The 556,615-nt window shown below is 37.3% G+C and overlaps 3 protein-coding genes and 1 pseudogene across 4 annotated transcripts; 3 read left to right on the top strand and 1 right to left on the bottom strand.

The window, feature by feature from the left end:
* The first annotated feature begins 126,535 nt into the window (after positions 1–126,535).
* On the top strand, positions 126,536–365,239 carry ACYP2 (acylphosphatase 2). Of its 2 annotated transcripts, XM_043987621.1 has the most exons (5): positions 126,536–126,773; positions 151,974–151,990; positions 157,969–158,078; positions 260,756–260,818; positions 364,777–364,897. In XM_043987621.1, exons 1-4 carry the CDS (start codon positions 126,617–126,619, stop codon positions 260,796–260,798), a joined length of 327 nt encoding a protein of 108 aa, XP_043843556.1. In that variant the 5' UTR covers positions 126,536–126,616; the 3' UTR covers positions 260,799–260,818; positions 364,777–364,897. The 2 variants fall into 2 exon arrangements, with proteins under 2 accessions (XP_043843556.1, XP_043843555.1); XM_043987620.1 differs by lacking the exon at positions 260,756–260,818 and having other exon boundaries at positions 126,546–126,773; positions 364,777–365,239.
* Positions 128,701–129,434, bottom strand: LOC122742999 (annotated as a pseudogene).
* A 17,066-nt stretch (positions 365,240–382,305) lies between the features above and the next one.
* Positions 382,306–438,617, top strand: C2H2orf73 (chromosome 2 C2orf73 homolog). Its single transcript, XM_043987618.1, has 6 exons — positions 382,306–382,381; positions 383,002–383,101; positions 394,826–395,045; positions 415,134–415,287; positions 436,247–436,344; positions 437,399–438,617. The coding sequence occupies exons 2-6, from the start codon at positions 383,022–383,024 to the stop codon at positions 437,756–437,758; spliced, it is 912 nt and encodes a 303-aa protein (XP_043843553.1). The 5' UTR covers positions 382,306–382,381; positions 383,002–383,021; the 3' UTR covers positions 437,759–438,617.
* A 4,259-nt stretch (positions 438,618–442,876) lies between these two features.
* On the top strand, positions 442,877–443,475 carry LOC122743000 (myosin light polypeptide 6-like). Its single transcript, XM_043987619.1, has one exon. The coding sequence runs from the start codon at positions 442,892–442,894 to the stop codon at positions 443,345–443,347; it is 456 nt and encodes a 151-aa protein (XP_043843554.1). The 5' UTR covers positions 442,877–442,891; the 3' UTR covers positions 443,348–443,475.
* Positions 443,476–556,615: the final 113,140 nt, after the last annotated feature.

The raw sequence follows: 556,615 nt of genomic DNA, 5'->3' as shown, positions 1-556,615 counted from the left end.
GGCCGCGGGGGCGATCCTAAAGGAGAGAGACCTCTTGCCACCACACTTACCCTTATTGTCGGGTTCCCTTCTCCTCCCCTCCCCCCGCAAAAACCGCGCACGTGCAAACCCCTGGCTCGTTCTTCCATTGGTAGACCGAGCCCCGCCCGAGGTGCTTGTCAGAATGCTCAGCTGGGCTTCTGACTTGCGGTCAGACCCTGAACTAGAGTTCCCCCCTCCCCCTCCCAGCTCAGGGCCCTGACTTCCCCACGCACCCAGAGAGCGAGGACGAGGAATGGAGAGCTGGGGTCCTGCAGCCCGGGGAGCCTGGGGCCAAATCCCACCTTCTAACTCCCGCTGCCACTGTCACCATGGGCAGCACACTTGATTTTTCCGGGCCTCAGTTTCCTCGTTTGTAAAATAAGGGGGTTGAACTATGTGACCTCTAAAAGTCCCTTCCCGGAGTCTGTGAGACGGGACTATATAAAGTGCTATATGGTCTATATTATAAATATATAGATAGATGTAGATATATAGCAACATAGGAATATTGTAACAAATTTAGATAAATATAAATGTTAGCTATTCGTACTATGATTGATTATCAGAACTGCCATACTGGTCCAGTAGCCCCTGATAAAACAATTTGTAAGTGATTAAAATCCACCAGATTCTTTCAAATGAGATTTACAGGAATGTGTTGCCATAATAAGGTAAAAAATACACTCTAGTCAATTTCTGATAGCTTCCTGTTTAAATCTCTCAATTTAGACTTTAGAAAAGAATTAACTTTCTCATGGACTGGTTAGAAAAGTACCATCCCTACTCCCCCTCCCCCAACTGATCCCTTCAGGAACCTTACTGTAATCAAATTAAATAGTTGTTGAGTGCTTGATTTGTAACTTAAGTTCTGTTTTTCAGTATAAACCACCTCTTGGGGGATGAGTTCTGTAAATTTACCATTCTGTATAAATCAGTGGTACTATTTGTCTTAATTGTCTCATTTGTCTTAATTATCTTCCAAGCTTTATGAGGTGTCCCCTATTAAAATATATTAGGATTTGTTGTACAAATTTAATATTCATATATATATATATATATATATATGTATATATATATATATATATGTATATATATATATATATATTTGTTTATAAGGAGAGGTGAACTTCCCAATGGATAGTGTATTGGACTTGGGAGTCATGAAGACAGGGGTTCAAATTTGGCCTCAGACACTAGTTTTGTGGCCCTGGACAAGTCACTTAAACCCTGTTGGTTTCGGTTTCATCACCTGTAAAATGAGCTAGAGAAAGAAATGTCAAACCATTCCAGTATCTTTGCCAAAACAAAACAAAACACAAAAACAAAAGAGATCTTGAAGAGTTGGACATGACTGAAAATGACTAAACAACAAATGTTTTAGTGGAAAGAAGCAGAGAGCTTTAACCTGATCCAGGCTCCCGTGGTTGGTACCTTGTATTAGGCAAATCTCAATTTCTCTGGGCTTCACTTTCCTCATATGTGGAAATACAATGAGGGAGATGGTCTAGATAATCTCCAAAGTCTCTTCCTTCTCTAAATTTGATGATCATAAGTCTCCTTTCAGACTTTATTTTTCTTGCTCCATCAGTCCTAAGCAAGAGAGATAAGGTTGTCCTTCCTGAAGAGGACAAACGGAAAAGGCATTTGAGGATTAGGTTGGAAAACCCTCCTTTTCTTTTCTTCTGGAGGTATCCATTCAGGATAGTTATCTCTTAGGACTGAATCACAACTATCATCTTCTGCCAGATAAGGAAATTATCTCCAACTCAAATGATACTCTTTCAGACAAAGAGTGTCTGCTATCTTTCCAGCCAGAACCTAAGGGTGACATCCACCTCCTTACCTGATCTCCCTTCTGGACAGAATCTGCAAAGCCTTTCTCAGAAGCCATGATCTGTAATTGCCCATCTTGGAAGCCACTGCAAGGTTAAAAGGTTGGTCTCCAAGTCAAGACTGGGGGAGTGGAGAGGGCAGCTAGGAGGAGGAATACTGCTCTATTAAAGAATTTAATCTATTTATTGGGTCCCCAACAGATTGAAGATATGGTGTTTGACAATTTGTTTTCATTTCCCCTTTTTGCTTGACTTTAGACTAGGAATGTATTGACTTGGGTAAGATAGTTTTACCAGTTACATGATAATTTTCCTGTTTAGGAAGTGTTGGGGGTCTATATTGCAATAGTCTCATCATTTGAAAAAAAAGTTTAGAATATTTAGATCTGTGCAGTGTCACAAATATTGGTATGGGAAAAGATCACAGGTTTTAGAGTTAGAGGACCCAAGTTCAAGTGTTAATTCTACCATTAACTACTTTTGTGAGCCAGACAAGTGATTTAATCTCAGTAGGTTTGAATTTCCCTATCTGGGAATGAGGGGGATTACATTATTAGAATGTCTGTAAGGTTTCTTCTAGCTCTAAATCTATGATCTAGTGCTTAGTACAGTGCCTTGCACATAGTGGGCCTGCAGTAAATGTTTACTGATTGATTGATGCTGTGATCTTTAAGCTCCTTCCAGCTCTAAGTATCTTTCAATGAAAATGTGGATAAAACTTGAATATGAACTGAAAAATCTGTTAACATTGGTTCTGTGGCATGTTATTGAGTTGCTTGTTTCCCTCCCTTGCCTGTTCCTAGATAGTTTTCCTTTCTTTCTTTCTCTCTCTCTCTCTTTCTTTCTTTCTTTCGAGGCAATTGGGGTTAGGTGACTTGCCCAGGTCACACAGCCAGCAAGTATCAAGTGTCTGAGGCCAGATTTGAACTCAGGTCCTCCTGAATCCAGGGCTGGTGCTTTATCCACTGCCCACCTAACTGCCCCCCTAGATAGTTTTAAATTTAAAAATTTTAAATCCTAAGGTTATCCCTATCTAGCAGTAGTATTTACAGTTTTCCCCCATGAGCTTGCTATGCATGTAAACAAAAAACTTCGGGCATTTTTGTGCAATTCTTATATGGATGGTTCTATACAGGTGCCATACTTTTAGAATGCTATTTATTTATTTATTCATTTTATTTATCTTTTTTACTGAGCATCACAATATCTCTTCAGAGAGTCGTCATATTCTCTTTTCTGTATCTATCAGGAAACAGAAAAGGCATATCACCTCAAGACCCACATATAATTTGGTGTTTTAGTAATTGTTATTATACACTATCAAAAGTTAAATTATTTTTAAACCTTCAAACATTATTATAAAGTCAGCTAGCATTGTCATCAAAAAAGATAACGTTTGGGGGCAGCTAGATGGCACAGTGGATAGAGCACCAGCCCTGGAGTCAGGAGTACCTGAGTTCAAATCTGGCCTCAGACACTTAATACTTACTAGCTGTGTGACTCTGGGCAAGTCACTTAACCCCAACTGCCTCACTAAAAAAAAAAAAAAAAGATAACTTTTTTTTTTTTTATCCAGGGCTGGCCCCTATCCTTCCTTTACTTTCCTCTTTGTCCACCCTCAAATCCCAGTTGTTGTCTTATGCTTTTTGTTCCCTCCCCCTATATACACTCATGTTATGAAATGATGTAGACCCATGAAAGAATATGACAACTGGAATTGACATTTATTAGATATTTATATAATAATAGCTAGCATTTATATAGGACTTTAAGGTTTAAAAACATTTTACATATATTATCTTATTTGATTGTCACAATAGCCTTATGAAGTAAGTGTTATTGTCCACCGATGAGAAAACTAAAGTGTAAAAAAACCAGTGTCTATGGCAGGATTGGAACTTGGGTTGACGTCACTCCAAATCCAACACACTATCTGCTAGCCATCTTGATACCTCATTTACCAGAATGTAAGTTAGTCTGAATATAAAGCCATTCCTATGTTTATTTATATTTTAACAAGGGAGCAAATCAAAGGTAATAAGCATCTCTAATTTTGTCATTACAGGTATCATTTATTAAGTGGGGGAGGTTTGTTTAAGGACCTCATAAATCACATACTCCCTTGTTGTTGTTGTTTGTCCTTCATTCTGGAAGAGGACCATGACATCAGGAGGTGATATCATTACTTGCACTGAACTGGATTTAAGTGAGGGAGAGCTGTGCAAGGTCACCAACCTCATTCTCTCCTCCAGAGTCATCTGGGTCCAGTGGCCAGATATACATCAGGACGATTGGAGATGGCCCCGATGTTTAAGGCAATTGGGGTTAAGTGACTTGTCCAAGGTCACATAGCTAGTAAGGGTATGAGGCGAGATTTGAATTCAAGTCCTCCTGACTGTAGGGCCAGTGCTTTATCCACTTCACCACCTAGCTGCCCACATACCCCCTTAAATATACTACCAAGGCAGCCACCTACTCAGCATTTATATTACTGTTTGCCTCTTCTTTCCCTACCTTCAAGGAATTATCAGTCATAAGTAATGCATCTGGTTCATGTCTTACCTTTGCTCTTATACTTAATACCCTTGTCATAAGCAAGTCACTTCAGTCCTCTGGATGTCAAGTGTGATGTCTCACAGTGCTGAGGGTTTTTTGTCGTCGTCGTTGTTGTTGTTTTTTGTGAGGCAATTGGGGTTAAGTGACTTGCCCAGGGTCACACAGCTAATAAGTGTCAAGTATCTGAGGTCAAATTTGAACTCAGGTCCTCCTGAATCCAGGGCTGGTGCTCTATCCACTGCACCACCTAGCTACCCCTCACAGTGCTGAGTTTTAAATTGATTTCAGTGGAGGTGGGAATAGTTGTGAGGTCATTGTTTATTTTTCTAGGCATCCCCCATTCAGTCGCCATATCATTTTAGTGGCCTGGAATGAAATGGAACAGAATGAAGTGGAATAACATTTATTAAGCACCTACTTTGTGCCAGACATTGTGCTAAATGCTTTACAAATATTATCTGTCCAATGATATCCGTAGTCATGTGGCGAGGTATAGAAGATTTTGGTTCCTGCGTTTATTGTAGCCTTATTTAACTCTAATAGTCACTTAACCTTGACTTTAAAATTAACTTAATTATAATGGATGTTAGCAGAGATCAATTAGTAAATGATTCTAAGTATCCTGCCATATAAAGTATTATTAACAACAATAGCAACAAAATATAAGCTTTATTGTGGTTTTTAAAATTAAAATATAAAATCTATATATTCCTATCAGTAAGTACCTTTGCTTTATATCCTATTTTAAAAAGCAAAACAAACCAAATAGTTTACTTTGACTTTACTGACTTAATATTACAAATTGTAGTTTTCTAAGGTATAGGTTTATAAAATATTTAACTATACATCTAAACTGGGAGACCATGTCAAGTTACCCTCTGAGTTTTAATCTCCTTATCTAAAAACTAAGGAAATTAAGTAATTTCTAAGATTTTTCCAGATTTGAATCTTTAAAAACATAATTCATGATTATGACTATTAATATATGTATGTAAATGTATATATAAAACTCTATGTACAAATCAAATATATACATATATACATACACATACATATATACACATTATATATATTCATATACCATGGGTTTGTCATTTGTCTTCTGACCTTAAGTCACTATCTCATTTGGCCTCATTTTCCTTTTCTGTAAAATAAGGACGTTAAGCCAGATGATCTCTTAGGAACCTTCTAACTCAAAGAAGTCATGAATGTTTTAGAAATAAAAGACCAGTTATCATAAAACCCACTCAGTCCCCTTTTTCTAAATAATGAGGCAGTTAGGTAGCACAGTGAATAGAGTGGATTCAAGAAGCCCTGATTTTAAATCTGGCCTCAGACACTTACTGGTGTGACCTTGGGCCTCAGTCTGCCTCAGTTTCTTCATCTGTATAATGGGTATAATAATAATACCTACTTCCCATGCTTGTTGTGGAGATAAAATGAAATAATATTTGTAAAGCACTTTGAAAACTTAAATGCTGGATATTATCATTATATTCTGTAAGCTTCTCAAACTCAACACATCCAAAACAGACTTCACATTTTATGCATATTCCACCCCCTAAGCTTGGTTCTGTTTTATGTCCCTTTTTCTTCTCTCTATCCTTTCTTTTGGTGAACTCCTCAGTTCCCATGAAACAAATATCACTATACAGATGATTCCCAGGTCTAAATATTCAGCACTAGTCTCTTCCCACGTTTCAGTAGCACATCACCTACCTGACAACATTTTTATCAGGATCAAATAAGATAGCATATGTTAAAAAATCCTGTAAAGCATTTTATCATAATAGCACAATATACCTTTTGAAGTTATAAATTATAGAGACTGATCTCATAGAGAGTTGTGAGAAAGATCTGGTAGAGAAAAGATGATATAAAATGAAACCAGTAAAGTTAAGATCATTTTGGAAGAGGGGGATCTTTTTGTCAATGTTTGATTGATGGGCTCTGACTTGGAATGAATAATTACACTTAGTTTATGTTCTTGCATCTATAGTTAATATAGATATTCAGACATGTTGAGTTTCTATAATATCCTGAATATAAAGTTTATTCCTCAAATCTTGCAGTGATATCTATTTGTAGTATTGATATGACAGGAATGCCTTTCAATTTGTGCATTTGTATCCTCTGAAGTAGTTAGGGTGTCAAGTATGCTCAAAAAGAAATGTCAAGAATCTTTGCCATGTAGAAGGTATATTTTGAGTGTATATTTTGGAATTTGTCTCAAGTGGCATTTACTAAAATCCAGCAGCAGCAGTCATTTTAAAGAATGACTACTCTAATTTCTTCCATTTCTTTTAGGCCTATCAGATGAGAATGTTCTCTTTTAAAATTTTCATTTGTCTCCTTTAAATATTTTCAGATGTTTCTATAGCCATTCTCATTTTTAGACTAAGAGCAAGCAGAATCAGCAAGAAGATTCACACATTTAGTAGATTCATTTATTCGAATCTTCAGTGACCCTGGTGTTTTTCTCATTCCAAGAATCACTACCATTGTATTTTCTCATAGTCTTCCAGAGTATGAAATGCCTAACGCTAAATTCCTACTTAATCATTCTCAATTAACTCAGGATTTTCTATTTGTATTTAATTACATGTATTTCACTAAATATTAACTGATTTCCAGAATATTTCTTCATTATTCAGTAACATACATTGGCAATTTGTGTTGATTACTGGCAGATGTACTGTGTAAAGACTAAGAGAGTAAGGAGTTTTGTTTTCTAGGTTTGGAAATAGATTCATTTTTCTGAGAGAGCTAATTTATTTATTTATTTTAAATTTTTCTTAATTTTTCTTAATTTTTTTTTTATTTTGCAAGGCAGTGGGGGTTAAGTGACTTGCCCAGGGTCACACAGCTAGTAAGTGTCTGAGGTTGGATTTAAACTCCTGAACCCTGGGCCACCTCTTTGTCACAGTGAGGCACAGGAGGAGGACTTTATTTTATTTTATTATTATTTTTTTGTGTGTGAGGCAATTGGGGTTAAGTGACTTGCCCAGGGTCACACAGCTAGTAAGTGTCTGAGGACGGATTTGAACTCAGGTCCTCCTGAATCCAGGGCCAGTGCTTTATCCACTGCACCACCTAGCTGCCCCTCAGCTAATTTATTTTTGAGATGGTTTAGTTATGTAGTTTTAAATTTGACCTATCTATCTAATGACCATTTTTGTTCAGGCACTTAATACCTTATGCCTAGATATTGCAGGAACTTCCAACATAGTCTCTTTGCAGTCAGTTTATCTCCTCTCCAACTTATCCTGAACATAGACTAAATTTGATGCTTTGATCTATGATCTCCCTGATGAGGTGCTCCCTCAAAAAGTGCAGATTACAATCATGCCGTGTCTGTCCATCCTGTGCTAGTGATTCTTGTCCATGCGCTCTGATAAATCTTCCACAGAGGTTCAAAGAACTTGGAGTCATTCTTCTTCATCTCTTGAGTTGGGTGAATACTGATAGAGCATGAAGGCATTTGCTATATGACTTGCCCATCTTTTTTTTCTAGTCATACATTTCCTTGATGACAGACATGTTTTAAAATATTCATAACTCTTTTCTGGTAACATGTTGCAGTCTGCTCATAACCAACATAAACTTCTCCACCACCTGTTAAGGGGCTATTAATCCATGAAGCTAAAATAATTTTCAAAATTTAAAAAAAAAACAAATTTTCTCAAATAAATCTCATACTCAAAAACTATCACTGGTTCCTGTTTTGAGAAAAAGTAGAGTTTCTTATACTTTTTTTTTTGCAGAGACAAACCCCTTGAAATGAATTTCAGCAGAATTTATAAGTCTTTTAAGAATTATTTTAGGGGCAGCTGGGTGGCGCAGTGGATAAAGCACTGGACATGGATTCAGGAGTACCTGAGTTCAAATCCGGCCTCAGACACTTGACACTTACTAGCTGTGTGACCCTGGGCAAGTCACTTAACCCCCATAGCCTCGCCAAAAAAAAAAAAAAAGATTTTAAAAGTGATTTCTAAGTCACTAAATAACAACATTTGGATAGGTAGTAACCAAATAGATGATTTAAAAAAGTTATATTTTTATATCAGTTAACTTCTGAATCTAATAATATTATATAACACCTTACTTAGTAAGAAAAATATGATTGTTTATGATCAGTGAGGATTTTATAATTGGGAATAATATTGTATGCAATAGGTCACCATGTAAAATTTCACAAAATTAGAAAGTACCTCGAAGTTCCCCAAATGCAATCTTTTGGGGGGGGCGGGGCAATGAGGATTAAGTGACTCTCCCAGGGTCACACAGCTAGTAAGTGTTAAGTGTCTGAGGTCAAATTTGAACTCAAGTCCTCCTGAATCCAGGGCCGGTGCTTTATCCACTTCGCCACCTAGCTGCCCCCATCCCCAAATCCAATCCTAACTGAAGAGCAAAACATTCTCCAATGTATTTCATAACTTAAAACCAGAAGGAATCTCTGAAGTCACATTGTCCAACCCCCTCATTTTACAGATACAGAGGGAGAGTTAAATGACTTAAATAATGTTGCAAAGCTAAGATATAAACTCGGATATTCTGTCTCCAAAGATAATGTTCTTTTAAATTGTACCACACTGACTTTCATTAGCCAGCCTCAAAAGTGTTCATCTAACTGGCATATCAAAGCACAAGCCACTCATCAATGAGTCACGTGACCAGAAGCAGGTTCCAAAAACTTCAAAATATTTGACCAGAACCAGGAATGACAACTGTATACAATAAGTGGCCCCTTACTAGAACAGAATCAAAGTAACTTATAAATTAGTGAATGTACAAAAGGAATCTGCTACTTCACCTCTCTATTGCTTTCCAGCTATGAATCATATAGGACTGTTAGGAGCTGTATCAAAGTATTTATGTGGGAAAGGGTGGCTGGCCACATTTCCCCACCTTCTGGTTTCCATGTGGCCATAAGCACGAGTCCTCATTTCTCTCTCTCTCTCTCTCTCTCTCTCTCTCTCTCTCTCTCTCTCTCTCTCTCTCTCTCTCTCTTTCTCTCTCTCTTTGTGAGGCAATTGGGGTTAAGTGACTTGCCCAGGGTCACACAGCTAGTAAGTGTCAAGTGTCTGAGGCTGGATTTGAACTCAGGTCCTCCTGAATCCAGGGCCGGTGCTTTATCCACTGTGCCACCTAGCTGCCCCCCTCATTTCTCTTTTGTGTTGTTAGGTTTTTTCCCTGATCTTATGCAAATGAGTGCCAGAGATGGCTATTTCCAAATCTGTAGGTGATCTTTAAAGTTCAAAAGGTCCAGTAGCCTTGGGTACTCTCTGCTTGGAGCTGTCTAGTGGCAAAGGAAGCTTCTGTGTCAGAGAAGACAGGCCTAAGCTTGACTTTCTTACCAGCCCATATGTATCAGGGATATTTAGGACAGTGCTGAATGAGGTGAAATGCAAAATGCTTAATTAGAAGGCTTGCAAACTGCTTTGTGTTTTAATAACTTTAAATATCAGCCCTCTCCCACCAGTCAATTGTAATACTAATTACAAGTTAAGTTACTGAATCTTTTTCTGTTAATGGTACTTATATTTTATGCTTAGTGTTTCTGATATAAGTAGAAATAATTACTTGTACCACACCTGATTAATATTGTATGTGGAGTACTTTTTTTAAAAAACTCTTCCTCTTTTGGAGAAAACCTGGACATGAGCCTAAGCTAAAAGTTTCTAGGATATTAGGGTGGGGAGACCTTACTAAGCCCAAAAGTTTGAAAAAAGGGAGCATAATTCCTTTCATTAGATGCAAGTTGCATAGGACTGATCTTTGTCTGTGTATCATGCCAGTCAGTTATTCAAATGGCAAACATTTATTAAGGGCTTACTATGTTGCAGATACTCTACTAAACAATGGGTATACAATAAAAGGGCAAAAATAGTCCCTGCCCTCAAAAAGCTCACATGCTAATGGGGAGACAACATGTAAATAAGTACATATATATGAAATATATACAAGATATCTATCTACATATGGATAGGAGATAATCTGAGAGGGGAAGGTACTATCAGTAGATGGGGATTGGAAATAGCCTCCTGGAGAAGGTGGGATTTGAGCTCAGTTTTAATAGAAGCCAGGAAAATCAAAAAGCTAAAGCCATGTGATAGAACATTCCAGGCATGGGGGACAATCAGGGCAAAGTCACAGAAGCAGAACATGGAGTGTCATGTGCAAGGAACTGCAAGCCCAATGTAGCTAGATCACTGGAGAGGAAAGGAGAGTGGGAGATGCCTGGAAAGGCAAGTTACAAAGAGCTTTAAAGGCCAAACAGAGTTGATAGAGGATCTTGGAGATAATAGGGAGTCACTGGAGCCCATTGAGCAGTGTGGGGAGGGATTGATATGGTCAGATCTAAGCTTTAAAACAAGTTGCTTGGCAACCGAAGGAAGCATAGATTGGACATGGGGAGACACTGGAAGCAGAAAGACCAGTTAGAAATCTATTACAGATAGTCCAGGTGAGAGGAGCTGTGTCCTGAAGAAGGGCTGTGGTTATGTGAAGGGAAAGGAGAAGATGGAAGTGCTATGTTACCCTAATACAGTGTGCCCAGCAGGTGCTCAAAGTTACAAAATTTTAAAAAGCATTTATTAAGGTCTTACTATATGTCAACTACTATGCTAACCATAGGAAATAAAAAGGTGAGGCTATACCTGCCTCCAAATAGCTTACATTTGAATAGGAGCAGATAACACATCATAGGGAATTGGTGATTGTGGAGAGGTGTTTTGGTTTGGAAAATCAGAGGATAAAAAGTAGAACCATAGAAAAATAGACTGACACTCTTGACAACCCTTCCTAGGCTTGATAGCAATATTGATCTGATTATGGTTCCAGAACTGGAAAAGAATGAAGAGAGAAGTATATCCACCAGAGGACAATGGAAAGATTGCCTGGGTGTAAAATGAAACATGGCTTCCAACTAAATATTGCGGGAACTCATATAGCAAAGCACTCACTAATCAGAAAGTTCTGCACCCCAAAGGAGGAGTTTCAGAAATTAAAGGGTTAAGTCCTCTAGAATCTCTGGTCCAGATGATTCAGCAGGCAGATTAGTAAGAAGATGGTAAAATGTTGGTGGTCAGTCAACAGTTATCTCTTAAGCTCTAACTTTCATAATTATGAAACAATTAACTGCATTCAGAAATATGAAAAAGAATTAATATAGGAATAAAGAATTATTCCCTGGAAAATATTCTATCTATGGGTAACCTATATAAACTCTAAGGGATCCTCATTTCCAGGTGACCTGGCTCCCTGTGCAGAGCCACATCTACCCTCTCAGGATTCTAATGGTACCTCTCAGGGATTGGGGAGTGGCATTAGTGCTTCTGGTGAGTTCTCCCCACTGTTAGCTGCCAGTGATTAGTGCCCAAAAGTCATTTAATCAATTAACATCAATTTAACCAATTAACCTTCTACAGAAGGTAATTTTTTATGACTATATAGCAAGAACACAATTTACAAAGCACTGCCACTGAATGGCAAGGGGGTGAGGGTCAGGGGATTGGAGTATCACACTCTCCCATTTATCACTTTGTCCTTAGGAAGAGTGGGTTCACACTTAAAGCAGCAGCAACAACAGCAGTAGTAGTAATAGTAGTACTAGCAGTGGTGGTTGTTCAGACCTGTCTGACTCTTTGTGATCTCATTTGGGGTTTTCTTGGCAAACATACTGGAGTGGTTTGCCATTTCCTCCTCCAGCTCATTTTACAGATGGGGAAACTGAGGCAAACAGGGTTAAGTGATTTGTCCAGGGTCACACAGTTAATAAGTTTCTTGAGGTCAGATTTGATAAGTCTTCCAGATTCCAAGCCCAGTGCTCTATCCACTGTGTCACTTAGTATTTGCTTCAAAGCATTTAGTGCTTCAAGTTTACTTTTAAATGTAGCATAGCCAACAGATGAGTCCTTGTCTCTTACTAGTGGGCTGAATCAAGCAAGGTGTTTTACAGGACCTCAGCCTGCCACCACATTCATGCTTGGCCTTCCACAAATCCTGGCATAAACTCTAGCTCCCATACTTCTATTGATCATCACATACTTCTTTTAAGCTTGAAAGGTGACAGCCATCTCCAATACTTAACCTTAAAACAGAATGAAACAAAGAGGCAAGAAACAGAGTATAGGCCACATGTTGACTTCAAGTAGGATAGGGCCCAATACCTCTTCTCATCCTGAGGTCTACAACTTATCTCTTTCACTCAAATGTATTAAAACATAGGGGGCAGCTAGGTGGTGTAGTGGATAGAACACCAGCCCTGGATTCAGGGGGACCTGAGTTCAAATCCGGCCTCAGACACTTGATGCTTACTAGCTGTGTGACCCTGGGCAAGTCACTTAACCCCAATTGCCCCGCAAGGAAAAAAAATGTACTCAAATAGCAAAGAAGAGGGGAAAAATATGTGTATGTAGTTTTTAGGTAGTGCCTTTTCAATGTATTCTTTTTTTTTTTTTTTTTTTTGCAGGCAATGGGGGTTAAGTGACTTGCCCAGGGTCACACAGCTAGTAAGTGTTAAGTGTCTGAGGCCAGATTTGAACTCAGGTACTCCTGAATCCAGGGCCGGTGCTTTATCCACTGCGCCACCTAGCCACCCTCAATTTATTCTTCATTATAGCTCAGTAGCCAATTGAAACACACCTGTTCTTCATGTGATAAAGCAACTAGAAAGTTAGAATACCTGCACATGCTCTCAATCAGGGAGTAGACCCTTTGTTTAGACATCGTCGTACATTTCCAAAAGCAGGCTTTCCAGCTTCTGCCATGTGGGTGGGCTGGCTACACACACAGAGAGCTTGGTGCTCACTCACTGAGAAGGGAACTCCATTGATCATGCCTCCATTACTCAAAGAAAGAAAAAAAAGAGTCAGAAGTTAACCAAGAAGAAAAGTATAATAACTTAGCTCTGGAGGTAGGAAAGAGCTAAGTGAGAACAGCTCTTTAGTTATTAGGTCACATATTTATAGGTGTAAGGGATTTCAGAGATTATTTAGTCCAGGACATGTAGTGGATTCTTTTGGCAATCTGGTTAAGCCTTTGGATTCCTTCTCAGAAAAATGATTTTAAATGAATAAAATATAAATAAAACACACAGGAATACAAAGGAAGCCAGTTTTCCTAAAATAAAATTATCAAAAACATTTTTAAATTCACAGACCATGTCTTCTTTCACAAGATGACTAATATGGAAATATTTTGCATGATCACACATGTATAAGCTGTGTCAATTTGCTTACTGTCTCAGGGAGGGGGGAGACTGAAGAAAAGGAAAGAATTTGGAACTTAAATTTTTAAAAAATGAATGTTAAAAATTAGGGGGAAAATATTATTAAAACAATTAAAATTCACAGACCCCTTGGTAAAAATCCCTCATTTAGTCCAACCTTTTCTTGTTACAGATGAAAATGGAAACTGGGGCCCAGAGGAGAATGCATTGTCAAAGGCCCCAGAGTAAATTAATGATAGAGCTGCTATTTAAACCCAGGTCTTCTGACTCCAAATCCAGTAACCTCTATTCTCTACCATTTTGCCTCACTTCTTGGTTTTATTTTGGATGTTATTTTGTCAGGATGAGTAAGACAAAGTATGATGCTAGTCAAGCCTTCAATATAACTTAATTTATTTGCTGAAAAACATTCAGAAATCACTTCTGCATAAAGCTATGGGAACATAGCATTTTTGCAATTTTAAAAATTAGATTTTATATACCAAATTTTCTTAGATGACCAATTCTTCATAACTATATTTGCAAATAATATTTATATTCACCAATAACATCAAGCTCTTTATTTTTGCCAAAATATGACATAATCTTTATGCACGACTTAAATCTAATGTTTTACATCTATTTCTTAGTCACTTTAATCACAGCTCAAATTCAATATAATATTTTTTAAATTAAAATTATTTAGAATATAAATTGACCCATTTAGATGATATTATACCAATAGTGTTCATTGCTCTTATATGAAAAGCAATAAGTGATATTTAAAGTTTTCTCACTAGAAGGAGTGTAGTGCAGTTTAAAAAAATATTGGATTCGGAGTTAGCAGCCCTGGGGTTTAGCCCTGGTATAGATGATCGCTAAGTTCTTTCTAGCTCTAAACCCCTTAATATAAAAGAGAAAAGAACTTAAAGGATATAAACCCATTATATTACACTAATTTCCCAGGGCGTATATAATAGTAATCCTATTTTTCTGAACAAACGTAAGCTACTTCAGGACCAGCCTTTCCATTCATTTTCTTATTGTCTTCTCTTTCCTTTTTACCCTTTCTCTTCCCCTACCCCATTCCCTTTTATATTTCTCTTCTTTGCCTTTTTCACATGTTCCTGAAACCAAGAGTGACAGGGAGGTGAAAATGCAGTCTAGGTGAGTGGCTTGAGATAAAAACTATTCTGGGTTTGGGTTTGTTTGGGGGGATTTTTTTTTTCATGCCTGATGACCTGGAGCACATGCTCACTTCTTTTCTAGTTACTACCTTACCTGAGGAAAGATAAGTTCACCAACATTAGCTTTACCTTGTTTTATTAACAACAAAATTGAGAAACAGAAACGTTAAAAGACATGCCAGATGGCTGGAGGGCATAGTTAATGAGTGGCAAAGCCAGAAGATGAACTCACCATGACTAATAACAGATCATATTTACGTAGTATTTTCAGGTTTACAAATGATTGTTCTAAGCATGTTGTTTGACCCATCTTGCTGTACATTCAGGAATCTATCGACTGCACGTGTAATGAGCCATTTATTATGAATAGATAACTTTTTGTTTCCTTTTGCTAAAAACAGAGAGGCAGAATGGTTTAGTGGGTGAAGGGATGAGCTTAAACTAAAAAAGAACTGGGTTCAAGTTCTGTCTCTCATACATGTTAGCTGTGTGACCATAGGTAAATCACTTAACCCCTTCATTACCCTAGATATCTCTCTAACACTGAGTTGCTAACTTTTGTTACCATGCCTTATATTTTGGGGTGGAGGGTAGAAGGGAGGAGATTATTCCTACAAGTTTCCCTCGTCTAATTGCTTTTTTGGATGCCTATGATTTTAATTACCTTATTAGGATAGTGAGAATAAATTTTTAAACCTAGCATAACTTTTGTTTTAAACCTCCATTTGTGATCAAGTTGTTTTAAGTAAGGTTTTTCTTCTTCTTCTTCTTGGTGAGGCAGTTGGGGTTAAGTGACTTACCCAGGGTCACACAGCTAGTAAGTGTCAAGTGTCTGAGGATGGATTTGAACTCAGGTCCTCCTGACTCCAGGGCAGGTGTTCTATCCACTGTGCCACCTAGCTGCCCCAGGTTTTTAAATAATAAAATAAGAATTTGTGTGTTATGATGTAGTAAAAATATGTATTCTTTAAAAACTGATAAACATGTGGATCAACCATACATAGGACACACCACGAATAGAAAAATATTATTCACAATTTCATCAGTATTTTGTTATAAACTACTAATCAAATTAAATGGTAAACAAATTAGGAATATACATAGCTAAACACTGTAAAAAACCTATAGAGGCTCCAGCCAACAGCCTGCTTCTAGGTCAAGACTGGGACAAGATCCTACATTCCCAAACTTGAGCTTTAAGAAGCTTTTATTCATTTGAAGGCAATGCTGAATGATGGAGATTTGCTAGGTGACCACTAAGGAGGAAGCTAGCCTCTCTGGGGAAAGAGGGAATCTTATTATGTTCCAGTATGTGTAACCAGTATAAAAGACTCTTACCAGGACCTCTAAGGCTGGTTAGTGGTTTGTTCTTAGAGGAAGCTAATGTTTGTATTATTTTGTATTGCATTTCATGTATTATATTGTATTCTCTGTGTTGGTTAATAACATTTGATTGCATGCATTGAGAAATGTAAGTGTAAGTGGTGTTTCCCTTGCATCAGTTAGGGGTAAATCAGCCATAAGTATGCACTATGAATTACAGTGCTGTCTCTTACTTTAGAGAGTAAGTACATATATCTCATAGGTGGCTTAAAATAGTTGAATAAGTAGTGGACTAGAAGTCAAAAGACTGGGTTAGAGTGTTGGCTCTATCACTTAACTCATATGTCTGTAATACTGTGTGACCTTGGATAAGTTACAACTTAACTAAAACATACTGTCTTTATCTTTAAAGTGGGGACAAAATAATCACCACTATTTCGTGGGGTTATCATGTGTTTTTTGGTTAAAGCATTTTCTCATGTATCAGAAGCACTGTTTGCTGGAACTCATGATATTTTAAAAGTATCTTCTGTTCCCTTCATTCTCTAATTACAATGTTTTTGTTTTTATCATATTTTCCTACAGGCTGATTTACCCTTTTAGGTCACATGATTTTTAGCTCAGTTTTGCTTTGTTTTGCTTACAAAAGCTACTTTTGTAATTATATTTGTGGATCACTGTTTTTTTTTAGCTACTGCTCATTTAATGCTAGTTTTTCTTTGTTGGTTTTGTTTTGCTTCAAGATTGCAAGCCTATTCCATGTCATTGAGCATAAGTTTGCAGCTGATCTTGCTTTGAAGGTGTCAAGATGTTTCAGTATGTTTGAGAGATCTTTCAGTTCTATTAATACCTTATTGAAGATATGTATATGAACAAACATATGTTGATAGAGCCTGATCTCTTTCTTCCTTTTAGGCAGATTTTTTCTGGAGCAGCTTCATGAATTATATTGTTCATTGGTTTAAGCAGTAAGAGAAATTTGATCCTAGCTATAAATCTTTACTGCTTTTTCCTGTTTTTAGTGTACACTTGACAGTTTTTGCACTAAAAACATATACTCCTGAAGACCTTGCTAATTTAGAATGACCCTTAAATACTTAAATTCCTCTTGTTGGTCCACTTATTAAACTGTAAACACATTTCTTTCCTTCGAAGCTTGTTGCCTGCTTTACTCTTTCTTCATAACCAAGTAAAAGAATATGCTGTATTTTTGGTTATAGTATGAAGTTGTCCTGGAACAGATAGATAAAGTTCAGGGGTTCTTAACCCCAGGGTCCATAAACTATTTCAATATATTTGAGTTCCTTTGTAGTCCGCTGTATTTGATGTTGTACATTTAAAAATTTTTGAAAAAGGGTCCATAGCCTTCACTAGATCTCCCAAAGGACCCATTACTCACACAAAAGTTAAGAACTCATGCATCAGATTAGTCCTTTGAGAAGTCATAAAACTGGAATAACTCATGCAGAATGTTCCCCTTTAAAAGGAAAAGTATTAAATGTTCAGGGATATCTAAACAAAGCACTGCATGTGGGACATGTAATAAGAATTTGTACTTACAGTAGTGTCCTCCCAATGATAGAACAGAATGGGGGACAGTCAGCCAAGGTGCAGCTTCCAAATCCTTCTCTTTATATGGAGGGTTTCTAATATTAGCTCGTGCTCCCTCACCAATCTATTTGAAAACGTTAATGGGGTGGGGGGGGAGGTAAGAAAAGCAGCCAAGCAAAACTTGATATTCATTTTTGCCTTTGAAGTTATCACCAGCCCCACTTAGCCTGGATGATTGAGATAATACTATACACTGACCTCCCTACCTGAAAATTGTAAAAAATACTTTAGATTCTTCAATACACAGGTCAGAGGTCAGGCAGTCATAATAAACTCTTATTACTTGCTTTAGGTATATCTTTTTAAGTCTTACCTGGGAGTGGTACTAAAAAATATTTTCTCACTCTGCAGCTCCAGAGACCACAGTAGCCTGTCAAAACAGAAGTGGAAGACAGTACTAGCCCCCATAAGTTCAGGGAAACAAGGCTTGGCAGTATATGCCTTGAAGCACTAGAAGTCACAGCATGAAAAAAGGCCACTTTAGAAGTTGAGCACCAGTGCCAGTGGGCTTTGCAGGAGGCAAGAGACCAAGGGGATCTCCAGAATTGCCCTGGAGGTCTGTTAGAGCCATAATAGGTGATGGAACCAGTTCCCAATTGGAATTTGGAAAGGAGAAGAATATTGAGACTTGCTAAGGTCAGGACCCCAAATAGAATAGCAAGAGACTAACAGAATCTTAGGATGGAAGCAGAGGTTGAGGCCTAATATTTCCTTCCCCTATATGCCCTTTTACATCAGGGAGAGAATAGAGTAAATATGCTGGGGACTGGCCTGTGCTAAAGTAGAGCTGCCTTTTTTTTTCTGTTGCAGTGTCTACACAAGTGTAGACCAAGATATGTGGAATGATACCAGTACATATTCATCTATCTAGGATCCTCAAAGGGAAAAGATGCCAAAACTGATTAAATATCAGCCCAGGACTTTTTTGAAGATTTTCTCCTTTTAAAGATATGTAAACAAAGAGAAACAGCTTTGAAAGTTACATGTTGGATTTCTTTTTAAATATTTAGGAAGAAAAGCAGATTGTACATAATAGAGATGTGTGATTTAATGTACAGTACTCTTTTTTTCTTTGTGTATATGGAAATGTTCATTTTCTTTGGTGTTAAGTTTAGAATAAAAAAACTAAAAATAATTTTATAAGGAAAAAAATAAAGGCATGGAAACAAATGATTTATGAGATCCATAATAACTAGCTGAAAATATACCTGGTAAAAAATCATTTGAGCAGGAAGAGAGAAGGCAGAGAAGTCCAATTGTAGTACAGGTGGGGCAAAGAGTGGCATACTAGAAGACAATTCAATTGCAGTTGTCAGAGTGAAGGTGAAGCAGTGAAGAGAACAATTCCACTATAGGTGGAGTGTGGTAGTAGGGGTGGGACAGTCCTCTGGAGCATTCCACCCAGAGAAGGGAGGGGAAGATGGTCTTGAGAGAGGGGCAAAAGGCAGGAGGTGATTGGGACAAAGGCAACAGTGCACCAGGTTAGCCATAGGGCAAATGGAGCTTTTACCCATGATGCCAAGCCCAGGTTGGAGTAGGCCTTTGCCTCACATTCTGGTAAAAGCTACATTTGTCTTATGCTAGTTATAGCTTTACTATTAATTTAGTTAAACATTTAGAAATAGACAAAACAACTATTTACTAAGGAACTACAATGTATAACACATCATATTAGTTGAATATACAAAGACAAATTGATAAAAAATATTATTAAATACTTCTAATGGCTAGGCACTGTACTAAACTCTGGAAATAGAAAGATAAATATGAGATAGTCCCTATCCCCAAGTTGCTTATAGACTATTGGGTGAAACAATTTGTACACGTATGTGGAAGGTAGTTTCCCTCCAACCTCAGATTAATGTAATAACACAAAACCCAGAATAATATCACTAAGTATAAAATAGGTGTTAAGGAATTTTCCTATAATCTTACTACAACATAGTCACATAAAATGAGGTTTTAATGTGTAAATAAACTACATCTACTTCCCACCTCAGAACAGAGTTATACATGGTAAGGTTTTAATTTGTAAACAAGATAAAACTACACCCTGAGAGCCCTTTATGACCTCTTTCGTTGGGTTAAGAAGGAAACAATGAGATTGACTGACCCTCTTGGGACTTAATCTACAATAGTGATATTGTACTTAACTCTAATCCTAAATCCATGCTCAATGAATTGCAGCAGTTCCAGTTTGGGAGTTGGAGGCAGACCCTTTTGCCTTTTAGTAGAGGGCAGCAAGGGAAGTGGACTTTATTGGTTCCCTCCTCCATTGGCCATATCATCAGAGCTACTGAATATTTGAGAGACTATATCCATTTAGAAGCAGAGAGATATATCTGAGGATAGAAACAGATGTGGAGAGATAGTTACCCAAGGGAGGAGGCGCCTTCAAAAAGTATAGCCCGTGTCAACAGGATGGAACTACCCTCTAATCTGTGTATGGTCAGGGCTGAGGAGAGCAGGTAAGAGACAGGAGAGTCACTAATCAAACAGAAGTCTAATTTCAAAGTGAGGGAAATGGCTTGCAAGCAAGGAGGGTAGACACATGTGCTGGGGCTCTACCCCTAGTGGGGACACCTGATTTAGTGTTGCTGAACCTTGATTTATATACTTATGGCTAGACAAAGAGTTAACCAGTATAGTGTAGCAACAGTGGTGAGGCACAAGAGCAACAGTGAAGCAAGGTTTTCAGTGACAAAAAGTCTGTCCACAGCCAGACTTCATTGTCTGGGCCTCCTGGTGCTTGCCCAAGTTCAGGGAACATCAGTTCTGTGACTTAGTTGCAGCAGTGTTCATCCTGAGGGTGAGTGCAAAGGATTGTTATGTCAAGCTCAGGGCACAGATTGCTTGCTGACTCTTCACTATGGAAAATAGGCCATCTCCTAATTGTATCTTGACACCCCTCATAATGGAGAGAAAGAAGTACTAGTCAGTGACTCAAGAAAAAAATCAGATTCTCAAAGCCCAGCTGATCAGGCTCTTAAGCTGAGAGTTGAGCCAAACGAGGACTCTACAAAGAGGGAAAAAAATTCCAATATTAGGAGTTATGAGTTATCCTTTACTATGTGTTCATCCTATATATGTGCCTCACTATCACTGTAGTCTAAGTTTGAATCCATCCTCCTCAGAAGCAAATGTATTTGTAAGGGAGTGGATCTCAGACTTTTGGGGGGAATATTTTGTACCAACTTTTCTTGCTACACCATCTTGGTAAGTGCTTTTGCTAAATATTAATTAAAGTCTACAGATTTATTATTAATGGGAAACACACTGTTGATGAGGGGACTTGTGAGCCAACATAGTAGGAATAACCACAGACAGTATTATCCCTAGAATGTGGGGTAACAGTCACTTGTCTGGGGATCCAACCAGTATGTAAGTGTAAGTTGGGGAATACCCCTATGACATGCTATATACAAGAAGGTTCAAAATACATACAAAGTAAAAACAAAGTAATTTGGGGGCAGGGCACTCATAGCTTGAGTTTATTGAGCAAGGGAGTAATGTGGTGAGATTTATGCTTTAGCAAAATCACTTTGGCAACTGTGTAGAGGAAAGATTGAAGAGGAGAGAGATTTGAGGTACGGAGTCCAATTAGGAAGTTATTGCAATAATCTAGGCCAGAGGTGATGAAATAATACCTGCTCTATTTATCTAACTTAATAATGTATACTATTTTTGTTTATACACCAGGAATGCTTGAATATAAAACATTATTTCAATTTGTCAATATTAAAATTACATTTTTGTTTCAGATAGTTTAAGTAATAAAATATACTTACAGAGACAAAGTAAATATTGAATTAACAACATTTTTCCTTTGATACTTTATGTAAAGTAAATTGTCACAAATTATATGGCATCATTTTGATGCTGGATTGTTTTGTTTTATTGTGATCTGAATTTTATTTGAGTGTTCATTTTTTCCCTATTCCTAAAGTGATAAAAATAATTCTTTTAAGATGTCCACTAAAAATGGGAGACTATAGTTTGGGTAACGAGATGATGTCTTGTGTATTTCATCATTGCATTTTTGGGTATAATTGGGTAATGAAGGTGTGATTACATGATGATTGCTTCAGCTATGGGAGGGAACATATCAGTATAAGAATTCTATCTAAAGGTATACAATTAACTAGAAACTTTTAAGGAAGCCATTGGACTTTAAAATATGAGTAATAACTTTTTTGGTTAAAGATTTTAAAAAATTGAGCTTAATAATAAAATAAAGAAACCGGGTTTTAAAAAAAATCTGGGGGCAGCTAGGTGGCGCAGTGGATAGAGCACCGACCCTGGAGTCAGGAGTACCAGAGTTCACATCTGGCCTTAGACACTTAACACTTACTAGCTGTGTGACCCTGGGCAAGTCACTTAACCCCAATTGCCTCACTAAAAAAAAATTAAAATTAAAAAAAATCTGGCTAACACAAAAAACAATTCTAAGAAAAGAGTTCAGATGTATTGAGTACTGGCTATACCATTGGAGTAAGTGTATAAATAGCCTCCTGAGGTCATTAATTTAAAAGACAACACTCATTTGGATGTGGAATCTAGATATTTGTTTTCTTTTTCTTTTTTAATAGTCTGATATAATGGAAAGAACACTGTATCTGGAGCCATAAAATCTATCTTCAGTTCCTGACTCTGCTACTTACTTCATGACCTTAGGCAAATTATTGAACTTCTCTGCACTGTCATCTGTAAAATGACTGGGTAAGGCTAAAAGATCTCTAAGTTTCCAAGGAATCCTATTTTATAATCACAACTTAATTATTGACATACTTAAAACTGACATACTTGAAATCTTTTGCCCTGCCTTTCAGAGCTCAGTGAGAGATTGAACTATCCCAGAGGACAGATGGATTTTCATAGAATCTTAGAGTTGTAGGAGATGTTAGAGCTCATTTAGTCTAACCATCTACTCCCTGCTGAAATATTTTTACATTTTACGTTTTACATCTTTTTAAAAATAGTAATTTATTTTATTTTTCCCAATTACATGTAAAGATAGTTTTCGGGGGCAGCTAGGTGGCGCAGTGGATAAAGCACCAGCCCTGGATTCAGGAGTACCTGAGTTCAAATCTGGCCTCATACACTTGACACTTACTAGCTGTGTGACCCTGGGCAAGTTGCTTAACCCCCATTGCCCTGCAAAAAAAAAAAAAAGATAGTTTTCAACATTAATTTTTGTAAGATTTTGAATTCCAAATTTTTCTCCTTCCCTCCCCGCTCCTGAAGCCAGCAAGCAATCTGATATAGGTTATACATTACATTCATGTTAAATATATTTCCACATTAGTCATGTTGTGAGAGAAGAATCAGAACAAAAGGGAAAAACCAGAAGAAAGAAGCAAAAAAAAAAAAAGTGAAAATGGCATGCTTCAATATGCATTCAGACTCCATAGTTCTTTTTCTGGATGTGGAGAACATTTTTCATCATGAGTCTTTTGGAATTGTCTTGTATCATTATATTACTGGGAAGAGCTAAGTCTATCACAGTTGATTGTCACACAATGTTGCTATTACTGTGTATAGTGTTCTCTAGATTCTGCTTACTTCAATTCAGCATTAGTTCATGCAAGTCTTTCCAGGTTTTTCTGAAATCTTCCTGCTCAGCATTTCTTACAGCACAATAGTATTCCATTGCATTCATATACCACAACTTGTTCAGCCACTTCCCAATTGATGCATAACCCCTCAATTTTCAATTCTTTGCCACCACAAAAAGAGCAGATATAAATATTCTTGTACATATAGGTCCTTTCCCTTTTTTGTTTTTTTTTTTTTCTTGTGGGGCAATGGGGGTTAAGTGACTTGCCCAGGGTCACACAGCTAGTAAGTGTCAAGTGTCTGAGGCCGGATTTGAATTCAGGTACTCCTGAATCCAGGGCCAGCCATCTAGCTGCCCCCCTTTTCTCTTTTAATGATCTCTTTGGGATATAGACATAATAGTGTTATTGCTGTGTCAAAGGCTTTGCATAGTTTTATAGTCTTTGGGGCATAGTTCCAAATTGCTTTCCAGAATGATTGGATCAGTTTACAACTCTACCAACAATGCATTAGTGTTCCAGTTTTCCCTCATCTTCTTCAACGTTTATCATTTCCCTTTATTGTCATATTAGCCAATCTGATAGATTTGAAGTATAGTTTTAATTTGCATTTGTCTAATCAGTGGTGATTGAGAACACTTTTTTTCATATGGCTATAGAAAGCTTTAATTTCTTCATCTGAAAACTGCCTATTCATATCCTTTGACCATTTCTCAATTGGAGAATGACTTGTATTCTTATAAATTTGATTCAGTTCTCTATATATTTGAGAAATGATGTCTTTATCATGAATGCTAACTGTAAAAATTGTTTCCCAGATTTCTGCTTGCCTTCTAATCTTCATTGCATTGGTTTTGTTTGTGCAAAACCTTTTAAATTTAATGTAATCAAAACGATCCATTTTGAATTTCATAATGTTCTCTATCTCATCTTTGGTTAGAAATTATTTCCCTCTGTGTTTTTTGAAATGAGGTGTTATAGCTATACCTATTTGCTATTTATACCAGTTTTGGATTAGCATATATTAATTTATTAATATTATATCAGTAAAGGATTGACCACATGTCTTCTTAACTTCTCATGGTCTCAGGCTGCATGGTAGAGAAAACAAGGCTAGAGCTTCCGCATGCCAATCAGCACAAGCTGTTCCATTGGATTTGTTCCAGATGAGATGTGATAAAGTTTCTCCAGGAGAACTTTACTTTCTAGAGTGGGACATTGAGAAAGCACTGAGAAACTGATCTCTGGGTCCCTCAAGAAATCCATTATTAATAATTATTTTCTCACACCTCTCCATAGATTTGACAGGTAAACTATTCCTACTCTTCCAATTTGCCTATGTTATCACCCTTTATGTCTAAATCATGTGCCCATTTTGATTTTACTTTGGTATATGGTTCCATGATATTCTTTTTTTTTTTTTCAGGGCAATGAGGGTTAAGTGACTTGCACAGGGTCACACAGCTAGTGTCAAGTGTCTGAGGCTGGATTTTAACTCAGGTCCTCCTGAATCCAGGGCCAGTGCTTTATCCACTGTGCCACCTAGCTGCCCTTCTACGATATTCTTGATAGGTATTCATCCAGCCTTTGCTAGAATACTACCAGGGTATATTGGGTATTTAGGGAAGAATAGCACCTCTGGTATGAGGATTACCCAAGAGCTTTTCAAGGCTGCTAACCACCTTTGGTGTCCACAGCCAGAGAGTTCCACTTTGATCCTTAAAATATTAGAACATCTTTGTAGAGTAAATTCAGATCAATGAGATCACAAATTCATGAATGAAAAGTACTTATTTTTAAGTATTCAAGTATTTCCCTGGCTAATTAGCTCTTGAAATCTACCAAGTATGACTGAATTACAGAATGTCAGAGTTGGAAGGAACCTCAGAGGTGTCAGCCCTGATAACAAATGACCAAAGAGCCATAGAAGCTCTGCAACTGCTGTTAACTCTAAACAAACAAACAAAAACCCTAGAGAACTCACATAGGTTACCCCAAACCACAGTTAACTCAAAAAAATCCTACAAAAATAAAGCCAGTGAGATAACAGTGGTCATAAACAAAAAGCTTTCTTTATTCTGTTGGAGGAGGAAAACTAGACACCCGTGCCAGCATCCCCTCTAATAGGAGACCCACTTTAGTGTGGGCAAAGCTCAGTACTTATACCAATGACTATGCAGTAAGCTATGGCTCTAACAATGAGGGATAATAGCAACAATGAGACAAATTTAGTTCATAGTGTTTGGGGCAAACTGCCTCAGTTTACCCAAATAACTCGAGGAGACCACCAAGTCAAGCAGAGACAGATTTATTACATTCCTGCAGGAATGGGCAAACTCCATGCCTGAGTCGCAATAGCTAATACATGCTTTGACCTTTTATAGGAATGTTGGTCAGAGGGGAAGTCCCCACGCACACTAGGGCGAGCTCACAATCTAACATCCAATCCTGTCTCACCCAGGGTGCATGTTTAGCTCGTGATCAATGTATGGAGACATGCATATGTGTTCCAGGAATAAGGGGGAAAATGGGAGGGGGAACAAGGTCAAACCGAAGGAAGAGGGAACAGGGGAGTAACAGTCAGATGTTTCAGATCTCACAGTTCCCACTGACTCCCCTCTCCCAGCCCCCATCTCTAAAGATATTCAACTTGAATAACAGGAAGAGTCACTCAGGTATTTCAGCATTGTTTTGTAGTCATGTTAATTTTAGAAGGATGACAGGGTTAAAATTTATCTTCAGCTATGTTGGGAAATCAAAGAAATAGAATAAAGAATAAAAGAATAATCCATTTTGGGGACCCTAGGGTCAAGGGGATTCTGCTCTGAGAAAAAGAGACATGTCACTTAATATCTGGTCTCAACTTAATTGCTGCATCCTGTGCCGAGCCCTGTCCTTTCTTCTGGAGTCCCGAGTATTGAATTGGTGGGCAAACTCCCCGGCCCACTCAACAGGGACTGGGGTTCTGACACATGATGGATTCCAGATAAAATTAAGATGTAGCTGACAAGTAGGGAGACTGAGCAGAAGTAAAAATACTATTAATTGGCAATAAAACAAAGGAGACAGTGAGAATTTGACAAGCAATAAACTTTTAAACTAACTATACTGGGGCGGGGCTGGGTATCTTCCAGACCCCATCCTCAGAGTTTAATCTGACTCAAATCCATAATCATCTCATACAATAGCAAGACTTCATGACTGGAACACGGGTGCTACAGGTGCTCATCCAAGCTTAGAAACCACCTGGTGCTGGTGTGAAACAATTCTGGGATTTTACTGTGTCTGAGATCATTCAGATGGTGAGCCACAAGGGATTGTTGTTATGGTAAGCTCAGGACAGTTTATTTGCTGGGTCTTAGCTCTTGAAGACGGTGTCTTCTAATAGTAAAAAGAGGAATAAAAAGAGAGAGGTGGTCTTGGCATGGGGATCCTGATAGAGGCCATCCGATTCAACCCGAACCTCAATATAATTCTTCTCCACAATATTCCTTACATGTGGTAATTCTTTCTTTGCTTGAACATACTTCATCTTTTTGATTCCACCCCTGCAAACTCTCTCCCCACTATTTTGACTTATCTATTTCTACTGCCATCATATTATTCTCATTATAATCTGTCTAGACTTTGTGTAGTTTCTTAAGAGGGGTTCCTGCCTCTACCCTCTCTCTCCTTCTACCTGTTTATATTACTGACAAAATAATCATCCTTATGATTAAAACTGGACATTTCACTCTTTTTCTGAGTGGCATACTTCCTACAAAGTAAAGTTTCAATTCCTTTGCCTGCCATTCAAAGCCCTTTATAAGCTGGAAACTTTCCAGCTTCATCTCTTCTCTATAAACTCTGCATTCCAGTCAAACTGGACCACTTTTCTCCACCAAAAAATATCCTGTGCTCCCATCCCAGCATCTTTGCCCATCCCTATTCTTGGAATGCCTCTACCGCTCTTTGTCTCTGGAATTCCTACCCATCCTTTAAAGTCCAACTCATAAGATCATAAAATTTAGAGCTGAAAATAACCGTGGAGATTATCTAGTTCAACTTCAAGTTTCCCATTGTTATTTAGCATACTAACATTTTATTATAAATCTGACATTGAGCCCTGTGGATATAGGTTTAGAAAAACTTAGGGGTAGAAGAATCAAGAACTTCAGGAGCTATAAAGCTGAATTTGTAGTAGAACAGAAACCCTCTTTATGGCATTCTCAAGAAGTGGTTATTCAGTGTCAGTTTGAGGACCTTATTGCTTTCCAAGGAAGTACATTTTAGGACAACTCTGTTAGACAATTTTGCTTTATATCATATGGCAGTTTGCTTCTCTGTAACTTCTGCCCTCTCACCTCCCTAGTCCTAGACACTATACAAATTATTCCACCTTTTTTGCTGATCTCCTGACAACTCCCTGGCCTTCCTTGGGTGCTAGGGCCTCTTAATGCTAGCCTTCTCTAAGAGGAGAGGGAAAGCTCAAAAAATACGGTCAAGTGGGGGCAGCTAGGTGGCGCAGTGGATAAAGCACTGGCCTTGGATTCAGGAGGACCTGAGTTCAAATCCAGCCTCAGACACTTGACACTAGCTGTGTGACCCTGGGCAAGTCACTTAACCCTCATTGCCTTGCAAAAAACCAAAACAAAACAAAACAAAATATGGTCAAGGACTATGACAGAATCATCATCCTCATGATTGCTATTTTATCCCTGTACCATGGGCCTATTGCATACACACAGGAACCATCTCTATACATCTTTTGATGTGCTCTATAACTAGAATACACACAACACAGAAAAACAGATACACAGAAAAAGCTATCCACATAACTAGACTTTCCAGAGCTGTTCTAATTGGTCATGAAGAGGTCTCACGTGGCACTTTTGCTCTCCTTCCTTCCGGGACAAACCTTCCTCTCTGCCAAATTTTCCTGCTTTTGTTAGGGGTACCACTATTTTGCCAGCATTCCAAATTCATAACCCCAGCAGTATCCTTAACTCCTCACTCTTTCTCGCCCCACAAATCCAGTCAATTTCTAAATCTTGTCATTTTTATACCCACAATTTCTCTAACATGCAATCCCTGTTCCCTGCTCATGCAGCTATCATCTCAATTTAGCCCTCATTACCTTTCATCTAAGCTATTGCAACAGCCTCCTACTTGGTCTCCCTGCCTTAAGTCTCTCTCTACTTCATTCTATCCTCCACAAAACTGCCAAAGTGATTTTCTTTAAGTGCAGATCTGACCATGTCACTGCCCTGCTCAATAAATTGCAGTGGCTCCCTATTGCTTCTAGGTTGAAATATCAGTTTCACTGCTTGGATTTTAAAGCCCTTCACAACTTGGTCCCAGCCTAATTTTCTACCCGCATTATATATTACTCTTCTTTCTGAACTCTATGGTCCAGCAAAACTGGCCATCTCTCTGTTTGGTAAACACAACATACCATTTCCTGCTTCTGTATCTTTGTTTTGGCTGTTCCTCCCTAACACATAGACACACTTCCTCTTCACCTCTGCCTCATAGAATCCTTCACTTCCTTCAGTATGCAGCTTAAGCATCATGTTGTTTGTTGTTGTTGTTGTTGTTGTTGGAATCACTCCTCATCCCATCACCTGCTGGCATCCTCTTTCTCAAACTACCCTGCATTTAAATACCATATATTTATTCTATACATGCCTAAATATGTACAAGTTGTCTCCTGGATAGAATATAAGCTCATAGATAGCAGGGGATTGTTTGGGGTTTTTTTTTTTTTTGTCTTTGTATTCTTAGCTCATTGCCTAGTACGTAGCATGTGATTAATAAACGATTATTGATTGTTTGATTGATTGTAAGCCACAATATGTAAGCCAGTTTGGAGATATCATTGCAGAATTCTGAATCTCCCTTGTTTCAGGTAATCTCAGGGCTTTGGGTAGCAATTAATGTATGCTTGCCTCCATAGCTCAACTGCTGTGCCTCTTTGATTATAATAACCCAGACAGGGGAGAGCTAATAGTTAGAATCCAAGTCAGAAGCTGTGGAACCAGATAGGCAAGCTGGATACAGAAAAACAAAGTCATGGAAATCACAGAATAAAAGGTCAAATTGTGGTCAGAGATATGACAGAACCAATCTTAGATGAGCATCCAGGCAAAACTGCTGAGTCAAATCAATACAGGCAAAGATGTTACCAGATCAAGCCCTTTTGAGAGTCTAGAGGCCATACCTACATAAGTTTATAAAATTACTTTTCCCCATTTGAGATGTTTACTTATTTCCCCCCTGCTAGATTTTCCCTTATCTCCAAGGTTCTTGAAAGATCACTAACAGAAGCTCAGAAATTATATCTAATACCTTTGGTACCCAGGATTTAATTTTGTTTGGCCTTCTAGAGTATGGACAAAAAGAGAAAGGGTGGCACATATCTGCCCTCTCTCTAGAGAGGAGTGAGTCCATCTTTAAAAATATCCAAGAGTCTACTCAAATCAAGAAGTAGTGTGTCTGCCTTTTTTGCTTAAATTAACCCCATCCCTGTCTTTTATGCTAGGTTGATAAAAAAATGAATAATAATCCCATTGTAGGGTAAACAACAATAAGGATGTACTAGACTAAAGGTAGAGGAGCTAAGTGGTGCAGTGGCTAGAGTGCCAGACATGGAGTCAGGTTCAAATCCAGCCTCACGCACTTACTAGCTGTGTGACCCTGGACAAATCACTCAACCCTGTTTACGTCAGTTTCTTCATCCATAAAATGAGCCAGAGAAGGAAATGGCAAACCACTCCAGTATCTTTGCCAAGAAAACCCCAAAAGGGGGGTTAAAAAGAGTCAGACACAAGTGAAAACAACTATACACAGACTAAATGCAGATAAGCATGCCTGCCAAACCAATGTATTCAGAAACTAAACTTTTTCTAAAAGTATAAGAAGTCTTCTTCAAGCCCGATTGAACAAGATTTCTTTCTTTCCTTCTTTTTTTTTGGGGTGTGTGTGTGTGTGTGTGTGTGTGTGTGCAATGAGGGTTAAGTGACTTGCCCAGGGTCACACAGCTAATAAGTATCAAGTGTCTGAGGTCAGATTTGAATTCAAGTCCTCCTGAATCTAGGGCCAGTGCTTTATTCACTGTGCCACCTAGCTGCTCCCAAGATTTCTTTTTTTAAAGAGGGCCTCCATGGAGAAGAGCTGTATCCACATGTTCCTGATTAAAGGTTTATAATATTGACTTGTTTCCAAGTGGGCAAGTTGTGGTTATTTCCATGACAGACATGCTATTATTTAAAGCTGCTAGGTGATTTCTATACATATTTTATATCTCTTCTTATATAACTTGGGCTTTCCATCTTAACTATATTTACTCCACATTTCCCACTTTGAATATCACTCACCTGGAATGGGAAGATGTAAGCAAACCATTAGTTTCACTTTCTCTTTGTCATCTGTTATCACACTATCAATAGTAGCTAGTGGATAGAGTGCTGGGCCTGGAGTGAAGAAGACCTGAGTTCAAATCAGGTCTCAGATATTTACTAGCTATATGATGCCAGACAAGTCACTTAACTTTTGTTTTGCCTCAATTTCCTCATCTTCAAAAAGAGAATAAGAGCACCTACCATGCAGGGCTGTTGTAAGGATCAAGTGACATAATAATTGTGAAGTGCTTGGTATAGTGCCTAGCATATATAAATGCTTTCTTCATCATCATCGTCAACAATAACAACAACAACAATAATAACAACAACAGCTTTCTCCAGTGGGCTATTAGTGCCTTGAGAGCAGGAGGTATCTCATTTTTGTATCACTGTCTGGCACATAGTAGACACCTAATAAATGTTCACCGATGAATTAACCAATTAATGGATACAAGAGCACAAGGTTATTATGAGTAGAAGGCAAACTGAAAGAATAGGCAGACAACAGTATCCTATTAGCCTATGAACTCTTCATGATCTGTGGATGGGGACAGAAAGGTGCACGTGTGTTCCTGCATGATGACCAGAAACTAAAATAGAAAAAGAAGCTAAAAAAACCCCCAATTCTACAAAACACATAAAGGCTGAAAATTGCATGCTAGTCAGGTTCCTTTCATCCATTCTCAATCTCATTTCTTTTGTCATATTACAATTTTCACGCTAAAGGAAAAAGTTAATATATTCATTTATTCAAGTCAGAGTTATTATGTTTAATGCCCAATCTGAGTGAATTGATGGCAATATGTCTTAAAATATGAAAGTAAAAAAATTCACCAGATGCTCTGCTTTTATATGGTCAACATATCAGCAAGTGCAAATAATACATGATCACAGTAATGCTTGGAGTAGAGTGGGGGAGTAAGGTGGGGCGATGCAGAAGAAAGGAGCAATTAAAGAGTTAGAGAAGACTACCTGGAGGAGAAAGGCTTTTGAGTCAAATTTTAAAGGCTGGAAGGGATATGGATCACTTTGGCTACCAACTGTTTTCATTCCATGAACCCTAGATTTAGGGGATCTGAAAGCTAACAGAATCTTCATGAAGCTCCGTTATGATCATTCACTTTCCTGATCAAAATCCTTTTATGTCCCTAAACTGTCAGTTCCTTAACCCTGCAATTATGATAGTGACCCCCATCCTGTCTTGCCGTCCCCACTTATGTTCCATTACTATCCAAACCCTATAACTGGTGCTTCAGTTCAATCATACTAGTCATCAGTCTCTGAATGCATCTTATGCTTTCTTGCCTCCACAATTTTGCATGTGATATCCCATTTTTCAAATGTTGCTTATTCCATAGAGCCTTCCTGATTCCAGCTCCCCTTTGTTCAATTCATTTCTATAAAGAAACACTATTCTAGGTTCTGGGGAGACAAAAAGCATGATGGAAATGTGCCATCAGAAAGCTCAACCTTTTCATCTTTTTCTTTGTACCTTTCCTACAATACTTATTTATTACCCTTTACGATCAGAGGCAGCTTGGTGCAGTATATATATGAATGGAAACCAATATTGTTTCATTTGATCTGGGTCTTGGTTTTCTCATCTATAAAATGAGAGACTTGACTTAAATCAGGGGATCCTAACATGGAGTCCATGAACTTGATTTTTTAAAATATTTTGAGAAATGTATTTTAATATAATTGGTTTCCTTTATAATCTTATGTATTTTATTTTATTTTTATTTTATGCATTTAAAACATTCTGAGGAGGTCATGGGCTTCACCAAACTGTCAAAGGTGTCCATAATACAAAAAAAGGTCAAGAACTCTTGGCCTAAATGAATGAAAAAGAATTTGCTATGGGTCAAACACTATACTACAAATATAAAAGCAAGATAACCTCTGCCCTCAAGGAGCTTATCTTCTGATAAGAGAAGACCATACGTATATGGTACTAGTGGCCAGGAAAGGGTATTTTGGTGTGGGAAGTATGAGAAAATAATTATTAGTAATGAATTTTCTTGGGGGATCCAGAGGTCAGTTTCTCAGTTTTTTCTCCCTCCACTCCAGAAAGTTCAGTTCTCCTTGATCTGGGACAGACCAAAGGAAGGAAAAGAAATGGAGATAGCTTCTTTTGTGAAGGATTGATGGAATGAAACCACACCTAGATATTGGACTTTGCCCTAAGCAACTTGAGTGAGGGTCTTTTCCATACTTTTCCCTGATGTCATCTGTAGAATTCATTTTTAATGTAGACCCACCTTCAAGTTATGTCAACCAATGGAATTGAATGATGCTAACCAATTAGCTTTGATCAATGTATAATGACCTGCCTCTATCAAAAGAGGATAAAACCCTGGGAGGATGCCAAGAACTCTTGGGGGGGGGTGTCTTATAGGTTTTCTAGGTATTCTGGGGCTCTTCTCCTGCTCAAGCTAATTGGCATGCTAAAGCTCTATCCCTGCTTTCTCTTCCAAGTGGCCTGAGACCATGAGAAGTTAGGGAGATATGTGGTCAATCTTTTACTGGTATAACATTAATAAAATAATAATATGCTTACCCCAAACTTTTGTCTATAGCAACAGTAATTATTTTAGAAAACACAGAAGTTGGGGCAGCTAGATGGCGCAGTGGATAGAGCACCGGCCCTGGAGTCAGGAGTACCTGAGTTCAAATCCGGCCTCAGACACTTAATACTTACTAGCTGTGTGACCCTGGGCAAGTCACTTAACCCCAATTGCCTCACGAAAAAAAAAAAAAAGAAAACACAGAAGTCACAGGGATAGTGGGTGGAGCCACAGGGCAATTGATTGAAATACTACTCTCTCCAACAGTATTGGCAGTATTGAATTCATTTATGGTTCCCAGAGCAAAAGGGAGACAGAGGAGGTGGTATGTGTACAGCAGTAAGGTGAGTGGAAAGAAGAATGCTGGGGCACATGGACATGACTAGGCTAGCATGATATAGTGGGTCATCTGAGTTTGTTCTCATGATCTCACCAATTAGGGCAGTGCTGACCCCAGAGTGGAATTTAAGAATGAGTGGATCTCCAGGGTCTCTTCTAGTTCTAAATCTTTGATCATGATTGATAATTTACCTAGTTCTTTCTGTCTAGTCTTATCTCTCCAATTAGACTGTAAGCTCCTTAAGGTCAGAAGCTATTCCTTATGATTCTTTGTATCACATACAGAGGCTTAGCACAGACCTCTCTGTCCAAGATGATGGAAACAACCTTCATTTTCTCTTGACATCACAAGGAGCACATAGGCTATTCATCAGTTATCCCTGACTCTTTCTAAGGCAATCAATCCATCCTTTTTTTCACTTTCATTAATAAATATTGATTGATTAATATATTTCCTTGATGATGTGCTTTACTCAACTTCTTCATAATTCTTTGTGATGTGTTATAGCCTGCTGATGTTCACTTTGACCTTTTCATTGTCTTTTGGGTGATCCTCAGTTTGAAATTTTGAGAGACCTGAGTGTTTCATGGTTCTGAGTTATATACCACCACATGATAAGGGTTGTGTTGCTCTTATGTCTGCTGAAAAATAATATTTCAGTGTTCCAATCTGTTTTTTCAAGTTTTCTATTTACATAATGATATCTTTCATATGTATATAAATTGACCACTTACAATGCACTTCCACAATATAATAGTCAGCATGGAGTTATTGATAGAGAGCCACTGGGGAGCCAGGATAATCTGGATTCAAATCCTGCTTCTGACACATAATGACTATGTAACACTGGGCAAGTCTCATAGTGCCTTAGTCCATTCTCTCACATTTTTTGGCAGGGTCACATAGCTAGTTAAGTGTCAAGTGTCTGAGGCCAGATTTGAACTCAGGTACTCCTGAATTCAGGGCCGATGCTTTAACCACTGCGCCATCTAGCTGCCCCCCATTTTCTCACATTATAAATGTGCTTACCTACATTCTTCGAAGGATTTTTCTTACTTGGGACTTCCCTATACCAACAAAATCATACATTCCCCATTATGTTTTATGATCTATCATCTTGTTTGATTTTCATATAAACTTTGAGATAAGCCTGATAGGAAATATTCTTCCATTACAAATGAGGAAACAGAAGCTGAGTGGTTAAGTGACAGTTTACTTAGAATTCAGACTCAAATGAAAGTGAAGAACAAATGCTCAAAGTCAAATCTACATGTTCAGATACCAAGTTCCCTCCCACTCCATTTCATTCTACTTCACTATCCTTTCCCAAATCCCAGTACCCTTCCATCAACTTTTACCAAGAAAGGTCCTTCCTGGATTGCTTCAAGTTGAGAGCTTCTGGATGAGATCACACATGCACTTGAAAGAGCCCAAATTAGACAGGGAGAATTTGGATGAGCCCTCAAAGATGGACAAGGATATTTATGATCTCAACAGTTTGGAGAGTTCTGTCAACAAGACTGAGTTTTTTTCACAGTAGTTTTTTTTTGGGGGGGGGATTACCATAAAAGCTTGATGAGCAAGTATTTCATAGTTATTCATATCACCTTTGAGAAGCTAAATTTTGAGGTTCCTTAGACTTAGAGAGCTGGAGCAATTCGAGATAAGAGGGCTATGATCACATAGCCTACATTTTTTAGGAGAGTCCCAGTTTGGGGGAAAAAATGTGCAAAATGCTTATCTTTTATCAGACTGTGGGCTCCAGTATTTGGTTCAGGAAATATGGTCATTACAGATACCTAGAGGTTCAATGTACAGAGTACTGGGACTGGAGTCCTGGTTGACTTGAGCTCAGATCTATTCCTAGACACTTTTTAGCTGAGGGACCCTGGGCAAATCACTTGACTTTTCCCAGCCTCAATTTCCTTAACTGTAAAATGGAGATAATAATAAGTAATTCCTTCAAAGAGTTGTTGTGAGGATCAACTGAGAAAATATTTGTAAAGGGCTTAGCATGGTGCCTGGCATATAATGGGTGCTTAATAAATGCTTATTTTCTTCCTTTCCTTCTTTCCTACAGATAGATGATCATCACCTTAAAACTATTATAGATTTAATGCTATGCTAACCAAATTACAAAAGGGATACTTTGTAGACAGAACTAGATAAAATAAATAAGATATATTTGGAAGAACTAAAGATCTATAATATCAAGGGAAAATGAAAAAAAGGTAGGAAGGGAAAATAACACTTCTTGACCTCAAACTATATCATAAATCAGTAACCATCAGAACCATTTGGTATCGGTTCAAAAAACAAAAAATAAGACTAGACAAGGGATAATCAGAAATAATAATAGAACTCAATAACTGAGTTTTTAGTTTTTTTATAAATCCCAAAACATGTATAATTTAGGAACAAACTCTCTATTTGATGAGACCTGCTGGGGAAACCAGAGAAAGCAGGCTAGCAGAAATTAGGATGACTTACACCATATTCCATAAAGAATAAATTTGAAATGGAATTTTAAATTCCAATCCAAATTTAATCCAAAATGGATTAAATATCATATCATAAAAATTTAGAAAAGATGTAGATCTATGGGTAGGTGATAATTTTCTTTAATTGGTCCATTTTAATCACTTTTTAGAAATCCTAAAATGTAAAACAAGTCCTATTTCCTTTACCTTTTCACTTCTGTAAATCAGTTCTAACCAAGCAAAATTTCTATAAAGAGCAAAGTAATAGATCCCAAAGCAGCAGCAGAAAATTAGATGGAAACAGGTGAAAGTACAAATTAAAGTCCCTTCCACAAGTCACATCCAAACTATTCAGAAAAAATAAAAGGTCTGTTCATTTGACATTTAGGAAGATTAACATTTTCTTTATTAGAGATGTCCTGAGTTTGCAAAGCAGGCCTCACAGTTTTGTGAAGAGCTATCACTTCTAATAGTAGAGTACAAGTAGAAATTACAAGATTTTAGTTTATATTTTAGTTGCAGGGTTGCATTGGTATTAAGGAATAGAAAAGAGTGTTTTTTGTTTGCTTTTTTGTTTTGTCTTACATTTCTCTAGAAAGAAAAGAATATAAAAGGGAAGAAAGTACCTAGATGTATTAAACTTTCAAAGTTCAGCCTCCTGTAATAGGTTGATCATATTCTCTAATTCTCTATGATGACTGGTACTAGCAAAAGAATTATTTTAAATTATTTTTAAATTTTGTGCTGTATTTGTACTGTATTGTAAAAATGTGGTGAGGCATTTGCTTTTGCCACAGGTCAAAGTATGTCAAATTCTAATCACATAAAGTAATGCAATTAGAACCGAAACTCACTTAAAGGTTCCTAGAAGCTCAAACTAAGCCTAACTACTTCTTTTCCTTATGATTAAGAAGCAAAGTACATTTGTATACTAGTGACTAGATTTGTTATTATCTATTTAAAAGGGTCTGTCTATTTAAAAGGCCTGTCCTGCCTGTGGGAACTTGACTCCAATACTCTGCCCATATCTGAGCATGTTATATGCTACCATGGACACATACAAAGGACAAAAATCTTTACTCTAAGATTTATTTATTTCATTTCTTAAGTGACTTTTCTGCTCATACCCCAATCACTGTAGAAAGATGTTAAGGATTGCTGTACATTTCATGAGCTCTCATCTTCTGGAAATGCTAAGGAGAGCTAATGATTGAGTCCTAGACTTTGAATATGTGGTCCAAAAACTGGTGGAGGCAGAGGTGGAGGTGGAGGTGCAGTTTTAAGAGGAGGGGGCAGGGCAATATTAACCTCTTCTTGAGCACCTCTGGGAAGGAGATTAAAATAACTGACAGAGGCTTCTTATGATTGCTGCTGGAGGAAGGGAAAGAGCTCCAGTAATTCCTGAAATGAGCTTTAGGTTAATTATAGAATCTATAGTTCCTTCTTTTTCCTTTTCTTCTGGCTTCCCAGGATTTTCTTCCTTTCGCATTATTCCTGTGTTCATTTATAATCAGTTTGTTGAAGGACTTCTCAACATCCATCTCTGCAACTTAACTTGTGGCATGGATGAGAGCATCCTGCTGCCTATGTACCACCATTATCATGTGCATCTTAGCAAACTGATAAAAGTGATTTTTGAGATCAATTTCTGTGGTGGTATCTCCAAACATTTGTAGTATGCTATGGTCTTACCATCTGGTGGCATTGCTGAAGACAATTTTAGAAGCTTAAGTGCCATGAGATTATTAATACAATAATAGTGATCTGTGATGTTCTGATCAGCAAGGGGATCCTGTGCATCTGTAAGCTTCTTAGGTCTCTATGGACAGTGTTTTGTTTTGTTTTTTTTTTTTTGGCAGGGCAATGAGGGTTAAGTGACTTGCTCAGGGTCACACAGCTAGTAAGTGTCAAGTTTCTGAGGCCAGATTTAAACTCAGGTCTTTCTGAATCCAGGGCCAGTCTCTATCCACTGCACCACCTAGCTGCCCCAGTAGGTGATAAATTCTTAAGAAAACAAGGGAGAAAAGCAATTATAAAAGATAAAGTAGATAATTTAGATCACATGAAATTAAAAAGCTTTTGAACAAACAAAATTTTTATAACTAGGACAAGGCATGAAATAATGGACTGGGGGAAAATCTTATCAAATTTTGCAGATAAGGGCACAATGTCCAAAATTTATAGACAACTAACAAGAAATATATGATTGAATGATTGATGGAAATATATGAACAAAATCCTTTAATAAATAAGTAGTCAAGGGGCAGCTAGATGGCGCAGTGGTTAAGGCACTGGACCTGAATTCAGGAGTACCTGAGTTCAAATCCAGCCTCAGACACTTGACACTTACTAACTGTGTGACCCTGGGCAAGTCACTTAACCCCCATTGCCTGCAAAAAACCAAAACCAAACAAACAAACAATAAATAAGTAGTCAAAAGATACATGCAATTGGATTCATTGCTACTGCATGAACAAGACATTCCACCTCTTGGCTTTGGGCATTTTCTCTGGATGTTCCCCATGCTGTGCTTCCATGTTTTCCCTCTTAATCAACCCTATTGCTTTCCCTGGCTTCCTTTAAGATCCAACTAAAAACCCATCTTCTATAGGAAGCCTTTCCTAATCCCTTAATTCTAATACCTTTCCCTTTTTTATTGCCTATTTATCCTGTACATAGCTACTTTGTACATATTTATTTGTTGTCTCTCCACTAGATTGTGAGCTCCTTGAGGGCAAGGAATAGCTACAGTAAGACACACCTACCTTGACCCTGACATAGTGATGTCTTTTTGGTCCTCTTTGAGAATGAAGGGCAACAATCACCATCATGTATCAGTAGTAGGAAAGGTACCCAAGTCTTTCTGACTCCAAGGTTCTCTAGCCACTTAGATGCTTCCCAGACTTTCAATACCTAACAATTAAATTTTGATAATGTCAATTAAATTAAGAAGTTTGAAGAGTTTTTATTGAATCCTAAGACTACTGAGCCTATTGTTTCTGCATCCTTATACCAGGTGTATCTAGCAGATCTGGATAGATCTAAACCCAATTAGCAACAACCTCTATAGCTTTCTCTCCCATGAAATTAAATGATTGCAGTTTAAAACTCATCACCAATGGTTACAGGTTCATTAAGGAGAAGTCAAAATATAAAATAAGAAAAACAGGCAGGAGTTATTGAGACAACTCTGGAATGTTATTTCCTGGAAGATGGGAGGGTAGACTTTTTCTCGTTTTTGAGTTTTTGTTCATGATGTTCCTCACCTAGGGTGTCTTTCCTTCTCTTGACTTGTCCAAATCATACCCATACTGGAGGGCATAACTCTAGACCTGCCTACTCCATAAAGCTTTTCTAGATTACTCCAAGTCACAGTGATTTATACCATGGCTTCTTAAACTTTTTCCATTCATGATCCCTTTTCACATGAGAAATGTTCGTGCAACCCTGGGTATATAGGTATATAAAATAGGTATACATAACCTTTTACTGTTGCCAAATTTTTCACAACCTCCACATTCAGTTACATGACCTCATATGGGGTTACAACCCACAGTTTAAGAAGCTTTGATCTATATCATCTCCAAGGTTGTAAGCATCCTGATCATTTAGAGGAATTTCCCATTTGGGGATACCCTATTGTGGAAGCTTCCAACGCTAACCTGGTTACTTACATTTTTGTCTTATAGCTATTTCTGGAACTCCATTAGTACAAAAAATACTGTAGACAGCCCAGACCTCAGTATTCCTAAATTTATTATCTTTATTCTTCATGTTAACCTTTAATTATATAGTGACTTTTATTATTTTTTAAAACTGTTTTGTGTGCTTATAAAAAGATATACACACATAAATGTATATATATGCATTCATACATATGTATGTATGCCTATATACTGTCAATCTTCAACTTTTATGGAAGTAACATACCTAGAAAAATTATCAAAAGTAAAAAACATGAAGGTTGATACATTGAACCTATGGGAAATAGAAGTTTAAGTTTCTGTGACCACCAAAAACTGTGATCTTTTGCTAGACATTGAAAATACACTTTGCTGCATACAATTCTTTATAACAAAACATCAATTCTGATAGTACTTTTCCTATCACACTAACCATGAAATAGTTCATAAAATGCAGTACACAAAATAAAATTGGTAACATGCAAAACATTTTTCTCTCTAGTAATTCCCTAGAATTCTGTGACCTTTTGTGCTAACATCTCAATAAAAAAACTGATTTCAGACAGTATTCATTTTTATAACACGGGAAATCTACAGTATGATAAATACTGCAGAGAAAATTAGGTTCTTAAAACAAAAACTTTTTTAACCTGAATCTTACCTTCCACTGTGTCAGATGGCAATATGAGGCATTGTGCTGTATACAATACTGTTATAAACCTTTCTGCCTTGGCTGCCCTCTGAAAACCAAGGAAGAGGATGTTGGGACTTTAGTTGCTGCTGTCAGAAGTCTCTGAGATGGGTGAGGTTTCAGCATCACCTCCAACACTGTCCTTCATGACTGGTAGATAGTGTTAGAGATCATGAAGGACACACCAGCTTAAAGTAATATGTCAGCAATGTCTACATTGTGTGCTGTTAGAGATCCTTAAGGGTCTCAGAGTGACCAAGACCAGTGAAGCACTTGGTAGAATACCAGCTGCTTCAGAAACTTGGGTACCATGCCCATCATTTTCTCTGTTGCACATAGGTATGAATGTTCAGGTTGGTAATATGAAAGTGAAAATGGAGTTATTAATGAAATCATGAGAATGCTTGACTTAGCAAAAGTTAAACTTTGAATGCTGAAGATCAACCATACATACACACACATACACACACACACACACACACACACACACACACACATCTTGTTTCCTAGCAGGATTATATACTCCTTGAAAATAAGATAACTAGGAATGTTTGCACCATAGCAATTACTACAAATTATAGCTGAAGCAAGTGACATGAATTATGCTCTCAGTTTGATTGGAGGTGAGAAGTAGGAGCAAGTTAGGTATGGGGAAGAGCTTTTCAGATAACTTCTTATTCTAACTATTAATGAGGTGCTAAACTGTGTGGTTTCTATGCTGTTGAAAGACTGCAAGTATATTAATTCTCTTTAAATTTGTCCCTCTCTAAATTTGGAGCCCTTTAAATTCCGTTTTCTGGCAAAAAAAAGACCTATAATTCCACCTGAGTTATGTTTCTGTTAGTATAATATCTTGTATATACCTAATTATTGACCTGTTGTTTCCCCCATTAGCATGTAAACTACTTGAAGGCAAGAACCGTTTTTGCCTTTCTTTACATGCCTAGCACTCAATTCCTGGCACATAGTAAGCAATTAATAAGTGCTTGTTGATTTACTGACCAATCGTGCTATAGAAAACATTCACTGAATTGAGATTTTGTTGCTTCTGAGGCCTCTTTTGATGCTTCAGGTAGAAGAAATTCCACTACTGCCCTCTACTTCCATTTAAACTCTATCTTCTCCAGGGTCATTATGGCCCCTCCTTTTCCCTTAAGGCCTTTGCCTAACCTATTTTCAGGTATGAGTGAGGCAATCTGGAATTCAGAGCTCTTTGAAAAGGCCAAGGATAAGGAGGCATTAGCTGTTTCTCTCACTCCCACAAAGGGATTTTTAAAGAAGTTGGAAAGAGGCCAGGTTTGCTGGCAGAGCATCGACTGGTGCCTTTAGTACTACTGCAATACCAGAATGATGAAATAACCCCCAATTCAAGGCTTATCCTTAGTACGCCCCAGCCAGAAGGTTATCCCCAGAATGGGAACCCATGACTCACCAACTAGGGAACATTGTAAAAACAAAATTTGTAGACTCCAAGTGTTGTTTGAGAATAAACACTGAGATAGGCCTTGCTATTTATTGTTTGAGCAAACTGCCCAGAGATCTTACAGTAATAATAAGAACTGATATTTATATAGCACTTCAGGTATTATCTCCATTTAACAGAAGAGGAAATTGAGGTTAAGGGAAGTTAAGTGCTTTCCCTAGTCACCCAATGGGTGTCAGAGTCAGGATTTGAACCTAGGTCTTCCTCACTCTGAGGTTTGTAGCTTTACCCCGCCTGCCTTCAAGTCTCAGCTAAAATTCTACCTTCAAGAAGCCTTTCCTGGTTCCCATTAATGCAGATGCCTTCCCTCTGAGGTTCCCTCTGTTGTACCCTATGTATTCCCTTTTTTGCACATAGTTGTTTGCATGTTGTCTTCCTTATCAAACTGTGAGCTCCTTGTGAGCAGGGACTGTTTCTGCCTTTCTTTGGATCCCCCTCACTTAGCACAGGTCCTGGCACATAGGAAGGAAATTAATAAGTACTAACTGACTCTCTGACTATTCACTAGGTCATCTCTCACATCTATCAAAACTTCTTTCAACCAAGAATGTATCTAATATCAAACAACAAAGTGATTTTGGTGGGAAAAAGTCTGTAGCTGAAACTAATTTCACTGGAATCAATATCAAGATATATTTTGTTGCTTATTTTTCACCCAAGATTATAACAGAACTCAAATTCCAGTATATTAGCTTATTCTGGCAGCAGAACATGGCCTTGTAGTAAACACTAGAAGGTGAGAAGAAATACTTCTGTCTGACAGAATCTTCCACACACATATGATCTTAAATGCTATGTGAAACTAACGCCCTTTCTAAGCAAACACCACATAACCACAAATCTGTTTATAGTACAACTATGTCCTAATGATATGTATAGCTAATGTAGTGAAAAACTGCTATAAGTGACCATGGTATCTCTATATAGGCAGGTGGCTAAAACTAATTTAGGACCATCCGTCTAAACCATACTCCATTTGTGCAGATATATTTCTTTCTTCATTTGAACTAGATTCTTGGGAAAACATTCTGAAAATAGATGTGTAACACTGACTAACCTGGCCCTCACTGCCTGAAGGCTGGGTTTGTTACATTTCCCTCCTCCCCCAGGATTCTCCAGTACTCTTAAAGGGGATTAGGAGGTCCCTAGGCTTTCGACAAATGGTTTCAGCCCTCTCTAATGCCATTCCCTCAAGGGTAGGGACGGTTTTTCCCTCACACCCCAGTTACATTTGGCCACTAACAGTCTGGATTAGCTTTTATCAGGAAATATTTACTTAAAGGTATCATCACAAATATATACATTACTCCCCCACTATGTGGAGTTTAATTCCCTTTCCCCTTTTCCCTATCTCGTTCAATGGTAAATGGAAGGGGATTAGATCATAATCCCATTTCTAAATCCAAACTCATTTTGCTTGAGGTCCAGGCACCTTGGCTTCTCAGGGCTCCCATGCTAGCTGCCTAGCTGTACCATCTTGCCTACAGTCCTGGTTTCAAGGTCATCACACATCCTCTGAGGATCAACTCCAATACCTGATATGGAGGAGGACAAACAACACAAAACAGAAAAGAACACTTTGGGATTTCCATAGGCCAGGAAGTTGCTTGAACTCTTCCAAATTCCCCTCAGAATTGTTAAATTAAGCCTCTCAATGGATTCTGGAGCAGTAAAACCTACACAGAGAATAAAACAATCTTTCAGTTTAAGATAACCCAGAAGGTCTGTCTCACCTGGGTAAAAGGGGAGCACAGTTCAGTGCAGAGGGCATCTGGGCAAGCCAGCAAAAGGCTCTTAGCCATAGCACAGATCAGCAGCTCAGGACCAGAGGTCCTACCTCAACAAGCTAGTGGCATAACCAGACCAGTTGTGAGGCCCCCAGCCCCAACACAGAAGGCAATTTGCTAGTTGGAGTATCTGCTACCCAACAGATCCAAATAGGCTGGGCCACTCCAGTGCAGTGAGCAAGCTGCAAGCTGCTGAGGCCTCAGAACAGAAAGTCAGTGACTGGGCCCCTGGCCCCCGGCAAAAGAAACTTGGGACAATGCATGCTGTACCCCAGGAGCAGAACACAACTTTAAAAGGCACAAAAGAAGCTAAAATATGAATAAGAAACAGGAAAAAAACCACCTCACCATAGAAAATTACTATGGTGACAGGGAGGATCAAAACATAAACTCAGGAGGACAAAAATATCAAAACACTTACACATGAAGCCTTAAAGGGGAAGAGGAATTGGTCTCAAGACCAAAAAGTCCTCTTGGAAGAGCTCAAAAAGGATTTTATAAGCCAAATAAAATAAGAGAGGTAGAAGAAAAATTGGGAAAAGAAATGAGAGTTATGCAAGAGAAAGTCAATAACTTGGAAAAAGAAAAAAAATGCCTTAAAAATACAGTTGGACAAATGGAAAAGGAGGTTCAAAAGCTGAGTAGGGAAAAGAATTTCTTAAGAATCAGAATTGGGCACATGGAAGAGAATGACTCAATGAGACAACGGGAAAAAGTAAAGCAGAATCAAAAGAATATAAAAGTTGAAGAAAATGTAAAATACCTCTTCAGAAAAACAACAGACCTGGAAAATAGATCCAGAGCAGACAATTTAAGAATAACTGGACAGGGGGCAGATAGGTGGCACAGTAGATAAAGTACCAGCCCTGGATTCAGGAGGACCTGAGTTCAAATCCAGCCTCAGACGCTTGACACTTACACTTGACCCTGGGCAAGTGACTTAAGCCTTATTCCCTCACCCCCCCAAATAAATAAAAATAAACTATTAAAAAATAATAATAATAATTGGACTACCTGAAGACCATGATCAAAAAAAGAGGTTGGACAGCATATTTCATGACAATATAAAGGAGAATTTCCCCAATGTCTTAGAACCAGAGGATCTACCAATCACCTCCTGAAAGAGACCCCCAAAGGAAAATTCCAAGGAATATTGTAGCCAAATTGCAGAATCAGGTAAAGGAGAAAATACTGCAAGCAGCCAGAAAGAAACAATTTAAATATCAAGGAGCGACAATCGGGATTACACAGGACCTGGCAACTTCAACATTAAAGGATCAGAGGGCTTGGAATATGGTAATGCTTCTTTCTTGTGGGTTTTTTCCTTTTGTTCTGATTCTTCTCTTATAGCATGACTAATGTGGAAATATGTTTAACATGATTATAATGTATAAACTATTTCAGATTGCTTGCTAGCTTCAAGACGGGGGAGAAAATGGAGGATGGGAGAAAATTTTGGAACTCAAAATCTTACAAAAGTGAATGTTGAAATTATCTTTACATGTAATTGTGAAAAAAAAAAGAGAGGAAATGAACACTTCCCAGGACCATTTCTTGCAGCTGGAGTAAAAGAGGAAGAGCAAGGGAAGTAAGTCCTTCCTCTCTCACTGGTTCAGTTTATGTGCCCATGCTATGTGTGAAGTATAATCTTCACCCTCTGGAGACAACAGATAAGATTAGCTGAGAAGAGCCCCAGAAAATGGGTGGTGGAAAAGAATTTAACCCAGCTCAGTTTCATCAGTTTTAAAGGTACAGTCATGTGGTAGAGGACACTGAGGCCTCCTTGTTAAGTAACATAGACATAGTCTAAAGTGCCTTCGAGGGTACTTCCATTTTAAGTGAACAGGGCATGCCCAAACAAGCCCGTATTACAGATATCCTGTGGGAGAGATGAAGAAGCAGGGAGACCATTTTTATTCCATCATCAACTCCAATAACAACAGGTGTTTACTGAATTATTTCACTATGTGAAAGGCATTATGCTAGGCTGTAGGATGTACAAAGAAGACAGATCTTGCCTCAGGGAACTTGCAGACTAGTCGGATGAGTTTAGCAGGTCAATCTTTCTTCACTTGGAAGACGTTTCCTTTGACTTCCTGGAAAATCATTGTTATTTTCAGTACTTCATCTTTTAAATGCTTGCCAATGCACTTGCCAAATAAGCATTGCCAAATCCTAGGGGGCTCAGACTGAAGGATTAGAGGTAGCCTACCATTTTATACTGAAATTCCCCACTGAATCTGTGATCTCATCAATGCCAAGAGATTTCAATCCATCCATGCTTTCTCATTCAGTGTGATTCTTATCCATAGTCTTCCATAGATCTTCCCTAGAAGATCCATCCAATATACTGGAAGCCTTCCCCTACCATAAGGGTAGGAATAGCCTCTGATTGGCCATATGACCAGAACAGGTTGCATCTTTTTTTTTTTTTTTTTCCGGGGAAATGAGAGTTAAGTGACTTGCCCAGGGTCACACAGCTAGTAAGTGTCAAGTGTCTGAGGCTGGATTTGAACTCAGGTCCTCCTGAATCCAGGGCTGGTGCTTTATCTACTGCGTTACCTAGCTGCCACAGCTAATTTGATTTTTAATGCTTAAATGGAACTGGGGTGCAGGAGACCACTCCTACAACTGGGGGAATATCATCTATGAGGAGTGGAGGGATTAGAAGAGAACCTAGACATGCCCTAATTCCCCTTATGGTACAGGAGAACACTGGAGAAGGGCTGGCCTTCAGGCAGTGGGGACTAGGGTAGTCAGGGTTACATACTGATATACTAATTCACTAGACTGGACATTCAATTCTCTACTATAGTCAACATAATAGCTATAGCCTATCCATAGAGTTTTTCCTATAACGATTGTTAGGATAATTTCTTTTGAGGAATCAAAGATCTATCTCATTGAGGAGCTCTTTTAATGTTCTGGGGATTGATATGACCAATACAATATTTAAAAAAAATGCAGAAGACCACCATCTACACCTCCTCCATTTGGGCCTTGAATAGCCTATTTTCCATAACCATGGTGAATGAAGTGGGGATGGAAAATGCTCCAGCAAAGAAGACTGAGGAAGATTATTTAGATTAATTAGGAAGAAAATCAGGAGATGTTTATTAACATAGCATTGTAGTGGGCCTAGGGTCAGTCAGAAGGTACCTTCCCTGAAGAACAAAACAATTGGCAACTTGCTGTGTGTTCTTTCTATGAAGAAGAAAATGATTAGTTGACTTTCTAATGGTGGCAGATGTCCCTAAAAGGTACAAGGAAAGTAGACACAAAACAAATCAATAATAGGAGGCCAGATATGCATATTGTGTGATTAAAACTAGGAGGTGGCAATAACCCAGGAACTCAGGAATGTAAACACAATTGTTTCAAGTATCCCTCACCCCCAAAAGCTGTAGTTTTCCATATTCAAGTCTCCCCCATCTACCCCCTATAAAGGCATTGTCTTTCTTCTGATTCTGGGAGGATGAAGTCTTAAGTTTCTCCCAGCCACATCCCTTTGCACCAAACAAAACCTTATGCTATCTCTGATTAGAGTGTGTGCAAGTTTAATTCTTTAACTGAAGATATCCAAGAACCAATCCATCCGTGACAGTATCATAGAAATGAAAAACAAAGTAATATATGATATGCATTGAGGGAAATCTAGTCATGATAGAGGTGATCAGGGAAGAATTCATGGAATAAGTGGAATTTTAGCTGGACTTTAAAAGATGAGAAAGAATCCAGCAGATAATTAGGGAAAGAGAGGGTACTATAAACATAGAGAATACTCCGGGGAGAAAAGTATGAAGGAGAAAAAGTTTACGGCATATTTAGGAAGTAGAATATTCTAATTTTATTGGAGCAGAATGGTAGGTATATGATAAAGTTGGATGTATATAAAGTGGTATAATAAAATTGGAAAGATAGCTTCCAAAAGGTCCTACCTTTTGAAAGGCTTTGAATCCTAGAGAAAATAGTAAATTTTACTCATGAGACAATGGTGAGACATTGAAGTTTTAAAAAAAGTTTTATTGATGTTTTTTGTTTTTATATTACAAACATTTACAGAATATACTTACTTCATGAGGGATCTCTTGTAACAAAATAAACAATTAATTAAATTTAAAAATACAATGACCTCATCTAAAGTACATGCAATATTCTACATCTATAGGACCCTATACCTTTCTATTTTAAAAAATTGAACAGAAATAATTTTTCTCTCCCTCCTACCTCCATTTGAAAAAAGAAAGGAAAAATCTATTTCTTATAACAAAAGGCATAGTTAAACAAATGAATCCCCTTGATGACTATATACAAAAGATATATATTATGTTTATATGTTAAATATTTTAATATACATTATATATAACATATTTGTATATAGCCATTGAGGGAATTTCTTTTGCTTGACTATGCCTTTTGTTATAAGAAATATTTTCCTTTTGATATGAATATATAATATATGTTATACACACATATGTCTCATTCTTCACACCAAATCCAGCACCTCTCTGTAATGGATAGCATGTTTCATCAATCCTCTAAAATTATGAATGGTCATTGTATTTGTTATAGTTTTTACAGCTTTCAAAGTTGTTTTTACAGTGTGACTGTTGTATAAATTGTTCTGGTTCTGCTCAATTCATTCTTCAGTTGATGAAAGTCTTCAGAATAGTTCATTTTTATAATATTGATGTTACAGTATAAATAATTCGTCAAGTTCTGCTCACTTAACTCTGCATCAGTTGATAGAAGTCTTTCCCAGTTTCTTTGAAAGCATCTATTTCCTCATTTCTTACAGCACCATAGTAACTCCATCACTTTCATATTCTACAGCTTATTCACTGAAGAATCTTGAGCAGAGTGACATGAGGAGATCTGTGCATAAAGAAAAGCAATAGTGGGACAAATGATGCCCTGGAGGAGGAGAATGAGTGAATCAGAAAGGGAACTGTCTAGAATCTATTGCAGTAGTGAAGTATTGCACTAAGTACCTTTGCTAGAGTGATTGCAGTGACAGAAAGGAGAGAATAGGAAGGAGAAAATTGCTATGAGATGCTGTAGAAGTTGAGATGACTGGCCATGATAATGGATTGTGTGTGAGAGGTGAGGGAGAAGAGGCAAAGATAGCCCAATTATTTCACAAATGAGATGCTAGATTAATTATGGCTCTACTGACAGAAAAAATGAAATCAAAAGGAAGAGCAAATTTGCACTGGTTGGGAATTGACTGTGGGATATCCAGAGGTAAATGATCATGGCCAGCATTTATAGACCCCTTAAAGGTTTGCAAAGTGCTTTACATTTACTAGTTCTTTTGATCCTTACAGCAACCTTGAGAAGTGAGTGCTATTATTATTATTATTATTATTCCCAATTAATAGAGAGGAATATGAGGCTAAAAGGAATTTGTCCAGGGTCAAACAGCTAATAGGTGTCTAATTCAGGATTTGAACTGGTCTTCTTGTCATCAAGACCAGCATTCTATCCACTGAGCCACCCTGAGAGACTGAGAGAAAGACAGAAATGAGAGAAAGGTAAACATCTCATCCCAGCCCTCAAGAGTTGGCTATCTCAACTGGATTAACAGTTGGACACTTTTAGGAGATCTCTCTGATCAGTATTGAGGGTGAGAGTAGGTCTTACCCTACTGATCCATATTTAGCAGGGAACTTTAAGTCATAGAGTCCTAGACTTAGAACTGGAAGGGACCCTAAGAAGCCTTCTAGTCAAACCTCCTTATTTTACAGATGAGGAAACCGAGACCCAGAGAAGTTACCTGACTTGCCCAAGGTTATGAGTAGCAAGCAGCAGAATCTGGATTCAATCTGAGGTTCTCTAACACCAAATACAGAGCTCTTTTCCAACAGATCAGGGCTTCATGGGGGTCCATAAACTTGGGTTGGGTTTTTTAAAAGTGATAACTACATTTCAACATAATTACTTTCCTTTGTAATCCTGTATGTGTGTTTTTTTATTTTATGCATTTAAAAACCTTATTTTGAGAAAGGATCCATAGTCTTCACCAGATTGCCAGAAAGGTCCATGATTGAAAAAAGATTCAAAACCTTTATACTAGATCAAAGATGCTCCAGGCAGGGAGAGGAAGCATTTCTTTCTTTCTTTTTTTTTTGCAGGGCAGTGAGGGTTAAGTGACTTGCCCAGGGTCACACAGCTAGTAAGTGCCAAGTGTTTGAGGCCACATTTGAACTCAGGTCCTCCTGAATCCAGGACCGGTGCTTTAACTACTGTGTTATCTAGCTGCCCGAGAGGAAGCATTTCTTATGGAAAGCAAGATCCACAGTAAAAAAAAAAAAAGATAAATGGATTTTGGAAGTAATTGAAGGTACTAGCCAGGCAAAATCATTGAGGGTTCCCTCATAAGTAATAAATTCTTCCAATGCTATTTCAACTTTTGTTTTTATATTCCATCCCTTCAGTGTCCCCTATTGCCCACACCCTTTAACCCACAGTGTTGGCAACATTTTGCACGCAGCTATAAATAATATTTGGCTGAAGCTTTTCCTCAGATTATGAGGCTATCTTGCTTTGGATTGGCTACTTGGGCAGAATGATAAGACTGTAAATTTAGAGCTGTAAGTGTCCCTAGAGGTTGTCTAGTTGGTCTGTTGATCAGTCAACAAGCATTTATTAAGCACTATGCCAGGTACTGTGCTAAATGCTAGGATTACAACAAAAAGCAAAAACATTGACCTTGCCCTCAAGGAGCTCATATTCTAATTGAGGGAGACAATATGCAAGCAAATATGTACATACATGTACAACTATGTTCATATTCTTATATACAAAGTAGGTAATTTCAGAGTGAAGGTGGAGAAGGGAGGGAAGGTGTTGTGAAAGGCTTCCTGGAGAAGGTGAGATTTGAACCGAGTCTTGAAGGAAGCCTCAGAAGCCAATAGGCAGGTGTAAGGAGGCAGAGAATTCCAGGCATTGGGTATGGTTTCCTCAATTTGCAGATGAGGAAACTGAGTCCAAGAGAGGTAAGCTGACCTACCCAGGGTCCCACAGGCAAGCTAGGATAATTATTATTGTCACCTGGTTCCCTCATTCTATTCCCACCTACTTTCAAGTAAAGATGGGCTGTCACATTGCTATACTTCAGAAAAGAAACTATATGTCAACCAAGCATCACTGAAGCCTACAGACCCACCCATGACTCTCTCAATAGCATATGTAGACAACAAGGACTTTAATCAATCAATCAATCAATCAACCAACATTTACTAATGTTGGCACATTATATGACAGGCACCGTGCTAAGCACTAGGGATACAAAAAGAGGCAAAAAGACAGTCCCTGCATTCAACTCACAATCTAATGGGGGAGACAACAAGTATAATATTAAATATATTTTATTTATACTGTATTATATGTAATAACATATTATTTATAAATATTAAATAAGACATACACATTAACAAGTCATGTACAGAATAAATGGGAGATAACTAACAGAGGGAAGACCCTGCAATTGAGGGACAGGTAAAGGCCAAAAGTCCTTACTTCCTAAGGACTTTACTGACCCTAGACACAGTGATCAAAGGCCCTAACCCTAGGCAATGGAAATGAAACTGTGACAGCGCTCATCTTACTAGATGAGAACACTGCAAAGTCATCCAAACTCGGTGCTTGAATGATATAAAACTTCAGAGCTCTTAGAGTACCTCCCGTCAGGTGATGGTAAGGTGTCACTCCACTAGGAGCTATTCATTAATAGCTGGAGTCGTGGCTACTCTGTTGTTTGGCTGTGGAACAGTAGGGCAAAGAACTTATGTTCAAATCCAGCCCCTTTCACTTACAACCTGTGTGACCTAAGGCAATCAATTAACAAGCATTCATTAAATGAATATGTGCCAATTATTGTGCTAGATGGTGTGGATGCAAAGGCAGCAATGAGAGCCCTTGCCCTCAAGAGTTTGCATTCTTTGAATAGAGGTAAACTGTACATATCTATGTGTATACAAAATTTTAAAAGATAATTTTCTTGGAGAAAAAGACTGACCAGGAATGACTATTTAAAAAGTATTTCTTGGGGCAGCTAGGTGGCGCAGTGGATAGAGCACCGGCCCTGAAGTCAGGAAGACATGAGTTCAAATCTGGTCTCAGACACTTGACACATACTAGCTGTGTGACCCTGGGCAAGTCACTTAACCCCAATTGCCTCACCAAAAATAAAATAAAATAAAAATAAATAAAAATAAAAGTATTTCTTGACAGAAGAGCTTTCAAAGTTACCTGTTTTATGTACTACCGACTAAAAAAAAGCAAGTTCTATATAATAGATATTTGGTTTTAGGTACAATTCTTTTCTTTGGATCTGTGTATATGATAATGCTCACTCAGGGCAGCTAGGTGGCGCAGTGGATAGAGTACCGGCCCTGGAGTCAGGAGTACCTGAGTTCAAATCCAGCCTCAGACACTTAACACTTACTAGCTGTGTGACCCTGGGCAAGTCACTTAACCCCAATTGCCTCACTAAAAAAAAAAAAAATGCTCACTCTATTTGGTGTTTGTTAAATTCAGAAATTCAAAAATTCAGAATTTCTAAAATTGATCCCCTCCAAAATGGTGCTTGTGCTGAGCTTTGAAAGGAACTAGGGATTCTAAGAGGCAGAAGTGAGGAGAGAGAACATTCCGGGCATGGGGGGCACAGGGTCAGGAGTTAATAGTGTTAGGCATGAGAAGCTTCAAGAAGGTTAGTTTGGTTGGATTGTAGAGTGCAGAAAGAGGAGTAATGTATACTAAGGCTAGTAAAAGCATATAGTGATAACACATGATGAAGTGTTTTATATGCTAAATATAGGCATTGGTATTTCATTCTAGAGGCAATAGGGAGCCACCGGAGATTAATGAGTTAGGTTTTGACCTGGCCAAACATATGCATTAGAAAAATTATGCTAGCAACTCCATGGAGGATAGATGGGAGTGGAGAGAAACTTGAGGCAGGGAGACCAACTGGGAAATTATTGAAATAGTCTAGTCATTGACCTCTCTGAGCCTCATTTTTTCTCCTCTATAAAATGAGGGGGTTGGAGCTCTAAATTAATGATCTTATCTATGATTCCTGATAGCCACATGACCAATGGGGCTGGAAGAAGCCACAAAAGGGAGGGCATTTGAGTTTGCTGGCACTCTCTCTCCTTGCCTCAATTCATTGAATATGTACATGAATCAAGCTCAGAGAGGAGGGGGAAAGAATCTCTTAATAGATTACTTGGATTTGCCTAACACAGTTTGTGGAGTGTGGATGCACACCACAGTGTCAGGCAGAACTGTTTTAGGATTGCTTTCTAAACTCACTTTTGCTAACCTTCTTCTGTTCTGGAATGTGCATATTGACGTCATCATCTTTGTGGCAAGACAGGCCAAGATAATTTTCCTAATTGCAGGCTTCACTGACACATTTTTGTGCCAGCACTGAAGGGAAGTAGGCGGTATTTCAAATCTGTGAATCATCCCCGCATGCACACTCCTTCACAATACGATTCTCATAGATTTAAGAGATTTGAACTCCAGCTAGTATAATAGAGACATTTATTTTAAAAAACAGAAATATGCCCATATAAAGTCAAACCACAATAGCAAACACTCACTTCATTTGTGTGGGACTCTGGGATGCTTTAATTTATAATGTCACACAGTTATCGTATTGCATGTTACCCACCAAAGAAGGAGCCATTCAAATAAAAATCAAAAGTGCTTTCTTTCTAAGATTGCATATTAATTATCACCTTGTCATGAGTAAAATTCTTTTTTAGTATATTAATATGATGGTTGTGGTTTGGACAAAGTCAGGAAAAGAGAAAATAAATATGAAGACAAGGCTCAAAAAGAATATAACTGACCATTTCTTCCTACTTCCTTCCTTATTTAGTAATTAAATGCAGTTTTTAACTGTTACTTGTTCTTTAAAAGTTGTTTTCCACATGGAAAAGAACAAATAGAATGTTTCTGAATAGAGGTATGGGGAAGAATTTTTTCATTAAATAGAATGAATAGACAGTGTAGTGCAAGGTAGTAGACAGAATGCTGGATCTCACATCTGGAAACATGTGTCCAACTCCCAGCTCTGCCTGTTCTCAAATTGGGTGATGTGGAACAACTTACTTAGGATCATAGACAAGGCTGGAAGAATGCTCAGAGATCATGTAGTGCAGAGGTTCTCAAGCTTTTTAATCTCAGGACCCCTTTATGCTCTTAAAATTATTGAGGACCCTCTTTTGCCAAGAGCTTTTATTTATGTGGGTTATATCTATTGATATTTACTATATTAGAAATTAAAACATTAGTATTGTTATGAAAGCAATTTTGATCTTGTGGATCATTTGTGGGTCCCCAGATCACACTTTGAGAATCAACGATCTAAGTCAAACTCTTTCATTTTGTATGAATGAGTTAATCAATCAATAAATCAATTCATCCATCCATCCATCCATCCATCCACCCACAAACCTTTATTAAATGTCTACCATAAGCCAAGCACTGTGCTAGCTGCTGGGCATACAAAGACAAAAATGAAATAGTCTCTTCCCTCAAAGAGATATGAAACAATACACTGCATTTCATGGCTAATAAGAACATCTGTGTGCAGCAAAGCTGTTCACTATAGAATAATAACAGTCATTTAAGGGAAAACTAAATCAAATCAGGTCTGGGAGAAAATTTTCTTTAACTGTCAGACATGTAGTAACATATCTGGTGCTCATAGAGTTTTCCCAAGACCAGACTAGAACTGAGGGGATGATGATGCTTATGTATATAGGGCTGGAAAGATTTCCAGTTTCCCCCAGTTTATGAAATTATAGAAGGGATCAGGTAGCAAAGAGACAGAGGTGTTAACATGTTTGACTAAATGCAAAGATGAATCTACACCTTGTTATGTCTTTGTGAAACAAGAAGAAATTTCCTGATGGGATTAGAATAATAGCTTGCCATTGGCTAGTAAAAACTTGGCCATGCTCTTAGTGGTCCATAGAAAAGCAAGTTTTCCAAGTTTAAGAGTTCTAAGTAATAGCTTAAGAAGGAAGCATTTTGATGGAATGTGATCCCTGTGCGTCTGACAGAGGGCAGCAGCTGAGGTACGGAGATTTCTTTCTCCACATCTTCATTGATCATAATGTCTACCTTCCCAGTAGGAGACATTGCACTCATTTGCATTCAATAGAGGAAGAGAGATGATGGAGACAAAGTCAGGGGAGGTGACTCCAAGGAGTGTGAACTCTGGTAGCATAGAAGAAAGCCAGCCACCTAAGAAAAAGAGGATTAACCCTGACAGTTTGGAGTTAAGCTTTGAGGAGAAACCCCAGTTGAGAGATCAGTATTGATGTATTGCACAAGGAGCAAAAGAGTGAGGCACCAAAAGAGAGTGAAGACTTTAGGGTTCTGCAGTCTGAACTGCATCTGTTCCTAAATGTGTTACCATACTATTGTGTCCAGTATTCCGATTGCTTTGTCCATTTGTGTGAGACGTCACCACATATTTATAGAGGTAATAATTTTTAGCTATTGTTCTTACTACACCATCTTAGTAAATAATTTACTTTAAGCTAATTGTGTTTCTTGGCTCACTTTTAATGGGAAGCAAGGCAGTAGGTTCTCAAGAGCTATAGTTTTAGTGGTGTGGACCTCTAGGGTACTCTTGAACCTGGGGGAGGTAGGTGCCCCCTCCCCACTTGCAACTTTCAGGTAGCTCAAGAGAACATACTAGACTTGTTCCTCCAACAGTGATGGATTGACATTCTTCTGGGACTCCCTAAATACCACTCCTTTTTCCCAAGCATGATGGAACTAGGCAGCCAGACTAATGAAATGAAGCATCCTGTTAACCCGTTTTTCACTGTGAGACAAGGATATGGGCCATTCCTATCCACACTTCTTTACCTTTTACTTACTAGTCCTGGCTCTACTCATGAGTGTTAATGGGGAGGTGGGGGGTCTGTATCCCCTTCCTAAATCTGATACCTGGGTCTATCATGTGAGTCAGCTCTCTTCCAGGGCTTAATGAGTATCACATCTCCAGAATGGAAATGGAGGAGGAAGCTTTTGTTCTAATTCTCACATGCCTGTTTCATTCCTTCTCACTTCAACTCTCCCTGGGGACAAAAGGGAATATTTTCTACTCCTAAAGGGAATGAACCCGACTAACTGCTTCATTCCAGCTAAATTGAATAAGTATATTGAAAAATTCAAAATCTTTCTTTTTTTGTCCTAGCGTTTACCCACTTTTTACCAGGGTACTGAAATTAAATTAAACAAACTGATAAATTTAACATGTTAACTCATTCTGTTAATTTGACAGGGATCCTGCAATACCTTACCCCAAATGGTGGGAAATCTAGGCATCCTGGCTGATCCAAGGGAATTGAGAACAAGGGGACCTTGTCTTAAATCATACCAAGTCTTCTCTATGCATAAGATAGCACACTGCTCTAAACCTTCTTTTTTTTCCCCAGGGGCAATGAGGGCTAAGTGCATGTCAAGTGTCTGAGGCAAGATTTGAACTCAGGTCCTCCTGAATCCAGGGCCAGTGCTTTATCCACTGTGCCACCTAGCTGCCTCCCCCAACCCTTCTAATAATAATAGCTAACATTTATTTAGTACCTTAAGGTTTGTTATGCACTTGATATAGACATTTGATCCTCACAATAATCCTAGGAGGTAGGTGCTATAATTATACTTTGCATTTGACATTAACAAAGCATCAAGATTTTCTTTCTCTTACTCTAGAGCAAAGTGACTAGAACATAGTAGGTCTTTAATAAGTACTTGTTAATTGACTGATTAGTCTTACCCTCTCCACACAAAAGTTCTACTTCTCTAATGAGAAACTCTGACATTCCTCATCTGACCATAATCTTCTATCATTCCATTCTCCCTGTGCCTCATCCTTCCTACATCTATCCACCATTTTCATCATTACTTCCAGTCTATCTACCTCTCAGTAACCTCTCATTGGCCTCAGGGCCACTTTGTTCTAACTTTACTTTCCTCCTTCTCCAATCTCTATTTTAGAGTTACCAGTTTCAACTCCACACTGTCCTCTGCCCTCAAATCCCTTTCTGTCTTATATCTTGTGAGAAAATAATGGGGTTTGGGGGACTCAGGACCCCCCCCACACACACACACACAGACACAGGAACTCTGGCTGGTTTTGCAGAGCCAGCCTAGAGTTAGGAGAATTTCAAAGACTAAAGGAAATTAACTAATTTAAGACCACCTTCAAGTCATGTCAATCAATGGACTTGAATGCTACCAGCCAATCAGCTTGGATCGGTGTGTAGGGACTGCCTCTGTTCTGGACCCGCATGTAGCTTCTGCTTCTTTCTTTTTGGCCTTTTTCTCTTCTCTCGCCCTTAGATCCTAGGTAGGCTTTCCTATCTTTCAGAGTCATACACACTCTCTTTACTAATATTTAATATACTTTAATAAATGATAAATGCCCCCAAACTGGTGTAATAACCTCTAATTTCTAAGTAACATATATATGATAAACCCCAGCTAATTTTCCCTACACTTGGGACAGTAATAGGTGACCACATTTAATTTTGTACATCACATGGTACCTGAACATAGTAGGTCCTTAATTAGTCCCTGTTGTTTGTCTTTCATTCTCAAAGAGGACTATGACATGAGAAGGTGATGTCATGACTTGCACTGAATTGGACTTAAGTAAGGGAGGGCTGTCCAAAGTCACCAGCCTCACTCTCTCCTCCAGAGCCATCAGGGTCCAGTGACAAGATATGCTATGAGGACAACTAGAGATGGCCCCAGATGTTTGAGGCAATTGGGGTTAAGGCACTTGCACAGGGTCACATAGCTAGCAAATGTCTGGGTTCATATTTGAACTCAGGTCCTCCCAACTTTAGAGCCAGAGCTACCTGGTCCCTGTTGATTGATTGGAAATCCCCAAACTCCTCCTCAGTGTTAGCTCTTGGACCTCCCACTCCTGCAGCCATGGAACAGAGTAACTTGGATCTTTCTATCACGTACTTACTACAGTTTTATTTACCACTTGATGGGCAGCCCATGGAGGGACAGAGTGAGTATATATCACATTCAACACAACTCTGTGAGTAACTGGATGCCTCTCATAAAAATGAGTAGATACCACCTATCTTCTTTTCTCTCCTGTCCTCTTTGTCTCAGCCCCAACCAGCAGCAGTTTCCTGCACCAGGGTCATAATGTGATATAATTGAAGATATAATGTGATATAATTGAAGATATAATAGGGGACTAACCAATGAGGAACCAGTCCTTATAGCATAATTGGATTGGCCATTTCTTGTGGGTGACACAGAGTAGGTGCAAATATTCCCTTCCTAGTTCCACTCTTCCTTATGGAATTTCTGGAGCCCTGTTTCCTGCAATGCATGATTAAGGGACTGGTACTATGTGAGGATGAAAAGTCTTTTAATTGTCTATGGAGCTGGAAGAACCAGTGATTCAGGAGGTCATGAGCTGGAATTGAGTTGGAATACAAAACAAATGACCTACCCATCTCTTAATCTCTTGTTTTATTCCTGGCAGTGAGTGAAGCCAGTATTGCTATAAGCTGCTGAGTGGAGAGAAGGGCAATTGCCCTATATCCCACTTGGCTGCTAAGTGTCCTTGAATACATAGTACCTCTGTTTGTTTTATGTTTACCCTTTCCTGATTTTAGGTGAATGAATATTCTGAGGGGAGGGGTGCCCAGGTGTGAGACCCAGAGAGCCAGAGACCCATCAGAAGTTCCACTAGTGATCAGAGACACATAGTAGCTATATATGTTTGGACAATTCATTTAACCTCTTTGAGCCTCAGTTTCCTCATTTGTAACTTGAAGAAAATAATATGTACATTATCTATCTTGTGGAATTGTCATGGTGGCTATTATAAAAGGTACTGGCTGTCCCCTTGTTAGAGATTTTCAAGCACAATCTAGATTTCACTTGTTGGTTATGTGGTAGAGGGGATTTTTGGTCAACTGTGGCTTGGACTAGATCACCTCTGAAGTTCTTTCCAAATTTGAAGTTCTATGATTCTGTAAAAGACATTTTTAAACTGTAAAACATAGCTATCACCGTGGCAGGACAACTGGAGGATATCTATTTCTGATGTTGAATCACTTGTCAGTGACAAGGACTTTGGTTGTGAAAATGTTCTTTTCTAGGTCTTCAGTAGCAATCTTAAGATGTCTCCTCTCTCCCCAAATGATAAATGATCAAAAGATATGAAGTTTTCAGGTGAAGTAATAAAAGCTATCTATAGCAATATGAAAAAATGCTCTAAATCACTATTGATTGGAGAAATGCAAACTAAAACAATTCTGAGGCACTAGACACACTTGTTAGATCGGCTAATAGTACAGAAAAGAAAAATGACAAATGTTGGAGAGGATGTGGGAAAAAATGAGACTAGTGGAGTTGTGAATTGATTTAACCATTCTGTTACTCAGTTTGGGACTATGCCAAAAAGGCTATAAAACCATGTATATCTAACAATGCCACTACTACCTCTGTATCCAAAAAGAGATATAAAACAAAAAGGAAAAGGACCTGCATGTACAAAAATATTTATAGCAACCCTTTTCTTTCTGGTAGCAAAGAATTGGAAACTGAGGAGATGCCTATCAATTGGGGAATGGCTGAACAAATTGTACTATGTGATTGTGATGTAATACTGTTGTGCTGTAAGAAATGATGAGCAGTATGTTCTCAGAAAAACCTGGAAAGACTTACATGAACTGAGCAAAGTGAAATGTACTGTCTACAAGTAACAGCAAAATTGTAAGATGATGAGCTGTGAATGACTTAGCTATACAATATATATTCTCAGCAATACAATGATCCAAGATGGCTCTGAAGGACTTATGATGAAAAATGCTATCCATCTCCAGAGAAAGAACTGAATACAGATTGAAGCATACTGTTTTTAGTTTATTTTTCTTAAGGGTTTTTTTTTTGGTCTATGTTTTCTTTCACAACATGACTAATATGGAAATGTGTTTTGATTGACTACACATGTATAATCTATATTGAACTGTTTGCCTTCTCAATGAGGGGGGCTGAAAGGAAGGAAGAAAGAGAATTTGGAACTCAAAGTTTTAAAAACAAATGTTAAAAATTGTTTTCACATGTAATTGGAGAAAAAATACAATACTAAACAATGCAAAAAAAAAGTTAAAAAAAAAGTTTGCCACTGTGAACAAGGGCTGTCCTAGTGGCAGATCATTGAGAAGAACAAGGAGGGTGGAGCTAGTCCAGTTAAAAACCTTTAGGAACAGTAAGCTCAGGAAGGTTGACACACCGGGAAAAACTTTTTACTTGAGCTCATATCTTTTTCCTTGTAGCCAATTTGTTGACTCTTGTTGGCCTTGAACTGTTGACTCTGCCTGCTCCCTTGGATCCTGCTCATTGTTGCCAGGTGCCTCTGAAACCTGGACCTTTTCCAGGACTCTTGGATAATGTGGTAATCCTGTGAACTACCCTAACTTCTGGTGCTTCACAGACCCAGACTATACTGTTGTGGCTTGTATTGCCCTAGTGGCATTGTGCCCTACTTGACCTCAGTGGGATCATCAAAGACTGCTATCTATTCCAAGGAGGGAGAACACAGTGTAAGCACAAATGAATTGTGCTCCATTTATGGTTAATTAAGAGACTCTATGGAACATTATCTTTCATGTGGTAGAACTCATCCATTTGAAACACCATGAAGTAAAATTTCTTGCCTTAAGGAATTGATACTAAGGACAGAACCTGTAGTTTCATTAGTACATGGAGCTCTCCCATGAGGAAATTCTGTTCACCAGTGCAAACTTGTATCTTGATAATTTACAGTCTTAGAGATAGAGAGTTGCTTAGAGCCTGAAAAGTTAAGTGACTTGTCCAGGATCACACCTAGTATGTGTGGGAAGCAGGACTTGAATCCAAGTTTTCCTGCTTTCAGAGTCAGCTTTCTATCTACTATGCAACCTACTCCTTCCAACTAAGATTATATCTGTTAATTCCTTCCCCACATGACATTTCTATTATATGTATACTAACATACATTGTCACATTAATGAGGACATTGTCTGGTCTATATTGTCTGGAGCATTATTTTAAATATGCATATATTACTCAAACAGATCTGTGATCTCATCAATTTGGGAATTCCCTCCCTTGCTGCAGAAAACCTATCCATGCCTGCCCATCTTGGGTAAGTCTTGTCCGTGCCCTCTCTTCAGTTTGCCATATAAGGTCCACTCAGTGTTCTAAAATAGCCTTACTCTTTTTTTCTTGACATAGCCAAGGTACTTGTGGAACACTGGCTATTTTATTCTTTCCATGTGGCCAGCTCATTTTCTCTTCCTATCACACAGTTGCTTAATCAAGTCTTTTTTACTCCTGTTTTTCTTCAGAGTTCCTCATTGGTTAGAAGTTTCAGCCTTCTTAAACTCATCATGTGCCTCTCAGTTGGCTTCTTGGTGATACTAATTCTCAGTTCTTTATAGAGAGTTGTATTCCATGACTAAGCATATCTTGCTGCCATATAGTAAAACCAGTAGAGTGCTATTATATTTTTTTAATGGGCCTTTGCTTTCATGAGAAGCTTGGGGTCAGCATAGAACCTTTGCCATGTCCTGAAGGCAATCCAAATCACTTTTCTGTCCCTGTTCAACTCTGAGCCCAGTCTGTCCATTTGTACTGTCTACCCAATATGATGAACAATTTTTACAGGTTGTCCATACAAATGCAAGATGAAACTTGGGTGATAGATATTCTTTTATCCACTTGGTCTTTCCTATCTGGATGAGCAGGTGAAACTTCTTTTCCTCTATTTGTTCTTTTTAGTGCCATTTTTCCTCCTTTCTAACTCTAGGACTATGATATTAGGGTCCAAATAAAGTGGTTCCATCATCCTTGATGGAAAAAATAATTTGTTATAATTATTTTTGCATATCTTTTCTATGTTTTCTCCTGTTTGTATTCATCCTTCCATTTTCAGGATGAAGTTACTTATTTTGACCTCTTGCCAAGTTTTGTTTCTCCTCCACTGCTCTCTGCTTTATGAAACAATACTACTCATAATTATATCTCATCCATAATAAGATTTTGTAAATAAGTTTATACTCTAAACTAGTATTTATTGCCCTTGGCAGTCGTCTCCATTTAACAAATAAGTCAAATGTTTGCTGATTAAGGTGCTTTCTTGGCTCCATTTGGTATTCTTGTTCTAGTAACTAATTTTTATCAATTATACTTCTTTATTTAAATTATTATAGTTAGTGTAAGCATCGTTTCTAATGTCCACTTCCCATTGATTTTCAATTATTTGTGAAATAATTCAGTGTTTAATTGTTTCAATTGTGTGCCTTATATTTTTCTATTTTTTTCTGATCTTAGCTCTGATATGCTAATGTACTGTATTCAACAGTGTAATGACTGTACACAATAGCTAATCTACATCATGAAGTTATCTTTTCTCATCATTCTCTACCAATGCTTACTGATTCTTTTCTTGAAGAAAATATTTATGATATTGAAGCTATGAGGTTTCTGTGCAAGCTCTAAGTCTTTGGCATCTCTCATTCCTTCTTCCTAAAACATGCATTTCTACATATTTCTACCCATTCTTATGTTTTCCCACTTTTGCATTGAATTCACTCAGTATCAGAGTGTACATTAATTATATTTGTAGTGTATTATAAATTTCTCTACCAATTAATCCTCATTAACTGATGTTGGACATACTCTGCAATGATTTTCATAGATTGCTTCCTTTTTTCGTAGTACTTATAAATCAGCTATCTGTGTACAGTCAATCCACCAACACATCAAAGTTAAGATTGGGGGAAAAAAGAAGAAATGAGAAAAAATATGTGTATGCATATATGAGAAAAGTATGTACATCTACATATGAGAAAACCTAAATATGTACACATATTTTTCTCACTTATTATAGTTATACTTATTTATAACAAATATAATATATAAAATAATATAATTATCATATAGCCGATTCAAGGATAAGAATTCTTTATTGTTCACAACGTTTAGAATGGTAGATAAGTCTTAAAGAATCAAATATCACCAACAAGATGAAGATAGTATTATTTATGTATTGTCTTTAACAGATCTGTCATTTCATTAATAAAGAAATACATCAACAGTACAGATTTAATATCCTTTTGTTTGTTTGTTTACTTTTTAAAAAAAAGTATTTTATTACTTTCCATTTACATGTAAGGATAGTTTTCAACATTTGTTTTCATAGGATTTTTACTTCCAAATTTTTCTGCCACCCTCTCTTCCCTCCCCCCTCCCCAAGATGGAAAGCAATCTGATATAGGTTATATATGTACATTCACATTAAACATCTTTCTGCATTAGTCATATTGTGAAAGAAGAATCAGAGATCAAGGGAAAAAGCCTCAAAAAAGAAGGAAAAAAACCCAGCAAAAAAGTAGAAACAGTATGGTTCAATCTGCATTCAGAATCCACAGTTCTTTTTTCTGGATGTGGAAAACATTTTCTATCATGAGTTCTTTGAAATTGTTTTGGATCATTGCACTGCTGAGAAGAGCCAAGTCTATCACAGTTGATTATCACACAAAGTTGCTGTTACTGTGTACAGTGTTCTGCTCCTCTCAGTCAGCACCAGTTCATGTAAGTCCTTCCAGGTTTCTCTGAAATCCTCCTGCTCATCATTTCTTAAAGAACAATAGTATTTCATTACCTTCATATACCACAATTTGTTTAGCCACTCCCCAATAGATGGGCATTACTTTGATTTCCAATTCTTTGCTACCATAAAAAGAACTGCTATAAATATTTCTGTACATGTGGGTCCTTTTCCCTCCTCTATAATCTCTTTGGGACACAGACCTAGTAGGGGTATTACTGGGTCTCCAGAATGGTTGGATCAGTTCACAGCTCCACCAACAATGCATTAGTGTTCCAATTTTTCCAAAGCTTCTCCAATATTTATTATTTTCCTTTTTTGTCATATTGGCCAATCTGATAGGTGTCAGGTGGTGCCTCAGAGTTGTTTTAATTTGCATTTCTGCAATCAATAGTGATTTAGAGCTTTGATTTCTTCATCTGAAAAATGCCTGTTCATATCCTTTGACCATTTCTCAATTGGAAAATGAATTGTATTCTTATAAATTTGATTTAATTCCCTATATATTTTAGAAATGAGGCCTTTATCAGAAACAGTGGCTATAAAAATTGGTTCCCAGATTTCTGCCTCCCTTCTAATTTTGGCTGCATTGCTTCTGTTTGTACAAAATCTTTTTAATTTAATGTAATAAAAGTCATCCATCTTGCATTTTGCAATATTCTCTATCTCTTGTTTGGATATAAATTGTTTTCCTGTCCATAGTGGATTGTAATCTCTTTGTGCCTTCTCATCCTGTGCTAGATGTATCAAGATGAAAAAGAGAAGTCTATTTACAAGTTTAACACTTAATCCTCTGCCTCCTCCTGTGGCTTGACAAGCATGGCTCCCTAAGTCCAGTGATTACCTTGATTGTATAATGCATATCTCTCAATAAGCCCTAAGTTTCTCTTGTGTTAGCTAAAATAAAGTTCAAATGAAGGCTTATTGCATCCATCATTTACTGGCTGGCCTGACTCATCTGTAAAAGTCTCCTAAATCCCCCCAAACTATTTCAATCCACTATAACACCAGCCCATCTTCTTCTTCAGCTATATATCTCTTTGATAATATATTTTATGCTGCTTCTTGTGTGGAATTATTCATTGGCAATGTGCAGTAGTCTTTTCACACTCACTATGTTTCTTTCTATTTGTTTGTATAGGTCTCCAAATAATTCATGCAGAAGTTACTCCAGGATCAGAGCAAAGAAAAATTGAAGAAAAGTTTACATGACAGCAAGGACATCATAAGTTGGAACTGAGGAATAATTGAATCAAGACTGAACAGAAGAAGGGGAAGAGGGTGATTCATTTGCTTTTTCAAATCCAAAACAGATGTGGTATAGTAAATATGGGTAATAAACAGTCATTTGTTAAACAAATATATTTAATCAAGTTGCATGCTTTGGGACATTCAATAATTACATGTAACAGACAAAAAAAAATCACCCTCTCCCATTTTATGAATCATTCTTTGTGGTAGGAATAGGAAATAGCTTCATTTTATCAGATAACAGTTACTACCAGAGGCAGAGCACATAGCATAATCCTGTTTAACAAATGCCATAACTCTTCTAAATACTTGTCCCTAGTGGATACAGGGACATCATAATAACAAAGTTATGATGTAATTCAAAAATTCTTATTCTCTGGGATGATTCTTGCTGGTGTTTGCTATTATCATTCCAGGATCATGAGATTTGTAACTAAAGGCTAGAGACCATGGAGTGCAATCCCCCTCCCCCCTTTTAAAGTAGATCTTAAGGTATCCCCTTATTTTTTCCTGAATCTATGATTTCATCAGTGTAGAAGATTCTTTTAATGTGGAAATTTCCTCCTCTAATGAGAGTACATACGTATATGGTAACTTATGATCTTAGAGAGTTTTTTGGGGGCATGAAGAAGTGAACTGACTTTTCTTTGGTTACCTAGCTGGTATGTTACAGAGCCTGGATTTGAATTCAGATTTTTCTGACTCCAATTCTCATTTTCTTTCTATTATAATGCACTTTTTTTTTGGCCGGGCAATGAGGGTTAAGTGACTTGCTCAGTGTCACACAGCTAATAAGTGTCAAGGGTCTGAGGTCAGATTTGAATTCAGTCCTCCTGAATCCAGGGCCGGTGCTTTATCCACTGCACCACCTAGCTGCCCCCTATAATGCACTTTTTAATGGTGACTTTTATACCACAAAAACATTTCATCTGAGAGTGTTTATCACCCAAACAAATTAAGTATAAAGAGAGAGTACGTTTTGTACCTTTACCAACACTAACAGAAAACAAACTCTTCTAGCCAGTGAAAATAAATACATTCCCAAAGCTTTGTGATGATCTGAGCCTGTGGGAGAATTTTTAGTGTATTTTCTGTAGGCAGATACTCTACCTCTTAGGTTGCCAACCCTCCTACTACAATTTGAGAAGTGATATGCCAATATTCCCACCCCTTCCTGGATTGTTCATCTGATGTGCCAAGGGTAGAGAAAGGGTGGAGAGTATCTGTTTACATGCTACTTATTGGATATACATTTCTACAGGCAGCATGTGAAGGAAGGCAAACCATCAGCTCTTAATGGGAGAAACCCATATTCTGCTACTCTAGTCGGTTTCTTTTTTTTTCTTTTCATAATTTTTTATTTATGTTGTTAAATAGTTCCCAATTATATGTAAGAAAAATTTTAATAATCATTTTTTAAAGTTTTGAATTACTTATTCTTTACCTTCTTTCCTCCTGCCTCTTCCCCTTCCTTGAGAAGGCAAGCACCTTGATTTCTATTATATATATGGGGCCATAAAACACAAACAACATAAACAATAAAAATAAAATTTAAAAATTATGCTTCAGTCTACATTCAGAGTTCATCACTTCTCTCTCTGGAAATGGATAGCATTTTTTTTTAATCTTGGATCCTTTGGAATTGTCTTGGATTATTGTCTTGATCAGAGTAGCTAAGTCTTTCACAGATGATCATCTTTATAATACTCTTCTTACTGAGTACAATGTTCTCTTGATTCTGCTCACTTCATTTTGCATGAAATCATATAAGTTTTCCCAGGTTTTTCTGAAATCATCCTGCTTGTCATTTCTCATAGCACAATAATCTCCCATCACAACTTGTTCAACCATTCCCCAGCTGATGGCCATCTCCTCAATTTCCAATTCTTTGCCATAATAAAAAGAGCTGTTATAAATATTTTGTACAAATAGGTCCCTTTCCCTTTTCTTTTATCTCTTTGGGATATGGACCTAGCAGTGGTATTACTCAGTCAAAGGATATGCATGGTTTTATAATTCCAAATTGTTCTACAGAATGGTTGAATCAGTGTACAACTTCACCAGTGGTGCATTAATGTCTCAATTTTCCCACATCCCTTCAACATTCTCCTTTATGGTCATATTAGCCAAACTGATAAGTTTGGGGTGGTAGCTCAGAATTGTCTTAATTTAGAATCCTCTAATCAATGGTAATTTATAGCCTTCATTTCATATGGCTATTGATAGCTTTCATTTCTTCTTCTGAAAACTGCCTGTTCATATACTTTGACCACTTATCAGCTAGGGAATGGATCTCATCTTTTATAAATTTGGCTCTGTTCCCTATATATTTGAGAAATGAGGCCTTTATCAGAGAAACTTGTAAATTTTACCCCAGTTTCCTGTTTTCCTTCTAATTTTGGCTGCATTTGTTTTGTTTGTTTAAAAGCTTTAAATTTCATGTAATTAAATTATTGATTTTACTTCCCATAATTTCCTCTATCTCTTATTTGATCACAAACTCTTCCCTTACTCATAAAAATAAGAGGTACACATTTCTATGATCTCCTAATTTACTCATGATATCAACCTTTATGTCTAAATCATGTACCCATTTTGACCTTGATATATAGTGTGAGATATTGGTCTATGCCTAGTTTCTGCCAAACTGCTTTCAGCATTTTCTGGGCATTTGTATAATACTTGTATAAAGTTCATTTTTTTTCTTTGAGTCTCTGCTAGCAATTGAAATAGAGTTAGATTTCAAATAATTTTTGATACAAGATGATGTGTTTTTTGATTTACTCATCTCTCCAACTAAGCAAAGAGAAAAAGAAATAAATAAAAGCTTTTAAGGAAAGAATTGAAAAGAATAAGGAAAGAAACTGGTAAATCTTACCAAAGAAATGTATTCACTAAAAATTAGAATAGACCAAGAAAGGAATCAATGACTCCATGAACCAGCAAGAAATATTAGAACAAAATCAAAAAAATGAAAAATAGAAGAAAATAGACATTTGATATTAAAAACAACTGACCTGGGAAATAGGTCAAGAAGAGATCATTAGAAATCACTGGACCCCACGAAAAAGCATGATTTTTTAAAAGTTTGGAAACGAACAAACAAGAAATTATAAATGAAAACTATCCTGAAGTATTGGAACTAGGGGAAAGAATAAAAATAGAAAGATATACTGAACACCCTCTGAAAGGAACCCCAGAAGGAAAGTACTAAGAATGTTATAACCAAAATCAAGATCTTCCATATCAAAGGGGGGGGGGGGATGAACACATTTTGAAAGGAGTTCCAGTACCAAGGAACTACAGGAAGTATCATAAAACATCTGATACCTTTTGTTGGTTTTTTTTGCAGGGCTAATGAAGGTTAAATGACTTGCCCAAGGTCACACAGCTAGTAAGTGTCAAGTGTCTGAGGCTAGATTTGATCTCAGGTCCTCCTGAATCCAGGGCTGGTGCTTTATCCACTGTGCCACCTAGCTGCCCCTGATACTTTTACCCTCCCCCCCCCAAAATAGGAGATCTTAAAATACAATTATTCCAAAAGGCACAAGATATAGGCTTACAAGGAAGAATAAGTTATCCTGTGGGGATTGTTTAATTCTACAGGGGAAAAATGGATCTTTAACGAAATAGAGGACTTTTAGGCATTTCTGATGAAAAAACCAGACGTGAGTAGGAACTTTGAAATACAAATATGAGTGCAGAAAAACCTAAAAAAGGTAAATTTATTTGAACAATTGGAAGGAACTGTGAGATGATGTAGTGCTAACATTCTAATAGAGGAGAAGAAATGTGACCTGTAAGAACCGTAATGGCTTCAAGGAGTATTGAGGGAGTTAAATAAGAAAAGCAGAGGTCCTGGAGATGATTTATTCTATCCTGAGAGTTTTAAGAGGGGAAAGACAAGGGAGGATAAAGAGAGGTCTACACTAGTGTAGAATGAAGAAAGAAAGGTTGAAAAATGTTACTTCTTATAATTGATGTGCACAAGAACATACATACATGAAGGAAGGAATGTGGGGAGTGGGAATCAGATGAATCTCCCTCTTATCCGAAATGGACAAAGGGTTGAAATACATACACATATATGCAAACAGATTGGTTTAGAAATACACTAAACAACAGAGAAACAAGCAGTGATAGGGAAGAGGCATGTTAAAAGGAAGACTAATATAAGGAAGGGAATAGTTGCAAACAATATAAACTTCTTAATCCAAAAAGAAGGACTAAAAAGGGGAACAAAAGAAAAGCAAAGAACTAAAATCTAAGTGGGGAGGGTAGGCTTAGATGGCTTCTTCTTCTTCTTCTTCTTCTTCTTCTTCTTCTTCTTCTTCTTCTTCTTCTTCTTCTTCTTCTTCTTCTTCTTCTTCTTTGCACAGGGCAATGAGGATTAAGTGACTTGCCCAGGGTCACACAGCTAGTGTCAAGTGTCTGAAAAAAAAAAAAAAGAAAGTAATGTGTAGAATTTTTATATATTATTTATTTATTTATTTATTGCAGGGCAATGGGGGTTAAGTGACTTGCCCAGGGTCACACAGCTATTAAGCGTCAAGTGTCTGCGGCCGAATTTGAACTCAGGTACTCCTGAATCCAGGGCCGGTGCTTTATATACTGCACCACCTAGCCACCGCCCACTTTAAAAATTTTTTTTAAAAAGCAAGTGTTGTGAAATGAATAGTTGTGGTTTCTTATAAAATGCTCCTTTTGTGTTCTGCTATGTATGTGGAAATGCTCCCCTTTTTGGTGTTAAAAGTTCAGAATAATTTTTCAAAAAAAAAAAGAAATACAAGTATAATCTTGAGTTCTTTAGTCTAATCCAATCCATCAAAACATTTATTAAATCAGTTAATAAACATTTTTAAACCACCTACCACATGCCAGGCACTGCACTAAGCATTGGGGATACAAAATGGTTTATGAATTACTTGGGGTATGGGATCATTTTGGGACTGCAATAGTCATGCATACTATGGTTGTACTGAAATTAGGCTGACTCAGAACATCTGACCTTATCAGATAATGAGGAATTAAGCTGGTTTCCCTTTAATTAGTTCTTGATCAAGTGAATCCTGGGGTTTGTGCTATATACACATCATTCTATTTTGTTGTGTTTTTAATTTTATGGTTTAAAAAATGTATGTCACTCCAGGAAAATGTGCAAAAATTATAGCTCTCTTTATATTATAGCTTTTTAAAAATTATAGCTTTTAAGCTCTTCATTAAACTTTAGAGATATTACAACAATTGTCAGCATGGGCAAGTCAGGTGTCCAAAGAATCATTCAAGCCCACTATAAAATAGGATCAGCCACAATAAAGCACAAAGGAAATCACAGCTGAAAATGAAAATCAATGCCAAGAACTGACAAATGATTCCTCTAGAAGAGTCTAATTGATCCTCAGAAAACAAGCTAAGGCCTTTAGAGGGACTTGGCAAATGAAGGGATTGTTATTGATTCCTCTAGAGTGCAGTGTTGGCTTCTTGAAGTTGAAAGAACAGTAAAATTTAGACAGACTATAAAACATCCTCCAAAAAATGCTTTCGGGATTTTTAAAAAAATTTTTATTGGGCTTAGAAATCTCTATTGAGGGACTAGCACATAACTAAGAAGCTTGTTTTCCAATTTGGTAGCAAAATAGAAGTGATAGAAAGTATAAATAGGATAATATATTCTTGACAATACAGAGTGAAAGAAAGCTTCCATTGGAAACAAGGTAACTCAGCTCAATCAAGAGAGATAGTTCTGTATCTCACCTAAGGGAAAATTCCCTGAGGTATCTAGTTTATCAATCTGAGGTTAGGTACAAGATAGAGACTGCCAACTCCTTTTATGTCAGCTTCTTCCCAGAGTCTTTTCCTTCAGAAACCTGAAGTGGGCTTGTCATCTTCCATCTTCTCTCTTGAAGCAAAAAGCCAGAAATGCTCAAAGTCCAAAGTGACTCAGTAACTCAATAAAAGCTTTAAAAAGACTGAAGAAAACCAAAGAAAATGGAGCTCTCCTGCTTTCCAACCCTGCTCCATCCCTGATGCAGGAACAGGGCACTAATTTCCACCATCAAATAGAGTCCCATTACAATGGGCCTTGGGACTAAGGTTACACATCAATTAATAAACTGCATTAAACAAGGCACAAAAACATCCTTAATTAATTTAGAAACCATTGGATGAAATAACACCATGCTATACAGCAAGTTCTTTATGGCACACAGATGAATAAAATAGCAAGCTAGTTTAGAACAGTATTTAAGTAGAGGCTAGCTCAGTGATGGCAGAAGTTCCATCTAAGTCCTGAGATGGGATTCCTTTGAAAGTGTGGAGAGGAAAGAGCCTCTGTTCCTCAATCCCCTTTGACCAAAGGAATGCCTTATGACCTTCAAAAGGTCATAAGATCTGACTTCTTATGAGTATCCATGAAGTATTCCTGGTACAGTACTGGTAGATTTCAAAGTCTACAATTGGAGCAGAATGACAAAATAGATACCCTGAGGAAAGGAAACTTTTGGAATCTACAAGAAGGCTATGCCATTCCCAAGAAAAACTTAAGAGCCTTATGAAAGGGGAGGGAGGGAGGGAGAGGATTTTCAGTAAAAGGAATTCCAGTATCTGTGAATTATCCCCTTATTCACATGTGCTTTAAGCTTGAGTCAACTTTCCTTTGGAGTTTGTATGTACTTGTAGAGGAATGTGCCCTGGTTTAGGGGAATGTTTATAACAACTATTCTTATTATGGTATCTTATGACATACTTATGTCTAAAAGTAATTAAGGCTGGATGATTAGTTGATATTAATTGATAATTGATGTCATAGTACACTATTGTGGGCTTGTGAACAAGAGCATCAGAGACAACCCCCACCCCTCAGGGTTAGCCCTAGGACCCTGAAGGGAAGAAGTAGCCAGTCACTCTCTAGGGTTCTAGCTTGGGAAGTTAGAAGTTGGGAAATTGAGAATATAGTCTGCCCTACATATACTCTATAATTTAAAGAGGGAGAGAACACTAACAACTATGGGGATAAGGCAAAGCTTATTATAGGATTATTATTAACTTATTATTGTAGGATATGACCCACGAGCTGAGTCTCAAAAACAGCTAAATATTCTAAGAGGCACAGATGAGGAGAAAGTACTTTCTAAGTATAGGGGCCTGAGCACAGGCATGAAAATAGGAAATGGAATCTTGCATATGAGAAACAGTAAAGAAGGCAGTTTAGCTGGACCATGGCAGCTATGAAGGGAAATAATATCTAATAAACCTGGAAAGGTCGGCTAGAACCAAATGGTAAAGGACTTTCAATGTCGAAAAGGGGATTTGTATTTCATACTGGAGACAAAAGGGAGTCATTGAAGTGTCTTGAGCAGGATAGTGACATGATCAGATTGTGCTTTGGGAATATCAATTCAGCAGCTATGTGGAGGATGAATTGAAGAGAGAAGAGCCTGGAAACTGCTGGGAGTCCTCCAAGAAAGGTGCTATATGAATACAGGACATTCTAATTTTGTCTTCTTAGGAATACGTATTTTTAGATGCTGAAGTAAGGACGACAACACATCTAGAAAAAGTATGTCTGGTTCTATTTTTATTTTCTGAATAGGGTGTCATCATTTCCAAATGTGAACAGGAAATATGTCATATGCCATATGTTTTCCAGTGTATGGAACCATGCCCATTTCCATGACATGTCTTAATATAGTACAATAACAAAAAGGTTACAATGAAAATGTGCACTACTGCAAACATTCCTGCCCCATGACACCTGAAATTTAGACAGCCTTGTCATAGAGAAGCCTTAGATTATTCTTTAGGTATGGAATAAATGAACCTCAAATAAACCAATTTAGCAAGACTTATTGAAGAGGGATAGGTATGTTCATCAGATAAATAGAATAATTTGGCTCCATAAGACATGTCAAATTTTGATATCCAAAGTCGTTTGTTATGTAGGTAGAAGAAGAAATATCTGGGAAATAAAAATTTGCCTTACAAGGAATTGGTCTCCCTCTTTCTCTCTTGTTTTGTCTCTTTATCATTAAATGCTTAAAAATTATAGATGGTTTTTAAAAAGTATTATCCTGGGCAAGTCACTTAACCCCAATTGCCTCATAAAAAAAAAAAGTATTATCCCAGATTGTGTCCATTTTTGCTACATGGTGGTTAGCTAGGTTGCTTAAAGCTTTGATTGTCTTTGGGGGTTTAATATCTTTACCATAAGGATGAATTTTCTGCTTTACTTTAATGTACTGACATAAACCTGTCAGAGTAGGATGAAGAAGTCTGCCCAAGTAAGTACTCTTCAGATCAAGCATCTAAAATCAGGCCATGTTTTTATGCTTGGCACACATACCTTGGCTACCATTGATGAGGAAAAACAGCACAGTTGGTGTCTGAGTCACAAAAGTGAAGGAGTAGTAAGTATTCAGTGCTGAGGATTCATCTGCACACCCTAGCTTCAACACTTCCTTCTGCTGTTACTAAGTAGGAGGAATATCCTTTTAAGGGAAATCCGAATTGGGCTGCCACCTGTCATCTAAAGGCTCTATCTCTTAGGAACAACTGGTGAATTGAATATTTAACAAGGCTATAGCTGGAAAAAGAGATTCAACTTCTTTCGCGTGCAAACTTCAAATGTGAGCATTGGCAAATACCCTTCTTACTTGTGCAATGAATGATAGCCCAGTCCTCTACCATCAACATTCTCAACTGTGATTTAGGATTAGAATTGTGGAACTAATGTCATGTTGGGGAATTATATATCTTGATTCTTTCTATTACCTACTCATATGGCATCCAACATAGCAGGCAAACCAAATCTATCACCAACTCAAAACAAGCCTGATTCAAAATTTATCTGTTACTTAATTTACTCCATCTGACTTTATCCTAAACTCAGCATATGTAGACTCAATTTGTACTCTTACTTTGTATTTGAAGATATATGTGGTTTCCCCTTTGGTCCTGCTAGAAGTAAAGGCAAGGTCAGGGAAGGAGTGGGAATATAGTTCTATGTGGCTTGAAATGGTGCTTAGCAAGTAGGTGTCCCAGTGGGAACTGAACAGAAAGAGTGAGCCTAAGAACAAAACAAGTTAATCACCAAGGCAGATAAACAGCCCTGTGTCTCAGCAGATCTAAAGGGCAAAGCATACACCTCAATAAAGCAAACAAACCAAGGCAGGAATGAAGGGAGGGACATAGTATAGAAAGCATAGTCAGAATGTTTGAGTTGGTCTGTCTTATCCTATCACCATATTTTATGTTCAGGGTCATTTTGGCCCAGTCTTCCCCTGCCTAATTAACACAGAACTGTTTTGTTTCCCTCCTACTCAGTAGCTATATGGCTTTATGTTATTTTTATGAAAGCATGACTGGGATAAAGAATTGAGGGAATAGCTAAAGACATTCCAAGTGGAAGCTACAGTAGAAGGATTAGTTGAATGATGACAATCTGGAGGGATTTGTTTTTAACTGATGACACCAAACTCCGCCATTGGCTCTTTGATCAATAATTTTCATTAAAGACAGATAAAACATACTTATAGTTTCCAGATAACAGAAAAATAAAAGGGATAGTTAGCATACTAGATAAAAGAACTGGGATATGCAAAAATCATAAGAAGTTAGACTGATTGGTTGAATATAAAAAGAAAAAATATAACAGGGACAAATCTCTTATACTTGAGGTTTTTTTTTTTAAATCAGCTGTGCAAGTATGGGATGGGACAAATGTGGATAAAAAACAATTCATGTAACTCGGAGGGCTGGACATGGTGCCACATGCCTATAATTGTGGTTGTTTGTCATTAATATGACAAGGAGAGCAGGTCAAGATTCCCATGCTAAACAAATAGGGACTAGTTTGTGAGAAGCTTCTATGCTTCTGATGTGAAAGACCTGGGAGTCTTTAAAAAGAAGAAAGGAAGGAAGAGAAGAGAAGAGAAGAGAAGAGAAGAGAAGAGAAGAGAAGAGAAGAGAAGAGAAGAGAAGAGAAGAGAAGAGAAGAGAAGAGAAGAGAAGAGAAGAGAAGAGAAGAGAAGAGAAGAGAAGAAAAGGACTTAGAATTTTTAATGAACTTCAAGCTCAATGGGAGTCCACAATGTGAAACAGCAGCCAAAAAAGCTGATGTAATCTTGGACTTCATTAACAAAAGTATGGTATCTAGAATGAGAGGTTGCAGGTCCACTAAATTTTTCCTTAGTAAGACCACATCTAGGATACTGTGTTTAGTTGTGCCCTAAGTATCCACTCTATTATATACCAAATAAATAGTGATTATAGTCTTCGCTTGTTGACCTCTGGTGATCTAGAACTCAGTTTGTACTCTTAGGACACAATTTGAAGTTTTCTCACCACCTCATCTTCTGGACATCCTCCAGCTTATCTGTGTCCTTCCTGAACTGTGATGGCCAAAACTAGACACCATACTTTTGTTAGTGTAGTCTATGATTACATAAGCATTTTTGGCTGCCATGCCACATTGTGGACTCATTCTGAGCTTGAAGTCCTTTAAAAATGCAAAGTCCTTTCCTTTCCTTTTCTTTTTTCCTTTTCCTTTCATTTTCTTTCTATAGAAATATAGTTATGGAGATAGATATCTATCTCTATGTTTTTACATAAAATGCATATATATATATACATGTGTGTATATATGGTATATGTAATACCACATACATAAATATACATACATCTTCTCAGGTATGAATTGGACTAAATGGCTTCTAAGGTTCCTCTAGAATTCAGAAATTCTCTAATTCTATGAAAGCTATAATTTTTCTACAATAAATCTAGGAAAGCTTCTTTAACCTTCTCTCTAACTGAGCTTCTATTTCTGCCAACCATCCTATAAAAGGGGGATGTGAAGTAGAGCTGGGAGTCCTTTGAAGTATCAAGCCCTTTACCATGATTGATCTCACCAGATTAGCTTCCAAAATTTCAACCTAGAAAAAGTATTATTTGCATTCTATAATCACTATTTAGAAAACAGTAACATGAGCACCACTAAGTATGTATAAACAACACCACAATAGCATGAATTGTGCTGTGATTTCTCAGTGTTAAATGCTCTTAGGAGGGATGTTGTTGTTCAGTTGCTTCAGTTGTGTCTGCCTCTTTATAACCCCATTTGAGGTTTTCTTGGCAAAGATACTGAAGTGGTTTGCCATTTCCTTCTCCACATCATTTTATAGATGAGGAAACTGAGGCAAACAGGGTTAAGTGACTTGCCCAATGTTGTACAGTTAGTAAGTGTTTGAGGCCGGATTTGAACTGTGGTAAAAAGTGAAAGCTTTTCACTAAGATTTAAGAGTTGGTTAGCGATAACTGAAGGACACCAGTTTTTGAAGGACCGCCCTTTCGGGGAGGAGACCATGACAAACAGCCGTGCGTCTGCTAAGCACTCCACTTCTGGGGTATGAGCTTAAAAACAAGGAGAGAATGGAAGTGGTCTCTCTTGTTCTACACACACACTGACTCAGGTTTGACAGCGTGGTCTTTGGTGATCAGCCTGGTCCTCCGTAACAGCACATGCTTGACGTGGTTCTCAGCCTCAGAGGTGGCCTTGGGATTTGGTGAGTTCTATACAGAATATAGACTAAGCGTAGCTCTAAGACTACTTATTTGTATTTCTATTTTCCTATTTCTCTAATCAGCATCACCTTGTTTGTTGGCTAATTAATTCCCAAACAATAAAAGCTAAGTAATCCATCTCTAATTAAAGCTCAGAGGCTTCTTTCTCTTACTGGTCTGGGAGATATATAAGGGAAAGGTTAAAGGGAAGTTTAATGCTCTTATATCCAATTTTAAATCTCACAGAACTTAGATCTTCATGACTCCAGGTCAGATGCTCTCTCCACTGCACTGCCTAGCTGTCCAAGAGGTATCTATCTATCATTGCATCTATTTTACAGAATGAGAAGCTGAAATTAGAAGGTCAAGTGAAGTGCTCTAGGATCAGAATCAGAGTAGGAAACAAAATCCAATTTAATTCTATTTCACAGACATTCAATTGTAATACTTCTTTCTTTAGAACACCTTAGTCTAATGCCAATTATGGGAAAAATATTCCTCAAGCTCTAGTGTTTAAATTTAGAAGCACCGAGAATTCACAATGGGAGAATACATTTAAAGAATAATGTCTTAAATGAATTGTCATCTGTGAACAAATGTGTGGGACTAAGATATTCCTAGAACTCAGACAAGCAATTAACTCATCATTATGGGAAGAAGTAAAGCAGATCCTAAAATGAGAGATGCTTTAAAAAATACTTCTATGCTGGACATTGCCAACGTAGTAATTTGTTTTGTTTGACTATGCATATTTGTTACAAGTTTTTCTCCCCAATGAAAATGGGGTGGGGGAGAGTGGATGGAGTGAAAATTAATTTTTACTAACTGGAAAAATAAAATTTAATTAACAATTTCAGTGCAAATTAAAACAATTCTGATTTTTCACATCACACCAATCATGATTTCTTTGGATATGAGAATATGAACATGGATGCCCAGGAAGATGGTAGTGCCCTCAAGAGAATTAGGGAAGTTAATAAAAAGGGGGGAAGGTTATAGAAAGGTCCTATATATAGCAAAATAGTCATAGCATCCCTCTTTGTGGTAGGTATGTTAGCAAAAACCTGAAAACAAAAGAAAGTGGGGAGTCATTAATTGGGAATAACTAAATAAATTGTGATATATATGAATGAGTAAATATCATGTAGGAGAAAACAAATATGAAGAATTTAGAGAAACATGTAAAGACTTATATAAACTGAATCAGAACAATATGCACAATGCGTACAATAATGTAAATGAAAACAACACTAAATGGCATCCAAACATATTATTTTCAATGACCACATTTCATCCCAGACAACAGATGAGGAAACACATTTCCTTTCTCCCTAAAGAGAGATTGGAGGGGGCAGCTAGGTGGCGCAGTGGATAAAGCACTGGCCCTGGATTCAGGAGTACCTGAGTTCGAATCTGGCCTCCGACACTTGACACTTACTAGCTGTGTGATCCTGGGCAAGTCACTTAACCCCCATTGCCCCGCAAAAAAAGAGAGCGAGAGAGAGAAAGAGATTGGAGTACTGCACAATGAATAAAACATGATTTTACATATCTGTATATTTTAAGGAAAATAAGATATTTGTAAAGAAGTTACCCCATATTTTCTGCTGTATTTATTCAAAGGAAAAAAAATGTCCCCATGGGAAAAAGCTACGTTTACCAAAATAACAGATAATTATAAGCTCCCTGCTTCTTTAAGGCTAAATTTAAGTTGTTTAACTTTTCTGAATAAGCAGCTGTAAGAGGCACAAATAGGTTTATTATTAGGCCAAGTGCTTTGGCTATCCTAAGTACAGAGTTATTTTTAGCTCTATTTACATAACCAATATATTTTAAAGCATAAGTTGGAAGAGACTGCCTTTTTCAAAAATCATTTGATTTTTCAGGTGTGTTTTAGCTGTAGAAAAGTGTGCAGTTGAATTGATTGACTACCCACCCAATTCAATCTATATACTAAAGTTAAGATAAGCTAATAATTGGTAATTGGTAATTGTTGGATTTATTTTGGGATTACAATATCAGAAAATATAATATGAAATATTTTATTATACTAAGAACAACCCTGAATTACTAAATCTGTGCATTAGAACCTTCAAATTCTCCAATGGGATTGGACTTCTCCCAGAAGGCAACTGGACATTTGGTCTGTGGCCTGTAGAGTAACTTGATTCTTTTGCTCTTCAGGAGAGAGGTGATGCTGAAGCCCTTGGAAATTCTGCCTTGTAGGCTGGCCTCATGGGACTTAGTCCAGCCTACTATATGGAGGCTTCCTAATTCTGATTCAACAGAAATAGCATCATTTGAGATAAGCATATGGTATTTAAATTGGCCAGAAAAGATAGAGATTTTAAAAACTCTACCACATAGTAGGTGCACAGTCACTATTTGTTGAAATAAGAAAAATATTAGTGAATGAGCAACATGATTCCAACAGACAAAGGTACCCAAACAGAGGCAAAGAGGACAAGACTCTGCCTACAGACATTTTAGCTACTTATTAAACAACAGTGACTCTACAGGTACAATGTATACTGGGGTCCACTGATATTTTCAGTGATGTCACTATACAGATGACAGCTACTGTGAACAATGTCACCTTCCAATGTACAACATTGTTAGACAGCCATGGGAATGCGAACCTGTAATCTTCTATGATGAGCCCCTTGCCCCCTCAAAAACAATTAGATAACCCAAGGAGACTTTTGGTGAGTACATTTGTTGGTGTAACCATTTTACTAGGTGGTTCAATAAAACAAGATTTTGTTTAATTTTCTTGTTTTACTTACAAAGTTTTTAAAGATCAAATTTTATACTGTCTATCTATCTTAGAGGAGAAGGTCTGGCCATAACACTTTTAAAATGCTGCATTATTTATACTGTACCAGGGTGTGTTGGATCAGGAAGAGGACAGCCCTTTAGGATCTAAGAAATTCATGAGAATAGTCAGGAAAGAAACATCCTCAAGCTTATTATGCCATTCTTTTGTCCCTGAGGGCACATTCGTGATTATTATAGAGGACCCTTGTGAAAACACTCAAATGGATCTCCTAATTTATCAATGTAGGTATTTCATTAGTGATATGGCTCACAACCCCTCTGTGTCTCCCCATCTCCCCATGCTGTGTGACTCTTGTTCATCACTTTTCCTCACTGCAGGTCCTCTCTATATCCTGGATGCCTTCTTGGCTTTCTCCTGACATCGTACACCATGTAAAGATAGACCATGTGGCCAATACAGTCCTTTTACTCATACATTTCTTTGATGAAGGCCTTTGTTATGATTCTCTTTCATAACTCCTTACTTCTCATATGTTACAAACTATTCACATTATGTACACTGAAGAAGAGAGCTTAAATGGAAGCAAATAATGAGAACAATGAAATATTGATAGCTTAGTATACAGCTGGGCTATTTTGACAGAACAGGCTATAAATTAGTCTATTAAATCCTGTCCAAATTTCTTACCAAATATCGCAAGCAAATGAATATACTTAATATTTTTAGTTGTATCATTTCCTTAATAATGCCTTTTATTAGTAACTTAATTTATATGGCACTTTAACATTTGAAATGCATTTTATACATGCTATCTCATTTCACTTTTGCAACAATTCCCTGAAACAAGTATGACAAATATTTAATAGATGAAGAAACTGAGACTGAGATATTAAGTGACTTTGTTGTGATCATACAGCTAAGTGTTGGTGGTAGAATTCAAACCCAGTTCTTCCTCATCTCAAGTACAGAATTCTTTGCACTACATAAGCATAAAGAGATAGCTTGGTGATACAATGGATAAAGTGTTGGGCTTGGAATCACAAGGCCCTGAGTTCAAATCCAGCTTCAGAGACTTATTAGCTGTGTGACCCTGAGCAAATCACTTAACCTCTGTCTTCCTCAATTTCCTCAACTGTAAAATGGAGATAATAGTAGCATCTACCTCACAGGGTTGTTGTGAAGATCAAATGAGGTAGTATTTATAAAAAGAACTTAGCACAGTATCTGCCACATAGTAGGTGCTTAATATATGCTTATTCCCATCCTCTATACTATGCTGCTTTTCTATAGATTCAACAAATATAGCTATCATAATTGTATATGTATTAAATATGACAATTCATCCTTTGTTTATAAATCAGAGGTCACCTGAATTCTGATTTGTGATATCAGTGTTCAGTTTATCCATACCTAAAGTTACTAGGCAAGAAGTCCAGGCATCATTTCATGCATCGCAGGATTTATAAACCTACATGACCTTAAATTTTATTTTTATTCTGAACTTAACACCAGCAAAATGGCTATTTCCATTTCAAAAAGTGAAATAAAGTGAAAGGAAGAAATGTTTTCTTAAAGGGAGAATTTTCAGGGGGCAACTAGATGGTGTAGTAGATAAAGCACCAGCCCTGGATTCAGGAGGACCCAAGTTCAAATTTGGCCTCAGACACCTGACATTTACTGTGTGACCCTGGGCAAGTCACTTGACCCTCATTGCCCCACCAAAAAAGTAAATAAATAAATGAAAGAATTTTCACCTCCAGGGGTCAAGTTCTTTTGGAATACAGGACAGCTAATTGACAAAGTAGAATCAATGGGTATTTAATGTTTTTGAACCTACTTTATCTTGTCCACAAATCCCTATTTCTTAGGGATAGAAATTCCCCTATAAGTCCCATCACTTCCTGTTTGCCAAAGAGCATCTCTTGAAAATCATTTCGTAAAATGGAGATAATAATCTCGCATCTATCTGACAGGGTTGTTGTGAGATTCATATGATGTGATATTTGGCGGGTGACCTTTCAATAAACTGCCAATGACTGGGTATGAGGTATGTGTGTAGGGGTGAGTATGTGTGTCTGTGTGTGTGTGTTTAAGCCCCAATATCCTTTGAGCCTACATGCAAATGAATGGAAATGTAGGGAAGGCAAAAATGAAACCATTTTGTTGAGACATATGTAAAGCCAGCAATGTTTCATGAAATAAATGACACAGCACATATAGTATAAATGTATACAGTACCCATCTTATATATGGCTGGAAACAAGCCACCCAGGCTTTGACCTACCCTATATTTCTCCTTCTCCCACTTCTATGAAGAATATGCAGCGATTGAAAATTTCCACAAAATTCTCTAGCAGTTCTGCCCATTTGGAATTGTTCACAAATCCCATTAGTATTCTTTCCAATCTTCCATCTGAAAATTTTAAAGTTGACCAATGAAGCATTGGTCTACCAGTAAGTGGTGGGTAGAGAAGGGAGAATGGGGACTATAAATTATACAAGATTTACCAAGCTCTCTATACATGAATGAAGAAGTGAGTAAAAGAAGAAGGATTTAGCTCACATCTTCTCAACAGCCTTGCCACTCAGATCAGAAACTATGCCCTGGAGATTTTACTTTTTTATCTCTAGATCTTCTGCCTTAGGGGGTCTTTAATTCTGAATGTTGAACATATAATTCTCTTGTCCCATATTTCCTTTTTAAAAAAATGTATTTTGTTATTTTCCCAATTGCATATAAAATGTTTTAACAATCACTTTTTAAAATTTTGAGTTCCAAATTCTCTCCCTCCCTCCCACCTCTCACTGCTCCTCGAGAAGGTAAGTAATTTGATTTTGACTATACATGTGTAGTGATCCAAACCTGGTCCATAGTTTCAAGCCGGCCTAACCTATCTTTCACTTCATTCCTACTCCCTGGCCAGCTTCTCAACCTTGCAATTCTCTTTGCTGTTACCACACAGCCCTCCTTATTCCTCCCTCTTTCTGAAACCACAATCAAATCACCTCTTCCAGTGTTCCTGGAAGGAAGTGTAAAGAGGATATAGAGGAGCAGCATGGCAAGATGTTGGACAGAGTGAAGCACTATGATTCTAGATGTGGTGATATATGGTGTGTGTGTGTGTGTGTGTTGTGGTAAAGCCGCTTTTAAAGGACCGCCCCTTTTGGGGAGGAGACCGTGAAGAACAGCCATGTGCTGGCTGCTGCCCGGAGAGCATGGCCTAGCATGCTGTACTTCTGGGACACCAACTTAAAAAGGAGGGTAGAACGGAAGTTGACTCTTGGTCTCGTGCACACTCTCTGGCTTGACGGCGCATCCTGGTGATCGGCTCTGGTTCTCGGTGGTGGCACGTGTTTGACTCTGCTTCTCAGCCTGAGAGGCAGTTTTGGGATTTGGTGAGTTTTATAAAAGAATATAGACTAAGCTTAGATCTAAGACTATTCATTTGTAGTTCTACTTTCCTATTTCCCTAATTGCTGATTGAAGCCTTATTTCTTTTTGATAAATTGATCACCACGTTAAGTATCTGCTACTGTTATAATAGAGAATTCATGTATAAGATGATATGGTTTACTTGCTAAAAGATTATGTAATAATGTCTAATATAATCAGCTATTTACATTCATTTATCATTTATATGTCATTATACTCTGGGTATGGTTTGGAATTATTGTATATATCACTAATATATTCTCAGTTATGCAGCATAGCACGCATTTTTACCATCATACTGTCTTTCGTGAAATTAAGATGAGATTTAGGAAGTATGGAAACTTATCATTTCAGAGACTAACTTACTGTGAACTTTAATGCAGACCCTGGAGAGAATATATGTGCAACAAAAGGAGAGACAGGTATATGTAAGTCCATGGTTTGCTTATGATAGAGACTATGTAGAGCACAATTGCTAGACACAGTCCAGCTTTGTCCTCTCTCCCTCCTAATATAACCTAACTTAAGTGAACTTGTTTTCTTTTTGTCTCACTCAGTCAAACTCACCTGTGACCTAGCACAATCACTGGCTGTCTCGAAACCATGAGATATGGTATGATAATCTTTCCATAATATTTTTTCAGGTGTCATGAACACATACTAAATTTGGCTTTGATCCAGACACATGGTGGTAAAAAGTGTTATAGATTGCATAACTACCTCAACCCTCTATTATATAAAGGAGGGAATGTAATGGAATTTATTAATTTGATCATTGACAAGAAGAGAATCCAGCTTTCCAAATCAGAGTCCAGAATCCAGTTTTCCAGACCAGAATCCAGCTTCCTCCTGATGACATCTTACCACTTCAAGAAGACAAGAGAACTCAGAAACTTTATATGAACAATTTTGTTTCATTAGTTTTTGTTATCTCCTTCTGTTATTATATACCATCTGTAACATGTACTCTCTGCAGAGGCCCTTCCTCTGCAAGACCAATGTCAAAGTGTCGCGTTCATGAGGGACTGCCCCTCTGGACAAAACTTTTCTCTCTCCTCTTTCTATATTGATATTAACATATTATTAGCTAGCATAGGATATTATTTTTGGCTGTTTCATTGAGCAAGTTCATTCGTTTTTGAAATGAAACAAAGGGGGGAATGTGGTAAAGCGGCTTTTAAAGGACCGCCCCTTTTGGGGAGGAGACCGTGAAGAACAGCCGTGGGCCAGCTGCTGCCTGGAGAGCATGGCCTAGCACGCTGTACTTCTGGGATGCCAACTTAAAAAGGAGTGTAGAACGGAAGTTGGCTCTCAGTCTCGTGCACACTCTCCGACTTGACGGTGCATTCTGGTGATCGGCTCTGGTCCTCAGTGGCGGCACGCGTTTGACTCTGGTTCTCAGCCTGAGAGGCAGTTTTGGGATTTGGTGAGTTTTATAAAAGAATATAGACTAAGCTTAGATCTAAGACTATTCATTTGTAGTTCTACTTTCCTATTTCCCTATTTGGTATCACCTGTTTGTTGTCTAAACAATAAAGGCTAATCCCTCTCTAATTAAACTCAGAGGCTTCTTTTCTTACTGGTCTGGGAGATATATAAGGGAAAAGTTAAAAGGGGGAGTTTAATGCTCTTATAGTCAATTTTAAATATCACTGTGTGTGTGTGGTTTGGTTTTTTTTTTTTTTATATGGTGTGCTTTTTGTTTTGTTTTGTTTTGGTTTTGGTTTTTTTGTTTTGGTTTTTGTGCGGCAATGGGGGTTAAGTGACTTGCCCAGGGTCACACAGCTAGTAAGTGTCAAGTGTCTGAGGCCGGATTTGAACTCAGGTACTCCTGAATCCAGGGCCGGTGCTTTATCCACTGCGCCACCTAGTTGCCCCCTATGGTGTGCTTTAAAAAAAAAAAATTACTATCAACACCTGTTTGGGGTAAGCATATTTTTACTCTTTTTTTTTTTTTTGGTGAGGCAATTGGGGTTACATGACTTGCCCAGGGTTACATAGCTAGTAAGTGTTAAGTGTCTGAGGCTGGATTTCAACTCAGGTCCTCCTGACTCCAGGGCCAGTGCTCTATCCATTGTGCCACTTAGCTGCCCCTAGCATATTTTAAATTTATCAATATTATACTATTAAAAGATTGGCTACATGTCTCCCTAACTTTTCATGGTCTCAAGCCATGTGGTAGAGAAAGCAGGGAGAGAGCTTCAGCATGCCAGTTAGAATGAGCAGGAAAAAAGCCCCCAAAGTCCCATGCTATCTCCCAGAAAGGTAGCACATGATCTCAAGGATACCCAAGAGAGATAGAGATCTTGTGGTCCTCAAGAGCCAAGAGAAGCTCAGAAGACACCCAAGAAGCCCCCAGAAACCCTAAAAGACCCTTCATGGCATCTTCCAAGGGCTTTTCTATCCTCTGTTGATAGAGGCAGGTTGATTAAAGCTAATTGGTTAGCATCATTCAATTCCTTTGGTTGACATGACTTGAACGTGGTCTACATTAAAATGAACTCTAGAGATGATATCAGATAAAAGAAAGCAAAAAGAACCTTAACTCAAATTGCTTAAGGCAAAATCCATTATCTAGATGTGGTTTAATTGCTTCAGCCCTTCACCCAACTAGACAAAAAAATTTATCTGGGGACAGCTAGGTAGTACAGTGGATAAAGCACCAGCCCTGGATTCAGGAGGACCTGACTTCAAATTTGACCTAGCTGTGTGACCCTGGGCAAGTCACTTAACCCTCATTGCCCCACAAAAATATTTTTTTTAAAGAATCTATCTCCATTCCTTTAGTTCCCTTGGGTTTGTCCTAGAAGAGATTGGGGGAGGGGAGGGGAAGAAAGGGATGAGAAAATAATCTATGGGTCCCCCCCAAATTGATTATTAATAATTATTTTCTCACAATGCAAAACTATTAGCAATCAGGAGAACATTGTCCCAGGGCAAAGTCCGGAATACAGGGTTAGAAGTAGATGGTGGAACAAAGCAACATGGAGAAGGCTGACCAGAGTAAGTGATTTTATGTGTGAATACAGCATGCATAAACATAGCTGCTTTTAACCATTTTATAATACATATACATGTACTTAATATATGACATTAAAACATTAATTATATTCAGTTCTTCATGGGACCATAATCCAATCATAATCCAATATGTCTAATCACATATATGAAAATGTATCTCTAAGGGAAGGAATACATCTCATATACTACAAGATACATAGCATAGCACTGAACACAATAACAAAAAATATAGGTTACATATAGGACTATAGTATGTGTAGATATAATAAAAGTCCATTATAAAATTGTATATTAGTATACATCTCAAAGAAGCATACATCAACACTTTATGCATAGTATTACATATTAACGTACATAGACAACACAGGAACATGAGTGAAAATTAATATAATAGTGAAAGAACATTGAATGATTAAACATGCCACATACAAATAACTTCATATGCTGTGCTTACATATAAAACATATTATAGACATGCCAACAATGACTATGGTTTGGTGACATGAGTAACCACTTCTTCCATTTTCCTGAAGTATCATAGGTATTTGTGGCCAAATAGACCTCCCACTTCTACCAGGACTTTCTGGGCTTTTGGATGGCCTAAAGTGATTTTGAGCATCCAGAGACTTATTGGCCAATCTTGAAGTTGTACATGGCTCAAGCTATAAACAGTTTCCAGGTTATACAAATGCCCTCATTTCTCTAAGGAGCCTCAACAACTGGAGAATTAGGGGGAAGGGAATAAGCATTTATATAGAATAAGCATTTACCTAGCACCTCAGGTGCTGTGCTATGTACTTTTTACAAATACTATCTCCTTTGATCCTCAGAACAACCCAGTGAGGTGTTATTATTATCTCCATTTTGTTTTGTTTTGTTTGTGGGGCAACAGGGGTTAAGTGACTTGCCCAGGGTTACACAGCTAGGAAATGTCAAGTGTCTGAGGCCGGATTTGAACTCAGGTCCTCCTGAATCCAGGACTGGTGCTTTATCTACTGTGCCACCTAGCCACCCCTATTATCTCCATTTTGTAGTAGAGGAAACTGAGACAAACAGAGGTTAAGTGACTTGCCCTGGGTCACACAGCTACTAGGTGTCTGAGGTCAGGTTTGAACTCAGGTCTTCCCACTTTCTAGACCCAATACTCTATCCCATGTTCCATGTGCTGCCTCTGAATTTGATTGGTTCTCTTTTCTACCTGCCCTTTCTAACTGAAGAGAGGTTCCTCTGAGGCCAAGTCCCATTTGGTTAACTTCCCAGTCCCTCCAGTGGGAACCAGTGCTCGTGTATCTTCTTTATCTGAATCATCAGTTTTGAGCCATTATCTAACTTTGGTGGTCTCTCTGCTACTGAAGCATTAGTGGTCTCCTTTTCTCAGAATCTTCCTAGATGACTGTCCATAACTTCCTTCTGCCTACTCCACAGGGAACCTGATTGTCTCCTTAGTATGCAATAGGAGGTGTCAGTGCACTATTTTTGTGGGATCCTAACCAATCTCAAGGACTATCTTGTAAATTGGTAAATTGCTCAATCTTTCATCTGTTTGGCATGGGATCAGTTTGCTATATTGTGCATTCCCTGGACACCATTTTTTTTTTAGTGAGGCAATTGGGGTTAAGTGACTTGCCCAGGGTCACACAGCTAATAAGTGTTAAGTGTCTGAGGCTGGATTTGAACTCAGGTCCTCCTGACTCCAGGGCCAGTGCTCTATCCACTGCACCATCTAGCTGCCCTGACACCATTATTTTTTGGTTGTGGGAAAGTGGTAGAAAGAATAATAGAGCCACTACCTAGCAATAGAACATTTCCTTCATAAACCTGAAGCATATACTCCCATGAATATACATAGTATCATAGACATATGAAGAGTAGACATATGAAGGGAACACGTATGGAGGAGCATACACACAGGAAGCATATGTAGCAAAGGCACAAATGGAAGGACATGTTTCTCATATTGTAGGGTTGTTGACATCTTCCAGTGACGTCAAGATGGTAGTCCTGCCCCTGCTGGTCTCCTGTAATATATATCTTCTGCTTAAAGTTTCTCCCTGAGTGTTTGTCCTTCCTCATGTGCACATATGTGTGGCCTAGACATGAGTGTTACCTACTGTATTCCCCTCCATAGGTGTGTCCTGTTTACAAATATTTACTGTGCTCTACATATGTGTTCCTTAGAAATATACAATCTTCCCAATTATGGTGTATATATTCATGTCCCCCAATTTTATGAAAGAAAATGGTCTATTGCTACTTTTCTTCTCATGCTATATCATTAAGTGCTTTTGCTTTGAATTAATTGTATGCTCTGGCTGACTAGTAAAAGTAAACACTTCACTTGGGGCTTGTGAGCTAGGGGGTTTTGGAGGGGTGGATACGCAATCCACAGAGTACTCTGACCCTGGTGTAGCTTTTTCTGGGTGACCCACATGTGAGAAAGATGTAGTACAAATGCTAGAGCTAAATACAATGTTGGTACACACTAAAATATATGCCTCCATTCACCATCTGTAATACACTGGAATATTTGATTTCATGTACTTCAGGAGTAATGAATCAGAAGCCATGCTGTTCAAGTTCTCAAGCAAGAATGACAGTTGGAATTAGTGCTGTAAGAGTTAATGGAAAGAGTTGACAAAATGTTTTCTAGTCAGTGTGCTGAAGCAGTAATGAGGGTTTTTTGTGTAGCTGCCAAGTGAAAATGGTGTTTAATTTTAGGCACAATGCAGGCAAATAAAGTCAATGAGAATGAATTATATGGCTTCACAGTGCTCCAAAAAGTTGTCACTGCCATCCCTCCTCCATTTCCTATTATGTTGCTAGCCCCTAAAATCTGTTCACATTTATTTATCCCTTTCTTATAGCTTCGGCCCCCTACATGGTTTTACATCATTCTTCCAGAGTTGGTATAAAATGTAACAATTAAAAGGCTTAGGTTCCAAGGGGGAGGTAGGAGGGAGAAGGAATGTAGGGTTTTGAGAAAAAACCTTTTTTTTAAATCACAGAAAACTCTAGTTACTTTAAAAGCTACATGCTCCATTTTTCAACTATTACAAACTTACACTTTCCAGATCCTTATATATTTTCACAGGAACAAAGTAACTTTAGAAAATGGTACAGTTGTTCTTTCTAAAAAGAAGTAGCAGAAATATCTTCTTATGTACTGTAGAAGCGCAGCATCACCAAAATCCTGATTTTTCTTGGTGTATTTATCATGTGCTAGGTCTAATAACAGAAGGAATAATAATTAATGATAAAATGGCCTAGTTCCCATCCTGAGTTTATCTTTCTAAAACACTCTCCAGTGATTAAGATTTAAAATAAAGGAGTTACTCCTACTGATGTTCACCTTCTCCTAACCATGTTGATTCTATTGTAATATGTATTGTGGGTATTTTGGAACATAGTTTTAATTACAGATCTAACATGTAATCCTGAGCACTTAATATGACTGAAAAAATCAGGACCAAATCATCCAGCAAAATACAACATTTGGATGGTGATAAGCTTCTATCTTCTATTTTTAAGAGATTGCAGCTTTGTGTAAGTAGAATTTTATAACTTGAAAGGATCTTGGGAATCATTTAGTCCAATTTCCTCATTTTAAAGATGAGGTAACTAAGGGTCCTAGAAGTACAGATGCCCTTCCCAAGATGCCACAGTAGAAATTAGAGTTCAGGCATCCGGATTCCTAATGCTCTATTCTATTTCACCACATTGCCTCTTTGAAAAGGTTAGTGAAGTAATATGTAATCATGGTAGCAGAGCAGGCAATGGCAAATAAAACTATAATGGACATTTTAAATAATGGATATTCTCATTTAGATGATGGGGAAAGAAGCAGAGGTTTTAGAAAGATAGGTAGAGGGGGCAGCTAGGTGGAGCAGTAGATAAAGCACCGGCCCTGGATTCAGGAGTATCTGAGTTCAAATCCGGCCTCAGACACTTGACACTTACTAGTTGTGTGATCCTGGGCAAGTCACTTAACCCTCATTGCCCCACCAAAAAAAAAAAAAAAGATGTAGAAAGATAGGTGGATTTTCACATGAAAACCCTGGCTAAAGATTTAAGTTCAGCCATGTTTCTCTGAGTCAACTTCAACTCCCTCACTCCTCATTTCCAAGCAGTTGCAGGTCTTATCCAATCTACCTCCATAATTCATCTTGAATCCAACCCTCCTTTCCACTTATTTGGCCACCGTTTTTATTTAGTCTTGCATCATTTATTGCCTGGATTATTACAATGTGCTCCTAATTGATTTCCTTGCTTCCAGTCCTTCCCTTCTCTAATCCATCCTCTCTATACAACTACCAAATGGATATTTCTCTAAAGAACACATGTGACAATGTCGCTTCCCAGCTTTAGATACTCCAGAGCCTCACTCTTGCCAGTGGGACAAAGCATGAACTTCTCTGGTTAACTTTCAAAGCCCTTTATTTATTTGTTTGTTTATTTATTTATTTTTGCAGGGCAATGAGGGTTAAGCGACTTGCCCAAGGTCACACAACTAGTAGGTATCAAAAGTCTGAGACCAAATTTGAACTCAGGACCTCCTGAATCCAGGGCTGGTGCTTTATCCACTGCACCACCTAGCTGGCCCTTCAAAGCCCTTTATAATCTAATTCCAGCCTACCTTTTAAATATGCGTGTGTATGAGAGAGAGAGAGAGAGAGAGAGAGAGAGAGAGAATATGTGTGTATATATGTATATGTATATGTATATGTATATGTATATGTATATGTATATGTATATGTATATGTATATGTATATGTATATATTCTGAACTTAACACCAGAAAAAAATATACATTTCCATATAAATGATAGAAGAGAAAAAGAGGGTTGACATGAAAATGTAGATCTCTATTATGTAATGCTTACTCTTCTTTTTAATTTTATATTAAATTTAACCTTTAGCTTCCAAAGTTGTCCTGGTTGCGTGCATTTCTTTCTGGCCTTCCTTCTGTTCTTTTCTCTATATTCAAATTTTTTTTCTTTTCTCTATAATTTAAAAGAAGATACCTCAATGAACCTCTTTTCTTTTTTCTTTTGAACAACCCCATTCTTACTTCCACTTGCTCTCTCATTCTATTCTTCCACACCCCTCACAAATGAGGTGAGGCAGTAAGCTTTTGTAACAAGTATACAGAGTCAAAACAAACAAATTTCTACATAGGCTGTGTATGAAAATTTATGTTTTATTCTGCAGCATGAGTCCATCCCCTCTCTGTGAAGAGATGGGTATGCAGCTTACCTTTCAGATATATTACATGTTATTCTCCTTCACACAAACTACAGTCTAGCCAAACTGGCTTGCTTGCAGTGTGTTGTATATATTGTATCTCATTCTCCGTGGCTTGATACAGGTTGCCTCCCATTCCTGGAAGGCACTCCCTCCTCACCTTTATCTCACAGATTTCCTACCTTCAAAACTCAGCTCAGGTACCACTCACTTCCTATAGGAAGCCTATTCCACTCTTTCTAAAAGTTACTTTGTATATATTTTTCATTTCATTTTCTTTCAATAAATTGCTTTCCCCAAGTAGAACATAGGAACAGGGACTGTTTCATTATGTCTTTTTGCTCCCAGAATCTAGTACTGTGCTAGACACATAGAAGGCACTTATTAAATGTTGACTTGAGTTGAATGTTCTTGGACCAGCATCTTTGAAGTAGAAGTTCTGAAGAATTATGATAATAGGAACACAGGTAAATAGTATAAGGGAAGTGCAGTCATTTTAGATAATGCAAGAACAGTCATGAAAAGTTGTTTTTTATACAAAATGATAAATATGGTAATGTTTTACATAATTGCACATGTATAACCTCTATCTGCTTACCACCTCAGTGAGGGGTGAGGGGAGGGAGGGAAAGAGGGATAGAATTTGGAAGTCAAATCTTTAAATAAAAGTGTTTTTTAATTTTTTTAAAAAAAGCTAAGGTATATTCAGATGTATTTCAGTTGTATATGGTAGAGTACAAGTGAATTCTCAGGGTGAGTGAAAAGAATACAATTTATAAACAGACCACACAGGCACCTAAAAGATACTGCAACAATTTTTCTTTGGGCCTTTGGAAACAGGGATGTCTATTAAAAAAAACAAAAACGTACATGGGATTTAAAAGTTCCTTAGATGCTAGTGGAAATGAAAAGCTAGATTATTAATTTTCCTGAAACAAGATGTCTCATATACTTATTAAGCTTCTGCAGGAGTATATAATACATTTTGTTCATCAGTTCTCTGGGGAACAAGTAAGGGAATTTGAGATTCTAATTGAAGAAGAAAAATTTGATCACATAGGTATTACAAAACCTTGATAGGATGAAATTGGAATATTATTCTAGAACGGTTTAATTTATATACAAGGTATAAGATGGAAGTGGGGACATGTACAAAAATATTTATAGCTGCTCTTTACGTGGTAGCAAGGAATTGGAAGTTGAGGGGGTGCCCATCAATTGGGGAATGGCTGGACAAGTTGTGGTATATGAATACAATGGAATACTATTGTGCTGTAAGAAATGATGAGCAGGAAGAGTTCAGAGAAACCTGGAGGGTCTTACGTGAGCTGATGATGAGTGAGATGAGCAGAACCAGAAGAACATTGTACACAGTATCATCAACATTGAGTGTTGACCTACTGTGATGGACTATATTCTTCTCACCAATGCAATGGTACAGAAGAGTTCCAGGGAACTCATGATAGAAGAGGATCTCCAAATCCAAGAAAAAAAAAGAAAGAACTGTGGAGTATAGATGCTGATTGAACAATATTATTTCTTTTGTTTTGGGTGCTGTTGTTTTTTTTTTCTATTTTGAGGTTTTGCATCACTGCTCTGATTTTTTCTCTTGTAACAGGATTAATGCAGAAATAGGATTAATGTTATTATGTGTATATATATATGTGTGTGTATATATCTATATCTATATGTATATGTATAGAGATATATAGATATAACCTATATCAGATTACCTGCTGTCTAGGGGAGGGGTGAGGGAGGGGAGGGAGGGAGAAAAATCGGAAATTGTAAAGCTTGTATAAACAAAAGTTGAGAATTATCTTTACATGTAACGGAAAAAATAAAATACCTTATACATTAAAAAAAAGAATCATGTAAGGAGAAAGTGAAAAAAAAAGATGGAAGTGGGGCATATAGTAGTATTATATGTTGAAATAATATACTCATATGTATAAATCCAGGAATTAGAGTCAGGGAAGCATGATGGGTAAATCACATACTCCCTTGTTTTTTGTCCTTCATTCTCAAAGAGGACTATGACATTGAGGTGATACCATGACTTGCACTGAATTGGATTTAGGTGAGGGAGGGCTGTGCCAAGTCATCACCCTCACTTTTTCCTCTAGAGCTATCTGGGTCCAGTGGCAAGATATATACCAAGAGGACTAGAGATGGCCCCAGATGTTTTAAGACAATTGGGGTTAAGTGAATGTGATAAATAATGGGATTTGGCAGACACCCAGGGGCCCCACCTGAAGACCATCAAAATCGAGACCACACCTGGCTGGTCTTGAGTGGGGTGTTGTTCTCAGAGGCAGTGTACTACTGTTGTCAACAGGAGATCACCCTCAACCAATCAGCTTGAAGGACCTCCCCTTTTGGGGAGGGAGAGAGGAACTAGGGGAGATTAGCTGGCTGCATCTTCCTCTTTTCGTTGAGGAACTGGTGCCTGGCGGGAGAGACAGAGAAAAAGAGAGGGCTTCTTTTTGTCCAGGACTTTGGCATGGTGAGGGACTTCATGTAGGCTGCTAGGAAAGAAAGTTTTTCTTTTTTCCTCTGGCTATACCAAATAGATCTAAACTAAGATTTTCCATGCTATAAGGAATCTGTTCTCAATTTTTCTCTCTCTTCACTAATTTCTGATATACTTTAATAAATACCTAAAAGGCTAAACTCTTGCTAAAGCTTCTAATTTAAGGCAACCACTCATTATATTTTAGACATCACAGCTAGAATTTTATACCTTACATGATTTACCCAGGGTCACACAGCTAGTAAGTGTTTGAGTTGAGATTTGAACTCAGGTTCAAACTCAGAGGATTGAGTTCCAGTTCCATCTCTGATGCTTACTACCTGTGTGACTTTGGGTAAATCACAACCTCCTTAGCCCTTAATTTCCTTATCTATAAAGTGAAGATGTGGGATTAGATGGTGTCAGAAATCCCTTTCAGATTTAGCTCTATAGTACTATCATTCATTTTTTCCCCCCTCAGGGCAATGAGGGTTAAGTGACTTGCCCAGGGTCACATAGCTAGTAAGTATCAAGTGTCTGAGGCCAGATCTGAATTCAGGTCCTCCTGAATCCAGGGCTGGTGCTTTATCCACTGTGCCACCTAGCTGCCCCGTATAGTCCTATTATTCTTGGTAACCTATGGCACTATTACCATTGTACAAATGTTGACACAGGTTTATTACTTTATTTAGTATGCACTTATTTTGTTCTTTAATGCTCTTCCTTTTCTTCCCACTAACATTTTCTGTTTTCTAGATACCTTTTTTTCTCTCCCTCCCCCAATACTCTTCTTGACTATGTTTGCTGTTTATATTCCTGGATATTTAAACTTAGTCCCTATGGTGGCACTCAGTGATAAAAAAGCATATTGACTTCTGCTTTAGAGAATGATACAGAATGGTACTGGATTTTTGTCTTTTTGTTTTGGTCTGGTACCTAGAGATGAATTTTGAAATATATTTGTTGTTTCTAATTTCTGCCACAGTTTATTTTGTCAATCTATTTAGTTTTCTCAGTTGCTCCTCAATTAAACTCAAATGTTATTTTCTCACTTTTAAATTTAGAGTTTTACTTTGTCATGCTGGTTTTTCCCTTTCTGGTTTTATATGATTGGCAAGCCATCATTGTACTTAGTCTTCTTTTACTGACAATGCTTAAATGGTTGAGGTACACAAGTTGAGAGCTGCTAGAAGTGAAGAATGTATGTCCTCATATAACCTTTAAAAATCAGGTTCAAATCTAAGACTGATAGATAATTTTCCCACAGGAGAAATGATTATGTGGGAAGCTGAGACTTATATGTGTGGCTTCCAAGGCTACTGTCTTTATATTTTGGTATTTTTTTTTTGCATTGGAATCATTCCATGCTACTACCTGAGACAACTTAAGTATAGACATGTAAAAAGTACAGGCCAGATATATCTGGTTGTGCCTATGAACTTAAGTATGAATGTACTGCCAAGCTCAGTAGCTCCTTTATGAATGATGCTTCCTTCAAAGAATCATGGAATCACAGGGCTAGAAGTTATTTCAGAGAGAAGTCCTGCATTATACTGAATAAATAGTTATCAAGCTTTTGATTGAAGGCTGTCAGTGATGGTCAACCCATTATCTTCTAAGGCAGCCCATTTCACTTCTGGATAACTATGTTATGAAGATTTTCACTTCATTAAACCTCTTTTCCTGAATATAACTTCCACTCATTGCTCCTACTTCTAGTCTCTGGGGCCAATCTCACTTTCATGTGATGTCCCTTCAAATAGTTGAAGATAACTAACATGTCTCCTCATCTCAAATGAGATAATGTATATGGAGCTCTTTGCAAACCTTATACTGTCATGAAAATGTCTAAGTCCGATCAATGAAGGAAAGAAACAGTGAAGTCTCCAAGCCATAGAAAATAGGTTTATTGAGAGAGATACCTGTCTCACAAGAAAGCCGGTCAGTCAGGGGGTAGGACCTGAAAGACCGTGAGCAGTACCAGGAGATGGTATTTATACCCCATAGACTCCTCCCAGACTCCTCCCATTGCGCCCTCAGAGAATTGCAAATGGTACAGAAGAGGACACACTGAACCTTGAACATTATTATTGAACAAAGGCCATCTAGACAACTAATCACAAGAGGAAAACAGTTAGTCCTACAGCATGTTCCTAAAGCAACGTGATTAAGTCTTTCATCCTGAAGCATACTTCTAAAGCAACAGGCCATATAGCTCGATGTTGATTGGTTCCTTCAGCTTAGAAGATACTATTCTTAGTGTTGTGGTTAACCACAATGCACCTTTTGAATAGGGACATCACTACAAAGCTGATACATGACCCTTAGTTGAACATGTGGTCAAGAGTCAAGTTTACAAATACCACATTGGATCAAACCATGAAAAGAATATTCAGAGGACATAAAAGGTTATACAATACCTATGTTCTGTGCTAGAATTTTAAGTTCAAAGGGAGTAGAGAATACTTAAGATTAAGTAAATCACTTTTAGAATTGAGTAAATCTTATTTTGTAGTCAATGATACTGATTACAATCATAGTTAAATCACTCATATCTAAGGGGTGGGGAAAATCTCACTCACAATACCATTATATAGATGTGAGTTATTCTCCAGCCTAAAAGGCTTAACAGGTCCTCCTATGAGAACTGAACTCATGATTAACCTAGATTAGCATGGAAGCTACAAGAATGGAAAGGAAGATAGGAGCTCAAGAAATGTTTCTGGAGAAAGAATCCGCAGAATTTGGATGTGTAAATTAAAGAGGCGAAAGAACACAAAAATAATGTTGCTGTAAGAGTAAGGAAGAAGTTGAGGCAGTCCATTAGTATGTAGAAGCAAGATGAGCACAGTTTTCAATATGTTACAAGTATCAGTTGCACATGCAACTGAAAATGCCCTCTGGGCACAGAATTATAGAAAGGGTGAGAGGTTCAGGCTGGAATATAGTTTGGAGAATATTACATATATGGGTAGAAGCTGAGCCCATAAAAATGAAAGAGATTCCCAAGTGAAATCAAAGAAAGAACTGAGAGCTTATCATTTGTCCACTTAAGTCTAGGTGCTTACCTTCTCTTTCACAATCTTATTTCAGGTTGACATTGTCACTTTTCAGAGTTCTACCCCTTCTTCTTGGTTAGCCCAAGTTGCCAATTTCAGCCTTAACTTCCTCCAATGAGCCTTCTAGCTGCCACCACCCCCTCCCTTTAATACAACTTTACTACAACTTCTAAAATGAGCAGTAATGAAGTTTGAGGAAAGAACAATAGGGTTTTTGTTGGGGTAAGATGGTACTTCATTAAAATTAATGACTATTGGGGCAGCTAGGTGGTACAGTGGATAGAGTACTGGCCCTGGATTCAGGAGGACCTGAGTTCAAATCCGGCCTCAGACACTTGACACTTACTAGCTGTGTGACCCTGGGCAAGTCACTTAACCCCAATTGCCTCACCAAAAAAAAATTAAATTTAAAATTAATGACTACTCAATGAATAGTTTAGAAAGAGCTAATAGCTTGTTGGTATTGATCACTTGTCCAAAAACCAAAAATCATGACCACTGTTTTGTTAAAGGTAAGCATTAGCCTAAAAGGAAAATTTAAGGAGATTATGTAAGCTACTTTTAAGAGTGCAAAGTCAAAAAAAAAATCACAATTTTTTTTCTTTTTCTTTTTCTTTTTTTTTTTTTTTAAGAAAAGAGCTATGTCTGTCCATTGAAGGTACTGATATGCTTTTTAAAAATGCTTATCACTTTAAGGGCCTAAAAATTTACATTCTAGCATTCTGAAATTAGCTACATTTCTTTCAGTTATTTTTAAAAAATGTTTTCTACCAAATGTGACAAATTAAAACAAAGTTCTCAACTCTTTAAGATTGCATTTAAATTTCTAATTAGGACATGCATCTAACAATAAAACTATATTCATTTTAAGCATTTTTACAAAATTAGGCTCTTTTAAACTTACTATTTGGGGAAACATTTGAATAATATCTTTGCCATCTTAGAAAAACTATTTTAATAAATCAGTTTACTCAGTACAAATCATATCCAAAGCACCAAGGAAGATAGACATTAGGCACAGTCCTTGCATTCAAGAAACTTAAAATTTAAATAGAGAGATTACCTATACATATGAAAAGATGTTTAATAATAAGTAATGGGATAGAAGGATAACACTGGACAATGGGTGCCCCATCCTTCAAGCACTTGCAATATGCTGCATTCCCATGTAGAGGCTGGGTATGCTTCCTTGCTGGAATATGTAATAGAAAGGCCCAATTCTCCACTTCTGTTTCTAGTCTGTTGACTATGAGATAAAGAAATATCGACTTTTGATTATCTGCTGAGCTGGAACTGAATGTGCATTCATTAGGCACTAACTAGCTAAAGAAAGTTCTCTTTTTTCCTTGCCTGCCTTCCTGCATTTGAATGAGGGGGCAAAGACTGCTGGACACCTCTGGTGAGCAGAGAGCCAATGCTAGCAGCCTATTCTCTCCATGCAGGTCAATAAGTGGCCTGTGAATGCATGGCCTTACTGCTGCTTTTATTCTTGTTGTGTCAATTCTTTCCTAAAGGTGTATTGGAAATGGAACAGAATAGGCTGTGCCTTGTAAGCTTTGAAAGGTCAGGAGAGACACTAAGAAGCCCAGGAGCCGGAATCCATTCTAGAATGTGTAAAGAGCTGAGCCTGGTCTGCAAGCACAGTACAGAGAAACAGCCTAGGCCCTGTGAATTGATCCTACAGCCAAGATGCCAGATCCTATAAGCAAAGGAGTGACAGTCCATTAGCTCTGCCACATTCAGAAATCATCTTGGGGAAAATGCTTTGTAGCAACTGATTTATGTTTGAGCCCATTTTCCCAGAGACTGAGGTGGTATAGAGGAGAGTGTGACCCCAAATGTTAGAAATTTGTGGGGATATTCGTACTTCCATTTTTGTTATGTCTTTTCAGTAAATATCTTTTAGTAAAAAATAATTGATAGTCATTGGTTAATTGTTGTGTGATGCTAATCACTGACAATTGATTTTGGGGAGAACAAAATGGAATGGAGAATTGAGTTGATAACATTAGAAAGACATCCTAATAGCCTTTTTTTTTTCAGAGCAATTGGGGTTAAGTGACTTGCCCAGGGTCACACAGCTAGTATGTCAAGTATCTGAAGCTAGATTTGAACCCAAATCCTACTGACTCCAGGTCAGTGCTCTATCCACTATGACCTAGCTGCCCCTCTTATAGCCTTTTTTGTTTTGTTTTGTTTTGGAGGGCAAGGCAGTGGGGGTTAAGTGACTTGCCCAAGGCCACACAGCTAGTAAGTGTCAAGTGTCTGAGGCCATATTTGAACTCAGGTCCTCTTGAATCCAGGGCCAGTACTTTATCCACTGCACCACCTAACTGCCCCTTTTATCAACCTTTTAAGGTTGATAAAATGCTATAGCTAAAACCCTGAGGGGAAAATGTAGCTTTGCCCTGGAAACCAGCTTGCCAGTGAAAGTGAGAATTGAGATAAAGTCTAGAGTCTATAGATAACTAGCCTTGTTTGGGGGATCTGACTTGTCAGTAAAAGTGAGAGTTGGGATAAGGACCCCCAAGGTTTATGTGGGCTATGAATGTAAGATAATATATGATAGGGTCAGCTAGGTGGCGCAGTGGATAGAGCACCGGCCCTGGAGTCAGGAGTACCTGAGTTCAAATCCGGCCTCAGACACTTAACACTTACTAGCTGTGTGACTCTGGGCAAGTCACTTAACCCCAATTGCCTCACTAAAAAGAAAAAAAAAGATAATATATGATAAACTGGCATTTTATAATGAGTGATAGAGACAAGTAGTACATTAAAAGTTCAGAAAAGAGAGATTTGCGTGGGCAGGAGTTGGCTAAGACTATACTTCATGGGACAGGTAGGAATTGAGCAGTGTCTTAAAGGATGCATAGGAGTCAGTGATGGATATCCATAGATGGAAAAGAGAAGGGAGGTGAGGGAATAAGATTAACAAAATGTGAAGACAGGAAAGCATAATGTATTGAGGAGGAGGAAGAGGTGGGGTAGAGGGAAGGAAGTGGTTAGACCTGGAAAAGCAGGGTGAGGATAGATTTTGGAGGATCTGAAATGGCAACCAGAGGAGTTTAGAATTTATCTCCTAAAAAGGCATCCAAGGTTTCTGAGCAAAAAAATAACATAATATAGAAGTGTTTTTTGAAAACTAAGCTAATGGCTGTTTACAATAATTTTTCCATTGTACAGTATAGCTTTTCCATTAGCAAAAGTTATGATAAATGTTTGAGTTCAAATTTAGCCTTAGACACTTATTTGCTGTGTGACCCTGGGCAAGTCACTTAACCCCTATTTACCTTAATCCACTGGAGAAGGAAATGACAAACCATTCCAATATCTTTGCCAAGAAAACATGAAAGACCAACCAAGATCCCAGAAGTTTAATGATGAAACATTCTACCCACCTCCTGATTTGTTTTGACTAACTATACAATGAGTTTTGTTCTTCATATGTTCTCATTGAAGGGGTAGGGGAGGTATCATAGGGGAAGGATGAGAAGGCAGATCTTGGCTAATTACAGCAAAATGTGTGTGTGTGTGTGTGTGTGTGTGTGTGTGTGTGTGTGTGTGTGTGTGTGTGTGTGTGACCCAGGCTGGTCTAGGCATTATGCTTCCTTAGAGACCATAAAGAACTGTTTTGAATTTGAGATGAGGACTGTTGGGGGGAGAAAAGGGCACCCCTACCTATTTTCCAAGGATGATAGATTTCAGATTTCAAACAGGGGGAAGCTCGGGTTACACACACACACACACACACACACACACACACACACACACACACACACACACACACACATTTATAAAGAAAACTTGGAAACTCTTATCAACGCAATGACCAACCACAATTCTGAGGACTCATGATGAAACATACCGCCTACCTCCTGAGAGGTGATGAACTCACAGCAGAGACTGACATATTTTTTTTTCAGACATGAACAATGAAGTATTTTGTTTTGTTTGACTACATACACTTGTAACAAGGGTTTTGTTTTTCTTGCTTTCTCAATGTGGGGTGGGTTGGGGATGGGAAGTGGAGTGGGGGGGGTGTAGAGTGGAGAGAGAGAGGAAGTAGGGGAGAGAGAGGTCTTATTTTTGTCCAAAAAGAAAATTTTTAATTTTAAAAAGTGAAAAAAGATGTAGAGAGGGGGAAATATGACTTAATCAAACATAGGAAGAAAAATGACAAAATTTCAAGGATTTATTTCATTTGATTCTTATTAATGTGGTGAATATAATAATGTTCCTGAAAACTTTGGCTTTAAAGGAATGCTGTATGATTTTTTGATTTTGTACATTTTAATCAAAGAATTCTTTTAATGTTAAATTCTTTTTTTTCTTCCATTCTACCGTCCCAAAACTCAAGATGTTAACATGGACATTACAAGGGGAATTCAACTCATTTTGTATAGGATTTTTGCCTTTTTTTTTTTTTAAGGGAAATAATATACTCTAAGAATATAGTCTGAATTCATGTTTATTCTTGGCCTTTTGTTTAAACCTCCTTTGAAACAAATGCACACTGGTAAACTGAACCAATATTCAGGCAACTTACATATCGATAGTAGTTTATGTCTAAAATTAGAACTCATGACATCTCTGTGGTCCTTCTAATAGTTAACTAAAGGAGTTTTACTTAGCCATAGCAGGGGAGGGACATTTAGGGCAGGAAAGGAATGTTCATTCAGGATAAAGCATTGATTCAGTTCAGCACAGATCCCCAGTGTGGTTCATGCTACTTAGTGTGTGGTCACCAGCCACAGGGAGGAGTTTCAGCCCTTCATAGCTTGGCTGTTTTTGTACTCAGGTAACTATGAAGGTATGTTAATGACCCAAGTTTTAGTTAAGCCAATTAAATCTTGAAGACAGCTTCAAAACCTTTGAAGGGGAAATTATCCTGTTTTCATGGGGGGGGGGGGGTAATAGGGGTAAAGAATCACTTATTAGGATATTGCTTCCAGCACATAAGACATTTAAAGAGAGAAAGAAGGGTTAACATTTCTGGTATATTGAGACTGATCAACATGACTTTGGGAGTATAGAGGATTTTGGAGAAAATGACATAAGGAGAAATCTTCTTTCTGTGAGGAAATGCAGCTGATTCCACTGCTAGAAAATGGTGAAACTGCTAGATTGAAATTGCTGTTTCCAAGGTTACCACACTCTCTTAATTTTTAAACCCCACAATGGTCTTTCCTCAATAATCATGTTACTCGAACTCTGAAGCTGTAGCTATTGTCAACCACTCTTTCCTCTTAGGTACTCTCTTCTCTTGGTTTCTGAAGCTCTGATCTTCATTTCCCTCTTACCAATTCCTTTTCTGTCTGTAAGATAACAATTATCCTACAGTCCATTACGTGTGGGCATCTTTCTTTTATTCATTTACTTATTTATTCATTCATTTATTTTTTCATCAATTAATTAATTAGTTTTTTAAAAGGTAATAAGCATTTTTATTTATAGTTTTGGATTCCAATTTGTATTCCTCCTTCCCTCCCTCCCCCCTCCCTGAGGTGGTAAGCAATCAGATATAGATTATACATGTGTAATTATGTAAAATGTTACCATATTAATCATTTTGTATAAGAAAATTTGAACAAAAGAAAAAATAAAAGAAAGTGTAAAATAATGTGCTTCCGTCTGTTTTCCATTTATATCAGTTCTTTCTTTAGAGGTAGATAGTATGTTTCATCAATAGTCCTTTGAGATTGTCTTGGATCACTGTATTGTTGAAAATAGTTGTTATTCACAGTTCTTCAAGAAACAATATTACTGTCTCTGCACAATGTTCTCTTGGTTCTGCTCACTTCACCAAACATCAGTTCATAAAAGTCTTTCCAGGCCTTTCTGAAATCATCCTGCTTGTCATTTCTTATAGCACAATAATATCCCATCACCATCATATACCACAGCTTGTTTAGCCATTCCCCAATTGATGGACATTCCTTTGATTCCCAATTCTTAGCCACCACAAAAATTGGTGTTATAAATATTTTTGTACAAATAAGTCTTTTTCTCTTTTTGGGGATGTCTTTGGGATATAAACACAGCAGTGGTATTGCTGGATCAAAGGGTATGCACAGTTCTATAGCCCTTATGAGAATTGGAATGACACCCTCTGCTGGGAGGGACATTGTGAACTCTGGCCTGAAAAGAAACCATGTGAATTTGGCGTCTGGAAGTGATGTCTGGTGCCGAGGGTCCTGTCAATCAGTGTTACCAGACAATTAGCTTGGAGCTGTATGTGTGGACAGCCCTGTTTCTGGTTTCACAGGAGGCTTCTGGGAAAAGCCGCTTAGGAGGGAGGTCCTTTTCATTTCCAGATTTTGGCATGGTGGGGGACTTCATGTGGGCTGCTAGGAAAGGAAGGTTTTTTTTTTTTTTCTCTCTTGCTATACCGAATATATCTAAACTAGGATTTCCCATGCTATAAGGAATCTGTTCTCAATCTCTCTCTTTACTAACTTCTAATGCACTTTAATAAATACTTAAAAGGCTAAACTCTTGCTAAAGCTTCTAAGGTAAGGTGACTACTCATTAGATTTTAGACATCACAGCTAGAATTTTAAGCCCTTACACCCTTTGGGCATAGTTCCAAATTGCTCTCCAGAATGGTTGGATCTTTTCACAACTCCAGTGTGGGCATCTTTTCTGTTTGTTTGTTTGTTTGTTTGTTTGTTGAGCAATGGGGGTTAAGTGACTTGCCCAGGGTCACACAGTTAGTGTGAAGTGTCTGAGGCCAGATTTGAACTTGGGTACTCCTGAATCCAAGGCTGGTGCTTAAACCACTGTGCCACCTAGCTGACCCCCAGTGTGGGCATCTTTCAAAGCTGTTAAGTGCCCTCTCCTCCTTATTCTTTCCCTTGGTGATTTCATCAGGTTCCTTGGGTTCAATCGTTATCTTTGTATATGTCCCAAATTCACATATTTCAGTTTAATCTTTTGCCTGAACTTCATTTCCACATTAATGACTATTTGTCTTATGTGTGTGTGTATACAAACACATGCACAAACACACACAGAGGCATACTTTGTTTTATTATGTGTTGCTTTACTGGAATTCACAGATATTACATTTTTTAAAAAAATAAATTGAGGGTTTGTGGTAACTCAACATTGAACAAGTCTATTGGTGCCATTTTCCCAAGAGCATGTACTCACATTGTGTCTCTGTGTCACATTCTGGTAGTTCCCACAACATTTCTTTTTAAACATTAAAAATTTTATTTTGTTTTAAATTTATGGAATAAAACAAGCATTTTCATAATGTAGAATAATGTAAAAAAGATTGCAAATGAAGCTGCAAATCTAGACACAAATATGTATATATATGAAAATCATTCTATATATATATACTTCTATTTATCAGTTCTTTCTCTAAATGCAGATAGCATCTTCCTTCATATGTCCTTTGTAGTGAATTTGGGTATTTATAATAGTCAAAATTATTTAGTTGCTTAAAATTGTTCTTTTTAAAAAAAATAATAAACATTTTTATTTAAAGTTTTGAGCTCCAAATTCTATCCTTCTTTCCCTCCTTCCTCTCCCCCCACCCAGCAGTAAGCAGATATAGGTTATGCATGTGCAATTATGTAAAACATTACCATATTAGTCATTTTGTATAAGAAAACTTGAATAAAAGGAAAAAATGAAAATGAAAAATAGCATGCTTCAGTCTGTGTTCAATCAATATCAGCTCTTTCTTTGGAGGTGGATAGTATGCTTCATCATTAGTCCTTTGGGATTGTCTTGGATCATTGTATTGCTGAGAATAGTTAAGTCATTCACAGTTCTTCATCAAACAATATTGTCACTGTGCACAACATTCTCCTAGTTCTGCTCACTTCACTATATATTGTTAGTTCATACAAGTCTTTCCAGGCCTTTTTGAAATCAACCCGTCATTTCTTATAGCACACTAATATCCCATCACCATCATATACCAGTTTGTTTAGCCATTCCCTAATTGATGGGCATTCCATTGATTCCCAATTCTTAGCCATCACAAAAATAGCTGCTATAAATACTTTTGTAAAAATAGGTATTTTTCTCTTTTTTGGAATGTCTTTGGGATATAAACCTAGCAGAGGTATTGCTGGATCAAAAGGTATGCACAGTTTTATAGCCTTTTCAGAATAATTCCAAGTTGCTCTCCAGAATGATTGGCTTTGTTCAGAACTCCACCAACAGTGAATTAGCATCACAGATTTCCCCAAATCCCCTCCAATATCCAATATTTTTCTTTTTTTAAATTATATTTTCCACTCTGATAGGGGTGAGGTGATACCTCAGATTTGTTTTTATGAGCATTTCTCTGATCAATAGTGACTTACACATTCAAATTTTTTTAAAACAACTTTAATATTACTGTATACAACGTTCTCTTGATTCTGCTCATTTCTCTCTTCATTATTTCATGCAAGTCTATCCATGTTTTTCTAAAATCATTAAGCTCATCATTTTTTATAGTATAGTAGTATTCCCTAATTGATGGACATTTCTGCAATTTCCAATTCTTTGACACAACAAAGAGAGCTTTTATAAATATTTTAGAGCATATAGGTTCTTTTCCTTTTTCCCTAGTCATCTCTGAAATTAGACCTATTAGTGGTATTACTGGGTCAGTTTAGAAATGCTTTGGACATAATTCCAGATTGTTTTCCAAAATGGTTGGATCAGTCCACAATTCTACCAACGATGAATTAGTGTCCCAATTTTTTTATATCCTTTCCAACATTTGTTACTTTCTCCTTCAATCATTTTAGCCAATCTGGTAGGTGTAAAATGATTTTTAAAGGTTGATTTAATTTGCATTTTGCTAATCAATAATGATTTATACTATAAATGTAACTATAAATTGTTTTGATTTCTTCATCAGAAAATTGCCTGTTCATATCCTTTGACCATTTCTCAATTAGGGAATGACTTGTATTCTTATAGAATTGACAAAGTTGTTTATAGTCGAAATATCAGACCTTTATCTGAGTCTATAAAATTCTTTTCCCCCAATTTTCTGCTTTCCTTCTGATCTTGGCTACATTTGTACAAAATCTTTTAAATTTAACATAATCAAAATTATCTAATTTATACTTCATTCTAAAATGGATAATTTTGACTGTGTTAAATGTTAAAGGTTATGTTATGTTAAATCTCTATCTTATTAATAAGTCTGATTCCATAAGTCTGATAAGTAATATGTTCCATGTTCTTCAAATTTTCTTGTAATCTCTTTATATCTAAGTCATGTATCTATTTTGACTATATCTTGGTAAATGGTGTAACATTGGTCTATGCCAAATTTCTGCCATACTGCTTTCCATTTCTTTCTCTGTTTTATTGATATAAGCATTTAGAGATATAAATTTTCCTCTGATCACTGCTTTTGCCAAATCCCACAGGTTTTAATATATTGTCTTATTGTCAATAAATTATTGATTCAATGAAATTCAATGAAAACCAATGAAATTATTGATTGTTTCTATGATTTGTTCTTTAACCCACTCATTCTTTAAGATTAGGTTATTCAGTCTCCAATTAGTTTTTAATCTACATTTCTGTGGTCCCTTATTAAATAAAGTTTTATTGCATTGTGATCTGAAAAGAATACTTTTAATATTTCTGCTTTTAACTAAATTTTTATGTTCTAATATATAGTCAAGCTTTGTAAAGGTATCATAAACCATTCATAAAAAGGTATATTCCTTTTTATTTCTATTCAATTCTCTCCAGATATCTGTCATAAGTAACTTATTTAAAACTCCATTCAGTACCTTGACTTTTTAATGTTTTTGGTTAATCTAGTTTTTTGTTTGTTTGTTTTTGTTTTTTGGGGTTTTTTTGAGAGGCAATGGGGGTTAAGTGACTTGCCCAGGGTCACACAGCTAGTAAGTGTTAAGTGTCTGAGGCCGGCTTTGAACTCAGGTCCTCCTGAATCCAGGGCCAGTGCTTTATCCACTGCGCCACCTAGCTGCCCCCTGGTTAATCTAGTTTTGAGAAGTGAAGATTAAATTTCCCCCAGTATTACAGTACTACTATCTTTCTCCACCTGGAATTCATTTAACTTTTCTTTTAAAAATTTAGATGCTGGAAATCAAAGGAATCCCCATCAGTTGGGGAATAGCTAAACAAGCTTTAGTATAAGATTGTGATGGAATATTATTGTACTATAAAAAAATGACAGGTTGATTTCAGAAAAGCCTTGAAAGACTTATATGAACTAATGTATAGTGAAGTGAGCAGAACCAAGAGAATGTTGTGCACAATGACAACACTATTGTTTGATGAATAACTATGAATAACTTAACTATTCTCAGCAATACAATGATCCAAGACAATCCCAAAGGATTAATGATGAAGCATACTATACACCTCCAAAGAAAGAGCTGATATTGAACACAGACTGAAACATGCTATTTTTCACTTTCATTTTTTTCTTTTATTCAAGTTTTCTTGAAATTGTTAAAAACTGCTTTGCATTACATCCATTCTTGTTATAGTATTTGCTTTTGGGTTGATTTGTATCATGCTAATGAAACTGACAACACCCTGTAACCAGTGAACAAAAAAACTCCTTATATACCCTCAGAAAGGGGGAGTTTTCAAACCCCTTTTGGGAGGGCTCTCCACATGATCATGTTTCTTTCTTCTTGGGACAAATAAACTGGTACTATGTTTTTCCTGTCTGATCTGGTTTTCCTGTAGGAGAAATTATGAAAATTATTAAAAGAATTTCTCTGATCTGATCTGGTTTTGTCCCGTAGGAGACATGTTCTCTAATCTGATTTTAAAATTAATTTCTCTGATCTGTTTATTATTTTTTTTTGGTAGGATACAGGAAAATAAAAACTATACTTAATTTTTGACAAAGGTCAGGAATGTAGTTAGTCCTGCTATGCTTTCCTCCCTCCCTCCTCACCACTGGAGGAGTATATGTTTAGTGACCATATATATATGTTCATTGGAGCAGTATCTGGTTGAGACAATATACTAGAGAGATCAGTAGGGAGCAAGTCTCATGGGAAGACAACACAAGAATACAAAAGCATCAGCCATATACCTTCAGAAGTGTAAGTAGTGCTTACATCTACAATCACAAATGTTCCCTAAGTGTATCCACTTTTTTCCCCGATGGTGGTTATATTTATGGAATAATGGGCTGGCTACTAAAGGTAATAGACCCACAATGATGGGGCATTTTAAGCTATGACTTTTGAAGTGTTTTTGGACCCATGGTGTAACTTGAACATAGGATATCCTTGAGGGAGACCTCACACCCAGGTTCCATCAATTCAAATCTAGCATTCTTTCTATAGTACCATGGTGCTACATCAACCAATTACCAGGAATTTATTAAGTACTTATTAGGTGCCAGGCATTGGCACATTACTATACAGATTTTACCTGTGCTCTGTGGCAATGGTTTAGTTTCAAAGAGCTGGAAGGGATCTTTAATTCTTCTTTTCATTTTAAAGATACAGAGACTGAAGCCCAGAGAGATTAAATCATTTTCTTAAAGTCATACAGTTAATCAGGGACATGGCCAAGACCTCCTGATTCTCAGTCCCTGCTCTTTTCCAGTATTACTGGGCTTCTTACTAGGTTTTGAATAAAGATACTAGTTTTCATCTACATAGAAACATCTGTTCTGATACCTGGAGACTTAATTACAATATATCATTCACAAACTAAAATCAGGTAAGTTATTTTTCTTAAACTTCCTTAGGCCTCCAGCAGCTGCAGTTGAAGCGTCTATGAAGGCTATTAAGTGGGGTCTTCCAACTTGAAACTCTTGATATCAGGTCTTTTAGGCCTCATATTTCTTGCCTTACAAGGCTTCTTTAAGAATTATTTGCTTGCTTAGAGCTAAGTTGGGAGGCGAGTAATTTTAGTGATAATTACAGGCTATAATTTTAGTTTTATTAAATTATATAGACTGCAAAAATGTTAAAAGGCAGGCTAGTAGAAATAACCTGGGGCTGGATTTCTAATCTTGAGTTCTCATCTTGGCTCTGTCATTAATTAACTGAATTTTAGGTATATCAACCTCTAGGGTTTTTTCCTCCTCTAAAACGGAGATGTTTATCAGTCCTTTGTACTTTTGAGGACTGTTGAGAAAATCAAATGAGATTACTACATGTCAAAGCACTTAAAAAGTTATAGCTATCCAAATAAAAGGAAAAGTATTAATAGTATTGAAGGAAGCTAATGCTATCTGATACATAAGGAGAGGCATAAACTCTGGGATAATTTCTTGTCTTTTGCTGTCTTTTAAGATAATAACTGATAAATTATACTGGAATATAAATTGCAACATTAAAATATTCTGTTATTTTGAAAACAAAATCTTTATAGAAATGCAATTATGAAAAATATGTATCAAAACATTAGGACAAATAGTTCTAGCAACAAAAATCACTGTTACAAAAAGCTTTCTAAACCTTACTTATTGATATAACAAAATTCTGTTACAACAAAAGAATCTGAATAAACCCTCTGAGTTAATTATAATGGAATGTTTCCTATGCATTAAATGAGAAATAGATGTAGTAAGTGAATTTATTTTGAATCAGTTTCCTTGTAGGCAACTTCAAAAAGCTACTCTATAATTTTAACCTTCTTTTTAAAGACATTTTCCTTTTTGATGATCAACTGAATAAAGAAGCTGAAAAACATTCCACCTTATTGAAGTGTCTGGAATAACAAAAAACCCAGTTCCTCCTTATGGGCAGAACAGCACATAGGCATTGGGAGAGATACAAAGATCAATCTGTGACTCTCTCACAGACCTCCAAATGGGTCTCACAATTTAATTTGGAAATAGAACATACAACTATAAGAGAAAATGATACATAAATGTATAAAAATAAGCCATTGTCCTAGGTCACCCTGTAACCCATGAATAATCTTTTGAAAAAGATCTCAGAAATGAGCTCAGAAGCCCACAACTTACTTCTGTTTGGGATAGACTATGATTTAATAGCCTTTTATCACAATGTACTTCATAGACCAAATGTACACGGAGACAGGGACTAACTGGCAACCTGGTCACCATCTTCCTCCTTTTTCTCTCCTTCCTTATTCAGGTCATTCCCAAATGCAGCATAGCTACTCTACTCTTATTAAGACACAACCACGGGCAGCTAGGTAGTACAGTGGATAAAGCACCAGCCCTGGATTCAGAAGTTCCTGAGTTCAAATCTGGCCTCCGACACTTGACACTTACTAGCTGTGTGACCCGGGGCAAGTCACTTAACCCCCATTGCCCCACAAAAAAAAAAAAAGACAACCACAATGCTGCAGCTATCAAGCCTCATACTCAAAGTAGCACAAACTGATTCTAGTCAATGCCAAACATGTAATTGCAACCCACTCACTCTGAATCTCTCCTGTCCACTCCCGATTCTCATAGATATAAGCAAGCTCAGCATTTACATTACAGTTGTTGAACACTCATGGTTTCCAGACTGGCTACTCAAAATACCAAATGACATTATATCACCACTAACTAATATTTCTAGATGCCCTTATAGAATTGCACAAATTTGCTAGGGAGGAAATCTCCTATTATAAGGCACACCTGTATAAAGTTTACTTCATTTCTCCTCTGTGTCCCACAATGTCCTAAGCTCCTGACACATAAAAGAAGGATCATTAAGAATTAGAGCAGTCTTTGGGGGAAGTATTTTATCTGGGTCTTAAAGGATACAGAATTTCAACAGAAGGTATGGCATAGGGAACATAATGGAAAAGATTTAAAGGAAGGGTTAGTGTGGGACAAGTATGAAGAATGTGAATAATTCAGTATGGCTAAAGTAAAGATGATAAAGATGGAGAAATTGTACTTAAGTCCAGAAAAGGAGAGTGGTTCCAGAAGGTGGAGAACCTTGAAGGCTAAGGAATTTAAACTTCATTTGGTAGAAAACAGGGATCCAATGAAGGGTTTTAAGGAGAAGAATGACATGATGAGATTCTGTGCATCAGGAAAAGAATCTGGTGGTACTGTGAAGGTTGGACTAGAAGTGAGAAACAGTGAAGGTAGGATAGCTAGGCACAAGATATACACTACAGTCTAGGTGGGGAGTGAAGAGGGTCTGTACTAGGGTATTATACTGTGTTAATGAAGAAGGTATAGCAGGCTAAGATTGCAGAGATAGAAATGACTGAATTTAACGATGATTGGACATGAGGAGTGAAAAGGACAAATTACAGAAAACACTAAGGTTTTGAACATGGGTCATAAGTATGTGGGGGCCAAATTTAATATATGAAGAGTTAATTGGATGGCTTGCCTAAATATTGGGGTTCTGGAGATAATGAGGGACCTCTATGTTTAAAGCTCCCTCCCCTCAGAAACTGCCTTTTTTAGATATTTCTCCCAGGCCAATAAGAAAGGAGCCTTACAGCCTCTGTTCCACAGATGTTTTGTTAGGGAGAATAAAGTAAACAGAAAAGGTGAAATTAATAAAATAAAAGACAAGGAAATAGGGAAAAACCAATACAAATAATCCTCCTAGCTCTAACCTAAGTCTATTCAAAAGAAAAGAGTACCTTACCACCTGGAGCTTGTAACTTCAATGGAAAGCACAACTTACAACCAGCCTTGAGTGACTCCGCTGATTCTCCTGCTCTCACCACGGGAAGGGAGGAAAAGGGAAGAAGAGCGAGAGCTCCGGAAGAGACTCAGCCTCCCCTCAGTGAGTGTCCAATTTTCCTCCCCCAAAAGGGGAGGTCCTTCAAAAACTGCCTATGGAGAGAGGCTTCTCCTTCTGACCTCAGTAGCGTACGTAACTTCAGGGTGGGCAGGTGTGGTCCCTCCCAAATGAGTCAACTGAATCCTAATAATTTTACCACAAGTAGAAGGTTGTATGGGGTGTTTAAGGACGACTAGCATCTCTGGTATGAGGGCTTGTCAAATGCTTTTCAGGGATGCCTATCAACCTTTGGTATCCACCTGTCACCCAACATTCACCTGTGGCTCCAAGAAACTATAGTGTTTCCAGTGGCCACACTCCAGTAAAACTGTCTTAGAAGACAGGCTAAATAAACCAGGTTGAGAGTAATGGATGGGCCTCAAACTTGCTGGTGAGTTAGGGGGATGTTTATCACAAGCTTGTGAAGACTTCCCCTGGTAGAATGGGCAGATGAGAGCAGTTTGTTTCAAGAGCCATGAAGGCAGCTGAAGCAGGTGCTCTGCAGTGTTTAGAGTTTGGTCAGACATTGGTCATCCACAACATCCCGGGCTATTGCTTGACTTTTGTCCTCCCACTAAACTTCAAGGACTCTAGAAGAGAGAGTGAAGCTGATGACTTTGTACGACTGCCTCATTTAAATCCAATTCACCCATGAGTCAAGACATCACCCATGATGTCATTGGTCCTCTTTGAAAACAAAGAGGGGACCCCAAAGGTCATCTAGTTCCAAACCCTCATTTTATAGATGAGAAAACTGAGTTCAGTAAGGCTAAGAGGCTTGCCTAAAATTTTACAGTAGTAACAGAGCCAAGATTTGAACATAAGTTCTCAGATTCCAAAGTCATAACTCTTTGACTGAATTAGGACAGCAGAATTTGAGAATAAAGATAATAAATGTTCATTTGAGTTTAAAAGTGCTAGTGGGATGTTAAGTGAATAATGTCTAATAGTTTGAAATGTAGATCTGTGGTAAAAAACGGAAGTTTTAGCTGAATCATTTGAGAGTTGAGCACGTGCTACTGAAGTGGCTTTTGAAGGACCTCCCTTTTGGGGTGGAGTCTGTGACGAACTTCCGGCACACCAGCTTAAAACTGAGGGTGGAATGGAAGCTCGGTTTCTTTCTGGCTTTTCAGCTTAGCTGTGGCAGTGCGTTTGATGTTTGGTGCTGGTTCTCGGCCTGGCAGGCAGTTTGGGATTCTATAAGTTTTATAAAGGAATATAGACTAAGCTTAGATCTAAGATTATTCATTTGTATTTCTACTTTCCTATTTCCTAATTGGTATCACCTTTTGTTGTCTAATTAATTCCCAAACAATAAAAACTAATCCCTCACTTATTAAAGCTCAGAGGCTTCTTTTTCTTAATGGTCTGGGAGATATATAAGGGAAAAGTTAAAGGGGGAGTTTAATGCTCGTATATCCAATTTTAAATCTCACAGGTCTAAAGTTCATAAGAATGGCAAAATGATTTGAGAATCATCAGTATAGAAAAGATAGTTGAAACCACAAGATTGCTAAGGAAGTGTATAATGAGAAAAGGGCAAGGAAATGGTCTTTTGAGAATACTGACATTAAGGGGTGAGGAAAAGAAACCAACAAAAGAGTTAGAGAAGGAACAACTGGAGAGATTAGATAGATGTCAGATTTAGCTGGGATTTGAAGGAATCCAAGAGTTGGAGATGAGAGAGGAGAGCTAGACACTGGTGATAGTCATTGAAAATGCTAGGAGCTCAGAGATGGAGTGTCATGTTCATGAAACAGCAAGGAAGTCAATGAATCAAAGAGTGCGGGGGGGAGTGGGGAAGAGGAGTTGTATAAAATCTAAGAAGACTAGAAAGGTGGAAAGGAGAAGTTCCTTCAGTTTTTAATTCAATTTTGGACCTATTGAGTTTAAGATTGCTATACTATATCTAGTTCAAGATGTCTAATAGAAAGATGAAGATGTGAGACTGGACATTAGGTAAGAGGTTAGGACTGGATAAATAGATTTGAGAATCATCAACATAGAGATATTTGAATCCATGGGAGTTTTTGAGATCAAGAAGTGAAATAGAAAAGAAGAGAAGAGAGCCTAGGACAAAGTCCTGTGTGACACCCATGGTTAGCAGGTATGACCTGGATGAAGATCCAGCAAAGGGGAGTGAAAAGGAATGGTCAGATGGGTAGGGAGGTAACTAAGAGAAAGTAGTGCCACAAAAACCTAGAGAGGAGAAAGTTTCAAGTAGAAAATGGTGAATGATAGCGTCATAGTCTTCAGAGAAGTCAAGAAGGGTGAGGATTGAGAAAAGGCCGTGGATATGACAATTAAGAGATCATTGATAACTTTGATAAAGCAGTTTGGGTGGAATAATGAGGGTGGAAGCCAGTTCAAAGCCAGGTAAGAACAGAGTGAGAGGAGAAGTGGAAACATCTATTGTAGAAGGCCTTTTCCAATTTAAATTCAAAGGGCAGGAAAGATATGGGAAGATAGCAGGGATAGAAGGACACAGTAAGGATTTTTTTTTTTTTTTAGTGAGGCAATTGGGGTTAAGTGACTTGCCCAGGGTCACACAACTAGTAAGTGTTAAGTGTCTGAGGCCGGATTTGAACTCAGGTACTCCTGACTTCAGGGCCGGTGCTCTATCCACTGCGCCACCTAGCTGCCCCAGTAAGGATTTTTTTGAGGATGGGGGAAACATGAGTGTGTTTATAGGCATTAGGAAAGCAGCCAGAAGAACAGAAGAGTTTGGAGATTAAGAGTAAGAGAGAGAATAATGGGATATAAAGCAAAGTGTTCTGGATCTAGAGTCAGAGGATCTGGATTTAAAGTACACTAGATATTAGAACAATCATTAATGTGAAAAGTGAAGTCCCCACAGAGTATGTGAGTGGGGATGGGTTAAAAAAAAAAGATGAGTCCAGTGTTAAGGTCATTAAGTACCTAGAAGTATGTTAGAAATATGACAGGCAAGTTATCTGTACCAATGTTGTTGGAACACTTTACATGAAAATGTTATTTGCTTTGCTTTGGACAGTTGGTAGGTGGCAGCAACAGACCAGAAAATTCTGTTATCTTAAAAAAATTAGGCATGTATGTGTAATGGGGGGCTGGCTAAACTGGGGTCAGTCTTAGAAGCAAGAACATTTATTCCCTGCCTAATTTCAGTCTTTAGAGTGTGCACAGATATTCTCATGCCTGCTTACTTACCTAATCATGTGAAAAGAGCACCTGTAGCCTCCTCTTGCCCCTTGAACTCCTTTTCTCTTTTGAGGACCCAGCTTTCTGCTGGGCCCATAGGGTCAATGCTTTTTAGAATCGTGAAGCTGTATCTCCTAAGCATGTCTGGTTTGTGCTCAGTGTGTACCTAAGCTTCCAATAAAGACAGTGTCATCCACTTGTACTACCAAGGTACTGCCTTGTACATCATAAAAGAACCCTAGATCTTCCAACATTTTGAAGTTTATAAGAGTGTCAGTTGGTCAAGTTAGGTGGGGGAAGGGAGACAGAGACAGAGACAGAGACAGAGACAGAGACAGAGACAGAGAGATGGAGAGAAACTCTCCTGTCAAGGGAACTTTCTTCTCAGGAATTTTTCACTTCTGGATTTGCCGACCAGTCCATCAACTAGCTCCAAAGTAATTTACTATTTTTATACATAGCCTCATGGGGAATGACATTCTTTTCAATTAGTCACAAGGTATTTTCCGAATGATATCATCTGTATTCATCCAATGACCCCAAATCCCTAAAATCCTTTCAATTATATTAAGGACTTAATCATGCCCAGTTTACTTTTGATTGATTGATTCAATTGAGAAGTCTGGGCCTTTTGTAATTAACTGGGAGGGGGTGAATTCACACTCATGTATAGAACCTCTTTTTGTTTTGGGGTTTTTTTGGGGTTTTTGCAGGGCAATGAAGGTTAACTTACTTGCCTAGGGTCACATAGCTAGTAAGTGTCAAGTGTCTGGGGTCAGATTTGAACTCAGGTCCTTCTGAATCCAGGGCCAGTGCTTTATCCACTGCGCCACCTAGCTGTCCCCTAGAACCTCTTTTCAATCATAGGATCATAGATTTAGAGTCAGAAGGAACCATACAGGCCATCTAAACCAATACCTACATTTTACCTCATTTTACAAATGACAAAACTGGGGCCCAGCGGGGTTGATTTGTTTAAGATCATACAGGTAGGGGCAGCTAGGTGGCGCAGTGGATAAAGCACTGACCCTGGAGTCAGGAGTACCTGAGTTCAAATCTGACCTCAGACACTTAACACTTGCTGGCTGTGTGACCCTGGGCAAGTCACTTAACCCCAATTGCCTCAATAAAAAAACAACCCAAAAAGATCATACAGGTAGTGAGCTTCAGTAATGGCATTTGAACCCAAATGCTCTGAGACCAAAACCATTGTTCTTTCCACTATCACACCATATGAGATTGAAAGACCTTGAGATCTTATATGGCAAAAGAGAAGTAGAGAAGATATGGTAGCTATCTTCAAGTATGTAAAGTGCCATCATTTGGAATAAGGATTAGATGTATTCTCTTTTGTCCTAGAGGAATAGCTAGGGACAATAAATAGAAATTGCAGAGTCAAATTTCAGATTGACTTATGGAAAAATTATTTAACAAGTAAGCTTGCGGCATCTAGGTAGCACTATGCATAGAGCTGGGGCCTGGAGTCAGGAAGACCTGAGTTCAAATCTGGCCTCAGACACTTATAAGCTGTGTGACCCTGAGCAAGTCACTTAACCCTGTTTGCCTCAGTTTCCTCATCTGTAAAATTAGCTGGAGAAGAAAATAACAAATCCCTCCAATGCTTTTGCTAAGAAAATCCCAAATTGGGTCACAAAGTGTGACTGAACAACTGAAGTCAGAGCTAAACAAAAGTGAAATGGGCTATATATGGAGGTATTCTTATAGGCTTTAAGCAAAGGTTTGATGACTACTTATGAGTTAAAATATATGGCCTCTCAGGTTCCTTTACAATCTGAACTGTGAACATTTATATCTTCAAATTTAGAAAAAAATATTGATTGGATATTTCTTTTTTTTTTTTTTTTAGTGAGGCAATTAGGGTTAAGTGACTTGCCCAGGGTCACACAGCTAGTGTCAAGTGTCTGAGGCCGAATTTGAACTCAGGTCCTCCTGACTTATAAATTGAGTGTGCTTTCCTTCCCACTATACTTCCTCAATGTGCCCCTATCTTGGAGGTAACACTTTAATTTTACTGAGAAAACAACTATTAAGTTTTTTAAGGCACCACTCTCAATTACACCACTTGTTAAGTTATTTTTCAGTTCTGGCCAACTCTCCATGACCCTATTTGGGTTTGGTTGTTTTTTTGTTTTTGTTGTTGGGTTTTTTTTTGGCAGAGATATAGGAATGGTTTGCCATTTCCTTCTCCAGCTCATTTTATAGATAAGGAACTGCAGAGTTAAGTGACTTGTCCAGGGTCACAAAGCTAGGAAATGTCTGAGGTCAAATTAAAATTCACAAATAGGAGTCTTCTTGACTTCAGGCCCAGCACTCTATCCACTGAGGCACCTAGTTGCCCCCAACCACACCCTTTCCTATTCCTATTTCCGTTAATCTACCCAATCTCCATTTCTGATTTCTCTTACTCCTGCTTCTTGAATTAATGGTTTTCCATGAAGAATTTAGCTTCAAATTTTCTACAGAAATATAAAAGCAAAAAAAATTTTTTTTTCCAAATCAGAGGTTTACTTTAGTAGCAATAGGACTTTTAAAATCTGGAAATGTCATGAATTGACTGGATACAATGTAATGTTAGTTTTATAAAATATAGATTTGTCATGTTTCTAAATTTAGAGAATCACCAAAAGATTCATCTACCCTAGACAGGTATAAAATTTGGCCAAAATGCTCTAAATAACTAATGATTAGAGAAACTCACATTAAAACAACATTGAGGTACCACCTCACACCTATCAGATTGGCTAATATGACAGAAAAGGAAAATGATAAATGTTGGAGGGGATGTGGGAAAACTAGGACCCTAATGCTTTCTTAGTGGAATTGTAAACTTATGCAACCATTCTGGAGAGCAATTTTTGACTGACTAAAAGGCTATAAAACTGTGCAAACTCTTTAATCCAGCAATACCACTGCTATGTCTATACCCAAAAGACATTTAAAAAAAGGAAAAGGACCTATTTGTACAAAAATATTTATAGTAGCTCTTTTTGTGGTGGCTAAGAATTGGAAATCAAAAGCATGCCCATTAATTGGGGAATGGCTAAAACTGTAGTACATGACTGTAATGGAATATTATTGTGCTATAAGAAATGACAAGCAAGATGATTTTTAAAAAACCTGGACTTACATGAACTGATACAAAGTGAAATAAGCAGAACCAGGAAAACACTGTACAAAATGACAGCAGCATTAAACAACAAAGAATTGTGAATGACTTAGCTATTCTCAGCAATACAATGATCCAAGATAATTCCAAATTACTCATGATGAAGCCTGCTATTTGCTGCAGAGAAAGAATTGATATTGTCTGAATACAGGCTGAAGAATGATATTTTTCAATTTTTTTCATTCTTTTTTTTATTTGAGTCTTCCTGTACAAAATTACTAATATGGAAATGTTCTATGTGATTACACATGTATAGCCTATATTGGATTGCTTATCATCTCAGGAAAGGGGGATGGTAGGAAGGAAGAGAAGGATAGAATTGGGAACGCAAAACTTTTTCAAAATGTTAAAAAATTGTTTTAACATATAATAGAGGAAAAATAAAATGTTTTAAAATGTTAAAAGTATGACCATACTTAATGCAATGGAAATATTCTTGAAATTATATTTAAACGGAGGTGGGGGGGGTTGTAATTCAGATCATTATGAATAATCTTGAAGAGCTGATAATTTAGAGCAGGAGTTCTTAATATTTTTTATGTCATGAACCCTTTTGGTGATAGCCTGGTATAGCCTGTGCATTATTTTTCAGAATAAAGTTGTAAATGCATAAAACAAAATACATATGGTTTCAAAAGAAATCAATTATATTGATTTGCAATTACCAAATTTTTTTCAAGTTTATAGATCCCAGGCTTAGAACTCTTGTTTTAAAGGAAGTCCTTCCCAAAAGAATTCTTTTTGTTAGAGAAAACAAATAATTCACTCATAATGTAAGTTCAGCTTTATATCTAATTTTCTTAAACTGTAAGAAACTGATTGTTTTTTACTTTATCTCTGCAACCCTGGAATTTAGACTGTCGCTTGCACATAGTATGCATTTAACACTAATTTGGATGGGATATGTGTGTGTGTGTGTGTGTGTGTGTGTATAGTTTGCTTGTTTTTGGGTTTTTTTGGGGGCAATGAGGGTTAAGTGACTTGCCCAAGGTCACACAGCTAGTAAGTGTCAAGTGTTTGAGGCCGGATTTGAACTCAGGACCTTCTGAATCCAGGGCCAGTGCTTTATCCACTTTGCCACCTAGTTGCCCCCTGGGATATATATATATATATTTAAAGTCCTATGGCTTCAGAGCTGTTTTATCTGAATAAAAATTATGTGATTATTAATTGGATGGTTTAAAGAAAAGCTCCTGGTCACTAATTAATGTGTATTTAATATTATTGTAATGCAAAGTAGCATTTATTGAATATAGCAAAATAATTCCTTGACTTATCATGCTAGAAATTTTTTCAACATTTGGATTCAAGGAATATCTTTTCTGATGGTAATTAAAAGTGATTACTGGTATAATATAAAATAAATATAGTTGCTTTTATCTTATGTTTCTAAATGTTTCTTAATTAGGAAGCTTTGTCTAATTCTTTAAAAGTATTTGTGCGTAGGAGCAGCTAGGTGGTGTAGTGGATAGAGCACTGGCTCTGGATTCAGGAGGACCTGAGTTCAAATGTGGCCTCAGACCCTTGACACTTACTAGCTGTGTGACCCTGGGCAAGTCATTTAATCCCAATTGCCTCACCAAAAAAAAAATATATATATCTATACATATATATTTATGCACATAAAAATCAATATAATTGGGAAAGAAATGGTAGGTTATAGTTTATAGACAGGGAATGTGTCATATGTGGTCAGATAATGGTCAATGCATTGGTTTGTTTTGTTTAACTATACTGTTATAAGTGTTGGAGGTAGGGGAGGAAATAGGAAGAGGATCTACAGAAAAGTTAAGAAAAAAATACTCTACCAATAAAAAGTGCAAACATAACCCAAATACAAATATGTTCCCATTTAAAATTTTGTTTTTGTTTTGTTTTGTTTTTAGTGAGGCAATTGGGGTTAAGTGACTTGCCCAGGGTCACACAGCTAGTAAGTGTTAAGTGTCTGAGGTCGGATTTGAACTCAGGTACTCCTGACTCCAGGGCCGGTGCTCTATCCACTGCGCCATCTAGCTGCCCCCCCATTTAAAATTTTGTAATTTTTAAACATCAAAATTTGACTTGTCAAATGACCCAGTATAAAAATGTAAATTATTTTATAACTGAGCCAGGTTTTTTGTTCTTAATAATCCTGTTTATTTTCTTTACTCAAGCTTTTTTTTTTAACCTTTTAGGGTGCCTTTCCCCTCTCTATTTAGGATATTTAAAGGGTCCCATAAAAATGTTAAGTTGTCACCAAGTTACCCATGGATTTAATTCCACTTAATTGTGCTGTTGAAGCTAGGTCTATGGATTCAAACCTAGAGTTTCTCAAGTACAGAATATTGGAAATAGAATTAAGGTATAACATAGACTGGAAAAAGAAAAATCGTGATCTCCATTCTTTTCAAAATAATTGTGGCCATCTCAAATCCTTCCCATTTCTCTTTATTCTACATTCCACCTATTTCAATGGCAGCACAAGCATCATATTCTGCATGAAGCTTTTCCTGGTTCTTTCAACTACTAGTGCCCTCCCTCCCAAACTATCTTGTATTTAACTACTTTCTATATTTGTAATTATTTACTTTATATATATATATATGCTGTACATGTTCATATATGTAACTATCTCTCCTATTAGAATATAAACTTCTTGTGAGTTGGGATTATTTCTTTTTTTTTTTTGTACTTGTCTCTCCAGTACCTGGGGGAAGATAGATGGTGCAGTGGATAGAGCACTGGGTTTAGAATCAGGAAAACTAATCTTTGTGAGTTCAAATCTGACCTTAGACACTTACTATCTATGTGACCCTAGGCAAGTCACTTAATCTTAGTTCTTCATGTATAAAATGAACTAGAGAAGGAAATGACAAACCACTCTAGTATCTCTGCCAAGAAGAGTTGGACATGACTTAAATGATTCAAAAACAACCCCAGTACCCAAAATGGTGCCCAGCATATTAATAAATGCTTGCTGATTGATTTAGAAGCTACCTCTCAGAATCATCTGACAGTTCTCTGGTTTGAATTCTAATAAGTTAAACTGAGTTAGCAGATAGAACAAAAGTGCTTTATTCTTCCCTAAACATTGAATAATTCCCTGAAAGCATCTGCTTTCACCTGGAATTTGAGAGTTGTTACTGCAAGAAGGGAAATAGTTTTGTATTTATTCTAGAACATTTTAACAGGTTGATAATCATGCTCTAAAATACCAGTTCAGATTATTAGTTTCATTACCTTTTGCATTCTTGTTAAATTGTTGTTAAAACAGAAAATCATGGAAGGCAAGATTATAGATTCAAGCCAAAAAAGAATTTTCTTCAACTAAGTAATAGTCTTAGTCAAGTTTTTATTGTAACATAAAACTAAGCTTTATAAAAGACATTGTGGAATATTGCATAAAGGCTGGACTTGGAATCAATGGTCTGTATCTTACCTCTGATACTTATTAGCAATGGGACTACTAGCAAGTCATTTAACCTCTGTGATCCTGTCTTATCTGTCAAATGGGGATAATACCAGTAATACCTACTATACAAGGTAGTTGTGAAGCTTAAATGAGGTAATGTATGTAAAGCACTTTGCAAAGTGCTATAAATGTCAGTTGAAAATTCTGAATATAAAAAGCATGAACTTTATGAAAAAAATTAGTTATACCAAGTGCTACTTCAAAGAGGAAATCTCACCTTAAAAGATACCTAACTTCTGAGATGATCTTGTGACTTCAAGAACATAAGAATTTCATTCATATGATCAAAGATTTAGAGCTGGAAGTTCCTTAGACATTAACCACTCCAACCCCTTCATTTTCTTTTTAAATTTTTAAAAACTTTATTTAAAAATTTTCCCCATCATTTTCTATAAGTTGAAATCAAACCAAGAGTATCACACACTGAATTTAACTTCTTCTGTATATAATATCTTCAAACACAAATAGACTGCTGTATATATTGCTAGGTTGCTATGGAATAATTTTTACCTATCTCTTGTTTGAGAATAAGCAGATTAGGATCAAGCAGCTAAAGAGAGTCCTAAAGAAACTGTGGAGAGTTGCTTTCCCCTCCCAGAGTTTGAGTCATATTACCCAATACAATGGCCACTGGTGCCACACTAAAATTGATTTGAGAGGCTTTGAAATACATACAACACCTGGGAGATTCATACACTGTGGTCTGTCCAAGAAATTGGTCTACTGACTTACCAGTATATTAGGCATGACTTTGAATCCATTACCAGCAGGTGGCTGGGCTAGTGTATCAATGGTGGCATACTTTAAATATTTTCTTTCCATTGCTTCAGGATGTAGATCCATGGGCTATTAGAGCATATTTTCTAGTGTCATAATTTTTCAGTTAGCTAACTGAACAAAGGATGGTTTCAACAGTGTAACACTGGTCTATTTAAGGTTGTCCAAGTTACTGAAATATTTATTGAACTGGATGCTAAAGGATACTTGTTTCTCCAGGAGTCTGGGTTACCATAAAGGACACATTCACTTTCGAAAGATGTTCTGAAAAACAAAAATAATGGTAGCCTGCAGATTGATTCTTTGCTCTACTTCCCCTTATAACTTCAACAGGATGGTATGGACGTATCAACAAAAAAGCAAAAAATAATTATACACACGCGCACGCGCACACACACACACATATATGTTTAGGGTACAAATAGCTTAAACAGCAGATGATAAACTACGTGTTTTGTCATGATCTTCCAAGTGCAATTTCAAAAGCTCTAATCTTATCATCTTCTGACCAACTTGCCTTATTTCACTTACAAGGGCTTTAATCTTTATTTTTTTTATCCTAGGAAAGGATAAGAAACTTTGGCTTTCTATATTTGTTCTTTTTTCTGTCCCTGCCTTCTGCTCTAATCATATCTTGGCAACCAGCTTTCTTGCAATATAGTTGGAGTAGAGAGGAATTAATCCTTAAAGTTGAGAGTGAAGCCAAAAAGTGTTGGCCTACATAGTCTAAACAGTTCTCTACTAAAAGAGAACATAGTTCACAATGTTTCCTTTCTTTGAGACATGTTCTTTAGCAGTTAAGTTTTGGGCTATAAAATCAATAGATGGTTGTAATATGGTAACAAATTCAATAGAACTTGTTTATAATTTAGGTACAGAGGAAATAGCTATATTATAGATCATTTGATGCCAGAATTTTATACTATAAAATTGTGCATCATGGTATAATGCAGACAGAGGGCAGCTAGGTGCCACAAATTGATAGAGTGGCAGGCCTGGAGTCAGGAAGACTTATCTTCCTGAGTTCAAATCTGGTCTCTCATACTTCTTAGCTGTGTGACCCTGGGCAAGTCATTTAACTCTGTTTACCTCAGTTCCTCATCTGTAAAATGAGATTGAGAAGAAAATGGCAAACTACTTCAATATCTTTGCCAAGAAAACCCCAAATGGGTTCACACAACTGAAATGACTGAACCACTAAAAAAAAGAAAAAGAATGTTATATAGTTTGATATAGTTTGTCCCAATTTTAGCAAAGCTTTTGATAAATTATCTCAGGTTATTCTGGTGATGTCTAGATTAGATGATAATGCAATCAGATGGATTCAAAACTAGCTACATAGCAGGCCTCAGGGTAGTTATTGAAAAATTCAGCTTTAACATGGCAAGAAGTCTCAAGTGTCATGGCCCCGTGCTAACAATTTTCTATTAACAAGTCCCCTTTTTCTCTTTAAACATTAAGACAAATATTTCTATAGGCTTAAGCCCTTTCAGACTTACCTAAATGAAGAAAATTTTATCAATACTTAAACTGAGTAAAACAATGCCCTACACTAAGCTCTTTTCCCCTCCTCACCAAAGGTCTAACCACTTTAAGGAAGTCTAAATTCTCCAAGCAGCTAAGTGGTGAAATGAATAGAGTTCTAGGTCTTGAGTTAGGAAGACCAGAGTTCAAACTGATTTCACTTACTGTGTGACCTTGGGTAAGTCACTTAACCCTGTTTGCCTGTTTCCTCATATGTAAAATGAGCTGGAAAAGAAAATGGTAAACGCAGGTCCCCCAATTATGTCAGTTCTCCACCCCCACCCTCCTACCCCCTGGAAACTCCAGTGGCTTCCTATTTCCAGTGGCTTACAGGAGCAAATACCTAGAGTGGATAGAGGGTATATTCATAATATTTACTAATGACATAAGAATTAGTTTAGCTAGACTGGATAACAGACTCATGATAAGATGAATCTTGATGGGGTTCTAGGGTTATCCTTGTCTCCAGTATACTCTATCCTCTCTAGGTTTTTGTGACACTGCTCTCTCTTGGTTCTCCTGTCTGACCACTCCTTTTCCCCAGTCCTTTGCTGGATTGTCATTCAAGTTATGTACTCTATTGTGGTATTTCCCCAAGACTGTGTCTTGGGTCCTCTTTCTCTTCTCTATATTATATTATTTGGTGGTATTATAAGCTCTCAGAGGTTCAATTTTCATCTTTATTCATATGATTCTCAGATCTATTTATACAATTCAAATCTTTCTCTTGAATTCCAATTTTTTATTTAAAAAATTTTTTTTTCAAGTTCCAATTTCAAAACACCAACTGCCTATTGGACATCTTGAACTGGATGTGTCATAGGCCTCTCAAATGTAGCATATTCAAAAAAGAAGTCATCTTTCCCCAAAAAAACACCACTACTCAACATCCCTACTATTGTCTGCGGCAAAACTTCCTAAACTGTGGGTTGTAAAACTGACCCCATATGAAAAATTTGGCAACAGTAAAAGGTTATATATACCTATTTTATATACCTATATACTCAAGAGACATGTAAAAATTTCTTGGGCAAAAAAGGGTCGAGTGGAAAAAGTGTAAGAAGCTCTGACCTAGGGTACCACTATCTTCTCAGGCATGCAGGTATTTGTGAGAAAATGGGTAGTTGTCTTCTCTCAATGAGGATATAACAGTCAATCATACCCCTCCTGACTTCCTGGTAGGACAAAGGTCTCAGATCCTTTCCTTTCCCCTCTGGCAAACGAAATCACCACATGGTTCTAGGAGCCCGAGTTGGTCTCAATTAGGTCCCAATTAGCTAGTCTTTGCTGGTAGATTGTAACCCTTGAGTAATCAATTAGTGCTGAAAAAGGGGAGGGTCTATTCCCACTAGGGACTAGGGGATAAGATGGGGCCTTCGAGCCTCCATTCAGGGCACCCATTAGCTGCACACTAGGGTGCCTCTTCACGAGAAGGAAATAAAAGAGCCTTTTGTCACATGGCTGCTGAGTTCCCAAGGATTATTGAAAAGGGGATTGATTTATCCCTCAAAGTATTCAACCTCAGTATTTATAAAATCACGTCCTCATCTTGTGTCTGCTAATCCTTTCTCACACAGCCACCACCCCTGCACAGGTCCTCATTATATCTCATTCCTAGACTATTGCAATAACCTCTGGTTGGTTGCCCTACCTCTTTTCTTCCTGTTCCAATCTATCTTCGACTTAGCTGCCAAAGTGAAGATCTAATCATATTACTCTCTTAAAAAATTTTCCTGTTTCTCTAATACTTTCAAGATGTGAGAAAATAATGGGATTTGGCAGATACTCAAAGGCTCACCTGGAGATTAATCTAAACTGATTGAATTGAGAGTGATAGACTGCTGATTAGCTTACTTCAAGTTAATTAGATTGTAGCCACACCTGGTGAGCCCTTAAAGAGGTATTGTTCTCAGAAGCTAAAGACTTTGAACTTAACTCGAGACACCTTCAAGTCCAGTGAACCAATAGATTTGGTGATGCCTACCAATCAGCTTGATGCAGTGTGTAAGGACTGCCTCTACTCCAGACCTATAAAAAACTTCCACACTCAGTTTGAAGGAGTTCATGATTGAACTCCTGGCAGAGGACTTGAGGAAAAAACTGACCAAGCTGGAACTCGAGGCTAGCTAGGACTTTTCTTAGCTCCACGTATTCTCTTTTTTCCTCTAATACCTCGTATGCTTTAACAAATGCTTAATGCCCAAAGACTGGTGCTAAAGCTTCTAATTTAAGGCGACCACACATTTAGATTTTAAACATCACAAGGACAAAAAAAATAAGGGTTTCATTTATATTTTAAATTCTTGAAAGCTTAGACTCTTCCTATATTTTCACATCTTCTTACACTTTACTCTTCAACATGTATTCTATAATCTAGTGTTAGCCTAATTGTTAGTCCTTAACACGGGACTCCATCTCCAAACTGTGCCTTTTCACACTGGCTTAACACTTGCTTGGAATGCTCTCTCCCTTCTAGTCTCTGCCTCCTAGATTCAATGAAGACTCAACTAAAATCCTATGTTACACAGGAGGCCTTTCATGGTCCTTCCAACCATAAGTCCTTTTGCTCTGAGATTACATTCCATTTCTTATATGAATAATTTTTTGCATGCTATCACCCCATCAGAATGGGAGCTCCATGAAAGAGGGGATTGATTTTGTGGGGGTTTTTTTGTATCTCTGGCTCTTAACATAGTATCTAGCACATAGTAAGCATATAGTACCTGTTTGTTCACATTGAACCTAACAATATGAAATTCAAGGAGCATAAATGTAAAATGTTGCTCTTGAATACACAAAAACTTAACTTTACAATTATAAGATGGGGGGGGGGAATGGTTGAATGGCAGTTGTTTCAGAATAGATCTTGAGGTTTTAGTGGACTACAAGTTTAATATGAATCAGTAGTATGATGTGGCAGCCAAAAAGCTAATGCTACCTTCAGCTGCATTAACAGGGGCATCGCTTTCACTACACTCTGCCCTTTTCGGGTCTTTTGCTTTGGCATCAGTGTACCTGGATCTAAATATCACCTGTTAATTTACTAAATGTGCAACTTTGGGGTAGCTCTGGGTTTCATTTTCCTTATCTGTAAAATGGGAGTAGGGGAGGTTTTCCTTTCACTTCTTAGTCGAGAAATGGGTTCATTTAGAATCCATCTTTAGGTTCATAGAACTTTCAGGAAAGCAACTCCCTAGCTTAGCAGGGAGCCTGCAAGTGGCTTATCTAAGACTTGGCTGAGGTGGGGATCAAAATTTGGCAACAGCCGAAGCAGCAAAGCTCCTTAGTCCCCGTCAATCTGATCTTTGACTTTGACTTTCTGACACGGGGTCTAGCACCAAACTGCCGTTCGACAAACTTTAGGCTCCCAGCAGAACTAAACGTTTCAGCCGAGCAAAAGGCCAGTACTGCCGCTGCCTGTGCTGCACAATGTGGGAGGGAGTGTGGATGTTTCTCAAGATTTCTCCCGATGGTCTCGGGTATCCCCTCCTGCCCGGGCCACTAGCCCCTGGTTCGTTTGCTTTTCAGAAGCGTGATCCCTGCGTGATCCCGTCCCGGATCCGCTGAAGGAGGCGCGCCGGCGGCGCAACTGTGACCCATGGCTCCCCTCCCTCTCTTACTCCCCCTCCCCTTCCTGGGCGCCTCAGTCTCCCGGCTCCTGCCGCAGCTGCTGGGACGGGGATCCGCCGCCGCCACCATGTCGACCGCCAAGACCCTCAAATCTGTGGACTACGAAGTCTTTGGCCGAGTGCAGGGTAGGACGCGAAGCTCCTTCTCGCTCCACCGCGCCTCTGCCAGTAAAGCGGAAAAGGTCACAGTCAGAAGGGGAGGAGGGAGGAGGGAAGGCCAGTGTAAAAGACTCCCGGCCAAGGTTAACAGGCCCTGTACGCAGCCATGACACCGCATCGGGTCCGGACGGGAAGGAGGCTGGGCACGCATGCGCAGGAACACAAGCGCGCCCCTCTCCCGGGAGGGGGGAAGTTGAGAGAGTGGGGAAATGGGGAGAGGAATCTGGGGGGAGGAGGAGAGAAGGAAGTGGGGGAGGGGAGAGAGGAAAGTGGAGAAGGGAAAAGAAAGTGGTGAATAGGGAAGGGAGGAGAGAGAAAAGAAGAAAAAGGTAGAGGAAAAGGAGAGGAAAGTGGAGAAAAGCGGGAAAGGGAGGTTTGGATTGGAGAGTGGGGAAAGGGGAGAGAGGAAGGGAAGGGAGAGAAGAAAGGGGGAGAGAGAAGAGGGAGAGGAAAGTGAAGGAGGAAGAGAATGGAAGGTGGGGAGGGGGAAATAGGAAAGTAGGAGGAGAAGAAATGGGGAGAAAAAGTAGGGGAGGAAAGAGAAAGGAGAGAAAAATGGAGAAGGGAAAGAGGACGGTGGAGAGGGGGCCAAGGGAGAGAGGAAGGAAGGTGGGGTGAGAAAGGAGAGAAAAGTGAGAAGGAAAAGAGGGAAGTAAAGAAAGAGGAGATAGGATCAAGAAGGGAAGAAGGGAGGATGAAAAGAAAGGAAAAAGGAGGGGATTATTTTATTTTATTCTCTTCTCTTCATTTGAACTATGGGGCCTTTGATTTTCAGGCCTCCTAATTGCTGGGGGCAAAGAGATCAGAAAGATGCAGTGAAGTGTATTCAGCAGAATCTAAAAATGGCCCTAGGGAGAGCTTTTAAAATACTGCCATCTGAAAAATCTGAGCTCTTAGGATGAATTACTCCTGTGTCTACAGGGAGAGAATTGGCTGTGTTTATTAAGATTTTTTCTTTTTCTTTTTCCCCCCATGCATTTCTTGGGCATATAGTATATAAGCCTACTTATGGGCAGCAACATAGTATGAGAAATAAGTATCGTGAAATATACAGAGACTTGTTTTGGGGGGGTGGAGTGACATAGTGGCTGTTTGGGGGTATGTTATATGGAAGAGAGCTTTTGTATACTATCAATGTTTTATTCATTCTAGGACAACCATTTATCAAGCAGCTGCTGTGTTCAAATCACTGTGCTTGGTGCTAGGAGAGTTCCAAAGATATGTTTTACACATTAAGATATATCTTCTATTACATATAACAAAAAGATATGTGGAATTTAGATTTGAGATTTTTGTATTGCTTACATAATCTCTTTTGGAGTAACCTTCCTGATATGAGGACCTGGGTACAATTATGGGTATGGCAAAAAGCTCTTGGGCTTGTTTCCTCTCATCCAAGGAAATCCTAAGGAATTCTATTGGCTGTCTTGTTTTGTTTTCCTCAAAAGGCCCTTAGCTCCCCAGCAATCAAAGGGTCCACAGAGGCTCTGCAAGCACTTAAGCCAATAATGTCCTTACATATGGAAAAGTATTTATTTAAACCATAGAAAAAACAGAAACTTTTTCCATGGTGTCTTCCCTTCATAAAAGAGGAACTTGATGAATGTAATAATTGATGGAAGACTTTCCTGAAGATCAAATACATTGCTAAATGTTAGTTTATAGTGGAAAAATAAATCTTATGAATAGAATTTTTTAGATTAAAAAATTTTAAGATAAATTTTAATTGATTTCTTTTATATTTACAATACCAGAATTTCTCTTGTTTCTTCCTTCCCAGAGATCCATCTCATATGTTTCAATATTATTATTTTTTTTGACACAAATTATTTTTATTTTGACATCTGAATAAGTGTTGACTCCTCAGGACACTGCCTTTGGCATGTTTTCCAACTTACTCATCAGCTTGTTGCACTGTGCCTTTCTCAGAAACATAGATGCCATCTCAAAATTTTCTGATATCCTTGTTTTTTTACTGTGGTGGCCTGTTGGATCAGGGCAGCTGAGTTTGATACAAGTTCAATATCATTTCCTTCAAGAATTAACTCATCTTTTTGGGCTTGAGAAAAAGCACAAGCCATACCTGATCTCATGCACACTCTTCGGATATATTTTTCACCTAAGAAATTTCTGATTTCGACAAATGAGCCATTCTCTTGAATAACAACATTGATGGGGAAGTAAGCATACACAGACCTCATCTTGTAACAAAACCCCAGAGTAACACCTTTGATCATGTTTTGTACATGACTACAGATTGTTCAAACAGTTGCAAATTCTTTTCGATTTCCCCACCATTTGTCCACCTGGAGCCTTTTTTTCTTCTTTCCAAGGAGACTGAGCTCAACATTGATATGGTTGAAATCCCTACAGAGGATTCCTCTGGGTCCCTTCACAATAACTGTATGACCTTTAAGAGGGATGTCAACATTTTCTGGGGGGCAGCTAGGTGGCACAGTGGATAGAGCACCAGTCCTAGAGTCAGGAGTACCTGAGTTCAAATGTGGCTTCAGATACTTAACACTTATTAGTTGTGTGACCCTGGGCAAGTCACTTAACCCCAATTGCCTCACACACAAAAAAAAATTCTGGGATGTCGACAGTCTGATTGCTTAGAATGGACTTCATTCTGGTGGTGAAAGGGCCAAAGAGGTCAATATTATTTTTGTTTTGTTTTGTTTTTTTTCTTTGTGAGGCAATTGGGGTTAAGTGACTTGCCCAGGGTCACACAGCTAGTAAGTGTCAAGTGTCTGAGGTTGGATTTGAACTCAGGTCCTATTAAATCCAGGGCTGGTGCTCTATCCACTGCGCCACCTAGCTGCCCCGGTCAATATTATTATTATTATTATTAATTTTTTTTAGTGAGGCAGTTGGGGTTAAGTGACTTGCCCAAGGTCACACAGCTAGTGTCAAGTGTCTGAGGCCGAATTTGAACTCAGGTCCTCCTGACTCCAGGGCCGGTGCTCTATCCACTGCACCATCTAGCTGCCCCTCAATATTATTTTTAAAGAAAAAGAGGAAGAAGAGAAAAAAAAAAGTCAGCAAAACCAAACATAATTGAAAATATATGTAATATGGCACAGCTGTGTACCTCCATCCACTTCAGTGGAGTAGTGTTGGATATCTTCCCATATCTCTTCTTTGGAGACATACTTGTTCGTGGTAATTTTGTAACCATGAATATACATATTTTTTCATTGCTTAGTATTTTATTATTTCTCCCAACCACATGTAAAATCAATTTTTAGTATTCATTTTTAAAACTCTGAGTTCCATATTCTCTCCCTTCTTTCCTCCCTATTCCCTTCATTGAGACAAAGCAATTTGATATAGGTTTTATACATACATATATATATATGTAGTCATACAAAACATATTTCCATTATAGTCATGTTGTGAAAGAAAACAGACAAAAAACCCTCAAGAAAAATAAAGTTTAAAAATATGCTTCAATCTGTATTCAAATGCCATCAGTTTTTCTCTCTGGGGATAGATGGCATTTTTTATCATAACTCCTTCAGAGTTGTCTTGGATCATTGTATTGATGAGAATAGCTAAGTCATTCACAGCTGATCACCTTACAATATTGCTGTTATGTTGTACAGAATACATTTCACTTTGTATCAGCTCATGTAAGTCCAGATTTTTCTGAGAGCATCCTGCTCATCATTTCTTATAGCTCAATAGTGTTCCATCACAATCACATACCACAATTTGTTTAGTCATTCTCCAATTGATGGCCATCCCCTCAATTTCCAATTCTTTGCTACCAGAAAAGAGTTGCTATAATTTTTTTTGTACATATATGTATTTTTTGTACATATGGGTCCTTTTCCTTTTTATCTCTTTTTGGATACAAACCTAGTAATGGTATTGCTAGGGCAAAAGGTATGCATGTTTTTTTAGCCCTTTGCCATAGTTCCAAATTGCTCTACGTAATGGTTGAATGAGTTCACAACTCCGGGAACAGTGCATTAGTGTCTCATTTCTCCCAATCTAAGAAGTATGATATGATATTACCTCAGAGTTATTTTAGTTTGCATTTCTCCAATAAGTAATGAGTTAGAGCATTTTTTCATATGTTTTTAGATAGTGTTGGTTACTTCATCTGAAAAACATTAATTCCTTTTGATCAGTTATCAATTGGGCAATGGCTCTTATTTCTATAAATGTGACTCAGTTCTCTATATGTGTAAGAATGGGGCCTTTTTTCAGAGAAACTTGCTTCAAAAATTGTTTTTCACAGTTACAATTGTTAACTGTTATTTCCCTGCATCCTATTTTCCCCTCTGTTTATTCTATTCTCTCTCTCCTTTTACCATGCCACTCCTCAAAAGTGTTTTGCTTATGAATACCACATCCCCCAATCTGCCCTTCCTTCTATCATCCCCACTCTTCTCTTATTCCCTTCTCATCCTACTTTCCTGTAGGGTAAGATATATTCATGAATATAATTTTTAAAACTATGTTGATGCTTTTGTTTTTACATGCATTTCCAAATGTCTGCTCTTCCCTATAAAGCAAACCTTCCATTATAGCAAAGATATAAAAACAAAAATAAAAAATAGTTCAGAAAAACTCTCACATTGACAATGTCTGATAGTATATGTAATATTCCATACCTTTAGTCCTCTTCCCATTGGAGCCTGTATAACCCTTCCAACTTATTGTATTAACCTTTCTATGTCAGGGTTGATAGTCACCCCTTCCCCCCTTCCCCATTTCTCCCACATATATAATTTATATAACCCAGTATCAGTGAAAGGAAAGGTTGTCTATGTTGTGGAGGTTTTTACTTCATTCCATCTCATTTCTGGCCTATTCTGCAGGCCTTGGTACTATGGATCTCTGTTGTGATGTTTGTTCTCTTCCTTTTGAATTTCATTTTTTCTGCTTGTCAGTTTAGCTTTCCCTTCTGTCTACTTCTTTTCTGGGATAGGAATGGATAGCCACTACATGCATACAGAAGTTTTAGTGCAGACCTTTCTCCATGTTATGTGTGGCTCAAATTAAGTAAGTATTTATTGGGTGCCTATTATATGCCAGGATTTGGGACTCAGGCCAGCACATCAACCTTCATTCCCCCTTTTGTCTGTGTTTCTGACTTTCTGGACTTTAAGACTATGCCCTGGCCCTGAGAATCTTCATTCCCTCTTTCCCAAAGCTGTATGGCAGATGGGTTGGATAGGATAAATATTGGATTCAAGGAGACCAACTGGATTATTACAGTAGTTCAGGCAAATGATGATGAGGAACATAACCAAAGTACTGGCTATGCAAGGGGGCAGACAAAGGATGAATGTGAATTATATTATCAGATAGAATTGATAAGTTTTGACAACTGATTGGATATAAGGAAGAATAAAATATGGTGCTTACCTTGAGAATTTGGATAATTGGAAGGTTAGTGGTACCCTTAATAGACATAACAAAGTTAGGAAGAGGAAAGAGTGTTGAAGAAAAGAATGAGTTTTATTTTGAACATATTGAACTTGAAATATCTATAGGATATTCATTTGGAAATGTCTCCTTGGCATTTGTTGATGTATTGGAGCTAAGAAAAGTCTAGATCTAGATTTGTAGACCTGGGAGTTGTTTGCATGGAGTTGATAGTTGAGCCCATTTGAGCTGATGAGATCACACAAGATAGACAAGTATAGAAAGATAAGAGGAAAAAGGACCTAGGCTAGAGTCCTGTGATATATTCATGGCACAAATAGGAGGTGGGACAAGGATGATTTTCTTACAGAGGGGATTGTTAAGGAACAGCTAGACAGGTAGGAGAACCAACAGCCAGTTTTATGAGTCCCAGCAAGAGTAGGTAGACATCAAGAGGGGGTAAGGGTGATTGATAGTGTTATATGTCAAAGATTTCAAGAAGAATAAGGATTGAGAAAAGGGCATGATATTTGGCAATTAAGAGATCATTGGTAACCTTGTAGAGAACAGTTTTAATTGAGTGAAGAATTTCAGAAGCCAGATTGCAAGAGATTGAGGAGTATGAGGGAAGAATATGGAAACAAAGAGTTTAGATATTCCCTCCACCACCACTCCCCAAGTTGGGATGGAGAGGAAGATAAAGAACAATAGCTTGAGGGAATGGTAGGATCAAATGAAAGCTTTTGCAACAACAGTAATAGCTAACATTTATATAGTACCTTATACCTGCCAAAGAATTTTCTTCACAATAGACCAGCAAAGTAAGCACCACCATCATGTCAAGGGCTAAAATTCTAACTAAACTGTCTAAAATATCTAATGAGTGGTCGCCAATAAATTATAAGCTTTAGCAAGAGTTAGACTTTTAAGCATTTATTAAGGAGAATAAGAATTTGGTAAAGAGAGAGAAAAAGGCCTAGATTCCTATCTATTAAAGGGAGAGCACATTTCTAGCTCCGCTCTCCACCAGAGTCCAAAGGAAAGAGCCCCAGAGTCCAGAGCACCAGTCTCCTCCTTCCTCCTCCCACTCGCCCGCGTCACTTCCTTTTCCAAATAAAAGATTCCTGGTCTTGCCCTCAAAGACCTTCGAGTCATGGGTGGAACTCTTCTACAGTAAGTCTCCAGCAGGTGGCGTCATTCCAATCGTTACAATCATCATCATCACCATCATCTTACATTGCTCTTGCCTCTGTTTCAAAATTTTCCAAGTTACTATTGCTGGCTGTGTTTCCCTCCATCCTATTCACTCCCCGTGATATTTACTCTATTTTCTATCTTCTTTTACCCTATCCCTCCTCAAAAGTGTTTTGCATCTGACTGCCCCATCCCCAATCTGCCCTCCCTTCCTTTATCCCTTCCCCTGTATCCCCTTCCCCTCCCACTTCCCTGCAGAGCAAGATGTATTACTATCCCCACTTGAGTGTGCATATCATTCCCTCTTTGAGTCAATTCTGATGAGATTAAGGCTCATTCACTCCCCCGCTCCTCTCCCATCTTCCCCTCTATTCCATAAGCTTTTTCTTGCTTCTTTTATGTGAGATAATTTATCCCATTCCACCTCTCCCTTTCCCTTCAAATGAAAGTTTTTAAAGGATAAATTGAAATCTGTTTGTAGGTAGTATGAAGGCAACCAGTGGATAGGGAAAACATAAAGATTAATAAAAATTCTTTGACTCAGTGCTCTCCCAGCTGGACATAGACCCCCAAAGAGGTTAAAGAAAGACCCAGTATACACCAAAAATAACATTTTGTAGTAGCAAATAACTGGAAACTAAATAGATGTTCATTAACTGGGGAGTAGCTAAATAGTAGCTAAATGTGATAGAATATTATTGCACTATAAAAACAATGACTTTAAAGACATCTGAATAACATGCGTACACTGAATGATATAAACTGATGACAAGTGCATTAGAATCAGGAAAATAATATATACAATGACTTTAAAATGTAAATGGGAGGAATAGTAACAGCTACATCAAAAATATTAAAACTGAATGTTGTATCATTTTAATGAACAAGTTTGACCCTTATCGAGATGTGAATGTACCTTCTTCCCTTCTTTATAAAGGAGCAGACTATGGATATGGAACTTTGAATACGCTATGAGACTTAATTAATATGTTGGTTAGTTTTACTGTTTTCTCCCCCACCCTACCCCCTTTTTATTTGTTATATGAAATATTTTTTTTCAGTAGGATGGGGAAGGAATACACTGGGAAATGAAGGTGATATATAAACAAAATATATCAATAAATATTTAAAAGAAATTGGAAGATAAAATGATCAAAGGGGAACTCCTTAGGGGAGACAGTTTGATATTTCAATCCCTTGTTCTTTCTCCCATCTGTGTTTCCAGCTTTTTCCAGTTCTATGAAGCATTTTAGCCCATCTGTATCTTCCTCACTGTGCCTTTTCTCTAAGACCTATGGGGTCCCTGTTTTAATAATAATACTTTTATTTCACAGGATTGTTGTGAAGAAACTGTTTTGTATATCTTAAGGCATTACATAATTGAATTGTTTATTATTATTATTACTTCTCACTTAGATGGATCTTTGTTCTTATCAGTATGGGTACTCTCTCTAATGGCACAGATCAAAATCTGTCCATACTTTCTCAGCTTATGAGACAACATGCTAAAACCTTCCTCTAAATCACTTAATGTTGTATGGATTCCAGTCAAACATGTGGACAGTTCTAGTGAACTAGTCCACTTCCTTTTCCAATACCATATCTCTCTAGTGATATCCTTTATTCTACTTTTCATATTGGTAAATGGGCTGCTGTCTGACCACTCTTACCATGTATTTCTTTTTTGTCTACAACTTTATTTCTTTGAAGAACATATTATCCCATGACTTGGCCATACAGCATCACAGAAAAATATTGATGGAGATTATGAATTACATGACAATCAAGGAGTAGACATTGTCTCCATCCCCTACTAATTCTAAGAAACTCACCAAAAGAGGAATTATGAGCCATGATTAAAGCAACCCCCCTCCATAACAAAAAATTATCTTCAATAGCCAAGACACCAAGAAGCCTAACAGAAGAAAAATTGAATCCCTAATGTATACACTCAACATACCTCCTCCCTCACCCATCAGCCCTCATATTCTGGCAGGATGCCAGTCTAACTTACTACTTGGCAATTTCCCTGATAATGCTACAGTCTTTGTTGGCACACTTTATCCCTGATCTTTCCACACCATTCTGTGGCAACAAGTGACACATTGTAACTACCCACATATTTTCAGAGAAGGGTAAGGTATAGGAAGGTGAGAACATGTAGCACCTGGCATTGTAGCATTTAGCCACAGAACTGAAGAACAGAGGGAACTGGGACAGGGTGCAACATTAGGTCTCAAGGAAAAGGGACTAGACTCTATCTGGAATCATCCTGTCTCCCTAGATTTCACTTTGTTACTGAAACCAGTGAAAATGAATTCTCCATCATTCAAGAAAGGTAGGAAAACTTGGGATCCAGCCCCCAGGGGATCTACCATCAAAGGGGAAAACTGCCTGTTCATATCTTTTGACCACTTATCAATTGGGGAATGACTTATATTATAAATTTGACAAAGTTCTCTATATAGATGACCCTGGATTCATAAAGGATGTGCTATGGTAATGCAAGCTCTGGTAGGTTCTTCCAAACTGGAAAAGATTTTAGTATAGTTCCAGCAATAGGGCTATATCTTCTGACCAGACCATCTAAATATAGATAGGGTTTATATGTAGGTAATTAGTAGGGTGGTAATTAAGTGATAAATTCTTTGACCATTGTAATTTACCAAGAAAAAATGTAGAATCATGAAAGGGACCTCAAAAGCCATCTAATCAGATTCTTACCTAAAAACAAACAAAAAAGCCCCTTCCTTTATAGCATACCCAACTGGTAATCTGGAGGGGGACTCACTGCATCTCCAGATAGGTCATTCTACTTTTGGATTATTCCAATTCTTAACAAATTTATTCCTTTTTTTTTTAGTGAGGCAATTGGGGTTAAGTGACTTGCCCAGGGTCACACAGCTAGGAAGTGTCAAGTGTCTGAGGCTGGATTTGAACTCAGGTCCTTCTGAATCCAGGGCCAGTGCTTTGTTCACTGCACCACCTAGCTGCCCCAACAAATTTATTCTTTTTTTTTTTTTTTTTTAGTGAGGCAATTGGGGTTAAGTGACTTGCCCAGGGTCACACAGCCAGTAAGTGTTAAGTGTCTGAGGCCGGATTTGAACTCAGGTACTCCTGACTCCAGGGCCAGTGCTCTATCCACTGCGCCATCTAGCTGCCCCCAAATTTATTCTTACAACAAACCAAGGCCTGTCCCTTTGCAGCATTATTGCTAATTTTGCCTTCAGGGACTAAGAAGAACATGTTTAAACCCTCTTTCACTTGAAGGTCTTTCAAATATTTAAAGATACATAATGTATTTCCCATAAATTTTATCTTCTCACAATCCTGATCATCATCCTCTGCATGTTCTGTAGTTTACTAATGTCCTTCCTAAAATGTGATGCCAAGAACTGAACATAATACTTCAGATATGATCTGATGAGGGCAGAGTATAAGTAAGACTTATTGCCTCTTTTGTTCTGGATAGTATGCCTCTCAATGGAGCCCCACATCATGTTGCTGATTTTCACTGTCATACCCTGCACAATAGTGCTCAGTTCTGTACAACACTTGGATTCCTTTGTACTCAACTCTGCCCTTCTTCAGTTGCACAGTGGGAGGTAAAGGGTTCAGATGGGGTTGATAATGACATAGTTTCTATATTACATATAAACATTAGGTGTTGTTACTCCAAATGACAGATCAACAAGCCAATATACTACTAGAAGAACTGAATTTTATATTGCTATTGCTATAAATGAAACCATAAGATATAAAGGATGGCTCATGGATTCTTCTTAGAGAGGCAAATAAAGGAGTTCATGAAGTTTGTTTCTTTAGGTATTGTAAAGGCAATAAGAAATATCCTTTCATGTTCATCTTGCCTTGTTCATCTTACTTTGCATCAGGCATGATTAGCATATACTCAAGGAATATCATGAAGATAATTGCATGACTGCAAAATATGTAGCAACAACTATTGTAGAAAATGAGTAAATTCTACAAAGATTTTAATAAGCTTCCCCAAACTAAGTCAATATATACATTACTACTTAGTGACTTTTGTGGAAAGGTGACACAGGGGAGTACTTTGGTAATATGTTGGGAAATTTGGATCAGAATGAACAAATGGAAGAAGCCAAAGTGTTAGACTATTCAGAATCCTCACACCTATGTATTGTGAGTACATTTGTCAAGAGGAGAGGTGGAAGGCATTGGACATAGTATTGAACAAGATTTTTAAAAATGAAATTTACTGTATCTTAACAAATAGGAAAAGGCTAGTTACTTATGTAGGAATTATTTTAGAATCAGCCATAGAATAATCAGATCTGAAGTGAAACTCAGCAACAAATTAGAAGAAACTGTATAGGTGAAAATTTGACACTGCATGTAACTCCAGCTCCAACTTGACCTATGAAAAGAACTTGTGGACTTTGAAAAATGGGAAAAGTCAAAGGCTATTATTATTATTATTATTATTATTATTATTATTGGAAATAATAATAGTAATAATAACTCAAAGTTATATAGCTCTTTAAGGTTTGCATAGTACTCTACAAAGGTAAAGACATAGATTATTGATAATATTGGCTTCTTTCAGAAGTTCTATCTCTTATAAAGCTGATACCATATGAGAAAACCAAAAGAGCTCAGAAACTACCTCAGGCAGCAGACGTGCTCTTTTTGCTAAATGGAGGGCCTTGCGAGCCTAGGTATACTTGATGTAGTAAAACACTATGGGAGGACAGCAGAAAATTCTAAGTGCTATTGCCTCATAAAATAAATTGAATATATTATTTATAGACTTATGGATAGGTGATATCAGTAAAGAGGAGATAGAGAGCAAACAGGTGTCAAATGTATAATTTCAATTACATTCAATTTTTAAAAATTTGTACAAATATCACCAAGATCAGAAGGAAAGCAGAAAATTGGGGGAAATTTTGTAGACAGTTTCTCAGATAAAAGTCTCATATCTCAAATATATAAAGAACTTTGTCAAATCTATAAGAATGCTAGTCATCTCCCAATTGATACATAGTTAAAGGATATGAACAGGCAGTTTTCTGATGAAAAAATGAAAACAATTTCTAGTTACATGAAAAAATGCTCTGAATCATTATTGATTGGAGAAATGCAAATTAAAACGACCTTGAGATATCATTTTATACCTATTAGATTGGCTAGAATAATTGAAGGGGATATGGAAAAATTAATTGTTGGTGGAATTTTATGAACTGATCCAACCATTTTGGAAAACAAGCTGGAATTATGCCCAAAGAGTTATTAAAGTACCTATGCCCTTTGACCCAGCAATACCACTATTAGGTCTAGTTCCAAAAATGATTAGGGAAAAAGGAAAAGAACTTATGCTAAAATGTTTATAGCAGATCTCTTTGTGGTGGCAAAGAACTGGAAATTGCAGAGATGCCCATCAACTGTGGAATGGCTGAACAAATTGTGGTATATGATTGTGATGGAATACTATGCTATAAAAAGTAATGAGGTCAATAATTTTAATAAAAACATGGAAAGACTTACACAAAATAATGGAGTGAAATGAGCAGAACCAAGAGAATGTTGTATACAGTAAGATCAATATTGTTTTAAGAACAACTTTGAGCAACCAAGTAATTTTGACTATTATAAATATTCAAATTAACAATAAAAGACATATGAAGAAAGATGCTATCTGAATCCAGAAAAAGAACTGATAAGTAGAAGTATATAAAGAATAATTTTACATATATACATACACACATGTGTATATATATTTGTCTATATATGTATACATGTATATATCTGTGTGTTTTTCTAAAATCATTGAACTCCTCACTTCTTATAGTATAGTATTCCATTTGTATCCATTCCTCTGTGTATACATAGTAACATAAATATAATACAATATAATATAATATATACCTATGTATATATACGCACACACATACATTTGTGTCTAATGGTAGCCATCTCCAGGGTGGGGATAGGGGAAGAAAAAAAAAGGACAAAGAAATTTACATGATAACTTTATTATTTATTTAAAAGGAATAGCAAGTTATAATAATAGATTTGTAGTTATGCATGTGTTTCATGTGCAGTCATCTTTTTTATTTTACTGTTATGGAAATGCTTGTTTTATTCCATAAGTTAAAAATTAAATAAATGTGAAAAAAAGAAATGGAGGGGAAATTAAACCAGAAAAAAAAGATTACCATGAGATACAGCTAAGTCAGATTGACCCAAGTGCATTTATGTATAAAACTGGAGGCACAGCAATTAGGTAGAAAATGAAACTGATTTGTCAGTATTTCTCTTGCAGTCTAGTCACATCATGAATGACAGTGGAAAGTTTAGACTCATCACCTTTATAGCTAATGTACTATATAAAAAAATGGAAATGGCACTAAAGAAGATGAAGTTGGACCAAATCAAGTACTTAAAAAAAAAGAGATTTCTCCTAGAAGTGGCAAAATTTTGAAAGCTTTTAGGGATTGATTTTTAAAACACATTTCAGAGATGAAAATACCAAAGACTGGAAAAAGTCAGACAGTGTGGTTACCCAGAAATCTTATCAGCAACTACTGATCCACATGCATACTTTCTTATCTCTAACTGAGAATTTCAAGGGTGTCTAAAATAAGAGAATAAAATTAGGATTTCACAGATGATATTTTATGGCAAATGAGAACTTTAGGCAAGTAATTGACTGAAAGGTGTAGTGAATGCAAGATCCTGCAAGTTTTGTTAATGACAACATATTTACCTTGAGGCTCTTCTCCAACAAAATATGGCCTAAGCACGTTAGTAGATGTAATTGCAGAAAGTTTTGTTCACTGATTCTCTGATTATCAGTATTGTCAGGAATAAAATAGGGAAATGTATCTTTACCTCTGTTATGGAATATGTTTTGTGTAAAGACCAAATGCAGAAGAGATTCCTTATATTTCAGGAGGTAGTCCATATGCTCTTGTTTGTTGATGTCATTCTTATTACATCTCTCTGACACACAATTTATTTTTAAACACCAGTGTTGTTCTAGAATGCTATATAGCTATGAATCATGGAAGATCTATTTCCTCTAGGATCAAATATAAATTCCTCTGTCTAACATTTAAAGCTCTTCATAATATGGCCCCCTTTCCAGCATTAGATATTTCTCTCCTTCGTGTACTCTGTGGTCCAGCCATATTAACTTGCTTGCTGTTTCTTACACTTGACACACTATTTCTCATCTTTTCCCTATTCTTGTAATGCTCTCATTATATAATTTTTTAGAATCCTGATTTTACTTGAAGCTCAGCTCAGTTGTTTCTTTCCATCTGAATCCTTACCTGATCCCTCCAGCTGCTAGTGCTTTCCTTTCCTAAACTACCTTCATTTCATAGATATGCTGAGCTTAAGAACAAAGACAAATGCCACAACCAGGATCAAACAGGAACAAAATCTAAGCAATATTTCAATTCATCAACTAGAAAAGTATTTACTTTTTTTTTTTTTTTTAGTGAGGCAGTTGGGGTTAAGTGACTTGCCCAGGGTCACATAGCTAGTAAGTGTTAAGTGTCTGAGGCTGGCTTTGAACTCAGGTACTCCTGACTCCAGGGCCGGTGCTCTATCTACTGCGCCACCTAGCTGCCCCTACTTCATTTTTAGTGCAACCTGAAAAATCATTTCCCTAAAACCATTCAATCTCTGTAACCTCTTGTAAAGATTCTCCTTTCTTCTTCATCAAAGGTCAAAGAAGAGATTGTTCTATTATTTGAATAAGTATGTCCCATTCTAGGTATGTTCTCAAATATTAGCAGACCTTTGATGTCTGTTTTCCAAAATTGTAGTGCAAGTTGTGTACATAGAACATAACACAATCTTATAAAATATGAAACAAAAATTTTTACCAATCTAAATAAAATTAATACAGTTGAATACATCTTTAAATTATCTATAAAGGAAAACAGTTCATGCTTGTACCCCTAATTTTTGTCTTTTTATGCTGGTTGCAGTATAGAATAATTATTGCTTTAACCTCATAGCTATAAAGTGTGTTGCCATTACATTGTCCACAACAGATTATCCCCATTTGATTATCCCTTCTCCAGAAGATTCCTTCCTTCACAATACCTTCTCTCTCACTAATCTTTAGTTTCTCCCTGCCTACTACTGTCTGCTGCTTATAAATATGCCTATTCTTTTGTGTGTTTTTATAGGCATAGTTGCTTTTTTAAATGTTCTAGCGTCTAGGGTATCTTTATATTTTTCTTATTGTATTTTAAATTCAGCTTCAAGATTAAACTGTCAAATCTACTCTTCAGTCTTTTTTCCCTGTTACTGACTGATTAACCTGGAATGATTCTTGCAAATCACAGAACTGCATTTGTTTGTATTATTTCAATTTTTCACTTTCTTTATAAAACTTCGTTTCTTTACCTCATACTTCACTGCTTTCAAATGCTCCAATTCCTTTGCTAGTCTAATTTTTTTCTCCACTGAATTTGTCACTGAAGTAACACAATTTTCTTATGCATCTCAAATTCATTGTGTAAACTTCCCTCCTGAGTGATCAGAGGTGAAACTTCCAAGTTCTCTCTGTGTTTCTCTCTTTCTGTCTCTTTCTGTCTCTCTGTGTCTCTCTATCTCTGTCTCTGTCTGCCTACTGCCTGTCTCTCTCTGTCTCTTTCTTTGTCTCTCTGTCTCTTTCTCTGTCTCTCCCTAATATTTTCAGTTTCTTTTTTTTTTATAACCTGCCAACTTTATAGGCTGTTTTATTCCTTTTAGTTGACTTTGCTTTTAATATACTGTGCAATTAAATTCTGCTTCAGAGAATCCCACTGGGGCCCAGCAAATCTTTTTTTTTTTCCTATAAAAAGGAAATATTACCTTTTTGTAAAGCATGTTTTGGCCTTTCTCCCTTAAAGCACACCTCTCCTTAAGGCTATTTTTCTAAGAGTTTAAAAAGCCCCCTTCTTCAAGTTAGAGAAAAGAGGAAAAGTTAAAAAGATAATACCTACAGGGTGGGTTTCTTAAGCAGCTGAAAACTTCAAAAGTAGATTTAAAGGGTTTTTTTCTTCTTTTGGATTCCATGGAGAGAAAAACTTAAACTAGCTTTAGTTTTTTGTTTGTTTGAGGTTTTTGGAGGGAATTAAACACTTTTTTATTGAACAAATATCAGCATAGATTCACATAAACAATAAAAATATTTTATTGCAAACAACCATTCACATAGCCTCCCACCCCAAAATCTACTAAGTGGATTATTATTTGAGATTAAAGAATCCTTCCTCTGAAATACATTAGCCTGAAATACCAATTCAGTTTTGTTTAAGAATTTGCAAGTTTTGTTTCTTCAGTAATTGAGATGTAAATTCTGGCCTTTCCTAGAACACTGGTATTTGTATATGCTCTCTTCCCTGTTTTAAGGCCCTTTCTATCCTTTTCAAAAGTTGGACACCCAAGTCTGACCTAACTTATAGTGTAGAGGGCCTGTTCTCAAAGTCCACCAAACCTGTAAAAGAACCTAATTCCATCTTCATGCACCTGGGGACTCTGGCTTTGGGTCTCAAAGGCCGGGTTCTGTTCTTCCCTGGCCAGCAGGAACCAAGTCTAATCTCCATTCATATAACAGGAAACTCGGCCTTGTTTCTGTAGTCCTTATTGCGGCTCTGCATTTTTACAGCCCTTCATTCAGGCACAAAGGCATCTCTACCTTTACATGCCTCATTTCTTATGCTAGAGGACTCTCTGACCTTCTGGTTGGCTACTCAGGTGTGCTGAAGCCAGCTTATTCTGGCACTGGCAAATGCTACAAGTCGCAGCTTAATTTATTCTTTTGTTCATTATCTAGATTTAAGAAGATGATGGGGGCAGCTAGGTGGCACAGTGGATAAGCACCGGCCCTGGACTCAGGAGGACCTGAGTTCAAATCCGGCCTCAGACACTTGACAATTACTAGCTGTGTGACCCTGGGCAAGTCACTTAACCCCCATTGCCCCGCCAAAAAAATAAAAATTAAAAAAAAAATGTGAGATATTATTAAAAAAAAAGAAGATGATGGAGGAAATGTTAATAATGCAGGTTAAACTTAAAGATGTTTCACATGTGCATTTTTATTTCCAGACAGCCAAATGTTAAACATTTACCAGCATACCTCTGGATACTGTCTTATTAGGAATGAGGAATCTGGCCAAAACAAACAAACAACAACACCCCATCCCCAAACCTCACCAACCAGGAAAACTCAATTAAAGGCTCACCTAACTGGGAACATAGTTTTCTACCTCATTGACCAACAGGACCCTGGTCTCAGCCACAACCTGAATAGTTTTGCAGCTTATTGCTTCCCAAATGCCTCTTATTCCAGCTTTGCTGGGTCTTTTTCAGCAGCTTCTCAGTTTTTATATGTAATTGATCTTACTCATTACTGGCCTACTACTTATCTAAATTCAGAATAAATCCACATATACAAATGAATAGTGTGGGGTACTATAGGTATGAATAAGAATAGAAACATGAACAAATATTTCTAGTGTATCTAACATACTTGGCCTTTTCTTAATTCTGTGAGCCTATGTAAAGAATCAACACAGGCCCAGTGGATAGAGCACTGGCTCTGGAGTCAGGAGTACCTGAGTTTAAATCCGGCCTCAGACACTTAACACTTACTAGCTGTGTGACCCTGGGCAAGTCACTTAACCCCAATTGCCTCACTAAAAACAAAACAAAACAACAACAACAACAAAAAAGAATCAATACAACTGGGCCACTATACCCTTTAAAGGAACCCTCAAGCAAATAAAATCTTCCTATAGGAATTTAAAAGATTCCTTACCTCTATTTAGTTGGATATGGAAGTCTTTCAGAGTAGGGGGTCCAAAGTCATTCTGGTTTTTTTAAGGTATGGCATATTTAAGTCCAAAGGCACCATTTATCTGTGGAAGAAAAATTATGTACTCTATGTTTTAGGTACAAATATGTCAGCTACAAATTTGTTAATTAAATAATTTAAAGGATCTCTACTTAGAGAGAAAAACCAAAGGGACAAAAATTTATCCTGTCTTTAAAAATCCCTCTACCCAAGTATTTTCAAGTTACAGTGAATAGGGTTCAAGAACAATGACAAATTCAATAATCAATACAAAACAGGGGCAGGAGGAGGTGGTGGAAAATCTAGGCAACAATTCTATTTATCAAACAGTAATAGTCACTAAATTGGCACACCCTAGGGCAACTAGGTGGTATAGTGGATGGAATGTAGGGACTGGAGTCAGGAAGACCTGAGTTCAAATGCAGCTTCAGAATTCTGCTAGCTGTGTGACCCTGGGCAAATCACTTAACCCATTTTGCCTCAGTTTCCTCATCTGTAAAATGAACTGGAAGAGGAAATGGAAAATCACTCTACTATTTTTGCCAAGAAAACTCCATAGGGGAACGAAGAGTTGTACACGACTGAAACAATTGAACAACAACAAAATTGGCACACCCCAGAGAATCATTTTCCTAAAGCCATTTAATTTCTCTTTAACCTCTTCCTCTAAATCTCTTTCCTACCTGATCAAAAATCAATTCAAGAGAAACTTCTATTAATTGAGTCAGTCAGGCCTGTTCCTTCTTTTAGTTTTATTATTTCCTGGTCTAATCAGGCTTCCCCCTTTAGAACAGGGATTCCTAATCTGAGATCTATAGATCTGTTGGGGATCCATGGATAGATTAGAAGGGGCCTTAAAAGACATCTAGCCCAACTCCCTCATTTTATGGATGAGGAAGCTGCGGCTCATAGAGGTTAAATAACTTTTGCCGAAGTCATAAAGTGATAGAGCTGAGATTTGGACCTTGCTTAAGTTCTCCCAAAGGCTGATGCATAAGTGGTGCACTTAATTTACAAATCTAATGACAACAGTAGTACTAAACAGTACAATCCTAGATTCCATTGTGTTCCATGCTCATTGATATCTTCATTTCCCAGAGGCCACTGGGGAATTACTTTCATGTATACTCAGCACACACAGCCTTCTGGGAGATATAATGTATAGGAATAGTAAGTAATTCCCCAGGTAATACAGTTCAGCTATATAAATATAAACTGATAATTGTAAATGTAACAACAAATGAATATTGGAATTTTGAATTCTATCCCTCAGAGTGGTGCCAAGGAGTGTTCTGTAAGAAGGCAGTTTTTTATATATCAGGGCAAACTCAGAAGTTAGGCCTATACCCCCAAGAACTATAATTTACATTGATAATCTTCATGAAATGCTTTATATATAAATTTTTCCGAATCCTGCTGGAACTAGTCAGTCAGTCAATAAACATTTATTAAGCATCTACTCTGCTAGGCCCTGTTATAAGCTCTGGGGATAAAAAGAAAGGCAAAAGGCAGTTCTTGCTCTCAAGAAGCTCACAGTCTAATGGGGGAGAAAATATGCAAAAAACTATCTATAGATAAGCTGCATACAGGAAATAATCAGTAGAGAGAGCTACTATGATTAAGAGAGATTGGGGGGGCAGCTAGGTGGCACAGTGGATAAAGCACCGGCCCTGGATTCAGGAGTACCTGAGTTCAAATCCGGCCTCGGACACTTGACACTTACTAGCTGTGTGACCCTGGGCAAGTCACTTAACCCCCATTGCCCCACAAAAAAAAAAAAAAAAAAAAAACCAAAAACCAAGAGAGATTGGGAAAAGCTTCTTGTAGAAGATGAGATTTTAGCTGGTACTTGAAAGAATCCAGGGAAGCCAGGGAATAGAAATGAGGCGAAATAATATTCCGGCATGGTAGGTAGCTAATGAAAAATGTCTGAAGTTGAAAGATGGAGTTTCTAATGTGAACAGCAAGGAGGTCAAGTGTCATTAGATCTCAGAGTACATGGTGGGGAGGGAGGTGAGTATTTGATTCTTCTGATGTTAGGGATCCAGTGGAGTTTATTAAATTGGAAGGTGCCATGGACAGACCTCTCCTTTAGGAAGATCACTTTGGCAGCTAAGACACTAGAGTAGGAGAGACTTGTGGCTGAAGAGACTAACCAGCAGGCTATTATAGTGGTCTGGGCATGAGGTGATGAGGGTTTCCATTAGACGGGTGGCCATATCAGTGGAGAGAAGATATTTGAGAGATGTTACAAAGGTAAAATTGGCAGGTCTTGGCAAAAAATTGGATATGGAAGGTGAGATAGAAGAGTCAAGGATGATATCTAGGTTGCAAGCCTGGGTGACTGAGAGGATGGTGGTATCTTCAATAGGAATTGAGACATTACAAAGAAAGAAGGGTTTATGGTAACATATAATGAGTTCAGTTTTAAACTTGTCGAGTTTAAAATTTCTATGGGATGACCAGTTGATGATATACAATAGGTAGTTGGCAATGTGAGACTAGAAGTCAGCAAAGATAGATATTATAGATATCTATCATCTCTATGCTGATGATTCTCAGATCTTCTTTGAAGTGGAGACACCTATTTTAGACTGCCCAATTTATATGAATGAATGGATTGCTAGATGGATGAATCACAAAAAAATACTGAGTGCTTACCACATACCAGTCGGTCAGTAAACATTTATTAAGTGCCTACTGTGGGCCAGATACCATCCTAAACTTTGAGGATACAAAGAAAGGTAAAAGACCATTATTGCCCTCAAGGAGCTCATAATGAATATGGGAAGACGATAAATAAAAAGAAATCTGGAAATGGGAGGGAAGGTACCCAGCTATAGGAATGATAAAGTGCAGAGGAATGCAGTCAGGTAGGAAATGAAGAGAGGGTTAGCCCAGGTACCCTCCTTAAATGGAGGATATGAGAAGAGTTTTCTACTCTTCACTTTCCACCCTTTCCATTGAGAAGGAGGGAGGGGCCCCAGGGGCAGAGGTTACTGATGAGGTGTGAATTCTAGGGTTGATGTAATCCTGTAGGATGATGGGGTTCCTGGAGGGCATAATGTAGCCTGGAGGAGCTATTTTGTAGAATAGTACTGTCAATTTTGTGTCCCACAATTATCTTATGGAATCATAGAATTTAAAGCTAGAAGCAACCTTAAAACATCATCCAGTTCAATCCCTTCATTTTCCAAATGAAGAGAAATTGAGACCTAGTGAAATAAGATTTTTTTTTAAAGCTTTAAGGGTTATTTCATAATTCTAGAATTTTGGGATATGGTGAAAAATTTGCGCCCAGCTTCTCAAAACCTTTTATGGATATACCATTCTGTATCATCATTTAACCATGTTACAAGGCAAGTTTCTCTTAAGTGCTGTGATCCTCTGTTGTGTGCAATGGTGGTCTGTAGTTTTATAGCCATTTGGGCAGAGTTTCATATTGTTCTCCAGAATGGTTAGATTAGTTCACAACTCCACTAATAGTGACCATATATCTGCATGTACATATGTAATTTATATGTGTGTAAAATGTATATACACATATATTTAATAAACACACACATGTATGTGTGTGTGTATATATGTATATCCATCTTACTGCTTTGGACCTTATAGGTCATTTATAAGGTGATTGTACTATGAAATTATTTTTAGTAATAGCTCAATCATATTTGTCATTTAATATGGCCAATTGGGTTTAAATTTGCCTGATTCCTTGATTTTTTAGGGTATATCAATGCAAAAATAAATTTACCAGAGTGAAGAATTTAACTTCAAAGGACAGGCTTAGAAGATTGCCTGTGAGTAGAAATCCCTTTAAAAATCCTTACCATATTAACTTATCACCTTAGAGCAGATGGTTTCTCTGTCATCATTGTGAGTAAATGGTTTCAAGGAGCTGTGGGATTCATAAATGTCAAAAGGGCCTGGGTGCTATATTAGTAGCCCTACTGAAGTATGTATGACTCAAAGTGCCAATTTTATGTAATCTAAACCAGAAAGATTGAAAGAGTTTTTCACTGCAGTAGAACTAATTACCATTAGTACTAAGGTTTCAGTAGCCAAATTAGTTATTGTTTTAAAAAATTTTTTTTATTATAAAAGTATTTTATTATTTTCCAGTTACATGTAGAGATAGTTTTCAACATTTGTTTTTATAAGATTTCTAGTTTCAAATTTTTCTCCCCCCCTCCCCAAGATAGCAAGTAATCTGATATAGGTTATATATATATATATATATATACACACACACACAATAATATTAAACATATTTCTGCATTAGTCATGTTATAAGAGAATAATCAGAGCAAAAAGGAAAAACCTCAAAAAAGAAAAACAACAGCACCAAAAACCAAGAGAAATAGTATGGTTAGATCTGTATCCATATTCCAAAGTTCTTTTTTTTTTCCTTTCTGGATTTGGAGAGCATTTTCCATCATGAGTCCTTTGGAACTATCTGGGACCATTATATTGCTGAGAAGAATCAAGTGGACAGTGTTCTCCTGGTTCTGATCATCTCACTCAGCATCAGTTCATGCAAGTCCTTCCAGGTTTCTCTGAAATGCACCTGCTCATCGTTTCTTACAGCACAATAGTATTTCATTACATTCATATACCACAACTTGTTCAGCCATTCCCCAATTGATGCGCATCCCCTCAATTTCCAATTCTTTGCCACCACAAAAAGAGCGGCTATAAATATTTTTGTACATGTGGGTCCTTTTCCCTTTTTTATGATCTCTTTGAGAAAAAGACCTAATAGTGGTAATGCTGGGTCAAGGGGTATGCACAGGGGCAGCTGGGTGGCACAGTGGATAGAGCACTGGCCCTGGAGCCAGGAAGACCTGAGTTTAAACCTGGCCTCAGACACTTGACACTTACTAGCTGTGTGACCCTGAGCAAGTCACTTAACCCAAATTGCTTCACAAAAAAACCCCAAAACAAACAAAGGGTATGCACAGCTTTAGAGCCCTTTGGGCATAATTCCAAATTGCTCTCCAGAACTGTTGGATCTATGACAATTGGAGTGACGCCCCCTGCCGGAGAGATACTGTAGGAAAGCTCCACCATGAGGAGAAGGCATCTGAGGGCAAGCCGTGTGGCTTGGAAGGTCAGTTCTTTGGCATCAGGAAGTGACGTTTGATGTTTCCAGTTTAGACAGGAGGCTTGTGGGACGAAGAAGGGACGAGCCTCTATCTCTTTCGTCAGGACCTCATGGAGAATGGAACTAGAAATGCTGGCTCCCTGAGATAGATAGATGTAGGCATCTAAGCCTCTTTCTCTCTCTTCACCAAATTCTTATGCTCCTTAATAAATGCTTAAAAGTCTAAACTCTTGCTAAAGCTTCTAATTTATTGGTGACCACTCATTAGATTTTTAGACAGTATAGCTAGATAGCAACTTTACAGATCAGTTCACAGCTCCACCAACAATTCATTAGTGTTCCAATGTCTATTGTTTTTTAAAAATTTATTTATTTTACCATTTAAAAAAATTCAGTTCTAGATTCTCTCCCTTCCTCCAGCTCTTCCTCCACCACTTGAAAAGGTAAACAATATATATATGAAGTCAAGAGAAATATATTTGCATATTATCCATGTTTCAAAAACCCTCCAACAACAATGAAAGCAAGAAACAAAGTCAAAAAAGAACTATTCAGTTTGTTCATCAGTTCTCTCTCTGGAGGTAGATTGCATTTTTCATCATGGATCCTTTGGGATTATCTTAAATCATTGTATTGATCAGAGTTAGCTATGTCTTTCACAGTTCATTACTGTTAACATTATTCCTATTACTGTGTTTAATATTCTCTTGATTTTGCTCACTTTACTTTGCGTCAGTTAATATGTTTTCCCAGGTGTTTCTGAAACCATCTCCCTCATCATTTCTTATAGCCTAATAGCGTAAGGGGGTTTTTAAAAGTTCCCCCAAGTTCGTTAAGCCCATATGAGACACCAATGTATAAGGGCCTGCCTCTTCCCCAACTGTTTCTACCAGACTGATAAGGAAGGAGATTAAAAAGCCTCCTTTCAAAATAACAAAAAAACCCAGGGTTTATTGATGAGAATAAATTTAGAAATAAGGACAAAGAAAAGCAGGAAATAAGACCTGTTAACTCGCCCACCAGACTCTCTATCCTCCTGCATCCGTGTTTGACTCTCTCGCCTGCCACCATGAACTCTTCTCTTTCTCTCTCCCTCTCTTCTTTTCTTGTCTCCTCCTCCCTCTGCTCCCTGTCTCTACCCCCCCCTTCTCTACCCCCCAGAATAAAAAAAAACCTTCTCTCACAGGAAACTCGGGTTGACCACCGACACATCCCAAGCCAGTTCCCTGGCACCCCTAGGGGCAGCACCCAAGGCTGGCTAGGACACCAGGTTTCTCTGCATACAGCTGCTTGGTGGAGGGAGGCCAAAGCTCAGGTTTTCCGTGCATATCACCACTGGGCGGAGGAAGCCGGGCGGGGCACCCCTGAGGCTAATTTTAGCTAAAGATGGGGTCCCAAATCTCAATCAATTCTTACAATAGTATTCCATCACCTTTGTAAAGCATAACTTTTTTAGCCATTCCCAATTGATAATTTCTAATTCTTTCCTACTATGAAAAGAGCTGCTATGAATATTTTTATATAAATAGGTCCTTTTCCACTTTCTTTGATCTCTTTGGGATACAGACCTAATAGTGGGATTACTATGTCAAAAGGTAATGCCTAATTGTATCACCCTTTGGGCAAAGTTCCAAATTGTTCTCTAGAATGTTTGGACCAGTTCACAACTCCACCAACAGTACATTAGTGTACCTATTTTTCTACATTCCCTCCAGCATTTCTCATTTTCCTTTGCTGTCATGTTAATCTGAGAAGTACAAGGTGGTACCTAATAGTTATTTTAATTTACTTTTCTCTAAACAGTAGTGTTGTAGAGCATTTTTTCATGTGACTATTGATAGCTTTGATTTCTTCTTCTGAAAACTGCCTGTTTATATCCTTTGACCATTTATTAATTGGAGAATGGCTTCTATTTTCATAAATTTTCTTCAGTTTCCTATACATTTGAAAAATGAGATATTTCTCAGAGAAATTTGATGTAACTTATTTTTTCCTGTTTTCCTTCAAATTTATTGTAACTTTGTAAATTTGATGTAACTTATTGTTTCCTGTTTTCCTTCAAATTTTGGTTGCATTGGTTTTGTTTGGGCAAAAACTTTTAAATTTCATTTAATCAAAATTATCCATTGTCAAAATATCCATCTATATTTCTTCTTTGGTTATATTTATGTATATTGTTAATAAGCATGTATGCTTAATTGCTTCTAGAATTTATAAAAATGTATAATTCAAATGGACATTTTTACTCAGTCTTATTTAATGATAGGAAGTTTAATCTAAAGATAAATGAATTTTACTGGAAGTGTTTTGTGTCTTTTGATTAACATCTTGACTTTTTGTATAGAACATAGATGATGTGTTATTTAGCACCTAAAATACCTAAGATCAAATATTACTATCCTCTCTTAAAGTTATCTTCCATTTCTGTTTTCATGTTAAAAGAATATAATTTGAATAATCAGGCAATATCCATATTCTAAATGAATATCACCAGCTTTTATTTCTAATTGGCTCTTAAATATATTATTTAAGAAATTTTAGTTTATTTGTCAGTAAGATTTAATCAAAGTACCATATAAACTTATAGCTTTCTGTTATTGTAAGATAAATTGACATTTCTTTTTTATCTCCTTTTTCCTAACAGGTGTTTGCTTCAGAATGGTAAGTCAATACACAGTCTGTTTTCCCCTCCCTCTTTTTAAAAATACTAATATAATAATACAAATAAGACAGGAACATTATAGTCTCCTATTAGTATTCAAATTCAGAAAGTTTCACCACATGTTTTATTGACAGTCTGTAGTGCTTAACTAATATACTTTGGCTCTGGACTATTCTCATTGCATATAAATACAGAAGATTAAAATTAAAATACTCTCTTTAAAATAATTTTTCTCAGAGTTTTGCTGTTATTTAGAAATATTAAAATATTCTAAACAGTAACAAATATTACAAGTATTTTTTTTATCCTTGCTGTGAATTTCAAGATGTCCTTCTTTATACTTGTGGCTGATTCTCTTTTAAAAATTTAGTTTTAGATATCAAATATGAAATGTGGCTTTTTTCACTTTTACTAGATATGTAGTGGAAGCAATATAAGATCATTGAAGAAAGAAATAAACCCTCTGAACAAAGGCATGAATCTTGTAAAACCAAGAATGATGTTATATATTTCAGGGATTCCTATCTCTTCTGGAGTTGGATTATAGCTTTCTGTTGTTTAAGGCACACACTTAAAAAAAAAACCTCCTGTATACCATATATTTTTAGATAAGGTATATAGATATAGGCATAGGTATACATAGATGATGTACACACATATACATAGATATTGTAACATGCTTATTGTGTGTATATATGCATATGTATGTATATACATATATAAACAATACACATATATATCAATTTTATTTTTAAATTTAAAAATCAAGTATGACCATTTGCATAGCAAATAATATAGTGAAGAGGATTGTACAAAAATGTGAATATTGTGTATAGCTTATTTTTAAGTATATACTAAATTTAATATGATAATACTATCCTGTTTCTCTATGTCCTCTTCTGAGATTCTTTTTACTCTCTTCTGTGTATTTTTAAACCAATGTGACTACATATCCTCTTTTCCCTTGTAACTATTATGTCTAATCAAACAAAACAATTTTTCATTCCTTTTTCCTGCCCCAGGTTTTCCAATTTTTTCTTTAGCATTCTCCCATGTTAATATATTTACATTGAAATCACTGAGTATATCAAAGTATCTAATGATTTCATTTGGAGGGTTTTATTGACATTCATAAATTTTCTCTCTTGATCTTCTGAAACCAGTGGTTGGTGTATAGCTTATAGCTATTTGCATGTATTTAATTGAAGGTTTGAATATGAGGTTACCAAGTGTCCTACAAAGTGATGATTCTTCTTGTTTTTGAAGTACAGTAAAACCAAATTTACAAATTTTAAAATATAATTATCTAAGGAAAACTTGTGACCCTGTTTTCCATTTATCTGCTATTCTTTCTTCCAATTTCTAATTTTCTGAATTTCTAATGATAATATTAAGATTGATAGCCATTCAGTACTTTGAGTTGTATGTCCACTCTTTGTTTTTAAGTTGTTTCAGGTGTATCCAACTTTTCATTACCCCATTTGGGATTTTCTTGGCATAGATACTAGAAAGGTTTGCCATTTCCTTCTCCAGCTCATTTTACAGATGAGGAACCGAGGCAAACATGTTTAAGTGACTTGCCCAGGATCACAAAGCTGAGGTCATATTTAAACTCATGAAAATGAACCTTCCTGATTCCAGACCTGGCATTTTATCCACTGAGCCACCTAGCTGTCTCATATCCACTCTTGGTCATTTACATTTATATTACCAGCAACTAGTCTTTCTAATTTTATTATGAATTAACTTTCATATCCCCATCTTTTCCACAAGAATATCATGAGAAACTTTGCCAAATGTATTGCTAAAATCTAAAATAAACTACATTTGTAACAGTGGAGAGATCATAAATGTTCCCTGTGTAACAGGAGGTTTTTTTTTTGTTGTTGTTTGTTTGTTGTTTTTTTAGTGAGGCAGTTGGGGTTAAGTGACTTGCCCAGGGTAACACAGCTAGTAAGTGTTAAGTGTCTGAGGCCAGATTTGAACTCAGGTACTCCTGACTCCAGGGCCGGTGCTCTATCCACTGCACCACCTAGCTGCCCCAGTAACAGGAGTTTTTAAAAAAATCTACTTTGATATTAAATCAAAATCTAACATTCCTTTTTGTTCTGCCTCAGTGGAGATAGAGAACAGCTGATCACTATTTTCATAGAGCTAAAGTCATTCATTTTTCATTCTTCCCTGTAGGCTGAATTATTCTAGTTTCTAAATTATTCTCATAGGTACTATTTTCCAGCATGTGTTGTAAATTTAAATGGTAAAAAGAGGGGAAGTCCAGGTCCCTTTTTTCCCTTTTGCACATACCCATTTTATAACTGTCTCTAGGTAGAAAGCAGTTAACTTTCGCCCCTATTTAAATATCAGAAGAAGGCATTCCAATTTTTTATCAAGTTATGGCTACTTTAAGAATTAGGCATTAATAAAGGGAAAATATATTAGGCATACAACACAGAAATCAATCTTTATCTGGTATCTCTTGATTTCTACTTAAACTTAATTTTAGGCAATTTGGGGTGAATTAACATTTAGATCCTATAAAAGAAAAGGGGGAATAAAATTTGGCAGTTGGTATTGCTGTTTTGTTGCCTTGTTTGTTTTTTTTTTCTTTCAAAGAACCATTAAGCTCCTTAGGAATATTTTACCTTTCCTCTTATGTAGGTTCTATAAAAATGTTTATTGAATCCAGTTGAATATTTTACCCCTATTCTATTCATATAACTTACTTTCCTCATTTGTTTGTTTTCTTCTCTGTAACACTAACCAATGCCATAGAAAATATTGAATAATTTTAGGCATTCTGTATTTTTTAAATGATGATGAAGAACACATCCTTGACAGGGAGGTCAGGAAGAAAATGAAGAGCCAGTGCAGGAGAAATAGTTAATATGGTAGTATCTCTGGAATTAAGGCAGGGCAGAGTTTGAGGTAGGAGAGGCTAGTCAGCTGTATCAGAAGATATAGAGCCATTAAAGAGCATGGAGACTGAAAAAAGATCATTGGATTTTGTAATTGGAACCCATTAGTGACCTTTGCTAAAGCCATTTCAATACAGTAATGGGAATGAATCACTAATTTGAAGGAGTTGAAGGAAGTATTCAAGAGGCGAAGACATCAGGTGTAGGAATTTTTTTTTTCAAAAATTTTGATAGAGAAGGGAGAAATTGAGAAACAACAATGCTGGGATAAAGTCCTGTGGGAGGCAAAAGGAAATAGAAACAATGGTGCGAGTAGAAGGATCAGCCTTTCAACATCCTTTCCTTTTCCTAAGGAATCCAAAATTCTCATGCTTCCTTAGTTTATATTATCAGAAAAGCAAACTTATTAAATTAAATTATGTTAAAGTATTAGAGATTTTGGATTTTATGACATTTCAAAGAAGTAGAAAGTTTTTGGGTCATGTGACTAGCAAGATGTGTCACTTTCTATAGAAGAATTTTTCAAAATAATTGTGTTATCAGACAAAACAAAAAAATTCACAGTATTAATAGAGATAAAAAGGAAATTGCATTATTTTAAAAGGAACATTAGATGATAAACCAATAGCAATAATAAATATATATGCAACTGGGCATGGTGGTACATGGCTATAATCCATGCTACTGGAGAGGCTGAAACTGTTGGACTTCTTGAGGTCAGAAGTCTGAGTTATATGTGTTTGCACTAAATCGTACACCAATATGGTGAGCTCCAGGGACCAGGGGTCCAAAATAGAGCAGCTCAGAACTTCCCTGCCAATCAAAAGTGGACCAGTGAGTGGCCACTGCATTTCCAGGCTGGGCAAGGTAGGGAGAAACAGTCTCAAAAATATACAGATATATATGCATATATGTCTCTCTGCTATCCCTCAAATCTTATGCAGAGAGATGTGATACACCTCTGAACTCCCATTAGGGATTAAATTTATGTTAAACACTGCTCTTCCCTGTTGTTGAGTTTAAAAAATTTATTGATTAAAATTTGTTGCCTTTTGTTTTTACATTTTCCAGTGTATCTTTCTCCCTTCCCAAGAGCCATCTAACTGCTTCTAATACTTTGCCATTACATATAATGCTAGCTTTTGGTCACGGATATTTTTATCTTACTAATATATATGTATATATATGCATCAAATGATATAGTGTCTGTATTCATAAGTTAGCTGAATCACAAGAAGATAAGATTAAGTAATACAATATATATATACACATGTATGTATATATACATACAAGTCCCTTTTGAGTGCTTCCATGGCCCGAAACCAATTCATATTTTTCTTGGAAGCTTCCTCTGAGGGTGTATTTTGATCTTCCTTGTCACCAAAGAAACTTTCTAGTGTCCACATTTTTTTCTGTCTGCTCATTTTGCCAGCCTTTTTCTTGACTTTTAACTCCTTAAAATGGGGCACTGCTTCCAGGGCACACTGTCCCAAGCTTTAGGGGGTCCCAGGTGGTACAATTTAAGGAGAGACACATTCTACGTTCCCCTGGCCTGTGCTCTGGTCTGTAAGTAACCACAAGTCTGCTTGTTTTTTAACCCAGGAAGAGAATTCTGTTTCACTGTGGTTGCAAGCTCCCGTATGCCTGCGTTCCTTCCCCACCTGGGCCACCACTCAAAACTGCTTCATCATTCTGAGCATGGGCAACACAACAGAGTTCTGCCTCAGTGCCAGCAGAGACCCATGAAATCTCCTCCTGGCCAACCACTTGACCCCCTCACCAATCCATGAGCTGAGTTCCAGAAGTAACTGCTTCCTCAGCTGGTACCAAGGTTCCAGAGGCCTGATTCTCTGGGGCTAGGGTTGGGTCTACACAATGCAGCCCAGATCTGCACTCTACTATCATCCCAGTATAACAGACCTTTCCTGCCAACCTTCTAACCCATCTTTGGCTGGAAAATAATCTGACCTCATCCTTTTGTAGGTTCTGCTGCTCCAGGAATTGTCTTATGGCATTATTTGAAGGGATTTGGATGGATTTGGGGGAGAGCTCTGAGGAGTCAGTGCCTGTCCTCTGCCATCTTAGAACACAATATTTTTCAAAAGTTATTGAACCTCAACTTCTGTTTTCTATCCAAATAAATTAAAATTACACCCTAAATAACAGTTATTAAGATGCAGGGATAGTAGAACACAATGATCACCAGTGCTAATTATCCAGTCAGATATTTTTAGTCTTTCTATCTTCTATCCATATTCTACAAAGCTGTCAGATTGATAACTCTAAAAAAAATAATCTGAACATATCAATCCTCTACTAGAAAATCTTTAGCAGGCAGAGCAGCAAGTTGTCTAGTATACTTTTTCTGCAAGTCCAGAAACAAGAAGAAAATGTCAGAGTAGCAGCCTACCATGGTAATGGTCCTATTATTAAATTGCTGAAGTAGTAATTGATAACATTTACAATATGTTAATTTACTTTCCTGTCTTGGTAGACAATGTATACTGAACATTAGTTTTCTTGGACTGAGGATCTTGTAGTGCCTCCAAATTGTCCTTCTGAATATAAATGGCCATTATTTGAAAATATAAATTTCATTTATAAACTTTTGGTATGTATCCTAGAAATAACATGGAAGTTGCTTTTTAAACAAATTCCCAATTAGCCTGTTTGGAGACAGAGAGTAGTATAAGGGAAAGAACACTGATTCTGGAGACAGATTTTTAGATCTCATTTGTGATGCTTACTACCTGTGAGACCTTGGATAAGTCACTTAACTTCCTGGTTTTCATTTCCCTCTTGTGTATAGTAAGAGGCTTTGACTAGAGGGCATCTGAGAGTTGTTCCAGTATTAGATGGAATCCAGAACAAATACCATCCATTTAGGTTTAATTGAAGTTTTACTGTATTTGAGATATGCAGTGTTCATCATTATATACCTTAAGAAAAAAAAAATCACAGTCCTTAAGTTAGTGTTCTTTGAATTTTAGAACCAAATTTACTATGAATCTAGGCTTTTGATGCCAAGTGTATTTCTCACTCTTCTTTTCCTGTTCATGTAGTACACAGAAGGTGAAGCTAAGAAGATGGGAGTTGTTGGCTGGGTTAAGAATACTAGTCAGGGAACAGTAAAAGGCCAAGTTCAAGGTCCTGAAGATAAAGTCAATTCCATGTAAGTAATAAAATATCTTCAATACTTACTACTTAAAACAGCAAGATTAGTAAATGAAAATATAAAGGCAATTTGTGAAATGTTTTAAAGGTATTTCCAAAAATGAAAAATTAGTCTTTTCCTAAAAACTTCTCATATTATTGTCATAAGCATACTTGCTTAAGCTTGTCAATCAGTTCCATAAAAACAGATTAGCCAAAATAAAATACTCAATGCTGTTGGATTAACATCGCTGGGGTTCAAGTGATATATCTCTGGTGATCAAGTGAACAAGATTTACAGTGAGGTTTCATGATTTTGTGGTAGAATTTGGTAATTAATATTGTGTTAATGCCATTATTGTGAAATTGTATTGGAGAGGGCAATGTTATGTGTGTAATGCCTGAATCATGGTGGAATAGATTTAGTTTGTGAGTTATAATGAAACAAAAAAATGCTTTTTTAATATATAGGAGCAAGAAGAAGATAAGGGTTATAGCTTGAAACTTTGATGAAAGTGATGGCTTCAGGGACATCAGCTGTTTCTGAGGCTTAGAAGATATCTCATTGGTAAATTCCATGAAGTTTTAAGGAACTCGTAGACATTCTCTTCCAATCTCTATTCCAATCTCCATTGGGCCTATTCAATATTTCTTCTTAATCCATTAACATATAATCTAAGAGCTTTAGGGTATGTTAGAGCATGACTAAAGCCAGCCTGACTGATTCTCCTCCACAATATCACTGACAATTAGTTTTCCAGTGTTTACTTAAAGACTTATAGTGAAGGGGAACCTGATACCTCTTAAGGTGGCCCATTGTACTTTTTTGTACAGCTCTAATTATTAATGATCTTTTTTCTTACATCAAGCCTAAATTTCTCTCTCTGTAACCTTCACCCATTGTTCTAAATTCTGCCCTCTATGGTCAACAGAACATTCTTTTTTTTGTTGTTTTTGTTATGCAATGAGGGTTAAGCGACTTGCCCAGGAACACTTAACACAGCTAGTTAAGTGTCAAGTGTCTGAGGCTGGATTTGACCTCAGGTCCTCCTGACTCTAAGGCTGGTGCTTTATCCACTGTGCCACCTAGCTGCCCCCAACAGAACATTCTTAATCATTCTGTCATATTAGAGTCCTTCAAGTACTTGAAGACAGCTGTTCTGGTCTACCAAGTCTCATTTTCTTTAGGTGAAGCATTCCTAATTCCTTAAACCAATCCTTGTTTGGTATATAAGCTTTAGGTTCATTACCATACTGTTTACCCTCATTTTGCAACTCTCCAGCTTATCAAAAGTCTTTTATGTGGTCTGATCAGAGAGTAGTAGTAGTAGTAGTAGTAGTAGTAGTAGTAGTAAGTAGTAGTAGTAGTAGTAGTAGTAGTAGATCAATCACCTCTTTAGACTGAGATATTTTGCTTCTCTATATGCTACCTTATACAGTATTAACTATTTTGGTTGCTATTTCACACTTAAGATTAATAATGAATTTGTAGCCCATTAAAGGTTTTTCAGAAAAATTTCTATCTAGACACACCTGTCATCTTATATTTGTGAAATTAATTTTTTTAAACCCAAGTGTAAGGCTTTGCATTTATCTCCATTAAATAATATCTTATTTTATTTAGACTATTTTAGGTTTTTGAGAGTTTTTTGGATCGCGTCTCTGTCATTCAAAATGTTGGCTGGTTACACCTTTTAGCTCCATGTCATTTGCAAATTGGATAACCATGAAATTCTTGCCTGCAAGATCACTTCAGCCCTGGAACTCACACTTCAGTACCTTCTGTCCCTAAGGCCTCTCCCAGAATGGAGGTGGGATAGTAGAGAGTTCCTCCTAGAACCTCCATTCAAGGAGGGCACCCTGGCCAGACACCCTACTGTATTCTTCTGAACTTCTCTATTTCCCCCACTTCCCCCCACTCTCGCTCCCCCTTTAAGCTTCCTTTTGTGTGTCTTTTTTTCCTCTTAGATTGTAAGCACCTCGTAGGTTGGAACTGTCTTTTTCCTTTCTTTGTATCTTCAATGCTTAACATAGTGCCTGGGACATAATGGGCACTTAATGTTTATTGACTGAGAGCCCAGGAATTAGTTCTGAGGAACAGCATCTGTGAGGAGGTTTGATATTGATGGTGAGTCTCCTGATAAAGGAGACTGAAAAGGAATAGTCAAGTAGGAGAGTCAGGAGAGAGTGGTGTTTGAAAAAAAGAGAAGAGAATCTATGAGGAGAGGGTAGTCAGTGGTGTCAAATGCAGCAGAAATCTCAAGCAGAATAACCATCAGATTTGTTAATTAAGAGATCATTGGTAACTGTGGAGAAAACAGCTTCATTTGACTGATAAGGGCATAAGCCAGACTGGAAGAGTTGAGAAGTGAAAGAGGCAGAAATGGAAATGAACACAAGCAGGTTTTTCTGTGTGTTTGGCTGTGAAAAGGAAGAGAGATATAGAATAGAAGCTTGTGGGTATGGTTAGTTCTAAAGGAGCTCTAAAGAGGATCTGTTGCCATTTTCTATGCCATTTCAACTGCTACCATCACTGGAAGAGGAAGAGATTTCCTTTGAACAGGGTCTAAGGAGTTACTGTCCAGGAACTGTTATGTTAGAAGCAGGGGAACTTAAGGCAACTCTTGCAGATAATTAAATGTATGAAGTAACTGTTTAACAGAAATAACTGTTCTGTTATGTTATGTTTAAAAACAAGATTTATCATGGCCCATGTGGACATACATAATAAAAGTATCATAGAAAGTATCTAGAAAGAGTATTGCTCTCAGAAATAAGTGTAGAAATATAAACATTAAAAGCATAATACAATGTATACATTGATTTTTACTTAAATTCCTAAACATTTATGAAGCACCTTCTATGTGTAGGGCATTATATTGTGTACTGGGGATATAAAGATGATAAACAACAAAAAAGTTCTTGATCTCCCAGAGCTGTCAGTCTTATAAGTGTTAAGGGCTAAAATTCTAGCTAAACTGTCTAAAATATCTAATGAGTGGTCGCCAATAAATTATAAGCTTTAGCAAGAGTTAGACTTTTAAGCATTTATTAAGGAGAATAAGAATTTTGGTAAAGAGAGAGAAAGGCCTAGATTCCTATCTATTAAAGGGAGAGCACATTTCTAGCTCCGCTCTCCACCAGAGTCCAAAGGAAAGAGCCCGAGACTCAGCTCCAGTCTCTTCCTTCCTCCTCCCACTAGCCCGCGTCAGGAAGTGACGCCAAAGAAAAGACTCCTGGTCTTGCCCTCAAAGACCTTCGCTTCATGGGTGAAACTCTTCTACAGTAAGTCTCCAGCAGGTGGCGTCATTCCAATCGTTACAGTCCCCCCTGTTGTTCCTCAAGAAACAAAATGTTTCCTTGACGGAACAGTAAAAAGAATATAATAACTATTGCTAACTAATAATATGTGAACAACAATATAGAAAAGGAAGAGAGGAAAGTTTTGTCCAGAGGGGCGATTTTTTTTTTTGTCCTCATGAACCGACGCTTTGACATTGGTCTTGCAAAGGGAGGGCGCCTCTGCAGAGAATACATGTTACAGATGGTGTATATTATAACAGAAAGAGAAAAAAACCAACAAAAAGAACAAATCAAAACTGTTCATTTAAAGTCTCTGAAAGTCTTTTCTCAGACGTCCTCTAGGTGTAATCGTGGAATGGAAGTCTTTTCAGGGGTTGATGTGTGGATGCTGGTAATCAGCCAGGAAAATTTCCTACAAAATTGAGCTTAACACAACTTTAAAATAGCTTTATCAATAATCAAATCAAACAATGAAAGTTCTCAAAAACATGTCTAAGGGAATTCAGAATCTTAGTTGTTACACATGAAACATATAATAAAACAAAATTGAAACATTCTTTAAAATTATAATATTACTGAGAAGACAATTGCTGTGATATTAATTTTTAAAAATAATTTTTATCTTTGTTTCATCACTTTTTGCATCATCTGCCTAATTATCCTCATGCCATTATGAGAAATTAAAAAATCTAATATAATTGGTAACAGGTGTCAAGGCCAAATTCAACACTGTTATTTATCATGGCACCTGAGATAATTATGGGGGTTACCATAAAAGAACAGAGAAATGATGGGATATGAGCATTCCCACACTTGAGCAATATGTACTGCCCATACAGTATGCCAGGCTTAAAATAGGTGGATGGAATACATGTCCATGCCACCAAACATATTGGAGGAAACTGAGTCAGACTTAATCAGATGCATGGGATTGAGATGTCCATGGCATCAGGCATATAGGAGGGAACATAGAAGCCAGGTGTAGAAGTGAGATGGGTGGGATCAATACTTCCAGCCATCCGTACAATATTGTGGGGAAAAATAAAATAAAATATTAAACCAAGAGAATCCAACCTCAACATTTGTCAAAAGCCGTTCCCTCGGCCATACCTTGACTTCATGCATGTCTCCCCTCATGTGACAGTTCAGTGTCTGCTCTTGTGTGTATTCCTCTTGTGATTGGATGGCATCTTGGCCAACTGGCATCTGATAACTCAGAATAAAGGCAATTAATGTCTTAAATGATAAGTTCCCATAATCCAAGTCTCATATGGATTTAAAAATTGAGGATAATAAATGATTGCAAAAAATGTGAATACATCTTGACTCAGAACAATATATAATTATGCAACAATTTCAAATAATACCCCTTTTTTTTAACTTAGTATACAATTACTTTTTTGAAAAATCTGAACATATTTAAATACAAGTTAAAGCACAACACAATCTCAAAGACAACTTTTACAAATGTTCCCCTCTTTTTTTTTTTTTTTTGGAATATGCTTATCAAAAATAATACTTCTAGAATCAATTTACACTTGCCATGGCAAACAATTTGCCAGGGAAATGCTTTAAAGAGTTTGATCAAATAATCAGTTGAGAAAAAATAACAAAAACAAACAACTCAGAATATGGGAGCACAATACTCCTAGAATTAACATTGTATTATGAAATCAAAACCATGTTTCAAAATTAGATAGATGAATGAATAGAAGAAAATACACGTGGAACAATAAAAGACAGTGAAATTCAAACTAAGGAAATCTAAATGAGCATGAACTTAATATTAATAAGAGTACTATAAAATATAAACTTGATCACATGACTATAAAAAGCTTTTACAAATATTCTCCTTGTTTTAAAAACTAAGTATGACACAATCTCAAAAGCATGAAAATCTCTATGAAAATAAACCCATACCATTAATTTCAAAATGTATATGTAATAGCATAGAAATCCTATGTAACCTCTGAACTGATACTATTACTCTGAGTGAATTCAGAACACTTTTGATTCCGGTATCTAAAATCCCCAATACTCATATCAATACCTTGCTGCTCACTTCTACATTTCTGTAAAATATATACCCTTCCATGGCAAAAGAATCGGAGTCTTGAACTATGTTGATGATTGTCATTCTTATTCAGCTTAAGTTTTTCTTCTTTAACCCCTCTATATTGTCTGTCAGCCTTTTCACCATACAAATGCTTTATAAGATTACTAATTAAAGACAAAAGCAGGTTAGCAAAATTAAGAACAAAACGAGCATATCTGGAATTTAAAGGGTTTTCTAAGGTTGTTTCAGAAGCACAGCCAGGCTGGGGAAGGGCTGAGCCTGAAGCAGCAAATGTAGTTAGAGAAAGTTGAGCATGCGCATTAGATCTTTGGACTTCCCGGGCTGGGGAAGCAATGGGCTTGGCCATGGGAGAAGTAGAGGGTGGGGTCTGGGGAGGAGGGGAGGGACCAGCGCAATTTGAATCAGACTTGATTTTGAACTCAGGCCTGGATTCCTCTTCCCCCACTTTGCCTCCAGGTGCTAGGGGATTAAAAGCTTCTAGAGGGTGGGTCATTGCCTCCAGGCATGCAAAATTAAAGCAACAATTAGTGTTAGAACTGGGAAAAGCTGCGGGAATCTCTTCAGGTTTCTCTGAAAAAGCATGGTTGGGAGAGGGAGAGATATTTCCTTGTGTGAGTAAGTTGCTGGCTCTTTTAACAAAAATAAAAAGAAAAATAGAAAATCCACAAAAACAAAGCATTAACATGATCTTATCTCCCATTTGTCTGGTTAAACAGACTAAAATAAAAAATAGGGTAGTTAGGGAGTTTAAAAGGTCCATTCGAAAAAATTTAAAGGGAAAACACAGCCAGTACACCAGTACTTAGCAGTTAAAGGGAGAGGGAGGGGAAATTTCTTACCCAACCAGAAGATCAGAAGAAGACTGAGGTTTAGCTTTCCTCTTCATGGTCAGCCATCTGTTAAGGCTAAAATTCTAGCTAAACTGTCTAAAATATCTAATGAGTGGTCGCCAATAAATTATAAGCTTTAGCAAGAGTTAGACTTTGAAGCATTTATTAAGGAGAATAAGAATTTTGGTAAAGAGAGAGAAAGGCCTAGATTCCTATCTATTAAAGGGAGAGCACATTTCTAGCTCCGCTCTCCACCAGAGTCCAAAGGAAAGAGGGTGAGAGCGAGCGCCAGTCTCTTCCTTCCTCCTCCCACTAGCCCGCGTCACTTCCTGACACCAAAGAAAAGACTCCTGGTCTTGCCCTCAAAGACCTTCGCTTCATGGGTGAAACTCTTCTACAGTAAGTCTCCAGCAGGTGGCGTCATTCCAATCGTTACATAAGGAAGAATATGCTACAAAAAATGTGATGGGGACAAAGAAGAGATTGGCAAAATCTTATCCTGTATCTCATTCCATGCTGTGTCCTGAAGGACTCTTTCCCCTCTCAAATATCTCTCCACCCTCAGTAGTTTCCAGAGAAGGAGGAAATTTTGATGCTAATATTGAATAAATATTATTCAATTTTAGCAGTTGTTCTAATTTTACTGAGGACATTGATATTAAAGAGTTGACAGAAAAGATGTAATTTATCCTTTTTTAATCGACATTTGGGAATTTTCTTGAAACCTTTTTTTAAATAATTTTTTTCTTATATTTTTAAAATTTATTTTATTTAGTGAGGCAATTGGGGTTAAATGACTTGCCCAGGTTCACACAGCTAGTAAGTGTTAAGTATCTGAGGCTGGATTTGAACTCAGGTACTCCTGACTCCATGGCCAGTACTCTATCCACTGCACCACCTAGCTGCCCCTCTTGAAACCATTTTTACAATTTATGAACTAGCATTCTGTGTTTTACAATCTCTCTCTTGGTAATAACTACAATTCTTAGTTTATTTCAAACTGTTTGAAATCATGTATCGACTGAAACTCAAATAAATTGTTCATTTGCCAAATAGGAACTGATAGAAAATCCCAGGAGATTTTTAAGAGCTCCCACAACCACAAAATCTACTTAACCATCTTGAAAAGAATATGAAAAAGAACAAATCAATTGCAGGGTACTTTACAATAAAAGTCATTTAAAATTCTTAACAGTAATCATACTTTAAGTCTGTAGAAAATAGCATTCTGAAATTAATTTTTAAACAGCAAAACAGATAATTTATTTTGAACATAAATAGAAAGCAAGTTTCAAAACTGAAACATGTTTTATGATACTTGTGTTTTCATTTTTCCATGATTAACATTCTTTTTCTGTTTCTATTAAACCAGTTCATACTTTGTTGAATTGTTTGGAAGGGATCTTAAAGTTAATCTTTTCTCACAATAACTCCATAAAGGCACAGAAATTTAGGCTTGTAGATCTAGGGCTAGAAAGAATTTTAGAAGCCATATAGTTTAACCTCTTCATTTTACAGATGAGAAATCTAAAATTTTTATTTTAGTGGGTAGAGCTAGGTATATCTCATTCAGAAATAAGTGAGATATAAAGACAAAAGGCATCAATGAAATAAAATAATATGGATTGTAACCACCTAGGGCTACTATTAATAACTGTAAAAAAATTAATTATTCATAACTATAACTAACCTAGAAAAGTTGTTTATAATTGGATTTATGAAAAATTATGATTATATGAAAAATGATAAATTTAGAAAAATGATAATTGGGCCATAAGTCCCTTCATGGTCACCATTAAAATGTGGAAATATTTTTGTTAACTAGGGCTAATTTGGGGCAATCTGAAGCTGACTAGAGTACTAATCTGGGACTCTTGACTATTTGGCCATCTGACTTCGTTAATTTAATGTTGGGCCGTTTGTAAAGTTCCACCACACTGCTCCCAAACAGATAGACTAAAGATTAAGAAGCCTCTTAACTAAATAATCCAAGCAGAGTTTATTTATGAGATACTATTTCAAATTAGGAATACAGGGAAATAAAGTACAACCTGACTGCTTTCCTGCAGTCTCTTTCCCACCTGCTGAACTTCTTGAATACAATAAGGGCCTTGGCTGCCTCCAGCCTCAGGGCATGATACACTTTCTATGGTCAGCTCCTTCTAACTCCTCTTAATCTTCACTTTCTCCAACCTGTACCCTGTGCTGACCTGCTTCTGTGCTCTCCGCTGCCTCCCGGTCAGCCCGTCTTCTGCTCCGTCCTTGTCCTTGTCCTTGTCCACGCTCCCCTCTAGTCACCCTCTAGTCCCTCTATCTAGTCCGTCCTCTCTCCTTCTTTAGTTCGTCTCCCCTCTAGTCTCCCTCCCAGGTCTATATATACCTTTTCTCTCCACTCAAATCTCGGGGCTTCCTTCGCCCCCACAGACCAAGCTAATCCGCCAGCCAGAGCTGCAGCTGGTGTGTGTGTGTGGGGTGGGGGGGTGTGCTCTCGAGCCTCATGCCTCAGAACAGGCTATCCAGAATCTTTGGATAGCTCTGCTCAGATCAGAGGGAGCTGGGGCTTTCCCCCCCATCCCCCCAGCTGTCTGACCTGGCGTCTTGTATAGTCCACGGGACTTTTTGCGCTCAGCTGAAGCTGAGGAGGAGGGGGAGAGACCCTGAGGGCCTAAGGCTTTCTAATCTCAACCTAAAGGTAGGGTCCCCAAATCAAAATAAATTTCCACATAACAAAGGTACAAAGAGTGAAAGTATAATTTTTATAAAGTCATGGCAGGAATTTTATCTAAAGGAGAGGGCTTTACTATTCACATCAATTAATGTAATCAGTCAAAAATTCTAGAATGTAGTCACAAGGTATTAAGTGCAAAGGTGGTGACATTTACTTAAGTTTTAATGTGTAAACAAGACTAAGACTCGATTGCTTTTTAAAATAAGAACTCTAATCATAAAGTAGTATGGATTAAGGAGTTTTACTACAACAATCCTAATGTATGAATAAATCCTTAATCTACCCCACTGGTTGAAAGGTAGCTGACACCACATTTTGTGACTGGCTGAGAGAATCAAACATATCTATAAGTCTATGTATAACAAAATATGTCAATGAAAGAGTTAACCAGTTTAGAGGTAGATGAATTCCAACTCATAGTACTTCTGTTTGAGTCTTGGAGTTGGAAGTGGAAGAAATAACAGTATACAGAAAGGGAATCATTCTTTGTGGGGAGGGAAGGAATTTTTGGACTCTTTCTCATCTTCTCCCTGTGATGTTTAAAATCTAAATGTGTGGTCGCCTTAAATTAGAAGCTTTAGCGCCAGTCTTTGGGCATTAAGCATTTATTAAAGCATATAGGTATTCACATGGAGTTCAGAAAGTTAAGAAAAGGCCTATCTAGTGTAGAGTTCCAGCCTGGTCAGGTTCTTCCTCAAGTCCTCAGCCACGAGCCTGCTTCAATCACAAACTGCCCAGCAAACTGAGTGTGGAAGCTTTTTATAGGTCCGGAGCATGGACAGTCCTTACACACTGCTTCAAGATGGATTGGTTAGCATCATCCAAATCCATGGTTCACTGGACTTGAAGGTGGTCTCAAGTTCAAAGTCTTTAGCTTCTGAGAACAATACCTCTTTAAGGGCCAGCCAGGTGTGGTTACAATCTAATTAACTTGAAGTAAGCTAATCAGCAATCACTCTCACTTAATTCAATCAGTTTAGATTAATATCCAGGTGAGCCTTTGAGTATCTGCCAAATCCCATTACTTTATCATATCCCTTATCTCCCATTGACCAAGTCATTGAAAAGATTGGACTAGTAGAAGACAATGCATCTAGCCAAGAGAAGAGAAACATGTCCAAGTGAGGCAATAACTTTATGGATAAAGCCTTGTAAAGAAGTAAAGTGCCATCTATGGACTCCACAGGTGCTTGCTGTGTAAAAACTCTACAAAGGGAGAAAGTATTTTCAGTATCAGAAATTATGAGGTACTCCTTTGTTTTTGGTGTTCTCTACATGTGTATTTTACTGTGATTGTTGTCTTAAGTTTGACCCCACTCCACATAAGTACTTTATGTGTAGTTGTGGGAGAGTGTGCCCTAGGTTTTTGGGGAAAATGTTTCATGCTAACTGCATACTACTGCATCTTAGTAAATGCCTTTGCTAAAAGCTATTTGGATCTATTGTCTGATTGTTAATGGGTAGTGCATTGTTGGGGCCTTATGAAAATCATATTCTGTGTTATCCTTAGAACCCTGACAGTTATAGCTGCTGTCTGGGGATTGAATCTGCTGTTATTAAAAGAATATTAATAGAGTACAATTTTGCTATATGATCTAAATTTTTTTAATTTAAAATTTATAGGATATACATTTTTCTACTATTTCTTAGTGATATTTCCTTTTTCCTGTATTTGACACTTTATCTCAAAGTTTCCTACTCCCCACAGTCCTGCTTGCCTTTTATCTCTATCCATCATGAGTAATATTGTCTTTCTCTCTTTATGCTTCCTTTCTTGTCTCTTTCTTGTCCTTCAGTTCTTCCCTATTTTTCCAATCATGGAACACAACTTTCTCAGAAAATTCTAAAGATCCGTTGGTGGGCGCTTATAAGTTGTATCAGATTACCAACAATAATTGGTTCTTGAGAAGTGACTGACTTTTCCGAGTCCAGTTTTAACACCATGCTGATATTTGAGGTCTGCTAAAATACCTTCAATTATTCACAAATTGTACCTCAACTTGATGAACCCCAAAGTAACCCAAAAAAACTGCTTGGAAGGTGAAGATTTAGCCCAGGACATGAACCTCAGTGGGGATACTTTGAATCTAGTCTTTAAGTTTCATATAGACAAAAAGAGCCTTGCCTTCTTATCTGCACAAAGCTTGGCCCACTGGGGTTAATAAATATGCATGATTTCTCCCATATTACTTTCATTTGACATGGTAGAGAACAGATAGGGAAGAAGAGCAAGAGAAATATGTCACCTTTTGAGTCATGGAACTGGCCCAGAAAGTCATTTCTAAGAAGCTGTAATCATTTGGCTTAATGGATATGCTTTATGTGACATATTTCATGTACTCTAATGGATAAAGTGTAAATGTTTTTTAGTATGAGAGCAGCAATGAGGCTTGTTGAAAACTTATTAAGCAAAAACATGTCTTCTTGTGCTTAATAGCTGCACTTTTAAGTTTTTACTTATAGAAAGTTATAGTAAGTCACCACACATAGGAATGTAATATTTTAAAAATATGTATCATACATTCTTTGCCTACCACGTGCACAGAGGATACTGTGCTAGGCATTGAATTATTATTAGAAAATAATATAAATTTAATATACGGTAAGGAAAGTAAATGTAGAAAAAAGTTTCACACATTAGGTTTCATATGATAGCATATTGGTATAGTATTTCATAGCATATAGAGTAATTTGATAGTTTACAAAGTACTTTCATTATAGCAGTCTTGTAAGTTAAGTATTTTGATTATGAGTACCCCCATTTTGCCTGTGGCAAATAAGCCTCGATAGGTCAGGTGATTTGCCCCCAGTCCTGGAACTATTAAGAGCTGGGATTTCAATCCAAGATTTCAGAAACAAAGCCCAGTGCCCATTTCACTACAACTATGTTGTATTGTTTTTCCCTTTTCCCTTTAAAATAAGAGGATTTCTATCTTTTAAGGGTGCAATATAAAAACCAAGAAAGCAAACTAGAGTTAAATTATTTTTAAAGACATGGGTGTGGTTTCATCTAAAATTATGAAAATATGGAATACAACAGTGACTGTGATTTAGATGAGGCATTAGCTGAAAATTCAGTTGTTGCCAGGCCAGCTACACCCAAGGACATTTTGCAGATGTGTATGTGTATTTTCTTCTTCTGTCTCATTTTCTCAGTTTGAATGACTGATGGCTTTCTTTTGCAAATTGTACTACATGTGTCCAATTTTAGAATTAAGTTCTGCCAACATTTTTTTGGTAGAGGAACATTTTGCAAACTATTAGTCTTGGGTTTTTTTGGTGAGGCAGTTGGGGTTAAGTGACTTGCCCAGGGTCACATAGCTAGTAAGTGTAAAGTTTCCGAGGCTAGATTTGAACTCAGGTCCTCCTGAATCCAGGGCTGGTATTCTATCCACTGTGCCACCTAGCTGCCCCTCCAAACTATTATTTTATTAAACTATAGCACTGCGTTTTGCAAAATAAAACAGGAAACATAGTTCATATTCATGAATAATCATTTCAAATCCACTTATAGCATATATGATTAGACCATGTGAAAACAAAGCACGATTTCTCCTTATATTACTTTCATTTGACAGAACAGAACAGGTAGGGAAGAAGAGCAAGAAAATGGCTATATTACATTGAATGCATTTTTTCCCAGTCTGAACAAAATAACTTGACAGTCCAAAAACCTTTGTTAGGGAAGCTAGGTGGCACAGTGGATAAAGCACTGGTCCTGAATTCAGGAGGACCTGAGTTCAAATCCAGCCTCAGAAACTTGATACCTACTAACTGTGTGACTCTAGGCAAGACACTTAACCCTCATTGTCCCACAAAAAAACCAACCAAACAAAACCAAACAAACCTTTGTTAAGCAATTTGGGTCCATCAGAAAAATGCTAAAATTAAAGTTGTACCCTGATTGTCATATATGTATTTTTTTTTTTATTGAGGCAGTTGGGGTTAACTTGCCCAGGGTCACACAGCTAGTAAGTGTTAAGTGTCTGAGGCCAGATTTGAAATCAGGTACTCCTGACTCCAGGGCTGGTGCTCTAGCCACTGCACCACCTAGCTGCCCCTCATATATGTATTTTTACTCACTTATACCATTCAGAAGCTAATTGTCCCCTAGGTTTTGTGTTCATTTATAAGTATCACATTTTAAGAAGTTAATTGAAAAAACTGGAACACTTCTAAAGGAAGGCATCAAGATGCAAGGAGCCTCATACTCCATAAAGACACTCAAGGGAGGAAGCACTTTACAGGAATGAGGCCTCTGACAGCAGACAACGGACTTGGCTATGAACTCAACAGAAAGCTAGCCCTGGCAATTAAGAGTCAAGCAGCTGAGATAAGCCAATTCTGGAAGCCTTATGGAGCAATCTCACCATAAGAGACACTGGACTAGGGGAAAGTTTTGTAATACCACACTAGAGAAAGACTTCAAGATCCAACAGTGCCAGAGAAGATTGTTCCTCCCTCTATGCCTCAGGGCAAAGAAGGGGAAGATGGAGGAAAAAATGAACCCAATGAATTGCAATGGTTTATGGACCGGAAGAAGGTTAGGGTTGGAAGACCAAAACAGAGAGAAAGATAAGGAAGAGTTCATTTTTAATAGGCTTTAAGAAGTAAGGGCTTTTGATAATAAAAGTTTTTGTGGACCAGTAAAAAAAAAAAAGATGCAAGGGCCTGGAAACTGCCATGAAGAAAAAAAGATTGATTCCTCAGAAGACATAATTGTGGAGATAATGAGATAATGTAGCTATTTTTAGTGATTTGAAAGGACTGCCATGGGAAGAGCATGACTTGCTGGTAAGAATATTGTCTTGAGTCAAGAGAACCTGGTTCAAATCCTGTCTTATTCATCTATGTAACCTTGGGCAAGTTACTAAACTGCCTTAAGCCTCCCTTTCTTTGTGAAATGAAAGGGTTGAACTAGAAGACATCTAAGGTCCCTGCCAACTCTGCATCTATGGTACTATGTAGGAGGGGAATAATATTTCTTTGTTATAGCCCTAGAGGACTGATCTGAAAACAATGGAATAATAAATAGGCAAGTTTTGGTTTAATGACAGGAAGAATTTTCTAACCTGTCCCCAAATAGAGTGAGAAATGTAATGAAGTAAGGATCTCTCTATCAGTGGAAGTATTCAAGCAGAGATTTGACACCTATATCAGGTATGATGTTGAGGGAATTCCTTATTGAGTGGGTAGACTTAATTATTTCCAAGGTGTGCTTTAACCCTAAAGTAATATTCTTTTCTTACATATAATCTCTCTATATAAGATTGCTTGTGGCTTATATAAAAAGTTTAAATGTTGACTGGAGAATTGGCATATTCCTTACCTGGTTCCTATTTATGTGAAATTTTCAGAACTACTATTAATTTAATGGCATTTGAATGAATCTTGAATTCTTAACAATAACACACTGCTTTAGCTATGAAATCACATTGTTTTGAATTTCCAGTTGTGATGGGAATAGATTATAATGAAATACTGGATTTTATAAAGACTAAAATTGCCATGTTGAGCAATTAGTCAGTGTCAGATTCAAAGTTATATAATATTTAAAAAATTTTGGGTCCTCTCCCAGTAGTGATTTCTTTGTGACCAGATTGGAGTCCTAGCTTTTCCTTTAGTTAATACTTTTCATGTAATGATCTCAAAGCAGTTTGGACACATTTCTTAACATAATTATCATATTATCCTAGTGTTAAATGGAAGAGATGAAATTTCAAAAAAAAATTCCATTAGATGCCCCATTAAAATGACTTAAACAAGTTTTAGTAGAATGAGAAAATTTTGAAGAACCATGATTATATAAAAATATTTAAAGATTAACTTGATTATAGATGTTTTATAAATAATTGTGTTGGAGTTCTTTATATATACACAGAAGGTTTTATACTTCAAAACTATTGTTTTACCATTATAAATATTGAAAATCTATACCATTAACCACTTAAATATACACTTTGTGATTCAAAGTCATAAATCTAACATGTATGCTTTTTTGTTTTCAATAATTTTATTTTTAAAAGATATCAGTAATTAAAACACTAGGCTGTTGAATGAGTAATTCAATCAAATCACTCAACCCAATTTAAAGTTTCAAGATACCTTAACCAAATAAGAATATATTATTTATTCATTCATTCAATCAATCAATCAGTCACTCAGTCAGTCACAGGTTTAGACTAAGTATGAAAAAGTCCTTGATGAACTGAAATAACCATCACAAGAAATTGTTTGCATAGGCTGAGGAAACCTGGTTATGCCTTATAGGTCACCTGTACAAAATTGAGCCACCAGTTTGGTTTGAGGGATTTGAGTTTCTGGTGGTGGAAAGGATAGAGAGCGATCCCTTAGAAGGTGGGAAGAGGAAGAGAATACCTTGGTCCAGATTTTCTCTCTCCCTCCCTCCCCACCTCCCAAATAGAGGAAGACCTTGTGAGCTTTGGAGAACTGGAGGATTTGGGACTCCTATCTTCCCATCACAATCATAGCAGCATTTCTGGAACCATTAGTGGTAGTGTCTGCATTGGGAGCCAAGGACATATTGGCTGAGATGAGGAAAGCAGATTCAGAGCTTTACAAACAAGCATCTATTAAACTCTTACTATGTTCTGGGCATTGTGCTAAGCACTGAGAGACAAAGAAAGGCAAAACTACATCCTGCCCTCAAGAAACTCATGTTCTAATGGGGGAGATAGTATGGAAACAATCAGATACATACAGACATATATACATACACACATATGTAAATTAAAAATTGGAGAAGGCACTAGCACTGACAGAGACTGGGAAAGGCCTCTTGAAGAAGGTGGGGTTGAATCTGAGACTTAAGAGAAGCCAGAAATCTAGGGAGAGATTTTCCAGACATGGGAAAACAGTCAGTTAAATGGTTTAGTCTGGAGATAGAGTGTCGTGTGAGAAACAGTAAGGCTAGTGTTGCTAAATCACAGAATACAGGGAGGAGAGTAAAGTGTAAGAATACTGGAAGGGTGAGGAAGGGCCAGGCTGTGTAAAGGGCTTTAAAAGTCAAACAGGATTTTATATTTGATCCTGGAGATGACTAGGATCCACTGGAGTGTATTGAATAAGGGAGGGTATGATTAGACCTGCTATTTAGGCAGATTAATGTGAAAGTTGAGGAGAATGGACCAGAGCAGGGAGAGACTTGAAGAAGAGAAGCCAACCAGAAGGCTATTGCAATAGTACAGGAATGAAATCATGAAGATGTGCCCCAAGGTAGTGGCAGTGTCAAAGGAGAGAAGTGAGTGAATATGAAATGAATATGAAAGATGGTATGAAGTTAGAAATGACAGATTGGAAACAGATGGGGTAAGTGAGAGTGAAGAGTCAAGGATGACACCTAGGTTGTGAGCCTGGTTGACTGGGAGGATTGTCATATCTGGGATAATAGTGGGGAAGTTAAGAAAAGAGGATAGTTGGGAAAAGATAATTTCAGCTTTGGACTTGTTGAGTTTAAGATGTACAGGGGATATCTAGTTCAAGATACAGTAGGCATTTGGAGATGTGGGATTAGACGTTATGAGAGAGAATAGGGCTGTATCTGAGAATTATGTGCATAAAGACAATAACTGAATCTATGGGAACTGATGAAATAACTAAGGAACATAGGATAGAAGATGAAAAAAAGAAGGCCCAGGCCAGAGCTTTGGGAGACATGAACAAATAAATAGTGGGCATAATGATCCAACAAAGAAGACTAAGACAGAGTGGTCAGACTGGTAAGAGGGAAACAAGGACACAGTAGTGGTACAGAAACCTAGGGAGAAGAGAATATCAAGGAAAAAGACTACAAAGAGGTCAAGAAGGATGAAGATTGAGAAAAGGGCATTAGATTTAGCAATGAACAGATCACTGGTAACCAGACTTCAGAGAGTTAAGAAAATGAGAAGTGGAGGCATTCATTATAGATGGTATCTCCAGGAGTTTAGCCACAAACAGAAGGACAGCTATAGGACAATAGCTACTGGGATGGTCAGATCAAATGAGGGGTTTTTAAGGATGGGAGAGATATGGATGTCTTGTAGGCTTCTAGGAAGCAGCTAGTAGGGAGAGATTTGGGGATAATCATGGATGCTGTCTGCTGGAGAACATGGGGTTAGAATCTAATTAAGTGTGCATATAGAGGGCTTTGTGTTGATCAAGAGAAAGGCTACCTCTTTGGGTGAAATGGGTAAAGGAGGATTTACTGGGTGAAGATATATGAGCAGGGTGAGATATGGAGGAAGACAGGGGGAAGTCAGCTCAATATATTAGGGTGGACTTTTGGGAAATTTATTTTTTTTTTTTATTGCAGTGGGTGGCCTCTTGAAAGTTTCCATTTTGGGGGGGTGGGGAAATGAGGGTTAAGTGACTTGCCCAGGGTCACACAGCTAGTAAGTGTCAAGTGTCTGAGGCCTGTAAAAATATTTTGAACTAGCTGGATCTAATTTGGGGCTAATATGACTGGAGGACTAATCTGGGGACTCTTGACTATTCGGCTATCTGACTGCTATTAATTTAGCATGGGCCGTTTATAGAGTTCCACCACACTGCTCCACTCCCAAATTGATAAGCAAAAGATTAAGAAGCCTCTTAACTAAATAATCAAAGGAGAGTTTATTTATGAGATACTATTTAAAATTAAGAATACAGGGAAATAAAATGTACAACCTGACCGCATTGTGGTGCGTCTCTTTCCACTGCATCTTTTTCCCACCTGCTGCACCTGGAACTTCTTTAATACAATAAGGGCCTTAGCCTCCTCTTGCCTCAGGGTACTTTCACTTGCTCAGCTACTTTTTTCTAACTCCTCTTAGTCTTCACTTTCTCCAACCTGTATCCTGTGCTGACTGCTTCTGTGCTCTCCACTGCCTCCTGTTCTGTCTGTCTGCTCCATCAGTCTTGTCCTCCGGCCTCTCTTCTCTGCTCCTAGTCCTTTAGCCTTCTCCTGCATCCTTGTAGCCCCCCCCCCCCGTCTCTCATCTGCCCCCTCTTCCTGTCTAACTCCCAGGTCTATATATATTTTCCTTTTCTCCACTCAAATCTCGGGACTTTTTGCACCCACACCCCAAGCTAATCCGCCAGCCAGGGCTTCGGCTGGGGCTGGGGGCACACTCGAGCAACACATGCCTCAGCACAGGCTACGCCAGAGCCCAGCCTGGATGAGTCCGGGATCTCTTGGATAGCTCTGCTCAAGTCGGAGGGAGCTGGGGGCTTTTCCCCCCCAGCTGTCTGACCTGGCATCTTGTACAGCCCACGGGGCTTTTTGGCTCAGCTGAAGCTGAGGGGGAGGGGCACCAGCTCCTCCCACACAGAAGAGACCCTGAGGGCCTAAGGCTTTCTAATCTCAGCCTAAAGGTAGGGTCCCCAAATCAAAATACATTTCCACAGGCCAGACTTGAACTAAGGTCCTCCTGAATCCAGGGCTGGTGCTTTATGCACTGCACCACCTAGCTTCCCCCAATTTTTTACTTTTTTGGAAACTGAAGAAGCTTTGAAATAATTTCTCCAGCAACAATTGTAACTGTCAAAATATTAAGTAAAAAGAATAACAAAAGGCATTATTAAAATAAAAACATTTACCTTTCATTTTCCCTTTGATAAATAATTTTTCACTTTAGAAAGCTATTCTCCTTGCTGACCAATATTTTTTATTTTTTTGTTTTTGTTTTTGTTTTTTTAGTGAGACAATTGGGGTTAAGTGACTTGGCCAAGGTCACACAGCTAGTAAGTGTTAAGTGTCTGAGGCTGGATTTGAACTCAGGTACTCCTGACTCCAGGGCCGGTGCTCTATCCACTGCGCCATCTAGCTGCCCCTTTTTGTTTTGTTTTGTTTTTGTTTGTTTGTTTTTGTTTTTGTTTTTTTTTTTGCTGACCAATATTTTTGTAAGGATATTTATCTTTAGCACCAGTGAAAAATAAAATATAAATAAGAAGTTGATGTATCCATCGTTAATCAGCCTAAGTTTTCCAACTCTAGGTGGAACTCTTTGTTTTTTCTGAGTTGCTACCTTGTTAAATTGGATGTTTTGTTTTCAAAACTAGCTATTTTTGGATACTTCTGAACAACATCTCTCATAAAATTTTCCTTTACTGCACTTTCCAATGGCTTATTTTCTCCCTGTTATAGAGCTATGTAAATTGATATGGACTGTGGAAAAAATGTTATATTTATTTTGTAATGGACCTAAGGAACTTAAAACCTGGTCATTTTCAAAATCTAACTTAAATCTGTTTCTATAGCAACAGAATAGCCTATTGTCATGACACAATGTGATGCAGTTTCCATGGTTTTTAAAAAATGAAAAATATTATTTATCACTTTCATTTCCTATAACCCTCATTCCTGAAAAAGGATCCACGGAGCTATGATCTTCTTCAGTGACTGGTTTTATTTTATGAATAAAAGAAAAAGATAAAACTCTTACAGATATTATTAGCAGTTGCTATAGCAACTGATTTCAGTACTGCTCTCCCCTTTGTGCACAAGGGGGTGCTAGCTTTGTGTCTTTTTATGAACACACACAAGACCCTGCAGTTTCTCTTTCTTCTCCCATCAGCTTAGCCTCCCCCCCCCAAATCAGGATTACAACTGGAGAAAAGAATGTGGACCAGGTGTAATATTTGGGGTCATGTCAGAATAGGCTGTTTTGATAAGATAAAGCCTACAGAGCCTCCTTGACTGCTACACTTCTGCAGGTCTTTTTGCTGTGTCCTCAGTTATATCCCTCCTGGGCACTGCACACTGATCTCCATAACATGGAAAAACAGCATGGGAAGGCCACACCCAAATCCAGTATTTCTGTGTGGAAGCTCAAAGATGAGAATTCTTCTAATAAAAAAAAAAAGACATCAACTAAGTGTATTCTCTGAGGACTGCAAAGGTGAGAGAAAGAGAGAGAACCCATAGCATACAATGCTCTCATGTCCTCATTAAAGTGCATCACACCATGAAATGCAGCGAGAGCATAATCTTCCTGGAACCCTCTCTGAAACCAGCCTTCCATTGCAATCACTAGAGGGCACACTTGATGATGTTTTCCTGCTTCAAAAGAAAACAACTCCCTAAACCAAAAGGAATTTATTCGCCAAACTTTGGAGGATTAAATCTAAAGACCATTATCTGAAGCTTGAAAAAAAAAGTAACATTAGGAGGTTCTACTACTTAATATATTGAATAATAAACTTATTAATCATTCACAAAATATTAATCTCCTGCTTCATGTAAGGCATAGTACTAAACACTGTGAAACAATAGCCTGAAGTATAAACCATGACCTAGGCCCTGAAGAATCTCTGGAGGACCTGATTGGTGAGATAAGACATACGTACACAAAAAGTTAACAAGAGAAATTCAAATAACCCGTATCTATAGCATTCCATCGATTTACCAGTCTAGTAAATATCAGAAGAAATGAAGCTAGTCTGGCAGGTGCTATTCTTGTTGAAACCGTGTTGACTCTTTAGCATCACTTTTCTTTTCTACATGTCCACTAACTATTTAAATATATAAAATTATATATTTTAGATTTTTGGCAGGGTTTTAAGTAGAAGTCACTAACCTATAGTATCTGGACTCCACCTTTTCTTTTAAAAAAAAAAATCAGAACATTTCTTCTTCACCAAAGCTGGGGTACTTCTTCTATGCTCCAGAGTCTTGGAAAGATAAGCTGGATCATCCGTGCAATCCTTCTGTTCTTTCATTACCCTGAAATATAGTTCATCTAGACCTGTTGATTTAAATTAACCAAAAGCACCTACATCCTCTTCTTACTTAACTTGATCTCTTCTCTTTGAGCTATTTTTTCTTGGCCTTTCCAGACCAAAGATCATTGAATTTGTCAGAGAAAACACAAGGAAAATCATTATCCAGCTGTTCTCTTTGTCACCTGTTATCATTCACCTTTAAGTAGTGTGTGTGGGTTTCCCTTTCTTTGATCTTCTTTTTACCTGTATAATTGCCATTACCTCCAGCACAACAACAAAAACAACCAAACAAATACACCAAAAACAGCCATTTCTTTGGTCATTTTTAGCATTCCTTCCAGCCTCAACTAGGTGGTATACTGGATAAATCACTAGAGTTGGAGTTAAGAAGTCCTGATATCAAATCCTGCTTCAGATATTTATAAACTGTGTGACCCTGGGCAAGTCCCTCAACCTTTCTCAGTCTCAGTTTCCTTCTGTGTGAAATAGTGATAATAATAGCACTTCACAGGGTTGTTGTGAGGATCAATTGAGATAATTGTGAAGAGCTTAGCACAGTGATTTGAACATAGTAAGCGCTATATAAATGTCAGCTATTTTTGTTATGATTATTATTATTATATATGATCCTTCATAATATACCTTGCTGGATCATCATCCATGTTGTGCTCCCTATACTTTTGGGATACCTGAAAGTTCTTTCCTTAGACTCTTTTCTCTTTTTATACTCACAGTAACCTTATCAACTCATGTGGGTTCAGTTGTCATCACTGCGCAGATGCCCATATGTATACACACATACATAAATATATGCACACAGAAGTGTATATATACACACACACATATACATACATATATGTGTACATGTGTATATATACACACATACATACATACACATACATATATACACACACATACATACACACATATATATTTCAGTTTGAGTCTCTTTCCTGAGCTCTAATTCTCCATTACCAACTGATAATTGAACATTTCAGACCAGGTATACCGAAGCTATTTCAAATGCAACATGTCCAAAACAAAACTCATTATCGCCCTCTAATTTTTTTAAAAAAATTCATTTGGATTTGCTTTACTGTGTCTTAGTTTCTCATAAAGTCACTTGCTTCTATTTGTTCAGTCCTAATTCTTAGGCAATAATTTTCTTCAGAGAGCTTTTGTATCTCCTTTTCCATTTGGCTTTTCAAGCTGTTGACTTTTTTTCTCATGACTCTCCTACATTGCTCTCATTTCTCTTTCCATTCTTTCCTCCACCTTTCTAAATCTTCCTTCTATCTCTCCTACTTTCTCTTCAAAGTCCCTTTTGAGCACTTCCATGGCCTGAGACCAATACATATTTTTCTTGGAAGCTTTGGGTGTAGGGGCCCTGAGGTTGTTATCCTCTTCTGAAGGTGCACCTCAGTCTTCCTTCTCACTAAAGAAACTTTCAACAGTTCTTAACTTTCTTTGCTTGCTCATTTTGCTGTCTTTTACTTGACTTTTAACTTCCTCTTACAGTGGGGCCCTGCTTCCAAGCTACACTGTCCCAAGCTTCAGAGGGTCCTAAGTGTTTTGGTTTGAGGGAGGGCAGGTTTTTCTCTCACCTGGCCTGTTCTCTGGTCCAAAGATAACCTCAAGTCAACTTGCTAAATTAACCAGCCAGCAGAACTTTGTGTGCTGTGGTTCTTAGCTCAGATGATCCTGCACCCTTCCCCCACCTGGGCCTCCCACTGCTCAAGATTTCTTCCTGGTTCCCCTATGTGGTGCAATAGCCGAAATACTCCTTAGGTCCCATAGACACCCCTATATTTTCCCCACAACTAGCCATTCAGCCCTCTCACCCAACCATAAGCTTACTTCCAGAAGATGCCAGTGCTGCAGCTGATTCATAGGTTCACGGATAAGTCCCTCTGGTGCAGCATGCCTGGGGTCTGTGTGGGCATGATCAATGGGTTGGACTCTATTCACAGGCCAGGCACTGCCACCTTTAATCTGTCTTTGGCTGGAAAATCATCTCAGCCCATCTTTTTGTGGGTTTTGCTCCTCCAGGGGTTCTTTTACTGCTGTTTTGGAGGTAATTGTGTCAGGAGCTCTTTCCTCCGCCATCTTGGCTCCACCCCTCAAAAAACCTCATTTATCTCCCCCTGAAATGCACTTCCCTTCCAAACTTCCCTATTTTTATTGAGATAACTATCATCCTTTCAGTCACTTAGGTTATCAACTTTATTGCCATCTTCAACTCCTCACTCTCCCTTACTTCACATATTCAATGAGTTGCCAAACCTTATTATTTATACCTTCTAGTCATTTCTCTCATCTATCCCCTTCGCTCTATTCATACAGCGATCACCCTAACTTGTGCTCTCATAACTGCTCTCCTTGACTAGTATCCTCTTAATTAGTTTTCCAGTCTCAAGTCTCTCCCCATTTCAATACATTCATCATAAAGCCAACAAATCAATTTTCTTAAAGTGTCAGTTTGACCATGTCACTTCCCACTCAGTAAACTATAGTTGTTCCCTATTTTCTCCTGGATCAAGTATAATTTCCTCTATTTGACACGTTAAGCAGTTTTTTTCTTTTTCTTTCTTTTCTTCTTCCTTTTTTGGTGAGGCAGTTGGGGTTAAGTGACTTGCGTAGGGTCACACAGCTAGTAATTGTTAAGTGTCTGAGGGAAGATTTGAACTCAGGTCCTCTTGAATCCAGGGCCAGTGCTCTATCTACTGCGCCACCTAGCTGCCCCCCCCCCATGTTAAGCATTTTAACATAAAGCTCTTTATAACCTGGCCACCACCTACCTTTCTAGCTTTATTGCACATATGCTAAAATCCTGCAAAACTAGCCATATTGTTCCTTTTCCACTTCTTGTCTTTATACTAGATGTCCCCCATACTTTGGAATGCACTTTGTCTTCTTCTCTTTCTCTTAGAATCCCTAGTTTCTTTCAAGGCTTAAGTCTTTTTCATGAAGCCTTTCCACATACCTGTCACCTCAATAGTGATTTCTCTCATAAAGTATCTTGTGCCTATCTAATTTTTACACATATACATGTGCATGTATATAAATCTGTTTTGTATATATACATATTGGTCCCCTTTGGCTAAATTATAAATATCTCAAAGATAGGGAGTGTTTTATTTTGACATTTGTATTTTCAGCTCTTGGAATGTAATAACCGGTGGTCAAAAGATAATTTGTTGATTGATAATAGCTGACATTTACATACATTATTTCATTTGAGTTTTAGAATAACCCTGTGAAGTGGTTACTCTAAGTATCATTGTCCCCATTTTACAGATGAGGAAATTCAGGTTCCAGGAGGTTCCGTGACTTGCCAGTTGTCACAGAGCTTGTAAATGTCCAAGGTGAAATCTGAATCTAGATCTTCCTCTGCCTAAACCCAGCACTCTCCCCAGTCCATGATGGAACATCCTTGTCATGCTAGATTAGGGAAGCAGATATTTTTACACTAAGCCAGGGTGGGCACCTGTGCTGGGAGAGTAGCAAGCATGGCTGCTAGACAGCTTTTCTGCCAGCCTCTTCTCTCCTGACAGTCCCTGCAGGGAACAGATAAGGGCTGTGAGAACCAGAATGTCTAGCCTGGGACTTTTTGGTTGTTGGTTTGTTTTCACTGCTGTTTCAAAAGTGATTGTGCTGAAAAGAGGAAGAGATCACAGTCGCACAGTCTGGCAGAGCTGATTCCAGAGCTGTCCACATATAGTGTTAATAGGTTTAGGTGAGGAAGATCAGGACCTGGTCATCACCCTAGCAGAAGAAAAGAAAGGTTTCTCAGCTGTGGACTTTAGAGGAAGTCAAATGTCATGCAGTGATGCCTCTTGCTGTCTGCTGTTCCAGTCTTTATTTCCCTGGCTTTAGGAAGCTACACTAACCTGTTTTGTTACTTGTGCCTCATGCTCTGGATAGGTTTACTCCAGTGAAATATTTGGATGGCATTCAGGTTGCCCTTTTGGCTTGTGGTATATACCACAGCTTTTTTTGGCTGCCTAGTGTGTTCTTTTCCATTGGATTTGTCAACTGATCTTAGACAACTCTCTGTAGAGGGGTAGGGAGGAGTTGATTTTCCGAAGTGGATTTCTTTTTGTGTTTGTGTTCCCTTGTGTTGTGTGTGTTCCTGTTTAAGTCCTGTGTTCCAAGACAAACTGCATGCTGCCATTGCTGTGGCCACAGAGAATATTAGAATATGAGTGATGATAGTTCTTTTTTGTTTTGTTTTGTTTTTTTGTTTTTTTGTTTTTAGTGAGGCAATTGGGGTTAAGTGACTTGCCCAGGGTCACACAGCTAGTAAGTGTTAAGTGTCTGAGGCCGGATTTGAACTCAGGTACTCCTGAATCCAGGGCCGGTGCTCTATCCACTGCGCCATCTAGCTGCCCCTGATGATAGTTCTTGTCATAGGGTGAATGACATATTTATGATGGCACCTTTTGACCCATTTCTTATTTTCTGGGACAGATCTATTTTTAAGAGTTATGACAAATAATAGACAGCAGGGCTGAAGTGGACATTCATTTTAGTATCCTTTATGCATTAATCAGCTTGCTCATTCAATAAATAGATAAGCACCCACAGTATATTCAACATTGTGTTACATTATGGGGAATATGAAGATTAGCTATAGCATGTTCTCTGTCCTTGTAAAGTTTAAAGTCTTGTAGGGAGGAGATGTGATATATAACATATAATAATAATAAATAAAAATACACAAGAAGTATGAAAGAGGCACAAATAAAAGTCTGTGTGATATCTAAGGCAATAGTCATTATGTGGGGGGTGGGATCAGAGGAAGTTAATTGGTATTTGAATTGGGCTGTTTGAGTATGGATAGATAGTAACAAAAGGCCGTCTTTCATTCCAGTGTCCAGATCATTAGTTTAAGAGTCAGAGAATCTGGGTTTGAATCCTGGCTCTGCTACTTACTAGCAATGTGATCTTAGATAAGTCACTTCTCTCTGGGCCTCAGTTTCTTTGTCTATAGAATGAGGAAGCTTTACTAGATAATCTCTGAAGTAACTTCTGGCTATATATCTAAATTTGTGGAGTGGAGATTAGAGAGGACACTGTCCAGGAAAAAAACCAACTATGATTATGGCTTATCTGAATACTCATGAGTAAAAAGCATGGAGGAAAGAAACCCATGTTCCAACTTGTCAATATCCCTTCTGAAACTGATGCCCCAAATAGGACAGAATATCCGAGATGTAGTCTGACCACATTTGAGTACAACAGGACTATCTATCATTCCCCCTACATTGTTCTGAATACTGTGCTACTCCTAATGCACTCAAGATTGCATTGAATTTTTTATTGTCTTTGTCATACTGTTGATTCCTATTGAACTTTCAGTCCATTGAACTCCCCAAGGTCTTTTCCCCAAGAAAAAAATACATGTCCTTTTATTTTGTTGTTTTTTTCCTGACAAAAATTATTTTTTGAACTTATGTGGTACATGTTTTGTTTCATTAAATGTGATCTTACTGACTTCAACCAATTGTTCTGGCCTGTTGAGGTAATTTTGTATCCCACAAAGTCAAGGTTATTTTGGATCCCAATTCTCTTATCAAAAGTAGTAGCTATCCCAGTTAGCTTTGTGTCACAAAGAATTGATAAACATGCCATTTATACTGTCTCCTAAGTCATTGAGAAGATTATTGAACAAAGTAGGACCAAGGACAGAGCCCTTTGACATTATCAACGCTCTCCCTTCAGATTGACATGGATCTATTTTTCAGCACTTTGAGTCTGATTTGTGTTTAGTTTGTGAACTATTTGTGAAACAGTTTTAACTATTAAAATTTCATCCACAATATCTCTAAATAACAAGAGACTTTATAAAATGCCTTGTTAAAGTCCAGAAATGCTACATCTGGAGCATTACTCTGATCTACTACTTGTATAGTAAATTTCCGAAAAAGTAGTGAGGTTAGTCTGATGTGATTTGTTTTGCTGAATCCATATTGGCTCAGGATGATTATGTCTTATTTGAATGCTCATAAACCATTCCTTTAATACTTTGTTCTAGAATATTACCAAGAATTGATATCAAGCTCACTGACCTTTAGTTTAAAATAGCTAACATTTTTGCCTTTATGAAAACCAGAATAAAATTTTCCCTTCTCCTTACCCCATGCTCATTCTCCACACTTTTTGAAAAATTACCAGCACTTATTCAAGAATTACATCTACATGTTCTTTTAGTACCCTGAGATGCACCTGACTAAGCTTGTTGATTTCAACTCATGAAGGATAGCTTAATGCTCTCTTAGTATCTCATCACATCTTGGGTTTTAATTTACTCACAAATCATTCAGCTTCTTTTACTTTAATTTCCTCATATGAAAAATGAGGGGAGTAGATGAAATGAAGTCTCTTCCTGTTCTAAATCTGTCATGATAAAGAATTATCTATAAATATCTTTCTTCTTGATTTACAAAATGTCAAAGTAGGAGGAGAATAGCTCTGTCTTCTCAAGGTGGTCCATTATCACATAGATCATTTTTCCTTGATAAAAAAGTAAGAATGTTTCATTTTTGTCTTTGCATATTTGGAGGGTAGCACAAAGATTTGTATATAAGTGCTTAAAATGCTTGTTGATTGATTAATGATAAGATTTAGAGCTAGAGCTTAGAGGTCCTCCAGTACAACCCCTTCATCTTACCGCTGGTCTAGAGGTTGTGATCATTTCCCCATGTACACTAAACAGGGTTCTCTGTTTTGCAATCTCTGTTGCTTCTAACATAGCAAATAACCTCACAGATACTATTTTTATAAAACCTTGCTACTCTTTTCATTCTTCCTAACAACTTGCCTTTTCTTCTGTTTTTATACATGAATTTTAAAGATCTGATCTTCTTGATGAGCTAGAATCCTAGTATAACTACATTGGCCTGTCTAAACACTTTCTACCTCTCCTTTCATTGATAGCAATTGTGACTGCATTAAAATTTTATTCCTGAGAACTTTTCATATTGTGATAGAGCATGGCATAGTGGATAGAGTACTCTGTATTTGGAGTCAGAAAGACATGAGTTTCTTCTCAGCAATAAAATGGTCCAAGATAATTCCAAAGGCCTCATGATGGAAAATGCTCTCCAAATCCAGGGAAAAGAACTGTGGAATCTAGATGCAGATTGAACCATACTGTTTATACTTTTTTTGTTTTTTCTTTTTTGAGGTTTTCCCCTTTTATTCTGATTCTTCTTTCACAACATGACTAATGCAGAAATATGTTTAATGTGATTGTGTGTGTGTGTGTGTGTATATATATATATATATATATATATATATATATAAAACCTATATCAGATTGCTTGCTATTTGGGTGGGGGGGGGTGAGGAAAGGGAGGGAGGGAGGGAGAAAAATTTGGAACTAGAAATCTTATAAAAACAAATGTTGAAAACTATCTCTAAATATAACTAGAAAATAATAAAATACTTTTATAATAAAAAAGTTAAAATCCCTAATGAGTATTGATGCAAAAATCTTCAATAAGATATTAACAAGGAGATTACAGCAAGTGATCACCAGGATAATATACTATGACCAGGTGGGATTTATACCAGGAATGCAGGGCTGGTTCAACATTAGGAAAACTATGAACATAATCAACCACATCAATAAGAAAACTAACCAAATTCATATGATTATCTCAATAGATGCAGAGAAAGCTTTTGACAAAATACAGAACCCATTCCTAATAAAAACACTAGAGAGCTTAGGAATAGGTGGTGCTTTCCTTAAAATAATAAGCAGCATCTACCTAAAACGATCAGCAAGCATTATATGTAATGGAAATAAGTTAGAGGCCTTCCCAATAAGATCAGGGGTGAAACAGGGATTTTCATTATCACCTCTGTTATTTAATATTGTACTAGAAATGTTAGCTTTAGCAATCAGAGAAGAAAAAGGAATTAAAGGAATTAGAATAGGCAAGGAGGAAACAAAACTATCACTCTTTGCAGATGATATGATGGAATACTTAGAGAATCCTAGAGAGTCAACTCAAAAATTACTTGAAACAATGAATAACTTTAGCCAAGTAGCAGGATATAAAACAAATCCACATAAATCATCAGCATTTCTATACATGAACAACAAAGTCCAGCAGCAAGAGATAGAAAGAGAAATTCCATTTAAAGTAATGGTAGACAATATAAAATACTTGGGAGTCTACTTGCCAAGATAAACCCAGCAATATGAACACAATTACAAAACACTTTTTACACAAATCAAATCAGATCTAAATAATTAGAAAAATATCAATTGCTCATGGATAGGCTGAGCTAATATAATAAAAATGACAATTCTACCTAAATTAAATAACTTATTCAGTGCCATACCAATCAGACTACTAAAAATTCTTTTATAGAGCTAGAAAAAATAATAACAAAATTAATCTGGAAAAACAAAAGGTCAAGAATATCAAGGGAAATAATGAAAAAAATGCACAGGAAGGTGGGCTAGCTGTACCAAATCTGAAGCTTTACTATAAAGCAGCAGTTATCAAAATTCTCTGGTACTGGCTAAGAAATAGAGTGAAGGATCAATGGAATAGGTTAGGCACAGGAGACACAGTAGTAAATGACTTTAACAATGTACTGTTTGATAAACCCAAAGACTCCAGCTTCTAGAATAGGAATTAAGTATTCGACAAAAACTTCTGGGAAAATTGGAAGAGAGTATGGCAGAAACTAGGCATGGACCAACATCTTACACCTTATACTAAAATAAGGTCAAAATGGGTACAAGATTTAGACATAAAAGGTGATACCATAGGTAAACTAGGAGATAAAGGAATAGTTTACCTCTCAGATCTTTGGAAAGGAGAACAGTTTATGACCAAATAAGAGATAGAGAATATTATGAAATGCAAAATGGATGATTTTTATTACATTAAATTAAAAAGTTTTTGTACAAACAGAAGCAATGCATCCAAAATTAGAAGGGAGACAGAAAAATGGGAAACAATTTTTATAGCTAGTACTTCTGATAAAAGCCTCATATCTAAAATATATCGAGAACTAAATCAAATTTATAAGAATCCAAGTCATTCCCCAATTGAAAAATGGTCAAAGGATATGAACAGGCAATTTTCTGATGAAGAAACCAAAGCTATCTATTGCCATATGAAAAAATGCTCTAACTCACTATTGATTAGAGAGATGCATATTAAAATAAGTCTGTGGTACCACCTGACATCTATCAGATTGGCTAATATGACAAAAAGGGAAAATAATAAATGTTGGAGAAGCTGTGGAAAAATTAGAACACTAATGCATTGTTGGTGGAGCTGTAAACTGATCCAACCATTCTGGAGAGCAGTTTGGAATTATGCCCAAAGGGCTATAGAGCTGTGCATACCCTTTGATTCAGCAATACCACTATTAGGTCTTTTTCCCAAAGAGATCATAAAAAAGGGGAAAGTACCCACATGCACAAAAATATTTATAGTTGCTCTTTTTGTGGTGGCAAGGAATTGGAAATTGAGGGGTTGCCCATCAATTGAGGAATGGCTGAACAAGTAGTGGCATATGAATGTAATGGAATTCCATTGTGCTGTAAGAAACAATGAGCAAGAGGAGTTCAGAGAAACCTGGAAGGACTTAAATGAACTTATGATGAGTGAGATGAGCAGAACCAGGAGAAAACTGTACACAGTATCAACAACATTATGTGTTGATCAACTGTGATAGACTTGATTCTTCTCAGCAATACAATGGTCCAAGATAGTTCCAAAGGACTCATGATGGAAAATGTTCTCCAAATCCAGAAAAAAAAGAACTGTTGAATCTGGATGCAGATCAAACCATGCTATTTCTATTGTTTTTGTTGTTGGTTTTTCTTTTCTGAGGTTTTTCCTTTTTGCTCTGATTCTTCTCTCATTACATGACTAATGCAGAAATATGTTTAATGTGATTGTACATGTATAACCTATATCAGATTATTTGCTGTCTTGGGGAGGGGGCAGGGACGTGTGAAAGTTGGAATAATGCCCCCTGCTGGGAGGAACTTTTTGTGAGCTCTGGACTAAGGACAAGCCATGTGGCCTTGGTGTCAGGAAGTGAAGTTGGCTTGTGGGTACTGTTGATGAAAACTACCAGCCAATTAGCTTGGAGCTCTGTGTGTGTGTGTGTGTGTGTGTGTGTGTGGACAGCCCTGTTTCCGTTTTCATGGGAGGCTTCTGGGATGGAGAAGGGGCAAGGGCTCTCTTTCACCTGGGACCTCGTTCTGAGTGGAGCTGAGATGCTGGCTCCCTGAGATAGATAGATGAAGGAATCTTGGGTTCTTTCTCTCTCCTCTCCAAATTCTTATGCTCTTTAATAAATACTTAAAAGTCTAAACTCTTGCTAAAGCTTATAATTTATGGCAACCACTCATTTTTGGACAGTTTAGCTAGGATTTTAGCCCCTTACAGATAGCAACTTTACAGAGAGGAGGGATGGAGAAAAATTTGAAACTAGAAATTTTATAAAAACAAATGTTGAAAATTATCTCTAAATGTAGCTGGAAAATAATAAAATATTTATATGAGGGAAAAAGGTTAAAAAAAGACATGAGTTTAAATTCTTCCTTATGTGGTAAATGAAATTTAAAATAACTGAGGAAAACTATGGTTTGATCATCTGAGCTTATCAATTTATTAAGCAATTTGCATGCCAGTTGCCTAACAAATTGGAACCAAGCCCCTTCCTTAACTTATGGCTAGACCTTAAATACAGGGTGAGTCAGACTTTTATATATTACAATTAATCAAATAAGGCCAATTAATTAAAAGGAAACAATACAACATTAGTTAATCTCATTTCCAATTAGATGAAAGATTAGGGACTTTCCAAGTTGAGAGGAAGAGAATGAACAAGTACGGTTCTCTCAATTCAGAAAAAGAGGTGTCTCACTTCCCATAAGTATCTGTAAACAAGGGAACATAAAAACAAAAACTGGCCAGTTTTCAAATAAGACATATGGGTTGCTTGAGATGTACAATTGTGAGAAAATTCCTTGCATCAATGTTTGGATCTGATTGGGCTTCTGGTAAGTATAACCTAGATCCTTAGTCACAGGTCTGAAAAACTACCATAATTTATTCAACCTATCCCTAATTGTTTATAATTTTTTGCTATTATAAGTAAAGTAACTAACAAAGAATTTTGTATAGACAAATATTTTTCCTCTTTTAATAACATTCAGATATAGTCTTCGTAATGGTATCACCAATCAAAGAGAGTGGTTACTTTGGTAAGTCTTAGTGTTTATTGCCAAATGGCTCTTGAAAAAAATTATTATACCTCATAGCCCCTCATACATTGTAATAAGGTGGCAATTTCCCTTGGGGTGTTCAGGGAGGATTAGCCCCTCTGATGTGAAGGCTTGCCAAGTCCTTTTTCAGGGCTGCTTTCCACCTTTGGTGTCTACCTGTTTCATCCAACTCTCACCCGTGGCTCTAAAAAGCTGTAGTATGTGTAGCAGCTACATCCCAGTAGAACCATTTCAGCAGATGGGCTAAGCCAGGTTGAAGTTAATTGACAGGCCTCACTCAAACCCATCAGTGAGTTACAAGGATATCTACCCCAAGCATATGAAACCCTTCCTCTACAGAATGTACGAATGAGAACAATTTGTTTCAATGGCCAAGAAGGTGGCTAAAGCAGGCACTGTGGAGCTCTTAGAGCTTGGTCAGACATCAAAGATGCCATGGTCATTGACTGCATCCCAGGACATCACCTTTTCTCCTACTACTGGAAAAAGTGAGGCTAATGATTTTATGCAACTCTGTCTCGCTTAAATCCAAATCATGTGAAGTCAAATAATTGCTTCTGATGTTACTGGTCCTCTTCAAAAATGAAGGACAAATAACAACAACAATGTGGTGATTTCTCCAAAAAGCCCTTCCAATATTTCATTTTCTAATTTTTTAACTTTCATAAGGTATCATTACCTAATAGCCAAACTGCTAGTGATGAGCCCCTCTGTATTCAGCCTCTCTGTATCCTTGTACAATGGACTCAGTCTGTCACTGAGACTATATTCATAGTCTCACCAGTTTATTAGAACCTCCCACAGTTTGTGTTCTTTTAGCATAGACTTTAAGAGTCACATTCACGCCAAGATAAGGCATCAGAGAAGTGCTTTCATTGAATAATTTAAAAAATTGTTTGTCACTATGATGGCTACAAGGTGATATCTTTTTTTTTACTTCATTTAGAATTTTATTTTCCAAATTACATGTAAAAACAAATTTTGACATCTATTTTTTAAAACTTTGTTTTTCAACTTCTCTTCCTCCCTCCCCCCACAAGAACTCAAGCAATTCAGTATAAGTTACACATGAGTAGTCATGCAAAACATCCTACATTAGCCAGGTTGTGAAAGAAAACAGACAAAAACACAACTTCAGATTAAGGAACTATCAAAAAATTATGCTTCAATCTGTTTTCAGAATCTGTTTTTTCATCAATTCTTTCTCTGTAGATGGATTACAATTTTCATAAGTCCTTCAGAGTTATCTTGGATCATTGCATTGCTGAAAATAATGAAGTCCTTCACAGCAGATCATCTTACACTATTGCTGTTATTTTGTATATACTACATTTCACTCTGCATCAGTTCATGTAGGTCTTTCCAGGTTTTTCTGATAGCACCCTGCTCATCATTTTTTTGTTTCCGATAAATTAACTAACAAAAAAAAATATGTTTCAATCTGTATTCAAATACCATCAGTTCTCTCTCTGTATATGGATTGCATTTTTCATAAGACTTTCAGAGTTGTCTTGAATCATTGCATTGCTGAAAATAACCAAGTCATTCATAGCAGATCATCTGATAATATTACTGTTATTTTGTATACAGTAGATTTCACTTTGCATCAGCTCCTGCAGGTCGCACCACATCTTTCTGATAGTATCCTGCTCATATTTTTTTTATAGTAAACTACATTTATATAGTACTTTAAAGAGAGATTTCCTTACAATAAACCCATGAGGTTGATTATTGCAACAACAGTAATAGATAACTTTTATATAGTACCTTAAACTTGACAAAGAATTTTGTTCACAATAGCCCAGCAAAGTACCATATATTTTACCATCATCATCAATCATCAATTAGCATCCATCAATCATCATCACCCTCAGTCAATCCTCATCATTGTCAATCAATCCTCATCTTCTTCATTCAGTCCTCCTCATCATCAGTTACAAGGTGAAATCTTAAAGTTGTTTCATTTACATAGTCTTTCAGTTGATTATTAACAATGCGCATTACATCCAACTCTATATGTAAAGGAATACAAAGATGAAAAAAGAAAAAGAAAAAAGGGGACAGCTAGGTGGCACAGTGGATAAAGCACTGGCCCTGGATTCAGGAGGACCTGAGTTCAAATCTGGCCTCAGACACTTGATACTTATTAGCTGTGTGACTTTGGGCAAGTCACTTCACCCTCATTGCCCCGCCAAAAAAAAAAGAAAGAATGAAAGGAATACAAAGATGAAAACAAAACAGCCCTTATCCTGTCTGTTCATATCATACAATCTCAGATTCTCGAAGTTGGAAAGGCCCTCAGAAGTAATTTAGCCTAAGCCAAAACTAAATAGAATTCTCTTCCATGTCATTTCTGCCACTTAAACACCTTCATCAATCAGGGGTTCACTACATTTGATCCAGAACATTCCACAACTCTAATTCTTTTTTTTTTTTTTGAGTGAGGCAACTGGGGTTAAGTGACTTGCTCAGAGTCACACAGCTAGTAAGTGTGAAGTGTCTGAGGCCGGATTTGAACTCGGGTACTTCTGATTCCAGGGCCGGTGCTCTATCCACTACGCCACCTAGCTGCCCTACAACTCTAATTCTTAAAAAGTTTTCTTTAGATGAAGCTGAAATCTACCTCTCTTCAATTTTATCCATTGCTCTTCCTCAGTATTAGTCTATAAAGACATATTCAATACAATTGAATCCCTTTTCTACAGAAGAACTCTTTAAATACTAAGCTACTAAGCTACCATGTTCTCCCTAAGTCTCCTCTTCTTAAGGCTAAAACATCCCCAATTGCATCAATCATTCTTCTCATGGTATTATTTCTACTCTCCTCTGGAAAGTTTTTTTGTTTTCTTTATTAGAATGTGGTGAGCAGAACTTAAGCTAATACCACAGAAATGATCTGACCAGGAAAGAATACAGGACTCACTACTCAGGTCTGTTACTGTATGCTTTTTTAAATATAGTCTAAGATTTTGCCAGCAATATCATACTATTGACTCATGATGGACCCCTTTGGCAGTCTGGTAAAACCTATCAGAACAATATTTTTAAATGCAGAAAATAAAACACAAAAGATTTCAAAGGAAACCAATTATATTCAAATATAGTTATTAAGAAACTTTGTCAGGGGTAGCTAGGTGGTGCAGTGGATAGAGCACGGAACCTGGATTCAGGAGGACCTGAGTTCAAATCTGATCTCAGACACTTGATACTTACTAGCTATGTGACCCTGGGCAAGTCACTTAACCCCCACTGCCCTGCAAAAACAACAACAACAACAAGAAGAAACTTTGTCCTATATTTTTTTTTCAGAACCCTAAATGAACATTCCTATACTTGTGAAGTTGATTTTTGAATCCAAGTATAAAACTTTACGTTTATTTCTGTTGCATTTCTTTTTTCTAAATTGTTTAAAACCTTTTTGTTGATATATTTTGTTTTACATTACCTTCATTTCTGAATATCTCCTCCCCTTCCCCACCTAGTGAGCCATCCCTTTGAATATTATAATAAATAAAAAGACCAAAAACAACTTAGCAATACTAACTAGCAAGTCAATGGAGTCTGAGAGCATATAGAGTGTGAGTCATCCTCACACTCAAAGAAAGAAAAGACATTTTCTCATTTCTTCTCTTGAGTCATGACTCAACCCAATTCGTGGATTGGGTTCATTCATTATAATTACATGGCATTCAGTTTCATTTTTGCGTGTGTGATCTTTTCCATTTACATTGCTGTAGTTGTATATATTACTTTCCTGCTTTACCTCATTTCATTCTTCATCAGTTCCCTTACTTTGAATTCATCCCATTCCTCATGGAACCGTAATGATTTTGCTTTTCCATTCTCCAACTGATGGGTATCTACTTTGTTTCCAGTTCTTGGCTCCCACAAAAACTGTTCCTCTTAACATTTTGATATATGGTACTTCTCTTTCTATCCATAAACTCTTTGGAATATATGACTAGTAATATGATCTCCTGTCAGAGGATATGTATATTTTCGTCACTTTTGTATTATAATTCCAAATTGCTTTCCAGAATGACTGGATCAATTCACAGCTTCACTAATAGTCTATTAATGTACCTGTCTTCTCATAGCCAAACCAATTTTGACTATTTCTATCTTTCTCAGTTTTCTGGATGTAAGGTGAAGCCTGTATTGTTTGGTTTGTATTTATCTTATTGTTAGTTGTTGTTCAGTCGTTTCAGTAGTGTTCAACTTTTAGTGACCCCATTTGAAGTTTTCTTGGCAAAGATATTGGAGTGGTTTGCCATTTTCTTCTCCAGTTCATTTTACAGATGAGAAAACTGAGGCAAATAGGGTGAAGTGACTTGCCCCGAGTCACACAGCTAGTAAGTGTCTAAGGCCATATTTGAGCTCAAGAATCTGAGTCTTTCTGACTCCAGGCCTGGCTTTCTATCCACTCTATCCATTTTTCATATCTTCTGACCACTCATGGATCAAAATAGGCTCACCAAAGTTTCTACATGGTTGCATTGAATGCAGACAGATAATATCTGTGTATATTCTAATTGTTGGCCAATCATACCATTATACTGCTGTGGTAGAAACAATATTGACCATAATTCCTCCTTTCCTTTGCAACATGGGTTAGGGTAGTTTTTCACTGAAATATAAGAAAGCTGTTCCTAGGAGGTCAAGGTTCAAACCATGTCATCACTTGATGCAATATTTTTTTTTGGCAATATTGACCTCGATTCCTAATCACATAAGGTTATAAAAAGGTCCACCTATTTGAGGTCAGGATCCTTCAAACTTAATGGATGTCCCAAGATTGCAGGAGTTATCACAGCCTGCTCAACTAGCCATATTTGTTTCTATATAGAGATAAATAGAACCATTTCTACTCAAGTGCTAGAGAATCCTTGTTGAATATCTTTTCTGTGCAATAGCTAAAGAAACCTCCTTTTGTTAAATGTTGATTGAGATACAAGTACCTTATTTCCTCCCAAACTAGAGTCAAATAAACGGGACACCGGCCTCAGTTGGGCTCTTCCCTAAGAACCACTATCCAGTTTTTCCAAACAATTTCAATACTTTACACGCCACAAGTTTGCTGCTAATAATACATTAGGACAACCAGAGTTTAATAGAAGAATCCCATTGTAAATCCAATTCAGTCTCTGTGCAACCAGCTCCCCTAGTAGGGCATCTCTTTTTTCTATATACATAATTATGATAATTGGAGAAGATATAAAAGAGGAAGATGTGATTTTTGGCCATGAACCTATATTTGGCAGCCACCACAAAGAAAATAACTGTAACCTAACACGAATCTGCTTCTAAGAAAATACTTGACTATTTTGAACAGCATGAAAATAAATATATTTTAGCATGTAGAAGTCTTCAATCTGGCTTCTAAGTCAGATCTTGTGATAAACTGAAATTTCTGAGTCTTAAGAGTTCATTTAAATGAGTGGAAGAATAGGTGCTTTTTATCAAATAGCCCATTCAACTGACCTCCTAGATTGCTAGATAATTTTTGGAGTTACTTCACTGCTTCATCAGTAAATAAACTATATAATTTGCTATTCAGTTTTATTGAAGTCCTAATGATAGTGGAGTATCAGTCAATTCTTTACCTGTGCAAACATGCCATTATGAAACATAATATTGATGAAATTCTCCAGGAAACTAAATTTCACTATGATCTTCCACAAGCCCTCACAATTGACAGCATCAAAGGCCTTGGTCAGGTCAATTAATGTTGTATACAGATGGTAAACTATTTAACTTGAAAAGACTATGTGAGCCAAGAATAAAGTGAAGGAAGAGCTGGTGCACAACTTTTTGTCTACAGATGATTGTGTATTCAATGCAGTCTTTGAGGCTGAGATGCAACAGAACATGGATTGATTCTCTGCCACTTGTGCTAATTTTGGCCTGACAATCAACACCAAGAAAACAGAGGTTCTCCACTAGACAGCACCATACCATCCATACATAGAATCATTGGTTATAACAAATGGAGAAATTTTGAATATTGTGGATAAGTTAAATTACCTTGGTAGTATATTTTCCAGGGATATCCACATAGATGATGAGATTGATGTATGCATTACTAGAACTAGCTCACCATTTCAGAGGCTCTGAAAGTGTGAGAGAGAAGAGGTATTAGGCTGCCTACCAAACTAAAAGTCTACAGAGCCATTGTACTGACTTCATTGTTGTATAACTGTGAAACCTGGATAGTATACCAACACCATGCCAGAAAATTGAACTACTTCAATTTGAATTGTCTTAGGAAGATTCTGAAGATTACCTGATAAGATAAGGCACTGGACACTGAGGTCCTTTCTCAAACAGAACTGCCAAACATTCAAACTATATTGTAGAGCACACAACACTGATGGGCTGGCCACATAGCCTGAATGCCAAATGCATGTTTACCTAAAAGACTATTTTATGGAGAACTCACAAAATGCAAATACTTGTATGGAGGTCAGAATAAGTGGTACAAGGACACTCTCAAGATCTCTCTGAAGAATTTTAATATTGATTGTGAGACACAAGAGACACTGGCATGGCATGCCTGCATCAAAGAAGGTGCAATGTTTCATGAGCAAAGAAGAATCACAGTAGCAGAAAGGAAATGTGAGATGTGCAAATCTAGAGACATCTCCACTCCAAATGTTCAAAGGAACTTATTTGTACCCAAACCTATGGTAGAGTCTTCAGAGCTTGTATTGGACTGATCATCCACAGTTGAACACACTGTACCTTGACCTCAACATCATGCTGTCACTGGTTCTCTTAAAATATAAAGGATGAACAGTTGCCACAACTTGTTCAGACGTTCCCCAGTTGATGAGCATTCCCTCAATTTTTAGTTCTTTGCCACTAAAAGAAAGAGATGCTATTAGTATTTTTGTACGTATAGGTCCTTTTCCTTTTCTTTTGATCTCTTTGGGGTACAGAGCTAGTAGTGATATTGCTGTATCAAAGGGTATGCACAGTTTTATAGCACTTTGGGCATAGTGTCTGATTGTTTTCCAGAATGGTTGGACCAGTTCACTATTCTACCGACAATTCATTAATGGACTTGTTTTCCCTCATCTCTTCCAGCACTTGTCATTTCTGATAGGTATGAGATAGTTCCTCAAGTTATTTTAATTTTGATTTTCTGTAATCAATAATGACTTAGAGCAATTTTTCATAAGATAACTTTGATTTCTTCTTTTGAAAGCTGCCTGTTCATATACTTTGACCATTTATCAATTTGGGAATGGATCTCATTTTTATAAATTTGACTCAGTTCCCTTTATACTTGAGAAATGAAGCCTTTATGAAAGAAATTTGCTGTAAACAACTGAACAGTAACAACAACAAATGTGCCAGTCACTCTACTAAGTGATGAAGATATTTATTGTTCAGTTATTTCAGCTGTGTCTAACTCTTCATGACTCCATTTTTGCGGTTTTCTTGGCAAAGATATTGGATTGGTTTGCCATTTTCTTCTCCAGCTCATTTAACAGATGAGGAACTGTGGCAAAACATATTAAGTGACTTGCCCAGAGTCACACAGCTAGTAAGTGTCTGAGGCCAGATTTGAACTCATAAAAATTAACCTTCCTATCTTTAGGCATGGCACCCTATTCACTGTGCCACCTAGCTACCCTGTCTGTACCTGATTATCTCTTCTAATTAGGTCTATTTTTGCTGTTGCTTTGTCTCAGATCATGATTACTATCCCTGCCTTTTTCTTTTAACTTCAGTGGAATCAAAATTATCATCCAGTATTCAAATTAACCCACCTGAAATATTTGAAATATATCTGAAAATCATCTGAAAATCTGATAAGCATGTCCTCTATGCTTTTGCCCAAGACATTGATAAAAATGTTAAATAGCACAAAGTCAAGTACAAATGCCTTGGGCACTTTGCTAAAGACTGCCTGCCAAGTTGGCATCAAACCATCACTGGGTAAGGGTGAATGTCATGAGCAGAGGCATATAGGTGGGCAAGCACAAGGCATTTTGGGGAATGGCGTGTATGATAGCTTGACTATAACAGCAAGGATTGTGTAGGGGATTACTGATAGAACTGGAAATATAGTTTGGGATTGTATTATAGTGGGTCATCAATGCTGGGATATAAGAACTTTGTACTTAATTTTGTAGGTGTTCAGGAGCCTTTCATAGTTTTTGAGCATGAAGAATGTAGTGTCCTCTCTGACTTTGTTAAAGTCTAGGACCCAGCTAGGATTGCTACTGTACATGCTTCATGGTATTGATGGAAGCTGCCCTATTTTGAAGAAATTACAGTTACTGAGTTCCAGTGTAGATTCTGGAGATAATATAATGGCAGAATCATACATTGAACATAGTCAAGAACCATGGATATAACCACAATTAGGGTGGGGCAACAGGGCATTTCTATTAGGATGCTGAAATTTAGGAGTGCTGGCAGCACTTCCAGCCTTTTACAATTCTAGAAACATCTTAGCTGAGTATGTAATTAACAAACATAATTAAAGTAAGAAGCTACCAGATGGCAACCATGTGACCATACTCCAGGTGAGCTTCTCATACTCTACTTACTCATCCCGCTCCCTGTGGCATCTTTGCAGTGTCTTTGTGCTTTCATCTCTCCCCTCATCTCCCCTCCCCAGCTGAATTTGTGCTTACCCTAGGCACAAAAAAAATGCTAGTTGTATCTCTGATAAGTACAGAAAAATGCCTGTTTTTTAATGTTTGAGTGGAAACCAAGGTTAGTTGCTTGTGTGGCTATCTTGGTGCTGAATGTGTCCTATCAGTAGGGTTGCTTGAAGAAGGAGTTAGGTCAAAACCAAGAACACAACCAAATCCTAGGACTCTAGTGGGAAACAAGATATGTGATTTAGGAATCAAGGCCTAAGTATCAGGTTGGAATGTTGAACTAGACAAACACCATTCAAAAGGTACACGAGAAATTTTAAGTCTAGTCTTAAAGTAGGTGAGCTCTGCATCTAGGATGTTCTAGAAGATGTTTAACACTTGATTATCCAAGGAAAAAATGTGCTTATAACACACTTAAGTTTTAATCTTCATTGTTAACATTTTCTCCATCACTTTCTTAAATAAAATCAACAATAAATCAATAAAAACAATAAATCAAGCCCCTGATTTGTAGCATTTGTGAATTTCCAAGGTGTAAATGCTCATATTGAAAATTTAACTGTCAGTTCTCATGAGCCTATATGAACATCCCTAACCATGCCTTCTATCTTCCATGGAATTCCTCTTAACCTCTACTACTCTGATTATGTCTCATAACAATCATGGGCTCTATGAAATGGTAGAAAGGAAAAAAACATGAAGAAAGTGGTGCTTTAATTCTTTTTATATGGTAGTAGTATGTAGGATGGACTTGGGAAGGCTGAGTCTAGTGATAGAGATCTAGTTAGGAGGCTAGTATCCTAGTTCAGGAATAAGGCAGTATGGGTTTAAACTAGGTTGTTGATAGCAGGACTGGAAAGGAAAAGATATTAACAGAAGCTGGTAACTAGTTGTAAGGGGAGAAGAACAGTAGAAACTAAAGGTAACTTTTAGATTCAGGTGCTGGTTGACTAGGAGAATAATGGTACCAGTAAGAGATAGAGGGAAGCCACAGGTCTCACCACCATCTCACAGCATATTCATCCTTGATATAAGCAGACTTGGGCTACTTGGGAGTGAAGAATCTTCATGAGACAAGGACAAAATTATATTTAGTCACCACTATTCTACCCTCTGCCCTCAATGCAAATCATGCTGGGCATTCATTTAGTTCTTCCTGTTCTACTGGGGAAAAGAATCAACCTAAATAATAACTATACTATCCATGCATTTTCTGCAAACCTAGTTTTTATAAAAACAGTGCAATTTATAATCACACTTGGTAATACTAATACAACAGAAGCTACATTGATCACTCAAACAGCAACAGAAGCAATAGCAACAGCATCTCTAACAACCCAGAAACACTCTGGAGGGTGCCTGTTCTTGGAAGCTCTTGATTTTGATGCTAGAGGCAGATTCATTTTATTTGTTTCAATGATGATGGGTATCCATGCCCCATTTTCTGTGCAAGGTCTAGTAGCTCTATTCTCCCTTCCTCTCTTCCACTTTCATAGCCTGAGGCTAAATCACCATGTATAAATGATAGAAAGAGACACTGGTAATCCCTTTCAAGTAAACAGTTTGCATAGGATCAATGGTATGCTAGTAAATATTTAACAACTTCCTTTCTAAGGGGAAAAGGTGTGTATTATATATTAACATATTTATTGATATTGATATCTGTTTTTTAAATTTTGGGCAGGGCAGTGAGCGTTAAGTGACTTGCCCAGGGTCACACAGCTAGTAAGTGTCAAATGTCTGAGGCAGGATTTGAACTCAAGTCCTCCTGAATCCAGGACTGGTGCTTTAACCACTGCACCACCTAGCTGCCCCCAACATCTATTTATTATAAATTTTACTGATGTAAAGGATGTGTAGCACACAATTTACAAATAATGACTCTATAATATATTTTACCATAAATTCCATTAATTTGCCAAATTGGTATATCTGTAGTCAACCTATGGTTGCAATTCAACCACAATTTGAGAAATGGAGTTCATCTCAATATGTTAATTTTTCCCAACATATTTATTGCTACTGTATCTCCTATGCAATCTACTGTTAAACTATTTATCACTCTTGTACACATTATATTCATTAAACTGAAACCTCTTTCAGTTTTAGTATTATCAACTGCAATAGTTCTAATGATCTTTTTAGCTTTTTGTATAGTTGCAGGGATTGGAAACACTGTATGACCCCATATTATCTACAAAATCTCCAAAGTAGTTGAAATCAATATAATAATTTTAAATTTTATTGAAATGATAGTTTTACCCATTAGCTATGGTGAAGTCAATTCTTTATAAGACCAAGTAGATGATTCTAAGAAATCTAAAAATATAAAATGCTTTTGTTGTTATTTCTATATGATAAAAGATATGTTAATATGTTAAATTATATTTTCTAGTAATATATTCCTAGGAAAACCATGATTATTTTTATTAAATGCAATGTCTTTAAAGCTATCAGACTTAATTAAAGGTTCACCTTGAGATTGATGCTTTCCAGTATCAATCTTTAAATTTTCAAAACTTTTAGGGTGCATTTCATTTCTTTATTTTCTGAATGTTAGTTGATCTTGACTACAGTACAGTTGAAAATAGTGAAAATTCTGCATGAATGTCAGTCAATGTCTTGCAAATCTCTGCCAGACCAGAATAAGAATGTGAAAAATGCATGAGATTAGTCCCATACCACAGTAGTACTTCATAAACTATATGCTTCCCATTTCAGTCCTCCTACTCAGCTAATTTTAATGTTGTAAATTTCAAGTTTCTTAGCTACAGTTTCTATCTTGGTTTAATTTTTATTATATTGGTGATAAGGAAAATAAACTTTATCCAGAAATACTTCTTTTATTTCAGACATTGAATTATCAAATAATAATTACATTTTAGGGCAACTGGGTGGCACAGTGAATAGAATGCTGGACCTGGGGTCAGGAAGTCATCTTCCTGAATTCAGATCCCACTTAGGAAGTTACTAGCTGTGTGACCTTCAGAAAGTCACTTAATCCTGTTTGCTTCAGTTTCTTCATCTGTAAAATGAGCTGGAGAAAGAAATGGCAAACCACTCCTGTATCTTTGCCAAGAAAACCCCAAATGGGGTAACAAAGAGTAGGACATTACTGAAAAGGAAAAAAATTACATTTGATGATTTAAACTGCCAAATGAGCATTTTAGGAAATTTTCCTAAACAAACTTCATAGCTACTACAGACTTTCTTCCCAACACTATAATAGCGCCATCAGAACAAAATGCAATTGTTAGCCTTCAAATATTCATTATTAAAGCCATAGTCATTTAAAATAAACAATTTTACACATATACACATATATACATAATCTGCTGTGAATGACACCAATTCTTTTAGAGCAACAAATAACATTACTTGTCAAGGAAAGAAGGAAAAAGGGAAGGAAACAAGCATTTATTAAATGCCTACTATGTGCATGTATGTGCTAAGCATTTAAAAAAATATATCACATTTGATCCTCACAATAACCCTAAGAGGTAGGTGCTATGAGCTAATTTAATTGTGCACTTGCTATATTTAATAACCAGCTTGCAAAATTCCTGAAAATTAAACTATCAGCACTTGCAAGCTGGTACAATCTGGTTATAGCACACCACTGTGTAGGATCATAGTGACTGACCTTAGAGATCAGCTAATCTCACCCTTTCATTTTACATATGAAGAAACTGAGACTCAGAGTTTAAGTGACTTGTCCAAGATAAAAGGTAATAAATAGCGGATTAGAGATTCAAACTCAAATCTTCTTACTCCAAATCTAGTGCTCTTTTCACCAAATCACATTGCCCATACTTTTTCTGAGGCTCAATTTCCATTTCCCAATTATAGGTGATTCTGGGGTTGTTGTTCACAGTTTCTGAGACAGCCCCCATAGACTTCAGTGTCACTAAATGGAATAGTAAGCAGGGAGAGAGGTAGGATAGTGCATTCTACAGAGTATTTGGGTTTCCAGGCTTGGCATTTGAAAAGGGAAAGGTCCCTAGGAATTAAATGGAATGGAATTAAATGGAATAGATTGAGAGAAAGAATATGCAGTAGGATGGGAAAGGGAGAGGCCAAGTGATACTGACTTACTCACATATGTTAGCTACTTCTCCAGTGAGAAGAAAAACCTGTTGGAGTTCTGGGATCCAAGATCTCCCTCCCAGTCTGCTGGTGAGCAACTTAGTTTATACCTTCATTACCTCCCCCCCACCTTTTTAAAGGATCTTTTAAAATTTTAGGGGAGTGAATAATATTTGGGCAAATATATAACAAAGACCTGGGATTTCTCAAGTTGCTACCTTTCTGTAACTTGGAGTCTTAGGGAGTGACCTAAAGCTTAGGAAAGTTCAGTGACTTGCTGGTGAGTCAAATAGCAGTTGAGTGTTAGAGGCAGAATTTGAACCCAGGTCTTCCTAACTCTGAGTTTAGCACTCTAACCATTATGTCACACTGCCATTATTTGGACCAATATGGCAATAATTATAATGTCTTTTAGATTTACTTTTACAGAGCTGTTTTTCCCAATAAAGATATTCCATTATATGGTAATATGATGGTAGATATTTGTTCATTCCTGGGCTGAGGGGGATGGGGTACAAAGGAGGTTTATCTTTGTTTTAGTTACCTGTGTTAATATTTTATTTTTTCATCTGTGAGAAGAAAAGTTTGGTCTTAATAAAATTAGTCAGTTAATAAGCATTTATTAAGCTCCTACTATGTGCCAGACATTGTGCTAAGTACTGAGGAAACAAAGAAAGGCACAAAAGACAGCTCCTGCCCTCTAGCTCACAATCTTATGTGGAAAGCAATAAACAAATACACATAGACAAGCTAGGCACATGATCAATAGGAAATAATTAACAGAGCAAAGGTAGTAGAATTAAGAGGGACTTGAATATATTTGGGGCAATACAACAAGTTATAGACTAATCTAAATCACCAAAATTATATAGCTTTGAAATCTGTGACAGATTTCAAATCCTATATGAGTCACTGGAATTCAGTTGAGATGTATACAGATACGATGTAGTTATGCTTTATTCTTTTATACCCTATGACATAATTTCCAAAAGTGGCATTTTGGAGTGAGAAATGGAAAAAAAAACCCCAAACACAAGTAATATATTAAAATTTACAAATAGAATCCTATGTATAGAGAGATTAAATGTAGTATAGTAACATACCGATATGGTACTGAAATAATATATAGGATCAACCTTATAATCTTTGGTTTGTTAGCAGAAACGATTTTTTCCAATTTTTTGTTTATTTAATCAAAGCACCACATTTTCAGCAAGAAAATGTATGTAGATGGTGATGATCACTCTCCATATTTAAGCTTCAAAATGGCACCATTAATATAACTATTTGATAGCTATTAAATGAAAAAAACATACTTTTTATCTGCCAAACACTGTTCTTTCTACATGCTGAAGACACAAATATAAAAAAGAAGGCAGTTCCTGCCCTCAGCAAACTGTAATTCTAATGGAAGAGACAGTAAATATAAGGGAGTGGTAGCCAGGGAGAGAATTTCCGTTTAGAAAGTTATAGAAATGGTAAGTGGATGTACTGGGAAGTAGATTGACACACTTTCTGATAGCAAAGACATTATTGATTTGATCCTGGTTCTAAAACTGGAAATCTAGGGACATAGGGTATAGTACAACTGCCAAGGTAGCTATGAGAATATAGTTGGGAAGTAAAGTAAGCATGCCTGTGATCACCTAGACATACTGGACCTTGTGAAGTCCTCCCCAATTTGGAGAGAGCAGGGATCTCAGTATAGGAGTTCTTGAGTTGAAAGAGTTTTGTTCTTCAGGACATGATTTCTTTTGTTAAATATATTCTGCATTTTTAAAAAATGGCAATAAATATGTGTGCGTAAAGACGTTATCATTGTTTTGTATTTGCAAGTGCTAAATACTAATAGATATTAGACAATGAAAGCTGAATAATTTGGTTATCAATTATTGCATTGGGGGAAGACATCTGTAACGCTTATTTTAAATTTATTCTCTATTGTAAAAAAGGCATATGGTTTTTATTTTTTCTTTAATAAGCTATTTGAAAAGTATTTTTTCAAAATCCATATTTCAAATGGATATGATAAATGATATGTCAGAATTGATCATTCTATCAGTATTTTCTTTTGGGAACACTGTAATGGATTGTAGTTAATATTAGAGAAAATGAAACTTCACTAATTGGAAATGAAGTATATTAAATGCACATTTTTGATGAGTTAAATTGTTGTTTTTAGGCTATAAGGCATATCCAAATAACACATTAAAAGACAATTCATAACAACATCAACAAGGCCACATCATAATCGTCTGATACTAGGCTAGAATTCCATTATATATATATATATATATATACACACAAAATATTTATATAGCCATAATCATGAATGCCATTGCCTATCTTTTTTTTAAATAGGGGAATTGCTGCCCTTTATTTACTTTTGCAACAACCAAATTGTCCAGTGAATGGTTTGTGAATCATTTTCCTAGTGAGTAGGCAGGAGTCTAGAAATTCATATATGGGAGCCTGCTGGGACAAAGCAGGCTTACAGAAGGGTAGGTATGAAGTTGCTGAGAGTGATTTATTATTATTTTTTTTTTCGGGGCAATTGGGATTAAGTGACTTGCCCAGGGTCACACAGCTAGTAAGTGTCAACTGTCTGAGGCTGGATTTGAACTCAGGTCCTCCTGAATCCAGAGCCAGTGCTTTATCCACTGCGCCACCTAGCTGCCCCGATTCATTACTTTTAAAAACAAGAAATTTAGTTGTATATCTTTTTTAGAGTTGTAATATTTCAAGTAATGCATGCCACAAATTGAAAGAATAGCAACTGACATTTAACTTGGGTTTTTAAAAATAAGTGTTTCATCTGCTATAATTTCCACACTTTATAAGTCATTGAAATGACTAGCTTGTATATCTGACCATTGAGTTAATATACTATTCTTTCACTTTAATTAAAATTTTTTCTAACATTTTCTAAATTTTGAGTTCCAAATACTCCTCCTGCCTTAAGCCTCTCTCCCACTCATTAAGAAAGTAAGCAAAATGATACCTATTTTATATGTGAGGTCATGCAAACAATATTTATATATTAACCAAGTTGCAAAAAAAAGCAAGAAAAAAGTGAAAAACAATATGCTTCAATGTATACACAGAGTTCATCAATTATCTTAGTATATGATGTGAGATGTTAGACTATGCCTAGTTTCTGCCAGACTGCTTTCCATTTTTACCAATAGTTTTTTGTCGAATAATGAATTATTGTTTCAAAAGCTTGAATCCTCTCATTTATCAAACACTAGATAATTATGGTCACTTACTACAATATATTACATATCTAATCTATTCAAGTGTCAGCTACTTTATTTCTTAGCTAGTACTAGATTGTTTTGAATATAACCGCTTTATAAAATAGTTTGAAATCTGGTACTGCTAGGTCACCTTCTTTCACATATTTTTCAATTAATTCCTTTAATATTTTTGACTTTTTGTTCTTTCAGATAAATTTTCTTATTTTCTTTGTATATCTGTGAAATAATTCTTTGGCTTTTTGATTGGTATGGTATTGAGTAAGTAAATACATTTGGATATAATTATCATTTTTAATTATATTGGCTTGGCCCACCCATGAGCAATTAATTTTTACTCAGTTCTTTGTATTTATCTTTGTGTGAATGGTGTTTTGTAATTGTATTCATATAGATCTTGGGTATGTCTTGGCAAGTAGACTTCCAAGTATGTTATACTTTTTGCAGTTATTTAAAATGGAATTTCCTTTTCTATTTCTTCCTCCTGGGTTTTGTTGGTAATATGAACATGTTAATGATTTATGTGGATTTATTTCATATCCTGCAACTTTGTTAAAGTTGTTTCAACTAGTTGTTTTGATTCTCTAGTGTTCTCTAAGTATACCATCATATCATCTGCAAAGAGTGATAGTTTTATTTTCTTGTTAGTTGTTCTTATTCCTTCAATTTATTTTTTCTTGTCACTGATATAGCTAGAATTTCTAGTATAATATTGAATTATAGTGGTGATAACTTGCTTCATCCTTGATCTTACTGGGAAGGCTTCAAGTTTGTCCATTACAGATAATGCTTGCTATTGGTTTTAGCTGGATCATTCTTATTATTTAAAGAAATGGTCCATTTATTTCTGGCTTTCTAGTGTTTTTTAATAGGAATGGGTCTTGTATTTTGTCAGAGGCTTTTTCTATATCAATCAACATAATCATATAACTTTTTTTTGTTTTGTTTTGTTTTGTTTTAGTGAGGCAATTGGGGTTAAGTGACTTGCCCAGGGTCACACAGCTAGTAAGTGTTAAGTGTCTGAGGCCGGATTTGAACTCAGATACTCCTGACTCCAGGGCCGGTGCTCTATCCACTGTGCCACCTAGCTGCCCCCAATCATATAACTTTTGCTGTTTTGTTATTGATATAGTTGGTTATGTTTATGGGTTTCCTAATAGTGAATCATCCTTACATTCTTGATATAAATCCTATCTGGTTATAGTGTATGGTCTTTGTAGTATCTTGTTGTAGTCTCCTTATTAGTATTTTATTTACAATTTTTCATCAATATTCATCAGGAAAATTGGTCTATAGTTTTCTTCTTGTTTTTTAATCTCACTGCTTTAAGTATGAAAATCATATTTGTGCGGGGGCAGCGATCCTTTCTATTCACATTCAATTTTCTCAAGAGGTTTATTATATCTAATTTTTCTAAAATGTTCATTTCTTTAACTTCTTTCTTACTTATCTGATATTTAGATTTATTCTTATAATAGTTCTATAATAATTCTATAATAGTTTGACTCTCTGTTTCTTTCTGTAACTTATTTAACTTTTCCTTTAAGAATTTGGATTCCATGCCATTGGTGCATATATTATTAGAATTGATATTGCTTAATTTTTTATATTACCTTTTAGCAAAATGTAGTTTCCCTAATTATCTCTTTTAATTAGATATATATTTTGCTTTCATTGCCTATCCTCTAATTCCATCTACTTTTGAGTCTTTTAAAAACTTTTCAACTTCTATGTTCCCCTCAGTTAATCCATTGAGAATTGCTAAATTCCTGTTCCCCAAAGTATTTTTCAACTACTTCTTTTATTTTTATGTTGTATTCTTGAAATATATTTAAATATAATGGTATATTTTTGTAACTTTCACCTACATTGTGATCTCTTTAATATGAGGAACTAATTTTCTCTTTTTTAATAGTTTCCCCCCTCACTCAGCCCCATCTGTCTTATGACTTATGCCCAACATATAGGAAGAACTTGAGAAATGCTGATTTGATTGGTAGCTGTGATACTTGATAGCCTTGGCAAAAAATTATGTTATTTTGGAAACCTTTTTTGCTGTATTTGTATGTTCAGGTAGGAGTGGGAGAGCAGAGAATCATGCAAATTAATGTACTAAAAAAAGACTGGAGTGAGGCACAGGTCCCCTCTTCCATCTGCATTGGAACAGTGACTGGAAACTGAGTATTGAATGACAGGACTGACAGGTGGTACCTTTTCCTTCATCCACATACAAGGTTGGAGTCTTCCTATATTTGCCCAGGATTTCTTCTTGCCCTGTGTATAGCCTTAGTCCTCTTTCAGTCTCTCCACCTACACACCCCTGTCCAAACTCCATCCTTTGTATCCACAGGCTTCTCTGTTTCTTTATGATGACCTGAGCTGGAAATATGACTCGCTGTGACTTTTTCCACTTGATCTAGTGCATTTTCTAAATTTTTATGGTGGAGGTGTGTTGGAGGAGCTGGATTGTAATTCTTCCTGATATTCCATCATCTTGGCTCTAGATTCTGCTAGTGTATTTAATGGCAACCTCTTCATCTGAAAGGCATTTACAAGAGCAGAATAATATAACTCGTGTGTCTACTACATTTAGCACTATTTTAGTTTCTCCATATCATATCATTTATTTGTATCAGGGACCCATTAGCTATTCACAGTTTCTCTGTGCACTATATTTTCCTTGTTTTCCTGAAACACGTACCAGTATATTTTTGGTGTATTTCATCCTAATCTCCTTTGTGATCCATTCTGTAATTATGTATTAAATAGAGTTGACTAACTATAATTTGAATCAGAAATGCAAACTAAATGTCAACCTGTAGGCAATGCTAATACATTTTGTACATTTAATATAGGCTCTCCCTCACCATTCTCTGAAAGAATGAATAAAAGCTACATAAACCATCATAACCCGTTTTAAGATTATATCTTTTCTGTGTAACATAGTATTTTACTGTTTTTAAGATGGCCTGAAAATCACTTTGATTTTCCCCTTCCTCTTTATAATGAATTTGAAGTTTACATAATATCTACACAGTTTTAAATCTAAAGCTATCATGGTTTTAAATAGTTTTTGTGATTCAAATATATTTGGCCATATTCTTATATTCCAATTTGAATTTGTGATCAAATGTAGGCATGACATAAAAGCAGCCTCGCCAATTTCTACATGTGGCTCTAATCTCAAGAATAAAATTCAAGTTGATAACTTTAAAATTTTAACTTTAAATTAGTATCAAATATGATTATACTGAGTGTATTTTTTTCCTTCCTGGGTTGATCTCTTTTTTGGAGCTAAAATTGAATCCTATTGTTATTTTGGACCTGGCCCGTTACTACCCATGAATGTACTACAAAGAAGGGATTATAGAATTCAGAGAACATTTGGGGGAAAAGTTGGGATCAGATTCTGGCTTCAGGTCTCCTAGCAGTGAAGGCTACATAATACCACTGGAAAAATTCCTGGGAAATGGAGGAATTGTGTGAGATTTTTATCAATGACCTGGATGAAGCTAGAAATAGTATGCTTATCAAATTTGCTGATGATGTGAGGCTGGGAGTATATGGATAATACATTGGATGACATAGTAAGGATCCAAAATGTTCTCTCTCTCTATAATTCTATATATAATTATGAATTATATAAAAATTCATTTACTTAGGATAAATGTACAGTTCTACATTTTGGCAAAAAAAAACAATCTCAAGTTTAGTATGGGAGAAGTATTGATTGACTACAGTTCTGATGAAAAACATCTTTGAACTCTTCAAAGATTCATAGAATCACATAATTTGTCATTTGTTGTTGTTGTTTTAGCATTGTAAAAGGTCTCAGTGACCATCTAGCACTAACTTATACTGGAAGGACATCTCTTCTATGACAAGTGTAAGACCTCCAATGAAGATAAACCCATCTCCTCTTTTTTGAGGCAGTCCATTCTAAATTTCAGCAGCTTTAATCATTTGAAAGATATTCCTGACATCAAGATTAAATTGACCTTTTTGTAATTTCTACTCATTTTTCTTGGTTCTACCCTCTGGGATCAGACAGAATAAGTCAAATCTCTCTTCCATGTGATGGTCTTTCAAGTACTTGAGGATAACTATTATGCCCTGTCCCATTCCTGCTCCCTTCTCCTCCCCCACAAGTATTATCTTTTCTGGGTTAAACATCTCCAGTTGCTTTAGTTCATCATCACATGACATGGACATCTTCATTGAGCTCCTCTGGATACTCTCCAGTTTATTAATCTTTAATTTTTAAATCTGGGGGCACCTAGGTGGTGCAGTGGATAAAGCACCGGCCCTGGATTCAGGAGTACCTGAGCTCAAATCAGACCTCAGACACTTGACACTTACCAGCTACGTGACCCTGGGCAAGTCATTTAACCCTTACTGCACTGCAAAAAAAAAAAAAAAATCTTCTTAAACTGTGGAATCCAGAACTAAACATCTTACTACAGATATGTCTGACTAGGCCAGACCTATAGAAAGACTGTCACTTCCTTTTTCTTAGAAGTTATGCCTCTCAATGCAGCCCAGGATCACTTTAGTTTTTTTGGCTGCTGTATCACACTGCTGACTCATTGAATATGCAGTCTACTAAAGCCTCTACTTTTTTTTTTCCAGAGAAACTGCTTTCTAACCACATCCTGTACTTTTGAAGTTGATATTTTGAACTGTTGAGACTTTACATTTATTTGTATTGAATTTAATCTTATTAGATTCAGCTCAGTACTCTAATTTATCAATAGATTTGGGGATCCTGACTCATCTATGGTATTAACTACTTCATTTACTAGCTTCTGTCATGCAAATTTGATGAGAATTCCATCTATGTCTTTATCTAAGTTATTGATAAAAATATTAAGCAACATGGGGCCAAGAATAGCTACCAAGGGCATATGGTATGGTGGCCTTCCAAACCAAAACTGACCCATTAACCATCCCTCTGAATCTAGTCATTCATCCCATTCTATCTAAATCATCCAATCATATTGTTGTCTAGTCTTTATCTCCTAATTTTCCACAAGCATAATATATTTTACCAAATGCTTTTCCAAAAATGTAACTATTATACCCCCTATGGGGTACTCCTCCTACTGGTACTTGTGTATTGGATATCCAGAGGGTGCCTACTACTCTAAGTTCTAGGTCACTCTCTGGAGTTGTGCTCCTAAAACTATAGTTCATGTATGAGTCACCACTAGTGTGCTTCCTTTTAATAGTAGCACCAGTAGACACAATCATCTCAAAGCAACCAGGATGATATAGAGAAAACTATAAATATAAAACATTCCTACCACGAAATTGTATTATATTTTACTACAAATATACACAGTATCTATGGAAGGAGTTAGAACACATTTAGAGTACATGGCTGCAGACATGAAGGCAACACGTAGTCAAGGCACTTCTTTCCTTCAACACTGTAGAGCCTTAAAGTGCTTTTTTTCTTTTTGGAATTCTCTCTGCACTTCAGTTCTTGAATGTAAGTACTAACTTTTGAGTCCATAGCTGGCTTTCTTCTCTGCTGCAAGGGGTCATGTTCCTCATAGCTTCATTAGGCCTTGAGTGATTACTTCTCTGTATTTTTGGAAAATGTGTCTCTTTTAGTTGAACCTCAAACTTTCTCAAAATCACTTTCCTAATGTGCAGAACTTTCCTGCTAGCTTTATTGTGAGGATGGGAGGGGTGGAAGGAAGAAAGAAAAATCCCCTCATCACCCTTCCTACCCATCTGGTCCACAAATGATTTCCTCTCCAGGGTCTGGTTTCATCCATGACTGCTAACTTTTGCATAAACTTCCATGACCTGACCAGATTGTGTCTCTTAGTATTATTTGGGGGCAGGTCCATCTTCAACCTTCCAATAGGGCCCTGCCCCTCTAATTCAGTGAAAGATTTTATTCAAAAATGATAACACTTTATTGTCTCATGATTACATCCTGAGGTATTAATGCCGTGTAATCTGATAATAATAACCCAGTCATCAACTGAGCTAAGAAAAATCAAATCACCTCCTTATATTATGTGATCACAAGATGAGAAGGTGTTAACTCTGGAATCTAATCAAAATAATGACATAGAATTCATACTTTGTCATCTGATTACAAAATTGAGACTAAACTTGGAGTGGGGATAGGTAAGATTCAAATCACACACACCCCTTACATAGAGAAACTATGACATTCTCATGAGCTAGAAGTTTAGTAACCCTATCAAAAAAGAAAAAAGGACAAAAGGTTAATTTGGCATAACTTGTTTTTGATAAAACTGTGCTGGCTTTTTGTAATCACTGCTTCATTTTCAAAAGTTTAGTATTCCTTTTCCTCCTATTCATCTTTTAACATTTTGAATTAAAAATTTAACAATTACCAAATGAAACCAGCATTTTTCTATATAAGTAGAATAGGAAAAGAAACTTGATAACTTTCAAAGCTTTCCTACTTCTCTGTGTTTCTGGTCTTCTGTTTTCTTATGTGAATTAAAAAAAATGTTTCAGTGACCATCTCTGTTTTTGTTTATTAATTTTTGGAGGGGCAGTCCAATTACTAGCCTTTCACCTTCTGAAATTCTACCCTGCTGTTGAGAAAGAAAAAACCTCATAACAAATGTGTTAGTTGAAACAAATTTTCACACTGGATGTGTCTGAAAATGTACGTCTCATTCTGTACTTGGAGTTTATTGGATTCTAATCAGGAGGCAGGTAGCAAGCAGACTACATCTTTGGTCTCTGGAGTCTTTGTTGCTCATTGCATTGATTAGAGTTCTTAAGGGTTTGAATCTTTTTTTTTTCTTATAGTGTTAATGTTGTTGTTTAAATTGTTCTCCTGGGGCAGCTAGGTGGTGCAGTGGATAAAGCACTGGCCTTGGATTCAGGAGGACCTGAGTTCAAATCCGGCCTCAGACACTAGACACTTACTAGCTATGTGACCCTGGGCAAGTCACTTAACCCCAATTGCCTCACACACACAAAATTGTTCTCTTGTTCCTGCTCATTTTGTTCTATATATGTCCACAGAAGTCTTCCCATGTTTCTCTGAAAATATTTATTTCATTATTTCTTTATAGCACAATAATATTCCATTGTATTCATACACCATAATTTATTTAGCCATTGCCCAATGTATGGTTACCTCCTTAGTTTGCAATTCTGTGCTAAAATACAGTTGCAATTTTTATTATTGTGTCTATAGTTTCTTTTCCTCTTTTTAAAAAATAATTCTTTGGGGCATAGGCATAGTGGTGGTCGAAGGGTATATAACATGGCTTAGTAACTTCTGAGGCATAATTAAAAATTGCTTTTCAAAATTGGATCATTTCACAGCTTCACCAACAGAGAATTGGTGTGCCTCTTCTTCCCTTTTCAATTTCTACAACAATTGTCATTTTACTTTTTTTTTGTCCTTTTTGTTAGTTTGATGGGTAAGAGTTATAATTTGCATTTCTCTAATTATTAATGATTTTGAGCTCTTTTTGGTATGTCCATTTATAGCTTGGATTTCTTCCTTTGAGAACTACTTTTTCATATTCTTTGATATTTAGCTATTGGGGAATGACTCTTATTCTTACATATTTAAATCAGTTCCTTGGATGTCAGACTTTTATTACAGAAACTTCTTGCAAAAAAATGTTTTTCCTAGTTAACTGTCTTTTAATTTTAACTGCATTAATTTTGTTTGTGTAAAATCTTTTTTCTTTTATGTAATCTAAATTATCCATTTTAATTTCTCTTTAATCATGAACTCTTCTTATATCCAAAGCTTCAAAAGATAATTTGTGACATGACTTTTTTGTGTGTGGGGTAATGAGGGTTAAGTGACTTGCCCAGGGTCACACAGCTAGTAAGTGTCAAGTGTCTGAGGCTGGATTTGAACTCAAGTCCTCCTCAATCCAGGGCCAGCACTTTATCCACTGTGCCACCTAGCTGCCCCTGATGTGACTTATTTTTTAAAAATCTGTTATGATTCCATTTGGAGTTTATCATATTTGGTATGAGATCTCATCTTTTCTAAATTTCTGCCACTTTTTTTGCCTTTTCTCCTATAGTTTTTGTCAAAGTTATTTTTATTCCCTTTTTATTAGAGTCTGTAGGTTTACTGAACACTCTACTACTATGTTCACACCCTTCTATATAGAGTAGAATCTATTCCAGTGTTCATTCCTTTTCTCAAATCTATTCCACTATTTATTCCTTTTCTCAATCCTCATTCTCTTTTACCTTTCTTCAGCTTTTGATACTGTTGATCAGTGAATTTTTCTATCTCTTCCTGCTGGATTTTGTGGTAATATACAGAAATGCTGATGATTTATGTGTGTTTGTTACTTATAACTTTTGAATTTGCAAGGATATCGTTCCAGTTATTTTTTAGTTGACTGTTAAGGTCTAAATAGACCATCATTTACACAAACTGATTTTTTTCCTGTTTCCATGATTTCTTTTTCTTGTTTTATAGCGATAGCTGGCATTTCTAGCTCATAATAAAAAAAACAAATAATGATGATAACAACCATTCTTGTCTTACACCTTTTACATCAATATTATTATAAAGGCCTCTAGCCTTTCTTTATTAAGTATATTGTTGGTTCTGAGTTTTAGATGGAAAATATTTTCCATATTAAGGAAAGGCTAATTTGTTCTTATGTTTTTCAGTATTAACAGGAACATATCTGAATTTTGTTAAAAGCCTTTTCAGCATCTATTGATGTAATCATATGGATCTTACTATTTTTATTATTAACATAGCTTGTGTTTATAATTTCCCAAACTTTGAACAAACCCTGCATCCTTGGTATAAATCCAATTTTGTCATAGTATATAATCACTTAAATATATTGTTGTAATATCTTTGCCAGCACTTTATGTAATATTTTTGCAAAAATATTCAGTGGGAATATTTATTTATAGTTTTTATTCTCTGCTTTCTCTCTCTTTGATTATAATTGTGTTACAGGAAGAGTTTAGGAGCATCCCTTCTTTTCCTATTTTTACAAACAGTTTATATACTATTAGAGTTAATTGATCTTTGAATATTTGGTAGACTTACCTTATAAATCTATCTAGTGCTGGTTTGTTTTTTTATTTTTGAATTTGTGAATTCATTTATATTTGTTCCATTTTTCTTTCTAAGCATAAGTTATTTAAATTCTCTATTTCTTAATCTGCTGATGAGGATTTTGTATTTTTTTGTAAATATTTATCCATTGCATCTAAGTCATTAGCTCCAGGTAATTGAGCAAAATTTTTTTTTTTATTTCATTTTCAGTTTTTATATATAACACTCATGACTGTGTACAGGAAAAGGATTAACTCACCCATAAAGCTGAAAAGGACAGAAGAATCAATTAGAAAGCAGAATCCAAGAGCATATTATTTATGAGAAACAGTTCAAACATAAAGATTCACATGGAGTTAAAATAAAGGGCTAGAACAGCACTGATTATGCTTGAACTCAAAAAAGCAGGAGTAGCAATCATGATCTCAAATAAGAAAAACATTTATGTTCAAATCGCGTATTTCCAGCTACCCTTTCCTCTACTAGTTTTTCTTTTTGTCTCTTCTCCCACTCTTTACAAAGAGGTGGCAAATTAGGGATGTTGTTTTTTTTATCACTAGTGATCTATAATTGAAGTGTTCTTTAACTACACCACTGTGTCTTCTGTTCTTTTTACCTAGTTCCTCAGTCATATGTTTTTGCTCTCTTTCCTTTTAATCTCCTTTTTGTGATCTACCCTTTGAGTAGGAGGTGCCTGGGTTCTGGACTGCCTGAATACTATTCTGGTTGGCTCAGATGGGCTGCCACATGCTTGTGCTGGGTTTCATCTGGTTCTGTCTTGCTGTGGTTCACAGTGGGCTGCTTCAGTACTGGTCTGAACCTATTTTCTGCTGTAGCTTGGGGGTATGCTTCTTAGACCCCATGCTGAGCCTTGGTATAGCCTTAGCTCCTACTGTGGTTCTGGGCTGTTTGTCACCATGCCTTCTGTCTACCCTGGCTTGTCTCTCCTCAGAGCCTCCAAAGGTTTTTGGAACTCTTCTTGTGCATTCCTAGACAGGATGACAGACATGGAGCTGTTTCTTCTAGTTTTTCTTTATCGTCACTCTTGTTCACACATTTTTAGAGCTTTACTGTATATGGGGGAGCTGAGCTCTTCTAACTCTTCTTATTCCCCAGTCTTTTCTGGAAGCTGCTATCTTTTTAATGATCCAGTCTCAATTTTTTTTTTTCAGCAAATCATGTTAATTTCTCTGGCTTATATTTGGCAAACTCAGTTCTTTTAAAAATATGGGGACACTTGTCTTTTTCCAATCTTGGGATACCTCATCTTTTTCCCTAAACTTTTTGCATATTAATAATAGTAGCCCAGGAATCACATACATTGGAAGCCATCTGAATTCTTCAAGAGTAACTAGGAGTTGGGGCAGCTAGGTGGCGCAGTGGATAGAGCACTGGCCCTGGATTCAGGAGTACCTGAGTTCAAATCTGGCCTCAGACACTTGACACTTACTAGCTGTGTGACCCTGGGCAAGTCACTTAACCCTAATTGCCCCCAAAAAACAAAAACCAACCAAACAAAAAAAGAGTAACTAGGAGCTCTTTTATTATCTCCTTATTTTAATTATCAACTCCTTTTTAGCCATATTCGCTATTTTTGTTATTATATCCAATGTAAAAGTAGTTTTCATTATCAGAGAAAACAAGTAAAATAACAATTGAGCAGCTCCATCTTCTCTCTCTTATCAGTTATCATAATTCCATTCCATCCCCTCAAGCATTGGTTCTATATCTTATTTAATCTTCATTTTTCTACCAATACAATCCCCTTTTTTATTGTTCTTAGTTTCCACTGCCAACTTCACCCAGTTCTCAGCTTTAGTAGTCCTGACACTGTCTTTTCAATATACCATATTCTTAAATTCATCCTCTTCTCTCTTAGCTTTCAACTATGTATATGTGGTTTTAAAATATAAGTTGGTTGGTGAGTTCCCTATGAATCCACATGGATCTTTTCAGATAACTCCCATTTTTCCTCTGCATTGGAAGTGTTTCCTTTAAATCTTCACAATTTCATTCTTGAGTATTTCTTATCCTTCCTTGGTTGTGTGTAATTTAAGATTCTAAATGTGGATTCTAATGTGTTCCCCCAGTTTGGGGGAAACTGACTAAAAATCACTGATAAAACGAGTTTAGGTTTTTAAGGGTTTATTGGAAAATAGAAAGAAAAAGATTGAGAACAGAATTCTAACAGCCTGGCATTCCTATCTTTCCTCAAATTTCCTGTGAAGTCCTCTGCCGCCACCACCATCAAGTCTGGAAGCCAAAAAGGCCAGCGCTCTCTGCCCAGGCTCCCTTTCCTCCTTCCTGTCTCCTCCCAGACCATAGGAGGCTCCTCCAGTTGATTGGCTGGTAGACTTGATAGACAGCACCCATGAGCAAACGTCATTTCCTGACGCCAAGGAAAAGCCACAATGCCTCTGAGGCATTTTCCTCATGATGGAGCTCTCCACAGCAAGTCTCCAGTAGGTGGCATCATTCCAATCATTACAGTTGACTTCCTCTGGATCTTTTTAATTAAAGGGGTCCTACCTGTTTCTCCTCTGAATCCTTTGAAATTTGCTTTCCCAAAATCCAGGGTACATGCCAGACTATTCCTTTATTTCTCTCTTCAGTCACAGACTGTAGGAACTGCAAGCTCATTATGTATCAGCAATGCTTTTATTAATCAAAATAGTTAAAGCTATCCTAATCTACATTAAGAGACATGTAGTGTCCAGAATGAGGAAAGCAATGGTTTTTTGTTGTTGTTGTTGTTCTACTCTGTCCTGGATTTGCAGTACTATTGTTCATTTATTGGCACCACATTTAGGAAACACATAGGCCTATCCATATACATTGTAAGAAAGTGAGAATACTCTTACCAGGTTTGTAAGAAGTCATCAACAAACATTTCTTTAAGCATCTACTGACAGGCAATTAGCTTTTATCTTTGTGGCAGGCACTTTGTTAAGTGCTGGGGACATGAAAACAGGCAAAAGAACCCAGCCCCTGCTGTCAAGGAATTTGCAGTCTAATGGGGGAAACAACATGTAAACAATTATTTCCAAATAAAATATACATGTGTAAAGGGCTAAAATTCTAGCTATACTGTCTAAAATATCTAATGAGTGGTCGCCAATAAATAATGACGCCTTCTCCTCGTGGCAGAGTTTAACTCTCCAGCAGGTAGCGTCACTCCAGTCATTACACATGGAATTAATTGGAGGTGGTCTCTGAAGGAGGGCACTAGGAATAAAGGAGTACTGGGGAAGACTTCTTCCTGAAGGCAGGACTTAATTTGAGATTTGGAGAAAGCAGAATAGGTAGGAGATAGAGAGGAGGAGGAATATTCCAGGCCTGGGGGAATAGCTCAGGAAAATGCCCAGTCAGGAGATAAAGTATCCTTTGCAAAGAATAGCAAGGAGGCCACATTTACTAGATTTCAACATATGTGGAGAGGAGTAAGGTGTAAGAAGAGTGGAAAGGGGGCAGCTAGGTGGCGTAGTAGATAAAGCACCCGCCCTGGATTCAGGAGGACCTGAGTTCAAATCCGACCTCGGACACTTGACACCTACTAGCCGTGTGACTCTGGGCAAGTCATTTAACCCTCATTGTCCCACAAAAAAAAAAAAAGTGGAAAGACCGGAAAGGACCAGGTTATGAAGGAATTAAATTTGATCCTGGAGGTAATAGGGAGTTACTGGAGTTTACTTAATAAGGGATGGATGACATAATCTCTTTAGGAAGATCACTTTGACAATTGAGTGGAGAACAGTTTGGAGTGGAAAGAGACTTGAGGCAGGGAGAACAAACATAAGTCTACCTCAGGAGTCCAGGTGATGAGGACCTGCACAAGGGTGGTGGTAATGTCAGAGTAGAGAATTGGCAATCCATGAGAGATTGTTTGAAGGTAGAATCAGCAGGACTTGCCAACTGATTGGATATGGAAGGTGAGAGAGAATGAGGGATTGAGGATAGGTCACAAGCCTGGATGATTGGGAGAATAATGCCCTTGACAGCAATGGGGAGGTTAGGAAAAGGAGGGTGGTTGTTTGCCGGGGTGGGGCAGAGTATAATGAGTTCAATTTTGGAATTCAGAATGCCTGTGGGACATCCAATTTGAAAGGTTCAGTCCCAATTGGAGATATGAGACTGAAGAGAAGTCCTGACATATGAGGATTGGTTGAAATAATTGGAATCATTTAACCTATGGAAGGGAAGTTTTGGAGGACACATGATAGGAAAGAAATGTATAGAAGTGCTATAAGAAATGACAAGCAGGATGATTTCAGAAAGACCTGGAAAGACATATATGAAATGTTGTATAGTGAAGTAAGCTGAACCAAGAGAACATTGTGCACAGACAGCAATGTTGTTTGATGAAGAACTGTGAATGACTTGATTTTTCTCAACAATACAATAATCCAAGACAATCCTAAAGGACTATTGATGTAACAGACTGAAGCACACTATTTTTCACTTTCTTTCATTTTTTTCTTTTAATCAAGTTTTCTTTTATTTAATCATACATGTATAACCCATATCTGATTGTTTGCCACCTAAGAGAGGGGGAGGGAGGGAAAGAGGGATAAAAATTGGAACCCAGGGGGCAGCTAGATGGCGCAGTGGTAAAGCACCGGCCCTGGATTCAGGAGTACCTGAGTTCAAATTCGGCCTCAGACATTTGACACTTACTAGCTGTGTGACCCTGAGCAAGTCACTTAACCCTCATTGCCCTGCAAAAAAAAAAAAAAATTGGAACCCCAAACTATAAATAAAAATGTTTATTACAAATTAAAAAAAAAAAAAGAAATGTGTAAGTTAGAGGGTATCCAGAGGAGGACAGTCAGGATGGGTAAAGGGTCTTGAGATCATGATGCATGAATATTCTTTCAAGGAAATGGGTGTGTTTATCCCAGAGAATCCCCTCCCCACAGTGGGGAATGTGATTAGCTACCTTTAAGTATTTTTAGAACAGTCATCTAGAAATGGGACTAGAATTATTTTGCTTGATTGCAAAGTGCCAGAAATAGGGAAGGGTGAAAGTTGCAGAGAAAAAGATATAGGCCTATGAGGAAACAATTTCCAGTAGATATAGGCAAAAGTGTTATTGACTAACTTGGGAAGTAGGGAGTTCCTCCTGAAGTGGGCCCTTCAGAAAATTAGAAATTTACTTATTAGAGATATTATAGAAGGGATTTTTGTTTAAGAGCAGGTGGGACTACAGTGGATGACCTCCCAGGCCCTTACAACTCAGATTCCATACTTGTTTGTGTTTTGAAAACAAAAATTTCATGTGTATTTTAATATTCTCATTCCCATCTGATTTTTTTACCCAGATAATACTCTAAAGTTGGTTGGAATAATAAAAACTGAATTAAAAATATATAAATAACTGCCAAGTAATTTTGATTTATGACAAAACTAGACTGTATTCTTTATCAAGATTTTTTTCATAATATCACCCCATTTGGGGTTAATAAATAAATAATAAATAAACCCCCATTATTAGAGCACTATTTGTGTATCTTCATGACATATTCACTGTTCTAGATCTTGGATCTTTAGTTTTCTACCTCTGTGCATGTATTCAGTGTTAATTTATAGAACAGACTAAGAATAGTGACCTCAATGCTGTGTTTTAGAATGCTATCCAATTTAATGCCCTGTGGAATTTCCAAAATCCAATCATTGTTACAACATGATTTTTTTCAGGATCTTACACACGTCTATTGACCATGTCTCTTTTTGGTTGTTGTCCCTTGAGTTATTTCTGAACTCTGCCAGCTCATCAGGCTCTTTGGCCTGCTTTTCCTCTGGACCCATACAGATTCAGTTTTAGGTTTTTCAAATACACTCATTTCCTAGTTTTGTATCTCCAAGTCTTCATATGTTCCATGTAGTTCATTGCACATTTTTCTTTGCTTACAAAAAGCTCCTATAATTCAAGCATAGTTCTACCAGTCTTCTGAATTTTTCCATTTCTACTTCTGACCTCCTCCAACTGCTGAAATTCTTTGAATTTTTTATTTTCTGTTTTGTGTCTCAGTTGCAATCTGTATTCCAGGTTTTGTTTTTTAATGATTAAAATAATCCTTATCATGACCAGTGGAGGTTTGTAACTTAAAATCTTCACTAGATACTTGATCTTCATATTACTTTTAGTAGCTTGGCATCATGTGACCCCAGAGCTGGTCTTTTTCAAGACAGGAAATTAGTTTTGTCCAGAGCAGCAGGAGACAACAGAAATGATTTGCCTAGCTCCAAGTGTCTCTAGTGTAGAGGGACAAACTGAAATGATTATTGGCTTAATGATTGACTTCAGTCAGCAGAAAACCTGCTGATAAGAATTCATTTTTAAATTTTAAGGAGAAAGGAGACATTTTTCAAAGCACAGTATCAGATTACAGCCTACAGCAATGGAGAAACAAAGAGCACACATCTGCAGTAGGCATTGAGCAGTATTCTGCATCATAAATAATTCAAACTCCAGGGTATGAATCATTTGCCTAAAAAGAATATATACCTGTTGTTTGTGTGTGCATGTAGATAGGCAGACTTATTTATAAACATATAACTTAGCATAACAAGTGTTTTTTTTTAATTAACTTTGAATTTCAACTTTCTTTTGAAGTAAACAGCTAAAGCAATTTTTTGCCTTTCTTTTTTTTTCTTGGCAAGCTTACCCATTTTCTAGCTGTGGTATTTTTGCAGATGTATTTCATCAGTTCTTAAGAATGAAGTTAGGAATGTTTGTTGGCTTTCAGGTTAGCACCACCCAGAAAAATTTTTTTCAAAAAATCCCTTCTTGTCAAATTTGTTGATGTTATTGCTGGAGAATTATTTTGTCCTCTTTTTTTTTCCTCTTAAGAGTATTGATTTCTAGCACTGGATTTTGTCAAGTCCACTAGAACTTCTTTCATTCTCATCAAAGGGAATGCTTACATTTTCTCTTTTCGTGAAATGTGCATTATGCCTTTAAGGGAAAATTTACCCTTTTAAAAAAAATTTAAACACAAGATAACATGCTACTTAATAAAATTCTCATGGTTTCTTGCTCCTTGTTTTAGGTTAATAGAGCAATTGGTTGTTTTAGGTTATTTATCACCTGTCATTCAGAGGGGAAAAAAGTTGTCCATGTTTGATTTTTTAAAAATAGTGCATTTAAATAGTTTTAAATGACATCTTAGGAACTGGTTTCTTGCCTTCTACAAATGGAATATCTTTTGGGAACTTGGACCCTTTATCTTTACTTTTCTGTCTCTCTTTTTCATTTTTTCCCCTAACCTGTCTCATAGCCTATAAATATATTTAGTTTTCCTCCATCATGGAAAACCTTCACTTAATCTTGCCATCCCTTCAGGTAAACATTCTCTTTTCCCTTTCTTTTACAAACTCCTAGATATATTGTCTATGATCTCTGACTTGATTTCCATGACCTCATTTCTCAGGTGTTGCGGTCTAGATTCTGAACTTAGCCCTCTACTGGATTTTCCCTCTCAAAAGTAGTTTGATTGATATGGCATTGAATAAGTAAATCAATTTAGGTAATGTTGCCATTTTTATTATCTTGGCTTGGCCTTCCAATGAGTTGTATCTGTCCTTATAGTGTTTTGTAGTTGTAGTCTTAAAGTTCCTGTATGTTTCTTGGAAGGTAAAATCCTAACTATTTTATATATTCTGTAGTTACTTTGAATGGAATTTCCTTTTCCGTCTCTTCCTTTTGCATGTTGTTAGTAACATGCAGAAATGTTGCTGATTTTTGTGGATTTATTTTGTATCCTACATCTGCTGAATTTATAAATTGTTTATATACATTTTAGTTGTTTCTCTAGAGTTCTCTAAGGAAACCATCATACTTTCTGCAGAAAATGATACTTTCCATTTTCCTATGTTTATTCCCTCAATTTCTTTTTCTTGTCTTATTGCTATAGTTAGCATTGCTAGCACTATGCTAAATTTCTGGCACTGAGGGCATCAGGTTACCCTTGATCTTATTGGAAAAACTGATAGTTTATCCCTTTTAAATAATGCTAACTTTTGGTTTTAAATAATACTACTTAACCATATTAAAGAAAGACCCATTTATTCCTTTTTTTTTTCTAGTGTTCTTATTGTTCTTTTTTAATGGACTGGGTATTGTAATTTGTCAAAAGCCTCTTATATTATTTTTGTGGTCTATATTGTTTATAATTTCCCCAATATTATATCAATTCTGTGTTCCTCATATAAAGCCAACCTGGTGATCAGAGTAGATAATATTTTTATTACTGCAATCTCTTTGCTAATATTTTATTTAACTTTTTAAACTTCAATGTTCATTAGATATATTAGTCTAAAGTTTTCTCCTTTGGTTTTGAATCTCTCTGGTGTAGGTGTCAACATCATATTTGGCAAAATCTCTTTGTCCATTTTTGAAAACAGATTGTGTAATAATGGAATTATTTTTTCCTGGATCTTTGAAAGAATTAATTTACAAATCCCTCTGGTCTCAGCAGTTTATCTTGGGAGTTCATTTCTATTTTGTTCAAATTATTTTTCTGAGATTGAGTTTTAAAAATTCTGTATTTATTATTCTATTAATCTATGCATTTTATGTTTTTAAATAGGTAATAATTTGCATTGTCAGTTTTATTGACATATAGTTGGATGAAATAATATCTAATAATTTTCTTTATTTCTTCTTAATTTGTTGGAATTGACTTTTTTACTTTTTTTTTTTTTTAGTGAGGCAATGGGGGTTAAGTGACTTGCCCAGGGTCACACAGCTAGTAAGTGCTAAGTGTCTGAGACCGGATTTGAACTCAGGTACTCCTGAATCCAGGGCTGGTGTTCTATCCACTGTGCCACCTAGCTGCCCCGACTTTTTTACTTTTGATACTGGAAATTTGATTTCCTTTTTTCTTTTAAAAATCAAATTGTTTAATCATTTAAAATTTTTCATGCTCAGTTTCTGGTTTAATTATTAATTCAATTTTTACTTTCAATTCTTAATTTCTTCTTTGATTTTTCAGAATTTCAATTTTGGCATTTAATTGAAGGAATTTAGTTTGTTGGTTTTTTAGGCTTTAAAAAGTGGCATGCCCACTACCATTGTATATTTTCTCTTGAAATTTTTGATAAAAGTGTTTGGTGATAAACATATGAGCACTGCTTTGGCTATATCCAATAAATTTTAATATCATTATTCTTACTTTCTTTGATAAAATTATCAGTTTCTGTGATTTGTTATTTGATCCATCAATTCATTAAAAAATTCAACTACTTAGTCTCCAATTAATTTTAATCTCTTTTTCCAAGACCCTTTATTGAATATAATTTTATGGCACTTTGGTCAGTAAAAATGTATTTCAATATTTCTGTTTTTGTGCATTTGTTTATGAAGCCTTTCTGTACTGATACATGATCAAGTTTTGTAAATGTGCAGCAAAATGCTTAGGAATATGCATATTCCTTTCTAATCCCATTCACTAAATACCAATGTTTAACTTTTGTAAAGTTCTATTCAGGTCTTTATTATTTTATTTTATTTTTAGTGAGGCAATTGGGGTTAAGTGACTTGCCCAGGGTCACACAGCTAGTAAGTGTTAAGTGTCTGAGGCCAGATTTGAACTCAGGTACTCCGGACTACAGGGCCGGTGCTCTATCCACTGTGCCACCTAGCTGCCCCTGCTCAGGTCTTTATAATCTTTCTTGTTAATTATTTGTTAGATTTGTCTAGATCTGGAGATCTGGACATTGAAGTGCCTCACTATTATGGTTTTGCTATAAGAAAGGGATTCTTTACAAAGAAGAGAGTGGAGAGAAGAAATATGCTTAGTGCCAGTGTTCTGTGCTTCATGAAATCAACTTCTCCTCCTCTGATCCTCTTCTCTTCTCTTACACTAGCCCAAATCTCAATCATATCAGGATTTGTTAAGTCATCATCCATCCTTTCTATCTTCTTAAAACCCTCTTTAAGATCCACTTTCTGAATTTAGAGTTTACTTGTGCTTCTTATTAATACCTTCTTAACTCTACCCTTCCTCTTATTCCCTCCTCTCTCTTCTCTTCTGTATCTCAGTTGAGTTGAACATATTCTTGCACCAACCTGTCTGCATGTGTGTGTGTTCTGTTTTCCTTTGACTCTTTCATATGAGTGAAGTACATGTAATTCATGCCCTCCTGACCCCTTTCTCCTTGTTTTTTTATAGTCTTCTACTAAGAGTTCCCCATTATGTGAGAAAAGTTCTGATACTCTTCCTCTTCCTTTCTTCCCTGGTATATTCCTTTTTTTCTCTCTTTTCTTTCTTCAAGACCATCAAAACATAACAAAATCACTCCCAGGATATTGGTCTTACAGTCTCTCTTTGAAGTTTGACTGTGTAAGGATTCTAAAAAGATACTTATATCATCTCCCTCTATTGGTATGTAAAAACATAATACCCATATAGTCCCATAGAAATGCTCACTCCTATTCATCTTTTCATGTTTCTTTTGTCTCCCATGTTTGCTTTCAAAATTTCTAATCTGTTCTGGCCTTTTCATTGAGATTTCTTGGAAATTCTTTATTTCATTAATATTTTGTTTTTCTAAGTAAGTTATTCTTCATTGTACTCCTATATATTTTGCCCTTTTGAATAATATCCTGTTCTGAGGTCTCTGCTACTTTATTGTGGTATTTCATAAATCTTGTGTGATCCTGACTGTGACTCCTCAATACTTGAATTCATTCTCTGTCTGTCTGTCTGTCTGTCTGTCTCTCTCTCTCTGATTTTTGTATTTTTTCTCTTTGACCTGGAAACACTGGAATTTTGACTATGACATTCTTAGGAGTTTTCATTTGCAGTTTCTTTCAGAGGGTGATAAGTGTATTATTCCTATTTTTAATGCCCTTTCTTTCTTTTTGTTTGTTTTGTAAGGTAATTGGGGTCAAGTGACTTGCCCAGGGTCACACAGCTAGTAAGTGTCAAGTGTCTGAGGCCGGATTTGAACTCAGGTACTCCTGAATCCAGGGCTAGTGTTCTATCCACTGTGCCACCTAGTTGCCCCCCTTTCTTTCTAATACCTATTGATAGTTTTCTTTCATTTCTTGAAATATGCTTAACCAGGCTTTTTTTTGTGATGGGTTTTGGGTAGTCCACTGATTCTTAAATGATCTCTCCTTGATCAATTTTTCAGGTCAAATGTTGTTTTTTTCTAAGGTACCTATATTTTCTTCTATTTTTTTGGTCTTTTTTACTTTGTTTCAGTATTTATTGTCTCATAGATTCATAAACTTCTTTTGGATTCCTCCTAATTTTCTAGGGAGTCAGTCATTTGGATTCATTTTTGTATTTCTTATTCCCCTTCCAAGTCTTTCCTCTACAACTCTCATTTCCTTTTTTTGTTAGTTTGTTTAACACAAATAAAATGTGCAAATCAATTTACTTATTTTCTTTACTCCTTAGTGTAGCATTTTGATTGGTGATCTTGATGGCTAGCTGAACATTTTTCTCAAATTTGTTTGCAATTTTTAGAAGTAATATTGTGAACAATTTCTATACAGTAACATTTGTTGCATGTTAGGACCATTTCCAGCTCTTTGTCATTGTGCAATGAAAATTTCCTGAATACACTGGGTAGCATTTGTTTTGTCTTGTTATTTCTTCATTAACCAATATTGGGCATCTGGCCTTTGAATCATCCTTGCACCATGTCGTCAATGCCTCTAGACTTAAGTCATTTTCAGTTATTCTTAATATATGATCAGACTAATGTTGAATTAATTTTTTCTTTCTCTTTTTGATTATTTTAGGCTTCACAGGGGGACTGAGGGCAGGAATGTTTCTATTGAAGAGAGAGCTGGCCCCTTTGCTGCTTTCATTTCTTTTTCAAAGCTTTCTTCTTGTACTCTCATTTCATTTATACTATATATCTATATCCACACATGTATATGTTTATGTATATATGTATGTATATGCATGTCTGTTTATGTATATGTGTATACACATACACACACTTTTACTTTATTCCTTCTAGCAATTGTAATAGAACTTGTGCCCAAGCTGTATTTTTCTTTAGGGTTTTGCTTGTAGATATTTTCAGGTCATTCTTTTCTTCTAGAAGAAGAGAATGTTTTCTTCTCTATGCTTGCGCCTTAGGTGAACCTTTCTCTATAATAGCTTTTTATTATGGGAGCCTTTTAAAAAATTCATTCTTCCAGGCTTACTTTCTAATTAGGGATGGTGTGTTTGGATCATGCTCTGTGTACTTCTGGAGGAAATTTCTGAGTCTTGTTTGATCCTGATTTGTTTTTTTCTGAGGTCCTTATGTCCTTTCTGTGGATGATTCCTATCTTTGAAGAATCTTAGGGGAGGCTAAGGGAGAATATCTTAAAACCTTTAGTGTGTTCTGAATGGGTTTATGAACTTTATTTAGAACCCTGTTGTTATAATCACAGTATTGCTACCACTTTCTTCTGTTCCTGCTCCTTGCCCAGTATATAAGCTCAGGCCAAGTCTGAGCTGGACCTCTGAGTACTTCTGTGCTTAATCACAGGTCTCTCCTAAGTCCTTACTAGATCCATGATCCAGCTCAAGAGTAAGAGTGATACAGAGACTGGCATCCTCCTGTTCCTGCTTTGTGCAATGTTTGCAGCATTGGACCCAGTCTTTGATGGACCCATGACTACTTCTTGTCTCACTACACTGCCCTGTAAACCCAGCTTCATGCCCTGTTCTAGAAGGCTCTGCATGAAGGCTCCATGGGTCTCTGGTCCAGCTCTTCTTGTTATATCACCTGTTTCTAATAGTTAATTCTAGTGAACAAACTGTTTGGTGACATTGATATAAACTAAGCATCAAGGAGGATTCAATTGTTGTGGGCTTATAAGTAATAATATTATCAAACTATTTCTTTATCCTTTAGGGTTACCTCTAAAGCTCTGAGAGGGGAAGGAGCTGCTCTCTGGTGACCCAGCCACCAATGGGCCCATAGCAGGGTGCTACATGTGGATGAAGTTATTTCTAAAATCTCTTGTAACTCTGAATCTTCTGATCCTAATACAAGTAGTGGAAAAGAAATGGATGTGGAATTGTTAACAACAGTAACACTTGAAGATATCAGGTTACATGGTCTTCATCACCCTCTCTTTGTAGATGACTACCAGATCTATATATCTAACCCTAGTCTCTCTTTTGAGTTCCAGTCCTTCATCACCAGCTTTTTGAAATGAATGGTCCATAGGAATTTCAAACTAAAAATTTCCAAAAGAAAACTTGTTATCATTATCCCCAAACATACCACTCACTCAAGCTTCCCTAAAGCTATTGAGAACACTACTATCCTTCTAGTCACCCATGTTCATAGCATCTGTATCATTCTTAATTAACTCTTCACTCTCACTCACACTGCTTACCTAATCAGTTACCAAATGTTTCTATCTCCACAAAATGGATCTCATATATGCCTTCCTTTCTCTACTTCCAAAGACACTGCTGTAGTTCAGGCCCTTAGTGTGTTTTTCCTGTATTATTACACCAGCCTCTTACTTGATGATCTCTATACCTTAAGTCTTTCTTTCCCCTTTTCACTCCATCCTCAAGACAGCTGCCCCAGTGATTTTCCTTAAGTGCACAGTGCTTGGTGCATGTTGTTGTTAAGTTTTGTCCAACCCCATTTGGGGTTTCCTTGGCAATGGTTTGCCATTTCCTTCTCCAGTTAATTTTATACACAAGGAAACCGAGGCAAATAGGGTTAAATAACTTGTTGAGGGTCATACAATTAGTAAGTGTCTAAGGTGAGATTTGAACTCAGGAAGATGGGTCTTGCTGACTCCAATCCCAGTGCTCTATTCACTGTGCCACCTAGCTGCCCTCTGTGCTTGGTGCATAGAAAACACTTAAGGCTTGCTGATTAAAAACTGATATTTATATGGTGTTTTAAAATTTGCATAGTACTTCATTCACATCATCTCATTTGATCCTCAACATAACCCTATGAAATAGGTGCTATTATTATTCCTACATATAGAACTAAAGACTTGTTTAAAGCTATGGAGCACATAAATTTCTGAGGGGGGATTGGAACCCCGATCTTCCTGATTCCAATTTCAGCACGCTATCAACTCTGATTTCTATTCTTCTAGTAACTGCTCTTGCCCTCTCCCAACCACTCCTCTCCTCCCTCCTTCACTTTGAACTGTAGAGGTGAAGGTGAAAGAAATATTCCAGGAAAATTAGGAAAAAAGAAAAAGAAAAAGGTGGGGAGTAGGATTTAAAGTGCTAAGAGAACCAGAATAGGGGCAGCTAGGTGGCGCAGTGGATAAAGCACCGGCCCTGGATTCAGGAGTACCTGAGTTCAAATCCGGCCTCAGACACTTGACACTTACGAGCTGTGTGACCCTGGGCAAGTCACTTAACCCCCATTGCCCCACCAAAAAAAAAAAAAAAAGAGAACCAGAATAGTGTTCTCCTCCTCCTTTAAGGGATTGGTAAGACTTAAAATACTAGGAAGTATATATAAAGGAGGTCTAAAACTGTTGGGGAAAAGGACTCCTAATATAAAAAAGTCTCCAAAAATAAACCTTACTTGGCATAAATTTATATGTAATTTTTCCAACTTCCAAATCACTTTTTAAGTTAAAAATGTATTAATACCAAGGGGCAGAGCCAAGATGGCAGAGAGTAGCCAGCAAATTGTATGAGCTCTCCTTCTGTTCCCTCAAAAAGAACATTAAATCAAGCCTCTAAACAGATTCTGAAACTACAGAACCTGCAAAGAGACAGAGACACAGTCTTCAAACCAGAGATAATTTAGAAGACTTCAGGAAAGGTTGGTCTCGCTAAGGCAAAAGGGAGGCTCAGCTCACTGCAACGCAGTGTGTGGGAGAGGGTGGGGCAAGTCAGCAGGAAGCTGTGGGACATAGCCAAGCAACTGAGGCCCTTGGACCCTGGCACAACAAGCCAGTGGTGCAGCAGAACAGTGGCGAAACCCACCTGCACCAGCCGAGAGGGCAGGTTGCCAGCTGGAGGGATACCCATAGGACAGGCGCCAGAAGGCCTACTGATCCCAGCGCGCTCAGACAGGAAGCCCAGGGTGGTGACACAGCCCCTATATCCCAGCACAAGAAGCTTGAAACAGGGACCCTGGTGCCCCCAGAGGAGACCTCAACTTAAAAAAATAAAAAAAATAAAATAAAATAAGCTGCATTATGAGTAAAAACCAAAAAAGAACTCTCATCATTGAAAGTTTCTGTGTTGACAGGGAAGAGGCAAACACAAATTCAGATGAGGACAATACTCCCAAATTGCCTACATGTGAAGCCTCAAGAGGGAAGATGAATTGGTCTCAAGAACAAAAAGCCTTCTGGGAGGAGCTCAAAAAGTATTTTAAAAATCATTTGAGAAAAATGAAAGCAACACAAGAAAATTATGAAAAAAGAATCAGCAGCTTGGAAAAGGAAGCACAAAGATTGATAGAAGAAAACAATTCTTTAAAAAAATCATCTGGGGTCAGCTAGGTGGCGCAGTGGATAGAGCACTGGCCCTGGAGTCAGGAGGACCTGAGTTGAAATCCTGCCTCAGACACTTAACACTTACTAGCTGTGTGACCCTAGGATAGTCACTTAACCCCAATTGTCTCACCAAAAAAAATTATTTTAATTAAAAAAAAATTCATCTAGCCAAATGGAAAAAAGGTGCAGAATCTCATTGAAGAAAACAATGCCTTAAAAATTAAAATTGGACAGTTGGAAGATAAGGAACCCATGAGACACCAGGAATCAGTCAAGCAGAATCAAAACAATGAAAAAATAGAAGAAAATGTGAAATACCTCATTGTAAAGACAACTGATCTGGAAAACAGATCCAGGAGAGATGATTTGAGAATCATTGGGCTGCCTGAAAGCCATGATCAGAAAAAAGAGTCTAGACACCATGTTCCAGGAAATTATTAAGGAGAACTGCCCTGATATTATAGAATCAGAGGATAAAATTATCATTGAAAGAATCCACCGAACACCTCCTGAAAGAGACCCTGAAAGGAAAACTCCAAGGAATATTGTAGCCAAATTCCAGAATTATCAGGTGAAGGAGAAAATACTCCAAGCAGCCAGAAAGAAGCAATTTAAATATCATGGAGCCACGGTCAGGATTGCTCCGGAACTAGCAGCTTCAACATTAAAGGATCGCAATGCTTGGAATATGATATTCCAGAAGGCAAAGGAGCTTAGACTGCAGCCAAGGATCTATTACCCAGCAAAACTGAGCATTCTCTTTCAGGGGAAAAGATGGACATTCAATGACACTGGGGACTTTCAAGGTTTCCTGAGGAAAAGACCAGAACTGAATAGAAAATTTGATCCTAACATGCAAGACTCAAGAGAAATTTAAAGAGGTAAACAGGGAAAAAAATGTTACTCAATTAGGTTAAACTGTTTACATCCCTACACAGGAAGATAATAGTTACAACTCTTGAGAAATGTAAATGTATTTGGGCAGACAGAGGGATTATACACAGAGGATATAAATATAAATTGTCTTTGATGTGATAACATAAAGGAAATTAAGGGGTTAAAAAGGGAGCCTATAGGGAGAAGAAGAAAGGGCAGGTGGAATGGGGTGAATTACATCATATGAAGAGGTGGAAAAAAAACCTATTACAATAAAGGGAAAGAAGGGAGGGGTGAACATTGTTTCAACCCTATTCTCATTGGAGTTGATTCAAAGAGGGAATAACATATATGTTCATTTGGACAAAGAAACAACTTATTCTTTAGGGAAATAAAACGGGAAGGGGAACAGGGGGACTGATAGAAGGGAGGGCAAAAGCAAGGGAGAAAAGGGTAAAGAAAAGGGAGGGGATGATAAAAAGGGAGGGCAGATTGGGGGAGGCAGGGGTAAGAAGCAAGACATTGGTGAGGAGGAATAGAGTGAAAGAAGTGGGGAAAGTACAAAGGGGGTAAATAGAATGGAGGGGAATAGACAGTAATAATAACTGTGAATGGGAATGAGATGAACTCTGCTTTAAAATGGAAGCGAATTTCAGAATGGATTAAAAGCCAGAATCCTACAATATGCTGTTTACAAGAAACACATTTGAAGCAGAGAGATACACACAGAGTAAAGGTAAAAGTCTGGAGCAGAATATATTATGCTTCAGCTAAAGTAAAAAAAGCAGGGGTAGCAATCCTTATCTCAGACAAAGTGCAGGCAAAAATAGATCTCATTAAAAGAGATAAAGAAGGAAATTACATCTTGCTAAAAGGTACTATAGATAATGAAGTAATATCAATATTAAATATGTATGCGCCAAGTGGTATAGCATCCAAGTTCTGAGAGGAGAAGTTAAATGAGTTACAAGAGGAATTAGACAGCAATGCTATACTAGTGGGGGATCTGAATCCCCTCCTCTCAGAATTAGATAAATCTAGCCAAAAAATAAATAAGAAAGAAGTGAAAGAGGTGAATAGATTACTAGTAAAGTTAGACATGATAGATGTCTGGAGAAAATTGAATGGGGATAGAAAGGAATATACCTTTTTCTCAGCAGTACCTGGCACATTTTCAAAAACTGACCATGTATTAGGGCACAAAAACATCATAGTCAAATGTAGAAAGGCAGAAATAGTAAATGCATCCTTCTCAGATCATGATGCAATAAAAATTACATGTAAGAAAGAGCCAGGGAAAAGTAGAATGAAAACCAATTGGAAACTAAATAATTTCATTTTAAAGAATGAATGGGTCAAACAACAAATCATAGAAACAAGCAATAACTTTATCCAAGAGAATGACAATAATGAGACAACATACCAAAATCTATGGGATGCAGTCAAAGCAGTGCTTAGGGGAAAATTTATAGCTCTAAATGCTTACATGAATAAAAAAGAGAAAGAGGAGATCAATGAATTGGGCATGCAACTTAAAAAGCTAGAAAGAGAACAAATTAGAAATCCCCTATTAGATACTAAACTAGAAATCCTGAAAATAAAATGAGAAAATAATAAAATTGAAAACCAGAAAACTATAGAATTAATCAATAAAACTAAGAGCTGGTTCTATGAAAAAAAAAATAAGATAGATAAAATATTGGTTAATTTGATTTAAAAAAAGAAAGAAGAAAACCAAATTACCAGTATCAAAAATGAAAAGGGTGATGTTACCACCAATGAAGTGGAAATTAAAGCAATAATTAGGAATTATTTTGCCCAACTGTATGCCAATAAATTTGACAATCTAAATGAAATGGATAAATATTTACAAAAAAACAAACTGCCCAGGTTAACTGAAGAGGAAATAAAATCCTTAAATAAGCCTATATTAGAAAAAGAAATTGAACAAGCCATTAATGAACTCCCTAAGAAAAAATCCCCAGGGCCAGATGGGTTTACAGGTGAATTTTACCAAACATTTAAAGAACAATTAATACTAATATTACACAAATTACTTGGAAAAATAGGTGAAGAAAGAGTTCTACCAAATTCGTTTTATGACACAAATATGGTGGTGATACCAAAACCAGGCACAGCAAAAACAGAGAAAGAAAATTATAGACCAATTTCCCTAATGAATATTGATGCTAAAATCTTAAACAAGATATTAGCAAGGAGATTACAGCAAGCAATCACTAGGATAATACACTATGACCAGGTGGGATTTATACCAGGAATGCAGGGCTGGTTCAACATTAGGAAAACTATCAACATAATCAACCACATCAATAAGAAAACTAACCAAATTCATATGATTATCTCAATAGATGCAGAGAAAGCTTTTGACAAAATACAGAACCCATTCCTAATAAAAACACTAGAGAGGTTAGGAATACGTGGAGCTTTCCTTAAAATAGTAAACAGTATCTACCTACCTAAAACCATCAGCAAGCATTATATGTAATGGAGATAAGTTAGAGGCCTTCCCAATAAGATCAGAGGTGAAACAGGGATGTCCATTATCACCTCTATTATTCAATATTATACTAGAAATGTTAGCATTAGCAATCAGAGGGAAAAAAAGGAATTAAAGGAATCAGAATAGGCAAGGAGGAAACAAAACTATCACTCTTGCAGATGATATGATGGTATACTTACAGAATTCTAGAGAATCAACTCAAAAATTACTTGAAATAATTAACAACTTTAGCAAAGTAGCAGGATATAAAATGAATCCACATAAATCATCAGCATTTCTATACATGAACAACAAAGTCCAGCAGCATTTAAAGTAATGGTAGATAATATAAAATACTTAGGAGTCTACCTTCCAAGACAAACCCAGGAACTCTATGAACAGAATTACCAAACACTTTTCACACAAATCAAATCAGATCTAAATAATTGGAAAGATATTAATTGCTCATGGATAGGCAGAGCTAATATAGTAAAAATGACAATTCTACCTAAATTAATTTACCTATTCAGTGCCATACCAATCAGACTACCTAAAAATTATTTTATAGAGCTAGAAAAAACAATAGAATTCATCTGGAAAAACAAAAAGTCAAGAATATCAAGGGAAATAATGAAAAAAATGCACAGGAAGGTGGGCTAGCTGTACCAAATCTGGAGCTTTACTGTAAAGCAGCAGTCATCAAAACTATCTGGTACTGGCTAAGAAATAGAGTGGAGGATCAATGGAATAGGCTAGGCACAGGCGGCACAGTAGCAAATGATATTAGTAATGCAGTGTTTGATAAACCCAAAGACTCCAGCTTCTGGGATAGGAACTCAATATTTGATAAAAACTGCTGGGAAAACTGGAAGATAGTATGGCAGAAATTAGGCATAGACCAACATCTTACACCTTATACTAAAATAAGGTAAAAATGGATACATGATTTAGACATAAGAGGTGATACCGTAGGTAAATTAGGAGAGGAAGGAATAGTCTACCTTTCATATCTTTGGAAAGGAGAACAGGTTATGACCAAACAAGAGATAGAGAATATTATGAAATGCAAAATGGATAATTTTGACTACATTAAATTAAAAAGGTTTTGTACAAACAGAAACAATGCATCCAAAATTAGAAGGGATGCAGAAAGCTGGGAAACAATTTTTATGGCCAGTACTTCTGATAAAGGTCTCGTTTCTAAAATATATAGGGAACTAAATCAAATGTATATGAATCCAAGTCATTCCCCAATTGAGAAATGGTCAAAGGATATGAACAAGCAGTTTTCTGATGAAGAAATCAAAGCTATCTATTCCCATATGAAAAAATGCTGTAAATCACTATTGATTAGAGAGATGCAAATTAAAACAACTCTGAGATACCACCTGACACCTATCAGATTGGCTAATATAACAAAAAAGGAAAACAATGAACGTTGGAAAAGCTGTGAGAAAATTGGAATACTAATGCATTGTTGGTGGAGCTATGAACTGATCCAGCCATTCTGGAGAGCAATCTGGAATTATGCCCAAAGGGCTATAAAGCTGTGCATACCCTTTGACCCAGTAATACCACTTTTTGGTCTTTTCCCCAAAGAGATCATAAAAAAGGAAAAAGGACCCACATGTGCAAAAATATTTATAGCTGCTCTTTTTGTGGTGGCAAGGAATTGGAAATTGAGGGGTTGCCCATCAATTGAGCAATGGCTGAACAAGTTGTGGTATATGAATGTAATGGAATTCTATTGTGCTGTAAGAAACAATGAGCAAGAGGAGTTCAGAGAAACCTGGAAGGACTTAAATGAACTTATGATGAGTGAGATGAGCAGAACCAGGAGAACACTGTACACAGTATCATCAACATTATGTGTTGATCTACTGTGATAGACTAGATTCTTCACACCAGTGCAATGGTACAGAAGAGTTCCAGGGGACCCATGATGGAAGGGGATCTCCAAATCCAGAAAAAAAAAAAAGAACTGTGGAGTAGAGATGCTGATTTAACCATCCTATTTCTTTTGCTTTTGGTGCTGTTGTTTTTCTATTTTGAGGTTTTTCCTCATTGCTCTGATTCTTCTCTTATAATATGACTAATGCAGAAATACATTTAATGTTATTATGTATATATATATATATATAACCTATATATGATTACCTGCTGTCTAGGGGAGGGGGGAGGGAGGGGAGGGAGGGAGAAAAATCTGCAATTGGAAAGCTTGTATAAACAAATGTTGAGAAATATTTTTACATGTAATTAGAAAAAAATAAAATACTTTTATCAGAAAAAATGTATTAATACCTACTATAATCCTATTCAAAACTATCATTCAAGACCTGATACATATTAAATATATATAAAAATAATCAGTGTAACCATGTTGATTTCAAAGTAAATCACTCGCTGAAGGTTGTAATGAGTCCTTGCTGAGATGAGACAGCATTCTAATTTAGTTTAACTAAAAGAATAATTGCTAAGTAATAGTTATTGGAGCACTTTTCTTGGTGTGCCATCACCCCAGTCCTGGCTATGGGCAATATTAGTTCTATGTTAAAAGTTGCAACTATCTTTGAAGAAAAAATTGTAACCCTCCCTAATCCACTTATCATGTAAAATTATCTGTTTATCTAAAATAGTGTCTTATCTCCCATCCAGAGTATAAACACTTTGTGGGCAAGTTAATGTCTTATCTGAACTTTGTATCTTGCTTTAACACATTGTTCTTTTTCACATTAAGTGTTTAATAAGCATTTGTATTTTGCAACTTAAGGTATTTTTAAAAACTTGTATTTTCATGAGATTTCATTAGAAAATGTTATAAATATTATTAATTTCAGATATTCAGAGGCAGTGTGGTGCCATGGGTAGAGTTGGCCTGAGCCTTGTTGCATACCCTGCCTCTGACACACTTAGAATTGCCAATCTACATTGAGATGGAGTCTGTATTCTTTCCACTTTATTCTCTCTCTTTCTTTTTTGGGGGAAGGGATATGTGGTAATTTCCCTTGTTCTTAAATTATTTCCAACAGTTTCTTTACTGTCATAAGTGCTGTTTTTCTGGTAACATTAAGGACTCATTCTGTCCATTTTATAAGTAACCATCTCTTTCTTTCTTTCTTTCTTTCCTTCTTTCTTTCTTTCTTTCCTTCTTTCTTTCTTTCTTTCCTTCTTTCCTTCTTTCCTTCTTCTTTCTTTCTTTCTTTCTTTCTTTCTTTCTTTCTTTCTTTCTTTCTTTCTTTCTTTCTTTCTTTCTTTCTTTCTTTCTTTCTTTCTTTCTTTCTTTCTTTCTTTCTTTCTTTCTTTCTTTCTTTCTTTCTTTCTTTCTTTCTTTCTTTCTTTCTTTCTTTCTTTCTTTTTTGGTGAGGCAATTGGGATTAAGTGATTTGCCCAGAGTCACACAGCTAGTAAGTGTCAAATGTCTGAGGCCGGATTTGAACTCAGGTACTCCTGACTCCAGGGCCAGTGCTCTATTCACTGTGCCACCTAGCTGCCCCCATGACCATCTATTTCTAAGTGGGAGGTAGAAAGATAGACTAGACAGAGAACAATTCTTGCTATCAGGAAGATGTGATTCTACTACTGACTGTGACTTACATGATCTGTGTGAGTTTGGACAAGCCAACTCTGAGTTCCTCAGATCTTTCCACACCTTTAAGTTGCAAATCTGTAGACATGTAGAGAGTTTAACAGAATGGGATCTCCGCAATCCATCACCAAAGGGCATCTCCACTATCACACACTTGACAAGTGGTCATCCAGGGTTTGCTTATTGGCCTCCAACTAAGAGGAACACACTGTCTCTTCAAGAAGCTACTTTTGGACACCTTGTTAGGAAGTTTTCCTGACATCAAAACTATATTTTTCTTTTCAGCTTTCTCCCCTTGTTCTTGCTTCTGTCCTATGGGGCTAAACATCACTCTCCAATGAAATTATAGGTCTAGACCCCCCCCAAAAAAACAACAATGAAAAACCTTGATTAGCAGTACTGAATTCAAGAAGAGCTTAAAAAATTGTTTCAAAGGCATACCGCCAACAAAGTTTTCTTTATGGGTATAGGTGTCGTGTCTGCTTGTCTCAGAAGAAAAAACTTAAGGTGTCAATTTTTCATTATATACTTTGAAAAATATTTTAAAATTTTATCTTTTAAGCCTTTGCTGATTATGACACAGTTGCATCTAGATATATTCTGCATGCTCCTTTCCCAGTTATATTTATAGGTTTAATAATAGCATTCATTGAGCAGGGCAAGATTGTGTTGTTAGTCTTCATGTTTTAATTATTATTATGTTATTTTTTAAATGGAGCCAAATCTGTGATGTTGTGCGTATTGAAAACTTAGAAGGAAGCAATGAAAAAGTATTTATAAATATTTTATTCATTGAAGTTAATTTAAATATAGTTACCTACAAGTTCAGTTGATTTTTACTGATGTTTGATATTGTTTAATAAAAACATATTTAATTAAACAAATTTAATTAAAACAACCAAACACACATACTATTTGGTTGACAGAAATTTTGCTGATTCATCCAGATGCTGTAGATAGGTTGGACATGGTCTGTGAAAACCAGATGGATATAGCACCTTTACACAGTGTTCCAGGAAATAACCTCTATGTTAACTCATTGTCTCAGAGGTAGTCATCTTTCAACAAAGTGCCTCTCTGGGGGTCCTGGTTTGTTTTCCCCTGCTCTCCGCTTTAGATTTCTCATGTTCTTTCTGTGAGCTGAGATATAATCCTCCTTCCATTGGTTGTTATTGAATGCAAAGCTGATCAGGTGGGGATTGGTCCAGTAATGAGCCCTTATAGCTCTGTCATGAACATTTCACTAGATTTCTATCTTGCAGTCTTTTATTATTCCCAAGCTTTGTGGACTCATTCTCCTCCTTCCTGCCTTCCACCCTGTAACTGCAGTGACAGTTCTGAAAGATTCAGCTATGGAAAATCCATTGCGTTTCAGAATTCAGCTTCATAACTTGTTTTAAAAATGGTATTTGAGTTTGGGGGGGAGGTGTAAGGGGAGGAAATGGGTAGGAAAAGGGAAGCGAGGATTAGAGGATCAAGCTGAGACTCTCACATGCAGTTCCTATTAGTCAGCCCACTTGGTCAGCACATTTTCTTCTCACTTTAAAAAAAAACACCTTTGTGATCTATAGCTCTATTCCACAGGAAATCTGGATTGTGCCCTTTTAAAGGAGTCAAATGGCAATTTTCTTAATAGTATATTTCCCATTAAATAATAAGAATAAATGTTCTCTCTTCATTATGAAGAATAGGCCACACACTAGCCTCAGACATATTATCTGGCATAAATCTTCAAAGTTATTCTGAAAGTTTATAATTGTTTCTTTTCTTTTCTTTTCTTTTCTTTTGGCAGGGCAATTGGGGTTAAGTGACTTGCCCAGGGTCACACAGCTAGTAAGTGTTAAGTGTCTGAGGCCCGATTTGAACTCAGATCCTCCTGAATCCAGGGCTGGTGCTCTATCCACTGCGCCACCTAGCTGCCCCCTATAATTGTTTCTTAACAGTCTCTTCATATCTTTCCTTCCTGGCTGATATTTGTATTAAATTTATAGGAGGATACTGTTTCAATTTAAATTCAATATTGGTGACAATTAATAAAAATGTAGCTCATGAAATATCTGCGTTAAAATGTATGTATATAAAATGATATTTATTAATCTGGAACAGAAGTCATTTTGAGCTATGGAAAGTTGGTGGTATCTTTTGTGGCACCTTAGAGATGGCTCACAACTAGGCTAACTAGTATGCTTGACAAGTTTTGTCCTCACACATTCAGCCAGTCTACTCAAATATGTTGAGTAGACAAATTATTTACTATATCATAAAATGATAGAGAAAACAGTTCTAGCTTTTACTAGTTGTTTCAGCTTCAGTCAGAAGAATTACCAATTTTTCATTGATGAAAATGAGAGAAAAATCATAAACTAAGTAGGAAAAATATCCTGGAAGACATGACAGATAATCTTAGACAGAGAAAAAAAATCTGTCACTGAATTTGGAATCAGAAAATCCATTTTCAGATTCTAGCTCTGCTCTTTGTTAGCTGCGTTGCCTTGGGCAAGTCACTATACCTCTTGTATCTTAGTTTATCTATAAAATGAGGAGATTGGACTATGGAATGTGGAAGCACTTTTCAGTTCTGAATCCTATGATCCTATTTTAAACTAAAAAAAGTTTCATTGAACATATTTTTTTGATAATACCTATTTAGATTTTAAAATTTAAACCAATGGACTTCACTTATTCATTACCTGCTATGTGCCAGGCACTGTGCAAGACAGACACTAAGAATACGGAGACAAAAATAATCATTTATATAATAGCTTTTTAAGATTTTCAAAGCACTTGACAAATATTATCTCATTTGATCTTCCCAACAACTGTGGGAGGTAGGTTCTATTATTATCCCCATTTTACATTGGATAACTGAGGCACAGAGCAGTTAACTGACTTGCCCAGGATCCAAGCTAGTGTCAGAGGCAGGATTTGAATTCAGGTCTTCTTTTTTTTGTTTTGTTTTGTTTTGTTTTTTGGTAGGGCAATGAGGGTTAAGTGACTTGCCCAGGGTCACACAGCTAGCAAGTGTCAAGTGTCTGAGGCCGAATTTAAACTCAGGTACTCCTGAATCCAGGGCCGGCGCTTTACCACTGCGCCATCTAGCTGCCCCAAGGTCTTCTTTACTTTTAAATCCAGAACTCTCTGCATTGTACCACCTAGTGGACAAAAATACAAATAGTCCCTGTCCTCAGGGAGTTTCAAATCTAGCTGAGAGAAGACATAATGTGCATGTTCAGGTATATACAAAATATATACAAGGGGATTTTGTGGGAAAGGCTCCAGCAGATTCTGGAGGAATAGGATTTAGAAAACCTTCATGCAGAAAGTGGCTGCCCTTAAACTGAGTCTTATAAGAAACCAAGGAGTATAAGGAGAGGGAATAGCATGTTCCTGGCATGAGGAAGAATCACTGCAAAGGTACAGAGGTTGGAGATGGAGAGGCATGTCTAGAAGGGAGAACTAGAAGGAAGCTTGGGCATATAGCCCATGCCCTTCATTTTAAAGATCAGGAAACAAGCCCATTTATAGATAAGGAAACAGGTAAAGTGATCTGCCCAAAGTCACACAGCTAACAAGGAGCTGAGTCAGTATTTGAATCCCAGTCCTTTTGTGTAAGACCTAGTACTTCTTTTGATCCACATTGTTCAAATTATACATTGCATATGTTATGCAATGGCCCAAATGGTGTTATATATAGCTCGTAATATGAATGATTCAAAGTATTAGTCATTAAGCAAATATTTATTGAGCACCAGCAGAGGGTAGACTACCAGGCCTGGAGTTTGGAAGACTCATCTTCCTGACTTCAAATCTGGCTTGACACTTACTGTGTGACCCTGGGTAAGTCATATCACCCTTTTTGCTTCCATTTGCTGTCTGTAAAGTAAGCAGGAGAAGGAAATAGCAAACCTCTCCTGTATTTTTGCTAAGAAAAGCCCAAATGGGGTCACAGAGAGTCAGGCATAACTGAAAACAACTGAACAATAACAATTTTGTGCAAAGCTCTGGGCTAGGTGGGGTGGAAAAAAGAGAAAGGGCTTGAGACATATGTCTTACACTCAAGCAACTTAACAACTAGTTGGGGTGATGATACTGTAAAAGCTAATTAATAGTGCAAAGTGTTGTATAATAAAGTCTAAATGAGGAGTGTAATTGCTACAAGAGGAGGGAGAGAACATTGTGGAATGGAGTGTCCTTGAAAGATTTCATGGAGGAGTTGAGACTTGAGCTGGGTCTTAAAATATGGACAAGATTTAGATAATCAGGAGAGGGGGAAGAGCAGTCCAGTCAAGGAGGCATAGAGATAGAAATCAACCAGATGTGTTTCTGAAAAAGTGAATAAACCAGCCTGGATGAAGTAGATGGAATAGTAAGGAATAATGGGAGATAAAATTAGAAAGACAGGTTGGGGTCAAATTGTGTAGGCCTTTAAATGTCAAGTTAAGGAGATTGTATAATATTTTGTTGACAGTGGAAAGCCATTGAAGATTTTTATCGGAACAGTACCATATTGGGAATGAAATAGAAAGGAAAGGATAAGCATGAATAAAGAGTGAATGAAAGAAAATTGAACAGATTTGTTCATCAGAATTAACTATGATCAAGCTCTTCACCTACAAAAATATCATTAAAATAGTCTGTGAGTTCAGTGGCTCAGGAAACAAATCAAAAAGCAATCTTACTCTGCTGTAAGTAAAATAAGATACCTAATATTATCAATAAGCCTACTTAAATTTGGACTTTCCATGAAAAAAAAACTTTTAAGCTATAAAAATAATTTTTCTGTTTAATAGAGTACTTATGTTTTCAAGGAATTTTTATTAACATTTAAACTTTTATATGATTTAGGATGCTACATCTGTATATTATGATATCATATTAATACTAAAGTTTATTGGATTTTAATTTGAATGGTTTCTCTAAACAACCACTGGATACTTTACAGATTGGAAACAGATTGGTGCTCTTTTAGATAAATGTGCTTTTGCCATCTGTTATTTTCTCAACATACAATTTTGCGTTTATTGAAAACATTTGGACTTCAAAGGACTTATGTTGACCTAATATTTTCTTTTCACTTTTTAAATCAATCATTCTATATTTTACAAAGTTTCTTTAAGACAAGTTTTTAGATCTTTTCCAAGAATCTAAGTATATAAATTATAACACCAGAAAGACATTTTAAAACTATTAATCTTATAAAACCTGTAGCTACATTATTTTATTTTTACTTTTAAAAATTTTATTTTGAATGGTAGTAATAATTATAATAATGTTTTAAGACAAGTAGTTTAAGTGCAGAGACTTTTTTTCTAATTTGATATACTCAAGTTTTATTGATACCTTTTTATTTTTGCATCGGAATTCATTTCTGAATATGAACCTTTCCCTTTCCTCTAATGAACAAACCAACTCTTGGAAAAAAATATTTTAAAAACCCAGCACTTAAGCAAAAACAACCCAAGTTGAATATTCTTTAAAATATAGTTTTCATTTTCAACTTCCATAATAATAAAATATTGATATCTGTTATCTGAATCATTTCATCTGTCACTAATCAATTGACTTTTCTACATTACCACGGCATCTCTCCTGGGGACTGACCTGTTACTATAAATATTTTTTAAAAAATCCTTGTGTAAAGAAATCCAGTCCATTGTGGGGATACATCACTTAATGCAGATCCTCTCAATAAGATACACTATTGATATTTACCAAAATTCATCATTTTAAATAAGTGATTTATATATAGTAAACCATAAAAGAGAACTTCATACTTTTATATAGTCTGCATGATCAAAATCTCTGGTTTCAGCTCATTAAAAATTCACAAGGTCTAATATAATAGTAATGAGTTGAGAATTTCATTTGGTTAGTGGCCATGACAAATTTAGAACCTATAAAAAGCCTATAATGGACCATAAAAGTAAGTTGCTGTAGGGGGCAGCTAGGTGGCACAGTGGATAAAGCACCGGCCCTGGATTCAGGAGTACCTGAGTTCAAATCCGGTCTCAGACACTTACTAGCTGTGTGGCCCTGGGCAAGTCACTTAACCCCTATAGCCCAGCAAAAAAAAAAAAAAAAAGTAAGTTGCTGTAGTGCTTAGGTTATAACAATGGTTAGTATAGCATGTATTCAAAAATATGTTATCTTCATTATGCTCTTAAGGGTCAAAGGTTCAGACTAAAAGAGAGCATAGCATTTATGGATAATAATTAATACAATTTTGCATCATATTTATGGGTCTAAAAAAATCAATAGCAAGGATCTCTTAGCAATAGTGGAGTTTGATATTCCCAAGTGAAACCCAATCACTTGGTCATCTTCCTTCTCCCCATAATTTTAATTTACACTTTAAATTTTTTAACAGTGAAACATTTGAAAAATAATCTTTACCGAAAAAGACATCTCGTGAAAGCTAAAACCACTGTTTCTTCTATTTATGATGTTGTAAATAATTCTTAACAATTTGAGTAGACTAGGTGAACATGTTAACTATAAAAGGTAGTTTGGTGAATGCATTTTCAATTCTTTCATTATATTACTTTCCATAGTGTTATGAGAAAAGAGTAAGTTTCAGCCAACCCAGTATTTTGATTTGGTTATGAAATGAGAAATTAGGATATTTATATAAACCCAAGCAACCTAAGGGCAGCTAAGGTAGTACAGTGGACAGAGTGCCAGAGTTAGGAAGACTCATCTTCCTGAGTTCAAATCCAGCCTCATTAATTTATTAGTTGGGTGACTCTCAGCAAGTCACATAACCCTCTCTGCCTCAGTTTCCTTATCCATAAAATGAACTGGAGAAAGAAATTGCAAACCACACTAGTATCTTTGTTAAGAAAACCCCAGTGCGGTCACAAAGGGTCAGGCACAATTGAATTGACAACAAAATTGAAATGACAATAAAGTAACCTGAATCACTTGCTTCTCTCCTGAACTGTATTAGAAATCTAAGGACAGATTTCCCAGTTAAATGTCTAATGTTTCCTGGTCCTGATGTACCCAGAAAACTGAGGGAATAGTTGGTCTTAGATGGTATTGGTTAAATGCTTCCAATCACAATAAAGAAGTTTTTAGAGAAAATAATTGATTCTATAGAATGATACAATCAATTTTCCATCATCTGTATTAGTGAGGAAACAATGATAGAGGTGATCCAAACTGGTAGATAATTCAAAGTCACTTTATTTGACACTGGAACATTTAATATGGCTTTTCTTATAGCAGATTCCCTTCCTAATTGTGTCCTTAAGCTAATATTAAAATGAATTTTCATTTCTTGAGGACATAGTATTTATTAGGGAAAGCCAGCCTAAGAGGGTGCTGAAGAGTGGAAGGACACCGACCCAGGAAAAAAAATCATTCACTACAGATAACACAAATATCTACAGTAGAATTGACTTTTTCTCCATTGCATATCTCTACTGGTATATTATTGTAGAGTTACTGATGAGTAGCTAGGCCTTTAAATTATTTACATGCCTTCTCTGGGAGGTGAGGAGGAGAACCTTACTAAAATTACAGACACCCATGAGAAAATGAAGTCTTACATAAACATCTGGCTCATTATTTGCTCTCCTTTGCTGCAGAAATATTGCAGTGGCACCAGTAGTACTAAAGCACTCAGTGTTACCACAAGGGCATATCATGTACTGACATTGCTTGTGGGGCAGCAGTTAATCCCATAATGTAAATTCAACAAAAACATTTAGGGCCTTCCACAATTTGGCTCCAGCCCACCTTTCCAATTCCATTTCACATTGTTCCTAATTGGACCATTAGCTATTCCTTAATTGGACATTCCATCTCATGACTCTCTGTACTCTCACAGAGGGTCCCCCTCCCCACCAGGAATGCACCCCCCATCTTCCCTTCTCCTAATCCTTATCTCAGGAGCCACCTCCCGTGGGAAAGAAGGCCCAGTTCTCAATTTCTTTTCCTCCTCAAATCATCATGTTGTCATCACCTGAGGTCTGGTCCAAAGAACTGACAGCTCAGTCTCCATAATGAGTTAGCACATTTCATGAAGGGAGTTGTATATTAAAACATGGCCCACCTTGGAAGCTGGGAAAGGGTCCTGATTCTTATAGTCTTTCTGGTCCTGCCTCCTTCCTATCCCCTTCCCCCTGGGTGGAGCTAAAGCACATGTTCAATGAACATGCTCCATCCCAGAATGTATCCATTTTGCCTACTTGGGGGGAAGGGCTAAACTGCAACATAAATTAAATGTTAATTTTATGCTAAGAAGAAAGGGTTACTAGTGTATAGCTCTATGTAAGTAGAGTGCATGCTCAGGGATCCCGGATTCTCCTTAGTCATGAAGCCCCTGGGGATTGGAGGGCTTCACTAAACAATGTTACTTGAGGGATAAGGGAGAACTATCCCCACACATGCAGAACCCAACCACATCAGTCTTATATTTACTTTTGTGTTTTCATGTTGTATCCCTCCAAGTGGTAGTAACAATTGTTAATTTCAAAGATGTGTGTATCTATATACCACTTGGATATTTATATATATATACTCACACACACACACATACACATGTGTATACACACATACATGTGTGTTTGTCCTTCATTCTCGAAGAGGATCATGTCACTGGGATGATGTCATGACTTTCAGTGAATTGGATTGAAGTGAGGAAGGGCTATGCAAGGTCACCAGCCTTACTCTTTCCTCCAGAGCCATCTCCATCCAGTAGCAAGATATACATCAGGATGACTAGAGATGGCTCTGGATGTTTAAGGCAATTGGGGTTAAATGACTTGCCCAGGGTCACACAGCTAGTAAGTATCTGATGTGGGAAGCTCCTTGGGGACAGTGGCTTTTGTTTTTGTATCCTATTACCTAATAAATGTTTGTTGAATTGAAATGAATTTGAACCCCCAAGTCAGTAAATACTGACTCCCTAGTAAATCCAGAGTAGCTTTTCAAAGATGTTGAGTAGTTGGAATTTATTTGCCTGTGGGTTGCTGCAGTTTCCTCTAACAGGCTATCAGTTGTTGTTCCTGGCTTTAGGAAGGGCCCAAAGGCCAGGTCAGGAAGGACAAAGAATTTATAGTACTTTCAGTAACGTGTTGATGTCAGTAAAAGAGCTTGGTCATTTCTAATTAGAAACAAGTGTTAATTTCAAATCGTTGTTTGTTTGTGACTGTACTTTCACAGCTCTTCTAACCCTAAAAGGCAACAGCAGAATATTCATGTGCAATAGGTCACAAGATTCTTTTGGGCAGTCAATCCCCAAGTGAAACCAAAGGAAGGTGAAATAAACACCAGAAGACGTGATAGATTTTAACCCTGAGAGGGGAACACACAGTCCTTTTGGGCTTGATGTTCATGCCCCAGGTCCAGATTTGGCATTCTCTGCTTCCCTCCTCTCTTGTGGCTCCTGATGAATCAACACAATGTATCAGTAACCTGTAACCAGAGTATTCAGATGACTACCTAATTAAAGTTTATAAAAAGATCAGTAAAATCATCCTATATTATCCTAGGCCCTGTACTAGCCAATATCAACTCCAAAAGAGCACACCATTATAGATGGTATAGACAGATTTTTAAATATAAAGAAAATGTTAAGGGCACATTTAGAGCCAATAACAGTTCATGAGCTTGACCCCTGGGAAGTTGTTTTTGTATATGTGACTGTGTAGTTAAACTTTTTTTTGGAAGGATACATATGTTTTTGAGATCTTTTTGCAAAGCTATTTTCAAAGGAAATATTAGATGAATTTGAGTGACTTAGGAATTTAATTTTTCAAAGTATTTGTTGTTAGTTTTTATTTTTATCAAGGGAAATAATGCTGCCTAACTTAATACTGTGAATTAATGAATCTGGGTTCCATCCCAGCTTTTCCTTTGTGTGATTTTGAGTGAGTCTTTTGTTCCATCTATAAAATGTAGATGATGATGCCAACCCCATCTGTTTACTTATCAGGATTATTATAAGGCTACACGAAACTGTCCTCATGGAATTACTTTCTAAAAGTAAGATAACATATAATTTAAGATCATTTTATAATTGGTGGTATGAACATGATGTATTTTAAGAACAAACCCATACAAATATATGTTTTGTCACTATTTCTTCTCACGGTTTATAGAATAATATGAAATACAAAGATCCATGTGCTTCTGTTATGGTAGAGTGATATAAGAGAAAGAATGCAATATTGGGATGCAGTTAGGTTTATGTCCCAGCTCCCCTACTTACAATCAGTGTGACTTTGGGAAAATCACTTACCTGAGCTTCAGTTTCCCCTTCAGAAAATTGAGATAATAAATTCTTGTTCTATCTGCTTAGTTGTCAAGAGTTGTTAGGCTCAAATGAGAAAATGTTACAATGAAAATCGTATTCTATGATTTACAAAACATTTTCTTCACAATAATCTGTTGAGATAGATAGTGTAAATATTATTATCCCCATTTTACATCCTCCCTTCAGAGGAAACCGAGACCCAGAAAGGTTGAGTAACTTGCCAGTGGTCACACAGCTTACAAGGAGCAAAGTTAGAAGCCAAGTCTTCTATCCCTAAATTCCACTAGGCTGTTTTTATGCATCACAATTGCAAAGCACTATGTCAATGTAAACAATTTTTGATATATTTTAAAATCATTTATTGGTTCGTATCTGGAAAATATCCATGTCCAGGATCCAAAACATTTTGTTGGGAAAAAAACATCCAGTGTGTTTCAGGCTCTGCCACTAGAAAGATGAAAAGGATTTCAGAGGTACTGGAAAATAGTGGGAATGCTTTAAAAATATTATCTTTTAAAAAATATTACTTTCATTTCCAAATATATCCCTCTCTGCTCTCCTACCCAGGCAGTGATGTTTGAGAACAAAGATTTTTAAAAAAGAAAAAATGTAGTTCAGCAAAAGTAACCACACATCAACTCCCATAGTTTTCCATCCCTGCAAAGAACAGAGGGAGAGTCATTTTCTCAACTTTTCTCTGGAGCTGAGTGGTCGTTATGATTACATGATATTCAAATTTTTATGTTCTTTCCATTTACATTGTTGTAGCTATTGTATAGTATTGTACTGGTTCTACTTCATTCTGTTTCAATTCATGTCTTCTCACACTCCTTTGAATTTTTCATTCATCACTTCTCATGGCACAGTAATATTCCCTTACATTTGAATGCTATAATTTATTTAGCCAGTCACTCTTTGAAGGCCAGCTCTTTTAGAGGTAGTACTTTCACAAAAGAATAACCTGCAAATGGAGTCTTGGACATGCATATTGATCATTTGTGTTTGCTCAGCTGGAACCATGTTTTCCCATTTTCTAAATCTCTCTGATTGGAATTCTGACCCAAACTCTTATTTCCACAGTGATTGTCTTCTGCTAAATCTGGATTGGGGTCAGAGAACGCTGTTAGCTGGTGTCAGGTACCCAGGCATGGAGAGACTAAGGTTCAGGAGCCCTAAAAACCACCATTTGGGACAGGGTATAACAAAGGATACCCATATCCTGGGAGGACTGGCTTACAAAACAAGGAGCTTAGTCATTATGAACAAGGAGACAAGGAGGTTACCCAGACATGGGATAACTGTGGTGCAAGGGAGGTAACCTATTTACAGAGAATGAGGTATTCATATCAAAGTGAAACAAACCAGCCACAAGAATTACTCCTCTCGCAGCTGTGTGGTAAATTTCTACCACCATAAGATTTCTTATATTCCCCTGCTGTAGGACAGGATTGGTCAAAAAGACAAAGGTGGGGCTAAATATATAAATTTGGGTTAAAAAGGTCCAGCTGTGAGGCTTAGGGGCCTGTAGGATGAAAGTGAGATAAGCCATTGCAAAATCATCCAATTGTATTTTCTTGGAGAAACTGCACTAAAATGATTCCTTTACCAGTCCCGTCCTCTTGCTTCTGCTTATTTCACTTGGAATCAATTCATAGAAAGCTTACTGTACTATAATAGTCCTTTATTATCAAAACAGTGAGGGGAAAATCTATAAACAATGTTCTTGCCTCTTTTACATAGGCTTAATTCATAGAGTCATTTAAAGATCAAAGATGGTGATATCTTAGAAGGATTATGAGAATGAAACTTCATTTGGAAAACTTAGTTGAATTATACTTGTTTGGAGAAGCTATTTTTCATATGAGTTGCTATATATTCACTCCAGTTTTGCCTTTCTTCTTTGATATATTTATTGTATTTTTCTTCATATTTTGTATATTAGAAAATGGAACTAGAAACACATGAAAGAAAAAAGTAAATTTCAGAAAACTACAGAGAGAGGAAGGAGGAGACAGTTCATGAGCCTGTTGCTGCAGTGAGGCAGCAGTACTGTAGTAGTCTGGCTTCTCTTCTTGTCTGCCCTTTGCTGTCTGTGTCAGTAAGCTATGCTGATGTCCTGATTCTTTCTGAAAAGCAGACAGGAGATGGGTGTGTGTGTGTGCATGTCTCCTTGGGGTATTGGTGCCATTTCAAGGCCATGCTCCTGTACCAGATAGGATTTCCTTCCTCACCCCTGTTTCTTGGAATCCCCAACTCCCTTAAGATTTCTCAATGGCCACTTCCTACAAGAGGTCTTTCCTGATTCCCTCAATTGTTAGCTCGGCCTCTACTAACGTTTTATTTATTTTGTATATATCCTAAATTTACTTATCTGCGAACATGTTGTACTTTCCCCCATCCTTTCCCCCATCCAATTCCCAGGTGGAATAAGATCAATGTAAGTGGCTATAAATAAGCAAGAAACAGAAGAAATCAAAAATGCTAGTCCAGTGTTTGACAACCCCAAGAACATAAATTATTGGGGGGAGAATTCCTTTTTTTGCCAAAAACTGGAAAAAGGTTTGGAAGAAATCAGATTATACCAACAGTTTATACCATATACTCATAAACTCAAAATGGATGTGAAACCTGAATATAAAAGGTCATACTATTAAAAGAATTAGAAGAAAAAAATCAGGTACAGCCAAATCGAGTTAAATGTGAATAACGAATCCCCTGCAGTGGTAGAATTACTTGAATCCACACTGCATATTTCCATTAGCCTAGAACCAGTTGAATATTTTAGATAATTTTAACTTTGAATAATGTGAATTCAAATGCATGCAGTCATTTCAGGGGATTCATTATTGGAACGAGAGATACTTGGTTGTAACTTTTATACTTTTGGCTTGAAGGATTGGTAAATGCATAACTATATAAGGGATATAGAGGTTACAAGAGATAAAATTGATCATTCTGACTAGACAATCAAGATTTTTAAACATGCATAAATAAAAACAGAACTAGAAGAAAAATAGAGTGGGAAAATGTTTGTATCAAATATCACTGATAAAAGTATGATATACAAAATATGCAGGAATTTGGCAAAAACATAACATGAAGAACCATTTCTTGATAGATAAGTGGTCAAAGGATATGAAGAGTTTTCAAAGTATTTGCAAACTATAAATGATGATATAAAGTGTTTTCCAAGTCACTAATAGTAAGAAAAATGCAAACTAAAATAACTGAGTTTTCTCTTCATTCCATAAAAATTGGCAAAAATGAGAAAAGATGGGAAGTTATTTATTGTTTGAGGGTCTATGAAAAGAAAGGCACACTGTCACACAGCCGTGAAGTAGTTCAGCTATTATGTATTCAATTTGTAATTAGGCAAGAAAAGTGACTCAATTGTTCATACTTTTTAAACTCAGCAATCCCTATATTGGGCTTATATTCCAAGAAATTCGTAGTTGAAATAAAAATTAGATAAATACCAAAATATTCATATTATAACTGTTTGTGGTAACAAAGAACTGGAAATGAGGTGGGTGCCCATCAAATGCAAAATGACTGAAAAAAACTGTTATGTGGAAAGAAATATTATTGTGCATTCAGATTTGTATGAATTGATATGGAGCGAAATAAACAGAAGCAAGAGATAATATATACAATGATTACAAAGATGCAATGAAACACCTTTTTCTAACAAAGTGCTAGGGCATTTCTCTAACATAATACTGTATGCAGTCAGACAAGATTTTTGCATTAAATGGTTTTGCCTAATTTTCTTTGCTACAGGCAAGGGTTTGTTTTGGAGAGTGATGAGAAATGACTAATATAAAGATAAAAGTCATTAAAAGAATGCTTTAGAAAACATACCACATCAGGTATATTAATAGTGATTCCTTTTATGTATGGCTGCTTAGGTCTCTTTCAACTCAAATTCTGTGAATCTGTGAATCCTTTAGGGAAGGGACTATTTCACTTTTATATTTTAACTCAGAGACAAGAACTGTGCTGGAATTCAGTAAGCGATTAATAAATGTTTTTTGTTTGTTGGTTGGTTGATTGTATGTCTGTGACCGACATGGCAGTTAGGAGTATATCTTTGCCTTCAGGTCCAGAGGAAGCCCTATACATATATGAACAGTACAAGAACCCTTCTGCCATTATGAGCAGTTCAGTAAGGGATAGGAATTTGATAATTAGCCATTTGGATTTTTTTTAAAAGTCTTTTGAATAGATTGGACTTTATGATTTCCATGGTCTCTTTCAACTCCAAAACTTAGAATTGCTGTGATTCTGTTTATGAGGATTGATGCTTTTGTACTACTTGAGAATTGGAAGAACTGTTTATATTTTATTGATTAGGTTGGCATTGATTTTGTGGACTGAATATGGAAGTGTGTGTGTATGTGTGTGTGTGTGAAAATCGTTTGAAAAGTAGCACAGTATATTGAAAAGAATGTCAAGATCCCTTGGTTCTGATTCTTTTACTAATTAGCCATGTGACCTTGCACAAATCATATAACCTTTAAGAGTCTCTTTTCATTTATAAACTGAAGGAGTTCCTTTAGATTATTTCTTGGGTCATTGCTTACTATAAGAACAATAGCTCTTGAACTTGACTTCAGAGAAACATGTGAAAAAAGGGGAGGGGCATAATCAAACATCACAAAAGAGAAATTGACCAAGATATCTCAACTCTCTGGGGAATTCTGCTACTCCAGTATCATATTCCTAAGAGTTCCCATTCTTTTTTCACTTTTGAATGATTTTTACAATATTAAACATGAATATAGTGAATTTTAATTCATTAAGTGACACAGAAAATTTTCTGTCACTCCCAACCACTCTTCAGCAGGATTCTTTATCTGTCTATCCTTACCCATTCCCCTTTTCTCCTATATGGTCATGATGAGTGTCTGTTCTGCTCTTTTGGCTATTCTAGTTCAACCACACCTGATTATTAATGTCATTTACAAATTAGCTATCTTTGTACCATCAAACCACTGATTTGTTAGCACAATGGCAAAACAAATATCAGATTAAAATAAGAATCAAAGGAATATATGGTTTGTACTTAAAGAAACTAAAACCTTACCAATACATATGATTTTATGCTTAAAAAAATGGAAGATGGGGGCAGCTAGGTGGCACAATGGATAAAGCATCAACCCTGGATTCAGGAGGACCTGAGTTCAAATCCAGACTCAGACACTTGACACTAGCTGTGTGACCCTGGGCAAGTCACTTAACCCTCATTGTCCTGAAGAAAAAAAAAAGGAAGATGAATCAAATAGATATTAACACCCTATCACTATTCCTAAGGAAGTTTAACTGATATAAATACTTTGTCACCATGAAACCCAAAGAGCCTAAACCTTGTCTCAGGCTGCAATATACTACTAAGAATTGCTTTGAAGAATTGGCATAAAGGATAATATTAGAGAGATGTATAACCAAAAAAGGAAATACATGTATAATATAGTAGGAGCAAGAGAAAACCAATAGACAGCCCACATGTTCTCTTGATATTTGTCCAGAGATCTAAAGAGAGGACCCTACTTTTGGTGGCCCTTCCATAGAAAATTTATGAGAGGATATGAATGAGTCACACAGGATAAAAGTTGTGCATAGTTTATGATTTCTATTATTGGAGGGAGTACCCACATCACTGACATTCATCAGGGTCTTATTTACTGGAAAGCTGATGATCATTGGGAAATAATTTAGGTGTGATTGCTGTTTAAGACAGAAGGTTGATTAGCCAAATAAATAATCCTATGATATCCAATTAAGTAGTTGAAAGAAAGGATTGCTGCTATTATTTATATTGGTAGAAGAAAAGAATAGACAAGAAAACAATAGAAGTTTATAAGTTAAGAACTTAATAAGGAAAGAAAAAAAAACTTCCAAAAGCTTATGAAGAAGGTGAGAATAATAACTGTGGTCAGAATGCCCAAGGATTAAGTCAAAACAAGATTTTCTAACATAAAATCTAGAGAACATTAAATATTATTAAATGCAGACCTATAGAAGGGAGCTAGATGATGCAGTTTACAGAATGCTTGACCTGAAGTGAGGAACACTTAAGTTCAAATCAAGTCTCAGACTCTTAGTAGCTGTGTGACCATGAGGAAGTCATTGAACCTCCTTCACTCTCAGTCCTAAACTATAAAATGAGAATAGTGATAATACCTACCTCCCTTGTGAGAATCAAATGAGATAATTTTTGTAAAGTGCTTTGCAAAACTTAAAGTGCCATTAATAATATTGTTATTGTTGTTATTATTATTATTATTGATGGTATTGAAACCTAATGAAAAAAGATGAAATCTCTCAACTACCTGATAGAGGATCTCCTCTCTCAAAAAAATAAACCTAAACACCCTACCTAACATCAACAGAAGGGAATAAAACCTGAGTGAGGTGAAAAAGTTCAAATAAAGAGATTTGTCTGACTATAGCAATATAGGAAATAATAAAGAAAAATGGATGCTGTATAAATGTTTCTACCTGCTACAGATGGAGCAAAACTATTTTTCTCAATGGGGCTAAAATTAATTTTTTTTAAATTGTATAAAATAAGAAAGTCTTTGGAACAGACGCTAGAACACTGATGTTATAAGAATTGAGGTGATCTAGTATATAGGCATCAAGTACATCCATTTCATCCCCTTAGGAGGAATGGGAGTATTACATAGCTATACAACTATACATTTTAGGAACTTCTTTCACTTTTTTTAAAATTGTGGGGCAGTGAGGTTAAGTGACTTGCCCAGGGTCACACAGCTAGTAAGTGTCAAGTGCCTGAGGTCATATTTGAACTCAGGTCCTCCTGAATCCAGGGCTGGTGCTCTATCCACTGCACCACCTAGCTGCCTCTGAACTTCTTTCACTTCTGAAATTCTTCATCCTCAGATGAATCAAAGGTAAACAAAGTACCCATCTGCTGTTTTGACAGTAAATGAATACAAAGACATTTGTAAAAAAAAGAGAGTATTTCATTATACTACAAACTTTTAAGGAGTTTTTCCCAACTTCCTTCAGGGAATGTACTTTGTGAGCAGAGTTGTATGGGTATTTGTTGGAAATTGTAGCAAAACAAAACATTTCAACTAAAAATGTTTTTTAACCATGGAATTAAGAAGATGTAACTATTCTTACTAAGTAGAAGGCAATGCTCTTCCTATATATTATTACATATTTTATTGACCTTTGTATTTAGAGATACACTTGTCAACAATGTCGAAGTCTATTTATAGTGTCATGTAGCAAAATGAAATATTGTTTCATTAGAAAGATTTTTATGGGGGCAGCTAGGTGGTGCAGCGGCTAGAGCACCAGCCCTGGAGTCAGGAGGACCTGAGTTCAAATTTGACCTCAGACACTTAACACTTACTAGCTGTGTGACCCTGGGCAAGTCACTTAACCCCAATTGCCTCACTTGAAAGAAAGAAAGAAAGAAAGAAAGAAAGAAAGAAAGAAAGAAAGAAAGAAAGAAAGAAAGAAAGAAAGAAAGAAAGAAAGATTTTTATTAGTTTAAAGTAAGCAATATCTCAGCATTTAAGTGACTTATGTAGGCTCCATTGACCGATAATTAATTTTAACTGTTTGGAACAATGAAGTATTTATCTAGGAAATTAGCACCTAAGTAAATTCAGATGGCTCTATATAATATGATAATCTTGTGATCGTTTATGAAAATCTATAAGGGTGTTTTTGTATAAGTTATTGTATACAACTGAGCATTTGAGGTAGGATTCTTGGTTTGTGATTTCAGTAGCATGGAGGACTCCCAGTGTGGAGGTTCCTTCAGCTAATATATTTTAGCAAATCATCTGGACCAGTCTTTTGCCTAGGGACATTGAAAGGTTAATAGATAGCATTTATATAGTCTTTTAAGGTTTGCAAGGCAGTTCACAAATATTATATCATTTTATCCTCATAATAAGACTGGATGTAGTTGCTATTATTATCTCCATTTTACCAATGAAGAAGCTGAGGCTGAGGGAGATTAATAATATAACTTGTCCAAGGTCATATAGGGAATAAGTGTTCTGAACTAAATTTCACATCAAATCTCCTGGACTCTAAGACCAGTGCTCTATGCACTGTATTTGTTTGTTTGTTTTCTAAAAACCATGCTGCCCAGGTTGAGTGACTTATCCATGGTCACACAGCCAGTATCTATGTCAGAGACGGAACTTGAACTCAGATCTTCTTGACTCCAAGGTCAGTTATCTATCCAGTGTCACAATGTAGTCCATGAGTATAAAGAGCCAAACTGTCCAAGATCTGAACTCTGCCTTGTGTGTTTAAAATTTGATTTGTGAGCATACTCCTTTTTGGGGTTATGGTATCCATACTGTTGCATACATGTGCAGACTACTTCAGTGGGCACAAAACCCTATCTTATGTCCAGAATGATGATTCCAAATGTCTTTCAAGGAACATTCATGAGCTGATACATGAATTTTAATATCTACAATAAGCCCACCTATTTTATGCCATTATAATGTTTCAGATTGTACAAGATTTGCATTAATTTGATGTGTGGAGTTACTTGGAAAGAATCTGTATTCCAGGTCACAGGAACTTTATTGAAGAAACTAGACTTCCCTAGTGATAAGGTTTTTATCTCCCTGGTGACCACAATTTTTACTAGGTTCCCATAGGTCAGCAGTACTTTCCCAATGACTGTGACCTGTTTTGCTTTTCCAGGAAGGTGTCAAAGGGATCATGCCTGAAAGAAAAGATGTGTGTTGTGCCATTTTATTGATTGTAAAGAGAATTGGAGATACTTCTGTACTTAACAAGGCTAAAAGCAAAAAGCAAGCAGATATATTTATTAACTGGTACCGAGACAGCAGTCGCATATTTGTATAGTTCATAAAGTACTGTAAATACCTGCTAGAAAACTGAAGAACAAAATTGGAGCTGAATTGTAAGCATCTGATTTGGGATTGATACTGCTGTTCCATATGGCTCTGTTGGAAATGCTGAGCTTACGATGACTAAGAACCTCCAGCGGGGTGTCTAAGCTATAAAAGCTGTAAAGGAGCCAATGTTGTCACAGCTGAACTAAAAATTATTGTCTTTTTGCTTTCCTACCCATGGTTACTGAAGCAGGTAGAAAGACCGATAAGCCCTAACTACAGGGCATAGTTGTATCACACACAAACACTGCCCCGTCTCCCCATGTTATCTGCATCATGGGACAGGGAGAAAGAAAATAGAAAATATTTCCAGATGCTTTGTGCTGTTGTTATTATTAATAGATTGCATAGAATTCTTGTGCTGGGAGCTCTACTGACTACTTTCTTCTGATTCTTCTAATGCTCTGGCTAAAGCTTTGTCTCCTTAACTGGCTCCTTTCCCTCCATACACTCCCTGATTGAAAGCCTCCCATCAGGCTATGTCCTTGGCCTTTTCTGCTCTTCCTAACTGCTCTCCCTCTTGGCAGGCTTACCACACCTTCAAGTATGTCAACTCTATGTGGATGATTTCCAAATAATCTCCACTGCTGACCTCTAGGCTGAATTCCAGGTTTACATTTTGCACTTTCTACTAGCTATTTCCACTTCAATATCCTGCAGGCATCTTAAATTCAACATATCCTTAATTTAACTCTTCTTTTCCTCAAAACCCACCTTTTCTCTTGCCTTTTCTATTTATGTGGACAGTACCACTTTTAACTCCTAGAACTGGAGCTATCTCCACCTCTTCCCTCAACACTTGGTCTCTACAATCGAAGTCAATTGCTAAGTCCTATCAAATCTAATCCTATAATGTCTTTGTTTTGTTGTTGTTGTTATTGTTGTTCTTTTTGCCAGGCAGTGAGGGTTAAGTGACTTGCCCAATGACTTGCTACTAAGTGTTAAGTGTCTGAAACTGGATTTGAACTCAGGTCTTCCTGAATCCAGAGCTGGTGCTTTATCTACTGCATCACCTAGCTGCCCCCCTCTCTATTCTCTTTTGGGAATTTCATCCATTCTCAAGACTTCAGTGAATACATCTCTATAGATAACTGCCAACTCTAAATATACAGCCCAAGAAATTTCTCTGAGTTCTAGGCCCAGGGTCATATTTTGTCCTCCAGCCAAATTAAACTACTCAATATTTTCTCAATATAGCCTATACCTTTCCTGCCTATGTACTTTTGCTTATACTATCCTCTGCTTAAAATAACCTGTGCCTATTTCTGCCTGTTGAAATTCTACTCATTCTCTTGCCCTAACTGGAATTTCTTCAAAGGAACCTAATGTCAAATATATAAAGAACTGCGTCAAATTTTTTAAAAATATATGTCATTCCCCACTTGATAAATGGTCAAAGGATTTGAACAGTTTTCAGATAAAAAACTCAAAATTATCAATAATCATATGAAAAAATGCTCTAGATCATTATTGATCAAAGAAATACAAATTAAAACAACTCTAAGATATCACCTTACACCTATTAGAGTGGCAAATATAACAAAAATGAAAAATATTGGTTGTTGGAGGGATTGTGGGAAAACTGGGATGCTAATCCACTGTTGGTGGAGTTATGAAAAGATCCAACCATTCTGGAGAGCAATTTGAAATTATGCCCAAAGGGCTATAGAATTGTGCATACCCTTTGATTCAGCGATACCATTGCTTGGTTTATATCCCAAAGACATTCCCCAAAAGAAAAAAAGACCTATTTGTACAAAAATATTTATAGCAGCTCTTTTTGTGGTGGCTAAAAATTGGAAATCAAAGGAATGCCCATCACTAAACAAACTGTGGTATATGATGGTGATGGAATATTACCATGCAGTAAGAAATGACAAACAGGATGACTTCAAAAAAACCTGGAAAGACATGTATGAAATGATATATTGGGAAGTGAGCAGAACCAAGAGAATATTGTACACAGAGACAACAATATTATTCAATAAAGAACTGTGAATGACTTGACTATTCTCAATAATACATTAATCCAAGACAATCCCAAAAGAATATTGATGAAACATATTATCCACCTGCAAAGAAAGAACTGATATTGATGGAACAGATTGAAGCATGCTATTTTTCACATTCTTTCACTAAGTAACAAATATAAGGTTTTGCATGATTTTATATGCATAACACATATCAGATTGTTTGCACCTCTGGGAGGGGGTAGGTGAGGGAGGCAAGGAGGGATAGAGATTGGAACAGAAACATCTAAATAAAAATGTTTAATCTGGTAAAACAAACAAAACAAAACAAAAAACAAAGAGACCTAATCACTCTAGCCAGAAGTGATCTCTGCTCTGAATTCTCAAGGTGCTGAGACCTGGGGTATATAGGTATATAAAATAGGTATACAAATCAAACATTTACTGCCAAATATTTTGCAACTCCCACATTCATATGGGGTTGCAACCCACAGTTTAAGAAACTTTGATTTAGAGGCTATCAAATTCAGAGTGCATTGACAAAACAGCAGTTCTTCAGGAATTAGAAACAACAGAACATAGCACCTTGTTAATGACAAAAATAGGAAGCTGCCGAATGGTGGACTGGGATACATTTCTTCCTAACTATTCCTTGTTCATGCTGTTTACACCACACACACACACACACACACACACACACACACACACACACACACACACACACACACACACACACACCTATGCTACTGATAGTTTCATACTGTCTGTGCTGAACAAAGTTTATATTTATAGAATTTGCCCCAGATGTAAATATCTAGTTGTTTCTGCCTTATATAGAATAAATATTGACTCTTCATTACTTCAAGGATCTGTGATTTTCTTGGTATCAATATTTTTATGCCTCCTGATACACTCTTCAGTGACTCCTTAGGCCAAATAATGCATCACCTGGTGGCCAACCTTCCGGAGATAAGCCTGTCTGAATATTGCTTGGCTAGTCCCCAGACAACTGACATATGGCTCATTGCCAGGTCTGAATTTGAACCTTTTCCAGTTTGATGGTATGTGGTAAAGCTTGCCTTTAGGGGCAGCTAGGTGGTGCAGTGGATAGAGCACCAGCCCTGGATTCAGGAGGACCTGAGTTCAAATCCGACCTTAGACACTTGACACTTACTAGCTGTGTGACCCTGGGCAAGTCACTTAAACCCAATTGCCTCACCAGAAAAAAAAAAGACTGCCTTTAGCTGACTTAGCTTTCAAGAAAGTGGGAATGAATGAATTGAATAAATGAAGTAACATCCTGTCATAGTGGAGAGAGCACTATATTATGACCTGGACACCTGGGTTTGAATCCTGGCTTTACCACTTCATGTATGAATATAGGAAGTCCCTTAACTTCTCTTGGGCCTTAGTTGTCTATCTGTAAAATTAGGGTGTTGAACAAGATGACACCCACGAGCCTTTCCAACTCTAATTCCTATGATCACATGAGCAAGTGTCTGTCTTAGGGCATGACCCAACACAGCAGTGGTCTAAAAGTAGCTAAAATGGGCAGTAATGATTTTGATACTCTGATTTATCTGTAATCAATGTGGGTTGTACCTCAAGCAGTAAAGTTGACAACCTGTTCATATGTTCTTATCCTGTGTGACTTCCAGTTTCCAAAGGGGCTTCACACAGCATACTGAGGGTCTTTATCTAGGATCCTTAAAACTGAGTTGATAACCACTGAAACAAACAGACTAATCATTGGATAATACCTGATTCTCACTACTTGACTTTAAGGACAATCAGCAATTTTAAATATTTGTTACCATCAGAATTCACATGTTCACATGTCAATAGTAAAGTTAAATGCCCACAAAAAGCATACTGTCCCTGCAGATCAAAGGATATAGGCATCTTTAAGCAGCTGAATTCAAAAGGAAACTCATAGTAGATCAGCTCTAGGGCATTCTATTTTTCTGTGACTAGCCTAGGCAGATGATGTTATGGGGTGAAACAATTGGGAGAGGAAGATTTAGTTCCTTAATTTGATGGGCGTATTTTTTTGTTTTTTGTAAAGATAATCATAAGACAATTGAGTAGAACAGAAGCAGCCATTCTCTGACTGTTTCTCCATTCTGCACTAGCTGCCCAGAACTGGTACAGTTTAGATTGCTGACAGAAATTTTTCTTTTTTCCTTCTAGAGGGAAAGAGGACGTACGAGAAAGGGCAGGGAGTTCACAGTGAGGAAATCCACCAAAAAAATGGCAAGATTTTAAAAAATTATAATAAACATTTAAAAATTTGCCTTGTATTTAATTATTGGCTAAAGTTGAGTTAATCTTCGATTTAAGGCATGTGAATAGGAATTATTAATAATGGAATGTGCAAACTGACCTTTATACAGATTCACATTGGCAAAGTAACCTTATAATACAGTATGTTCTTGGACTGTTTTCTAATAGCAGATAATCTTTTAAGTTTTCACCTGCCTTATATATGTGTATTAAAATGACCTTTTGTTGATGGAATTAATTTTGAGTACAAGTATAGGCACCTTTAGAGGCTAGCAAGCTGCTTCTCTTCTTCCAGTTTGTCCTTTACTTCTATGTATTTGCACTCCCAATCTATCACTGTTTTGGGGGGGGTTCCTCTGGTGAGGCTTGACATTACAGAGTCCAGTTTTTCTATGCAACCCATTATTTTTGCTATGTAGGCCATTAATTTTGCTCTCATAATTTTCATTTCTTTTCTGAACCAATCAGGAACACAGTATGTTGTGGTTCCATGTTCTCAAATTCCACAGAATCTTTTGTTTCATCAAGGGTTAGATCATTTTCCTTTGTTATGTAGTAATTATTCATAGATGCCTGAATTCCTTTACTAGATCTGGAGGCCATATTTCTTTCTATTGTGATTGTTTTTCCCTTCAGCATTCTTCTTCCTGGAATTTTTGGTAATATCAGGTTTTCCCCCCCATACTTTCCCCTATTATTCTGACCCATTCCCCTCTTTCCTTGGAGGCTGGATCTTAGACCATCTGTTTCCTCCCACACTGGGCAACTCATAGGTTGCCTGCCTAGGTCTTTGTCCCAAGTGACTTTTGGGTGGCCAGAACTGGTCCCAGCTAGATTCTGTGCTCTTTCTCCCAGGCCTGGTGAAATGGTGCATAGTTCCCCACCGTCCATGCACACACATAAAGTCCTGGTGTTCTGACCACTCCTGTTTCTTAGTTCTTTGGCTCAGCCCCAGGCTCAGAGCCTTGCGGTGCTGGTGCTACAGTGCTGTGGCCCCTGATCGTCCTTTGCTCCTGATAGACTGCAATTGCTTAACTGTCTGTTGAAGCCTGGAACTGGGGTCTCCATGGCACTGGAAAGAGGGAGGGTGTGGTAGTGGGTTTTGTTGTAAGTCTAGGTTGTATCCTTGAGGTTGTTAATGTAGCCTTGGTGCCAGTAGTGTGGGAGGTAGGGGAAGCATGCTGAGTGAGCTCAATGTCAGTGAGTATCAATTCATGGGTTGCTAGGTTTTGTTTTGTTTTATTTTTTAACCTTCTTTTGGATTCTGATTCCTAGATCATATACCTTTGCTATATAATTTCCTGTTTTGGGGAGGTTTGAGAGGTTGTGGGGATCAGAGAAAATGTCTGGTACTCCATCTTGTTGTTCACATGACCATGGATTGACTTCTGATCAGCTTTCTATCTAAAAGTTGGAGATGCTACAAAGACTGCTAAAGCTTTCTGCTGGGATATAGAGAACTTTATGCAACTCAATGGCACAGTTATAACTATAACTACGAGTGATGGGGCTGTTAGCTGCCTAAGTATTGTACTATAGAAAGCCAGGTAGTGCAGTGGATAGAGTGTAGGACTGGAATCAGAAAGATAAGAATTCGTTTCCTGCCTCAGGTACTTGCTAGTTGTATGACTTGGGTGGGTGGTAGGAATTTAACCTCTCAGTTTACTTATCTGTAAAATGGAAATCATAAAAGGACCTATTTCATAGGATTATTATAAGGATGAAATGAAAACTTTAAAGTGCTATGTAAGTACTGGCTATTATTAGCTAGTTATTATTATTTAGTAGTTTCCAAGTTTTTAGGCAGAAATATGGATGAAAATAGAGGGTGATTTATCTATAGAAAATGGAGTATGGGGGGCCAGCTAGGTGGCACAGTGGATAGAGCACTAGGCCCTGGATTCAGGAGGACCTGAATTCAAATCCAACCTTAGACACTTAACACTTACTAACTGTGTGACTCTGGGCAAGTCACTTAACCCCAATTGCCTCACCCCCCCCCAAAAAAAAAAGAAAGAAAGAAAGAAAGAAAGAAAAAGAAAAAGAAAATGGAGTACGTACTCATGTGGAGAATGGTTGCTGAGTCTGTTTCCTTTTTTTTCTATTTCTTCTTCTCTTCCATTTAAATGTCTTTTTTTTTATTCTATGAAATTGTCAAATATGCCTTTTAAAAATATTTAAACATTTTTATTTAAAGTTTTAAGTTTCAAATTCTATCCTTCTCTGATTTTCCTTCCCCCTCCCTGAGATGATAAGCAATCAGACATAGGTTATACATGTGCAATTATGTAAAACATTTCCATATTAGTCATTTTATACAAGATGACTCAAATAATAGAAAAAATGAAAGCAAGTGAAAAATAGTATGCTTCAGGCTGTATTCAAACAATATTGATTCTTTCTCTGGAGATGGATAGTATGCTTCATCATTAGTCCTTTGGGATTGTCTTAGGTCATTGTATTGCTGAGAATAGCTAAGTCATTCACAATTCTTCATTGTACGATATTGCTGTTACTTTGTATAGTGTTCTTCTGGTTCTGCTCACTTCACTTTGCATCAGTTCATGTAAGTCTTTCCAAGTTTTCTGAATTCATCCTGCTTGTCATTTCTTATAGCACAATAATATATCTGATTGCCTTTTTTCAGTCCTCATTCAGCTAGATATTACTACTTGGATATTCCCTAGACATTGCAAGTTCAATACTATATCATTACATTCTAAGCACAACTAATTATCTTCTCCAATAAGTCAACCCATCTTCCAAACTTTCCTATTTTTGTTATAAGGGTATCATTCTCCTTCTGGTTGTAACCTCAGAGTCATCTTTGATTCTTTTCTATGACTCACCCCTCAAATCTTATCAGTTTACAAATTTTGTTAATTCTACCTCTGTGTTATTTCTCACATATGTCCTCCTCAACACTCACCATCATAGTTAAGGTTTTCATCTCCTTTTATCTGGGCAACTACAATAGCATCCTAACTGCTCTGTCTGCTTCTAGTGCTTCCCTCCTCAATCCATGTTCCTAAATAATTTTCCTAAAGCGCAGGTCTCTTACCATATCGCTTTCCTGATCAAGAATCCTCAATGGCTCCTCATTGTCTCTAAGATAAAATACTAATGGGCAGCTAGGTGGCACAGTGGATAAAGCACTGGCCCTGGATTCAGGAGGACCTGAATTCAAATCCGGCCTCAGACACTTGACACTTACTAGCTATGTGACCCTGGGCAAGTCACTTAACCCTCATTGCGCCCCCCCCCAAAAAAGATAAAATACAAATTCTTCAACATGGTAAGTAAAGCAATTCACAGTCTGGCTCCACCCTACCATTTAACAATTACTAAGAAAATGTCCTCCTTTACGTTCCACAGAGTTCCACCCAAAATGACCTATTTGCTGTTCCCTGAATTCAGTATTTTACCTCCCACCTTTTTATGAAGGCTGTCCTGCATGCATGGAATGCATTTCCTTCTCTTAGCCTCCTTAGTTTTATTCATGTTTCATCTCAGGTATCAGAATTTTGAGAAGTCTTTTCTGATAACCCTGGTTATTAATATTCTCTTCCTTAAATTATCTTGTTTTTACTTATCTTTTTAAATGTCCCTTTACTCTATAGAATGTAAGGTCTTTGAGGGCAGGAGATGATTTTTGTTTCCACTTTTGTATCCCCAGTGTTCTAGACAGTGCCTTCAATTCAGTTCAGCAGACATTTACTAAGTGGCCACTACACGTTTGACCCTCCACAAAGTCATTTTTTGATACTTCTTGTCATGGAAGTGAAACTGGCTTCTTAAAAGCAGTGTCATCAGAGCATCAGCAGTGGCAGCTTCTACCATATTGCAAAGGTGTCAGGAGTGGTCCAAACAATAGATTTATTGTACTTTCTTCTAAGAACCAGCCTAAATACATATGGAGACTCTTCTCCTCAGTTGGCTGGCCAGCTGATGATGAACTCTTTGGATATGGGAACAAATGAAACAAAGGGAAATACAAAATGGCCTTTTGTCCTGTCTTCTTTCTGCAGTGAAAGTATATGGCAGAAAGAGAACAAGAAGACAGTAAGAATCACACAGTTTTCATATTTTATATGCGTTTTAACTTAGTGATCAATATAGTAAAGCATGAGATCCTTGCACATATCACTGGTGAAACTGAATCATATCCATCTTGACATTCTCACTATAAATAAAAGCAGAAGAAAGAAGGAAGTTGTGGCTAAATGGAAGAAAGCTTCATAAGTGCACAGTGGAAAAGCAAAAAATAAATAAAAGTGTGCAGAATTAGTTTTTATCATATGCCTAAAGACAACAAGAAACATTATTTCATGAGATATTTGGTCAAATATATCATGTACAAGTTCAAGAAAAATATTTGCAAAAGGATCAACACAAAAACGATTGAAAGTCATAATTGCTTATAGAGGATAAAGAGGCAGAAAAATTCTAGGAATAAATCCATAAGAGCCTCCAAATGAAACTAATATATACACTTTGATAATCAGTGAGTCAACTACAAAGAAAGGAAAAGGTGAAGATAGTGAGAAATATGTCAGAAATTACAGGAAAAAAATTTAAAAGACCCCAAACTTATAGACTACATAGAAGTTTCACTCCTTTATATAATACTTTCTTTAAAAAACTGGCATTCAGGGGCAGCTAGATGGCACAGTGGATAAAGCACCGGCCCTGGATTCAGGAGGACCTGAGTTCAAATCTGGCCTCAGACATTTGACACTTACTAGCTGTGTGACCTTAGGCAAGTCATTTAACCCTCACTGCCCCACCCAAAAAAAAATTGGCATTCACTGGAAATAGTGAGCACTAAATAACATTATAAAAATGAAATTATTAAACTTTGACAATGAAAGACTGGTTATTGATGTAGGAGTTGTTCCTGAATCAGCTGTTGGTATACAGTCAGACTACTGATTTTTTTTTTTAGTGAGGCAATTGGGGTTAAGTGACTTGCCCTACTGATTTTTTATACCAACGATCAGATTAAAAGCTAGAAGAAGAATAATGAGGGAAAAAATTGGCAAGCAATCCATCAATTTTCAAATGTTTATTATCATGTATGCCAGGCACTATGCTAAGTGCTGGGGATAAAAAAAAATAGAAAAGCAAAAATAGTATCTGCCTTCAAGGGGCTTGGTGTAGGGCATAAGCTGTGTGAGTGGAGAGAAGAGATGATATCCTCAAGGTGCTGTGAAGAAAGAAATGACAAGATCTAGTAACTCATTGGATTTTGGGGATGAATTAGAGTAAGAAATAAAAAGGATAACCTTGATATTGTAAAATTAGGTGAATGGATGGTTAATAATAGGAAAGCCTAGAAGAGTGGTAGCTATTGAAACAATTTAATTCTAAACTATTTAAACAAGTTATTAATGGTGAAAATGGGTAATAGACAGTAGAAATGACATTGACACCCATTACAATAATTTTATACAGAAGTTTTATAGATGTCAATCAGTTACCATCACAACTCAACCAAAATAGCCTAAAAAACACTTTACTCTGCAAATACTTGATTTGATTGCCTAGAATGACAAATGGTGGCCAGAGGAAACAACTGATTTAGAAAACTTATTTATAAAATGAATTTAGAAATTTTTTTTAATTATAAAACTTACTTATAAAAGCTTACAAAGAAGGATGATGGGATGATTATAAGTAGTGTCACCTCATAAAGCAGAAAGAAGCAGTGAAGGGTAAGTCTGTTTAAAGAAGGCTTAGTGAGAGACCCAACTAAGCTAAACCATCCCAGTGGCATTTAAGGATAGAAAGGGAAGGACAATAAACAGAAGTAAAATGAGAGTGATTTGCAGACTTCTTTTTTACCTGCAGGGCAGTAAGGGTTAAGTGACTTGCTCAGGGTCACACAGCAAGGAAGGGTCAAGTGTCTGAGGTCGTACCTGAACTCAGATCCTCCTGGGTCCAGGGCCAGTGCTTTATCTACTGTACCACCCAGCTGCCCCCGATTTGCAGATTTAAAAAAAAATAAACTTTTTTACCATTCAAGATGGTAGAGCCACCACACTCGGACTCTAATATGAGTCATGGATATATTTGCAATGGAAGTAGAAATGGTACCAAAGGGAATGAAGAAAGGAAAAACAGCTAAATTGAGCTTTGTGTATATAGTATGTATATATAGCAGAGATCCGTGCTTGGAAAAACACAATTATGATGAAGGCATTAAAGAATAAATTCATAAGATTTCTAAAGGATACCAAAGGTATGGAGGCAGAACAATCTCAGACAATGCTCAATCTCAACTTCAATCTGTTTTTAAACAGATGACTAAATAAACAAGTTATTAACATATACCTACTTTCTCATCTAAACAATATCCCTATGAGGCTTATTTCTACATACATTGAGGGCATCTTCAATTAGGAGGAAATGGGCTCTCATGAGGAATATTATATATAATAATGAACTTGACTGGAAACTTAAAGTCCTATATAAATATAAGCTGTTTTTATTATCATTATCATCATTATAATATATAGTGACTAAAATGTATGGATTATAATATCTCATTCTACTTATTATTTATCAATTATACAAAAAGATGTGATCCAGAAAAAATACCACCTTAAAAGCTCTTTTCCAGCAAGATGTCTCCTACTTCAATATCATTCTATTTATTGAAAAACATAACAGCAGAAATAATGTTGTTAAATGATTCTTGAATCATAATTTCAAGTGAGGGATAAAACAGGGAGGTACAAGCTCACCAAAATTGTATTTCTTCATATGTGATGAAGGAAATACATCCAAAATGAAGAGGGATTTCCTGTGAATGGTGAGGTCATGTAAATGTTCCTGTTTATGGATGAAATGATAGTTATATCATATCCCAGAACCTTGTAGATTCTATTGGAAAAATTGAGAGCCACTCAAAAGTATTTGGCCTAACCATCAACATAGGAGAGTCCAAGTAGATAAAGGATGTTACTCAGATTCTGACATCTTGTATATGAACAAGTTATAGAATTTTCTGACAGTTTGCCAGTTGTGGAGTGAGGATGAGGACTAGACCTGTGATTTCATTAATATTAACACAGAGCCTGGCACATAGTAACTGATTAATAAAAGCTTTTTAAAATTGATTTTTCATTTTGATTTATTTACAGACCTCCCAGTTTAGGAAACTTCCTTTACCAATATAGGTTGGCACATTCTTTGTAATTCATAGTCTTAGATAACTGCCTAGAACACCAAGAATTTAAGTTGTTTAGGGTCACAGCAATAATATGACAAAACTTGAACCCTGGTCTTCTGGCACTGAGGCCAGTTCTCTATCCCACTATGGTTTATTGCCTCTCTGAGATAGACAGTATAAACAGAAAATGATTTGGATGGTCAGAATTCGATAGGAGGGAAACCAATGGACTGCTTTTAAATGCTTAGTGATTGATTTAGGAAATTGTTGCTGTTTAATTGTGTCTGACTCTTTATCTGGCAAAGATATTAGAGTGGTTTGCCATTTCCTTTTCTAGCTCAAAATGGGTTAAGTGACTTGCCCAGGGTCACACAGGTCACACAGCTAGTAAGTATCTGAGTCTGGATTTGAACTCAGAAAGATGAGTCTTCCTGATTCCAGGCTGAACATTTTATCCCCTGTGCCACCTAGCTGCCCAGAAAATTATAAATCTCTTTTAATGACCCCAGGTGTCTCCCAGGAGCAAAGACACAGTTTGAAGAAACAGGATTGTAATGTGCAACAGTCTCTAAAGAAATGAAAATTAATTTTTTACATAGGGCAATAAAGAGGTCTACAATAGTTATGAGTAACCCATAAAATATAGCCAACAAAGAACTTCAAAGAAAAACAAGAGAAAAAGGTTTAATTAAAAAATATAAGAGAAGATGGTTTAGTCTTATGTCAAGGGAAAGAGATAACAATTAGACAGCCTGAATGCTTCCCAAGTATCCTATGGTATCAGGAGAAGGCAAGTAAGGCCTCCAGCATGTTGGGGATGCTTATTTTCATGAACTTATGGTAGGATATGGAAAAGAGTTGTATAGGATGGGCATGTATGGCAAGGTTGCAGTCTTTGCAGATGAATGAATGGATAGATAAAAGAATGAATGAATGGATAGATGAAAAAAATTTAATGTGTATTATGTAACAAACATTTTACAAAGCACTGGGGTTACAAATAGACAAGCCAGTCAGTTTCTCTTCTTAACAGCTCACGTTTTAATAAGAGGAGATGACATTTTAAATTGTGTATATGATAAACATTGTGGATAAAAAGACAAAAATAAAATATATAGGCACATAGACAGTCTATACATTAAAAATGCAAAGTAGTTTCCAGAGGGGAATTGTATAGAGGGCTAACAACCTGGGGAACTATGAAAAGTATCTTGTAGGAGGTGGCACTGGAGCTGAGTTTTGAAGGCACCCAGGATTTCAGGAAATAGAGTGGAGGAGAGAGAGAGAGAACATTCAGTTATGGGGACAGAGGAAGGAGATGTAATGTCATGAGTGCTAAACATCAAAGAGGCTAGTTTGGCTAGAATGTAGAGTCTGTGAAAGGGAATGATATATAATCATTCTGGAAAAGTATTTGCCTTACCCATAGTGTTTAATAAATCTTTCTTGACATCATTTTGGATACAGAACTGGGAACCCATTACTCCCTGAGGCCATCATTATCCTTTTGGAAATTCTAATTGTTAAGATGTGTTTCCTGACATTAAGCCTAAATTTGGTTCTATGTGATTTTCACTCATTGCCCCTACTTCTGCCATCTAATTTCTTGGTCATATGGCAGCCCTTCAGATATTCAAATGCCCCTCTCATATACCCCTGACTTTTCTTTTCCAGGCTAAACTTCCCCAGCTTCTTCAACCAATCATTTGTATACTATGATCTTGATTCTTTTTCATCATCCTTGTTGCTATCCTGTATACTCTCTTACTACCTATGTCCCTCTAAATTGGGGGACCCCAAAACTTGAACTGATTTCATAATCAAAATAATATTCCTTATGTGGTCAGAGGAGAGCAAAGAATGGTAATACAGGGGCAGCTAGGTGGTGCAGTGGATAAAGCACAGGCCCTGGATTCAGGAGGACCTGAGTTCAAATCCAGCCTCAGACACTTGACACTTAACTAGCTGTGTGACCCTGGGCAAGTAACTTAACCCTCATTGCCCCACAAAAATAAACCAAACCAAAAAAAAGAAAGTTGTGCCTCTCTTAATATGTCCAAAATCACATTACTTTTTAGGTTACCATATAAAGATATTTATTTACATTGAGCTTGAAGTCTACTAAAATCTCCAGATCTTTTTCAGACAAACTGTGTGATGTAATGGATAGAGTGCTGGACCTGGAATCAAGAAGCTTTAAGTTCAAATTCAACCCCAGACATTTCCTAGCTGTGTGACCCTGGGCAAATCACTTAACCCTCATATGCCTCAGTTTCCTCAACTATAAAATTGTAATAACAATAGCACCTATCTGTCAGGATTATTTTGATGATCAAAGGAGATATTTTTAAAGCATTCAACACAGTAGTACACAGTAGATACATATAGTAAGTGCTTAATAAATGCTTGTTTCCTTCTTTCCTTCTTGTATTTGTGAAGCTGATTTTTACATTTCTTCTTTTCTTCTTCCTCCTCTTCCTCCTCCTCCTCCTCCTTCTCCCCCTCCTCCTCCTCTTCCTACTCTTCCTGTGTCCTAACCAGTTAATCCTTTTCCCCATCCCTCATTTGTAACCATGCAAACCATATAGATATATCGATATATGTGTGTGCATGTGCACATACATGGGTATATAGATACATATACATATAAAATTGAAATAAATCTAAGAGAGAAGATACTAGCATTGGAAAATGAAAGGCTTCTGGCTGAAACTTAAAGGAAGCCAGGAAGCAGAGACAAGGAGAGAACGCATTCCAGGCATTAGTGATAGCCGCTGCTCTGGCTGTACCATATGTACTGTATGCACTACCCAAACTGTGTTCCGATCACATCTTGTGCTTTCCAATCTCTTTACTTAGAGAATGCTGTTCTTTATGGCTAGAATGTTCTCCCTTCTGCTTTCCAACTGTTTGGTCATTACAAATCCTTTAAAGTCCAACTCTGATGTCACCTCCTTTATTCTTCTCTGATCCCCTAATTGGTGACAGATTTTATCCTCCTTAGGTTTCATATTGGACTTTATTTTGTGTCTCTGTAATGCATGTATTCTATTGTATAGTTTTATAATTATCCATTTATATATCATATCTACCTTCTAAACTTAAAGCTCTATGATGGTAAGGACTATATCTTTTTCTTTTGCAGGGCAATGAGGGTTAAGTGACTTGCCCAGGGTCACACAGCTAATAAGTGTCAAGTGTCTGAGGCTGGATTTGAACTCAGGTCCTTCTGAATCCAGGGCCGGTGCTTTATCCACTGTGCCATCTAGCTGCCCCATAAGGACTGTTTCTTACTTAAACTTTGTCCCTTCCCTTATTATTGCCTAGCATTGTGCTAGGCATATATTAGGCCCTTGATAAATGTTTATTTTTTCTATTTAATATATTTGGTATTTATTTTTAATATTAATTTTAATTTTTGGAGTTCCAAATTCTTTCTCTTCCTCCATTTCCTCCCCCACCCATTGAGAAGACAAGCAATATATCAGTCATACATGTGAAATCATGCAAAACATATTTCCATATTAACCATGTTGTTTAAAAAAAGTAAGGAAAACTAAGAAAGAGAAAAATATATACTTTAATTTGTCCTCAGAGTTTATCACTTCTTTCTCTGGAAGTGAATAGCATTTTTCATCATGAGTCCTTTATATTTATCTTGGATCATTGTATTTATCAGAGTAGCTAAATCTTTCACAGTTAATCATCATTATAATATTGCTGTTGTTGGGTCAGCTTACTTCATTCTACATCAGTTCATATAAGTCTTCCTATATTTTTCTGAAACCATTCCCTTCTTCCTTTATTACAGCACAATAGTATTCCATCACAATTATTTACCACAACTTCAGCCATTTCCCAGTTAATAACTACTTATTAAATTAACTTGAACTCTTTGTAAATCACTATAAATGTGCATTAGATTATCCTTGAGGTCTTTTCAAACTCTAAGTTTATGCGATAATTACTTTGTGATAATGTAAGTGAATATGTGTGGGTTTTCATAAACAAATTCCATGTTTCTATGATTTTTCATCTTTTGTGACTACATATGTAGTTATTGTAATATTTTCTGGCTTGATTCATTCAGTTACTATATGATGAAATATTAGGCTTTCTGAGTTATTTAAATGGGAACAAGAGGGTAAATAACATTTGGAATGAGTCACTATCCTGTGAAATCTAGGAGTTATGGGCCTTTCTTACTAATTATGTTTTTGCTTTTTTTATTGGAATTTTTAAAATAGTATGATATTTGGAAAGGGCATGCTAAAAGTATGAAACATAGGGACAGCTAGGTAGCTCAGTGGATAGATCACCGGCCCTGGAGTCAGGAGTACCTGAGTTCAAATCCGGCCTCAGACACTTGACACTTACTAGCTGTGTGACCCTGGGCAAGTCACTTAACCCCAATTGCCTCACTAAAAAATTAAAAAATTTTGTAAAAAAAGTATGAAACATAGACATTGTATCTATGAGAAAAGGTCTACTATAAACCCCCAGTACTATCACTGTGTTATTTTTCTTCCTCACCAATTATGTATACACTAATCTTAGGGAGCTGTAATACTGTCATTCGTTTTTTAGACTTAGTATACATTTCCCCCTCCTTTTAAAAGTGCTTTATGATACATATTCATATTTTAAACTGAATAAAACTTACTGTCTTTGAAAATTGTCGGTGCTTCTTCCTACTTCCTTGAGATATTTACAAAAGACTTTTGAGTGGGGAAAAGAGGGTTGGGAAGTGCAGCTGTGAATTATTTTTTGACCATGAAATGTTGAGAATTTCTAAATTTTGAGGGTAGGGACTGTTTCATTTTTGTTATTGTTTACCCAGCACCTTGCGCAGTGTCTGAGACATAGTAATCATTTAATAAATGTTTGCTAAATTGAATTGAATCAAGTCTTAGAGTAATATATAAATGTAGTTTACAATATATATATATAAAAGATGAGCAGGATGCTATCAGAAAAACCTAGAAATACTTACATGAACCGATGCAAAGTGAAATATACTGTATACAAAATAACAGCAATATTGTAAGATGATCTGCTGCTAATGACTTATTTTCAGAAATGCAATGATCCAAGACAACTCTGAGGGACTTATGAAAATTGCAATCCATCTACAGAGAAAGAACTGATGGTACCTGAATACAGATGGAAATATATTTTGTTGTTAGTGTTCCTTTTTCTAAAGTTTTTTGTCTGCTATGTTTTGCACGACTACATGTGTATATCTTATATTGAATTGCTTGAGTTCTTAAGGGGGGAATAGGGAGGAAGGATGAGAATTTGAAACAAAAAGTCTTAAAAATCGATGTTACAATTTGTTTTTGTATGTAAGGTGGGGAAAAATTCTAAGTAATTGAATCAAATCTTAGAATTGGAAGAGACTTCCGAGGTTTTCTAGTCCAACCTCCTGCCCAATTCAGGAATCTATTATGCAATATTCCGAGCAAGTAGGCATCCAGCAAATAGAAGGTCATGGATATGGAAGAAGTGTGGCACGTGAGGAATGTCAAGTAGGTAAGCATGTCTGGATTGTCAATTGTGTACAGGAGAGTAACATATTTAAAGAATGGTTTCTGCTAACGAGATGGACTTTGCCCCTAGACCAACTTTGCTAGTTGTACCTTTGATCCCATCTTTTCTCCTGTCTACTGGCAAATTGTCCTTACAATTATTACCCTTTTCCTCCGTTAATCTTTACTCTTTCCTTATTTAGTAGCATCATCTATTCTGACTACAAGTATGTCCAGGCCTCTCCCATCCTTAGAAAACATTCATTGGACCCATGATTCCCTCAAGTTATTATCCTACATCTCTTTTTCTTTTTTTCTTTCTTTTTTTTGCAGGGAAATGAGGGTTAAGTGACTTGCCCAGGGTCACACATCTAGTAAGTGTGAAGTGTCTGAAGCCAGATTTGAACTCAGGTCCTTCTGAATCCAGGGCTGGTGCTTTATCCACCGTGCAACCTAGCTGCCCCCCCACATATCTCTTTCACAATCAAAATCATAGACAAAGTTCTCTCCTTCTTTTGTCTTTACTTTCTCTCCTCCCACACTCACTTCTCAGTTCTTTGGGGTATTACTTCCAACCTCATCATTCAACTGAAACTGTCCTCCTCAAAATTAATCATATTGTCTCAGGTGCAAAATTTGACAGCCATTTCTCAGTCCACATTCTTGATCTCTCTGAAGCATTTGGCATTATTGACTAACTTTTTTTGTTGTTTTTGTCTTCTCTTAAATACATTCTCTTCTGACTTTTTGTTCTCTCTTGGTTCTCCTACCTACCTACCTAGCCCCTCCTTTTTCTGTTTACTTTTTTTGATCATTATCCATATCCCTACTGTGTGTGTACTGCAAAACATTGTCCTATGTGCTCTTCTATTCTCTCTCTCCGTGATCTCATCAACCCTGAGGGTTCAGTTATCATCTCTTAGAAGATGACTCCCATATCTTTATATTCAGTTCTATCCTAGCTCCTGACTTCCAGTAGTAAATCACCAATTGACACCTGTACATTTCTAATTGGATGTCCTCTTGGTATCTCAACTGAAGAAATCTAAAATAGAACTCATCTTTCTGACCTGATCCATCTCCCTTCTAAGTCTTCCTTTTTCTGTTGAGGGCACCATCATCCTCCCAGGCACCTATGTTAACAACCTTGGAGTCACCCTCTCTTCCTCACTCTCCTGCATCCCTCATCCAATAAGTAGCCAAATTTTGTCAATTCTACCTCCACATCATCTCTCATATCCATCCCCTCCTCCCCTCTCACACAGCCACCATTGTAATTCAGGCCTTCTTTACCTCTTAGTTGTTTCATTGCAGTAATCCCCGATTGGTGTCCCTGCCTCAGTCCTCTCTCTTTTCCAATCCATCCTCCTCAAAATGGACAAAGAGATTTTTCTAATTTATAGATACAACCATGTTACTTCCCCATATAAGAATCTTCATTGATCCTATTTCCCTTAAGAAAAAATGCAAACACCTCTCTTTAAAGCCTTTAATAATCTGGTTCCAGGCTGCCCTTGCAGATTTGTTGTACTTTATTCTTCTCCACTCTCTCTATGGTTCAACCCAATAGTCCTAAGAGCTGTTCCTCCCATATATTAGTTCATCTCCTGTCTCTGTCTTTTTTTTTTTTTTTTGGTAAGGTAATTGGGGTTAAGTGACTTGCCCAGGGTCACACAGCTAGTAAGTGTCAAGTGTCTGAGGCTGGATTTAAACTCAGGTCCTCCTAAATCCAGGGCCGGTGCTTTATCCACTGTGTCGCCTAGCTGCCTCTCTGTGTCTTTTTACAGGACATTTTCTGTGCCTGGAATTCAGTTTCTCTTCACCTCTGCTTCTTAGAATAATTAGCTTCCTTCAAGTACCATATAAATTTTACCTTTTATATGAGAATTTTCCTGAACCTCCCATCTGCAATTTCCTCCCCATACCTCCTCAAATCACATATTATTTACTAATAGTTTGTGTTTACTTTTATGTGCAAATGTTATTTCCTCTGTTAGAATCGAAGCTTCTTTAAGATAGACTTTAATTTTTGTTTTTGTATCCCCAGTGCCTGGTAGATGCTTAATAATTGCTTATTGTTTGAATTAGTAAATGCATTGGGATCTCATATTGTCTACCTCTTTTAATCAGTTTTATTATGGTAAATATATTTAACATTGTGGAATGCCACTTGCAAAAACATACTTGTTCCCTTCTAATACTGTCAACAAAGATTCCCTCAATGCATTAGTGTATTATTCTCATAAACATGTTATGGATTAATAGTTATGGATGTTCCCTCTGTCACATTTTTTTTTAGTAATAATAGGATCTTATGTTTTTTCCATGCCTTTGATATCTCTTTTCCATCTTCAGATACCTTGAGAAATAGTCCTTTAATATTCCCCAAATTGTGTTTCCACCAGCATATTGCTCCTCTAGGTAAGCTTGGTTCAGTAAAAGTCTGTTCCCCTCTTTGTTTTCTTAAATGTCCTTTTTACTTCCTTTATCTGCACAGCTGTGACTCTGATGTTTGAGGTCAAATGTGATGATTCTATTGACTTCAATGTCGAGAAGGATTTGTTTTAAAAAAAATATTTATTTTCAGATCTTTTCATTCTTGCATCAGTTTGTCGTCCTCCTTCAATCTTCATTTGTAAATACACTAGCAATGACTTTGCTTAATTGGGCCTCTTCCCAAACCTTTGTTCCACTATTTCTTGATGTTTTATCAGACAGTATTGGTTTTAGTGTCAAAGGAGAGACATAGCCTAGATTGTCTTCAGAAAACTACAAAGTTCCTGCTGTGGCCCTTAAGATTTTCCCAGAAATAAAATTTCATCTCTTAATACCAATATTCTACAGGTTTGTGGTATCAGTAAACAAGCATTTATTAAGCATCTACTATGTGTCAGGCACTGTGCTAATCACTGGGGATGCAAAGAATGACAAAAAACAGCCTCAGCTCTTAAGGAGCTTACAGTCTAATGGCTGAAAGACACAGAATAATACTTTCTAATCAGATTTCTAAACACAGGGCAATGGAGTTGTTTGTGGTTTGCGTTTAGGCTATGACATGTAACTAATGAGAAACTTAGAAGAACAACAGGAGTAAAAGTGTCATTGGGAGAATGTGAGATAGGAAATGATGATGATCTGGTTACATGGCAAGAGTGAAAGATGGTCTGAGGTCTTCACCAGTGTCTTTTGGACCCTCTGTCACATCATAGGTAATGTCCTCACTAGTGCATGAATTGGATTTAAGTGAGGCAATGTTGTGTAAAGTTGTCAGCCTCACTCTCTCTTCCTGAGTCATCCAAGTCCAGTGGCAGGACAAAAGTCAAGACAACTGGTGATGGCTCAGGATGCGGTAGATAACCTTGGTGTCTTCATTGCCTTAGGATGAAGCAAGTAAGGCCTCCAAAATGTTTGGTTCTCCCATCCCCCACCCCAATGCCCTGCGATGAATTTAGGGGAGGACATAGATAAGAGTTTCATAGGTAGGTATGGATGGATTGGAATCTTAATTGTTGGAGGAAATATCCAAATCAAGAGATTCCAGATTCATTGGAGTATTTCAGTGTTTAATATTAGACTCATGTGCTGCTGCCCATTCCCTTTTAATAGTCTTCTAAACACAACTCAGGTGCGACCTTCAGCATGAAACTTGTCCTGATCCCCAGTTCTTTGCTTGGTGCCTTCCTTTTGCCCATTTTATATTGAATTTATTTTGTGTTATTTTCATTTCTTTTCTTTCTTTTTTTTTCTTTTTTTAAATCCCTAGCACCTACCACAGTGCTTCAAAATACTAATACCAGTGCCTTGTGGCTACAAGGAGCATAGTAAAGCCTTTGTTTCCTTAAAGTTTTATCAAAACAGTCAGTACAAATGTCAAAAACAATGTATTTATTTAAAAGAAAATTCATGGGCAGCTAGGTGGTGCAGTAGATAGAACACCAGTTCTGGAGTCAGGAGGACCTGAGTTCAAATCCAGCCTCAGACACTTGACACTTACTAGTTGTGTGACCCTGGGCAAATCACTTAACCCCAATTGCCTCACCAAAAAAAAAAAATTCTTTTTTTTAGTCAATTACTTGTTACCCACATTCTTTTAGTAAGAAACAAGATGTCGGATTTCTCCCAATTTTTGCCTTCATTATTATTTTTGATAATGTTTCTCAGATGCTTGTTTAAAACACAATAAACGTAGGGATTATTGCCACTTTTTAAAAACTGAAACAGAAACCTGCATGATGTCGAACTTTTTTTTCTCCACTGAAGTAGAATACAGTTCTAGTCACATTCCTGATATAATGTAAAATATTATATATATATATATACACACACATATGTATGTATATGTGTATGTGTATGTATACGTGTGTATATGTATGTATGTATGTGTACACACACACATACACAAAGAGCCAAAACTGTGTAGAGTCTAAAAGTACTTTGAAATCTTCAACTTGTTTTGTGTTTTGGAAGAAAAAAACATCATCTCAGCTGTCCGTCTCCTGTCTGTCAGGAATTTGAAATATAAATGATTGTCCTATATCATTTCATATCATTTTTTCACAAAAAAATTTCTTGTTTTATTAAAGTTCTGTACATTATACTTAAATGGGGAAAATGTCGTTCAACCTTTTAAAAATTACAAAACTTTCTCAGATGGATTGCTAATTGGTAATTTATTTTGTGTTTTATCTGAGAATGTGCCTAGAGAATTTCCTGTTCGATGTTTCAAAGGGTTTTTATCTTCTGTATGAACTTTGCTGTGTACTAGGAAGCATATGTATTTGTGTATACTCATGCTAAATTATCAACATGTGATGAATTCCCATGAATCCCTCTATTCATTTCATCTGTCAACTTTTACTTTTACTCATTATTTCATCATCATGTAAATATTTTAGCAAATTAATATTTTGTACAATTAGTAAGCTTTGTCATTTCTTTATTTAAAGGTATGATGCAGAGTTGACCAGAGATTTGTATTTTATTTTTGCATGTTAGTATCAAATATGTACTTTGGCTGTCTGAAAAAAAAAACAGGAAAATCATTGTTGCTAATAGATTGATCACAGATAGAAAGATTGAAGGGACATTGGACAACCACTATAGTGTTCCACTCTTTCATTTTTATAGTTGAAAAAAACTGAGTCCCAGACTGGTTTTGGGTCTTGCCAAAGGCACACAGCTGTTAACTAGAAGAATGGAAATTTCAGGCCTGGGACTTTGATGCCCAAACCAGCACTCTTTCTGCTTTACTTTTTTTTTTTTCCCCAGCAGGGCAATGAGGATTAAGTAACTTTCCCAGGGTCACACAGCTAGTAAAGTGTCAAGTGTCTGAGGCTGTATTTTAACTCAGATCCTCCTGAATCCAGAGCCACTGCTTTGTCCACTGTGCCACCTAGCTGCCCCCATCTGCTTTACTTTTGCTACATAACCTTCGATCTTTCATTCTCCTAAGATTTTTACAAATGGGTTCACAGCGCTGAATGTTTACATGTCAATCTTCTTGCATATGAACTGTCATAATATATATTTATTTCTCTTAGAAGGGGATGAGGAACACAATTATATCACTATGACTTTCTTTTTTTCACTATGATTTTCAATTCTATTTTGTGAAAGACTGTTTTCATAGCCACTTTGTGTGTGTGTGTATAAAATTTTAAATAACTGTAAAGTTCTCTTCCTAAAAGTTCTCTTGAATGCCTCATTTTACCTTGAAGATGATCTTACGTTCTTGAAGACTATGCCATCTCAATTTAGTTAGAGAAGTTTTACTAATTTAAAATAATTGATACAACAAGGAGGTCAAAATAATACAGGAACAACCTCTGCCAGCAAACACTTAGCCTATTTGCTAAACAGAGGGGCATGGCAGTTTAGGACAACCAATTTGGAGAGAAAGCTCATTCATAAAACATTGTGGAAAAGGATGGAAGAAAATTTAGGAGAAACTTTTAAAAAGTAGTGGAAAAGGAAACTGCAGAAAACTTTGAGGCCTAAATAAAACAGATCATCCTAGAGTAGTGTGTGTGTGTATGTATGTGTGTTTGTATAGGGGCAACTAGGTGGCACAATGTATAGAGTACTGGCCCTGAATTTGTTAGGATCTGAACTCAAATTTCACCTCAGACACTTATTAGCTGTGTGACCCTAGACAAATCACTTAAGCCCAATTGCCTTAAATATCAGGGGCCCTCTGTAGTCATCCTAATATGTATCTTGCCACTGGACCCAGATGGCTCTGGAGGAAAGAGTGAGGTTGGTAATGTGGAAATTTATTTTGATTTGGGGACCCTACCTTTAGGCTGAGATTGGAGAGCCTTGGGCCCTAAGGCTCTCTCCCCCTCCTCCTCAGCTTCAGCTGAGCGGAAAAAGCCCCGTGGGCTATACAAGACGCCAGGTCAGACAGCTGGGAAAAAAAAAATCCCCCAGCTCCCTCCGACCTGAGCAGAGCTATCTGAAGGATCCTGGTTGGCCTGTGCTGAGGCATAAGGCTCGAGAGCACCCCCCCCCCCACCAGCTGCAGCTCTGGCTGGCGGATTAGCTTGGTCTGTGGGGGCGAAGGAAGCCCCGAGATTTGAGTGGAGAGAAGAAAAGGTATATATAGACCTGGGAGTTAGATTTAAAAAGGAGGAAGGAGACGGACTAGATAAAGAAGGACAGACTAGAGGACAGGCTGAGGTCGGACTAGATAGACAAGACTCAGGGGTTCGGACGGACAAGAAGAGGTCAAGAGGCAGCTGAGGAGACGGCTAAGATTGGAGACTAGAGACAGGGCTACAAGGACGCAAGAGAAGACGAGAAGAACTAGGAGCAGGCAAAAGAGAGGCCGAAGGGCAAACTGACAGAGCAGACCGACAGGTTACAGGCCTTAATACAAACCAGGGAAAGTGTAACGTGCCCTGAGGCCGGAGACGGCTAAGGCCCTTATTGTATTCAAGAAGTTCGAAGAGCAGTAGGTGCGAAAGAGAGACGGGAGAGACGCAGTGGAAAGAGACCACAGTAAAGCAGTCAGGTTGTACACTTTATTTCCCAGTATTCCTAATTTTAAATAGTATCTCATAAATAAACTCTGCTTTGATTATTTGGTTAAGAGGCTTCTTAATCTTTAGTCTATCAGTTTGGGAGCAGTGTGGTGGAACTTTATAAACAGCCCACATTAAATTAACGAAGTCAGCCAAATAGTCAACAGTTCCCAGATTAGTCCTCCAGTCAGCTTCAGCCCCCAAAATTAGGCTAGTCAATTCAAAAATATTCTAACAGTAACCTTGCACTGCTATCCTTCATTCAAATCCAATCCAAGTGCAAATCATCTTGATGTCATGGTCCTCTTGGAGAAGGAAGAACAAAAACAAGTGTGTGTGTGCGTGTGTGCGTGTGTGTGCGTGCGCACGCGCATTCGTGTACATGTGCATGCATGCGTGTGAGTATATGTAACTGAGAAAAACAGAAACAAAGTCGGTCAGATTTGCCAGTATGTTTATAGTGGAAATGGCATTTAAAAATTGGGAAGAATAGCAGACCTGACCCCCCCCCCCCCCCCCCCCCCCCGCGAAAAACAAAAACAAAAACCTGCTAGAAGTGAAATAGTTTACAGGCATTTATGGGGATCAACTTTCAAGATATATCAAAGAATATAGAAAAGATTATGTATGATATTGTTACCAAAAGAGACAATCAAGAAAACATCACTACATATAGAACTATAGGACTACTATTTCCATCTTTTTTGAATTGGAATAATATTTTAATAGGAAGTCAGTTATCAAGAATATAATAGACAAAAACGTGAAGGAAATAGGCAGGCTTTTGAAGATGAGTTTCTATAGCAAAATGCAACCTCACTGTTACACAGTTTATTAGACATGTAGGAAATACAAGGTCCTGGATTATATATCTTGTTATTTTTAAAGCACTTGACTTCATATAGCAAAATGCAAACTTAAAGGCTGTCCTCCAACAAGGAGGACATATATTAAAATATATTAAGATCATAGAAAATGCAATAATCTGATTCAATGACCCTCTAATTATGAATATGAAATGAAGCACAAAACAGAGAGATATATGCTTGCCAAATATATTCATCCCTATTATGGTAGATGTGTTGTAGAGTTTCACCAGAAGAGGGATTTCCTATAATGTGAGGTTCCCTATGTCTCTTATTTGTGAATGACATTATATTGATTACATTAAGCTTTGGGAACACTGCAGGGCCTCCTCAATGAGATCCTCAGTTACTTAATAGAGAACAACCAAGAAATCTCCACAGAAAAACTAAGTAAATGAAGATTGCAAATTGCCAAGATTGAAACAAGTCCCTTGAGTTCAATATATATTTCTTGGACAGTCACTGCAGATAGAAAATGAGTGGTCTCAAAAATGAATAGGAGGAAACTAGATTGTATGTGGAAAACTACAGTCCTTTCACTTACCCCAACCTACTCCGTGGTACAAAACACCATTAAAATATAATTCTTAGTGGTTCTATAAGACTGTGACTTCTCTGGAGAATCAAAATTGCTGATGACACAAACAGCAATGGAAAAGCTCAAGGTAGGTATGAGTAGACTGCAACTTATCAGTGATGACTTGCACGTTAGAATTGGTATAAAAGACATAATCAATAAAGAGAAGGGCTGTTTTTATAGTGAAAAATGAAGAATAACTTATGGATGGACTAATTGTTATACCTTGTATCCATGAAATATCAAATATCAAAATATCCATAGAAAGGCCTCTAGTATAAAATGGGGTAAATCCTTGATGGAGTTTTGAAGGAAATTGTTTAGATGTAGCCTGAATGAGAAGGCATAAGTGGCTTGATGATCTACATGCCTAGAATGCCCTCATCAATGAGATTCGTGAAAGAATTGAAGTAAAGTCTTAGTGATGTATACCTGTAGACCCAAAAGAATCATAGAGTTGGAAGAAACCTTGAAGATCATCTAATACCAGCTTCTTCTTATGATGAAGAAAGTGAAATGCCAAGAGGTTGTAATTTGCCCAAGTAAGTAGCAGAAGCAAGATTACTGCCTTTGACTGCCAGTTTAGTGCCTTTTACCTATGATACCTTGTCACTCAATATTCTTTCCTATGCTACTTCTCAAAACCCTAAGATTTTAGTCATCTTCTGCGTATTTTGTTAGTATTCTCACCAATTCTGACTCCGCTTCCTTATCTATTGTGTCATTGCTGTGATAACTAGCTTTTTCTGAGGGAATGTCCATATTCTGATATGATCCCTTCCCCGTCCAACATGATATTTTTCCTATCTGCTTTTCCTTCATAGAGAATAGTGCCTTTTGGAAGCTTCCAGCCTTCTAACTAGCTAGCTAAAAGTTGAGCATCATTGTATCCATTTATCTCCTTCAGAGTGTATTTCAGAGGTGATTATGCCTTTTAATAAGGTGGCTTCAACCAACAACAAGATCATAATAAGTACCATAGAGTTGTGGATTTCTATCATATTGTGAAAATTACTGTAGGCCTGCATTGTGAAGGAACTGAAATAAGTTAGACCATGTATTATTCCCTATATAAGAAATAAACGCCCAACAAATTATGTTGCAGTATTTCAAGTCATTGTCATTTTGTAGTTACATAGATTGTCAAGTCAATAAGAATTTATTAAGTACCTACTATGTGCTAGGGCTAGATTTAGGTACTGGTGAATATTTTATGGGCTTGGAAAAATTGTGTGCATGTACATGTGGGAATGTATGTATCATATGTACATATGTACATAATATGTATCTCTGACTGTAGTCATATATGAACTAACAATTCAGTACATTAATGAAATCTGGTCTTTTTCAGTCAGTTTTAAATTAAGAAAGGATAAATTAAAAAATGAATATCACTCTTTCAAATTCATCTTGGATGATTACTAAAAAAAATTCTGTCAGTTGCTAATGGCTCCATTTGCTCAGAAGCCATCTGTTTCAAAAAATAAAACTAAACTTTTTGAGATTTTGGTCAAGGTCCCTGTTCTGCCTGCCTGCTCCATACTAGAAATTATTTTTTTAAGTCACACAAATTAGATAAGCAGACTTTTCAAGATGATTTTCTATGTGCCCAGATGCTTAGGTCTAAATTTAGTCGCTTAATTTGAGGATTTGAAGGGTCCTTAGCAGTTATCTTCCCCCACCCATACAGCAAAGGAATCCCTACTATCTGACAAGTGGTCAGCCATTCTCTGCTTTAAGGCATTCCACATCTTCAGGAAGCCTTTTCCATTCTCATACAACTCTAATTGTTAGTAAGTTTTTTCCTGCTATTGAACCTAAATTTACCTTTTTGCAGCTTCTTGTGTACATATCCTGATTCTGACCTGAGCAAAATGGATTAAGTGTATTCCTGCTTCCACATGACAGATATTATGTCCCGTCTCCCTTGTACTTCCCAAGTCTTATCTCCAGGCCGAAAAGATGCCATGAGCCTTCTTTTTTTTTTTTTTGTGAGGCAATTGGGGTTAAGTGACTTGCCCAGGGTCACACAGCTAGTAATTATTAAGTGCCTGAGGCCAGATTTGAATTCTGGTCCTCCTGAATCCAGGGCCGGTGCTCTATCCACTGTGCCACCTAGCTGCCCCACCACGAGCCTTCTTGATTGAACAAATTATAGTATATGAATATAATGGAATACTGTTGTGCTAAAAGAAAAGAAAAGACACTTTTAGAAAAATATGAAAAGACTTACATGAACATGCCTTAAATATCATGAAGTGAGCAGAGCTGTACACAGTAATAGCAATATTACATGAAAAGAAACCGTGAATGACTTAGCTATTCTCAGCAATCCAAGATAATTCCAGTCAGTTTTATGATGGTATGCTTGCAGGGGTTCTAGATAATGGACAATGCTCTCACACTTTCACAGTCACAAATGGAGGGAAGTGGGGCTGTCTGTTGGCTCCCATGCTTTTTAACATGATGTTTTCAGCAATGTTGTCAGATGCCTTGAACAAGGACAGAAACTGTATCAAGGTCAGCTACTACACTGATGATGAATTATTTAGCTTGAAAAGGCTAAAAGCCAATACAAAAGTAGAGGGAGAGTTGGTATATGATTTTTTTTTGTTCACAGATGATTGTGTACTCAATGCAGCCTCTGAGGCTGAGATACAACAAAGTATGGATCAGTTCTCTGCTGTTTGTGCTAATTTTGGCCTAACAATTAATACTAAGAAGACAGGTTCTCCACCAGCCAGCACCACCTCATCCATATGTGGGTAGGATCATCAGTTATAGCAAAAAGAGAAATTCTGAATGCTGTGGATTAGTTCACTTACCTTGGCAGTATACCTTCCAGGGAGGTCTACATGGATGATGAGGTTGATGTACACACTGCCAGAGCTAGCTCAATGCATGGGAGGTTCCAAAGCAAATTGTGTGAGAGAAGAGTTATTAGGCTGCCTACTAAACTGAAGATCTACAGAGCGATCATGCTGACTTCACTGTTTTGTGCCTGTGAAACCTGTCTACCAGCATCATGCCAGAAAAAAGAATTGCTTCCATTTGAATTGTCTTAGGAAGATGTTGAACATCACCTGGCAAGATAAGGTATCAAACACTGAGGTCCTTTCTCAAGCTAAACTGCCAAGCATTCAAACTCTACTGCAGGGGCAGCTAGGTGGCTCAATGGATAGAGCACTGGCCCTGGAAGTCAGGAGTACCTGAGTTCAAATCCGGCCTCTGACACTTAACACTTACTAGCTGTATGACCCTGGGCAAGTCACTTAACCCCAATTGCCTCACTAAAAAACAAAAACAAACTCTACTGCAGAGTGCAACTCCAATGGGCTGGCCACATTGTTAGAATGCCAAATGTACATTTGTCTAAAAGACTTTTTTACAGAGAACTCACACAAAAGCAAGTGCTCACATGGAGGTAAGAAGAAGCAATATAAGAACACTCTCAAGGTCTCTCTGGAAGACTGGTTGTGGGACATGGGAAACACTGGCAAAGGACCACCCAGCATGGCATGCCTGAATCAAAGAAAGCACAGTGCTCTATGAATGAAGCAGAATTGTAGTAGCTTAAAAGAAATGTGAGATATACAAATTTAGAGACCGCTCCACAGCAAATGTTCATGTGTCTGACCTGTGATAGAGCATTCCAAGCTCATATTGGTCTGATTGTTCACAGTTGGACACATTGTACCCTTCTTTTTTTTTTAAACTTAATAGTATTTTACTTTTTTCCAGTTACATGTAAAGATCATTTTCAACATTCATTTTCATAGGATCTTGAGTTAAAAATTTTTCTCCTTACCTTCCCCCTCCGCTCCCTAAGACAGCAAGTAATCTGATATAGATTATAAATGTACAATCATGTTAAACATATTTCCACATTAGTCATGATGTGAAATAAGAATCAGAACAAAAGGGGGAAACCACAAGAAAGGAAAAAATAAAAAAAGAGAAAATAGTATGCTTGGGTCTGTATTCAGACTCCATAGTTCTTTCTCTGCATATGGAGAGCATTTTCCATCATGAGTCTTTTGGAATTGTCTTGGATCATTTTACTACTGAGAAGAGCTAAGTCTATCACAGCTGATCATCGAATAAAGTTGTTGTTACTGTATATAATGTTTTCCTGCTTCTGCTCACTTCACTCAGCGTCAGTTTATGTAAGTCTTTCCAGGTTGTTCTGAAATCTTCCTGCTCATCGTTTCTTGTAGCACAGTAGTATTCCATTACATTGATATGCCACAACTTGTTTAGCCACTCCCCAGTTGATGGGCATTCCCTCAATTTCCAATTCTTTGCCACCACAAAAAAGAACAGCTATAAATTTTTTTTGTACATGTGGCTCCTTCTTATGATTTCTTTGGGATACAGACCTAGTGGTGGCATTGATGGATCAAAGGATATGCAAAATTTTATAGCCCTTTGGGCATAGTTCCAAATTGCTCTCCACAATGGTTGGATCAGTTCACAACTCCACCAGCAATGTCCCAATTTTCCCACATCTTCTCCAACATTTATCATTTTTCTTTTCAGACACACTGTACCTTAACACTAACATGATGGTATTATTTTGGTGCTCCTCAAGTATGAATGACAACAAACCACTTACCAACTATGAGGCTGGATTCAAATTTGGGTCTTCATGATTCCAAAGGCAACATTCCATCCACTGCATCACAATAGTCTTTGTGGAGCTTTAGAGGTTTCTCATTATCAGAACCTTAATTTAGTCTGGAGGAAGCTCCTACTGCAGTCTCCATATGAAGATTTTGGAATAGCCTGTGAGGAACCTATTAGACTTTGGGCCTCAAAACTTTGTAGGATCTGCTTAGACTATAGTTACAACTAGCAAATTTTGCCACTGTAGAACTCACTCCACCCGCATAGATACAACCATTCTGTTACAAAATAGGTGGTTCCCAAACTTGTGTGCCCCTACATAGCTCACTCAAAGGACTATGAAATATTTTTAATTTTCTAGGAAAATGGCTATTGTGAGGGGAAAAAAAAATCCTCTTCTCATAATTCTCAGGCACTCAACAGCGATGTGGCAAAAGTTTTTTATTTCCTTCTCATGAGAAGGAGGCACCCTAGTGTGCAGCTAGTGGGTGCAAAGAAAGGGGCTCAAAGGCCCTGTTTTATACCCTAGTCCCTAATGCAAATGGACTCTCCCCTTTTTCATCACTGGTCCGATTACTCAAGGGTTACAATCTACTCGAAAAAACTAGCTAATCAGAACGCAGTATTCCCACCCCTCTTCCTTGTATGGGCATAACTCAGGAGTGGACCTTATACTTCCTTATATGGACACAACTCTGGAGCGGACCTTATTGAGACCAGGGCTCCTTGACCATGTGATTTTGTTAACCTGAAGGGGAGGAGGGGATCTGAGATCTTTGTCCTACAAACAGGTTAGGAGGAGTATGACTGTTATATCCACATTGAGAGGAGACAACTACCAATTTTCTCACAGCTATGCACCTCTTAAACTACTAACTTGAAATATATGTAAATCATGCTAAATTCTTATCAGTAATGTTCTGGAATGTTTTGGATATGTTTTTGTTTACTTGTGCTTTTGGCTATACCAATAACTTCTTGGGCTTTCTCATTTGCAATGCCATATCCTTGTGAAACTGAATTTTCAGTTGTTGCTATGATAAAAAGCAAGTATTGCACAAAAGTCAAAGTGGAACAAGAAATGAAGGTTGTGGTGTCCAATCTGATGTCAAGGTTTGAGAAGTTGTACAATATCCAAGAAGTGCACACATTGTATTAGTAAATAACTGTGGTTATTTCAGGATGCAAAAATTTTTTCTTTCATGTGTTTTTTTAATACATGTTAGGACATGAATGATTGTTACATTGTTTTAATCTAACTGCTTAATAAATAGAACTGTCAGAGTTTTGGGGGGTTTTGGCGGGGATTGCCTTTAAGGGCACCAGGAGCCAAGAAATTTTGAGAACCTCTGACTGAGTAAATAAGTGCTAGGAAGTTGCCTGAGGCTTGGAGAGGGTAAGTGATTTGCCCAGTATAGCTTAGTTAATAAGTGCTGCAGTAAGAATTTGAACACTGATCTTCCTGATTCGAAATCCAGCCTTCTCTCCACTATTACACATGCTCCTTTGCACAGAGCGTGTATATGGGGGGAAGTGGCTTATTTACTGACATCAACTGCTGCCCTTGCCCTAGAGCTGAAGAGAACAGAAAACTGACAATGTCCACATAGAGAAGCTGAGATTCATTTTGTAGCATTATCAGAAAACCCATGATTATTTTATTTGCTGAAGGTTGGTGAAGCAGGCTTATCACTGGGAGATGAATAAACCATTTCCTTTCAGCAGATTTATTTAATAAGCAACTTATAATTATTGCCTATTTAAAATCATAGTCATGGAATTTTTTAACTAGAAGGGAATACATCATCCAACTCTCCTTTTCTTCCTTTGACAGAAGAGGAAACTATAGCCTGGAGGAAGTAAAATGACTTGACCAAAATCACACACACACACACACACACACACACACACACACACACACACACACACTCCCGCCCTAAGGAGTGGCAGAGCAAGAACTAAAACACAGCTGCCCTGCCACTTTCCACTACCCCATGCTGATGAGGCCTCCATTGAATGACAGACATGAGTCAAATCTTTCCCATGCTTCTCTTCAAGTACTCAACATTATTTGTTATCCATCTATTTTGCTAAGACGAAGAACTTTTTTACTTCACTTCAAAAACCTATTGAAGGTAAATCATTTTACCTTTGTTGTTCTCTAGCGATCAGCAAACGGGAAAGTCTTCATTGACCATTACGTGGTCTACCTATACTAAAACCCATTTCAAAAGTCACATTTTAAGATACTCTTGTTTTTAAATAACAGTCCATAAAACCAACCAGTAGCTTGCCTTATTTTTTAAAGGCAGAGTGACTTGATGATCTCTATTATATGTTCTATTTTTTAAAAATTAATGTTTTCAACACAATTATTCCCATTTTCTTAAATACTTTCTATATGAAGGAATGAAAAATAAAAGATTGTGCTTCAGAAGCCAAGCTGAAGCACTACATTACATTTTTACAAGAGACTGTTGTCATTAGTACTGTAATCTTCTACAGGACATAACAGAGATGTGGTTTAAAATGCTATTTTTAACTCTTAATTATCCACAAGAGCATGTAGGCCTTCTGGGAGCTAGAGAAAGAAAGAAAACAATGTAAAAAGTACACTAACCTCAGAAACAAATGTATGACTAATACAAAACCTCATTATATCTCTATTGCTGAGTACTCATATTCAGTCATGTTAATTTTGTCTCAATGCTAGAGGAGCTTTGACTTTGAAACAAAATGTTATAAACTGTAATTAATAGATCTCTGTAGGGGCAGCTAGGTGGTGCAGTGGATAGAGCACCGGCCCTGGAGTCAGGAGGACCTGAGTTCAAATCTGGCCTCAGACACTTGACACTTACTAGATGTGTGACCCTGGGCAAGTCACTTAACCTCAATTGCCTCACCCCCCCCCCAAAATAGATCTCTATAACAGCTGAACAACTCTGCTAGAGGTCAGGTGGCAAAGTGAGGAAGAGCTAAAACTAAACTAAACTAAACCCAGCTTTGGCAGTAAGGATATTGTAAATATTGCAAGCTTTTTGATCTGCCCTTGGAGAACTGAATGTTATCTTGAAGAAGAAGAAGGTCAACTTTTATGTGGATCCATATTATAACTATGCTTTGTTTAATCCAAATTTTTAAGTGGCCAGCCCTTTTCTAACATGGCACATCTTCAAAATAACAAGTATTTTGGCTGAACTCTTCTTTGCCTGTCTTTTTTTTTCCCTTCTTTAAAGTAGTTATGCTTTCCAGACTAGGTTGGAATAATCACAATTTTTGCTTCCCAAATATAATTTTTTCGAAATCTGAATTATTGTCTTTGTAAATAGCACATTTTAGTAGGTAGCCCCACAATACTCTTTCACATATAGGCCCTATATTTAATCATGGACACCTCAGACAAGCTATCTCAGGTTCAAGGTACTTGGTTTGCATCAACTGAAAACCATAACTCTTGAGCCATCACAAATGTATTTGCTTTTACTAGTCAGCCAAAGGTTACAAGTCATTCAAACCATAGGCATTTACTAAAACAGCATAGTTGTTTTTTTTTAAATGAAGCAATAGAACATTTCCCTCATAAACCTGTGACATTCTCTTCTACGAATAAATATATGCTAGTGGGAAGAGTTTACATATCAGAATATTCATAGAAGGGCACCCATGCAGGAGATCATAGAATAATAGATCTAGATCTAAAAGTAACCCTAGCCATCTAGTTCAACACCCCCTAACTTTAAAGATGAAGAAATAAAGAACTAGAGGAGAAACTGACAACTGACTTTTCCAAGGTGACAGAGTAACTGGAAGGATTTTTTGGGGGGGTGAGGCAATTGGGGTTAAGTGACTTGTCTGGGGTCACACAGCTAGTAAGTGTCAAGTGTCTGAGGCTGGGTTTGAACTCAGGTCCTCCTGCATCCAGGGCTGGTGCTTTATCCACTGCTCCACCTAGCTGCCCCAGCTGGAAGGATTTTTAATGGAGGTTTTCCGATTCCAAACCCAAGTATAACTAGGAAACATGTGCCAAGAACCAGTATAACAAAGACATGTGTGGAAGGCCTTTGAGCCCTTACTCTCTGCACTTGCACTTGCTGGCTGTAGCATTTATTTGCAAGTGTCCATTCGCTAGAGAATGAAAATAAATGAGCCTTTGGGTTTTTTTTTTTTTTGGTTTTTTTTTTGGTTTTTTTTGTTTTGTTTTGTTTTTAGTGAGGCAATTGGGGTTAAGTGACTTGCCCAGGGTCACACAGCTAGTAAGTGTTAAGTGTCTGAGGCCGGATTTGAACTCAGGTCCTCCTGACTCCAGGGCCGGTGCTCTATCCACTGCGCCACCTAGCTGCCCCATAAATGAGCCTTTGACACATCACCACTGAGTTCCAGAAAATTATTGAGCAGGAGTCATTTTCCTCTCAAACAGTCTGTATAACTAGCAGGCTACCCATACAGTCGTCAGAGGCAATATCATTTTCATTAGCTCAGGAAATTTAGTTTCTTCTCCTTAGGGGAAAGGACCCTGTGTATATACTTGTATTTTCCCCACAGAATCTACCTTATAGTCAATAATGTATATAATAACTGATCAGTAAATATCTAATGAATGAATGTTTAATAGTTGGAATCTGTACAATGACATTATATTCACTTTTTTTCACTCACCAACTCTGTACTGGTTGTTTCCTATGCCTGGAATGGACTCCTTCCTTGTCTTTACCTTTTAGAATTCTAACAATGGTCAGCTCAAGTACCACTTCCTGCAGTAAGTAATTTCTATCTAACTGCATCTCCACTCCCAGTTTTTAGTGCTCCTGTGCTGCTCTCTCTCCCTCTCTTTCCACCCCTCCCCCCCAATTATCTTGTTTTTTCTCATCTGTGTGTGTTGTGTGCACTAATAGAATGTAAAGTCTTTGAGGGAAGGGACTATTTTTCCTTTTGTTTCACTAACTAGAGCACTTTGAACAGTATCTTGCACACAACACATGTTCATTGAGAGTTTCTTAAATTGAATACATCTTAGACTTCTGTTTAATTCAGCAATTCAATGAAAAGCAATTCTGCAACTTACACACACACACACACACACACACACACACACACACACACACACACACACACACACAAAATATGGACCAAAAGCCATTAAAGAGATCAAAATAAATGTTTTAACTCTAGGGTCTTCAAATAACCTACCTTTAAATAGGACTCATTATAGTGTCTGAAACAATTAAATCTCCCTATGAAGGAATTCATAGGAAGAGGGAGGGAGCAACAAAATTCTGTAGAGAATGTATTTTTATTGTTATAGTTTGTTTTTACAAGACTTTTATTTCCAAACAAACCCCTTCTCTGCCCCACCCCAGAGAGCTATCTTTTTTAAGAAAGAATGAAAGAGAGCTAAAGAGAGAAAAATATCTGCAAAATAAGCAATATAACAGCCAAGTCAGTGTATGCAGTGTTCCAAATCCATAGTCCTCTATTTCTGGAAAGATGGGAGTGCATTTTCTCATCTCTTCCTTGGACTGCCAAGGTTGGTCATTATATATAGTGTTCTACTTCTTTTATTTTCCTTTCTATTACCTTGTTGTAGTCATTGTGCCTTATTCTTTTCTGGTTCTTACTTCACTTTGCATCAGGTCATATTAAGTTTTACCATGCTTATTTATATTCTTCATATTCACCATTTCTTATGGAACCAAAATATTTCATTCCATTCATGTATCATAATGGAGAAAAGGCAATTTAATTACAAATATGTAAAATTCAAAACCAAAATGTTTAAATTCTTTATACATATAGAAAATTATGAAGTTTAAAAAGTCAAATGTAGACTAAATAAAGATAATCTATGAATTATAAAATATTGTTGATCTTTGAATCCTTAAATATTGCCATTGTGTTTCAAATTTAATCTGTCGTTGGTAACTTCAACAACATTATTTGATAATTAACAGGAAGAACTTTTGTCCCTGGATCCCTGCCAATCAATCTAGACAAGCCGAAGAACTCAATACTGTACATGAATTTATGAAGTTTAGAAAGATTATTAGCAGATGAAGAGAACATGTATACCTTTGTCAAATTTCTTTTCTTTTTCCCTTCATTAAACTGTGTTTAAAAAAATAATTTTCAAAGGAGGGGTCTTTAAATGATAAACTTAAGTTTATAGTAACCATTAGGAAAAAGTGCATGAAAATTGACAAGAAGGATAGCAAGTAGTTAGAAAACATCTGAGGTAACCATGAAAACTGTTACTCATTGAGTGCAAATAGTGATTTATACTGGGAAATTGGATAATAACCCTAATTTAAGGGTATAGTAGAAAGATCACTGGATTTGAAGTCAAAGGCCTAGGTTTGGATCATGGCTTTGTTATTACTCATGTGAGCTTGGACAAGTCATTCCAGTGCTCTAAGCCTCACCGTTCTCATCTTTAAACTGGGGTGATTGAATTAGCTAATCTTTAATATGTCTTCTAGTTCTAAATGTATAAATCTTGTGAAAGAGGAAGTAAATATTTTTCTGGATTGGTAAAATGATAAAATTACTGGTTAGTAAATATAGTCTTTGATCTCAAAAGATTCCAGTTTCGATAAGTGTTCTGACACATTTTTCATTTTATCTTTCCTGCCTCAGTTTTTTTATTGGTAAATAATAATAATGTGATACATCTTTAACCGTATAATTATTGTGCAAATGAATGTCAGATGCTTTAAAAGTTGCAGGAGGGGCGCGGCTAGGTGGCACAGTGGATAAAGCACTGGCCCTGGAGTCAGGAGTACCTGAGTTCAAATCTGGTCTCAGACACTTAACACTTACTAGCTGTGTGACCCTGGGCAAGTCACTTAACCCCAATTGTCTCACTAAAAAAAAAAAAGTTGCAGGAGGGATGGATGCAACAAAGGAAACTAATTGCAAATTACTGAATATCTGTTTGACTTCTAGGCTGGTATAGTTCTTGTGAAACCATACTAGGCATAGGAAATCACTAAACCATAATTTTGTTATACATCTAACCTCTTGCCATATAGAGATTGTTGTTGCCTTAAATGGCATCATAAGATGTCTTGGGGAATATACAACCCTTCCTTCAGTCTAAAGAGCCGGATTACTAAATCAAGCCTATTGAAAACTTGTCCCTACTCCAGAAGAAAAGTCCCCTAAATTAAAGGTTCATAGATTTAGAACTGGAAGGGACCTTAGAGGTTATCAAATCCAGTCCTTGTTTAATACATGAGATAACTATGGTTTAGTGAAGTTAAATGACCTGATCATGATCACACAGCTAAAGATGTCTAAGGAAGAGCATTGAAATCCAATCTTTCTGACTGCAAGGACAGTGCCCTAACTGACCAAATGTCAAGATGGATTAGATCATCTGGTTCAACCTCTTCCACTTAATTATGAGGAAATTGAGGCATAGAGAAGACAATAAAAATGCATTATTAGAAGAGGGCTGTACCAGGATATTGCCAGGTAAATTATTATTTTGGCTGCCAAAAATGCAACATGTTTTCCTTGAATCCTGTTTCCATATCTGCCCAGTGTATGGTGTTATATAGGGTTTTTTTTTTGCAATTTACATAACTATATATTAAATGTTAACCTAGATAATTAAGAGTCAACCATGATAACTAAAAATGGATGCTGATTGAAAAATATTTTTTGGTGGGCTGAGATGTTCATATTGTCTAAGTATGAGAAGGATCTGTTTCTAATTAACTAAAGATAGTAACTTCCTGTCTCCTCTTGGAATTGGAATGTTCAATTCTATTCAGTATTGAAGAAAATAGATGAAACAATATCTGTTAAAAGTTGCTTATGCTCTGTTTGAAAATTTTCACTTTGGTAGAACATCAAAATGAGTTTAAGTACCCTGCCCCTTTTTGAGACAGAGACAGAGAGAAAGAGAGACAGAGAGAGAAAGAGACTGAGACCATTGGATCTTTCTCCCTACCTCCAGGCAGAACTTCATTCTCAAAGTTATTTTTTCCCTTAAGTTTCCAGAGGTCACCATAGAACTCTACTTGATAATTAGGATATATTCCAGTATCTTAAAATTCTTAAAGTCTAAGTTTATCTTTATGCCTCACCAAAATCCCTTTTGCTGATAGTTAAGCCACTGCCTTTTGTCTTACTCTCAATGAAAAGTTATCCACTTTTAGACAACAAATGAGTTGTCACTCATTTGATATGATCTACACTCTTTTAATATACTTAATAACTGACTCCATCACACTTAAGATTCCTCCTGATATCTGCTTTTTTCCACTTTTGCAAATTACCTTTCTCTCTGAACTTCACTAGATGGTTATCATGAGTTGCTAGAGATAAAAGAAATTCAGGCTGATGGGCAACCTTTTGGTAATGAGCCTTTCCGAACTTAGCTAAACCGCTGGTCCTGAAATGACAGTTCTTCAATGGGCCCATACTTAAAGAGGAAAACTTCCCAAAGTTTGCATAACAATGAAGCACCAACCAGGTTAGGACTTCATTGGAGGCAGAAAACTTTAAAAAGAAATAGAGTGGATAAAGCACCAGCCCTGGATTCAGGAGGACCTGAGTTCAAACTCGACCTCAGACACTTGACACTTAACTAGCTGTGTGACCCTGGGCAAGTCACTTAATCCTCATTGCCCTGCCCCCCAAAAAACCTTATAATAAAGTCCAAGTTTACTAAATATGTTGGGGGGGAGTTATTCTTATTAAAAGAGCATTTGGGGTTTTTTTTAAACAACCCCCTCCTTATCATAGCATATTAGATAAAAAGTTCTCTTGTTGCACCTAAAATAATTTTGTTTGTAAAAATTCCATTTACATGCAACTTTTCAACAATATATCTAGGTTCATTGCCACTTCTCAGGATCAACTCTTTTCTCTACCCACCAGCCATCTGTGTCTACTTATCTCTTGTCACTTGTGGGCTCTGTGCTGCCCTAGGATTTATTTCTGCCTTGTCAGGAAGTATTTGAGAAGCTCCTTAACTATAATAACTTGCCTTCAGTTACCAAGATCTTCCTGTTGTTTATGCCTAGGGTCATTCTCCAAACTAACTTCCTGGCTTCTGACTCCCCTTTTTCTGCTTGAATTGTTTGTCTGGGTTTGACTTCTCTAATACTTGGATTGACTATCTAGTTTCCAGACACCTCTGACACAAATAGTATTATAAATTCCCTGCCCACCCCCAATGCCCAGATTATTTACCTAGGTTTTTGAACCCTCACCAACCTTAAACTACCTGTTTGCTACTATGGATTCCTGAGTTCATTGCCCTTAGATATCTCTCTCCCTGGATTCTAGGCCATCTGGCTAATTTCAGCCTGGCTCCTATCAATGGTACACATGTGCACTCTGACTTTAAACTGCTTATCTGATGCCCAGTACTAAGCTCTGTCTGTCTTAATTATTGTACTCCCAGGTAATTCCCCAGGTCTGAATTGTTTCTGGGTCTGGCACCTGACCTTCACTTTCAGCCTTGTCTTATCCTTCCCATTCTCACCCAGTTTCCTGCCCTGTACCAGCTTCCAACCGAGACTCCATTATGCCTGAAATGAATATGTATTTATGCATTTATTTATTTATTTTAAAAGTATTCCGCGCTTTGCTGTAAAAACAGGCACTGGCACTAAACCAGGGTTGATGTTAGGGTTTCGTGTTAACTTACATGAAAATTTAAGTTTTAGGGTATGATGATTAAGGTAATATTTTCCACAAATGCAAATAGTCCAGAGAGGTGATGCAATGGATAGAAGGCCAGGCCTGTAGTCAAGAACACCTGAGTTCAAATCTGCCCTCAGACACATACTAGTTGTGTGAGGTTACTTAACTCAGTTTGCCTCAGTTTGCTCATCTGCAAAATGAGCTAAGGAAAGAAACGGCAAACTACTCCAGTATCTTTACCAAGAAAACCCCAAATGGGAGCACAGAAAGTCAGACGTGATTGAAACAAATGAATAATGACAAATGTATATGGGGGGGTCAGTTAGGACTATCAAAGGTAACATTGGTAGCAAGAGCTAAGATGAATAAAATGCTTTACAAATCAAATAAGATTTCCTTTCCTTTGGAACAGTCTTTTCAAGATTAAATCAGCTTTCTCTTTTGGATGTTTTCAATGTTCACCTTCCAAAGGAGGTGGGCTGGATCAAATGATTTCTAAAGATTCCTTTCAGCCCCACTGTGCTATGAACAGAGAATGGAAAGAGCTTTGAGCTAGGAGGCAGGAGAATTGTCCCTAAGTTGCTATTAAATAGCTGGATGATCTAGAGCAAATTATTTAACCTCTCTGTTTGAATTTATTTATCTTTCAAATTGAGAGGATTGAACTAGATAATCTCTTAAATCGGGAGTTCTTAACCTGGTCTCCATGAACTTGGGTTGTTGTGTTTTGTTTTTTTAATGTATGATAACTATTTTAATATAATTGGTCCTTTTTAATCCTCAATAGTTTATTTTATACACTTTAAAACATTATTAAAAAGTATCCATAGCTTTCCTTATACTGCAATAAGGTCCATGTCACAAAAAAATTTAAGAACCCGTATTCTCAAGTCCTCTCTACCGCCAAAATTTTAAGATTATATGGTTCAAAACTGCCACAAGTAGCAAATAGATTTTAGATGAAGTACTTACAGAGCTATATGTATCCCTATTAAAGGATCTCAGCTTTTCAGAGTAACTTGTTTCATATGAAATATAAAACTTCTAGAAACTTTAAAGCTACTCCCCATATATTTTATTAAAAATTTTAAAAATTAAAGAAAAAATGATAATATTAAGTCATTTTTAGGAGTATAAAATGTCATATGGATGTCTTGGTTTGCTCATTTAGATAAATGTTTACTTCACTCTTTATCAGTTTATACAAATCTTATTACATTCTTTCTGAATTCTTCATATTTATCATTTCTTACAGTGTAATAATGTTCCATTACTTTCTTATGCCACAATTTATTTGTCCATTCCTCATTGGATGGGCACCAATATTTTTTTGTTACCATCAGAATTTCTGTTTTTATTCTCTTAGTGTATATAGAACCTTTATTTCTATTTTTGGTCTCCTTAGGTATTTGCCCAGGAACAGAATCTCTGGGTTAAAGAATATAGTTCAGTGATTTTTTGTGTGTGTGCATAATTGTAGATTGTGTTCCAGAAGAGTTGAACTAAATCATAGCTCCACCAGCAGTGTATTAGTGTGCCTGTCTTCTCATAGCTTCTCTTATATTGACTATTTCTATCTTTTGTCAGCTTTGCTTATTTTATGAATGTGTGGTAAAACATAATAGTTGTTTTCACTGGTCTTTTCATTCTTATTAGTGATTTTTTAGCAGTCTTTTATGTAATCATTGATAATTTGAGATCCTTTTTTGAAAACCATTAATTCAGATCTTTTGACCACTGGTGTTGAAAAACACAAATTCTTCCCTGCATTTGAGAAAACCTAACCTAGCTTCATTCATGAACCAAATCACCTCAGGTCATTAAGCCACAGTATGCTTCTAATTCTCTTTTCTTTGTCCAGAAGGGACACTGAGGGGCCTGTTCTTGAGTTGATTATCTGAAGTAAAGGTAGAGGGAAGTAGTATTTAATATCCTTTTAATTCTGTGCTTGTGTACTTTTAATCTCTAATTAATAAAGTTGGGTTTATTACATTTTACAAGCTATAAATATCTCATTGCATTATAACCCCCAAGCCTAATTAATGGACTAGCCTATATTAGTTCTGATGCAGAATATTTGGCATAATGAAAAGTGTCATTTTACAGTGACCTTGTGGTTAAATTCCATTTTTAATTGGAGGAAGGATATGGTGAAAGAAAGGGAGCCCAGTGTGAGTTGATGGTTGGATATAGGACCCTAGTTTTAGTAGCAGCTCAAACCTTTTAGGGAGTATATAAGGAACCCTGTCCCTGAGTTAAGGAGGAAGTTCCTGTTCATCCTGTAAGTGGGTGGGATGGATCCTTGCTAAGGAAAGGGAAGCTTTAAGTATTCACTGACTTGTTAACAGCACTAGGGAGGATGAATTGCCGATGTAAGGAGAGTGAAAATATATATTTTTTCACAAAGTAGGCAATTAGAGGCAGAGGTAAATGAGTTTTTGATCTTTAAACACTATACTTTGAAGGTACAAGAAAGATTAATGAGAAAAAATTTTAAAACAATGCTAATGAAGGCAGGGACTAATAGGCTACAGGTAGAAGGCATGATCTCTGATCCAGAGGTTTCTCTAGAGAATGAGTTAAGCCCTGTCAAAATTAGAACTATTAGAAGAAAATAGAAGTAGGGCTGATGGTGAGGGGGAATTATAACAGATGGTAAAAGAGCCTCAGACTTACCTTTTCACTAGCTTACTTTCTTCCACCCCCTGTAACTTCCCAGGGATTGAATTTCTTTATGGGAGAGTCTGAGGATGTGCAGGCTTTTAATATCAAGGAACTTTGGCACTTGAAGGGTAGTTTAAACAGCAAGCCAGTGACTTGTAAGAACAATGGCTAATGAAAGGGTGATCTAATAATGGGTTTAATTTAAAGTCTTGGTCAATTTCAGAGTTCAGTGGCTGAGAGAGCTTATAGATATTGCTTCTACAAGTCAGTGAATCACTGGAGGCTCCAGGGGTGGATTGTTCTTTGTCCCTTTTTAGGTGGAAAAAATGGAAAATATTTTATACTTTGTCCTTTAAAGAGGAATTAGCTTCATATCTGGTTCCTCAATGAAACACAGCCAGGAAGGGTATGAAATATTTTTTAAGACCCCTGTTACACTGGTTTTTACTGAAACTGTATTGGTACATTTCAGACCATGACAGTAAGGATGTTTCTGCCCCACCAAAATTTTGGACATCTCTGAAAGATTCTATTCCATTTGGTCATTCCTTCACCCATCTACTCACTCCCCCCAGCCCACCTGACTATTTGGAGCTACCCAAGTCTTTGTATCCCTATTTGAAGAACTGTTAGAATGAGTCTATAGTTACTTGGAGTCTCAGGCTATTTTAACTGAATCACCAGAGGACTGGAAACCATATGCCAAGTCACTCTGGCTTAGACAGGGAGGTGAGGGGTTCCAGACATATAAAGGGCTGTTAGAGACTGGTTGCTAGGTTACTGTTATACCAGGGAGTCCTCAATGACTTTACATGAAAGCCTCAGTTTTTCTTGGGGGTTTTGATGAAAGACCCCTGAAGGAACCATGCTTAGGTGAAAGAGAGTGGAACACTTCCCGTTTAGATCTCAGTTGTGGCAGCTGATCAGAGGAAAAGTATGTAGATTAGAAGAGCTAGCCACTGATGCCCCTTCCTCCATTTCTCAAATTCTGTGTTTCTGCGAGGTGAGGTATATTTTAGGTATTGAAGAGTTCTTGGGAATCGGTAGTTTTATGACTGCTTACTGTAGCTCTTACTGTACCTTCCATGCCAGTTACTGCGGGCAGGGCTAAATGGAAACCCTTGGAATTTCCTGAATCATTCTATGTGGTTAAATGATATTGAATCCCAAGTCAGAGAAGGTATTGAAAGATATTTTTCCTCCCTAGTAATGGAGATGAAGAAGTTGGAGTACTTTATTATGTAGACTACCCTTAAAATAACTCCTTTGGGGGGGCAGCTAGGTGGCACAGTGGATAAAGCACTGGCCTTGGATTCAGGAGGACCTGAGTTCAAATCCAGCCTCAGACACTTGACACTAGCTGTGTGACCCTGGGTAAGTCACTTAACCCTTATTGCCCTGCAAAACCAAAAACAAACAAAAAAATAACTCCTTTGGGCCAATGAAGAAGGCAGATAATGCCTCGTGATAGATTATTCGGAGCTGAGTGAAGCTATGCCAATTATTCTGGCCGTTCATGATCTTGTCAACCTGGTAGGCCAGATCACCCAGATACCAGGTGAGTGGTATGTTGTTATTATTATAATCAATGCCTTTTTCTCCATCCCTGTGAATGAGTATAATTGGGAGTAGTTTGCTTTGGCCTGAGGAGTTCAGTATATTTTAATTGCCATTCTTCAGAAATATTTAAATTCTCCTTGTCATAGTTTGGTAGGAAGACACCTGGGAGAGGTTCATCTTCCTAATGTCCATCATTATATTAACTATGTAATGTTGAAACCATGGTGACAAAGACCCAAGATCAACTCTTGGCTCATATGAATTCCAAGAGGTAGAAGGTCAACACTAAGAAAATTCTCAGTTAATTTTTTAGGAATACATTAGATAAATGAAAACCCAGATAATTCTGGATGTAAGCCATAATAAGTTATTGACACTTGCTCGCCCACAGAATAAAAGGGAAGCCTAGACACTTATTTAACTCTTTGTGTTTTGGAAAATTTGTATTCCCCATATAAATGTATTTTGATGACCCCTATTTACCAAGTTATTTGCAAATGTTCCTTTTATGTATGGGGACTGAAACAGAATATAGCCTTGGAAGAACTAAAGTGGGCTGCCCAGCAGTCTCTCCCTTAGGGTCTTTATGATATAGTGTTTTAGGAAGTTTTAGTTGATAAGAATCAGGCTGACTGGAGCCTTTCACAGGTACCAAGAGGCAATCAGATTAAACAATCATTAGATTTCTAGAGCCATAAGTTTCTCCAAATGGCAACTCACTCAACTACATGTGAAAATAGTTCTTTAATTGTTATTAGGTCCAGGTTGCTAGTAAATAGAAGCTATATGGTCATACCTTTACCCTTTCTTCAGAGTTGCACATTATGAGTTGGTTCAAGATGTTTCTTTTAACAAGATGAGTAAAGAACAGGCTTCTATTGTTCAGTGGAAGTGGTACCATTTGGGGCGGCTAGGTGGCACAGTGGATAGAGCACCAGTCCTGGATTCAGGAGGACCTGAGTTCAAATCTGGCATCAGACACTTAACACTTACTAGCTGTGTGACCCTGGTCAAGTCACTTAACCCCAATTGCCTCACCAAAAAAAAAAAGAAAGAAAGAAAAGAAAAGAAAAATGAAGTGGTACCATTCAAAACCAAGTTTAATTCTATTTAATGAATATGTAGTAACATCAGAGTCAGTGGCCTTCAATCAAGGCTCTAAGACTTTGCCTTTTCATTGGGCCCATCCCTACAAAGACCTAGATTTTCAGAAGTTCTTTGTTTTACCTCCAAAAACTCCTCAGAAAGGCATCTATAAGAGATACTTCCACTTTCTCTTCCTCTCATTCTGCTCTCAAGCCCTTACATTCTGGCTTCCAAACTTATCCATGGAAACTGCTCTCTCCAAAGTTACTAATGATCTCTTAGTTGCCTAATCAATTGGCCTTTTCTCTATCCCCAGGGCTTAGTACTATGCTTGGAACATAAAAGGCACTTAATAAATGTTTATTGATTGTTTCATTAATTTATTGATTTGCTAGATTTACTGATGGTTCTTCCTGTTAAGATGGAGGTATATGCTACTGTACCTTGGTAACCATCAATCCAATAACTGGAAATACCCTGAGGAATGGTGTTTTTGATAAGGGTTGAGCTATAAGCTACATGTCTACCATGTGAGAGTTTTGACCAGTGGAACATTTGGTCCCTGGGTGGTATCTATGGGTTTGGCTGAGTGTTCTGGGGCCTGAAAAGAACAGAATTAGACAATTAAAGGCTTTCCACTTTGAGGTCAGGAACAACAACATTTTGCTGATGCTCCCTATCATTTACTTAGTGTTCATCAGAGACATCATACATTCTATTGAACTTAATAATTAGGGTGGGCTATGACAGAACTTTGCTAGTTTTGTGTGGGCAGCAAATAAGGCTCTGGGGGACATCACTGAGAGAAGCAACCAGACTGCCATGCCTATGTAGTATTGAGGGGGGGTCATTTTTGCACCCTTCTCCAGGGCATAACCAGAACCTCTTCTATCTCATTTCCCTTTCCCCTGCCCTTTCATTCTTTTTCTATGGGGACGATCAATAAGTGAACTCTGCTGGTCCTTCAAGGGGGTGGAAGAGACTCAAGCTTTTTTGCTGCTTGTAAGATGACACCTCAGAGTCATTTTTATTTTCACTTGCCTTCTTATTAGTAATTTGTAGCAATTTTTCACATGGTTTGTTGTCATTTATAAGTATTTTTTGAGTTGAACCAACAAACTAGTTCTGAATCCATCTGGTTTTATTACTGTCCAGTGTACATCCTTCCATCTTTTCCACAAAAATGGAATGCAAGTTTATCAAATATTTTGTTAAATACATTTTCCAATATACTAGTTCAATAACCCCATCAAAAATGGAAATGAGGAACAAATATTCCAACATGACCTGTTCTTGATGAAGCATTGTTGATTGACTTTTTGTGACACTACTCTCCTTTCCGTGAAAAACAATGTCTTTGATGATCCATTCCCATTTTTTACACTCTTCTAGATATTATTATTATTTACTCTGCTTCAGCAATCATGTATACCCATTCTTCCATGGATTAGTTGAGGATCAGTTAAAGGACCAAAGATATTTAGTGTAGAGAAGGGAACTCCTGGGTTAGAAACATGATAGATATGTTCAGGTATCTGAAGAGTGATTATTTGGTTTCAAAGGTCTTGGGTTTCAATCCTAGCTCTACTGCTTGCAGCAAGTGTTTTGGGCTAGACAGAACCTCTCTGGACTAAAATGTTTTAAGTTATACAACAAAGGGGTTGGAATATATAACTTCACAGGTCCCTTATAGCTATCAATGTATGATCTTATAATATGGAAGTGTTAGACTTGTTCTCCTTGGCTCAGGAGGACAGAACTAGATGCAGTAGTTAGAAAATACAAAAAGACAGCTTTTGACTTAATGTTAGGAAAGCCCTTCTAATAAAGCTGTCTCAAATAGGAAAGGGCAATAGTGGATTCCCCTCAGTGAAGGTTTTCAACCAAAACTACATGCCTTAAATCATCTTGGGGAAGAAGGACCCCTCCCCCAATATGTTGGCATCCTGGAGCAAAGTCTTAATTGCCTTTCTCATGTTGTGACCCTGAATAAATGGGAATAGTAGCATTTTATGTATCTCTAAGTTATTACCCCTACACACACAAATATCAACAACCATATAATTAATTATCTACCAGATTAAAAAATAATATTTCACCAGTCTTAGGTAAAATCATAAATTGAAAGACTAATTTTCCTTTGTTGATGTAATTTCATTAAAATAATACAAGTGTAATACATAGGTGTTATGGTAGAGCAAAGTTGGCTGGGCTTTTGCTCTTTTTACTCCTCCTTTTCAGCAGGAAAAAGGAGAGGACTTAATTCCCAGTACATGCCTATCTCTTTCCATGGGCCAGCTCAAAGGTGTAATATTCTGTTTGGTCCTTATCTCTACCTCTCTTTCTCCTCTGAAGAGTCTTCTTATAGCTTTTGCAGTCAGAGCCATCATACCCAGCTATAACAATGAGCATGGTTCCAGCTTAGGAGTAAAAGGGCCCTTAGTCCACATATATCACTTTCTCTTCTAAGTTCAGGAGCTTATATAAGGCCAAAAATTATTATTAATAAAATCATACCCACAAAATCATTTAGTATAGTTTTCTGAATCCCCTGGTTGGAAAATTTCCAACATTCAGATAAAAGTTTAGATCTCTAACCTATTTAAATTCTGCACATTTCCAACTAGCAACTGATAACCTCCATTCCTCTTTGTCTAGCACAGATTAAAGATACAGACATGCAGTACATAGCAGTCATGGTTAATCATGGATTTTACGTAAGGAAAAGCACTTTCAAAGGCACTAACAAAATTAGAATGTATAACAGACTTCAAAGAGTATGCTCAGGAGGCAGCTAGGTGGCATAGTGGATAAAGCATCAGCCCTGGATTCAGGAGGACCTGAGTTCAAATCCAGCCTCAGATACTTGACACTGTGCAATCAGAATGATATATAAGCTACTTTTCTCCTTTGCAAATTACCTTTATTCTCTAGGTCCTTATAGGCTACCTGCCAGTTGAGGGAGGGCATTATATCTCCTAGAAGCTAAGCAAAGGAACCCAGTGGGCCTGAACGTGGTAGTCATTAAAATGGGAATTCACCAGATCATAGGGTCTTAAAAGCAGAGCTGGAATGGATAGGCATGACTTCCAGCAATTATATCTTTTTCTCATGCCATCCACCCCCACTCTCATGCTACAGTTAGATGCCTTCTGTCAGAGGAGTACTTCCATGCAGCAGAAAGGGAAAAGGGACATATATTAAACTGTGAATTTCAGATCCAAAAAAAGAATTATTCTGAAAGGATTAAGTGGAAAAGGCTATGCTACAATAACAACCACTATTTCAAATCACTATAATATACTCAGATATGTATTTAAGGTTTTATTGTAATATTTGTATGAATACTGATCAAACAGAAAGTATATTAAAATGAGAGTGACTAATGCACAAAGGATTATAAATAAAAGCTTAGCCTTTCTCAATTGCTATGTTAGGCAGATAAGGCCTAAATCATCCAGAAGTCACCCAAATAAAATCAAGTTTAAGGTGTTAGCTTCTATCAAACAAATCAGTGCCCTATTTTGTCAATTTTGAGGTCCTAAATTTTTTAAGTGGAATTATCTGTAACCTGATATCTGTCTTTCTCCTTGCTTAAAACATAAAGGCTTCTCCCCCATAATGCACTTATTTCTCCTCCAAAACCTAGAAAATAGGTTGCCAACAGATTCTCTGAACCCCTGACTCAGTGCAAAAAGCAGGATAGAGTCAATTGGTTTTGTCTTTCCTTAAATAACTTTAACTATTGAAATAATTTTTCAACAGTTTCTCAACTAAAGCCAAAGGGCAAAATGCATTTGATACTTGGTAACTTAGCTGAGATACAGGACTGAAAAATTAAATCCAGCAATAAATCAGAGTGCCCATTTCATCTGACTTTTTCATCTTTTCCTGCCTAGTTTGAAGTTGACTTGATTCATTTGGGTTTCATCCTTTTTTCCGTTCCTTACCCTCCTATTAGTGGATGTGAAAGTAAACAGTTAGACAAAAATAATCTTCAGTACACATGGAGAAGATAAAAAGTCAAGGCCCCAGATAACTAAAAGTAGACTATAGTTTAGTCTTGCCATTGGTCTGACCATCTTTTAGAAATTAAATTTGAACTCATACATACAAGTCCATAGAAACTTTAATAAACATAGACAACAGTTAGATTTAGTCACTTGAGAACCAGATTGGGGTTAGAGGACCTTGTTCAAATTCTAGCCCCACTGCTTCTGGCTTATATTATCTTGGGCAAAGCACTTTAACTTTGTGGACCTCAGTTTCCTCATCTGTTAAATGAGGAGTTTGAAATTAAAGTGATAATTATCTTTATTATGAAAATAATGATAGCTAACATTTATGGTACTTTAATGTTTTCAGAGATCTTTAAAAATATAATCTCATTTTATCCTTACAATAACCCTGGAAGGTGGGTCCTATTATTATCCTGATTTTACAGATGAAGAAACTAAGGCAGACAGAGATTAATTTCCTTGCCCAAGATCATATTGCTACTAAGTGTCTGTGATTAGATTTGAACTCAGGTCTTTTTGACTATAGGTCTAGTATTTCATTGCCCTAAGGTCCTTCAAGCTGTAAATCAGGGATCCTGTGACCTAATAAAAATGTCTAAATTTGACTCTGTGCCAGGGAGTTTAGGCCAGAAAATGTTTTCTGACATTTTTATTTTGTCATATTTTACTGAGTGGCAATTTAAAAATTAGAGTGGTGAATCTGAAAAACAACTCAGAAAGTGTGGGAAATTCTAAGCTCAGGTTGCTATGGCATTTTAAAACTGATCCTGATTCCTTCTTTGGCAACCCAAAATAGCACTTAGGGTTCAATAATTATATTCACTATGAAGGTGTTCTTTCTAAAAATTTAATGGAAATGATCTTTCCTTTGTAACAGAATGGTAAAAAAAAAGTCTATATCTATATAATATTTTACCAAAACAAATCTCTCTCACCTTATGGCCTTTTTTTTTAGTTTGTAAGCTCATCCACGCATTTTTGGCTTAGTTCTAAGAATCTTAAGGCAGACATTTCAGATGCAAACTGACAGATCTTTTACTGTTGTGGCATAAACCTGCTGCTCTGATTACATCATTTTCCCTTGTATTCATGTTGGAGAAGTAGTCCTTTATTTATTTATGTAATGTTGCTTCTTCCTGCAGATACTGTGGCTTAATAGAAAAAGTCTGACTCCTAAACTAGATTCCTCTATTTCCTTTTATAGGAAAACTTTGCATGAATTTTTGAAATTTTTCATGGTTAAATATTTTTAGATCAAAATGCTTATTTTTCTCTAATTTTCTTTTATTTTCAGAGAAGGGAACATTTATAGCTCCGTTCCCTGATTTTTGTCTTTGTCTAATATAAGAAACAAAACCAGCCTCTAGTAAATGCTGCCAATTCCAGTTTTCATTCCAGTGATAACTATGGATAATACAAAAGTCTTGACAGTCAGAGCAGGAAGTAGGAGGGAGCAGTAATCTTCTTTAGTGTATCAAGAAAGAATATATTGTAACCCATTTTAGATGTGAACTTGCCCCAAAGACAGACATTATAGAATCACACGTTCTGGGCTTTGGGGTCCTATGGTCTTCCTTTGTAGCAACATAAAAAAGAAAGCGTCTCATTGCATTTTATGTATCCCATAAGCAGGAATTTGTAGGATCATTATGCTCTTTAAAGATGAGATATAGTGGGCAGAGAGCACCATATTGTGTACACAAACCAAAACTGGAGATGAGACAGACACATAATTTGTAAGGCATTCAAATAGCGGTCGTTTAATCAGAATTGGTTCTTGGTAGGCCCTAGTTTAATTAAATATGAATGACCACAATTTGGTCATGTTTCTTATTGCAGCAACAGCACAGAAAAAAATTTTCAAAATGCTTATGTTAAGGAAAGACCCTTATATATTTAAGTTCCCACCTCAACGTCCTCCAGATCTAGTTTTCTTAACTAAATTACTTTGTTCTAGATGGAAATGAGTGTATGCCATGCTAATCTTCATATTAAAAGGCTCAGCACAACTGCAACCTTTCCAAAGGCTTCCATGAGCCAACTAAATGTGTAACCACAAAGAATATTATGGGGATAGTGGTAGGTGCTTGTTTCCTATTTAGAAAATCTTTGCTCTGACACCATTGAATGAATTGACTAATTCTTTAGCACCCAGGGCCTCTCAAACATAGCCCCCTTAACACCACTTTAAGTCCAAGGAACATCTTATTTGGGGTAAACATCCACTAAAAATCTTAGCTCATAAGCACCCTCTTGTGTGTTTCCTTTACAAGCCAACCAGACAACACATACTCCCCTCAATTCATTTATAAACTATCAAGTCTCTCTATGTGAAGCAGGATGCTGAAATCTAATACAAATATGAAAGGCATGATCCTTGCCCTAAAGCAACCAGTGTAACATTTATGGTGAAAGATATAATATCTACCCAAATTGCTATAGCTACAAAGTAGGATGTGACTAAGTCCTATGAGTAGTTCAGAATGTTGTGGGAGTGCAAAGTAAGGGAATCCCTTCTGGCTGAGGTCATCCACAAAGTCCTTGTGGAAGGAGGGCATTCAGGTTGAGCAGTATTACAATAGGATGGGAGGACATTGTAAGCAAAGGGTACAGAATGAACAAAGTCACAGATATGGGAAAATGCAACGCCTATTTAGGGCACTGAATACTACAGTTTACTCTAAATGTAATGTTCTGTCAAATAATAGTGAGAAATGGAACTTGAGAGGCATATTAAGGTCCTATTGTGGAATACCTTCATTGCCAATCTTAAGTAGTTGGGGTTTCATTCTGTAACCATATTTGAACTAGTAAAACTTTTTGAGTTAAAAAGTGACTCAATTTTTTTTAAGAAAATAGTTCTAGAGCAAAAAAGTATATCTTTCTTTTTTAAATTCAATTTTATTTTCTATTTAAAATTCTCTCCATCCCTTACCCCTTTCTAACCTTTTGAGTAAACAAGAAAATACAAATATATACTATATTAAAAAATGTTTGATTGCTCATAGGTCATGGCTGTTCAAGCCAATATAATAAAAATTCTACCTAATTTGCTCATTCACTGCATACTAATTAAAGTGCCAACAAATTATTTTATAGACCTAGAGAAAATAATGACAAAATTCATCTGGCAGAACAAAAAATCAAGAATATCAAGGGAATCAATGAAAAAAATTGAAGGAAGGCGGTTTAGCAGTTGCTGTTCAGTCCTTTTGGTCATGTCTGACACTTCATGACCCCATATAGGGATCTCAAACTGTATTACAAAGTGGTAATCATCAAAATAGTCTGGTACTGATTAAGAAATAGAGTAGTTGATCAGTGGAACAGATTAAGTACATAATACCCAGTAGTAAATAACTCTAATAATCTTGTGTTTGACAAACCCAAAGATTTAAAATTTTGAGGCAAGAAATTACTATTTGTCATTTTCCTTTTTTTTCATCTTACCCAATCTGATGGGTATGGGGTAGAATACATCAGAGTTATTTTAATTTGCATTTTTCTAATTTAGAGTAATTTAGAGCATTTTTTCATATTGGTATTAATTTCTTGGATTTCTTCCTCTGATTGCTTTTTCATATCCTTTGACATTTTATAAAATGGGAAATGTTTTTTATACTTGTAAATTTGATTCAGTTTCTTATATATCTTAGAAACTATATCTTCATCCAAGAAATTTACTGTAGAGATTTTATCCAACTTCTTGCTTTTGTTTGAATTTTAGCTGCATTGGTTTTGTTTGTGCAAAAAGTTTTTTAAAATCTATGTAATCAAAATTACCCATTTTACTCCTTGCAAACCTCTCTTTCTCTTGTCTAGTCATGACTTCTTCTCCTATCCATAAACCTAACAACTAATTTGTTTCATGATCCACTAATTTGCTTATGCTGTCACCCTGTTTGCCTAAATCACATACCCATTTTGAGCTTATCTTAGTATATATTGTGAAATGTTGGGTTTATTAAACACTAGGTTACTGTGTTCATTTGCTTCTATATATTGTGTATCCAATTTGACCAGCCAATCGACCTCTCTTTTTCTTCTACACTGTATCAAATTGTTTGATGTAGTCTGTAGTATAGTATGGAATCTGGTACTGGTAGGCACTATTACCATTTTTTATTGATTCCCTTGAAATTCTTGACATTTTGTTCTTCCAGATGAATTTTCTTACTATCTTCTCTAGCTCTATAAAGTAAATTTTTGGTAGTTTCATTGATATGACACTGAATAAGTAAATTGATTTAGGTAGTTTCATCATTTTTATTATATTGGTTCTATCTACCTGTAAGCAATTAATATTTCTCCAACTTTTTAGATATGTCTTTATTTATATGAAGTGTTTTATAATTTTGTTCATATGGTTCCTGTGTGGGTCATGACAGGTAAATTCCAAAATATTTATACTATTCATACTTATGTTAAATGGAATTTCTCCTTCTATCTGTTCCTGCTGGATTTTGTTGGTAACATACAGGAATGCTGATGATTTGTGTGGTTTTATTTTGTATCTTGGAACTTTGCCAAACTTGTTGTTTAAGTTGTTTTTTTTAGTTGAATCTCTGAAGTTCTCTAAGTAAACAATTATATTGGCTGCAAAAGTGATAGTTTTGTTTCCTCATTACCTGTATGTATTCTTTTAATTTCTTCTTGTTGTCTTCTTGCTATAGCTACTATTTCAAGACAATATTAAATAATAATGGTGATAAATGGACATGCTAGCTTCATCCCTGATCTCATTGGAAAGGCATCTATATTATCCCAATTATAAATAATGTTTGATCTTGGTTTTAGACAGATACTTGTAGTTTTTTGTTCTTTGTTCTCAAAGAGGCCCATGACATCAAGAGGTAAGGTCAAGACTTGCAGTGAATTGGTTTTAAGTGAGGGAGGGCTGTGCAAACTCACCAACCTCACTCTTAGATAAATACTATTTATCATTTTAAGGAAAGCTCCATTTCTTTCTTTCTTTTTTTTTTTTTTAAATTTTTGGGGTGGGGCATTGAGGGTTAAGTGACTTGCCCAGGGTCACACAGCTAGTTAAGTGTCAAGTGTCTGAGACTGGATTTGAACTCAGGTCCTCCTGAATCCAGGGCCGGTGCTCTATCCACTGCGCCACCTAGCTGCCCCTGAGCTCCATTTATTTCTATGCTTTCTTGTGTTTTTAACATGAATAGGGAAAAAATGAATAGGAGTTGTATGTTTTTTCCAAAATATTTTCTAGATCTATTGATATAATCATATGATATTTGTTAGTCTAGTTATTAACATGGGCACACCTACTGATGTTTCTTTTGTTTTGGGGTGGGGCAATGAGGGTTAAGTGACTTGCCCAGCTAGTAAGTGTCATGTGTCTGAGGCCAAATTTGAACACAGATCCTCCTGAATCCAGGGCTGGTACTTTATCCACTGCGCCACCTAGCTGCTCCTGATATATTGCATTCCCAGTATAAATCCAGTCAAGTCATAGTGTATGTATGATCTCGGTGAAATATTGCTATCATCTCCTTGCTAATATCCCATTTCAATTTTTGCATCAATACTCATTAGGAAAATTAGTTTATGTAGTGTGATCCAGGGGGAGGTCTGTTCACTACCTCCTGGTCTGAGTTTTGCAATTTTCTGACTCAGGTTTGGGTCTATTGACTTCTGTCTGGTTAGGAGTTTCAGTAGAATTGTGTTTGGCTCAGCCTCTCTTGGCCCACTGGGAGGTTATGTAGGTTCAGACTCCATTCTGGTCTAGGATGCTGTGCTCTGTTCTGGGGATCAGAGCCACATAACGACCATATTCTTCCCAGAACTTGTTCTGTGCTCAGTACACACAGAAGCCAATACTCACAGCTGGTCCTTTATTTCAGATCCTTAAAAGAAATCAGGTTTGATTAAAAGAAAAACAGGAAGAATTTGATTGCACCTATTTTTTCTATTACTTCTGTGTTGATCTATTATTTCTATGAAAATATATTTGTGGAAGAACTCTTTAAAAAAAAATTTCCTTTGACAAGGGAGCACATATTCTCCCAACTTTGTAATAATGGATGTTGTTCATCCTTTTTTCAGAGGACCAGTGACATCACAGTGATGTCTTGACTTGCACATGAATTGGATTTAAGTGAGGCAGAGCTGTGAAAAGTTGTGTCAGCTATACTCATTCTAGCTGGGTCATTGAGTCCAGTGACAGGACCAAAGTCAAGACAACTGGCAGTGTCTGAAGAGGCATCTTTGAGGCCTGAGCAAGCTCTAAGTGCTCCACAGTACCCTGCTTCAGTAGCCTTCATGGCCATTGGAGTAAATTGTTCTCAACGGTATATTCTGCCAGGGAAAGTCTTTACATGCTTGGGGTGGACATCCCCCTAATTCACTAAAAGGTCTGAGTCCTGTCAAATGTTTTGGCGTGGGGCAATGAGGGTTAAGTGACTTGCCCAGGGTCACACAGCTAGTAAGTGTCAAGTGTCTGAGGCCGCATTTGAACTCAGGTCTTCCTGAATCCAGGGCTGGTGCTTTATCCAATGTGCCACCTAGCTGCCCCCTGTCAATTATTTTCAACTTTTGGTAACAGTTTACCACGGTGTGGCTGCTGTGCATGCCACTGTCACATGTGGCTCCGAGTAATAATGTAAATTACTAAAGACAATGGGTGAGAGGAGGTAGTGGTATGAGTAAATATGAATAGGGTCAATGTAAATTTGTCAGTTCATTCACTTTCTTTTCTTTTTTGGGGAGGGAGTTGGGGTTAAGTGACTTGTCCAGGGTCCATTGACTTTTGTAGACTCAAATATCTTGCAATAAATATATATATATATTATTGGATATTTGCTGAATTGAATGAATTGAATTTCATGTCTCTGTACATTTTTTTTCAAATATCATTGAACTTCAGGCCTTTTCACCATCAAGCTTTATATCTTGATTACTATTTCATGAAGATACTTGGGGGTCACTTTGTTGCTACAAACTAGTAGCTATACTAGGGTACAAAGGACTGAATTATTCACTCTCCTCTCTGCTGCTTTTTCAACCTCTTGGCACAACCAGAATGTTTTTCTTAGGTTATATATGTTGGTTGAATTGTTTGTTAACCTAAAACAGTTTCTAGGAGCAGTTTGGCCTGAGTTTAGTACAACATAAAACATACTATGTGGATTTTTTAAAGGATATGGAATATTTTTCAGCCTTAATGGGTTTGCAGACATATAGGGATAGAAAAATCTTCAGCCTTAATGCAGATCCATAAATGGAAACAGAGACCAGCTGTACAAAACGGAAGTGATTTTCAGAAAGGAAAACAGACTTTCTTCTTGACAGTGAGTAAATATGACAGTTGGTTAGGAATAGCAGGTGAAAGGTAAGGAGGCAGGGTGAGACACATGGAATATTTGATGGAATGGAAGTCCCTTTACAGGCAATGGGGGATAGGACTGCACTAAGAGATGTGTTGGCTTTCTTAGGGTCACTCAGCTTTTCTCATTATTCTTCCCTCATTCCCCTTATCCTGAATTTTGGACTTGTTTTTTGTGAGCCTGAACTTTTCTCAACATGCTGAGATGATTGATTATTTTTCCCTTGAGTATCTTTAGTTTTCATTAGTAGCTGCAATTACCCAGGTAATATATAGAAAAAGAAAAAACAAACCTGCTTCTGTTTGAATTGGAGCTGGAGTGAGTCATATAGATCAGCTTAGATAAAGCCCTGATATTGAAGGCCAGCCCTTACCTTCATTTTATCTTAGTTGAGTGAATTTACCAAATAACAAATGTTTTAGCTGCCTCCATCTTTGTTATTTATTCTCCAATGGGTATTGAGAAGTATAGTTTTCCGTAACTATGATCATGTAGCTCATGAAAACCTCAGGCTTAAGTAAAAGAATTTCACAAGGGTTGAACACCAATACCTGTTTTATTGAATTTGAAGATAAGGAGCTAGGAAGCATACCCCTGATCACATAAGAAAGTAGATTTGTTTATTTGTTTTCATTTTTTAAACATAGGGACAAATAAAATAAAGGCATTTCTCTGACAGGAACAAAACAAAATGGCACATTGTTAAAAGATTCAAAGGAATAATAGGAAGAAAGTCATCAAAGGCACAATGGGAGTTTTACATCACTCAAAATTAAAAGGGCTGAATAAGATTATCCGTAGAGTAAATAATTAATCGCACATCAAAATACTTTGCCAATCAGATTACAATATTTTCCTTTTATAAATAGAAATCAATAGAAGATGATGGGGGAGAGACACATAAAGCAACATCAAATGAATACATAAAAGTAACTAAGAAAGCTGGAGTCCAAACTCAGATACCTGCTCATGGTTAGCAGACCCACATTGTCAAGAGGTAACACCATGTAACTTTATGTTGGATGATAGGTGCGTTACATTGGGTGGGGAGGGAAACAGTGATAGATATTTCAGATAATTAAAAAAGAAATCTCGATCCTGGGAGAGGGGAAAGAAAAATAGTAAATTTAACATTAAAAAAAGTCAAAGTGTAGGGGCAGCTAGGTGGTGCAGTAGATAGAGCACCGGCCCTGGATTCAGGAGGACCTGAGTTCAAATGTGGCCTCAGACACTTAACACTTACCAGCTGTGTGACCCTGGGCAAGTCACTTAACCCCAATTGCCTTACCCCAAAAAAGAAAAAAAGTCAAAGTATATACCTTTCTGAAGTTATTAAGAACACCTGGCCTCTTTGATGAAATCCTAACAATGTTATACAGTACTAAGCTGTGTGTTTTTTCTGGAGTGTGAACTCTAAAGCATTTGCTGTTATACTTCCTTGGATCCAAAAATCTCATTGGTGATCTATTCTCGTCACTGAATCAGATGAAAACATGTCCATGGTGTATTAGCCTAAGGGACCAACTGGCCAGTGCTCAAATTCAAATTACAAGGTGCTAGAAATGACTACATAAAAGAGTCTTACAGTTACAAAGCTAGAGGTGTTTGTTTAAGGGTCTGCAATATTAGGTGGAAATCAGCATTCCCAAAGTCTGGTCTCCTAAGCCTTCTCAGCAGTTAATAAAAACCTCTGATTTCTGTAATATGAGGTGTGCTTTGAGAGCCTCAATACTTCAAAGTGCATAGCAACTAACAGAAGAGTGCCTCAGCACTGATTTTGTTTCCTCCTCTTCCTCCTCCTCTTCCTCTGCATCTGTGGTGTTTTACACATCAAAATGGACCAGGATGGAAGAATACTAGTCATGTCCTTATCTTCTCTTTTGGAACATCCTCGTGCATAACAGCTGGGTTTGGGGTCAGGACACCAAGAGAAGTTTGTGACTCTTCTTAACTCTGGGAATGAGCTACAGAAGCTGAGAAGCTGATTCTTGGGAAACCAAAACTTAAACAAACAAAAAAATCAGTAATATGTGACTATAAGTTAATAGAGGCAGTCAATATTACACCTATTATCACAGATTTAAATCTTGAAGGTACCTTAAAGTATATCTCATTTCATATCTTCATTTTGCAGATGAAGAAACAGGCCCAAAGAGGTTAATTTCTCTTGCCTAAGTTAAGGTCTGACTGATATTAAGTGGCACTTTCTTTTCCTCTGCCCATATGAGGTTCCTGGGGAGAGGAGGATCAAACCTAAACTATAATAGTAGTGGGGCACATTTATAGAGACCATATGGGGCCAAGGAGAACTCAGCTCCCGGCCCCAGGAGCCCCCCCCCTTTTTTTTTTTGGTGGAGTCCTCATGAGGTTCCTTTCTCCCTACTTAATATTGCCTCCAGAATCAAATACAAAATCATCTTCTTGGCATTCAAAGTCCTTCATTACTTGGCCTTCTTCTGGTTTTCTTAGTCCTGACTCCCCAACTTGTACTCTTTGACCCAGAGACACTGGCATCTTGGCTGTTTCATGAACAAGACTCCCATCTCTAAGCTCCAAGCATTTCCTCTGGCTTTCTCCCATGCCTGGAATGCTCTCCCTCTTTGTCTCTACCTCCTGGCTTCCTTTAAATCCCAACTAAAACCCCATGTTCTACAGGAAGTTTCTGTCCACCCTTAGTTGGTGTGGTGAGAGGAGAGGTCTTCCCTTTGTTAATTATTTCCTATATATCCTCTATATAGCTTGTCTGTTTACATTTGTTTATTGTATCCTCCATTAGATTGTGAGATCTTTAAGAGGTGAAACCTCCTTTAGTCTCTTTTTATTTTTGGAGCACTTGGGCTATTGTGAAGAAAATTCTTTGTCAGGTATAAGGTACTATATAAATTTTATCTATTATCTATTATTGTTGCAATAATCAACCTCATGGGTTTATTGTAAGGAAATCTCTCTTTAAAGTACTATATAGGGGCAGCTAGATGATGCAGTGGATAGAGCACCGTCCCTGGAGTCAGGAGTACCTGAGTTCAAATCTGGCCTCAGACACTTAACACTTACTAGCTGTGTGACCCTGGGCAAGTCACTTAACCCCAATTGCCTCACTAAAAAAAATTTTTTTAAATAAAATAAAGTACTATATAAATGTAGTTTACTATTTAAAAAAAAAATGATGAGCAGGATGCTATCAGAAAGATCAGGAAGGACCTGCATGAGCTGATGCAAAGTGAGATGTACTGTATACAAAATAACAGCAATATTGTGAGATCATCTGCTGTGAATGACTTGGTTATTTTCAGCAATGCAATGATCCAAGAAAACTCTGAAGATCTAATGAAAAATGCAGAACAGACGGTATTTGAATATAGATTGAATCATAATTTTTGTTAGTTCCTTTATCTGAAGTTTTGTTTTTGTCTGTTTTCTTTCACAACCTGGCTAACATGGAAATGTTTTGCATGACCGCTCATGTATAGCTTATATTGAATTGCTTGAGTTCTTGGGGTGGGATGTGGGGAGGGAGGGAGGGCGGAAGAAAATTTGGGACACAAAGTTTTTTTTTTTAAATTGATGTCAAAATTTGCTTTTTACATGTAATTCCAGAAAATAAAATTATAAATATAAAATAAAAATATTTTTCCAGCACTTAGCACAATTCCTGGCACATAGAGGTGCTTGATAAATGTTTATTAATTGATTTATTGGAGCCCAGCCTGGTACTCTTTTAGAATTCATGATGCAACTGCTCTCTTCAGGGGACTACCTTTAAGCTCCATCTTCAAGGACTTCCTCTGTCTTCAAAGACCCACTACTGCTCCATCTGACTCTGCTAATGACACAAGTTGTCAGTGGAACCTTTGATCAACTTATTTTTGTGGTAAGACCTTTGATGAACATCAAGATCTCCCAAACTCATCAGTTACCTGGACATTTTAATCTCAGAATACTCTTTTCACATGAGATCAGTAAAGAATAAACAACAGAAACAGAGATCCCTTGTGTTTAGTGACAGATGGCATCCAGGTGGCAGGAAAAAATGTCCAGCTTTCCTATTCATCTATCAGCTCACAGGAGTCCTCTTGAAAAATCACCAGGGAAACGAGTGAGAGATCATCCACTCAGACTTTCTGTATGCACACTCAGTTCTGGTTCAGCTTGTCATTTCATCCATGAAGTCAATTAAAAGACTTTTCATCATCACATAGGAACAACTCTGAATCATCAAGAATGAAATGGGCTTTCAAAGTTCCAGTTCAGTGTTGGATTGGCAGCATGCAGAGAATATCTGTGCATGACCTATATAACCCATCAAGAAAGGAAAACCTAAGCATGCTCTGAGGATTAGACCTTCATTAGTCAGTACTTCCATCATACATGGAACATCACAGTCTCCAAAAAAAACAAAATCGTTGGTTATTCAAAGGCAATAGAAAGAAACCCTAAAGAGAAAAATTCACACAGAAAAAGAAAACTAGTAATATATTTTTAGATGTCAATAGATCTCAGTAAAGAGGACCTGTAGCTTTGGGGGACTTGATATTAACAGCGTACTATCATACACAAACAGAAGTACCAAGAGAACCTCTTCCATTTACCTTTAGTGCAAGATATTTTCCATGGTGTGGCAAGCATATTTCTCATTGTTTTATGCTTTACTTAAAATTACTCACCAGAGGATTACCAAGCAAAGTCTCTTCTTTGAAGGAATCTTATGTGATACTAACATATGTTTGGAGAAGAGGAATTAAAGTTGTATTTCTAAATCATAGGGTTTTTTTGGGGGGGAGCAGTGGGGCAGTAATAAATAAACTAGAATCTTGTATTCTCTATGCCCCTAAGTCAATGGTGTGATTATGAAGATGTCATATGCCATAAAAAATTATTTTCAAGTATCAACCTATACTCTACTCATATTTTTATCAAGGATATCCCTTGTACTCATAGAATATGCTTACTAATTTTTTGTGACTATGAGGTATCAGTGTTGTTGTTGGGATGAGGCCTTGTACTTTACAAACCATACAGCAGTATATAAATATCAGTACTTATTCTCTATTATTATAAGACTGAGTTAGTGCCTTTTTGATTGCTTTTTGGGGGATAAAAATATTCTTTCCATTCTTTGGAAATTTTCCTTTTCTTGAGATATCTTGAAAATGGATCATCATTGCCTTCAATACAGATTTCCTCAGTGCATAGTAGGGCAGGCTCAGCTCTTCTTCCCAGCTTAATGATCTTGAATGCCATTTTTTACTTCCTTATTTAACATATCAGTCAAAACTTGATATACTATACAAGATTTCTTAAGCTTTTTTGTGTGATGGGCTACTTTGGCAGGCTATGTACCTTTTCTCAGAATAATATTTTAAGTGCATAAATAAAATACATAGGATTACAAAGGAAGCTAATCATAATCAAACATAATTGCCATTAAATTAAGAAAACAAATTCATACTTCATCAACACATTAAATAGCAAGATAGTACATTTAAAATATAGGAAAATTAAATGGTCTAATAACTATGGTAATTTCAAAGTAGTAATGAGAATAAATTATATTTATAAGCATCCACAATAACTAATGTGATATAAAAATATATGTGCTTTTGGGGGCAGCTAGGTGTTACAGTGGATAAAGCACTGGCCCTGGATTCAGTAGGACCTGAGTTCAAATCTGGCCTCAGACACTTGATACTTACTAGCTGTGTGACCCTGGGCAAGTCACTTAACCCTCATTGTCCCACCCAAAAAGAAAAAAAAAGAAGAGAGAGAAAAATATATGTGCTTTCTTTGGATTGACAAAGTCACAGGTACTGCTATTATTACTGTGGCTTGTTGCCTACATTCAAAATGGAAGGATGTGCAAAATTTCAAAAGTTAGTGAAAATAAATTTATATTTTTTTCCATCCAATTTTATGGATACTCTGAAATCTATCCATAAACCCCAAATAAAAAATTCCTGAGTTAGGGTGATATGTGGTAGTTTGACTTATCAATGATGAGGGTAGATCACTGGAGAAACAGTAACTAGTCTGTTGCATTTCACATTTATTGTCCCTTAAGTTTCATTCATAAATGTTCTTGGGTTGATCTGGTTAATTTGGGTCTCATGCCAAACTTTTTGTAGGCCCCTATTTTCTTCAACTGATTTTCAGTTTTGTGAGGCAGTATCACTTATAATCTCCTCTTGTTCTTCCCCAGAATGGTTTGCAAATGATTTTTAAAAAAATATATTAAACTGAGTTGCCCTTAACTGTCATTTTTCTCTGCTTGGCAGAGATTTACTGTTAGCTGTCTATGATACTTCCTTGGCTCTTCTGGCCTTCTCATTATGGTGATTATTTTGAATCACTTAAATTTCTCTCACAAATGATGATAATATCTTTATTTTTATCACCTCTATTTTCAAAGTTAATACCTTGTTTAAATAGGTAAGGTTGTAGCTGTTGCAATTTCAGTGTCTTCTAATCTTTAAACTTTCTTTGGACTTTGACTTTAGGTCCAACTTGTCAATAATTTGACTTATTACAGAACACTCACTCTGAAATGACTCCCACATTGGCAAATCATTACTGAGTTTCCCATGTCATTTAATGCTTGCATGTCTAGTGCCTTCTGACCTTCTTTCCAAAGAAGTTTTTCAATTTATACAAGCAGGAGATTTCTGAATAATCTGAAAACCTCTTACCTTTTTGATTTTTTTAATCCTAGATCATATTTTCTAACATACTTTTCCACCTCTGTACTCATCCTATCAATGAAACTATTAAGGATAAGATAGATGAACTTTGGAAAATGTTACTCAGTTTTTAATAGAATGTCTCTGCTTTTTCACACTTGATTCCTCACATATGACATCCAAGTAATTGTTTTTTACAGATGATGAAACTGAGGCTCACCTTGGTTATGTGACTTTCCTAGGATCACAGAGCTAGTAAGTTTTAGATCTGAAATTTGATTACAAGTCTATACTGATGCTAACTCTAGTGATATTTCTGTTACCCAACCCTTCCTCTCAAAAATTAAATTGTTATTTCCTTTGTTCTTTGTAGTTATGCTTTTTAGATTAATTAATTTTTAAGACTGAAAATATTAAGAGCTTCCTGAAAGAAAAATATTTTGTATAAATCATGGCTCCATTATTACAGAGTTTAAGAAATTCATTCATAAAACTGGGCCAAAATTATTGTAACCTTTCTCCCCAAAGTTAAACTATAGCTATCAAGTAACTCTGTATTATTTCCTTTGGTCAATCAGGAAAGCTCATTTTGAAAAAGAGAAAAGATTACTTCCAGTAACTTAATTTGAATTTTCAAGAAGATTATAGAATAGATTGTTTTTTGTGCCTCTTTTTACCATTAGGTATATTCTTTTTTTTTTTAAGGTGTTATTTTCTTCAGTATTTTTTTGTGCCTTCTTTACTAGGCTGTTGACTCTTTTTTCATGATTTTCTTATATTACTTTCATTTCTCTTCCCAATTTTTCCTCTACCCCTTATTTGATTTTTTAAAATCCTTTTTGAGCTTTTCCATGGCCTGAGGCAATATTTTTCTTTGAGGTCTTAGATGAGCAGTTTTAACTTTGTTATCTTCTTCTGAGTTTGTGTTTTGATCTTCCCTCTCACCATAGTAGCTTTCTGTAGTCATGATCTTTTTCTGCTGTTCATTCATTTTCCAGCCTATTTCTTGACTTTTAACTCTATGCTAAAGTAGGGCTCTGCTTTCAGAGTAGAGGGGGAACTATCCCAAGTCTTAGTATTTTTGTACAGCTCTTGTCAGAGGTAATTCTAGAGACCTATAAAATTGTTGATTCTTCAAAGGTAGAATGATCCAGGGAGAGGTTGTTTACTATTCTCCTGTTCTACGTGCTGTTCTGTGAGTGACCACAAGCACTCTTTTCTGTCCTAGAACTGTTACCAGGGTCCCAGCTGCCCTGCTCCTCCTAACCTGAGGACTGAGACCCAGATCCAAGTATGGGCAATGTAACAGAGTCCTATCAGCAAAGGGACCCCTATAATCTCCTCCTGACCAGTTGTCTGACCTCCTTACCATCTATGGACTGAGAGGTACCACCATTGGCACTAATGATTCAGTAGCCCCCAAGTCCTACTGCTGATTTTCTGAGGCTCTGCCTGTACTGGATTGTGCTCCAAAGATTTCAGGAAAAAGAAAACGCACAGACCTTGAACATAACCAGATAAATCAACAGGAAAGACAGTAATAACAGAAAGAAATATGGCTTCCAGATCTAGGAAAAGAGTTCAGTCATCTAGGAATAAAAACTATAAAACAAAGGAAAATGATCCAATATTTGATGAGACAGAGGAATCTATGGAACTTAAGGAAAAAATGAAATCATAATACTCTGTTCCTGAGTGGTCCAAAAGAGAAATGAGAATTATGAGAGCAGAATTTATGGTCAACACAATAAAAGTAATGGGCAGAATAGAAAAACTGGAATCTGTAATGGCTAGCCTCACCAAAGAAACAAAAGAGAAAATACTAGATTGGCATTGTAAATACATGAAAGTAAAAGGCAATCTAGAAGAAGAGATGCAAAAGGTAATAACATTAAAAGAAAATATGGTCACTATGCAAACATAAGATACTAATCTCTTAAAGACAGGATGCATAGAGACAACTGAAGAGACAATAAGGTAAAACTATTCATGGAATACCCAGCAAGCTGACAGGCTGAGTCAACTGAAGGAGTCAAGTGAAACCTGATGGGCTCTACAACTGCTGGAAACTTATTAGAAGAGATTTGAATTCTACTGTTGTTGTGTGAAGAACAATCTGGGCTTATTGATCTTTATAGCCATCTTACTGCTTGAGAAAAATCTCCCAGAAATGCCTGTTCTGCTCTCTGCTATCCTCTCTGGTTCAAGAGGGAGAAAGAGGGGAAGACACGCTCTGTATCTGTTTTGCTGTGAGAAGAGACCTGGCTTTGCTGCAATCTAATTGGACAAAGTAAAATACCATACTACTTTTGGGAAAGGCAGGTGAAGAAAGGCTGTATGATCTTATCACTATCTACGGCTTGAGAGGCAGAAATTCTTCAGAGCCTGAGAAGTGACCTAAGTTGTTTCACAGTGCTCTGACTTATGGAAATTGCTTGTCACTAAAAGAACATTTTTAGCACTTTGTTGAGGGTGGCTATGTGCTAAAAGAGTTTGTCACTACTTCAGTGGCCTGAAAGTGACAGAGAAGCAGCTTTGCCCAGCAGAAGATCTATGAGGATCAGAAGAGGATCAAATATTAGAGAAGTCCTTTTTTCAGCCAGTGATTCATAGTGCATAAAGTTCTCTAAAGAAATTCAGAATAAGATGTGGGAAAATTAGAACACTAATGCATTGATGGTGGAGTTGTGAACTGATCCAACCATTCTGGAGAGCAATTTAGAACTATGCCCAAAGGGCTATAAAACTGTGCATACCCTTTGACCCAGCAATACCACTACTACGTCTCTATCCCAAAGAGATCATAAAAAGGGGAAAGGACCCACATGTACAAAAAATATTTATAGTAGCTCTTTTTGTGGTGGCAAAGAATTGGAAACTGAAGGGATGCCTATCGATTGGGGAATGACTGAACACGTATATGAATATGAAGGAATACTATTGTGGGACCACAAATGATGAGCCGGCAGGTTTCAGAAAAACCTGGAAAGACTTAAGTGGACTGATGATGAGTAAAGTGAGCAGAACCAGGAGAACATTGTACACAGTAACCACAATATTGTGTGATGATCAGCTGTGATAGACTTATCTCATCAATACAATGATCCAAGATAATTCCAAAAGACTTATGATGGAAAATGCTCTCCATATCCAGAAAAAGAACTGTGGAATCTGAATACAGATTGAACCATACCATTTTTACTGTTGGGGTTTTTTTTTCTTTTGGGGGGTTTTCCTTTTGGTTCTAATTCTTCTTTCAAAACATGACTAATATGGAAATATGTTTAACATGATTGTACATATATAACCTATATCAGATTGGTTGCTGTCTTGTTGAAGGGGGAGGGAAGGGAAGGAGGGAGAACAATTTAGAACTCAACATACTTATAAAAATGAATATTGAAAAGTATCTTTGCATGTAACTGGAAATAAGTACTATTAATATTAAAGATAAAGAAAGAAATTCAGACTATCAAGATCTGCATTTCAGTGTTATGAGTTGTCCTGGGCACAAGACCTCTATATGTGCCTATCTGTGAGAATTCTGTATGTGCCTACTCTCTTCCATTGACACTGTGCACCTTGGTGGGAGAATGAGACCCAAGTTTATGGGTAGACAATTAAATTCTGGGGGCTAGCTAGGTGGTGTAGTGGATAGAGCGCCGGCTCTAGATTCAGGAGGACTTGAGTTCAAATCTGACCTTAGACCCTTTACACTTACTATCTGTATGACCTTGGGCAAGTCACTTAACCCTCATTGCCCCACCCCACCCCCAAAAAATAAGTTAGGTAATTATATTCTGACTACTATTTCTCTTGGCCTTAATGAAAAGGAGGGTGAATATTCTTTTTTTTTTTAATTTTTTGCCGGGCAATGAGGGTTAAGTGACTTGCCCAGGGTCACACAGTGTGAATATTCCTAATTCAGTCTTCTACTGAGTTCAAGTAAAGCTTGTGATAATTTTTTGCTTTGACCTTATTAAATAAATTTTTCATGTTTAATCATGAATGGTATTACTTTGGTACCAGCTAAAGTAGTAATTAGTAGGAATGTATCCCCCCTACCCCTTATGGTTGCCCCACCAATATCCTGAGATACTAGCTGAGTGACAATGGCCAGGGTCCTGCCCCTCACCCCCCTGAAAATCCCTAGACTTGCCTACTAGTAATGTGCATGTTGGGCCAGCCCAGTGAGATTTTAGGTGGGGAGGAGTGAATACATTGTTGAGCATGAGCTATATCCCTCAACTATATTGCTCCATGGATGGATACCATACCATACCTGAGCTGCACTAATAAGCTCATTCTTTGGCAAAAATACAAACTGGAAGAGATCAGTGGATGTAGGATAGCTGGATTTCATTAAGATACTTGATAAAGTTTCTTATTTTATCTTTGAAGACAAGAGTTGTTACCTGAGTAACAGGAAAGCACTTGTAAACTAACTTGTAAACTGGTTAAACAACCATACTAAAAAGTATTTATTAATACCATTAAGGGAAGTCTCTAGTAGCACCTCACAGGGTTCTGCCCTTAGTCCTGTACTGTACAATACTTCTTCACTTTGGATGAAGATATAGAAGGCATATCTATAATGTGGATTATGTAAAGACTTTGAGGAATAGCTAACATATCAGACGAGGGATTTAGAATCCCAATATAATCTTAACAGGTTGGAACTCTGGACAGAATTAACAAGATATAATTTGATAAGAATATATATAAAGTTTAGATCTTAGATTCAAAAGGTAAATAGCAAACATATAAAAAGGTAAGCCTCTATTAACAATAGTTCATAAGGAAAAGAATTAGAAGTTGTAGTTGACAATCAGGATTAATATGATTAATGTAATTTTTTTGCTGAAGACATGGTGGTAGCTAATCATAGGAGAGAGAGCCTGGCATAGTAGATAGAAAGGCAGCCTCAGAGTAAAGATGAACCGGGATGAAGTCCTGCCTTTACTCTGGACTAGTTGTGTGACCCTAACCTCTCAGTGCCTCAGGCAACTTTTAAAAACCATAAATTGCAAAATGATTGGTAGAAGGAGATTCCTCACTTGGAATGCTGATGGACTCATTCATTCTGATACTATCCTAAGTCTAGACCAAAACAAAAGAACAAAAACTATCACATATAGTTGGTACATAAAAAATCCATATCCCCTACTGTTTTTAGTAGCAATTAAAATGACTTTTAGAAGTCGTCTTCAATTGATATTTGTTTAATTTAAATATCCTAACATATTAAAATTATATTTGAAGCATCTTCAGGACAGTGTCATTCTTTGAAATAAGATTAAAAGTAGAATTTATAGCTTGATGGGACCCTAGAGATTATGTCATTTTTATATTTACTTATGATCACAGAGCTGTAAGAACCTCAGACACCATCCAGTACAAATCCTTCATATTACAGATGAGGAGAATGAGGCTCAAGGCATTTAAGTAACTTATCTAAAGTCATATAAGGAATAAGCATTAGAGGTAAAATTTGAATCCAAATCCTCCAATTCCAGAGGTACTGCCCTTTTCACTGTACCATGCTGCCACTTTTACAGATGAAGAAATTTAGATTTGGTTAAGTGACTTTCTCAAGGTCCCAAATGTGGTGTTGGATCTAGGTTTCAAATTCAGGTCCTCTTACCCCAAATCTAAGGCTCATTCCATTATACCACATTGCCTCAGTTTTCTCATCTCTGAAATGAAGGGGGTGAGGAGAAGACATCACCTAGTGAATGCAGGCAATTATTTAAGGTCCACAGGATTAATAACAACTGATTTTATGAACCTCTTCCCTTATCCTCTTATAATATGTGATTTTGACCTTTAGTTTCTCCTTAATTCCAGGTGCCATTGATCTTTCTTGTCTCTGACTTCAGTTTAGCAACCTATCTCAAATCCCCTGAGTTCCTGGTGCTATATCTTGTTTATGTCCTCACCTTCAATATCTTATTCCAGTTCCAGCTTGGTCACCTGATCCCAATTCTGGATTTCCCTTTTAGTGGTTTTGTGTGTTAACCCTGGATTAGTCTCCAACTATCATATAGCATCTCAGGAAGTATGAGCCTAAGCTCCTTCCTTTGACAGCTGGGGACACCATGTGTGCATTGGTTTTTCCCCTTGACATTTGCCAGGCTATGAATCTTCTTGTCAGCCATCATGAGATATTAAGAGCTATCCCAACCTCAGGAGATTTTATCAATATTCCAGCTATTACAATATCCCAAGTGTGTATAGACATTGTTGTTGTTTTTATTAGTCCTGTCCAACTTTTTATGACCCCGTTTGGGGGTTTTTTTGGCAAAGATGTTTGCCATTTCCTTCTCCAGCTCATTTTACAGATGAGGAAACAGAAGTAAACAGGGTTAAGTGATATGTTCAGGGTCATAGAGCTAATATGTGTCTGAGGTTGAATTTGAACTCCAGTGACTCCAGGCCCAGCATTCTATACACTGTGCCACATATATACATATTTCCTTGCATATATGCACACAGAGTATGTGTATATATGTGAATATATATGTATATAATAGAAGGTAAGAAATAAGGAAATACACATATATGGTTGGGGAAAGCAGCCGATATTTTTGCATTTTGTCATCTTAACTTTCTGATGAACTGTCTCCTACTAACCCAATTGAACTCTCCCTCTGCTATTTCTCAGTGTCTCACAAACAGTTCTCTTATCTCAATTTTTCTTCCTCTACAATAGCACCAACAAAATATATTTCTTTTTTAAAAAATCATATCTTGTGCCTCTCCTTCTAGATTTTTACAATGGGAAATGATACCTTTAAGACAGAATAAATGGAATGTGTTTCTAAGATCCATAGTATCAGTAAGCAGTCATGCCTACAGTATTTTTTCACACTCATCCCCCAAAATGAAAGAGGAAACAGAAGTATAAGGAGTATAAGATATCTAAATGATTCCTTGAGTCTAACGTAAGGCTTCTGGAAGCAGCTGAAGGCTTCTAGCTGCCATTGCTCCCATTTCCTGGCTATCAGGACCTCTATGCAGTGCCTTCCCAGGGGAATACCACAGTGTAACTTAGTATTGGAACATAGAAAGCCAGTGTTGAAGTTAGTACTAGAAATCTAAGTTTGAGATTCCCAGTCCAGTGTTACCTCTAAGAACTCCATGCCAATCCCTTAAGGAAAATTGCTGTAGCTATTTCCAATTTAAATCTGCTGAGGGCACTTTAAAAAAAAGAGATAAATATATGTCTTCTCTTCCCTAATGGAGTATTGATTATTAACATTTATCCTTTCAGCAACTTCTGTGGGTTTGAAAAAAAAATTGTTTTAAGCAGCTAGCACTTTCATACTGTGTATCCATCACTAAGCATAAGCATAGCATATGTTCATGTGTTCAATACCAAATGTTTAAGTCTATACCATGAATGTGAATAATAAAGAAACACTAAATCCCCAAATAAAAAATGCATATTCGTGATTTAAAAATAAATAACATGAAACAAAGTGCAGAGAAACATTTTTTAAACTTACCCTTATTTCTAACTTTCTATTTTGTCCTTACATTGGATTACATTTTATAAACAATACTTTTCTTGCAGTTATTCAGCTTCCAACAACAACAACAAAAGATCTCTAATACTCTGTTGAAATTTGACACACCACTTAGTGAGATCCCATTGTGTCTTAAGTGCTTGGCTATCTTAGCTTCTTGGCTATTTCCTTCTGTCTCTTAATTGATTGAAAGTGTACTCACCAATATTTCTGAAGCCAAGAATGTTTACTTCAGAATAGGTCACCCTGTGTGATACTTGGGGGAAAAATGGTCTGGATTCAGGAGCTAGAAATGTCCATCCCTAAACTACACTCCAGTAAAAATCCTTCACACTATACATGGGAAAGATACCAGTGTACGGAATATGTAAACAGCAGAAATGACCATAATCAGAGATTTAATTAATTTATCATGATTTGGAAATTGGAATCTACAACAGTGGACATTTATTAAGTGAATACCATGTTCCAGACACCTGGCTGGGTTTTGGAGATATAAAGACAAGAATAGGGGGCAGCTAGGTGGTGCAGTGGATAAAGCACTGGCCGTGGATTCAGGAGGACCTGAGTTCAAATGTGGCTTCAGACACTTGACACTTACTAGCTGTGTGACCCTGGGCAAGTCACTTAACCCTCATTGCCCCACAAAAAAAAAAAAAAGACAAGGATACAAAGTAGCCCCTGCTACATTTTAGGGAGGGGGGAGATAACATTCACAGAAAATTAAGTACAAAAATACATACAAGGTAGATACAAAAAATTGGGATAGATTTTCCATAGAAGGAAGCACTTTACTGAGCCTTGAAGGTAGATGGGAATTACAGGAGATGGAGGTGAGGAGTGATGGTGTTTCAAGCATGGGGGACAGATCATACAAAGGTATGGAAGCAGAGGATGGAATGTTGTATCTAGGAACCAGTAAATAGTTCAGCTTTTAGAATGCAGGAGTCTAGAATGAATATGGAGAGTACTTTACCAAAAAAAAAGTTTAGAAAGTACTTTACAAATCTTCAAGTGCTTTGTAAATGCTAGCTATTAATGGAGTAGAGTAAAATTGAAGCATTAACATTATTGGAGAGACAGCAAGAAGTAGAACAAGTTAGTTTGAAATTCCTCCTTTAAGTTAATCAACAAGTAATAGCAAACCACTCCAGTATCTTTGCCAAGAAAACTCCATATGGGGCCATGAAGAGTCAGATACAACTGAAAGACTAAGAAACAACAACAACTTACTTTGTGACAAGAACTGTGCTAGGTACTTTGGGATAAAAGTACAAAGTTCAAAGAATGAAATCATTGTTATGCCAATTAGCTTACATTCTACATACTAGCTGTGTGACCCTAAGCAAATCACTTAACCTTTTAGTGTTCCAGGTATCATTAAAAGATCAAAGAAATAGTAAAAGGTCCTATATGTACAAAAACTTATAAGCTCTTTTTTGTGGTGGCAAAAAAACCAAACAAACCAAAAACGAGAATCTAAGGGAATGGCTATCAATTGAGGAGTAGCTAAATAAATCATTGTATATGAATGTGATGGAATATTATTGTGCTGTAAGAAATGAGTAAATAGATTATTTCAAAGAGACCTGGAAAGACTTATATGAACTGATGCACTGTGAAATAAACAGAACCAGAAGTCTAACATCAATATTATACAAATACACAATTTTGAAGTCTTTTATAAACTGTTGAATAATGAAGTAAGCAGAACCAGTAGAATTATTGATACAATAAGAATAATACTATAAAGACAAACAACTTTGAAGGTTGTAAGAACTGTGATAAATACAATGACTGAGGACTAAAGATGAAACATGCCATAATTTTGTATGTAGCCATTGAGAGAATGTATTTTGCTTGATTATGCATATTTGTTGAAAGGAATTTGTTTCACTTTTCTCTTTTTTTCACTGGGATATGAGATGAAAAAAGCGAAAATAGATTTCTATTAATAAAAAATTAAAATAAAGAGATGGATGCTACAGATATAGAATATTGCATGAATTCTCAGATGAGGTCACTATTTTGTTGGTTTTACTTGCTTTACTTTGTTACAGGTAAAAGGAAAGAAATTTATAAATATATGTAATATAAAATAAAATATCAATGATACTTTTAAAAAACTATGTTGCAAATTAATTGGACAATTAGCATTGATAAAAGTAGTTTTCTCATTGTGGATTCCCTACACCATTATAATCATAGTTCAGACCAAAAGTTGTTTTAAATTGGAGTAAAATAGAAAAAGAAAAAAAAAAAAACCAAACCCCAAACCAACAAAACAAACCCTCTGTTCTTGGATATGAGACGACTTTCCATGCTAATCTTAAAACTAGAAAGGAGGTTTGAGCCATTTGATTAATTCTGAAGAGAGATCTGCACAAGATATTGATAAAGGATAACATAATTTGGGAAGAGGGTAATAGTAACACAGAATGAGATAATTGTAGAGATTGCTTTAGAAAGTTTGGTATTTACCACCACAAAAGTCCTAGTCTGTTGTGGTATGAAAGTGACTCTCTGAGGTTCTTGAAGATTTTGTCAATGAAGCCAATCCTTCCAAGTTCTTGCAGATCTTACAAAACCAGAAAATGTCCAAGTATGGGCCTAATGATAACATTTCTATGTGGTGACCAAGTACCAAACCATCTCAATTCATAGATACTTATTACTAGACTGCTTGCAGGATGATAACAGAGGCAGCTAGGTGGTGCAGTGAGCCTAGAGTCAAGAAGACCTGAGTTCAGATATGACCTTAGATACTTACTAGCTCTGTGACTTTAGATAAATCACTTAACCTCTGTCTCAGTTTCCTCAACTGTAAAATGGGGATTTTAATAGCACTTGCTTCCCAGGGTTCTTGTGAGGATCAAATAAAATAATATTTGTAAAGTGCTTAGCACAGTATAGTAGGTGCTATATAAATCCTAGGTGTTATTATGATAATATTTTTCGCTTGAGCTCTACAAAAAAAAAAATCATTTACTAAACTGTAGATTGAAATCTGTATCTATGGAGGGTTGTATTAATACCAACAGAATTGCAGGTCCTACCTTCATGCCAAGAGGAGGGATGTATGTTTTAAATATAAATCTTATTGATAGATTTCTAACCTGAAGGATCTGAGTAGATTTGGGGTGATATTACTTTTCTGATTTATTTGTGCCCCAAGTAGAACCTAAGAATGTCATTGTATCACACTCTCCCAAGAGATGACCATCAGTTTCCCTTATCACCTCTAACCCAGTGGAAATCTATACCTTCCCTGTGGTTAATAGTACTGTCCTCGATGTTACTCATAGAGGGGAAAGGTTGGTCCTCACAACTCTGGCTCTGCCTTACATTGTTCATGCTGTTCAGCTCTTTCCACATCTGCAGTTGTTCCTTCTCCCAGGAGATGGTGCAATTCTTAAGCAGCTGGCCTAGGAGAAATTATGTTATCATTCATTCACTCCCAAGGTCAGGATAGATCTGAATGATTTTGTTTGCCACAGATGCTCTCCAGCAGTTGCTCCTTTTTAGGAGATGATGCCAGCTCTTCAGCAGCTGAACTAAGGGAAAGTGTCATAGCTTTTCAAGCCTAGTGTTAAGAATGGCACTGAGCTATTGACTCTTCCTGCTCTTTAACACCTGTCCCATAGGTGCTTTCTGTCACAAAACAAATGATCTCTTTCAGTACTGTGGGAACAATCTTCTACTTGCCCTGATCATATTGGTTTCAATTTTATATCCTGGGTAAATAAAGATGAATTTTCCAAAGCTCTATTCTCTCTCCTACTTCTCAGACAGGACATATCCCACTTGCTTAGAACCTCCCCTTAAGGCCTGAAGTGTTCTTACTCATATTGTTTGTTTCTCTATGCCCTAACTTACCTGAGAGCTGTTTGAGTCAACTGTGGAAATTGATGTTTCTGAAAAACTTTAGAAAACAGTAAGTGGAGGAAGGGGCAATGCTTCCAAAACAGGCATTTATTAGACAAAGCCATAGTATGGGGCATAAGCAATCTTACTATGTAACTAAGAATTCAGTAAACAAACAATTCTTTAAAAGGCAGAGGAAACAATGAAGCAAATGTTATTCTGTACCTAACTTAGACCCACGAAGAGACACTAAAGTATCAATGACGGGAAACTTGGAGCAAAGTCATCACTTCATCTTAGAATTTCTGAGAGAGAGAGACACAGAGAGACAGAGAAATCTGGGCATAGTCTGACATGCACCTAGATTTCAGAACTTAATTCAAAGGGTTTAGATAAAGGACAGATAGTATCACTTGATCTAAAATTTTACAGGTGAAATCAGTCAACAAGCATTTATTATATACCTATGTTCTAGACATGGTCCAAGAAGAATGGGAAGATCTCAAAAATGAAATATCTGAAGATAAAATCAGATGTAGGGGCAGCTAGGTGGCACAGTGGATAGAGCACCGGCCCTGGAGTCAGGAGTACCTGAGTTCAAATCCGGCATCAGACACTTAACACTTACTAGCTGTGTGACCCTGGGCAAGTCACTTAACCCCAATTGCCTCACTTAAAAAAAAATCAGATGTAATTCTGAATAGGAAGAAAAGGTAAAAATCATCTAAAGACACTTAGGTGGATGAACAAGGAATTCATCAATGAAATTAGATTAAAAATATTTATAGAGGGGGCAGCTAGGTGGCACAGTGGATAAAGCACCAGCCCTAGATTCAGGAGGACCTGAGTTCAAATGCGGCCTCAGACACTTGACACTTATTAGCTGTGTGACCCTGGGCAAGTCACTTAATGCTCATTGCCCAGCTCCCCCCCCCAAAAAAAAAAAGCAGGAAAAAATATTTATAGAAGATGGAAGCAAGGACTAGTAATAAATTTAAAAGTATGGCATGGTCCCCTAAGATCTGTAAGAAAAAAGTCAAGATCATAAAAGGCTGAAAATGAGTTCATTCTTGTTAAGGACAAGAAAAGAGTTTTTAAAGCTATATTAGGAGCAAAAGAAGAGATAAGACCACTGCTCAATATAGATGAAGAGAAGGAAAAATAAAACTTAAAATTTCCTTCTGATTTCTCTGCCAACGTGAGTATTCTTAGAACACTGACTTACAGAACAATAAAAACTATTGGCATTTAGTTTAAATCCAAGATAAGTGAAGATAACATAGGGGAGCACCTAATTACCACCAGCAAGTTCAAGGCATTTTGCCTAGATGAACTATATCCCATGGTATTTAAAGAACTGGCAACTGTGATTCATCATTAGCTATCAATGACCTATGAAAGACTAGGAGAACAGGAAAAGTTGTATGCACCTGAAGAAGGGTAAATGTTAAAGGGACGGTTTATGAATATTTATAAAGGGAAATATTATCACTGAGAACCATCAATGGCTTCATCAAGACCAGGTCATGATATTTCCATTTTTCATAGAATTAGTAGGCTGGGGAATGCTACAGTTATACTATACCTATTTCAGCAAAGAATTTGACATATTCTCTAATGCTGTCCTTATTAAAGGAAGGAAATAATCACCAGGTGCTAGGCAATGTGCTAAGTACATTAACAAGCATTATACTCATTTGATCCTCCCAACAAGCTTGGGGCTGTAGGTACTATTATTATTCCCATTGTGAAGCTGAGAAAACTGAGACAGATAGAGGGTAAGAGACTTGCCCAGGATCACACAATTAGTAATTATATGAGGCTGTGTGTGTGTGTGTGTGTGTGTGTATACTTGCCTTTGGCAAAGCCACAGTTCTAAGCCTGGTCTTTTGATTCCAAAGCTCCCTTTCCACTGTATTGTGCTACTCTTTGGTCTCAAGACTAAGCAGTTTGGAATTCACCTAACTGCACTGTACATAAATATAAATATATGTATGTGTGTATGTATATAAAACCTCTCTGGGTCACATTCCTCATCTATAAAAGAAGAGGTTAAAATAGTTAAAATTATTGATTCTATTATGAGTAGTCATTGATGGATAAGTGTCAAGTTAGTTGAAGTCTTTTTTCTTTTTTTTTTTTTTTTGGTGAGGCAATTGGGGTTAAGTGACTTGCCCAGGGTCACACAGCTAGTAAGTGTTAAGTGTCTGAGGCCGGATTTGAACTCAGGTCCTCCTGAATCCAGGGCTGGTGCTTTATCCACTGCACCACCTAGGTATCCTAGTTGAAGTCTTTTAGTTTAGTGTGCTATGGATCTGTCCTTAGTCCTGTGTGAGTCAAATTTTAAAATTATTTTTGTTTTTATTTTTTTACATTTTTAACAATTATTTTATAAAAATTTTTGAATTCCAAACTCTTACCCCTCCTACATCTATTGAGAAGGCAAACTATTATATCAATTATATGTGTGATTCATGCAAAAACATTTTCATATTAGTGATGGTGGTTCAGCCTTTAAAATAATTTTATAACAATTTTATTTAAAGTTTTGAGTTCCAGATTCTACCTCTCCTTCCCTTCCTCCCTCTACTGCCCCATCCCTTAGATGATAAGCAATCAGATGTAGGTTATACATGAACAATTATGTAAAACATTTCCATATTAGTCATTTTGTAAAAGACTCCAATAAATGAAAAAAAAATGAAAGAAAGTGAAAAATAGCATGTTTCAGTCTATATTCAATCAATATCAGTTCTTTCTCTGGAGGTAGATAGCATGCTTCATCATTAGTCTTTTGGGATTGTCTTGGATCATTTCATTGCTGAGAATAGCTAAGTCATTCATAGTTCTTCATTTAATAATATTGCTGTTTCTATGTATAACATTCTCCTGTTTCTCTTCATTTCACTTGCATCAGTTAATGTACGTCTTTCCAGATTTTTCTGAAATCATCCTGCTTGTCACTTCTTATAGCACAATAATATTCCATTATAATCATATATGTAGGTTTATTTTATATCCTGCGATTTTGCTAAAGTTGTATAATAATTTCAAGTAGATTTTAGTGGATTCTCTAGGATTTTCTAAATATAACATCATACTATCAGCAAAAAGTGATAGTTTTGTTTCTTCCTGTTTAGCCTTTTTGATCAATGACTTGGATAAAGAAATTAGGTAATGTCTGTTCAGATAACAAAAAACTAGGAGATACTTCTAACATTAGATGACCAAAGCAGCATCCAGAAAGACCTCAGCAAGTTAGAGGGACAGTGTGTTGTGGCAAACAAGAAAGTCGGTATAATCTAGGCTATGTTAAAAAAAAAAAGTATCATGTGTAGAATAAAGAATAATCAAGTGATAATACTTATATACCCTGGCCTGGTCAGACTGCTTTTGGTGTAGTGAATAAAGTGCTGACCCTGGACTCAGGAAGTTGTTGTTATTCAGTTTTTGTTATACTCTTCTCTTCATGAGCCCACATGGGATTTTCTTGGCAAAGATACTGTAGTACTTAGTCATTTCCTTCTCTAGTTCATTTTTACAGATGAGGAAACTGAGGCAAACAGGGTTAAGTGACTTTCCCAGGGTCATAGAGCTAGTAAGTATCTCAGGCCAGATTTGAACTCAGTTCTTCCTAAGCTCAGTCTTGGTGCTTTATCTACTGAAGCACCTAATTGCCCTGGACTTAGGAAGAACTGAGTCCAAATCCAGCCTCAAACACATTACTAGCTCTGTGACCCTGTGCAAGTCATTTAACCTCTACCTCAGTTTTCTCATCTTAAATTGAGGATAATAGCACTTACCTGTTAAGGTTATTGTGAGGCTAAACAACATGATAAATGAAAAGCACAGTGCCTGGCATAGTAAACGCTATATAAATATTAGTTATTATGAACTATTATGGAGTTATATATATGTTTTAGGAAAAACATTGATAAATGGGAGTGCATACAGGGGAGAATGACCAGGATGGTGGTGAGGTCTGGAGATAAGACAATAGGAGATTGGATGAAGGGAGTGGATGGGTTCAGCCTGAAGAAGACTTAGAGTAGATATGGTAGTTATATTCGAGTATTTAGACAATTTTCATATGAAAGAGGTATTCACATTACTCTGCTCAAAGAGCAGAAATTGAAGGAATGGATTGAGGTTATAGAAAGGCAAATTGCAGCCTAATGCAAAGAAATATTTCCTAACAATAATAGTTATTCCAAAATGCAGTGGGATACTTTAGGAGATACTGTGTTTTCCTTCACTAAAACTCTTCAAGCAAATGTTGGATAAGCTCTTATTGAAGAATATTCACAGTAGAAGTGATTCCTAATAAGAGACAAATTGACTGAAAGATCTTCTGACCTTTCTTTAATGCTGAATGAGATTCTCTGAATTCAAATCATTAGGATAATTCAGTTTAAAAATAGCATAAATGCTAATTATTTTCTTCTTATTTAATGTGAATGGATTATAGTAGCAAAGACAACAGTGAATTATATAATCAGTATGGAAGGTTCCTTTTTATTTTAAACTTTTTATTATGTCAAAAACAAATCTCAGGGGGCAGCTAGTTGGCACAGTGGATAGAGCACCGGCCCTGGAGTCAGGAGTACCTGAGTTCAAATCTGGCCTCAGACACTTAACACTTACTAGCTGTGTGACCCTGGGCAAGTCACTTAACCCCAATTGCCTCACTAAAAAAAAAAAAAAAAATCTCAGGGGGCAGCTAGGTGGTGCAGTGGATAAAGCACCAGCCTTGGATTCAGGAGTACCCGAGTTCAAATCCAGCCTCAGACACTTGACACTTACTAGCTGTGTGACCCTGGGCAAGTCACTTAACCCCCATTGCCCTGAACAAAAACCCCAAACAAACCAAAAACAAATCTCAACTGTTCTGTAATTGTAAATATGTGATCATCTGACATTTTTGGTTACAGATAGTCATTTCCTTTTAAAATTATTTTTATTTAGTTAAATGTTTCCCAATTGCATGTAAAAATTTAACAGTGATTTTTTAAAACTTTTGAGTTCCAAATTCTCTTCTTCCCTCAAACCCCTCCCCACTTCTTGAGAAGGAAGTTCTTTGATTTTGAAACATATGTCCATATTAGCTATGTTGTGAAAGAAAACACAAACAAAATAAAATAATAAAAATAAAAATTTTTAAAGTATGCTTCGAGGGCAGCTAGGTGGTGCAGTGGATAAAGCATCGGCCCTGGATTCAGGAGGACCTGAGTTCAGATCCGGCCTCAGACACTTGACACTTATTAGCTGTGTCACCTTGGGCAAGTCACTTAACCCTCATTGCCCTGCCCCTCCCCCCCCCAAAAAAGAAAGTCTGTTTCAATCTGCATTCAGAGTTCATCGGTTCTCTGCAGATAAATAGCATTTTTCATCATGGGCCCTTTGGAACTGTCTCAGATCATTGTCTTGAACAGAGTAGCTAACTCTTTCATAGTTGATCATCTTTACAATATTCCTGTTACTGTGTACAATATTCTCCTGATTCTGCTCCCTTTACCTTAAATGAGATCATATAAGTCTTACCAGAATTTTCTGAAATTATCCTGCTCATTATTTCTTAGAAAATAATAGTGTTCCATCACAAACATATGCCACAACTTGTTCAGCCATTCTCTAATTGAAGAACATCCCTTCAATTTCTAATTCTTTGCCACCACAAAATGAACTGCTGTAAATATTTTTGTATATTTAGGTCCTTTCATCTCTTTAGGATACAGACCTAGTAGTAGTATTACTAGGTCAAAGAGTATGCACAGTTTGATTTTATCTGAGAAAATTTTCCTCATTTTTCCTCTCCCTTCCCTCTTCCTCCAGGACATCCTCTCAATTTTTTGATATCATCTCAACATAATTGACTCACTCTCAGACCCTCTTTCTATGTAGTATCCTTCTAACTGCCTTAATAAGGATAAATGTCTTTGAAGATATATGTATCATCTTCCCATGTAGAAAGGTAAACAATGGAGGGGGGCGGGGAAGAGGCAATTGGGGTTAAGTGACTCGCCCAGGGTCACACAGCTAGTAAGTGTTAAGTGTCTGAGGCCGGATCTGAACTCAGGTCCTCCTGAATCCAGGGCTGGTGCTTTATCCACTGCACCACCTAGCTACTCTGAAAGGTAAACAATTTTAACCTTATTGATTTCCTTTTAATTTCTCTTTCATATTTACCTTTTTATACTTCTTGAGTCTTGTATTTGAAAGTCAGATTTTCTATTGGGCTCTTGTCTTTTCATCAGGAATGCTTGAAAGTTCTATATTTCATTAAATATCCACTTTCCCTTCAAGGTAATATTATATTCACTTTTTCTGGGTGTGTTATTCTTGATTGTAATCCCACCTCTTTTGCTTTGTATAATATCATATTCCAAGCCCTATGATCCTTTACTGTGTGGTAGCTGCTAAATCTTGTGTGTGATCCTGACTGTGGCTCCATGGTGTCTGAATGGTTTCTTTCTTCATACTTGAAGTATTTTCTCTTTGGCCTGGGAGCTCTAGAATTTTCTTGCAATATTCCTGGGATTTTTCATTTGGGGATCTCTTTCAGGAGGTGATTGGTGGATTCTTTCAACTTATTTTTTACCTTCAGGTTCCAGGATAGTAAGAAAGTTTTACTTGTTAATTTCTTGAAATATGATATGTAGGTCCTTTCTTTGATAATGGCTTTCAGGTAGTCCAATAATTCTTAAATTATCTCTACTTGATCTATTCTCCAGGTCAGTTGTTTTTCTGATGAGAAATTTCACATTTTTTTCTAGTCATTTGACCTCGTTTTATTGTTTCTTGATGTCTCATGCAGTCATTAGCTTCCCCTTGCCCAATTCTACTTTTTTTTTCAGTGAACTTTTGTATTTCTTTTTTCCATTTAGCCAGTACTATTTTTAAGGTGAGGTGGGGTTTTTTTTATTTGTTTTTCTTCAATATTTTTGTGCCTCTTTTACTAAGCTATGAATTGTCTTTTAATATATATTTTTTATTTCATTTCTTTGCCTAATTTTTCCTCTACTGCTCTTATTTGAGTTTGAAAAGCATTTTAGCTCTTCCAGGAATTCTTGTTGGGCTTCTGTCCAATTCACATTTTTCTTCAAGGCTCTGCTTGTAGATTTACTTCATTGTCTTCTCAGTGTGTGTCTTGATCTTCCGTGTCACCATAATTGCTTTTATGGTGAGGTTCTTTTATTTTGGGTTCTTTGCTCATTGTTCCACCCTGTTTTTTTATTTATAACTTTTGTTAATTTTAGACTATCTCAAACTTTGGGCTTTTTGCAGTGCGTTTTCAGAGCTAGTTCTGGGGGTTGGAAGTTTTTGGTGCTTCTAAGGTGATGTGATCTAGGGAGAGGTATAGTCACTACACTCTTGGCCTTCACTTTGGTCCTTACCCAGGAAGGGTTCCTGATCCCTTAGGATTATAATCAATATTCCTCCTCCAGGCCTCTCTTCCCCATGGGACCAGGAACAATACTATTCCTCAAGGAGCCCCATCCCTGTCATCAGAAGTGATACTGCCCCTCAGGCCTTCCACTCTTTCTTTTTTTCCCATTTATTTAGAATTTTATTTTTTCCCAAATTACATGTAAAATCACATTTTAACATTGATTTTTAAAATTTTGTGTTCCAAATTCTCTTCCTCCCTCCCTCCTCACCCTGCCTTAAGAACTCAAGCAATTCACTATAAATTATACATGTTTAGTCATGCAAAACATTTCCATATTAGTCAGGTTATAAAAGAAAACAAACAAAAAAATTTTAGAAAAAGGAACTAAAAAAAAAATATGCTTTAATCTGTATTCAGACACCATCAGTTCTTTCTCTGGAGATGGACTGCATTTTTCATAAGTCCTTCAGAGTTGTCTTAGATCATTGTATTGCTGAAAATAACTAAGTCATTCATAGCAAATCATCTTACAATATTGCTGTTATTTTGTATATAGTACATTTCACTTTGCATCAGCTTATGTAAGTCTTTCTAGGTTTTTTCTGATAGCATCCTGCTCATCATTTCTTATAGCACAATAGTTTTCCATCATAATCACATCTCACAGTTTATTCAGCCATTCCCCAATTGTTGGGCATCTCCTCAAGTTCAAATTCAACTTTTTGTTGTTGTTGGGGGTTTTTTTATCTCTTTTTGGATACCAACCTAGTAGTGGTATTACTAGGTCAAAGAGTATGCATGGTGTTATAGCCCTTTGGCCATAGTTCCAAATTGCTCTACAGAATATCTGAATCAGTTTACAACTTTACCAAGAATGTATTAATGTCTCATTTTCCCCATATTCCCTCCAACATTTGTCATTTTCCTCTGCTGTCCTATTATCCAATCCAATAGGTATGAGGTAGTACCTCAGAATTGTTTTGATCTGCATCTCTCCAATCAATAGTGAGTTAGAGCATTTTTTTTCATATAGCTATAGGTACCTTTGGTTATTTCATCTGAAAACTTCATATATTTTGATCATCTATCATTTGGGGAATGGCTCTTATTTTAACAAATTTGACTCAGTTCTCTGTGTTTGAGAAATGAGGCCTTTACTAGACAAACTTGCTTCAAAATTTTTTCACAGTTACTATTGCTAACTGAATTTTCCTCGGTCCTACTTCCTTTGCATGTCATTTACTCTATTCTCTATCTCCTTTCACCCTTTTCCTCCTCAAAAGTGTTTTGCTTCTTACTGCCCTCTCCCCTAATCTGTACTCTCTTTTATCACCTCCCCCCACCCTTGTCCCCTTCCCCTCCTACTTTCCTGCAGGGTAAGATATATTACTATACCTAATTGAGTATGTGTGTTATTCCATCTTTGAGCCAATTCTGATGAGAGTAAGGCTCACTCACTCCCCAGCACCTCTCCCATCTTCCCCTCCACTCCATAAGCTTTTTCTTGCTTCTTTTATGTAAGCTACTTTACCCCATTCCACCCTTTGTCCCAGTGCATTATCTCACTCCTTAATTTTATTTTTTGAAGATATCATCCCTTCATATTCAACTTACACCTGTGCCCTTTGTCTAAATATACTCCACCCAGCTGCACTAATAATGAGAAAGTTCTTAAGTTACAAGTATCATCTTCTCATGTCAGAATTTAAACAGTTTAACCTTTTAATATGCCTCATGATTTATTTTTCCTGTTTACTTTTTTATGCTTCTCTAGGGTCTTGTTCAAATTTTCTATTCAGTTCTATTCTATTCTATTCATATATTCTATTCAGTTCAGATCTTTTCATCATGAATGCCTGAAAGTCCTCTTTTTCATTGAAGTCCCATTTTTCCCCTGAAAGATTATACTCAATTTTGCTGAGTGGGTGACTTTTGGTTGTAATCCCAATTCCTTTGCCCTCCAGAATATCATATTCCATGCCCTCTGATCATTGAAATGTAGAAGCTGCCAGATCTTGTCTTAGCCTGACTATGGCTCCACAATACTTAAATTGTTTCTTTCTGGTTGCTTGCAATATTTTCTCCTTGACCTAAGAGCTCTGGAATTTGACTATAATATTCCTGGAAGTTTTCATTTTGGGATCTGTTTTAGGAGGTGATTGGTGGATTCTTTCAATTTCTATTTTACCTTCTGATTCTAGAATATCAGGGCAGTTTTCTCTGACAATTTCTTGGAAGATGATGTCTAGGCTCCTTTTTTGATCATGGCTTTCAGGTAGTCCAATACTTTTTAAATTATCTCTCCTGGATCTATTTTCCAGGTCAGTTGTTTTTCCAATGAGATATTTCACATTGACTTCTATTTTTTCATTCTTTTGGTTTTGCTTTATTGTTTCTTGATTTCTCATAAAGTCATTAGCTTCCATTGGCTCAGTCCTAATTTTTAAGGAATTATTTTCTTCAGAGAGATTTTGTACCTCCTTTTCCATTTGGCCAATTTGGCTTTTCAAGCTGTTGACTGATTTTCATGCATCACTCTCATTTCTCTCCCCATTTTTTCCTCTACTTCTCTTACTTTGTTTTCAAATTCCTTTTTGAGTGCTTCTATGACCTGAGACCAATTCATATTTTTCTTAAAAGCTTTGGATGTAGGAACTTTGACTTTGTTATCTTCTGAGGGTATAGTTTGATCTTCCTTGTCACCATAGAAACTTTCTATGGTCAGCATTTTTTTCTGTTTGCTTATTTTCCCAGCCTATTGACTGCTTCCAGGGTGGAGGGTGCACTCTCCCAAGCTTCAGGGGGGTTGAGCAGCTGTTCTCCAAAATACTTCTAGTAAAGTGTAAGTCCTTAGTTCTTTCAAAATGGTATCATTTAAGGAGAGGTATGTTCACCACTCTCCTGGCCTACACTCTGGTCTGCAAACAACCATAGGCCGACTTCTCTGTCCTAGAACCCAGAAATCAAGCTCTTGTGTTTGTGCTCCTTCCTGGCCTGCAACTGCCACCCAAAACTGCGACCCAGATCTAAGCAGGGGCAAAAAAACAAAGTCCTGTGCAGAGACCACAAAGAGACTCCTGTAATCTCCCCCTGGCCAACAGCTTGACCCCCTTACCTTCCATGGGCTGAGTTCCAGAAGTAGCTGCTACTGCAGCTGATTCAAAAACTACCAAGGCCTGGTTCACTGGGGCTGGGGCTGTCCTGGGGTTGGATCTGTGCTGGTATGGCCTGAGCTGGGCTGGACTCCACTCTCACACCCTGGTGCAACAGACCTTTCCTGCTGACCTTCCAAGTTGTCTTTGACTGGAAAATGATTTCACCCTCTCCTTTTATGAGTTCTTCTGCTCTAGGCATTGTCTCATGGCATTATTTGAAGGTATTTAGAGGGGTTTTGGGGAGAACTCAGGCAAGTCACTGCCTTTCCTCTGCCATCTTGGCTCTGTCTCCCTTCCACTCCCTCTTGATTGAAAGTGCTCCTATCTACCCTTGAACTATGACTCAGAAGTAGGTATAGACAATGGAGTTACCAAACAGTGTCTGACCCTGCATCCAGTGCTAAGCACAGGGATACCCTCTACTCTCTCTCTGAGCAATTTTTAGGTCTCTTACCACTTTGGCTTGGATGCTTCCAAAGCTGCTGCTGCTCCTGTTTCCACCATGTAGTCACCACTGCTGTTTCATCGATATGGACTCCAGGCCAACCTCCTCCCTTATTTCACAGACCTTTCTTTCCAACCTTGATTATTGTCTTGGACTGGAAGAATATCTTACTCTGACCTTTTGTTGATTCTGCTGCTCCAAAATTTGATTTGAGGCACTATATTAAAGTTGTTTGAAAGGGAATGTTGGGAGAGCTCTGCTGAGTGTTTCTCTACTCCTTTGCCCCTAGAAGTCCTGAAACTACTTTCTCAGTTCTCAGGTATTCTTTGATTTCCTGAATTGTGGGACCAGCCTTTATTCACTTAATCATTTTTCATAGTCATACATTGCCTCATTTTAGACTTCTTTCACTTTCATAAAGTCATTACACATTTTTCTTAAATATTCTGAAAACTTTCCTCTTAATTTCATTGACTATAAAGAACTCCTCTGAGGTCCCTTTTCTAAGAAGATTCTCTTCTTTACCAACTGTATTCCCAGTAGGTACATCCTCCTTGTTCATACTTCCCCCATATTGACCTCCTGTCAGTCAAATAACTGATCCATCAACACATTAATGTCCCAAACCCCCATTTCCATCAGTATGCTTAAAATATTTTTTAATCTATAGCAGAAAAAGTGATACATTTATGACACATATAACTATGGAGAGAGGCTCTTCATCATAGCAATGGGGTCAGGAAGTGACTCTTCCCTTACAAAAATAGAATCAACACCTGAAAAACCATTCATATCAGTTCAACAGGTGGGTCCCTCATCCATGACTCATCTACATATAATGGATGTTTTCTCTGATGTCTAATGGGTAGAGTATCTCCCCTCATTTATTGAACACATTGTACTACAACCTAACTACTTTTCATAGAAACAAGTCCTTAAAATTATAATAAAACTGTAGGAAAATAGTTTTACAAAAAATAACACTCCCAGGACATAGCTATTCCATTAATAAAGGCAAACTTCTACTTTTCATCTTTTGTAGCTATTGAAAACACTTTTAAATGTCATTGAATAATAAAGAAAAGTATAATTTTCTTTTCCTTTGTTCCCCAGTTGATGTTAAAAACAATACATACTTTGAAAGTGGCTAGATCCTGTTCTGAATGGGACATCTCTAAAAGGGTGATCTGCCTCCAGAGACTCTAAATTTCTTGGCCACACTGATGAGGCTGACAACATGTGCAATTATAGTAGTGTGTTACCAAGCCAGATGGTTTGAACAGTTTTATATGTCAGGCCTAGAATAAAATAAAGCCTTCTCAAGGGATTAGAAACAAGTAAAAATAAAGGCTTCCTCAACCTTGAATAGTTTTTTAAACAACACAAAACAAATAGCACAGTACTTTGTTCACAGTAGCTACTTGATAAATGTTTGATCAGTAAATGAATAACATTTCCCCTGTACCTTTTCAGCTTTTTAAGATTCCACTCACCACCCCACCAACCTTAACTATAGAATTTGCCCTTTGATTGCATTCCTCTTGCTCTCTGAATCTTTACCAGTTAGTTCTGGCATACCCGTGCCTTATACAGGGAAAGAGTTAGGATTAGAGTAATGATAGCCACCTTCTTTTAATAGCCCCCTTCCTCAATATGGGTTGAAAAGCAAGGGGAAAGTGAACAAAGTTCTTTTTCTTCCCATTTTTAAACATTTTTATTTGTTTTGAGGTCCAAATTCTGTTCTTCCCTTCCCTTCCCCCCTTTCTGAGGCAATTAAGCAATCAGATATAGGTTATATATGTACAATTATAAAAAATATTTCCACATTAGTCATTTTGTAAAAGAAGACTCAAATAAAAGAAAAAAGTGGGAAAAAATAGCATGCTTCAGTATGTATTCAAACAATATTAATTCTTTCTCTGAAGGTGGATAGTATGCCTCATCATGTCCTTTGAGATTATCTTGGATCATTGTACTGCTAAGAATAACTACATCATTCACAATTCTTCATCAAATAATATTGCTGTTACTATGTACACTGTTCTCCTGGTTTTGTTCATTTCACTATCCATCAGTTCATGTAAGTCTTTCTATGTTTTTCTGAAATCATCCTGCTTGTCATTTCTTATAGTGCAATAATATCCATTACAATCTTATATCACAGCATGTTTAGCCATTCCCCAGTTGATTGGCATCCCTTTAATTTTCCAATTCTTAGCCATCACAAAAAAGCTGCTATAAATATTTTTGTACAAATAGGTCCTTTTCTCTTTTTTGGATTTCTTTGGGATATAGACCTAGCAGTAGTATTGCTGGATCAAAGCGTATGCATAGTTTTATAGCCCTTTGGGCATAGTTCTAAATTGCTGTCTGGAATGGTTGGATCAGTTCCACAACTCCACCAACAGTGGATTAGCATCCCAGTTTTCCCACATCCTCTCCAACATCCAAAATTTTTCTTTTTTGTCATATTAGCCACTCTGATAGGTCTGAGGTGGTACCTCAGAGTTGTTTTAATTTGCATTTCTCTGATCAATAATAATTTAGAGCATTTTTTCATTATAAACTATAGATAATTTTGGTTTCTTTGTCTGAAAATTGCCTGTTCATATCCTTTGACCATTTATCAATCAGGGAATGACTTGTATTTTTATCAGTTTGACTCAGTTCCCTATATATATTGAACAAAGTTCTAAACCATGTAGTTATTCCCTTGAATACCTATGTCAGGAATTCGTGATTCAGAAGCAAAAACTAACTCCTAGACTTGGCTTGGTTATAGTATAATGGAAGGGTCCCTAAACAAAAATAACTAAGAAAGGAAAGAAACCTTTTAAGGGAAACTATTATATAATGATTTCACCCCAGAGTAGTAGTATAGTATAGCTTATTTCCAACATATATTTTTATTTTGTTCTCTTGGCTAACTGCCTTCATCCTTTCTACTTGGTTATAATTGTGAGGAGTGAGAACACCTCAGCTAGACATTTTCAGGCATGCTCTTAGCCAGCAGAGTCTGGGCCTGGAGTTTGTCAGAGACTCTTTCACCCCTGTAATCTGACATGCTCAGGTCATGTTACCACTCCAATCCTGATACACACAGATAAAGACTAGTGGACTCTTCGCAACGATTTCTACTCTCTCCAAGACATAAAGACAGGACTAAGTCCATGATTTCAGAATCTCATGAGAAAAGCCACAAAAACCTACACAAATTTACACAAAAGGGGAATTAAGAAATAGCAACCTGAACTCACCTAAGCATTTATCTTGTTGAACCTGCTGTCTTTGAAATGCAGCTCTGATGATGCTGCATTTTACCCTGGCTCTCCCAGAAGAACATGGCTAGTCTCAGATCAATAGCAAAGCAATGATGAAGCTTTTTTTTCCTTGCTACTACTTCTAATCATTGCGATGAGGCCTTAATTTAAACTGTTGGCTTTGTGTTCCTTCTACACTTATATAATCTCTTTCTACATTGACAGACCTCTTTACTGCCATGGTGACATAGCTACCTCTGTTTCTATATGGCCTTATTTCCCCAAGCTGCTGGTGCTGTCACCAAAGGGATTTTTGTACCTCTGTTAGGATAGAAAATGTAGAATAAGAATGTGCCTTAAAATAGTTTAAATTAGACCAGTATTTCATTTCTAAGAGGCAATAAATATCTTTTTTCTCCTTTTCTTATTATCCTTCCTTTCCTTCTTTTCTGCCCTTCTTCTCTCCTCCCCTTATTGTGCTATTTTCCACCAGATAAAACCACAAACTGATGATGCTATTTTATTTGTCTAATATTTCTTCTAATAAAGCAATAACAGCAGCAAACATTTATTAAGTACCTAATATGTACCAGGCCTTTTGCTAGATGCTTGGGATACAAAAATGGAAAATGAAACAGCCCCTCCCTGCTTTTAAGGAGGTTATATCCTACTAAGGTGGGCAGGGGAGGAGGAAATATGAGATATGAATTTAAAACATATATACAAAGTAAATACGAAACAAATTAGGGGCATGTGGGAGAGAGCCCTAACAAGAAGGTTAATCAGAATACATGTGTTGTATGAGGTGATGCTAGTTGGGCCTTGAAAGGATTGAGAGATTTCAAAAGACAGAAGTGAACAACCTGCACGTTGATCAATGCTTATGGAAGTAGGAGATAGAATGTCAAATATGGGGAACAAGTAGACAATTTTGGCTGGAATGTAGAATGAGTGAAGGGGACTGATGAGAAATGAATCTGGAAAGATTAGACCATGAAGGGCTTTAAATGCTAGAAAAGGAATTTGTATTTTAACATTTGACCTGAACTTTGAAGAAAACTAGAGATTCTGAATGGCAGAGGGGAGAAAGGAGTGCATTGTAGAGATGAGGGAGAGCCTGAAAAAATGAAGAGAAAGAATAGCAAAGAGGCCAGTTTGCCTAGACCTAGAAGGGCCTGCATGAAACAGGGCAATATATAATAAAGCTGGAAAGATAAGTTATAGCCAGGTTGTGAAAGGCCCTTCGATGTCAGAGAGCTTGTCGATGGCCCTGGAGGTAAGAGAGAGCCACTGGAGTTTTCTGAGGAAAGAAGTGATGTGATCACTCCTGTTTTAGAAGCAGAAGCTGATTCCCAGAATTAGCTTGGTTATAGTGTAGGGGAAGGGTCGCTGTCCAAAAGTAATTGGAAAACAAAAGAAACAGCCCTTCCAGTAAAATTGTTGTGTGGAGATTTTGCCCCAGAGCTGTGCATCAGGACAAACACTTTGGCAGCAGCATTCGCTCTGTTCTTTTCTGGGTTCCACTCTTGACTCCCAGATTCTTCCTCCCCTATGACCTAGCATCCTTCTGACCCTGGAAGATCACTCTTCCCCTTCAGCTCCCTTTTCTCTTAGAATAGAACCTCAGTTTTATGGAAGGTTTCCAGGCCAGCCATATTCACTCCTTCATAACACTCTGACTTCCACTGCTCTCTCTCCATCATGTGGTCAGCATGGATACCTTATCTCCCTCCCTGATCTTCAGCTTCCTTTTATGGGTATCTTTCTCCATTAGAATGAAAGCTCCTCCCGGGCAGGGAATGTCTTTCTTTTTACTTATATTTGTATTCCTAGCACTTAGTACTATGCTTGGCACATAGTTAGCACTAGATAAATGGGGGTTTTGACTTGACTTGGTGATAAAGATAGGGAAAGGAATTTTGAGCTTATTGCAGTAGTCTAACAAAGAGATGATAAGGGTCTGAATTAATATGGTGGCTATTTGAATATAGAGAAAAGGATAGATTTGAGAGATGCTGTGAAGGTAAAAACTACAAGTCTTGGTAACTGGATTGTGGTGAATAAAAACTTCTGGGATCACGCTATTATTGTCCCAAGTTTAGGGAATGTAGCTGGGGTTTATTATATATTTGTTACTTAGAAATTAGAGGCTACTGCACCAGTTTGGGGGCATTAAGCATTTATTAAAGCATATTCAATATTAGTAAAGAGAGCACATGGCTCAGAAAGTTAGGAAAGCCTTGCTAGGAAAGAGAGGGAGATAGTGGGGAACCACAGTGTGCTGAGTCTCAGGGCCAAGAGAGCGCATGTCAGCCTGCCCTTACACATTGCTCAAAGCTAATTGGCTAGCATCATTCAAATCTATTGGTTCATTGGATTTGAGGGTGGTTCAGAGCAGTGTGTGCTGAGAGTATGGAGCCCGCCAAGGGGAAAAAACCTTCAGGTGGGTGTGGTTTTAATCCCTATTCACAGTCCCAGGTCCCACTTGGCTGATTCTGGGCCATTAAAAAAAAAAAACATTTTAATGTATTTATTTATTTTTGCAGGGCAACGAGGGTCAAGTGACTTGCCCAGGGTCACACAGCTAGTGTCAAGTGTCTGAGGCTGGACTTGAACTCAAGTCCTTCTGAATCCAGGGCCAGCGCTTCATCCACTGCACCACCTAGCTGCCCCTCTGGGCCAGTGTTTAAAGGTCATGCAGTTAGACCCTCGAGTGAGGGGGTCTCTGGGAGTCCCAAAACCCCATTATTTTCTCATAGGATGGATATGTAGTTGTTGAGAGAAAGGAGACAACTCTATAGTTGAGAACATGGGTGACCGAAAGATGGTTGTGCCTTCGAATGAAATAGGAGAGTTAGGATAGAGAGTTAAAGGGAAAAATAATGAGTTCCTTTGCAAACATATTGAATTTGAGTTGCATATAGAATATGCGCGGGGAATTGCCCAAAAGGTGTATGGTGATGTGGGACTGGTGCTCTTTATCAATAGTAGGTTATAGTAGTTTAAATGAAAAGCATTAGTGAATGAAAAAGAATTGTTAAAGTATTTAGTATGTGCTAGGCATGGTTTGTGCTATTTATGAGGAAAAGACAGCACATAAAGGGGAAATAGAGTTAGAAAGCATGGAATAGAGATATGATGAGGGTTTGCAATGGCTAGGAAGTGGCATGGTGGCCTGCTTCTGGTTAAGATAATTGAAAGCTCACCTATTAGAGCCTAAGGTCCCAGGAGCAGGAGTCTAACTTCTAGTGGGAAAAGAGGAGTGCTAGAATACTGAGTTCTTGGTTTGGAAATGGCCAAAGTTTCAAGTCCCCCGACTTAAATGGAGTGTGTTTGTTGTTTAGGTCTGAGTTAAGTTATATGGCCTCTCAGTTCTCCATATAACTTAACTCATACCTAAACAACAAACCCACTGCGCAACATACCCTGAAGTGTTCATTCAGGTTTTGTTTGAAGACCTCCCATGAAGGGGATCCCAGACACCATCAATTAGATGTCCTTTAGGCTTCTCAAACTCAATCTGTTCAAAACAAAATGCATTATCTTCTCTACTCTGACAAGAACCACCCCAGTTTAGACATTCATCACCTTTCCATTAGACTGTTCCAATAGCCTTCCAACTGGTCTCCCTGCCTCTCTCCAATTCATCATCCATACAGCTACCAAAGGGATTTTCCCAAAGCACAGGCCTGACCATGTTACTCCCCACAGTGATTCTTTACTGCTGCTAAGGTGTGTGCTGCTTCATAGAATCTCTGGTTTCCTTCAGATTTTAGCTTAAACACCACCTTCAGCCTGAGACCTTTCTTGATCCCTCCAGCTGCTGGAACCTCCCCTACACCCCACCCCCAAATTATTTCATATTTATTTTGTCTATATTTCCAGGTATATTTCACAGAATTATAGAATTTAAGAGTTGGAAAGAACCTCAAGTCATCTAGTAAAACCCTTACACAAAAGAATGCCCATTATAACATACCCAAGAAGGGGTCATCCAGCCTCTGCTGAAAGGCCTCCAAAAGGGAAGGCAGCCTGGTCCATTTGGGGACATTTTTATTTGTTAGGAAGTTTTTTCCTGACATCAAGCCTGAATTTGCCCCTTTGCGTGTTCTACCCATTGTTCTTGTTTGTGTCCTCTGGGGCAAGTATATATTTCCTGCTCCACATTGCAGCCTCTCAAATACTTGAAGACCGTTATGATCCCTAATGCTGTGCCCTGAGTTTTCTCTTCTGGATCATCATCCTCAGTTCCTTCAACTGAGCCTCATATGACGGACTCAAGGTCCTCCTTTGGACCCTCTCCATCTTCTCCATTCCTTTCTTAAACCGTGATGCCAAGAAGTGAATACAGAACTCTTTCCATCTGAAGTCTGACCAGGGCCGACTGTGGTGGTGTTCTCACCTCCTCCCTCAGCGCTATCCATCTCTAAATGCAGCCCACTAGAGATCATGAGGTTTTTGACTGCCACATATAGTGGACTCATCTTAAGCTTTTAAGAACAAACCCTGAATAACCATTCTTCCCCCATTCTTATATTTGTAAAGTTGATTGTTCATAGTTATATAAATACATATTGTTGACCCAATAAAATGTAAGCTACTAGAGGGCAGGGACTTTTCATTTTGTCTTGATATTCCCCAGCACTTAGCACAGCTCCTAGCATATAGTAGGCATTGATCAATGCTTATCGATAGACTTATATAAAATATGAGAATGGTCTATGTGAATAATAACCATATCCTCAAGAAAATAGTTAGCTTTACCATATAATTTTCTATAACTAATCAAATTTTTGTAGTATAACAACTGATTAAGAGTTCTATGGAATATAAAACACCTCTGCATTTTTTCATTAATATTTGACTTGGTAGAACAGAATGCAGGATGGAAAATTCTCTTTCAGGTTCATTCCATATATACATTAAAATTGCAAAAATCTATTACATGACTATGATAGTGATATTATCCTGCAGGCCAATCCTCAAGTTCCAATCTTCAAGGAAGGTGTAAAACATGGAGTGTTGATCACTGAAGGTGTTGGAAAGCAGTTTCATGGATGAAGGCCTGCAAAGAATACAAACAAAAGAATTTCTGACTCATGCCAAGATTCTCCTAATGCTCCTGTTTGAAAATGATATTGTATTAGTTGCATAGAGCACAATAATGCTACAAAACCTCTTCATTGAAATATCCAGTAATGCAGAAGAGATCGAATCAACCACCCAAACTAAAATAGCAAAGTGAATTTTAAAAATTATTACTCCCAAATAATTATTACTGCCAACATGAAAAGTACAGCTAGACAGGAAGCCAATCAGCTAGTATAAGAATATGTGTATTGGGGGTGGCTAGGTGGCACAGTGGATAAAGCACCGGCCCTGGATTCAGGAGTACCTGAGTTCAAATCCATTCTCAGACACTTGACACTTACTAACTGTGTGACCCTGGGCAAGTCACTTAACCCCCATTGCCCTGCCAAAAAACAAACAAACAAACAAACAAACAAACAAAGAATATGTGTATTATAAATAGGAACATAGACAATGAGCTGGGCCAGTAGTTGCATAAGAAGAGGTCAGGTCAAATCTCATTTGGAAAACTGCGGTTCTTTTAGTATTGCTGTTTAGTCATGTCCGACTCTTTGTAAACCCATGGACCATGCTATCCATGATGTTTTCTTGGCAAAGATACTGGAAAGGTTTGCCATTTCCTTCTTCAGTGAATTAAGGCAAACAGAGGTTAAGTGACTTGCCCAGGGTCACATAGCTACTAAATGTTTTAGGCCAGAGTTTTTTAAATGATCCCATACTTGCATTACTGCATCTCTGTACTACAAATATTATCAAGTGAAACTATATGGCTGAGTCATGGAATATGCCTAGATTTTCCTAATGCTCCTATTTGTAGATGATAGAATCCAAAATGCAAGCAGTCCAAACAGCAATGGAAATATGAGTGGTGGGCATATTACCTACAATGATTTACATGAGAGAAGAGTAGCTAGCTATATACATACACACATATACATACGTATACATATACACATACATATAAAAATACACATACACATAATTTTGGAGACATAGTTGGGATATATAAATACGATATACCTATATATCTATCTATAAAAACACATGTAGGGCAGCTAGGTGGCGCAGTGGATAGATCACCGGCCCTGGAGTCAGGAGTACCTGAGTTCAAATCCAGCCTCAGACACTTAACACTTACTAGCTGTGTGACCCTGGGCAAGTCACTTAACCCCAATTGCCTCACTCAAAACAAAACAAAATAAAACACATGTATATGTGTATGCATATATATATTCATATATGTAGATATAAAGATCTATATATAAAACTTTGGGGATAACCTGCCTATATATGTGTATATACACATACACACATACTTCTCATATACAAGTTATTGCTGATAATATGTACACCTTTCATTTTTCCATTGCCATTTGGGTTATTTACTTTTTTGGTTTCAAGATGATGTTTCGTGATTCATAACCATACAGCATCACCATAAGAATATTTGTGTTATAGGGTTGCAATAATACAAGTATTATTGTTATTTTGGTTCTTGTTAGAGTCATTTTATTCATGTATAACTCTTCATGACCCCATTTGGGGTTTTCTTGGCAAAGTGGTTTGCCATTTCCTTCTCCAGCTTATTTTACAGATGAAGAAAATGAGGTAAGCAGGGTCACCCAGCCAGTGTCTGAGGTCAGATTTGAACTCAGGTCTTGCTAACTCCAGACCCAACACTATATCCACTGTATCACTTAGCTGTCCCTAATGCAAGTATGGAATCATTTAAAGCACTGCTCAGTTTCCCAAATGGGATCTGACCTAATATATCTGTGTGCATATACATATCTGTATATCTATATATCTAACATTGTGAACTATGTTCTTTTCTTGCAAAGTAAGAATTGATTTTAATATACTCAGTGCACAAAAGGGAAAGGGAAAAGACCATGCAATACAGATATTTTCCCAGGTTTCCCATGTAGGTGCTAAGATCTAGAAAATGAGAAAATCCCTCAAAGTATTTTAAGCCCCTATGGGTCATGAAAGTCTCTGACACAAAGGTTAGACATAACATATAAATATCTACATGTTAGATAGACAGACAGACAGACAGGATATACCAGAAGTCTTAGTAAAGTTTTAAGCTATTAAAGACTTTTGGGACATCCTATGTATTTGCATACATATCTCTCTTATGTGATATATACATACTTGATATATATATGTGTATGTATATATATACATATATAGTATACACATGTATATATTTAGGACTAAAAAAAGGAGTGGACTAGTAATGTACCAGGAATAAGAGGGAACAAATGGGCAGGCTAAAAGGAACATGAGTATCCTTGAGATATTCAAAGAATGAGAAAAATCTCTTCAGTGTATTGGGTGGGTCCTTTAAGGAGAATTTATGTAAAGACATAGAAACAAACTGAACACTAAGAGAAGGATGGAAGGATTGTAGCTGCAACTTTGGTGGGAGTACCCATTCCAATAAAATCACAGGTTCACCAGGGTAAGAAGCTGGCTAGAAAAGACAGGACAGAGTAAAAGACTGTTGCTAAAGGAGGTCAAAATGAGGACGAAAATCAGGCATGATAGGAGTAAGGAAGACAAAAAAGGTAGAAGTTAGACATCTTAGCCAGCAGTGACCAGTATTTGTAGCAAGTGCTTTTTGACAGCCCATGGACAGCTCAGAATTTTAGAAGTTTTATCAAAGATCCTAGAAAATACACTTAGAAACCATATTAAGTATTAGAAATGAAACTACTGAACTTAAAAATGGGAACTTGTTTTTGCTGAAACCCAGATTTTTAATTATCACTTCTCTGTACCAATAATGCGGAAGCTCCTTTTTCAATTAAATGTGTTTAATGAAAATCTGAGTTGCCAAGGTCTTGGGTTATATTATGATAACAAAAGCATTCACGTTGAAAGAATAGACTCCCAAATCTAATTATTTCTAGAATTGAATAATTACATAGCAATAAATTATCTACTATTAATATTTCCATTGATAAAATATGAAAACCCTTTAGACAGAACCATTTTGAGTGTTATACCATGGTACCTTTCCAATCTTATTTATAGTATACATGGGAATTTGGCAAGAAAAAAAATTCAGGGAATAAGTCAACCTGGGGAAATTGGTTAGCAACAGAAAATCTGAGAGAAGTATATGAGGTGGGGAGATGTGTGACCTAAATAGGCTATCAGTACATAATTATAATTCTTTGTCATGTGGTCATTTAAGCGTTTTACCAGTTCAGACTGGCTTCCTTCAATTTAGGAAATTATCAAAAATTATATTGTCTTGACACGGAGCAAAAACTTTAGGTGAGTTACTAAGCTTTTTTTTTCCATCCTAAGAGTTGAAAGAGTCACGAGTCAGCATAGCATAGTGAAAAATGTGCTAGCTTTGGAGTTAGGAAGACCCGAGTTCAAGTCCTGACTATGATAAACACTAGCTGTGAGACCCCAGAGCAAATCCTCCCCTTTCTCTTCTGTCTTCTTAACAATTCTTCCTTACAATCCATCTTCCAACTGTATCATTACACTGAAACTCTTCTCTCAAAAGTTACTAATTAGCTCTTAGTTGCTACATCCAAAGACCTTTTCTCTTTTTCATTTTCATTCTTCTTGACCTTGTGTAGCCTTTAACACTGTTGATCATTCTCTCCTCCATACTCTCTTCCCTTTAGGTTTTTGGGACACCACTGTCTCCTGGTTCTCTTTCTACCTGACTGCTCTTTCTTTTTCTCCTTTGCTAGATCCTCCTCCAGATTATGTTTTCTAGCTGTAGGTGTTCCTCAGGGTTCTACCTTTCTCCCTCTTCAATTCACTTGGCAGCTCCCATGGATTTAATTGCCATCTCTTCACTGATGGTTCTCAAATCTACCTATCCTATCTCAAATTGGAAGGATCTTACATTTCCAACTGCCTTTCAGACATCTTGAACTAGACATCCAGTAGGCCTCTTCAACTTAATATGACCAAAATAGACTCATCTTTCCCTCTAAACCCTCCTCTCCTCTTACCTTCCCTACTAACTGTAGAGTGAACCAACATCCTGTCAGTCCCTCAGGCTGAAAACTTAGGAGTCATCTTGGATTCCTAACAGTCTTTTAGGCCCCATTTAAATTGTTGACGAAACCTATCAATTTCACCTTTGCAGTATCTATCAAATGTGCCCCCTTCTCTCTTCTGACACTGCCACCACCCTAGTGCAGGCTCTTATCACCTCTTGCCTGGACTATTGTAATAGCCTGGTGTGGGTCTGCCTGCCTCAAGTCTCTTCCCTCTCCAATCCATCCTCCATTCAGCCAGTAACGTGATTTTCCTAATGCTCAGATCCCACCATATTACTTCCCTCCTCTTCCCTTCCCCCCATTCAATTAAACTCCAGTCTCCCAGAATAAAATGAAAAATGCCCTTCATAACCTAGCCCCCTCCTACCTTTCCAGTCTTCATACATCTTACTCCTTGCCATGCACTCTCCAATCCCATGACACTGACCTCCTGGCTGTTCCACAAACAAGACATTCCATCTCTTGGCTCTGAGCAATTTCTCTGGCTCTCCCCCAGGCCTGGACCACTCTTCTTCCTCCATTCTATCTACTGACCTTGTTGGCTTCCTTTGAATCCCAACTAAAATCCCATCTTTTACTGAAAGCTTTCCCCAACTCCTCTTAACTCTGGCACCTTCCATCTATTAATTATTTCCTATTTATCTCGTAATATAGCTTGCTTTGAACATATTTGTTTATATATTATGTTCCCCATTAGAATGTAAGCTCCTAATGGACAGGAGCTGTCTTTTGGTACTCCCAGCACCTAGCACAGCTCCTGGCACATAGTAGGTACTTAATAAATGTTAATTGATTTGATTTGACTTAACTTTTCAGTGCCCCCAGGCATTTAAAGCTCTTTACAATCTGACCCCTTTCACTTTGAGAGTCTCAGACACATTATTCCTTTCAATACACTCTGGCTCAGTCATACTAACCAACAGTTATGTTCTGTACACACAACATTTAGTCTCCAGTCTTCATGCCTATCAAAACTAGAATGCCTTCCCTCCTCACTTTTGCCTCTTGGAATTCCTTGTTTTCTTCAAGACTCAGCTCAAACAACACTTTCTACATGGAGACTTTCCTTGTTGTTCAGTCATGTAAGTCGTGTCCTACTCCTTCTGACCCTGTTGGGGGTTTCTTGGCAAAGATACTGCAGTGGTTTGTCATTTCCTTCTCCAGCTCATTTTACGGATGAGGAACTGGGGCAACAGGGTTAAGTGACTTGCCCAGAGTTACACATCTTGTAAGTGTCCAAGGCCAGATTTGAACTCAGGAAGATGAGTCTTCCTGACTGCAGGCCCTAATTATTCCTAATGCTAGAACCCTTCCTTACAAAAACTCTACAACTGAATCATTTAGTAAATATTCTCTCTACGCTTATATATTATCTTGTCCATTGGAATGTAAACTCCTTGAGGGATGGGATTTTTTTTTCTTGTTATATCCATGATCTTAGCACAGTTCCTAGCACACAGCACATACTTAGTAATTGTTTATTGATTTAGGTAATAACCTTAGGTGTAAAGTCTTTGGACCCCATAGAACAAGAAATGTCCTTATCAATTAATATAACTGCAGCTTAGATGCACATGAATGATGTGTGTATCAGAAAGAGGAATGAATTTTTTGGAGTATAAGAAACTGGAATCCAAAGAATAATCTTGGGGAAATAGAGTAAAGGTTGTCCTGGATCCCGAAGAAGTAAAAACAAGCTCATTGTCAATTAAATCACCATAATTTAATATAGGAAGACTACCACCAAAGTACCATCAGAAAATCAGACTGTGACACTTCTACTCTAGCCATCCTCCTTCACCCCATCCAACCAGAACCACCTGTACTTTGCTTCTGGGATCATGGGATCTGATAGGTGAACTTTTGTCTTTTCTTACTTGAATTTGTGTCCATGTCACTTCCTGGCCATTCAAACCATGCTTCCTACATTCCAGCCATCATTCTTAACCACATCCCACTACAACCACCTGGACTTTGGTCCCCGCCCCGCCCCCCCCCCAACCAAGACCTTGGGCTCTAATAAATGAGCTTTCATTTTATGTTGCCCAGAACCAGAACATTTCTACATCATGCTGCCACTGACATATGCCTCCCTCACTCCTTTTTAGCTCTTCATTATGTGTTGTCTTTACTCGTAATAATGTAAATTCCTTGAGGTCAGGGATTCTTTTGCTTGCTTGTATTTGTAGCCCTAACTCTTAGCACATAGTAAGCATTTAATTCATACTTTATTATTCAGCATTCTTAAATATCTATAAATGTTATATGTGCTCTAAAGGAAAAACAGAATTTGGTTCAAAGAAATTGATACTCAAAGGATGCTTGTTAGAAAAATAAGGAATGGTTTTAAGGCCCATGTTTGTTTTCAAAATTTTAAACTGAAAGAAAAAGTTTTAAGGAAAAACTTTGGCAGTCAGAGTAAAGTGACAAAACTCCACAATCAAGTAAACATACTCAAATGTGAGATATCCCAATTAAAGAAGAAATTACAAAGTGATGTGAACCAAAAACCTGATGTAACAAGCTAGTCATCTGTTTCAAGAGAAGAAACAGCTGCTTTTAAAGCAGCATCCCAAGATTATAGAAGTTTAGCTAATTTCCCCTCCGGCAAAAAGAATAATTTGCTTTGGATTATGGGGAAAGAACTTTCTAAACCTTGGAATGAAGAATTATCAATAAAAATTATAATGATAATAATCTTTGTATTTCCTTTCCCATCCCCAATGCCTACCTGCAAATAGTGGACACATAATAAATGTTTTTTGATAATGGAAAAATAAAAATAAGGAATTTTTCATTAGTAATAACTTTTATTATGGACCTATGAGAAACATCACATGGAAATACAACTAGGAAGGATAAAACCATTGGCATATGAACATAAGAGTACTGAGAAAGCAAAAGTTTTACATAACATATATTGAATATGCTGTACCTTTGAACCAATGTCAGAGTATTTCTATTTCTTAGTCATGTTTTATTTAAATCTATAGATATGCAACATAATAGTACAAATGTAGAGGCTCAAGAAAATGAATGTGTTTCTCTTTTAGAAACAGTACAAATATTATATAAGTACTGAAACATTTTAAACAAGGCTAAAATTCACAACATTTTTGACATTTCTAACATTGGTACAAATACTTTCTATACACAAGGACTTCTTGGTCCTTTTTTATGTGAAAGTTGGAATTATGTGAGCTAGAGATGAAAGAACAGCTTTGTTTGGGGGGTTGCATGAAATTATTGGTACCCTTAAGTTCTAAAATTAAGTACAGTTTCTAGAAAGATTTCATTCAGTTATTTTCTATGCATGGCAATATTTTTTGTTAATCATCCTGTAAGGCACCAGTTTTACACTGGTTTTTTTCAATATCCTAGCTTGAAGGTCCTAAATACCTGCGGCCACCTCTCAGTGTAATTTCTTGTCATATGTTGTCATGAGATGGAATGTTCCTGATAGAAGAGAATGGAATAGGAATCATATTTCAAAAGTTAAAATTGACAGAGTTCTGACAGGTCTATAACCAAGAGCAGGTGCTGTTTCCAATACCCTTTAGCTTGTATTGTTCTTTGCAAGCATTAGGAAGCTAGTGCTATTAATGATTCATGGCAATACTATTTCCTGTAACTAAAGATGACAGCCATAATAATTTTTAATATCATGCTTGTAATATGTAGAGTGCACAGGAAAAACAGAAGGTGGAGGACTGCTACTGAATGTCATGATTCTGGGAAGTGTGGAACTTCCTGCTTATCTAAAACTGCTGGCTGAACTCACATTAATCTTGGACAGATATGTAGCTGGTATTCTTACGCATCTCACTTTTAGTGCAATAATTTGAGAGGCTCTTTCAATTCATGTAAACAAACAGTGTATTTTACTTGTGTTTTGGCCAAAGTAATATCAGTAGAGTCATCATTTCAAATACAGCCTTACATAAGAAATTCATCAAGCTATTTTAGCCCATGTCTAAGCAGGTAAAGAACAGCAAGAGTTAATTGGGGAAATATGGAAAAACAATATGAATAATTCTAGTCATGATATTCCTTATATTCCTGTTTAATGGAATTCATTCATTCATTTAACAGACATTTATTAAGTGGTCACTTTGTAGAGATTATTGTGCTAGGCACTAGGGAGATACAAAATTGAGATAAACAAACACCTACCCTCAAGGAGTTTACAATCTAGTATAGGTTTGACTCAAACACAGATGATCAAATGCACTAAAGAAATGCAAAGCAAAGTGCTTCACGAGATTGGAGGGGGAAAGCTTTTACCATCCGAAGGCTTCCTGGATAATAGGAGTTAAACTTTTAAAAGATGGATAGAAATATACATCCAACAGATAAAGAGGGGAAAGGAGACTGTTCCAGTTATAGGGTTGAGTATGAGTAAAGGCATAGTGCTGGGAAATTCAGGGAGTGTGGCAGTGGCAGTATGCCAACATAGTTATCCCACTGAACAAGAACAGAGAGCAAAATCAACAACACACAGCTAAACTGTCCTACACAAGAGCCAAAGAAAGTGTTACAAGAAGAAAAGGCAGAACTAGAACTTGAATTTCAGAGTCATCAGTAGCTCAGTCAGGAATCCAAGAGCTACGAACCATATGGGCAGATAACAAGTCAGCATAAATTCAGATCCTTATCTCTGAGGCTCCTTTAACTTGGCTGTTGGTGCTTTGGATGTGATGTTTATGTGCAGTGACCAACAAGTACACACACTATTGGAAGAGATGAATTCTATCCATCTTGCCATTCTTTTTTTTTTTTTTTTTTTTTTTTTTTTTTTTTTTAGTGAGGCAATTGGGGTTAAGTGACTTGCCTAGGGTCACACAGCTAGCAAGTGTTAAGTGTCTGAGGCCGGATTTGAACTCAGGTACTCCTGACTCCAGGGCCGGTGCTCTATCCACTGTGCCATTTAGCTGCCCCATCTTGCCATTCTTGATATAAATAAAATGAGAAAATGGACGTCGTGCTTAAGTTTAAGAATCACTCAACAAGATACCTTTGAGAAAAAAAATAAAGAAATTGAAGAGAGTTTATTGAAGAGTGTTTCGCAACCAACTCCCTGAGGGGAAAATGTGCATGTGGCACAATTTTAAGTTTAATCCCCATTATTAACATTTTCTCCATCACTTTCCTAAGTCTAGACTATCAAGAAAGCAAAAAGTCAAGCCCTGATTTGTAGTGTTTCCCAATCTCTGAAGGGTAAATGCTCACACGATATGGTTTGAGCTGACTCCAGCACACCCCTAGTTTTATCTTATTACAAAAGACAACAAAAAATATTATTTCTTGGGATTTACAAATCCATGAACAAAACAAGTATACTAAAAGAGCCATATAAGCACCTTACTCAGCAGATCCCTGATTTACTTATCAGAGACATGTTAGAATAAAAACTTAAGCAGTATCAGCTAATAGAGCAAAGAGAAGCAGTGAAGTGTAAAACCAGATTAATGGAAGGAGGGCAAGAAATACATTTAAACAAAATCATACTGAGGGCATTTAAAGTTAAAAATGGAAAGGAAAAGGACAAAGGAGAAAAATAGAAAAGGTCTGCAAAGATTTTTATATTAACCACTTTAATGCTCAAGGAGAACAGAACCACTTGAAATCTAACTAACATCACAGTACAGAATGTACCATATAGATAGCAGAAGTGACACTCAATGAATGGATAAGCAAATTAAATTGAAAAATAAATGAGGTCAGGGGGCGGCTAGGTGGCGCAGTGGATAAAGCACCGGCCCTGGATTCAGGAGTACCTGAGTTCAAATCCGGCCTCAGACACTTGACACTTACTAGCTGTGTGACCCTGGGCAAGTCACTTAACCCCCATTGTCCCGTTAAAAAAAAAAATTTAAAAAAAAAATAAATAAATAAATGAGGTCTGTTGCTGGGATTTTAATTTTCAGTTGAATATCCATCAGTATGGACAAATGTATTTGGGACAGACAATATAAATGGAAAAGTTGAGCCCAGAATTATATAGGAAGAAAAAGTGAACTGGATCAAATGAATGAATAAATAAATGAATGAAACATTAATTAAGCACTGGTTTCAGGCCCAGTGCTCTATCTACTGTGCCACCTAGCTGCCCAACAAAGTTATTTTAACGACTTCAATATTCTTCTGGAAATAAGGACTATATTTTATGCCAATTATTAATACCTACCAGTATTATTGTATAGCTGTAAGACATACAATAAATTCCAAAGAATTTAAAATTATTAACATACTGAAAACAATAGGGAGGCATGTAATGGGTGTGAGTTGAGCAGGCTATAGTTTGCAACCATTGAAGAAATTGGGAGATCAGGAATAAAAGGTGTCATCATGGAAATGTGTGATTGGAAAAGCTGTGCTGAGGACAAAGGATGACAAGTAGCCAACCCAACTGCTGTGTAGTTACCCTTGTGCTAGCAAAAGAAAGTAAAGATGGCTTTCATACTGTTGGGTGGGTGGAGCCTACCAAAGCAGATTTTGGAGAAACATGGTCAAGTGTCCTTTGGGTTGTGCTGGACTGGATAGGATGTGACTTTTATCACTAGCAGAAACATCCACTTCAAAAAGATCACATACCCATTTGTGCTGATTTTGTAACAAAATTTATCTGTTGTTTTTTTTTTTTGCCTAGTGGTTCTCAAAGTGAGTTCCAAGGATCTGTAGGGGTCTCTGAGTTGCTTTTAGGAAATCTAGGTCAAAACTTTTCCTATTAATACTAAGATGTTTTAATTTTTAATATGGTAGATATTGATGGATATAACTAGTGGTAAATTGGAGCCAACTCATATTGGGTCATGAGAGCCTATTGTTATATCTTCAGGAATTCTGTAAGATGGTTGTTAAACCAGTGTGAAGTTCAGTCAGCTTCAACACCAGTAAAGTTATTTGTTGCTTTAAAAGAATTGGTGGCAAATGTAAAAAAACAACCATATGCAAAAAAAAATTAAACTGAATATAACAAAATTATAAAGATCAAGCATGACACAAATGAAGAGCTGTGAGAAGGTATCCCTAATCCATCCCTTTGTAAAGGTGGGAGGTCCACGGGTGTTACACATTGCACGTTTTCTGACTTTTTTAGTGAGTTGATCAATTGTTGTGATGATTTGTTTTCCTTTCTTTTTTGTGTTTAAAAAAAATGGGATGGCTCTCTAGGAAGGATGGGGGAAGGATAACTATGGAGATAACTATGATGGTGTTAAAAGCATAAGACATCAGTCAAAATTTAATTAAAAAGGAAAAACATTGAATTTATTAAATAAAGACAAGCATGGAAAAACTGATGAACTAATGCAAAGTAAAGCAAGCAGAGTCAGGAAAACAATATACATGATGACTGCAACAATGAAGAGGAAAGAAAAACAATCACAAAACAAATTTTAAATTGGTGTTGCAAAAATAAAGAACAAGCTTGACACCCCACCCCAAACAGATATATGAGAAAACATCTCCCCCCATCCCTTTGCAGAGGTAGGAGTTTTATGGGTGTGGAATATTGCATATAAAGCCAAATTTCTTCTAGGTGTTGGATGGTTTAGCTGGATTTTTTTTTTCATTTTGATTCTTTATTATAAGGGAGAACTCCCTATGAGAAGGTATACAGGGGGAAATCTAGGTGAAATTAGAAACAAAGGGTAGCAGTAAAAAAAAAAAAATCTATTTTTTTAAAGTTAAAAAGAACTGGTGTCAGGCAGCTAGGTGGCACAGTGGATAGAGCACTGGCCCTGGATTCAGGAGAACCTGAGTTCAAATCCGGCCCCAGACACTTGACACTTACTAGCTGTGTGACCCTGGGCAAGTCACTTAACCCCCATTGCCCCACAAAACAAAAAAACAAACAAACAAACAAAAAGAATTGGTGTCAAAAGATAATATTAATACATTATTGTTTATTTTCAATGATTATGTCTTTAATAAATATTTGAAAGCTGATTTAATTGCGTTTTTTTCTCTGATAGTGTTAATAAAATGCTGGTAAGAAAATCTGGAGTAGCTATGAAGTTGTAATTTTCCTAAAATCATCATTTGGCACTGTTTAAATCATTGGTTGAATTTATCACTTGACAATTTAAAATCTGAAAGTTAAAGTTAATCATTTTAAATATCTCTGGATAAAATTTATTCTCCTTATCACTGATCAAATAAAATTCAAACAAGCTAGAAACTGTAGCTAAAGAATTCAAAATTTAAATTATTAAAATTGGTGAAGTACTGAGACCAAAACAAACAGCAAATAGTTCATGTACTGTTATTCCTATATGGAACACAAATCCTACGTTATATATACAATTTTCTCAGTCTTATTCTGGTATGGCAAAGATATTAGCTAACATTAATTTCTTGCAAGACCTTGTTTTAATTATTTTCATTCTTGAAGAACTTTTATTACTTCATTGCAATCAAGATTAGCTAACATTCAGAAAGCACAAAAATTAATATATTATCTATTTTCAATTATTATATCTGAGAGCCTTGGAAAGTTTAAAGATTGTTACTGGAAAGGAGAAAATTCAAGTTGAAGATTTGATTAAGACTAATAAGTTTGAAGGCATTTCATTTAATTAAAATAATAAATTTAATGCCTTTCCTAGGAATATGTTACTAAACTATAATTAAACATATGAACTCAGGTCTTTTATTGGACAGAAACAACACAGAAAGCATTTTAAATTATTTTGACTTATTAGATCTACTTGGCCTTAGGAAGAACTAACTTTACAAACATGGATAGCTGGTGTGGTTTTTTAAATAATGTTAATTTTTTAATGCTATCATTTAAGTGAAATTTTAAAACATGAAATTGATTTGAATTGTTTGGGAGAGTTTTTAAAAAATAATAATATAGTATCAAACAATGTTCCAATATTGCAACTATTTAAGAAGCTAAAAAGATAATTATCACTATTAGAGTTAAGAGTACTGAAGCTGAAAGAGGTTTCAATTTACTAAATATAACTTATATGAGAGTGAGAAATAGTTTAATAGTAGATCACAAAACAGATTTAATGGCAATAAATTCATTGGAAAAAGAGTTAATTCATTAAGATGGAATTCCATTTGTCAAATCATGGTTAAATTACAACCATAGGTCAGCTACAGATACAAGAGTTTGTCAAAAATCAGCAAAAACATTCTGTGGGGTTCAATGGCTACATGGAATTTGTAGCAAAAAGTATTACATACGTATATTATTGTAAATTGAGTGTTATACATCCTTTATATCAATGACATTTATAAACACTTATGTAAGTGGATATAGAGCCAGTTTATATAACATATATTAACAAAAACCCTTTGGGAGACCCGCAATAATTTTTAAGCTTGTAAGGGGGTCCTGAGACCAAAAAATTTTAAGAAATGATAGGTTAGGCCAACAATAAATTAATTTTAATTCCTTAACATACCTACATTAGATGGAAAGTAAGAAGAGATGACCCCGTAGTCCCACCATCTTCTGCCCTAGTCAGATCAATCTAGGATGTCGTATTCTATTCTTATTTCCACATTATAGAAGGATATTAATAAGCTGGAGAATGTCCATAGAAAGGTAAAAAAAAATGGTGAAGGACCTTGATATCATGCCATATGGGAATGAGTAAGAGGAACCAGAGATGTTTCTACATGATGGCTCTTTTCAAGTATTTGAAGGATTGTACTTGTTTTGCATGAGCAATGAGTGGAAGTTGACCGATGTATGGAAAAACTTCTCAACAACTGGAGCTGTCCCAAAGTGGAATAGACAAATATCTTCCCAACAAAGGCTAGATGACAACCTGAATATGTTGAAAAGGGGATTGTTTTCAGATTCAGACTGGACTGGATCACTTTTGAGGTCTCTTCCAATTCAGATTCTAAGTACATTAATACTGCTAAAAAGCAAACTTGGTATTAATAGCCTGCTTTGGGAAGTTCTCAAATGAATAATCAACATGGACTGGCCATGCTCAAGTTTTCATTATCTTTATTTTATCTAGACTTGATAATATAACATATAACTATCCTATTATATTATTAGAATGATATATGAAATGTGAAATGGAAATATTTTAAAGGGTTTCTTACTAAATTTTTTTGTTTAAAATCCTATTAATAGGGGGCAGCTAGGTGGCGCAGTGGATAGAGCACCAGCCTTGGAGTCAGGGGTACCTGAGTTCAAATCTGGCCTCAGACACTTAACACTTACTAGCTGTGTGACCCTGGGCAAGTCACTTAACCCCAATTGCCTCACTAAAAAACAAAAACAAAAAAACCCTATTAATCGTTATTATAATGTCATATTAACCTACTAAAATGAACTTTACATGCTAAAAAGATTTTTGTTCTTTTTTTATTTTAATTCACAGGAAGACCTGGCTAAGCAAAGTTGGGAGCCCCAGTTCTCGTATCGATCGGGCTGACTTTTCCAACGAAAAGACCATCTCTCAACTTGAATACACTAATTTTAGCATTAAATACTAGTGGAAAGAGAAGTTCTTAGAATAAAATTATAATGCTTGTGTGTCACAATAGGTTCCACACTCTATTAAGTCCATAAATGGATAAATGTTATGCTTTCCATAACAATGGAAATTTGTTCTTAAAAACGTAAAGTTATAATGTCACTAAAAATGCCTGGCACTGAAATAATTTAACTTGAATTTTTTAAAGGGATGAAAGTAGAATCACAAAATGAGAAAATATTAGTATAATATATGTAGTATGAGTATCTAGTTTAATGTTAGCCTACAAGGCCTTAGAGTTGAATGAACATGAGTACATGAATATTGTTTCACTATCCATCACATAATAAAATTAACTATTTAAAAATGAAACTTGTGTGGCGCTATTAAATTCTAAAATATTCTATAATAATCCCTTGAATGTTAGTAATGTCTTAGTAGACAATCCAAAGTTTTCAAATACATTTATGTGAAGCTTAATATATAACTTATTTCTAGTTTTGTTTAACATCCATAACAAAATCTAGTTAAATATGAATACTGATTAAAGCCTCCTAGTTTGCAGCTATTTGATATTGTTTGTGGAATAAAGAGCTCTTCATAAAATTCCTAGGAGGCATTAGTCCAAGTCACAAACCCTGGACCATGTTTTTCTGGCAAAACTTCCACTGTACTAGAAAAAAAAATCTGTCACCAGATCTGCCTGAAATGAAAAGGCTGAGTAGGGGTAATTTATTAGATTCTCATGACAGAGTCTAGAATATTCCCTGAAATATATTAACTTGAAAACAAAATCGGCATAATATAACATAAACTATAGAATTCCCTGTAGATCAGTAATGTCAAACTCAAGTAGAAACAGAAGTCACTAGACCATATATGAAGAGCCCTGCAGGCTTAGAAAACTATATATTAACCATGACTTAGAAAACCATATATTATCTATGCTCTATTGTACTTTTTTTTATTTTGTTAATTATTTCCCAATTATATTTTAATCTGGTTTGGTCACACCTGGGAGTGTTGTGAACCACGTGTATGCAGACCTTGTTTGACACTTCTCCTATATATAATCCATTCCTTCGGGGGCCATCTGACTTTGAGTTATAACCAATCAACAAGTATTTATTAAGCACCTAATCTGTGCAGGCACTGGGAATGCAAGAACAAAGAATGACACAGTCCCTACTTACAAGGAGCTTACAATCTAATGTAAAGTTCAGATAGCATCATTATAGAGTGACTAAATTTAAATACATGTGAAATAGTTAAATACAAGGTGGTTTGGGAAGGAAAGAACTGTCTTGCTCAAGGAATCCATACAGACTTCCTGCACAAAATGGTGCTCAAACAGCATATTAAAGAAAAAGAGGGACTCTGAGGAGGAAGAGGAGGTAAGGAGAGGGTACCATTCCAGGCATCTCATGTGGTGAAATGTGGCATGTAGTATGCAAAGCACGAAGACAAAAAACGGAGCGTCACGTGTGAAAAGCAGAGAGAAGGTTAGTTTGGGTGGATCACAGAGTCTAAGAAGAAGAGTAATGTTCAGTGAAGCTAGAAAGATATATTGGAGCCAGGTTACATAGGGCTTGAAAAGCTAAAGAGGAGTTTATATTTGATCCTAGAGGCAACAGGAAGGCATTGGAATTGACTGAGTACAGAATCACTTGGTCAGATTGTGTTGAAGGACAATCACTTTGGCAGCAGCCGTGTGTAGGTTGGGCTGAAGTGGTGAGAGACTTGAGGTAGGGAGGCCAATCAGGAGGCTGTGACAATAATCTAGGCAAGATGAGACAAGAGTGTGAATGGAGCTGATAGCTGTGGGAGTGGTGAAAAGGGATCATATACTAGAGATGCTGTGAAGGTTGAAATGGCAAGATTTGGCACTCATGTGGATATGGGGGGTGGGGAAGAATAAGAAGTATAGGATAAGGCTGACATTACAAGCCTGGAACATGGGAAGGATGGTGGGGCCTTCAATAGAAATTGGGAAGTTTGAAAAAAGGGAAGGTTTAAGAGGAAAGATGACATGTTTTAGACATTTTTTGAGTTTATGATATCTTTAGGACATCCAGCTTCAAATGTCCAATAGGAAATTGGTGATTCCAGACTGAGGCTCAGGGGTGAGACTAGGGTTGGATATATGGATTGATCTGGGGGTCATTCTCATAAAGATGATAGGAGCTGATGAGGTTAACAAGAGAGGCTGAAAGGAAAAGATAAGAGGACCTAGGGTAGAATTTGAGGGAACTCTCACATTCACGGGGTTTGATGTTGATGATGAGCCAGCAAAGGAGACTGAAAAGTGGTCAGAAAGACAGGAGTGAACCAGGAGAGAGGGAGAGAGAGAAAATAATGTTGTGAGAAAGCAACAGTGGAGTATTTTAAGATGAAGTCCTCCTTTACTTTTCAGCAGTATAATTCCTTATTTTTTTTCTAAGCAGCAGAAAAACAATCACATACAAAAAAATGGAGGATATCAATTCAAAATATAAGGAATTCAAAATTTTGCAGTTATTCTAGTAAATACCAATTTCCATGTATTCTTTCTGTTCTGCCAAAAAGTCTTTTGCAACATACAACAGTATTTTAGTGCTTCAAGAATCTATGATTTCAGTGGATAAAATACTGGCCCTGGATTCAGGAAGAACTGAGTTCAAATCCAGCCTCACACACTTAACACTTACTAGCTGTGTGACCCTGGGCAAGTCACTTAACCCTCATTGCCCTGCCCCCCCCAAAAAATCTATTATTTCATTGATTTGGACAAATCAAGAGCCCTTCTGTAACTTAGGAGATGGTCTTTTAGAGTTGTTGTAGCCAAAAAGTTCATTGCCTTGCAGACAGCCTGGTGAGGTGCCTCTCCAAACTTAGTTTGACCAGGTTTCAATCAGCAGACATGTGCTCCATTGCTAGGTTCTTATTCAAAGCTTTATGAACTTCCAACCAGCACCAAAGCTGGACATGCTATATAATAAGGTAGCTAAAAACCTCAAGACTGGACAGATGGAAAGAAGTGAGTTAATCTGAGATTCCATCAACTTCTTAGGCAATGGTACCCATAATTAAAGATTATACTCCTTATATTTATGTTACTTTCCTATTTACAAAGTATTCCTCACAACCACCCTGTAAGATGGCTGGTGCTAATACTGTTAGAAGCAGTTATGTGGTACAATGGATAGAGTACTGGACCTGAAGTTGGGAAGACATTGAATTCAAATCGAACTTCATACAATTACTAGCTGTGTGACCCTAGGCAAGTCACTTAAACTTTGTCTGTCTCAGTTTATTGAACTGTAAAATGGGAATAATTATAGACCTATCTCCCAGAGTTGTTGTAAAGCTCAGATGAGATAGTATTTGTAAAGCACATGGCAAACATTAAAGCACTATATAAATGCTATCTATTATTATTTTCATTTTACAGATGAGAAAACTGAGACCCAGAAGAATCTCTCAGGGACACATGTCTAGTAAGAGGTGAAAGAATTGAATCCAGGTGTTGTGACTCCATATCCAGGGCTCTTTCTACCATATCAAACTGCCATTCATATATGATATGAAATTAATATGATGTAATTTTAAAGCCCCCTTCCAAAAAAGAAACCTCAAAATTCTTAACAGGAAGGGACACTTTCTTTAACTATATACCATCATTTTATCCTATCCTAATCCAGCCTCTATCCTCTCTAATCCATCACACATTTCAGTTTCAGTCATTTTTTAGTTGTGTCTGACTCTTCCTGACCCCATTGAGGGTTTTTGAGTAAAAGATACTGGAGTGGGGCAGCTAGATGGCGCAGTGGATAAAGCACCGGCCCTGGATTCAGGAGGACCTGAGTTCAAATCCGGCCTCAGACACTTAACACTTACTAGCTGTGTGACCCTGGGCAAGTCACTTAACCCCAATTGCCTCACAAAAAAAAAATAAATAATTAATTAATTAAAAGCTACTGGAGTGGTTTGCCATTTCTTTCTCCAGATCATTTTACAATTGAAGAAACTGAGGCAAATAGGGTTAAGTGACTTGCCCAGGGTCATGTAGCAGAGGCAAGATTTGAACTGACAAAGATAAGTCTTCCTGATTCCAGTGTGCAGCTTCACTGCTAATCTATCACACACAGATGCCAAACTGATATTCCTAAATCTTGGGCCTGATCATTTCATCCTCCTTGTTCCCTGATAGTGGCTCCCTATCGCCTCTGGATAAAATATAAACTTCTGTGTGGCATCTAAGACCCTTCACAATCTGACTTTGGCCTTCCTTTCCAGGCCCATTGTCTATGACTCCCCTTCAGACACTTGATCAGCTTTAATTCTGCTTCAGTTCAGTATTTGGATTTTGTCATCTATCCCTGATAAACGTGATTTCTAAATTCTCAAGCTGACCTACTTGCTGTTCCCCATATGTAATCATTCATCCCTCTTCTCTGTCCCCCAAGCCTGGGATCCAGTGGTACTAGCCTCCTTGCTATTCTTTGAACATGACAATCTGTCCCCTAATTCTAAGAGTTTTCACTGACTGCCCCTATGATGGAGTTTTCTCTCTCTCTCTTCTTCTCCTGAATCCTACCTTATATAAGAAGCCTTTTTTTTTTTTTTTGGTGAGGCAATTGGGGTTAAGTGACTTGCCCAGGGTCACACAGCTAGTAAGTGTTAAGTGTCTGAGGCCGGATTCCTGACTCCAGGGCCAGTGCTCTATCCACTATGCCACCTAGCTGCCCCTAAGAAGCCTTTCTTAACTCCTCTTATTGCTAGCCTTGCTTCTGTTGATTACCTCCAATTTATCCCGTCTACATCTTGTTTGTATATAGCTATTTACGTGTTGTCTCTCTCATTACACTGAGAGCTCCTTGTGGGCAGAGACTTAAGAGTATCTCTTGGGGGCAGCTAGGTGGCACAGTGGATAAAGCACCAGCCCTGGAGTCAGGAGGACCTGAGTTCAAATCCAGCCTTAGACACTTGACACTTACTAGCTGTGTGACCCTGGGCAAGTCACTTAATCCCAATTGCCTCACCCAAAAAAAAAAAAAGTAGCTCTTGTACTTAGCTTTGTGCCTGGCACATAGTAGGTACTTAAATATGCTAATGGACTAAGTGAAGGAAATGCTCACCTTTCTCACCTTGGATCAAGGTTCATCTTTTTTTTTTTTTTTTTTTTTTTTTTTTTTTAGTGAGGCAATTGGGGTTAAACGACTTGCCCAGGGTCACACAGCTAGTAAGTGTCAACTGTCTGAAGCTGGATTTGAACTCAGGTACTCCTGAAGCCAGGACCGGTGCTCTATCCACTGTGCCACCTAGCTGCCCCCTGAATCAAGGTTCATCTTAAGTGTCTTCCATCAATCAGCCTGTTAGCCCTAACCCTGATCCCTGGTCCTGGAACTGCCCTGTGTTTATACTAATCTATCAATCAATAACATATATTAAGTACCTACTGTGTAACAGGCCTTATGCTAAGTAATGGGTATATACAAAAAGACAAAAGACAGTTCCTGTCCCTAAGGAGATCACAGAAGAGATAACATGCAAACAACTATATACAAAGCAGGCTATATACAAGATAAATAGGAAATAATGAAACAGAGGGAATGTGATAGAGTTAAGAAGGGATAGAGGGGCTACCAGTAAAAGATGAGATTTTAGTTTGGACTTGAAAGAAGGCAGGGAGGGGCAGCTAGGTGATAGAGTACCAGCCCTGGAGTCAGGAGTACCTGAGTTCAAATCCAGCCTCAGACACTTAACACTTACTAGCTGTGTGACCCTGGGCAAGTCACTTAACCCCAATTGCCTCACACACACAAAAAATAGAATTGGGAAATATTTAACAAAAAAAAGAAGGCAGGGGGGTCAATGGAGCAGAGGAGGGAGAGCATCTGGGGTGGGGAGCAGCCAAAGAAAATGCCCAGAGCCAAAAGATGTCGTGTCATGTTCATGGAACATCCATGAGGCCAATGTCACTGGAGTAAGGTGTCAAGGAGTAAAGTGTAGGAAGACTGGAAAATCAGGAAAGAGCTAGGTTATGAAGGATTTGAATGTCAGCATATTTTGTTTCATTCTTTTAAACCCATTGCCCAATAGTTTCCAACACATAGCAGGAATTTAGTAAGAATAGGAATAGGCACCTGTTATTTCACTGCTAGAGGGAAATCCCTGCTGAGGAAACTCCCTCTACTAAATGCACATTGGCACCATCTCTGAAACTTAGAGTTTTAGAGAATTGTCTGATGCATTGAGAAATGGTTAACAGATTTGCCCAGGGTTACATAGCCAATATCTGTCAGGGGCGAGACTTGAACCCAGGTTTCCTGAGTCCAAATCTAATACAAAATTTGTCAATATAGGATCAGTCAACATGCATTTATTAAATGTTTACTCATTACCAAGCACTGTGCTAAGAGCTTTGTAAACATCTATTTTGATCCTCAACAACAATCCTAAATAATCACTATTATTATTATCCCCATTTTACTATTAAGGAAACTGAAATAGAAGTTAAGTGACTTTTCCTGGGTCACCCAGCTAGTAAGTATCTGAATCTGGATTTGAACTCAGGTCTTCCTGAGTTCAGACCCTGTGCTCTATCTACTACACCAACTCTTAGAGTTATAAGGCTATATGGAGTTATATGGGGGTCCACTTATGAAGGACTTTAAAAACCCAACAATTTTATATTTGATCCTGGAAGCAACAGGGAGCTGCTGGAGTTTATTGAATAAGGTTGGGTGCGTGTGACATGGTCAGACCAGAACTTTAGGAAAATCAGTTTGATAGCTGAGTAGAAGATGAAATGAAAAAGGGAGAGATTTGAGGCAGGAAGATGAACCAGAAGGCTATTGCAATAGTCCAGGTTTGAGGTAATAAAGATCATTACCAGGGTGGTGTTAGTGTCAGAGAAGACAAAGGAGTATATAGGATAGAGTGATAAGGTAGAACTGATAGGTCTTGGCAACAGATTGCATATTTGGGTTGGGGGGAGAAAGAGTGAAGAGTCAAGGATTTCCTAAGTGATGAATCTGGGTCACTGGAGAAATGGTGGTGCCCTCAACTTTAATAGGAAAGTTAGGTGGAGGAAAGGTTGGGGGGAGGGGAGCAAAAATGAGTTTAGTTTTGAGTTTAAACTTAACCTTTTTGAGTTTAAGATGTCTATAGGACATCTAGTTTGAATATCCAATAGGCAGTTGGATATTCAAGTCTATAAGTCAGGAGAGAAGTTAGACCCAGACAAATATATCTGAGAATCAACTGCATAAAATTGGTAATCAAATCCATGGGAGCTAGTGAGATTCCAGAGCAAAACAGTGGACAGAGAGAAGAGTTTAGTCATGAAAAGGAAGAGAGATCTAGAATGATAGCTAGCAGGTATGGATAGATTGAGGGAGGGTTTTTTGAGAATGGGTGAGTGGAAAGCATGCCTGTAAACAGTAAGGAAGTAGCCAGTAGTTAGGGAGAAGTTGAAGATGATGAATTAAATGAGGTTTTTTGAGAATGGGGAAAACATGAGTATGCTTGTAGACAATAGAGAAGCAGACAGTATATAGAGAAAGATTGAAGGTAAGTGAGAGAGTGGGGTTGCTAGAGGAGGCAATCTACTTTAGAAGATGAGATGAAATGGGATCACTTGTATGTGTCTCATCTCTTCATGTGAAACAGGGATGAGGAAGGAAATAGTGAAAGGCATTTGAGTGATGTGAGATGAGGAAGAGGGGAAAAAAGAAAATTCTTTGAAAATATATATATGTATATGTCTGTATATATGTGTATGTGTGTATATATGTATATTTATTTATTATTATTTTTGGGGGGCGGGGGAGAGTAGCTTATCTGCTGAAGATACTCTCCCAAACTGCCATTCACTATTTGCACTATCAGGTTAGGTAGCCAGAACACAGCTGTTACTTATCTCTTCAGAGTATTGGGTATCCATGAATTGCTTTGATTTTATAGCTCATGAGCTCCCACTGATGTCTTTCATCCCCTTATTATAAGTTGGTATCAACTAGTTAGCTAGGCTCAGTTTTTAGAAAAGTAAAGTAAGATCGGGAGGCACAAACATCCTCCCAAAAGTCTGTGACACACTATCCCAACAGTATATACAGCGTCTACAGAAAAATTGGCTCAAGATAAAGAGCACAGTGTGGCAAAGAGACGACTAATAATTCCCCGAAGTCCTTTTTCTGTAGCCCTCAAGCAATTCCCTTTAGTTATGATGTAGCTATTCTCTGCAGGGCTCTTTGTAGAATCTAAAATCTGCATCTAGTCTGTCCTTATGCAGACAAAGTCATCACCCATTCCAGGAATGCTATATAAATAATTAGTGATTTGATTGAGTGCTCTGGGAACACAACATGGGAAAGTTGCACTGGTGTTTAGAATTATAAATAAGGCTACAGAATTAATAGCTTTACTTTTCTCTTCTGGATTTGACTAGTTTTTAATAAACCGAAGTTAGGTCATTAGAAATGTTTAAAATAAGAAATCCTATTTCTTGTGTTTCATCAGTGGGTTTTTAAGATGTACGTGCTATTGTTTCTACAATTTTAGCTGTCCTGCAAGAAGATCAGTGAATAACTGCCTAGATTTCAGAGTTTTCTTTGTCTAGAATTAATTAATTTGCTTTCTTCAATCAACATGTTTAATGTAAAAGTCAGTGGATAATCTTTTTTTTTTTTTGGAATGACTTCCTTTTATTTTTTACCTATATACTAACATTCACGAAGAGGAAAAGTTTGTAAATGTTCTATTTTATTGGACCTTAAATCACTATTTAGATTCATTCCAAAGTCTTAAAATTAGTGAAATAATCTCACATTAAGTCCTTATACCTAATTTAGCATAAGCAGTGGGTACTGGATTGGAAAATTCCAAACAAAACTCTAGTATCATAGAAACTGAATTATCTTCTACTCCTTTTGAGCACTGCTCTCTAACGGGTATAGCAGAGGTCAGCACTGGAGTAATAATGTGGGAAGCAAGCATATGCTTACAAAGAGTATGTCTCTGGAAACTGGATTTCAGCTTTAAAAAATCAACTCCTTTTAAGGTTAGCCTGGTATCCATGATGGCCTCATCCCTTCATTCTTTTAATCGCACTTACACTATGATGAGATGAGTCCAACTTGGTTATAAACAAAAAGAAGTTGTGAAAAAGATTGTGTCTTTAGTAGAGACATTCTGAATGATTCCGAAGTCTAAAAATAAATTACTCATTTTCAAACTTTTGCTTACCCAGCTGCTGATGAACTTTGGCTCTCCAACCACAGGCCATTTATTTGAACATAAACGTTTTAAGGAAGGAACAAATTGAGTTTACTAGACATAAATAAAGTGAGTTACAAATATCAGCTGTTCAGAAAATTGGAGAAAGTATGATATTGCAAATTATTCTAGGCCACACCACCTCCCACCCCTGCCCCTAATTTGCTATTTAATATTGTAGAATAAGTAGATTTCTCCTCATGAGCCATTAGTGTCTGTGTTATCCTGTCTGAACAATAAATTTGGATAATCAGCATTACAGTATTTAGGCTTTGGCTTAACTCAGAAAGATAGTGCTCAAAGTCCTATTCATCTTGCTATATTGTTTGAAAAGAGATTGAACTAGTCATCACTATGTTTCAGAATATCAGCAAATTTAGGCAACTCTCTATTGAGCTGCCAATAGTTGATCATTTAATTTATTTAATCCATCTGAAGGCTTGCTGCTTGTAGATCTCTCTCTTTTGCTGGGTCTTCATCTAGGTTGTTTCACTCCATAACTTTAGGGGTCCCCCAAGACTCTGTCCTGGCCCCTCTTATGCTTCTATAGTCTTTCATTTTGTGATCTCATCAGCTCCCGTGCTTTCGATTATCATCTCAGTGCAGACTCTCAGATCTCCTTATCCAGTCCTAACATTCCTCCCAAATTCTAGCCTCACATCTCCAACTATTACGCATCTTGAACTGTATGTCCCATAGACATCTTAAACTCAACATGTCTAAAACTAAACTCATCTTTCCCCCTAAACCCTATCATCTTCCTAACTTTCCTATTACTAGAAAGAGTACTGCTCTCCGAGGTGTCACCCTCAACTCCTCACTCTCTCTTACCCCCATATCCAATCAATTGCCAAGTTCTCTCATGTCTACCACTGTACCATTTCTAGAATAATTACCCTCACCCCTTCTCTTCTCTGACACTGGAACCACCATAGTTCAGACCCTTATCACTTCAAGCCTGGACTATTGCAGCAGCCTTCTGCTTCATCTTCCTGCCTCGTTTCTCCCCATTCCAGTCCATCCTCCATTCAGCTGTAAAACTGATCTTCCTAAAGCACAGGTCTTGCCCCATCACCCTCCCCTCCTCACACCTCCATTCACTAAACTCATTACCGTACTTTTGAAGCCCTTTGTAATCTGGTCCCTTCCTATCCTTGTAGTCTTCTACCTTTCACCCCTCTATGCTTTCTGGGATGGATACTGGCCTCAGCTGTTCCTTACACATGAGACTCCATTGTAAACAAACACCCCCAAATCAATGAACTTTTTAACTGGCACTCCTTTCACTTTAATGTTTTCATGGAAAGTTGATTTGTTTCTGAGGAGACCATATTCCTTATTGTTTTCTCCTTTATTAGTCATCACTCTTACCACTCCATCAACTCACAAGGACATGTCACTTCTCTGCTCAAAAATCGACAGTGGTTCCCTATTGCCTATCAAGTAAAATTTGAACCCCTCAGCCTGGCATTCAAAGCCTTTGACAACAGGATGCCAGTCTACCCTCCCAAACTCTTCTTCCTTTATTCCCTTTTACACACCTCATACTTCATCCAAACTGGAACATTTTCTGTCCCCAAACAGTCTTAGTATCTTGGTCCAGACTCTTCTGAATTTCTGCACTAACCTCTGTCCAATTCCAACTCAAGTGCCACCTCCTCCTAGAAGTTTTCAATTTCTCCTGAGGTTGTCAATGAGCTTCCCACACGCCCTACCCCCAACTCCAGTCTTTACATAGCACTTGGTTTTAGAAATTTTTAATGCAATTAGCATCTGTAACCCTTCAGTTCCTGGCCCACTGCCTAATGAGTGTTAGAAAAAAGATGTCAGACTCTGGAAATGGCCCAGTAGACTCTAGTCTCAGAATTTACCAGTTTGGTGACCTTGTCCCTCAAAGCTGCTAATCAGAAGAGGCCAATATTTATGTTGTTTTCTTCCTAATAGTAACCCCTCCCTTACATTCTTCTGTATCTCCATGTCTAATAAATGCAAAATCTGGCAGCCACCTACATCCTTGTTTATAAGATTAGGGAAAAGGACATTACCCTTTTAAGAGAGACAGGAAATGTTATCCCATTTTCAGTGTGAGTCAATACAAAGAGGTTAGAGTAAGAAGGTTCCCATTTGGATTCCCATAGGAGGAATGCAAAAAAACTATAAACATAATTTATAACCCTATGCCTTGAGGCAAACTTAAACATAGAAATAATAAACTTTACATGGAGCAAGGGTTGGGAATTTCTTTGAGCTAGTTGCTGATTTCAGCTTTGTACCAATTGTTTTAGACTGAGGTATTTGGACAACAGTTCCCTACCATAGGTAGCTAGTTGGAAACTCACCCAACACCTAAACAGGTATACAGTCCATCTATGTAACTCTTTTATACATGAGGTTCTTATCCATGCAACCTTACCCCACAAAAGGGCTACATATAGTGTTCTCTTGAATTTTGTTACCTTTAGTAGCTCATTTTCTGCCACAAGCAGGGTGTTCCTTCCTATAGTGCTACAAATGGGGGTGGAGGGGGAGGAAATTTGATATATACTCTATATGTATAACATTGTAAATTAGACTTTTATGTGTTTGTATCATGGAAAACCAAACTTCTTTTTAACTCAAATACTTTGGATAGATGGATTTAGACTTAGGAAGACTTGGGTTCAAATCCTTACATTAACATACTCTATTTGTGTACTCATGGGCAAATCACTCAACCTCTCAAAGTCCCAGTTCCTCTCTAACACTATATATGAAATTCAGTGTGAACATTTCTTTTAGTAAGGCAGACTAGAAGATACCCTGCAACATCTATATGTATATATATAGTAAATATTTTTAAATTGTGTATATCTATATTTGTATATGTATGTATATATTTGTGTATGTACATGTGCACTTATGTATAGACATTTGCATATGCATATGTGTGTATATATGTATATGTATTTTTTTATTAAAAATGTTATTACAGGAGAGCTGTAAACCTGCATTGGTAGGGGTAGTTTGCACACTGAATTTCCTACGTTGATGATAACATAGGTTTGGACAAAAAAATTTTTTTATCATCTTTAGATTTAAAACCCCTATGAGTGACTTTTTCAGGGTGTTCAATAACATTCAAGTCAAAACTCTTCATTTTCTTTATTATAAGTAAACATTTTTGTCTGACTTGTCAAAGCAGTAAACAACTTTCAAAGACCAAATATTAAGCTAGATCAATTATTGGTTGTACCCAATGACATATCTTATGTCCTTATGACTTCGAATAAAGATTAAAAAAGCAGAGGAATATAATTTTGAATAATAACAAGGCAAGGGTCACTATTTTGAACCAAACATAATTTAACAAGCATTTATTAAGCACTTACTATAGTCCCTTTTTCAGTAACATTTAAGAGAGAAGGATAATCCAGGGAATAAAATAATTAGGTTTAGAATAAGAACATCATGGTTCCATTACTGACTTGGTTTGTAATCTTGGACAAGTCATTTACTATTAATAGTATCAAAACTAACTAATAATAACATCAGATTATACAGTACATATGACCTTTTCCCAGGGTCCTGAGATCATATGCTGTTATATTAATACCAATACAATCTCCATGCTCTCTCCCAAAATAAAGCCTGATTGAGAACAGGGTGTTGGAGATTAGAGGTATTAAAATTGTCACCACTTTCAAAGTTGGTACTATCCATGGGGCTTTGGGTGGGGAAGGATTTGAGATTAAGATCAAGGATTTGAAATAGATACTTGCAGTGACCCTCAGTTTTTCTATCAAGTTATACAATTTCATATTTCATTAGTTTTGGAATTTTCCTGTGGTTAAAACAGAAGTGTTGACAGTTTTCAGTATTTATCACATTTTGGATAAGCTGTATTCATCCTATTGTGTTTTCACATATAGTATCCTGTTAAGTAGCATGGGTATTTTTAACTTATACATTATTAGTAAATCACAGTGAGTTATTGTGGTTCATAAATCAAAGATTATCCAAACTATCTGTTACAAAGGGGAAGGCAACATTTATGGATTAGTGTAGTACATTCACTAGATAAAACTTTTCCAGTAAAATTTTAGACTTCATGGTGGTTTAGAGATTACCTAGCTCAATCCTCTCATTTCAAAGACAAGGAAAGTAAGGCACAAAGATTTTAAGTAACTTGCCCAAGGTTCCAAAATTAGTTTAATCAGAGCCAGAACTAGAGTTCAGTCTCCAATGTACTTTCCACTGTATAATGCTACCAATAATTCAATATTTTTATAGATGTGTGATTCCATTAATGTGGGCACTCCAGTTTCCATCCATGCAGATGCAAACCCTTCATACCTCACTCTGCAGAAGCAGCTGGAAAGACAGAGTGGATTGTATAATCAGTAAGACAGTACACTAAGATGATCAGTATTTCACCTGAAAGTATTGAGTTACTGGTTGGTTGTTGTCCTTCGTATTTGAAAAGGACCAAAATGACATCACTCTGTCAGTCAATGTACAGTGTGTGCAACTGTGGCTGATTAAACCAATATGAACTCAGAAAGCTCTACCACAAATCAGGAAAAAATAATCTACATGAGCATTGAGGATGGAGATGTCTCTAAATGTGCACATCCCACTTTTCTTTTGAGTTACTGAATTTCTTCTTTGCTCATAGAGCAAAATTCTTCAAAGAGATCTTGAGAGTATCCTTGTAATGATTCTTCTGACCTCCATGAGAGTGCTTGCCTTATGTTTATTCTCCATGAAATAGTCTTTTTTTTTTTTGTGGGGCAATGAGGGTTAAGTGACTTGCCCAGGGTCACACAGCTAATAAGTGTCAAGTGCCTGAGGCCAGATTTGAACTCAGGTCCTCCTGAATCCAGGGCCGTGCTTTATCCACTACGCCACCTAGCTGCCCTCCATGAAATAGTCTTTAAGTAAACTTGGATTTGGCATCCAAACAATGTGGCCAGCCCAATGGAATTGTGCTCTCTGTAGTAGGGTTTGAATGCTTGGCAGTTCAGCTTAAGAAAGGACCTCAATATCCAATACCTTATCTTGCCAGGTGATCTTCCTATGACAATTCAAATGGAAGCAATTCAGTTTCCTAGCATGATGCTGGGAGATCATCCAGGTTTCACAGGCATTTAATAATGAAGTCAGTACAATGGCTCTGTAGACCTTCAGGTTAGTATGCAGTCTAACACCTCTTCTCTCCCACACTTTGCTTTGGAGCCTCCAAACACTGAACTACCTCTGGCAATGAGTGTATCAACTTCATCATCTACGTGAACATCCCTGGAAAATATACTGCCAAGGTAAGTGAACTTATCCACAGCATTCAGAATTACTCCATTTGCTCTAACTGATGGTTCTATGTATGGTTGGTGGAGAACCTCTGTTTTCTGGGTATTAATTGTCAGGCCAAAATTAGCAAAATCAGCACAGATTCAATCCATATTCTGTTGCATTTCAGCCTCAGAGATAATTACACAATCATCTGCAAACAAAAAAGTCACACACCAGCTCTCCCTTGGCTGGTATAGCCTTTTCAAGTTAAATAACTTAACCATCAGTGCAGTTGTTGACCTTGATGCCTTTTTCATCCTCGAGGTAGGCAACTAACAATATGACTGAAAACATCAAGCTAAAAAGCACAGGATCAAGCCCACAGCCTTGCTTCACTCCATTGGTGACTGGGAAAACCCAAAAGCATTGCCATTATCCAGAACCTGTGCAGCATGCCATCATGGAACTGGCATACAATACTGATGGACTTCTCTGGGCAACCATGATCTCATGATCTTCCAGAAGTTCTCATGACTGACAGTATAAAGGCCCTGGTCAGAGTGATGAACATCAACCTCTGTTCTTCTCCTAGCATTTCTCCTGGAGTTGTTGGGCATCAAACACCATATCCACCATTTCTCAGTCCTTTGGGCAGATGACCACCTTCCAGATGTTTAATCAGCTGATTAGGGAGGACTAGGTAACCAGTTAATTCTGTTGAAGTTAGAGAAGGCGGATTTCTATTCAATCAATTAACCAGTATTTATTAAGTGCCTACTATGTGCTAAGTGCTGGGGATACAAGTACAAATAATACTCACAATAAAATTTAAATTCAAATTAATCAAACAAAAAATATTAAGTCCTTAATATATATGTTTTAAGCACTAAGTCCTAGGGATACAAAGAATAGTTAAAAACAAAAAAGGTCATGCTCTCAAGGAACTAATAATCTCAGCAGAAAGACTTTAGTGGCCACCAAGTTAAATCCCATTCCTACCAGGTTGCTGTAGATGACCTTTGGGGAGAAGAAACCTACTATTTATTTCAAAAGGCAGATTTTTCCAGTTTGGCATAGCTCTCAACATTAGAAAGTTTTCTTTCTAGCTGGCTGAAATCTCTCTGTAACTGTCATTAAGTATTTCTATTTCTGCAGATTAAGTTCAAACCCTCTTCCACAGGAAAAACCTTCAAATTCTTGAAGATGCCTATCATGCTCCCACCTATACACACAAGTAATTAAGTAGTAGAACTATCTTCTGACTTGAAAGCCAGCATCCTTTCCCCATTACAAGTCCAATTTCCCCAAAAGAATAAGACCTCAGAACTAAAACTAGGAATACAGTTAATTAGCAGCTGAGAGCCACTACATGACAAAATGGATAGAGTACCCAGTCTGAAGTCAGGGAGATTCATCCTCCTGAGTTCAAATCTGGCCTCAAACACTTCCTAGCTGTGTGACCCTGGGCAAGTCACTTAACCCCAATTACCTCAGTTTCCTCATCTGTAAAATGAGCTGAAGGAAATGGCAATGCACTCTAGTAAGTTTGCCAAGAAAACACTAAATGGAGTCATGAAGAGACATACACAACTGAACAAAAGCAGCTGGACTGACAGGATCTGCCAGGGCTCCTTGTTCATTAGGCTACAAATGTCTTGTGATGCTGCCACAAAGCATTTTCCAAACTCATTTCATCACATAACACTTTAGGTTTTGAAATAGACTGACAAAACCCATAATCCTAGGATAAAGTGGGGGAAGGGTTGGAGAGAGTTATACATAAATTAGAGGAAATTAAGCCCATTTTCCATAATTTCCTATTTAATATTTGAGGGGCCAAAAGCGTATTCACATTTTTTTTCTTATAACCCATATTCATAGGACATGAAGAGCCAGGGTTGTGCAGAAAATCTTTTAAGAAACATTGAGCCAATACACTGAGCCCTACACTGTCAGAAAAACAAAAGCAAAGTGGGTAGCTAGGTGGGGCAGTGGATAGAGCACCACCCTTGGAGTCAGGAGGACCTGAGTTCAAATACGGCCTCAGACACCTGACACTTACTAGCTGTGTGACCTTGGACCAGTCACTTAACCCCAATTGCCTCACCAAAAAAAAAAGAAAGAAAGAAAAACAAAAGCATGTTGGTTTCCAGCTGTGTAGCCTGGGACAAAGCACTTCATCTTTTTGACCCTACTTTCCTCACCCTTAAAATGGGTACACTAAAGATACCTGCCTCACTCATAGGTTTGTTGTGACAGTAGCTCACAGAATCATAGGCTTAGTGCTAAAAGGGACTTGAAGAGGTCATCTATTTCTTTTTTTTTTTTTTTTTTTTTGCGGGGCAATGGGGGTTAAGTGACTTGCCCAGGGTCACACAGCTAGTAAGTGTCAAGTGTCTGAGGACGGATTTGAACTCAGGAACTCCTGAATTCAGGGCCGGTGCTTTATCCACTGCGCCACGTAGCTGCCCCGAGGTCATCTATTTCAAACCACTCATTTTGCAGATGACATTTAGGCCTGGGGAGGTTGTGACTCTGAAGGCCCAAGGTCACAGAGACAGTAAATGACAGGAGGATTCAAATCAGGTTCCATCCCTTTTACAAAAGAGGAAAAATTAGATTTAGAGGGATTTGTCGAAGGTCATACAGCTAAATAAATATCAATCACAACAACCCACATCTTCTGAATCTAAATCTGGGGAATCTCAAAAATCTAATTTATTTCATGATGCAGTAGCTACGGAGGCGCTACTAGGACGGGTGGAGGGAAGGCGATGGCGAAATCTAGCTTAACTGCTGGTAAGAAGAGGCAATAATGAGGTCAACTGGACCAGTGCCCACCGTTTCCCCCTAGGAAGGGCAACCCCTCTATTTCGTGCTCCAGGACCACTACCCTTTGTATGGGTGCCCAGAGACCCCGTTAGCCACCGGGAGTGGTGTGCCTGAAATGCCATACTGGGCGTCTCCGAACCAGCACACACGTGTAAGACACCCCCACCCCCACCCCGCATGCGTCCATAGAGAATGCAAGGTCAGGGATGAGGGAGGGGTCTGCAGCGAGGGAGGAGAGCGGGTTTAAGAGCGGTCACGAGACCACAAACACCGGGTCGGGAGAGACAGGAGTCAGCTGAGGCCAAGCCTCCCGGTCCCCGCCCGGACAGCCCAGGGAGAGGCTCGGAGCACCGGCCCCTCCCGCCCACCATCCGCAGAGCCCGGCGGAACACGCCTCAGCCTCGGGCAAGGGCAAATCCAAGGAGAAGCTGCCTAGCCAATGGCTGAGCCGAGGACACGAGCCCCAGCGCGGAGGCTGCGCCCAATGCCCTGCGCGCCCCACCCCCAACCCTTCTCCCCTCCCCTTCCCTCCCCTCCCCCATCGCCACTTCCAACTCCACTGTGCCCGCCTGTGCGCGCGGGTCCCTCACCATGGAACCCGAAGGGCGCCTGCGTTCTGGGGACCGAGCGCGCCCTGTCCCCCTCCCCTTGCCGGTCTGGACCTGGGCTCGCTGGGCCGGAGCCTCCGTTTCCTAGCGACCGACGGGAGTCACAGTAGCAGCCCTCCGGGCTAGCCTTTATTTAGAAGTCTTTTTTTTTTTTTAACCCCAGAGACTCTCGGTGTGCACCTTATGACCCAGTGTCAAGTTTTCGAGAGCCCCATGAATAATAAGAAGACAGACGATAATTTGGCCTCCTCCAAGGAAGATGGGTGAGACCCACACCTTTGACCTTCCTAGCTTTCCGGCTCCCTTTCCTCTAATCCATGCTGTAAACTTTTCTAGGAGAGGTTCCGGGTCCCAACATCTATTTAAGCGCCACATACATAGTTCACATATAAAAATATTGACTATAAATTCGCCAGGGAAATAGACAGCTCCTGCTTACGGAGGAGCTAGCGTGGGACCATCTATATGGACCGGCCTAGTCTTATGAATGAGTAGCTGACTTCCCAGCGTGATTTGAGGTTGCTCCTCCTTCCCAAAGTCTTCTTCCTGGAGCCTGCAGGAGCTTGGCACTGATGACAGAATTGTACAGAGCCGATGTTTAAAAGCTTAATTGCCCCCCCCCCCCCGAAAATGCAAATACTTCTGGAGCAATCCATTTAGATATTTAAGACTTTCCTTTTTTTTCCTTTCTTTTTTTTTTTTTTTGGTGAGGCAATTGGGGTTAAGTGACTTGCCCAGGGTCACACAGCTAGTAAGTGTTAAGTGTCTGAGGCTGGGTTTGAATTTAGGGCCGGTGCTCTATCCACTGTGCCACCTAGCTGCCCCTATTTAAGACTTTCCTGGTGAGTTTTCCAGAGCCTTACTTGAGAAGACTTCACCAGTAAACTAGTGGAAAGAACCTGGAGACTGGGATTCTGTTCCCAGCATCAAGGAAAGAACCATAGGCTTGGATGGAAGGAGTCCAAAGCTTTTATTAAGCACCTGTTATGTATTAGGCACTGTGCTAAGCACTGGGGATACAAAGACAGGCAAAAGCAACAACAACAAAACCTGCCATCAAAGAGCTTCTTTTCTAATGAGACAACATGCAAACAATAATATGCATACTATACACACACACACAGTAGAACCTTGGAGATCATCCATGGTTAGTGGAGGAACCCATATTAAGAGCCAGAAAAAGAGACTCAGAAAGGAGTCAGGCAAGAGAATTGGGAGAGAGCAGTGTCACAGAAACCCTAGATAGGATCAAGAAAGGGTAATTGACAGTGAAAAGCTGCAGAGAAGTCAGGAGGGATGAAGATTGAGAAAAGGCCATTAGAACTGGCCATGGAAAGATTATTGATTCCTTTGGAGAGAGCTGTTGCAGTTGAATGAGGAGATCAGAAATTAAACTAGTTTAGAAGGGACTGGGAGGAAAAGAAAGAAGATCAATTGTATGCAGCTTTCTCAAGGTGTTCAGCCCTGAAAGGGAAGCAAGATTTAAGAGAAAACCTAGCTAGGTAGGGCCTGATCAAAGGAAAGTGAGTTGAAGTTGGAGAAAATATGGGCATGTTTGTAGGCAGTAGGGAAGCAGCCAGAAAAAAAAAAAAAAGGAGAGATTGAATATTGGTGAGAGAATGGGGATGATAGAGACGGCAGTCGGCTGAAAAAGACAAGATAGAAGGGGACCCCTTGTGCATGTATGTAGGATTTTGCATTGGCAAGGAAAAGGGATGACTCTTCATGTGAGACAAGTCTATATCCATCTTGGAGATAGTGAAGGAAGTTGTCTGAGGGAGGTGAAGAGGAGGGGAGAAAAGAGAACTCTTGGCAAAATTGGCCTCAATTTTTTCAAGGAAATATGAGGCCCGGTTCTCAACTGAGAAGATGGGGGAAGGAGTACCACTGGAGATGTGAGAAGGGATGAAAAGATTTGGAATAGGTAAAAGGGATAATGAACAATAATATTAAAACTGGCACTTATATAGTACTTTAAGATTTGCAGAGTGCTTTACAAATATTTTATCTTTACAACAATTGTGGAAGGCAGGTGCTATAATTATTCCCATTTTACAGATGAGAAATCTCAGGCAAAAAGATTAAGTGGGGGGCAGCTTGGTGGTGCAGTGGATAAAGCACTGGCCTTGGATTCAGGAGGACCTTGTTAAGGGTTAAAATTCTAGTTAAACTGTCTAAAATATCTAATGAGTGGTCGCCAATAAATTATAAGCTTTAGCAAGAGTTAGACTTTTAAGCATTTATTAAGGAGAATAAGAATTTGGTAAAGAGAGAGAAAAAGGCCTAAATTCCTAGCTATTAAAGGGAGAGCACATTTCTAGCTCCGCTCTCCACCAGAGTCCAAAGGAAAGAGCCCCGAGACTCCGCGCCAGTCTCTTCCTTCCTCCTCCCACTAGTCCGCGTCACTTCCTGATACCAAAGACAAGACTCCTGGTCTTGCCCTCAAAGACCTTCGCTTCATGGGCAGAACTCTTCTACAGTTAGTATCCAGCAGGTGGCGTTATTCCAATCGTTACAGTCCCCCCTGTTGTTCCTCAAGAAGCAAAATGTTTCCTTGACGGAACAGTAAAAAGAATATAATAACTATTGATAACTAATAATATGTGAACAACAATATAGAAAAGGAAGAGAGGAAAGTTTTGTCCAGAGGGGCGATTTTTTTTGTCCTCATGAACTGACGCTTTGACATTAGTCTTGCAAAGGGAGGGCCTCTGCAGAGAATACATATTACAGATGGTGTATATTATAACAGAAAGAGAAAAAAAAAAAACAAAAACAAAAACAACAAATCAAAACTGTTCATTTAAAGTCTCTGAAAGTCTTTTCTTAGATGTCCTCTAGGTGTAGTCGTGGAATGGAAGTCTTTTCAGGGGTTGATGTGTGGATACTGGTAATCAGCCAGGAAATTTCCTACAAAATTGAGCTTAACACAACTTTAAAATAGCTTTGTCAATAATCAAATCAAACAATGAAAGTTCTCAAAAACATGTCTAAGGGAATTCAGAATCTTAGTTGTTACACATGAAACATATAATAAAACAAAAATTGAAACATTCTTTAAAATTATAATATTACTATAGTCCCCCCCTTATGGAGGGTAATTGAGAAGACAATTGCTGCGATATTAATTATTAAAAATAATTTTTTATCTTTGTTTCATCACTTTTTGCATCATCTGCCTAATTATCCTCATGCCATTATGAGAAATTAAAAAATCTAATATAATTGGTAACAGATGTCAAGGCCAAATTCAACACTGTATTTATCATGACACCTGAGATAATTATGGGGGTTACCATAAAAGAACAGAGAAATGATGGGATATGAGCATTCCCACACTTGAGCAGTATGTACTGCCCATACAGTATGCCAGGCTTAAAAGAGGTGGATGGAATATATGTCCATGCCACCGAACATATTGGAAGAAACTGAGTCAGACTTAATCAGATGCATGGGATTGAGATGTCCATGGCATCAGGCATATAGGAGGGAGCATAGAAGCCAGGTGTAGAAGTGAGATGGGTGGGATCAATACTTCCAGCCATCTGTACAATATTGTGGGGAAAAATAAAATAAAATATTAAACCAAGAGAATCCAACCTCAACATTTGTCAAAAGCCGTTCCCTTGGCCATACCTTGACTTCATGCATGTCTCCCCTCATGTGACAGTTCAGTGTCTGCTCTTGCATGTATTCCTCTTGTGATTGGATGGCATCTTGGCCAACTGGCATCTGATAACTCAGAATAAAGGCAATTAATGTCTTAAATGATAAGTTCCCATAATCCAAGTCTCATATGGATTTAAAAATTGAGGATAATAAATGATTGCAAAAAATGTGAATACACCTTGACTCAGAATATAATATATAATTATGCAACAATTTCAAATAATACCTTTTTTTTACTTAGTATACAATTACTTTTGTGAAAAATCAGAACATATTTAAATACAAGTTAAAGCACAACAGAATCTCAAAGAAAACTTTTTTTTTAAAAAGAAAACTTTTACAAATGTTCCCCTCTTTTTTTTTTTTTTTTGGAATATGCTTATCAAAAATAATACTTCTAGAATCAATTTACACTTGCCATGGCAACCAATTTGCCAGGGAAATGCTTTAAAGAGTTTGATCAAATAATCAGTTGAGAAAAAATAACAAAAACAAATAACTCAGAATATGGGAGCACAATACTCCTAGAATTAACATTGTATAATAAAATCAAAACCATCTTGCAATGTTTCAAAATTAGATAGACAAATGAATAGAAGAAAATACACATGGAACAATAAAAGACAATGAAATTCAAACTAAGGAAGTCTAAATGAATGTGAACTTAATATTAATAAGAGTATTATAAAATATAAACTTGATCACATGACTATAAAAAGCTTTTACAAATATTCTCCTTGTTTTAAAAACTAAATATAAAACACAATCTCAAAAGCATGAAAATCTCTATGAAAATAAACCCATACCATTAATTTCAAAATGTATATGTAATAGCATAGAAATCCTATGTAACCTCTGAACTGATATTAATACTCTGAGTGAATTCAGAACACCTTTGATTCCAATATCTAAAATCCCCAATACTCATATCAATACCTTGCTGCTTACTTCTACATTTCTGTAAAATATATACCCTTCCATGGCAAAAGAGGCAGAGTCTTGAACTATGTTGATTGTCATTCTTATTCAGCTTAAGTTTTTCTTCTTTAACCCCTCTATATTGTCTGTCAGTCTTTTCACCATACAAATGCTTTATAAGATTACTAATTAAAGACAAAAGCAGGTTAGCAAAATTATGAACAAAACGAGCATATCTGGAATTTAAAGAGTTTTCTAAGATTGTCTCAAAAGCACAGCCAGGCCGGGGAAGGGCTGAGCCTGAAGCTGCAAATGCAGGTAGAAAAAGTTGAGCATGCGCATCAGATCTCTGGACTTCCCAGGCAGGGGAAGCAATGGGCTTGGCCATAGGAGGAGTAGAGGGTGGGGTCTGGAGAGGAGGGGAGGGACCAGAGCAATTTGAATCAGACTTGATTTTGAACTCAGGCCTGGATTCCTCTTCCCCCACTTTGCCTCCAGGTGCTAGGGGATTAAAAGCTTCTAGAGGGTGGGTCATTGCCTCCAGGCATGCAAAATTAGAGCAACAATTAGTGTTAGAACTGGGAAAAGCTGCGGGAATCTCTTCAGGTTTCTCTGAAAAAGCATGGTTGGGAGAGGGAGAGATATTTCCTTGTGTGAGTAAGTTGCTGGCTCTTTTAACAAAAATAAAAAGAAAAATAGAAAATCCACAAAAACAAAGCATTAACATGATCTTATCTCCCATTTGTCTGGTTAAACAGACCAAAATCAAAAATAGGATAATTAGGGAGTTTAAAAGGTCCATTCGAAAAAATTCAAAGGAAAAACACAGCCAGTACACCAGTACTTAGCAGTTAAAGGGAGAGGGAGGGGAAATTTCTTACCCAACCAGCAGATCAGAAGAAGACTGAGGGTTAGCTTTCCTCTTCGTGGTCAGCCATCTGTTAAGGGTTAAAATTCTAGTTAAACTGTCTAAAATATCTAATGAGTGGTCGCCAATAAATTATAAGCTTTAGCAAGAGTTAGACTTTTAAGCATTTATTAAGGAGAATAAGAATTTGGTAAAGAGAGAGAAAAAGGCCTAAATTCCTAGCTATTAAAGGGAGAGCACATTTCTAGCTCCGCTCTCCACCAGAGTCCAAAGGAAAGAGCCCCGAGACTCCGCGCCAGTCTCTTCCTTCCTCCTCCCACTAGTCCGCGTCACTTCCTGATACCAAAGACAAGACTCCTGGTCTTGCCCTCAAAGACCTTCGCTTCATGGGCAGAACTCTTCTACAGTTAGTATCCAGCAGGTGGCGTTATTCCAATCGTTACAACCTGAGTTCAAATCCAGCCTCAGACACTTGACACATACCAGCTCTGTGACCTTGGGCATGTCACTTAACCCTCATTGCACCACAAAAAAAAAAAAAAAGATTAAGTAACTGGCCCAGCTTCACACAGCGAGTTAGTATCTGAAGCATGATTTGAACTCAATCTTCCTGACCAGGACTCTAGGACCAGTATTTGTGAAGGATACCTGCCTATAGTGAGGGTCCATTTGAGATTATGTAACATAAACCTATAGTGGACCCAATCAACACATTTTCACAATTTTCCTTCCTATCTCTGTTGGTGAACCAGGTATAGTTTCCCTAGGTTTCACCAAAGCTTTTGATAAAGTATATCATTCTTTGTTTTTGTAGAGATGATGGAGAGATATGGACTGGATGCTAATACAGTTAAATGAATTCAGGACTGCTTTGATTATCCATCTCAAAGAGTGGTTGTTAATAGTTCATTGACAATTTGGCAGAAGGTCTCCAGAAAGTTCCCTGGTGATCTATGCTTAGTTCCATTTAACTTTTTTCTCAAATGTCTTGAATAAAGACATAGATTGGCATATTTATCAGATGTACAGATAACACAAAGCTAGGGGAGGTAGCACTAACAAAAATAGTGGAGAGGACACAATCAGGATCCAAAAGGATCTTGATAGATTAGAGAACTGGGCTGCCTGCATCTAAGAAGGTAAAATTCAGTTAGGATAAATGTCAAATCTTATACTTGAATACAAAAAAATCTAATACAAGATTCAACACTAGTTTTTCTGAAAAAAGGTGAGGGTGGTGGTAGTATCTTTAGGGGGTTTCCAGTTTGATATGATTCAGTTGTATGATGTATCAAATTTTAAAAGCTTGTTTGATTTTCAGTTGTGTAACTTCCAGGAATAGGGAGGTAGTAGCCCAGCTATATACTCTGCCCTCAGACCCTCATCCAGAGTACCCTGTTTAGTTCTGGGCACCACAGTTTGAGGATACTGATAATAAACTGAAGAGTGTCCAGAGAACTGCAGTCAGAACTGTGAAGGACTTGGAATCGTCATATGAGGCCCAGTTGAAGGCTCTTTAGCTTAGAAAAGAGAAGACTCATTCTGAACATCATGATTGCTGTCTAAATGTTTGAGGAGTTGACATGTGGAGGAAGGTTTAGACGTTCTTTTTGGCTCTAGACAGGAGAACCAGGAAGCAACACGTGGGATTTGCAAAGGGACCAGTTGAGGCTTGATGTGAGTAACAGCTTCTTCACCATTGGAGCTGTCTGTCCAGAAACAGGGAGGTCTGCCCTGAGAAGGGGGGATGGGTCCTCTTTCTTTTGGTGCTCTTCAGTCAGTCTCAATAATCACTTGTTGGTTAGGTAATACCAAGGATTCCTTTTGTATATGGGTTGGACCAGATGGCTGCTGCCATCTCTTCCAACTCTCTGATTCTGTGATGGATTTGATTGGAGGAAATGTAGTGAAAATGAAGAGGTAAGACTTCACTTCAGTTTAAAAGTTGGGAATGTTTTTGGTATTGTCAGCCCAATGCACAGGACATGTTTTGACACTTGAGTGTCTACCTGGTCGGGGCTGCTCTCATTCCTCTTTAAAACTTAACATTTTATTGACTTACCCTATTCCAGGACAAATGAATTATTTAAATAATTTGAATTTTTAACATTTTCTCTGATAAACTGAATCACAGTGTGAGAAAGGAACCTGAAATTTTATTTGCTCCAGATTGGGTTACTGGCTGCAAAAGCTAATAAATTAGGGAAGTTAATGTCAAGAAAGTGAATGAAGAAGAGTGTTAATGTTATCAAAAATGGAAGTACCTCTTAGAGTACTGTCCCAGGCTGGAGAGACCTAGTAAATAAAAGGGTAAAATTATCCAGAAAATTAAGTAGGATCATAGATTTAGAACTAGAAAGACTTTAGAGGCCATCTATCCAATTCCTTTATTATATGGATGGGAAAACTGAGACTCAGAAAGTTTAAGTGCCTTGCCCCTGGTCACAAAGCAAGTGAGTATTAGAAGCAGAATTTGAACCTAGACCTTACTAACATGAAATGCAGCATACTAGCAACTAATCCATGGAAGATAATTGAAGGCAAGTTTTTCCATTATTTGCCTCTGAATAATGTCTATTTACAAAATTACCAAAGAAATAAAACAGTTAATGAGTACTAAATACTAATTATGGTAAATGAGAAATAATCGACAATTATTTGTTAAGCCCCTATTATGTTTTAGGATTTGTGGTAGGGGCTGAAGATACAGGACAAACACGAATGAATGAATGTGAAGTGAAATATGAATGAAAATGAAACAATCTGCCCACAAGAACATATTCTCTTTAGGAGCTCACATTGTCTTTATGTGAGATAAAGTTCATCAATCATTTCTATAAAGTAATTATACTTAAAATTATCTGATACCCTTTTTCTAGACTTTTCATATTTGTGTGTACATTATATAATATTTATATGCATATTAAAAGCTCTTCTCACAATTTGACTATCACTGTATAAGAGTGTAGCCCATGTGAGCTGAAGAGGCACCAATAGAGACATTGCAATATAAAAAAGCCCTTTCATTTGTAAAGGAAGCATTCTGTTGTTATTTAGTCATTTTTTTCAGTTGTGGCCCACTCTTCATTACCCATTTTGGGGTTTTCTTGGCAAAGATATGGGGGTGGTTTGCTATTTCCTTCTCCAGTTCATTTTACAGATGAGGAAATTGAGGCAAATGGGGTAAAGTGACTTGCCCAGGGTCATACAGCTAGTGTCTGAAACTGGTTTTGAATTGGTTTCCTAACCCCAGACCCTTCACTGTATCCACTGTGTTTCTTAAATAACTCAACGGCATATGAATAGGCCAGCAAAGAAAATGAACTTGTCCCTGGACAAAGACTACTTCCATTCTTTTGCCCTTAAGCCCTTATAAGCCCCTCAACAATAATATGGCTTATCATTATAAATGAAAAGGAAGGCCTTCACTGAAGGAATCTTCTCTGACCCAGAAAGAGCTTACTCTCCCACCCCCTACAAAGAAGTGACAAATAGGAGACCCTAGTTCCTGAGGGAATTAGAGAGGTTTCTACTAATTCCCAGCTAAGGGTCACTGCCATTGCTAAGACAGCATTGTAGAACTCTAGCTGAAAAGAACACAGAAACACCAATGTGAACTAGAGACTACAGGTGGTAGAGACTACAGCTGCCCTTGTGATAGCTCAGCAGCTGACTTATCTTCCCAGCCCTGTCCATCAGCTGAATTACCTATCTGCCCCAGCTCCAGAGAAGCCATGCCCAAGTGGCTGAGCAACCATTCAGCTCAGCAGTGCAGCATCACAGCCTACTAAGACCAGTATCTCACCCTGTGAGAAACAAGCCTACCCTAACAGGAGAGCAACAACTTATTACTGATTCCATGCCTTCTAGTTACCTTTGGGAAGACTCTCAAGAGAAAGAAAAGCCATCAAGGCTCTAAAGTTCCAGAGTTATGAGTTTCCTTGGTCATGTATGTTTCCTACATGTATTCCTTACTATCTTTCTATTTATATTTATGCTGTCTTCCCCTCCACAGACTGTGCCTGTACTTGTGGGAGATTATGTACCAGGTTGGAGAAGAAATGCTTTATAACTACTGTTCTTGCTATGCCATTTTGAATAAATGTTTTTTTTTTTCCTAACAACTAATAGATCACTGGCTGATTATTAGGCATAGTCACCCAAAGGACAAACCCTATAATACAAATATGATGCCCTGCAGGGAACCTAGCTTGCTAGTGCCAATGTCAGATAGGAGAATAAGTGAAGTACTACTACCACCACCACCACTATTGTCATTATCTTGGTTGTTGTCGTCCTCATCATCATCATCATCGTCATCGAGGATCCCCGACCTTGTTCAGGAGGGCTAACTCACCCAAAAAATTTGAGGGTCACAGCAAATCTTGTAAAATAGGTTTATTAGGAGAAAGGAATACGTGGTTGGAAGGCAGAGTTAAGCTGGAGACGGCCTCCCCAAGTGATGATGAAAGTTGATCTTGAATTTGTTTACTATGCTGAGTAAAGAGATTGCAAAACAACTGGGGAGGTGCCCAGAGTTTGAATAATGGGCCAACAGTAAGATATGTAGCACTCATCCTGTTGATTCATGAGGGGCCCATAGCTCAAACTATGGAACTTGCTTATCATCTTTGTTCCTTGCAGACCTTGGTATGCTTGTCAGTGTTTACACCATATACAGAACTTTCCCTGAATGTTCTAGGGTCTCTGTGCTCTGGCTACACCGAATTCCTGAGGTAGGAGGCAGAGCTATTTTTAACTTCTGGATTCTTTGGCTTCTGTGACCAAGTTCAGGGATTCCTTAGGGTTTAGGGTATCCAGGTTTCTTAGGGTCCCACATCCCATTACAATTATTTGACTTTTTTTTTATATTGTCTTGTTTATAACAACTACCTAAAAACAGGGAAGAAAAATAGCTAGCATTTAAGGTTTGCAGAGCACTTTATATCTCAAACAATATTTTGTATTGTATTTCTAAACCTAATTTTGGCATGTTCTTTCTTTTCACTGATTTGCTGAGTATAAGTCACATATAGACCTTAATAGGTAGGTGAACTTTTAAAAAGCACTAAAAGATAATAAGTTCTATTGGGGTATGATGTTCCTGTTCCAGAAAAGATCAAAGAATCCTGGTTGGCTTTGTCTTTAATTTTTTTTTTTTAAGTGAGGTAATTGGGGTTAAGTGACTTGCCCAGGGTCACATAGCTAGTAAGTGTTAAGTGTCTGAGTCCGGATTTGAACTCAGGTACTCCTGACTCCAGGGCTGGTGCTCTATCCACTGCGCCACCTAGCTGCCCCTGTCTTTAATTTTTATATGACCTTGGTCTTTAAATTAACTTTGAAAATTTAACTGTCTAGAAAGTGTTAACCTGAAAATTAATGAAACAATCAATATAGGAGAAATAAGGTATTTAAGCCAGGCAGAGTAAAGCAAAGCAAGAATATTAGGAATACTCAAAGATGGGAAACTGAGGACAGGGTTTAGATGGGGTAATAGAACAAAGGGAACAATGAGACTGCTCTTGAGTTAAGTGTAGAAGCTACTTAACTCTAAATAGAAACTATTTAATGTAAATGAACTCTTTTACATAATAACCTAAAGTCCTGGGAGTAAGGTGGGGAATCTTGGGGAAGAGGATAGTTTGTTGGGGGCTGGGGGGGGGGGGGTGGGAGGAGGGGAGATCGATAAGATAATCAAAAGTCTGGAATTGAATAGGGAGTGGGAATTCTCAGTAAATTTGGGGTTATCAAAAGGTATATGTAAAGATAATATTAACTCATACAGCTTTATATAACTTATATTTATATATAGTAGTTTAATATTTACAAAGCATTTTCCTTACAGATTTTTATGAGGGACATAGGATAATTATTATTCCCATTTTATTTATAAAAATATTAAGGCCTAGAAACATAAACATGGTCTTACTGCTAGTAAGCATTGGAGATAATGGATTGAAAATAACACTTCAGACCATTTGATCAGACTTTGAGTCACTAGATATAAATTCTTCAGTCTGCATGATTTTATCATCATTCTTTTCTATAAATAGGATTCTGCATAAGGTCTTGAAAAATTATAATGAGAAGTTGTTACCAGCCTAGGTCTTTTAGTTTTGTTTTTAAGTAATATTTTTTAAAAAAATGCATTTTAACACCCTAGTCGACTTGGAATTATTTTCATGATAATAGCTAACATTTAAATACTGCTTTAAGGTATGTAAAGTACTTTGCATTCATTATTTCATTTGCTCCCAGAAGTGCTGTGAGATAAGCATTTTGGATCTTCTTATCTCCCTTTTTTTTTAGAAGCTTAAAGCTTCTTGCCCCAGGGGTTACACTGGTAGTAGCAAGATGAAGGAGCTAGGTTTGGGTCTCTCCTAATACCAGACTCAACACTTTCCCTTGTCACCACTGCCTATGCTACATGAAGGGACTGAAACCTGTAGGAAATTTGTATAATATTTTATGTGATTATCAGATTATCAATGAATATTGAAATACTAATTGGAATCAATTAATTTTTTTCCAGAAAAGATAATTGTAAAATATCAGATGTTCATTTGCCAGATATAGTAGAGAGAAAAGAAAAAAACAAATGTGAAAAAGAAGCTGAAAAAACAGAGCAGCGGCCAGAAAATCCATGTCCCAGGAGACCGCATATGGTGTATGCCAAATTCATAAGAACAAATGCAAGATTCTTTAATGAGCCAGTGTGTTACATAGAACACCCAGATATGAGAAACATTCAGGTAGGTCTGATGTTAATTATCACTGCCTTAAAAAGGGAAATAATGTTATATATACATTATGTATAGATATAGACCTAGGTTCAGAAGCAATTCAAGGTAATTTCATTTTGAACTTGAAGGGAATAATTTGTGTTCATATCATACCTAATAGAATTGCTGTGTAATTCAAGAAATAGTCATTTAGACCACCAGGGATATTCTGCCTAGTTTCCTGACCTTTTATTGATGATGCCGGACACATACCCTGGTGGCAGAGCACCTTGGAGTGCCCTAGTCTTCCACTCAACACTGGAGGTACTTGGGGAAGAGACCAGGTCCTCCGTGCTTCTTACAGAGCTACTACTACCTCTGTATCTCAGCTCTGCCCTTTTTGTGAGTAAAGCTTCTCAATTTATTGGGCAAGGGGGTGTGGCCAGTGCGAATTTATAGGAAGGAAGAAAATAATTTATGAAGTGCCTACAACGCACCAGACATTGTGCTAAACATGTTACACATATTATCTCACTTGATCTTTACAACTACCCCAGGAAACTGAGGCAGAGGTTAAGTGATTTGCCTGTGATTACACTGCTAGGAAGTATCAAGTCTTCCTGACTCTAGGCCTAGCACTCTCTCCATTTTGCTGCCAGCTACTGTTCAGTTCTTGGCTCAAGGCACTACCAAACCAGGAAAACCATGTCCTTCCCCAGTGCTGGTTTACTGTATTTCATTGAACTATAATGGAGTCAATCACACACAAGGATGGCTTTGCCAATGACCAAAGAACTGAAAGAGATAAAATTGAAGTATATTCAAACTACCACTTTGCAGGCTTTGAACACCACAACCTCTCACAGATCTAATCCACTCATAACCAATCTTTTGCCATACCTAAACCCAATAGTTCTCTAATACATTCCAGCTAATGAGACTCAGTGGGGTCCCATAGGACCCCAGTATTGGAATTAACAACATTCCCTGAATTTCACTTATTTTACTGCCTCCAAGAAGGCCTCAAGCCAGTTAATTTGAAAGTTCAAACTAAGAGGTGCCTCCAGTATCTTTTCCATTTACAATTCTGTTGCTGGGAATAATTTTTCCTATTCTCCTACTGTTTCCTGACATAGTTGTTCATTGAGTGAGTTCAGTGTCTTTGCTATTTTCCCTTCCTTCAGATACCTTGAAAATCTAGTATGTTTGCCAAGAAATCCTCAACTTGGCTTGTACCCCCAAAATAAATTGTTTTTTTTAAGAGGGAAAGGAGGGGGGCAGCTAGGTGGCGCAGTGGATAAGGCACCGGCTCTGGATTCTGGAGCACCAGAGTTCAAATCCAGCCTCAGACACTTGACACTTACTAGCTGTGTGACCCTGGGCAAGTCACTTAACCCTCATTGCCCTGCAAAAAAAAAGGAAGAAAAAAAGAAAGAAAGAAAAGAAGGAAAGGACATATAAGTATAAAAGTATTTACAGCTCTACTTTTTGTTATATCAAAGAACTGGAAATAGAGCATATGTCTATTATTTGGGAAATGGGTGAACTACAACAATAAAGAAAACAACTGTGAAAGTCTTAAGAGTTATGGACAATAGAATAAGCAATCGACTCCAGAAAACTGAATCATGTTTCCCACCTTTTGGTAGAGAGGAGATGAACTAGACTGCCCAATGAGACATATCCTCTTAGACATGTCCAAAATATGGATTTGTTTTTCATTACTAATTTATTTATTACCAGGGAGGGAGGATTTTTGGAGAGGGTAATGGATAATTAAAAAAGAGTGAGAAAAGAACATTATTTTTAAATGAGTCATTTTTTTACAACAAGAGGAAAAGAAAGTTTAGAAGGGAATGAAGACAAGGAGGACAGTGTAGAAACTACTATGTTAAATTTGAAGTATGCTGGGAAAAAAAAAGAAGGAAAAAGAAATAGAAAGAAGGAAAGAAAACACCCAAGCTATATGAAGTAGAGATTCACAATTTCCTATTGCTGTTCTCTTTTTCTCTTCTTTGTACATGGAAATGTTTGTGTTTATTGCTGCTTCCCAAGTTAATAATAAAAAGGAAAAAAATTAAAATAATAAAAAGACTGGAGTTCAGGTGGGAGATTCAGGTTCTACATGTAAATGTGAGAACAGTTTGGTATAATATATCTAGTGCTAGCCTTGTAATCAGGAAAACCTGAGTTCAAGTCCTGTCTCTGACTTACAGTCCAAGCTTTAGTTTCCTCATCTATAAAATGGTGCCAATAATATACATAATAACCACCTCACAGGGAAGTTATGAGACCCAAATAAAATATATGTGAAGTATTTTCCAGACTTTAAGGTGATGTGCAAATGTCATTATTATTTATTTTTTAAAACTTTGTGTAGGTACAGATTCAGCTAATTGAGGCTATCCATCAATCTGTTATCCTTTCTCCCTATATGACCAGCCAATCTCCTTCTCCATGGTTTTTTAATAGGTGATTTAAACTATTTTGGAGGTCTTTTAATATAGATATTAACATCTATTATAACAGTTTTGATCAGAGAAATGAATGTCAAATGCTATAAAGAAGAGACCAGGGGGCAGCTAGGTGGCACAGTGGATAAAGCATTGGCCCTGGATTCAGGAGCACCTGAGTTCAAATCTAGCCTCAGACACTTGACACTTACTAGCTGTGTGACCCTGGGCAAGTCACTTAACCCCCATTGCCCCGCCAAAAAAAAAAAAAGAGACCAAAAGAGTATTAAAAACCACATTAGTCAACAAACACTTGGTCTCCTTGCTAAATGGATCAAACACAACAGCAGCCTAGAATGTCATTTCATTAGTAAAATCTTACAGAGATGGATGATAGGAAGGAATGGAAGGAAGAAAAGGAAAGGGAAGAGGAAGTAAAGGAAAGAAGAAAGGATTTATTAAGTACCTACTATATGACATAAATATGCTAAGCCCTTTACAAATAAGGTTTTAGACACTATCACTAAATAAAATAAAAGTAGTGGAATGAAAAAAAAAGTGAAAAGACCCAACTAAAATAAAGCCTCCCCCAAAACGTTTAAGGATAAAAATGGAAAGTTAACAAAAAACTGAAAAATGGAAAAGATCTGTAAATTTTTAAATGACCAACTCTTTTTACCATCAGGGAAAATGGAGCCCCCACATTTGGGCTCTAACATTATAGTTCTGCTTATATTTCTTGAGTTAGTAAAAATGGCACTGAAGAAAAACAGCTGGACTAGATCAGGCATGTATGGAGGAAGTTCATGCTAGAACTGACATAATCTTGAGGGTATCAAGAGATAGATTTTTCAGGGTGCCTGAACGAGGGGGATTATAGCAAAGACTGAAAAAAATATTTGATCTAATTGTTACCCCCTCCCCCCAAAAAAGGTTACCAAGTATCAGTATGAATTGATCCTTTTTTTTCCCATCCATATAAAATTTTTAAGAAAATAATCACCACATATAAAATACATCCTTAATAATGGTAAAAGGTAAGCTTTTAAAAGTAATATTCCACAGTAGAACACACTTTTAGCATCTCACAGTTGATTGAAAAATGTAGACTATACAAGATCCCACTGTGCTTATTGTTTGCTGACTATAAAAAAAGTCTTTGATTTGCAATAGAAAAATGCAACCTTAAAGGTTTTTCTCTAACAAGTTGTCTCCCAGGAATATGTCAAAATTATATAAGATTGCTTGAAAGATATAATAATGGTGATAATGATTGTTTGATGTGATCCTCATTAATTTGAAGCAAAACATAAAATAGGTAGACATACTTACTAGAGGTGTTCCAATGAGAAAAATGGAAAAAGTTCTAAGTTGAAGAGGGATTCTGTGAGGATTGTGAGTTCCTTCAGATGCTCTTAGTTGTAAATCATATTGTACTGATTGCATCAAGCCCCTGGAACTTTGTACAGCCTCCTCATTGAAATCCAGAATCATTTTAAAGTCTTGCCTAACTGTCTACAGATTTTTTTAAAAGTCAATGGCAAATGCTTGTTGTGTAGAATCGAACATGTGGTTGGATGAACAACCTATAGAGCTCATCTATTATTATGTGTGTAGTTATTTATCCTAGACATTGCCAATGGACAATGAGCAACACACAGAATTTGACAGGATAAAAAGCAGGTTAGGTTGCCTTTGTGATATTGAATGGTGATTTTTAATGACCCTAAGCTTCTTTAAAAAGAAAAGAAAAAAAGCACATCTTTTTTTTTTAACACCAGTAGTCTTCCAGAGATGGGTTGCTTAGAGTCATATAAATCTGTAGTCTCTGAGGAATTAAACTTGAGGATCATTAGAAGGACAATGGAGAAATGTATATATAGGCTACTATACATTATAAATAAGGAATTTCACTGGAGAAATGTTATGAAAGATGCCATCAAAGTAGCATAACCAGGAAAAAAGATAACCAGAGCAAAGAACATTCCATTGGTATCCAGGCAGTATGAAATAGGATTCAAGGAAGCCCCCAGTTGAGTAGACCTCTTCTAGAGAACTTATGGGAGGATATGAATGAGAATATCCCAGGAAATCCAGGTATGTATGAGTTAGAATATGAATCACTGAAATGAATAACCGTATCACTTACTCTCTCTGAGCCTGTTTCTTCACCTACAAAATAGAAATAATACTAACTCTAATATCTGTGTCACAAGGCCATTAGGAGGCTTAACATCATGCATGCAGACTCCGTTGCAACTTTGAAGTTTTATGTAAATGTCAGTTATCTCATAGCTATTGTCCACAGTCATATTTAAAGTAGAAGTCACAGAATCTCAGAACTGACAGGGACTCCAGAGGCTGAGTGCAGTATTTCACTAAGTAATAAAAGCTGCCATATCATCTACCAAAAAACTTTGTAAAGGAAAACCCCTTGCTGCTGCAAGCAGCCCATTTCACTTTTGGAAGGTTTGGGGTTTTTTTCCTATATTAAGCTTAAATTTGCCCTGTTATAATTTCTATCCATTGTTTCTAGTTCTTCCCTAAGAAAATAAGCAGAACAAGTCTAATTGCTCTTCCCATGTTGAAATGAAACAGTCCCTCAAATACTTAAACTATTAGGGTTATCCATCCCCAAGTCTTCTTTTATCCAGACTAGACCTCCCCAACTCCTTTAACCAAGCTTCCTTTGTCATGATCTCTTTACTGTAATGTTTACCCTTCTCTTGACAACTACAGCTTATCTATGACCTTCCTAAAAGGTAACCAGAGCTGAAAATAACATTGTAGATGTGGTCTGACCAGGACAGGACAGTGGGACTATTATCCCACCTAGTAATTAACCTATATGCCTCTCTTTAATGCATTCTGAGATTTCATAAGCCTTCTTTGCATAGTAGCTAGTATTTATATAGTGCTTAAAGGTTTGTAAAACATTTTACAAATATCTCATTTTATTTTTTTAAAACAATCTAGGTAGTCGCTATTATTATTATCTTCATTTTATCAGATGCAGAAACAAGCACAGGGTCACACAGCTAGTAAGTTTCTCAGGCTAGATTTGAATTCATCTTACTGATTCTACTTCTAGTAACTATCCAGTGAGCCATCTAACTACCTTTATTGATTCATTAAGAGCTTGTTGTTCATTAAAATCTCCAGTTATTTCAGACAAACCATTGTCTACTAGCCATGCCAACTTGTAATCAAGTTGATTTTTTTAACCTCTATAAGACTTCATATTTACCCCTCTTAAATTTTATCTTATTTCATAGGATCATATATTTAGAGTTGAAAGGGATTTGATTCTGCCTAATGTTCTCACTCATCAAGATCTTTTTGAGTTATGACTACATATAATATATTAACCATCCTTAATAATTTTCTGTCATCTGTAAGTATGATAAGTATGGCATCCACTGGGGCAGTGGTAGTGCTTGTTCCAGGGTATTCCAGCATTGGATGACATACCACCTTTATACAAATCATTCATAAAAGTGTTAAATGACATAGGGCCAAACACAAATTTCTGTGAACCACTTAATCAAGGCATAGCTAGGAATAACTATGTCTTTCCCCCTCTCTCACTTTCAAATTCCCAAAGAGAAAAGAGAAAAACAAGTTAGGGCTACTTGTAATTTATATGACTTAGAGGTTAAATGGCAAATTTTTCTGCTTATGCTGATGAAATCAATCAGTTTGGTCATAAAACAAATAGATAATTGTATGTGAATGTGGAACTGTTCTTTTCACATAAAAGCTCTCAAGTACACTTAAAATATCAATTGTCAGACATTTTAAAAGGCAACTTTCAGGTTATTTTATATGTTTCTTGCAGTTTCTCTTGAGATAAGTATTAGAAAAATATCTTTTTGTTTGGTTTTGTTTTAAATTAGTATTGTTAAGTCAAGGTCTATACCATTGAAATAGAACTGATTTTAATCCAAGTAGAACTATAACACCTTCCAAAATCCACGTTTAAATATTTTTGTTGGCATTGTTCTAAATTTTCTTTAGCTCTGTGTAGGAAAGGTAAATGAATAGCTTCAGACATCAAAGTAATGTGTTGAACAGATTTACCATTAGAGTTCAGATTAACAGAAAGGACTGAGTTACAAAGTATGGATATTGGAATCTTCAGGCCAATCCAACTTGCTATTGAAGGTAGTTTGAGAAAAAAATAACATTTTTTAAAAGGCAATGGGGCAGCTAGGTAGCACAGTGTATAAAGCACTAGCCCTGGATTCAGGAGTACCTGAGTTCAAATCCGGCCTCAGACACTTGACTAGCTGTGTGACCCTGGGCAAGTCACTTAACCCCCATAGTCCTGAAAAAAAAAAAAGACAATGGAAGCTCATTTTAGAAGATAGCATGTCGACTTCTCCAGAAAAGATGAGTGAGTGAAAAAGTTGTAATAGAACCCTACACTTACATTCCTATTATTATTGTTATTATTATTGTTGTTGTTGTTATTGTTCAGTTGTGGCCAGCTCTTCATTGGGGGTTTTCTTGGCAGAGATAATGGAGTGGTTTGCCATTTCCTTCTCCAGCTCATCCTACAGATGAGGAATCTGAGGCAAACAGGGTAAAGTGACCTGCCCAAGGTCACACAGCTAATAAATGCTTGAAGCCAGATTTGAAGGAAGATGAATCTTCCAGACTCCAAGGCCAGCATTCTTTCTGCTGGGCCACCTAGCTGCCTGTATTCCCATTATTTAAAAAAAAAAAAAACACCCTATAAAATGTTTTTTTAAAAATCTATTCCTTCCCTTCCCCCCCCAATTGCTCAGTTAACAAGCATTTATTAAGGTCTGCAGACAAAAAGAAAAGCAAATAGTCTCTGCCCACTGGGAACTTAGATTCTAGTGGGAAAGGAAACATAAATAAATGGGTACATACAAGATACAGTGGAAGGAAATTTAAAGGGGAAGTTTCTACCTTTAGTCTGAGGGAGTCAGGAAAACCCTCCTATAAAAAGTACTGGTTGAGTCTTGAAGGAAGCCAAGGATTCTAAGAGGCAGAGATGAGCATGCTTTCTAGGCTTGGGAGATGGTCAGTACAAAGGCATAGAGATGAGAAACACAGGGAGAAGTAGCCAGTATCGTTGGACCATAGAGTGAGTAGAAAGGAGTAAAGTATAAAAATACTGAACAGTTAGTAAGGGACCAGGTTATGAAAGGCTTTGAATTCTAAGCAGAAATTTTTATATTTGATCTTGGAAGTCATATGGAGCCACTGGAGTTTACTGAGTGACATGGTCAGTTATAGGAACTGCACGTTAGGAAGGTCGATCACTTTCACAACTAAGGAGAAGATGGATAGTGGTGGGGAGAGACTTGAATCAGGGAGATGAACCAGAAGGTTATTGCAGTAGCTCAGGAAGGAGGTGCTAAGGGCCTGTACACTAGGGTGATGGCCATGTGATTAAAAAGGAAACATAGGAAAGATGTTGTGATGGTATAAATGACAAGATTTGACTACGGATTAGATATATGTGGGTGAAGAGTTGATAGTTAGGAGTTGAGGATGAAATTGAAGTTTCAAACCTGGGTAGCTAGGAGGGTAGTGCTAACCTTAAAAGCAATAAGGAGGGGGCAGCTAAGTGGTGCAGTGGATAGAGCACCGGCCCTGGATTCAAGAGGACCTAAATTCAAATCCAACCTCTGACTTGACACTTACTAGCTGTGTGATGCTAGGCAAGTCACTTAACCCTCATTGCCCTCCCCCCTCCCCCCCAAAAAAAGTAATACGGAAATTGGGATAGAAATAGAAAGTGGTTTGGGAGGAAAGACAGTGAGTTCTGTTTGGGACTTAATGAATTTTAGATAATAATACTTTACCAATAAGAGAAATAATCAAAGTAGAGAACACTATTACATTTTTTAAAGTACCATAGAATAATTAAAGTAGCAACAGTACTTAACGAATCATAGATGAGAAAAGAAATATCATAGGATATCCTATAAGTTTTCAAATGGACAAGTGACATATTTTAAAGAATATAAGCAATAACTAATATCAGTAAGAAAATTACAAGGACAAATAAGTGAAAAGTTTTTGCACATTTAAAGATCACAAGAGGAATGGAAACTAAAATTGGAATTAGGAAGAAGATTGAGAGGAAACAAAGAATCTGAAAAAATCAATAGTAGCAACCAACCATATATTGATTATAGCTGAAACCAAAATTACAATGAAGATGAATATAGAAAAATTAGCCAAAAATAAATATCACAAAGAAAGTCTAAAATATAACTACATTAGAATTACTGACCCAAATAATTTTATTTTTAAAGTTTTTTAAATTCGATTTTTAATCAATGAAAATTTGCTTCATCTCCCTCTTGAGAAATTTTGAGAAAAAAAGAAAAAACAAAGCCCCTATTTTTAAAACATGTATAATCAAAGAAATTCCAAATTGGCAATATCCAAACAAAAGATGTCTCAATCTGCATCCTGAGTTCATTTCCCTCTCTGTCAGGAGGTAGTTAGCATATTTCATCATGAGTCTGGCCATTGCATTGATCCAACTTCTTAAATCTCTCATAGTTGATTGCCTTTATAATATTGTTATTATATAGATTATTCTCCTGGTTCTGCTTCATTCTGTATCAGTTCAGGCAAACCTTCCCAAGTTTCTCTGAAACCATCCCCTTCATCATTTCCTATTATACAGTAAGGGACAGCTAGGTGGTGCAATGGAAAGATCATTGGCCCTAAGTTGGGAAGACCTGAGTTCAAATCTTACTTCAGACACTTACTAGCTGTGTTACCCTGGTCAAGTCACTTAACTCCAATTGCCTTAAACATCTGGGGCCATCTCCAGTTGTCCTGATATATATCTTGCCACTGGACCCAGATGGCTTTAGAGGAGAGAGTGAGGTTGGTGACCTTGCACAGCCCTCCCTCACTTAAAGCTAGTTCAGTGTAAGTCATGACATTACCCTGATGTCATGATCCTCTTCGAGAATGAAAGACAACAAGTAGTATTCTATCACATTCATATATCATAGCCTTTTCAGCTATTCACCAAATGATTGGCATCCCATCAGTTTCTAATTTTTTGCCAAGTAGAACTCTAGAGTTTCTTTTACTTAGGACTAAATATCTCCTTTAATTTATCCTCTCTCTTATTCCCCTCCTTTCCCACCTCCCCTTTCCCTCCAGCTTCCTTGTTGATCAAATATCATTTCTATATGTATGTGTATATTCTTCCCTTCCTTGTCCAGTACAGATGAAAATGAGATTGAACTGTCACCCACTCCCCCACCCCTTCCTCAATGAAGGGCTGGGTGTTGGAACTGAGACCCCTCTCTTCTCCTGGGGCCAGAGCCACAATAGCTGCTGCATGTTTCTGAACTTACTCCATTCTTAGTACATAGCCTAGGGCCTTCCACGTCTTCTCACCCTGAAATGCCACTTTTAGGAGTAGGTCCTCTCCTCAGTCATTCCTCGATCTATGACATCTATGGCCCAGAACTGGATTATAAATAATAGAGCTTCTAGTTAGCACCTGTTTCTACACCCTTTAAATGGTCAGGCCCCATCTTTGCTATATCTAATACTTCTTCTTGCCCTGGTGTATAGCCTCTCCTTGTGTTCCATGTTACTGTTCCTAGCTAAGCTCCAGCCCCACGGTGTTCTAGCATTTTTGTCTGTCTCCCTTTGCCAATCAGAGCTAGAAGAATTACAGTGTCATTTTTTTTCTAGAATTTCCCAAACGACTTAATCTAATGTATTTTCCAAATATGTGTGGAAGAGATGTGGAGTAAGACTCACTTGTACTTCTTGCTATTCTACCATCTTGATTCTGCCTCCCAATCCCATAGTTTTATAAAAAGAACAAAAAATCTAATTGTTATTCCAGAAAATAATTCAAAAAACTTTCTAGAATTATCAAAAAGAAAAAAATAATTCATAAGCAGAAAGCATCTATAACACCCCAAAAGGGAAAAATGGAAAATTCAGCACTCTTGGACACATTCTTTGTTAAACTCCAACACTACAATATTAAAGGAATCCTAAAAAAGAGGGACAGTTATGGAATACTATGGGGCATCAATCAAGATCGCAGTAGAGTTCTCCTGGAAGATTAAATAATCTTTAATTATAAAATTAAATTTGCTGTTTGAAGGCAAGAAATGGATATATGCAAATCGCATAGACTCTGAAGAGTTTATATGAAGATAAATGTATTTCATAGTAGCCTTTGAAAAGCAGCAGAGCCTGCAAGCCATAGAAAGTACCTAAAATAGTTCAGACTCTTAGACCACATAGTTACTTAGTAACCAAATGCAAAAATCCTTCACAGTTTTTTACTGGCTGAATCCCTAAATATTTAAAGTCTGTGAGGCCTTTTAAAATATACAGATGGACCCAGAAATGCATTGGTTTTCGAATTTTTGTTAAATTATATCAATATTTTTCTATTTAATCAAAAATAATTTGTTCAGGTTTTAGTGTTTTATGCTGAGATATATTCCATAGTTCATTTGATTATGTCTTATTTTCTGAGTACTAAATTTATAATAATGTTAATGAAAATATTGTCATAACAACAATCAACTTTAAAAGCAAAGTAAGTTATTTTTAAGAAGTATAAGAAATGTTTAGAACTAGTTAAGTAATAAGGGGAAAACAGTGACTAACAGTAAGTATGACTCAGTAGAGTAGCAGAAAAAAATGAAAAGTGGCATTTGAAAAACAGTGTCTTAAATGTACCCACTGTTAACAGGTGCATGTATCTTTTTAAATATGTGCATCCTCAAATATTAGTTCAAGTTTTTTAACCTATATTTAAAATAATTTTGGTTTTACAATGTATGAGGGCTTTGTGAATTTAATCAGTAGGAAAGGATTTCCCTCTAACCATAATACAATAGTTACTGAGTAGACAAAATGTAGAGAATTGTCTGTTGCTTTTCTCCACAGAGAGAAGAAAAAATGCAAGTTTCACAGGATCTACAGTCCCTGCTTTCAAACGACCTTATATCTAGTAGTGGAAATATAGCATGCACACAAATTGCCAAATTTGTTATTAGAATCTGAGTATCAAAGATAGATTGGAAGTGGAAAGACAGCTTCAGCATCTTAAAGATCATCTAGTCCAATCCACTCATTTATGGTTGTTCAGTCGTTTCAGTCATTCCTGAGTCTTTGTCACTCCATTTGGGATTTTCTTGGCAAAGATACTGGAATGGTTTTGCCATTTCCTTCTGCAGCTCATTTTACAGATGAGTAACCTTAGGCAAACAGAGTTAAGTGATTTGCCCACAGTCACATAGCTAATATCTGAGGCCAGATTTGAATTCATGAAGATAAGTCCTCCTGACTCTAGGCCCAGTACTCTATACTGCACTTTCCAGCTTCCCTCAGATAAGGAAACTGAGGGCCATGGAAGTTAAGCGAATCTCCTAAGTTCTAGCATATTATACTGCCCCCCCCATTACCCTGCCTGTTTCTTGTATGTATGTGATTATTTGCATGTTGTCTCAATCTTAGAATGTAATCTCTTTGAGGGCAGGGACCATGTATTTTTACTTTTCTTTGTATCCCCAGTGCTTAGCATAATGTCTGGCACTTGGTAAGGACTTAATAAATCTATTTACTGATTGATATGTATGAAAAAATAGATTGGAGACAGGAGAGAATAAAGGTAGGAAAACCTGTTAGAAGACTACAGTAGTTCACATGGAGTAATAAAGACCTGTACGAGAGACCTATTAGCAATGAGAATATAGAGGAGATAGATATAAGAGGTACTACGGAAGTGGAACCATTAGGACTTAGTGACTTGATTGAGTAGGATTCTGAGTGGAAGAGGCAAAGATAACTTTAAGGGAGGGGTACAAAGTCAAGATGGAACAATGAGAAGTATTTTTGCTTAACTCAACCAGCGCACCTCTTCCACAACAACTTAGAAAAATGGCCAACCAAATTCTAATAGAGAAAGCCAAGAAAAATCACTGTGAGTCATTTTTCTAGCCTAGAGCAACTTTGAAAGATAGTGAGTTCTATGGGCACTGCGATGGGGCTAGTCATGATAGGGCAGCAGCAGTAAGCAGGAACATTCCAGCACCAAGGGACAGAATTGGAGGCAAGACAGAGGACCAGGGAAGGAAGCATTGGAGCAGAAAGATCCCAGCAGACCTGTGACCTAGCCCTGGGAGCCAGAATAGGTGCACCTGTCATCTCTGTCACCCATTACTTAAGTCCAGGTCATAGGTCCAGAGCAGAGTTAATCATGAGCAAGTGCAGGACCTACCTGAATAGGTATAACAAGTTCCAGAAATGTAGCCATGTAACTGAACTGAGGAGCAAGAGTGGTGGCTCTATTCTATCCTTTAGCCCAGCATCTAAGCCTACAGTGGAATACAGGAGTCTTAGACTAAACAGTTAAGTTGCTCTGAACTTGCATAGCTGCCCAGCAGGCTAATAGTGACTGAGTCTAGCATTAGTGTGCTGAAACTCAACCTTACACAAGGCACAAACATAGCTTAGGAATTTCAGAACTCAGACCAAGAAGGCAGTGAATAGACCTCTCCTTGGATTGCACCACTTTGAGAGCACTGAAAAGTTGCAGGCTCCCAGACTGAGCTACAGAAAGAGCAAAAGGACATAAAAGGATAGAAGCTCAGACAGACATGACCCCTAGAAGTAAGCAGAGCCCAGCACTTTAAAAAAGCCCAAAGTCAAGAAGTAGGCTGAAAGGATGAGCAAACAAACAAACAAAAGAACCCAGTGAAGAAATGCAGATTGGACATAAGCTCAATAAGATTTCTTGGAAGACTTAAAGAGATTTAAAAAGAGAGGAGGGAAAATTAAAACAACAACAACAACAACAAATAAGGGTGGTATAAGAAAAAAATGAGAGCTATACAAGAAAGTTATGAGAATTAATACTTGGTAAGAAAGCCAGAAAACCTTGCTGCAGAAAATAACTCCTTAAAAATTTGAATCGGTCAAATGAAGGTAATCACTCCATGAGACATCAAGAAATAATAAAATAAAGACGAGATGGAAGGAAGGAAGGAAAGAAGGAAAAGAAAGAAAAGAAAAAGAGAAAGTATGAAATACCTTATAGGAAAAACAACTGACCTGGAAATAGATTGCAGAAAGGTAATTTAAGAATCACTGGAGTACCTGAAGGCCATGAGTACAAAAAAGAGCTTAGACATCCAATTTCAAGAAATTATAAAGGAAAACTACATAGTTCTCTTAGAACCAGAGGGCAAAGTAGAAATTGAAAAAAAAAAAATCTACCAGTCACCTCCTGAAAGAAACCGCAAAATGAAAACGAAGAAATTATAGATAGCTAAAATCCAGAACTCCCAGGTCAAGGACAAAATTCTGCAGTTAGCAAGAACAAAGGAATTCAACTACTGTGGAGCCATAGTCAATATTATACAAGATTTAGCAGCCACCATTTAAAGAAATAAGGAGCTTATAATATGATATTCCCAGAGGCAAAGAATCTAGGATTGCAACCGAGAATAACCTACCTAATAAAACTGACTACAACCAATTCTTGAATAATGTAAGTGGACTTTTGTGCAAACTTCCACCTTCCCTTGCAGGGCTGCATGTAGCCTTCCTCCCTCCTTGACTCTGCAGTTCCCACAGTTGGAGCAGCTTCAGTGCCTGGGGCTCTCAGCAGCCAGAGTGGCTTCAGTGCTTGGAGCAAAGGACAGATGACACAGGGCTGCACCAGAGCCGTTGCTGCTACTTCCACTGCCACCCCTGTCACTCCTGCCAGGAGCTAAGCTGGTTTGTGGTCCTGCTGCTTTCCCTCTGGGGAGTTGAATTTACCTAATGCGAATTTACAGTTAAATAAGAATTGTCTATATAATCCTACCCAAGAGGGTGCAAGGGAATGGACATTTAATGAAATAAAAAAAATTCAAACATTCCTGATGAAAAGACAGGAGCTAAATAGAAAATGTGACATTCAAACACAGGAACATAAAAAGGTAAACATGAATAAGAAATCATAAAAGTTTAAGATTAAACTATTGACATTCTTAAATTAGGAGATGGCACATGTGACCCCTCAGAATTTTATCATCACCAAAGGGCTCAGAGTCTAATTAGACAACGTGATACTATTGTATTTGGATGACTTCAAAAGAAGAATGGAAACACACAAAGGGAACAAGACTGGGGAAAATTATCTCATATAAATGGGACATTCAAGGAAGAGTACAAAATGGAGGGTGTAGTGGTGGGGAGTGAGCAACACTTGAACTTCATTTTCATCTGAACTGGTTCAATGAGGGAAGAATACAAATACACTTTGGGTACAGAAATTCATCTTATCCAACAGGGAAGTAGAAGGAAAAGGGAATTAAGAGAAAGAAAGGGGGGAAAATAAAAGAGAGGGTAGATTGAAAGAGGCAGTAGTTAGAAGCAAAACAGACTCTTAAAGAGTGAAACAGACTCTTAAAGGTAAAAAAGAGAACAAGTATAAGAGAATAGGATGGAGGGAAATAGACAGTTAGCAATCATAATTGTGCATGTGGATGAATAAACTCAACCTTAAGATGGAAGAGGATAGCAGAATGGATTAAAACCCAGAATCCAACAATATGTTGTTTATAAGAAATACATTTTTTAAAAAGATTCACTTAGAGTTAAGATAAGGGGCTGGAGGGGGCAGCTAGGTGGTGCAGTGGATAAAGCACCAGCCCTAGATTCAGGAGTACCTGAGTTCAAATCCAGCCTCAGACACTTGACACTTACTAGCTGTGTGACCCTGGGCAAGTCACTTAACCCTCATCACCCTGCCCCCCCCCCAAAAAAAAAAGATAAGGGACTGGAGCAAAATCTTAACAAATAAAACTCAGAGCTGATTTTTTTTTGAATAAACAAAAACAAAACAGATGAGCTATTGACTTTTTTTTTTAAAAGAAAACCAAATTTTGTTGTTGTTGTTCAGTTGTGTCTGACTTTATGATGCCATTTGGGATTTTCTTGGGAAAGATACTGGAGAAATTTTCCAGTTTTCCTTCTCCTACTCATTTTACAGTTGACAAACTGAAACAAACAGGGTTAAGTGACTTGCCCAGGGTCACATAGCTAGTAAATGTCTGAGGCCAGATTTGAACTCAGGAAGATGAGTCATCCTGACTTCATACCCCACACTGTATCCACTGTGCCACTGCTGCCCCCAAACTATAATACAAAGCTATAATCATCAAAAACAATTTGACACTGGCTTAATCCTGTCTGCCTTAGTTTCCTCATCTGTAAAAAGAGCTAGAGAACCATTCTGGAGAGCTATTTGGAACTATGCCCAAATGGCTACAGAACTGTCCATACAGACCCTTTGATACAGCAATACCACTGCTAGGTTTATATCCCAAAGACATCTCCCAAAAAAGAAAAAGACCTATTTGTACAAAAATATTTATAGCAGGTCTTTTTGTGATGGCTAACAATTAGAAATCAAAGGAATGCCCATTGATTAGGCAATGGCTAAACAATATATGATTGTGATGGAATATTATTGTGTTATATGAAATGACAAGCAGGATAATTTCAGAAAGGCCTGGAAAAACTCGTATGAACTGATATATAGTAAAGTGAGCAGAACCAGGAAAATGTTGTGCACAGTGACAGCAATATTGTTTGATGAAGAACTGTGAATGACTTAACTATTCTCAGCAATACAATGATCCAAGACAGTCCCAAAGGACTAATGATAGCATACTATCCACATCCAAAGAAAGAACTGATACTGATGCATGCTATTTTTCACTTTATTTCTTTCATTTTTTCTTTTATTCAAATTTTCTTATACAAAATGGCTAATATGGTAATATTTTACATAATTGCATGTGTGTAACCTATATCTGCTTACTGCCTCAGGGATTGAGGTGGGATAGAATTTGAAACTCAAAACTTTAAATAAAATTGTTTATTTTTTTTTAAAAAAAAAGCTGGAGAAAGCATGGCAAAACACTCCAGTATCTTTGCTAAGAGAACTCCAAATGGAGTCACTAAGAGTCAGATATGACTGAAAAACAACTGAACAACAGAAATAGAAAGGTTGATCAGTAGAACAGATTATAGAAGCAAATGAGCACAGTAATCTTGTGTTTGTTAAATTCAAAGATCCCAGCTATTGGGGCAAGAACTTACGATTTTGAAAAAAAAGTTGGGAAAACTAGAAAATAGTCTAGCAGAAACTAGGCATAGACCAACATCTCATACTATATACCAAAAATAAGCTCAAAACAAGTATGTTCCTGGGACATAAAAGAATGATATCACAAGCATACTAGTGGAACAGATCTATGGATAGATAGAACAGTTTATGATCTAAGAAGAGATAGTGAGGTTCACCATAGCTAAAATGAATCCTTTGGTTACATAAAATTTAAAAGATTTGTACAAACAAAACCAATACAGCTAAAATTAGGAGAAAAGCAAGATACCGGAGGGAAATCTTTATAGCAAGTTTCTCTGATAAAGTTCTCATTTCTAAAATATATAGGGAATTGAATCAAATTTATAAAAATAAGAGCCATTGCCCAATATATGGCCAAAAGATATAAATAAGCAATTTTTAGAGGAAGAAATCCAAGCTATCAATAACTATGGGGGGAGGGGAATGTTCTGTCATGAATAAAATGACCTCTATGTACAAAAATATTTATAGCAGCTCTTTTGGGGGGTAGAAAAGAATTGGGAAATGGCTGAACAGGTTTCTGTATATGAATGTGATATAATACTATTTTCCTATAAGAAATGATGGAATGTTTTCAGAAAAACCTGAGAAAACATGTATGAATTGATGTAAAGTGAGCAGAACCAGGAGAATAGTTTATACAATAATAGTAATACATTAAAGATAACCAACTTTGAAAGATTAGTAATTCTGATCAACACAGTAACCCAACATAGTTCAAAGGACTCATAATCAAATATGCTATCCAGCTACAGATAGAGAGCTGATGGACTCAACGCATGAAGCGTATTTTCTCCTTTTTCTTTTTCTTTTTTGGATGTGGCTAATATGGAAATATTTTGCATGACTATACATGTTTGTAATAGGTTTCATTTTTCTAGATTTCTTAAAGAGAAGAAGGCAGGGGAAGGGAATGAATATGGAACTGAAAATAAAATTAAATTGAATTTGAAAAACACTGAATATCATTGAAATTCTGGTTAAAATGAAATAGTCAAAAGGAGACATTAGGGACAAATATCATAGGATTTTTCTTGTGGATGTTGAAAAGAAGTGCTAGCAGGATTTAGAGCTATGATAGACATTTAAGTTTAGGAGTCATGTGCACAGAGCTGATAGTTGAAGCTACTAATAAAGATAAGATGGACAAGAGAGAGTAAAGAAAAAAAAGGTTGAGAGTAGAACTGTGAGGGAAACCCATCTTAAGGATTCAAGACAAGAATGAAGAGGTATACCACCTGACACCTATAGGATTGGCTAATATGACAAAAAAAAGGAAAATAATAAATGTTGGAGAAGCTATGGGAAAATTGGAACACTAATGCATTATTGGTGGAGCTGTGAACTGATCCAACCATTCTGGAGAGCAATTTGGAATTATGCCCAAAGGGCTATAAAGCTGTGCATACCCTTTGACCCAGTAATAACACTTTTGGGTCTTTTTCCCAAAGAGATCATAAAAAAGGGAAAAGGACCCACATGTACAAAAATATTTATAGCTGCTCTTATTGTGGTGGCAAGGAATTGGAAATTGAGGGGATGCCCATCAATTGGGGAATGGCCGAACAAGTTGTGGTATATGAATGTAATGGAATTCTATTGTGCTGTAAGAAACGATGAGTAAGAGGAGTTCAGAGAAACCTGGAAGGACTTGCATGAACTGATGATGAGTGAGATGAATAGAACCAGGAGAATATTGTGCACAGGATCATCAACGTTATGTGTTGATCAACTGTGATAGACTAGATTCTTCTCACCAATCCAACGGTACAAGAAAGTTCCAAAGGACTCATGATGGAAAAGGCTCTCTAAATCCAGAAGGAAAAAAGAAAAGGAACTGTGGAATATGGATGCTGATTGGACTATACTATTTCTTTTGTTTTTGGTGCTGTTGTTTTTCTGTTTTGAGGTTTTTCCTTTTGCTCTGATTCTTCTCTTATAACATGACTAATGCAGAAATATGTTTAATGTTATTATGTATATATAACCTATATCAGATTACCTGCTGTCTAGGGGAGGGAGGAAGGAGGGGAGGGAGGGAGAAAAATTGGAAATTGGAAATCTTACATAAACAAATGTTGAAAACTATCTCTACATGTAACTGGAAAATAATAAAATACTTTTGTTTTAAAAAAAAAGAATGAAGAGGTAGCAAAAGAGATACAGAAGGTCAGAGAAGTAAAAGAACTGGGAAATGATGGTATCTCACATAGGTCTTATCAGTCAAGTACCAAATATTATTATGTGCCCCCTATGTGCAGGACACCGTGCTAGGTGCTGTGGTACAAAGGCAGAAGTGAAACGGTCCCTCTTCCTAAGGTGTTGACATTCTGCGAGGGGCACAATACCTGCATATATAAGCATATTAAAAAAGTCTACAAATAAAAAATAGGACATCTTTTATCTGGATTTTAAGAAATCTTTTTTTTTTTGGGCACATGCTCAGAATCACTATTTTTTGCTATTATAAATACATATATGTCATTGTTTTTCCCCAAGGTTTCAGACACCTTAATTTATTGAAGCACACATTTATTCAATGTTTGCCTTGTGGAAGGCATTCTGAACTAAGTACCTGCATCATGATTCCTGCCTTCAATAGACCTTAAAATCTAGTAGTGGAAATAAGACATGTATACAAATTATAATCATGATAATTAGAATATGATGAGTACAAAAAAATTGTGAAAGTCCAAGGAGACAGATTGCTTCCAGCTAGAAGGATTGTCTTTAAATGCTATCAAAGCAATTAAGAGTCTGAGTTATATTGCACTCAAAAAATAACTCATTTCAATTTAGGAATTCATTGTAACTCAGTTCAACAAACAATTTTCCACATCACCAAACCAAAATTTGGTTGGAATTGTGTCCTGAGTTACAATTCCTCTCATGGCTTCCTCTGCCTTCTGAAAGGTGAAATCATCAGAAAGGTCAAGTATCAGTCCTCACTGTATCTGTTTATATTAGTTTTGAGAATAAAAATGGTAGTCTTAGAAAAATGTACCCTTTAAAACTATTATGTATAGCACCAAAGCATTGTAGAGGTATAAGGTACAGAAGATTATTATGACATAAGTATTATAATAATATTATTTATTAGATTTCATAATGGTTTTGTATCTTGATTCTTATGTGGCTATAACATGGATTCTTACTACAAAATAAAGTCAAATGTGTACTTTACCACGTATTACAAGTTCACTTATTAATAGTAGACCTTATACCAGATTATAAAAGTCTTGAGTAACAAACATAGCATCTTTTGTTTCATCCAAACACAAGATGCTACTTCAATGTGTTGTTTTTCATGCTAATAGTACTGTTTGGGGGGGGGGGGGGAGAGATTCTTAAACTTTAACAATAGCATTAGCATAACTTTAATCATCATCAGTAAACATTTATTGAGTATTCACTTAATGACAGGTAAACTCATAACTGTGTCCTACATTGTCTAATTACTTATATTTTTCTATAAAGGAGGATTGGTGGTCACATGAAGAAATACTGAACCATCACTGTGTTCCATCTTATGACTCCCAGAGTACCCAAAGAAGTGATTTCAAAATACCAGCATGTCAGCTTGTTTTGCCAAACAAACACTGCAGGAAACAAAAGCCTGCTTGTGGCATAGGTGAGAAAAAAAAGGGGTAGAATATAATTTTTCATTATCTGAAGTACACAGTTATCAAGTAATCCAGAATGTAGTAAATGCTGATACTTCATCTAAATATATCTTCTTAGTTAAAAAAAATGACATTTAGGATTGAAGGACTGTGTCCTTACTTGTTCCATTCTTAGGGGTAATTGGCCTTCATACCAACAATCTTAATAAATATGTCATGATGAAAGGGAATACTGGTCATAAAATAGTTAAGTCACATCATATCTAAATCTAAAAATTTTTTCTGGTCACCCAGCTAATAAGTATATGAGGTTGGATTTGAACTTAGGTCTTACCTCCAGGTCTAGCACTGTATCAATTATACCACCTAGCTGTTTCTAACCCATAACTGAAGAAGAATTCACCTTGGCTAAAATGATGAATGTTATAGCTTGTTCAGGAACAAAAGGCAGGGGGAAGAAAAAGGAGTATATGCATATATACACATGTGCATATGTGTATAAATATACATATACATATGTGTCTTGGATGTATATCACAATCAGAAACCTGTTCTAGACCTGCAAAAATGAAAAAGCAATAAAAAAGAGGATGGGAAAAGGAGTTGATGATGCTAAGCAAAACTATCATTAGCAAAAGGTTTTTGTTAAAAAACAAATTTAGTTTGGTTTACTTCAGTTAGATTTAATTATAAAAATAAATATATTAAAGTCAAATTACATTCCCTTCCAACAACAAAGATCAATATATTCTACAAATTTGCTGATAAAACTGGATCATGGTAAAATATGAGTATAGAATCAGTCTCACAACTTAGAACATAGTCAATTCTAGTCAGATCAAAGAGTTACAAAAATAGAAGGAAGAAATCATGTATCTATCTTCATTGTTGAAGAGGAAATATATTCTTATTTAATGAATAAATGGAAGAAATTCTTTTTAATGAAAGAAATTATTGAGACAAGGTTAATTTGATTTACACATAGCAAAATATATATGGAAGACATTATACCTTATAATTTATTACAGTCCATTTTAATGAACTGAACTTTTATATTAAAAATAGTTATAAAATGGTTTTTAAAAATAGAAATCAGTATGCCTAATGCAAAAATATCTGTAAATTAAGTGAAAAAGGGTTGGCTAAAATATAACTTACGAATTAGTTCAAAATTGTTTTGACACAAAATAAAGTTTCATTTACATTGGAAACCATTAAGAGAAATAGACAAAAATAATATAAGGTTATAAGTAACAATAATTTAAGAAGATTAGATCCATCAAATAGTTTGCTTCACTAAATTAGTGATTTCTGATGTCACTGGGGTGAGTGCTCCCTCCACACATATCAGAACACCTCTCTAACTTAGTAGATGGTCTTCAAGATTGCTTTAATTAAAAGATTTATTATACAGAAGCCAGCCTAGTGATTTAGTTTAGTGGGATATAGGTGTATTATGTAACTGGACGCTATAAAAAGTCAGAAGTACTGAAGCTCAGAATGAGCTCAGACTAATGAGGAAAGCATAAGAAAATGAGTGGTGGAGCCCTACCCCACTTTTGCTTGACTATATGGGGAGAAAGGACAATTCACAAAAGCAGAGATATCAAATATGCAGCCCACGATATTCCCAAATGGGGCAGGAACCAGATTAGAATGTAATTGGAAAATATTTAACAAAACAAAAATGTAATGAAACATAGATAATGTTTAGTTATTTAAGTAATGTCTGACTCTTTGTGACCCCATTTGAGGTTTTTTTGGCAAAGAATGGCTTGCCATTTATTTCTCCAGCTCATTTTATAGATGAGGAAACTGAAGCAAAAAGGGTCAAGCGACCTGCCCAGGATCACACAGCTAGCAAAGTATCTGAGGCCAGATTTGAATTCAGAAAGAGGAGTCTTCCTGACCCCAGGCCTAGCAGTCTATCCACTATACCACCTACCTGTCCCATAGATAATGTTACTATGTAGTTTTCTATGTCAATATGTGACCAGCAGGGCTTCTTATAGATGGTTTAGTGGTCTCTATTTCTATTTGCATTTAACACTACTGCACAGGGGCAGCTAGATGGCGCAGTGGTTAAAGCACTGGCGCTGGCCCTGGATTCAGGAGTACCTGAGTTCAAATCCAGCCTCAGACACTTAACACTTACTAGCTGTGTGACCCTGGGCAAGTCACTTAACCCCCATTGCCCCGCAAAAAAAAAAAAACAAACAAAAAAAACCCCACTACTGCACAAATGCATAGGAGCACTATAGCCGGTGGATAAAATAATATCCCATGTTAGAGAGAAAGTTCAACTCTTATTTTGCTGCAGTTTTTTTCTAGTGAAAAGAATGTCCTGTGAACTACTTAGGTGCCAAAACAAATGGGCTGGTGGGAAGTTTATAGTGAAGACTAGTAGGGAAATAAATAGAACATGTTAATGAGTTCAGACAAATGGCACTGTAGAGAACTGTTAAATGTGATTTCTGAGACACTTTTAGTAACCTTTTTTAAGTTTTTGGGGTCTTAGTCTAAACCTAGTTTCTATTAGACTATTTTCTAGTTTTCTCAACAGTTTTTGTCAAATAGTGAGTACATACTGTGAGAATCAGGGCTCCACCCTGAGGAGAAAACATGTGACTTGGTGTCTGGAAGTTGCCTGACATCTGGAAGTTACGTCTATAGAACCTCCTGTAGTCATGTCAATCAAAGCTACCAGCCAATTAGCTTGGAGCTGTGTGTGTGGACGGCCCTGCTTCCTGTTTCACAGAGGGCTTCTGGGAGAAGCTGCTGAGGATTGTGCTCTTTTCATCTGGAACTTTGGCGTGGTGGCAGAACTTCACGTGGGCTGCTAGGAAATGGAAGGTTTTCTCTCTGGCTATACCAAATAGATCTAAGCTAAGGTTTTCCATTCTATAAGAGATCTGCTCTCATCCTCTCTCTCTTCACTAACTTCTAATACACTTTAATAAATACTTAAAAGCCTAAACTCTTGCTGAATTTATCAGTAAATTTTAGCCAGTTTCCCCCCCAAAACTGAGGGGGGGAGGTTAGGACCCACATTAGATTTTAAACATCACAATGCTCTAGTACCTACATTCTTTGGGTTTATCAAACACTAAACTACTAGGTTTGTATACTTCTACATGTTGTGCATCAGATCTGTTCCACTGATCACTCTCTGTTTTTTAGCCAGCACCAGATCATTTTGATTTGTACTGCTTTGTAGTATAATTTGACAACAGGTACTGCTAGGTGCACCCCTCCCCCCTTACATTCTACTTTATTTTTCATAATTTCTCTTAAGATTCTTGACTTTTTGTTTATCCATATAAATCTCATTATTGTTTTTTTCTAGGTCTATAAAAAGAAGTTCTTAGGTAGTTTAATTTGTTAGTTAGTCCAGTAAGGAGAGATTATTTTATTCCTATATTTTCTAATTTTTGAAAACAGAAATAGGTGGTGTATTTTGTCAAAAGCTTTTTCTGCATCTGTTAATATATTTTTGTTTTTCTTATTATTAATTTGATCAAGTATATTTATAGCTTTCGTCATATTAAACCAACCCTGCATTCCTGGTACAAATCCAACCTGATCATGTTGTATAATCATTGTGATTTGCTAATATTTTAATTTTAATGGTCAGTGTTCCTTAGGAAAATTGATCTATAGTTTTTGTTCTATGTTTTGACTTTCCATAGCTGAGATATCAAAACCATATTTATATTATAGAAAGAATTTGGTAAGATCCCTTCTTTTTGTATTTTCTTCTTTTTGTAAATAGCTTATGTAATATTGAAATTATTCTTTAAATGTTTGATAAAATTATTTTATAAATCTTTCTGATCCTAGGCTTTTTAAAAATTTTGAGTTTATAGCTTGTTCAATTTCTTTTGCTGAGATTGGTTGATTTAAATGACCCATTTCTCATTCTGTTAATCTGAGTATTTCATATTTTTGCAAATATTCATATATTTTATTTAAGTTGTCAGTCTTATTAGCTTATAGTTGGACAAAAATAGTCTAATAATTTCCTTTATTTCTTCAGATATGTTGATATTTAATCAGCAAAATATAGTCCAATATGCTTGACTTTTATTTTCTGGAAAAATTCTTAATGGATTATTAAAAAAGGTAGTGGGGGCAGCTAGGTGGCGCAGTGGATAGAGCACTGGCCCTGGAGTCAGGAGTACCTGAGTTCAAATCTGGCTTCAGACACTTAACATTTACTAGCTGTGTGACCCTGGACAAGTCACTTAACCCCAATTGCCTCACTAAAAAAAATAAATAAAATTTTTAAAAATAAAAAATAAAAAAGATAGTGAACACCTAGAGAAGGAAATGGTTTTTACAAACAATAAGCAAGGTTTGTCAAGAACAGGTCATCAGACTAATTTCATTTTCTTTGTTGGCAGGATTTGAGCTAGTAGAATAAGGGAGTTCTGTAGGTATTGTTTTCTTAGTTTTTTGGTGTTTTTTTTTTAACGGGGCAATGGGGTTAAGTGACTTGCCCAGGGTCACACAGCTAGTAAGTGTCAAGTGTCTGAGGCCGGATTTGAACTCAGGAACTCCTGAATTCAGGGCCAATGCTTTATCCACTGTGCCACCTAGCCACCCTGTTTGCTTAGATTTTAATATGCTATTTTTCTAGTTATGAAGAAGAGATACAGTATAAAAATATTATAATCTGAAGTTTTAACTGATAATTCAGAAAGGAGTAATTAATGATTCACTTTTTTGTTTTGTTTTGTTTTTTTGTTGTATTTTTTAGTGAGGCAATTGGGGTTAAGTGACTTGCCCAGGGTCACACAGCTAGTAAATGTTAAATGTCTGAGGCCAGATTTGAACTCAGGTACTCCTGACTCCAGGGCCTGTGCTCTATCCACTGCACCACCTAGCTGCCCCAATGATTCACTTTTAACTTATAAATGTCTTTAATGAAGTGCCCTAGGGATCTTTGCTTGGCCCTCTACTGTTTAACATTTTTATCAATGACCTGAGTAAAGGTATATTTGTCATGCTTATCACATTTGCAGATAACACAAGGCTGGGAGGGATAGCTAACTAGCTGAATGATAGTGACAATTCAAAAAGATCTAGATGGACAAAATAACGAGCTAAGTCTAATAAGATCAAATTAATAGTGCTAAATATAAAGTCATATTTAAATATTAACTTCACAAGTCCAAGATGAGGGAGTTGTGGCTAGGCAACATTTTGGGTTTGGTTTTTTTTTTTTTTCAGTGAGGCAATTGGGGTTAAGTGACTTGCCCAGGGTCACACAGCTAGTAAGTGTTAAGTGTCTGAGGGTGGGTTTGAATTCAGGTCCTCCTGAATCCAGGGCTGGTGCTCTATTCACTGCGCGACCTAGCTGCCCTGGCAACATTTTGAATGAGGTCTTCTGGTTGACTACAAGCTGAGTACCAGTCAATAGTACAATATGGCAGGGGCAGCTAGGTGGCGCAGTGGATAGAGCACAGGCCCTGGAGTCAGGAGGACCTGAGTTCAAATCCATCCTCAGACACTTAACACTTACTAGCTGTGTGACTCTAGGCAAGTCACTTAACCCCAATTGCCTCACTAAAAAAAATATATAATAAATAAATAGTACAATATGGCAGCCAAAGAATCTAATATAATATTGCATTAACAGGAGCATAGTGTATTCCAGGTGGATATTCCAGGAATAAGGAGGTATACTTTGCCTCAATCAGACCACGTTCAGAGTATTGTGTTCATTATTTTAGGAATGATGTTGTTAAGCTAGGGGGTATCCAAAGGAAAGCAAACAGCATGGTAAAGAGGTATGGACTAATGCTATATGAGAATCAGTTGGAAAAAATTGTTGAGCTTGGAGAAGAAAATACATAGGAATATTGGGTATTTGAAGGGTTGTTAAATGGAAGAAAGTATTTTACTTGTTTTGCTTAACCTCAGAGGTCAAAACTAAAAGAAATGAGTGGAATTCACAAAGTGGCAAATTTCAGCTTGGTTTAAGGAGAAACTTCCCAACAGAGTTATCCAGTGGTAGAATGAGCTTTGGTGGAGGTAGTGTCTTTTCCTTATTGGAAGTCTACAAGTAAAGACAGGAAGACAACTTATATTAATGTTGTAGATAAGATATGAGCTCTACTAGATAGCTTCTGAACTCACTCTAAATTTGTGGTTCTGTGTTTATTCATATACGTGGAGCCTTGAATTACCATATAATGTAAGAGTAAAATTTATTTTTAAGAAGCTAACATTACAAAAATTGATAGAAACAAAATCAAAATTTCAAAGTAATAGATCCTTTTTAATCAGATGATAAATCAAGCAACAAAAAATCAGAAAAAAAGTTTAATTAACCACCTAGATTTAACAGCTTTCTGAAGAGAACTAAATTGAAATATCAGTGAAACCCTTTTTTCCAAGTACATAAGTATCTGCAATGAAAATGATTATGTATTTGGACACAACGAACCCTTGATAGATGGCAAAAGACAAATTTTATGTTTATATATGTATATATTTATTAATTGCCTAAATAAAATTTGAAATGAACAATAAAATATGACTAAAAGATACAAGATTGGAACTTAATATAATAGTAGTATTATGGTTATTCAGGGTTATTCACCTCTTTCTTTTTAACCTTCCCTCACTCACCCTACTACCACTCATTCAGTACTAGATGGGTTTCCTGATATAATAGTCCTGTGCTCTAGAAAATCATATCAAAGCATCTACCATTCTCTCTATCATTTTTAGCATTAAGCACCAAGCCATAGATAGCAAGTATGCAGCAAAAAAAAAAGTTAAATCTCTATCCCTCCCTCCCTCTCTCCCTTTCTCTCTCTCTCTCTCTTTTCTCTCCCTCTCCTCCTCCCCGCCCCCCCACCCCGCACACAATGCTTCTCAGTGCCATCTTCTCATCTGTATTCTCAATGAGCACATTGAGAATAAAAAATCATGGTAGTTAATATTGACTATAAGGACAAAGTAAACTTCTAAAACAAAGAAAGGGAAATAGACTTTCCCTTTGCTCAGAGGAAACTGTTTCGGGCTCCCATGAAAAAAGAGCTCAAGGAGAGAAGGTAGAGGCAGGATTATTGCCTTGAAGTCTGTAGGAGAAGGGAAAGAGGAAGGTTGGCATTCAGCAGCACACTCCAGCTGTGCTCCTGGAGGCATCAGCTTGCTCCCCATAGTGTTTACCTCTGCCCAAGTTTCTGCTGTTCTAGCTCCATGAAACTTCTCAAGTTCTCCCTTTTTCCAGCTTCATGCTTCACTCCAGGAACTGGGTTCCTCTTCTTGTCTAACTCTGCAACATTTGTGGGTTTTTTATCATAAAAGCATTTTATTATTTTCCAGTTACATATAAAAATAGTTTTCAACATTTGTTTTCATAGGATTTTTAGTTCCAAATTTTTCTCCCTTTCTCCCTTCCCAAGACAGAAAGCAATCTGATATAGGCTATATATGTAGAATCCCATTAAACACATTTCTGCATTAGTCGTGTTGTGAAAGAAGAATCAGAACAAAAGGGAAAAACCTTGAAAAAAAGAAACAACAACAAAAAAGTAGAAAGACTATGGTTCAATCTGCATACAGAATCCACAGTTCTTTTTTCTGGATGTGGAGAACATTTTCCATCATGAGTTCTTTGAAATTGTCTTGCTGAAAAGAGCCCAGTCTATCACAGTTGATCGTCACACAATGTTGCTGTTACTGTGTACACTGTTCTCCTGGTTCCCCTCACTTCACTCAGCATTAGTCCACTTACGTCTTTCCAGGTTTTTCTGAAATCACACTGCAGCGTTTTTAAGGGTGGGGGATGGAGACTGTCATCATTAATCCTATGGCATTTGTTCCTTTCTCATTCACTTGGGAGACCTGTTCACACCCAATAAAGGTATCATCTGGCATTTCTGCATCTTTACAATTAATTTAACACTTTATTATCAGCCCCTTTTCTGTGATTGGGTCCCTGGCCTTTCAAAAATAAATGCCAAGGGGGCAGCTAGGTGGCGCAGGGGATAGAGCACTGGCCCTGGATTCAGAAGGACCTGAGTTCAAATCCAGCCTCAGACACTTAACACTTACTAGCTGTGTGACCCTGGGCAAGTCACTTAACCCCAATTGCCTCACTAAAAAAAAAAAATGCCTTTATATACAGAGAGATATCATAGAATCACAGAATTAGAGAGTACCTTCTATTCTAACCCATTCTTTAATAAGAATCCCCTCTACAACATACTCAACAAGTGCTCATCTATCCTTTATTTAAAGGCCTCCCATGAAGGGAGGATCAAAGAAGTTATTAAAAATGATAAGATATTTAAAAGACAATAATATAAGTATCACATGAAAGGATCTATGGAATTCAGTCACATCAACTCTCAGAAGCAAATGAAATATAGTCCTGAATGTTTATTAATGAAAGAGAAATAAAATTAATTATTTTCCTAAAAATATTAAAGAGGGGCAGCTAGGTGGCACAGTGGATAGAGCACCGGCCCTGGATTCAGGAGGACCTGAGTTCAAATCTGGCCTCGGACACTTAACACTTACTAGCTATGTGACCCTGGGCAAGTCACTTAACCCCCATTGCCCCACAAAAAAAAAATTACAAAAAAAAAAGAATTTGGGGTTTTTAGGGGCAGCTAGGTGGCACAGTGGATAGAGCACCGGCCCTGGAGTCAGGAGTACCTGAGTTTAAATCCAGCCTCAGACACTTAACACTTACTAGCTGTGTGACCCTGGGCAAGTCACTTAACCCCAATTGCCTCACTAAAAAAAAAAGAATAAGTATTTGATTTTGATTTTGCACACTCAAACTTTACAACTTAGAAAGATCTCAATTCAGTTTAAGAGTATCAGAATGTAATACTACAATGAATCTAGAATCTTACCTACATTTCCATTTTTAAGATGCTATAGTATTCCATTATATGATAGTCCATAATTTTCAGATTACTCCCCCACTCACCCGGGAAGACTGGAATCCATCCCTGCCATCTCACCCTATGTATTTCTTTTTCATGTTATCCTATAAGTCTTCCATAGAACATCTAGGCCATGCATTAGAGATCTTTCCCCGAGTCTTTCTGAATACCAGTATCCTTCTTGGCCTGCCCACCTTTATCCTTATTTCTCACAAGTCTGATGCCAACCTCTTCCCCCCCAAATACATGTCCTTCTTTACATTTTTTATGCCTTTTCTTGCATGCAAGTCAAGAGATGCAATATCCTACAGCTGACTTAGTTACTATTGCTCTTATGAAATAGTACTATATGATCTTAACATAAACATGGAAACTAATTCAGTGGGATCTTCATATGACCCATTGCTTATTTAAATCCTGATCCCTTATCAATATATGATCATTATATGCATTGGCCATTCTCACAAGTATTTTGTGGAATTGATTGTTTTTTACTAATGTCTTCTCAGTTCCTTTTGAGAGGCATTATTGACTTTGGGGGGGGGGGGAATGGGGGTTAAGTGACTTGCCCAGGGTCACACAGCTAGTAAGTGTCAAGTGTCTGAGGCTGAATTTGAACTCAGGTACTTCTGAATCCAGGGCCGGTGCTTTATCCACTGCGCCATCCAGCTGCCCCCCGAGGGGCATTATTAATAATATATATTCCATTCTTGGAATACTATTGTGCTGTAAGAAATGATGAGCAGAAGGAGTTCAGAGAAACCTGGAAGGACTGAGAGGAGCAGAACCAGGAGAATATTGTACACAGTAACAGCAATATTGTATGATAATCAACTATCAACTGTGATAGACTTGGCTCTTCTCGGCAGTGCAATGATCCAAAAAAATTTCTTTTCTTTCTTTTTTTTTTTAGTGAGGCAATTGGGGTTAAGGTGACTTGCCCAGGGTCACACAGCTAGTAAGTGTTAAGTGTCTGAGGCCAGATTTGAACTCAGGTACTCCTGACTCCAGGGCCGGTGCTTTATCCACTGTACCATCTAGCTGCCCCTATCCAAAACAATTTCAAAGAACTCATGATAGAAAATGTTCTCAACATCCAGAAAAAAGAACTGTGGATTCTGAATGCAGATTGAACCATACTGTTTCTACTTTGGGGCTGGTTTTTCTTTCCCTTCTTTTTTGAAGTTTTTCCCTTGTGCTCTAATTCTTCTTTCACAATATGAAATGCAGAAATTTAAAAAATAAACTATATATTCCATTCTTTTAGAATTTTCTCTTTGAGATATCTTGAAATTTTATGTCTGAGTACTGTTTTTTTTGTTTATTTTTTAGTGAGGCAATTGGGGTTAAGTGACTTGCCCAGGGTCACGCAGCTAGTAAGTGTTAAGTGTCTGAAGCCAGATTTGAACTCAGGTACTCCTGACTTCAGGGCCAGTGCTCTATCCACTGCACCACCTAGCTGCCCCCTGAGTACTGTTAAAATTGTCACCCTTGAATTTTCTCCTAATGTATTTGGAGAAATCCAAGAACTTTCGCTTTTTTTCTTGAGTGCCTTTTCCATTTCCATATGTAGCCCATCAAGGATTTAGGTGTTAAAGTGCTATATAATAGCTCCATTGTCATTAAGTGATTAGTGAATATCTCTGTAGAAATATAGGCAGATTGGTTCCATTTCACATATAGTTGTCTTTCTTCCAATTCCACCTATACATTTTTTTTTGCTACATCTAGTTTAGTGAGGTCCCATACTTTCAGTAAGCTTGTTTTTTCTTCCATTATTGTTATTTTATAAAATGATATTGCTCATAATCTTCTATCATCTTCTTCTTTAATGTTTTATAACTGAGCTTAAACTCTAAACTTGTGTTGTCCTTGGCAAGAATTTCAAATTTTTCCTGACTGAACTTCTTTCTGTACTCTGATATAGCATCTAAAGTTCTCTAAGAAATGGCAGTGATCCAAGATAATTTCATTATTTTTATATATTTCCTATATTTCAGAGCCAGTAGATTATTTAAATATGTCTGGTTGGAACTGTTATAATTGCCTTTGATATCATTTTCTTATCTTTATTCTCCTAATTTTATATTAATGTACACTTTTAGTCTAACCAATAATCTAACTGTATATTATAAACTTACTCTAAAATGATTCCCATGTTGATAGCCAGTCATTTCCTGTCAGTTAAGATGTAGTCATGTAAATTTTTTGATGTTGTATGATACTTACCATGTTCAGTGACTTCTGATTCTTTTCTCAAAGAAAGAATGATATAATAGGCTGATAGATTTAGAGCCAAAAGGAACTTTAGATGTCATTTTATAGAGGAAGAAACTGAGACCCAGAGAAATTAAATGATTTGCCCAAGACCACTTAAGTAGTAAGTGGCAAAACCCTTACACAAAGACAAGAGAATGGAATATCATGCATGAAGATCAAGAAGGTCAGATTGTCTTGGCTAGTTTTTTTGTTGATTTTTTTTCTGTTTTCTCATATCACCATAGTGTCCAATGTATCCTTCTCCTTCTTTCTCCCTGAGAACCATTCCATATGACATATAGTATTTATTTAGAAAGAAAATAAAAAACACAACTGATTGATACATTGACTAAGTCCAAAAGCATGTGCAACATGTAACAGGTTGGGAGTGTCTTTTCTCATATCTCTTCATTTGAGTCCCAATTTATATTTATAATTTTGTTACCTTTGCTTACTTCATTTTGCATCAGCTCATGGAGATCTTTCCATGCTTCTCTGTATTCATCACATATCACTTCTTATAGCACAGTAATATTCCATTACATTCATGTACCATAGATTGTTTAGCCATACCCCAATTGATGGGCATCTACTTTGTTTCTAATTTTTTTTTCTTGTTGACATTTTAGTCATGTCTTACTCTTCTTTACTCCATTTGGGCTTTTCTTACCAAAGATACTGGAATGATTTGCCGTTTCCTTTTCCAGCTCATTTTACAGATGAGAAAACAGAGGCAAACAGGTTTTAGTGACTTGTCTAGGGTCACACAGCTAATAAGTGTCTGAGTCTTTCTGACTATAGGCCCAGCACTCTACCCATTGTACCACCTACCTGCCCCTTCCAATTCTTAGCTATCACAAAAAGTAGTACTTTAAATATTTTAGAGTATATGAGGCTTTCCAAGTAAAGCATCATATTATCAACAAATAGTTTTATCTCTTCTTTACATATCTTTATTCCTTTCATTCCTTTCTCTTGTATTTTTGGTATTGCTAGCATTTTCAGAATTATATCAAATAAGAGTGGGGAGAATGAGCATCCTTGATTCACTCCTCTATTTATTGTAAAAGAGTATTCCCATTGCATATGATGCTTGCTTTTGATTTTAGATAGATGCTTTTTATTATATTTTTTAAAAGATCCCTATACTTTATAGGGTGTTTAGCATAAAAGAGTTGTATTTTGTCAAAGGCTTTTTATGCATCTACTGAGATGATCATGTGGTTTGGGGTGTTTTTTGTTTTTGTTTTTTTTAGTGAGGTAATTGGGGTCAAGTGACTTGCCCGGGGTCACACAGTTAGTAAGTGTTAAGTGTCCGAGGCCAGATTTGAACTCAGGTCCTCCTGAATCCAGGGCCAGTGCTCTATCCACTGTGCCACCTAGCTGCCCCTGTTTTGGTTTTTAATTATCTTGGGGTTTAATTTGGTTTTTAATTATCTTGGGGTTTTTCTAGTTCTACCATCTTTGCATTCATAGTATAAATCCCACTTGATCATAATTAGTGATTTCTTAGATAAATTGCTGTAATCTGTTTGATAGGATTTTGTTTAAAATTTTTGAATCAATATTCATTAATGATATTGACTTGTGATTTTCTTTCTGTGTTTTATCTTTATCTGGATTATGTATTAGGACTATATTTGTCTCATTAAAGGATTCTAATAGGGTTCTTTGTTTCTTTCTCAACTTTTGAGAATTATTTGTGAAGTGTGAGTATTAACTATTCTTTAAAAGTTTGATAGATGGTCAGATTTATGGGCACAGGAATAATTTAGGACCAAAGAAGATACAGAGAGTAAAACAAAATGTAAAATAGATTATTTTTATTATATAAAATTTAAAATTCTTTGCACAAACAAAACTAATGTAACCAAGATTACAAGGGAAGCAGAAAACTGGAAAAAGAATTTTGAAACAAATATCTCTGATAAAGACCTCATTTCTGAAATATATAGAGAACTGAGTCAAATTTATAAAAGTACAAGTCATTCCCTAATTGACAAATGGTCAAAAGATATGAACAGGCAGTTTTCAGACAAAGAAATCAAAGCTATCTATAATCATGTGAAAAAATGCTCTAGATCACTGGTGAGCAGAGAAATGTAAATTAAAATGACTCTCAGGTATCACCTATCAGAGTGGCAAATATAACAAAAACAGAAAATATTGGATGTTGGAAGGAATGTGGGAAAGCTGGGAAGCTAATCCACTGTTGGTGGAGTTGTGAAAAGAGCCGACCATTTTGGAGACCTATTTGGAACTATGTCCAAAGGGCTATAAAATTGTCCATACCCTTTGATCCAGCAATACCACTGCTAGTTTTATATACCAAAGATATCCCCCCCAAAAAGAAAAAGACCAATTGGTACAAAAATATTTAGAGTAGCTCTTTTTGTGGTGGCTAACAATTGTAAATCAAAGGAATGCCCATCAATTGGGGAATGGCTAAACAAACTGTGGTATTTGATGGTGATGGAATATTATTGTGCTATAAGAAATGACATGCAGGATGATTTCAGAAAGGCCTGGAAAGACTTGTATGAACTGATGTATAGTAAAGAAAGCAGAACCAAGAGAGAACACTGTGCACAGAGACAGCAATATTGTTTGATGAAGAACTGTGAATGACTTAACTTTTCTCAATAATACAATGATCCAAGACAATCCCAAAGGACTATTGATGAAACATACTCTCTGCCTCCAAAGAAAGAACTGATATTTATGGAACACAGACTGAAGCATGCTGTTTTTCACTTTCTTTCATTTCTTTCTTTTATTCAAGTTTTCTTATACAAAATGACTAATATGGTAATGTTTTACATAATTGTACACATATAACCCATATGTGATTGTTTACTGCTTCGGGGTGGGGAGGGGGAGAAAGGATAGATTTAAAATGGAACCCAAAACTATAAATAAAATGTTTATTACTTAAAATAAGAAAAATCTTCCTACTCAAAAATAAAAAGTTTGATAGAATTCTGTAAATCCATTAGGTCCTGGAATTTTTGTTGTTGTTGTTTTCCTTTGGTAGTTCCTTTATATCTGGCTCTTTTTCTGAGATCAGGTAATTTAAGATCTCTAACTGATCTTCTGATAGTTTGGGTATTTTATATTTTTTAAAGGTATTCCTCTATTTCTTTTGTGTTTTCAGTTTTGTTAGCATATAATTGTGCATAATATGTTCTGATAATACTTTTTATTATTTTTGGTTTTACTGTTATTTCACCTTGCTCATTTGCTGTTTTATTGATTTGCTTTTCTGCTCTCTTTTTAATCAGATGGTTGTTGTTGAATCACTTCAGTCATGCCCACTCTTCATTGAGACCCCCAAGTGGGGCTTCTTGGCAAAGATAATGGAGTGGTATGCTATTTCCTTTTCCAAATCAGATTAACTAAGTATTTGTCAATTTTATTAGTCTTTTAGGGAAAAATGCTTTTTATTGATCATTTCTATTCTTTTTGTTTCCAATCCCTTTCCCCTCTCATGTTTAATATCTCCTGATTACTACTGATTTTAGGTTCATTTGTTGATTCTCTAATTTTTAAAAATGTATTCTCCATTCATTAATCTTGTCTTTTTCTATTTTGTTAATGTATGATTATAAGAATATTTTCTCCCCTAAGGACTGCATCCCGGAAATTATGATATGTTGTTTCATCATAATTTTCCCTTATATGGTTTTTAATTATTTGTATGATCTGTTCTTTGCCCACTCATTATTTAAGGTTTCATTGTTAAATCTCCATGTAGGTCTGTAGTTTTTGTTTGTGGTCTTTGAACCAATGTCTATTCTTATTGCATTATATTCAGTAAAGGATATATTGGTTATTTCTGCCTTTTTATTTACTTATTTTTCAATATCTCTATACACTAGCTCATAGTCAGTTTTTGTAAAAGAAAAATGTATATCAATTTGATGTCCCATTTAAAGCATTCCATAAGTCTTTCAACTCTAGTTTTTCCAGAAATTTGTTCAGTATTTTCTTTTTTGTGTATCTTTCTGTTACATTTATCCAAAACTGATAGAGGGATATTGAAATCTCCTGTTATGGTACTGTCTATGTCTTCTTGAATCTCAAATATTTCTTTTATGAATTTAGATGCTAAGATATTTGGAGCATATAAATTTATTACTAGTAATGGTTTGTTAACTATAGTTCCTTTCAACATAATTTCCTTCTTTCTCCCTTTTTATATTTTGAAGGTTTGTTTTTGCTTTCTCTGATAGCATGATGGCAACTTCTGCTCTTTTGGACTCACTTGGTACATAGCTAATTTTTTTTCCATCTCCCTCTACACCAGTTTTATTTTGCATATGTCTTTGTTTTTTTAATGTTTTTATTGTGAGCATTGTATTATAATTTTCTTGTCTTATTCAATCTATCACACTTTTTCATTTTATTGAATTGTTTAATCCATTCATATTTAAAGGTATAAGAGTTGGGCTTATATTTATTTCCATCTATCTCTAAAACTGGGTTCTTTTCAAGTTATGATTTTTCCCCCTCATCTGCTGTAAACACAGTATTTTGTTCCTTGCGTTAGTTTATTTTAATCTTTTTAAAAGGTAGCTCTGTTCCCATTGGTTTTCTTCACCTCACTTCTAATCCCCTCTTTTAATTTGTTACCTCTTTCCTTTTTGTCTTGAGAAGGACTCATTTCTCAATGACATTACACAAATATATAGAGAGAACTGAGTCACATTTATAGAAATAAGAGCCATTCCTCAATTGATAAATGGTCAAAGGATATGAACAGGCAGTTTTCAAAGAAATCAAAGCTATCTATAGTCATATAAAAATGCTCTAAATCACTACTAATTAGAGAAATGCAAATTAAAACAACTCTGAGCTATCACCCCATACATATCAGATTGACTAATTGACCAATATGGCAGAAAAGGAAAATGACAAAAGTTGAAGGGGATGTGGGAAAATTAAAACACTAATGCAGTATTGGTGAAGTTGTATATTGATTCAACCATTCTGCAGAACAATTTGGAACTATGCCCACGGGGCTATAAAACCATGCATTCCCCATATAAGTAATACTGCTACTAGGTCTGTATCCCAAAGAGATAAAAACACAAAAACAAGTATAAGGGCTCTTTTTGTGGTGGCAAATAATTGGAAATTACAATTGTTCAATGGCTAAACAAGTTGTTATATATGATTGTAATGGGATAGTATTGTGCTATAAGAAATTATGAGCAGGATGCTCTCAGAAAGAAAAGTGAACAAATGCATAGTGAAATGAACAGGACCAGGAGAACATTATATACAGTAACAGCAATATTGTATGATGTGAATTACTTAGCTATTCTCAGCAATACAATGATCCAAGACAATTTGGAAAGAGTTATGATGAAAAATGCTATCCTTTTGCTATGCTTTTTCTCTATTTTTCTTGGGGGTTTTTTTGTTCCATGTATCCTTTCACAGCATCACTTACATGACTGCATATGTATAACCTATATCAAATTGCTTGCCTTCTCAGTGAGGGGTAGAGGGAAAAAGGGGGTGTATGAAAGAATTTGGAACTCAAAATTTTGGGGGGGAAATAATGCTAAAGTTGTTTTCACATGGAATTGAGGGAAATTATTAAATTTAATTTTTACTCAACAAACATTTATTTTATTTTCCATTTACATGTAAGGGTAGTTTTCAACATTCATTTTCATAAGATTTAGAGTTCCAAATTTTTCCCCCTCCCTCCCTCCCTTTCCTCCCCCCCCCCTCCCCCGACAAGATCACAATCAGGTTATATATGTACAATCCACAAGTGTTCTTTTTATCAATTCTTTCTATAGCAGTGCATAGTATGCTTCCTCATTAGTTCCTTGGGATTGTCCTGGATCATTCTACTGCTGAGAGTAGCTAAATCATTCACAATTACTCAGTGAACAATACTGCTGTCACTATGCACAATGTCCTCTCAGCTCTGCTCACTTCACCATACATCGATGTTCATCAGTCTTTCAAGGTTTTTCGGGGATCATCCTGTCTGTCATTTCCTATAGCACAAGTCCATTCCACTACAATCATATAACACAGCTTTTTCCATCATTCCTCAATTGATGGACATTCCCTTGATTCTCAATTCTTAGCCTCCACCAAGAGTTGCTATAAATATTTTTTGTACAATTTCCCCCCCTTTTCTCTTTTTCATGATTACTATTGTTAACTGTTTCCCTTCCATCCTATTCCCTTCCCCATGATATTTATTCTATTATCCATCTTCTTTCATCCTATCACTCTTCAAAAGGGATTTGCTTCTGTCTGTCCCCTCCCCCACTCTGCCCTTCCTTCTTTTGCCCCTCTCTCTTTATCCCCTTCCCCTCCTATTTTCCTGCAGGGTTATAGAGATTACTCTACCCAATTGAGTGTGTACATTAGTCCCTCCTTGAGCCAATTCTAATGAGATTGAGGTCTTTGAGCTAATTTTAATGAGTGTTAGGCTCCTTTACTGCCCAGATTAAATAGATTACTCCACCCAGTTGGGTGTGCCTATTAGTCCCTCCTTGAGGCAGCTCTGATGAGTTTAAGATCTTTGAGCCTTTTCTGATGAGTGTAAAATTCATTTATTGCCCTGCTCCTCTCCCATCTCTTCCCCTACTCCATAAGCCTTTTCCTGTTACTTTCATGTAGGATTTCACTTCTTCCCTTCCCCCTCCCCCAATGAATTCCCTTCACCCCTCAATTTAACCCTAAAGATGTTATCATCTAGCTAAGTGACACAGTGGACAAATCATCACCCCTGGACTCAGGGGGATCCCATCCAAAACCTGGCCTCAGACACAAGACAGTCACCCACTGTACAACCCCAGGTATGTCCCCCAGCTCCAACTTTTTTTTTTATGGTTCTCTAGGGTCTTGTATTTGAAAGTCAAAATTGCCATTCAGTTCAGTTTTTTTCATCACAGATATCTGAAAGTCTTCTTTTTCATTAAAGTCCCATTTTTTCTGTGAAAGATAATGCTGAGTTTTGCTGGGTAGGTGATTGATTCTTGGTTGTAATCCCATTTCCTTTGCCCTCTGGAATATCATATTCCATGCCCTCTGGTCCTTTAATGTAGAAGCTGCTAGATCTTGTGCTATCCTGACTGGGGCTCCACAGTACTTGAATTCTTTCTTTTTGGCAGCTTGCAATATTTTCTCCTTGACCTGAGAGCTCTGGAATTTGGCTATAATATTCCTAGGAGTTTTCCTTTTGGCATCTCTTTCTGGAGGTGATTGGTGGATTCTTTCAATATCTATTTTAGCTGCTTCTTCTAGAATTTCAGGGCAATTTTCCCTGAGAATATCTTGGAAGATGGTGTCTAAGCTCTTTCCTTGATCATGGTTTTCAGGTAGACCAATAATTTTCAAATTATCTCTCCTGGACCTATTTTCCAGGTCGGCAGTTTTTCCCAGAAGATAGTTCACATTGCCCTCTATTATTTTATTCATTTGGATTTGCTTTATTGTGTCTTGGTTTCTCATAAAGTCACTGGCTTCCATTTGTTCAATCCTAATTCTTAGGCAATTATTTTCATCAGACAGCTTTTGTACCTCTTTTTCCATATGACTTTTCAAGCTGTTGACTTTTTTCTCATGTCTTTCCTGCATCACCCTCATTTCTCTTTCCATTTTTTCCTCTACCTCTCTAATTTTATCTTCAAAGTCCTTTTTGAGCACCTCTGTGGCCTAAGACCAATTCATATTTTTCTTGGAAGCTTTATATATAGGGGCCCTGATGTTGACATCTTCCTCTGAGGGTGCCCCTTGGTCTTCCTTGTTACTGAAGAAACTTTCTATGGTCTTTACCTTTCTCTGTCGGCTCATCTTGCCTTTCTTTTACTAGACTTTTAGCTGCTTAAAGTGGGGCACTGTTTCAAGGCTGCAGTATCCCAAGCTTAAGATGTCCCAGGTGGTATGATTTAAGGAGAATCAGGTTCTTCCCTCACCAGCCTGTTTCCTGGTCCTAGATGACCCCAGACCAACTTGCCAATCAACCAGCTTTGTGTGTTGTGGTTGTTAGCTCTGAGGAGCCTGTGCCCCTCCCCGACCTGGGCCACTTCTACTCGAGCCTACCACCTGGTTCTCAGCAGGGGTGTAAAATCCAAGTTCTGCCTTAGCACCAGCATAGACTCCTGTAGTCTCCCCCCTGCCTAGGGCTCAGCCCACTCACCAGACTGTGAGCTTAGTTCTAGACGACACTTCAGCTGATTCAGAGGCTCTGGGGGTCTCCTTCTCTGGTGAGGACTTCCTGAGACTGGATCTGTGTCAGAGTGACTGTAGGGTTTGGCTTGACTCCTGTATCAGCACAGCAGCTCCCTCCTTCTGACCTTCCAAGCCATTCTTGGTTTAAAAGATGATTCAGCACATTCTTCTGTGAGTTTTGCTGCCTCCGGGCATTTTCTTATGGCTTTATTTGGATGTTTTTTGGAGTGATCATGTCATGACTTCGGGAACTCACTGCCTTTCCTCTGCCATCTTGGCTCTGCCCTGGAAGTCTAAATTTAATTTTTAAAAGAATGATTGGGGGCAGCAAGGTGGCGCAGTGGATAAAGCACCAGCCCTGGATTCAGGAGGACCTGAGTTCAAATCTGGCCTCAGACACTGATGCTTACTAGCAGTGTGACCCTGGGCAAGTCACTAACTCTCATTGCCCCTCCCCACAAAAAAAGAATTATTGGTGTCATGAAATTATCTAGCAGAAAGTTAGTCAACAGTGTAAAATGCTATAGAGAGTCAAGATGAATAAGGATTGAGAAAATCCTATTAGTGTATTTGGTAATTAAGAGATGATTATTGATTTTGGAAAAGGAAGTTTCTGTTGAGTGATAATGCCAGAAACTAGACTATGGAAGATTTAAATAAAAGTGAAGCAACTTCTTTTAGGTGTTTGGCTAAGAAAGAGATTAGGATCATGTAGCTAAAGCTGAAGGACCTCAAGAGGCATCTTTTCCAAATTTGCCATATTATAGATAAGGAAACTAATGCTCAATTAGATTGTGGCTTACCCAGAGTTACACAGAAAGTAACAGGACTCAAAGCCAAGTCCTTTGATTATGGAGTCAGTGCCCTTTCCCTGAATGTACATGCTTTTTCTATCATTTGTGTATAAATGAATGAAAAAGTCATTTTTATGTACTTCCTATGTATAAGACACTGTCCTAAGGCCTGAGGCAGGTTGGGATAAGGTTGTGAAGAGGTTAACTGCCAAAGAGAGGATTCTATGTGCGATCCTGTGTTAAGATACTAGGGATAGAAATACAAGCAAGCAAGACAATCCCTTACTTCAAGGAGCTTGCATCCACAGTGGGGTAGTGTATGTGGCATGGTTTGAAAAGTCCCTGAAGTGATATGGTCCCTGGGTGAAACAAAGCAAAAGCTCACCTCTCTCTCAGAGCCCAGGGTCCTAAGAGGTGTAGTCTGACGTTCAATGGAAAGGGGATGAGGAGGGTGGACAGAGTGTTGGTGAAATGTTTTGGAAATGGCCACGAGATAGATATGTTTTGAAATAAATCATTTAAGTCATTATCAAATTAATATTCATTATAAGAATATTTAGTAATCCTACATTGCTCATTTGGAAATTCCATTCGGTTCTTTTCATATGCAAGTGATATGGAATTTATTGCATCTCAACAATTTATGCATTAGATTTATATAACATGATTTACATATAAATGCAGCTTAATTTTAGTAATATTTTAATGAAAGCATGTATATTAAGTTTTTAAGGTGTCATTTCCTTGTACAATTGTTAATGCCCATCTAATTTCATGAAAATGCCTTTTTTTCTTAGTTCCATTGGCAATTTCAGACTCATTGCCGGTAACTGAAAAAAAAATTTCAGATCGTTTTCCTTTTATACATCAGTTCAGAAAAAAATTGCCACCAAAGGTAAGACAGAATTTAGAAATAATTATTTAGGAATATTTAGATTTGCTAAATGTATTGTAGACTATTTTACTTATTGGAATTACAGTACACTCTTAAAATATGCTATTAAAATTGTCATGTTTTTAGCAATGATCTTTAGTTTGAAAGTTGAATCACTCTTCTAAGTTTTCAACTAATAATTTACAATTCTCTAGCAATGTATTATATTATAGGGTCCTATCACAGAATTTGACATTTTTTATAAAATGCCTTTTTAAAAATTTTTATAAATTACTCATTGTTCATTTAAATCATTCTTATAAGGTAAGGTTGTATATACTTTAATGTGGTTCACATATATTGGCATAAAGCTGCTTTTCATTAAATATTCATTTACCACACTTTTCCCCCACTGTAGATGTTCATTTTAGAATTTCATTGTAATAGCTTCTTGTGTCAAACTAATAGTCATTTGGGATACAGTATAAATCTTTTGGCCCATAAAAAATAGTAGTTGAGGGGCAGCTAGGTGGCACAGTGGTTTAAAGCACAGCCCTGGATTCAGGAGTACCTGAGTTCAAATCCGGCCTCAGACACTTGACACTTACTAGCTGTGTGACCCTAGGCAAGTCACTTAACCCCCCATTGCCCCCACAAAAAAAAAACAAAAAAGAAAAAATAGTAGTTGAAAAATTATACCCATAGCAACCCATCCAGCTAGAAATTAAATCTGATCTGATATAACTTACCATGTGTAACATGCAAGTTATACAATCCTAAAGAGAGAATGGTTATGACCCATAGAAAAGAAGATACTTTTTCTTTGACTTGTTTTTTTTTTCCTATGCTTTTCTGTCATGCTCTCGTTTCATCAATAAAAAATTATGACAGACCAGTCATCATTCCTTTGCCTTTTGGTATTAGAGCCTAGGCTGATAGCCAGCATGGAGGCAGAGAAACAAATGAATGCACTGCCAACACTTGAGCTAATAAATGAACTCAGTTCACAGCTGCATCTGCTAATTGCTTTTGTGCCCCTGGTTAACACTTGTGTGCCCCTTGTTTCCCTTTCCAGCATCATGGAGCTTTTCTACGGACAGATATAAAACGAGTAAGAGGGTCATTAGTTCCTAAGGGAACTGAAGTATTCCAAGGTGCTCCAGGGTCACACTTACCAGAACAGTCAAAAGCAGAGAAAGGCAACTCGATGACAAGTACAACGACCTCACCCAGTCTCTGCCAACACTGTTCCCAAAGGTCACCAATTTCTGAATGTCACTTATCAGAAACAGACTACAAAGAAGAAACTGTGGCATATCCCACACCTCCTAGGAAGGAACAAAAGAGTCCCGGCATTGCAGGGACAGCCGAAGTAAATTTTATCCTTCCTACCAGGCAGGAGCCTTTATATCCACCAATCAAACAGAATTTTTGAAAAAGCAGCAGATAAGTTACCCACCACAAATAGCACAGTCACTGATACTCCCATTAGTTCCTGAAATGGAAAGAATCTAGATTCACCGTCCAGACAACTATGTTTGCTTTTCTAGTACCAATAACCAAAATACAGCTGACCCCAGCTGTTTTTTTAGAGAGAATTAGTACTCCTTTGACTAAAAAACAACACTGCTATACTTTTTATCTGAAAATCCCATAGGCTTCCAGGATGTAGAGGAATCCAATTGCCATTTCTTTAAAGTATTTTGTTTGTTACATTTTGAGATCAGACATTTTGTAATAACACAATACTGCTGAACTTAGAATTCAAACACCTAACTTAGTGATGATGGCAAATCCTTATTCAGATCTTTCTTCTTCTCCAGATCTTTCTTGTCTTTATTCCTCCCACTTCTGAGAGAATACTGTGGGGAAAGCACTTAGTAAACTATAAAGTGCTATATAAATATGATCTGTGATGATGAATAGCTATTTTAATATTAGAAATGATAATGAAACATGCTATCCACGTCCAGATGGAGAACTGATGGACTCAGTACAAATTGAAGCATATTTTCTTCCTTTTTCTTTTTTTTTTGACATGGCTAATACAAGCTTATTTTGTATGACTATCCATACTTTGTAACAGGTTTTGTTTTTTCTTTCCTTCCAGTGGCTGGGGGAAAGGGATGAGAATTCAAAACTGAATATAAAATAAAATTGAAAATACATAAAGAAAAGGGTTTTAAAAGCTAGTGCTATCTCAATCCTTCATTCTTATGGCTACCATGTGATAAAACTAATAATTAACAAGAGAATCACCCATAATAAAAAGAAGAAACCATAACACACAAAAATCATGTCATTTTATTTTTCAAAAGCCCAATTACTGTGAATCCATCATTCTATAGTTTTAATGTCAAGCATGTTCTCTTAGTAGTAGTATTTATTATACCTTAAAGATAAAAATGGTTGCACACAGTGCTTAACATACCAGATTTACCTCAAGTCCCCACCAAACACAGTTTATTTAGTATTTGCATAATGTCAAGAGGTATTTTCAGTAATATAAGCAGTTGTAATATAGAAATTATTATATTTATTTTTCATTTGTCTAATGATATTGCTTTAGATAATATCACCATGTTTAAAATGAGCTCCTATCCATAAATTTCTAATAAATCCATTAGTCATATTCACATTTCTTTTGTCAGCTATGTTTAGTTATTTGTTTTAATTGAGGTCCCTATAGTTCATGATAATCATTATTACCTTACAGTAACAACTATATTCGTCAATTTCATAATTACTTGTGGGTTTTTTTTTGATTGTTTGTTTTTTTAGTGAGGCAATTGGGGTTAAGTGACTTGCCCAGGGTCACACAGCTAGTAAGTGTCAAGTGTCTGAGGTTGGATTTGAACTCAGGTACTCCTGACTCCAGGGCCGGTGCTTTATCCACTGCGCCACCTAGCTGCCCCTCATAATTACTTGTGAATGACACATAGATCTCAGAGCTCTCATTAAGGCTCCATCTAACCTCATTTAAGGGGCAGCTAAGTAGCACAGTGAATTTGAGTGCTGGGACGTGATTTCAAATCTGGCCTCAGACACTTACTAGCAGTGTGAAGTTACTTAACCCTATTTACCTCACTTTCCTCAATTCTAAAATGATCTAGAGGAGGACAATGGCAAACTATTCTAGTATCTTTGCCAAGTATATGCCAAAAAGGGGTCAGTAAGAGTCAAACCCAGCTGAAAATGGCTAAACAACAACAATCACCTCATTTAAATGTTCATAGAATAATAGCTTTCAGCAAGTTAGAGGGTATTGAAAAAACTAAGAGAAGTAATATTTTAGGCATATATCAAACAGATAAACTATAACAAATTATTTCCCCTACTAAACTATAAGACCTTTAATAAAAGAATTTGTCCCTGTATCTCCCCCAGTACCTAGTTAATATCCATAGTACCTACTCTCTTTGGAATGAATAGTACAATTATAAGCAGGATCTCAATGAATGAAAATGCTAACCCTAGCATTACCAATTGAACACAATTGGCACATAGTAGGCACTAATAAATGCTTATTGACTTGACTAAAGCTATACTTTGGCAGAATTGTTTGTATAAACCATGACCCAGTATCTCCTAAGACAATGGACTCAAAGGATCAGATCCCAGTCCTGGAAGCTTGACCCCAAAAGGTAATTTTTTTTTCTTCATGTAACCTCCCTAGAATTTTACTCTAAGTAAATCTCCAAAACAAAGCTTATATATTTCTCAAAAGATGGACCTATGGGCATAATATGAGTCTGCCTTTATTTCACTTACCACCAAAAACATGCAAGATGCAAAGGACTTACAGGAATCCAGGAACAAATGCAGAAAAATAAAACCCTCAAATAATCTGTCAGACTTCCTATTTATCCAATTCCCTTCCCCCTCAGGGTAAATATACTTTGTAGGTCTGATGAACAAAGTCTTTTCATATTGGACCTGCACTGTTTGAGCAACTTAAAGTGGTAACAAAGACTAGCAGGAAATGATAACTTCCATACAAATTCACTACAAAATACATAAAATATCTGGGAGTAAACATAGTAAGACACATTCATTCAAATCAGGGTTGGCAAGATTGGGGTTTCCTATGCCCCCCTCATTATCTTCCTCATAGTCATCATCATCAAAATGATAAGCAAAAATTCGCCCAGGAAGGTAGAATACTGATGACGCCATGGGAAATTGATAACCATAAAATGCTAAAAGTGAGGGAGACTGAAGAAATCAGTATATTCTTCATGACAGATATTTAAATCTATTGGGAAACTGTCAGGGGGAAAGTAGCGATAGTTCTGTTCTTGTAATAAAATTAGCTTCTTAAAACACCTTGTAAACTTATTTTTAATTGTCTTCTCTACATGTATTCTACAATTATGTAAAAGATGTGTATTGAACTCTTGAGTTTTGAATCTCCTCTGGGTTGCATGATTTTCCTACGTAATATATTTCTTGGTTCTAGTACATTTTTGGAACAAAAGATACTCTATAAATTGCTGCCAAATTTCTCTATAATTATTAAATATACATGTGATTCATATAATAATTCAAAATATGAAAATTAAATTAAAAGTGCAGAAGTATTTCTAAATTGGGGACCCTATGATGGAAAAGGCTATTTTGAAGCAACTAGGTACTCTATGCTTTCCATTAGATTAACCAATACAATAGCTGAAGTCTAATGCAATATGTGTATTAATAAGCAAAACATATAATAAAATAACTCCATCTTCAAGTAACCAAGGAGAAAAATTTTATAACTGAAAATAATATTTATTCAAACTTATGAATGCTTATTCTTTTAAGTTTAATAGGAAATAAATTTTTAGATTCTGAATGGATACATGGGTGGATGAAAAAGCCTTTATTAAGGGGGCAGCTAGGTGGTGCAGTGGATAGAGCACTGGCCCTGGAGTCAGGAGGACCTGAGTTCAAATCCGGCCTCAGAAACTTAACACTTACTAGCTGTGTGACCCTGGGCAAGTCACTTAACCCCAATTGCCTCACAAAAAAAACCCACAAAAAGCCAAAAGCCTTATTAAGTCCTTACTATTTGCAAAGCACTGTGCTAAGTTCTGGAAATACAAATAGAAAAGCAAGACAATACCTAGGGGGAGAGAACATAAGACAATGTGCAGTGGGACCAATGAAAAGGATCAGTGGTCCTTAGGATGAAGTGGCAAGATAGCTGGTAATGCATCTTCTTTAGTGTCATTTCTTTTGATCAAACCCTATTTCTGATGCTGAACCATTTATCAGTGCCAAGGACTTTGAAGGCAAAAATTTTCTTTTCTATATCTTTAGTTGTTGTGAGAGTTAAAAAGACAGGTGCTCCATTACCTGGAGGGGGAGCTCCAAGGTCAACTCTCCACAAGGGTTGATTCTCTGAAAGATGAGGGAGGGGGCCAGGTTCTAAGTAAGCCCAGTAGGATGCTACTATTCCTGAGATTCAAATTATAATTGTCTATAAGGTAAATACATGTCATTTGTCATGAATATGTGGAAGGAGGGCGGAGCCAAGATGGCAGGGGAAAGGTTGTAACTTTTTGGAGCTCCCCATGATCGATCCACATACCTCCAAATAATGCCATAAGACAATTCCTAGAGTGGCAGAACCCATAAAAGAACAGAGTGAGATCATTTGCCAGCCAAAAATGGCTTAAAAGGGTGACAGGGAAGGCCTGCTGTACCAAGGTGAGAGGGGAGCACAGCCGCACCACGCAGATCCAGCCCCAGGCAGGCCACACTTCCAGAGCCTTGGAATCATCAGCATCAGCAGCTACTTCTGGAATTCAGGGCACAGACCAATGAGGGGGTCTAGCAGTTGGCCGGGGCGGGGGGGGGGGGGTAGATAACAGAGGTCTTTGCTGGAGCTGAGGCAGAGTGCTCTTGGGTTGCCCAGAAAGCAGAATTGAGTGGAAGCAGCCTAGTAGGGGAGGGCACAGGCATGCCAAACTTGCAACCAGAGTGAATCAGACTTCTGCTTCCGGGTTAAAGAGTAAGCAGGCCCATGGTTACTTATAGACCAGAGTACAGGCCAGGTGAGCTGAGAATGTGCCTCTCCTTAAATTCTACCACCTGGGACCCCCTGGAGCTTGGGACAGTGCATCCTGGAAGCAGTGCCCCACTTTAAGAAGGAGTTAAAAGCCAAGAAATAGGCTAGGATAATGAGCAGGCAGAAAAAGATGCAGACCTTCAAAAGTTTCTTTGGTGACAAGGTAGATCAAAATGTACCCTCAGGAGAAGACAACAAAGTCAAATATCCTACATCCAAAGCTTTCACGAAAAATATGAACTGGTCTCAGGCCACAGAAGTGCTCAAAAAGGACTTTGAAGATAATGTAAGAGAGATAGAGGGAAAAGTAAGAGAGGTAGAGGAAAAAATGGAAAGAAAAATGAGAGTGATGCAGGAGGGTCATTAAAAAGGTAGTCATCTTGAAAAGCCAAATTGAGCAAATGCAAAAGGAGGTACAAAAGCTCTCTGAAGATAATAATTGCTGGGAGCCATTACATACGGCAGCAGCAGTAGCGGCGGATAGGCGGCAGCGGAGACAGAGCTGCACGGCTATAGATGTGTGACTTCACGGAAGATCAGACTGCTGAGTTCAAAGAGGCCTTCCAGCTGTTTGACCGAACAGGGGATGGAAAGATCTTATACAGCCAGTGTGGGGACGTGATGCGGGCCTTGGGCCAGAATCCCACCAATGCTGAGGTGCTCAAGGTCTTAGGGAATCCCAAGAGTGATGAGATGAATGTGAAGGTGTTGGACTTTGAACACTTTCTGCCAATGCTGCAGACCGTAGCAAAGAATAAGGACCAGGGCACATATGAAGACTATGTAGAGGGGCTTCGGGTGTTTGATAAGGAAGGGAACGGCACAGTCATGGGTGCTGAAATACGGCACGTCCTTATCACTCTGGGTGAGAAGATGACCGAGGAAGAAGTGGAAATGTTGGTGGCAGGGCGTGAGGACAGCAACGGTTGTATCAACTATGAAGAGCTAGTCCGGATGGTGCTGAATGGCTGAGAACAAAAGTCCCCTTTCCACAAAGAATCCCCTAACTTTCTCAGTGTGAAAATGATCCTCTCACCCCTGAAGCAACTAACTATATTGTCAGGGTTACCAACATCCTTCCTTCCAACCCCCACATGTCCTCTTTGGCCTACCTGATCTCTGCTTTCACCAAATTAAACTTGCTAACTGCTCCCCAAAAAAATAAAAAAGATAATAATTGCTATGGGGCAGCCTGGTGGCACAGTGGATAAAGCACCGGCCCTGGATTCAGGAGGACCTGAGTTCAAATCCAGCCTCAGACACTTGACACTTACTAGTTGTGTGACCCTGGGCAAGTCAACCCTCATTGCCCTGCCAAAAAAAGAAAAGAAAAGAATTGCTTAAAAATTAGGATTGAGCAAATAGAAGCTAATGACTTTATGAGAAATCAAGACACAATAAAGCAAAATTCAATATTAATTTTTAAAAATAGAGGGCAATGTGAAATATCTCCTTAGAAAAAACAGCTGACCTGGAAAATAGAGCCAGGAGAGATAATTTGAAAATTATTGGACTACCTGAAAACCATGATAAAAAAAAGAGTTTAGACATCCTTCTTCCACGAACTTGTCAGGATAATTGCTCTGATATTTTAGCCGTCAGAACAAGTAAATAAAAATTGAAAGAATCCACCCAAATCACCTCCGAAAGAGATCCAAAATGAAAAACTTCCAGGAATATTCACGCCAATTCCAAGATCTCCCAGGTCAAGAGAAATATTTCACGGCAGCTATAAGAAACAATTCAAATATTGTGGAGCCACAACGCCAGGGCTAACACAAGATCTAGCAGCTTCTACATTAAAGGATAGGAGGTCATGGAATATGAATTCTGGAGGGCAAAGGAACTGGATTATAACCGAGAATCATTGACCCAGGCAAAACTTAGTATAATCTTTCAGTGGAAAAAATGGGACTTCAAAAAAAAAAGAGGTCTTTGAGACATTAGTGATGAAAAGACCTGAACAGAATAGAAATTTTGACTTTCAATATAAGACCCTAGAGAAGCATAAAAAGGTAAACAGGAAAAATAAATCAGGAGGGATGTTAAAAGGTTAAACTATTTACATTCCTTACGTGGGAAGATGATAGTTGTGACTCATTAAGAACTCTTCATTATTAGGGACAGCTGAAAGGAATTATACTTAGAGGCACAGGTGTGAATTGAAAATCAAGGGATGATATCTGTAAAGCATTTATTTTTTGTTTATCCTTTATTTTTGTGGGGCAGACAGGTAGGTGGGCTTATGTCAGGGGCCAGATTTGAGCTCAGGGCCTCCTGGGGCCAGGGCTGGTGCTTTGTCGCTTTGTCATGTGGCTGCCCCATATGACATATTTAAAATAAAATTAAGGGTGATAGGAATGTACTGGAAGAAAGGAAAGGGAAAGGTGGAATGGGTTAAAATAGTCACATAAAGAAACAAGGAAAAGCTATGGAGTGGAGAGGAAGATGGGAACTTGCAGGGGAGTGGAGTGAGCCGTTACTCTCATCAGAATTAGCTCAAAGATGGAATAACATACACACTAAGTAGGTATAGTAATATATCTTACCTTGAGGGAAAGTGAGAGGGCAGCGGAATAAGGGGGAGAGGTTGAAGGGAAGGAGGGAGGGCAAGATTGGGGAGGGAAGCAGTAAAAAGCAAAACACTTTTGAGGAGGGACAGGGTAAAAGAATATAGAACGTAGAGTAAATATCAAGGGGAGGGAATAGGATGAAAGTTAATACAGTTAACAATGGTAACTGTGAAAGAATGCTGAGCAGGATGCTATCAGAAGGACATGAAAAATGAAATCCATCTTCAGATGGTATCTGAATACAGATTGAAGTATTTTTTTGGTTAGTTATTTTGTCTGTTTTCTTTTACAACCTGACTAATGTGGAGATGTTTTACATGACTGCATATGTATAACTTGTATTGAATTGCTTAATTTCTTAGGGAGGGGTAGGGGGGAGAGGGAGGAAAAGAATTTGTAACATGAAGTTTTAAAAAAATCAATGTTGGGGCAGCTAAGTTGTGTAGTGGATAGAGCACTGGCCCTGGAGTCAGGAGGACCTGAGTTCAAATCCAGCCTCAGACACTTAACACTTACTAGCTATGTGACCCTGGGCAAGTCACTTAACCCCAATTGCCTCACCAAAAAAAAAATCAATGTGAAAATTTGTTCTTACATGAAACTTGGGGAAAATTCTAAATAAATAAATTTATTATTTAGAAAAATGAATACGTGGAATCAAATTATGACACAAGCAGGTTGGGTTGGTAGAAGTTTCTGATAGATGAAAAATAGTGACTTTTTTGTATATGATATTTCACACTTTCAAGTCATTTTCAATCTGTTACACTAATCAAACTATTCAAACAAGCATTCTGTTATATATAAAGTCCCTTATGGATCACATGCTAATGGACCTGTGCACTCATTCCTCCAGAGAAGCAGATTTGCCATCCTTCCTACATGCCCATTCCTGTGCAACTTGTCCAGGTCTTCCCATAAGTTCATCACAAGGGTCCCCCAAAATGCTAAGAGCCTGCCCTTTGTTCTCTTGACATCAGGAGTGGGATACCAGTGGAGCACTGGGATGATTCGTTGATTATCCTTTGCTCTCACTTTGTGACTGAACCATCTTCCTTTTTCATGTATTTTCCTTTGATGCCATCCTTTAGGACTACTTCTCATATAAAATTGCTTACTTTTATCATGTGTTATAGCCATAAGGACTCTTAAAAATTATAAAACACAATATCCATTCTCAAGAACTTTACAATGCATTTGGGTAAGACAGACATACTATACATATAAAAATAAAATGAAGTGACCCTGGGCCCCAATTGCCTCACCAAAAATAAATAAATAAAAATAAAATAAAATAAAATGAAAAATTGAGGTACCAGGGTAGAATCCAGACCTGTGAAATCATTGTTGATAGAGAATTCACATTGTCTGTAATTTACAGTCTTAAGTTTCACCTAACCCTTAAGTGATTTATCCATATTCAGAAGTTAATATGTATGAAAACCAGACTAGCCATCAGTCCTTTATAACCACACTCTTTCAGCTAATGATATAAGGCATTTTATGATAACAGAGTATTACTAATAGAGAATTGTAAGAGTACACAGAATTATTAAGTAGGAAGGATTTTTGAGATCATTTTATAGGCAATCATTTAAAAGATGAGGTACAGGATCAGATGGGGGTGAGTGGACTTGGCCAATGTCACACAGGCGTGTCCACACAATGGAACTGGATTACCACAATTTATAGGACTTGATTATTCTTTTTTCTTCTTGATTTTCTTGATTCTTTTTTTTTTTCTTTCTAGGTACAATTTGGGGCCCATGATGTTGTCAAATCAACAAAGTCAACAAGTATTTTTTAAGCTCTTAGTATGTGCTAGGGCAAAGAATAAAAATATAAACAAAAAGAAAGGCTGCCCCTAGCCTCAAGGAGTTTACAGTCTAATGTAGGAAGACAACACACAAAAGGAAGCTGAAAAGACAATAGGGCAGAGAAGGTGCCTGGGCATGGGGTATAATGGAGAAATGTGTTGTAGTCTAAGCCTAGTGGAAATGAAGAGCTGGTTGATCTGAGTGCCCTCCTTAATGAAGGTTCTAGGAAGAGCCTTCCTATCAGAGAGAGGAAACCCAAGGAGCAAAGGGTACTTCAAGGGTAATAAAGATCTAGCAATAAAATACTGACCAATCCCAGTTAACCACAAAAGTAGTCATTTATTTAAAAATGAATACAAGAACTCACTGTAGAGCTGAACTTTTTTCATTATGAAAAAGAGGGACTGAACCTAGTAGTGAAAAAAAAAAGTTCTACTTTTCTCCTAATATTTCAGCAGAAATAATACAGGTAAGTTACTCTGTTCAAGGATTGTCATTTTTTAACTCTTTAGAAATTTTCATTTCTAAAAATTTTTAAATGGTAAAGTAGATGAAGTAATGCTGAAATTTTCAAAGAAAATAAATGATTGATTTCACCACAGGAAATTCCAGTTTTCCTTTTGGTTTTGCCCCAGCCTCGTGATTTCATTAGTGTAGGGAACTTTTAAGTAAGGAAACTCCATCTAGCAACACAGATAAGCAGTTGTTGTTAGACCTTATTTTGGAGAGTATCATTTTCACTTCTCTTTCCTTGGAGGAGGGCATAAAAGGTGACTAGTGTTGTGAAGGTAATGAGGATCTCAACATCACCTTCTCTCAAAACCATCAATATCTGGGTTCAACACCCAACCTTTGATATTTGGTAAAGGAGTTAATCAAAAGTCCCTTAAACCAATAAAAAAACATAGGTTTATTCCTTATACACAATGGCAATGAAAGCACCATGTAAACTATTGAGTGAAAAGTGGTTCCCTATCAATGAATTCAAACAGTTGAAAAACTCTTATGAATTCCAGAGGTTCTTCAATCCCTTCTCCTCTAATTTTCTGGCAGCCTTATATAAAATTAGAAATCAGAAGAGGGAAGGTGAGAGAGGGCAAAAAATTTTCTGCTTCTCTACTTTGCATCAGAAGTACAAAGGACCTTCAGAAATGTAAGCCCATTGCTATGCTTGAAACTTGGAAGAAATCTTTGATTTTCAGAAAGTAAGACTCCCAACTGCAGAATGTAAACTGGGATAGTCACTCAGATCTAATTCAAACTGACCAAATACATAACTGAGTGCAAGGCACTTTGATAGGCCCCTGAAATACAAAGACAAAGGCAGAAATGAAAACCGGGACTTTGCCCTCAAGCAACTTACATTTCCACCAGAAGGGACAAGTAAGTCAAGGGTAAATAAATTCAAGGTAATTTCAGAGAATGTGCTAACAACTAGGGGGATCAGAAAACCTTCCCAAAAGAGTGGCAAATGAACTGAGCTTTAAAGGAAGCTAGAAGATATATGTTTACTGTGATTGTACATATATAACCTATATCAGATTGCTTTCTGTATTGGGGAGGGGGGAGGGAAGAGAGGAAGGGAGAAAATTTGGAACTAGAAATCTTATAAAAAAACAAATGTTGAAAAATTAGATTTACATATAACTGGAAAATAATAAAATACTTTTATTATTAAAAATAATTAAAAAATTAAATAAAGGAAGCTAGAAATGTTATGAAGCCATAGTGAGGAAGGAATGCCTTCCAGGCATGGAAGTGTAGCCTAAGCAAAGGTATGGAGGTAGAGGATAGAATTCTGAGGTTAGGGAACAACAAGTAGCTCAGGGGAGTAATGTAAAATAAGTCTGGACAGATAGAGTGAATCATAAAACAGGAGTCAAAAGCAGGTCAATGAACTTCAAATCTTTTTTTTTTTTTTTAAATTAGTGGCTGTCTATTGACTCTTACTGAGTAAACCCTGGTTAACATAAAATGAAGGGAAATAGTACATCCCTTGGGTACTGAGAAGAATAAGGTTTCCTCTTGCATTTGTCTCAAAATCCTTTGACATGGGTGGAGTGAGAGTTTGCGACTAACAACAGACAGAGGCCAGAATTCAGTTCTAAAAGTTCTAGTGAACTTCCTGGCAGTCTTTAGAGGATGATTCTTAGGGTGTACTTGCTGTTGGTGTAGGCCTGTATGCTGTAGTCTAATTGTCTGCCAAGTGTACTGTTTTTAATGTTAGCAAATGTCACTCCACCCAAGGTCAGGATTTCAGATCCTTGGATGAAAGGGAGCTTCTCATCTCTCCCATTTTTTTAAAAGTATGTTATGACAGACATTTGGTCTGTTCCTCTGAACAGCTATGTAGTCCTGGCAAAATTCTTTAGAGCCCAAAGTGTAACCTTAATTTTTTTAAGACTGTGATTTTCTTTAAGTTTTTTTCCAAAAAGTTTTTAAATCTTTGATAGGTTGATAAATTAGTTTTCATGCTTGTATATGGGTATTTGGTAATATCCAGATAGGGGCAAAAAAGGATACTAATGATCTGAACAATTTCTCAATTTTAGAATGCCAATAACTGATAGACCAGGTTGAGAGAGAAGTTGGAGAAGGCACAACAACAAAAAAACACAAATGTTGAGAGGCAGCTAGGTGGCACAGTGGATAGAGCACCAGCCCCGGATTCAGGAAGACCCGAGTTCAAATCTGGCCTCAGACACTTAACACTTACTAGCTGCGTGACCCTGGGCAAGTCACTTACCCCCAATTTCAAACATTCAGGCCAGCATCTCCACCTCCTCCCACTAGAACCATGGAATCCACCCTTGGAACAACCCTGAACTCTGATTGACTATATTTTCTTTTGTTTTGTCTGGATATAAGCCTCCATCTCCCCTTTCTTCCATATCCATGCTGGGTATATACCAGGGCTTCTTAAACTTTTTCCATTCATGACCCCTTTTTGCCTAAGAAATTTTTAAGCCAACCTGGGTACATAGGTATATAAAATAGGTATGCATAACCTTTTACTGTTGCCGAATTTCTCATGACCCCCACATTCAGTTACACCACCCCATGTGGGGTTGAGACAGTTAAAGAAGCTAAGGTATAACCCCCTCAGAACCTTGAGGACAATGACTACTTTTGCCTTTCTTGGCTTCCCCAAAGTTTAGCATCATACCTGATACCTACTAAGGCCCTAATAAATGCTTGTTGAATGAATATTCAAAACTGGTTCTTAATCTTAGATCAAGAATTAATGTTTTAAGTATTTTGACAAGTATTTCAATATAATTAATTTCCTTTGTAATCCTGTGTAGTTTATTTTAGGCATTTAAAAACATTATTTTGAGAAGGGGTTCATAATAAGATTCAACAGACTGCCAAAGGATTCAGCACACACACAAGATTAAGAATCTCTGATCTAACCATTCTGGATAGCAATTTGGAACTATGCCCAAAGGGCTATGGGACCTGTGCATACCTTTGACCTAGTAATACCACTGCTAGGTCTGTATCCCAAGAGGTCATAAAAAGAGGAAAGGATCCACATCTATAAAAATATTTATAGCAGCTCTCTTTGTGGTGGCAAAGAATTGGAAATTGAGGGGATATCCATCAATTGGGGAATGACTGAACAAGTTGTGGTATATGAATGTAATGGAATACTATTGTGGTGTAAGAAACGATGAGATAAAGGACCAGCCCTGGATTCAGGAGCACCTGAGTTCAAATCCAGCCTCAGACACTTGACACTTACTGACCCTGGGCAAGTCACTTAAACCCTCATTGCCCCCCCACACACACACCAAAAAAAAACTTTTTTTAATTAAAAAAAAAAAAAAGAAATGATGAGCAGGCAGATTTCAGAAAAACCTGGAAAAACTTAAATGGGCTAGTGCTGATTGAAGTGAGCAGAACCAGGAGAACATTGTACACAGTAACAGCAATGGTGATCAACAGTGATGGACTTAGCTCTTCTCAGCAATTCAATGATCCAAGACAATTCCAAAGGACTCATGATGGAAAATGCTCTACACATCCAGAAAAAAGAACTGTGGAATCTGAATGCAGATTTCTACTTTTTTTGTTGTTGTTGATGTTTTTCCCTTTTGTTCTGATTCTTCTTTCTCAACATGCCTAATGTGAAAATATGCTTAATGTGATTGTGCACACCTATATCAGATTGCTTTCTGTCTTGGAGAGGGGAGAGGGAAGGGAGGAAGGAGGAAAAATTTAGAACTCAAAATCTTATTAAAACAAATGTTATGGGGCAGCTAGGTGGCACAGTGGATAGAGCACCAACCCCGGATTCAGGAGGACCTGAGTTCAAATCTGGCCTCAAACACTTAACACTTACTAGCTGTGTGACCCTGGGCAAGTCGCTTACCCCCAATTGCCTAAAAAAAAAAAAACAAATGTTGAAAACTATCTTTACATGTAACTGGAAAATAATAAAATACTATTAAGATTGGAAAAAAATGAGGGGCAGCTAGGTGGCACAGTGGATAAAGCACTGGCCTTGGATTCAGGAGGACCTGAGTTCAAATTCAGCCTCAGACACCTGACATTTAATTAGCTGTGTGACCCTGGGCAAGTCACTTAACCCTCATTGCCCTGCCCCCCCCAAATTGGAAAAAATTATAAAAAACAATGCCCCCCCAAAAGAAGCTAGGGTATATACCACCCTCCCTTTAAAGCTCCCCTTTATCTGTTTGTTTTTCTTTCTTTAGAATGTAAGTTCCTTGAGAGCATGGATTTTTATTCCTTGTATTTCTATCCTCTGTGCTTAGCATTATGCTGGGAACATAGTTAGGGTTTAATAAATGTACTATCTATCTCTCCATCTACCTATTGAGGTGTGAGGATTACATGGTAAATTAAATATCATGTGGAGAATAGACAAATAGAAGATTAAAGAGTCAGGAGAAGGTCAGCTAGGTGGCATAGTGGCACAGTGGATAAAGCACCGGCCCTGGAGTCAGGAGGACCTGAGTTCAAATCCGACCTCAGACACTTGACACTAACTAGCTGTGTGACCCTGGGCAAGTCACTTAACCCCAAATGCCTCACACACACACAAAAAAGTCAGCAGAGACCTGTCAGAAATAGTCTGAGATGGTGTCTAAAAAGGAATGTGATTAAATGTCTTCCTTTATCCCATCTTCCTTCAAAAAACCTTAGAGCTTTCTTCTTGTCTTCAATCTCTCTTCCTTTTCAGAAAACCTAGAAGGGAAGGAAAGGAAGAAAGAGAGGAGAGGAAACAGAGTACCGAGAATATAACTTATGCCCTGGGATGAATCTGCCTCAGTTTCACTGGCCCATTGGGATGGTCTTTGGGAAAAATACTGTGCTCCATTTCATTACAAACAAAAGGCTTTGCCTATTTGCAGATGTGAGGCTTTGAATAACTAAAAGATTAACACCTGTTGTAACAGTTGTTCTTAACTTGTTTCCAGTACATTACAGACATGCCAGTAATGGGAGAGTACAGAGGCAAGCCCCCCAGAGGACTGACTGCCTCTAGAGATGAGGACACTAGATCTAGAATGGAATGCTTTTGGCTGGGACAAGTTCTGAAATTGGCAGTGGGCCCTCTGCAGAGTTAGAAGAAGGGAGGCAGATAGTTGTGTGTATAGCCACTGTAATTCAGGAAAGTGCTAATGCATGGTTCCCTCCCCTAATCATTATTTATGAAAGAAATAATTATTCTCTCATATTAATAACAAATTATTCATTGAGATTAAGGTTTTCCCTTTCTATTTCCTCATTCAGAAATAAACGCCTATAGGTTATTCAGCCTGTCTCTGAAGAGCATTGCTGATAGATGAGATTGCCCAAATCTTCTAGGTACATGTTTTTTTTTATCTTGGATGGGACCCCACCTTACAAAGAGAATCTAATCTAGGTAAATCAGGCAAGCTTGAGTGGAGGTAGATCCTTTTGTCTATATTGGGGGGGAGGGGTGTAGAGATGAATAAGAGTGATGTAATCAAAGTCATGATTCCCAGTCCCTCATTAGAATAGGCCCAATTCTCATAATTATTCTCTCATTAGTTGTTAACCAATCACAGTTGACATCCACCTATTGGGAACAACCAATCATCCAAGGATATAAAAGCATTGATCAGCCTCCTGATTTGTCTTTGGTTTGTGAGAAAAAGCCAAATGACCATCATTTTTAAAATGATCTGCTAGCTATAATTAATAAATTATTAATTACTCAGAAAATTATGTCTGACTTTTCATATGTCACACCTAGTGTTTTTAAAGTTTGCAAAACATTTTTATGCATGTAGCACCCTTAAATACTATTGGAAGGTATGTTAGCACCCTACCTAGGTCCACATTCTATTGCTCCTGAGTCCTATTTTCCTCTTAATCTCAACCCTCCAAAACTACACAACACAAATCATAGTAATGGAAATGGATATTTTCTAAAATAAGTAAACAACATGAAAATGATTACAAACAGAAAAACTCATATGACCCATTCTCCCTCTTCCTCCAAAATCTCCTGAACCTCCAGTGAGGAAAACTTGCAAGCTAAGCTCTCCCCTACTCTTCACTGCTAAATCAGCATGGCACACAAGCTAGGGGAAGAGTAAAAGCTTGTAAGTGACTTGCTGATCTGGTAAATACTGAAGGTTCTATGTTTTGGTTCCCAGGACACTATTGTCTCTGCTACTGAATCAGTGAGTCCTCAGATTCTGTACTCATTGTCTTCAAGCATGGAAGGGGCAAAGCCTCAAAGGGTTACTAAGGTGCCACCTACACCAAAGTACAAAAGTCTAGTACAGGCTAGAATGGAAAAAGGCTTCAATGGCTGCCAAAATGCTGCTGTTAATGCCCAAGAGCCTAGTATCAGCATTAATGAGGAGGGGACCTCAATGTCTACCAACACTGGTGGGAAAAGATATGAACCAGGAACAGCTCCGGGTTCCATGGCCACTTCCTCTCATCCCCTATCAGTTTATATCCATTTAACTCTCCGTAAACCTCTGCAGTTCATCTGATAGCTTTCCATTGGGCTTCCTGGGTAGCATTATCATTTGTTGAATTCTTGTACATAGGATATAATTCTGAACAGAATATGGTCTGTCCCAACCAAGGACATAAGCTCCCCCTGCACATACACACATAAATGATCTCATTTAGCCTGATCCCCAAAACAATCTACCACTAATACCCCACTACAGGTATTATTATCCCCAATTTATGTGACTCTAAGTCCAGCAATTTTTCCACTATCCCATTCTGTCATACACTGAGTGTATGCTTTTTTATTTCACAACATTCTTTTTCGAGTCCTTACAATAAATGGCATAGATACAATGCAGTGTGAGAGAAAACAAAAATCTGAGTTAACAGTCAGGACATTTGAGTTCTTGACTTGGCTCTATGATATGTTAATATTTGTTGAATAAATAATTAATGATGAACTGACCGGGCAACCTTGAACAAATCACTTATCCCTCTGGGCCTCAGTTTCCTCATTAGTAAAAGTATAAGGATGGAGTAAATGGTTTCAAAGCTTCCTTGCTCCCATCTCTAATATTTTATGATTCTCCAAATCTACAATCCTATGATTCTATGTTTTTACCTTGGCTAAAAACAGGCAAATACCTACCCAATTAAAGAAAAATGAAAATGAAAGAAAATGAGTTTTTTAAAACCTCCCAGTTTATTATCTTCTGCCAGTTCAGGATTGATGACATAAATACCAGAAACTGTATATTCCTTAACACATTGAAAAGCCTGAAAAGAAAGAAAAATACTGAAAAGATAAGTGCTTCTTTAACCTTGGGAATTTTTCTATAATTGAAACTGAATTTATATTTTAATTATAGTACTTACTATAATTGGAAATGTGGAGGGTAAAACTTTTTTCTGAAAGACCAAGTTTCTTATTTTTCTTTTCACTGTAATATTTCAAGACAAAATGAAAAACCTTAAAGAACGAAAGACCAAAAGTGAATTTATGCCCCCAGAACAAAAGATATATTAGGATTTTGCCATTTGGTCAAAAACGGAATGGTTCCTGGACAACAAGCATTTCTTTTTCAGCTGCTATATTCAAATTTAAATAGTGGTGAATAAAAGATGCCAAATTTCTTAAAAGTTGCCCATCTTGCAATTCATGTATATTTTAACTTTAAAGCTAAAATTCCCCAATATCCAGTAAGTTAGACTATGTATCAGATATATGTTCTCCTGTGTTAATTTTGTTACCAAATGCCTCCCTTTTGTCCTTTGCCCTCGTATATGACCAATTTGACTGGCTTCTGCCACAGGTACACATTGAGAGAAGGGAGTTGATGTGGTGATACTGCCCTTCTCTTGCTGTTTCTTGAACAAGATGTTGCATCTCCCAATTCCATGTATTTTCAGTCACTATCTTCCATTCCTGAACACTCTTCTTCCTCCTCTCCTCCTTGGATCTTCAGTTTTCTTCAAGTATCAGCATCAAAACTCACCTTTGGCAAGAAATCTTTCCCATAATTTTCTACAGTACAGTTTCTCTGATAAAGGCCCTCATTCTTAAATATTATAGGAAATGAGGCAAATTTATAAATATAAGAGCTATAAATATTTTTGTACCTATAGGTCCTTTTTATTCTTCTTGATCTCTTGGGGATACAGACCTAGTAGTGGTATTACTGCATCAAAAAATATGTACAATTTTTTAGCCCTTTGGCCATAGTTGAATGAAAAGTCATCTTCCTCAGAGAGAACTGATGAACTGCTGAGTGGTAGACCGAAACATACTGTTTTCACTTATTTTTTCTTGCTTTTTTTTTTTTTTGCAACATGGCTAATATGGAAATAACTTTTGCATGACTTAAGATGTACACTGGATATCACATCTCAGTTGGGTGGGGAAAAGGCTGGAAGGATAGAGAGAATCTGGAGCTCAAAAAATTTTTAAATGAACATAAAAATAAACAAATAAATAAATCTTAGAAAAGAAGCCCTTCCCATCTACTCACATGTAGTGTCTTTCCTCTGAGATTTCCTCCAATTCTTCCTGTATATATTTTGCTAGTATAGAGTTGTTTGTATGTTCTCTGGGAGCTACTTGGGGGCAGGTATTATTTTTGCCTTAGAACAGTCCCTGGCACATAATAAGTTCTTAATAAATGTTTGACCTGATCCCAGAAAATAATATAAAGCAGGTAGAAATGTTTGCTATCCTGTCAACTGTTTCCTTTTGATATTTTGCATGCCCAGAACCCCTGAATAGCTCTCAGATGTTCAAGTTACTAAGGGGAAAGAGGGAGGGGAAGAGCTTCATACAACTGCAAGAGGGGGTTTCACATTCTCCAACCCAATTAATGTAACTTACATAATGTTACATACCTTTAGCAGGTAATGGCTTCTCTTAGATTGAAGCTTAGAAACTATTAATCAAAGGTGTAAAATAAGTAACACCTGGATGAAATCCATCAAAGGCATGAACTTGGTGAGAAAAAGTCCCTAACCTATTTAGAAGGAGTGAAATTATTCAAGCCATTGAGTGAAATGAGATGATGATACACTAAAAGTGAATTAGGAGTGAATGACTTGTGGCTTTAGATAAAACAGCAATTCTTTTTTTTTTTTGTGAGGCAATTGGGGTTAAGTGACTTGCCTAGGGTCACACAGCTAGTAAGTGTTAAGTGTCTGAGGCCACATTTGAACTCAAGTCCTCCTGACTCCAGTGCCAGTGCTCTATCCACTGCCCCACCTAGCTGCCCCTAAAACAGCAATTCTAATAGCATGACAGTCTAGTGAGGAAAAATTCCTTCTAAGCTTTTAAGAGGAAATCACTTAGGGGTAAGAGTGAGGGAGGAGGAAAGTGTTTCTGTCTTTCCTCATCTTTGACTAGAACAACACCTTTTGACCATCAAAGAGTCAGAAGATTTGAACTTATAAACAGTAGTAGAAGTAGTGTCTCAGGAATAGCAATGGACTAAGAAAAAAGCAGCTTCACCACACTACAAGGATCCTGACCCTTGTGGACAAGAAGAAAGCTCCCTCAAGGGAGTTTCATGAGGACTCAACATTGTGTAAAAAATACATCTAGCCAACCAGGAGTTGTGAGTTACTCCTTTACCACAAGTCCCCTCTAAGCTTGAGCCCACTTTCCCTTAGACTTTGAATATACTCATGAGAAAAAATATTCTAGACTTTAAGGAAGATACATCAACTGTTATTATACCATCTCAGTAAATACCCTACATTAAAAGTAATCTAGCTTCCTGGTAATTAATTAATGGGGCGCATATGAGATGAGGGGATTGCAACTGACAGTGGTAGAAAACTCCAGAAACCTCTCAGGGCTACTCCTAAAACCCTGAGGAGAACAACAGCCACTATCTGGGGACCCTGTCTGCCAGTGCTAGCATGAATTATAACCAAGAGAAAATTGTAGAAGATTATTTAGCACTCTAGGTGAGTCACTTGCCTCCAGACAGACCTGAATCTGAGTTCTTCCATAAGATTTTCCTTAAATATAAGATGAGGGAGATTCCACAGCTTTCCCTGGTACTAAATGTCAATGTCTTAGAAGCTTCATGTAGCAAGATGCTATTTTCAAGAAGCCAGGCTGCAGCCTCAAGTTACCTCTATCTCCATTCTATTTTAGAAACTTGTCTTGATATCTAATCCTCCCATTACAGTTTAAAGTCATTTCCCTTGGGGATGGAGTTGGAGGGAGGTACTCAGAGAATATAAAAATATCTATTTACTACCTAAACATGATATTTAGTGAATTTTCTATGAATTAGCTTAAAGATTATAGTCCTCCTAACCCTTCTCTGTTGTTTGGCCATTATTAATTATTACTTTTATATTAACGAAGCAGATTCTGTGGACTAGATGACTAAACGGAGAAACCGCTTTATTTTTCCTAAAACTCCAATTTTATTTTGTAACCCCTGCTCAAAACAAAATGGCTCTTCATTACCTAGAGAATAGACTTCAGATTTCTTAATCTGGCATCCCAAGAGCCTCACCATGGAGGTCCAACCTATCTTCCCAACCTAATCTTCCACAGCTCCCTAATATGAATCCTCAGGCTCCAGCCAGGCTGGTCAACTCCCACTGCCGCCAAACATAGCTGCGATCATATCCTCGCCTATACTGTTTCCCTGCCAAGAATGTCCTCCTCACTCCTCTCCACCTTTTCAAATGCTACCTTTCCTCCAGACCCTAGTTTAATTCTCCTCTCCTACATGAAATCTCCCTGAAGCAGTCCCACCCACATTCACTGGACTAACTCCAGTTGATTCCTCGCATTTCCTTTTATGCTCATGCACTGAAATAGCAAGAGAATGGTGAATGGTGTTAATTATACCCTTTCTCCTTTGACTTCTGCCATAGAGTTGTGACTTATTGTCCAAAACTTGACCTTTCTAAAAATAAGCAAGAACCACTTCCCCTTTTCATGTTACTTAAATCAAAGCCCCTGATGATGTTTGGTAATGCACTGGAATTGATTAATGATGCTTACCTCTGAAGTGCTGAAGCACTTAGTGTCACTTGGGCTCTATAGGAAATTTGTCACATACATAACTTGTTACTCAGAAAGGAGTACAAAGGTTAATGGAAACTCCTCATCCTTCTACAGCGACCCTTTTATGTATCTTATAACAGGATGCCTTGCAGGGGGGGGGGGGCGCCTGGGACGGTGTGATCATCCCAACAACCTTTCATTATAGCAGCTAGGTGGCTGAGTAACGCTCCAGGCCTGTTGTTCTATCCATTGTGCCACTTCTTTGCCCTGGAGTCAGGGAGACCTAAACAGAAACTTACTAGCTGTGTGACTCTGGTCAAGTCACTTAACTTCTGTCTGCCTCAATGTTCCCAACTTAAATGGGGATCATAATAACAAATGCCTTCAAGGTTTGTTGGAAAGATCAAAAAAAGATATTTGTAAATCTCTTAACAGAGTGCCTAACAAATGTTTATTCTATTCCATCCAATACAATAAGCTAGATCCTTGGATAGTAGAATATTTCCATTCACAGTATCCTGGATTGAGATCTGGAAAGGACCTTAGTGGCCACTGAGTCCAAGAATCCATTTTATAGATGAGGAAATTGAGGCTGAAAGAGACAAAGTGATTTGCAAAAAAAATTGCTTTTCTATAAATATTTTTTGAAAGCAAAATCCATCATCTCAGATATTTTCTGCATTTCCTTTGTAGATATTTTCCAAAGAGGTTTTTTTTGTTGTTTTTTTTTCTGGTAACAGTTTCATTTTTAGCATTCCAGTTTCCTTGGTTCCAGGACATTAGAAGGATAATGAAAGGCTGAGTAGTATTATCCATTCACAGAGAAATTGACTGAGTGATGCATACCTTGTCTGGATTCAAAGAACATGGCATTCATTATGCCATTCATTTGCAGAAGATAATGCCCCTGCTACAATAGAGCCTACAATAGCTCCCCACTATCCTGTCTAAATCATGCTTGGCTTTTAAGTGTGATCGACTATTCTCCAATGAGGCCCATCTTCTCCCTGACCCCACTATGGTCACCATGCACACACACCTTATTGATGTTCAACTCTTCTCCTTCCCCTCAGTCACTGAACACCTGAATCTCAGAAATGGAAGGGAACACAAGAGCCATTGAGTCTAATCTCTACCTAAACAAGAACCTGATGGTAGGAGAAGTATCAGATTCTCTGCAGACTGGGCTAAAAGGTTGGGGTTTTTTTGTTTTTGCAGGGCAATGAGGGTTAAGGGACTTGCCCAGGGTTACACAGCTAGTAAGTGTCAAGTGTCTGAGGTCAGATTTGAACTCAGGTCCTCCTGAATCCAGGGCCGGTGCTTTATCCACAGCACCACCTAGCTGCCCCCTAAAAGGTTTTGAATCTCTGCTTGAGACTTAATCAGCTGAGTACACTGAAGACTCAGACCATTGATATTGCATCCTGATCACTTGAGTACAAAAATCATACTGAACTCCAGCTATTCCCTGGTGCTTGACTAGAGAGAGGACCAATATGAGCATCTCAGAGCCAGAGGAGCTGTGTTTGACTGAACTGAAATGGTATCTTTGGGGACTATCCCCCCTCTACTATGGCTAATCAATCTCACTCTCTCTCAGGTTAGCTGTTAGATCAACTATGAGTATCTCATTTCATTCCAATCTTGACCCAAACTATTAAGGGACTGGCCTGAATCATGATTTTTTTTTTAAACAACAAACCCCCTTTGCAACATAACTGACAAGTAAAGACTCCAAGGTGGAGGAAGCCACAATTTGTCCAAGGTAGCACATTCTGCTTTTAGAGAGCCCCAATTATCATTGTCTTTCCCTATATCAGGCTTTAATTTGCATCTTTCAAATATCCCTAATTCTATGTATAACCTATAACAAATTATTTACTGTCTCAGGGAAAGTGGCAGGTGAGGGAGGGAGAGAAAAATTTTGAAACTCAATTTTTAAAAAAATGAATGTTAACATACAAAAATATTTATAGCTGCTCTTTTTGTGGTGGCAAGGAATTAGAAATTGAGGGGATGCCCATCAATTGGGGAATGGCTGAACAAGTTGCGGTTTATGAATGTAATGGAATACTATTGTGCTGTAAGAAACAATGAATGGGCAGATTTCAGAGAAACCTGGAAGGACTTAAATGAATTGATGCTGTGAGATGAGCAGAACCAGGAGAACATTGTGCACAATATCAACAACATTGTGTGCTGATCAACTGTGATAGACTTGACTCTTCTCAGCAATACAATGGTCCAAGATAGTTCCAAAGGATTCATGATGGAAAATGCTCTCCAAATCCAGAAAAAAAAAGAAAAAGAAAAAGAAAAAAAGAACTATGGAATCTAGATGCAGATTGAACCATACTATCTCTATTTTTTCCTTGTTTTTCTTTTTTGAGGTTTTTCCTTTTTGCTCTGAGTCTTCTTTCACAGCATGACTAATGCAGAAATATGTTTAATATGATTGTACATATATAACCTATATCAGATTGTTTGCTATCTTGGGGAGGGGGAGTGAGGGGAGGGAGGGAGAAAAATTGAAACTAGAAATCTTATAAAAACAAATGTTGCAAACTATTTCTACATGTAACTGGAAAATAATAAAATACTTTCACGGGAAAAAAAATGAATGTTAAAAATTGAGGGGCAGCTAGGTGGCACAGTGGATAAAGCACCAGCCCTGGATTCAAGAGGACCTGAGTTCAAATCCAGCCTCAGACACTGACACTAGCTGTGTGACACTGGGCAAGTCACTTAACCCTCATTGCCCTGCAAAAAAAAAAAAAAGTCTTTACATGTAACTGGGGGAGGGGGATTTTTTTTTTAAATAAGTCTCCAGAGAAGTATTCCATGAATGTTAGTCTGATTTTAATTTGTAAGTGAAGAAGAAAAAGACCACATTTTCAATTGCAGATAATGTGATTTTTTTCTTTGCAAATTTTAACAAGTTTTAAATGAGAGCTAGGCTGAGCTCCTCTTTCAAACTACCCACTACTTGTGATTAAAAGAAAAATTAATTAAAAAAAAAAAAAAGAAATATTCCTAGATCTGTTCTCTGGGACCAAGCAGAACAAGTTTAATCCACTTTATATGGCATGATCTTTACCATCCCTGTTGCTTTCCTTTGAATACTCTGCAGCTAATTATAGTAATTATATACATATATGTTTACACATGTGAACATGTACACATGCACACATTCACATATATTTGTATATGTGACACCCCTTTCTATATTATACACACATGTTACATGCATGCACCATGCATGCAACTGCTTATATGTGTGAACATGTGTGCATATATTTACCTTGTGTGTATACATATACAAGTAAATATGCATGTACATGTATGTTCATATAGGTATGTAATACACACAATTGGTAGCATGTATGCACATATACAAGTAAATATGTATATATGCATTGTGGACATATATTCATATATGTAAACATGTGTGTATATAGTATATGGATATGATATGATATGATATGATATGATATGATATACATACACACACAGAGCTGGTGGCACAGTGGGTAGAGCACAGGGCCTGAGTTAGAGAGACCTGAGTTCAAATCCCATGTCAGGTACTTACTGGCTATGTGACCTTGGGCAAGTCACATAACCTCTGTCTGCCTCAGTTTCCTTGTCTATAAAATGGGGGTAATAATAGCACCTACCTTGTAGAGTTGTTGAGAAGATCAAGTGAAGTAATATTTGAAAAGTACTTAGCACAATGCCTGGAATATAGCAGATACAATATAAATGTGTATTCCCTTCCCTTTCCCCTTGCCCTAACCAACGAATCAATCAATGTCTTCCATAAAATGTGGTACCCAGAACTGACTATAATATTTCAGATATACTGAGAAAAGGGCCAAATATAATAGGACCATCAGCTTCCCAGTATTAGACACTGTCTCTTTTAATGCAGTTGAACATTGCATCAACTTACTTGGCTACTATATCATATTATTGCCTCATGATTGGCTTGCAGTCCATTAAAACCCCAAGATATTTCTCAAATGAATGGCTGTCTAGTCACACCTCCCCCAATTTGGGCTTATCAATCCGTTGTCTGGCTCTGCCTCCCTGATTTTTTATTTTATGAAGTTGATTTTTTAAACCCAAGGGTAAGACATTACATTTATCCCTGTTAAATTTCATCTAAATTGATTTGGCCCATCATCCTAGCCTGTTAAGATCTTTTTAGGTCCTGAATTTGTCATCCAACAAGTTAGTTCTTTCTCTCAGGTTTGTGCCATCAGCAAACCGAATGAGAATATCATTTGTGCCTTTACACGTCATAGATAAAAGCATAAAACAGAAGAGAGCCAAGAAAAGATTACAAGCAGTCCACTGAAAACTTTCTCCTCAATAGTCAAGGAACCATTTATGACTATCCTTTGTGTCTGGCCATTTAACCACTTCTGAGTCCATCTGATTGTATTGCCCTCAAGCCCTTACCTCTACATTTTTCTACAAAAAGAGCTTGAGAGATTTTGTCAAATGCACCACTAAAATCTAGGTAAACTACATCAGCAGCAGTCTCTTGCTCTCCCAGTCTAGTAATCCTGTTTTAAAAAAACCGAAATGAGGTTAACCTGATATAACCTTTTCTTAACGAAGTCATGCTGGCTCTTTGTGATCACTGCTGCCTTTTCTAGATTTTCACTAATCATCCATTTGATAATACACTCTAGAATTTTGCCAGGAATAATTTCATTGACCTATAGTTTGCAGATTCCATCCTCTTCCCTTTTTTGAATACTGGAGCAACATTTTCCCCTTTCCAATCCTTTAGTGCCTCTCCAGCTCTCCACAATCTTTCAGATATTTCTGACAGTGGCCCCAAAACCTTATCTGTTAGATATTTAGGGAAAATACCCTTAGATGACCTGAACTCATCAAAAGAAACTAAGATCTCTCTTCATACTTTCTTTAGGTTTCAACTCCCTGTTAGCTATTTTTGTTTTGTCATTTCTTGTCCAAAGTTCCATTGGCAGAAAAAAAAATAGGAGTAAAGAGTCGAGCAGTTCTGTCTTTTCATCTGTTGTAATCATCCCATCCACCCCAAAAAGAACTTCTATCCTTTCTTTGATAATCTCTCCCCCCTGCCCTTCCAATAGGGCTTTGAAAATAGATACTGTCCCAAACCTTGTTGTTTTCCTTAGCTTTTGTCACCACCCTTTAGCACTATTAATGTGATTATTACAGGACCATGTTATTTTTTTCATTCATCCTCCATAATTTTCCATTGCCACATTTTCTGTGTCTTTTAATTCAAAGTTGGTTGATAAGTTTACATTAGTTTCCATTAACTCCCTTTTTCTTCTTCATCAGAATTGTTTTCCTTTGTGTCTTCAGAGTTTTCATTCTTGATAGGGCTTCTCATCTCTTCTGGACTAATATACCCTAAAGAATCCTAGGCTATAGAATTCTATTGCTCTATCCTTCCTCTGAACACTTTGAAATCTAGTCTCTCAAAATCAAGGGTGCACTATCAGACCATTTCTGGCTCTCTTCTCCTTTCCTATCGCAAATTCCAAGATAGAGTCATCATTTTTCTTCAAGATGCACAGTATTTCAACCCATGTAGATGGTTTATCTTTGTTGGTAAAAAAATCAAATCCAGATTCAGAATTGGATCTTGACATATTTTTTCCAGTTTTCCATCTGTTTCTTTGTCTTCCTTCCAGTTTCATCCTTAAACACTCTCAAGATAATCTGATTTAATTGGCCTTCCTGCCAAACCTTTCATACTCTTGTTTTTTCCCTTACCTACTTCTCCCCATTTTGTGGGATCATACTGTTTATAATCTTACTCCTAAAATGTTTACAAATGAGTTTATATTATAAACCTCTTTTGTCCTTAACTGCTATCTACATAATATAAAATGAGCTAATAGAAAACATTTATATGGTGCTTACTATGTACTAGGCACTTTCAATTATTATCTCACTTGATCCTTATAACAATCTTGGGAGGTAAGTGCTATTTTCACCCCTGTTTTACAGGTGAGGAAACTAAAGCAGACAGAAGTTAAGTGAAATGCCCAGGGTCATAATACATGTCTGAGGCCTGATTTGAACTCAGGTCTTTTGGACTCCAGGTCTGCTTGTCTCTCTACCTAACTACCCCTTTTAAAATATTTTAATGTTTTAGTACATTGTGGTCATTTAGCATGTCTTTATATAATAGCCATATATTTCATGATAAAAATATTATTTGTTCATTCATTCATCCATTTATTTGTTTGCTTATTTGTCCATTCATTCATTCATTCATTTATTTGTTTGTTTGTTTGTTGGGGCAATAAGGATCAAGTGACCTGCCCAGGGTCACACAGCTAGTGTCAAGTGTCTGAGGCCAGACCTGAACCCAGGTCCTCCTGAATCCAAGGCTGGTGCCTTGCTCATTGTGCCACCTAGCTGCCCCCTAAAAGTATTATTTTAGAAGTTATGATTAAAGCATTCCATTATTATGTATTCTTACAAGCAAACACAAAAAATATCATCAATTTCATCAATGTGGAAGCTACCTCTGCCAAAGCTTGAAACCACCCCATCTATGACTAGTAAGCTTAAGGGAGGTACCTGATATATATAGGCTAAAGGATCTATTCAGTCAGGCAGCTGGTGTCATTTGATTAGTTCACAGTGAGATATCAACCCAGATATTCCTGACTCCATACCCAGAATGCTGTCTATTACCTCATGCTGCCTTTATATGTATCTTAATGGTGGAAAAGAAGGGGATATTACATAACATTTCATCATAATATTATTGTTAGCTCTAACACTCTGCCTCTGTAGCTTGGCCTGGTTTCAACTCCAGGAAAGATGCCCAGTAATCTCACCACCATGCTGCTAACTCAAGCCTTGATTGACACCACCTCCTGCAACCTCCTCTCCCCTCTGATTGGAGGGCTACAGGGTAGAGCACCAAACTCCTCCCAATGCCTTCCTTTATAGAGGACAGAAATTGGCCTCCCCATCCACTTCTCATCCATTGTTCTGCCTCACTTCAACTCCATTAAGTAAGATATGCCCAGGCTGGCTAGGCTTTGGTGTCTCCTCTCCCTCTCTTTCCTACCTCCTTTGTTGTGTTGTCTCTCCCCATTAGATTGTAAACTATTTGAGGGACTGTTTTTCTTTTTATTCATTTTATGCCCAGTTCCTCACACACAGTAGACAACTAAATGTTTATTGGATTGGATTAGGATAAGGACCAGCTTTGTTGCATTGGCTTAACAGTAACAATAATCATAAACATTATATTGCTATGAAGTGTAGTTTCATCCAAATTGATATGTTTTCTTTGTGTAAATGATAATTCCAAGCTGCTAGTGCCTTCTCTTCTAAGGTTACCTTTTACCTACTTTGTACTTATCTTGTATGACACCTATATATGTGTGTGATGCCTCCACCATTAGAATGTAAGCTCCTTAAAGACACTATATGAATAATAAATTTTTAAAATATATTTTAAATATTATATAAAATATATTTTAAAATTTTAAATATTATATAAAATATTATATAAAATATATTTTATATAATACACACAATATATAAAATATTATATAAAATATATTTTAAAATTTTTAGTTCTAAATTATCTCCCTCATTCTCTGCTGTCCCCTCTCATTGAGAAGGCAAGCAATTTGATATATGTTATACATGTGCACTCATAAAACATATTTCCATATTAGTTATGTTGTAAAAGAAAACAGATAAAAAATGGGGAAAAAAAGTTTTTAAAAATATGCTTTGATCTGCATTCAGACTCCATCAGTTCATCATAAGACCTTAAGAATTGTCTTCTTTGTATTGAGAATAGCTAACTCCTTCACAGTTGATCATTAGAATATTGCTGTTGTTGTGTATGTTGTTCTATGGCCCTCATCTTTCTCTGCTCATCGTGACAGTCTTTTACTTGACTTTTAACTCCTTCTTAAAGTGGGCCACTATTTCCAGTATGTACTGCCCCAAGCTTTAGGGGGGTCTAAGGTGGTGTTTAAGGAGGATCAGGTTCTTCACTCACCTGGCCTGTTCTCTGGTCTGTAGATAACCCCAGGCCAACTTGCTAATTAACCAGACAGTAAAACTTTGTGTGTTGGGGTTGTTAGCTCTGATGAGCCTACTCCCCTCCCCTACCTGGGCCACCACCACTCAAACCTACTTCCTGGTTCCCAGCAGGGGTGAAACACCCAAGTACCTCTGTAACCTCCCCCCAGCCAACCGTTGCTTAGCCCTCTCACCAGACCATGAGCTTAGTTCCAGACGACACTGGTGCTACAGCTGATTCAATGGTTCAGGGGGATCTCTTTCTCTGGTGAGGCCTGCCTGGGACTGGATCTGTGTCAGTGTGACATCAGGGTTCAGCTCCACTCCCACCTGGCACAGCAGCCCCCTCCTGCCGACCTTCTAAGCCATCTTTGGCTGGAAAATAATCTCAGCCTGTTCTTTTGTGGGTTCTCTTGCTCCAGGAATTGTCCTATGGCATTATTTGGAAGGTTTTGGAACAATCATGTTGTGAATTCCAAGAACTTACTGCCTTTTCTCTGCCATCTTCACTCTGTATATTGTTCTTCTGGTTCTGCTCACTTAACTTTTTTTTTTTTAGGGCAATGGGGTTAAGTGACTTGCCCAGGGTCACACAGCTAGTAAGTGTCAAGTGTCCCTGAGGCCAGATTTGAACTCAGGTACTCCTGAATCCAGGGCCGGTGCTTTATCCACTGGCGCCAACCTAGCCACCCCCAGTCGCTTAACTTTTATCAGTTTCATATAAGTCTCTTCAGTTTTTCCTCGAAACCATCCTGCTCATCATTTCATATAGCATATAGTATTCCAGTACAATCATGTAACCCAACTTGTTCAGCCATATCACCAATTGATGGGCCATCCCTCAATTTCCAATTCTTTGCCACCAACAAAAAGACCACTATAATTAATTTTATACATATTAAGTCCTTTTCCTTTTCTTTTATCTCTTAATAGTGGTATTGCTGTGTCAAAGAGTATGCACGGTTTAATTACCCTTTGGGCATAGTTCCAAATTGCTCTCCAGAATGGTTAGATCAGTTTCACAATTCCACCAGTAGATGCATTAGTGTCCCAATTTTCCCACATCCTCTCCATCATTTGTCATTTTCTTTTCGTGTCATATTAGCAACCTGATAGGTGTGGATGTAGTACCTGAGAGTTTCAGCATTGTTTTATTGCATTTCTCTAATCAAAAGTAATTTAGAGAGGGCAGCTAAGTATGCAGTGGATAAAGCATGGCCTGGATTCAGGAGGACCTGACTTCAATTCTGGCCTCAAACACTTGACACCTAGACTGGGTGACCGTGGGCAAGTCACTTACTCCCATTGCCCAGAAAAAAAATTTAACTTAGAGCACTTTTATATGACTATAGATAGCTTTGATTTATCTGAAAACTGCCTGTCCATATCCTTTGACTATTTATCAATTGGAAATTGATTTATATTCTTATAAATTTGACCCAGTTCTCTAAATATTGAGAATAAGGCCTTTTATCAAGAACTTCATGTAAAAATTCCCCCAGATTTCTGTTTTCCTTCTAATCTTGGCTGTATTTGGTTTTATTTTTGCAAAAGCCTTTAGAACTTTAACATAATGAAAATTATCAATTTTACATCCTATAGATGTTCTCTATCTCTTATTTGATCATAAATTCTTCCCCTATCCATAGATATGACAAGTAAAACTATTCTATTCTCCCCCTCATTTGCTTATGGTATCACACCTTTCTGTCTAAGCCATGTACCCATTTTGACCTTATCTTGGGTATATGATGTGAGATGTTGATCTATACCATCCTTTTTACCAAACTGCTTTCTAGTTCCCAGCAATTTTCATCAATAGTGAGTTCTTGTCCCAAAAGCTGGGATCTTTGTGTTTATCAAAACACAAACTGTGTTTTGTGTACCCAAATTATTCCACTGATCCATCCTTTATCTCTTAGCCAGTACCAGATTATTTTGATGGATTACTGTTTTGTAATACAGTTTAAGATCTGGTATGGATAGTCCAGTTTCCTTCCTATTTTTTCATTAATTAACTTGATATTCTTGACCTTTTGTTCTTCAGATGAATTTTGTTACTATTATTTCCAGCTCAACAAAATTGTTTTTGGTAGTTTGGTATGGCACTGAACAAGTAAATTAATTTAGGTAGAATTGTTATTTTTATTATATTGGTTCAACCTATCCATGAGCAATTAATATTTTTCCAGTTTTTCAGGTCTAAAGTTATTAGTGTGAAAAGCGTTTTGTAATTGTGTTCATATAATTCCTGGATTGGTCTTAACAGGTAGATTCACAAGTATTTTATACTGTCTACAATTATATTAAATCAAATTTCTCTTTCTATCTCTTGTTACTGGACTTCCTTGGTAATATATATAGAAATTCTGATGATTTATGTGGATTTGTTCTGCAACTTTGCTAAAGTTGTTCATTATTTCAACTTGTTTTTTAGTTGACTCTCTAGGATTCTCCAATTATACCATCACATCATCTGTAAAGGGTGATAGTTTTGTTTCCTCATTGCCTGTTCTAATTCCTTCCACTTATTTTTCTTCTTTTATAGATAGCATTTCTAGTACAATATTGAATAATACAGGTGATAATGGGAATCCTACTTCACCTTTCATTGTAGTGGGAAGGCTTTTAGCTTATCTCCACTACAGATAATTCTTGCTGATGGTTTTAGATAAATGTTACTTATTTTAAGGAGAGCTCCATTTCGTTCCTATGCTTCCTAGTGTTTTTAATAGGAATGAGTATTGCATTTTGTCAAAAGCTTTTTCCTGCATATATTGATATATTCATTTTGTATTTGTTGGTGTTATTATTGATATAGTCAATTATACTGATACTTTTCCTAATGTTGAATCTGCCCTGTATTCCTGGTATAAAATCCCACCTTGTCATAGTGTATGATCTTTGGGATAAATTGCTGTAATCTCCTTGCTGAGATTTTGTTTAAAAATTTTAAAGCAAAAGCAAAAAAAAGCATTAGGAAAATTGGTCTATCATTTTCTTTCTCTGGTTTGGCTCTTTCTGGTTTAGATATCGGCACCATTTTTTGTGTCATTGAAGGAATTTGGTAGGACTCCCTTTTTGCCTATTTTTGGAAATAGTTTATATTGGAATTAATTGTTCTTTAAATGTTTGGTAGAGCAGAGACTGTTTTTGGGTTGTTTTTTAATCCCTAGTACTTAGTATAATACTTGATAAAAAATAACATATGCCTACTGATTGATTGTTCAATTAATAGAAGCTTGAGAATTTTCATAGTCATTGTGCGTATTCAATGAATAAAAAGTATGCTTATCAGCTCTGCAAAAGGTCTCCATGAGGTCATTATTTTTCAGGAAAATGTAACCAAGACCACAGTACATCAAACAATGGCAAGTTTTGTCTAGGAGTACTTCTGAACAGATAGCATCTTAGATGAAAGAAAGCTCTGAAAATTCATACCTTTCTTTTAAAAAGTAATCTGCAAATAGTATACAAATTGATGAAAATCTCACTTGAAATCTATTTCATTGCCCTGAACATAGGAAAAACTTCAGAAGTGGAACAAAGCTGGGGTTGTTCTTTCCAAGACAAAATGACAACATGAGGACATAGTGGGCGCCCTATATGCCAAAGGAAATGGACAGTAAATGGCTTCCTGGCATCATCACAGCAAATCAAGCTAAACAGAGACAGGAGCAGCTCACTCTGCCAAAAAACTGCTGCAGCAACAGAGATCTATGATTTAAAGCTCCTATCAGGCTCATTCCCAACACCAAAACAGCTGAATCTTCAAAAGTAGCAGCAAGGTACCATGGGAAACAGAAGATCCTTTTAAAAAGCTGGATAGATAAGGCATTAATGTCAAACCATTTTAATCAAAACTGAGCCTGAATTCTCCTTTTCATTTGCATATGCAATTGGCACTAGCATCTACTCACAACCCTGTTTTCTCCTAGAGTTCACCTATATGTCATATCTATTTCTGACAAAGAAAGCCTCGAACTTTCAATATTGTTTATACACTACAGGAAAAAAAACCCCAACAGATATACTGCCCTCCTAAACAAAAACCATGGACTGTGAAGTGTGTTCTTTGAGGCAGAGGTAATACAGCTTTTAAGAAACCACATTCACGGGGCAGCTAGGTGGCACAGTGGATAGAGCACCGGCCCTGGAGTCAGGAGTACCTGAGTTCAAATCCGGCCTTAGACACTTAAAACTTACTAGCTGTGTGACCTTGGGTAAGTCACTTAACCCCAACTGCCTCACTAAGAAAGAAAGAAAGAAACCACATTCACTGAACAGAAGAAAGTGCTATTTTTGTTTAAAATTTATAATAGTTTAAGTTGGCTGGACTATATTTAATAGAGTCTTTGTCTTAAAAAAAAGTTATTTTCCCCCCTTCTTATTGCTATAGATTAAGGACTATTTTTAAGAGGCAGCAGATTGTAGTGAGAAGAACATTAGAGTTGAATTCTGAGTATATGGTTTTAAATCTCATTTCTGCCATTTTTTATAACCAGATTTGGAGTCAGAGGACCTGAGTTCAAATTTCAACTCTGCTACTTACTACTTGTGTGGAGCCACTTGCCTTAGATAAGCCTCATTAAAATGCAGGTGTTGGACTAAATCGATTCCAAGGTTCTTTCCATCTTGAAAGCTATCAATCACAAGTTAAAAAAAAAAAGAGGGAGAACAAGTCCTTAAATATTTTAGAAGGATCATAGATGATCCCACCTAGGAAATACTTTATTATTGGCTAAAGAGAATCAGGCATGCCTGGTTGAGTTATGCATAAAAACAGCAAGCTAGTTTGTTTTTGTTTTTGTTTTTTAGTGAGGCAATTGGGGTTGATTGACTTGCCCAGGGTCACACAGCTAGTAAGTGTTAAGTGTCTGAGGTCGGATTTGAACTCAGGTACTCCTGACTCCAGCGCTGGTGCTCTATCCACTGCACCACCTAGCTGCCCCCAGCAAGCTAGTTTGGAGCCAGTAATTTGCGTGGAAATGAACGTGAATACTGGAACTAGGACTCTGGTGGGGATTTACTCTTTTCTGAAAGCTCAATTCAGTCTGGCTGATAATAGGAAGCATACTAGTGAAAGTGAAAGTATAGAAGCCCCAGTAACCCTCAGGGTTACATCTAGAACTCTGAGAAGAGTAGTAGATTCCCTCTGGTGACCCTCCCTGATCAGTATATGAGTATAAGTGTATAAGTATAAGTGGGAGTTGTGTACTTCATTGTGATACTATAAACTTATATAACCTTAGGTTCTGAATCCCATGAACCTACTGCATTCTTTGGCTTGTATGTTAACCACAAATACTCACTCCATCTCTATATAGCTACACAATGAAAAAATAACCAGTTGAAAAATTGGGGGGTGGGGAGGAAACCCAGCTAATCAGTTACTTGGTTTGTCTATTTAATGTCAAGGAACTAGTTTCAACTTTTTTTTTTTGAGGCAAGTGGGGTTGTGACTTGCCCAGGGTCACACAACTAATAAGTATCTGAGGTCAGACATAAACTCAGGTCTTGACTCCAGGGCCAGTTCTCCACCCACTGTGCCACCTAGCTGCCACTTTTAACTTTAAAAAAAATTTAATTTACTAAATTTATTTGTTGTTTTGGCATCTTACACTGAAAAAGTATTGAATCCTTGGGTCACATAAACACATTCCCTCAAGTGAAATGGGTCTCTGGCCATGAACAAATTTATGTTTAGATAATTAAAGAAGCACCTAGGCCATATTGAAATAATAGAAATAATAGCGTGGCCACTTCATAATTTTTTTAAAAAAAGAACTTAGCCCTTTCTCACATTAATATTTTTTAAATGGTCAACTTTGTCATCATTTAATTAAAAATAAGTGCTCTTCTTACATGAAAGTCATGTTCTCAAAGGACACTGGCTTTTAGGAAACTGGAGAATATTGACTAAACAAGCCAGAGAGTTAAAGAGAAGAGAGGAAAGGAGTCTCTAGTACTTTTTGTTGTTGTTGTTAATTAATTAATTTATTTTCTAGTACTTTCTACTGGTCTCTCTGTAACCCAATTTTTTTTACAAGGCTTAAGAAGCCTGTGTCTGACCCATCAGGGACTCCTACCCCACTTAGTGCAGTAGCAGGAAATAAGCAAGTCCCTGGGATCGGAATTGGAAAGTTCTTTAATTACCACTCCCTAAGGGATACTCATATACTGAATCCACACTTAATTCCCTATTAAATACCTAGTCTCACACACACACAAAAAAATTCCCTCGATTTAAAGGAGTCCCAACAGGATGAATTAGCTCAGAAATTATCACAGTTTTTAGGATCATTGATGCATGTTCCTTTTCGTTTTGGTTTGGTTTGGGGTTTTTTTTCGGGGCAATGAGGGTTAAGTGACTTGCCCAGGGTCACACAGCTAGTAAGTGTCAGAGTTCAGATTTGAACTCAGGTCCTCCTGAATCCAGGGCTGGTGCTTTAATCCACTGAACCACCTAGCTGCTCCCATTGATGCATGTTCTAAGAATTCCTTGGGTTAGCTCTTTTTTAAAAAAATGATGGAAGCTATTCAATATTGAAGATGTATGTTTTACCAAGTCCCTTGGCACTTCCTCGATCTAATTAAAGTCAGTTACACATTTAAAAAAAAAAAGAAAAGAAATTGTGCAGAGTAATTTCCAATCATCACTGTGACAATTTAATTGGGCATTTTGAAAATGATTATATTCAATCTTTTTTCTAGTTTCAAAAATTAAAGAGGGCAAGGGGAAAAGCAATAGGAGAAGGGAGGGTGGGAAGGAGAAGGGGGGAAAAGTTATAAAATAGTCAAGGCAGAAAACATTGAAAGTTTAGCCTTGTACTCTCTTTTTCTATATCTTTAACATACAATAATTAGAAATACAAACCAAACTTGAAAATAGCCAGGCCAAAAGCCATTCAATTTACTTCATTTTTTAGGCCCTGGCTGAATTTTGTATTCAGTCAGAACTGGTCCAGCCAGTTCTGGCATCATTCCCAATAATGTTCAGAGTTGTCTTGAGTTATTCCCCAACCTTAGTGTTCCAGCTGATTCTAGTTCCTCTGTCTTAAAAAATCTAGGATGACATTCTTTTATTCCCCTCCCTGTTCTCATAGTTCCATCCCTATTCCGGACTTCATGTCCCTCCCAGACAGCTGATGGTGCAGTAGATATTATAGTGCTGGGCCCAAAGTCAGGAAGACCTGACTTCAAATTCAGCTCAGATATTTACTAGCTATGTGACCCCAAGCAAGTCATTATTAACCTGTCTGCCTCAGTTTCCTCAATTGTAAAATGGGGATGATAAGACCACCTAACTCCCAAGATTAATGTGAGGATCAAATGAGATGCTATTTGTAAAACACTCCAAGCCTAGTGTCTTGGCACATAGTAGGTGCTTATATAAATGCGTATTCCCTTTTCCCTTTCAGACCATATTTGTCCTACCTTGATTTCTGTGACACAAATGTCTGCTGGATTTCTTTCAAGCTATCCAACCACTCCTTCCTGGCCTCCTTCCCTGATCTATGGCTTCTCTCATCCTCTGTAACCATCCCTTCTCTGAAAAGCAGGTATATCCCTCAAGCTCTACCTTTCCACCCCCCCTCTCTCTTTGGTGCAGGGCACATGAGGGTTAAGTGACTTGCCTAGGGTCACAAAGCTAGTAGTGTCAAGTGTCTGAGGCTGGATTCTGAACTCAGGTCCTCCTGAATCCAGGGCCAGTACACTATCCACTGTGCCACCTAGCTGCCCCACTCTCTATTCTCTTTTGGGAATTTCATCCATCCTCAAGACTTCAATGAATACATCTCTGTAGATAACTGCCAACTCTAAATATACAGCTCAAGAACCTCCTCTGAGTTCTACGGCCCATATTTCCAACTACCTGTAGATATCTCTGTCTGAATATCCCATTTGGATAATCATTTATCCAAAATGAAACATTATCTTTTTCTCCACATTTCCCCTTCTTTTCAACTTACCATCCTCTCAATCACTTAATATCAAAATCTTTGAGTCATTTTTTATTCTCCCTCTTCCTCACCACTTCCCAAGTCTGGGAAGCTGCCACATCTGACTGATTTTACCTCTACAACATCTCATTCATCCAACCCTTTCTCTCTACTCATAACATCACCACCCTAATTAGTGCGGGCTCTCACAACCCTTGCTTAGACTACTGTAACATCTTTTAAACTAGACTCTTTACCTCCAGTCTCTTCTTTCTTTCTTTCATCCTTTAAATAGCCAAAATAATCTTAATGCACTTATCTGGCCATGCCCTTCCCCTGCTCAAAAACCTTCAATAGTTCCCTATTAGTAGAAAATGAAACATGAACTCTTAGGACACGAACAGAAAATTTATAAAGGAGGAAACAGTTAACCATGGGAAAGGATGCCAAGATTACTAATGATTAGAGAAATGTACATCAAGATAATTATAAGATACCAGAAATTTGACAGGAACAGAAACAGTAACAGCATTGCTTATTTTGCTGATTATTTATAAATTTGCTTCTGCCTCTTTAAAAGCTAGAGATTGGGGGGAAGGGGGCAGTTCTAGGTGGCACAGTGGATAAGCACTGGCCCTGAATTCAGAAAGACCTGAGTTTCAAATCTGGCTTCAGACACTTGACACTTACTAGTTTGTGTGACCTTGGGAAAGTCACTTAACCCTCATTGCCCCACAAAAAATAATAATTAATTAAAAAATAAATAAAATCTAGAGATTTGGGATATATTTTGTCTTTTTAGATTAACTGAATTGCTTTTGTTGATAGTTAATAAGTTTATAATTTTTTCATTTTTTATACCACTGACACCTTAGCCTAACATTTATGGACCTTCACAATCTTGTTCCAACTGACTTACAAACATACTTTCATACTCCCCTTCTTCATATAATATACATTGCAGCCAAACTACACTACTAATGTAGTAATTGTCAGTCAATGAACATTTATTAGTCCCCTGCTGTGTTGCCAGATACCATGCTAAACATTGAAGATGAAAAGAAAGATGAGAAAAACTCCCTGCCTTCAAAGACCTCACAATCTAGTTGGAGAGACAATTATGTACAAACAAGACACACATATGATAAATTGGAGATAATCAGCACAGGGAAGTACTAGCATTAAGAGAGATCAGAGGGGGCCTAGGCGGCGCAGTGGATAGAGCACCAGCCCTGGAGTCAGGAGTACCTGAGTTCAAATCCTGCCTCAGATACTTAACACTTACTAGCTGTGTGACCCTGGGCAAGTCACTTAACCCCAATTGCCTCACAAAAAAAAAAAAGAGAGAGAGAGAGATTAGGAAAGGCTTCTTGTAAAAGGTGAGGTTTTAGCTGGGACTTAAAGGAAGCCAAGGAATCCAGGTAGAAATGAGTAGGGAGAACATTCCAGGCATGGTGGATGGCCAGTGAAAGTGTCCAGAAATGAAAGATGGTGTCTTTTGAAAGGAAAAGCAAAGAGTCTAGTGTCACAGAATTGAAGAATATTTGAAGGAGGGTGTCAGACTTAATAAGACTGGGAAGGTAAGAGGGATCCAGGGCTTTATGTGTCAACAGGTTCTATATTTGATTCTTTTTTTTTTTTTTTGGTGGGCAATGAGGGTTAAGTGACTTGCCCAGAGTCACACAACTAGTAAGTGTCAAATGTCTGAGGTCAGATTTGAACTCAGGTCTTCCTGAATCCAGGGCCAGTGCTTTATCCACTGCGCCACCTAGCTGTCCCTCTATATTTGGTTCTTAAGGTAATTCAGAGTCACTAGAGTTTTTTCAATATGGACAGAGTAATGGTCACATCTGTGCTTTAGGAAGATCATTTTGACAGATGAGTAGAGGATGGTTTGTAGTGGAGAGAGACTTGTGACAAGGAGACCAACCAGATGATTTTGTGTAAGAGGAAATTGAGGTACACAGATGTTAAACAAGTGGCTCAGGATTAGAGAACTAGTAAATGTCTGAAACATTACAGCAGACCAGAGGCTTTTCCAGTCTTCTTGACTTCAAACAGTGCCCTATCTATGCCATCTTGCCTCTCTTTTGCAAATAAGTATACACGAAATAGATACAAGCTGATCTGCAGGCAAAGAGCAATTTCTTTTTGTTTGTTTGTTTTTGCTGGGCAATGAGGGTTAAGTGACTTGCCCAGGATCACACAGCTAGTAAGTGTCAAGTGTCTGAGGCTGGATTGAACTCAGGTCCTCCTGAATCCAGGGCTAGTGCTTTATCCACTGAGCCACCTGGGCTTTGCCCCTGGGCAAAGAGCAATTTCATGTAGAAGACAGCACCTGATCTGAATCTTGAAAGGCTTCGAAGAGACAGAGCTGAGAGAATGTATTCCAGCCATGGAGAATGGCAAGTGCAAAGATGAGGAGGCCAGAATCTGCGAATGGGAAGTGATATCTATTAAAGCTGAAAGATAGACTGAGGTTCAGGTTGTGAAGGGCTTTAAATGCTTAACAGACGAGTTGATATTCACTTCTCAATGAAATAGGGAGCAACTGCATTATTTTGAGTGGGGAAGTGATGAGGTCTTAACTAAACATTAGGAAAATTATTTTGCTAGCCCTATGTATAAGAGATTGGAATGGGGATAGACTTGAGTCAGGAAGACCAATTAGAAAGATGTTACATGGCATTGATTAAAAACAGAAAAATAAATCAATGGAACAAACTAGACAAAAGGGGAACCAGAAACATGGAAACCTAGCATTCAGTAAACTGGGAAACAAATTACTTAGGAAAAAAATCTCCCTATTTGATTAAAAAAAAACTGCTGGAAAAACTGAAAAGCAGTATAGCAGAAATTAGCCTTAGACCAACATCTTACACCATATTCCACAATATATTCTAAATGGATATGTGACCTTAATATTAAAGGAACATATCATAAAATAACTGAAAAGAAGTGGACCATATATTTTTTTTCATAGCCATAGGTAAGATATGTATTTTTGACAAGGGATATAAGTAATTACAAAAGACAAAGTAGATCATTTTGATTACATGAAATTTAAATGCTTCTACACAAAATTAATTCATCTAGTATAAGAAGGAAAGCAGTCAAGTGGGAAAAAATTCTTTGTATCAAATTTCTCTGATAAGAGTTTGGTATCCAAGATACATAGACAATGAACAGAGATGTATGTAGGTATAGACATATTTGTATATGTGTAATATGTAAGACCAAAAACCACTCCCTAATAAGTGGTTAAAGGATATGAACAAATGGTTCTCAAAAGAATTACAATTAACAACCATATGACAGATTGTTCCACATCACTAATAGTAAGAGAAATACACATCAAAACAACTTAAAGGTTTCACCCCTGACTCAGCAAATTGGCAAAGGTGACAAAACATAGGAATAGTCAATATTGGAAGGGATTGGGAAGGTAGGCACATTAGTACATTATTGGTAGAGCTATGAATCATTGCAACCATTTTGGAAAGAGATTTGGATCGATGCAGTACTAAACACACACTCCAAGAGAGCATAATAATGGCAATAAGAAAGGGCCCAAATATATTAAAACACTTATAGCAGCATTTTTTGAAGAATTGAAAACAAAAAAGATGTCCATTCACTGTAGAATGGCCAACAAATTAGAATATATAAATGTAGTAGAATAAGAATACAGGACTATACAAATAATAAATATGATGAATATAGAAAAGGAGAAGCATGGAAAGATTTACATAAACTGATGTAAAGTGAGGTAAGCAGAACCAGGAAACCAATATACATGATGACTACAACAGTGTAAATGGCGGGGAAAATCATAATGAAACATTAAAAAATGTATATTGCAAAATTAATAATGAACACATATGGTTCCAAAGAAGATATATTAGAAGATTCCCTCACCTTACTGTAATGATTAGAATGATGCCACCTCCTGGAGAGTTACTGTAGGAAAGCTCCACCATGAGGAGAAGGCACCTGAGGGCAAGACATGTGGCTTTTCTTTGGAGTCAGGAAGTGACATTTGCTTGTCGGAGGAAGAGGGGGGAGGCTGGTGCTTTCACACTCTTTTGCCAGGACTCTCATGCAGAGCGGAGCAAAACTGTAGCTCCCCAAGATAGACAGATGAATCTAGGCCTTTCTCTCTCTCTCCACCAAATTCTTATTCACCTTAATAAATGCTTAAAAGTCTAACTCTTACTACAGCTTATAATTTATTGGGGACCACTCATTAGATATTTTAGACAAACTAGCTAGAATTTTAGCCCCTTACATCACTTTTGCAGAGATGGGAAGTCTCTGAGTATTGAGCATTGCATATATTTTCAGCGTTTTTTGGAGTCTTGCTGATTTCTTTTGTTATTTTTTCTTTTAAAATAGTACTTGTTATATGAGATACTCTGGGAGGGAGAGATAGAGGAATACTGGGAGATTTTTTTGGTAATATAAAAACAAAATTTATCAATACAAACAAAAATTTTAAAGGAAACTACCACAATAATCTAGGTAAAAGGAGAAGTGGTGACTATGTGAGTTATTAGGAGTTTCTTGAGGGCCGGGATTATTATTTTTTTTCTTTTCTTTGTATCCCCAGATTTAAGCACAGTGCCTTATACATAGTAAGCATTTAACAAATGCTTCTTGACTAATTGGCGCCCTCAACAGAAATAGGAATGTTTTGTAGAGGGGTGGGTTTGGGAACAAGAGAGAAGATGATAAGCCTGGTTCAAGACATGCTGAGTTTGAGATATCTACAGGACATCCAGTTTGAAATATCCAATAGGACCTTGATGGTACTACCAAAAAATGGTCCAACCCTGGATAGATCCCAGGACAGATTTAATCCCTAGGTTCCTTGAACTCTACACTGATTAAGGCTCATCCAGAACCCCTGGGCATATTTTGCAGTTGGGTAAAGAACCTGCTAAGAATCCCAGGGCTAATCTGGAAACACCTCAAACCCAAAGGCTTTGGTTGGAACTACACCAGTCCTAGAGAAGGCATGAACTCTACACCCAGGTCAATCACAATAGGTGTTCCAATCCCTTGTACTGAGTAATCAATCAAAGAGAGACAGCTTCAACTTAAAGCAAAAACTCCGGGCAGACTGTCTGGCCTTAAATCATGCATTGTGTCATTTTGGAACTATGGAATGAGTTAAACCCCAGCAGGCTGCTTGACTTTACCTCATTCTAGTTTTCCAAAAGAGATTAAGAAAAGTCAGAGAAAAATAAATTAAAACCAGAACATCGGACAAGCTCTATCAACAATTATTTGCTGAAAGCTTCTGATGTGTCCAGCTTTGAGTCAGGCACAATAACTTCATCCTCAGTTTGGAATTTCCTCCTTTTTATATATTTATCTTTTGTACTGCCTAAATATCTTGACACTGCAATAAAGTGTATGTGCTAAGAGTTTAGGTGAATCCCACAGGAGAGAATTCTTGAAAGAAGTTTTAAAAACAGAAAAAAAGGCCAATTTATATAATTTAGCTTGTGTCTCAAAAAAAGTCTTACCCCCTCCCCAGGGCCTCATTAGGGTCTAAGAGTAACTTTGAGATCACCAAAACAGCTGTAAGAGAATATAAACTCTTCACTAGTCCTGGATTCAGGAGGACCTGAGTTCAAATCCGGCCTCAGACACTTGACACTTACTAGCTTGGTGACCCTGGGCAAGTCATTTAGCCCTCATTGCCCTGCAAAGAGAGAGGGGGGGGAGAGAGAGAGAGAGAGAGAGAGAGAGAGAGAGAGAGAGAGAGAGAGAGAGAGAGAGAGAGAGAGAGAATATAAGCTCTTGTAGATTCTACTGAGCTAGAAAGGTGCTTCATGTAGGACCATCAATAGAAGGTGTGTGCCTTCTCTCTCTAGGACCAGCCAAATTAAGGGAAGAAAAGTTCATGTATGACCACTGACTGAGGACTCTTTTTGGCCTTAGTTGAATAGACTCAACTGTCTACTAAGGTAAAGGAGGAATGTAACTTACATTGGTAGAGAGAGTATTCTCATTGTTGAAACCACAGATCCTTGAAATTTTAAAGTAAATTCAAAAAGAATCTAAGTAAGAAAGGAAAGTGGTTACAGTAAGATGGAATCACTTCTTTTCAAAAATTGAAATATGTAAAAAGATAGGTGTGTAAGTAGATCTGTGCTTTCACTGGTCATAAGGAACCCCCTATGAGGAAATTCCCTCTACCAAAGCAAATCAAAACTTTCAGCAACTCAGAGTCTTGGAGGGTTACCTGAGCTATTGAAAGATTGAATGACTTGCCCAAGATTTCATAATTAGTATTTGTCAGAGGCAGGATTTGAACTCATGTCTTCCTAACTTTCAGGTCAACTTTCTCTCCATTATGTAATGGTGCTTTTCTATGCTATGAGAAGAGACAGGAAAAGAATAGAGAATCCAGCTTCCAGTCTCTAGGACAGAAAGGGGTTAAACAGTCCTGCTTCAGTTGAACATATTTATTAATGATCTGGAAGGCAGAGGAGGCAAAGAACAAACCATATATTTAAGTGAGCAAAGAAGAGGGAGGATTGCTAAAGGGAACAATTTGAAACTGTAGGGCTTTCCCGCTTGATAGATGAGTTTCTAATTGTGATATTTAGATAGAAATATCTAAGAATTTACATAGACATTTCCTTAGAGGTTTTTTTTTTTTTGCCACATGCCCTCTCAAACTTAGCTCAGTAATCTTGAGTTATTATCACAAGCTTACCCATTCTAAGTTGGCCTAGATTTGTATTTTGAACATCTTGGGCATAATGAGCCAGCCAGTGACTAGGGGAAATTCAGTCCACCTTCCCCGGAGAGGGGAAATATTGTGGCCCAAAAAAAGAGAATCCGGATGCAGTTTCTCCCCTGAAAGCCAGAATCTTAAAAGAGCCAAATCTCTCCCCTATGCTATTGGCAGGAGAAGCCTGGTGCTGGCTTCCAATAAGTACTTAGAACAAGAAGGAGACATGTGGGAACCAGGGGAAAAGAAAAGGGTCAGTGATAGTCAGCCGTTTTAAAAAAAAAAAAAGAGAGAATTCTTTAAAGAAAATTAATGAGGGTGCAATGAGGTAATGAAAAGGAAGAAGGATCGCACATGTGGGGTGATGGGATTCATTGGAAATCAGGGCTGAGGTCTATTAGAAAGACATTGGAAGGTTCACCATTCCTAGTCCGTGGATAACATTAAGACTTCAGACTCTAGGGACAACTGTTGCAGCTGCAAAAATCTTAAGTGGGTTGAGAATCATTCTCTTCTGAGAATTCCAAAATAAAGGTCAAGTAATAGAGGAGATGAAAAGAAAAAAATTGGAACTTCTCAGCTCAGTGTCCTTAAGATAGTGTCATTTGGAAACTTTGCCATATTACATAGTCTTCAGCAGTTTTGTCCTCTCCTATACACGTGGTAACAGACATCCATGCAGGCAAGAACAACACAAGCCCTCCAGGCTGAAGACCCTTTCTTACCAATGGCAGAAATGTGACCTTTTACTTCCAAAGAACTTCATGTATCCATCTTTTCCCACTCTTTTCTTAGTGACACAATACATATGTGCCTCAAGCAACAACTCAGTATTTATCTCTCAAGTCATATACACATGGTGCATATGGAGAGTGGTTTTCCCACACTGACTCACTTGTAGGTCCTTCCCTATTGGTGTGTGCTGATACAAATGCCAAGATCAATAAAATCTAGAAACTTGCTGCTTATTGTGAACCACTCACTGAGCAAGAGAGGAAATGGGCTTCAATGAGTTTTGTTTCTCTGATTCATGGTATCAGGTCCTATGTTTATAAGAAAGATTCTCTAGATCCCATAGGAATCAGTGGTGTCAGTGAAATGAACACAGAGTAAGCAAAAACAAACTACTCTCAGAGTAATTCCCAAGCACTGCTGGGAAGAAATTTCCTTGTGTGGAATCTATATAATTGATGAATTCAGTGGACTATTTTTTAGCTGCTTTTAACCCAGGATTGTTGTGGTTTAAAATCATCATGCCCCTTTTAAAAGTCAAGCTGCTGAAATCACAGAGGCTCTAATAGAAAAGGCCATTCAAAAGACCAGATTTCCTCAGAGAGAAGATCAGAAAAAGGAAACTACTTCACAAAGGAAAGGCTCTTGCTTCAACAGGAAAAAGAGCTGTTTACAGGGCGGGGGCAAAAGGATAAGGAAGGGTTTCAGATACTTCATATCATACCAGAGGGATGTTGTTCTAGAAAAAGAGGCTGCTATGGAGTAGAAGAAATAATAATAATAATAATAATATATTTCTATAGGGCTTTAGGATTTGAAAAGTACGATTACAAATATTATCTCATTTGATTGTCACAAAACCCCTGGGAAGTAGGTCTTATTATTATCATCTCCATGGTCTTTCCAGCAGGATTTCAGCTGAGTTCAGAGCTTGCCTCTTACATTTATGAGTAAGTCACTTAGCCCTGATTGCTTCTAAAATAAGAAAAAAAATTTTAAGTGACTAAAATGATCACACCCTTTGACCCTGAGATGCCACTGTTCAGTATTGACTCCCAGAAGGTCAAAGACAAAAAGAAGACTCCCCTATATGCCAATATATTTAATGCAACAATTTTTGTGGTAACAAAGATCTGGAAACAACATAAGTATCTATGAATTGGGAAACGGCTAAACAAGTTGTAGTACAATGAATACTACTGTACTTAAGAAATGATGTGTGACTTATGTGAGTTCTGAGGATCCTTACCTCAACTCTCACTACCTTTGATGAATTGGCTCCCCAGAGTTTGGCCTCCTCCCTCCCACAGAGTTCATGAGGTGATTCTCTAATACCACTAGCTTGAGCCAACATCAATGTGTTCCCCACCCCCCCCCTCAACATTAATTTAATCAGCCATTTTAAAGTAGCTTTTAGAAAGGGTTATTTAGTGAGATGATACAGTAACAACAACTGGTATATAATATTCCCTTCCCCCTCCAAAAAAAAAAGAAGAAGTTTTAAAATCCCTTGTTTCTGTCACTACTCATTCAGGTGACATCTTCTACATAGAATCTTTCATTTTCAGCCCATTTCAAGTGCCTTCTTCTCAAAATTACTATTTTATATTTGCCACCAATGCAGTGGATAGAATGCTGGGCCTAAAGTCAGGAAGCCTCTTTTTCCCAAGTTCAAATCGGGCCTCAGATACTTACTAGCTGTGTGACCCTGAGCAAATCACTTAATCCTGTTTGCCTCAATTTTCTCATCTGTAAAATGAGTTGAAAAAGAAAATGGCAAACCACCCTAGTTTGCCAAGAAAACCCCAAATGGGGGTCATGAAGAGTCAGACACAACTTTAAAATTACTCCACCACCATCACCACCACTACCAAGTTCCCTGGTTTTTCCTAATGGGCTCCTGCTCTAGATTCATGCGGACTAAGTTCATGCCTTGGAGAGCCTGATAACAAAAAGGTATTTATTTCACCTTAGATATATACTATCTGAGCAGCATTTCAAGGTCCAAATCTTCTGGCCAGCTAATCTTCCTGGTAGCAGTCATCACTTCATCTGAGAAGGATGTAGTTAGAGGTAGCAATTTCTTCTGGACAACCAGGACCCAGTGGAATGACCCTGGGCATCTTGAGTTCATAAGGTGCCCACCAAGTTCTGGAAACATGCATTTCTCTGTATCATTGTTCAGTTACCTGTGTTCAAAGCAATAAACAAAGCAGAAGAAACTAGAGTCCTGAGGTACAGTCTCAGGTTCATTTAAGGGAGCAGCTAGGTGGCACAGTGGATAGAGCACCGGCCCTGGAGTCAGGAGGACCTGAGTTCAAATCTGGCCTCAGACACTTGACACTTACTAGCTGTGTGACCTTGGGCAAGTCACTTAACCCCAATTGCCTCACCAAAAACAACAACAACAACAACAAAAACCCAAAACATCTAGTCATTTAAGTAAGAGTATATTCTCACTGTCTTATACTCATAGAGAAATCTCCTCCTATTCCCATTGGGAAGACCAAGCTGTCATTGACTATGTCCCAACAAGGAGGCTTCCTTGAAAAGAAACTGGAAGCCACCCCCTTTTGCTCCTTGTAGCCCAAAGAGTGTGGCTCTTCCTGGCTCAGTTGCCAGTCCTCAGTGGTACAGCTTCCCCTCACCCAGGCTTGAGAATGGGGACCAAGGGATTGACCTGGAACTTCTGGTCATGTATGCCCTTTGGCAAGTGGCCAGAACAAATGTCTCTCACTGGAAATGACCCAAGAAGAGTTCTGGCTTCATGGGAAAAATCACCAATGTCTATTTATGTTTTATCTGTTACAGATATGTTTTATAAATGTATTTGCATATATGCTGTCTTCTCTTCTACCCACTCCTATCGCCATTAGACAGTAGGTTCCATAAGGGTTATTGTGTCCCAAGTGCCTATTATAGTACCTGGCAAATGGAAAGTGTTTAATAAATGCCAGTTATTGAACAAGCATTTTTTAATCCTTTACTGTGTGCTAGGCACTATACTAAGCAGCAGGCATACAAAGAAAGACAAACACTAATAGGAAAGATAACATGTATCTAAGTAGCTACACGTAAGATACATACAGAATAGATGAGTGGTAATCTCAAAGGGAAGGCATTAGCAGCTGAAGAGACTGAGAAAGACCTCCTGCAGAAAGTATGTTCTCATCTGAGTTTTGAAGGAAGGAAGCCAGGAACCTAAGGGGGCAAAGTGGACAGGAAGAACATTCCAGGCATGAGGGGACTGCTGAAACAAAAGACATGGAGAGAGGAGGCAGATTACCATGTGAGAAGAATAGCAAATAAGCCCATGTAGCTAGATCATATAGTGCAAAGGGCGGGGCGGGGTGTGGGGTGTGGGGGGCAAAGTATAACAAGACTGGAAAGGGGATGAGTTGTGTTGAGCTTTAAATGCTCAACATAAGACTTTATATTTGATCCTTGGGGTAACAGAGAACCACTGGAATTGAATAAATAGGGGAGTGATATGACCATATCTGAACAATAGGAAAATCACTTTGTCAGCTGAGTAAGATGATGGATTGGAGTGGAATCATCATCATTATTAACTAGCACATAAAGCTTTAAGGTTTACAAAGCACTTTATGTACCTTTCTCATGTGAGATTTGAGGCAGAAAAACTAAATACAAGGGGCTAATAGTGGGGGCACTTCACTAGAAAAGAAAGGATGGGATGGAATCAAGGATACATGTACAGGGGTTGACCTAGGTATAAAGAAAGTTCACCTTTTTATCAGATATTGGTGTGAAGGAGAAGGTATAGAGGAAAATGCCTGCATTACATAAGATAAGGAGGAAGAGAGAAGGTGCTTTCTGTAAATCAACCTAATTCTTTCAGTGGATTATGATGTGAGATGCTCAGCTGAGTGGGAGGAGGAATGCCATGGGAGGCTTCAGGTAGGACAAAATATTTTGGAAATAACAACTGTGCTCAATAACACAGTTTTCTATAAACCTGAAAATATAAATTATGTGGGAAAGAACTACTTATTTGATTTTTTTTTTTTACTACTGGGACAACTGGAAAGCAGTCTGGCAGAAATTAGGCTTTAATCCAATATCTTATATCATATTCCACAAAAATTTCTAAATGGACATGTGATCTTAATATAAAAGATCATATTAATAAAAAAATTAGAAGAGAAGCAGATCATATACTTTCACGGCTATGGATAAGAGATGTATATGTATTCTTTTTTTGTTTTGTTTTGATCTTTTAAAATTCTTTTTTAAAATAATAATAAACATTTTCATTTAAAGTTTTGAGTCCCAAATTCTATCTTTTCTTCCCTCCTTCCTTGCCTCCCTTCCTGAGGCAGTAAGCAATCAAATATAGGTTATACATGTGCAATTACGTAAAACACTACCAATGTATATGTATTCTTAACCAAACAAGAGATAAAAGCAATTACAAAAGATATAATAGATAACTTTGATTACAAGAAACTGAAAAGCTTCTGCATGAACAAAATTAATTAGGATTAATTTGGACAAGAAGGAAAGCAATTTGATGTAAAAACAATCTTTGAATTAAATTTCTCTGACGGGGTTTGGTATCTAAAATATATAAACAACTAACATACATGTATGTATATATGTGTGTAATTTAAATTTCTAAATGTAGGTTCTAATCTGTCCCCCCACTTTTGGGGGGGAAACTGACTAAAATCACTGATAAACAAGTTTAAGTTTTTAAAGGGTTTATTGAAAGATAGTAAAAGAAAGAGAAAGATTGAGAACAGAATTCCTACATCCCGGCAATCCTAGCTTTCCTCAACTCCTCTATGTAGTCCTCTGCCACCACCGGAGATGTCAGGAACCAAAAGAGCCAGAGCTCCCTGCGCAGGCTCTCCTTCTTCCTTCCTGTCCCCTCCCAGAAATGGGAGGTTCTTCAAGCTGGTTGGTTGACTGGGCTGCAAGTTCAAATTTTGTTAGCTCCTGAGAACCATGCTTTCTTAAGTACACTCAAGTGCCAGCCAGATGTGCTTAGAATCTAGTCAACTATAAATCAGCCTGTAATCCAGTCAAATCAACCAGTAATCCACTCAGGTGGGCTCCTGAGTATTTGCCAAATCTCATCTATCACATTCCATTACCTTGACATATGCATGTATTCATAGATATATGTATGTATACTAAGTATATGTTATATACATTATGTATATGTGTATCTATACACTTATAGGTATATATGTATATGTGGATATATATTCCCCAATAGATTAAGTAGTCAGTGGAAATGTAGTTTTTAAAAGAACTGGAGACTATTAACAACCATATGAAAGAATGCCCCAAATCATTAACAATAAGAGAAAGGTGAGGCAGCGAGGTGGCGCAGTGGATAAAACACTGGCCCTGGATTCAGGACTTGAATTCAAATCTGACCTCAGACACTTGACACTAGCTATGTGACCCTGGGCAAGTCACTTAACCCTCATTGCCCCACCAAAAAAAAAACCAACAAAAGCCACAAACAAACAATAAGAGAAAGGCAAATCAAACCCTGCAAATTGGCAACGATGATAAAAGATGGGAATTATTCAATATTGAAGAAGTTGTAGAAAGCTAGGCATATTGGTACCTGCTTGGTGGAACTATGAATCAGCCCAAACATTTTGGGAGGCAATATAAAATTATGTAAATAAAATGTCTATATCCTTTGATCAAGATATTCTACTACTAGGGATATGCCCCAAGAAGATCATTGATAATAAGAAATATTTCATATAAACCAAAATACTTATAGCAGCACTTTTTGTGATAGAAAAGAACTGAAAACTAAGTAGATGACCATCAGGCTTAAACAAATTGTGGTATGTGAGTTTATTAGAAAAATGTTGGCCTACAGGCCAAGAAATGACAAATATTATGGATACAGAAAAGCATGGAAAGACTTAAGTGAACTGATGTAAAGTGAAGTAGAGCCTTGCAAACAGTATGCACAGAGACTACCACAATACAACCACAAAACAATAAAAAAATTAATGTAAAATTACAAAGAATAAGCATGGCTTGAAATAAGAGATATGAGGAAATATCACTACCCTTTTAAAGATGTAGGAGGTCCACAAGTCTAATAATCACACATATTATCAGAATTTTTTAATGTATTGATCAGTTTTGCTGAGCCTTTTTTTTCTTCTTTTTTCTTTTTATTGTCTTTAAAATTATGATTTGTTCTGTGGGAGACATTTTGGTGATATAGGAAAACAACAAACATCTATTAAAATTTATTTTTTAAAAACTCTGGTAATTGGCTTAGTGAATTGATTAGGAAAGTGTAAAAGGGTTGCCTTGATGCAGCGAGGGCTCAGATGAGAATAGATAACAGAAGATTGTAGTGGAGCCTATCAGCATGATTTTGTGATTTCCACCAGTGCTATTCAGAAGTATATGAATGGGGTCAGCTAGGTGGCACAGTAGATAGAGCACCTGCCCTGGATTCAGGAGGACCTGAGTTCAAATCAGGCCTCAAGCATTTGACACTTACTAGCTGTGTGACCCTAGGCAAGTCACTTAACCCTCATTGCCCCCCCCAAAAGTATACCAATAAAAACAAAAGAGGCATATGGTGGCAGCATATGGTGTTTGGAAAGGTGTAGTCAGCCATAGGATAAGGGTAGGGAAAGAGGTTCAAAGTAGAGGATCATGTGATATTGAACTGGGCCACTAAGAGGTTGAGCTAGACTAGTGAGGAGAGTACAGCCAAGGCAAAGGTAGTGTCCTGGAGAAGAATTTATGACCAGAGAGAATGGAGGTCACAGTGAGGATGAAGAACAGGGTTAGCAGTTTTAAGGCATGAAGAAATATGCAATGACCAAACAGTATGATTGTATAGATTGATTGAGACTGATTGATTAGTAGAAAGTCTTCAGGAATTGTCATGGTCTAGAAATTGATTATCCTTGCCCGTTTTGTTTGGTATTTGTTACATTACATTTCTTCTGTGGGAAGAAAGAGTGAATTTTATTATCTTGTGGCCTTTCTGGTAATAAGCCCCTTAAAACTTAACTAAGCCAGTTATTGGCTAATGTAAGAATTGATTGTGATTTGGGGGACCCCATCTTTGGCTAAAATTGGGAAGCCTCAGGCATGCCCCAGCTCCCTCTGCCCAGCCGGGATTTGCACAGAAAACCCTAGCCCTGGCCCCCTCCGTCAAGTGGGTGTACACAAGGAAATCCCGTGCCCCAGCCAGCTTTGGGCACTGCCCCTAGGGGTGCCAACAAATTAGCTTGGGGTATGTGGGTGGTCAGTCCAGATTTCCTGTGACAGAAGGGTTTTTTATTCAGGGGGTAGAGAAGAGGGAGGAGGAGACAAGGAGACACTAATGTACACTCAAAAACTTTCCAAATTAGTAGGACCTGCCAGAATTTGTGATCTATTGACACAGCTTTTGAATGAATTAATGAGTGAGAAAATGAAGGTATAAATGAATGAAACATTATTAAGTGATTACTATGTGCAGATCGCTGTGCTGAGCATTGAGGATACAAACAGAAAAGTGAGACAGCTTCTGCTCTCAGGAAGCTCACATTCTATAATAAGGAGAGACAACTATAGAGCAGAGGGGAAGTCCCAGTGGTCCTTACAGTTATAGGGCATAATATGGCAATGCCTAGGGATCAGGAAGGTACAGTATCAGGGTAGATGGTAAGGCCAAATGGTCCTCTGGGTTCTGTAGTAAGGAAGATGACATCCAATTTGGGTCAAGTGTAGGCAGGAGAGAAAGCTGATGTATAAATTCTTTCTGTAATGTCATCTCTCTTAATAAAAACCCTATTTGTTTCTAATGTTGGACAGTTTTAAAGTGCCAAAGACTATGGTGGCAAAAATTTTCTTTCTAGAGTCTTCAGTAGTTGTGGTTACTAAGGATGGGTGTCTTAAGGGTCAGCAAAGTTCATTGATGGGCTGTGAACCCACTGGGCTTGCTCACCTGTCCAAGTAAACAGTGGTAGCAGGGTCAAGCTGGAAATAGGGGAATGGGTATTGCATGTGAGTTCCTGAGCTGCCCCTCATTGTCCTGGGTGAATCCTAAGAAAAAGTGGTGCTTTTGGTCAAATAAACTCTATCACCTAGCTCATGCTGCCAACTTTCTCTCCCTCAGGGAACCTCACTACTTCAATTTAGCTGACTTGCTTGCCCAGTCCATGGCAGCTGGCAGATAATTGGCAGTTGTTGGTGGAAGTACTGGCAGGGCATCATCTCCACTATAAGATTTTCCCTTGTAAAATAATGATATGAACTATATTAGAGGCAGGGCCAGTGGTATGGGGGTGCACTGTTATCCTGAGATGACAGGATCACATAGTCACCACAATGAAATGCCAAAGGAGGGTCTTAGTGATGACTCCTTGGTCATGCATCAGTAACTCTTAAGTCAAAGGGGTGAAGTTTTCACCATCTACTTGTCATTTGTCCCTTTGTAGTCCTTCCATTTAAGCCCTGCAGTGGTAAGAACATCATAAAAGTACATGCAGGTTTTTAGTTTGACTTTTAGAAATGTCCAGAAGATGCTTCCTCAGTAAAGATGCTATTCCCATAATCCAGCCAAGCTGGGAACATTTGACTCAGTTGTGAATGTAGGATTGATGATATAGATGGGCATGATTGACATTATATGAGTTAATCCCCAAAGCCAAGTCTTAGCTTCATACCCAGTCAGAGCTTGTGAGGTTTGAAAAACATTGCAAGAAGTTCTGAGCATTGTTCTCCTGGCTGAACTTTGCTCGTTGTGATGCTTTTTTCTGCTTGCAAGTTTCCTTTGGATCATGCTAAGGTATACAGGCCACAACTTGTACAGGTTCTTCAACAAATAACCCAAGCCCTGGAGTAACGAGCATTTCCCAAACACAGCTGCTCGACCATTGTGTTTGCCAACTTTTTCTTTATTTTCCCATAAGGGGGAAAGAGAGGTCACATACACACCCCAAAATCAAACTGTTTTCCTCCCTCTGGATTTTGTTTTCCACCCGATTCAGTACAGGAAGCCCTTGACCTCTGTGAGTTCAATTCATTGTCCTTAAAGTCATTTCACAGGAGTTCCATCTGTCTAAAGGAGCAGTTCTCAAACCCTATGAGCTCTTAAAAATCATAGAAGACTCCAAAGAGCTTTTCTTTATGTGGGTTCTATCTATCTATATTTATCATATTAGAATTTTAAAATGTCAATATTATTATGAAAGTAGTTTTAATTGTATGAACCTCTTGAAAGGGTCACAGAAACCCCCAGGGATCTGAGGACTACATTTTAAGAACGACTTGCTTAAAAATAACCCTTTTTCTTGGACCAAGTCACTCTGACCACAGTGTAAGTCCAGCAAGTAAAATTATGTTGGTAAATCCATCTAGGACTATAAGTGTCAATCTAGTTTTATATTTCCCAGGAAATGTGAAAAATGGCACTAGAATCAAGGATAAATGAGGCCAAAATGCCTCTCCAAATAAAGACAAAAAGGTAGACCCTTAAGACCAGATTAATCACTATAAGTAACAGATATTTCAAGAATCCCTTCCTATATGACAGGACCACTTCCACCCTTTTCCATAGGTTTCTCTGCAAACAATGAGGTTGACCATAAGCACAGTGTTCATCTGTTGACACAGTGAAGCAGATCCTGATAACATAGTTCAATTCCTCAGTGCAAAATGGTAAGTGTCTTTAACTCCATTCACTGTTGCTGTTCCCACACATCAGCAATCTGAGAAACATTGTAGTTTAAGGGAGAGAGTGCTTAGCTTGAAGTCAAAGGAGACCAGATTGAATCCTGCCTTTGATACTTGCCAACTGTGGGACTACAGGAAAGAGACTGTACCTCTCTGAACCTCAGTTTCCCCTACTTGATCAACTCCAATAGCTTCCTGTGGCCTTTGTGGTGTTTAAAATTATATGTGGTCACCTTATTATTGTCCCAGGTTTGGGGAAAATTAGCTGGGGTTTCTAATATATTGCTACTTATAAATTAGAAGCTTTAGCACCAGTTTTGGGCATTAAGCATTTATTAAAGCATACCAAATATTAGTAAAGAGAGAATACATAGATCAGAAAGTTAAGAAGGCCTATCTAGGGGCAGCTAGATAGCGCAGTGGATAGAGCACCGGCCCTGGAGTCAGGAAGATCTGAGTTCAAATCCAGCCTCAGACACTTAACACTTACTGGCTGTGTGACTCTGGGCAAGTCACTTAACCCCAATTGCCTCACCAAAAAAAAAAAAAAAAAAAGAAGAAGGCCTATCTAGCCTAGAGCTCAGCCTGACTTCCTTCTTTCTCCAAGTCCTCCACCACCCACGTGTCTGAGAGTGTGTGTGTCTCTGGAAGCTTCCTCCGGGTCTGGAGGAGAGGTAGCCCTTCCATACTGCTCAAAGCTAATTGGCTAGGGGCAGCTAGATGGCACAGTGGATGGAGCACCAGTCCTGGATTCAGGAGGACCTGAGTTCAAATCCGGCCTCAGACACTTAACAATTACTAGCTGTGTGACCCTAGGCAAGTCGCTTAACCCCAATTGCCTCACACACAAAACAAAACAAAAAAACCAACAAAGCTAATTGGCTAGCATCATTCAAGTCTATTGGTTTACTGGACTTGAGGGTGGTCCATGAGCAGAACATGCTGAGGTCAGAGTTCAGAGAACACACCCTCTGAGGGCCAGGCTTTCAGATAGGTGTGGTTTTAATTAAGTTAACTTTAAGTGAGCCAATCAGCAAAGTCAAGCCAATCAATCTTAATATTATTCCCTTGAGCCAGGGCCTCTAGGCATCCCAAAACCCATTATTTTCTCACACCTTCAAGATCAAATATGAAATGTTTTGTTTGGCATGCAAAGTCCTTTATGACATAGCCCCCTCCTACCTTTCCAGTCTTCTCTCACCTTCTTCCCCAACATATACACTTCGATCTAGTAACACTGGCATCCACTGTTGCATGAACAAGACTCTATCTCTTGGTTCCAGGCATTTTCTTTGGCTGTCCCCCATGCCTGGGGAGTAAGGTGTTCAGAGAAGACTAACTCTTCTGCCAAGCTTTTTTTAGGGCTGTTTTCGACTTTTGGTGTCTACCTGACTCACCCAGCTCTCACCTGTGGCTCCAAGAAGTTCTAGCATACACTGGCCATACCCCTAGGAAACCATTTCCACAGACAGGCTAAACCAGGTTGAAGATAACCAAAGAGTTTCAAACCTATCGGTGAGTTAGGAAGATGTCTACCCCAAGCGTGTGAAGACTTCCCCTGGTAGAATAGGTGGATGAGAACAATTTGTTCCAATGGCCGTGAAGGCAGCTGAGGCAGGTGCTAAAGTTTGGTTACACGTGGAAGACACCAGGGTCATCCATTGCATACTGAACCAGTCATCTTGACTTGTGTCTTGCCATTGGACTCCAATGATTCTGGAAGAGAGAATGAGGCTGACAACTTTGAGCAGCTCTGTCTCGCTTAAATCCAATTTATCCATGAGTCAAAAGACATCACCCATACCATCAGTTCTCTGCTGCTTATGCTAATTTGGGCCTAACAAGTAACATCAAGAAAACAGAGGTTCTCCACCAGCCGGCACAGCAACATCCACACATGGAATCATCAGTTACATCAAATTGGGGAAATTTTGAACATGGTGGATAAATCCACTTATCTTGTCAGGATATTTTCCAGGAGTGTCCATGTAGATGATGAGGCTGATGCACACCTTGCCAGAAATAGCTCCAAAGTAAAGTGTAGGAGAGAAAAGAGATCTAAACTGCCTACCAAACTGAGGGTCGGTCTACAGAGCTGTTGTGCTGAACTCATTTTTGTATGCCTGTGAAACCTGGACAGTCTACCAGTGCCATGTTAGAAAAATGAATTTCTTTCATTTGAATTATCTTAGGAAAAGTCTCAAGGTTACCTGGAAAGATAAGGTACTGGACATTGAGGTCCTTTCTCAAGCTAAACTGCAAACTCTACTGCAGAGAGCACAACTCCAATGGACTGGCCACATTTTTTGAATGACAAAACTTTGTTTACCTAAAAGATTATTTTATAAAGACACTCTGAAAGTCTCTCTGAAGACCTTGGGGATTTACTGTGAGACATGGGAGATACTGGCACAGAACCACCCAGCATAGCATGTCCCTGCCAAAGAAGGTGCTATACTCTATGAACAAAGCAGTAGCTCAACAACACCAACACCAACACCAAACAATAACCAAGAGGTGCATGAATTTAGAGTCATCTCCACTCCAAATGTTCATACAAATTATTTGTACCCAACCTGGAGCAGTGCCTTCCAACCTCACATTGGTTACATCAACCAGAGTTGGATACACTGTACTTTGACCCCAACATAGTGATAGAATTTCAGTACTCTTCAAGAACAAAGAATAACAACCAAACAACCCCCCATGCCTGGAATTCTCTCTCTCCTCTATTCTGACAGCTGACCTCTCTGGCATCCTATAAGTTTCAACTAAAATCTTACCTTCTACAGGAAGACTTCCCCAACCCTTCTTAATTCAAGTGTCTTCCCTCTTTTAATTATTTCCTATTTATCCTGGTTATAAGGTGTTCTTAAATTATCATTTGCATGTTATTTCCCCCATTAGAGTGTAAGCTCCTTGAAGGCAGGAATTATCTATTGCCTCCTTTTCATTCCCAGCTCTTAGTACAGTGCTTGGCACATTAAAGGTCCTTAATAAATGTTCATTAAATTAAAATTTTCTCAGCTATAAAATACTAATATTAATATCTATAGTACTTTTCAAATGGATAATATACATTAAATACTTTATAAATGTTACAGAGGTGTATAAACGTTTTACCCCACTGATTTTCATGAGAGGGTTTATTCTACAGAATTATTTTAAAACCTGAGTTAGTACACCTGTTGTTCTGCAAGTGCCTTTGTGAAAATGGAGAATAAGCCAGAATTCCTCTCATAGCAACTCAAATCATGGAAGATCTTTTGCCACTTTCCTTTCTCATTTTTGAGGCTTCAGAGTAGTCTCATTTCAGCTCACTCCATAACCCATTCCTTGCTTTGAAGCCGGCTTTGTATCTTAATATGATAGGTAGCTACAAGGAGAATCCTGTCCAATGCTATATCCATTGAGAAATAACACACACCCCCACCCACTGAGCAGAGAGAGCATCCTTTGATTCTAGAGAGCAATCTCTTAAATAATTTATTAGTGTTTTCTGTTAATGCAAGGAAGTCAAGGGGTAGATCACTTCCATTAAGGCTAAAAGAACAAAATAGCCACAATCTCCTACTCAGAATAGCTGCTCTCTTCATAGGGGGCTTGTGCATAGTTATAAACAAAATCCTTTTTTACTTTAAGTAAAGAGCACTTACTAGCCATTTGAAAATGGGTAAGTCACTTCATCTCTTTCAAACTTATTTCTTCATCTGAAAAGTGGGAGTAATAATCCTTCCACTATTTGCTGGAGAGAAAAAATACTTTGTAACCTGTTAAATGTTTTAAAAGATAAGCTATTTTTCTTCTTTGGTCCATATGACAGATTCCTAGTAATTTGTTTTGCCCTGGGCAGCAACTACCACAATGCTGTGAGCTTTCAAACGACTCTTGGTGATGATGATTGCACTCTGGAGTCCCCCTCCCCTGCTTTTTATCTCAGAAGCCTAATGTGCCAAAGAAGGACTATAAACAGTAGACATAGTGGTGTGTGGCACGGTGTACAGCACTGAGTCTGAGTTCAGAGGAACTATGTTCAAATCCTACTTCTGATACTTATAACCAATGTTAATTACCTTGGGCACATCATTTAATTTCATTTTATTCACATGGAAAATGAGGGGTTGGATTGGAAGACCTCTAAAGTCACTTCTGGCTCTAGATTTATGATTTGTTGTTACTATTTTTCAGTCGTTTTTCAGTCATGTCTGACTCTTCATGACCCCATTTGGGATTTTCTTAGCAAAGATACCAGAATACTTTGTTATTTCCTTCTCTAGCTCATTTTACAGATGAAAACTGAGGCAAACAGTCTTAAGTGACTTGCCCAGGGTCACTTAACTAGTAAGTGTCTGAGGCCAGATTTAAATTCAGGAAGATGAATCTTCTTGACTCCAGCCAGGCCTGACACTCTATGCACTGTGTCACCTAGCTCTCCTGATCTATGATTTACCTCTCCTTGAACAAAGACAAATCTGATGTCCAGAGCTGTAACTAGAAGTTGTGGTGCCCAAAGCAAAGAGCAGGAAATAGAGCAAGAAGGAACAAAAATCAACTTTGTGATTCAGGGTATGAAAATACAAGGAGTAATTTAGACAACTGCAACTGAACATCTGGAGTAATTAGCAACTATAGTGACTTCTAGTCTGCTGAAGGAGTGCATGTATCATATGTTGGTGTCTTTTAAATTTTAGAAAACCCCAGTCATCCCTCCTTTGGTATAATATCTCTTTCATTGGGTTCTCCCACAGCAGTTACAACTGTTGCATCTTTAAGAGCTGAATGGAATGTTGAAAAAAGCATTTATTGATGACAGCTAGAAGGTAGTTAAAACTGTCTTATTTCTTATTGTGTAAGAGAAATTATGTGTATTTGATCTATGATCTATAGGGATCTATAAGAAATCAGTGAAAAAGACAGAAGAAGGTGAAATAAAACTTCTTCCTTATTATAACTCTTCAGCATTATGCTATGTTATAGAAAAATATTATAGAGCAAATTCTATGAAGGGTCCACGAGAAGCTACCATGTACAATAAATTTTGGAAAGATTTTCTTATGATTGAGAAGAAAAGAAAAAAGGATGAATTGAGCTTATTTCCTGAGATGCTGAATTTAACTTTTATCATAAGGAGAAACATGATGAAGATTTTTTTTTTTTGGTGAGGCAATTGGGGTTAAGTGACTTGCCCAAGGTCACATAGCTAGTAAGTGTTAAGTGTCTGAGGCTGGCTTTGAACTCAGGTCCTCCTGACTCCAGGGCCAGTGCTCTATCCACTGTGCCACCTAGCTGCCCCATGATTAAGATTTTAAAGAGATTTTAATGAATACCTGGGATGAACTGAATGTTGAAATTGTGTTTCAAGGAAGGAAGAAGAATCCTCTACTATTATATTCAGGATCTGTGGTAACTTTGCCCGTGAACTTTCTCATAGCCAAAATAGTTTCAATAATTACAAGGTGGCTCAGTGGATAGAGTGTTAGGCCTGTAATCAGGCAAGAGCTGAGTTCAAATCATGTCTCAGATACTTACTAGCTATGTGATCCTAGGCAAGTCACTTAACCTCTTCCTCAGTTTCCTCTTCTGGAAAATTTGGATAATAATAGCACGCATCTCCACAGGTGATGTAATAATAATCTTACAGAACTTAGTCCAGTGCCTGGCACATAGTAAGCACTATGTAAATGTTATCTATTATTATTACTCTTACTTTATTATTAATTCTATATGTTTGCAAACTGTATATATAAATAATTTTAATATTTACTTATTTATAGAATATTATATAGTTACTACCTAGAAAACTATGTAATAGTAATTACTATTAGGGAAGGAGGTTTCACTAGTTCATTAAATAATTAGTATTAGTATTTAATTTAATTAGTATTTAATTAACTAGATTGGGGATACAAGCTAATTAATTTATGAGAGATTACAAGTTTATTAATTAGAAAGAAATCATTTAAGTATACCTCTGAACTACTATATTAAATACATAGTAATGAGTCAAGTGTCACTCAGCGGAAAAGAAGAATCACATCTGATTTATCTTTGTATGTGCCCTAACACTTAGCAAAGTCTTATGAACATAACTAGTCATTTAATAAATGCTTGTGGAAATTAATTCCCCTCAATAATAAAACCAGGGGCAGCTAGGTGGCGCAGTGAATAGAGCACCGGCCCTGGAGTCAGAAGAACCTGGGTTCAAATTTGGCCTCAGACACTTAACACTTACTAGCTATGTGACCCTAGGCAAGTCACTTAACCCCAATTGCCTCACCAAAAAAAAAAAATTAATTAATTAATTAAATAAAACCACATCTTTCCTTCATAGTAAGGAATGGATCACATAGGATGAACCAATTCCTTTCTCTCAAGAAGACCTAGATTTCCCTTTTAAGAGAAAAATTTTAAAGACTTTTACCAGAAAGTCCACTGAAGTCCTACCAGGTGCTTCATTATGGCATAAAATGGATCGTGGATTTTCATAGTCAAGGCCAATGGAATATAAATTCTGGAAGGTCCTACACTAAACTGGAAAGGCTTTAAAGGCTTGTCTTGACAATAATTCTATCATCTAAGATCAGCCTACCCAAGTTCATAAATGTCTGTTACCAGAAGTTGGCCATCAGGTAATGGATTCTGATTTTTGGCCACAGAAATGCATGAAAGTGCTTTCCACATTAGCGACTTGGTTGCCTACATCAATGCCTTCAAACTTTGAAAAAACTGTGAATGTCACCCCATTTCCTTATTATGAAATTGAAATATTAAACAAACATTTTCACTTCTTTTTTCTCTCAGCTTAAGTACTACTTAGCAGGTTTCTGGGAGTAAACTTTATACTCAAACTGAAGAAATCAATTTGCATTAACCATGGCTATTTGCAAACATTAAAATACTCAAATGGATATGTAGCATCATTGATATGGGGGTTCTCACTTGAAAATGGCTAGATATCATCACACTTAAAAATTCAAAGCTATCTGTGATCTCAATACATGTATTCACATTAATACAGATGAACATCCATCTATTCATCTTCCCCTTACAATTCTTGTCCATGTCTTCAGATGAGTTTTCCACAAAGAGTCCATCTATTGGGGGTCTTCCTTGGATTTCTCTAACATCATGAAGGTATATATGGGTAAAGCAAAGAAGCTCTTACCACTCACATGATGTGAACAGCCCTTCTTTTTGTAGCTTCATATTTGTTATATGTTACAGCTTGCTCACACCCACCATGTACTTTTCCATTGCCCTCTGACAGATACTTATTTTTTAATCATTCAGAGACTATATCATTCTATAACTGGCAGCTATATAACACCAGTAAAATATTGATATTAAAAAGATAAGTTTTTGTTTCTGGAAGAAGTCTGCAATCATTAAAAAACCTTTGTGATTTCCCAGAGTTAATATAGTCTTCACTCTTCCAAGTTTACTTCTGGGCTGAAATCATTATTCATTTATGCTGTCTTTCCAAGATGTGTGTGTTTGTGTGTGCGTGCACGTGTGCACATTCATATGTTCATCTCTGTGTATCTGATGGATAATGTGAAAAATAGGTAGTTGTCTCCTCTCAATGTGGATATAACAGTCAGTCATACTGCCCCTGACCTGTTTGTAGGACAAAGTTCTCAGATCCCCTCCCCTCCATCAGGTTAGCAAGGTCACATGGTTCAAAGAGCCCTGGTCTCAATAAGGTCCTCTCCGGAGTTGTGTCCATATAAGGAAGTATAAGGTCCACTCCTGAGTTATGTCCATACAAGGAAGAGGGGTGGGAATACTGCGTTCCGATTAGCTAGTTTTTGTGTGTAGATTGTAACCCCACCAGTGATGAAAAAGGGGAGGGCCCATTTGCATTAGGGACTAGGGTATAAAACAGGGCCTGCAAGCCCCCTTTCTGGGCACCCACTAGCTGCACACTAGGGTGCCTCCTTCTCATGAGAATGAAATAAAGCCTTTGTCACCTCACTGCTGAGTTCCTGAGAATTATTGAGAAGAGGATGGATTTTTCCCTCACAGATAAGCTCTATAAATTGTGCATGTAACTGCACATCAAAATCTGAAAAATAAGCATTTTTTCATTCACTTATTTCTTATTCCTCTGGGGACTGATAGGCCAAACTCTTCTGAGTGGTGATGGATCTTGTCCAGGAGGTTCTGCAGAATTCTGGGCCTTGATGTAAATATCATTTGCAAACTGGAGCATCAGGACATATAGAGGACAGAGGACACACAGACATACTCTTTAGCCAGGAGTCTGTGCTAGATCTTCTCCATGGTAGAGTAAAGAACTTTGGCAAACACATGTCTCCTCACTTAATACCCCTAAGAAATCTTGAAGGTCAGAGAATAAGATTATTACCTCTATAATTAGGGGAACTAGGTGGCACCATGGATAGAGTACTGGGCCTGAGGTAAGGAAGACCTGAGTTTAAATCTGGCCTCACACAATTCCTAGGTGTGTGACACTAAGCAAGTCACTTAACCCTGTTTACCTCAGTTTCCTCATCTGTAAAATGAGTTGGAGAAGGAAATGGCAAATCACTCCAGTATCTTGGTTAAGAAAACCCAAAATGGGATAACAAAGAGTACATGATTGATCAAAAAACCTCTGTAGTTATATATTTTATGGAATTTTTTACAATTTTGATGTATGTCAATTTATATTGGTTAAAATTGTACATGAAATTATTTTAACCCATATCTACTTCCTTTCTTCCATCCATATTCTTTTTTAATCAATATTTTTTCTTATGTGAAACCACAAATCTATATTATATATATCTTGTTTTAAAGTATATAATACATTAAACACATTGGTCTCAAAGATGTCCTACTTGTCTGTGTCTCCCTTTGGATTTTCTTCTATTCTCATCTGTGAATTTTTTTTTTTTTAGTGAGGCAATTGGGGTTAAGTGACTTGCCCAGGGCCACACAGCTGGTAAGTGTTAAGTGTCTGAGGTCGGATTTGAACTCAGGTACTCCTGACTCCAGGACCCGTGCTCTATCCACTGCGCCAACTAGCTGCACCAAATTTTTTTTAAAAACTTCAATTTGTCCTTTCTTTTCTCCTTTTTAAAAATAATTTATTCCAGTAGTTCAAGTTGGTATTATTTTAATTACATGCCATATATTTTTCACATCTTTATTCTTTTTAGCATTGTACTAATTTTTATCTTTACTATAAATTATCAGTGATCTAAGTGTACACAAATAATTCATTTATAAATGAGTCCCAGATAAGTAATGAATCAGTTCCCATTTAACATATAAACAATTTCATATTTTACAATGTTAATTAGTACTTGCTATGTCCAGTGATTACAGATTTTTTTCTCAAAATATTCATAATGAATAAATCTGAGAATTGTTGGTATTGTCTTTTCCTTCTCTCATTCATTTTTCCTGATCCATATTTCCAACACTTTTTTCTTACAAATTCCCACTTTTGCATTTAGTTTCAAGGATCTGAGTTCATTGTAGAATTTCTTTACTTCATCATTCTCTACAAGAAATATTGGCCCAGGGCAGAGCCAAGATGACAGAGGAAAGGCAGTAACTTCTCAGAGCTCCCCAAATGATCACACCAAAAACCTCCAAGTAATGCCATAAGTCAATTCCTGGAGCAGTAGAACCCACAAAAGGATGGCATGAGATCATTTTCCAGCCAAAGACAGCTTAGAAGGTCAGCGGAAAAGGTCTGTTGTACCAGGATGAGAGTGAGGCACAGCCCCGCAACCATGCATGCAGATTCAGCCCCAGGCCACACCAGAGAATGAGACCTCAAAACTTTAATTTTCTTGGGGTTTTGTGTGTGTGTGTGTGTTCTCTTTTGCAACATAGCTAATCAGGAAATATTTTTTTGATGACTGTACATGTACAACATATATCAAAGTTCTTGCTTTCTCAAGGAGGGAATTTAGAACTCAAAAACGATCAAAAGCAAATGTTAAAAATTGTTTTTACATGTAATTCAGAAAAAGTAAAACAAAAACATTCTTTTAAAAAACTCACCGCAAATAAATAAAAAAATGTTTTTAAAGAGAGAGAGATGCTGGCACATGAGTTCTTTTCATGGTGGTCTTTTTGCCAATATGTATTATGAAGATTCCAATAGGAGATGAATAAACATCTTATAAAATTCTATTTTCTATAGTTTTGAGAGGCCTGATAAAAAACAACTCTGCCACCACCTCTCTTCTTTTCCTCTCCAAGAAGAACTTGGGAGCCATCCTTCCATTTAGCATCAACTTCCTTCTTTCTTCTAATTTTATTTAGAGTGAGAATATCAAGAATCATTTGATTCAGTTCCTCTGGTTTGCCATTCAATGACTATTAAATGATTATCTCACATTTAGAATACCAACAACTAAGGTAAATTTTTTTACATCATCTAAAAACTGTGCATCCTATGTCCCCTTTTCTTCAACTCTGCCACTGTCACTGAAGAAGGTATATAATGACAACAATAACAGGAAGGAAAATAACCTTGAAATACCTCACCACTCTTATGAAAGCAACAGTCATGAATCTGAATGAGGAAATAGAATTTATCTCTCATCTCTTGACAAAGAGGTAATAGAATAGAAGTGTAAAACGATCATATATGGCAAATGTGTTGAGTTGTTTTACTGAGATACAGATACACATACATACACATATACACACACATGCATATTTGTTGCTTGGAACATAATAGGCACTTAAAAAATGGTTGTTGACTAACTAGAAGGGATAGGAGTGGTAGATTGGTGATAGTTATACAAAAATAAAGCATCAATAAAACATTTTTAAATGAATAGAATAAAATAAGTTCAGAAGGGGACACAAGAACACTTTTATTGCTACTTTGTTAAGTTACATGAAACATATACCATGAATACATACATATAAGTTATGTAGTTTTATGTATATGTTTGTATATATGTGTATACATGCATGGATATGTATATTATTTGATATGTATTATGAGAAAATAATTATTAATAACGGATTTCTTGGGGGAGGACCCAATTTTAGTTGGGTTTTTCTCCCCCCCTACTTCAGAGGGTTCAATTTTTAGGAGAAAGTCCTAATCCTGTTCAGGGTGTACAATAGAAATAGAGAATAGACTCTTTTGACTAGCTCAGTGAGCTGATGGGATTATAGCACACCTATCTGAATATGCCTTTGGCCCTCAGGGGGTCTCCCCCATTAGGCCCTGATGTCTTCATGGTACAGCTCATTGTAATATGGATCACCCTCAAGTCATGTCAACCAATGGCATTAATGATGCTAACCAATTAGCTTTGATCAGTATGTGGTGGCCTGCTTCTATCAAAAGAAGATAAAAACCAAGACCATGAGGGTGTTGCCATCTGAGGCTCGAGCCCTGAACTTGGACCTGCTGTCTCTTGGTTCTTGGTCTCCTCTTAGGCCAATGTAGGTAATGCAGGGCTTCTGAACTCTTACTTGAGGCCATGTGCTCTCTTAGAGACAATATGGTGCTAGGGTTTTTCAGCTTGTGTTAACTGCCAGGCAGTCAATACTCTTCTAATATTTAATATACTATAATAATAAATACTTACTGACAAAATGGGTTCAATAGCCATTATTATATAAATAGCAATTAATATATAAGTAGAAATATTTTAGAAAAACCCTATTTAGTCTCCCAATAATTTAGCAAACACAATTTGGAGACCACAAAAAACCAGTATAATATATACATGCACATACACTTACTAGGCAAGTGACCCTGGGCAAGTCACTTAACCCTCATTGCCCCGCAAAAAAAAAAAAATTGGGGTGGGGGGTGTCTCTGTAATGCTGTCAGCTTAAGCTCCCATTCTAGTATGCTCTCCTCAATACCAATGGACAGTTATCACTTCAATATCATTTAACCAGCTATCATCAGTACTATTTATTAGCACCTCCAATATCAATCTGAAAAATTAACCTTAGTTTTTACAAAGGGATGTTTATTTAAAAAGATAGAGTAAGGGGCAGCTAGGTGGCACAGTGGATAGAGCACCGGCACCTGGAGTCAGGAGTACCTGAGTTCAAATCCGGCCTCAGACACTTAACACACACTTACTAGCCGTGTGACCCTGGGCAAGTCACTTAACCCCAATTGCCTCACTAAAAATAAATAAATGAATGAATGAATGAATAAACAAATTAATTAATTAGTTAAAAGATAGAGTAAAAAGAGAGGTACAAAAATATTCCCACAAGCCAGGATTACAGTCTCTCTGTACCGCCAGTGAGAAAGTATTAATAAACTTAAAGTGAATGCTGCAAAGCATCTACTCTGCTGAGTTCACTTCTGAGTACGACATAGGCACTAGACAAATCACTCTCTTGCTACAGAAGGATGTGGCATCTCAGCATCAAACCACTGCTGGACTGGGTCAAGCAGTCATTCAACCTAACATCCCTTAAATTCTGGTATGGATGCCCATCACTGCATCTCTGCTTCTCTGACCTTTGGGAACTTCTCAAGGTCCAAAAGAAAGAAGACACAAACAGGAGGGCCCCACTACAGATAAGCTCGCCTGGAAGGCCATGTGTCTGATGGCCTCATGGCAACTCTAGGTAAGGGAGGACCTGACACCTGCCCCCAAAACCACAGCCCATAGCAGTTCATCCTCCTTACTCAAAGGCAGAGTGAAAAGAAACCAAGCTGCCTGCTTGGAGAATCTTTTGTGTATACATCCCAGTCTGCCTCAGCAGCCAATCAAAAAAACACTTGAGAAAAAGACCAGAAACAGTCAGAGAATGCATGCACATGTTTGGAAGTAAGGAGCTGGACCTCTGGGTTGGTGGCCCAGTGTACAAAGTGCTGGACTTGGAGTTAGGAAGACCTGAGTTCAAATCTAGCCTCAGACACTTACAAGCTGTTTGACTCTAGGCAAGTCACTAGGCTGGTTGCCTCAGTTTTCTCATCTGCAAAATGGGGATAATGATGATACCTACCTTACAGGATTGTTATAAGGATCAAATAAGATAATATATGTAAAATGCTATATAAATACTACCTGCTCTTATTATACATTATCACATTTCCAGAAGCGGGCTCCATGAGCTTCCTCATTTGGATTGGCAATAGGCAGAGCACTGAGCATGTTCTCACCTTAAAAATAGACTGTATGTAGCAAGTTTATAGGTGCTTATCCACATCTCTTTCTTGTTCTTTATCTATTGAAATGTTCCTATTTACTGGTGATTAAGTTCCCAATTAAAAAAAAAGAGAGAGAAGGGGGCCACCCAGGCCTAAGAGCCATTTGGTATTTTTGTTTGTTTCATGGGTTTCCATGGCCAAAGAATTCATCGCTAACTGGCCAGCTTACTGGCTACGAGCCTCTCTCTACTTAGCAAGGGTGGTCCTCAGGAAGTCCACTCAGCCGGCTGCCAGGAATGTGCTCTCTAGAATGATCAAAATGACCAGAGTTCCTGCTCTGCTGGCATAGCCTCTAAGACGACAAAATCACCCCACCCCACGCTGAGGCGTCAGAGCAGGACTTTGTGGAAGAACAGAGAGAATTACACAAAAACGAAGACTTCCCTCATTTCACAAATGGAAGAAGCTGTGATACAGAAAGCACTCTGCTTTTAAACAGCACGACTTGGCCTTATAGATGAGGGGAGTTAGTTGTAGTCACACCTCATTTGTTTTTTTTTCTTTTTTTTTTTTTAATGTATGAGGTATTTTATTTTTTCCATTACATGTAAAGATAGTTCTCAACTTTTGTTTATACATGCTTTACAATTTCAGATTTTTCTCCCTCCCACCCCTCCCTCCCCCCCCTCCCCTAGACAGCAGGTAATCTGATATAGGTTATATCTATATATCTCTATACATGTACATATAGATATAGATATATATACACACACACATATATATATACACATAATAACATTAATCCTATTTCTGCATTAATCCTGTTACAAGAGAAAGAATCAGAGCAGTGATGCAAAACCTCAAAATAAGAAGAAAAAAAAAACCAACAGCACCCAAAACAAAAGAAATAATATGGTTCAATCAGCATCTATACTCCACAGTTCTTTCTTTCTTTTTTTTTCTTGGATTTGGAGATCCTCTTCTATCATGAGTTCCCTGGAACTCTTCTGTACCATTGCATTGGTGAGAAGAATATAATCCATCACAGTAGGTCAACACTCAATGTTGATGATACTGTGTACAATGTTCTTCTGGTTCTGCTCATCTCACTCATCATCAGCTCACGTAAGACCCTCCAGGTTTCTCTGAACTCTTCCTGCTCATCATTTCTTACAGCACAATAGTATTCCATTGTATTCATATACCACAACTTGTCCAGCCATTCCCCAATTGATGGGCACCTCCTCATCTTCCAATTCCTTGCTACCATGTAAAGAGCAGCTATAAATATTTTTGTACATGTGGGTCCCTTTCCCCCTTCCATGGTTTCTTTGGGCAAAAGACCTAAAAGTGGGATTGCTGGGTCAAAGGGTATGCACAGCTTTATCGCCCTTTCACACCTCATTTGTTAATGTTAGGTAACTTTTCCAGATAACTAACATTTACCACTCTGAGAGCCAACATTTTTTCTAAAAAATATAGCTATTTTCTTCTGACCTCTTCAATAAGGTATACAGAATACAATTTCACATTGTATTAATGATGCACAGTTATCTTTTTGACCACCAGTTATTTTATTGTACTATTATACTGGAGTTTTTCTTGCCTCTCCTTTATTGTTAGTCAGTAAGCCATTCTACTGTCAGTGGACTGACTCCCAATTACTCTCCCCATTCTAACTGGCCATGTTTCTAGTCTTCTGTGGTTTAAAAAATCAGATAACCGGGGCAGCTAGGTGGCGCAGTGGATAGAGCACCGGCCCTGGAGTCAGGAGTACCTGAGTTCAAATCCGGCCTCAGACACTTAACACTTACTAGCTGTGTGACCCTGGGCAAGTCACTTAACCCCAATTGCCTCACTAAAAAACAAAACAAAACAAAAAAAATCAGATAACCGAGGGAGTCAGAACTGTGTATAATTTAAGAACTGATACGCACTGAACGCTGGCCTAACAGTCTCTCCCACAGAGTAACATGCAAGAGTTTGCATGCAGGGCTTTGTACCTGGCTATTTCAGTGACACAAAGACCTTTTTTGACTTACCTCTGGGTTCTCAGTTCTCTGTGTTCTGGATGATAGAGGCTGTAGTACCGATTAGTGAAGAGCCACAGGAGAGGCACATAGCCAGGAGGTTGGCCATTGAAGGTCACATTCATTTTTCCTAACATCTGTGCCTCTAATAGCATGTAGCTAATTGGAAATATTGAACTGAAGAAGGAACCTGTGGATTTGCCAGATCTATTAATTGGCATTAAGTGAACCACCAGCAGATACTGGCCTTACCTTAGAGCTCCTACCTTTCTACAGTGGGAAGCGGTTAAAACCTACTTCTAATGTTCCTCAAGATGGTGTAGTGGATGGAGTGCCGGGCCTGAAATCAGACTTATCTTCCTGAGTTCAAATCCAGCCACAGACACTTGCTAGGTGTATGACCCTGGGCAAGTCACTTAACCCTATTTACCTCAGTTTCCTCATTTGTAAAATGAGCTGGAGAAGGTAATGGCAAACCACTCTAGTACCATTGCCAAATAAAAATCCAGATAGGGTCATGAAGAGGCAGACATGACTAAAATGACTCAACAACAACAACATTCCTGAGAGAATTTGGAGGTAAAATTCTGAATATTTGATTTTTTTTTCTTTTTGACCAAGTACTTTCAAATGTCAACCATTTTGTCTAAATTATTCCTACTTGCATTTTTTCTATTGTGTCTCCATATTTGTTAGCAATTTTTAATATTGCTTCTGACCCTGGTCCTTAAAAAAAATCATATTACTTCTCTAAAATGTCAAGTGGGTAATTAAAATATTTAAATTTAAAGTGTTCTCTTCTCTCTTAGCTGTTCTCAAAATGTTCTAAAGGTGAATGTATTCTCTTCACCTTCTTCAAATAAGGAGAGGTCCTTCCAGGCCTGGGATTTTCCAGTGTTGATGCTCCTTATCTCCCTTCTATGGTAGTCTATTGACCCCATGTTATATTTTCTTCCTGGTTTTTGGTAGTACTATATAGAAACACGATTGCTATTTGTGGATTCATTTCTCCACCTGTAACCTTGCTGTCTCAATCAGTTTCTTCATTGATTCTCTGGAGTTTTCCAAATACATCATTAGTCTGTAAATAGGGATGATTTCATCTTCTCTTTACTGATATTTATACCTTTGATCTTGTTCTCATGTCTTATTTGTATAGCTAGCATTTCCAGAAGTATGTCAAATGATGGTGAGAAAAAGGAACTGCCTTGTTTTATCCCTGGGAAAGGGATTCTGGGAAAGTTACCAGTGTTTCTACATTAAAAACAATAATAAGGGGGCAGCTAGGTGGTGCAATGGATAAAGCACTGGCCCTGGATTCAGGAGGACCTGAGTTCAAATCTGGCCTCAGACACTTGACACTTACTAGCTGTGTGACCCTGGGCAAGTCATTTAACTCTCATTGCTCCACAAAACAAACAAACAGAAAAAAACACACAATAATAGCTCTTGGTTTAAAATATATACTTTTGATCATAATGAAAGGTCCTTGTTTTTCTCTTTATTGCATAATTTAATATATTCACATATAAAGTTGTAAACATTGTGTTTTCTTCTATCAACCTCTTACATGAACATATTGGACTGGACTTCTGATTTCATGCACATAGGGAACTACCAATAAAGAAAACTGCTTCCACCAATGAAGATCAGCACCTGCTGCTATGCAGTTTATAATCTTAGAGTTTCCTGACTTGTCCAAGGTGACACAGGTGAACCTAGGTCTTCTTGACTCTGAGCCTTGCTTTCTAGCTATAATGTCAAGCTTCCTCTTTCTGATATATAACATAGAGATATAGCTAATATAAATTTTCTTCTTTTTATAAACCCCTGCTTTAATAAATATAATCCCAGATTTTCCCCCCTTGAACTTTCTTTTTTCATTCTGATTAATCTCATATCTGTCTGAGTGTCTCTCTCAATCTCTTTCTCTCTGTCTCTGTCTGGGTGTGTGTGTGTGTCTGCTGTCTCTGTCTCTGTCTCTCTGACTGTTTCTGTCTCTGTTTCTATGTGTCTCTCTGTCTCTGTCTCTCTTTATCTCTATCTCTGTTTCTGTCTCTCTGTCTCTCTCTCAAATTTCCCTTTCCCAGATCATGTAAAAATGCAATACCTGTCATCATTCCCCCCTGCTAGCAGACACACACCTCTCATCCATTTTTCAGTGATATTACTTTATAATGCCCCTTACGAAAAAGCATTTTTTCCTTCCTTCCTTCCCTGTCTTATGCCTTACTCCTTCCAGGATTCTCTAGTTGTATGAACTGATATAGATTGAAGTGAGCAAAACCAGAAGAACAGTTTTTATTATAACATCAATATTATTCAAATGAACTATTTTGAAGCCTTTTATAAATTTATAAAGAATGAAATGAGCAGAACCAGGAAAACAATAAAAACAACACTATAAAGACAAACTTTAAAAGCTATAAGAACTATGATCAGTGCAAAGACCATCCATATTCCCAAGGACTGATGATGAAGCATGTTGTTCACCCCCTAACAGAGAGGTGATAGACAGACAGATGTGGGCATAGATAGAAATATAGATTTGCATATAGCTAATGAAAAAAAATTTGCTTTAACTAGGCATATTTGTTAAAAAGAAATTTGTTTTTCTTTCTGTTTCTTTTTCATTGGGCTGAGTATGGGTACTACAGATGTGAAATGTTACATACACTCTCAGATGAAGTCATTATAAGTCTTACTTAACCATTTTATTTTGTTATAAGAGACCTCTCATGAAGTGGGAGTGATCTGGGGAAAAAATACATAAATAAAACTTTTAAAAGTAAAAAAAAAATTTTTTAAATCAAGAGTCTAGGAATGGGGCAGCTAGGTAGCACAGTGGATAGAGTACCAGCCCTGGAGTCAGGAGGACCTGAGTTCAAATCCGGCCTCAGACACTTAACACTTACTAGCTGTGTGACCTTGGGCAAGTCACTTAACCCCGATTGCCTCACTAAAAAAAAAAAAAGAGTCTAGGAATCATAATTGAATTTTCATGCACTTTCAAATGAGATTATCATAATGTTAATCTTGTTAATTGTTGTGCTTTAGAGTGTTCTCATGGTTTGGGAGTAATCTGGTTATGTTTGTAACATAAAACAAAACACATCAATATTTTTTTAAAAAATAGAATCTATTCCTAGGAATGCTATTCTCAATATAGGCCTCAGGGCACAGTGGGAGTTGGGAAAAAAAACTGTAACCTGGGAATCTAATTGTGTTCTTTATCTTTTCCTTTATTGTTTAGCTCTTTGATATCATGCCACTGTCCCTTGGCACAAATGAACTCCTGTTCTACCCTCTTCAAGTCATACCTTCCCAGATACTCAAACACTTTCTCCCCATCTTGGGGGAATTAGCACTGATACGCTTGAACCCATCTTGTTGAAGCTGATCTCTTGAATCATCCAATCCTTCCCCACCCCCACGCCCCACTCTATCCCACAACAGGGTCTGATGTGAGACTGTTTTCTTACTCCCTACCATCCTGAGGGGCCAACTTCACACTACTGCCCTTCTGCTGGCCATATCCAATTCCCATTCCTCTCTTTGTGTTCCACCCTTTGGTATTCAATTTCTAACCTCCACCATCCCAAAGGCAGGGAAAGAAATTGAAACTCATTCACATCTTATAATTCTGAACAAGTCAGCTACCTAGCCCCTTCTATTTCTATTTTTGTTGTGGGATTTGTTGTTGTTGCTGCTATTGCTGCTGTGATTTCAGTCACTTCTGATTCTTCATGACCCCATTTGAGGTTTTCTTGACAGAGACACTAGAGTGGTTCACCATTTCCTTCTCCAGCTCATTTTACACATGAGGAAACTGAGGCAAACAGGGTGAAGTGACTTGCCCAGGGTCACACAGCTTGGAAGTATCTGAGGCCTGATTTGTACTCAGGAAGATAAGTCTTCCTGTCTTCAGGCCTAGCACTCTATCCTGTGTCATACAGCCGCCCCTCCATTTTCCATATTCCTGAGCAATTTTTTCTTATTCAGGTTTTCTTCAAGATGTTTTCTGAAAGCCCTGCAATTATCTCTGACTTTTAAATCTCCATATTCTCATTTGATAGCACTCTAGTGCCTATTTCCAATCTTGTGCTTTGTTTTGTTTTGTTTGTTCCATTGCTTGTGGGTTTTGCTCTGCATTTTGACATTTTGTTTCTACTGTTCCCTTTGACAGAGACTCTCCTAACATAAAACGTGTTTGTCACAGAAATGGGAATGTGAGAGGGTGGGGGGAGACAAGAGATCTAAGGAGTTAGTTGTAGAAAAGTAGTCTGGAAATACACAGTTCAAAACTATTTTTAACCAAAACCAGTCAATTTTGTGAAAAAACAAATCTATAAGTAAATTCAAATTTTCTTGAACAGCCTTTGGAGATTGTCAAAATAACTTTGGTTTCAACCCTCACATTTATGGTGATTCTGTAGCCCCTCAGTGTAACTACAATCTTGTATGATTAGATTAGATGTTAGATTAACAGTATATTTTAGGCACCTGTGTTTCTTCATATGATGGATGATTATGTATATTGTGATAAATTATATATTTTGGACCTGGCTTCTCTTCTCATTTCTTTAGTCTCTTCTTAGATTGTTCCTCCAGAGCTCTAGATTCCGTTTTTATTTTTTAATGCCTTCTTATTTCCTTGAGTTTTTTTCTGAACTACTCTAGAGGTTCATAGAGTTGCATCATTGACAGGAATTTCAACACCCAGCCCAGCCAGGGGACCTTATATTTCTGAAAACTTGGGAAAACTCAGGTACAGAAGAACCAACTAGTGCCTCAATGGGGGAGGGTCCCCATCAAGTCGTCCTTTCAACACCCACAGCTGTAAAGCTTAAGTGGCAGAATACATGCCACTTTCTCTCATTAAACTCTTTGTCCCTTCAGAATCAAACAGGTAAAAGAAGGACTTGTGGGGGCAGCTAGGTGGCGCAGTGGATAAAGCACTGGCCTTGGATTCAGGAGAACCTGAGTTCAAATTGTAATGGTGGGAAATGGGGTACAGGTTGGTGGGAGTTGGGGTTCTTAGGAATTCCTCTTTAAAGAATTACACCCTCTTGCACACAAAAAGTAGTTAGAATAAGGTGGTAGTTTATTTAGGAGCAAGGGAAGGGAAGGGTGGGGGGAGGGAAACCATGAAAGAAATCCTTGGATTTTTTCATGGGGAGATTGGCATAAAGCACATGGCTCAGAGATACCAAATCTCCCCGAACAGGAGACTGGAAGATACTTTTATAGAGGACTGATGGGGGTGGACCATCTGCCCGTGAAAAGCTCCTTTAGTGAGAGAGGACCATCCCCCACTGGTGGTAGCTGGGGGAATTGGGTGAGGGGTGGCCACAGATCCCTCTTCAAAAAGGCCGCAGCCACACCCAAATTTATCTCCCCAGGGTAAGGGAGACCAGAATGAAGGGTAGGAATCCCAAGCTAGCTCAGTCCAATTTGGTTATCTCTCTAGGAGTTATCTGTCCTCTGGTTTAGTTTCTCAAGGAGAAGCTTCCTTGATGTGCCCCAGAGAACTTCTGGGGTGCTCTGCACCCCATGACAAAATCCAACTTCAGACACTTGAAACTTACTAGGTGTGTGACCCTGGTCAAGTCACTTAAACCCCCATTGCCTCCCCCCCAAAAAAAAAGAAAAGAAAAGAAAAGGAATCTGACCTTAGCAATTGAAAAGATTCCTAATGAAACTGCTTTAGGCCTTGAGGACCTCCAAGAGTCCCTAGATTCTTTGGCCAATGTAGTCATGGACAATAGGATAGCCTTAGACTACTAGCTGCTGAAGGGGGAGTAATATACTTTGTGTTGCATGTATATCATGGCAGAGCCAATTCTCCAGCTCTCCATCCTGGACATCATGGTTGTTTTCATACCTATAATTTTGATCATTGCATACATTTTGCTGTATGGATTTTGTATTTGTAATATTGTCACTTCTTTAGTTGCTTCTAGGATTAAAGCTTCCACTAAATGGGACAGCTAGGTGGCCCAGTGGATAGAGCACCGGCCCTAGAGTCAGGAGGACCTGAGTTCAAATTCGAACTCAGACACTTGACACTTACTAGCTATGTGACCCTGGGCAAGTCACTTAACCCCAATTGCCTCACAAAAAAAAAAAAGAAAAAAGTTTCCACTAAAGCCACAGCAATACCCCTGTGATGCTCCCACCCAACTTTTCCTTCCTCTTTCCTTAAAGACAGGGACATCTCTATGCCCCATTTTTCAGCCTTGAAGAAGCTACAGAAGATAGACTTTCATCCCTTTCTCTCCAGAATTAAAGAGAGGGGAGAATGTTATGGTAATGTAGTGGGACCCCAAGAAACTTAAAGATGACACCCCCCCCCCATCCCTCCCCTCCCCCCAGGAATCCTTGAACTCTCCCAGGGGAGGGGCAGCTCTGCCTCCCACCTCAGGAATGGGTGTTGCTGAGTGTGTCACTGGTATGCTGATATGCAAGATATGGATGGGTGGTGCATATTTTACTGATGCCCCATTATTCCAAATCCCCTCCCAGTTGTTACATTTCCCTCCCAGTTCTTTGTAATGCCCTTCTCTCCCTTTTGTCTGGTAAAAATACAAAAGACCTGTCTTCTCTTACTCTGGTGGGACAGTCATCAAGGTGATCTGTTCCCCAGCCATATTTCGCTCTCCTAATAAATCTCTTTTTATTTTATTAAAAAAAAAGGGAGGGAGGGAGGGAGGGAGGGAGGGAGGGAGGAAAAGAAAGACAGCTAGGTGGCACAGTGGATAAAGTGACTTTCCAGGGTCATACAGCTAGTGAGTGTCTAAAGTTGGATTTGAACTCAGGTCTTCCTGATACCAGACCCAGCACTCTATTCACTGCACTGCCTACTTACCTTGTGTTTGTTATTGTTGTTCAGTCCTTCAGTCATGTACAATCTTTGAGATCCCATGAAACATAGCACAATACTGTTCATGGGAGTTTCTTGGCAAAGACACTGGAGTGATTTGCCCTCCATTGGATTAAGGCAAACAGAGGTTAAATGACATGTTTAGGGTCACAGAGCTGGTTTCTCAGGTCACATTTTGTGAGGAAATGGGGAATGGTCTCCCCTCAATAAGAATATAATAGTCGGGGGCAGCTAGGTGGCGCAGTGGATAGAGCATTGGCCCTGGAGTCAGGAGGACCTGAGTTCAAATCTGACCTCAGACACTTAACACTTACTAGCTGTGTGACCCTGGGCAAGTCACTTAACCCCAACTGCCTCACAAAAAAAAAAAAAAAAGAATATAATAGTCACCATTCAAATTACATTCCTCCAGACCTGTTGGAGGAAAAAAGTCTCCTTCTCCCCTCCCCTCCCCTCCCCTCCCCTCTGGCAAACAAAATCATATGGTTCAGGGAAATCCTGAGCTGCTGGTCACAATTAGGCCCACTCCTGAGATGTGTTCATATAAGGGAAAAATTAAAGAATTGTCTCTGTATCACCTCCCCCATAGGCTAAGAAATACCATGTTCCAATTGGCTAGTTTTTGTGCATAGATTGTAACCCTTGAGTAATTGGACCAATGATAGAAAAAAGGAGGGTCCATTCGGTTAGGGACTAGGGGATAAAAGGGATCCCGAGCCTCCATTTTTTGGTTAGCCACCAACTGCACACTGGGTGGCCCATTCTCACAAGAATGACAGTAAATGAGCCTTTGACACATCACCACTGCTGAGTTCCAGAAAATTATTGTAGGAGTCATTTTCCTCACTCTAAGTCTAATGCACTATACACTGAGCCATTTGACTGCCTCACCAGCCTGTGACTTTTCATTAAATAAAATTAAATTATATATTACAAGAGAGGTAGTATAGTGTCATAGATAGAGGAACAGATGTAGAGTCAGAAAGACCTAGATTCAGATTATGCCTGTGATACATCCTGTCACTGTAACCATCACCAAGTCACATACCAAATGCCCCATGCTACTCTCTTTGATAATAAATTGCTTTTTAGTTGTTGATCTTCATCAGTGGAAGGAATTTTCATGCTGGGAGCTTCCTACATGGCTAAAAATTGCAGGTCCAAAAACAGAGAAAACAAAATAGCGATGCTTCTTCCAATAGAAATTTAAATTTTATTCTTGATATCTCTCCACTAGTGTGTTATTTAAAAAATTCCAATCTTCTGATCTGCTTAGGTGACATGGGAATGAGTAGATTAACAATAAGAAAGTAACTAAGGGGCAGCTCGGTGGTACAGTGGATAGAGTACTAGCCCTGGATTCAGGAGGACCTGAGTTCAAATCCAGCCTCAGACACTTGACACTTACTAGCTGTATGACCTTGGGCGAGTCACTTAACCCTCATTGCCCTGCAAAAACAAACAAAAAAAGCCTAAAAAAACAAAACAACAACAACAAAAAACCCAACATGTTGAATTACTTGCCTTCTTAAAGGGGGGTAGGGAGGGAGGAAGATAATTTGGAACCCAAAGTTTTAGATTTTTTTTTTTGGCAGCGCAATGAGGGTTAAGTGACTTGCCCAGTATCACACAGCTAGTGTCAAGTGTCTGAGGCTGGATTTGAACTCAGGTCCTCCTGAATCCAGGGCCAGTGCTCTATCTACTGCACCACCTTGCTGTCCCTTTTTTAGATTTCTTTTTAACCCAAAGTTTTAAAAAATGGATGTTTAAAATTGTTTTTACATGTAATTTGGGGGGAAAAAATCTAAATTAAAAAAAAAAAGAAAAAAAAAGGCCCCCCCAAAAAATCACGTCCCATACATTAGCTCACTTGAGCCTCATAGCAACTCTTCAAGTGAGGTATTATAGGAATTAACATTATTCTAATTTTACAGATGAGGAAATTGAGACTCAGAAAGTTAAATGACTTTCCCATGATCACAGTCAGTCCATAAGCATTTATTAAGCACTTACTGTGTGCTGGGCACCATGCTAAGTTGTTGTTTGTCCTTTGTTCTTGAAGAGGGCCAATAAAACATCTGGAAGGTGATAAATTGACTTGCAAATGAACTGGATTTAAGTGAGGCAGGACTGTGCAAAGTCACCAGCCTCACTCTCTCCTCCAGAGCCATCTGGGTCCAGTGGCAAGGCATAGATCAGAACAACCGGAGATGGCCCCACATGCAGTGGGAGACATTGGCCTTCTTAAGCTGAGGTATTTCCCAGGTCTCAATTTTGTCTGAGGCAACCCCCATTCAGTGATTAAGGCTAGGTTAGAAATGTGACAAAAAACGACCTCTTTTATCTTCTCAAAAAAATAAAAAAATCAATCTGAGAGTGGAAGACCCCAGAGTTTCTAGACAGAACAGAAACAATTGCTATTTACACTCACTCTGAGGGGCAGCTAGGTGGCACAGCAGATAAAGCATGGGCCCTGGAGTCAAGAGGACCTGAGTTCAAATCTCACCTAAGACATTTATTAGCTATGTGACCCTGAGCAAGTCACTTAAGCCCAATTGCTGTAAACATCTGGGGCTATCTCTAGTCATCCTGATATATGTCTTGCCACTGGACCCATATGGCTCTGGAGGAGAGAGAGAGGTTGGTGACTGCACAGCCCTCCTTCAAGTAAACCAGTGCACATCATGACATCACCCCATTGTCATGGGACAAACAACACTGACTCTGAGACATCAAAACCCAACCAACGACCAAGAGAGGCTTGGGCTGGGCCCCATTGTTGGCCAATCAGTGAGAGTTTCTGCAACTCCTGAAGCCAACTTTCCTTGTTGTCATACTCCACTTCCTTTCTTTGAAAATCCTTCTGTTTTTCTAAAAGCCAGTGATAGAATTGCTTGTCATAATTGAACAATATTGTCCAAAAAACCAAATGAAAAACAATTGCTCATCTCCAAAGGAAGCTGCATTTTCTCCTTTGATCTCTGAGCAGTTTCTAAAAACACAGAAATCCCTGGAGTGCTGAAGAACAGGGTCATATCATGAGAGCATTAAGGATCTCAGACCGAGTCCAAGACCTGTAGCTTAAGGAGAAATTAATTTTAAATTGTCTGGACCCTGCCAATAACACAGGTATGGAAGATCAATGCAGATGCTGGCAGGCAGAGAGCCACTAACTAGCACATAATGACTGCCCATAGACCATGGAACACTAGACCTGCAAATTGAGCCACAGGCAGTCCCAGTTCCTACTGTGACTAATGCTTCTCTGTGTCTTTGATGCTTGTTCTCATTCTCTGGATCTTTCTTTTTGGACGCTGAGTTGGATTCTGTTTCCATAGCAGCCGTTGGTCCTTGGGGGTGCTAGTACAGGGCCTGGAGAGTGAATGAGGTTGAGCTGCCCAGAGTAGACCAGCGGAAGACTGTGAAATATGGGGGAAAGATCTCTAGACCACTGGGGGTGGTAAGGACAAACTCCCCATAGGCTAGCCTAGTTCTAGCACTATCTAGGTAAAATGGGGCCTCCAGAAAGAACCCTCTTGATCATCCATTGTCATCTACTTACCTCTGAGTGAAATTCCTGATGTTCTACCCACTTTTATCTGTAGCAAGAGAAATTCATGTAAAGCTACTTCTAAACTATATGTGCTATGTAACTATCAGCTATTGTTCTTTAAGTCAGGCAACCTGATTTTTCCTTCAGTTCCTTGGAATATAAAAGAGGTGTATATTTAGGAAAATAGTTTATGTTTTTTTATAGCCTTCCTTTAAAGTAATTTCTATAGAGCTTTTTTTTTTTTTTTTTGCGGGGCAATGGGGATTAAGTGACTTGCCCAGGGTCACACATCTAGTAAGTGTCAAGTGCCTGAGGCCTGATTTGAACTCAGGTACTCCTGAATCCAGGGCAGGTGCTCTATCCACTGCTCCATCTAGCTGCCCCCTCTACACAGCTTTTAATTAGCCTTATAATAACCCTATGAAGAATTAGGAAGCCAGACACTATTCTTCCTATCCAGAGATGAGGAAACTGATAAGCCAAAACAACAACCAAACAAACAAATAAATAAATGCCCACAGGAAGAGATTGAGGGGGGAATGAATGTGTTCTAACACCCAGCTCCCTCTGTCGAGTTTTGTATTTGGACTGACATGGGATTGTGAGCTTGACAGTAGCTACGTTGTGAGCTCTTCCCAACAAATGACTGATGGGAGAGGGGGGAGGGAATCTCCCTTGGGATGCACAGATCCTATGTTTGCCATTCCCTATGAGATGAAAGGGTCACGTGATCTTTGTGCACCTTTTACCATTAGGCGCCTTTTAAATTTTAATTGCCGGTTATTCACATTACGTGGAACAGCTCATTGTTTGTACAGCTGAGCCAGACATCTCCTGAGAAAGAAAGGAGCAGTGGGAAGAGGCTGGCAGGCAGGTGAACGAGATCCTGCTTCTTACCAAATGGATCAGGTGCCTCTTGTTACCGCAGTTAGGCAGCCAGTGAAAATGAATTGCAGGGGAGGAAGGCAGTAGCTGTTGCCAGTAACCTTGGGGAGGACATCAGCTTCTCTTTGCCTCTAAAGGCCCTTGGAGGAAACATACAAAAGCAGGGATGGCCCAAGGTACTAGTCTAGTATTTCTAAAATGGCTCTCTGTTAGAAGGAGAATGGGTAAAAGGGCCAAGGGAAACCTTTTATGACAAAACATCCTGGCTCTGGGGAATTTGGCTAGCTAGAGGGTTTTCCCTATGTTTCTGGGTTTCTGTTTTCCTGCATTGTGACTGACTGGCCCTGGAATGGTCTTATAAATCAGGTTGTCTGAGCTCTCAGGAACCTCAGACCCACAGTTTAACTGAGCTGCCTAAGGTCTTAGGCACCTGAATGAGCCAAAACACTGTCCACTGATGGGTTTAGTCAAGTTTAATGACAGCTGCACCTAGAAACCACCTCCTGAGCGCTTTCTGATTTGGGGGGTTATGTCTCCATCCGATGGTACAGGGCTCTGACACCTGTAAAAGGTAGAAGATTCTGGGGTGATTTGGGTGTGATTAAAACATACCCCCTATCAAAGGTGATAGACTAAATATGCAGATAAGACACATTTTAAAATGTAGTCAATGTGGGATTTTTTGTTTGTTTGACTAAGTGTATTTGTTACTAGGATTTTGGTTTTATCTTTTATTTTTCCAGTGGAGGGGTGTAAGGGTGGTGTGTGGTGGGGATGCAAGTATGAGGGAAAGAAGAAAAAATGCTTAATAATTTTTTAATGTAACTTTTCAAAATCGCTATTAATTATTAACACTCCATGAAAGCTTGGCAGTTTAGCAGGTAGGTAGGAAAGGGCAGAATTAAGTAAAGATAAAAGTGGTGGATCCTAGGAATCGCCTAAACCAAAAAAGCATGGAGAACAGGGATGGATTAAGGCAGTTTACTGCAGAGTTTTTCCACAAACAGAAAGATTGAAAAATCTTGAACACGGGATTACTTTAGATGACCCACAAAGCATGTGATATGCCCCGTGCCTTACCATGGGGGCTGCCAATGCAGGCTGGTTTTGCTACTAGAAAAGAAAACTGAAAGGGCTTGAGGGATATTTCTTTCCCTTCCAACTAATTAGGGAGTTTAAAAGACTGCTACATGCGATGCAATAATCAAAGAAAGTAAAGAAGAAAAAGATTCTGAGTGCAAAAGAAGTAAGTGGTAAGGAGAAGAGGTAGGAGATTTGTGGTATGCAGGGTCACTCCTGAAGAAAATGCAACAACTTAAATAGAATCCTTTTTTGGTGGTTGTTCAGTCATTTCAGTCATGCTCTATTCTTCCTGACCCCATTTGGAGTTTTCTTGGCAAAGAGACTCGAGTGGTTTGCCATTTCCTTCTCTAGCTCATTTTGCAGATGAGGGAACTGAGGCAAACAGGGTGAAGTGACTTGCTCAGGGTCACACAGCTAGAAAGTGTGTAAGGTCAAATTTGAACTCTGCTCTTCCTGACTCCGAGCCTGGCACTTTATCCACTGCACCACCTAGAGCTGCCTACATAGGACTATAGAACTCTAAGAGAACAAGGAGGATACACAAGAGCAGTGAGGCACAGTAGAAAAGATCAGTGTATTTGGAGCCACAAAACCTGAGTTACAAATCCCTACTCTACTGTTTATTATTTACATGACCTTGGGCCAATAATTTAACCTCTATGGGACTCTCTATCCTTATCAGTAAAGTGAGATATTTGGATTAGATGAGCTCTACAGTCCCATCCAGCTCTAAAATTTTTGACCCTATGAGTAACACATGGCATAATCCTGTTACTACCCCCAGGAGAGGAGATAAAACATCTTGCTTTAGTGACTCCAAACTGAGTGATCTATAAGTAGGCTTGGCTTAGCTAATCAGAGAGTATATTATCTAGCTGGAGCATATATTTGAGCCGTGATAGAGCCTGCCAAGATTCTTCAAATCCACCCACTATTCCCCACTTCTGCCTGTTCACATGGAAACAAATGATAATCAGGAAGAAAATCTGGAATCTATCTTTATTTGGTTTGAAGTCCTGGGTAGAAAACTGAGAACTTGGGCAGGCAGAGGGGACATAGGTGGTGTTTTCTCTTCAAATTGAAAGTGGTAACTTTAGAAGAGAGCAACAGATATGAGAAATGAACAACTGGCTGTGTAAATGGTGTTGGGAAATGGGATTGGCTTACAACACCAGAATGATGGGCACTGTGCATCTCATAAAGACTGAAAGAGCCATGTATGGTGGAAGAGTCTCCAGCCTGATTAAGAGGGCTTTAAACTGGAATTGGAGGAGGAAGGAGAAAGTCCCACACAAAACTTTAAAACCAGATACTGGAGAGGTTGTTAGTTGTGACATAGAAAGAAGAATAGATGTAGCGGAGGTGCCCAGTAATCTTAGGGGGAAAAACAATAGGGAAGAAGGTGGGAACAATATTTATTAGGGAGAGGACAGTTTCTTCATGATTGGACTGATATAGATAGAGACCAGCGTTATCTATTGAAGCTGCCTTCATTGCAACTGGAGTAATTAGGGTTGAGCCATGTGGAAGCCAGCTGCTATGAAAGAGATGATCTGTCTTCATGTTGCTGAAATCAGCGACTACGCTTCACCTTTCCTTTGATCACTGTGTAATGCTAATCAGTGGTACTTCTCTTAGGGAGGGCATGCCCACTTGGCATTCTAGCCTAGCACATGGACTTCCTGCTCCCCCTTTCAGATATCCTTTCACTGTTTCTTCTCTGCCATGATGACTCAGAGGTCTGTACAAATTATGACAAGAATTCTTTGAAAATTAGCTGCTGAGTCAGAATGCCATGTATATGTAGATATTATGTGTGTGTGCATTTTATATGCATATGTGTATGCATGTGCACATATGTGTGTGAACATGTATGTGTGTATGTTTGTAAGTGCGTATACTCAAAGGGTGATCCAACTCCATAACTCCATGTACACATGTTTACAAATATGTATTGGTACATATGTGTGTATATGTTTATGGTTGCATATGTCTGGATATATGTTCAAGGAGTGACTTGATCCTCAGTACTCTTCTGTGCAATGACAAGAAGTCTTTTAATTTTCTGCTGAGCCAGAACATATTTATTCATATGTAAATGCACGTATATGTATGTATATATCCTCAAGCGTGACCCAACCCTCAGCATTCCTCTTTCTTCAGAATTTGAAAGCCTTACAAACCTGAGAGATCTGGGAATGAAAGAAGCCTTAATCCTACCTGGCTCTTTACAGCCATGAACACATGTCCTACTTAGGCCAGCTTGTGCCTCAGATGGGGCCACTTACATTTTCCCTCATCCTATCCCCACCCCAATCCCGTTCTCTGGCACCAAAGCATGACATACTGGAGAGAGCAGGATCAAGCAACAGTGAGAAACCACTGGACAAATGATCCTGCCTGCTTCTTTGATCAGAAGTTGTCAGAGCAGAGATTAAATGTAAAAATGGGTACTTTTAAAAATATTTTTTCTAATTACACATAGAAACAAGTTTTAACATCCTTTTAAAAAATTGAGTTCCAAATTCTTTTCCTCCCTAAACCCTCCCTGAGACAGTAAGCAATTTTATATAGGTTATACATGTGTAGTCATGCAAAGCATACTTCCACAACAGTCATGTTAAAAGAAAACACATACCGCCCCCCCCAAAAAAAATGAAAAAAAAATAGTATGCTTCACTCTGCATTCAGACTCCCATCAGTTCTCTCTCTTGAGATGGATAGCATTTTTCATCTCATGTCCTTCTGAATTGTCTAGGGTCTTTGAATTGCTGAAAATAGCTAACTCCTTCACAGTTGATCACTGTACAATATTGCTGTTACTGTATATAATGTTCTCCTGGCTCTGCTCACTTCATGTTATATCAGGCCATGTAAGTCTTTCCAGGTTTTTCTGAAACCATCCTGCTCATCATTTCTTATAGCACAATAGTATTCCATCACAATCATATACCACAACTTGTTCAGCCATTCCCCAATTGATGGGTATCCCTTCAATTTCCAATTCTTTGCCAGCACAAAAAAGAACATTATAAATATTTTTGTACATATAAATCCTTTTCCTTTTGCTTTTTTAATCTCTTCAGATATAGACCTAATGGTAGTTTTGTTGGGTCAAAGAGTATGCATAGTTTTATTGCCCTTTGGGGATTATTCCAAATTGTTCTCCAGAATGGTTGGATCAGTTCACAACTCTACCATTACTGTCCCAATTTTCCCACATCCCCACCATTTGTCATGTTCCTTTTCTGTCACATTAGGAATTCTGATAAGTGTGAGGGGGTATCTCAGAGTTGTTTTAACTTGTATTTCTCTAATCAATAGTGACAGAGCATTTTTTTTCCCTTTGACTGTAGATAGCTTTGATTTCTCATCCAAAAACAGCCTGTTCTTATCCTTTGATCATTGATCAATTGGAGAATAACTCATATTCTTATAAGTTTGACTCAGTTTGCTATATGAGACCTTTATCAGAGAAACTTCTGTAAAAAAATTTTCCCACAGTTTTCTACTTTCCTTCTAATCTTGGCTGCATTGCCTTTGTATATGTAAAAATCTTTTTAATTTAATGTAAACAAAATTATCCTTTTACATTCCATTATGCATTTATCAAATACTAGATTACTTTAGTCATTACCTACTGTATATTGTGTACCCGATCTTTTCCACTGATCTACCACTCTCTCTTAGTACTGGATTGTTTTGATGATTACTGCTTTATAACACCATTTGAGATCTTGTACTGCCAGGCTAGCTTCCTTCACATTATTTTTCATTGATTCTCTTGATATCCTTGAATTTTTATTCTTGTAGATGAATTTTGTCATTAGGTTTTCTAGATCTACAAAATAATTTTTGGTAGTTTGATTGGTATGGCATTAAATAAGTAAATAAATTTAGGTAGAATTGGCATTTTATTTATACCAACTCAGTCAACCCATGAGCAATTAATATTTTTCCAGTTGTTTAGATCTAAATTTAGTTGTGTGAAAAGTGTTTTGTAATTGTATTCATATAGTTCTTGGGTTTCTCTTGGCAGGTAGATTCCCAAGTATTTTATATTATTTCAGGTATTTAAAAAAGAATTTCTCTGCCTCTTCCTGCTGGTCTTTATTGTCAATATATAGGAATATTGATGATTTATGTGGGTTTATTTTATATCCTGCAACTTTGCTGAAGTTAATTATTTCAACTAGTTTTTAGTTGATTCTCTAGCATTCTCCAAGTATACCATTATATCATCTGCAAAGATTAATAGTTTTGCTTCCCCATTGCCTATTCTGATTCCTTCCACTTCTTTTTCTTCTCTTATAGCTATAGCTAGCATTTCTTCTTGTTGTCCTCAAAGAGGACCATGACACCAGGGTGATGTCATGATTTGCAATGAATTGGATTTAAGTGAGAGAGGATATACAAGGTCACCAACCTCACTCTCTCCTCCAGAGCCATCTGGGTCCAGTGGCAAGATATACATCAGGAAGACTGGAGATGGCCCCAGGTGTCTGAGGCAACTGGGGTTAAGTGACTTGCCTAGGATCACACAGGTAGTAAGTGTCTGAGGTGAGATTTTAACTCAGAACCTCATGACTCCAGGGCCAGTGCTTTATCCACTGTACTGCCTACCTGCCCTCCTAGTATTTCTAATATAATATTGAATAATAGTGGTGATAATGGGCATCCTTGCTTCACCCCTAATTTTGTTGGGAAGGCTTCTAGCTTATCCCCATTATAGTAATGCTTGCTGATAGTTTTAGATAATAGTGTATGATTCTTGTGAGGTATTGCTGTAATCTCCTTGCTAGTATTTTATTTAAAATAGTCATTAGATATAGAAATGTTTTACATGATTACATATTTACAAGCTATATCAGAATGCTTACTGTCTCAGGGAGGGGAGAAGGGAGGGAAAGAGGGATAGAATTTGAAACTCAAGATTTAAAAAAGCAACAACAAATTTTTTAAATCCTTTTAATATGCAATTGGGGAAGAATAAAATATTTAAAATATTCTCTAGGTAAACTGGTCTATAGTTTTCTTTCTCTGCTTTTGCTCTTCCTGGTTTAGGTATCAGCACCATACTTATGTCATAAAAGGAATTTGTGAATATTCTTTCTTTACTTATTTTTCCAAATCATTTATATAGCATTGGAATTAATTGTTTTTTAAATATTTGATAGAATTCACTTGTGAATCCATCTGGTCCTGGGGCTTATTTCTTAGAGAACTCATTGATGGCTTACTTTGTCTAAAATAATAAGGTTAAGTATTCTACTTCCTTTCCTATTAATCTGGACAATTTATGTTTTGTAAATACCCATATGCTTTGCTTACCTTGTCAGATTTATTGGCATATAATTGGGCAAAATAGCTCCTAATGATTAATTTTATCTTCATTGGTGGTGAAATTACCCTTTTCATTTTTTTTTTAAAGGAGATGTGTTATTTTATTTGATTATTTTGGTGAGGCAATTGGGGTTAAGTGATTTGCCCAGGGTCACACAGCTAGTAAGTGTCAAATGTCTGAGGCCGGATTTGAACTCAGGTCCTCCTGAATCCAGGGCTGGTGCTCTATCCACTGCTCCATCTAGCTGCCCCCCCTTTTCATTTTTGATACTGGTACTTTTTCTTCTTAAAATCAAGTTAACCAATCATTTCTCTACTTTATTGTTTGTTTTTCATAAAAAACAGCTATTAGTTTTACTTATTAGTTAAATGGTTTTCTTACTTTCAATTGTATTATTCTCTCCTTTGATTTTTCAGGGTTTTTAATTTGGTGTTTGAGAATTTATGTGTTCTTTTCCTAGTTTTTTTTCAGGTGTGAGTTCAATTCTTTTTTTTTATTATTTCATCACAGCCATTTTTATTAACAGACCATTAGAAAAACAATCATGGTAACAACCTTTAGTTCATTCTTCTAATAAGCCTGTTGATCTGGTCTTCCCTGTTACCAGCATCTCCACCTTCCACAAAATGAGTAGTCTTTTTCTTCATTCCACCCCAAGGAGAAGATAATTTGAAGGGCCACAAGAAGCTTTTGGCAGCTTTGAAGTGCTTGCCAACAGTGTAGATCTCATGAATCAAGTCCACGATACAGATAATTCCATATTTACCTAGAGATTTTGCAATAAGGGCATTATCAGTCAGAGCAATTCTCTGTTTCTTGATTTTGCCATATCCACATTTGTAAATCAAGTCATTCACAGATTTCAGGTTTGGCTAACCCCATGCAATGTATGGTTCCACAATTCTCAGCATGTTAATTTCTTGATCTGTTTTTTCTCTATTTTATTGCTGTGTTTATAAATATAAATTTTGCCCTAAGTGCTACTTTGGCTGCATCCCATACATTTTTGTATGTTGTCTCATTGTTGCCATTCTCTTTAATGAAATTATTGTTTCGATGATTTGTTCTTTGACCCATTCATTCATTGGGATTTGAATATTTAGTTTCCAATTAATTTTAATCCATCTTTAAACTGTCTTTTATTGAATGTAATTTTTATTGTATTATGGTCTGAAAGAGATGTGTTTAATATTTCTGCCTTTCTTCATTTGACTGTGAGTTTTTCATGCCTTGATACATGGTCAGTTTTTGTGTAGGTGTCGTCTATTCCTGTTCAATTTTTTGCAGAGGTCTATCATATCTAACTTTTCTAAAATTCTGTTCATCTAGAGAATCAACTAAAAAACTAGTTGAAATAATTGACAACTTCAGCAAAACTGCAGGATATAAAATAAACCCACATAAATCATAAGCATTCCTGTATATTAACAACAAAGACCAGCAGGAAGAGAGAAATTCCTTTTAAAATAACTGCAGGGGCAGCTAGGTGGCAAAGTGGATAGAGCACCGGCCCTGGAGTCAGGAGGACCTGAGTTCAAATCCGGCCTCAGACACTTAACACTTACTAGCTGTGTGACCCTGGGCAAGTCACTTAACCCCAATTGCCTCACTTAAAAAAAAAATAACTGCAAATAATACAAAATACTTGAAAGTTAACCTGCCAAGACAAATCCAAGAACTATATGAAGACAATTACAAAACACTTTTCACACAAATAAAGTCAGATCTAAACAAATGAAAAAATATCACTTACTTATAGGTAGTCAGAGCTAATTAATCAAAATAACAATTCTACCTAAATTAATTTACATATTCAGTGCCATAAGTAATAACCAAGAATTTATTTTATAAAGCTAGAAAAAAATTAAAAAATTCAACTGGAAGGTCAAAAGGTTGAGAATATTAAGGGAATTAATGGAAAAAAAAATGTGAAGGAATGTGACCTAGCTGTACCAGATCTGTAATCATCAAAACTATCTGCTACTAAGAAATAGAATGGTAGATCAGTGGAATAGATTAGGTACACAAGAAACAGTACTAAATGACCATAGTAATCTAGTATTTGACAAACCCAAAGACCCCAGCTTCTTGCACAAGAATTCTCTATTTGAAAAAAAAACTGCTGGGAAAACTGGAAAACTATATGGCAAAAATTAGGTATAGACCAACATCTTATACCATATAACCAAGATAAGGTCAAAATGGGTACATTATTTAGATACAAAGGATGTTACCATAATTAAATCAGGAGAGCAAGGAATAGTTTACCTGTCGGATCTTTGGAGAAGGGAAGACTTTATGACCAAACAAGAGAGAGAGAGAGAGCATTGTGTGATGTAAAATAGATAATTTTGATTATATTAAATTATTATTATTATTATTATTATTATTTGCAAAAACAAAACCAATGCAACCAAGATTAGAATGAAGGCAGAAAGCTGGGTGGAGACTGGGGGGAATTTTACAGCAAGTGTCTCTGATAAAGGCCTCATTTCTCAAATACATAGCAAATTGACACAAATTTATGACTACAAATCACTGCAGTGAGATAGAACTTTCCTGTCAACCTTCTAAGTTGTCCTGAGCTGTAAAATTGTTTCATCTGTCCTCTTGGTTGTGCTGCTTCAAAATTAATTTTGAGGTGTTATTTTAAAGTTGTTTGGAGAAGAATGGGGGAAATCTTAGGTGAATCTCTGCCTTTAATCCACCATCTTGGATCCATTTCCTAAAATGTTTAATTAACAGGCTTGAAAACAATGTATTCCAGTGAAGCTTCCCAGTGAAGTTCCCAGTTGTTAATATGAATATATGGATCACCTGGATTTGATGGAGGTACCTTATTATCCAAAAGTATTTTTTATGAAACCCTGGATTAATAGGATTAATAGGAGCCAAATGGGGCAGCTAGGTGGCGCAGTGGATAGAGCACCGGCCCTGGAGTCAGGAGTACCTGAGTTCAAATCCAGCCTCAGACACTTAACACTTACTAGCTGTGTGACCCTGGGCAAGTCACTTAACCCCAATTGCCTCACTAAAAAAAAAAAAATAGGAGCCAAATGTCCTTCAACTGAACTCCAAACAGAACCCAGATAGCTAGCAGATAAAAAAAAAAAAACCCTACCTAGCGACTTCTTTTCCCTCAGGATAGTAAGTCCCTATCTTATGGTAATGATGTAGGATGGAATTTGGGATCCAATTGATTGTGAGTTGTCCCAAAAGAATTACAAGACTCAGTTACTCAGTTTCCTTAGTTTTATTGCAATACTGTGGGTGACCACAGGGAGAGAACCAGAATAGTGGAAAGGTATCTCTCAAATAAGGAAAGGAAAGACAGCTATATTTATACTGTGGATAAATTGATTATCAGTCTCATTATAATAATCTCCACCTTGGGGAGGTACAGGGGAGGGCCTGTTCTACTCATTATACTATTCTCCACCTAGGGTTGTTACAAGGGAGGGCTTATCCTAATTTGGAGTTCCTGGGGTCCTAAGCCAACCCCCGAGGCGGGTACCTTTTTCAGTGGAGGTGTGTTTTAGGGGTTTACACATCATATAGTGAATCTGGGGACAAATTTGGCCTTTTCTGCACGTCTCTTTCTGATTCCCATGGCTAGTTTCAAAATATAATCATTTTTCATTAGAATTTCTATAGGTTGTCTTTTTCCTTTATTGTTATTTTGACCTGACCCATTCTGGTCCGTTATGGATGATGATCACTATGGGTATGAGAACCTAACATAAGTTATCCATTAACTGGGATCTGACTCCCTTTTAGAGCTAATATCTGTACTGGAGCTTGGGTCTTAGATTTTTCTATTAACCCTTTTTTCACCTCCTACATCATAATCATTCTATGATTCTTGTTGCTTAGCATCCCCCCCCCTTTTTTTTTGTATGGGGAATAAACTAATCATTTCATATCTGATCCATGTTTGTATTCACCTTCCGTTGCTTTCCTCTTTGAGGGGAAGTAACTATAGGCTAAAGTCAAAGATGAATTTGTTGGAAAGAAGGAGGGAGAGAGGGAAGGAAAGGAGGAAGGACAAACATGGAAGGAAGGGAGGGAAAGAAGGAGGAGGGAAGGGAGGAAGAAAAAAGAAAGCATTATTAAGCACTTACTATATGTCAGGCACTGAGCTGTGTATGCACCTTACAAATATTATTTCATTTGATCCTTTAAACAACACTGGGAGGTAGATACTATTATTTGAGGTAGATACAGGTTAAGTGATTTTCCCAAGGTCACACAGCTAGAAAGTGTCTAAGGTCAGATTTTAAACTCAGGTCTTCTTGACTTCAGGCTCAGTCCTCTATCCACTGGGACATCTAGCAGCATGAAAAGAGTGCTTGGGAACCTCTTTCTCCTACTGATATGACAGGCATCCCCCAGAGCAATGAACCCTGGGCAAATGATATAAGGGTCAGCAAAAAACAGTGATTGGTGCAGTGAGGTGCTGTGGCCTAAGCTGGTACCTAGCTAGTTATGTAGTTGTTAGAACACTATGGTTAACCCAAGGCCTTATTGATCTGAATATACTGAAATTTGTTTAAGAATACGTGTAGAGGGGCAGCTAGGTGACGCGGTGGATGGAGCACCGGCCCTGGATTTAGGGGTACCTGAGTTCAGGTCCGGCCTCAGACACTTGACACTTGCTGGCTGTATGACTCTGGGCAAGTCACTTAACCCTGCATTGCCCCCCCCCCTTGCCCCACACACAAAAAAACCCCAATACGTGTAGAGGAGGTTAAGATCAGCTACGTGGAAAGCAGGAAAGAAACTCATTTCTCAATTGCCAGCGCAGGAAGGGAGGTTACCCAGCACCGGACTCAAAATGAAGAAAAGCGATTTTACCGATAGATAGCATTGTGATTTCCCCAAAGTAGGTCATAGTTTAAACCACCTAAATCTGGACACTTGAGGATTCCCCTGGGCTAAGAATGAGCTAATTGGTGGTGTTGTGGGGAAGGACACTTAGTAAATAGAGAGGCTAAGATCAACTTTCCTCCGAGGCAATTGCCTCTTCATGAGTCAGGCAGATCTCCTTCCTATTGTTCTATTTCCTAATCCAAATTCATTTGGCCCCAAGCATATGCCCTACCCCTTAATCCCCCGGGAGAGGAGTGAATGAAGTCATTGACTAAAAGGAAAGTCACACCCACGAAGACTGAAGTGAGTAGCTGGAAGTGACTCCACCCACATAAGGGTTGGGCCCATCTAAAAGGGAATACTTTGCTTTCCTCCTAAACCAAACAACTCCAGCCCTCAATCACTATTACTTATGATTCATGCTTTCCTAATACAGATCATATTCGCAATTGACATAGAGTTAAGATATAGTCATTAGTAATTATGGAGAGCTTTCAACTATTCAGATAACTGGATAAAGTTTCATTCTGTTAAAAACAGAAATTCTTCTTGCCGATCTGACACTTTTACCACTCAAAAAATAGAGGAAGTGGGGCAGCTAGGTGACTCAGTGGATAAAGCACCGGCCCTGGATTCAAGAGTACCTGAGTTCAAATCCAGCCTCAGACACTTGACATTTACTAGCTGTGAGACCCTGGGCAAGTCACTTACCCCCCCCCCAATTGCCCCGCAAAAAAACCAAAAACAAAACCCAAAATAGAGGAAGTAACAAGGGGTATTGCTTCTCTGAACTTTATCCTCACCAAGAAGGCTAATAATAATAATTTTTAAAAATCCTAGCTAACATTTGTCATGGGGCGCAGAGCACCCCAGAATTTCTCTGGGGCACACCGAGGAATCTTCTCCTTGAGAAACTAAACCAGAGGACAGATAACGCCTAGAGGAACCAAATCGGACTGAGCTAGCTTGGGATTCCTACCCTTCATTCCGGTCTCCCTTATCCTGGGGAGATAAGTTTGGGTGTGGCTTCGGCCTTTGTGTTCTGAGGAGGGATCCATAGCCACCCCTCACCCAATTCCTTTAGTCACTACCAGTGGGGGATGGTCCTCCACTCCTCACCCAATTCCCCCAGCTACCACCAGTGGGGGATGGTCCTCTCTCACTAAAGGAACTTTTCACGGGCAGATGGTCCACCCCCATCGGTCATCTATAAAAGTACCTTCCGGTCTCCTGTTCGAGGAGATTTGGTACCTCTGAGCCATGTGCTTTATGCCAAATCTCCCCATGAAAAGTCTAAGGATTTCTTTCATGGTTTCCCTCCCCCCACCCTTCCCTTCCCTTGCTCCTAAATAAACTATCACCTTGTTTTAACTAAGTTTTGTGTGCAAGAGGGTGTAATTCTTTAAAGAGGAATTCCCAAGAACCCCAACCCCAAACCGTACCCCATTTTCCCACTATATCACATTTATATGGTACCTACTATGTGCCAGGCACTTAACAATTATAACAACACTGAGAGGGGTATGCTATCATTATCCTCATTTTACAGATGAAACAAAGGCAAAGGTTAAGTAACTTGTTGAGGATCACACAAGCTGGTGTCTGAGACTAGATTTGAACTCATCTTCCTGGCACCAGGCTCAGTTCTCTATCTACTGTACCACCTGTTGTTGCTGTTATTGTTTGTCCTTCATTCTTTTTTGCAGGGCAATGACTTGTCCAGGGTCACACAGCTAGTAAATGTCAAGTGTCTGAGGCTGGATTTGAACTCAAGTCCTCCTTAATCCAAGGCCAGTGCTTTATCCACTGTGCCACCTAGCTGCCCCCTTGTCCTTCATTCTTGAAGAGGACCTTGATATTTGAGAGGTGATGTCATGATTTGTAGCAAGGAAGTGCTGTTCAAAGTAACCAGCCTCACTCTCTCCTGTAAAGCCATTTGGGTCCAGTGGCAAGATATAGATCAGGACCATTGGAGATGGACACCTGCACTGATTTTGAAGTAGAGGCAATAGGAAACTTGAGAGAAATTGACTGTGTCACAATGCTGAAGGAAGAGAATGCTGGGAGTAAGAGTCAGATCTATATACTATAGGTTTAAGGGGAGCCTTTAAAAATTTTAACTATAGTTGTAAAGAATCCTGATGAGAAAGAAAAGAGGACATATCTAAAGAAACCAATTTGGCTGCTTAAAGATCCTTCTGATGAGCCTAGATTTGAAAAGGACATATAGAAAAGAAATAGTCTGTTTCAAGAGGCTGTAAAAAGACAGGTATATTATTAACACAACTGTTGATGGACCTGTGAATTAGTCCAACCATTCTGGAAAGTAATTTGAAATTATGCTAAAAAAAAAAAGTGATTACTTTTCCCACTCTTTGAGCCAGAGATTCCTTTGCTAATCATATTCTTTCAAGGTCAATGACAGAAAAAAGTGTGCTATATACATCAAAATACTCACAGCAGCACTTTTATATAATAGCAAAGAACTAGAAAAAAACAAACCCACAAATTTTGGGAATGGTTAAACAAATGGTAGTACATTAAAAGATACATGTAATACCGCCACCACCACCACCACCACCAACAACAACAACAACAAAATGAAAACTGAATGCTTTGTAATGGTTAGGCTTGGCCATAGTGAAAAATTAAGAAAATGTACCTCTCTTCACTATGGAGGTTGAGAGGGTGTAGACTATCCAACAAATGTAATTCTACTATCAGATATGGTTGATGCATTTGTTGGTTTTGCTGAACTTATTTTACTTATTTCTCTTTTAAAATCTTGTTACCAGAAATGGCTTTCTGGGTAAGACACGTGTGTGTGTGTGTGTGTGTGTGTGTGTGTGTGTGTGAGAGAGAGAGAGAGAGAGAGAGAGAGAGAGAGAGAGAGAGAGAGAGAGAGAACTATAACCAAAATATATCAATAAAAATTGGAGGGGCCGCTAGGTATCGCAGTGGATAAAGCCTGGCCCTAGATTCAGGAGGACCTTGATGTGGTTTGGAATTAAGGTCAAATTGATCATGAATCTTCCCAAAAGAATTACAAGACTCAATGACTCAGTTTCCCAAGTTTTATTTTAATACTGTGAGTGAACACAGGGAGAGAACCAGAAAAGTGGAAAGGTATCTCTAGAATAGGGAAAGAAAAGATAGTTATATTGATAGTATGAATAAATTGATTATCAGTCTCGTTATAATAATCTCCACCTTAGGGAGGAGGTACAGGGGAGGGCCTATCCTAAATTGGCTTTTCTGGGGTCCTAAGTCAACCCTTGAGGCAGTCACCTTTTTTCCATGGAGGTATGTTTTGGGGGTTTATACATCATAAGGTGAATCAATTTGGCCTTTTCTGCACATGTCATTTTTTGATTCCCATGTCCAGTTTCAAAATATCTTCATTTATCAGTAGAATTTCTGTACCCTGTCAGTATATCATTGTTATTATTAAAGTCTTTATGACCTGCCTCTGTATGTTCTTGTTATGGGTGCTGATTTATGTGGCTAAGAGAACCTAGGCCCTGACTTGTTTCCCAAATCTTAAGTTATCCATTAACTGGGGTCTGAATTCCTTTTAGAGCTCATATCTAAATTAGAGCTTGGGTCTTAGGTTTTTCTGTTAACCCCTTTTTTTCCTACTACATCAACCCGAGTTCAAATTTGACCATAGACACTTGACACTTACTAGCTGTGTGACCCTGGGCAAGTCACTTAACCCTCATTGCCCTGCAAAAAAGAAAAAAAATGGGAGGACATATCTAAAATTTAGAAGGATTAGCACATAAGCAAAGGTCAACACAAAATAGTTTTATGAAAGCATGAGAAAAGTGTTAAGGAGGCTAAAGTCTTTAAAAAAAAAAAAAAGGCACCAAGGCATAGTGGATAGACTGCCAGTTCTAGAGTTAGGGGCCCTGGTTCAGATCCTAGTTCTTTTAAGTCTTGATTTCCTCATTTTTAAAACAAGATGCAGGAGATGACATCTGTGGTCCCTTCCAACTCTAAATCTATGTATGATGCAATGATAAGGAGCTAAGGCTCAGGAAAACCTCTGCTCTATTCAAAGCAAAAAGATAAACCAAAAGTAGTGAGGTCTTTATGCTGAGGAAGATGATGTAATGTTAACAATCAGATAAAATGTGGGTGACTCTAACCCTCACTTTTTTCCCCCATCTTCTCCATTAAGGAATTAAATCTTCAAACTGGGGAAGGAAGAATAAACATCATTAAGGTAGAATTGAAACTCAAGATAATAGAAATGTTAGAGAGCCAACTTCAATGAATGGGTTCACACAAATTCTGTCTGGGGATACTGAAAGAAACACCACTATCTATAATCACTGGTGGAGAAAGGAAAAGTCAGAAGACTGGAGACAGGTAAACTTCACATCACAATTTTTTTTTTTTGCAGGGCAATGAGGGTTAAGTGACTTGCCCAGGGTCACACAGCTAGTAAGTGTCAAGTGTCTAAGGTTGAATTTGAACTCAGGTCCTCCTGAATCCAGGGCCAGGGATTTATCCACTGTACCACCTAGCTGCCCCTACATCACAATTTTTAAAAAGGAGAAATATATACCATAGAAAGTGTACATGAGGATAACCTGAATAATGAGGGAATTCAAAAGTGTGCCCTATAAGGAGTAGTTGAAGGAACAGGAATGCTTAACCCTTAGAATAATTAATAGCTATGACAACATCAACAACAAAACAATAGCAATCATAATTAGTGCTTATCTAGCACTTTAAGATTTTCAAAGTGCTTTACATATGCTATCTCATTTGAACCTCACAACAATCCTGAGTTAGATGCTACTATTATTGTTGTTTTACAGATGAGGAAACTGAGGCTGAGAGAATTAACCAATTTTCCCAGAATTACATAGCTATTAAATGTCTGAGGCAAAATTTGAACTCATTCTGAGTCCAGTCCTCTCCCCACCATAAAGACTAGAAGAATGAAAGGGAAGGCTTAAGTATGAAGTGACTGTAGTTAGTTATTTAAGGGATGTCACGTTTAAAAAAAAAAAAAGGTCTGCAGTTATTTTTTTTTAAGTGAGGCAATTGGGGTTAAGTGACTTGCCCAGGGTCACACAGCTAGTAAATGTTAAGTGTCTGAGGCCAGATTTGAACTCAGGTACTCCTGACTCCAGGGCCAGTGTTCTATCCACTGCCCACCTAGCCGCCCCTGCAGGCATTTTCTTTTAAGCTTTTTAAGTGGATAGAAGTAGATTTCAGTTCAATATGAGATTTCCTAATGTTACTTTTCTAACATTTCCTCTAACAAGAAAGCCTCATTATATCCAAAATACCATTATAGAATATCAGATTGGAAACTCAGACTTCCTTTCTGGTTCAATGTTTCTTATGATAATAGGACAGAAAACCTTAGTAGTCTAGTGCAGGGCTTCTTAAACTTTTTCTACTCATGACCCCTTTTCACTAGAGAAATTTGTATACATCCCTGGTTATATAGGTATATAAAATAGGCATACATAACCTTTTACTTTTGCTAAAATGTTCATGAACCCCACATTCAGTTATGTGACCCCCATATGGGATTGGGACCCAGAGTTTAAGAAGCTGGGGTTTAGTCAACCAAGCCTAAGGCTAAATTTACATCAGAGACTGGTTCACTGTGTGACCGAAGAAGGTTGGGTCACACCCCACCTCTCCCACAGCCTGGACCTATAAAAAGATACAGATCCCATTCTAACACAAACACCAAGGACCAAATCCCTGTGCTATGAATCCTGGTAAAAGAAATCCCAGTGAGTGCAACAACTTACATCTAAAGATGGGACTGCCCCACCTCCCCGAAAGGAGAGGGGTATTCCATTCATTTAAAATGCCCTCCCCCATCATTCACTATATAGAGAGCTATTGAGCCATAAATTTTCTACCATGACATTAGAATAATTGCTCTAACTACCACAGAACTAATTCTCCTAATGATCACCAGTGTTGACCTTCATTTTGACCTTGATTTAGATAATCTTTGCCAGTCAGTCAGGGATAGAACCTAAAAGACCTCAAGTTAAAGAATCAATGGGTTCTTATACCCCCACAGAGCTTAAATGCTTATATGCCATATTAATTTTAGAAAATCTACTTTTAAATCATCTTCTTAGGAAATATTGAAACTGCCTACGTGACAAAGTTGTCATCATTTTCCAATAATCTTATCAGTCTTCTTGCAGCAACAGGGTCATAATAACCCTGATGCGTGACCCCTTCATTGAACATATGGTCATATCTTTAATGCATGACCCTTCAGTCAAGCATATCACTCATGATTTCTAAAATATATTGCTGACCATAATATCATCTGATACTGCTTAATACTGGAAAATATCCTCTGACATTGTTGAGTAGAAAAGAGAGAAATCTATTAATACAATAAGATATTTAAGTATAATAAATAACAATTTTTAGTTAATATACTAATTATTATCATAGTTAAATTTCTTTAAATCTCTTATAACTAAGGGGTGGGGAAAATCTCACTCACAATAACCACTTCTCTTCAATCTTTTTTTTTTTTTTTTACCATTGAAAGCATGATGCCTATCTTTGCTATCTCTTCCGGAGGAGGATTTCACTTTCCAAAGTACTTGTAGTGCCCCTGATCTCATGAATTATCCTTCCTGTATTTCATCATTCCTTATTACCTTAATAGTCACTGGGACAGATACAGGCTGATGAGATCAGCCCCCATTACCCAAGGGAAAAGAGAGGACATTGACTACTATTCTTCACACCAGAAGAGAAGAGAAACAGAACCAGGAGAAGGAAAAGAGAGGTGGCGAGAGTTGTTTTAATAATAATAATGTTATCCCCCAAAAAGAGAAAAAGACCTATTTGTACACAAACATTTATAGCAGCTCTTTTTGTGGTGGCTAAGAATTGGAAATCAAAGGAATGCCCATCAATTGGGGAATGGCTAAACAAACTGTGGTATATGATTGTGGTGGTTGTGATATAACAAGCAGGATGGTTTCAGAAAGACCTGGAAAGACTTGCATGAACTGATGTATAGTGAAGTGAGCAGAACCAAGAGAACATTGTGTGCAGAGACAGTAATATTGTTTGATGAAGAACTGTGAATGACTTTACTATTCTCAACAATATAAGTAAGGATCTAAGATAATCCAAAAGCACTAATGATGAAACATACTATCCACTTCCAAAGAAAGAACTAATATTAATTGAACACAGACTGAAGCATGTTATGTTTTCCTTTTTTCTTTTATTAGAGTTTTCTTATATAAAATGACTAATATGGTAATGTTTTACATAATTGCACTTGTATGACCTATATCTGAATTCTTACCACCTCAGGGAAGGAGGAGGGGAGGGAGGGAAGGAGGGATAAAATTTGGAACTCAAAACTATAAATAAAAATGTTTATTAAAAATGTTAATAATTTAATTAATATTATATAATAGTGGTTCTAGAGCACTTTATAATATCGTCTCATTTGATCCTCATAGCAACCCCAGGAAGTAGATGCTATTACATATGCTTTTACATATGAGGCAACTGAGGTAGATAAAAGTTAATAAGTTGTCCAGGGTTGTGGTCATTTTAAATATTCATGGCAGGATATTAACTTAGAACTTCTTGACTCCAGGCCTAGCATTCTATTTACTATGGCATCTAAGTGCCTTAAAAACAAACAAACAAAAAAAACTGTCTAGAAAAATCTGTGGGGAACCCATTCCACTAAAAGGCTGGGTCTTCCTTACCAATTAGGAGTAGATATTCCTGAGCCACAGGTGGTCTCCCTATTATAAATGATTGTCAAAGGAGGATCCTTGTTGATGATAAGAGTTATATTAGGAAGTTATTCTCAGGATATAAAATCCAGGCATTAGATGAGTATTGTGGGGTGGGGTTGACATGGGGGAAGGACAGGAAACATTTCTTTGGCTGAAATATGGGGAAGGAAATCTGGTACTTTTTAACTCTCCATTAAAGGACTTGGGGAAGGAATTGTTAGTATAGCTTCTTAGTTTATTTGCTGACTTGAGTTATTGTCTAATCTCTTTTTATTTTTTCTCCTTTCCAGATTTTTTGGTTTAGCTTGTACAAGAATCTTCTATTTCCTTCCCTAGATCTGTTTAAAAGTTTATATTCCTGATTGGATATTACCACAGGATTTTCTGTGTGTGTGTGTGTGTGTGTGTGTGTGTGTGTGTGTGTGTGTGTGTGTGTGAGAGAGAGAGAGAGAGAGAGAGAGAGAGAGAGGGAGAGATTGTGATGTTTAAATGTGGTCCTAATCTGCCCCCCCAGTTTTGGGGGGGAAGCTGGCTAAAATCACTGATAAATTCAGCAAGAGTTTAGACTTTTAAGGATTTATTAAAGAGTAAAGACAACACATGGGATCCCATAATGCCAGAAAAGTCTATCTACTTTCTATCTGCTTTCCTCTGTTTTTCTGTCCACCTTTTCTCTGTCTCCCACCAAGCTGAAGTTCCGAACAATAAAAGGGACCCTCCTTTTTCTCTGTCTCCCACCACACCAGTTCCTCAATGAAAAGAGAGAGATCCAGCAAGCTAACCTCTGCTTCCTAGTTCCTCTCTCCCTCCCCCAAAAGGGGAGGTCCTTCAAGCTGATTGGTTGAGAGTGGTCTCTTGCTGATGTCAGTAGTCCACTGCCTCTGAGAACAATACATCACTCAAGGCCAACCAGATGTGGTCTCCATCCAATCACCCTTAAGTAGATACTCAGTCTCCCCCAATTCAAACAATTCTAAATCAATCTTCAGGTGGGGTCCCTGGGTGTTTGCCAAATCCCATTATTTTATCACAAGACAAATAGACAGACAGACATTGAGTCCATGGAAGACCATAGGAATAAATGGGAGAGAAAACAAAAGAGGAAGCAGTCAAATAATATTTTAGGGTGGGAGCTAATGAAGAAATTAATTTTCTTTCCCAACACCTGTGTACCCTGATCAAGCATGAGTGAGAAAATGCAAGTCATAAAATCCTGGAGTTAGAAGGAACCATAGAGATACCTACCCCATTCCCCTACCAAAACCATGAATTTATAACATTCTTGACAGATTTTCATCCAATTTCTATACATTTCAATTACAGGAAACTCACTAACTCAAAAGACTCATTAGATATTTTAGACAGACTAGCTAGAATTTTAGCCCTTAACACCTCTGATGTGTTCCACTATGAACACAAAGTTTTATATTATATTGTGTCCAAATCTCTTTACCTGTAGTTTCTACACATTGGTCTACAGGGATCCACTTCTACTTGAGTTTGACATCATTGATGTACAGGAAAATGATGTGGTATTGTGGTTTAAGCACTGGCTTTGGACCACTTTAGACATTTGCCATGTGACCATGGGTTAGTTATTTTAATTCTTAGATTTCGTTTCTTCACCTATAAAATGGGAGGTAATGTGAGAGAATGATTGACTGATTGATTAATTTCACTTCATGGGACTTTTGTGAGTGCAAAATTTTAAAGATGGAATGGATCTCAATGATCATTTGGTTCAGCCCAAACCCAAAAAAGAATTCTCATTCAGATATGAGTTAGAACAAATGGTCTTTGAGGTCCATTCTAGTTGAGTTCTATTGCATCTCTAAAATTCGGTGACTATCACAAAAGCCCCATGAAGTAAGTGCTTTGTGTATTATCACATCCCAACAGCTAATCATTGAGACTCTCTTTAAAGACCTCCAATAAGGAAAAACTCTTAAGGTAGCTCACTTAACTTTTGGATCAGGCAGCCAAGGCTGGCCATGGCCAGTACCTTTTCCCTGACCAAGGGGTCCACAGTAGTTTGTGCTTGTATGACCACCAGGAAAGAGAGACACAAAGTGTTAATGTGCTCAGAACTTTTGGAAGCACACTCGATTCTGGTTTATTGGCTTTTAGTGACCATGAAGTAAGCCAACATAAAACAGACGACACTTCAGCCAGGAAGGGAAGGAACCTCTCTAGCGTTTTCTGAAACAGGTTCTTCAAATCTCCATGATTGGTAGCAAACAAGTTAAATTGTACAATGACACCAAGCCCAGTGGTCTTTTTGGAAGAATTAATAATATTAATATATTTATGTGACACCTTTTAGAGTCTACACAGTTCTTATGTGAGACAAGCAGTCTTGTTTTATCCACACAACCCCGGGATCTATGTTTTTTTTTGTTTTGTTTTGTTTTTTGTTTTGTTTTTTGCAGGGCAATGAGGGTTAAGTGACTTGCCCAGGGTCACACAGCTAGTAAGTGTCAAGTGTCTGAGGCCAGATTTGAACTCAGGTACTCCTGAATCCAGGGCTGGTCCTTTACCACTGCGCCATCTAGCTGCCCCCTGGGATCTATGTATAGTCAGAATTTTTATCCCCATTTTACAGATAAAGAAACTAAAGTTCAAAGAGGTTTTTTGTGGCCTGAGGTCACAGTGCTATAAAGAGCCAGAGTTGGGACAGTTAGGTGGTGCAGTGGATAAAGCAGTGGATTCAGGAGGACCTGAGTTCAAATCTGACCTCAGACACTTGATACTTACTAGCTGTGTGACCCTGGGCAAGTCACTTAACCCTCGTTGCTCCACAAAACAAACAAACAAACAAAAAGAGCCGAAGTTGAGATTCCAACCTTAGTTTCTTTTGGCTCCAAGTCTAGTACTCTTCCATGACGCCTCCTACACATCAGAGGTGTTAAGGGCTAAAATTCTAGCTAGTCTGTCTAAAATATCTAATGAGTGGTCGCCAATAAATTATAAGCTTTAGCAAGAGTTAGACTTTTAAGCATTTATTAAGTAGAATAAGAATTTGGTAAAGAGAGAAGAAAGGCCTAGATTCCTCTATCTATTAAAGGGAGAGCACATTTCTAGCTCCGCTCTCCACCAGAGTCCAAAGGAAAGAGCCTGAGACCGAGCGCCAGTCTCTTCCTTCCTCCTCCCACTAGCCCGCGTCACTTCCTGATGCCAAAGAAAAGACTCCTGGTCTTGCCCTCAAAGACCTTCGCTTCATGGGTGGAACTCTTCTACAGTAAGTCTCCAGCAGGTGGCGTCATTCCAATCGTTACAGAGGAGAGGAACAGGTGAGAGGGGAAAAAAAAAATACTCTGTACATTCTGCAAAGGAGACATCCCAGAAATCCTAAACCTTTCATAATTCGTTTCCAGTTGACCATTCCAGACCCAATGCACATTGCACTCCTTCACACTGAATTTTCCAACCAAATTGGCCCCCTTTCTGTTCTCATATAGCACATTCTGTCTCCCATCTCTGTACCTTTGCATAGGCTGCCCTCCATGCCTGCAATTCACTCCTTCCTCCACTCTACCTCCTGGAACCCCTAGCTTTCTTCAAGAGTCAGTTCAAGTACTGCTCTCATTCTCCTGCCACCTCTCTCACACACAATGGCTCTCCTGATAGTTCTAGTTTCTAGTGCTTTGTTGTCCTTGCTGAGTCACATCCAACTTTTTATGACCACATTTGGGGTTTTCTTGGCAATGAAACTGGGCTGATTTGCCATTTCCTTCTCCAGCTTCTAGTGCTTTACACCCCAGAAATTATTTTGTATTTATTTGTTGGTGTGCATATTATTTCTCTCCAATAAAATGTTAGTTTATTGAGAGCAGGGGTTGTTTTGCTTTTTGCCTTTGTGTCCTCTGTACCTAGGGCTGTGTCAGGGCACATAGTAGGTGCTTAATAAATACTTATTGAATGAATGAAGTCTAAATTTCCTTCTTTACAACTTTCATCCGTTTCTCTTCTTCCCATCTAATCCTTCTTTCACCAGACAACTCTTCAGATACTTGGACAGCTATCATGTGCCATCTGAGTCTTTTCTTCCTGAGACTAAACATCTCCAAACCTTTCAGATGATGCTTATGTGGCAGGTTCTCGAATCCTTTCAATATCTTGGTTGCCTGTAGACATTCTCCAGCTTATTAATTTCCTTCTTAAACTTTTGAGACCCAAACTGAAAACAATGCTTGAGTTGTCAGTCTGACCAGGGCAGAGTAAAGAGGAATATTTATCATCTCCTTTTTCTTAGAAACTGTGCTTCTCTTAATGCTGTCCAAGATTGAATTAATTTTATTATTTTTTTGGACTGCTGTGTTACACTTTTGGCTTATACTGAGCTTGCTGTCTAGTAAAAGTTTATTCTTTTTTGGAAAAATTTCCATCTAACCATGCCTCCCCCATCTTATATTTGTGAAGTTAATTTTTTTTTGATCCCATGAACCCAAGTACAAGAATAAATTTATCCCTTAAATTTCATCGTAACTTCTCAGTGCCTTCAGGCAATTCTTTTTTTTTTTTTTTGCAGGGGCAATGAGGGTTAAGTGACTTGCTCAGGGTCACACAACTAGTAAGTGTCAAGTGTCTGAGGTTGGATTTGAACTCAAGTGTTCCCGAATCCAGGGCCAGTGCTTTCTTTATCCACTGTGCCACCTAGCTGCCCCAAGGCAATTCTTTTAAACTACAAAGTTGCAAACTCCTTAAGGGCAGAGACTGTCTTTTGCCTCTTTTTGTATCTCCAGAGCTTAGCAGAAAGTCCAGCATGCGGTGGGTGCTTAATAAATGTTTATTGGTTGATGAAATTATCAGTGGGCAAGGCAGGAATTAGGTGCTGTTTTTAATGTAGCAGCAGAGAACATTCAGATTTTAGAATTCCCTCTCCTTGTTCTGTCTTGCCTTTTGGCCATTATTTGGAATTTATTTCAGGAAAGTATCATATACAAATGCCATCTGGACCAATACTCTTGTCTTGTCCCCCAGAGATATAATTTCTGGGTTTTGCCCCTTTTACCTTCTCCCAAATCCCATCCATCCTGCCTCTTCCTTTAGGCTCACAAGTATACATCCTTAATATTCAAAGCGAATTATCTACTCCACTCAGATCTTTCAACCTTTTAAACAAGGTATACACACTTCCATTGACATTTTTTTTTAATTTTTTTTTTTTAGTGAGGCAATTGGGGTTAAGTGACTTGCCCAGGGTCACACAGCTAGTAAGTGTTAAGTGTCTGAGGTCGGATTTGAACTCAGGTACTCCTGACTCCAGGGCCGGTGCTCTATCCACTGTGCCACCTAGCTGCCCCCCATTGGCATGTTTATCCAGGTGGGTCAGTTACCAGAAAAAAAATCAAATGGATTGTCATATGTTTAAGCTGATTTGATCATTGAAATAGCCAAAATAACCAGAATTTTGATCTAGTTATTTCTATTCTCCTATAGGCTGAACTGGATTGACTCTGAAAAAAAAATGGATTATACATTAGTTATTATAATAGCTGGAAAATGTTAAAACATTATAGCTTGATCAAGTGGTCCAAGTCACACAGATGTGGCCTTGGTACCATTAAATTTTTTCAGGTAAAATTGCATTGCTTACCTAACTATAGACATGCCTTGAACAGCTTTTTCCCCTTTCCCTTATCCTCTTTTTTAAGAACATTGTTCAAACTTAGCCTGAGTCATTCTTGTGGAAAGAATTAAAGTGATTGTACCTTCTCTGGTGGCACCATGGCTGAAATTTAGTTTGCAATGGATGCCTTGTTGCTCAGGTACATAAATGTCAAAATAATGAAATTTACACTTCTTAAAAATTTATAATAGTAAACCAACTCAATTCCCTATGGAATATCTAACTGTAGAAAATTACCACATTCTTTAGGAGTATGGGTAATGTGTTAATAGTCAGCTGGCTTAAAACCCAAGAAATACCTCTGACATCTAGATTGGCTATGTTTCTTGATGGATCTGCCAAAAATTCCTCAGCTATCCAGATCTAGGATTTATGTACTGAGAGGTCCATGTTATTTCAACGGCTCAAAATTAACTAGTATTTGTACATGTTGTACAAACTAATATAAAGATAATGAATGCTGTAGTAAGAGTGGGTGCCTGGCCTGAAAAAAGTGGACCAGATATATAGCCAGGCAAAGGCCTAAACAGCAATATCATCTGATTCACAATTATTAGATATCCTATGGTCCCACTTTTTTTTTTTTTTGCAGGGCAATGAAGGTTAAGTGAATTGTCCAGTGTCACACAGCTAGCAAAGTAATTCTTAAAACAATATTGCTGTTACTATATACAGTGTTCTCTTGGTTCTGCTCATTTTGCTCTTCATTATTTCGTTCAAGTCTTTCCATGTTTTTAAAAATCATTGAGCATTTCTTATAGCACTGTAGTATTCCATCACATCATATACCACAACTTGTTTAGCCATTCCTCAATTCATTTCTCATTTACATTCCAAGTTATAATTGCTATTTGTGAATTTCCCTCCACCTAATTTTTCCTCACTATTTTTCTTCTCAGTCTCTCTTTTCACCCTATCCCAATTACTTTTATCTTTCTTCCTTACCTTCTTATTCCTAATTTTGCCCTTCCTTCCAAAAATCCCTCCCTTATCTATTTATCCCACCTTCCTGTTCTTTTTTTTTTTTTTTTTTGGGCGGGGCAGCAGGGGTTAAGTGACTTGCCCAGGGTCACACAGCTAGTAAGTGTCAAGTGTCTGAGGCCAGATTTGAACTCAGGTCCTCCTGAATCCAGGGCCGGTGCTTTATCCACTGCGCCACCTAGCTGTGCCCTACCTTCCTGTTCTTAATCAATATACCTTTCTAAAAGTTCCTCCCCCACCCACTGTATCACCCAATGTTCTCACCTCTGAAGTTCAGAAGACTTCTAAACCTCTCCAGATATATATGTTGTTTTCTCTTTAATCCAGATGAGAGTAAGGTTCCAATATCCCCACCTACTTTCCCTGTATTAGTGCTTTCTTTCACACCCCATTTTTATGAGATAATTTCTCCTTTTAACTTTTTCCTAGCCAGTTTTGTTTTTTAGAATCACCTCATCATACATAACTCAGCCCAGACCTTTCTTTCAAGCTACCTTAGTAATAACAGTTTTTAAAATACCATTACTAATAACAATAACTAATAATGACTAAATTTAATAACATTTTCATATATAATAAGTAAATAGTTTGACCTTAATCGGGGCCATATAATTAGTCTTTAATGATTTCCTTATATTTCTTTTGGATCTTTTATATTGACTTTTCCATTGAGTTCTGGTCTTTTTTTACAAATACCTGAAAGTCTTTCATTTCATGAACTGTCCACTTTTTTTCATTCAGGATTATACTCAACTTTGCTGGATAAGTTATTCTTGTATGCAATTCCTGCTCCTTTGGTTTTTGAAATATAATGCTCCAGGGGCGGCTAGGTGGCACAGTCGATAAAGCACCGGCCCTGGATTCAGGAGTACCTGAGTTCAAATCCGACCTCAGACACTTGACACTTACTAGCTGTGTGACCCTGGGCAAGTCACTTAACCCCAATTGCCTCACTTAAAAAAAAAAAAAGGGGGCAGCTAGATGGCGCAGTGGTTAAAGGGCCGGCCCTGGATTCAGGAGTACCTGAGTTCAAATCCGGCCTCAGACACTTAACACTTACTAGCAGTGTGACCTTGGGCAAGTCACTTAACCCCCACTGCCCCGCAAAAAAAAAAAAAAATATAATGCTCCAACACCTACAATCTTTCAGTACAGAAGCTGCTAAGTCTTGTGAAATCTCAATTGGTTTTTTACAGTATTAAATTATTTTTTCTTGTTGCTTGTAACATTTTCTCTTTTTTTTTTTTTTTTTTTTACGGGGCAATGGGGTTAAGTGACTTGCCCAGGGTCACACAGCTAGTAAGTGTCAAGTGTCTGAGGCCGGATTTGAACTCAGGAACTCCTGAATCCAGGGCCGGTGCTTTATCCACTGCGCCACCTAGCCGCCCCAACATTTTCTCTTTAACTTGGGAATTTTGAGATCTAGCTATGACATTTCTTTAAGTTTTCTTCCTAAGATCTATTTCAGGTAGTGATCAATGAAGTCTTTCTACTTTACCTTCTTGTTCTAGAACTTTGGGGGTGACTTTCTTTAATTATTTCTTGTAATATTGTATCCAGATTATTTTTCTGATCATAACTTTCAGGTAGTCCAACAAGTTTTATATTATCTCTCCTCAATCTGTTTTCCAGATCACTTGTTTATTTAATGAGATTTTATATTCTCTTCTATTTTTCTAGTTTTATACCATTATTTGATTCCACTTGCCCAATTCTAGTTTTCAAAAGGTTATTTTCTTTCTTAAGATGTTGTTTCTCTTTTTCTAATTGGTTAACTTTCTTTTCATAATTTTCTTGAATTGCTTCCTTTTTTTTCTAATTTTTCTTAATTCTCTCTTACTTGATTTTTAAATTCCTTTTTTAAGTTCTTCCAAGATTTCTTTTTGGGCTTCTGACCTTTTGATGTTACTCTTTAGGGTAGGAGGGGCTTTTTTTTTTCACCTCACTATCTTCCTTTGTATATGAACCCAGATCTCCTTTTACACCAAAGTAGCTATCAATGGTTGGGTTTTTTTCCCTTTGCTTGCTCATTTTTATTTTTAATGTATCTTATTTTTAGCAGCTTAATATTATTATTTTCAAATTTTAATCCTGAGTTGTGGGTAATGTTGCCCTAGGCCTCAAGTCCTTCTTACTATTATTTTCTGATTTCTCTCAAGGCATCAACCTCAAGGGCTCCTCTCATCCTTGCCCAAGCCCCAGCCCCACTGTCCCAAAAATATTCATGCTCCCTGAGGTACCACATCCACTGGGCTGGTTGGTGTTCACTCCTCCTTGTCCAAGCCACAGCCTGGTATCATCTGCCATTCTTTAGGTGAGAGTTTGCTAGGTAAAAGTTCCTGAGGTGAAATTTCTTGAGGCCCTGAATAATGTGAAAGTTGCAGTGAAATTTCTTGGGGTTTAGTTTGCTTCCCTCAGGACCTACTGTTTGTTGATTTAGTGGAGTCAACCTGAAGGTGTTCACACTTCATTCAGACCAACCTCAGCCCCTGGAGTCTTCTCTGAGGTCCTCTCAAAATGTCACAGGAAGACAACAGCTTTACCCCTTTATTTTAGCTGTTCTATGTTCATTTTGTGATTATTTTCTGACTGTTTGTGGAAGAAATCTGGAGACCCTGGAAATTTCTGACCTACTCCATCATCTTCCCAGAATGCCAACATAAAAATTTTATGGAATTTTTTTTTGGTGGTGCAATGGGGGTTAAGTGACTTTCCCAGGGTCACACAGCTAGTAAATGTCAAGTGTCTGAGGCCAGACTTGAATCCAGGTCCTCCTGACTCCAGGGCCATGCTTTATCCACTGTGCCATCTAGCTGCCCTAACACAAAAATTTTAAATAAAATATTATCAAAGAAGCTATAGCAACATATCAAAAAGAATGCATATTATGAGGCAGCTAGGTGGCACACTGGATGAAATGATAGGCTTGGACTCAGGAAGACCTAAGTTCAATCCATCCTCAGTAAATTACTAGTTGTGTGACTCTGAACAGAACACTTTGCCTCTCTTTGTCTCAGCTGCCTCAACTGCAAAATGGGTATAAAAGCATCACCTATGTGTCAGGATTGTTGTGAGGATCAAATGAGATATTTGTAAAGATCTTAGCATACCTGGCATGTAGTTGGCACTATCTAATTACTTATTCCCTTCCCTGCTCCATATGAGTAGGTAGGATTTAAGCCAGGAATGCAAGGTTGCTTTGATATAAGGGAAACTATAACCATAATATACCTTATTAATAACAAAAACAATAAAATTGCACAATTGTATAAATAAATACAGAAAAGCTCTTGACAAAATAAAACACCCATTTAATTTTTTAAAATGCATTAGGATAAATGAATCTCTTCTCAATATAGTAAAAAAAAAAAAAAAAGAATCTAAAACCAAGAGCCAGCCTTTTCAATAAGATTGGGATAAGCAAGGATACCTGTTAACACCACTATTATTTTACATGGTTATAGAAATGCTATCTTAAAGAAAAGAAAAGGAAATCGAGGGAATAATCTTAGGCAAAGAGGAAACAAAATCATAGCTTTTTCAGATGTTCTAATGATCTACATAGAGAATCCTAGAGACTCAACTAAAATTAATTGGAAAAAAATATCAACAAAATAGCAGAATAAAAAATAAGCCCATAAAAATCAAAAGCCTTTTTGTAAATTCCAACAAAATGCAGCAGGAAAAAACAAATTTCCTTTAAAATAATTACAGAATGCATAACATATTTTGGAGTCCATCTACACTCTTTACAAAACACTCTTTACAGAAATAGAGAGATATAAAATTTAGAGAAATAGTCATGGGATCATGGTTAGACCCATTCCAATATGATAAAAACCACAATTTTACATAAATTAATTCACATATTCTATGGTAAAGCAAACTACCAAAGAATTTAGAGTGCTAGAAAAAATAATGAAATTCATCTGGAAGAAAGAAAAGTCAAGATTCCCAAGGGAAATAATGAAAAAAGTGGGAAGGAAGGAGGCCTTAAAATATCATATCTCAAAGATTATACCACAAAGCAGGAAGCTTCAAAACTATTTGGTACTGACTAAAAAAATAGAAAGATCAATCAGTGAACGGATTAGGTATACAACATAAAAGCCAAAAATTATAGTTACAGGGCAGCTAGATGGTGCAGTGGATAGAGTCAGGAGGATCTGAGTTCAAATCTGACCTCAGACACTTAACACTTACTAGTTGTGTGACCCTGGGAAAGTCACTTAACCCTAATTGCCTCACTAAAAAAACAAAAAAACAAAAATTATAGTTACATAATGTTCACTAAACCTGATGACCGCAAATACTAGGATAAAGACTCACTGTTTGATAACAACTGCTGGGAAACCTAGAAAGCATAGTGGAAATTAAATATGGATCAATATCTTACACTGTCCAGTATTATAAAAAGCTCCAAATGGATACATGACCTACATGTATCACAAAAAAAATTAGAGAAGCAAGAAAGAAAATACCTTGTTATATCTATAAGTAGGGGGAAATTAATGGCTAGGCAAAGTACAAATAGGATCTGTGAAGATAAAATGGACAGTTGTGATCACATAAAATTGAAAAGGTTTTGCATAGACAAAATCAATGCAAATAAAATTAGATGAGAAGCCATTACCTAGGGGGGAAAAATCTCTGAAGCAAATTAATCTGATAAAGACTCATGTGCAATACATAAGGAACAGATTCAAATGGATAAGAACAAAAGTCATTCCCCAGTAAATAAATGGTCAAAGAATATGAACAGGCTGTTTGTTTTTAAAGGAAGATATCTAGGCTATCAATAGGTATATTTTTAAAAAATCCAAATCACTAATAATTAGAGAATTGCTGATCAAAACAGATCTGAGGGGGCAGCTAGGTGCTGCAGTGGATAGAGCACAGGCCCTGGATTCAGGAGGACCTGAGTTCAAGTCCGACCTCAGACACTTGACACGCATTAGCTGTGTGACCCTAGGCAAGTCACTTAACCCCAATTGCCTCACCAAAACAAACAAACAAACAAAAACCAGATCTGAGACTCTACCTCACACTCATCAAATTGGCAAAGCTGACAAAAAGAAGAAAATTAAGAGATAAGTTTCAATGAATCTTGAGAAGACTTATAGACTAATGCAAAGTAAAGTGAATAGAATAGAATAAGGAGAACAATTTATACAATAACAACAACAATGCTATAAAAACAGCCTTAGAAGATCTAAGAAGTCTAATCAATACAATGATCAACTATGACTTCAGAGGAACAGTGATTAAGTGTGCTGTCTGACCCTGACAGAAGGGTAAAGCACTCAAAAAGAATGATACCCACTTTTTTTTTTTGCGGGGCAATGAGGGTTAAGTGACTTGCCCAGGGTCACACAGCTAGTAACTGTCAAGTATATGAGGTTGGATTTGAACTCGGGTCCTCCTGAATTCAAGGCCAGTACTCTAACCACTGCACCACCCAGCTGCCCCAATACCCACTTTTAGACATGATAAATGTCTAAAGTACCAAATGTTTTGCTTAATTATACTTATTTGTTACAATGATTGTATTTTTCTTTTTTTATGGGAAGGTTGGGGATCAAGGGGAAAGAAATTAGCCATAGAGTTGGCATGAAAAGGAAGAAAAAAAATGAGTCATCAAAGTATTTCTGTAAATGCACAAAACAGGACACAAGGAAATTCAGAGAAAACACAGATACACAGTACAACTTTGAAAGCAAAATTTTATATTATACAGTTTTTTTAAAGTAAGCTTACACAGTAGAGAGCTACAATTTTGCCTTGTATATGGAAATATTAATTTAGGGGACTGTTTGCTAAGTTTGGAATAAAAAAGAATTTTTTTTTAATTTTATAAAATCATGGGAGCATCTAGGTGGTACAGTGGATAGAGTACTGGCCCCAGAGTCAGGAGGACCTGAGTTCAAAGCTAGCCTCAGACATTTGACACTTACTAGCTTTGTGACCCTGGGCAAGTCACTTAACCCCAATTGCCTCACCAAAAAAAAAAATCATGATTATTTCTTGTCATGACTATTGATTCATATGGACTAAGGACCCACAGACAAACATTAGTATGAGCTCAGGGTTTGAGTTATTTGTCATTCAAAAGAAGAAATAAAAAGGCATGGGGAGAGTTCTGGGTTTTAGATTGCTTTCATTTTATTTTATTTTTTAAATTTTTCACAAAGGATTACTTTTATGTTGCTACCAGGGAAAAATTATCTCTATCACTGTGCCAGAAGGGCTAGAGAAAGTATGATTGTGAAACACCCATTGGAGTTGTGGCTATCCATTTGGTAAATTCAGAATTAAAAAAAGATGAAAAGAAATATATCAAGGTCACCCCCACACACACACACACAAAATAGCATAGAAGTATTGTGTCTCAAAGAGAGATAGAATAGACATCTCTAACCTCGTCTCCCCACTCCCACCCCCAACCTTTTCTTTCTCCGAAGGAGACTTTAATTCCTGTTAGGAAGGGAAGCAGGAAGTTTTGGCCAATAGTTTGGCCACTCTGCTCCCCTTAGAGAGAAGGGGCATCAGGCTAGAATTTACATATCTACTCCCTTGCATATTGTTAGTTTTAGTCCTTCAACTGTGTCAAGTCTTCTTTTTTGTTTGTTTGTTTGTTTTGCCGGGCAATGGGGGTTAAGTGACTTGACCAGGGTCACACAGCTAGTAAGTGTCAAGTGTCTGAGGTCAGATTTGAACTCAGGTACTCCTGAATCCAGGGCCGGTGCTTTATCCACTGTGCTATCTAGCCGCCCCCTCTCCAGCCCATTTTACAGATGAGGAAAACAGGATGGAGTGACTTGTCCAGGATCACACAGCTAGTAAGTGTCTGAGGCTGGATTTGAACTAAGGAAGATGAGTCTTCCTAATTCCAAGCCTAGTCCTCTATGCCACCTAGCTGCCAGTTCAAGCTTAATTTATGATAGCTGTCATTAATGAGGAAAGGAAGACCCAAGCTTTGTATTCAAGGCTCATCCCTTTCCCATTGGATGGCAGTTCCACAATGAACACACATAGCCTATAGCAAAGAAACTCATTTATCCAAGGTGATAGCAAAACAGAAACCATAGAGTGTAAACATAAAGGGCAGCTAGTTGGCGCAGTGGATAAAGCACCGGCCCTAGAGTCAGGAGGACCTGAGTTCAAATTCGGCCTCAGACACTTAACACTTACTAGCTGTGTGACCCTGGGCAAGTTACTTAACTCCAATTGCCTCACCAAAAAAAAAAAAAAAAAGTAAACATAAGAGAGAGTCCCATACCAATGGCCTTTTGGATTTGTGGTATTAAAAAAAAAAGTCAGGATTATTTCATTATCAAAACTATTAATTCCTAAGGACTAAGGACCCACTGATAAACATGGATATAAGTCCAGGCTTTGCCATCTAAAAAAGGAAAGACAAAGGCATAGGGAGAGTTCTGGCTTTTAGATTATTCTAATTTTATTTTATTTTTAAAATTTTCTATACCAGGTAGAGAATCTGTGTATTTTGGAATCTCGGGAAATTTTCTTTTATCACTGTCACAGGGATTAGTGAAAGTAGGACTTAAGATGGTGTGAAAGGTAAGCTAGAATCTTTTTAAACTTGACTGTAAGTCCTACTACTAAGCCTACCTGTTTACTTAAGGGCTAACTAATATCAAGGGTCAAAAGGGATGTAACAGGACTCAAAATTAAAGAATTCTGGGGGCAGCTAGATGGCGCAGTGGATAGAGCACTGGCCCTGGAGTTGGGAGTACCTGAGTTCAAATCCAGCCTCAGACACTTAACACTTACTAGCTGTGTGATCCTGGGCAAGTCACTTAACCCCCATTGCCCTGAGCAAAAAAAAAAAAATTAAAGAATTCCCAGCATATAATGGAAGTCCCCTTAATCTTTGTATCCATAGCCAAAACCACTCCCTACTGGTAGGGTCATAGTATCATAGATCGAGAGATAAAAGGAACTTTAAAGACTGTATAATCCAGTCCCTTCTTTACAGATGAAACTGAGGCCCACGAAGTTCAATACTTTATGTTCACAAAGATATGAAGTAAGCATCATAGGTAGTCCTCTGATTCTGAAGCCTCCCATATTCCCACTTTATCATGCAGCCTTTCTATTGTTTAAATTGTAAACACTGGCAGGGTATTGCTAATTTGGATGAAAATAAAAACAAACATTACACATATGCACAATATAAAGTTAAAGTAACAACAAAAATTTAAACTCATGGAAACTTTAATTACAATTCCTAAAACAGGAAATTACATATATGGGAGAGCAGGGCAAGGGATAGCTAAATTTAGAAGCATGGAAAAATTGATAGTGTCCTTTCTAACTCTATGTAAATACCCTATGGCAGGTGGCAGGAAATATCTGTAGGATGTGGGAGTGTGACTAGGTGGGCAGGTCCCACTTGCAGTTGCCACAGCCTAGAGAAGAAGGTGAGTTTTCTTCTCTAGCAATGCCAGTCTTTCAGAAGTCATTTCTTTCAGCCAAAGAAATATTTCAAATGGGGGAGGGGTGTGTGGAAGGAACCAGAGAGAGGTTGCAGTCCATGGCGGGAGGGGCAGAGGGAGGGACATTTCTATGAAAAGTATTGTACTCTCCCTACACAGTGCCTGTAAACAAGAGGAAGGGTGGAGTAGTGATTTGGATTTGTTCTTGGAGTGCAGCCACCTCCGGCAGGCCTGACAGAAGGACCTGAGGGGTGATGGGACAAAAGTACAAAAAGAGAGTTTGATAAGAGGCTGAAGGAGAATATTTCAGTACTTTCTCTCCTGCAGTTCACACCATACTCTTCCATTTTCACAGAATCCAGTCCACCCACTTCACATTGGTCCCGGAAGTTAGAGAAAAGAAACACTACTGACTTGCAGGGTGACATTGACAGAGGAATCAGCCCCTTCATTCATCACTACTTGGTTTGGATGAACCAAAGTAGCCAGAAAATGCTGTAGAGACAAGAGCAGGCCCCACCCCCGCTACATTCCTTAGCTTAGTTGAGGTCTCTCAATACCCCAGAACCACCCTATGATTTCTAAATCAACACCAGACACTATAGGAAGCAAGAGGTCTGTTCTCACATCCAACTGTGGCTCCATTGCTTTGGCCAAGTGAATTAGGTTAATGTAAACCAAGTGTTCACCAGGATAACCCTTGTTCTTCTCTGTAAAGGGCTTTGAGATCAGCTTAGAAGGTGGCTAAACAAATCTAAAACATCTAGTTGGTTGGAAAAGTGACAGCAGGAGATACAGAAGCATGTGAGAATGATTTGGGCCCATTCCAGCAGTGATTCCCCTTTTCCCACTGAGGTTAGTAAAATAAATGCAGGGGGTCATGTAGCCCTACCTCTCTTGTACATTCTCAAAGATGGCCTGGGATCAGGAACAGACTTGGGTTTTTAATTGACTCTTGTAGATTTGTCAGAGCCTCTTTCTCTGTAAGAGCCACCTGGGCCCCACAGTAAGAGCCCACGGACTGCAGGAAGCCATGCAGGTAGTTACTCAGTCAGGAAAGCCCTTGGACCCAGGTGTTTTTCTTTTTTCCTGCCAGCCACTCAGATTTAGGCCCAGGCACATTCCTTTCCCACCATGTCCTTAGAACAAGGAATGATCACTAATGTCCTGTGGTCAGAGGCTGCAGCTTTCTTCAAGGGCTCTTGTCTTTGGAACTCCCTTCTCGTTGCAGTCTGACAGGCTCCAAACCTGTTGACATTGAGGGCTTTGTGCCAGGGCCATCTTCTCAGTCAAGCACCATTCTGGAATATTGTGAAGATGTGGATACAGATATTTATTTGTCTTAGGCTGTTCTGACCACATACGTGCGTGTACTCAAATACCATAGCAAAGGATTTGTTTTTAAATACAGGAAAATGAGAGAAAAAGGAAATGCTTTCCTTTGGCAATGAAAAATCAGGTTTTGTTTGATTGCTGTTTAGAGCCATACCTTTTTTTTTTTTTAATTTCCTGATTCGATGTAGGATATAAATATGCAATTTGGTATGTGTGCCATGCTGAACATGCAGAGATGTGTTACCAACATCCTTGGGTCGTTTCTTCAAGGGAGCAGTTGCTATGCAGGGTTAGTCACCACTTCTCATAGTTAAACATCTCGGCTATTTCAATTCTCCCATGAAGTATGAAAAGTAAATTTGATACCTCATCATGAACCGATCAGCAATTTCAGAAAAATTAGGAAAGTCGATTTTTGTTAATGGGAAAGGGAGACAAGTGATGGGAGGATATGATTCTCCACCTGCAGACTAATTTTTATAGCTACTAAATAGAACTTAAAACAGGGGCATGTTATATCAAGAATAGATCATCTATTAGAATAGCTTTCTTTGATGCCAGCTATCAGATCAACAAATACTTAATAGAGCTCCTGCCGGGCAGAAAAGCACCACAGTGGTGGGGGGTGTTAGAGTGGGAGGGGTGAGGAGGACATGGAATGCACAGATGTTCTGACTGGGTTCAGGAGGCAAAAGAGATTTTGTTTTGACCTTTTTGTGAGCAAAGAGCAGAGTCTTCTCTGACAATCTATAGGGGAAGTTGAATGGTGGGATATTAAAGCCAATCTGTTTCAGCCAGGGAGATATATCTGATATAAAAGAATTTTATCAGTAGTGGTGCAATAAGCCACTTAACTAAGTTATCTTCTTTGACTCCAAAAGAAAAGAAAGATTGATTTGCTAGCTTCTTCCCAGAGTAGGGAAAGTCTGATTTTTAGATTAGCCTGGATCCACCCTGAATGTACATGTTGTTTTATTTATCAATATGTTTCCTGATTTTTCTTATCTAAACTTTCAACTGTACCTAAGCAGACTGGGTGGGCTGAGCAGATTCTGTCCCAGCTAATCAGATAGGCAAGCAATTTTTTTCATGATTTTGAAGCACTTTCACTACTTTAGCAATTAGATTTGGGGAGTTGGGCAGTTCTTAAAGTGATACAATCTCACCTATTGAAAAAAGGAAAGGGAAAAAAGGCAACATGGTGTAGTGGAAAGAGTCATCAAAGCTGAGTTCAAATCCCAGCTCTCCTACTTACTGTGTGGCTTTAGACAAGTCACAAGAAAATGCAATTGCATTTTCTGTAAAATAAAAGGGTTGGATTTCTTAGAAGTCTCTCAAGATGCCTGCTATAAGTCTCTGAACCCAAAGCTTTTTTTAAAAACAGTATTAAATTACTAGCTGTGTGACCCTGGGCAAGTCACTTAACCCTCATTGCCCTGCAAAAAACAAAAATAAAACAAAACAGTATTAAATAATAAGAATGTTTTAAAAAACAGCTTTAAATAATGAATGGACCTCCTATATTTCTATCTGATGATGTATTTCATTGAAACAAACAGACTTAAGATATATTTTTTAAAAAATTAAATGTAATGTTATTAGGGTGACAGGGAAATAGGAACTCTGCTATATTGATAATAGGACAAAGTTTTTGAAGATCAATAAATAATAAATAGTGGAACAAAACATAATCACACCCTTTGATCTAGCAACCTAATGCCTGGGCTTTATTCTACTGATTTAAAAAAGAAAAAGAAAAAAAAGATATTATACACCCATATGAATTCAAAAATATGGAATTCTCTCTACAAATGACAGCTCATATGCCAACCATGACTTCTTATTCTCCACAAGTCTTATCTATGTTATCTCATAAATCCTTTGTAGATGATCTATCACAGACTTCTGTGTCTTTTTCACATTTCATGACAGGCCTGGCCATGACAGGTGGTGCAATAAATAGAGCACAAGGCTTGGAATCAGGCAGACTCATCTTTATGAGTTCAAATCTGGCCTCAGATACTTATAAGCTGTGTGACCCTGAGCAAGTCACTTAACCCTGTTTCTTCATCTGTAAAACCTCAGTTTATTCTTCTGTAAAATGAGCTGGAGAAGGAAATGGCGAACCACTCCAGTATCTTTGCCAAGAAAACTCTAAATGGGACCATGAAGAGTTGGATATGACTGAAACAACTGAACAACACCCCCTTTTATTTTCATGATTATTTTTATGCCACTTCTTCCATGAAAATAATCTTTGATTATATTCTGTAATTTATTTACACCCACCATGAATTCTCCATTGTCCTTTGGTCATTGACAATTTTAATTCTTTGGAAATCATGGTGTCTCAAACTCAACACAATTATACCCACTTTAAAATAAATTTTGCTCTTTTATCTACATATTTTCAGAATATGAAGTATACTAAAAGCATCCTTTAAAAGAAAAAGGGACTCAGACTATATATCTTAGATGTTTAACAATTTTTTATTAAATTGGGATATTCAACACTCATTAGAAAAATGCTAATGCAGCCCTTATTGTTAACAACAACAATAATATAACATGGTATGATATGATATAATATGACCTATTGTGGCATGATGTAATGCCATGTGACATGCAGACTATATATCTTAACCCACAACTTTGATTTATTTGGAGTCTGTGGTGCTCTAAGATTTGTAATCATACAATACTTCCAGAGAACATTTGTACATGATTTTTTTTTTTTAGTGAGGCAATTGGGGTTAAGTGACTTGCCCAGGGTAACACAGCTAGTAAGTGTTAAGTGTCTGAGGCCGGATTTGAACTCAGGTCCTCCTGACTCCAGGGCCGGTGCTCTATCCACTGCGCCACCTAGCCGCCCCTGTACATGATTTTTAAAATGGAATTTTGCACTTAAAGGCAATTTGGGATCACTAAAAACACTGCACAATTTCCCAAATGTAATTCTGCCCACTCTTTTCCTTCTATTCCATTCTGGCCCCAGTTGAGTGTCCATTTGTAATGCTTGTATCAGACACATGTATTGATGCCCTAATTAGAAACACTCACAAATTTGTTCTATTTATTGTCCTGCTGCCAATTTAATTTGTGAATATCCTTGGGGTGATTTGAATGAGTTGGATCTCTTGCCAAAATTTCAGTTGACTGGCTTTCACTTCTTGTAAGGTTCTACTAATGATAATCTTCTTACATCCTCCTCTGAAGTCTTTTACAAATAAATTTATAGAAAAAAAACCCCACCATTACCA

This window comes from Dromiciops gliroides, chromosome 2, assembly GCF_019393635.1.
Source record: "Dromiciops gliroides isolate mDroGli1 chromosome 2, mDroGli1.pri, whole genome shotgun sequence".
NCBI classification, from domain to species: Eukaryota; Metazoa; Chordata; class Mammalia; order Microbiotheria; family Microbiotheriidae; genus Dromiciops; species Dromiciops gliroides.
Note: the sequence above shows the minus strand (reverse complement) of the source record. Positions and strands in the feature narration are given on the sequence as shown.

What these genes read in the sequence shown, in the direction of transcription:
- ACYP2 (XM_043987620.1), top strand. Translation starts at nt 126,617, where the DNA reads ATGGCTCCCCTCCCTCTCTTACTCCCCCTCCCCTTCCTGGGCGCCTCA. An exon ending in GAAGATAAAGTCAATTCCAT is followed by an intron (nt 158,079 to 364,776) that starts GTAAGTAATAAA and finishes TTTAATTCACAG; the next exon opens with GAAGACCTGGCTAAGCAAAG.
- C2H2orf73 (XM_043987618.1), top strand. Translation starts at nt 383,022, where the DNA reads ATGACCCAGTGTCAAGTTTTCGAGAGCCCCATGAATAATAAGAAGACA. An exon ending in GCCTCCTCCAAGGAAGATGG is followed by an intron (nt 383,102 to 394,825) that starts GTGAGACCCACA and finishes ATTTTTTTCCAG; the next exon opens with AAAAGATAATTGTAAAATAT. An exon ending in CAGATATGAGAAACATTCAG is followed by an intron (nt 395,046 to 415,133) that starts GTAGGTCTGATG and finishes TTTTCTATAAAG; the next exon opens with GAGGATTGGTGGTCACATGA.
- LOC122743000 (XM_043987619.1), top strand. Translation starts at nt 442,892, where the DNA reads ATGTGTGACTTCACGGAAGATCAGACTGCTGAGTTCAAAGAGGCCTTC.